The following is a 576,716-nucleotide window of genomic DNA, read 5'->3' on the forward strand; positions in this document are numbered from 1 at the left end:
TCTCGTTCCTCTGCCTTTTCTAAACCCAGCTTGAACATCTGGCAACTCTCGCTCCATGTATTGCTGGAGTCTTCCTTGCAGGATCTTGAGCATTACCTTGCTGGCATGAGAAATAAGGGCCACTGTACGGAAGTTGGAGCAGTCTTTCGCATTTCCCTTTTTTGGTATGGGGATGTAAGTTGATTTTTTCCAGTCTGATGGCCATTCTTGTGTTTTCCATATTTGCTGGCATATGGCATGCATCACCTTGACAGCATCATCTTTTAAGATTTTAAACAGTTCAGCTGGGATCCCGTCGTCTCCTGCTGCCTTGTTGTTAGCAATGCTTCTTAAGGCCCATTCAACCTCACTCCTCAGGATGTCTGGTTCTAATTCATTCACCACACCGTCAAAGCTATCCTCGATATTGTTATCCTTCCTATACAGATCTTCTGTATAATCTCGCCACCTTCTCTTGATCTCTTCAGCGTCTGTTAGGTCCCTGCCATCTTTGTTTCTTATCATACCAATTTTTGCCTGAAATTTACCTCCAATGTTTCTAATTTTCTGGAAGAGGTCTCTTGTCCTTCCTATTCTGTTGTCTTCTTCCACTTCCATGCATTGCTTGTTTAAAAATAGTTCCTTGTCTCTTCTGGCTAACCTCTGGAATTGCGCATTTAACTGGGCATATCTCCCCTTATCCCTGTTTCCTTTTGCTTTCCTCCTTTCTTGGGCTATTTCCAGTGTCTCAGCAGACAACCATTTTGCCTTCTTGGTTTTCTTTTTCTTTGGGACGTACTTTGTTGCCGCCTTCTGAACAATGTCGCGGACTTCTGTCCATAGTTCTTCTGGGACTCTGTTTACTAAATCTAGCCCTTCAAATCTGTTCTTCACTTCCACTGTATATTCGCTAGGAATGTTAGTGAGATCATATCTAACTGGTCTGTGTATTTTCCCTGATCTCTTTAGTTTTATTCTAAATTGAGCAATAAGAAGTTCGTGATCTGAGCTACAGTCAGCCCCAGGTCTTGTTTTCACCGACTGGATGGATGTCCGCCACCTTTGGCTGCAAAGGATGTAGTCAATCTGATTTCGGTGCTGACCATCTGGTGAAGTCCATGTATAAAGCCGTCTTTTAGGTTGTTGGAAGAGAGTGTTTGTTATACACAGCGAGTTTTCCTGGCAAAATTCTATCAGCCTGCGTCCCGCTTCATTTTGTTCTCCCAGACCATGCTTGCCTGTGATCCCAGTTGTCATTTGACTTCCCACCTTGGCATTCCAGTCTCCTGTAATGAAAATAATGTCTCTTTTTGGTGTATTATCCAGTAGGTCCTGCAGATCCTCATAGAACTGATCTACTTCTGCTTCTTCAGCAGCTGTGGTTGGGGCGTATATTTGGATCACTGTAATGTTGAAAGGCTTTCCTTGCACTCGAATTGAGATCATTCTGTCATTTTTTGGGTTGTATCCAAGCACTGCTTTAGCGAATTTCTTATTAATTATGAAGGCTACTCCATTTCTTCTATGTTCCTCTTGTCCGCAGTAGTAGATCTGGTGGTCATCTGATGTGAAGTGGCCCATTCCAGTCCATTTCAGTTCGCTGACCCCCAGAATGTCTATCTTTAGTCTTGACATCTCACCAATAACAACATCCAATTTGCCCTGGCTCATAGATCTTACATTCCAGGTTCCTATGGTGTGTTGATCTTTAGAGCATCGGATTCGTCGTTCACCTCCAGTACCGTCGGCCGCTAGCCTTCCTTTCGGCTTTGAGCTAGCTGCGTCATCACATCTGGGGCTAGTTGAACTTATCCTCTGCTCCTCCCCAGTAGCATTTTGGCCATCTTCCGACCTGGGAGTCCCATCTTCCAATGGCATACCGACATATCTCTGGTTGTACTGGTCCATTTAGTTTTCTTGGCAAGGATACTGGGGTGGTTTGCCGTTGCCTTCCCCAGGGATCACGCTTGGTCTGACCTCTCTGCCACAACCGTCCCGTCTTGGGTGGCCCTTCACGGTTTCGCTCATGACATCATTGAGGTGCTCAAGCTCCAGCGCCACATCAAGGCGGTGACCCTTTGCTGGAGTATATTGTTTGTATGTTGTGGCAATGAATTGTTGCCGGTGTGAGCCGCCCTGAGTTCCCCTTCAGGGGTTGAGAAGGATAGCGTAGAAATGCTGGAAATAATAATAAATAATAATAATGTATGGCCATGTTCTAGAAGCATTCTCTCCTGGCATTTCACCTGCATCTGTGGCAAGCATCCTCACAACCTCTGAGGATGCTTGCCACAGATGCAGGTGAAACATCAGGAGAGAATGCTTCTAAAACATGGTCATACTACCCAAAAAACCTACAACAACCCAGTGATTCCAGCCATGAAAACCTTCGACAATACAAAAATTAGAATTGTTTGTTAGAGAGTTCTGTAAGTGCTGTAGTTCATGAGAATGGATTTGAGCTCTCCACCAGAAAATTTAAAATACCTCAAAAACTACTAATCCCAGAATACTACAAGAAAGAGCCATGGCAATTATGGTCATCGAACTTATCTAGATGTGGCATATAAAAACACTGGTTTTTTTCAGACCTGTATATAACATGCAATTTGGCTCTAAGCAGAGGGTTTCAATACAACAGAAACTAGAAAGAAAATGTTTCCTCATTGTTGGAGTCTCTGTCCCCTAGAAATCAATCAATTGCTGCAAGTCAAACCAGTCTATGGTGGACTGTAACTCCCATCGATCATAAGCAGTGGCCATGCTGTGTTCCTGATATATAGTCAGAAAAATCTGGAAAGCATCATCTTCAGTTAGGGTGATATATGCTCAACCATGGGGAAATGAGCTCCTATTACAATTCTAAAATTATGGTTGTCTGTTTTTAAAAACTGTAATAAGAGGAAATAAACCCATTATAACATTGAACATTAAATTGGAAGCTACTTATTATGAATATATCCTTCATAATAAGGATATATTACAGGGTGGAAAGACATGAAAAATGAAAGGTTATTTTTTAAAGCAACAAACTTGAAGCAGGTGTGCAGAGTCACCAGAGAAAGATGGGAAAAGGATGAAAGATGTTAAGATGTGTAGTTTTCCTCAGCTGAATAATAGAAGACAGCACATCTTGTACTCAATGTTTCATTGATGAGGAAACATTACAAACAGTTGTTTGGATGGTCTGAAAACATGCAACAGACCCGTTCCCCATCTCCCCCTTAAACGTACTACTGGTATAATGGTGGTTGTGTCACAGATTTGGGGTTTATTAAAGAGAGAGAAAGAGGATGACAAGGGAGAGGACACATTGGGCAATATCCTATGGTGGAATTTCTTCTGGGGGAAGAATCCAGCAGAATAGGCTGGGTATCTCCTCTCCACTGCACACTTCCCATGTTCCTCCTCACCATCAGCTCTGAAGGCATGGGATATTCTCAAGGTTTAGTTTTCTCCAGAGCTGTTTTTCAGTCAGTGCAGGATGGATTGAGAGGGGGGAGGAATTATTTTGTGACCACCACACAGAAATGTAGACCATTCTGAGCATATAGCTGAGGATATTTTTTTTATTAAATTTCTTATTTTGTTCCAGTGCTTGTATGACTACTTTGAAATGACTACTTTGCAATTTCCCAATTTTCATTAGAAACTGAAATGAGTAAACTGAAGCTATCATGCTTTGGACATACCATGAGACAACATAACTAACTGGGAAAACCAATACCATAACATTGAGGTGTGAGCCGGTGTGGTGCAATGGTTTGAGTATTGGACTAGGACTCTGGGAGACAAGGGTTCAAATCCTTGCTCGGTTATGGAAACTCACTGAATGACTTTGAGTATGTCACACTTTTTCAGCCTCAGAGGAAGGTAATAGCAAACCTCCTCTGAACACATCTTGTCAAGAAACAAAGGTTCACATTTACCACCTTGGCTCCCATCTTGGGGGAAATGCAGGACATAAATTCAAGAACTCAAGAATAAAACAGGGTCATAATAAGTCAGAAAAAACTGAAAGCACATGGTAACAAATTTGAAGACAGTAGGGAAAGATGACCAAATCAAATAAACTACATCTTTGAGTTTGCAAGACAGTGGAAGGACAGTTAAAAACTGTCCGGGCATTGAATGTTTGCTGTATATATGCTGTGCTCTGCCCTGAGTCCCCTTCGGGTTGAGAAGGGTGGAATATAAATGTTTTAAATAAGTAATAAATAAAGAGACTATTTCATAAATAAATAAGTAATAAATAAAGAGACTATCCCATTGATAGGATTGTCATATACTGATGCTAATTATAACAACAAATGGCCATTTAACTGTTACTAATTTTTAAAAAATATTCTTAGTAATAAATATTGATAACCAAACAGTATTGAAATATTGTTTGGTTTGAGCGGCTCAGTCATATTAGTTCTCATTGTAATTTGTGATATTACAGTTGCATCTTATTCCATTATCAGGGATATTCCTTGGTAGCTTGAAGAAATCACAGATTAGTGGGGAAGGGTCACAGAAAATGCAGGAGATGTAGATCATTCACAAATCATTTGCTATTTTTCTACAAAGTCTTTAACATTATCAAAGCTTTTTCCTGATCTGTTCCCCTTAGGCCTCCAGGATTTCTATATGTGGACATCTAACTTTATCAAAAAAAGGAACCGTTAATATCCACTATGACAGTAACTTATATAACTGAATTAAATAACAGGGAAGCAAAGACTGCACAGTTATCTCATTATTAATGCTTCACCTGACTTACTTAAATGAATGACTAGCCCTGAACATCAACTGCATATTTCATGAGAAAAGTAGTCCTGGCGCCTTAATTGTTTAATACGATTTTACTGTGTCTGATGTTGCTTGAAAAAATTACCCAAAGTGATGAGAGGTACACACAAGCTGGCATAATGCTGCTAGGGAATAAGAAGCTCAAACACTTATGATTTGTGTTTTGGAAAGATAAATCACATTATCTATTTAGCATAGATAACACAGAGATCAGACATTGGGCGGTAATCCAGTGTCCATTGGGTCCAGATGGACAGAAATGCCTCCAGCTGTTCACACATCATATTGACTGGATTTTTCTTTCATTTCTGTTGCTCATTCTCCTTTGCTCATTATTTAAGAGTCAGGTATAAAGAAAGGATATGAGAATTGTTTGGAAATTTCCAAGAAGTATCTAAGAATGCCACCAAAAATAATGAATTTAGGATAGCGAACAAACAAATTGTACTTAGCAGATTCAACTGGATTTGGAGAAACACATACTTTTGAAACAATTTGGAAACCCAAAGAAGATTACAAAACATAAAATATTAATTCAGACTCAAACCATCAATTTAAACTACGTCATTACCAAGGTAAGAACAGCACTGAACACAACAGTTACACCTACAGGCTTATTGATAAAATTTATACTTTTGACTAAAGAAATGGAATGTATTCTCAAGTTTAGCCTGGTGATTTCCTCACAAACAGCTGGCTGATTCAGCCTTATTTGTCAGAAAACCTTTGTCTAGAAGGCCTCTAGGACAGTAGTTCTCAACCTGGGGTCCCCAGATGTTTTTCGCCTTCAACTCCCAGAAATCCTAACAGCTAGTAAACTGGCTAGGATTTCTGGGAGTTGTAGGCCAGAAACATCTGGGGACCCCAGGTTGAGAACCACTGCTCTAGGACATCACTATTAGATGTAGGATGAAATATTCTACTCTCTTCTGTCCATTTATGTTTCACCCATGAAGACTGACATAAGGTCTTAAATCCAATTGTAAAACCATCAAATCAATGGGAATTTGGCATGCCAATGCTTATGTAGTTTCCCACTGATTCAGTGGCAATACTGTAGTGGGAGGATGCCAACAAAATGTCTATAGCTATACAAATCCTACTACTGTGCATGAAAGTTGTACTGCCACCAGTGAATCTTTGATACTTTCACATTTGCTGTCAAGTATATCTTTTCTAAACTAAATTCAGTATCAGGGCGCTAACATATGAATGGGTTGGGTAGTTGCTTTATCATTCTCCCTCTCCCTGGTCAAGCTGTGGTTCCAATACTTAGCACTCTTGTTGAAGGTACATCTATACTGTAAAATTAATGCAGTTTGACATCACTTTAACAGCCATGGGTCAATGCTGTGGAATCATGGGAGTTGTAATTTGGTACGGTACCAGCACTCTTTGGCAGAGAAGGCTAAATACTTTGTAAAACTACAGTTCCCTCAACTGTACATGCACTCTGTGGGATTTGGGATGCTTTAGGGGCAAGAAATGCCAGAAAGGTTGAAAGATGTGTCCAAATGTTAGAATTCCGATACCAGCATCCATGATCTGCTGCTTTAGTGTGGTTTCTAGACCTCCTTTTGAAAAACAAAACAAACTCCTTGGTTATTAGAAGACTTCTGCAGCTGTAGAATGCATCTCACTTTGGTGTTGTCATCTTTCTGATGTGTTTACATTTCATTTTTCTTTGTGTGAGAGCAAGATAGATTGGCTGGTTGGAAATGCTTAACAGACCATGTTTGGGATGCTCAGGAGTAATATGTTACACATATCTGCACATATACACATTTTCTCGTTACAATACGTGAATGTTTGCTAATGATTACTATCTCAACCGAGTTGGAGTTTATCAAAATGTCAACATAAAGACTAAAGGGAGGACAAATTTTCTGCTGTGTGGCTAGACTAATGTTCCCATTCTGTCAAGGAAGACACTAGAGTGACTACTGCTGATGTAGCTTGAAGCATTATAAAATGAAAAGGAAGAACCTGTTTGTATTGGCTATGCAGGAAAATGCTTTTTCTTTAACCGCAACATGGCTGGAGGTGTTTAGGACCTTGCAAAAAAGCCTTCCACTGTTCATATGTAATTAGGCTGCAGGTAGAGGCCCATTTGGCTCTATTATGACCCTTCTGACCTAGCTTGTTTCAGTGCCGTTCTAATGGTCAAGGAAGCTTATTCAAAATAGCTATAGATTGTGCCATTGGAATGTGCCTGGTAAAAATGAACATGTATTGCTGAACCGTTTTGCTAATTTACTTATGTAGGTCCAATTGAAAATAAATACTAAAGAAACATACTTTGGCAATCAGTTTGTCCTCTATCTATTTTTGCAGTGTTGTGGTTGATGATGTCACAATAAATGCAGCTATCCCTTATATTCTTGAAATTGTAATTGTGTTTGATTTGGAGGGAGGTGAAGTGGGTGGGGACAGGATGTGAAACCTTTTGTATATTTAATACAAAAGCTCATGAATAGCTTTATGCAAATTGGAGCACTGAGAAAGAATCTAGAATACCAGTGAATGTGCCATTCACCATAGTATCAATGGAATGGCATAATTGTCCAAGCTCTAGCAGTAAATTACTTGGCTCTCCTGAAAATTATTCTGCAAACTCACAGCCTGATTGTGGAGCTCTGAACCACTGTAATAGCCCCATTAAACTTTAGTCAGCCTTGTGAATGAGTATCATTTACATTGTTTGAACTCTAATTACTATATAAGTCATTGATGTAAGTGCTTTCTAAACTAATATTGCTTTTCAAATCGACCCAACATCTTGACAGAAACACGTTCCTCCAGACTAGCTAAGATTTGTGTAAACAGTTTTCCTCTATAGGTCATTCTGTTTGAATAGCTAGGTAGGGGATTTATCTCAAAATGAGCTGACACAAGCAAGGGATGAGGTGGCAAACCTATAAGTGGATTATACTACTAATGACTGTAATGGGAAATCCTCATGTGATTGAATGCTCCTCCTTCATAGACACTTTGGATGGATTGGATATTCAAGCATTTCCCGATTCGGGTTAAAATTTGGCCTTCCCAACCACATGGAAAAACTGATGGGAAGTAAAGCATTTGGAAACTTCTCACAAAATAATAATACACATCAAATTGAGAACTGTTGTTGAAAACTACATTTTGAGAACTTTATCACAGCAGGGAAATACGTGATTAAATTATTCATTTCCCCCTACAAGAATGAAATTTATAAAGATTTACCTTCCTTGTCCAAAGATGGATTTATCATGTCATTAGTTGTTCATGAGAAACAGGAAAGAGACTGAGACATTTGTTGAAAAGAAAAAAGAGAAAAGAGCTTTCTCTCTCTCGCTTTTTAATCAATCGCAGCACATTTCAAGCTGAGTTCTTCCTTGAGGGTAATCTTGAATGACAAATGTCAACCTGGTATCAAACCGCTGTTATCAAACTTGTGGGAATGCAGTCTGGCTCCCAATTCAACCATATAGTACATTCCAAGAAAAACAGAAAGAAGGGCAGTTTTGATACAGATAGAAAGTCTTCCTGCTCTTTCGAGCAATTACTTACTAGTACTGTTTATGGACTTGAAGCATCTTTATGTCCCATCTTGGCATCTATGTGATACTGCAATACAGGCTTCATTTTGTGTGTATGTGCCTTCAAGTTGCCCATCAACTTATTGCTAACCCATAACCTTTACAGGGTTTTCTTAGACAATGAGTTGTTGTTGTTCATTCATTCAGTCATCTCCGACTCTTTGTGACCTCATGGACCAGTCCACACCAGAGCTCCCTGTCGGCCGTCACCACCCCCAGCTCCTTCAAGGTCAGTCCAGTCACTTCAAGGATGCCATCCATCCATCTTGCCCTTGGTCGGCCCCTCTTCCTTTTGCCTTCCACTTTCCCCAGCATAATTGTCTTCTCTAGGCTTTGCTGTCTCCTCATGATGTGGCCAAAGTACTTCAACTTTGTCTCTAGTATCCTTCCCTCCAGTGAGCAGCCGGGCTTTATTTCCTGGAGGATGGACTGGTTGGATCTTCTCGCAGTCCAAGGCACTCTCAGCACTTTCCTCCAACACCACAGCTCAAAAGCATCGATCTTTCTTCGCTCAGCCTTCCCTAAAGTCCAGCTCTCACATCCGTAGGTTACTACAGGGAATACCATGGCTTTGACTAGGCGGATCTTTGTTGCCAGTCTGATGTCTCTACTCTTTACTATTTTATCGAGACTGGACATTGCTCTCCTCCCGAGAAGTAAGCGTCTTCTGATTTCCTGGCCACAGTCTGCATCTGCAGTAATCTTTGCACCTAGAAATACAAAGTCTGTCACGGCCTCCACATTTTCTCCCTCTATTTCCCAGTTGTCAATCATTCTTGTTGCCATAATTTTGGTTTTTTTGATGTTTAGCTGCAACCCGGCTTTTGCGCTTTCTTCTTTCACCTTGATTAGAAGGCTCCTCAGCTCCTCCTCACTTTCAGCCATCAGAGTGGTGTCATCTGCATATCTGAGGTTGTTAATGTTTCTTCCAGCAATTTTCACCCCAGCTTTGCATTCATCAAGCCCCGCACATCGCATGATGTGTTCTGCATACAAGTTAAAAAGGTTGGGTGAGAGTATGCAGCCTTGCCGTACGCCTTTCCCAATCTTGAACCAGTCTGTTGTTCCGTGGTCAGTTCTTACTGTTGCTACTTGGTCCTTGTACAGATTCCTCAGGAGAGAGACAAGGTGGCTTGGGATGCCCATCCCACCAAGAACTTGCCACAATTTATTATGATCCACACAGTCAAAGGCTTTAGAATAGTCAATGAAGCAAAAATAGATGTTTTTCTGAAACTCCCTGCCTTTCTCCATTATCCAGCGGATATTGGCAATCTGGTCTCTCGTTCCTCTGCCTTTTCTAAACCCAGCTTGAACATCTGGCAATTCTCGAGTACTTGGAGTGATTTGCCATTACCTTTCTTTGAAATGTAGCCTATGCTAACTGAGTTTCCTGGTGACTCCCATTCAAGCACTAATCAGTGCTTGAATGGGAGCCTCCTAAGATGAGATGGCATCCAGTGTTTTCAGGCATTTTGGTCTAGGCTTGAATTTAGGATATCGTTTTCTGCTTGTTGGAATATGGAAAAAACTTGAAATCTCTATTTTACTGTGTTTCTGTAGACTAAAACTGTAATCCTCGTCTACCCATTATTTGTATAAGATGTGAGACTTTGTTTTATATTCATTTACTGATATTCATGCTCAAATTCTATATATTTTTTCCTAAAGTGAGCATTTATTTATGTAATCTATTCATTTCCTGCCATGGACTAAAGAGTGTTTGTGCATCCTCCCACCACCCATTGTACACATTTCGTAGCCATTCATACTTCAGAATGAACACATTGTTTTGCTCACACTCCATTTCTCTGAAATTACTCCCATGAGCCGTTCAGCTCGTAAGATTTCACTGTGAGGTGTGTCTCATCTAGCAGCAAGTCTCAAGGCAGTAGTTTAAAATGACTACTTTTCTTAAGACTGTTGAATCGAAGGAAATATTTCCCCATGCATTGTTAGGCAAAAGCCTAAAATGCAGTACTTCTACTGGCAACTGCATAGAAACATGACAAAACTTGTTGCCTTTCTTCTCCTTCTTTCAGCTTTCCATGATGACCCCAAAACCACTTTGGGGGAATTTCCCAAGGCTTCAGGGGTAAGGGGAATTAGTCCTCCTCAAGGCCCACTGATGGAAAAAGTTCGACACAATTGAAGAGAGATATTGACAAGCTGGAATGTGTCCAGAGGAAGGTGACTAAAATGATCAAGGGTCTGGAGAACAATCCCTATGAGGAACAGCTTAAAGAACTGGGTATGTTTAACCTGAAGAAGAGAAAACTGAAAGGAGACATGACAGCCATGTATAAATATGTGAGAGGAAGTCATAGGGAGGAGGGAGCAAGTTTGTTTTCTGCTGCCCTGGAGACTAGGAAGCAGAACAATGGCTTCAGAGAGTCGTTCAGCAGTGGAACTCTCTGCCTCGGACTGTGGTGGAGGCGCCTTCTTTGGAAGCTTTTAAACAGAGGCTGGATGGCCATCTGTCAGGGGTGCTTTGAATCCAATTTTCCTGCTTCTTGACAGGGGGTTGGATTGGATGGCCCATGAGGTCTCTTCCAACTCTATGATTTTATGATTCTATGATTCTACAACAGCCTATTTGGATTTTGGCTAAGCTTTTAAAGTCTCATGGTGTTGTGTCTCCTTCTGACAGGACAGTAAATACAAACAAGCCTCATGTATGAGTGCTTGGGAAATGGTTAGCACGGAAGCAAACAACTGCACCACAAACAAAGCAGCAACAAATGTTCCTGCCCTGTCATCAGCTGATTTATTCCTAGATGTCACTTGCGGAAGACCTCTTCCCCAGCTCTGATGTCTTGCTCTTAATTCTTATGATTTCTGCCTGATCTAACTATCCTTCTGCGGACATCCTTCCACTTGGGTTGTTTCACTTGGACGGAGCTTTTCAGCTTTTGAACTTCTGGATCTGCTTTGACTAACACTAGTTGCACTCCTCACTGAGTTATTCATGACATCTGGTTCTGTGGTATGTAAAGGAGCCTAACTATCTAGCCTTGTGGTCTTGAGGGACTCCTACTCAACCCATGGCCATTAAGTTGGAGTTGTAACACCTAAAAGAACAATCCTAAATAGTCTTTGTGAGGTTAGTGAAGAGGCAGACATTCTGTCCCTTCCAAAGCTGTGCTCACTCATGCCCAGACATCCTGGAATTATAAAATCATAGAATGATAAGAGTTGGAAGGGCAATCTAATGCTGTAGAGGAATATTCAGCTAAAGCATTAATAAAATGCTTGGCGCAGCTAGTTAGTAGCCAGCTGCATTAAATCACTGCTGACCAAGAGGTCATAAGTTCAAAGCCAGCCCGGGTCGGAGTAAGCTCCTGACCATTAATAGTCTAACTTGCTGTCAACCTATGCAGCACAAAAGACAGTTGCATCTGTCAAGTAGGAAATTTAGGTACTGCTTTATGCAGGGAGGCTAATTTAACTAATTTATGACACCATAAAACTTTCCAGCAGTGTGCAGAAGAATGAGTAAGTACTCCATCAAAGGACCCGGTGTCACAAGTGGACGGTGAAGCAGCAGATCCCCTGTGGCCAGAACCAAGCATACCCTCATGAAGCCAGAAAAGCTAGAATGTTAAATTGCCTCTATGTCTTTCTATATATATTGTATGTCTAAATGGCATTGAATGCTTGCCATCTATATGTGCATTGTAATCTACCCTGAGTCCCCTGCATGGTGAGAAGGGCAGAATATAAATACTGTAAATAAATAAATAAATAAAATGTGACCATCCAGCCTTTCTTTAAAGAACCTCAAATGAAAGAGAGTTCAAACATCCCTTAAGTGAGTCCATTTGCTGTCCAACTGCTGTTACTATTAAAGCATACTTCCTAATGTTTAAATGCAATTTCTTTCTTGCAATTCTGATTGTTTGGTTCATGTCCTAGTTTCTAGAGCTAGTTCCATCTCCTACATTAAGCTAGTTCCATCTCATACATGATAACCCTTCATATTGATAGATGGTCATCATGTCAACTCTTGGTCAATTTCCAGAAATCTTACCACCTTGGTCATCTTACACCTTTAGCCAGGGGTCCTCAAACTAAGGCCTGGAGGCTGGATACGGCCCTCCAAGGTCATTTACCCAGCCCTCATTCAGGGAACCTAAGTCCGAAACAACTTGAAAGCACACAACAACAACGACAATCCTATCTCATCAGCCAAAAGCAGGCCCACAAAATATAAGTTTATATTTGTTAAATTTGTTCTTCATTTTAATTATTGTATTGTTTTTAAGTGTTTTTTGCACTACAAATAAGATATGTTCAGTGTCCATAGCAATTTATTCATGCTTTTTTCAAATGATAATCCAGCCCTCCAACAGTTTGAGGGACTGTGACCTGGCCCTCTGTTTAAGAAGTTTGAGGACCCCTGCCTTAAGCCATCTCTGTTTAGAAGGGAGGTGGCATCATACAAGTTTTATTGAGAGACAGAGGTTGGCATTTTATTAGTGATTTATGAAAGCTTAAATCAGTCTTATGCTGATATATTTCTTTGGTAATTGTGGCACTACTCAAGCTCTTCACAATTTTGCTATAACATTCCCATGAATGGTTATCCCATGTTGATGGAAAGCCTAGGGGATCAGTAACAGAGTCATGACAGCATCTGCCAAGGCCACAGTGGACCTCAGTTGACATTACTATCAGTATATGTCTACCTACTGGCCACAACTAGATGCTCCTATGGTCTTTTTTCTCTCAACCAATCATGCAATGGCCACTCAGGGGAGCTGTCACAGCAAAATGGTGAGTTCTGGGGTGTGAGTGGGGAGTTATAGCTGATGCCTGCATCAGTAATCCCAAATGTTTCAGTTTCTCAGCTGCTTTTTGTTGCTTTATTACGGCTTTCTCATTTTTTAAAACTTTATTTTTTAACACTTCAATTGTATACAGATTTACTGAGACATATGTTCCACTGTGATCCATGGGATTTATTTTATGCATCCAAGTAAACATGGAGAGGATTATAGCCTAAATATATTTTGATGTTTCTTGATATGAGCCACATTGGAGTGCTTTGTCACATAAGGTGGGATATAAATATTTTAGTAAAATAAAATTTTAATAAGTGACAGATACACATTTCTTCCACATATCAGGTTTCATTTGCATCTATTGGTGTGTGTGTTTATAAAGGAGATCAAGCAAAAGAACAGAGAGGCAAAAATTACATCCTCTGACAGTGAATGAAGGTGGTGATTGCTGACTGAGTGAAACCAAAACAAATCCATGAGAAGTGAAAGGGAAATCCGTCTGCATGGGGAAACCCCAAGTTTTGCAAAAGTAAGAGAGGAGAAGTGCTTAAAAGAAAAACAAGGAGACAAAACAATAAGAAACTGACCATATGTATCTGTGCACAGTTACATGCCATTTTAGTATTCTTAGCTTCATTCCAAGTAATCTTGGAAGTTATAGTTTGTCGAAAATTGGGAAAGGCGTATGGCAGGGTTGTATAATCTCACTCAACCTATTCAACTTGTATGCAGAACACATCATGTGATTTGCGCGTCTTGACTAATCCAAGCTGGAGTTAAAATTGCTGGAATAAACATTAACAATCTTTGATATGCAGATGATACCACTTTGGTGGCCGAAAGCGAGGAGGAGCTGAGGAGCCTTCTAACCAAGGTGAAAGAAGAAAGTGAAAAAGCTGGGTTGCAGCTAAACATTAAAAAAAAAACCAAGATTATGGCAACAAGACTGATTGATAACTGGCAAATAGAGGGAGAAAAGTGGAGACAGTGACAGACTTTGTATTTCTAGGTGCAAAGATTCCTGCAGATGCAGACTGCAGCCAGGAAATCAGAAGACGTTTACTTCTTGGGAGGAGAGCAATGACCAATCTTGATAAAATCATGAAGAGTAGAGACATCACACTGGCAACGAAGATCTGCATAGTAAAAGCAATGGTATTCCCCGTAGTAACCTATGGATGTGAGAGCTGGACCATAAGGAAGGCTGGGCGAAGGAACTGTAGTGCTGGAAGAAAATTCTGAGAGTGCCTTGTACTGCGAGAAGATCCAACCAGTCCATACTTCAGGAAATAAAACCTGACTGCTCATTGGAGGGAAGGATATTAGAGGCAAATAAGAGGTACTTTGGCCACATAATGCGAAGACAGGAACACTTAGAGAAGACAATGATGCTGGGGAAAATGGAAGGAAAAAGAAATAGGGGCTGACCAAGGACAATATGGATGGATGGATGGTATCCTTGAAGTGACTGGCTTGACTCTGAAGGAGCTGGGGGTGGTGACGTCTGACAGGGAGATCTGGTGTGGGCTGGTCCATGAGGTCATGAAGAGTTGGAAGTGACTGAACGAATAAACAACAAAACAGTTTGTCAAAATATCTAGAAGGCAGTAAAATGTGTTGAAAAGAGGGATTGAGGGAAAACTCAATTTGATTATGCCATATAAACAGGTCTCAAGATACTTTGGGAACTGTAATTTGGGGAAGTAGATTAGTGCATGCTATCTGGTGGTGCAGTGGTTTAAACTGCTAAGCTGCTGAACCTGCTGACTGAAAAGTCAGTGGTTTGAATTCAGGGAGCAGGGTGAGCTCCTGCTATTAGCCCAGCTTCTGCCAACCTAGCAGTTCGAAAACATGCAAATGTGAGTAGATCAATACTTCAGCAGGAAAGTAATGGTGCTCCATGCAGTCGCTGGCCACATGGAGATGAGGATCACCTCACACAGTCAGACACAACTAGACATAATGTCAAGGGGAAAGCTTTACCTTTACTATCAGAGAATTCTAGGCATTTCACCAAATTACAAGTCTAGGGATACCTCAGGATGGCATCCTGGCAAAGCAGTATGACAGTGCAGACACAGCTTTAGTATTCATGATCACTGGAACTCTGAATGAGGTTAGGAGATGATGATGTACTGCAGCATTTTATTGCAGGTCCCACAGCTTTCTTCCTAATTCTCAGTGTAAGCCGGAATATATACTCACTAGAACTGCTTACGATCAATGTACATTGCTGCATGTGGTGAGACTTACAAGCGTGAATCTCACCTCTTAATGAGAATAATTATTGTCCAGGCACTATTTCTAGGATGTCTGTTTAGAGTAAATAAAGATTCTATATTGGTTTGAAAATCCTCCCGACCCACAGCCACCTAGAGCTTTATAAACATAAATTGAGGCACTTTCCCTCCTATCTCATTCCCTGCAGATTTTCACTATGCATAAAATTCCCCACTAATTGTTTTGCCTAGCTTGAAAACCATCTATAAAACTTTAAGTGTTCAATAAATATTTTTTTCCAGAACTGAAGAAGTTGTAAAGGGCATGAAAAATTAAAGTACCCTTTAGCTCTGTGTCTCTTAGCATCTCTAGTTTCAAAAAGATCTCAATTTTCTTGTCCTTTGGAAAGGTTTTGAGACATTACAAGCTCACCAAAGGTCCCTCCTGAATGATACTTCTAAAACACACATACACACACTTCCTTTTTTTAAAAAAAAGAGGGACTTTCCTTCCTTTTGGTTATGCAGATATTTTCGCCTTTGTTCACTTTCAGAAACTACTTTCCATTTTAGAACGAGAAAAGGGAGGACAGAGAAGCACTTGCCTGCTTAGTAATCATGCAAAAAAATCTACTATACCTCACAGGGAGGGTATAAACACAGAGAAAGAGACTATCTGCTTTTCTGCATTTTGCTGTCGCTATAATTGTTTTCCAGATGAAAGAAGAATACAGAAAAAAAATAAAGCACAGTAGAGTATTAAAGTTACTTATAGTTCACGATTCCATCTGTGTTGCCTCCAAAAAATCCTGCAAATCTCTTGGGAAGACAGACAAATGTCAGTGTGGTGGAAGAAGCAAAGACCACCAACACTGAAGTGATATTCCTATGTCATCAACTCCACTGGACTGGCCACGTTGTCCGAATGCCCAATCACTGTCTCTCAAAACAGTTACTATACTCGCAACTCAAGAATGGGAAACATAACATTGGTGGATAGGAAAGGAGATTTAAAGATGGGCTTAAAGCCAATATTTAAAACTGTGGTATAGATACAGAGAACTGGGAAGCCCTGGCCCTTGAGCACTCTAACTGGATGTTAGCTCTGACCAGCAGTGCTGCGGAAATCAAAGAGGCACGAATGGAGGGCAAAAGGGAGAAACGTGCCAAGAGGAAGGCACATCAAGCAAACCCTGACCGGGACCCCTTCTACCTGGAAACTGATGTTTTCACATCTCGTAACGACATTTTTTTGTAATATTGTCAAAAATGCACTTCAGCTTATCCTTTTTATCTGTTTTTCTAATTTGCTGATTGATAGCAGATATAGGAAGAGCTTGGAAAGGTTTCCCAGAACCTTACCTTCTAGCCAATCAGCATGGTCCAGACTTGCTGGCCAGTGGGTTTGTGGAGTTGTAGTCCTCAAAAGCAACTTTTCAAAACTCTGGATATCAGAGTACTACCTCATCAGATAAATTGTTATACAGCTCAGATTTTTCCTTAATGGTAATTACTAACTAAGGGATGGAACAGAGTACATTTTTTGACACACATCACCAAAACTGTATTTTGAGAATTATGTTTCCCATTCTGTACTATAAGGTGCAGACAAGGGTGACAGGATTATCCCAGCAGGTCAGTGCTCCTCTAAGATTACTGGCTACCACTTTTTCTCCTGTACTTTTGTGGTTACAATTTTCTTCAAGGAAATAGAAGGTTTTAGTCTTAAGTACTGCTACATTCTCCCTTTCTTGTCTAAAATTCTCATCTCCAACAGGGCTTCAAAGAAGGAAATTTGACATGTGGCAGCTACTTTCACATATCCACAGTTTGACACTTGACCTGTGTCTCCTATTTGGCACTGCATTATTTTTTCCCACCAAACTAATAGGAAATTCAAAATGCTAGTGCTATGAACTTGTACGTTCTGCTATTCCATATGCTCTCTTCTTGCAAAAGTTTATTTCCTGTAGACAGACAACAATATATACTTGTTGTCTGCAGCGTTATGTCAAGTCTATGTATGGATCCATTGTTCTTACAATGGGATTTAGACCAGCAGGCCTTGCAGGCCTTTTTCTCACAACAGCACAGCAGCAGTTGCAAGGGATAGTGGTGGTCTGCTTTCTTTCTGGCTACGTGGTTCTATGAGGAGGATGTGCATATATTGTATTGTATAATGTTATGTGTTGATATGGATTGTTGTGATGATGTTCATAATTTTGATTATTGTAATGATCCAATATTGTTGCTACTCCACAACAAAATTAATCCAGTGTTGCCCAGGATTATGATATGTGTTTGCTTATGACCTGAAGGAAGAAGAAATCTGACTGGTAGTACCCACAGTCTTTACAATTTGCTTCACACTAATTTCTATGCAAATATCTGTGGAACACTAGTTTTCCAAAACAGACTGAGATTTGCAGATCAGTCCTGACATTGCAAAAAAATATGTGAGATGTCACCTAAAGTCTAAATATTATCTGGTCAAAATTGGTCCATAAACATTCTTGCTACCCTCACACAAATAATCAGATAATCAGAAATCCTATGTTTGTGTTCAGGAGGCATCTATACTGGTGCATTTATAGTAGTGGCTACTCTAAAACCATGTGTTATGTTCCATTAGATAACACTTCAAATGTGAGAGAGTCTATGATCGAGCATGTGGATTTGTGTAGAGTAAAAGAGGAACAAATGGACTGACCAATATTGAAACTGTGGTACAGATTTGTTTTTTAAGTGTTTTTGAGCACTACTAAACAATATATACAAACTGTATATATTAATTTGGCCTTCATTGCTTATTGATTGAACATGACTAAAATGAGAGTCATTTACTGATAGCTTCTGTCCATGGCTGATAATGTCATTAATTAACATTATTAATGCACAATATCATTATTTGGTGGTTAGCTATAATCATTGTAGGAGTGCATTTCAGAATTGTGAAGTTATCTTCTAGTTCTTTCCTGTCCTGTAGACTTTGATACTATGAGTGCAAAAAGTAAACAGATATATTTGGACTTTGTTGCTTGTTGAGATTTTCCATGGCTAATATAAGTCATGAGGTGATAACTTCTGTTCTTGGCTAATGTAAAACTCATTAATGCACAATATCATTATTTGGTGGGTAGTGGATGAGTTGCTACGGTCATTGTAGGAGTGTCTTTCAGAGTTGCTAAGTTACCTTCTAGTTCTGTTTTGTGCTATAGACTTACGATATTGTGAATGCAAAAAATCACATTTATTTAATGTAGCACTGGTATAGTTGGCCAGCCAGAGAAGCAGGATTATTGGATTTCCTTGTCTATAGATATGATTTTAGTTACGGTGACATGATGAGTCCAGGGCACAGTCTCTTCATGGAAAGGCTGTCTATGGCGATATGTCTGTGATAGTAGAAAAATATATGAATAAAATTTATTTGTACTTCCTGCTGAACTTTTCTTAAATGTATTGGTACAAGAGTAACTGATACTAAACAAAGAGTAACACCTGAAAAAAAATTGAAAGGGTTTTTCATGTGTAAGGTTCACTATAGTGTAATAATATAACATCACATTCTCTTTCACTGTATAGATATGCATAGCACCTAAACTTATTTCATTGGTTAAAATATCATTTAACATAGCAATTGTATATGTATTTATTTAGAAAGAAACATTCATTAGAGAATTACTATAACTTTTTAATTGTCCAAAACATTGCAGATTGTTACAATGAAAGCCATTAAGGAGGAAACTAGAGTATTTTTAGGAAGCCAACAGATAAGCATAATGTTGCTCTCACTAAAGGGGTGCAGAAGAAGCAGGATAAGGTTGCATTTGGCACCCCTAAATTTCCCCCAGCAGGGAAATACAGCCATTGGCTATAAAAAGTTAAGCCTGATTGAGTAGAGCTCTAAGCATTTTCTCATATGGTCTTCTAGGAAGGATTTGGATGTGGCAGAAATTCAGATCCTTTCCTCCTGGCTCAGCTGGCCCTTTGTAAAGAGGGGTTGCACTCTTTGGGAGTTAGAGTTCTATGAGGGAAAATAAATAATCCTTCAGAATGGAAAAGCTTAATTACTGAATAACCTCATTTCAAGAAAGATTTATGTATTACATATTATTAGGAAATCTAGAACTAAATTATAAAAACAAAGCCTAATTATTGTATGTTAATTAGTCCTTGTGGAAGACTTTGCAGTCTGGTTACAGTCTGTATGTTTCCATCTTATTTCCTGCGTTGGTTGATGTTGTAGCAATTGATATTGTTGCCAAAGCATTTCCATCTGGAAGGCACCAGATTGCAGAAGGTTGGTATAGTGTTTTCTGAAGAATGGTCTGTTCTGAGGAATTGCCTACTGCTTCTGGTTCTGGCACAATATCTAGGGCTGTGTTGACTCCCCACTCCACTTCTGGAATTTTAACATCTGACAGAACAATCCTAACTAGACTTTATGGGTTGATGAAGAGGCAGATCTTCTGCCCCTTTCAAAGCTGTGACGACTCATACACAGAGATCCTAAAATTATAGAGCTGATAGAGTTGGAAGGGCAATCTAATGTCAGGAAGAAATACTAAACTAAAGCATTTGGGAAACGTGGCCATCCAAGCTTTCTTTAAATATTTCCAATGAAAGAGAATTTGCCCATCCTCCAAGGGAGTGCTTCCTAAAGTTTAAATGAACTATTTTTTTCTTCAAAGTTGGATCAATTGGTTCAAGGCCGAATCTTGGGAGCAGCAGAATGCAAGCTTGCTGCATCTTCCCTTTATATTTAAAAAAGGCCATCTTGTCACCTCTCAGTCCATTTCCCTAAATGTTACTATTTTGGTGTTCTTTTTTTGGACACATTCCAGCTTGTCAATATTCTTCTTGAACTGGTCACAGTACTCCTGGTGAGGTCTGACTACCCCAGAATGGGGTGCTACTCTTGCTTCCCTTGTTCTGAAGCCTAGATGCAGTGCTTCAAACTCTCCCCTTGATAAATAACAATGAGACATTGCAACTGGAACAACAGCATCAGTTCTCAGAAAGGACAAGGTTGCTCTTGGGTTCTTTTCTCCATGGAAGGGTTTTCTGTCAGCTCCCGAAGTAAGAAGAAATATGTGGTGGTGGTTGGCAATTCCTTGCTAAGAGAAACAAGGGCAATAGTGTGCAGGCCAGACATCATTTTTGGAAGAGCATTTTTAAAAAAACTCACCCAGAGCACTCAAATGCCAAACTATAAAATCCAGGATTTTATAGGATGGCACATTAGCAGTTAAAAGTGTAATAACAGCACTTTGTGTAGTTTGAATAGATCCCTGGGTCTTCAGGTATGGTCAAGAAAGAACCCTGTCTCAAATAGCTGAGAATACTTGACTAGGTAGATCAATGTTCCAGCCCAGGAAAAGCAGGTTCTTCTGTTCCCATTGAATCAATTACTGAATGGTAAGTAAATGCTTATGTAAATCCCATCCCCTCTTGAGAAGATTAAGCAAGGACATAATTGCCATGTTTAAATATTTGAAAAGATGTTATACTGAAGATGGAGCAGGCTTGTTGTTTGCTGTTCTGGAGATTAGAAGTGCATCCACACTGTAGAATTAATGCAGTTTGTCACCATTTTGCTCATCTGTCGAGAATGCTTTGTGTGTTCCTGCATGGCAGGGGGTTGGACTGGATGGCCCTTGTGATCTCCTCCAATTCTAAGATTCAATGATTCATTCCTAAATAATGGAGTGGCTAATTAATTGATTGATTGATTATCAAGCTTTAACATTTTTATGTTCCTCTTAGAACAAAATCAGCATGCATTTGTACAACTAGGCACTTGCTTCTTTGTAAATATGATGTAAGGCATTAATTGTAAGTGCTGTTCTACAGACATAAGTGCTTTGAAAAAAGCTTTGTTCCTTTTGTAGGCAAGAGTATGTGGATGCTTACAGTGGAAGCAAAGCCCTGGAGAGAAATAAAGCATCATGTTTATAAGGGCATCCTATTGATGAACTAATTGGAAGGATACTGATAAAAATTCTCAGTGGAAATAGTCCACAGTAGCATGACTTTCACAGTCAATACTCTTCTTAGCTCGTACAATGTTTCTTTTAATGGCATATAAATCCATTTAAATTGAAAATACCATCTGTCAAACTTCTTAATCTCACCAGAGGTTCAAAAATAATGACCAATAGTCATTGAGCATATGATAAAAATGGATGTCACCACCTCCCAACAAACTGTATTAAAGATAGATGAGGTTATGAGCCTCAAGCCTGTTTCTACTTAAATCAGCAGGAAGCTCCAATTAGAGAAGGGCGACAGCCTTTATTTTTATCTTGTGGTGAATGCTTAAAAACAAAACAAAACAAAACAACAACCCTCCACCTTTCTCCGCAATGAGCCTCCCTATCCCGGGAATATCTTTTCTGTCCTTTCCCCTGTGATGTTCTCAAAATGATGCTATTGTATCATATTTCACAGATAGAAAAAAAAGCTGGATTATAGAACTGCTGAAAGCATCAGATGGCTAGAAGAGGGTGATTATACAAGGAAGAGCTTCTGTTTTTATGGTAATCCTTGACACTAAGGAGCAAAGATAGCAAAAAGCAAGATTCCGCAATGTCTAGAAGCAAATAGGGCTTTAAAAAGTATGCATGTGTAGCAGGAAGGAGGCTGTTCTACATTTCCTTTGAAGCTATCAGCCTTTTGCATGAACCCACATACTATAATCCTCATTGTGCTGCTCATACCATATTTACTATGGTTGCTTGCCTACTAGGTTTTCTTAATAAAAGCCAGGGGTGTGAAATGCATTTTCATTGAGGGCCACATCAGCCTTATAGTTGCTTTCAAAGGGCCGTTGAATCTATGGATGAAGAATTTTTTAAAAATCAAGTATTTATACCCTGTCCTTCTCACCCCCAAAAGGGGGACTCAGGGTGGCTTACAATAGGCAGCCATCAGATGCTGGACACTGAATTAACAAACATAATTAAAACAACCATTAAAACAATTATAAACATTCAAAGATTTAAAATTCTTAAATATTGCCAGTTTAACATCGTGATCCAAGATCAGTCAATTGCCGGTTGCATCGGTCAATCACATTCAATCATTATATCTATTGCTCAAAGGCTTGACCCCAGAGCCAGGCATTGAGCTTTTTTTGGAATACCAGGAGGGAGGGGGCAGATCTGATATCATTTGGGAAGGAGTTCCACAGTTGAGGAGCGACCACTGAGAAGGCCCTGTCTCTCATCTCCGCCAGTTGTGCTTGTGAGGGTGGTGGGACCTAGAGCAGGGCCTCTCCCAATGATCTTAGAGTCCTTGAAGGTTTGTAGAGGGAGATACGTTCAGACAGGTAAACTGGGCTGGAACCATTTAGGGCTTTATAGGTTAGCATCAGTATTTTGAATTGTGCTTGGTAGTAGATTGGCAGACAGTGGAACTGTATCTCGCTCCGGTGAGCAATCTGGATGCTGTTCGTTGGACTAGTTGAAGCTTCCGAGCAGTCTTCAGAGGCTACCCCATGTAGAGTGCATTGCAGTAGTTTAAACAGGATGTAACAAGAGTGTGGACTATCATGGCCAAGTCAGACTTCCCAATGTACGGGCTTGGCTCCATGCATGCAGAGGGCCAATTATATATATATATATATATATATATATATATATATTTACATAGTGGTCAGTTCCCTTTAGGTTTTGCCCAGTTTGGATCCCCAGATACTACTTAATGACAACTTCCATCACCATTTATTATCTGCCATGTAAACTGAGGATGATGGGAACTGCAACATAACAATACTTACAGCTCTGAAGTTGGGGAAATGTTAAAGGGCACTTTAAAGTCATAGCATATCCACAAGCCTTGTATTTAAATTCAAATACCACTGTCTGGCTAAACAAAACAAATCATGTCATGAATGACTTTTCAATAACTTTAAAGCATAGGTTCTTTTTATTGCAATTTCCAGTGTGAGAGGATATATCAGATTACAGAAAAACATTTAGACATACAGACATACAGATTCTATGCAAACTGTATTGGATGTACAATTACATTGGTTAACAAGCAAACAAAGCGGAATTACATCTTCACTCAACATTCACACCACATGTACACGCATTCGTCCACATGCATCCAAAATATTACCATATCCTTTTCTCCCTCCTTGGAGTAGCACCTGTTAGGCCAGACCTTGTTTTCCTGCAGCCTGCCAAATGCATAGTTCCAAAACTTCCATAACACCATAACTTCAAAACGCCAAAATACACCCTTTTCCTAAGCACAAAGCCAAGGACCAGATCTCTGTTTTGCATACAGCAGAACCTGACTCCCTGGACAAAATCTAAGACTCCAAAAGTGCACCTCCTCTTCTTCCCTTGAGAAAGAAGACCAAAGTGACCAGACTGCTCCCTTGGAGATCTGGCACTATCCATAGGTACACTATCTCTCTCCTTCCCATGGAGCAGAGCATGGTGGATGAACAGCGTCTCTGTCTTCATAATCTGAGCATTATTAGACTGAGTCTTTTATAGGAATATTCTGCTGATGTAGTCCCAAAGTTGTAAATTAATGACAGACATCTTCCATCCTGGCTCCATCTCAGTTTCCTGGCCAGATGTTGATCTTCTTGATTGGTGTTGATCTTATGTTGACTTCCTTCTCAACATTGTAAACATTTCTGTTATCACTGTCCCTATTCTTATCAGAGTTTGGTTTTCAGCTTTTATTAGCAACTTTTAATTACAGACCAGCAAGCAGGTAGTTAGTCATTGCAGGTCTTAATATTATACTGGTGTTTCCAAAATTATTAACTGCATCCATACATCCTTCCATTCATTCCCACATATCATTATTAAATCCACATTTATCAAATCTGCAATGATATTTTCGTGACAATTACAACCTTCCAGATGTTATTGTATTACAACTCCCATCTCTAGTCATGATGTCTAATGATGGGGAATACAGGAATTGTAGTCCAGGATCTGGAGAGCTGAGCTACAATTGTGGGCTGGATGTGACCCATGGCTCTGGAGTTTGACACTTGTGATCTAAACTGTCCAGACATATAGTTTGGGCTGGGGGGTAGCTATAGAAGTAAGAATGAGAGCATTGCTCCCAATATGAATCTTGCCCTCCCAATGACATTTTCCTTCACTCCCTGAATTTCTAGAATTGCAGTAACTTAAAGCTTCAGTTATGCATTCAGAAGTACAGTTTAGGCATCCAGAAAAAGGAGGAAGGCAAAATTACCAAGGGAAATGCAGACACAGCAAATATGAGAGTTCAAAGCATGAGTGATTTTCAGTATTTTACTCTCAGCAATGCTAGGCGTATGGGGACTGAAGGAAATTTTCATTAGGTTTGTGTGTCAGAATTCGTACTAGGGAGGCAATGAACTCATTTACTTTGCCGCATAACTACAGTACATCGTTTATCTGGTGCTTTCTGCTCAGTGAGTTGGTCTTATGTGCCCATAGCTCTCATTTTCTTTGGCTTCCTAGGAAGTCAACATGTTTTATCTGGAGCCATTTCGACCACAAGTCAGTGACCTCAAAACACTTGGGGCATGATCCAGTAATAGTTAAGAACTTTTAAATCCTATGGCTTAACTGGAGAGATTTGAGATATGTGCTTAATTCTGACACTGGAAAGAATGTGAACTTAGATGTGCTTATCTTCAATTGCATTACGCCCCCAGTGACTGCATGGCGAAGTGATTGCAGATTTCTCAATCCTCCCCTTCATATGCACAACAGAGGATTTTTCTGTCATGAAGGCTAATGTAGCTGGAGTCAGTATTATCGGCAAGGTCAACTGTGATCAGGAGAAAAATTCCGCAGTTCAGTGAAAATTTCTTCTGGGTTTCATAACTTATTCCTCAAGCCATAAAAAGAGAGGCACTGACATATGCAGGCTGTCATTCCAAAGGGCATAATGGAAGCTCCAGGTGCAGATTGTTGTGGTTCTGTTGCTTTTTGGGTCAGTGCAAAAACTGAGTTAGACAAAAATATGTAACATGTGTGTATTTTTCACAGAATCGTAGTGTTGGAAGAGACCACAAGACCATCCAGTCCAACCCATCCTGACATGCAGGTACACACCAACCAAGCACTCCTGACAGATCGCCATTTAGACTCTGTTTAGAAACATCCAGAGAAAGAGAAATCAACAGACCTTGAGACAGCATATTCTAATGCTGAAAAGCTCATACTATTAGGATGTTCTTCCTAATGTTTAGGTGGAATCAATTTTTCTCAAATTTGAACCCATTACTCTGTGTACTAGTAGTCTTTAGGAAATTCACATTTCCAGTAGACCCTCATGCTTCTATAACTGGAGATTTTCTTTCTAATCTTAAAATGGGTTTCTTTTAAATTTTTTGCCTCCCCACTTTTGCACTTTGAAATCGGTCTGCAGCAATGGAATAGGCTTAGGAACTAAGGGGGGACATGAGAAGAGAAGAGAGTAAATGGGGCATAGAATGTCAGAGGACTAATTGGGACTAACATTTGGGAGAGTTGGAGGGAATGGTCTGTTTTTACACCCACCCCCTTCTCCGAAACAATTTTACTTCAAAAAGGTTGGGGTTTGAATTGCTGCTCCTAGAATACTCCAGCAGTGGCAAGTCATCTTTGAAGTAGTTTGCAGAAACCATTTCTCATCTCTCTCCAAATCAAATGGGGCTGCCTCTGTTTTGCTCATTTCTGGAGGTATTTGGAAGTCTATATGGTCCACAGAAGATCTCAGGGGCAGAAAATAGACTCACGAGCTCAAATACCTACCATAATCTAAGGCTATAGAACACACTTTCTCAGGGCATTGTTGACATTTCCCTATTGCTTGTCAGCAGCCATTCCAGACCCATAGGAATGTTTTCAGTTGTAATTTTTCTGCTCTGAATACTGACATACGTTTAAAGAGTTGATGTATTATTATGATCCCACCCTTCTTTGCAGGGAAGCTCTTGCTTATATTGGCCAAGAAAGGAATGCAATTGATGAATTCCATAAGATATGGGAATTGCTAGAAATCAAACAAGAAAAGATAGTCGAGTCTTTCAGTATATTTCATGTCATATACAAAAATGTATGCTCTCTCCAGGCAGAATAAATCTACTGTGAAAGATTCTACTGTGAAAGATTTGCATTGGTTTCACATAAATTGTTCTTTTTCTGGGATGACTGTATCTGAAAAGCCTGTACGTTGCTAATGTTAGCATGGTTTAGAAGTTCAGGCTAAAATACATTTTTGATATTTTTCTACTTACTATAAAAAGCACTGTACTAATACATCTCACATAGGTGGGAGCAGAATAAGAAGGCTTGCATAGGTTGAGACACACCTTTACTTAGTTTTTCTTAATGTTCGTATTTCTTTCTTCATAAACTAGTAAAAAGCCTATTGGTTTAGGAAGTGTGGGTGGGGAAATGAACACTCGGGAGAACAGAACAATAATTGCAGGTTGTAGCTCAGCTAGGATTGAATAATGTAAGAGGTGTGTGTAGTACATTTTCCTTCCTGGAAATTAATCTTGCCCCCTTTAGTACTAAAGGGGTCAATTTCTTCTTGGGGAAAATTACGATGAAGTTAAAGGGACAAAGCAAATAACTTTGTTGAGCTCAATATTGCAATTGAGCTTTTTAAATTATTTTTATATGGTTTTTATAATGTGTGCTAATGTTTTTAATTGTATTTTATGACTGTTGTGGCATCTAAGGCAAAACAAGTGCTCATGCAACGCACTCAAGATATCTATGCTCAATTGGACCTAGCAAGCATAGGCAGGTCTTCTGCCACAAGGTTTTTAGCTTCCCACAAAAGGAATAATTTAGAACACTGTCTGACTATTCCACTTCTGCTACCCATAAGAAGAATATATACTAGAGCTAGGTTTGAACAACTCGGTATTATGATGCAAACCAGGCATTACTGTAACATCCCAAGAAGTGAGAGATTCAGGGGAGAACAAACTGTGGAAGATATCAAACATTTCTTAAGTGACTGTCCAGCATATACTGAACTGTGATACAGATATTTACATCCAATATTATCCAACTGCAGGTCCCCCAACAGAAATGATCTTCTGACATTCCTCTTGCAAGGACAGGAAAGATCCACCATAATCAGAGTAAGCCTTTGTATTCTGAAAGCTATCAAGAAAAGAGCACATTTCCTGAAAGAGGAACCAGGAAAATAAGATTCTCACTGTAAATAGATGGTCAGCTGCTGTCCTCTCCTTTTTGCCTTGTCTTTTACTCGTGTTGCATTTTGAAATGGTCATATGACTGGCCAAATAAATAAATAATTATGACTGTTGTGACTGCCAATTTGTAAACCACCTTGAGACGCCTTCGAGCTGAGAAATGTGGCATAGAAATACCCTAAATAAATAATCAATTATCTTTCATTAATATGCCTAAAATATGAGCATAATGAGCTATGTGCTGGTCAACATAATGCAAACATTTTGATTTAATTATTTGTGCAGTTGGTAGACGGAGTTAGAAATCTCACAGATGCTACTGGATCACAGCTCCCACCACTAGTTTTGTTAGGAGCTAAACATCTCAAGAGCTGCATCCCTATGTTAGCATAGTTTGCTGTGGGTCTTCAGGTTAATTCTAATTTACAATGATGCTATCACAGGGTATTCTTGCAAGATATATTCAAAGGATGTTTGCCATTTCTTTCATATTAGGCTGAGAGTGTGTGACATGCCTAATTTCATCCAGTGGATCTCCATGTGTGAATGGGGATTCATATCTTGGACATGCAGAGTCCTAAGAATACATCTAAACTATAGAATTAGCACATCACTTTAACTGTCATGGTTCAACACCATAGAATACTGGTAGTTGTAGTTTGCCTCTTTGGCAGAGAAAGCTAAACACCTTGTAAAACTATACCACTGATTATTCCATAGCGTTGAACCATGGCAGTAAAGTGACGTCAAACTGTGTTTATTCTACAGTGTAGATATACCCCTAGTCTACCACTCAAACCACTGTACCACACTTCCTCTATGATAGCGTATAGTATTCAGTAACATTTCATTTTGCAAAACATTATAATATGACTGGGGAACCTTTGGGCCCTAAACTGGATGCTTTCTGTAGAGACTACCCATCTGGTCCACAAACTGCTGTTCCTTCTGTTGTCTCCAATACCTAATTGAATTAAAAAAGCAATTTAAAGTCCAGGGACCTGTTGCATTAATGTTTTTGAGTTTTTTAACTGTTGTGTCATATTTAATATGCTTTTTAGCCTATATAAATTATTCTGTTGTTTTGATGTGGAATGTTTAAAACCCTTTACATCCCCTTAATTGTGTGCTGCCCTGGAATCTCAACAGTACTGTGTAGGATACCAAATCCATAAATGTGAGATCTGCAGTGTATCTATAATGCACAATTATAGCAGTTAGATATCACTTTAACTGCCGTGAAGCCATCCTATAGAATGCTGGGATTTGTAGCCTCATGTGATAATTAGAATTAACTGCCAGAGCACTCCAGGGTGAAAGAATTTGAAACAGGAGTCCTTATACTTTTTAAACAGAGGGCCAGGTCACAGTCCCTCGAACTGTTGGAGGGCTGGATTATAATTTGAAAAAAGCATGAATTAATTCCTATGCACACTGCACATATCTTATTTGTAGTGCAAAAAGCCCCCCACTTAAAAACAATACAATAATTAAAATGAAGAACAAATTTAACAAATATAAACTTAACAAATTTCAGTGGGAAGTGTGAGCCTGCTTTTGATTGAAGAGATAAGATTGTTGTTGTTGTTGTTGTTGTTGTGTGCTTTCAAGTCGTTTCAGACTTAGGTTGACCCTGAGCGAGGGCCGGGTAAATGACCTTGGAGGGCTGTATCCGGCCCTCAGGCCTTAGTTTGAGGACCCCAGGTCTAGAGGAATCACAACTGAAGCTACAACTATCTTGCTCCCCTTGGTGTACCTGTGCTATATAAGTACAATACACAAGTACTTTTGCCCTGTAACACAGAGCCTTGCTACTAGCTAGAAATGAATGGAGACATTTGCCCAGGCTTTGAAACCATCTCACATACAAAAACCAAATGTCCTTCTCCAGTGCCACTCACCCCAAGATTTATGTCCTTGACTGGTGATCCAGAAATGCAATTCCCGGAAACTTCAGCTGGTGCTCTCAGCCTTGGCAGCCCGAGTTGCCTTACACTTTGGATCATGAATCTAAATCAGCCTTCCCCAATTGTGTGCTTTCAGCTGCATTGGATGAGAGTTCCCATTATCCTTCAGCCAGCATAGCTATGTTGGTTAGAAGATAACAAGAGCCCTCATTCAAAACATGCCCGACTGGAGATGGCTTGTCCATATTAATATCATACTCCGTTGTTTCTTGTCACACAGTAAAAGCAACAGACAAAAGAAGGAAAGACACAGTGGCATAGAATTCTGTTATTTAAAATCCCCAAATACATTAAGATTCAATTAAAGAAAGTTGAATATATTAAAAAGAACCAGGTGAGAGAATTCTGTAGTGATGACATAATGATTCAGGGCTCTCATGTTGTAAAATCTGTAATGATTCGAGAAAAAAAACAAAAACAACTTACCAAACACCCATGATTTATAGAAGGAACACATTAGATTAATTGAAAACAAATAGTGACATTGATAAACCAATTAAAGAACTGGTAAAAATTATTTTAAATGTCATATATAATCATATTATCTGTGCATTCGCACAGTTAAAACTCGTGCGCCAACTGCGACCGTACCTTGGGAAGTCTGACTTGGCCACGGTAGTCCACGCTCTGGTTACATCCCGTCTTGACTACTGCAACGCTCTCTACGTGGGGTTGCCTTTGAAGACGGCCCGGAAGCTCCAATTAGTCCAACGGGTGGCAGCCATGATACTAACAGGAGCGGAGCGCAGGGAGCATACAACTCCTCTGCTGCACCAACTCCACTGGCTGCCGATTTGCTACTGGGCTCAATTCAAAGTGCTGGCGTTGGCCTTTAAAGCCCTAAACGGTTCTGGCCCAACCTACCTATCCGAACGTATCTCGGCCTATCAGCCCACCAGGACCCTAAGATCTTCTGGGGAGGCCCTGCTCTCTATCCCGCCTGCTTCACAGGTGCGGCTGGCGGGGACGAGAGACAGGGCCTTTTCTGTGGTGGCCCCTCGGCTTTGGAACGCCCTTCCCATGGAGATAAGATCAGCCCCCTCGCTGATGGTGTTTCGAAAAAGATTGAAGACCTGGATGTTCGAACAGGCGTTCGGTTAATTCGGTACAATGAATTTGATGACTAAAGGATTGGTAATATGGACGATGAAATTGGATTGCGATTTTAGTTAAGAGATGCATTGGATTGCTATTGATGGGCCAATATTGTGTATAGTGTATGTTTTTTTATGGTTTTTAAACTGAATATTGTTGATTGTTGTATTTTGTTGTAAACCACGTTGAGTCGCCAATTTAGGCTGAGAAATAGCGGTATACAAGTACAGTAATAAATAAATAATAATAAATAAATAAAATATTCACGAATAGCTAGACAGTCATCTTCTGAAAGGAGAAATGATAGCCTGTAATAGTTGATTATCGTATTCAATTAATGTACTGTTCTTATGTTTTGCTCTTCTTTCAGGTAGTTTTCCCATACTGTTTTGTCTGAGAGGCCCCTTCCACACAGCTGAATAAAATCTGACATTTTCTGCTTTGAACTGTGATATATGGCAATGTTGACTCAGATAACCCAGTTGTGGGATTTTCTGCCTTGATATTTTGGGATAAAGGGCTGTATGGACCCTCACTCTAAGGCTGAGAGACTAAGGGCCTTTCCACACAGCCATATAACCCAGAATATAAAGGTAGAGAAGGAAATTTAGTATAATGCCAAGTTTTAGACTTTGTTTGTGGTTTTTCTATACATTATAACTGTATTCTCAATTTGCTTTAGACATGAAAAATAAAATAAAGCAACTTCATGGTTATTTTTTCCTGAAAAACAATAGCAAACACAGAAGAGAAATAAATAAAAAGACATCACAAATTCCACGGGAGGTATTGCATGATTCATTTCTCTCTTGGAATGGAACTGCTGCTATAGAAGGTTTAAACAAACAGTCTGTGGTTGTTCTAGTCTAGACAGGTTGCTGGTTGTAACCCTGTTACATTTCTTCTTAATTGTTATTAAGTTGATTATGATTTTTGCTGACCCTATGAATGACCCTATGAATGAGAACCACCAGGTCATATCATCCCAGCCCAGGTCTTATAAAGTTAAGGCCATGGCTCCCTTGATTGAGTCTACCCATCTGATATGCAATCTCCTTCTTTTCCTACTGCTTTCTACCTTTCCACGCATCATTATATTTCCTAGTGAATCATGTTTTCTCATAAGATCTCCAAAGCATAACAACTTTGATTTAGTTGGAAAGCTCTGACTTGTTTCTCTCTGGTACTTATTTGTCTATTTAGTAGACCATAGTAAGTGTCAAACTCTCTTCCAGCACCACATTTCAAATGCGTTGATTTTCTTCGTATAATTCTTCCTATTTTTTAAATCACAAAACGTTCCTGGTTGTTTTCATTTCACTGCTTCCCTTTTACTGTGCTATGCCATCCATTGGCTGTTGAAATAATTGCTCTGATCTTAAGATAGGATAGGATGCAAATGAATGGAGCAGAAAAGCTGAGATGGAGTGTGAAGCTATGTAAGTATATGGTTTGACAGGAGACGTAGCTTTAAAAAAATCAATCACATCTCTCATAACTCAAACTTCTAGTATAATGTTAATGTTCAGAGGGGAAATACATATGCTTAAAAGAATGGATTTATTTATGTAGAGCAAATATCTCCAAAGTGAGGCTACACTGCCATATAATCTAGTTCAAATCAGATAATCTGAATTCAAAAACTAGATTATATGGCAGTGTAGATGGGGCCTAAAATGCAGAAGACCCTCAGTTAATCTCAATTCAAGAAACTGAAACTCTCAAGTAACCAGCAAAAAGACAAAACAAAAAACCTGAAACAAATAAACACAAACTTAATGTAACACAGTTTATTGCATTATAAAAACAACTTTGTGAATGCATTATTTCTTTGAATTTTTATTTAATTTGCTTTTAATTACTGTATTTCAATGTTAATATCAAATCAATACAGTGTTTGTGGTATAGTATGGGGTATAGTATCATTTAGACCTATTTTTAATAATAAATAGCAATTAAGCACATTTATTCGGCATCTACCAATCCCTATGGGTGTTAGTTAACTGAGAGTCTACAGTAGTTCAAAGAGAAGATCCACTCATATAAGACTTCTATGATTCTATGATTCTGAGTCCAGTGTAGCTGTATCTGTCCCTGAACATGTGCTTCAACTTTGTAACATGCTGGATGAGGGTCAATAAAATGAGCTTGAATCCTATTAAGACAGAAGCCTTTAAAAGGAAGCAATTCCTTGATACGCTTGTTATCTGTCTTGGATGGGGTTAGGTTCCCCAAGAACGAGCAGGTAGTTGGGGAGGAATACTCCAAGATCCATCGTTGTTGCTGGAGATCTAATTGCTTCAGTAGTATATGGTGGCATTCTCCAGCTTCATCTGGGAAACTAGCTATTGCCAATCCTGGACAGACACAGTCTTGCCGCATCCCATATTTCACAGATAAAAACTGGGCTCCAGGACATTGGAGAACGAGAAACTGAAACATTTTAAAATTAACTGAAAAGTAGAATGACAAAGGATTGGAGCTGTCCTTGCCAAATCATCTTAGTTGGAAGGTATGGCATTAATAACCTCACGAATTAAGATTACTGAAATGTACTCTGTGTAGGATTTACTCTGAGCACATCTAGAAGATGATGTTCGTGCAGAATGCAGTAACACAAAATGAATTTGCTGTGGATTCTACTGATCACATCATTGCTGCTGGGCCTGATACAATCTTTTGAAACTAGTGCTAAACAATTTAAGACCAGGATACCTAAGCATATGCTTTCTCTGCTATCATCCTGCCAATTACTGAGGTTTTCTGCAGAAGTGCTTCTGATGGTTCCACACATTTAAGCTTTGCTTGGCACCCATAATTATTCTACAGGAATTGAATTGATAGATTAAAGACTATTCCTGTACAGCACTTTTCTAGGGACCTCATCACACTAGAGCATGGATCCACTTTAAATCCAGTTGCTGCCTCCTGCAGAATTCTGTGGTTTATAGTTGAGGAGCCTCAACCAGACACGACCTTGATGCCATTAAACTACAAACTCCAGAATTCTGCAGGAGGCAGCAATTAGATTTAAAGTGGATACATGCTGTAGTATGACACAGTTGAAAATATGCATGCATCTATACTTCTGTTTTGATGTCCATTGATCTTTGTTTCCAAGCAAGCATTTCTTAACTAAACACCTGTCACTGTGTTATTAATTGTATTTATTTTTATTGAAAAATGTCCCATTTGCTTGTCTCAACCCATTATAGATCTGAAATCTGCAGTGTGGAGTGATTTTACCTTCAAATGAATCTTTCTCTCCTAATTTATTTCCCTCCCTATCTATTCTAGCTATCCAATCTACTTATATGATCTAGCTTTGTTTGCATTCCTTCAAAGGTACAGCATTGTGGGTGTTACTTTTTTTTTTAGAGGTAATTGACAGTTGGTATGTTTGGGGACATTATTCTTCCTACATTTCCATGACATGCTAGGGAGGAAGAGAAAGAATGCCAAACATCTGACCAGTTCTAGCATTTATCTGTTTAAAACAAAAGTGATGCTTTCATGCTGGGCAACATGAATTGGTCAAATATTTTCCAAAGGTCCTGGATTTCTTAATGAAATAGTGCTGAAAAAGTTCACTTGTTGATTGCACTGGATCTTCAGCTTTACATCACAATTTAATAGAGTTCAGCAAACATATTGATCTGCAGGTTACACCTCAATGCAGGGAAAGTATCACTCTTCAAATTGGTTGCACTGCTGTAACGCTACACCATAGTAGAAGGGGAAAATATGTACATAAGAGCAGATCTTTGAGTTGATAGTACTCTGACAACACAAGAAAACAGACTTTAACCATGGGTTGTAGAAAAGTCTCTCTTCATCCAAGTTGCATTGTGTCGTAATGCTATAGGTAAAATATGTCTTGCAACTTTAAATGCCATATTAAATGCCACAGATTTGACATAGGAACTGAGTTGTCATTCCATGAGTAGGGGACTCATCTATTTATAGAAGAGATAAAGGCAAAAAATACATCTTTGGGAAATTACAAGGCTATATAAGGGATTTTCCTTGTGAATGTTCTTGTGACAATATTGCTTTTTTGGGGGACTAAGTACTGCTCTCAATTCCCAATGCTAATTCATCTTTCCTAGTAGCAACCCACCAGACTTTGGCTTTGTAGCGGTCCTGGGATGGCACTACATTTTCTGTTTTGTTTTCATTGTCTTTTCATATGGTAATATATATGTCAGGGTAAAGATAAAGGTTTCCCCTGACATTAAGTTTAGTCGTGTCCAACTCTGGGGGGTGGTGCTCATTTCCATTTCTAGGCCGAAGAGCCGGTGTTGTCCGTAGACACCTCCAATGATATGTGGCCAGCATGATTACATGGAGTGCTGTTACCTTCCCGCCGTTTGCATGTTTTCAAACTGCTAGGTTGGAAGAAGCTGGGCCCAACAGGGGGAGATCATTCCACTCCCCCTGATTTGAACCGCCAACCTTTCGGTCAGCAAGTTCAGCAGCTCAGTGGTTTAACATGCTGCACTACCAGGGGACCAATATGTATGCACTGGTGCATATTTTAAGTTATTACTCTTTTAAAAACAGCGATACAATACACCTCTTTATGCTAGGAAACATTGTGACAAGTTAGCTTGTGTGCCTCTGTCTGCTCTTTAAACACTATGGATAGGAAAGGTCAAGGCCTGTACTCTTCTTTCTTGTGATTCTATTAGGCTTCAGCTGAACAGCTCATTACAGGGCACCTTCAAAAAGAAGATAGTCCTCCCTCAAAGTTAAGCGCATTGCTAGTCTATAGATGAGTGAACAGGAGAGTATATGTGTACTTTATTGGATGACAGCATCACACTGTTTTGCTGTGGCTGTGTGCTGGTTGATGCCGTCTGTTCTGGCTTAATGTGTGGACATTATTGCCATGTGGTCTTATGATTAATTGGTGGTACCTTGGATGCCAGATGCTGTGGACATGTTACAACCTTATATTTGGTTTCTGTAGCTCTTGTGTTCTGCTGTTGACCGGGCATCAGATGATAACCAGACTTGTGACACTGGTGATGAGAGAAATTGAAGTGACATTTTGACTTGTCCTTTTCTTTCAAATGTCAAATTTTAGTTTTGTGGTGGGTATGAAATTCATTAATTACTAATATGCCTCAGTTAATGAAGCAGATGTGTTTCTGGGTATTACTTCTTTAATGGAGAATTTGGAAATAATAGGGCTAGGTTCCTACATGTTTTAATGGTTTTAATATATGTTTTATATTGTCATATTGATTGTTTTTAATTGCACTTTTATGTATGTCTGGCATCGAATTGTGCCAATCTGTAACCTTCCTTGAGTTGCCATATGGCTGAAAAAGGCGGGTTATAAATATTGCAAATAAATAAATAAACAGCACGAAGGGGAAGAGGAGTTGTTTTTCTTGTTCAACATGTTTCAAAACCAGCAATGCACACATGTGAAATGAAACAATAAGGTTAGATCAGCCCTGCACAAGAAAAGTAGAACATTTTGAAACTTAGAGACTGCTTTAAGGTTTTTTTTTTGATAATGCATCCAACAATGACTTTAGAGACTGCTTTAAGGTTTTTTATTATTATAATGCATCCATTAATGACCTTTTCTTTTTCCGGCCTCTACCTTTCTCATGATACCCATGTTTCTGGGTTGTTGTTTTTTTGTCATGACAGGAGCGACTTGAGAAACTGCAAGTCGCTTCTGGTGTGAGAGAATTGGCCATCTGCAAGGACGTTGCCCAGGGGATGCCCAGATTGATTTGATGTTTTTTATCATACTTGTGGGAGGCTTCTCTCATGTTCCCGTATGAGGAGCTGGAACTGATAGAGGGAGCTCATCCGCCTCTCCTTGGATTTGAACCTGCGACCTGTCGGTCTTCAGACCTGCTGGCACAGGGGTTTAACCCACTGTGCCACTGGTGGCTCCTGTTTCTGGTGAAACTTAAATATCTATGCTTTTAAAACTTGCTGGCTAGAGCTGGTCAGGCATGATTATCTAGTCTCTCGTTTTCTCTCTTGTTTTGCTCACATATTCTAGGATTCCTGCTTTTTCCCAGATCGTCTTTGTTTATTGTGTTATCTACTGTGGACATGGTGCTGAAACCTGACCAAAAAGTATGTATTTCTCCACACTTCGCGTCCCACCTCTCCCAATTATGCACAACCCCCCCCCATCCCCGGTTAGATAAGGGATACCCCACAATGTCCGATCCACAGTACCCCACCCTACTCTATAGTTAGCTATCCTACCCGTTCCCGCCCCATCCCCCCCCAGACCCATCCATTTTTTAATGTAAATCTAAGATGTCAATGATTAACACCCGATGGATGTATTGCCACTAAGAAACCTTAATAAAAACATTTTTTTAAAAAGTATGTGTTTCTCTAGTTCAGCTTCACCATTCTCAGCACAACTGATAAAAATAATTTGAAAAATACGCATAGATGGTACTATTATCCACTTAAACTACATAAAATTAATAATTGATTTTCCAAATTATGTTGGAGAAAGTGTGGAGAATAGGAGATTTAAGTCACGTGGGATGAATGTGTATCATGGATAAAACAAATAGTGGGGGAAACAGTGCTCTGTGAATGAATGGACTGCATGATAGAATTTAATTTACAATGTCTACAGCAAATTGTAGTATTTTTGTCACTGTGACTCTTTTCTAACATTAGGAAAACTTGCTGCAGTAATCTTCTCTGTTGTCAAAATACTTTTGCACTGCTTCTGCCATGATATTTTGCACCTTTTCCTTTAAGGGATATAAATCTATTGTAGCCCTCAAATAAGCATCTACTTTCTCTCTCAATTTACTATACTTTTGTATGTCTCCAAGGTATGTGGAGCTGCAATGTATTGGCACTATCCAATTATTTTACAAAAAGCCATCACAGAAATAATCTCCTTTCCAACCTCGGCATTGCCCCAAACAGATCAATACACTGTAAAGCAAGAAGGCATGAGTGCAATGGGAGTATGTTTGGTCACAGCAACACCAAACCTCCTTTTTCTGGTAAAGGTTGAGTGTCCTTATTTGAAATATTGGAGAACAGAGGTGTTTGGGATTTTGGAATTTGGGGATTTTGAAACATTTGCATACACATCATAAAGTATCTTGCAGATAGGACCAAGTTAAAAACAACATTCATTTATGTTTCAAATTCACTTTATGCACATAGTTTCAATGTATTATCAAAGGTTTTCATGGCCAGAATCACTGGGTTGTTGTAGGTTTTTTCAGGCTATATGGTCATGTTCTAGAGGCATTCTCTCCTGATGTTTCGCCTGCATCTATGGCAAGCACCCTCAGAGGTAGTGAGGTCTGTTGGAACTAGGAAAAGGGGTTTATCCCACCTTTGTCCCACCCTGGTCATTCCAGATATATAAACCCTTTTTCCTAGTTCCAACAGACCTCATTACCTCTGAGGATTCAACAACCAATATTAGGGCTGTTTGCCAGGTTATTCTGCCTTTTGAGATTGATTCATCTATCAACTAGCACAGCTACATGTTTGCCTCCAAATTAATGGAAGAGTCTGCAAATGACTTTTATGAAACTAAGGAGGAAAAGATATGACTCTGCTAAAATATAATAATTTTTATTTCATTTTATTTACATTTTGTCCTTCTCCCACTATGGGATCCAAAGTGGCTTACAATATAAGTTATAACAAAATACAGTTGAAGCAAGACATAATGCAAAGTTAAAGAACAATTAAATAGAAATATTGAAAATATTAATTTACAGTTTTAAAAAGGATCAAAACACAATAATGACAAAAATACAGCACACTTCCTAAAGATCCCAGTAAGCAATATCTGTTTTTCGACTTTCAAAAAATTCTGGTTACTTTGCTTGTCATTCTTGTATTTATGTTCTGGCATCTTCTTGACTTGTATGTTAACACATGTTATGAACCGGTCCGAATCCCTCTTTGAAGGTGAGAGGGTCGGTATATAAAACCTCGAAATAAATAAATAAATAAATAAATAAATAGACTCTAATTTTGTTAAGTCCAAGAATAATGTTTGGTGAACAGATGTGTTACATGCAACATGATGTGATCAAAGATCTTATTATAAAATATTATAAGACATCTGGTATTCAGGTTAACACTGTAAGGCTCTTCAATTTTTCTGGGGTTAGGGGTGAAAAACTTGAAATTAGGTGAATAGAACACACCACTATTTTCTTTACATGAGAGAATGCTTCTCTAAAAATCTCTAGGTCTTCCAGGGTGATTTAATTTTCACTGGAAAGTACCAAAATAGAACCACTTACCTTTTTTCTGAATATCTATAAATGGTCAAATTTATTTTTGAGCCACCATCTTTCAACTATTTTGTATGTTGACATGCCCCTCTGTATTACTGCTATAATGACAAGGCTCGACTATGGAGCACTTAAAAATACAAGGGTTTTGACTGAGCAAATATTGATCATTCTGCTAAAAAGATTACCAATAAAGAATGATGGTCTTTCAGTTGCCAAAATCACTATGAAACAGAATGCTAGGGAAGTAAATCATTCAGTGATTAAATGATGTCAATGCTCCTGTCTTGTAAATCATGACTTTGGAGGAAGATGTATTCATACAGATAGGGAACCAACATTGCGTAATGGTTGGAGTGTTGCACTAAGAAACTAGGAGACCGGAATCTGAATTCCTGCTTGGCCATGACCTTGGACAAGTTGCATTTTCTCAGCCTCAGAGGAGGGCCAGAGCACTTCCCCTCTGAACAAATCTTGTCAAGATTTGTGAAAGGGTCATCCTAGGATCACCATATGTCAGGAATGAGTTGAAGGCATACAAGAACAGCAATCCATATATAGATTGTCTAAACAGAGATTTCATTTAGCATGTGTGAAAATCTAAGCAAGATTTCTTCATCAGAGGTCTGCAGTCTAAAAAGATTGCTTTGAAAAGTTTAGCATCTTACAGTCTGATCATACCAATTAGCTAAAGTAGCATACCCTTGGATCTCTGCAAATAATTATTTATTCAGTTTTATACATACGGTATTATTTGCATGAAATCAGGCTTGTGGTTAGGTATTTGCAACTGCCATTCTGTTTATTTACAAGTAGTGACATTAAATCATTGTTTGTCCTTATATTCTAGTGTTTTTGTGTGCTATAGTTGTACTAATATTAGACACTGTCATGGTGGTGCTGCCAATCACTGATGTCACTAGACATTATGGAGCAAAACATCAGTGCCCAACATAGTTGCATACATCATATATACTAATGTATATGTTGGCCTCACATATAAATCGAGGGCAGGTTTGAAGGCCAAAATTATGGATTTTGATATGACCTGTAGATACATAGAGTCATCCCACAGAGGAATGCACCTCTCTCTGACTCAGAGGGCCAGCCACCCCTCGCTGCCACCACCATTTCCCCATCCAGACATTCAGAAAAACAAGAAGTGCCATGGAGGAGAGAACAGAGTTGGTTGGTGCTTTTTTTTTAGCTCTTGCCTTTGGACACTCAACTCATAGAAGGAAATAGCTCCTTTGTCTAAGAGTTAAGCTACAGTACTCACATTGAGTAGTGTACATCAAGTCAAAGTACTGGCGAGTGACATTTGTATGTCTGTTGAGAATTTGTGATAAGGAGGAATGTTCCATTCTGTTATATTTTCCATCACTATTCACTTTTTTTGGGTGGCAAACATTTTTCCAGAGGAGCTAGGATTAGTAAGTGATACTGCTGATCCTTTCCCCTCTTGCCTATTTCCTGAAGCTCAAACAAATATCTCCCTGTTGTCCATTAGTACTCTTGCCTAGCTTGGCACGAATTAAATCACCTTTACTTCTCTTTCACATGCAATAATGTGCTACCAAAATTATTTACTTACATGCAGTAGAGTCTCGCTTATCCAACATAAACAGGCTGGCAGAAAGTTGGATAAGTGAAAATGTTGGATAATAAGGAGGGATTAAGGAAAAGCCTATTAAACATCAAAATACATTATGTTTTTTACAAATTAAGGACCAAAACATTGTTTTACAACAAATTGACAGAAAAAAGCAGTTCAATACACAGTAACGTTATGTAGTAATGACTGTATTTACAAATTTAGCACCAAAACATCGCTATGTATTGATACAGCTATGGATCCAGGAGAGGGGCAGACTGCGTTGGATAATGCAGAACGTTGAATGAGCAAAGGTTGGATCAGTGAGACTCTACTGTAATGTATAACCTATGTCCACACAGCACTACGTTTTGGTTAGGGCGGCTTACAATTAAAAGAATACAGGCTATAGTATTCAAATGAAAAAAATAACAACATATATCTGAATGCAGCAGAAATAAATGACAGCAGTCGGGGTTGGAGGAGGCTGCAAATGTCATCTTTAGTTCTAAAGATGTTTTCAAATTCAGCATTACAAAAATCTGCAACTGTACAGTAACTAAAAGCTAAAATTACTCCAGAAAAATAATAAATTTAGATTTTGTGAAACCACAATTATAAAGCAATATAGACATCTTTCTTTTTGCTAAAAGAAATTAACTAGAATTAACTAGTTATCCCTTCACATGTAGGGGTTTGATTTTTGTGGATTATTCTGGATTATTCAGGAAGCCTTATCAGATATTAATCACAATTGGCTTATTACTTTTTAGTCATCATGACCAAAACTGAAGGAGTGTGGGGTTAGGATACTGGGTTTAGGTTAGGAAAAGTTGTGAACATTTGTATATCTATCCTAAAGATGGCATCTCATTCCAATGTAGACTTAGTTTTCATACTCTGAACAGCGAAGCAGAGCAGACATTACAGAAGGGACTGCAGTCCTAAACTTTCTTCTGATTTAGTATGCTAAGAATCAAGAGTTGATATCAGGGCTTATTTATTTATTTACAGCATTTATATTCTGCCCTTCCCGCCCCAAAGGGGACGCAGGGTGGATCACAGAACACACACATGGCAAACATTCAATGTTATTAAACAGCCGTCACAGACAGGACAGACAACAGAGGTATTATGTTGATGTTTTCCCAACTTCGGCATCCTGGTGGTTGTGCTTAATTCTGGCCAGGGGGGTGCTGGTGCTCCATGATGAAGAGACTTGACCACAAACTTTCTCCTTTCTTTGATCATTGGAATTTCCTGGTATTTCTTTTATGGTACTGTAAAATACCTCCCTGCTTAAATTGTACCTAATTTCTCTACTCACAGCTCACAGCTGTTTTTGAAATGATTAGATGGGTTGTAAGCTGGGCTGAAGGTTGGATGCTCACCCCGACCCAGGCTTCGAACTGCCAACCTTTCAATTGGTGATCTATTGCTGCTGGTGATTAACCAGCTGTATATTTTATATTTTATCAACATAAAAATACATACAATATCACTCATATCAAAACACACCATTATAATACAATTATAGTGGCAATAGAATGCAATCCAAAATTCATGATAATAATGATATTACCCACCACAGCACACCTGTTCCACTGAGGGAGATTTTATATATCTAAAGAATTGGGTGAGGGGAAAAATAAAACCCAGAGGTATGCATTGGAAGTCTTGAAAAAGTGAGTCTTGTGAAGGTCAGGACAGAGAACAAGCCATTTACTTCTTGTCGTTGCCCTTGCTCACAACTCACTTGCTCATGCTTGACATGCATACTCTCCAACACCTCACAAATGAGAAGTGTGGCAAAGTGACTTTAGAGTGTCAAGATGGTAAAAGCTTTTAATGAGGAAGAATAAACAAGTTGGGAGCCCTTTGCTTTTGTCTGAAGCTATTGGAAAGAGCAAGATTCTGCCCCTACCTCTCCTCTGCCATCTGTTGAGTTGAGAGCAAACTGAAGTATGCTGAGGACAAAGTGGGACAAAAACTGGGATTTTTTAAAGGAGCTGAAAACGTGGGAGACAAAGGATTATTCAGGAGTATCCCTGCTAAGCTGGGACAGCTGGAGTCTATATAACATCCATGGGCAGCTTCAAGCCACTAAAGCCTTTCATTTTGAGGCCCTGCCTTCCACTTTCATCTGCATCTGGGCTCTGGACCTTACCTTTTCATTTCCCACAGCACCACTAATTTAAATTGAATTCAAGAGACTGTGGGAAATGGTTAATTTCTCAACACTGTCCCTTCAACAACATCTGGAAGTGAGGTCTATCTCTCATCTAAAATCCCAACTTCCTTAATTTACAATGGATTCTGGGGTTCTGTGGGAATTTGCATGTAAAGGCTGGATGCAAAGGCCATCTGTCAGGGGTGCTTTTGTTTGTTCCAGCATGGCAGAAAAGGGTTGGGCTGGATGGCCCTTGTGGTCTCTTCTAACTCTATGATTCTATGCCTCCATTGCTTCCAGGTAAAACTATCAGAGCCAGAGAAAACAGGGTTTGAGGTTTAGTTTGAGGTTGTTGTGTAGTCTTGCATATTCTGATTATTACACGTTCACAAAATTCGTTCCTACCGTTTCTTACGTGTCTTCCATTTATTTGGGAGCACAAAACAGGAAGCCCCCTCCCCACATGAAAATCTGCTCAACACAGAAGCCTGCCTATAACCTGCTTTTGTGTGCATTCAAATTTGCCTCCTTGCTTCAGAAAGAGAGTGCATGTGTGATTGGGCATGCAGGCAGGCAGACCCGGAACTTGGTTTCTCTTCCTCCTTCTTGCTGTTGACCTCCCTGATGCTGCTCCCCTTCCAGGATACAGATGTGGGGATGGGCGACCTGGGAAGCAGGGCGAGCCCTCAATCAACTTGCCTCATTGCCTTGGAAAGAGAGTGCATATGTGGTGGGGCAGGCAGGCAGGCAGGCCCAGAACTTGGTTTCTTTTCTTCCTCCTTGTCTGCCTCTCTGATACTGCTTCCCTTCTGGGATCCAGATGTGGGAATGGGCAACTGGGCAATCTGGGAAGCAGGAGGGCAAGCCCTCAAGCAACTTGCCTCATTGCCTTGGAAAGAGAGTGCATGTGTGGTGCGGCATGCAGGCAGTCAGGCCCGGGGCTCGGCTGCAGGTGCACTCCGGGTCTGCCCCGCCACACACACTCTCAAGAGAGTGGTGGGGAATGCATGCTATAGTAAGAAGCACTTGGCTGCATGCCCTGCCACACACACACACTCGCTTTCCAAGGAGACTGTGTGTGTGGCAGGGCATGCAGGCAGGCCTGGAAAGCACACATGTCTGGAAGTACCTACAGCCAAGCACCTCTTACAGTAGAAACAGCAGTTGCCAGGTAAGAATGCATGCAGGGAAGGGGAGCCAGTGAGTAGGTTCCCCCCCCCCCCACTCCAATGGTGCAATATTCATGCCCTGCGAGGAAAGAACCAAAAACAACCCTTCCGATTTCAGGAGGTTTACAACAATGGATTAGGGTCCCCAATGAAAGCCGGGACAAGGTTTTCCCCAAATCACATTCTATCAGTTATATATACTGTATTTTCTGGCATACAAGGCAACTGGGGGTATAAAACGACCCCCCAACTTTTCAACAAAAAAATAGAGTTAGGGATATAATCGCTGTTTAAGACGACTCTGCATTCCATGGAGATGGGGGTGATGGCTTGCTGGGCTGTCCCTGCGGCCCCCGCCACTCTACCCACTCTACTTTCAAGGCCCTCCTCTGAAGGCCACTGGGCTCGCCTTAGACCACTCCGCTGCACTACAGTCTCCCTACCTGAGCTAGCAGGAGTGGTCTCGGACATGGCGTTGAGCTTCCAACGGCTCCTGGTCTTGGGAGATTTCAATGTCCATGCCGAGGCCCCTCTTTCTGGTGCGGCTCAGGACTTCATGGCCACCATGGCAACCATGGGCCGGTCCCAACTAATATCTGGTCCCACCCATAGTGCCGGGCACACTTTAGATTTGGTTTTTTTCCAGGGGTGGGATGAGGGTGACGGGATGGAGGAGCCGACCATCGCCCCATTGCCATGGACCGATCACCACCTGATCAGATTTAGACTAACTGGGCCTCCTAACCTCCGCAGGGGTGGTGGACCCATTAGAATGGTCCGCCCCAGGAGACTTATGGATCCAAATGGACTCCTGACGGCTCTTGGGGATCTTTCCACCTCCTTGGCTAGTGATACTGTCGATGCTCTGGTCTCTCGTTGGAATAATGAGTTGACCAGGGCAATTGACACTATCGCTCCGGAACGCCCCCTCTCGAGTAACCGAGTTAAACCAGCCTCTTGGTTCACCGAGGCGCTGGCAGCGATGAAGTGAAAGAAGAGGAGGTTAGAGTGCGTGTGGCGCCAGAATCCCACCAATCCAGCCCAAACACACCTGAATGCCTTTTTAAGGTCCTACGGTGTGGCAATAGCGGCAGCTCAGAAAACATTCATCACAGCCAATATTGCATCAGCGAAGAATCGTCCGGCAGAGCTTTTCTGAGTTGTCAGGGGCCTGTTAAATCCGCCAAAAAGCGAGGCCTCGGACAACTCGGTGGCTCGCTGTGAAGCATTTGCTCGATCCTTCGCGGATAAAATTGAGCGGATTCGGTCGGGTTTTGACGTCATGTTAACGGCAGTCTCTGGGGATGTAACGAGAGCATCTGCTTGTCCAGTTTTATTGGATTCTTTTCAATTGGTTCAGCTTGAGGATGTGGACAGGATCCTTGGAGAGGTGCGACCCACCACATGCATCATAGACCCCTGCCCATCCTGGCTGATCAAGGAAGCCAGAGGGGGTTTGGCGGAGTGGGTGAAGGTGATGGTTAATGCCTCCTTACAGGAAGGAAAATTTCCAGCGAGCTTAAAACAAGCTATTATAAAACCGCTGTTGAAGAAACCATCACTGGAACCCACTCAATTCGACAACTATCGGCCAGTTTCCAATCTTCCCTACTTGGGCAAAGTCATGGAACGTGTGGTGGCAACACAACTCCAGGGGTTTCTGGTAGACACTGATTATCTGGATCCGGCACAGTCTGGCTTTAGGCCGGGACATGGAACTGAGACAGCCTTGGTCGCCTTGGTAGATGATCTTCGCAGGGAACTAGACAGGGGGAGTGTGTCCCTGTTAGTTCTGCTGGACCTCTCAGCGGCTTTCGATACCGTCGATCACGGTATCCTTCTGGGTCGCCTCATGGACATGGGGCTCGGGGGCACTGCTTTGCAGTGGCTCCGATCCTTCCTTGAGGGACGGACCCAGAAGGTGTTACTGGGTGACACCTGTTCGACCCCACAACCGTTGTTGTGTGGAGTCCCACAGGGTTCAATTCTGTCCCCGATGTTATTCTACAAGAAGCCGTTGGGAGAGATCATTCGGAGTTTCGGAATGAGATGTTATCTCTACGAAGATGATGTCCAAATCTGTCACTCCTTTCCACCTGTCACCAAGGAGGCTGTCCAGACCTTGAACCGGTGTTTAGCTGCTGTATCAGACTGGATGAGAGCTAACAAATTGAAATTGAATCCAGACAAGACAGAGGTCCTACTGGTCAGTCGTAAGGCCGAACAGGGTATAGGGTTACAGCCTGTATTAGACGGGGTTACACTCCCCCTGAAGACGCAGGTTCGCAGCTTGGGAGTGATCCTGGACTCATCGCTGAGCCTGGAACCCCAGGTCTCAGCGGTGGCCGGGAGAGCTTTCGCACAATTAAAACTTGTGCGCCAGCTGCGCCCGTACCTTGGGAAGTCAGATCTGGCCACGGTGGTCCACGCTCGTCACATCCCGGTTGGATTACTGCAACGCACTCTACGTGGGGTTGCCTTTGAAGACTGCTCGGAAACTTCAACTAGTCCAGCGAGAAGCAGCCAGATTGCTCACCGGAGCGACGTACAGGGAGCACACCACCCCCGTTACATCAGCTCCACTGGCTGCCGATCCAATTCCGAGCACAATTCAAAGTGCTGGTTTTAACCTACAAAACCCTATACGGTTCCGGCCCAGTGTATTTGTCCGAACGGATCTCCCCCTACATCCCAAGTTTTTAACTTGTTAACTGTCTAAATTGTTGTAAGTATTGTTTGTTTATTGATTCAGGCATCGAATTGTGCCGTTGTTTGTAAGCCGCCCTGAGTCCCCCCTCGGGGGTGAGAAGGGCGGGGTATCAGTAATTGAAATAAATAAATAAATAAATAAATAAATAGGTCCAAGGAAACGTCTCTAGAAGACAACTCCCGGTAGCCTTGGGCGGCAGCGTGCCTGAGATGTGCTCCCAGAGGCATTCTGGGAGCAGTAGTCCCCTGACTCCCACTGCTCCCAGAATGCTTCTGGGAGTACATCCAAGGCATATCGCAGCCCAGCGCTGCTGGGAGCCATCCGGAGGTGCTTCCTTTGGCCTCTGGAAGACGACTACCAGCTGCCCTGGGCAGCGGCGTGCCTTGGGTGTGCTCCCAGAGGCATTCTGGGAGCAGTAGTTCCCTGCCTCCTACTGCTCCCAGAATGCCGCTGGGAGTACATCCAAGGCATGCCGCCGCCCAGGGCAGGTGGGAGTCGTCTTCCAGAGGCCCAAGGAAGGACCTCCAGATGACTCTCAGCAGCGCTAGGTGGTAGCGTGCCTTGGATATGTTCCCAGAGGCATTCTTAGAGCTGTGGGAGTCAGGGAACTACTGCTCCCAGAATGCCTCTGCGAGCACATCCAAGTCACGTTGCGACCCATTGCTGCTGGGAGTTGTCCAGAGGGCCGCAGGGAAAGCCCAGCAGGCCATCACCCCCAGCTGGTCTCTGTGGCAATGCGGCCTGCCACTCCTCCTCAGGCCACGCCACTAAGGGATTTTTTTTCTTTTACTTATTATTTTAATTTATACCTGGCAGACTAGACAACCTCCTACTTTTCATAAGATTTTCCAGGCTTAAAAAGTTGTCTAGTATGCCGAAAAATACAGTACGTATTGTAAGTTTGCTTGAGGTTGTTTTGTAATCTTGGTTTGTGTCATATTGTACTATTTATATGTTTTCTGGCTGATTTGTTTTACAACTGTATTATAGTTTTTTTGTGAGCCGTTAGTCCCCGTTCCTGGGTGTTGTGTATGTGTACATACTTCAGATTGTATATCTTTAGCAGGAGGCATTGTTTGGGCTTGTTTCACTGTACATTGATGGTATTGTGTGTATATTTCCTCTCCGAAATTCTATTCTAGTTATATATTTCACCTGGTCATGCTCAGCATTATTTTTTAAATTTTTAATTATTACATTTGGCCTAGCCATAGGTTTTTAAGCATTGTTGTGCTATTGTTAATGTTTACTGCTTGTTTTTTGTTTATGAGTTTCATTTTATTGTTTTGTATTGCTGTTGTTGTTGTTTTTGCTGATGTATTGTGGGCTCGGCCTCATGTAAGCCGCACCGAGTACCTTGGGGAGATGGTAGCAGGGTACAAATAAAGTTTTTTTATTATTATTGTATGTGTATGTATATAGCAGGCATGGGCAAACTTTGGTCCGCCAAGTGTTTTGGATTCCAACTCCCACAATTCCTAACAGCCTCAGGCCCATGCTTAAGTGCCCGAGGGGGCAAAGGAAAGGGCCTGAGGCTGTTAGAAATGGTGGGAGTTGGAGTCCAAAACACCTGGCGGACCAAAGTCTGCCCATGCCTGCTTTTTCACACAATAAAGACACTGTTCTACAAATTTTCAGTTTTTCTCAGTTGCGGAAATGAAATGTGCCGTTTCTTAATAAATTTAACATGCTGAATTCAAATATAATAATTAAATGTGTTAATTGGCTTTGGTTTTTATGCAACAGCTATTTCAATTTTCTCCACAATAGGTAATTCGTTAATATTATGATAATGCACCTAACCTTACTGCATGTGTATAAACCGTGAATATTTACTAAATTTTAGTCAAATTATATTGCCAATAGTTTATACATGAGAAATATTTATTTAATTAGTCTATTGTTTATGTTTGTGCAGCAAGAAACTATATTAGTAGGCCTAATGCAGTTGAAAAGTCTGAAAGTTTAAATGTCGCTTTAATCGTGACTTCAGTTTATATCCTGTTTGCTTCTCTTGACTTTTCTTTTGTATTCAAGGAAAGGATTGTCTCTTACAATGCTCCAGCAGTAGTCTGACAGCATTGACTGAGTCCATTTGCCTTGATATCTTTTTTCCATAGTGGCAACTTGTTGATGGAAATGCTCACCATGCTCGTCGCTCACTGCCCCACAATTTGATGGAAAGAAATCCAGATGCGGGTCAAGGAAATGAATTTTTAATGACATGTTACATCCAAGACGGTGGTAGGCTTGGAGTAGTTCTTCAACCACTTCCTTGTAGTTTGATGATTTGTTGTTTCCAAGAAACTTTGATGTTACTGACATGAATGATATCCACGCAGCCTTTTCTTTTCCTTTCAATAGAGAAAGAAACTCGTCGTCGCCTATAAGTTGACGGATCTGTGGGCCAACAAAAATTCCTTCATTTATTTTTGCAGCACTAATTGATGGAAATTTACCTTTCAGGTACATAAAAGCTGGTTTATTCTTATCCATTGCCTTGACAAAGTTTTTCATTAATCCCAGCTTTATGTGTAATGGAGGTAATATGATCATGTCGCTGTTTATAAGTGCCGGATGTTTTACATTTTTACTCCGCGGCTGCAATGTCTGTCTTAGCGGCCAGTCTCTTTTGATGTAATGCAATTCTCTGGCACGACTGTCCCAGTCACATAAAAAACAACAATACTTAGTATATCCACCCTGAAGACCAAGTAAGATAGCAACAACTTTTAGGTCACAACAGACTGACCATTGATGTTGACCGTAGTTGATGCATCTTAGAAGCTCTTTCAGGTTTTCATATGTTTCTTTCATTGCAACTGCATAAGCAACTGGAATAGATGGTAAATGATTCCCATTATGCAGTAATACAGCTTTAAGACTTGTTTTGGAAGCGTCAAAGACTAACCTCCACTCTTCGGGATTATAATTTATGTAGAGGGCCGACATTAAATCGCAGATATTCTTACAAACAGCAATATCACCTACCTGGTCAAAGAGTGGAAGAAGGTCTTTCTGATGGTCTCTCTGCCAAGAGATTCCATTGCTTCAGTCTTGAACCTAAAACCTCGGCCTTGTTCTTAGGAAGATCCAGATCTCTTATTAGGTCGTTGAGTTCCATCTGTGTTATGAGATGCGGTTCATTGGATGTGGATGGCAGAAAATTGGGGTCAAATAAGGCTATTGGATCATCACTACAAGCTTCGTCTGGTTCTTCCTCACTGGAGTCAATTACGAAAGATTCAGGTGCTTCTGGAATTGGTAGTCCTTCTCCATGAGGTACTGGACGCATTGCTGAAGGAATGTTTGGATACTGAATAAACGATTTCTTTCTCTTTGTAACACCTTTCTGAATTGGAGGCGCCATACAAAAGTAACAATTACTGACATGATCAGTTGGTTCTCGCCAAATCATTGGCACTGCGAAAGGCATGGAAGACTTTTTCCCCTTCAGCCACCGGACAAGTCTCGATCCACATGAATTACAGCAGATGTGGGGCGCCCAACTTTTGTCTTGGTCTCCTATTTCGCACTCAAAATACAACTTGTAGGCTTTCCTAATCACTGCTGTTATTCGTCTCTTTTGTGATCCAAAAGTAACTTCACCGCAAACATAGCAGAAATTATCTGCTTTATTTACACACGTGCGAGGCATAACTACAGTAAAAAGAACAATGTAAAACGATGTTTAACTATACTGTCTCAGTCTTCAACTGACTGACCCTCACCGTTCAAAAATCTAGCCTTATATAGGGCTTTTGCACACAGTACTAATACTGCGTCATCAAACTTTCTGGAATATTCTAGAATCTTCCATAGTGTAAGTCGCAACATGCATTTTTTCAACCATACGTGATCACGTGATTGCTTATATCAGGGGTCCACAAACTTTAAACAGAGGGCCAGGTCACAGTTCCTCAAACTGTTAGAGGGCCGGATTATAATTTGAAAAAAACATGAATGAATTCCTATACATACCACATATTTTATTTGTAGTGGAAAAATCACTTAAAAACAACACAATAATTAAAATGAAGAACAATTTAACAAATATAAACTTATTAGTATCTCAATGGGGAGTGTGGGCCTACTTTTGGCTCATGAGATAGGATTGTTGTCATTGTTGTTGTGTGCTTTCAAGTCGTTTCAGACTTAGGTTGACCCTGAGCGAGGGCTGGATAAATGACCTTGGAGGGCCGCATCCGGCCCCTGGGCCTTAGTTTGAGGACCCCTGGCTTATATCATAAAAACTAGAGCCAATATACATTTTTAAATGTCATTTTCGTTTCCAGCACCCCAAAATCATAAAAGAACAGCTATTTTCAGGCTGGCAACTTTTTCTCCGTTGAACAGTGAGATCAATAAACTTACTGGAGAGTCTTTTGGAAAAGCTCCCCCTTCTCTCCCTTCAGGGGACTCTTGCGTTGCTCTGAACACTTCGAAGGGAAGCGCTTTGCATAAGTTCCTCAAAAGCACTGATTTTGGGCACCGAGTGTTTGACCAACATCCGCAGAGATTTCTTGAAGCAGCCTAGGCTCCCAGGTGAACTAAGGACATGCGGGGGAGCTTGTGGCCCGGCTTCGAAGGCCCACTGATGTCACTCACCCGAAACTGCGGCGTCCCCAAGTCTCTCCAGAGCGCTTTACTTCCCCCCTCCCGTTTAAATCCCAGGAGTTGATGAGGCGGGGATTGGGAAGATGCGCCTCTCGCTCGCCTGCCTGCCTGCCTTTCCTCGGCTTCTCTCAAGGCGCGACGAGACGGTGCTTTGCTGTGTGTGTTTTGCGTGAGGCAACACCTAGGCCTCCCCAAATCCCTTTCAGAGAGAACGTTGGAGGGGAAGAAGGGGGGGATGAGGAGGGGGAAAAGAAACGGCCGAGCTCGCGCCTGGTCACGTGCGCAAAGATTCGAGGGGGAACCTCACGGCGTCGGCCCTAAAGAAGAGAGAAGCCACTGGTTTGTAAATAAAATAAAAAAGCCCCTTTCCACGCATGCGCAAACCGGGGCAAGGCTCCTCGCGAGCGAGCGAAGGAGGGAGGGAACGTGCGCGCGGGAGAGAGGGAGTGAAGGAAGGGAGTGCGCGTGCGCAGAGAGCCGGGCGAGAATGAGGGAGGGAAGCAAGAAAAGGAAGGAAGGAAGGCAAAGAAGGAAGGAAGGAAGGGAAAAGCTGCTGAGGTAAAGTTGCGTGGAGGAGGAGGTAGTGGTGGTGGGGGGCGGGGAACGGAGAAGCGACGACGGAGGCCTTGAGGGGAGGGAAAGGGAGGGAGGGAAGGGCGGCGCACAGAAGTGGATGAGGAGGGGGGAGGGGGGAGGGAGGAGAAGGGAGGGGGGAAGCCAGCGCGAGCGGCTCCCTCCACGAAGCGAGTGCCTCCGCCGCCGCTGCCGCCATTACTAGAGCTGAGAAACACCGGGGAAGGGAAAGAGAGGAGGAGGGAGGGGGGGAGGCGGGAGGGGAGGGAGGAAGGATGGGGCCTTGCCGGTAGAGCGAAGCCAGGCTGTCCCCCGGAATGCTGCTACTGCTCCTCCTTGTGCCGTGGAAGAGCCGGAGAGCGCGGTAGGCAAGCCACATCCACCGCCTCGCCTCTCAATCCCTCCCTCGGCCCCTTCTGGGCGGTCAGGGCGAGTGGCCTTTCTCTTCCCTTCCTTCCTTCCCCCCAAACCGCAGCGACACGGAGGGAGGCCTTCGTAGCCAGGAGGATGAGGCGTCTCTGGAACTGCTTCAGTGGGCGCTGCCTTCCAGACAGAACCTGAGGCAAGTGGAGGCCGCTTTGAAGGAGTGCGAGGCTGTGAGGGGACTGGGCAGCTCAGCATTGCTGCCTCTCTCCCTCCCCGGCCTTCCTTTCCTTCCTTTCCTCCCTTTACTCGCCTTGCTCCAAGCTAGCTTCATACCTCTACACTCCAGAAAGGAAAGGACAGGGCGGAGGGTATGGGACGCCTTGGTCCCAGGCAGGTGAGGAAGGCCTGGGCCCAAGGAAGCGCGGAGAGCCCCACTCTTTGCTTTCAGAGGAAACAGGACAAGGAGAGGGTTGAAGGCACGTTGCTTTCGGATTTCTCTCTCTGTGTATATGTGTGTGTGTGTATGGGGGGGGGGGGTTCACAGCAATCCACCTTCCTCATTCCTTTCACCGTCTCATTCCTCGTCTGCGCCTTCTCTCTTTCCTCTCCTCCCCACTTTTCCCTTTCTTTGCGAGATCCCAAGTCTTTTCATTCTTCTTTCCCACCCAGCCCCCCCCCCTTCCGCCCTGCCTCGCCCCACCCCCCTTTCCTGTTCTCTTTGGACGCCTCCCCAGTTCTCTCCGTAGCAAACTTTACTGTGTAAAAAAAGATGCGAGTGGCCTACTCCTCTCTCTCTCTCCCTCCCTTTAAGCTCTCCCCTCCCCCAAACTCTTAGTAGGATTTTGCAACACAAGGTTAGGCTGATGGCGTTGCTTATTACCATCCTTCATCTCTCTCTCTTCCTCCACCCCACCCCCTTGTCCCTGTGGCCCCTCTGTTGAATCTGTCAAGGAAAAAAGGAACCCGCAGTTTATGTGCCTCTCTTCTCCCCCCTCCCCACGGTCCCTGTAGCCCCTCTGTTGAATCTGTCAAGGAAAAAAGGATGCCAGGAAGGAACCCACAGTTTATCGTTGCGGGTGGGGGGGGGGGTGCGTATCACGATCCGGGAAGCATAGAAAGTTGATTGCTGATGGCTTAATTTGTATACATATGTAAAGAAAAGGGTGTGGGAACCATCTGATACGCCCTTCTTCTAGAAGTAAGGCAATTTAGCCGCCCCACTGATGGATTTGCTGGAAAACAGGGAAATATTTTTTGTCATGACCCACATAGACCAAAGGGTGGGTGTACACCAGGCATGGGCAGACTTCAGCCCTCTGGGTGTTTTGGACTTCAGCTCCTGCAATTCCTAACAGCCGGTGGAAGTTGAAATCCAAAACACACGGAGGGCTGAGTTTGCCTGTGCCTGTTAAGTCTTCCTAGATTGTTAGTGTATCTTCCCTCTAGTTTAGAACTCAGCAATTGGCACAGATTTCTAAAGTCTATAATAAGGCAGCACAGTCATCTACTCACGCGTCCATTTTTATCAACTTTTAAACAGTTTTGATTGGGAAGAATTGTGGCATTCATCTTCCCCGTTTAAAAATGGACAGACAGTCAAGTTGTATGTACATGTTAGGGGTTGAATTTTACAGACTTTATTGATAAAGTTAAGTATGGAAATCTTCAATATTTATATTCATGGACTCCTAACAGCTGGTAAACTGGCTGGGATTTCTGGGACGTCTAGGCCAAAACACCTGAGGACCTATAGGTTGAGAACCACTGGATTAAGGAAAATTTTAGCCTGACCATGATTGATTGGAAGTCCTTTTAAGATGAATGGATTTATCCCCATAATAAAAATGCCTAGAATTACAGCCACACAGTGTGATCCAACATAGGTTCACTCTTCACTTCTCTTGGTCTTCAATTTTTATAATAATAGTTAAATAAATGTGTTGGCAAATTCTAAAGTATATTGTTAATTCCAATTTTAATGTCCTAACATCTTAGCTGTTTGGCATGTAAATGAGCTAAATGAATATTTTAAGAGAAATAGCTACAAACCCATATGTTAAAAACATGCACTAGGATTTAATACCTAATCTGGATGATCGGGCCTGCACTTGTTGATTGGTTTACCTGTACTTCCTACAACTTCCAATACTTTATTTGTATTTCTCTTCTGTGAGTTTCAGAAGAATATTGCAATAATATAGCTGAAGTTCTTCATAACACATCTAATGAAATATGTTAAGATTTGATTTCATAGACATTTCAATTTTTCATATAAATCATAAAATTATTCTTACATACCTGGTAATAATGTGTTAATTGTGGGGTTTCTGCAGTTCATGGAATATTCGCATAAGCAAAGTTTATGGGGAACTAGTGAGGTATATCTTGGAAGTGCACTGTACTGGCTTCTAAAGTTAATGAAGTTTTGTGGGCAGTTATCCTATAGATGCTTGCTAAATGAGAACGTTAGTAAGATGCCTCAAATACTATCAAAGTTCTCCAAGTTTAAATAGAGAAAAGATTTCACTTGCCTTCTGTGTATATTTGGCAGTATATGTGTGACAGTAAACTGACTTATACTGAAGATTTTTTCAGGGAAATTTTATCTCATTGGAAGGTGTGACACTGCTACTTGAAAGAATAATATATATTTAAATATGCTGAAACTAAATTGGTGGTATGGATAGTCTTAAAAAAGAAGAAGGCACACTTTGAATTTTTTTTAATCAGACCAATTCATAATTAATTTTTTTTCATCTGATTCAATTTTGAAAATTGAAGCATTTAAAACCATAGTACAGCAATTAACAGTTTCACACTTAGGGAATAGTTTTCTGCAAAAACAGACTCCAACTACATTTTATAAATCCTTTTATAAAAAGTTTGTGAGTTAAATGATAAAAAATGTTTACATGACAAATCTAATTTTGAATGATACCTCAGTAGTTGCATTTCCTATATTAAAAGTTGAAACAGTGAATGGAAAAATAATAAATGTTTTCTGTTGCAAGTCAGTTCTAAAGGTATTATGAGCTATAGAATTTGAATAATCAAGGTTAGGATCTAGTGATAGACTTCCATGGGCAGAACAGTAGATTTCAGTGGAATCAAGAAGTGGGAGTCCTTTCTTCTCATAGCAGTCTCTCCCTTTCGAAAGCTGCTTTTGAAGCCTAGGATGTCCTTCAGAACTACCCTTTTGGTAGTTTCAAGGGCTGTGAGGGAAGGAAAGAAACTTTTGTCATGCTAATGTTTTAGCATCCCTACCATGTTGGATTTAGGCCTATACCTATAACCTGCTAAGGATTATGCAAGTCATGGTGCTGATCTTGGGTTTTGGCACTTGAATGATATAGTTTGTCTTCAAATGCATGAAAGGCAGTGTAAAGTGTTCCACTTTGTGCTGGGCTTTGGAAAAAGCCAAAAACACTGCAGGTTTCTCTTGCTTCCAACTTTCTTTGGTGCCTAGTTTGAAATAACACTAGACTTTTAATGGCAGCAAAAAGAATTCAGAGTTCATTTGACCTTCCTACGTTTTTGTTAGATGTATCACAGAATGTGGAGTAGGTCAAGCCAGTCTTTTTTATGCTCAGCTCAAAATCAGATCCATTTCCCCCCAGATTATATACAAAACAAGGAGAAAGAGGTTCATCTATTTTCTGTTGACCAGGATAGATTTTCATCATTACTAACCACCAGGATGGTGGTTAGTATGGGTAACTTGGCAAATACGGTTTATTATTAACCATAAAAGGGGTCCTTGGTATTCTCTGTGTTTGGTTTAAAGGCACTCCTTATGCTTAGGACAGAATGTACAATCAGCTCTCCTCATTTTTTGAAAATAGAAAAACAGCAAATAAAAAAGCTATAACTAAGGAATACAACTCTAGGAATTCCTAGGTCCTCCAGCCTAACTTATATGGTCAACCTCTGGCAGAAATTGACCATAGAATTGCACTAGAGGGCATAGAGATTCCTAAAAGGAACATTTTTATTAAGTTCATAAAGACTCGTGTATTCAGTCTAGAAATTTTAATCAAAACAACTCAAAAAGCCTGGGTCGACTTATCCATGGATCAGTGTGAATACTGTACCTTACCTCTGATCAAGAAAAGAACCATCCCCTTTTCTAAGTAACCTGGTTGCAAGAGAGAAACTTAGTCTGCCTTGGGAAAACCTAAAAGAAGCAGCAATCCCCTCTACTGTGTTCACTGTTGTGCTGCTTCTGGCCTTTTTGAATGCCTGTATGGGAAAATGGTGGTGGCATCCACTAGGGGTGACTGCCCTCTTGAGTCAGCAATAATGCTTTCCCCACTCCATGGAATAGCCTTCAATTTATTAATGAGTTATCAAAATCAATAATTTTACCCCAAACCTGCTCTTTAGTTATGAGCATATATGGCAATTAAAACCACAAACTTCAAACCTTGGATGAAAGACTAGATTTAGATGGAAACTGATGATTTGAATGCCGCCACATGTGTGTGAGACCTGTACCTTCTTGCTGATTGAGGAAGACTGGCTATTGGAAAGGGGAATGATGAATGTCTTGCAACAAAGCAGAATTGTACCCTGCCTAACAGTTTATTTATTTATTTGTCGTGTCAGGGCAGCCAGTCAATTATATTACATTTCTAACAGAACAAAGCAAACAAACAGACAAAATACAAAATTTGTGAGTTTGGTAGTTGATTAAATGTCCTTTGGCCACTTGGAGTGCTTCTGGTGTTGCTGCAAGAAGGTCCTCCATTGTGCATGTGGTAGGGCTCAGGTTGCATTGCAGCAGCTGGTCAGTGGTTTGCTCCTCTCCACACTCGCGTGTCGTGGATTCCACTTTGTGGCCCCATTTCCTAAGGTTGGCTCTGCATCTCGTAGTGCCAGAGCGCAATCTGTTCAGCGCCTTCCAAGTCACCCAGTCTTCTGGGGGGAGTCTCTCATCTGATATCAGCCATTGGTTGAGGTGCTGGGTTTGAGCCTGCCACTTTTGGACTCTCGCTTGCTGAGATGTTCCAGCGAGTGTCTCTGTAGATCTTAGAAAACTATTTCTAGATTTAAGTCGTTGACGTGCTGGCTGATACCCAAACGGGATGAGCTGGAGATGTCTGTGCCTTGGTCCTTGCACTATTGTCTGCTACTTCCTGGCGGATGTCAGGTGGTGCAATACCGGCTAAGCAGTGTAATTTCTCCAGTGGTGTAGGGCGCAGACACCCCGTGATAATGCAGCATGTCTCATTAAGAGCCACATCCACTGTTTTAGTGTGGTGAGATGTGTTCCACACTGGGCATGCATACCTAACAGTGACCAGAGGGAGGCCTTTACTAGAAAAAAAGTTTCCTGAATTCTATCACATTAGAAAATTACTGTCCAGTCTCCAGTATCCCTTTTGGGAAAGATTCTAGAGCATGGGACAGTCTTACAACTCCATTCTGGGTATGGAATAGTTGGAGCTTTGGTTGCCTTGATGGATGTCTATGCCAGTAGGCTGATGATGCTCAAGTCTATTTCTGCTTTCCATTTGGTTCCAAGGTTATTTCATTACTAAATCAGTAATGCTTTGGATTAGAGCGAACAAATTGAAACTTAATCTAGACATGATAGAGATGCTTCTAGTTGTCCAAAAGCAGGAGAGAGAATAGGAAATCAACCCATGCTTGATGAAATCTCAAGTTCGTAGCTTTGGTGTACTACTCTGAGCCTGGATGTGCAGTGTCTTAAGAGTGTATTTGCACAATTAAATGAGTGCCAGCTATGTACATTCCCATAAATGCCGCATTTAGTCATGGTAACATACATCCATTTGTTTTACTGTGATGTACTAATATGTATCTGCCTGGAAACTGTTCAGAAACTTCAGGTGGTTCAAATTTTTATGTCGAGATTGCTAATAGGTACTGGTTATAGGAATTACATATTTTGTTGAATCAGCTTTACTGGCTACTAGTGGCTATGGCTTACAAAACCATAGCTTGGGTTCAGACTATCTGAAATACTATATCTCCCTATATGAACCTTCCCAAGTCCTAAGAAAATCATGTGATTTTCTGTGATCATGTGATGAGGCCACCATAAATTGAAAATCAGTGTGAAGGGCACATGCATATGTAAGGCTTAATTTCTAGGTGGAAGTTTTTTTTTTAATTTCACAACCATCACAGGTACAAGTAGGGAGGACTGTCTTAGCAGCTTCTTCCATGATGAAATTTTTGATCTTTTTTGCTGACAGGCAAAGACCTTTTTTAAAAAAACAAAACAAAAACAAGCCTTTATTTTTTATTGGGTGTGGCAGAATGACCTTTTAATGGAGTGTATTATACTTTTTTCTTTTCTATTTTCAATATATATTAAACTATTTTAAATATTTTAATAACCTTGTTTCCTTTTAAACACACTTTTTTAAGCATGACCATTGGACTAGCACTCTGGAATCCAGGGTTCAGCCATGGAAACCCAAAGGGCACATCATACTCTCCCAGCTTTTGAGAAAGGCAAAAGCAATCCCTTCTGATCAACTCCTACCAAGAAAGCCTATGATACCCTCACTTAGAAGTCATCAAATGTGGGAAATGAGTTGAAGACATGCAGCAATAACATACATACATATATACAGAAATACTTTTATCTGTACTTTGTTCTAACTTGTACTGTAAGCCATCTTGTCTCACATATTAGAAAAATGGTGGGATGTTAGTTCCCCAGAGTCAGGTTGTGTTGCAAAGTGCAACCAAAACTAGAGCTGCAATGTAGGCAATACCACATGAAAAGTTAGAAAGGGAATGAAGAAGGACAAAATGCATGGGAATTATGGTTATGTATAATTGTTTTATAAGAATAATAAAAACATTAAAAAAACAAACACCCTAAAAAAAAGAGTTAGAAACAGTGTCCTAAAGGTATGGCCAGTTGTTAATACATGGTTAATTATTTAGACAAAAAAAAGCAGGGAGACAAGGAGAAATGGGGATGTTGGAATTCTCAGTGGGTTTAGGTCAGGATATTTTAAAATCTGCATTGAAATACTCTACCTTTTAGCTATGTTGTGGATATTGGAATTCTTATTACGGTCAACCAGTTGTGATTCTCAATGGGGTCGGAAAATATTCTGCAAGTCATTCAGTGCAAGTTTCTGATTTATATTAGTTAATCTGGATCAGACATTCATGTTTTCAGTATTTGATCAATCAGGTACCAATCAGCAAGAAAACAAAAACATAAAAATAATTATATATGCAAAATTCCTAGTATTGTTTTGGTGGTCATCGGAAATTTAAATGACATTTTTTTAACACCAGAATACTGTGATGAACTATGTTAGCATCTGAATATGCTGATTAGTATTGGTGGTCAACTCCAAGAAAGCCATAATCCCAGTGTTTCAGCATGTATATATTTTGGGTTAAGCAGGAAGGCAGAGTAGGTCACATTGGAGATATTGCTCCTTTTAAAAATTACCTGTGGTTGGCCCTGGCAAAAAAGAAAGGTACCCTAGAAGCATGGGATGAAGAGTAAAGCCTCATGCAGTAGCATGCTTGTTTTAGCCATTATTAAACATTTTATACCACAGCATTTGCATTAACTATATAATTCCTGTATTTAATTTCTAAGTTATACATAGAATTTATTTAATTGCACGGAATGTGAATTTTAAAAGCAGTATGGTCTAGCTCTTAATGACATTGTAACTAGATTTTTTTCTAGATAAGCAGTTGTGTGGGTTGGGGAGAATGATTGCCCACATCATTAAAGTCACACGGGCAATTTTATGTTATATCTTCTCTTCTTAATTTTGTCACCATAGGACCAATTATATATTATGTATAGGATTTTTATTTGCCATATAGTAGCTGGAATTCTGTTGGTTAGTTCTAACTAGAGTGGACTAATTTAATCAGATATTAAATGATGAACAAGTTGATTCAATGTAGCTACTCTAGTCAGGATTAACAATGGTATTTAGGCTAGGGTTGTTTATGTCTGACTTCATACTTAAATATTTGGACATTTGGAATTGCTTTGAGCTGTAACAGTGTTACATGTTCATACTATATGTCTTATTCTTGTGAAAATAATATTTCTCAACATTTAATTATATCCACAGTTCTTCATAATCAGTTTAAAATATAGATACCAGTTTGTTGATAAAATAATTGTATATTATATTCACAGGAATGAAACAACTCCCACCAGCATCCAGAATATCTCATGTAAGGGAGGGAGTTTGTAATTAGGGATTGAACTGTTGTATCTGCAATAGTTAATTTCATTAGACTGTATAAATCACCTCAAAAGGGGATTCAGTAATGTTCTCTCTTGATGGTTCAATCAATAATAGCTCATGAAGGAACTTGTCCTTGGAAGGCCTTTGTTTTGTGTCATGAGCACAGTGGATTCTGGTGTCTTGCTAAACAGTGGGCATGAGTGTATGCTCAGTGTGCAGTTTTTCGGACAGTCACCAACTATAACTTATTTTGATGAAAGGCTGAAGGAATTAAGTGTGTGGCTTTTACAGACACCTCTCTTAGTACAGGATGGAATGTGAGTTATATAGAACACGTCTGTTCTAATTTTTCACATAGTCCAGGTAAGATTGCTAAAGTTATGTTCCAATCCCTGGGGGCAGTAATGAACTGTTTGTGAGTAAATAAACTGAGACTCAATCCAGATAACATGGAAAGGGGGTGGGGGCAAACTCTGAGTCTACAGGTGAGGCTTGTCCAAGGTGGGAAGCAGTCAGTGTCTTGGTATCTTTCAGATTGTACTCTTAACAATGCTGTGTCAATGGAGCTGCATGTTTTTTTTTATTTATTTGGAGTGCTTCTACCCCGCCTTTCTCAACCCCCTGGGGGGGGGGGGGGGGGACTCAGGGCGGCTTACAAAAGGCACAATTCGATGCCCAACAGTTCACTTAATACAATATACAAAATACAATATAACGACAACAGTTATAACTAGTTAAAACAATCAAATTAATACAATAGCAGCAATAAAATCATCTTGTCTTTTATCCATCTGCCATCTTACCCAAAGGCCTGGTCCCATATCCAGGTTTTTAACTTCCTTCTGAAAGAGAGGAGGGATGTTGATGACTTAATATCCCCGGGGAGTGCATTCCACAGGCGAGGGGCCACCACCGAGAAGGCCCTGTCCCTCGTCCCATGTTCAGATGGAATCTCCTTTCTTGTAGTTTAAAGCTATTGTTCCATTGCGTCCTAGTCTCCAGGGAAGCAGAAAACAAGCTTGCTCCCTCCTCCCTGTGACTTCCTCTCACATATTTATACATGACTATCATATTTCCTCTCAGCCTTCTCTTCTTCAGGCTAAACATGCCCAGCTCCTTAAGCCACTCCTCATAGGGCTTGTTCTCCAGACCCTTGATCATTTTAGTCGCCCTCCTCTGGACACATTCCAGCTTGTTAATATCTCTCTTCAATTGTGGTGCCCAGAATTGGACACAATATTCCAGGTGTGGTCTAACCAAGGTGGTATAGAGAGGTAGCATTACTTCCCTAGATCTAGACATTATGCTCCTATTGATGTAGCCCAAAATCCCTATGGCTTTTTTTGCCGCCACATCACATTGTTGGCTCGTGTTTAACTTGTTGTCCACAAGGACTCCAAGATCTTTTTCACACATACTGCTCTCGAGCCAGGCGCCCCCCATTCTGTGTCTTTGCATTTTGTTTTTCCTGCCAAAGTGGAGTATCTTGCATTTGTCCCTGTTGAACTTCATTTTGTTAGTTTTGGCCCATCTCTCTAATCTGTCAAGATCGTTTTGAATCCTGCTCCTGTCCTCTGGAGTATTGGCTATCCCTCCCAATTTGATGTCGTCTGCAAACTTGCTGATCATGCCTTCTAACCCTTCATTTAAGCCATTAATAAAGATGTATAGGGGCAGTGTGGAAAGGGCCTTAGATACCTGACTAAGCATTTGAGAAAGAGCAGGAGACTTTTTAGCTCGCAGTTTTCCCTTGGATTTGATTTTTTTTTTTTTTGCAGTCTGATTTTGTGTCTTTGGTTTGTTTTTTAAAAAGCTGGCTTTTTAAAAAGTGGTTTCATTTTCTGAATGTTGATCTATGAGTTTTAGCTATTTAGGGTGTCACATGATGACAGGATGGGATGTGACTCTAATAAATAAAATATTCATGTCTGAGGTATGAAAATCATATTGGGGGTCAAAAGCATTATAAATGCAGATAAAAGTATTTTTACATTGGGCATCATTAATTTGTACCAGAGAAATACATTTTAGGTGAATTTCATGGATTTGAGCTGGGATGGATAACTTGTAACCAGGTTTCTGCTCCTGAAATTGTCAGGGGACTTCATGGACTCCCAATATTTCCAGAAAATTAACTCCACCCTTGAAATGGCAGACACTTCACTTCTGATTTTGAAACATGGGTATTTTTTGTTGTTGAACTATGCAGGACCTATTTAAAAGGTGAATTACAGCTCCTTGAGGTTGAACCTTTCTGACCTCTGCTGTATGTAAAATGTTCTGCCATTGTAAATTGCTCTGTTCTGATTTTTATGCATTCATGCTTTTAAAACTGGCTTATCTGGTTGACTTTCAGATCTCTCAGGGAGGAACATAATTTAAATGTGTAATGTTGCTGCTAAGAAGATTTTGTAAAGTTTAACAGACTCCTTACATCATTTTTTGTAAGGGTAAGTTGAAAATTTTCTGTAAGATGTGGTCCAGAACATCTGGAGAACACCATGTTTCTTACCCTTGGTCTAAGTTTGAAACAATTTCAAATCAGGTTAGATTTAAAAATCTGGCTTCCCCAAAATGTCATTATTTATATTAGTGCAGATACAATAACTGGTCATGGTTAGAAGGAATTCACAGAAGAGATGAGGATTCGTGGGAAGGAAGTGTTGCTGTTGTGTGCCTTCAGCTATCTTGTAATCATTTTTTTTGTTTGTATGTACTATCACAGCTTTCCTGACGTATGACAACACTGTCATGGAATCTTCTTCGCACAGTTTGCTCAGAGGGGATTGCCATTGCATACCACTGAGGCTGAGAGAGTGTGTCTTGCCCAAAGCTACTGAATGACTTTCAAGGGCGAAGCAGTGATTTTGAACCCTGGTCTCCCAGGGGCCTAGTCAAACACTCAAAGAATTGGGTTGTTGTAGGTTTTCTCCTGACGTTTTGTCTGCATCTATGGCAGGCATCATTAGAGGTTGTGACGTACTCACAACCTCTGATGATGCCTGCCATAGATTCAGACGAAACATCAAGAGAGAATGCTTTTAGAACATGGCCATACAGGCCGAAAAACCTACAACAACCCAGTGATTCCGGCCATGAAAGCCTTCGACAACTCAAAGAATCATACCATATTGGCTCTCTGTCCTTTTACTATAGCTTATAGACTGCATTACATTTCTTTGTCTTGTCAGCTCATTACTACCTTGCCTCAAGTAATATTCAGGGAGATGTATCGTCAGCAGACATATTACCAGATGGCAGTGAAACAGAGGAAGTGTGAAGTTCAGGTGGTTCAGGTCTTCAGAAATTTGAAGGAGAGACCAGATTGGTTTTGAATTAGGAGGTTTAAGGAGCAGGTTACACAAAATAAGGGATGGAGATAGGCTGGAGCCAGGAACGTGGGTTGTGTGACTTTGTAAATATTCTTGAATTGCAATTTTCAGTATTTCTCGCCATTGGTCTTGGTTGTTAGGTCTGGAGAGAGTCATACGAGTCTTACCTCTGCTTCAAATGAACAAAAAAAGCTTATATGTAGCCATAGAATGCCATCTACTTTCCCAGTAGCAAACCTCCTGCATTTTATTAAAAACTACCTTATAATTTCTTCCAACTTGCAAAAAGCAGTTTGTGGTATGAAATTTATTTATTTATTTATTTATTTATTTATCATATTTATATACCGCTTTTCTCAGCCCGAAGGCGATTCAAATCGGTTTACAATTAGCATAATTCAGTGCTCCCAACAACATAAAATATAATTAAAAACATTAACTTATAATATAAACCAGTGATTCCCAAAGTGGGCATTACCGCCCCCTGGTGGGTGCTGCAGCGATCCCGGGGGGGGGGGGGGCGTAATGACCAATGCATTTGGGGGCGCTGAAAGCATAAAAGAAAGAAGAGAAGACTTAGAAAAATTGATTTCCAGGGGTAGGCCAAATAAGTTTGGGAACCACTGATATAAACCATATAAAAACAATAGGAACAATAAGAACCATAAAACACAAGTCCTCAGCATCTCATTGCTAAGATCATTTTCCAGCCGCATCGTCCAATTGTTCTGTGGATCTAAATGAGCCTGTTACACTGCATTTGAAATTGAGGGAAATATCAAATTGGATTAGTCAGCAGTGCCCTTGTTGATGGTGGCAATGCAGAGTGTGAAAAAGAGCCAGTAAGGACTCTTGTAACATTAACTTGTAGTGGCATGGTCAGTGTGGAGTGCTGATAGAAGGCTCAGAAGTAGAACTGGAGCCAAACAATGAACAGCAACTCCTTCAGCCGTGTCCTCAAGGAACAACTAGAGAAGGAACAACTACTCAGCCGGTTGACTAAATGCAAGAGACTTCTGCTGAGTGGGCTGAGGAGGAATTAACTGTTCCTGTGTTTATAGAGTTAAGGAAAGAAAGGTCTCAGTTGTGAAGATCACTGAGGTTAGCTGAAAAGAGAGCCAGCAATAGGTAATACCTGTGAAAGTAGGATTTAAGAGGCTGGAGTTTGTTACCTGATTTTTGGCTGCAACGTCAGTGGTTGAGCCAAGATCCTGGACTCCTGATCTCTAGTGCTCCCTGGAGCCTACATCTGGATACCAGCTTTGGAACTCTGGACTCAATGTTGCATCTTGGATATTGTTGGTAATTGGTCCTTTATCCTGGAAGGACATTTGGATTTCCCTCTTGTGTATTCCTCTGTTTGATTTATTTGTGGACTATTCAGCTGGACCAGAGATTGTACATACTCTGCCTGTATCTAGGGATTGTGTCCTTGACATGTAGGATCATAGAAAAGGGCATGTTTAGAATCTTAAGGAGGAGGAAAGCATATATGCATGTTGCTAGTATTGAGAAGGTAAGGGTCAGGATGACCCTGGAAATCATTTGCTGTGTCTTATTCCCAATTCATCTTAAATTAAACATCCAGGAATAATGCAAATATGTTGTTCATACTGATTTGAGGGTATTGTAAGCATCATAATACAGGCAAATAAGAGCAAACAAAGAGATAAAATATTGAGAGTCAGGGATGAAAGCATGCCATTCTCCAGATATTGATACATTGTATATCCTGGAACGACTTTATTATTGGCTAAACTACCAGAACTGCTGGAACTTGTAGTCCTGTGACATCCGACAAGCCATATGATTCTTACCTAAACTAATCTCATAGCATTCCATGGTGTTTGTGTGAGGCTGTCTATGTATAATGTCAAAATATAATGTCAAAAGAGCATATAGTCTGCTATTTAACAAAATCCCGAGTATATAGCTCAATTCAGTGGCCCAAAACAAAATCAAAAGGAGCAGCCGCTCTCAAATGTAACAGTTCCAGGTCTAAACAAGGGTTCCACTGTATATAGGCTTCAGGGATACATACAATGAGATAAATCATACACAAAGTAAGCATAGAGTCATGAGGCTATATGTATACTGAAGTCAATAATGAAGATGGAGCAACACTCTCAGAAATCTTCATGGAATAAATCCAAATTAAGTCCAGTGAAAATGGAGCACTGCTTCTCAAAATAAGTCTCTGTAGGAAAAGTCCGAATGGCATTCAACAGGGGTGCCCGGGTATTTTTGTACCCTGTTTCGGGGAAAGCAGTCCCCTTCCTCAGGAGTTGATAAATTCAGCAACTCTAGACTCTTATCTATAATAAAACATAACATCACATAGAGTAACAAGTATTTTCCAGTACATGTTAGAAGGTACAAACAAAGTGGGCACCACGCTCAAACATTTTTCCAATTGTAACAGCAGTAATCTTATCTACCTTCTAACATGTGACTGTGGTTTGTGGTATATTGGAAAAACAACAAGACCTCTGAGAATTAGAATTTCTGAACATAAATCTAGAATAAAATGTTTATCTATGGAGTCCATCCTATATTCACACTTTACACAATACAAACATTCATCCAATTCCCTTAAATTTTGTGCTCTGGAATGCATCACACCAAAACCCCATATGGATTTGGAAAAACTACTATCCCAAAGGGAAATGTTCTGGATCTTTAAGTTGAAAACCCTTTCCCCTCAAGGACTTAACGAGTCACTTAATTTTAGCTGTTTCCTTTAAGTTTCTAACTACTCTTTATAAACCTGTGGATGACCCTTCAGAATTACTCGCAGTGTGAATTTACTTCTAGCAGAGTCACCTTTTGTATTAGCTACCTGGCATGATGTGAGTATATGTTATATGTTTGTTGTATCCATTATCTTTACTACTGTAATTGTGCTGGAAAATACTTGTTACTTTATGTGATGTTATGTTTTATTATAGATAAGAGTCTAGAGTTGCTGAATTTATCAACTCCTGAGGAAGGGGACTGATTTCCCCGAAACAGGGTACAAAAATACCCGGGCACCCCTGTTGAATGCCATTCGGACTTTTCCTACAGAGACTTATTTTGAGAAGCAGTGCTCCATTTTCACTGGACTTAATTTGGATTTATTCCATGAAGATTTCTGAGAGTGTTGCTCCATCTTCATTATTGACTTCAGTATACATATAGCCTCATGACTCTATGCTTACTTTGTGTATGATTTATCTCATTGTATGTATCCCTGAAGCCTATATACAGTGGAACCCTTGTTTAGACCTGGAACTGTTACATTTGAGAGCGGTTGCTCCTTTTGATTTTGTTTTGGGCCACTGAATTGAGCTATATACTCGGGATTTTGTTAAATAGCAGACTATATGCTCTTTTGACATTATATTCTGACATTATACATAGACTGTTTTGTGTTTGTGCTGATACCCTACAAGTACTCTGGGATATTGCATAGTTTGTGTGAGGCTGCCCTGAGTCCCCCTTTGGGGGGAGAAGGGCGGGGTAGAAATGCATGAAATAAATAAATAGCCCCTATAAAAAGGGAGGAAATTGCAGTTTCTACTGTAATAGCCTTCTGGATAGCCTACATGAGATATCGGTCAACTCAACTAGAATACCTTTCCCCACAGAATTCTTTCCTGTGAGAGATTTGGAGTAGTCCTTGAAACACTGACTCTTTCCTTTTTACTTTTGTTACACTAGCAGATGAATGTCTGAATGTGGACATGATTCCATAGTTATTTGAGTATAGAAACCTGTCTGATCTAGGAAATGCAACTTTCAAGAAATGTGTAGAGTTTAGGTAGCTGGGAACACCTCTTATTCCAGGCATCATTTTTTTCTTTGTTTCAATGAAGAAGTTGAGGAATGTAGGGGGCTATCACAAATCCTGCTTCTCAATGTTTTTAATAAGGAATTCTACTTTGGGAGTTTATGTCTGAACTTTTTTTAAAAGACTCACTTGATAGAGAAGAAAGCCAGGAAAAACTATATGGATTACCAGAAATGCTGGATACAGAATCTGAAGTGATCAGACACTTTCAATTAAACACTAGATACAGTGGTGTGGGTGAAGTGAAAAAATCAAAAGAAACAGATTGACTTCCTGTTTATTCCAGAACTTAAACTGCCAAATGCATATGATATAAAAGCAGTAATGGCAGCTTAGGCTTGGATTTTACCCACCTCTGACTTAGTATCAGGGTAGATTATGTATGATAATTCTTAACTGACATTGGCTCATACTATATTAGCAATTTTAGGATGCCCTATTTGTTTTTAGAAGCTACATCTGGGGCACTCTATAAGCTTCCATATAGGAGGCAAGAAGATAATTCAGTGTCATGTAAACATTGGGTCAAGGTAACAATGCTATCAGCATTCTGAGCAGATTCACCAGCATAATTCAAGTTGTGTGTCACACAGGAGAGCAGGAAAGAGCAAGTTATGCCTTTCTAAAGTCCTAGGAATATGTTTTAGTAAAAACACTTCATGCTATGTAGGAAGACAAACAACTCTCTACGGTCACTAAGCCATCTGTCATGCAGGAAACTACATCTGTCCTTCCTGGCTACAAATATGGCAATTAGTCTCTGAACCATGAAAACACTTCCCATGAACCAAGTTTTGCCAGGGACAAAAAACAGGTCTCACATGCAAATTCTAGCGAAGGAGTAGTTGGTATCCTATTGTTTCTTTCAGAAGAGAATACTAAACTAAAATTAACTGTAACATGTTAATATATTATCCAAGGTGATTTATAATATAAAGGACAGTGTTCACTGTTGACTGTTGGATAATAAATGCATGACTTCAGCAGCACTGAGAAACTACCTTTAATTTTACTAAAAAAAATCTAAGCTGCATGCAGCATGAACATATTCATACACAGCATAGCACTCAGATACTCTGTTTTTATCAGAAGCAGGGTAGTAGGGTGCACACCTTGTTTATAAGGCTTTTGACATTTAAATCTTCTTTATATTTCAGAATTGCGCAACACAGCATAAAAATAGGTATACTTTATAATAATAATAATAATACTTTAGCTATACCCCTGCCACCATCTTCCTGAAGGGACTCGGGGCGGCTAACATGAAGCCAAGCCCAAATAATTACAATAAAGCGAAGTAAAGTACATACAAAACAGATGATAACATCAAATAAAATAGTATTATAAAATTAGTAAAAAGGAAAGGTTATGTGCTTACTTTCTCCAAAGCTCTTTTCAGGTAGCCAGGGGTTCATGATTGGTTCTTCAGTTAATAATTTCAATAAACAGTGGGGAAATTACGTCTCAACAGTATCAGTAAGTAGTGGTGAGTGGGTCTCTTCTGTTATAGGTTCAGTATATGTTTTGCATGTATTTTATCTTACTCTGTAGGGATGACATGGGAAGGTGAATTCATCTTCCCTGAATAGTGTTGGCTGCTATTATTTGTAAAATAGGATTTTGGAAAATGGCATTCATAACCATTTGGAGACCATAACCTTTTGGAAAAGCATGACTTTCCAGAGGAGAGCCAAAAACCCGTTTGAGTAGACTCTTCTCAAGTGGTGTGCAACCAGATATAATATTCAAGGCAATTAACTTCAGTTGGTAGACTAAACCTATTGTCTCTGATCTGTTAGGAGAACAGAGAATATGCCAAGGCATAAAATAGCAGTGCTTCAGATGTGTTCTGCATACAAGTTAAAAAAGGTTGGGTGAGAGTATGCAGCCTTGCCGTACGCCTTTCCCAATCTTGAACCAGTCTGTTGTTCCGTGGTCAGTTCTTACTGTTGCTACTTGGTCCTTGTACAGATTCCTCAGGAGAGAGACAAGGTGGCTTGGTATGCCCATCCCACCAAGAACTTGCCACAATTTATTATGATCCACACAGTCAAAGGCTTTAGAGTAGTCAATGAAGCAGAAATAGATGTTTTTCTGAAACTCCCTGCCTTTCTCCATTATCCAGCGGATATTGGCAATCTGGTCTCTTGTTCCTCTGCCTTTTCTAAACCCAGCTTGAACATCTGGCAACTCTCGCTCCATGTATTGCTGGAGTCTTACTTGCAGGATCTTGAGCATTACCTTACTGGCATGAGAAATAAGGGCCACTGTACGGAAGTTTGAGCAGTCTTTCACATTTCCCTTTTTTGGTATGGGGATATAAGTTGATTTTTTCCAGTCTGATGGCCATTCTTGTGTTTTCCATATTTGCTGGCATATGGCATGCATCACCTTGACAGCATCATCTTTTAAGATTTTAAACAGTTCAGCTGGGATCCCATCATCTCCTGCTGCCTTGTTGTTAGCAATGCTTCTCAAGGCCCATTCAACCTCACTCCTCAGGATGTCTGGTTCTAATTCATTCACCACACCATCAAAACTATCCTCGATCTTCTGTATAGTCTCGCCACCTTCTCTTGATCTCTTCAGCTTCTGTTAGGTCCCTGCCATCTTTGTTTCTTATCATACCAATTTTTGCCTGAAATTTACCTCCAATGTTTCTAATTTTCTGGAAGAGGTCTCGTGTCCTTCCTATTCTGTTGTCTTCTTCCACTTCCATGCATTGCTTATTTAAAAATAGTTCCTTATCTCTTGTGGCTAACCTCTGGAATTGTCCATTTAACTGGGCATATCTCCCCTTATCACTGTTTCCTTTTGCTTTCCTCCTTTCTTGGGCTACTTCCAGTGTCTCAGCAGACAACCATTTTGCCTTCTTGGTTTTCTTTTTCTTTGGGACGTACTTTGTTGCCGCCTCCTGAACAATGTCGCGGACTTCTGTCCATAGTTCTTCTGGGACTCTGTTTACTAAATCTAGTCCTTCAAATCTGTTCTTCACTTCCAAAAATGAAGTAGACTTGGTAAAATAACGTATTTTGTTTACTCATAACTTTCGTGAGTCCAGCATAACACAGATACATAGCTTATCAGTCCAGTTTCAGATATGTTTGAAATAATCTCTTTGTGCAGATGGCACAGGACATCTTTCTTACAACAACAGTAGGCAGGGCCGGGGAGTTTAAAAGTTCAACCCTGCCCTGAAATGTGTCGGGTTAAAAAAGAAACATGGTTTACTCATAAATTGGTTAACCAGTAAAATTCATGAGTAAACCAGGTTTTTTTGGGGGGGGGGTTAGACCCCCCCCCCCCAGCTACAGTCCTGTAGACGTGTTTGCCTGAACAGTCCCAAAGTCTAAGAAGACTAACATGGAGTCTGAGGTCTGAGCAGTGTCAGATCAGATCATGTGGCCTGCAGCCCCTCCCACAACTTCTCAGGAAACATAGAGCAAGGGAAGCTGCATACTAGAACATACATACAATAAGTAAGCAACAAGATTTTATTTATTTATTTATTCACAATATTTCTATCCTTCCTTTCTCGAACCCGAAGGTGGCTCAAGGCCACTTACAACCAGCTTACAATATGCAAACAAATTACTAGGGAGGCTTGAAAAAGGTTGTAATAGCTCACATCCTATGTAATTTCCAACATAGGATGTGTTGCCAAAATCTAATTGTGTCTGCCCTATGGTTAGTCAGGTTTTGCTTATCTTTTCCCTATCATGCTTTGTGAGGTACAAATAAATATACTAGTAAAAAAGTAATTGTGTCTTTAGTGTGCTGTACAGCTTTATCAGAGTGCATGGAGAACTTTGGAAGCTTTCAGGTACTGCATTGACAGTAATATAATGTCTGTGGTTAATCAGTGAAAGAGGAAAAAGCTAGAACAGTTTTAAAGAATTGCTGCTGTATTCTGCATAATTGATACATTTTAGTAATTACTTTCAGTGATCTGACACAAATGATTAATTTCTAATTCGTATTATCATCTATACATTAACATTTGTCTTCTGCACGGAATATCAATTAACTGAAGCGAGACCTTGTTTATTTTTTTCTTTTAAATATTTGCAGTACAATAGAGGGAGTTAGGAAAAGTGCAAACCATTTATTTAGAGCCTGCATTTTATTGGAAATGTTTGGCAAATTTGAAAATAAATAAGAAACTTAACTGCTGAAGGAATTCCTTCTTAAACATTGTGGTTTACTGGTACAATTTTATTTGTCAATCTATTATTTCTTCTACTGTCTTCTCATGCCTAATAATATGACATTGTAACTATTTTACAAATAATTTGAAAAAAGTACAAGTAAAAAAAGAAAGATCTTTGTGCAGCTGACATTGGTTGTGAACTGGTTTGGTAATGGAGTTCATGAAGTTAATCCAAGATTTGATGAATTGATGAATTTTGGCTGCTATTTTTGAGTAGCAGAATCCTGTTTACTTAAAATCACAGACATACCTGTGATCCAGACATACTGGTAGTTGCTTGTTAGCTAACTGTGATTGTCACTGCTGGGTCAGAATGTTAATCAGAAACAAATTACACTGATATTCTGAATATTCTATGTGTTCATTAGCACCTTTAATGTACGCATGTTCTATCTTCTTCAAGATTTGAATTTGTTATTTTTTTCTAAAAAAGAAAGACTTCAGAAAGTTATGCATTACGAGGTCAATTTTCCTTTGCTCTCCAGATACCCTTAAGGTACCAGATCCTTTGTGATCCTGGAAGTGAAGGGGGATCAACTAGGGTTAGTACTTTGATGGGAGATCATCAGTGGATACTTGGTGCTGTAGGCCATATTTCAAGGAAGGAACTGGCAAAACCACCTTTGAGTCTATTTTGACTTAGAAAACCATATGTAATTCATCAAGTTACCACAACTTCACAGGGTAACTTGAAGGTGTGCGCGCACACACACACAATTTCTTTGGAATATAAAATTAAACTTTAGGTAATTGCCATTGATAAAGCATGTCTTTCTTCTTTTTCAGAAACATGGACAACCCAATATTGGACACCTAAGTTTATTACAAACATGATGATCCTTGAAGAACTAAAATCAATTTTGCAAGTTTGGAGATAAAATTTTAGTGTGTAGAAGCACTTTTAAGAATGAACACTACACCCAGTTGTGTTGGTACATACAGAAGGATGAGAAGAACACTATGATGGCAAAGAACAAAGAGCCTCGTCCCCCATCCTATGCTATTAGTGTGGTTGGACTTTCTGGAACTGAAAAAGACAAGGGGAACTGTGGAGTTGGGAAGTCGTGTTTGTGCAATAGGTTTGTGCGTTCAAAAGCAGATGAATATTACCCTGAACATACCTCTGTGCTTAGCACAATTGACTTTGGTGGACGAGTTGTTAATAATGATCACTTTTTGTACTGGGGTGACGTAATACAATGTGGAGAGGATGGAGTAGATTGCAAAATTCATGTTATTGAACAGACTGAGTTCATTGATGATCAGACTTTCCTGCCTCATCGGAGTACGAACTTACAACCTTACATAAAACGTGCAGCTGCAACCAAATTGCAGTCAGCAGAAAAACTTATGTATATTTGCACAGATCAGCTTGGGTTAGAGCAAGACTTTGAGCAAAAGCAAATGCCCGAAGGAAAGCTAAATATTGATGGATTCTTATTATGCATTGATGTAAGTCAAGGATGCAATAGGAAGTTTGATGACCAACTTAAATTTGTAAATAATCTCTATATTCAGCTATCAAAATCTAAAAAGCCTATAATAATAGCAGCAACTAAATGTGATGAATGTGTGGAACATTATTTACGAGAAGTTCAAGCATTTGCTTCAAATAAAAAGAACCTTCTGGTAGTTGAAACATCAGCAAGATTCAATGTCAATGTAGAAACATGTTTTACTGCACTGGTACAAATGATGGATAAAACCCGTGGTAAACCTAAAATAATTCCCTATCTGGATGCCTATAAAACACAGAGACAGCTTGTTGTGACTTCAACAGATAAATTTGAGAAACTTGTACAAACTGTGAGAGACTATCATGCCACTTGGAAAACAGTTAGCAACAAACTGAAAAATCATCCAGATTATGAAGAATACATTAATTTGGAGGGAACCAAAAAGGCCAAAAATACATTTTCAAAACACATAGAGCAACTTAAACAAGAACATATAAGAAAAAGAAGAGATGAATATATTAATACATTACCAAGAGCTTTTAACACACTTCTGTCAAACCTTGATGAGATTGAGCATTTGAGTTGGTCTGAAGCTTTGAAACTTATGGAGAAAAGGCAAGATTTTCAACTATGTTTTGTCGTGCTGGAAAAAACCCCATGGGATGAAACTGACCATATCGATAAAGTGAATGACAGAAGAATCCCATTTGACCTTTTGAACACAGTAGAAGCAGAAAAAGTGTATCAAAATCACGTACAGCATCTAATATCAGAAAAAAGGAGAGTTGAAATGAAGGAGAAGTTCAAAAAAACACTTGAAAAAATACAATTCATTTCTCCTGGTCAGCCATGGGAAGAAGTTATGTGTTTTGTAATGGAGGATGAAGCTTTTAAATATATTACAGAAGCAGATAGTAGAGAAGTCTATAGTAGGCATCAACGAGAAATAGTTGAAAAAGCCAAAGAGGAGTTTCAGGAAATGCTTTTTGAACATTCAGAACTGTTTTATGACCTGGATTTGAATGCAACACCAAGTACTGATAAAATGAGTGAAATTCATGCAGTTTTGAGTGAAGAGCCTAGATACAAAGCTTTACAGAAACTTGCACCTGATAGAGAGTCTCTTCTTCTTAAACACATTGGGTTTGTATATCATCCTACTAAAGAAACATGTCTCAGTGGCCAAAACTGTATGGACATTAAAGTAGAACAGTTACTTGCTGGCAGTCTTTTGCAATTGGACCATGGTCGTGTACATTTTTATCATGATAGTGCCAACATTGATAAAGTAAATATTTTCATTTTAGGTAAAGATGGACTTGCACAAGAGCTGGCAAATGAGATTCGGACACAATCCACAGATGATGAATATGCCTTAGATGGAAAAATATATGAACTTGATCTTAGACCGGTTGATGCAAAGTCACCTTATCTTTTAAGTCAGTTATGGGCTTCTGCCTTCAAACCACATGGGTGTTTCTGTGTGTTTAATTCAATTGAATCACTTAATTTTATTGGAGAATCAATTGGAAAAATCAGGGCTGAAGCATCTCAGATAAAAAGAGACAAGTATATGGCCAATCTTCCATTTACATTAATCCTGGCTAATCAGAGAGAAAGTGTTAGCAAGAATTTGCCAATCCTGAGACATCAAGGACAACAATTGGCAAATAAGTTGCAATGTCCTTTTATAGATGTCCCTGCTGGTACTTACCCACGTAAATTTAATGAGACTCAAGTAAAACAAGCTTTGCGGGGAGTTCTGGAAGCCGTTAAACATAACTTTGATGTTGTAAGTCCTGTTCCTACAATTAAAGACCTCTCAGAAGCTGATTTAAGGATTGTTATGTGTGGCATGTGTGGAGATCCCTTCAGTGTAGATCTTATTCTTTCACCCTTCCTTGATTCCCATTCTTGTAGTGCAGCCCAAGCTGGCCAGAATAATTCGCTAATGCTTGATAAAATTATAGGTGAGAAACGGAGACGAATTCAAATAACAATATTATCATATCATTCTTCAATTGGTGTAAGAAAGGATGAACTCGTTCATGGATACATATTAGTTTACTCTGCCAAAAGAAAAGCATCTATGGGAATGCTTCGAGCATTTCTGTCAGAAGTGCAAGATACAATTCCTGTGCAGTTGGTGGCTGTTACTGACAGTCAAGCAGACTTTTTTGAGAATGAAGCTATCAAGGAATTAATGACTGAAGGTGAACATATAGCAACAGAGATCACTGCTAAATTCACAGCCCTATATTCTTTATCTCAGTATCACCGCCAAACTGAGGTTTTTACATTGTTCTTCAGTGATGTTTTAGACAAGAAAAATATGATTGAAAATTCCTATATGTCTGATAACGCAAGAGAAGCAACACACACAAATGAAGATGTGTTTCTGCATTCCCCCAGAGGGAGCTCTCTTGCTTACAATTATTATCCAGATTCAGAAGATGATACAGAAGCCCCACCTCCTTACAGCCCAATTGGAGATGATGTACAGCTACTCCCGACACCCGATCGCTCAAAATACCGATTAGATTTGGAAGGTAATGAATATCCTACTCATAGTACACCTTTGAACTGTCATGATCATGAACGCAACCATAAAGTGCCTCCTCCCATAAAACCGAAGCCAATAGTGCCCAAGACAAATGTGAAAAAACTAGATCCAAACCTAGTAAAAACTATTGAGGCAGGCATTGGTAAAAACCCAAGGAAACAATCTAGAATGGCTTTGGCACCAACTGATGATCTTGATCCGTCTGATAATTATGCAGAACCAATAGACACTGTTTTTAAGCACAGAGGTCTTACTGATGATATCTACGTAATTCCAGATGATAGTCAGAATCGTGTGGTTAAAATTCGAAATTCATTTATTATAAGTAATGCCCAAGGAGATGAAGAAAATGGCTTTCCTGATAGAATGTCAAAGACCCAAGGTGAAAGACGACCTTCAAAATACAAATACAGATCTAAAACGCTATTCAGTAAAGCCAAATCGTATTATAGGAGAGCACATTCAGATGCAAGTGATGATGAAGCTTTTACTACATCTAAAACAAAAAGAAAAGGAAGACATCGTGGTAGCGAAGAAGATCCACTTCTCTCTCCTGCAGAAACATGGAAAGCTGGTATTGATAATCCTGCTATTACATCAGATCAAGAATTAGATGATAAAAAGACGAAGAAGAAGACCCAGAAGGTGAAAGAAGATAAAAAAGTAAGTTTAAAAAAATTAAGTTTTTACTTTCTAAGCCACAATGTCTTTATGTTGTATCAGAATGTTTTTATAGTAGTACCCCATTTTCCTTCTTATTAAAGCTGATGTATATATTTCTATCAGGGTATTTGGGATAGTAACATATTCGTAATTAGTAATGTATGATTACATTTTTCCTTCAGTCAGTAATTGTTACTGTTGGAGAGAATAATTTGAACTCCTTTGGTGTCACATCAAAAACTATAGTTTGGATCACTTTCTGTCTCTGGACTAAATCAAGAGAGGAACATCCATGTGTGAAACTAGTCTATTTGCTGTTTCAAGAGAACACTCTTTGTCTCTCTAGCAGTTCCATGTACATCCCAAAATTTGCTCAACTTTTGAGGACAACGGGGAGGCAAGAGAAGGGATGACGGTTCTGGCTAATACAACATTGGAATTAGGCATTTGGATTATAATGAATTCAGTGTAGCATTATGGTTATTGGTACAGTAAGTCCTCTATAGGCGTAGGACCCTCTGGGAAGGTGGAAAAACCGTGATTTTTTTTTAAAACCACTTTTTTTTCTGATAGAATACAGGCAGCCCCCAATTATGAGCAAGATAGGTTCTGTATGCTTGTTCTTAAATTGAATTTGTATGTAAGTCGGAACAGGTACATTTTAAAAGTGTAACTCCAGCCAAATACAAAAATTGGATAGCATAGAGAAGAGTTAACATCCCTGTGGTGTTTGTTTTGCGGTGTCCCTGTACAGAAGATTTCATCTTACTTTCTGTCCCTGTGATAATTGGATTTTGAAAAAAAATGGCTTGTGGAAACAAGAATTAGGGACAAAGCTTCAATGGATAAACATTTCCTTATGATAAACCCTTACAGAAGTAAATTTTCCTTCCTGGGCATAGATTTCTCTCACTTCTTGTTGTCTCATCATCATTTTTAACTATGAGTCATCTGTAAGTCGGATGTAACTCTGGGATTGCCTGTAATTCTCTAGATTCTTCTGAATGAATATATGATGACTGTCAAATCATTTGCAAGGTGAATGCCAAATCATGTGCTAAGATCTATAAATCTAGATGTTGTCCATAGTGTCATGCTGAAGGAATTAGATATTGCTGGAGAAAATATATTACAAATTCAAAAAAATGAAATCGGCAAAGGTTAAACCCTCAAAGGTGGAAGGGTGGCTACTGTATTCTTGGCCATCATGTAGAAGATAAACTTACATAATTTTCAAATGTCAGAGAAGTTACTAGGCCAGGATTTGAAGTGACACTTTTCTAAACTGAATATAACAACTGACGTTTTTACATTGTACTTAATGTGTTTTGTGTGTTATCAGTAGTGTTTGGAAATGCCTCAATAATTTTGATTTATGAATTAAGAGTCATTATTATTTTTCTAATAACACATTTTTATGTGCACTGCCTGGCCATATCATTTAACTCAGTATATATGTTAGGGGCAAGTCATGAAGCATGTTCAGGAATGCAGTGTTGATATATAAAATTTCCTGGTAGTCAGATAGTCCTGTTGGATATAGTATGATTAACTTGTAGCTTCCTATGTGACAAATGTTTTTTGGCTATATATTGTGCAGAGAAATGTATGAGGTTTGCTAAAGTGACAAATACCATTATTTAATTGGGATGCATCTACACTGAATTAATTCAATTTGATACCACTGTAACTGCCATAGCTCAATGCAGTGGAATCATGTGAGTTGTAATGTGGTGGACCAGTCCTCTTTGGCAGTGAAGGCTAAAGAACTTGTAAAAGCTACAATACTCATGATTCAGTAGAATTTAGCCATGACAGTTAAATTGGCATCAGATTGCATGAGTTCTATGGTGTAGATACAGTCCATGTCTATGATTATTTGACAAAAACAGATGTAGAATTTAGTTCACAAATACTTTAGTTCAGTAGCATTAGAAAGAGCTATGTTTGCTTACTGGTCCTTTTAATATGTTTAACAGATTCGATCTTCTGGTTGGTTTTGGAAAGGCAGTTGTCTTCAAGGAATGAAGAGAATTTACTTATTTATAACTTTTTATTTAGTTTGACAAAATGGCAAAGCAGTTACTTGATTGTCTATACGTATGTTTCCCATACATAGAGAAGAATCGTTTGGGATTTAAAAGTTATTTAAGACTTTATTTGCTTCTTCTTGGAGTTTTTTTCAATGTGCAAGAAGTTAGATATTCTGACCACATCTGACAGGGTAGAATGCGCTTGGGTTCTCATATACCTCCAGGTATTGGCCTGTAAACTTCCTCATCCTTGATTGTGCTGGCTGCTTCTTTTGAGAATTTAACACCTATTGCAGAAAAAATAGTTCCCCAGCTCTGGAGCAGATTATAGAATTTGATTAGCCTTAGCAGAGGTTGAAACTTTTCAGGCATGAGACGGTTTGAAGAAATTACCTATTAAGCCCAGAGAATAGCGTAAAGTGACAGATCTTGTTCATTGCCAGCAGAATATAAAGCTCTACAGTCCTTGTTTACTGGTCACCAGGCCTGTAGCCGGGGGGGGGGGGGGGGGGGGGTTGGAGTTCAGCCCCCCGCCCCCATTTTTCAGGTTAAAAAAAGACGTGGTTTACTCATGAATTTTAACTGGTTAACCAAATCCCCATGCTAAGTCTATGAGATGCAAAAATTAAGAGTCCCTCCAGAACTGCAAGCACTTTCTCAAGTAAATACTGACAATTTATTCACACTGTCATTACTTGCAGCAATAGCCGATGCAGTGAAGCAACCAAGTTGGGGGGGGGGGGTGTTGAATGCTCTCATTAAGGAGGCCAGACTTGGTGGAGGTGGTTGACATGGGCGGAGCTGCAGGCTATTGAAGGCTGCTCTGCCCCCTGCTGTGCTCTTTGCTTCAGCGTGAGCTAGGAGGCAGGTTTCAACCTCCCCCCCCCCCAAATTTTTCAACCCTCCCCGAAATTTTTTTCTGGCTACGGCCCTGCTGGTCACTACATGTAATCTCAGCTTGCGGCTCCAGGGTTCATTCCCATGACTAGTCAGTAACTGGAGGAGGAGAGTTCCACGCATCATCAGGCTGTAATTTCGGTATCACTTTCCTGGACTTCCATTAGGTTTATTCATGAAGGGTTAAGAGTCTGTATATGCCTTTAAATGTATGAGTGAATGAGTCTTTTGGAAAATGGCATTCATAACCTTTTGGAAAACACCATTTGGAGATTATAACTTTTTAGAAAACATGACCTTTCAGAGAAGAGCCAAAACCTTTTTAGAGTAGAATCTTCTCTTATGGGAGATATAAGAGATGGCCGAAAGCGAGGAGGAGCTGAGGAGCCTTCTAATCAAGGTGAAAGAAGAAAGCGCAAAAGCTGGGTTGCAGCTAAACATCAAAAAAACCAAGATTATGGCAACAAGAATGATTGACAACTGGAAAACAGAGGGAGAAAACGTGGAGGCCGTGACAGACTTTGTATTTCTAGGTGCAAAGATTACTGCAGATTCAGACTGTGGCCAGGAAATCAGAAGGCAATTACTTCTTGGGAGGAGAGCAATGTCCAGTCTCGATAAAATAGTAAAGAGTAGAGACATCAGACTGGCAACAAAAATCCGCCTAGTCAAAGCCATGGTATTCCCTGTAGTCACTTACGGATGTGAGAGCTGGACCTTAGGGAAGGCTGAGCGAAGGAAGATCGATGCTTTTGAGCTGTGGTGTTGGAGGAAAGTTCTGAGAGTGCCTTGGACTGCGAGAAGATCCAACCAGTCCATCCTCCAGGAAATAAAGCCTGACTGCTCACTGGAGGGAAAGATACTAGAGACAAAGTTGAAGTACTTTGGCCACATCATGAGGAGACAGGAAAGCCTAGAGAAGACAATTATGCTGGGGAAAGTGGAAGGCAAAAGGAAGAGGGGCCAACCAAGGGCAAGATGGATGGATGGCATCCTTGAAGTGACTGGACTGACCTTGAAGGAGCTGGGGGTGGTGACGGCCGACAGGGAGCTCTGGCGTGGGCTGGTCCATGAGGTCACGAAGAGTCGGAGACGACTGAACGAATGACCAACAACAAGAGAAAATATAATTATGCTAGGCAATGATTTTAACTGTTGGACTGTATAACCTGTTATCTTTGATCTGTTGGGAAAACAGAGAAAACAGCAGAGCTTTAGAAGTGTCTTTCAGTGCCCAAAAATTTAGAGGGGAGTCTCATTTATCCAACATAAACAGGCCAGCAGAACATTGGATAAGCAAAAATGTTGGATAATAAGGAGGAATTAAGGGAAAGACTATAAACGTCAAATGACGTTATGATTTTACAAATTAAGCACCAAAACATCATGTTTTACAACAAATTGACCAAAAAAGCAGTTCAACACATGGTAACATTATGTAGTAATTACTGTATTTACAAATTTAGCACCAAAACATCGCAATGTATCCAAACAGCTGTGGATCTGGGCGGAAGGTAGACTGTTGGATTATACAGAACGTTGGATGAGCTAAGGTTGGATAAACGTGACTCTACTGCAGGCATCCTCAAACTGCGGCCCTCCAGCTGTTTGGGCCTTCAACTCCCAGAATTCCTGACAATTGAACAAGCTCGTTAGGGCTTCTGGGAGTTGGAGGCCCAAACAGCTGGAGGATCATAGTTTGAGGATGTCTGCTCTACTGTATATAAACCAACTTGTTTTATATCATTCACTCAAAAGACAAAAATAAAATAGACTTGGATAAAAATAACATATCTGGTTTACTCACAATCTTCATGTATTCAGCATACACAGATACAAAACTTATTAGTCCAATTTCAGATGTATTTGAGATAATTTTTGTGCCATCCGGCCAGAGGCATCTTATAACAAAACAGCTACCAACAGGTCACATAGTCAGAAGGGGAGAGAGAGCATGGGGTCTGCAGTGAGATATGGCAGTGTCAAACTACATTCATTCAGCAGTGTAGATGCACCCTTAAAATCAAAGTCAGGGTCTTGTAATTTTAAATTCAAAGCTTTTAAGTATTTGAGAACCCACTGACGTTGGAGTTGCTTTATTAAAGTTTGCCAAAAATTTGTAGGTCCAAATCACACTGCTGTCCAGAAGAATGCAAGGCATCATTTCTCAGCCTTGAATTTGTGTACTGGTCTATCTGGGGTGAACAGAGCAGTTGATAAGTCATAAGTTTTTAAAATCCTAATTTATTGCCATTCTATTTACTTTTATTATTCACTAGCTTGGGGACCCGGCGTTGCCCGGGTTATTTGAGAAAGTGGGTAATGGCGGTTCTGTATTCCAAGTTTGGTCTTTATCAGCCATTGGATGAGGGTGTTAGTGGTTTCAGTAAGTGAGTGAAGGTAATGCAAGTCCCATCATCCAAAGTCCATCCTCCTTCAAACTGCAGAAGGATGTAGAGTGGGTCATGGGGGTTCTGTGTGTTAAGTTTGGTCTTGATCAGTCATTGGATTAGGGTCGCAGTGGTTTCAGTAAGTGAGTAAATGTACTGCAAGTCCCATCATCCATGGTCAACCCTCCTCCAAAACTGCAGCAGGATGTATTTATTATTATTTATTATTTCAAAGTTTTATATACCGAGCTTCTCACCTCATAAGAGGGACTCAGCCCGGTTTCCAACCATAAAAACACATACAATCGGTAAAATATCAAAATACACATTACAATAAAACATTAAAAAAGCACATATATTTAAAACTACAGTGGTCAGTTGTCATACTAAAATCGATATACCTTCTTCCATGTAGAGTGGGTCATGGGGGCTCTGTGTGCCAAGTTTGGTCTAGATTGGTCATTAGATGAGGGTTGCAGCAATCTTGGGAAGGGAGTGGAGGTACTTAAAGTCCCATCATCCTCCAAACTGCACCAAGATGTAGAGTGGGTCACTGGGGCTCTGTGTGCCAAGTTTGGTCTTGATTCATCATTGGCGAGAGTCTCAGAGGTCTCAGAAAGTGAGTGAAGTTACTGCAAGTCCCATCATCCATCTCCAAATTTTTCCAAATGACACCAGGATGTAAAGTGGGTCATGAGAGGTCTATGTGCCAAGTTTGGTCCTGATCAGTCATTGAATGAGGTTAACAGCAGTCTCAGAATGTGAGTGATGGTACTGCAAGTCCCATCATCCATGTTTCATCCTCCTCCAAACTGCAGTAGTATGTAGAATGGGTCATGGGGGCTCTGTGTGCCCAGTTTGGTCTGTATTGGTCATTTTCTGACCCAGCCCCTGGCCTTTTCCTTTCCTCTCTTTGTCATCTCGGAATCTTGGAATTGAGGCTGGGCAATCAGAGACCATATGCAAATTTCCTTCTGTCATGTCCCCGTTTCTGTCATGAACCCTTTCCTCCACCAGGGGCTCCTGTTGAAGCAGGCCAATCAGGGACCATATGCAAATAGCACCATATGCAAATAGCACCACAGCAGCAGCCAGTCAGAATCTTGGAACTTTCAGGCTGGCCAATCAGAAAGCCGGCACATACACCGCCACACATCCGCCGCATACAAACTTTGACTTTTATTATATACTAGCTTGGCGACCCGGCGCTGCCCGGGTTATTAGAGAAAGTGGTTAATGGTGGTTCTGTATGCCAAGTGTGGTCTTGATTGGTCATTAGAAGAGGGTTGTAGCAATCTTCGGAAGGGAGTGGAGGTACTTGAAGTCCCATCATCCATGGTCTGTCCTCCTCCAAACTGCACCAGGATGTAGAGTGGGTCATTGGAGCTCCATGTGCCAAGTTTAGTCTTGATTAGTCATTGGCGAGGGTCTCAGTGGTCTCAGGAAGTGAGCAAAAGTACTTCAAGTCCCATCATCCATCTCCAAATCTTTCCAAACAACACCAGGACGTAAAGTGGGTCATGAGATGTCTATGTGCCAAGTTTGGTCTTGATCCGTCATTGGATGAGGTTTGCAGAGGTCTCAGAATGTGAGTGAAGGTAGTGGAAGTTCCATCATCCATGGTCAACCCTCCTCCAAAACAGCACCAGGATGTAGAGTGGGTCATCGGGGCTCTGTGTGCCAAGTTTGGTCGTGATTGGTCATTAGATGAGGGTTGCAGCAGTCTTGGGAAGTGAGTGGAGGTACTTGAAGTCCCATCATCCATTGTCTGTTCTCCCCCAAACCTTACCAGAATATTGAGTTGGCCATGGGGGCTCTCTGTGCCAAGTTTGGTCTTCATCAATCATTGGATGAGGGTCTCAGTGGTTTCACTAAGTGAGTGATGGAACTGCAAGTCCCATTGTCCATGGTGCATCATCCTCCAAACCGCACCAGGATGTAGAGTGCATCATGGAGACCCGGTGTGCCAAGTTTGTTCCTTATCGGAAATTGGATGATGGTTGCAGTGGTCTCAAGAATTGAACGAAGGTACTGCAAGTCCCATAATCCATGCTCGATCCACAGTCAAACCACATCAGGGCGCAAAGTGGGTCATGAGAGGTCTATGTGCCAAGTTTTGTGTTGTTCAGTCATTGTTGAGGGTCGCAGCAGTCTCGGAAAGCGAGTAGGGGTACTTCAAGTCCCATCATCCATGGTATGCTCTACTCCAAACTGAAGTAGGATGTAGAGTGGGTCATGAGGGCTCTGTGTGCCAAGTTTGGTTTTGATTGGACATTAGATGAGGGTTGCAGCAGTCTTGGGAATGGAGTGGTGGTACTTGAAGTCCCATCATCTATAGTCTGTCCTCCTCGAAAGTGCACCAGGATGTAGAGTGGGTCATGGGGACTCTGTGCCAAGTTTGGTCTTGATCAGTCATTGGTGAGGATCTCAGTGGTCTCAGGAAGTGAGTGAAGTGATTCCAAGTCCCATCATCCATTGTCAAATTCTTCCAAATCGCACCAGGATGTAGAGTGGGTCATGTGGGTTTTCTGTGTAAATTGTGGTCCTGATCCATCATTGTTGGCAGTTATAATGGTCTTAGGAAGGGAGTGCAGGTATTGCAAGTCCCATCGTCCATGGTGCATCCTCCTCCAAACCGCACCAGGATGTACAGTGCGTCATGGAGACTCAGTGTGCCAAGTTTGGTCTTTATCGGTAATTGGATGAGTGGTCTCAAGAATTGAGCAAAGGTACTGCAAGTCCCATAATCCATGGTCCATCCCCAGCCAAACCACACCAGGACGTAAAGTGGGTCATGAGAGGTCTATGTGCCAAGTTTGGTCCTGATCAGTCATTGGATGAGGTTAACAGCGGTCTCAGAATGTGAGTGATGGTACTGCAGGTCCCATTATCCATGGTTCATCCTCCTCCAAACTGCAGTAGGATGTAGAGTGGGTCATGGGGGCTTTGTGTGCCAAGTCTGGTCTGTATTGGTAATTGTCTGACTCCGCCCCCCCCCCCCCCCCCCCGGCCTTTTCCTTTCCTCTCTTTGTCATCTCGGAATCTTGGAATTGAGGCTGGCCAATCAGAGACCATATGCAAATATCCTTCTCAGGTCCCCGTTTCTGTCATGAATTCTTTTCTCCACCAGAGGCTCCTATTGAAGCTGGCCAATCAGAGACCATATGCAAATAGCACCACAGCGGCATCCAATCAGAACGCTGGCACATACTCCTCCCGCCACACATCCGCCGCATACAAGTTTTGACTTTTATTATATGTACTAGCTTGGGGACCCGGCATTGCCCGGGTTATTAGAGAAAGTGGGTAATGGTGGTTCTGTATGCCAAGTTTGGTCTTTATTGGTCTTTGGATAACGGCTGCATTATTTTCAGGAAGTGAGTGAAGGTATTTGAAGTCCCATCATCCATGGCCCATCCTCCTACAAACAGCAGCAGGATATAGAGTGGGTCATAGGGGCTCTGTGTGCCAAGTTTGGTCTTTATCAGTCATTAGATGAGGGTGGCAGTGGTGTCAGTAAGTGAGTGAAGGTACTGCAAGTCCCATCATCCAAAGTCCATCCTCTTTCAAACAGCAGCAGAATGTAGAGTGGATCATGGGGGCTCTATGTGCCAAGTTTGGTCATCATTGGTCATTAGAAGAGGGTTGCAGCAATCTTTGGAAGGGAGTGGAGGTACTTGAAGTCCCATCATCCATGGTCTGTCCTCCTCCAAACTGCACCAGGATGTTGAGTGGGTCATTGAAGCTCCATGTGCCAAGTTTAGTCTTGATTAGTCATTGGCGAGGGTCTCAGTGGTCTCAGGTAGTGAGTGAAGTGACTTCAAGTCCCATCATCCATTGTCAAATTCTTCCAAACCGCACCAAGATGTAGAGTGGGTCATGCTGGGTCTCTGTGTAAATTGTGGTCCTGATCCATCATTGTTGGCAGTTGTAATGGTCTTAGGAAGGGAGTGCAGGTATTGCAAGTCCCATCGCCCATGGTGCATCCTCCTTCAAACTGCACCTGGATGTAGAGTTTGTCATGGAGACTCAGTGTGCCAACTTTGGTATTTATTGGTAATTGGATGAGGGTTGCAGTGGTCTGAGGAATTGAGCAATGGTACTGCAAGTCCCATAATCCACGGTCCATCCCCGGCCAAACCACACCAGGACGTAAAGTGGGTCATGAGAGGTCTATGTGCGAAGTTTGGTCCTGATCAGTCATTGGATAAGGTTAGCAGCAGTCTCAGAATGTGAGTGGTGGTACTGCAAGTCCCATCATCCATGGTTCATCCTCCTCCAAACTGCAGTAGGATGTAGAGTGGGTGATGGGGGCTCTGTGTACCTATTTCGGTCTGTATTGGGAGTGTTCTGACCCAGCCCCCTTTGGCCTTTCCTTTCTTTCTCATCTCGGAATCTTGCATTTGAGGCTGGCCAATCAGAGACCATATGCAAATTTCCTTCTGTCATGCCCCGTTTCTGCCATGAACCCTCTTCTCCACCAGGGGCGCCTATTGAAGCTGGCCAATCAGAGACCATATGCAAATAGCACCACAGCGGCAGCCAATCAGAACGCTGCCACATACTCCTCCCGCCGCACTTCCTCTGTCCGATACAAACAAACACTCTTCTTTATTATATACTAGCTTGGGGACCGGGCGTTGCCCGGGTTATTAGAGAAAGTGGGTAATGGCGGTTCTGTATTCCAAGTTTGGTCTTTATTGGTCTTTGGATAATGGCAGCATTATTTTCAGGAAGTGAGTGAAGGTACTTGAAGTCCCATCATCCATGGGCCATCCTCCTACAAACAGTAGCAGGATATAGAGTGGGTCATGGGGGCTCTGTGTGCCAAGTTTGGTCTTTATCAGTCATTAGATGAGGGTGGCAGTGGTGTCAGTAAGTGAGTGAAGGTACTGCAAGTCCCATCATCCAAAGTCCATCCCCTTTCAAACTGCAGCAGGATGTAGAGTGGGTTATTGGAGCTCCATGTGCCAATTTTAGTCTTGATTAGTCATTGGCGAGGGTCTCAGTGGTCTCAGGAAGTGAGCAAAGGTACTGCAAGTCCCATCATCCATCTCCAAAGTTTTCCAAACAACACCAGGACGTAAAGTGGGTCATGAGATGTCTATGTGCCAAGTTTGGTCTTGATCCGTCATTGGATGAGGTTTGCAGAGGTCTCAGAATGTGAGTGAAGGTATTGGAAGTTCCATCATCCATGGTCCACCCTTCTCCAAAACTGCAGCAGGATGTAGAGTGGGTCATGGGGGCTCTGTGTGCCAACGTTGGTCTTGATTGGTCATTAGATGAGTTTTGCAGCAGTCTTGGGTAGTGGAGGTACTTGAAGTCCCATCATCCATGGTCTGTCGTCCTCCAAACTTCTCCAGGATGTAGAGTGGGTCATTGAAGCTCCATGTGCCAAGTTTAGTCTTGATGAGTCATTGGCGAGGGTCTCAGTGGTCTCAGGAAGTGAGTGAAGTGACTGCAAGTCCCATCATCCATTGTCAAATTCTTCCAAACCGCACCAGGACGTAGAGTGAGTTATGCAGGCTCTCTGTGTAAATTGTGGTCCTGATCCATCATCGTTGGCAGTTTTAATGGTCTTAGGAAGGGAGTCCAGGTATTGAGGCTGGTCAATCAGAGACCATATGCAAATTTCCTTCTGTCATGCCCCATTTCTGCCATGAACCCTCTTCTCCACCAGGGGCTCCTATTGAAGCTGGCCAATCAGAGACCATATGCAAATAGCACCACAGCGGCAGCCAATCAGAAAGCTGCCACATAACCTTCCGCCCTCCGCACCTCTGTCCTTCCCATACAAACACTCTTCTTTATTATACAGTATATACAGATATAGATACAGACAGATAGATAGATAGATAGATAGATAGATAGATAGATATAGATTTTGCTGTAGTTTAGGACTTATGACAGGGTCAATGTAAATTGGCTAGGGACAAGTTTAATTTTTACCATTTTCTATTTTTTAAACTATTTTGCAACATAAATATACAACTCAGTGCTGAGCAAGAATAAGTCCAGGGCAATATATTTCTTGTTTGCAAAGCACTACTCATTTCTCAGCAGGGAGCTGAATATATTTAAACTCTTTTTCTTTTATTGGTAATTACAGAAACCCGTAGAAGAAACTTGGGAATTGGAGTGGATAAGTGTGCAGGTCACAGGTTCCCTGTTTCTGGTTTAGTATAAGTCATGATGTTGGGGGGGGGGGGGGGGGGGGGGGGGGTTGTAGTAGGAGAAGACAATTGCCAGGAATATTGGAGGAAAGTTCACCATACATGAATAAAAGTGCATTACATTATTGATATTTAACTCCTTTAACTTAAAATATTGGTGCTGCATGGGTGAGCTTCAGCGAGTCTATAAAAGAGGTTTTAAAATATATTTCCTCTATGTTGATTTGAAAATTAAAATTAAATTAAATAAATTAAAAGAATTAAAAGAAATCTAAAATTATGGTTTGAAAGAAATTTTTCAGACCAAATGAGTTTGGGATTGCAAATGAATCTATTGCTGATGGTTAGGTGAGACACATAATGTTAGAGGGAGAAGTTCTATGGCTTTGGTGAGGTTATTAGAGGTGTTATGATGTAGAAAAGTTAGGAACCACTGCCCTAAACCATGTTGTTGCCTAGTTATTTATAGGTATGTATCAATGCACAGATGACCAAAATACCAAATATCAATGACCAAATATCAATGCACAGGCACCAGATCCTGTCTTGATCTTGGAAGCTAAGTAGGGGCACTCTGGTTACTTATTTATTTATTTATTTGACTTGTATACTGCTACTCCCAATTTGGCTCGGAGCGGTTTACAGCAGTAGATTAAAACAATACAATTTACTTTAAAATACAATAAAACAAGAACAGGCATAGTCCCGAGTTATTCACCCATTGAAAGCTTAGTACTTTAATGGGAGACTAGTACTTTAATGGGAGACTAGCAGTGAAAACCAGGTACGGTAGGCATCATTTCAGACAAAACTACCTCTGAGTGTTCCTTGCCTAAAGATTTATAACAGTGGTTCTCAACCTGGGGTCCCCAGATGTTTTTGGCCTACAAATCCCAGAAATTCCAGCTACTTTACCAGCTGTTAGGATTTCTGGGAGTTGGAGGCCAAAAATATCTGGGGACCCCAGGTTGAGAACCACTGATTTATAAGATCAATAAGTTCAACAACATAAATAATGTGATTGTGTTTTTATTTGATCTGTTTTTTTAATGGATTCAAAACTAATGTTGCTGTTTGAAAAAGTGTCCTGGTGCATCTGCGTTATGTACATACTACAGTTTCAGTTACTGATGTTGGCTAACAATTATGTGCCTTTGTTGTAGCAAAAAAAGAAAACGAAGACATTCAATCCACCAACTCGTAGAAATTGGGATAGCAATTACTTTGGGATGCCCCTGCAGGATTTGGTTACACCCGAAAAGCCTATCCCATTCTTTGTTGAGAAGTGTGTGGACTTCATTGAAGACACAGGTAGGAAAAAATAGAATAGTTTTTACTCCACCCCCTGTCCCCAGAGTCTTGTATCTTATTGTTTATAGCTTTATATTATGTGTCAATGTAGAAATATGTTTACAAATTTCCTAAAAAAACTGTTGCATTTAAATAAAACATAATTGGGATTAAAAGATTATATTTGAACGGCAATTGATAAGCAGCCACTCACTGCATCAGATAGATTGGTTGGCTTTTGGGATTCAGTGCTGGTGAGAGAGAATGCCTTTTGCTACTGCATGTTGTTTGATGTCTCTGACATTTCTCTCTTCTCTTTTTTCGGTTCTCTGTTGCTATTCCTCTGACTTTCCCCATTCCGTATTCATCCCAGACCAGACATTCAATGTACAAATCATTTTTTATTATTAAAGTAAATTTATCTTTAAAATACACCAATCCACTGTTTGAACAGGATTGTCACAATCCATATTTAAAGTGGCAGCAGAATACACATAGACATGCTGATCACGCATGTCAATGCATTTTAAAAATTAAGGCACAGATATCTGCCATCCATTGGGATCCCAGCATGGAGCCTCCACAGATCGGCTGCCCACTATATGTAAAGATGTAAAAATTACTGTAAAATAACACTTGTTCAGTTGTAAGAATTGCATTAACCTATAACATGATCTCTTTGATTCTTTCCATAATGTGTTTGTAAATTGAAAAAAATATTTTATCGGAGTCATCTTTCAGAGTTTGAAAATCACATCTGGTTTCATTTTTAATTGCTTTAAAGATTAATTTTGCAGAAACAGTGATAGTGCATGCTTTCTTAGTGTGTGTCATAAGTCATCAGTGTAATATCTTTCACCCATTTTTCCATAACTTATGTGTTACACCTTAGAATTCAACTGAAATAAATTATCTACTTGATGCATACAGAATAGTTAACAGTCTGAAGTTGCAAATAGTAAACAGAAATGATCTGTCACATTTTGGTTGTATTAGTTAGCTTAATGGTACAACCAATTGTCTCCAGATATGACCTAAAATGTTGAATGGAGTTTATCTGTGTGCAGTTCTACTGTTAACATGATCTCAGAATAAATACACTTATTTCTAGAAGGTCCAGGAGTCCATATCTAAATAAACAGCATCAAGGAGCTATTGCATAGGCATAAGTCACCAATATGGACATTTCCTGGAGCAGCATTAAATCTGTTATTACAAAGTGGAAAGGTTATGGCTCAGTTTCAGCTCTGTCAGAGTTGCAGCTCTGCAGTTGTAGAGTAGCAACAGGCTGTCCTCCTAAATTCAGTGACCTGGTAAGGAGAGCATAGGTCAGAGAAGCCAGTAGCCCAATTATAACTCTGTAGGTGCTGAGGAGATCTGCAGCTGAAATGAGAGACATTCCCAGACCTTCTACCACACTGGATTTTGTGAAAAAGTGGCTAGAAGAAAGTCAGTGTTGAATTTAGACCCATTAAAGCTTGCTATGTCTCCCGTGTAACCTTTTGCAAATATTTGGACAAAGGGGTTCTCTGGCCTAATGAGGCTATTGAATTTTTCGACTGTACCACAGAACATGTGTGGAATGGCTCAGTTAGAGTTCAGGCCTCAATGTTATTGAAAATCTGGCATAAGAATTGAAAGTTGGGGTTCATCAAGTCCAACTTAACAGTGCTGGAGCAGTTTTTCCAAGAAGAGTAGGCAAAAAATGGGATCCATATGTGCAAAGCTGATAAAACTTTACCCAAGAATACTTACAGCTACAATTCTGTCAAACGCTAAATCTATGGGTGAGTGCTTATGCAGCCAAGAAATGCCAGTTTGTGTTTGTTTTCTTAATATTGGTTTTACAATAAAAATATTTAGCAACTCCATATCTTTAGTTATCTTTTGTGTATCAGGTACAGCTAGTACAACAAATTCTAGAGATGGTTTTCACATAATATTGGACAGTTTTAGGAACAAGAAAATAGCTGGTAATACAGTGCCTTGCAGAAGTATTCTGAGCTTCACAGAAATTTCCCACAATTTGTTGTATGTAGATTTAATTTATTTTAGCTGTAGAAATGTAGCTGTACCAGAGAACAACTAGTGCTTGTTCCTGTTACTATGATTCTATGCCTTCTTTGGAAGCTCCAGAATTACTGAATTATTTGTAGGTTAAAACTGCAAGTACTGCTTGTTCCCTAATTAAGAACTAGTGGGCTCTTTCCTTTACTAACCATGGCAGTAGCATAATCTGAACTTGTTTTGACTTTGTGGGGGCAAGTCCATTGAACTGAAAAGTAGTAAACAATGTCCTAGACCAGGCATCTTCAAACAGTGACCCTCCAGCTGTTTGGGTCTCCAACTCCCAGAATTCCTGACCATTGAACAAGCTGGTTAGGGCCTCTGGAAGTTGGCAGCCCAAACAACTGGAGAGCGATGGTTTGAGGATGACTGTCCTTAACTAACCTTGATGTTGTGTGATGTTATGGATTCAAATATGAAAACAGACCTAGTTATCCAGAGTGCTGATCTGCTACCATATTACAGCATTCTAACATCTGCCTTTATTTTCTTCTTTTATATTATTTCTTTACTGGCAATAATGAAACATCACCAAAGACTGATCCTATGACTCAAAGTATTATCTTAAATGCTAGTAAATGCATGGAGGCTGTTTAATGTATTTCTTTGATAGTTTTCAAATGTATTCCTAAACATGTTCCAATATTTATTGTTTAATCTTTCTAAATTAGTAATTTTTTATATTCCATGCAAGATTATTTTTTATACATTTCATGGTCACTCTACAACAATCCTGTGAGGTTTGCCTGAGGTCGTAGCCGACCCAATGTTATTAAATTTCATGGCCAAGTGGGATCTTTGATTCTGGACCTCAGAAATCCATACATCATTTCTTACTATTGGACCACACCAATTCTCCAATAAAGGTTTTCCTGTATTATATTTCCTTACATGAAAATGTAGTACAATGGTGTGAGATTCATTACAGGCCATCACAAAATATCGAGAGATTTTGTGCACCTTTCCAAAAACAACCAGTACTGAAGAGAAGATAAAAAATCACAACAGGGGAAGTGTACTACTATTGATATATGTTGGATAGATAGTTTTTGCTTTCCATATTTGGTAAAACTACAGGAACTTAAGTGTTTTTGCTGTATATTACAGATTTCATCTATAACACATACAACTTTTTGTAATCAAACATAACCATTCAATTGCTCATAAGAATTTCAATTGGCCTGACAGTATGAAGTAGAATTTTTAGGGTAATGAATATTACTGAGAGACAGGTGCCTGTAGCAAACTTTTGTTAAACTCAGTTTACTTTACTTTAACTGAGTCTATGGAAGATTATATTGCAAACTTCTTTCCCTTTGTTTCTGGTACTACAGTATCAGTACATAAAGATTTCTTTGTATGCTGATAACACATCTGTGTCTTTGAATAGCAGAAGCATCTTTAGAAGTTTTCAAAGCACTCCATATTCTCAGTAATCATTATGTTCTTGGAAATCCTAATAGCAGCCCTGTAAATTTGGTCAGTAGGATTATCCTGTTATAACATCCCTTCTACTGTGCATACCTGTAATCATGACTTGTGTATGGCCAGAGAAGTTAGTTTATTGGGTTGTTGTAGGTTTATCGGGCTATATGGCCATGTTCTAGGAGCATTCTCTCCTGACGTTTTCGGACATATAGCCCGAAAAAACCTACAAAAACCCACCAATTTCCCTAGTTTCCAATAGACCTCATAACCTCTGAAGATGCCTGCCATAGATGCAGGCATCTTCAGAGGTTATGAGGTCTATTGGAAACTAGGGAAATTGGTGGGTTGTTGTAGGTTTTTTCGGGCTATATGGCCATGTTCTAGAGGCATTTCTCCTAGGGAAATTGGGTTTATATATCTGGAATGTCCAGGATGGGAGGAAGAACTCTTGAAACATTCATGCCTGCATCTATGGCAAGCATCCCAGAGGTTGTGCGTTAGTTTATTGCTGAAGTAATATTTGAATTGAATATTTCCTGATTCACACCTAATGCAGATAATTGAATTATTTTCAAATACCTTAGTAGATATTCCATTTACTTCTCTTTAGGTAATATATAAGGTGCTGTTCAAGTAGCTATTCCTGGGAATATTGCACGTGGGAATTGTGTTGCTTTTTTAACCATTTCATTATTAAATGAAATATCAGGTATAAGCGTTAAAATATAAGTTTTTATTTCTGATAAATTTATCTGAAATGTAAATAATGAATACGGTAATTCTTCTCCCAGTTCCATTCTTTTCCTTCTTATGTTCATAATATAGCATAAAGGATGTGCCAAGGCTGCAGATTTTAAAAAATAACACAAAGTTGTGTTTTTTAAAATAAAAAGTGGTACACTAAGTAATCCACATCCAGTACAGTACCACATTGAATCAGAACCCTTTATAATACTTTCATAGATACATTTTTCAAGCAGTTGTGCTTTCTCAGAAGTTGCTTTAGATAGTCTTTACCCTAGCTTACCCTATCCTAACATTCTGCAAGAACAGCTATTACTTTCAAGCATCTTTTTGCTTACTTGTTACTATTCTCCCTGTATTTAATTCTCTCACTGTTACTGTACTTTGGTTTCCATTGCTTTTAGTCTATTTTGCCTTCCCTTTTCCTTTTCCTTTTTTTCCCATTCACTTCTCAGATATAATTGTATTACTAGTTCTTCTGCATATTTTCTTTCTTCTCCCCTCCTCTCTTTCCTTCCCTGTTCTTATGACCTAAATCCAATTGTTAGGCTTAATTGGAATAGGCTCATTGAACCAATTAGCCTTCATGAGTACATACCAAATTCTTACTGATACAGTGTGTTTACTATAGTTGGGGCAAACAGATTTAGACCAAACTCTCCCATTTGACCTCATGGGTAGGGAAATAAATTTGATTGTTGTATGACTGCATACATGGGTGACAAGGCAAATTTCACAATGTTCTGATCTGATGAAACACAGTTGGCATTTATTTCTGACATCCGAAAGTGTGTGAGTTCTTGGCTCTTCTTTCTGTTTCCTACCTCAGTACATTAGAGTTCATTGTTACATTCTTAAACTATGTGTGGAGTTTGAGATCTTTGTACAATTATGAATTTAGTGTATATCTCATTCTTTGAGTAGAAGTAAATAAATGTGAGAATATGAAGAGGAATTATGAGAATTGAAAGTACATAAGAGCTGGAGCTTTTTCATAATACAGTAGTTACTAAGGATATAAAAATACAATTAAAATACTGCTGGCCCTTTGTATCTCCTGGGGTTTAATTACAGAACACCTGATGAATTCTAAAATCCTTGGATGCTCAAGTCCCTTTATGCACAATGGCATGGCAAAATCAGGGCCGAGTTTTTGAATTTTTAAAGTTGTGTATGCTGGAATCCATGGATGCAGAAGGATCAACTGTATGCAATTTCTGAGGCAACAAGTAACTGATTATAGGGTTGCTGTAAGTTTTCTGGGCTGTATGGCCATGTTCCAGAAGCATTTTCTCCTGATGTTTCAACCACATCTATAGCAGGCACCCTCAGGGGTTGTGTGGTCTGTTGGAAACTGGGCAAGTGGGGCTTATATGTCTCTGGAATGTCCAGGATTGGGGGAAAGAACTCTTGTCAGCATGAGGCAAGTGTGAATGTTGCAATTGGCCACCTTGATTAGCATTGAATTGCCTTGCAGCTTCAAAGCCTGGCTGCTTCCTGCCAGAGGTAATTCTTTGTTGGGAAGTGTTAGCTGGCCCTGATTGTTTCCTGTCTGAAATTCTTCTGTTTTTTTAGTGTTTCTCTTTATTTACTGTCCTGATTTTAGAGTTTTTTCAATACTGGTAGCCAGATTCTGTTCATTTTCACGGTTTCCTCCCTGTTGAAATTATCCACGGCAATGAAAGCCTTTGACAACACATTAACTGCCTATATTTTATAAAAGTGAGTGTATTTCATCTAGCTATGAATTAGCTCCTTCTTTCTAATATTTACAACAAAGTAAGTTTGTGTCCATTGAAACTGAGACTGGTTTTCCTCTCGTGACCCCTGGTAGCACAGCGGGTTAAACCATTGATCTGCTGAACTTGCTGACCGAAACATTGGTGGTTCAAAAGAGCAGGGGGAGCTTCTGTGGGAAGGTAACGGTGCTCCATTAAGTCATGCTGGCCACGTGACCTAGAAGATGTCTACGGACAATGCCGGCTCTTCAGCTTAGAAATTGAGATGAGCACACCCCCCCCCCCCCCGAGACGGACACGGCTAGACTTCACTGCAAAGGGAAACCTTTACCTTTATGAATTAGCTCCTTCTTCTAAGCATTTTTAAATGGTAGCTTGCATATACAATACTAAAAATTCAGATCACAATAATTGTAGAAATTGACAGTTTTACACATTATTAATAAAACTGATTTTACTTGTGCTCTGCAATATGTCACCGTTGCTGCATTTTCAAACTACAGTCATGTGGCATTGTTATTCTTTTCCCTAAGGTCTTTGTACTGAAGGTCTCTATCGTGTAAGTGGGAATAAAACAGATCAGGACAACATTCAAAAGCAGTTTGATCAAGGTAATGTGGGACATGGTTAACATCAAAACATTTATAGTGTATCTGATGGACTACTATATTTTATGGATTATATAAAATGTGGATCCTTTTTATTATAAATAAAGAAACTGAGGAATATGTATTTATATCATCGCTGCATTAAATGCTAAGTATGATTTGGCAGTAGCTAGTATTGATGCTAATGTGTATAAGCCGCAGCCTTATGAAACCTGAAAGTTGGTATGGTAACTAAATGATGTTATTTTCCCTAATTGATGTGTGCTTTTCTAAGATGACCTTCTGGATTTATTACTGTAAAGCAAAGCAAATAATGCTTTGGGGAGAAAATTCAATTTGAAATTCACAAGTGTTAAAAAAAACACTTTTCCAAAAAAGAAAAGAAAAGAATATGCTCTTCCATTTCTAACCTCCTGCAACATGTAATATGAATTATTGAGTACTCTCCTTCAGTTGATAGCTATTTTAAGTGAGAAAAAAAGATAATGCTATCAGTTACTAATTCCTGCCCTTTCCCCAGCACTTGAGTTCTCTTGTGAATTTTTTCTCTTGTGAATTTTTTCCTATATAAAATTTTATTACAGATAACAGCCTGTACAATTCACTTATTTTTAAAAATGTATTTAAACATGCTTTAGGTGGCACCATTAAATATATTTAAAAAACTTAAAAGTATCAGTATAAGACAAGAACCCTCTCAAGGCAGGTTACAAAATACCAAAAATAAACAAGTAATGTGAAAATTACATTGAGCTTAATGACTAATTAAAACCAAATAATAAGATTAACTCTAAATAAAAATATTGAAACACTTTCTGTAAGAAGTCCAGTTAGAACAAAACACAGAAAATAAATTTGATTCGTGTTAAGTCATAAAGAAAATGCTTCCATAATAGTCTAGTAATATTTCAGGAATTTGCCTGAATATGTGTTTGCCTAAAATTTTTGATGGGGACATGGATATAAAAAAGTTCTGCCCTCAAAGGTCCACTATATTTAGAAGTAAGCTAGTCTTTGGCACAATAAGCACAAATGTTTAAGGAGGGCTCTCTAATTGTATTTAGCAAAAGTAAGTTATGAAATTCCCATGAGTGTGAATTATTATTCAAGTAGATGTTATTATAAAGCTCTGTACAGACTTTCATGCTTGGCATATAAGTGTATCTGGGGATCCTAAGATAAAGGGTATAGAAGTTAGAAAAAACTTGTCTCTGCCCCAAATTATGAGACTGAAAATAAATTAACCGTGGGATCAATTTGAGCAAATGTTTTTGTATCACTGGACAATCAAACAGTAAGTTAGAATATTTGAACATATGCTCAGTAGTATTATAAATTGATCAGTACTTAATATTAGACATCACAGCATATTAGCTCAACTATTTTAAATTTAAAATTAAAATATCATTTTGTGTTCATTTGGTATAGGATTTTGAGAAATGCAATATGTGTGCGTTTTCACGTTACTAATACATTTTTATTTTATATTATTTTACAGATCATAATATCAGTCTAGAATCAATGGATGTAACTGTAAATGCTGTGGCAGGGGCTCTGAAAGCTTTCTTTGCAGATCTACCAGATCCTTTAATTCCTTATTCCCTCCATCCAGAACTAGTTGAAGCATCAAGTAAGCAAATTAGTTTTGTTTTATGGAGCATTCATTGTGGATTGCCCATTGAAATAATAAAATGGTCCTAACACATTGGTTGAAAAGTTGTAAATAAAAATATATTGAAATAAAAGTTGAAATCAAGGGCGCTCTGCCTGACAATGGGGAAGACATTATTATTTGAACAAATTCCCTCTTCATGTTTGAAAAAATTGTTGTAGGACAGAAGACCTTAGTGATTAGATTCAGGGTCAATGCATAAAAAAGGGAAGGGATTGCTCTCTTTTTGTTTTAGCAAAAGGCTATTTGTGTTAATAGCTTACTGTACAAGTACCCATTTGTTTGTTTGTTTTTGTATTTTGTTTTTCTATCAGGAGCGACTTGAGAAACCGCAAGTCGCTTCTGGTGTGAGAGCAATGGCCATCTGCAAGGACATTACCCAGGGGACGCCCAGATGTTCTACCATCCTTGTTAGAGGCTTCTCTCATGTCCCCGCGTGGAGAGCTGAAACTGACAGAGAGAACTCAGCCATACTCTCCCCAGATTCGAACCTCTGACTTGTCGGTTTTCAGTTCAATTTGTTGACCAGTTAATTATTTACATGGACATTAGAAAAATCCTAATTGTCCTAAATCCAACATCATACTAGCAGCTGCGTGCTTACACTTTCTTACATTCCCTTCACACCACCTGAAACATTAGGACTGGGGGATTATCTCTAAAGCAAGTTTTTACAAGTTATCAAGCGCTGCAGAAGGAAAGATCCAATTTTTTTGGTCCTATTGGTGGAAATTGTTTTATCAGTGAAACATCTGCATTTTATCCTGACCATTGTCTTGGACAAATTAGATGTGGATGTGTTGGCTGAATTCAGCAGAAGTCTTCCTGTTTAAAGAAGTAACTGAAAAGTTCCTTGTCATTGAAAGTTTTATGTGAGATATTTATTCTCACCTTCCCTAAATATTCTACCGCACTTCCCATCCTGTTCAGAAGGTTCCTCCAGCCACCACAACACTTCATAGATTTTGGAGGATATTAGGTGCTGATAGATCTTCCTCTTTTTATCCACGAATGGAAGTGTTACCTTTGTGTAACTTTACTCCAGATTTCATCTACAAAATCTCCATGTTTGAATAATACTAGAAAAATCTACTTTGAGCAGTTTGGGAGTTACAATCTTTCTTTGGATTTGAATTGTAGAATTCTCTAGTGTTGCTTTTCTTACTCTTTTGGTTGTATAACCCTTTCTGCGGAAAAGCAAAGATAGGAGGCATTTTTTGAAACACATATATTTACCATTCTATAGCTAAATGCTTGGAGAATCCTTGTTGGGGGATTGTGGTATATAGGGATTCCACATCTATACTGCTAAGATTGAGGTCCCAGGGAGGTTATGGATGGACTGTAATTTCCGCAGGACCTAGTAGTGTCTTTTATATAACTAGGACTGTTGCTGGCATATGGTCTGATAATATTGTCTATATTTCCAGAGGAACTGATTGTGAGTTTCTGTTGCTTGAGATGATGGGCTGTCCAGCGTAGTCCCGTCTGCATATTATGAGTAATAGATAGAATGTTCCAGATCAATGTTCCTGAATGTGTGGCTGATCGCATTTGGTTCTGAACCTCCATGAAAAATTCCTGGAGTATAATTGCTTTTAATATTTGCCTGCGGTATCGTTAAATAGGTTCTAAAAATATCGTATTAGACAATTACCTCTCAGCCTCTTATAGTTTTTCAGACTTTTTTTGACTGAAAAAGCATCCCTCGGCTTATAATGGGGTCAAGGCCGGGTAGCAGAGCATGAAGGCCATTGCATGCAATATATGATATATTTCTCTCTCCTCTTATCTCCCTTAACAATTTGTTTTCTTTTCTAGTCAAAAGGGGGGAAAGTAGATATATTTCATGTCCTCCTTGTTTTTATTGCTCTCTTTCAAACCTACCCAATTTCCTGGCTTTTTGTGTATCTAAATGTAATAATTTTATAAGTGCATTTTTGTTCCCTTGGAAGTGTTCACTGGCCTTTGCAAGCCCTGTAGATAAATATCTTTCTATATATGCATGTCTCTCTTAAAGTTTTTGCAAATCATATATATCCATTAATCTTATAAAAGCATTTTCTCCTGAAATATTTGTTAATCTCTCCTACAGATGTATAGGCATTTCCCCCTGCAAGACTTTGCAATCCTTATGTACCTGTCTATATACATTTATTTTATATATGAATTTTCCCCTCTTATGTTTACAGGTCTTTGCAAATCCTATATACAAATAGATATCAGGAGATTTCCATGTACCTATATATCTATCCATATGTATACATTATTTTTATATATGAGTTTTCCCCTTACATATTTGCAAGTCTCTGCAAATCCTGTATAGATATAAATATTGATAAATATATAGAGGTATCTATATATCTATACATCTCTGTGTGTGTATGTATATGTGAGCGTATTTTCTGGTGTATAAGACTACTTTTTAACTCGGGGAAATCTTCTCAAAAGTCAGAGGTCATCTTATATGCCAGGTGTCATCTAATTGGGCGGGTGGTGAAACTTCCGAGCAGGACTGGAGAATCTGCGGTGTCTGCACATGGTGGTAGGAGCTCAAAAATGGCTGCGGCCACATCCCCGCCATATGTGGCAACTATATGAAAGCAGCAAGGGCGGCACTGCAGAAGTATGGTAGAAGAAAATCCACTCACCAGGATTCGTGGAAAGAAGTGACTTAACACAGTTCCAATACTGAGGTGATGGGGCGCCTCACCGGGAAGGACGCTTGGGTATGGAAAAAAGAGATGGAGTGGTGCTGTGCCCAGAAAAATATGCCTCTTTCACATTTCTGACCTACCATTGTATCCTTTTACCATACCTCCTTCTCTGCCTCTCAGATCTCGCTTCTGAGGACTGCAGTGAAGTGGTGCAGGCACGCATGTGTGAGATATCTATATATAGAAAGATGTCCAGATATATATATATATATATAAGTAGAGATTTATAGGGCTTGCAAATACTGCAGGGTAAATGCACATATATAGAGAGGATCTGCAAACGTTTCAGGGGAAAATGCATATGTGAAATTAGTATATATAATTATAGATCTATATCTTTGCACTGTTTATATAGGCATTTAATGTTTACCTGTTACTACTTTGGAAGCTGGCCTGAGTTCCAATGGGGAGGTAGGGTGGGATACAAATGAAATTTTATTGTTATTGTTATTATAAAGTTATTGTTGATACCATATTGTTATTGTTGACCCTACTTTTCCACTTACAGAGCTAGTTTACTGTTTGCCTTTGTAATAAGTAAATAATCAAGAACATTTAACCTACTGATGCCTCACTTAATGTAATTTTTTTGGTATCTATTTTTATTTTGAAATTTACCAGTAGCTGTTGCATTTCCCACCCTCAGCTTATACTCGAGTCAGTAAATTTTCCTGGGTTTTTGTGGTAAAATTAGGTGCCTTGGCTTATATTCGGGTTGGCTTAGATTTGAGTATATATGGTATGTCTCTCATTGATTATTTCTGTCTGGATGCGACAACGGAAACGATCTATCTAGAGATGGTTCTGTTCACTTGCTATCAAAAGGTCCATGTAGTTTTTTTTCTGTTCTTGTGTTGTGGAGATTGGGATTATCCTTGAGCATTGTTGTTTTGACTGATGTCACAGCTCTTGATGTAGCCCTCAGTGTGATGGAAGAGGGCCTTTAGATCACCACAGAATTTATTGTGTGTGGGTTTGAGGTGCAGAAGAATAAACCTCCTTTTTGACTTGAAGCATGGCTTGATACATTTACAATATTCTTGTCTTGGTTCACAGTAGTCCTGTTGTAGGTCATGGAGTCTTGCAGTAGTAAAGAAAAACCCGTTTTTTCCCATTTTTCATCACTGTGTTTCATAGGTAGTTTTCTTGTTCTTTGAGAAGTTATATCTATTGATGACTCAAGTAGAGAATTATTTATGCTTTTAGACTGGAGATTTCTCTTGATGTTTTCTTGTTCGCTGTACAGAAAGCTGATCAGATGTCATAGTAGCTTCCTAGAGCACTGTTTCTTGCCACTCAATCTGGCCAAATTTTGTGCTTTCCATGCTGGCAAAATTCAAAGACAGCTATAATAATTTCAACTAGTATGATTTTCCATTATGCTACCAAGTTTTTTCTTTAGCTATCCTGCTTCTTCTCCAGTAATGGGATTCAAAATGGCTTACAAACTGTTAAAACCATGACATTAAAAGCAAGAGGCCATTTAGAATTCATTAAAGAAATATTAAAAGTCAACAAAACAGCACACATTAAAAATCCCTTCATAGTCTATTTATAAGAGCCTGATGAAGTAGGACAGTCTCCACCTGCTAGCTCAAAGAGGGAACCAGCCTAGTCTGTCCAGCAAGGGAGTTTCAAAGTCTGAGAGCAGCCACTGAGAAGTTCCTTGTTCCCATGAAACAAGCTGGGGAGGTGGTTGAGCAAATAGTAGAAGCTTCGCTCAAAAATCTTAGAGCTTGAAAAAACTCATATGGGGATAAAATACCCTTTATTATTATGTTTATTTATACCTCGCTTTTTCTCTCCACAAGCTACTCATAAGCGGCTCTTGAGTAGCTTAGATTCAAGCTGCAATAGGGATAATAATCAACAGTTCAGATCGTGCTTGGAAATGGACCAGAAGCCAATGGCGTTGTTGGAACAAAGGAATTCTGTGCTTTTTGTAGCAGTCTGACTACAATTCTTTGGAACAACTGAAACTTTGAAAAAGTTTTCAAAGCCCAGCATAGAGCACGCTACAGAAATCCAAATGGGATATAACCAAGGCATGTGCTACTATGGCCAGTTGGAATATCTCTAGGATTGGGTGTAGTAGACATACCAGCTTTAGTTACATAAACCTGGATCTTCAGGGGAAGTGTAACCCTATTCAACACACTTCTGAATTTGCCATCTATAATTGTTCTCAAATTTCAATTATGAAACTAGGCTTTCTGATTACTATAATTCCTCACAAATTTGAAATAGAACACTAGCTCACCTGTTACGTTTCCCAACAATTAAGAGAAAATCTTTTGAATAAGTTGCTCCTCCCACTTGCTCCAATTGGCAGACATATGGTAACTCATTTTAATATTATTATTATTATTATTATTATCTTTATTTGTACCCCGCTAGCATCTCCCGAAGGACTCGATGCGGCTTACACAGGCCGAAGCCTCAAAACACAATACAATAGAGAACATAACACCACAATAGCAAAGCAAATCAAACAATAAGCAAAATAACAACAATGGCAGTACATCAAGACATTATTAAAAACTGGTTCGGCCGGCGCACTGGGGTACAAGGTTAAAAGTGCTCAAATGGCAGGAGGCACGTAGGATTAAAAGTGCGGTGTGCAGCGACGATTAGTTATGCTAAGGTGCTACTAGGACTTGGGATGGGGATTCCTAGTCTGAGAAAGCACAACGGAACAGCCAAGTTTTTAAATTCCTTCTGAAAACGGCTAATATGTCTGTCAATCTACAAGGAATTGTTGGCATTTCTGTTATTGCTACTTGTGCATCTGTAAAAGCTAACCACTGACTCTTGGGTAGAATAAATACTTGCTTCTGTTATGCTTGTTTCCCATCTTGGCAATTTCCAAGATTATCTAAATTCCCAAATATGAGGAATGGTACCTACAAGCTTGTATGTGTCTTTTCTAAAAGAAAAAGAGTTCTTAGACATCTAATTATGATGTTTACTGACTTAATTGTTACTACTTTATTTAAGAATTGGTGTGGGCAGAGGGTGTACAAGCCCAACCAAATGTTACTCAGCCCAACTCTCATTTTCTTTTTTTTCTGGCAAAGTAGGGTAAATTGGTTCTCTTGAAATCTCTGGGAGCAATCATTTCCCTTTTAAATTATTTACAAGGTCCCTATGCATACTTTAATATTTAAACCCCAAATTTTTCAAAATCAGAATTCCAGGTTTTGCTCCCCTCCATGTTTGTAAACTTTTTTCAGGCAGTGCCCCCCCCCCCCCCATCCCAGCTATAGGATAAATCTTTTGATGTACTACAGGTACCTACAGCTGTTTTAAGAGTGTAAGTAACACATGCAGTGTAGAGATGAGAGTTAGCATATTGTAATGATTTTTAGTGTTGGACTAGGACTCTAGGAGACCAGGGGTTTGAAAGACCACTCTGCCAGGGAAACCTACTGGGTGACTTTGGACAAGTCAGGCTCCTGCAGCCTCTGAACAAATATTACCAAGAAAACCTTGTGATTGGTTTACTTCATGTGTGTATGCCTTTAGGTAGCCTGTTGGCTTAGGTGACCCGTTAATTTCAAAGGGTTTTATTCAGCAAGGAATACTCAAAGTTGGTTTTGCTAGTTCCTTTCTCCAAAATAACCCTATGGCACCTGGCATTCCTTGGCAGTCTCACATCCAAGTACTAATCAGAGTTGATCCTGCTTAGCTTCCAAGATCAAATGGGGTCTGATGTATTTCACCTTAGGATCATCATAAGTGGTGACCCTAAGGTGACCCCAAATTGGAAGCATACCACAATGATAGAGATAGGTATCTGACTATCTGGATTTCCACTGAGATCAATCTTTTTTATGTTTTTCAAGATAATTTTCAAAGACCAGATTATTCCTTCCAATATTTTTGGTGTACCCAGTCTTCCTTGCTACTTAGTTTTTCTTCTTTTTTTTTATGAACTGAGAGTTGCAGTGAGAAACCATGGAATACAAGAAAACAGAAAGCTGTTGATTAACTTTTCTATTTCAATACTCTAATTAATTTAATTTTTTTTCTAAAAACTTACTTCTACAGAAATTCTTGATAAGACTGAGAGGCTGTACGAATTAAAAGAAATTGTGAAAAAATTCCATCCCGTGAACTATGAAGTCTTCAGATACATCATAACACATCTGAACAGGTACATCCTTTACCAAATAACAGTGCAAATGACTAAGAATGTACCATTAAGCTATATCTGACAAAGATGAATGAAAAATATTAAGGAAGAAAATACACAAACGACGTTCCAATGGTATATTAAGGGAAGAAAAAAAATCCATAGAATATTTGTATTAATTTAAAATTAAGACATTGAAATTGTTAACATATTTTGTATGCTTTAGTTTGGTTGTCAAACCAAAAGGAGACTAGTCAAGAAATCAGAAGGCTAAGATTTAACAAGGCAGCTATGAAGGAATAAATATCCTCAGATAAACATCAGTGAATATTGTATGAATAAAGAAAAAAATATTAAAGGGTATAAGTATACATTATAGAAGTTCTTCTTTGAAGGTGGTATGTAGAAGTAATATGTTTCTGGCTATTGCATACTTGGGTTTTACTCGCACCAATCTGCATTCTTGTTTATTGTTATCAGTTCTAATGTTATCCCAGCAGATGATAAATCTCTCTGACAGATAGTTGATTTGGGAGCTTGTGCTAAAGTTCTGTGATCTAGTATTGTTTCCTCAGGGAAAAGGATATGGGTGGAGACTAATCTAAAACTCATTCATTCTCATGTTGCTTTCAGAATGTAATGTTTAGCAGGATCCCTGATTAAACGGTGCTGCTGTTTAATATGTTGAATGCAGTTTGTGTAGTATATTTTCAAATATTATTCTTGTTACCTTCTTCAGTTTTACTTAAATCAATTCTGCAACATTTTTCTTTATATTATAGGGTTAGTCAGCAAAGCAGAACCAATTTTATGACTGCAGACAACTTGTCTATCTGTTTTTGGCCAACACTGATGAGACCTGATTTTGAAAACAGAGAGTTCTTATCAACCACCAAGATCCTTCAATCTGTAATAGAGACATTCATTCAACAGTGCCAGTTTTTCTTCTATGGTGGAGAAATTTTTGAACCCTTTGACAGTGTGGCACATCAACCTCCACCTCCCAACCCAGTTCAGATGGTGGATCAAATTTTACCACTACAGTTACCCCCACCTCTGCAACCTCAACTGATACAACCACAATTGCAAGCAGATCCTCTTGGCATTATTTAACTACAGCTTGATAGTAAAGAGGAGGTTGTCGGCAGCTTGGCATTGGATAGAAAAGAAAAACTTCACATGCATGTTCCAAGATACAAAGACAACTTTCATAGTTATGAAAGAATTTGGATCCAAACTCCGATGTTTTTGTTGTAGTCATACTTTACACCTTGTGCATAAACACTGCAGTTCAACATTGTGTGATTAGCATGACCAGAGAGGTTTAATTTTTTAAAACAGAAATAACTGAAGTGCAAAGCTGCTGTTGCATGAACATTTATTGCAGTCACTATCATTCCTGTGACAGGTTGTCACAATTTATTGTGAATAAAACTTTTCTATAGAAATGTAATGATTAAATAAATCATGTACGGAACATTCAAAGCTTACAGCCTGCTTTAGGGCTGTTTTTGTTATTTAATGCTCTTTATTTCCTGATAGTTTCATTCCCCTTGCTGAAAACAGCCAAAATACAGATGTACCATGTTTGTAAATTCTGAAGCAGTTATGCTACATTACAGTTTCTTATAACTGCACTGTTATAAATACTACACTTTCCATTTCTCCTAAAGAAACCTGTGGACATTTTTGTTTAAGGGGCTGGTAAAATTACTTTTCCTTACAGCACAATACCAAGGACATGCTTATTGTAAAAGTGAGTTTAACCATTGTGCAGAAATATTATTATTACCTATTTCCCCCTTATTTTGCATTAATGAATGAAATGTTTTGTAATACTGTTAATTCTGTAAACAGTTGCATGTTTGAAAGATCATTAATGATCTTGTAAACCCAATCTAATATATTTTAGATATTTTAATTTTTCCCACGGGAATTCATCTAGTATATAGAAAAAAAGTTTGACATTTTCATATAAGGGTATATAACTTTTCATACATAAATGAGAACTTTGTTGTAGTGTAAACTTGCTAAACCAAACAATCTAGGTCTTAAAAGTTAACATATACACTATATCTATTTTTCTGTAGCCCCTTTAAAAGTATATAAAAATCATTGCTAATATATAGCAATAAATACTTTGGGTACTGAAGCATCATGATGTGTACATAAAATTACATTTTTATTCATGTGGGTTCCCTGCCCCCTGGATACTCTATTGTACTAAACATTCAAAATCATTATGTTTGCACCATTTTTAAAACCCCTTGGTACATGTTTTGCTGTAAAAGAATGCTGCTTAAGTTTTAAACATTCTTGGTTAATCTTAATGTTTAGTAGCTGTGATAGCAAGCTAGGAATGATATGTTTTGGAATGAACCTAAGATACTGGGATTAGACTCGGAAGTTGCCATCTGTAACTGGAAGGGTTCCTTCCATTCATGGAAGGCTTTTGATCCAACAGAGGGTCTCACTGTCTTATTGAAGAAGGGAGAGCGAGATAGCTTTTCTCAATTTTCCTCTGCTGTCCTCAGAACCACCTCCACAATCTGTAGCAAAAGTTTAGAAGGACAGCAGGAAAAGATAAAAAATTGCAAAAATTGTCTCTCTCTCCCACAGTGAAAATGGTTTGGATCTAAGCATTTATGTTTCCTTGCTGTCCTTTTCCTTCATATTCAAAGTATGTTTTTTTAAGAACCTGATTTATTCCAATGCTGGAATTCCATGAGTGATGAAAAACTTTGCCACTGTAATCTTTCATAGTTTGCTAAGTATCATAGCTAGTAGAACAGTTTGAAATTCTACATTTCTTCTAAAAGTTTAACCCACGAAGATTTTTAAGAATTAAGGTTCTTTAAGAGCTTTGCTCCAATTCTCCAAAATAAAAATTGCCTTTTTAGTTGTTATGTCCTAGGTATTGTACTTCTACTTACGACCTGAACTATAATTATAGTTAAAATACCATAACCCAAGCTGCTGTTGAAGTATTTGTATATTATAAATTATCTTGGTATTTGTGTTATATTCTTTCAAGTAATTACCTTTTCTAAACCACAACTACTACAACAAAACCCCTCCATTCTGATTCAAAGCACACAGGATATAAATACAATAATAAAACATTGTCCTGTAAATGTAGTAGCATTAACTTGTTTTACATTACATCGGTTGTCTAAATAGCCTTTATTTATAATCATCAGTTTAACATAGGCATGCTAAAAGAAGAATTAAACTTCAACAAGTTTTATAAACTGTTTCTAGGTTGCTAAAGAATTTATTTTTCTACTATAGATGGTATAGACAAAAGCATCAAACTGTACAGAAAAAGCTTATTTCTATTGCAATTAGGCTTAACATTTTCAGTGTTATACATTTGAAGAATGTTGTCTAACATAATGCAAGTTGAGATTTGTTTTTCATTTAAAACCATATTTTCGTATGCTAGTGTAATTGAGTTATCTTGTCTTAATACACTATTTTGTTACCCATATAGACCAGTTTGCAGAACGTGTTTCCAAATCAGTGATTTGAAACTTATTCTGAAACTGCTTATTCTGTCATTTGTTTAAATGCTTTTTAGTTGGCCATCATGGTCCTCTTGGGCACTTTGATGGAGCAATGCATTAGTATGTCCTGTTGGCATATGCCATTACCAGACTACAACTTTAGCACCTCATGCTGCTACATAAATCCGAATCATCTCCATTGAAGACAAGCCTACATTAAGAAAATATTTGCACATGTCACCTACTTGTCATTCCCTCTGTAATTTTTACATTAAAATTAAAGTGCTATGGATGCTATCTAGGAGCCTCTTAGCAGCATATATTTTTGACTGTTGCTTTTTTTCAGCATTTTCTTATACATATATGTGTGTGTACAACACTCTTCACTTCTCTATTTACAAACAGGAGGGGCTGCTAGGAGGGTAACTGGATAAAGTGTTCGCAGGTTAAAGGCATTTCATAATCTCCGAGAGTCTTACACATATCATAGTGTTTAAAAAAAGACCTACGCTGAATTGCTTCATCAAGCAATTTTTCTTGTTCATTTTGTGTAATGGAGTATTCCCTTTTAGTATGTTTTTCTCCCCTGAAAACATCAAGAGTTGATATTGTGAATCCTGATAGTTTTACAGTTATGTGAACAGTGCTTAATATTTGTCATTTTGAATTCTGCATCCTTCATATGACCTTTGTTATATTTTATGTGGTCTAGATATGTACAGCTCTGGGCTGTAGTCCTGGCACAGTTGAACTTGCATAAATCCCATTGGGTTCAATGAGACAGATTGTAGCCACGATCTTGAGCTTAGTTTCTGGGGAGTTTTTCTAAGCAATTGCTTAGTAACAAATAACTGCTGTGTTTTCAATCCATGTTTGAACATTTTAAGAGAGTTTAGTTTCAGACATAACACATTAAGTGACATTTTATATGAAATGATGTTTTACAAATTATTTTTACATTACATTCAAACTTTAAGGGTTTTAACATAGTGTAAATAGGAATACAACTTTAATGAAGAACAATTTTTCACAGTGTATTTTTTCTGCATTACTTGAATACTGGTTCCTAGAAACTACCATTGATTTGTTTATTTTTGAGGTACTGGAGTTTAGTTTCTAATCTCTAAAACTGTAAAGAAACAAACTAATTGGCATTTTTAAAAAGCCTTAGTTTCCATTGTGATTTTGTTTTTTTATAGTAACTGTGATACTATATCAGCTGAATATATATATAATTTTAAAGTTCTTTATAATTCATGTAATCTTGTCACCACCTACAGAATGCTACAGTGAACTAAATATCAGTGAAGCTTATCTGTATGCAGAATGCAATGAATAAAACATTAAGATGCCTACTGTGTATAATGATTAGTTGCATATTCAACTTCTGAAGGGCAAATCTATATCCAAGTGAACACTGGTGAAATTTAAAATACTGCTCTTAGTTGAATAAAATTTGGGGTTTAATTTTAATAACAAATAGTGAATTGTTTCCAAAGTCTAACAGTTCAAGACTTTGTTTAAATATAATATGAACATCTTGGGAGAAGGGCACATGGGGTTTTAAAAATAATTGGGCAATGTTTATTCTTTTATATATACCTCTATAAGATTTATATCTGTATGTACTGTAATGAGGACCTGGCAGGCTTAATATATTTAGTTCTTTCTGTTATTATTTTCTGCCCAGAGAACTTGTTGAAGAATATATAAATACCTCAGCTATGTAAATCCTACTCATCCATTTGAGACTTACATGCTTGTAATAATTAGAATTGTTTTATGCTTTTTTGTTATCAAATTGGTGATAGTAGTTTTCTATATACAATGACTTGTAGAAGTATTCAGTCTACTTTGACTTTCCTCCATTTTGTTGTGTTACAACATAAAATTGAAATGGATTTATTAGGTATTGTTACTGCAGGATATTCAGTCCCATGAAAGTAAACAATTTTTTTATGGTACGAAAGAAATGGAAAATAGCTTGTGTTGATGGTGTAAATGTTCAATGCTATGCTGTGACATGCTTAAAAGATCTGAACAACTCAGTGCAAGACATCACATACATTAATAGTAGTCCAGTGGTGTCCATTTCCTTTTGAAAGCTCCAGAGAGTGGTTCTAAATGTCTAAAGAAGCATTAAATGCATTATTTCATAATGAAAAGAATTACTCAACTCTGCCTATAGTTTGGTTGAGCCAGAATCCACCTAAACTCCATGATCAGGTAAGGAAGGCCTTAATCAGAAACAACCAATAGGACAATGGTGATTATGAAGGAGCAGGAGAGAGCTACACCAAGATGGGAGCAACTGTCCATTGGAAAACTATCAGCCTAATTTGTAAATTGTGTTTTTAATGGAACAACAGCAAAAAGAAAATCATTGCTGAAAGTCGATTTGGTGTTTGCAGCAAAGAAGTATGCGGGAGACATCAAACATGAACAAAATTGCTCTGTTCTGATATAAACAAACTGAAAACTTGGCTTGCCACAAAATGTGTGGTGCAAAGTCAATAATTCCATTCCCCTGAGAATATCTTCATCAAGCATAGTGGAGATACCGTGCTTCTAGACAGGAACTGAAGAAATGACATGATTGAGAATGGGATGGGTAGAGTCAAATCCAGGGCAATTCTAGAAGAACTTGTTTCAGGCTGCAAGATATGTGAAGTTGGTTCATCTTCCAGGAATGTACAGTGATAAGGTCAAAGCCTAGACCTTCCAGATATACTGTATATGCTCACGTACATAAGTCTAGAAATTAAAGTAAAAAAACTAAATCCAAACCAGGTGGACTTATCCATAAGTCAGTGAGTATTGTACTGTAACTTATCAAAAAAGGAACCATTACATTATCTGAGTAGGGTAGTAAAGGGCAATAGTTTAGTCAATCCTAGAAGCACTAACCCCCTCAGCCATGGAGCCACTTCTGGCCTTTATGAATGCCTGGGTGCAAAACTATCAGCGATGGCAGCCAGGGTTGGTCAGCATTTGTGCTTTTTCCTCTTCTTTGAATGGCTCTGCTTATCCAGGGGTGATATAAAACTGATATTCCACTACAGTGTGTAGTCACATATGTGATTGACAACACCATCACAAGTGCTTCAACATTAGTACAACAGCCTCCTAGTTTCTGTGCTAAGACTTAAAAGTGAATATGAAACCTGACAAAACAAACAATTTGGCCAAAAGTAATGAGCAAAAACTGCAGGCTGGATAATGCAATTCTGATATCCAAGAAGGCTTGGAAGTATTTGCCAAGAAGAGCAAGCAAAAATCATAGCATCTGGTTAATGCAAAGCTGATACCCATGAAGAAGTTGCAATATCTGCCAATGCATCAAACAAGTATTGATTAGAGATGGGGGATATTGATGAAACCAGAAAGTGCCAACTTATTTTTGTTTAGTTTTATGCCTCAATAAAAAATATTTTGTACTTTTAGTGACGAGTGCCTTGTTTACACCAATGTATGCCATACCATGATGATTCATTTCCATTCCAGTTAAATAAAATACGGAAAAGACAAAAGGAGGGTAAATTCTTATACAAGAAATTGTAGAGGAATGTTGACAGAGAAGAGTTAATTCAGTACATTTAAATTATTCTGAAATATAAATTATATACAAAATGCAGCACAGCACAGTGATATTTTGGAATATCACTATGTGGGCATCTCGAAACCCACCATTTGGTTTTTGGCATTTTGTATCTTTATACACAAAATCTTATCACTACTTAAGATATGCAGAGTAGAAATGTTAGAACATTTTCTATGTTCATTAAGATCAGTTAAGCACACAGGCTTGCTTTATTTATTTTTATTTATTTATTTATTTATTTATTACATTTCTATCCTGCCCTTCTCCCCACAAGGGGATTCAGGGCGGCCTTACATAAGCATTTGAAGATGCTATCCATCTCTCTCTCTCTCTCTCTCTCTCTATATATATATCACAATTAAAGCTATAAAACCCATTTAAATACATACAAATCCCACAATTCATTAACAACAAGCTAACATACCAATACGCCAATGCCAAACCAGGAGAATCTAGTGTCGCAATGTCCAAAAAAGTTTCTCTTTCATATTGCCATTCACCTCTAGTTAAATGCCTGGTTTCAGAGCCAGGTCTTCAGTTGTCTTCTAAAGGATAGGAGGGAGGTGGCCAACCTGATGTCCTTAGGGAGGCAGTTCCACAGATGACTGCCAAAAAGGCCCTGTCTCTTGCCCCACCAATGGCGTTTGCAAAAGTGGTGGGATCGAGAGCAGGGCCTCTCCTGATGATCTTAAGCTTTGTGATGGTTCATAACAAGAGATATGTTTGGACAGATAATCTGGACCAGAACCATTAAGGGCTTTAAAGGTTAGTGGCTCTTGTATTTATTGCTCCAATATTCTCCTCTTGGTATTCTTGTGTTGATGTAAATAAAGCTCTTCCCCATGTAGATTTTTCAGGGTAGAGGAACTTTGGAGACTTCCTTACTTCTGGAATTTGGGGCAGGGGGCAGGCGGGGCGGGTGGTGAACTGGCTGAATTGGAGATACTGTCCATCAGCATTACACCATGGACGGTGATGGGAGGAGGTGATTTTCTTTTCTTTTTCTTTTTAAAAATCATATTGTGGTATTCCAAATAGTGTAAAGCTTCCTCCCAAGTTGTCTTAGTTTCTAAAGAAAATGATTATCTGACAAGGATTACTATTTTATTGTGCTTATTATGTCAACAAAATATTGGCAAATCAGTATAGGACCTCAATTTTCTCAGCAATCCATTCACTGACATCATATAAAGCTGTTTTTAGATACCCTTTTTGGTTTCAATGTTTAAAAAAGATGAAAATACATTGTTCCTGAAGTTCTGAAAGCTTATTATAGCACATCCTGAAGCAATCCACAGCTTGAATTTGATTTCAACAAAAGAATAGTAGATGTTTCTTCTATTTTTTAGTAGCAGAAGATGAAGGAAACAATTTCTAGTATTCTTGAGTGTGGTGGAATCTCCAGGAGACACGATGGCCACCTGTCGGGAGTGCTTTGATTGAATTTTGCTGCATGGCAGGGGGACTGGATGGCCCTTGTGGTCTCTTAAATTTTATATTTCTATTATTCTGTCCTGATGTTCTTTGTCTTGAAGACTGTGAAAACAGATGGTATCATTTCAGCCTACAACCCCCCTCTCACAGCAATGGGCTGAACTGCTATAATATGATGTAATTCTTAAACATTCTCATTTCTTAGGAAACCGTTTAGCCAAGGAAAGAGTGTCTGAGATTGTATCCTCACTGTACAAACCCCCACAGTTGTGTTTGCCATCTGTCAATGACTTGAAATCAGTGGGCCACATCAAAGTAAAGCATATAGGAAAATATAATTTCGTTCACAAACATTCAAGGGCAAGGCGGATGAGTAGAAAAGGTTGAGATTTGCCTTGCTCTGCACTATGCAGTTTTACAAATGCCCAGATAGAAGTCCCATGTAACTCTTTTAGGAGTGCTCCTTGAGAAGGAAGTTTTTTGTCCTTTTTTCCAGTTGCCTTTCGGCTTATAGCAACCCCATGAATTTCATATGATTTCCTTAGGCAAGGAATACTTGGATGTTCCTTCCTCTAAAATATATAGGATTACATTATTGATCTGGTTATTTTTTTACAAATTTAAACTCCTATTTATCCTGTCATTCTTAACCCTTACACTTTTTTTTCTAAGTGTTTCACTTGGATTAATTAGTATAGCACTATTTCACTTTGTAGCATTCTTCTAATATTCTTGATATCTCTTTTAGTTTCACAAACAGATGCTAATCCCACCTACCCCAAAAATCTAATGGAGAGCTCCGTATATTGTTGGTGTTCCTTTAAAATTCTAGTTCTGAGCTCTAAATCCTGCCACCTTGACCTCCAAATTATTCATGTTAATTTGTGTAAAATGAAAAATACAAATGCAAACAGGTTCTGCAACTAATGGTGGTTGTTATTAGATTGTTTTAAAATTTGATTGTAACAATCATAGCTGGAGAAAGAGCCATCGTAGTATAGTGGTTTAAGCATTGGGCTATGCTTTGGGGAACAGAGTCGAAATCCTGTTTGGACAAAGAAAACACACTGGGTGACTTTGGGCACAGTTTCAACCTCAGAGGCGAGCTTTGGCAAATCCTTTCTGAACAAATCTTGCCAAGAAATTCCAATAAATCGGACATTACCTGAAACAAATAACAACAAAACTTGGAGAACAGAGAAACAATGTTTTATTTCTGCTAAGGTGTTCATCTTTCTTTACACTACAGTGTAAGGAGAAACAATTTAGAATTTTCAAGCTTACAAGCATTCTTGTGTGGTGGAGGCTCCTTCTTTGGAAGCTTTTAAGCAGAGGCTGGATGGCCATCTGTCAGGGGTGATTTGAATGCAATATTCCTGCGTCTTGGCAGGGGGTTGGACTGGATGGCCCATGAGGTCTCTTCCAACTCTTTGATTCTATGATTCTATGATTCTATGATTCTATTGTGTGAATACTTCTGAAGGTATACTGGTCTAATGCAAATAAAGAGATTTTGTGTTTACTGTGCATTCATGGTTTTTGAAGTAGCTTGCTTACAACGCTTGCATCCAACTTGTATGAGCTTTTGGTCCTCCACATGTTTTGAACTATGTCTCCACTTGTCATGCTGTTATAGAAAAATTGACCCCCCCCCCTTCTCTAGTAATAATAACTATACATTTATGACCTACCTTTACATATCTCAGCTGGGCCTTAGCCCCAGCCCAACCCCAAACATTCTTGGGAGAATTAAATCTCCCAGACAATGATGATGATGATGATGATGATACTTTATTTATACTTCACTCCCTCTCCCCCAGAGGGACTCAGGGCGGCTTACATGAGGTCACGCCCATCGACACAATAGACACAGTATACACAAAATATAAAATGCAAAAACTAATATAAAAACAACACAACAATATAAAATCATCCAAGGAAGACAATGGCCCCACATCCCTTATAGAGGTTTACATTGACAAAATATTTTAGACTTCTCCTATGCCTTGATTCAGGTTTATGCTTTATTAATCAACAGAAAGGGGAGAAGACTCACATATATACAGAAAAACTGGGGTGCAGGCATAGATATATTCCTAGGCACCCAAAGAAACTTGATATAAAATGTGCTTGGGAAACTGTTGGGAAACCCTAATGCCTTAATCTAATTAACTCTTCTTTTGTGATTCTGAAGAAACCCCTGAAGCCAGATGTAGGCTGTGACTATTGACCTTTTTCCCACCTCCCGAGCCCCACCCTCTCAGCCTCAAGAGAAATAAAAACAGAAAGATAAAATTCCCTTAACCCTGTTGCCCCAAGAAATATCCCCCCTCCCACACACACAGACACAAAGTCAATAATACATTTCTTTAATTAACAAAACAGACTTGTTTCTTTTCCACCAGGTGTCTCTTTCCTTTTTTCCTAACTCATTCGCTGTTGCAAAACTTTGCATAATCAAACTGCCAGCTCCAATATGTTTCTACAACTGAGCCCCTACTGTACTGTGGACCAGCGACCCAAGGTTATCAAATATAATTAAAATTATATAGTGCGTATGTGACTTTGGACTATGTGGCTCTCCTGAGAAACTACACAGATTCTTGCAATGGGCTCCCTGTTGATAAATTGATTGCCAGCAACCCCCAAGACCCAGGACTCATCAAGGACTTTGTTTACCCACTTGGTTGACTTTATGATTTTCCAAGCCTTACTCTTTTTGTATACATTATTCCAGGCTTCCAAAGTCCATTAGTGCTAAATACCCATTCTTTCCTGTCTGGACAATGGGGCTCACACCCTCAGAGATAGGCACCACAAAAAAACTTTAATTGTAACACCTCCCCCCCCCCCCATCCCAGCTGTTCTCTCTTCCTCTCCGCCCCAGTCTGTGATGTCAGGAGGAAGTCTCCTTCAATGAGAAGGCAGAACCTGGAAAGTGCATCTCCAGATTAATCAGGGGAGGGAGAGGGTATTTGGAATGGCTGCCAAATGGGATAAAATGTTTTGCACTGTATTATTTATTATGTTAGTTCTTTTGGCGTTTGTGCTGTTCTGTCATCCATCTGGCCAGGTGAATAAACTTCTGTTATTGCCTTCAAACCCAGTCATGTTTTTCCTGGATTTCAAAGTAGCATGGTGTGCTAGGCAATGGACCTACACAGCCCCTTGGTGGCAGATGGCTGATTTTGGTAACAATGCTGTCTAGCTACAATTGCTGGGAGTTGGAATTCACACACTGATAGATGTTCTTAATTTGAAAAGTGTGTTAGTCTTGTGGGATGCAACTATTTTTGAGAGCAGGAAGTGCATACCATCAGCAAGGAATTCTGTAGTGGGTTTTGTTATTTTCTCTGTGGTTATTTAGTGGCCATTGCCTTTTCTAGCTATTTGTTCCTCCTTTCCAGTAAGGGGGTAACACAAAGAACAGAATATCCCATTTCTCCTGTTGCTGCCTCTGAGGTCAAATGAATCACACAATCACTCAGAGGCAATCTCCAAACTACCAGCCATGTGCCATGTAGTGCTGGAACAGTTCAAAGAATCCCTGTTCTCTGTGTCAATGCCCAGAAAATATGACACCCACTTTCAGAAACACAGTCTCTACCACCACCAATTTTGGGTCAGTTTTAGTTGAATAAAGAATGAAGTGTTTTAGCCACAACTCAACTTTATTAAGGATAGCACTACAATAAAACTGAAATGGCCATGTTCTAGAGGCATTTTCTCCTGATGTTTCGCCTGCATCTATGGCAAGCATCCTCAGAGGTTGTGAGGTCCAATATATTAAAACTGAAATGCTAAAAGGTTAGCAATGGGATCATAGTTGCCCAGCTCAATTGTGACTTCCTTGAATTTTCCTTGAAAATGAAGTCCCTTGGCTTTGCAATTTTGGCGAACTTGGGACAAAAAAGCTCAGATTTGGGAGGGGGAGCTAAGTGTAAAGGTTTGTACCCTGTCCTACACAGTTATTTAAAAAACAACAAATTTAATGCCGATAAAATAATATTTTTCAGTAGTGTGGGAAGGAAGTCCATCAAGCTGTGTCTGGTTCCTCCTTCACACTTCACAGTGTATCAATCAGTTCTAGGGGAAGGACCAGTCCTACCTTTTCAGTTTAATCCAATCTCAGTTTGATACAGGGCAGGGATTAGCACTCTGGCTCAACTGGGTGCTTTAGGGTCATTTTTGTGCTATTCTTTCTTTGAGCTTTGCCACTTCAAGGGGAAACATCGTTTTTAATATGGTGTCAAAGCTTGAATATCCTCCCCCCCTCCCTGCACACACACACACACACACACACAAAGGCTAAAAGGAAGTTTAGACATGTTTCTACTTCTATATTTGGTGTGAACATGGAATCTGTTTCCTCAACAACTTCTGATAGAGAGGACAGAATTATTCCCAGGTGAATTCTTTCCCTCAGCATACATCGCCTCAATTGTTTGATTCTGATCACTTTCCTGTTCTTTGTAAAGTGGAAAAGCCTCTGCAATTGTACTCTGGTAGTCAGATGCTTGGTGTTGCTATGGCAGAGATCTCAGATATCAGGTGTAAGGCTAAGCAAGAACATTTAGGGTTACTCTTCCCTGACATGTTTGCTACGGTTATGGAAGAGGAATGAGTTCATTCTGGGGCAGCATGGCCAGTTCCAGCTGTTGCTATTATAGATACATTGAAATTGTCACTTGTTGGTTTTCCTGTGACTGGATTGGTCTCAGTTTTTATTTCAAAGCAATGGAGAAAATAGTTTTAAGAATACTGAGGACGAATATTTCCTTCTTGAACACAATGTTCCAGGTGAAATGCAGACACAAACAATTATGTTACAGAAGTTGCTCTGATTATCAGGGATGAAGCCTGTGTTCAAGAAGGAAATTAGCAAACGAGCATGTCCAGAGAAGGGTGTTTGAAATGGGAACCAAGTCCTATGAGAAGTGGCTTGGGGAGCTGAGTATGTTTCATTTGGAGGAGAGAAGATTAAGAGACCATATTATGTTTAAATGTTTAAAAGGATGCCACATTGATGAGAGGGAAACTTGCTCTAGAGACTAGGGCACAGAGCAATGGATTCAAATGGTAGGAAATTGCCTTGGAGTGTTGTGGAGTCTTATTCTCTGCAGGTTTTCAAACATAGGGTGGATGGCAATCTGCGGGGAATGCTTTGATTGTATGTAGGTTGGATCAGATTGCCCTTATGGTTCAGTTCACTGGTTCATGGATTTGACCGCTCTGATACCAAAGGAGGAGACTAAGCATTGACAGGGGCTAGGTAAATTGCCTGTAACATCTGCTTTTATGGCCCTTATGACTGGTGATAATCTTGATTTGGTCCAATTTGCATTTATGTGCTACAGTGACTGATGTTGCTGCCAAGTGTCAGCTTCACCTAAAAAAAAACAAAAAAAACAGAACACAGATAAATAAGTCCCAAGCAAACCTAACTATCCATTTAAGATATTTAAATTATTCATGGAGACCTTGGATTAGTTCTTGGTTGAAACCAAGAATTGAAAGAAAGTGTTACTTTTCTTGATCAGGAAAGGGGAAAGGAAGCTCTTTAAGTCTGGAAGTAGTTCTTTCATGAGTAGAGGTCTCAGTTTCATCAGAGGGAGTTTTGACCCTTTAGACCAGGAGTTCTCAAACTTGTAAAGCCATAGTTCTCATGAAACTTTTGAAAACACATTGCATTTTTAAATTTGATAGATGGGCTGGGCCAGTGGCATATTGAGACTGTGTGAACTAATTGGGGAAAAAAGAACAAATTCCTATGCACACTGCACATATCTTGTTTGTAGTGCAAGGAAGAAAGAAAGAAAGAAAGAAAGAAAGAAAAAGAAAGAACACCAAAATATTTAAAATGAACAATTTTAACCAGCATAAATCGAACAGTATTTCAGTGGAAGACCCTAGGAGATATCCAGCCTTTGCAATAATAATAATAATAATAATAATAATAATAATAATAATAATAATGTCTGGATTATTGATGTCGCCATACCAGGTGACAGTTGCATTGAGTAGAAACAACAGGAAAAACTCAGCCGCTATCAAGACCTCAAAATCGAATTGCAAAGGCTCTGGCATAAACCAGTACAGGTGGTCCCAGTGGTCATTGGCGCACTGGGTGCCGTACCAAAAGATTTCAGCCGGCATTTGGAAACAATAAACATCACAATCTGTCAACTGCAAAAGGCCACCTTACTTGGATCTGCATGCATCATTCGAAAATACATCACACAGTCCTAGACGCTGGGGAAGTGTTCGACTTGTGATTTTGTGATACAAAATCCAGCATATAGATCTCATTTGCTGTGACATACTGTGCTTTTGTGTCAATAATAATAATAATAATAATAATAATAATAATAATAGGAGCAACTCAGGGGCCACCCAGTCCAACCTATTTCTGCCATGCAGTAAAAGCAGAAATCAAAGCACTCTCAACAGATAGCCATCCAGCCTTTGAAATTATTATTGTTGTTATTGTTATTGTAGGAGCAACCCAGGGGTCATCTAGTCCAATCCTCAGCCCTCCCACCCTACATCTTTTACCTTCAACCTGCGGCTGAGAGACATACCAAGGCTATTCTTTCCCTTTTCATCCTCTTCTCCTCTTTTCCCTCAGTTTCCCTCTCTTTCTTTCCTTCCTGACATGGATTTCTCCTGGAGGTTTATCCTTCTGTCCTGGTTTTAACTGGAAGCCTCAGGGGACTTTGATGGAAGGTGGCCCAGGCAAATTCCTAGGCCACACTAGCAGCAGGGCTCCACAGGCAATGTACTTCCTAGAAAGAGGGTGCAGGGGGGCACAGGGCCACCATGGAGCCTTGACTGTGCTTCGCAATGCCCTAAGGGCTCAGCGGGGCATAGTTTGAGAACCGCTGCTTTAGAGATTGGGATGCTCCAAAACAGCACTCCAGACACCTACATTTCTGTAGCCTTTGCTTACTTCTTTTTTTATCCTTTCATTCTGCAAGTACAAATGTACACTTTTCATTCTTGCTGTTCCTTTATATACAGACTTATTTTAATAAGTCTGCATTTGTCTCAGTTGTGGTTTTGCAGTAATCATTGTTAAAGTAATTTGATTTTATTAGACAATAGCATTTCCCTTATCCCCTTGATCCCCTTGATTTCCCTCTCTCCCAATTTTGGCTTGTGCGGTCTATAAAAGAGGAAAAAGAAATTAGGAGGAATAAGAAAAACAAGAACATTTAGGCACCAGTTTTAGTTTTGTAACATGATTAAGAGACGAATGGCTAGGAAGGAGAGTTTGACAAAATCAAAATGCCATACTAACTGTGTGGCAACTGAAATTTAAAGTGCACATCTGAGCTGATAAAGTAATAACAAACCTTTTACTAGTGCTCTGTGTTATTGCAGTCATTATCAAAAATATAAAGCATTGTTAGTCCTGATGAATAACTCCTTGTTTCCAGCCAGTGACTGTATATACAAATTGTTTCTTTTCATTCCAAACTTAATTAATTTGTGGTGATTAAGCTGGCTTTGTGAATAGAAAACCAAACACTAATGGCATACTGGTTACCAAAATATGCACATACCGAAAAATGGCTCCATGTAACAATTCTTTGGACCACATATTTTCCAGCAATGGAGAGGGAACCATTGCTAGAGTTTGGGATATACTCGCCGTATAAGACTACCTCTCTTCCAACGCACCCCAAATAAAAGTTTTAATAGAATCAGATTTGATTTCAATATGGTAATTACTATTACTGTACCTCCTTCTTTGCCTCTCAAGTCTCGCACATGCGCACATGCACCACTTCACTGCAGTCTTCCGGAGCGAGATCTAAGAGGCAGAGGAGGAGGTACAGTAATAGGATACAAAGGTAGACCAGACAGGTAAAAGAGGCATGTTTTTCTGGGCCCAGAGCCACTCTATCTCTTTTTTCCATACCCCGGGTGCCCCGGACACCTGCACTTTGCTCCGCGCTTCACTTACACCTTCCCGGTGAGGTGCCCCTTCACCTCACTATCGGGACCGCATTAAGTCCACGAATCCTGATGAATGGATTTTCTTCTACCGTACTTGTACAGCGTCACCCTTGGGAAGTGTCCATCATGTGATCCAATACAACAGCCAGCAGAGTGATTTTGTCTGCTGTGGACTCATCTTGTTGTGTTTCAAATAATAATAAAGCAGCAGATTGTCAGTCAAGAAGGCACAATCGAGTTCAAAGAAGAAAGGAGATTTCAAGCGTTTCTTTATTGCCAGATATGGCGACAGAGTTTGGAAAATTCTAGTTAAAGGATGAGGGGGTAACAGTGAAGTTACATTTAGGGTTCTATTGCTAGGTAGTTGTTTTGCTTTTACTTACCTATTTTAAGGCATTGGAAATGCAGACAGGCAGAAATCATAGATTGTCAAACTGACACAATTATTCAAATGAAGAGAGGTGGAATATTGACGGTGCTCATGCTAGTACATATCTGTTATTTATCATAACAATGAAATAGCAGCTCTGAGTGATAAAGTCCTAACAACAGTTTACCTAAAGCACAGTTACAGATAGGCCCTATTGGGGATCATTTGGCCATTACTGAATATGAAGCAGCTGTTAAGTTGCTCCAAACTGATCAGGCTCCAACTAGTCAATTGTATTATCTAGATGAATTTCTCTGATCTTTAGTTGCATTGGACATATTCCAATGCCTATACCATGAATGCTAAATGTAATACAGAAAATGGCTGATCACATTTCAGAAACATCAGGAATCAGCTTGTGCTGATGATTGGCCATCTTATTAGGGAATTGGCATGTTTCCATGGAGATAAATGAAATGGGAACTAGATGGCAGGAGACACAAGCAGTCTGTCCCAGGAATACGTTGTAGATTTGTGCTCATAGTTATATAAATATGATTTTTGCTAATCACTTTCATTGGCTGTCAAGTTCTCCTGTGTTTTTGCTCAAAATATTGCAAAATCATTGAAGTTTGTTTTTCATTGTTTTGTAAAATGTGATTTGCCTGATATACTCATGTTTAAATCTAGAATTTATAGTCAAAAAACCAACCCAAAAATCCTGGATTGATTTATTCATGGGTTAATGAGAGTATTGTACCTTAATTCTTAATGAAACAAGAGCCATCCCTTTCTCTGAGTAGAATGGCAAAATGCAAAAGCTTAGTCCATCTGCGGAGAATATAAAAAAAGCACCGATCCCCTCTACTCTCTGCTATGGCACTGCTTCTGACTTTCTTCAAAGCGTGGAAGCAGCAAACAGGGCCAGCTGGCCCCAATAGTCAGCATTGCTGCTTTTCACTCTCCATGGAATCACCCTCAATTTATGCATGAGTCACATCAAAATCCATAATCCCCCCCCCCCAAAAAAACCTGCCTTCAACCTATACATGAGATCAACTTATACATGGGTATATATGGAATATATTTATTGATCTTGGCCTTTCCTTGCCAACACTGTGAATAGGTATTGCTACAAAAAGCATTACTCTTTTGAGATGTGACTCTGCTGTATTTCAGTTGTCAATAATGGATTATCTATACCACAAATAAAAGACAATGAAATTCTTTGCTTGACTGGCAAACACTGTGAACTGTTTGGATTTAGTAGATCAATGTTTAAAAAGCTGTGCTAAATAACATTTGGTAGTATGAGTGGGCAATAAAGGGAATTCACTTTCCATGTACCATATTTTCTGGTGTATAAGATGACTGAGCGTATAAGATGACCCTCCCCCAACTTTTCCAGTTAAAATATAGGGGTAGTCTTATACTCACTGTGTAAGACTACCCCTCTTCCAATGCACACCAAATTAAAATAAAAAACCCCATCAGATTTGATTTCAATATGGTAATTTTCCTATTACCGTACCTCCTTCTCTGCCTCTCAGATCTCGCATATGCGTGCCTGTGCTGCTTCACTGCAGTCCTCAGGAGCGAGATTTGCGAGACAGAGAAGGAGGTACAATAATAGGATACAATAGTGGGCCAGACAAGAGAAAGAGATGTGTTTTTCTGGGCACAGCACTGCTCTATCTCTTTTTTCCATACCCCGGGTGTCTTGGACACCTGCAGCTTGCTCTGCCCTTCACTTACACCTTCCAGGTGAGGCGCCTCCTCACGTCATCATCAGGACCATGTTAAGTTACTTCTTTCCATGAAGACTGGTGAGTGGATTTTCTTCTACAGTACTTGTACAGTGCCGTCCTTGCTGCTTTCATACAGTAGCTGCATATGGCAGGGGTGCGGCCGTGGCCATTTTTGAGCTCCCCCCACCATATGCAGTAACCACAGATTCTCCAGTCTGGCTCGAAAGTTTCAGCACCTGCCCTATAAGATGACATCTGGTGTATAAGGTGACCCCTGACTTTTGAGAAGATTTTCCTGGGTTGAAAAGTAGTCTTATATGCCAGAAAATACAGTAATCCTGTGTGTGAGTGTGCTTTTATGTTGTCTGTTGACTTATGGTGACCCCATTGATTTTATAGGGTTTTATTTGGCAAGGAATACGCAGAGCTGGTTTTCAATACTGTTTGTAAGACTAATAACTACACCCCCCTTGCAGAACACACTGACGTTATCCCATGCTATTCCACGCCCACCCCCATTTTAAAGCAATTCTGATCAATTGAAGGTATGATTTATGATGGAGCTCTTCTCATGACACAGAAGAACTTCCTGTCAGTGCCATCAGTTAAATGTCAGAAACAGTCATAAAAAGGCAAGGGGAATATGGTCTGAGATCATCTTCTAGACTCAGGAACTAGGATATTCCATTTCAAAACATGTGGGATAAGAGCTGGCAGAATTGCTCACATTGAATCGAACCTATGACGCGAGCAATTGGGCTGTCCTGTGGGTAGTTGCCTAACCAAAAGTGAGTCCCCAGTACTCTGCCATAATGCAGCTGCTCAATCCTTTCTGGTATTTTTTTAATGATAAAACTAAAAATATTGTACATTTGTTTGGTTGCTATTTTTCTTTGCCTTTAATAATACAAATCTCAATACCGAGAGAGTTCGATCCCTCGCCATGTCGAAGCAAGATTAATTTTTTTTTTTAAAAAAAGGAAGAGGATGAAAAATCAATTCTCTTGTGGGATATGGATGAAAATGGTTAGTAATGGAGAAACCAGCAAATTCAGATGACACGTGCTAAGTAATGAATAACGGAACATAGTGATTTGCAATGCTACAAGAGTAAACGTCATGATTACATGACATTACACCACATATGTGTGTATGTTTGTGTGTGTTTGAAGGGAGCTTGTCTACAGGGAAAGTGTGGAAGTGATTTATTATGCAAACAAGAACTCACACAGAGTTGAAGCCACGAAAGAGTGAAGTATTGAGAAAATCACTCAAATCTTGTTTTTTCCTAAATCTTCCATAAAATGGGGGCATTGAAAATTAAGAGCAATGTAGTGGTTGGGAGGAGTTAAGATCTAGCTGAAAGCACAATCTGATTTTTGAAATTGCTCTCAGCAGGATTGTACAATGTAAACAGTAGCTATCCTGGCATGTTTTGGCTCTCTATAAGGATGGGTTTACAATGCCAGAACATTATTTTAGGACCTTGTGTGGCAAAGTCTATAGCCTTTGGTATTGGTTGTATCACATTGAAATATTAACCAGAGCTGACCCTGCTTGAGTTTCTAAGATCAGATGGGATCTGGTTTAGGCCTTGGTCTTAATTACACTCAGAAGTGGAGCAAGTGCTCACAATTAGAGACAGCCTACGTTTGATGTTAGCTTTAGAGGCTGAAATAAAACATTGTGTGAGAAGAAGTCTCACAATTAGAGTATTTATTTATTTATTTATTTCAAACATTTGTATCCTGTCCTTCTCAACCCCTAAGGGGGGACTCAGGGCGGATTACATCCGGCAGCAATTCGATACCAATACATATAACAAAACAATATAACACAAATTGACATTAATTAAACCAATAATTTATAAAATATCCAATTAAAAACATTTCTAACATCCAAGTCCAGTTCAACCTCCGGAGTTTGAGACCAAAGCATGTCCCTTATCAGTTCTCATAAATCATTGCAATTACTCGTTAAGCCTACCACCCAAATGCCTGGTCCCAGAACCATGATTTGAGTTTCTTCCCAAAGGAAAGGATAGATGGAGCCAATCTAATTTCGCTGGGGATTGTGTTCCACAGATTGGGGGAGGGGCACCACCGAGAAGGCTCTGTCTCTTGTCCCCTCCACAGAGCTAGCATGGTGAAGATGGGCCTACACTCCCCAAGACACCAGATTCTGCCTGATCTTAGATACTAAGCAGGCCAGCCCTGATTAATACTTGAATGGGGATCTGCCAATAATACCAGGTGCTGAAATTCATGAGGTCACCAAAGATTAACAGGTGACCTAAAGACATACACACATGCACAACAAGGTGAACTTGCTTGAAAACTAAACAAGATAGTCGAATGGTAAAATCTATTATAGACGGCAAAAATGCCGAGTGTTGTGAGCCAATCAGCAGAGGCTTGGAAGGTAAAGCATCACATAATAAATACTGTTTTGCAAACAGTGACAGCTGGTGGTATAGTGGCAATGTCAATGAGCTGTGAGTACCTAGTTAAAATCATACTTCAAATCTTAATAGCTTTAAGCAAACTTCAAGTTAATCCAAGGCAGCTATAAGTAAACCTTTGTCTTTCCAAGCTCTCCACACATATGCAACAAAGGAGTAATCCTGTTACCATGATAGCTCAAGGATTACTATGTTTTGCTATTTTTAACTAGAACTTGATTAGTTTAACAAGTTGATGTCTTGTGTATATCAACCTAAGGCATTATCAGCATTATGCCAATCCCTTATGATTTGTTGCTCATGGATGAATGTTTAGCTTTATATAGTAGGTACATTGTTTATTCTAATGTGAACAGAGTTTGAAACCAACTTGGGACATGAGCCAGCATGTTTGATATGTTCTCTCTAAACTAAGCCAGGTCTGTCTCAAATCAGTCCAGTATGTCTATTCACTTTACTTGGAAATCTAAAACTTGGAGACTTTTCTGTTTCTGGGTGAAACTGGATTAAGCATAGTAAGTCTTGAAAAGAGTTGCCAAATTACATGCTGTTAGCTCCTGGAGTTTTCAAATTTGGCAGCTTCAAATCACATCTTTAACCTGTTGTTTTGAAAAGTACAAAGTACAGAGAACATCATGTGTGCTAGAACTGTTCCTAAAAGAAAGTTTGAAGTACACAGTAACAGCCGTTACACCATTTCAACTGCCATGTCTCTAATTTATAGTTCCTGAGATTTATATTTGATGAGGTACTTAAAATTATGTTAGAGAGTTGTAATCTACCCTCCTGAACTACAGTTCTTAAAGCTCCCTGAGTATCTTGCCCTGTAGTTGTGTACTTTCAGGTTGCTTTGAACTTATGGTGACTCTAAGGTGGCTCTATCACAGGTTTTCTAGGCCAAATCTGTTCAATGGTGTTTACCTTTAACTTATCTGAGGTTGAAAGATTGTGACTTGCCAAAAATCACCCAGTGGACTTTCATTGGCTAGGCTGAGATTAGAATGCTGGTCTCCAGTCATGGTCTAATGCTCAAACTATTACATTGCAAAATCAAATTGATTTTATCCTGAATAGTTTGCTTTGTTATCTTTTAAATACCTCCTCAAACTACAAGTTCCAGGGTTCTGTAGACTGAAGCTATCACCATGATGAGCAAATCAGACTACATACAGGAGATAATGGAAAATTAAATCCTGAGAGGAACTGGGATTTAATAGCCCAGTGCCTCCTTGGATTTAGTTATGTCTGGAAGCACCCTAAGAGACAACCATCCACCACATTTCAGAGAATCCTCTCTAAAGATCCACTGATGAATATACAAATGCCTAAAATACTAACAGACAAAGCAACACGAACAAGCAGTACTGAAAGACAAACCAAACCAAATATTTGCTTATTCCTTAAAGCTTCAACAAGTAGTGATTAGTGATACCTGAAAAACTAGAGTGCAGAGGACAACCTGGCTCCTGTAGCATACCATAACTGAACGAATCTGCCAAACGTGCCATATTATTCCAAGACAGAATTGGTACTGGAAAAAAAAAACCTTCTGCAACAACTAAGAAATATGCAAAATATCCTAATGTTACTCTTTATCGAGAGTAGTAATTTAGTTGAACTTATTTTCCTTCAAAGCACAATGGAGAAGCAGAACCAGAAGACTGTCGAACATAAAAAAAAAAAAAAAGACAGAGTGGAAGACAAGATGATATTTACCCCAAAGCAAAGAGCTTTATTACCCTTCCAAGTGGGACTTTTAAATCTAAAGAACCATCAAGTTACCTCTTAGGATTTGTGAATATGCATATGCTGATGTTAGTATTTAAAACGAATGAGGAATATACTTTTTTCATCATTTGGGGCTAAAAGATATTATTTTGGTGCTGCTTAAAAACTCTATGTAATTTATTCAAGATACTGTGACAAGAATATAAACATCCCATTAAAGTTTGTGGAAATTTAACGCATCATATCTTGAGGATTTGCTCTTTAGCTTTTAGATTGAAGGTGTAACTTGTTTAGTCTGTCAGAACAATTTTATCCAACAGGGAATATACTAGTTCTTATATTACCCAGTTCAAGAATTTAAAAAATGCATCAGTTCTGCTTTCCTCTCACTGTTTTAACAACATGAGAATGGAAAATGTTTTAACAAGTCCCGCCCAAGCCTAAAAATGTCACATGGGGATTCTCGTACTATGATTTCTTCTTTCTAGACACTTTTAAATCTCTGGCAGTCTGACACAGCTAATGGTATTTTAAGAATTTTGGAGTCAGAGAAGATTACAAAATCTACAGGTTTTTTCCAAGTGTGCAGATGTGATGTTTATGCCATTTGATGCCCATCTGCTGAAATAAATACTTTTGTTTCAAAAAAAGCAGAGAAATTATAGATGACAGATTCTCAGTCCATTATATGACAAATTCATGTACAATTGGCCCTCTGTATCCACAGATCCAACCATCTATGCCAGGGGTCCTCAATCTAAGGCCCGGGGGCTGGATGCGACCCTCCAAGGTAATTTACCCGGCCCTCGTTCAGGGTCAACCTAAGTCTGAAACAACTTGAAAGCATACAGCAACAACAATCCTATCTCATCACCCAAAAATAGTCCCACACTTCCCATTGAAATACTAATAATTTTATATTTGTTAAAATTGTTCTTCATTTTAATTATTGTATTGTTTTTAAGTGGATTTTGCACTACAAATAGGATATGTGCAATGTGCATAGAAATTCATGTTTTCCCCCCAAATTCTTCCCTCCAACAGTTTGAGGGACTGTAACTTGGCCCTCTGTTTAAAAAGTCTGAAGACCCCTAGAATCATAGAATCATAGAATCAAAGAGTTGGAAGAGACCTCATGGGCCATCCAGTCCAACCCCCTGCCAAGAAGCAGGAATATTGCATTCAAATCACCCCTGACAAATGGCCATCCAGCCTCTGCTTAAAAGCTTCCAAAGAAGGAGCCTCCACCACACTCCGGGGCAGAGAGTTCCACTGCTGAACGGCTCTCACAGTCAGGAAGTTCTTCCTAATGTTCAGATGGAATCTCCTCTCTTGTAGTTTGAAGCCATTGTTCCGCGTCCTAGTCTCCAAGGAAGCAGAAAACAAGCTTGCTCCCTCCTCCCTGTGGCTTCCTCTCACATATTTATACATGGCTATCATATCTCCTCTCAGCCTTCTCTTCTTCAGGCTAAACATGCCCAGTTCCCTAAGCCGCTCCTCATAGGGCTTGTTCTCCAGACCCTTGATCATTTTAGTCGCCCTCCTCTGGACACATTCCAGCTTGTCAATATCTCTCTTGAATTGTGGTGCCCAGAATTGGACACAATATTCCAGATGTGGTCTAACCAAAGCAGAATAGAGGGGTAGCATTACTACCTTAGATCTAGACACTATGCTCCTATTGATGCAGGCCAAAATCCCATTGGCTTTTTTTGCCGCCACATCACATTGTTGGCTCATGTTTAACTTGTTGTCCACGAGGACTCCAAGATCTTTTTCACACGTACTGCTCTCGAGCCAGGCGTCCCCCATTCTGTATCTTTGCATTTCATTTTTTCTGCCAAAGTGGAGTATCTTGCATTTGTCACTGTTGAACTTCATTTTGTTAGTTTTGGCCCATCTCTCTAATCTGTCAAGATCGTTTTGAATTCTGCTCCTGTCCTCTGGACTATTGGCTATCCCTCCCAATTTGGTGTCGTCTGCAAACTTGATGATCATGCCTTCTAGCCCTTCATCTAAGTCATTAATAAAGATGTTGAACAGGAATCTATCTATGATCTATGCCTTCAAAGTATTTGTTGTGGTATTAGTATTAGTATTTATATCTTACTTTTTTCTCTCCCAAAGGAGACTCAAAGTGGCTTCTACTTAAAATCATACAATATCTTTACGAATCCAAAAACTAAACCTTGATTTTGCTATTTTCCTATGTCATTGTGTATAATGCACAGATCTAGCATTTCATGGGAGGTCCTGGAACCAAATTCCAGCAAATACCCAGGATCCACTGCATTTCGAACTTGCTGTTATTGCATTCATCTTCAGTCTTTCCATATAGATCCAAAGAGGCCCATGTTGCCATTTCACAATAAAGAGCATCTATCTTTTTCTGCCCCTTGCTTCAATATATTCCTTTTGCATAACAAGAAGATATGCTGCTGCTTCCTCAAGTCTCTCATCCCACAGTTGTGCCTCCACCAAGTGCTATAAAGACAGCCACATGGCTAGGTTATCATGCACGGAATTTGGAAGGGTAAGGTGAGGCCTTGACAGTTGAGTGAAGGCATTTTCTCTACTTTTATAGCAGGTTTCTCTGTTTGATTTTAAAGAACTCCCCCACTACTCCTTCCTCAGCTCATGCACCATTGGAGCTACTGGAAGGACCACCAGGTTGAAGAGGGAATTGGAGCTCTGTTTCCTTCAGCCCTGTTGCCTGTGCCTGATTTTTCATCCAAATCAATTTATTTCTCCTTTATGGTCTTAGTAATATTATTTGTGTTTCAAGAAATGTAAAGAACCAGTTCTATGCTCCTCCACTGTAAACAGTGGTGGTGTTACAGTCATCTAGCTTCTCTAAGCCAGTATGTGAATCATAATGGAAGCCACCTTGCTTCACACATTAGAATGTAGATTATGTCCTCATCATGATTTTTCTAGCACCGACAGATGGCGAGTAACTGAGTCTAATGAGGAGATAAGTTGGATCACCGTAGCAGTGTCAAAGGGGATATTACTGGACGTCTGCTTCACGGAGGCTGAGTGTGAAATAAACACACATTATAGCAGAAACATATTGTTCCATTTTTCAGTATTTCTTATTGCCTATCCACCCATGTTTTTACAGCTGTCCAGGGCAATAAAAGTCTGCCTCTTACATTCATATTTATCATAATCAACCTCCCTCACTCCTGCCATCCCCATCCTCTTGACTAGGTTTAACTGTTTCATTGGTAAATGTGAAAACAGTAGAATGCAAACATGTATGATGATGATGTTGGAAGGAATTAGTTTCTAGTTTTTTTTGTAGATTTTTTGTTTTAAGCCCCCCCCCCCCCATACCCAATCTATGAATTGAATTAAGTTTCTCAGCCAGTAAACTAAATAATTGTTACACTGATTAATCACCAAAGAATGTTTACATTACACACACACACACACACACACACAAGATCTAAAATTCATCCAGACATAATTGCGTCAACCCAAAAAGATCTAAATTCCATCCAGTCATAATTGGGTCAACCCAAAAACATAAAAGACCTCACATGCTTTCAAAGGATCAGAGACACCTTCAATAAGGAAAGTAACTGATAGTGTTGTGATCCTGGCAATGTCTGTATTCTGGTTTGGATGTTATAGGAAGTGTGAGAGACAAGTGCCTGATTTGTTTTCTTTGTTCCTTCCAAGCTTAAAATCATAGATATTGTGCAGGTTTTAAATTGTATTGTTTTGAAAGTTATGAGCTGTTTTGCATCTCAGTCGAGAGAAAAGTGGGGTACAAATAAATATAATAATAATAACAATAACAGTGCCTCACTTTTCATCTCCATGCATTTCCTAAAACATCCAAAGCATAATGTAGATGCCACCAGTTTCACACAATAATTTTTCATGTATGTGCCTGATGAAGAAGACTTTCGAAAGCTAGTCCGATATATTTTATCCCTTTTGACTGATCCAATAAAGGGTGTTTAGGATATTTTTTGGGTTACATTTTATGTCCTCAAACAACTGTCCATTATTTGAATCATAATAAAAAAAAATATTAAAAGTGATTTTGTGCAAACCTGGTGTCCTTCTACACATGCATTAAAACCCAAGAGGAAGTGAATCAAAAGGAGGGTGGGGGTAGCTAAATGATGTTTAACCAAAGTGTGGGAGGAATTAGGAGTAATCGGGTTAAAGGCTGTTTAAAGGGTGCCCTTTAAACCCGATTCTTCCTGACAGGCCCATAGCCTGGATTTTGTTTCGGGGGGAGCTGAGTTTGATTCGGAGGGGGGGGGGGGGCTGAGTCTGAGTGAAAGAGGGTTTAGCCTGGCAAACCTTTTGTATTGTTACCCCAATACCCCCATGCATATGGGATATATTGAGCATGGTGATCAGATCATGATATGAATAAACATAACAGTTTAAATAATGTACCAGTAAGGCCTTCTCACCGACCACCATGAGAATTTTTTTGGGGGGGGGGCTGAAGCCCCCCAAGCCCCCCCCCCCCCGGCTACATGCCTGCTTCCCGAGAAACACTCACCTTTCCATGCCTGTGTATCCCAGCAGGCATGGAAAACATGTTCTTTCCTTTCCTCCACTCTGTGTGTACTCCTCACTAGGAGGTGGCTATGGACAACATGCTTTTCTGAAAAGCCCAAAACAGCTGTAAACGGCGTCAAACAGCTGTAAACGGCGCTGCATGCACGAGGTGGCTAGGGACAACACAGTCTCTTTGGTTTAGAAATGGAGATCAGCACCACCCCTAGAGCCGGAGATGAGCATCACCCCCCAGAGCCAGAAAGGGAAGCCTTTACCTTTTTCTGTGTATCTGTGTTTCATTGTTTCTAGGCATTGAATTTTTTTTTAAAAAAGTGCTCTGTTATGCACTGGACCTCATATGCACATATGTGCATCTCTGAAGTGAATAAAAAAAAAACTTCCACCAGATGTCCTCTGTTTGCCCTCCATCTTAACCCACTTCAAAAGCCAGCTGTGAGTACTGTGGGGGACTATGCTATGGGACTGATAGGTCTCTGCTTTGAGGTCCCACATTGCAAAAACCCACTTCTTTGACCAATGTTTTGGAGCTGTCTGGAAGTGCCCTGTATCCAATATTTTTGAATTTTTCTTTTTTTGATCTTGTATAAATGGCTATCTTATTAAAAAGTTGAAGAAAGAACCAGAAAATTGTCAAATTCTGTTCTACACTAGAATTTACTCTGATTTGGCACCTGGAGCGCAATCAAGTCTTATCAAGTCTTGTTGTTTTGTTTGGTATTGTGTTATGGCCTAAGGGCTAATCAATAAAATTACTACTGCTGCTACTCTGATTTGGAGGTCCCATATGAGAATAAATAAAGGCTTACTGAAATTTGCTAGCATTGTTCTACTCCATTTGATTCAGATATTTTTGCTATAATAATATCCCATCATGCACTGTAAGAACCTTCTTAGCAAAACACATTGTCATATGTTTTCATAGATCTAGTGTTGTAGCTGTGTGCTTTCCTCTATAAATGAAATACAACAATGAAAAGTTTTAAGGGACAGAAGCAAGTGACCCTTGCAGAAGCATTTCACTCAAGTTCAGTCTCATTCTGGCAAAGTACTTTATAAATCTGGGTAGCTGATGAAAGTTTCCATGAGCAGAGAACAGTACATTCCTTACTATCTCTCATTCTTTCATTTTAACATGTGTTGAATTGTTTTTTAAAAATTAAGCTGGAATGGATGTTTTCTTAATACAAATCAAAGCTTGGAAAACTTTTTGGAACTGCCTTACCAAAATCTTCAAGTCACCATAGCCAACGGAAGCATTAGTCCCAAACATTAATTATTATAGTCAGATAGGCTTTGTTCAGAAGGGGTTTGTCGTTGTCTTTACCTGAGAATGAGAGTGTGTGGCCAAAATCAAGACTTTCATCACCTTTTGTTTTGGCTACCTATGAATTATAAATAATTCTCAGAAAGTCTTCCAGCTACAGACAGCCTTCTGTATCCACAACTTCTGTATTTATGGATTCAACCAACAATGGCTTGAAATTGTCTCCTTGTGGAGATAAAAAGTGGGGTAAAAATAAACAAAATAATAACAATAATAATTTTCAAGAAAAAAATCCAAAAAACAAATCTTGGTTCCCCCCCCCCCCCCCACCCTGTGGTCTTCTTATGCTGATGCATAGGAATACTCCTCTATAGTATCCTGTGATCTCATAGATCCGTGACTCACTCTGGCACTCGTTTGCCATTTTATCTAAGGGGCACCATTTTAGTACACCACTGTAATTATGGGAATTGATTACTGTAAAGTCTCACTTATCCAACCTTTGCTCATCCAACATTCTGTATTATCCAATGCAGTCTGCCTCCCACCCAGATCCACAGCTGTTTCAATACATTGTGATGTTTTGGTGCTACATAACTTTATTGTGTATTGAACTGCTTTACTGTTGATTTGTTGTAAAACATGATGTTTTGTTGCTTAATTTGTAAAATCATAATGTAATTTGATGTTTAATAGTATTTTCCTTAATCCCTCCTTATTATCCAACATTTTTGCTTATTCAACGTTCTGCTGGCCTGTTTATGTCAGATAAGTGAGACTCTACTGTACTTATGATTGGATATTCTTGGGGAATTCTGGAACCAAACCTCAAAGGGCCACTGTACTTACAATTCCCACAGAAGAGGTGAATGTAACCTGTAGGATTCCAGGTTGAGAGGGTGGAAAATTGGAAGGTGTAACCCTCTATGCTGGTCTACTTTTGTGATAGAATATCTCCCCAGTGAAACCTGACATACTTCTACCAACACTTCAGATTATCAAGCCTCTGTGAAATTAAAACATGCACTGTCTGCTTTATTAACAGCTTAGTAGTATTTTTTTTCCTGTAGTGTTCTGTTTTTTGAAAAATGTTTGTCGCTTTAACAGTTGCTGAAAACAAGTCTGCCTGTTTAGAAATAACATATGAAGAGTCGCAACATAGGGAGGGTGATGCAAATGGGATTCACTTTAACATACCTTATGTTTTGAAAAATATACAGCAATGGGGAAATCTTACTACATTGCCTTTGTAAAGTTGAAAGCAGCTTTTGATCCAGTTAAGAGAGAATTGTTGCAGGCCAAACAATTTAATCTTTGTACTGTATGTCATCTTCATGCTCAGTGTTTGTGTGGCTTTCTTTCTGTTTTCAAGCAGTAGGCAGATATTTGTGTGGGTGTGTTTTCTTTGGAAATCGTACTGCTTAGCATGTGCCAATGGTTTTTCTTTTCATGTTGTTTTTGTTTTACAGATGTCACTATCAAAGAGTTCCTCTGCTAATTCTCCCACCCAAACCATGACTGGGTAGCTGTTTCAAACACGGAATTGCTGTTAGCTTAATCCTTCCACTGTTAAAGCTTCTCTCTTTTTGCCTTTCATTTTTAAAAAGACCTTGAAAGCGATGAAAGCTTTAATTTGTTTTGAAATAGACAGGGCTGTTTCTCAGTCTTGCCAGCTACAAACCAAATGGCAAACAGAGAATATGCAACAGTTTCCCCTTTCAGTCAGCCTGGGAAAGAAAATCACAATTTCTTTTATGGGAGACCAGACACTCATTGTTTCCCAAATGGAGCTGAAGATCTGCATAAGAACTTGGACTTCATCCACTTTTGTGTTTGTTTCAACTGCAGTGTGCAAGAAATGCTCATGATGAGGAAATAATAACACTGCATCCGAGTATTGACATTTGGCAAGTATTTTTGGCATGATCACATCACATTCTTGTGACACTGCTGTTGCGGCACAAAATAGATTATGCTATTGTGGAGTTTATTTATTTGATGAGCAACCCACCTTTTTCCTGAAATTGGACCCAGAGCAGAAAACAAAATTGCTAAATCAATATGTGACATAAAAGTTAAAAGACTCTTGAACAATTGATCTAATTAAAACATTACTTTAAGACATTATTTTAAAACAATTCAAATTGCCTGAATAATAGTAACTCAAGACGGATCACAGTACACATGTGTGGCAAACATTCAATGCCGTTTGGACAGACATAACAGACAGAAAGGAGGTATGTTGTGTCAACATCTAACTTTTTGGCGCCTTTGGAGTTTGTGTTCAAATCCAGCCACAGGGAGGTGCTGCCAATCCATCCTCTATGACGCAGAACCATCTGGAGTCATAGAGAATGCCATTTGGTTGCTGGCATTTTCTGGTCTTTTTCTTTTATTGTGTCGTAAAATACTTCCGCCGCCTAATTTCTCTACTTACAGCTCTAAGCTGTTTTCAAACTGCATAGGTAAACAGTGAGCTGGACTGACAGTCGGGTGCTCACTCCAACCCAGGCTTCAAACTGACAACCTTTCTGTTGGTAGCTCTTATTGCTGCTAGTGCTGATTTACCTATTTAAAACAACACATATATAGCACACCTTTCTATCCCCAATCAGATAAAAGTGGAAGACCTGCTCAAATGGGTAGGTCTTTGCTAAATGGCAAAAAGAAAGCAGAGAGGAGCCAGCTGAGTTTCCTTGGGGAGGGGGGAGTTTCTATAGTCTAGGAGCAGCTACTGAGAAGGCTCTCTCCTATGCCCTCATCCAGATGAGACTGGGAAGGGAGTGGGTAAGATAGAAGATCTTTACACTTCAAAACAATTTCCCTCCTTTATTATTTATTTATTTATTTATTTCTTGCATTTGTTGACCGCCATTCTCAGCCCTTAGGGCGACTCACGGCGGTGTACAACATATATAAAAGACAGTTTACAATAAAGCACATCGAAAAAACAACATCTCACTAATACACACTACTATAATTACACTAAAAATGATCCGCTCCGTCTTATCGTAGAATCATAACCAAACTCGTAATCCATATTCCGTTCCAGTTGTCCTTTCTTCCTAATCAAACGGTTGTATTTGTTGATGTCAGCAAAATGAGTTATCAAGCTGTCTGCTGATGTGATGACCACAGTAAAGTGACAGTTCTACTGAGCCTAATGGGTTTCAGACTGGGTGCACTGTGGAGACACCACTGTGGGCTGGGAACTGAGCACATGAACATCTCCATGGCCTCAGTATAATTGGCCAGCTTAGATGAACTCTGAATGTGATTGACATACTGGTGACACTAAACCCCAAATATTCCCCATTGGTTTCTTGTATGGTCTTGAGAAGCATGGGGACAAAATGTAAGATGGAGAGACCCTACAAGCCAATGATCAGTGTTCAAACAGGAATCTCCAGGCATCACCTTCTGCAGGTGCTTCCAAGTACAGAAGACATGGTAAAACACTACTTCTAAGTCCTATCCCATCTCCAGAGAGCAGTTCCCTGCAAACATACTTTTATGTTTTAGATCTGGAAACTCAATTCTCTGTATCCTAGTATCTTACTTGAAAGGGGCAATTCCCTTAGCAGAAATGCAAATGGACATTTAAACATTATCAGGGGAGAGGAGATAGTTGGGAAAGAAATGTCCTTTTTTGTTTCCTTCGTTGTCTCCTGGGTTATTTATTCAGCCTCCTTTAGGGCCGTGTCACCATTTCCAGAAGTGAGAACCATACAGATCTTAACTGAATCTTGGTTTGGAGAAATCATCAGAGACGCAACTAGGCATACTGCCAATTTCCTCCCCAAATCACAAAATGCAAGATTTTACGATGTACTTTCCAATGTATGGTAGGCCTTCAGATCGAATACCTGGTTTGCCTAGAACATTGTAAGAAGTAGCATAGCTAGATTTTATAATTTATTTATTTATTCATTCATTTACTATATTTATATACCGCCCCTCTCAGATAACTCGGAGCTCCTGTATCTTCAACAATTGTGTAGAGAAGTAAATGTCAGTTGATACTGCTTATTGTTATAAATTACACCAGCTCAATTCTCTTCTATTCAGTTTTGAAAAGAAATGAGTCCTGTTCTCTTTATCATTTGACCTTAGTAAGGACAAATTGATAATTTCTGCCCCGCCCTTCTCTGCTGCTAAGGAAAGTACGGGGTGTTCTTTCTAGTTCTGTGCTTCATGGGTGTATCATAGTTAGATAAAACTAATACGTCATCTATTTAGTATGTATCTGTTAATTAGGTTTTCGTGTAGGTCTCTTTTTTGGCCAAGGAGTCAAAATCATACTTCATTTGAATTGATTTGGAATGCTAAAACTGTTGGTCACACTGTTTCATAATGCTTGGGTTGTATTTTTAGAAGCATTTGAATGTGTTGCCTTCGCTTACTAACCAGATCAGGATTGTATCTCATTAACAGATGACTAAAGTTCAAGGTATTAGTGGATTTTAGGGATGCTTCATGGTAGGATGTTAACCAAGCTTCTTTGCTATGATATAATTAGCTATCTCACCTTGTAATGAGGTCCTCAAATGTATAATGTCCTGTAAGGTCAGCCAATTAGGAGTTCCAATGTATACATTATTTTGAAATGTTAGCCTGCTTGGTTGGTACCAGAATTTATACATTGAATTTCATACCTTAATATGTTTCACTTGCTTCCACCTCTACCATGCTAGTGAAACTTCAGATAAGTATAATTAAAGGCCCCCTGAACTGGAGCCTTATTCTACAGGTGATAAAATCAAAATCAAATTATAATTCTTTTCCAGTGTAATTTTTCAGAATGATGTTTTGTCATTGTTTTCCAGAATACAAGTACTTTTTATTTAATGTAGTATTTAGGAGGCATGTAATGAAACAAGGCAGGCACTACATGATTAATAGATTTCCAATTTTACAGAATACTTCAAAAACTTAGTGTGTTATGAATATATTCCACTCCAATGTAAATGTGTATGTATGTGTGTGTGTGTGTGTGAATATATATATATATATTTGAAAGTCTGAAAGTTTGCTATTTCTTCAACCATGTTCACAATCTCCACTTTTATTTTGCAATTGTATAGTATCTTAAATTGTTGGTGTTCCTTCCTCCATTTATCATGTCTCTTTTCTCCAAGTCCAATCCTGCTTTAGATATGTTCACTGTGCAATCTAAACAGATAGGGTAATAAAATGAAGACTTGTCTGACCTTCTTGGTAATTGGAAACCATTCCATTTCTCTGTATTCTGCCCTGAAAATAGCATCTTTTCTTGAGTACACATCAGGACAATCAAATGTTGTGGCACACTCATTTCTTTAAGAATGATCCATAGCTTTTCATGACCTACACAATTAAAGGCCTTGCTATAATATGTAAAGCACAGGTTTATTTTCTTCTGAAATTCTTTGGTGCATTCAATTATCCAGCATATGCTTCTAATATGATCCCTAGTGCCTCTTTTTCTCTTAAACCCTGTTTGAATATTTGGTATTTCTCTCTCCATATATACTAAAAGTATGGTAAAAATCTTCCTTGTAGATTTTTGAGCATCACTTTGCTTACGTGGCAGCTACTACATGTGAAACAGTCTCTGTATTATTTGGGTTTATGAGATACTAACAAAGCAATCCCAAGGAAGGATGGGGAAGTGAAAATTTTCCAAAATCCTTTCCAACCACTAAGCAATGACCAAGAAGATTCTCTCTCACATCCTCATTAGACAAAACTGTGAGGTAGTGGGATTGAACAGAGCCCTTCCTCAAGGTTTATAAAACCAGCACAGTTCACATTGGGAGGTATGAACTTTCAGATAGGCTGATCTGAACCATATAGGGCTTTATATATCATTACATGTATTTTGAAACACACCTGAAGACAGACTAATATCCAATGAAGTTGTTTCAATTGGAAAGTTATGTGTTCTCTATAACTATGTTGTTGAGGGATGACACTCATCACACAGGTAAATTTACCCATCGTATGGCACTTTCACCATAGTTGAAGGACGGAGCCCACCAGATCCCATCAAATGATGTAACTCTACTTCCGGCAGGGATCTGACCCTCAACTGTGGTGAAATTGTTATAAGAGGCAACCACAAGAACATGGAAGGCTTCCCATGTTCTCATTGAGAAGAATGGGGTGAGTGTAGAGGGAAGCTGGGTGGCTACACTCCCCTCCCCTCGTGGGATAGGTAAGGGGTGATGCGGGGCATGTGGTGATGGGTTCCTTATACTGCCTGCTGGGTTCGCCATGCTGCATGGCAAATTCCCCCACTATCACCTGCCATGTGGACCTCAATGTGATGAGGTCCATAGTCTATCAAGATTTTTATATCTTTCCCCAAATCATAAGATCTCAGGGTTATATACAATTAAAGAGTGTATTAGATCATTTAAGAAATTTAGGCAAGTTAAAACTGTTTGATAGTCACGTTACAGGTGTGAGTTCACTTAGTTAAATTCCACAGACTTTAATAAAAAGCTACATTTTGTTGCCGGAATATGTCATTATCATGGGGAAACATTTTCAATGCTTTACAATGAAATGAGTTGGGTCCACTTGGCTGTGGCACTTACTCAAGTTGTATATCACCTTTTGAACTGTTCAAGCATTTGGTAGACGCATTATATTTCTCTGGTATGTTCCATTGTCCTTCCCGTTTCAGTCCCTCGAGGGTCTCTGTATACCAGAAAGCCTGCTTAACGGGTGAGAGAGGATGTTTGGGAGTGATCATGTCAAATCTAACAGCTCTTATTCTGCAGTGTAGATACAGAGTGTCTTTAGGGAAAGTGTTGGCACAGGTGAGTTCTGAACCTGGGACAGCCGGGTTTTGAGTCTCAGTCAGTGGACCCTCTTCAAATGTCTTAATATATATAGAAATCTGTAATTTGAAAGAAACAGGGGTGGGAAAGCTTTGTCAAAGGCAAGAATGGAGAACTTGTTACTTTCAAGATGATGCTTGACTACAACTCCCATCAATCCTCACTATTGGCTGAATTAGCTGACACTAACAGGAATTGCAGCTCAACTGTACCTGGAGTCAGATGCTTCCCACTCCCAGCTTGAATGGAAAGTCTCATTGGATTTATTTGACAGTAAATGTAAAGATTTTATAGTCTCTTTTAAAAAAAACAACAGACGTGCAACAGGAGTTTTAAGCCCATGCTGTACTGTAGAGGCATGCTACTGTGAAATGCCAATTTGAAAGCTTTTAATGCTGGAAGACAAAGGGGTTCCTTAGCTAAAAATAACCACCTTGTTCCCGCTTCTCCTAATCTTTTCCCTCCCTGCAGATTCATTATGTGGCACATGTGCATTCAGCACCCTGTAGGATTTACTGAGGTTTAATGGCATCACAGATCATAGACCTTCCTCTGTCCCAAATATTCCTGTGGGCTTAGCTGTTGGGCCTCTGTTTGTTTCGATCAAATGTGACTAAATAAGGCAACAATATGCATTACACATGTGAACAGTGTGCCAGCATCTCACCCTGAATCAGAAATGGTGATTCAAACAGAAGCAGTACATAACTATATCTAAAAACACATGCAACCACACAAAGTGTAGCCTTGTCAGGAGATTATGACGTTGGAGATGGCCTAGAAATTATTTCCAGTGTGGGTCAGAAGACACAAGAGCAAAGGCTGCCAGAGGACCCATTCCACCCAGGACAGTCCTTTGTTTTGAGAAGTGAATACAATGGATCTATACTGAAGGCCTGCACAGTCATTCCTCCATCATTCTAATTTTGACTTTTGTGGATTTGATTATTCACAGATTTAATTAACAATGTGCTTGGGGGGGGGGGGATCTCTAGTCATCTAGTTTGACACCATAGTCAACTTCTTCCAGTCATGCTAGATGACCTAGAGAGAGCGCCTTTATATATGTAAATATACAAAAATAGTGCAGAAATGAAGCAAAGTTATTGCTTTTGATGTTTGTAGCTTGAATAAATAAGCTCCTAAAGAGAAAAAGTATACTATATCTCAGTGTTAACTTGGAAAGAGCACCATTTTTTCTTACAAAAGAGGAATGCATAGGAAAGCTTTCCTAAGAAAATGTTCAAAACATAAATCTTCTTTTTACACAACCAGATAAAATGAATAAGAAACTTGAGAACTTGACAGTCAAAGCACAATAGCAAGGACATTCTATGTTTATCCCACAAAGCTTTTGCCAAGCATTCTGAAAAAAAAATTACAGTTATTTTGTAAAACCCTAATATTCCTAAAGAGGTTTTCTTAATGGCAGCAAGGCCATTAAATGCCAATCAAGGTGTCCAATTGCAACATTCACACTGGCCTCAAGCAGACAAGAGTTTTTTCTCCCACCCTGGACATTCCACAGATATAAACCTCACTTACCTAGTTTTCCAACAGACCCCTCAACCTCGGAGGATGCCTGCCATAGATGTGGGCGAAATGTCAGGAGAGAATGCTTCTGGAACATGGTCACACAGCCTGGAAAACTCACAGCAACCCAGTGATTCCAGCCATGAAAGTCTTGAAAGACAAGACAAGGTTCTCTTAGATTAAAAATTAAAATAAAAACAGAGTTAGAGATAACAACAATTTTTATAAGGACAACTTACATGTACTCTATCATTCTGCACACAAAGCCAAAACTCTATGCAAACTGGCTTTTTAAAACTCCTCATGTGCATATTTTCCAGTCAGTGGTGTTATTATTGTCCAACAATGCTTCAAATCCAGTGTTTTTGTCTGCATGTACTATAAGCATCCACTATTGTTTTTGATTCTGTTGGTTTTTTATAGTCACTGATTTTGTCAAATATCCTGGTATTTTAGCTACAAGATTGTGGTATGGTCGGGTATGGGAGAAGAGTCATGAGGTTGACACCAAGAGTTAAGACACTGGGAGGTGGTAACGCTTGTGATGGCACTGATTTTCTCAAAAGGATTTGGGCTTCTCTGAGGCTGGTATCCTTTAAAACAACTCAATCTGCAAACATTGGGAGCTTGGAGGTTTTAAGGAAAACTAGAGTTCAGGGATTTAGAGCAGTATAAGCAACATGCCTGCAAAATTCAATACATTTCTCTCTAAATAAGCAAAATTGTGGGTGGGTGGGTGGGTGGGAGGGAGGGAGGGGAGAGATGCCACAGATTTCTAACTGACAGTTCCAGCTGCGAATCAGGTAATGACTTTACCAGGACTCCCTTCCTTAAAATAAACACATTCCAGTGGCAAGAAAGAAAATAATTGATCCGAAAATGTATTTCACAGCATTTTGTGACTCTGTTCCTGGGAAGGCAGCAGGATATATTTTAGAGCTACTGCTGAGTAAGTGGCACTCACCCGTACTCACCTTCCTTTTCGGGAAAACAACTGACCATGCTCAAAGGGAGATTCTGGACATCATACATTTATAAAAACAGCATTTCAAGCTCTGTGAAGTAGATTATGCATTGTCCATAAAACAGCAGGGAGCAGGGGTTCTGCTTTTAAAAGACTTCAGATTATCCAAGTTTCGTTTAGACATTAAAATGTGCAGAAATACATATTAAGATATACAGGGTATTTCAAAATGATGGACTCAATTTCAAAACAATTTCATGATTGCAAGATGTTACACACAAAGTTGCACATGGTTTAATGAGTTATCAAGTTATCATGTATTATGCAGTTTCAAAACGTTTCTCAATACAGATCTCCATCTATCATGGATAAAACATTTCTACTGCAATTCTGTGGTCCTTAGGAGAGCATCTTAGGAGCCATTGTTGTTTATTCATTCAGTTGCTTCAGATTCTTCTTGACCTCATGGACCAGCCCACGCCAGAGCTCCCTGTTGGCCGTGGCCAGCCCCAGCTCCTTCAAGGTCAAGCCAGTCATTTCAAGGATACCATCCATTCATCTTGCCCTTGGTTGACCCCTCTTCCTTTTTCCTTCCATTTTACTCAACATCATTATATTCTCCAAGCTTTTCTGTCTTCTCATTATGTGGTCAATGTACTTCATCTTTGCCCCTAATACCTCCCCCCCCCCCCCCCAGTGAACAGTCAGGCATTATTTCCTGGAGTATTGTTAGGGATTCATCATCTTCAGAAGAGGAAGGGGAGCAGGAAAGTGTTCAGGAATTAGAGGGGGAATTGGAATCAGAGGATGAGGTCTTGCACATGCCCACATTTCTGGAAAGGTGAAAGGAAACAGAGCACAGACAGCGTTCAGCTAGAATAGCTGCTAGAAACACCAAGGTAATTGGGAGCCACCCTAGCACCTCCTGCTTGGGGAATTCAGGGCTATAAATCAGAAGCAGGAGCAGTTAGCTTTCACTGGTAACAAATGACTCTGATGTTTATGCCTTCGCTCCAGTTGTACCTGCTTCGAGTTTGCTTCCAAGGATTTAGTGATCATTGCCTGTTGTCTGATGTAAGACTGCTGCTTATTTTGGACTTTATCAGAGACTTGAGTATTGTGTCTGCATTAAGATTTCCTTGCTTTCTTTTGCATTTTCAAGTGTGTGTGCTGTTCTCTTGTGTTTGCTGAAGTAAAGCATTTTTCATTTACTTTCAACGTGGTATTAAGGCTGTTCTTGAAGGGCAAATCAGGACAAGTATGGACTGGTTTGATCTTATTGCAGTCTATAATAATATAGTAACTTAATTTTTATACCCTGCACCATCTTCCCGAAGGGACTTGAGGAGGCTTACAAAGGGACATGTCCAACAAAACAGGTTAAAATAAGCATCGAAAAACAAGCAATATCAAACATCAATAGACATAAAATCAGACAAAATTATAAAAACAATTAAAAGCAATATCATGGCTGAGCAAATAAAGTGCTGGGTTCGGTTTATAATTACTAAGTGCAATGAACCCTAAGTAGAGCCAGGGAAAGTGCGACAATTGGAAGGCCGGGCTAGGAAGCAAATGTCCTTAGGCTATTAAAGCGTTAGAAGTCTAAGGCACTCTCAGAATTTTCTTCCAATACCACAGTTCAAAAGCGTCTATTGTCCTTCGCTCAGCCTTCCATATGGTCCAGCTCTTGCATGCATAGGTTGCTATGGGGAATACCATTACTTCAACTATGCGGACCTTTGTTGCCAGTGTGATGTCTCTACTCTTCGCTATTTTATTGAGGTTGGTCATTGCTCTCCTCCCAAGAAGGATTACTATCTCCAAGCAGTTGGGAGAAAATGGATGAATTTCAGACTGAAGAGAAAAATCCATCTCTTGCCTGTTTATCAGAAGAACATGTTTTTTTCTGGAGTTTTAAAAAAGCACAGCAACTTTCTGTGGATTGCTGGGGAAATATCATTGTGAGACTTGGACCTGCAGTATTTAGGGCTTCTCTATTCCCTTGAAACACTGCCAGGACTGAGAGGAAAATAGGCAAGCTTTGAAACTGGCATACCTAATTTCCCTCCCATTGGAATTAGAAGAAAGGAAGTGAATACTAAAAAGGATGAAGAGAAAAATGCCATCCTTTCCTTATTGTCACTCTGCTGGCACTAGTTGAATCCTCCATATTTGGATCCTGCTCATTAATCACATCTGTTTCTGCAATTGTTAAGTGAGTAGTAAGATAATTTTTAAAACCCATCATTTAAAATCCATGACACTTCCATAATGTTTGTAAAAAAGCTTGTTCTCTAGGTTTGCAGTTTACTTGCCTGGGGTAAGTGTGAGTAAAAAAAACAAAACCAAAGAAACAGAGTGGAGAAGGTTTTAAACATTTTTGTGTGCATTAATGTACACTCCTATGAACTAATATATCTAGAATTTTACAAGGTACTTTTTGGATGGGGTATTTTAATGAAGCATGCCATATATATATATATATATATATATATATATATATATGGAAACATGGGTGTATACGTTACTTCTTTTATGAATCCTCCCTCCACAACTAAATGCTGCCAACTCACTGCATCTATCTATATGAAAGCTGGCAGGTTTCATCCCCTGAAAAGGCACAATTACACCTGAAGTCTTTACTTGGTTATGTAAAAAAGGAAGGCAAATGTGTGTTGACTTTGCCATCTGATTATGCAATGAAATAAAAAAAAATCAACTGATTTTTTTTTAAAGAAAAACATAATTTTTAATGCCACTTATACAAAATCTGTTATACTTATGCCATGGGGACCTTGTTCTCTTAGATGAGGTTCTTTTACCTGTAACATTCACCAAATTCAAACAACCAAATCAACCCGATTTCATTAAAATAGGCATAAAGATCTGTTTCACATCTGAGTTTAAAAACCTGGTCTCAGTATCGGTTTATATTGAATCAGCCCATATTGAATCAGTCCCCTTTTCAAAATGCTGGTGTAATATCCAAAGTGACCTATGTTCAGTATACATTCTCAACAGTATACAACTTTATTAGTTTGCCATTTATTTCTATAGCAAAGCAAAAAGTGTGAAGGCTCATATGAAATCTTTAGATTCTGTCTACAGAATTTATTTAAAGTATTTATATTCCTAACGGGACTCAGAGCAGATCACAGAACACATATACGGAAAACATTCCATGCCATTTTACACTGACAAGACAGGTTACTGTACAAAGATAGAGGTATAGAAAAGCTTTTCCATCTTCAGCATCTTGGAGGTTGTGCTCAGTGCCAGCCACCGGGGGGGGGGGGGGGATGCTGTCACTCCATCTTCCCTGTCCAGAACTGTAGTCCAAACCTAACCCTCTATAACTAAGGTTAAAAACAAAAACATTAATAGCACCTGGCTAATCATGTCTAAAAATATTAGAGATAATATTTATGGCAGGATCCCCCCCCCCCCCAAACATGATGGTTAAAGATTTTTGGAAAATGATGTGCATGACCTTTTGGAAAATGCCTTTTAGAGAAGAGCCAAAAATGCTTTAGAGTACAATCTTCTCTTGTGGTATACAACCAGATATAATTATGCAAGGCAATTGTTTCAGTTGTTAGACTGAACAACCTGTTATCTCTGATCTGTTAGGAAAATAGAGATTTTGCCAGTGTATAAAAACAGCAGCGCTTTAGAAGTGTTTTCAGTATGCAAAAATATATACTCTCCTGTCAGGATCCAGTTTCCAGGGCCTTGGTTTTGGCGCCGGGAACTAGGTTCCTGACCTAGGACATTGATAAGACACTTTTAGCTGATGACACTGAAAGAAAACGGGTAGTGGTTTGGGGGGACTATTGTGCTTGGTGGGAAATACATTTTCAAGTAAGAGGGAGTGTATATAAGGAGTGACCAACTGGCGCCGAGCAATCTCGGCTTTTTGTATGTCTATGTTTCCAGCAGTAAAGTTTCTATTTGACACCAGAGCGTGCTCCTGTGTTTTCATTGAGAGCAACCGACACTCTCCCATAAAACAACTTGTTTTATAGCATGCATGCAAGTGACAAAAATGAAGTAAACTTGGATAAAAATAACTCACAGCCTTAATGTGTTCAGCACACACAGGTACAAAACATATCAGTCCAGTTTCAGATATGTTTGAGATCAGTATCTGTGTCATCCAGCAAAAGGAACCATAGAGTAAAGTAAGTTACTGCTTTTCTCTGGAAGTACTGCTGTGGGACCTCACATACCGTCAAAGCATCATAGTTGTAAGCATCACTTGCCAGTAAGCTGTTGCCATCCCAGAACATACAGATGACACAGGATAGTGACTTCAGCTGGAATACTATGTCCAGTTCTGGGTGCCACAATTCAAGAAGGATATTGATAAACTGGAATGTGTCCAGAGAAGGGTGACTAAAATGGTCAAAGGTCTGGAAACCAAGCCCTATGAGAAATGGCTGAGGGAGTGGGGTGTCTTTAGCACGGAGAAAAGAAAGATGAGAAGGAACATAATAGCCATGTTTCATAGTTGAATGGATGTCACATTGAGGAGAGGGCAAGTTTGTTCTTTGCTGCTCTGGAGGTTAGGACATAGAGCAATAGATTCAAACTACAAGAAAAAAGATTCCCCCTAAACATTGGGAAGAATTTCCTCATGGTAAGAGCTATTTGACAGTGGAATATACTGCCTTGGAGGGTGGTGAATCTCTTTTTCTGTTTTTTTTTAAACCAGAGACTGGATGGCTATCTGTCGAGGGTGCTTTAATTCTATGTTTCTGCATGACAGAATGGGGTTGGACTGGATGACCTTGGTGGTGTCTTCCAACTCTAGATTTCTATGAGTCTGTAACCATGAGATACAAGTCCTAAATCACTGGGTGCTTATACACTGTAGAATTAATGGTGCTTGACTCCATCAAATGACTTCCACAGCAGTTAATGTGGTCCAAACTGCATTAATTCTGCAGTGTAGATATACCCTCAGTGACTGGGGAAATTATTACAAGAAGAACATGGATCTTCAAGAAAGCTGCAGGTTAAGGGCAACTTTTTGTATTAGATTGATGCACTAAGAGTAAAAAAGGAACCAGTTCAAACCAATTGTCAATAACAATTGTGTCTGGATTGCAGTGTGTCTGGATTGCAGTGGCTATGAGGTGAGTATGATCCCCTCCCCCCATATAGAAAAGTTCTGAGTCTCTGTTTCAAGAAAAATGTCCAGGCCTTCTGAAAGAAAAAAAAACCACTAACAACTGTGTATTGATTGCAGAGATCTGTGGATGTGTGTGAATATTTTTCCACAAAATACTGGAGAGCTTGACATACTTTTCAATATTTTCATATTATGGGTTTTGACCTTAGTAAGAGCATCCTTGCAAAAGATCTCAGTATCATGCCTTACAAGAGCTTAATGTATTTCATCTTTATCAGCTGGAGCACAGAAGGATAATGCTGTTTTTTCAAGGATTTCCCTCTAGTTATTTAGAGACCTCCCCCTCTCTTTCTCTCCTTCCCAAGTGTTAAGAAGCTGTTCCATTGCCTAAGTAGACAATAGATGTATCTGAAAGTGATTGAGAGAGAGAACTCGTAGCTTCTTTCCTCTTGCTGAGTGCCAGGTGGTATGCAGTGAAAAGGTTACCTTGGGACACAGTCTTGATGATCAAACAGCTCAGGAAGATCAAGTAATGTGCCAGGGCGCAAGCTGTCTAGGTATAGTTGCAAATGACAGTTTACTTGGCATAAAAGGGAGGAGCAGTAGCAAAAACCGCTAGTTTCTTTTGTTGAGAGTGGATGAATTATTTAAGCTAACACTGATAGGGGAGATGGCTAAGCAATCCCTGGGGGTATTTTGCACCACGACAATGCTGAATGCATTTGTATTCTAGCTAGAGTTATTACTCTTGATGCATGTGTGCCAATTAGCTATAATATCCATCTAGAATATTGCCTATTATAATTTTAAAATAGATTTGATTAATGATAATGTGCTCACTCTGACACAACCATGGGTTATAAAGTTGTTTTTTTAAAGACTTGAAGTAAAAGTCTACTCTGTGTATATGGTGCTGGGTTCATTCCTTCGATTTTCCAGTCAGATTTATTTATCTTATCAGAAGCGAACCGAGGGTACAGTTGTAATGTATTTAAAAAACACAAAGTTTAAAAAACTTGGCATTATATTAAATGTCCTTGACCAGTAGCTGGAGTGCCTCTGGTGTTGCTAAATGAAGGTCCTCCTCTGTGCATGTGGCAGGGCTCAGACTGCATTGTAGTAGGTGGTCTGTAGTTTGCTCTTCTCCACACTCGCATGGCATGAACTCCACTTTGTGGCCCCATTTCTTAAGGTTGGTTCTGCATCTTGTGGTGCCAGAGTGGAGTCTGTTCAGCGCCTTCCAAGTCTCCCAGTCTTCTGTGTGGCCAGAGGGGAGTCTCTCATTTAGTATCAGCCATAGGTTGCGGTTCCAGATTTTAGCCTGCCACTTTTGGACTTTCGCTTGCTGAGATGTTCCTTTGAGTATCTCTGAAGATGTTAGAAAATGATTTCTTGATTTAAGGCATTGGCGTGCTGGTTGATATCTGAACAGGTGATGGGCCGGAGATCTCACTGCCTTGGTCCTTTCATTATTGGCTACTACTTCCCGGCAGATGTCAGGTGGTGCAATACCGGCTAGACAGTATATGAAAATTATATATTGGGGACTGGACAGTACACTGCTTGAAATTTTGAAGTTGCTAGTGCCAGCTGACCAGAACAGAAAAGAACGGAAAAATAAGCTGCTAGTCAGATAACATCTCATATGAGGAATGCTGAATTTCACATAATCATTTGGAATCACCAGAGTGTTAATATAGCATACTATTTACATTGTAGCATTTAGAGAAATGTTGATTATTCTCTGGTCCTTAACTTCTCCAAGGTGAAGGAAGAACTGTCCCCAAACCATTTTTTTCCTGACCACAGAAAATTATTTCTTCTAGAGACAACATATCTGACCAACGTTTAAGTACTGTATATACTCAAGTATACGACAACCTCGTGTATAAGTCGAGGTTTGGGGCCAAAATTTTGATATGATCCATAGATAAATGGAGGGTCATTCTGGGAGAGGGGAAAGTGTCATGCCAACTCTGTCTGCCACCAACACCATTTTCTTGCCCAAGTAATCAAAATACCACTCTATTTAGAGAAGAGTTGGGATAAAATAAATCAAGAAATAGTTTTCTAAGATCTACAGAGATACTCACAGGAACACCTCAGCAAGCAAGAGTCCAAAAGTAGCAGGCCAAAAACCAGGAACCTCAAGCCATGGCTGATACCAAATGAGACACCCTACTGGACACACAGAAGACAGGGCAACTTGGAAGGCGCTGAACAGACTGTGCTCTGGCACCACGAGATGCAGAGCCAACCTTAAGAAATGGGGCCAAAAAGTGGAGTCCACGACATGCAAGTGTGGAGAAGAGCAAACCACAGACCACATATTATAATGCAGTCTGAGCCTTGCCACATGCACAACGGAGGACCTTCTTATAGCAACACGAGAGGCACTTCAAGTGGCCAGCTACTAGTCAAAGGACATTTAATATAATGCCAAGTTTTTAAACTTTGTGTACTTTTTTAAATGCATTGCAACTGTACCATTGGTTTGCTCCTGATACGATAAATAAATAAGTTAGCCCCCCTGCTGCCCAACCACACTCTTGGCAGCTTCCACATTTGGGATCTTTTACTGCATTTCAGCAGGGGGTGCGTATTTACACTGCTCTTTGCATTCTGTGGAGCCAATTTTGCCCTGGATTTGGGATAAACAGGTCTACTGCAGCTAAATTTCTGACAGAACTCAGACTTTCCTTTAAAGCACTGTATTGGTCTTTATCTATGCTGTAGTGTGTGTGTGTGTGTGTGTGTAGGGGGGGGGGGGGCTCATTGGCTTATAAATTAAAACTAATAAACATAGTTATAAGAAGTCAATATCTTAATTGATTTAAAACATTAACATCCTTAAATGCAATTTCAAGCATTTAATTAATATTGAAAGGTTAAAATAGAAAACAATATAACACCGTCTTAAAAACGCTTCCTTTAAAATCTTTCCATTTCTAAAAGCCTGTCATTATAATAACAATAATAAAGTCTTTGCCTGATGATGGAAGAAAGTACGCAGCCTTCCACTCTAGATGCATTAGGAAGGGAGCTCCAGAGTCGAGAGGCAGCCACTGAAAAAGCCCTATTAAGCATCCTTACTAATTATGTCTGCAAATGTGTTGGCATTGAAAAAAAAAGGCCTCTCCTCATGATCTATAATAGCACACATCATTTGCTGACTGCAAGGTCTTTCTGCCACCTTGTGGAGAAACATCATGTAACGCCTAAAACTAACATGAAAAGCAAACAATGCTGAATTTTGATCTCCCTGGATTGCAGCCAGTCCAATGTGATGTACTTCATAGCAGATATATTTGATAATTTGATTTTCTTGCAGACTTCTAGATACAGACCTAGAAAATTCTGCCTGAAATTTGAAAATGCTATAAATTTTTATCAAAAGTTATGAAATGCAATTTTCACCTATTTCAAGTCACTTCAGGTGTGAGAGAATCAGCCACCTACAAAGACGTTGCCCAGGGGATGCTGAGTATGTATGTCCAGTGTGGAACACATATCACCATGCTAAAACAGTGGATGTGGCTCTTAATGAGACATGCCACATTATCACAGGATATCTATGCCCTACGGCACTGGAGAAATTATACTGTTTCGCCGATATTGCACCACCTGACATCCACCGGGAAGTAGCAGCCAATAATGAAAGAACCCAGGTAGTGACATCTCTGGCCCATCCCCTGTTCAGATATCAGCCAGCATGCCAACACCTTAAATCAAGGAATAGTTTTCTAATATCTACAGAGGCATTCGCAGTAACACCTCAGCAAGCAAGAGCCAAAAAGTGGCAGATTAAAACTCAGAACCTCAAGCCATGGCTGATACCAAATGAGAGACTCCCCCTGGGCACACAGAAGACTGGGCGATTTGGAAGATGCTGAACAGACTGCGCTCTGGTACCACGAGATGCAGAGCCAACCAGAAGAAATGGGGCCATAAGGTGGAGTCTACAACATGTGAGTGTGGAGAAGAGTAAACCACAGACCACCTATTACAATGCAATCTGAGCCCTGCCACATGCAGAGTGGAAGACCTTATTTTGGCAACATCAGAGGCGCTCCAAGTGGCTAGCTACTGGTCAAAGGACATTTAATATAATGTCAAGTTGTTTTAACTTAGTTGTTGCAGGTTTTTTGGGCTATATGGTCATGTTCTAGAGGCATTCTCTCCTGACGTTTCACCTGCATCTATGGTAAGCATCCTCAGAGGTAGTGAGGTCTGTTGGAACTAAGAAAGTGGGTTTATATATCTGTGGAATGACCAGGGAGGGACAAAGAATTCTTGTCTGTTGGAGCTAGGTGTGAATGTTTCAACTGACCACCTTGATTAGCATTTGATGGCTTGGCAGTACCTGGGCAATCTTTTGTTGAGAGGTGATTAGATGTCCTTGTTTGTTTCCTCTCTGTTGTTTTGCTGTTGTAATTTTAGAGTTTTTTAAAAATACTGGTAGCCAAATTTTGTTCATTTTCATGGTTTCCTCCTAAGTTAAAACAATTTCTGTTGAAATTGTTTTAACTTAGCATTTTTAAAATACAACTGTATCCCCAGTTCACTTATGATACAATAAATAAAAATACCTCTCTCAAATTCTATATCTACATTAGCATTATCTCAAGGTTTGATCAACAGAAAAAGAACTCTTTCAGATATATAGCTTTCCCCACTTTTTGATGGAATCAACAAGGTTTTGTCGGGGTCAGATCTATCTCGTTCAGTGTTCTGATCAGTTTTCCCATTAGTTGCCTTTGAATTTATGCACCACAAGTAAAATTCTTTAAGGACATACTGAATGAGATCCCATGATGCACCAAGATAAACCTATCACAGGATTTTCCTGGCAAAATTATATTCAGAAGGAAATTGCCATTGCTTTCCTTTGCGGCTGGGAGTGTGAACTGTCCAAGGTCACACAATGGGTTTCTGAAGCTGAGTAGGGATTCCTGGTCCAACATTAAAACAACTGCACAGCGCTGGCTCTCATTAAATATAAGATACTGAAGCCACAATCACAAATGATTCCTATCAGAAAGGAATTATTGACCGGGGGGGGGGGGGGGGCAGCTAAAGATATTGAGGAGGCCATAACAGATGCTTTTTGGTGAATTGAGTTTTAAAAGGCCCATGTATAAGAAACACAAAGTTGGGGCAATCATTGAAGAAATGTACAGATTAATATTTGTGGTGAAGTATGTGGACGGGTGTAGTTACATGCTTCATATTCACAACCAGTATTTAGTCATGCTTTTTGACACTATTGTCACCATCATAACTCATAGAGTTGGAAGAGACCTTGTGGGCCATTCAGTCCAACCCCTTGACAATGATATCGAGCAAGAATTTAGGGGTCTTTGCCAGGAGGCAGAGACCGGCCAGACCCATCAAAGAGAGTCCCATCAGCCCTGGTGAGAAAGGAAGCACCCAATAGAGTTTTCCCTGATTTTCCAATAAAAGTCTCACCAAGTTGAAGAAAATGCCACCGAGTTGCCTTTATTTTGTTCCAGCTGGTACAGATGTCAAGCTGCAATCCCTTGCCAAAAACTGACATGCTTGGTAGGGCAGAACAGTACATTTTTATAGAGATACAGAGTTGTCAAATTCAAATTTCCTGCCCCCTCAACCGGCTTCACACTGGTTGTAGTCATCAGCTGGAGGAGAGCCGTGGCTTGCCTAGGCACGCCTCAGCCAATGGGAAAGCCAGTGCCGCTTTGGCTTCTCAGGCAATGTCCTTTGCTGAACGTAGCCATACATCAAGGGAACTACTGACCGCATAGGGAAGCTGATGAGGAAATACCACATACAAACGATCTACAGACCCACCAAGAAAATCCAACAAATGCTACATTCAGCAAAGGACAAGAGGGATCCTCTCACTTCTGCAGGAGTCTACCGTATATCATGCAGCTGTGGACAAGTATAAATAGGGACCACCAAACAAACAAGGACATCTAATCACCTCTCAACAAAAGTTTGCTCTAGGCAATGTCAGGCCATTATATGCTAATCAAGGTGGTCAGTTGAAACATTCACACCTAGCTCCAGCAGACAAGAGTCCTTTGTCTCACCCTGGTCATTCCACAGATATATAAACCCTTTTTCCTAGTTCCAACAGATCTCACTACCTCTGAGGATGCTTGCCATAGATGCAGGTGAAATGTCAGGAGAGAATGCCTCTAGACCATGGCCATAAGGTAGGTAGTCCCCTGACATTAAGTCCAGTCATGTCTGACTCTGGGGTGTGGTGCTCATCTCCATTTCTAAGCCGAAGAGCCAGCGTTGTCCGTAGACATCTCCAAGGTCATGTGGCCGGCATGACTGCATGGAGCGCCCTTACCTTCCCGCCGGAGTGGTACCTATTGATCTACTCACATTTGCATGTTTTCGAACTGCTAGGTTGGCAGAAGCTAGGGCTGACAGCGGAAGCTCACGCCGCTCCCCGGAATCGAACCTGTGACCTTTCGATCAACAAGCTCAGCAACTCAGTGCTTTAACCCACTGCGCCACCGGGGGCTCCAGACCATGGCCATATAACCTGAAAAAACCTACAACAACCCAGTGATTCCAGCCATGAAAGCCTTCGACAATACAAGAGGGAAGCATTCAGTTGAAAGGCAGACCAGAGAATAAAGATACGGTTACATTCCTCCTGAACATGCAGGTCCACAGCTTGGGTATACTTCTGGATTTGACTCTGAGTGTCAGGCCTGTAGCCAGGATTTTGTTTCGGGGGGAGGGGGGGCTGAGTTTGGTTCGGCGGGGGGGGGGCTGAGTCTGAGTGAAAGAGGGTCTACCCTAGCAAACATTTTGTATCGTACCCCAATACCCCCATGCATATGGGATATATTGAGTATAGTGATCAGATCATGACATGAATAAACATAGCAGTTTAAATAATACACCAGTAAGGCCTTCTTGCGGACCACCATCAGAATTTCGGGGGGGGGGGGGGCTGAAGCCCCCAAGCCCCACCTCTGGCTACATGCCTGCTGAGTGTGGAAGCTCTCACCACTTCCATTTACACTAGTTCTTGAAGTACTTTTAAAATTAAAAAAGAAAATTATGAATTGTGACTATTTGCAGATGATTTGGTGATTACATTAGAAAACCCGAGCCCCTGGTGGCACAGTGGGTTAAAGAGCTGAGCTGCTGAGCTTGTTGACCAAAAGGTCACAAGTTCGAATCCAGGGAGCGGCGTGAGCTTCCGCTGTCAGCTCCAGCTTCTGCCAACCTAGCAGTTCAAAAACATGCAAATGTGAGTAGATCAATAGGTACCTCTCTGGCAGGAAGGTAACAGCACTCCATGCCGTCATGCCAGTGATCCACATGATCTTGGAGGTGTCAATGGACAATGCTGGCTCTTCGGCTTAGAAATGGAAATGAGCATCACACCGCAGAGTTGGACATGACTGGACTTCATGTCAGGGGAAAATCTTTACCTTTACCTACCTTAGAAAACCCACTGAATGGAATAGAATTCTTGATGAGAAAGTTTAAAGATTTTGGAACTTTAGCAGAATTTAAAATAAATAACCAGAAAAAAAGGTTTTAACTAAATTTAAGGTGTTTTAGGATGCAAAAGAATGTGACGGACTAGGTGTACCTGATCTGAAACTTTACTTTGCCGTTTGCTGTTTAGTTTGGATAACAGCCTGGGTTTTGGTGAGTAATACCAGAATGTTGGCACTGGAGGGATATGATCTGAGATGTGGTTGGCATGATTGCATGTGGTATGACAAAGTGAAAGTGAATGTGGATTTTAAAAATTATTATGTTAGACATGTTCTATTATGAATATTGGAGAGATGTAGATTAACCCTATGTCTATAGATGCCAGTGTGAGTATCTGCGCAAAAAGTATTTTGTAAAAAAGAGAACACAAGAAAAGAAGAATCAAGATCTCCTAGAAAAGATACAAGGAGAATATAGAATTAAAATAAGGGAACAGATGATTACAGAGGGTTTTGGTTTCTTATTTGCTGTTAATGGGGAAATTTTAGCAATGCAAACAATTAGTAGGTTTTGAACTGAGTAAATCGGAATTTGATTTGCAATTATGTGCTAATGATGAACATTGAATTGCTAAAATGTATAAGATGTTATTGAAATGAGAAATGTGAGACAAGCAAATTAAAGAACAATTAAAGAAGTACAATTAAAGCCCTGGCAGACCGTGCAAAAAGAATCTGCGAACCCCACCTCCTCCAAGACAAACTGAACCATCTAAACTGGGCTTTACAAGCCAATGGATACTTCACCTCAGACATCAGAAGAGCTGCAAGACCGAGAGCAAGCCACAGGAGTAAAGACAAATATCCACCCAGACGAAAAATGTTCTTGCCATACATCAAGGGAACCACATAGGGAAGTTGATGAGGGAACACAACCTACAAACTATCTACAGACCTGCTAAGAAAATCCAACAAATGCTACGTTCAGCAAAGGACAACAGGGTTCCTCTCACCTCTGCAGGAGTCTACCGTATATCATGCAGCTGTGGACAAGTATAAATAGGGACCACCAAAAGCAGCATCCAAACATGAATCAAGGAACATGAGAGGCACTGCAGACTATTTCAACTAGAGAAGTCAGCCATAGTACAGCATCTGATGAACCAACCTGGACATAGCATATTATTTGAGAACACAGAAATGCTGGGTCACTCCAACAGCTACCATGTTAGGCTACATAGAGAAGCCATTGAAATCCACAGACATGTGGACAATTTTAACAGAAAGGAAGAATCAATGAAAATGAACAAAATCTGGCTACCAGTGTGCAGAAGTCATTGATACTATGTATGTGTTTAACTGTCAGAGTATATATTTGTGTTTGTAACAGTAGCTAAAACTAGAGTTCTCTGGTTTGAATCCACAGTGAGCGTTGCCAAGGAGACCAGGCAGGCTAGCTCAGGAGAGTGAGAAGTGGGCGGAGCCAAGCAGGAAAAGTTATAGGCGTCTTTGGAAAAGGGCCGGAGAGTGTGAGTGTGTGTGTGAGAGAGTGGAGGCTTGAAAAGCCTGGGAGAGAGGTGTGTGTGAGCAGCTGGAGGTTTTTCGGTCTATAAGGGCTGAAGAGAGAAACCTGGCCAGTTTCTTTAGTCAAGGAAGACTAAAGAAAGCCTGATAGGATCCCTAGTCAAAGAAGGACTAGAGATCAGAGATTTGATCAAGGAAAGATCAAATTGGAAGGCTAGTTATAGTGGGAAACATTCTTCACTAAAGAACTTCACCTCAGTAAAAGTTGGCCACGAGCTGTGTTATTTGAAAGAGTGGACTATATTAAAACCAAGTGACATTCAAAGTTCTATAAGTTATTTAACAGCCTGCAACCATACACTTTGTACACAATAAACTTGTTATCTTTTGTTAAAAATCGTCTCATCTCATCTAACCTGCATCTGTAGAGCCAGATCTCATCGGTGATACCTCAAATACCTCACGTTGGTGGCAGTTACCTTAATTTACAACTAATAATTGGCCTCCTCTATAATATATTCTTATACACAATTGAGGCCTGAGATTAATTCCCTCCATAATCATCCACATCTGCACTATTGGTTTGCACATCTTCTCAATTGGTGGCAGCGGTGGGATTGAAGGGTGCCTGAGGTAAAATACCTCCATTGTTAGGCCCTACCGTTGCCAACCTCAGCAACACAAACGTGCATCTTCTCACCAGTATTAAAAAAACCTCTAAAATTATAAGAGTAAATAAAAAACCAACACTCAAACACAGGGGAACTCCAGATAAGAAACAATCAGGGACAGCTAATCATCCCTCAACAAAGGATTTCCCCAGGCAGTAACAAGCTACACCTAAAAACTGTCAGGCCATCAAATACTAATCAAGGTGACCAATTGAAACATTCACATTTAGCTCCAACAGACAAGAGTTATTTCTCCCACCCTGGACTTTTCACAGATATATAAACTCAATTTTCCTAGTTTCCAACAGACCTCACAATCTCTGAGGATGCCTGCCATAGATGTAGGTGAAACGTCAGGAGAAAATACTTCTAGAACATGGCCAAACAGCCTGAAAAACCTTCAACAACTCAAAGAATGCATTAAAAAGTGGACACAAAATGTTGGGCATATTATAATGTTGGATCTGCTGGAGAAAATGTGGAACAAGGGGTTAAAATTTACGTGATGTTATAATAATTTGAAATAGATTTTTTAATAAAATGATGTACTGATAATATATGACTTCTGAAAAGCTTTCTAAGATTATAGAATTAAAGAGTTGGAAGAGGCCACATGAATGAAGTCCAACCCCCTGCCATGCAGGAAAGCACTATTAAAGTATCCCTGACAGATGGCCATTCAGCCTCTGTTTAAAAGCTTCCAAGGAAGGAGTGTCCACCACTCTCTGAGGCAGAGAGTTCAATTGTTGAACAGCTCTTACCATCAGGAAGTTCTTCCTAATGTTCAGGTAGAATCTCCTTTGAACCCATTGCTCAGAGTCCTGGTTTCAAAGGAAGCAGAAAACCAACTTACTCCCTCTTCCTTATGACATCCTATCACATATTTATACATGGCTAGCATGTCTCCTCTCAACTCTCTCTTCTGCAGGCTAAACATACCCAGTTCTTTAAGAAACTCCTAACAGGACATGGTCTCCAGATCTTTGATCATTTCTGTCACCCCCTCTGTACATCATCTAGCTTGTCAATATCTCTTTTGAACAGTGGATGTAGCTCTTAATGAGACATGCCACATTATCATGGGGTGTCTGCGTCCTACACCACTGGAGAAATTACACTGCTTAGCCGGTATTGCACCACCTGACATCCACTGGGAAGTAGCAGCCAATAGTGAAAGGACCAAGGCAGAGACATCTCCAGCTCATCCCCTGTTTGGATATCAGCCAGCACGTCAACGACTTAAATCCAGACATAGTTTTCTAAGATTTACAGAGACATTCGCTGGAACACCTCAGCAAGCGAGAGTCCAAAAGTGGCAGGCTCAAACCCAGAACCTCAACCAATGGCTGATACCAAATGAAAGACTCTCCCTGGGCACACAGAGGACTGGGCAACTTGGAAGGCACTGAACAGACTGCGCTCTGGCACCACAAGATACAGAGCCAACCTTCAGAAATGGGGCTACAAAGTGGAATCCTCAACATGCAAGTGTTGAGAAGAGCAAACCACTGACCACCTGCCGCAATGCAACCTGAGCCCTGCCACATGCACAATGGAGGACCTTCTTGCAGCAACACCAGAAGCACTCCAAGTGGCCAGATACTGGTCAAAGGACATTTAATCAACCACCAAACTCATAAATTTTGTATTTTGTCTGTTTGCTTTGTTCTGTTAGAAATGTAATATAATTGACTGGTTGCCCTGACACGACAAATATAAATTACATTTGTCCTTAGGCAGAATAATGAAATGTGTCATGCAATCCCTGGGCCCAATCCATACAGCTCAGTTTTTTGGGCTCCATGAGCCCGGAAAACTGGGTGGACAACCACCCCTCCCCCAAAACTCTCAAAACAAGCCTGAAAACTTACAAAACCTTATCAGGTCACCATTCATTTCTATGCACTGGGAGGATGGAAGGACCACCAGATCTCAAATACAATTTATATGGTGAGGTCTGACAAGAGATAACCATTAGATGACCACCTGAAAATCAGTGTGGATCAGGAAGCAACACAATTTGGTCTCTTTCATTTAGCTACACTGTCAGGTGGTAGGTCTACAGCAGATTATAAAAACAGTTCTCCTGTGACAAACTGGGCATATAGCATACTTCAACTATCCAAAAGTAACTGTCTGCCAGAGTTAAGATTACTGGGACTAATTTAATAAGTCGCCAAATCTGCTTCAAGTGGTTGATGATATCTGTGGCATGCCTGCCTTGTAAAGGTTGCCAGAACTATTTTGGAGAATGATAGCAAGAGCCTGAAAACAATGCTAGATCAAAATAAATCCAATTTTCTGTTTGCACTGTTGTCAGTCATTTGCCTATCAGAAGCCTGTCAGAGGATCATCAAAGAGACTATACTTATTGCATGTTTTGGAGTGTCAGAAGCAAGGAAAAGCTGGTTGAGACATAAAGACTTATCAACTCCTGTACAAGGCTTTGGCTGAGGAAAACTTTGGTTTACAAACTTTATCATGAATCTGCTGAATGTAGAAATGAAAGTCTGCTTTTGAAGGTGAAATAAAGGACATAAGACTGGAAGACATCCATGAAAATGCTGATACTCTGCAGATGGATTAACGAAGGACATCTGAAGATAAAAACAATATCTGCACTGGAAAGTTTCCTCTAATTAAAAATATCTTCAGAGAGCTTCACTCTTATGCCTCTGACTATGAAATAATGCAGAACAAACTAAGCAGCCAATAAATAATTTCAAAACTATTTTGCATTAAATAAATTGATATTTTATTGATTTTTTATGCTACAATACTATGACTTTACTATAGAATAAAATATGTTTATGTTAAATTAATTTTATTTTTTAATGTTTACATCAATGTATCATTGAATGTTTACATCAGTTTGATTCAATTATGTGTATTCAATTATATTGTGATTGGAAACCGGTCTGAGTCCCTCAAGAGAGGTGAAAAGGTCGGTATACAAAACCTTTAAATAAATAAATAAATAAATAAATAAATAAATATCTTTGATAAGTTGATTGCATTTTGTTTCACATTACAATAAGATTCCCATATCCACAAAGGATACAGTTCTGGCTGAACTGAGCTTACCTGAAACCATGCATACAAGTGAACACCATAAAATCAACCATAATTTCTGGTCCCAGTAAATCATTGTAACTCTATGATTCCTCATTTTTTCTTTGTCCTCCAAGGCTGAGAGAGTGTTTGATTTGCCTAGGATTCCATAGCATTAATCATACATTGTAGTTGTAGATGCACTCTTAGAGCCCATCTACACAGCACCTAAAATGGGATTTGCTGAGTTAAAATGGGGGGGGGGAGGGGTGACTAAAAACATGGGGTAAAAAGGTCTCCTTTTATCCTGATTCTGACTGGAAAATACACATATTCGCATCACTGTTTATCCCTACACTTGTCAAAAAAAACCCCAACAACATGTGATTTCCTTCCCTCTCCACTGTGGAGACTGCTCCAGCATGTCTGCTTTTAAAAAGCCCTGATCAGCTGATTGGGCTGTGAGACTGACACACAGCTGATTTAAAGGAGTCATGAATAGAGAGCAATACAACTTTCTGAAATTCTTCATCATAAACTTTATAATTTTTAACAAAGGTTGAATTAACAATTGGGGGAAAAGTGAGATCTGACAGAAGTTTTTTTTTAATCCTCCTGTTATGTGCTGGACCTCATATGTGCACATGCGAATCTGCTTGTTGTTCATTCGTTCAGTCGTCTCCGACTCTTCGTGACCTCATGGACCAGCCCACGCCAGAGCTCCCTGTCGGCCGTCACCACCCCCAGCTCCTTCAAGGTCAGTCCAGTCACTTCAAGGATGCCATCCATCCATCTTGCTCTTGCTCGGCCCCTCTTCCTTTTGCCTTCCACTTTCCCCAGCATGATTGTCTTCTCCAGGCTTTCCTGTCTCCTCATGATGTGGCCAAAGTACTTTAACTTTGTCTCTAGTATCCTTCCCTCCAATGAGCAGTCGGGCTTTATTTCCTGGAGGATGGACTGATTGGATCTTCTCGCAGTCCAAGGCACTCTCAGAACTTTCCTCCAACACCACAGTTCAAAAGCATCGATCTTCCTTTGCTCAGCCTTCCCTAAGGTCCAGCTCTCACATCCGTAGGTTACTACAGGGAATACCATGGCTTTGACTAGGCGGATCTTTGTTGCCAGTCTGATGTCTCTACTCTTTACTATTTTATCGAGACTGGACATTGCTCTCCTCCCAAGAAGTAAGCGTCTTCTGATTTCCTGGCCACAGTGTGCATCTGCAGTAATCTTTGCACCTAGAAATACAAAGTCTGTCACAGCCTCCACATTTTCTCCCTCTATTTTCCAGTTGTCAGTCATTCTTGTTGCCATAATCTTGGTTTTTTTGATGTTTAGCTGCAACCCGGCTTTTGCGCTTTCTTCTTTCACCTTGATTAGAAGGCTCCTCAGCTCCTCCTCACTTTCGGCCATCAGAGTGGTGTCATCTGCATATCTGAGGTTGTTAATGTTTCTTCCAGCAATTTCACCCCAGCTTTGCATTCATCCAGCCCCGCACATCGCATGATGTGTTCTGCATACAAGTTAAAAAGGTTGGGTGAGAGTATGCAGCCTTGCCGTACGCCTTTCCCAATCTTGAACCAGTCTGTTGTTCCACGAATCTGCTTACATTTATATTAACATGCTTATATTCGGTCCAGCACATAATGGAGTGTTTTTTTTTTATATAAAAAAAACAACTTTTGGATGTCCCATGTTCACCCTCCATTTGTACCAATACAGAGGAAGCCTGTGAGGATGGCGGGGGAAGAAATCCCTGCTTTCAGGTCTCAATTTTTTTTGGTCTTCTATTAAAAACCCACCTATTTCTGCTGTCTGGAAGCACCTAACACTCAAACTGCTACCACAATAGAGATTATTTTAAAGGAAAAAACAAAGAACCATATTTTGTGCTTCTCTTGTCTGACCATAATCTATTTCTTACTTATTGTAAGTGCAACACTCATGGTGAAACATATAAGGCAAAAATCTCAAAGTTTATCAAAAGGTTCCCAAAGTTGGGTTACACTAAGTAGATGCAAAAGTCTGAGGTAAATGCCAGCAAGTCCAAATGCCAGGTTTTATGAAGCCATTCATTCATTCATAGTGCAGAAGAAATGAGTTGTTTGGAAGTGATTAACATTTTTTCAGTAGTTAAATTCTATACTAATTCAAAGTTCTCAGTATAAGCTATGATCTTTAAATATTCCAATAGCACATGAAGTGGATTTAATTGAAAGTGATATTCAGCCACATGGCTCATGAAAACTACAGTGTCCTCCAAAAGGGACTTATGTTCTTGCACGTCTGCTACATGTGGATAAAATCAACATATCCAACATATCCAACATATCCATTCTGACTTTTGAGTCAGAATATATTCAGGCCAATTGCTGTAGTGTTTTGTGGACCAACAAGTCAAGGGTTGTGGTGTTCTTGTGGATGCTGGATTTTTAATTACAGGAAACAAATTTAAAGGCTAACACATTCCCCTTCTACACTGCCATATAATCCAGATTATCGAAACAGATAATCCATACTATCTGATTTGAACAGGATTACATGAGTCTACACTGTCATATAATCCAGTTCAAAGCAGATAATCTGGATTTTATATGGCAGTGTAAAAGGGATCCTGTTTCCAGTATTGTGGGTCTAATGATATAGCTGTACTATAGAATTAATGCAGTTTGATAACACTTTAACTGCAATTGTTCAATGCCGTTAGATGCAAACTATGGGAGGTGTAGTTTTCCAAGGTCTTTAATCTTCCTGGACCAAGAGTGCCTCACCAAACTACAAATCCCATGATTCTATAACATTCTGTCATGGCAGTTAAAATGGTGTCAAACTGCATTAATTGTGTAATTACACCTTAGTTTCACTGTGGAACCATGAAACGACACATTTCATTGATATAATCTCTCTCAAGTATGTAATGTAGGGTTATGAAGCCTCTAATTCTCTTGAGTTTGCAGAAGATCTATAGGCAATAAAACAGACCGAAAAATTGAATTTTTGTCTTGTGAAAATATAATTTTCTATTATGCAGCAATGAGGTTGATTAAAAACTCTCCTTTTGAGCTTATACTTTTTTCTTCTTTGACAGGCTGTCCAGTAAAGTTATAAAGAGTAATGAGGAATAAATTAAGATCAGAGAGGACAAAAGTAGAGCCCTCAGTTATTTGCCATGATAATGTTCCTAGGCATTTTAAGAATATTAACCTTGTATTTCTTGTAGAAACAGGAATATTGTTTAGTGTGCTATCTGATCAAGTTTCTTGGGATCTGTTTGAGTTGTTGCAATGTAACGACATTACAAAGCTGCTTGAATCAGTTCATTCCACAGCATGAAGCCTGGGAGCACTCTTCAATCCATCTCCTATACCAGGGGTCCTCAAACTATGGCCCAGGGGCCAGATACGGCCCTCCAAGGTCATTTACCTGGCCCTCGCTCAGGGTCTACCTAAGTCTGAAATGACTTGAAAGCACAGAACAACAACAACCACCCTATCTCATCAGCCAAAAGCAGGCCCACATTTCCCATTGAAATTTATTTTTGTAAAAATTGTACTTCATTTTAATTATTGTATTGTTTTTATGTGGTTTTTTTGCACTACAAATAAGATATGTGCAGTGTGCATAGGAATTCATTCATGTATTTTTCAAATTATAATCTGGCCCTCCAACAGTTTGAGGGACTGCGACCTGGCCCTCTGTTTAAAAAGTTTGTGGATCCCTGTCCTATACTATAGAAGCCCAAATGATCTCTATAGCTTGGGTTGCTTGGGACTTGCTTCAGTTGTTCTGCCAGGCAAAACCTTTTCTGCACAGGGATAACATAGCTAAGTAGTTTATGTACTAATGACCTCCCAATTAGGCAACTGTTGTGCTCTCTAAGTGGTGCTATCATTTAATATTACTTGGATACATCAGATAGTGCAAAACATAGTAGCTAGCTAGATCACCATCTGAAACATCTTTCAGAAACTGTATAACACCAATTTTAAAGGAATTGCAGTGGCTGCCAATACATTTCTGGACTGAATTCAAAGTTGTGCTGATGGTATTGAAAGGCTAAATGAGTAAGGCACTTGCATTTTGTTGTTTATTTGTTCAGTTGCTTCCAACTCTTCGTGACTTCATGACCAGCCCACATCGGCCGTCGCCACTCCCAGCTTCTTCATGGTCAAGCCAGTCACTTTAAGGATAACACCCATCCATCTTGCCTTTGGTCGGCCCCTCTTCCCTTTTCCTTCAATTTTCCCCAACATCATTATCTTCTCCAAACTTTTCTGTGTTCTCATTATGTGGCTAAAGTACTTCATCTTTGCCTCTAATATCCTTCCCTCCAGTGAGTAGTCGGGCATTATTTCCTGGAGTATGGATTGGTTTGATCTTCTTGTAATCCAAGACACCCTTGGAATTTTCCTCCAACACCACAGTTCAAAAGCATCTATCTTCCTTCTCTCAGCCTTCCTTCTCACAGCCTAACATTGCTTTAACTGTGTGGATCTTCGTTGACAGTGTGATGTCTCTACTTTTCACTATTTTATTATGATTGGTTATTGCTCTCCTCCCAAAAAGTAAAAATCTTTGGATTTCCTGGCTGCAGTCTGCATCTGCAGTAATCTTTGTGCCTAGAAATACAAAGTCTGTCACTGCCTTCATGTTTTCTCTCTCTATTTACCATTTATCAATCAGTTTGGTTGCCATAATCTTTTTTTTTAAATAACTGCAACCCAGCTTTTGCACTTTCTTCTTTCACCTTGGTATAAGGCTCCTCAAGGCACTTGCTACTTAAAGTATATATCCCTACCTGAAGATTGAGGACTGTTGGAAGAGACTTTCTCTGTGCCTACTACTCCTTCATGCTTAATAATTCAACCACATTTATAAACTTGGTTTTCAATTGTTATAACTTATTAAAATACTATATCATTTTACATGTTTTTAGAAAATTGAAATATTTTCAATGTTTTAAATATTAAATGTTAAAACTTATTTTATTAGAAGTTACCTAGAGATCCGATAATTTGGAAAAATGTTTTGATGGGATTGGTAGTGATGTTGCTTTTATTTTTAATTTAAAACTATCACAGGACTCTAAATTTCATCTGAGCATCAACTCTGGTGAATAGTGTGTTTAATCTCACCCACCACGTTTCCATTTTTCAAATCTTCCCACTCTGTTAGCTGTTATTAGGTTCTCTGAGGAACCACCCCTAGAAGGATATGACTCTGATGGTTTCGCCTGTAGCAGGCATGTAGCCGGGGGGGGGGGGGGGGGGGGGCTTGAGGGGCTTCAGCCCCCCCCCCCCAAATTCTCATGGTGGTCCGCGAGAAAGCCTTACTGGTACATTATTTCAACTGTTATGTTTATTCATATCATGATCTGATCACCATGCTCAATATATCCCATATGCATGGGGGTATTGGGGTAATGATACAAAAGGTTTGCTAGGGTAGACCCTCTTTCACTCAGACTCAGCCCCCCCCCCCCCCCAAAAAAAAAATCAAACTCAGCCCCTCCCTGAATCAAAATCCTGGCTACGGGCCTGGCCTGTAGGTTCATTGGAACATGCATGCGCCCTCACCACAACAAGGCAACAATCCATCGATTTTGTGTCTTTTTCCTCACTAGTAAATTTTGCCTTCTTGTTGCCTGGTGGAGGAAAAAGAAGCAAATTGGTTTTTGAGTTGATTTACCTGTACTCTCTCTGACTTAATTCCTATTGTTCATCTTGCCTAAAGAAGATGAATTGAATCAATAGGATGTGTGTACCTATGTATCAACTCACAATTCAACAATTGATTCAATAGATCTAATCCACAGTAGTAGAACCCTGTAGATGCTTTCTTCCATTTCCCTCACTTGCAGCTTCTATCTTATCTTATGTCCATCCTTGTCACTATCATCTGCCCTCTTTTTATTACCATTGCTCATCTCCCCGCAGGTAGTACAGCTATATTGAATCAGGAGAATTTATGTAAGTGTCGAATTACCCTTGAGCAATTGATTCAGCAAACCTCCGCTAAATTGGTGTTAACTCTTGGCTTTAGGCTAATTCGAAGGAGCATTCTGGAAAATTGGTGTTACATGAATAGATTCTCAGAGAATGATATTACTTCATCTGCAAATTATTTGACCATGAAATAGCATCCATGTGTCAAAACCATTCCTGCTAACCATTTAAAAACTTTGTCATTTTTGTATGTATGTATGTATGTATGTATGTATGACTTTAATTTGGATCTCTCAGGTCCCAGGTCAACACTATATAACTCTTGTTAAATGTATCCCAAATGAAACATCAATTTGCTCTCAAAACTGTGCCTTAAGTAATAGCTATGGCTTTCATTACTGGTAGGAAATTCAAGTTAATTCCCCAAGTTCATGGTCCAAACCTTAGCCCTCATGTGCAAAGCAAGGAGGGCAGGGGCTAGGTTTAGTATGCAAGAATACAACTTTTTGTGGCCTCCAGACATTGGCACATGAACCCTTGTGGCACCCTAAAGACCTAGAAGCATTGTGGTCCTTTTGTTTTCTCTTGGGCACAAGCTTATAAAGCCTACAAAATTCAGAGCTCGTCCGTCGTGTTGAAAGGGTATTTTCGTAAAAACCAAAAAATGCCTGGGAAAAGCAGTGTTGGCAAAACCTCTCTCTAATCTAAGTACTGCTGGCCAAAGGCCAAAAATGTGTCATTTGTGCTTAAGTGTGAATTGTCACACTGCTCTATTCTAATCTTGCACCACGGCTGCTTGAATAAGTTGCATTTCTTTTTGGCTTAGGGAAAATGACAAAGATAAATTCCAGGTGGTGATGCTGGCAATCTCTCCCAAGGCCCATCCTGAACCAGGAGAGGATCTGTTTGCTGTACTGCTGCTTGCCCTGTGGCTCAGAAGGCAACCAGAGTGAGCTCAGCTGCTCCTGAATCTCCATTTGTGTGTCTGTCTGATAGACAGATGAAAGGCAGACTGCTCAGCATTCAGACTATATTGCAGGTTAGTTTACAGCTGAGAAATGATGGGGCATTTTTTCCCCATTTGGCTGCCTAGAAAGTTCTTTTCATGCCAATAATAAAAAAGGCTGCTTTAAAAAGATGTTTTGAAACAGTGACACCAAATTACTGGCAGATGGATAATGGTAGTTTTCATGCATACACTACACACAGAAATAAAATTTCTAAGAATTTCTAGATCCACGAACTAATATGGGTGGGGCAGGTTTTAGAAAGAAGACTTTAGCCCATGTTTTAGTATTTATTTACTTTATTTATATACCGCTTTTCTCAGCCCTCAGGCAACTCAAAGCGGTTAACAACAGCAAAATTCAACGCAAAACATCATAAAACGATTATGGGACAGTTAAAACAATAGCACCATCAACAATTAAACATCAATATAATAATCATTAGCATCAATATAACAATCATTAGTAGACTTGATGCTGGAGATGGTGCCACACAAACAAGCCGAGGTGACTTATGCTCAGTATGAGCATATTCCTGCCTTGGTTAGACCACACCAGGAATATTGTGCCCAATTCTGGACATCACAATTTAAGAGAGATATTGACAACCTGGAATGTGTCCAGAGGAGGGTGACTAAACGATCAAGGGTCTGGAAAACAAGCCCTATGAGGAGCAACTTAAAGAGTTGGTCATGTTTAGCCTGAGGAAGAGAAGGCTGAGAGGACACATAATAGCCAAGTATAAATATGTGAAAGGAAGTCATAGGGAGAAGGGAGCAAGCTTGTTTTCTGCTGCTCTGGAGACTAAGATGCAGAACAATGGCTTCACGCTACAAGAAAGGAGATTCCATCTGAACATTAGGGAGAACTTCCTGACTGTGAGAGCTATTCAGCAGTGGAACTCTCTGCCCTGGTGTGTGGTGGAAGCTCCTTCTTTGGAAGTGTTTAAACAGAGTCTGGATGACCATCTGTCGGGGGTGCTTTGAATGCAATTTTCCTGCTTCTTGGCAAGGCGTTGGACTGGATGGCCCATGTGGTCTCTTCTAACTCAATAATTCTTTGAGATATAAAAGACACCTTTCCTTAGCCAGGGCAAATTAACATGCCAGTGTCTTTGTATTTTGATGCACAGGCATCATTTCTGAACCTGACTATATGTAGACCAGTTGACCAGTAGCACAGGAATAATATTCTCAGGCCATAAAGAGAAAACTAAATAAATTGGCTGCAACGCTTAACATGTTTTTTTTGTTCAAATACAGTGACACTGCACTTTCCCATCCCTTCTTGCATTTTGGGTCTGTCTCTTTAAAAGGCTTCTGTATTGTCTCGGGCTCCCCTGGAAATGCAGTAAGGATTCCTATCACATCTCAGTTGCCATGGCAACAGCAGCCTTTCCCATAATGAGCTGCATCATCTGAACTGATGTCACAGCATCATGCAGCAGGTCAAACAAGGCACCTCCTAGTTTTGCATCCTCCGGATTGTGCTGTAAACATCAAAAGAGGATGGTGTGAGCAGGAGATGGTGAGTGTTAAGCCTATTCATATTTGTGTGTGTGATTTGCCTGATCCGTATGAATCTTCTCCTATTATTAAAGTGTCTGTGTTTTGCCTCTTGAGGATTGGTTTGGTGGAGAGATGCTGCATGCCCAAATATATGTATTTTTTCCCAGCAGAGAGGCTTAGACAAAGGCCTACAAGCGCCAAACAGAGCCAAAAAAATTGGTACCCAGACTTTTTGGAAGAAGTCCTTAAGATGTATGCGTTCCACACCTTAGTCTTTCATGTACCTTGATCATATGTTTCTCATTCTTGATATCTTGGAAGCAAGAACGTTGATTTTACAAATCCATATGCACCTATCTTTTTTGTTTTTATTTAAAAGCATACCGTATTCTTAACCTTTAAATCTCTTTGGTGGTGTATATCATTATTCACCTCTGGTAGGGTTTGATGGCAAGACAGCAGAATTCTTAAAAATGTCAACCCATCCTGAAAAAGCAGTTGATGCTGCATTGACTTTAAATGGAATGCTATGCTTTTTTAACAGCTTCAAAAAGACATGCAGACTTCCCTTCCCAAAAATATTGTCTCAAAAAAGGGGGGATGTTTCTTTTATCTAAGAATGTTGTTATTCAACTTCTAAAAGCAATATTTAGTGGCTCTTGGGTATGTCTTTAGCAGGAAATCAAATGAGCTTTCTACTGCAATTGCAGTAAAGGTGAGGCCAACAAAACCAGGTTGGTAGCTGCAATTGCTGATCTTACATAAATACAGAAAGAATATCAGAGGTTGGGTAAACTTCATCTTAACCATGCATTTATACAGTTAGAGCTTCACCTATGTGTTTAATATCAGGATGGTTTCAGTGGATCTTCATGGTTTCTTAGTGATTTTGCTTTGTAATCATAATGTATCATTGTATCTGGGTGTCAACATGGACTTCAGTGTACCCTTGATGGGTGGGATGTAGCCGTTCATTGTCTCTGAATGATTAGATGAGTCATTGTTTCAGCTATTGCTGGGAAAAGGAAGAGAAATAGCAGACACGTGTCGATTTCACTGACCAATATGTCCATTAGAAACTAGGGAGTGGCCTTTATTTCTGCTTTGCTTATCACCATCATCATTTTTTTTAAATGGAGTTTAAATAAAATAGTAAAAAAATAGATAGTTTGCACAGTGTTGTCATTTGAGAAGCAAAAGATGAAAAAGGAAAAGCTCAAAATGTAAAAAATGTGCAAGAAAAGAAGAAGCCAATGCTGTAAAGAGCTAGTTGTTTTTCAAAGCCATATTAAGCACAAAGGCCTCATCTGGCATGATCTGTAATGGATCTTTTTGATCTTAATTAGACAGCCTGCACTGTAACGTATGTGCATAATCCTGCCTGGTCCAAGGGTACATCTGCTCTTTTAAACCAGGGGAAAGACATTAGCGAGTGTTTTATTTACTGTGATGGTTTAAAAGGAGGGACAGTGTGCTGTCCTATGGGAAGAAGTCTCCAGAGGGCTACAAGATGTTCACCATCTAGGCCAAAAGGATGAGTTCGCAAGACAGATGATGTCTGACTACAGCCTGGATTATATGAAGCAAAGGCAAATAAGTTACTATTTGGGAGTTAACGTCAGAAAAACAGCATGATCTTACATAATAGCATGAACATACAGACACATCAAATAATTTACTAGTAATAGAAAAGGTAAAAGAACAAAAATATTGTGTGTAAAGGAAACAGGAATCAGTTGTATTAATCATACAGAAAAACACAAACACTTATTATCTGTATGCATTAAGTTTCACAATGAATAACTAAAACTTGTATTTGATTTAGATTTTTAAAAGACCAAGAATACAGATTCAAACATTCTATGAACTGGGATGCTCCAGTTTATTTTAAAAAAGGTTTCCAGTATAGCTTGAACAACTGATATGTGTCAAAAAATGGAGAATTCACTTGTGATGTATTTTCCTCAGCTGTCAGAGTTTGATCCATGTTAGTGAAAGGGAGGAAGGACAGACACAGTGACTGGGGAGATGGGTAAACAAACTGGGGGGAGAGTACACAGCTCAATGCTGGAGCATATGCCTGGCATGCAGAATATTCCAGGTGCCATTCTTGGCATCTCCAAGCATGCTTGAAAAATCTGCCTGAAACCCTGGAGACCTACTACCAAACAGTGCCAAAATATTGGACCAGATGGGACTCATCAGTTGTTTGATTTGATATTAGGAACTCCCCATGTTTTTAGTCAGAGAGGCCAGAAACACATTTGGGTAATATGTCTAATGTCATAGGTATTTGCAACTAGTCAACTGATTTCAGGCAACTAACCAGAAACTTTAAAGGTTAAAATAAAATCACCAGTTTACTAAAACATTCACTCGCACGCTGCCATAATATCTCTGTCATTGTATTTCTGCGAATTTACATTTATTTTCAAATTGTTGCTCTCTTAGGAATCATTTTTTTCTAAAACATGTATTAATCATAAATATCTTCTATGATGAAAGGAACACTTTAGGTATTATACAGGGTTAGTCAAAATGCATAGGCCAATAAGCCATTCAATTCTTATTGGCCTATGCATTTTGACTAACCCTGTACTTAGTAGTGATGTGAAAATCAGATACTGTATACATCCACACAGCCACATTCTAATAAGAATCATAGAATCATTGAGTTGGAAGAGATCTTGTGAGCCATCCAGTCCAACCTGCTGCCAGGAAGCAGGAAAATCACATTCAAAGCACCCCAAGCAGATGGCCATCTAGCCTCTGTTTAAAAGCCTCCAAAGAAGGAGCCTCCACCACACTCCGGGGCAAAGAGTTCCTCTGTTGAACAGTTCTCACAGTTAGGAAGTTCTTCCTAAGGTTCAGGTGGAATCTCCTTTCCTGTAATTTGAAGCCATTGTTCCATGTCCTAGTCTTCAGGGCAGCAGAAAACAAGATTGCTCCTTCCTCCCTATGACTTCCTCTGACATACATGGCCATCATGTCTCTGCCTTTTTTTTCTCTTCAGGCTAAACATGCTCAGCTCTTTAAGTTGCTCCTCATAGGCCTTGTTCTTCAGATCTTTGATCATTTTAGTCACCCTCTTCTGGACATATTTGAGCTGGTCAACATCTCCTTTCAATTGCGGTGCCCAGAATAGGACACAGTGTTCCAGGTGTGATTTGACTAAGGCAAAATAGAGGGGTAGCTGTATTATTCAAAAGATTATAATAATACAGTAGAAAGTGCCAATATGTCTGCCGTAGAAATTTTCTAAAAATAACTGTTGCTGCTAGGATACAGCACAATGACAAGATCACAAGAAGAACTAATTCTTATTTGAAACAATTAGATTATTATTTATGGAAACACTGCTATGTAAGCATCTAAAGTAGCCTCCCCAAATCTGGGACCATTCAGAGAATTTGGACTTCAGCTCCCATGATTCCTATCACTGGCAGTCAAAAATGTCTGGAGGTTACCAGCTTGAGGAAAGCTCATTTAAAATTTGACTTGCTCTCTTTCCCAGTCCTTTACTGATGGCCTGTGTAGAAGCCCTCTATATTGCCTGTGATTTGTGTTGTTTGATTTTTCACCATTACCTTCACATATAGAAAACACCAGTTATAAACTTCAGTTATACATATAGAAATCTTCAGGCTGAAGTTTCATGCAGAGGCTGCAGTTAGGACAACACAAAATATTATTGAGGTGCAACTGTAGTTATTAAATCTTAGATTTCACTTAAAATATAGTATATGGGCCCAGAGGCCAAATAAAAAGAAACCAGATGCACTGAACACTAAGATCTGCTAACTTCAGAGGAAAAAAAAATGAAGGCTGTTTTAGGAGATGTTTAGTTAACATATGCTGGCAGCTGAAAGCAGTAATCAGTGCAATTAGTGGATTAGTGGAATTAGTCACAAGCTAAGAGTGTGGATTTTTAATTGGAGTTTCCTCTGAGCCAGGAAGAGTTATTCCATTGTAATGGAGGCATATAATATATATCTGCTGATCCTAATGATTTTCCAAATTATGTTCTTCCACCTTATACCACCCCATCAAAACCATTGCATCATATGTATTAAAATATGGCAATCAATTTTTACCAATCACTCAAAATAAGGTAGAGATTTGGCTACATAATTTAATCTAGTGTTCTAGTAATTGACAATATGAAAACATAATATTGATGCTTTATATTATTTATATGATCTTACTTAGTGAGATCCTGCAAAACATGAGAATCACCAGGCCAAACACAATCCACTGGTCAGAGATTGTGCCCCACTTGCCACTTGACTATTTTGCCAATTGTTGCAATATCAGTCTGTCATACATAAAATGATCGGTCATACATAAAATCATAGAACAGTAGAGATAGAAGAGACTACAATGAACATGCAGTCCAACCCCTGCCATTCAGGAAGACACAACTAGAGCACATACCTACATACATAGGGTTGTCAGGTTAGCAGAGGCATGGGCAAACTTCAGCCCTCCAGATATTTTGGACTTCAACTTCCACAATTCCTAACAATTCCCACAGAATTGTGGTAGTTGAAGTCCAAAACACTGGAAGGCCAGTTTGCTTATGCCTGAGTTAGTGCCATGCAAGGTCTTGACTTGCAGGTCCAAAATCTGAGATCTACAGATGGCCCCTGATGATGTCACAGGACATGAATCCTGGTTTCATCATTAAAAATGATAGATCAAACATCAAATAGAATTGCTCAAAGAATACTTTTCAAATTGAAATAAATAAATAAGTGTAAGAAAAGAAGAGCACAGAGATATACAAATCAAGAGCTAGAGAACAGTATTCTGGAGCTCACGGCCATAATTGGAGATCTGGGAACACTAAAGTGAACAGAGAATGATATTGGAATCTACAGCAAAGCTTGAATTTTTTCTAGTTTTCACATATTCTTGCAATGTTGTATTTTAAACAAGGGTGCTAATAACCTTGAATAAAATAGATATAATATTTGGTTTGCAATTTAAAAATGTATTCCAAACTGTCATTCTCCATATTTTTGATCAATCTTTCCCATCAACATTTACCATGAACATTTATTAGGAATAATAAAAGTATATCTGGAGGGCATTGGGCTGGAAAGATATTGGTAAATATGAAAGCATAAATTGATACAACATATTCTGTTCAAACTACAGCCAGTGTGGTGTAGTGGTTTGCGCACTGGACTATGACTGTGGAGACCAGGGTTCAATTCCCTGCTTGGCCATAGAAACCTTGGATGACTCACACACCCTCAGTGCCAGACCTCCCCACTCCTCAAATGATATGGTTATCATAAATTGGAAACTGACAGCATGCAACAATAACAAAATATTTCTACCTTTATACCTAGATTGATACTATAAGGTAGGGGTAGGCAATATATGTCCCATGGCTAACATGAACTATCTGAATCATTTTTGTGGTCTTGCCTGCCAGTGCTGCATTTCAGGTCTGTAGTGCTTAAGTATAAAACCATTTTTCTATACAACATGGTATCATGGGGACATGCACTTTGTTGTAGAGAAAAATCATATTCTTGGAAACTGCTGGGAAATTCAGTTATCCTCTAAACCAAGTGTATGCACTCAGCTTATCTTTTAAAATGACACTGAAGTTTTTGTCAAATGGTTACGTGGGGAAAAAAATCTTTAGGTTCCTGCTCTGTTGCTGATGGTGCATTTCTTTGAATTTTGGATGACAACTCCATACAAGTATAGAAATCCCCCGGCTGAAATTGAATAAATTTCCATCTATCAGGTTCAGTAGAAGGCAATGACAAATCTAATGGTATGACCGCAAGTGGCCAGTGTGGTCCGGTGGCTCAAGTGTTGAACTATGACTCTAGCTAAAATTGAGCCATGACAGTTAAAGTGGTGTCAAAATACATTCATGCTACACTATAGATGTATCCTAAGGCTGAGTCTGTTTGGTGTGAGTCAAATAAAGATCACAATATAGACAGATATGTAGGTCAGTATTCAAATTGTACAGAGATTTTTCATGCTACAATCAAGGCAACTATAAATAGTACATACAAAAAAACAAACAAAAACAATTTGAGGCATGGTTGTTTGGATTGCAGTGCTTTTAGTATTCTTCCAGTAGAATCCTATTCTTTAAGTCCCATTGCATTCAATCAGGCAAAAACTGTAACAGGAAATGTGTATAGGATAGCTGCCTAATTCATTGTAGCTATAGCTGAAACTTTGATCAGTTAATCAGATATTGGAAAATAAGCCTGGAGCACTTAATTGTTTGTTCCTCTTTCACATAATGATGAAACACATTTATTTCCTGAACTGCTGGACTCCTAGCTTGGCTGACTCAGCACTTCATCATTCCAAGGTTAAAAAGAGAGCGCTCCAAGTTCAAGCAAGCTATGCAGTAGACTATGTCTATATCTTGCCTTGTCTGAGGAGCTGAGACATTACAGACAATGGCACTATCTGTTAAACCTTTCAGAGTTAGTTTTACACATAAATTCTCAATAAAATACCTTTTTTAGACAGAATTTACTCTTCTGTTTTGCAATACATTATCAGGGAGGAAAGAGAGAGATAATAATCTTACTTAATTACTTACTTAGGCGATCCCTCGTAGTCCAAGGATGATGGTCGTCCAAGGTTGGTGTTCTGGTGGTGGGTCCGTAGGTGATTGTGGAGCCCTATTCTTGATCTGCATCTTCTCCCACAGTGAGGGCATTGGTTTCCAGGTGGAAGGTGGTCCCAGTTGGGGTTGACTTGTTGCGCCTTCCTCTTGGCACATTTCTCTCTTTTGCCCTCCATTCATGCCTCTTCAAATTCTACAGCATTGCTGGTCACAGCTGACCTCCAACTGGAGTGCTCAAGGGCCAGGGCTTCCCAGTTCTCAGTGTCTATGCCAGAGTTTTTAAGGTTGGCTTTGAGCCCATTTTTAAATCTCTTTTCCTGTCCACCAACATTCCAATTTTCCTTCTTGAGTTCAGAATAGAGCAACTGCTTTGGGAGACGGTGGTTGGGCATCCGGACAACATGGCCGGTCCAGCGGAATTGATGGTGGAGGACCATCGTTTCAATGCTGGTGGTCTTTGCTTCTTCCAGCACACTGACATTTGTCTGCTTGTCTTCCCAAGAGATTTGCTGTATTTTTTTGGAGGCAATGCTGATGGAATCGTTCCTGGAGTTGCATGTGACGTATGTAGGCTGTCCACATCTCACAGGCATATAGCAGAGTAGGGAGGACAATAGCTTTATAAACAAGCACCTTGGTGTCCCTATGGATGTCCCGATCCTCAAACACTCCCTGCTTCATTCGGAAAAATGCTGCACTCGCAGAGCTCAGGCGGTGTTGAATTTCAGTGTCAATGTTGACTTTGGTGGAGAGGTGGCTGCCAAGGTAGTGGAAATGGTCAACATTTTCTAATGTTACACCATTAAGCTGTATTTCTGGCATTGGAGAGGGATTGGCTGGTGACTGCCGGAAGAGCACTTTGGTTTTCTCGATGTTTAATGACAGGCTGAGCTTCTCATAGAATCATTCTCGTATGCTTCTGTGAAGGTGTTTAGCGTGGCTTATAGCTCTTCTTCTGAATGCACACAGATGATAATAATCATGCTGAATATGATCAATGCTGAGTAAAATACACACACCCAAGGCTTGTTAATTCTAATATATGTTTCAGCTTTATTGGTTTTCATATTCAAACTTTATCAATTCTTTGCTCTTAAAATCATCTGCAAATTGCAGGAATCCTGTTGATACTACCTAATGGAAAACAGGCAGCTTGAAAAATCTATATTTAAAGAAAGTTTCCTTAGCATTCAAATATTTTTCTTCTAAGCATATTCATTAGGTGCTTCAATCATGACTGAAGGAGTATTATTAAATGTCTGCTGTGGGCAGCTTTATGCATTAACTTTGGCTTCCATGGGGACAACTCTCCCACTGTGAAACTTTCCTCCAGAAGAGACTCAGGTTAAGTTATCTTTTGGATGAAATTATATAACTTTTTGAATGATATGATAACTTTATCTGATGCAGTTTTTTTATCCTCCAGGGGTTTTTTTTGTTGAGAAAATTAAATGTATTACTAGACCAACTGGCTGATTGCTTGTTTCTGCATTTGCTTACTATGGCCAGAATCCTTTATCACAATCTATATCATGCAATTTTACATATACATATACAGTTGGGATTGTTATCCCGTGTTTCATCTACTTGTATTCATCAAAATATGTCAGTTAGGATTTTTTTAGGTCATTCAGGCAATTATATGGTATGCGTAGTCATGCTGTGAGCCGCCCGAGTCCCTTCCAGCATAAGTCATTCCTTTCAATAGGGTTTACTATATCCATGGTTTCTGTTTGCACTGTGAGTTCAGGAACATGTCCCCTGTGGATGTGGGGATCATAGTTTATTTAGTAACATAGTAGAGGCACTAAGAACCTTGTTAGTGAATTGCGAAGATGTGCCTCAGTACTCCATTGCAGTAGCCCTGGAAAAAATTGCCAAAAATAATCAAGTGCTCATATTTTTGCAGTCTGAACAAATAAGGCTAGTGCCACACCTCCTTTTGCTAGATCTGAGCTACAACTATGATTATTGGATTATACAAATCAGCAAGTAATGTATGTACCTCCAAGATGCCCTCTGTCTCCTACAATTCATAGAGTCATCAAGTTGGGAGAGACCACAAGGGCCATCCTTTTCAATCCACTTCCATGCAGGGATACACACTCAGAACTCTCCCAACAGCATCTAGTCTCTGTTTAAAACCTTCAAAGAAGGAGACCCCACTACATTCTGATTGTCAAGCAGTCCTTGTCATCAGGAAATTCAAATGTTTAGATGAAATCTATTTTCCTGTAGTTAGAATTCATTGCACTGTGTCTTAATCTCTGGAGCAGCAGAAGACAAGCTTGCTTCCTCGTCAGTATGACATCCTTTCAAATATTTAAACATGGCTATCATGTCACCTCTCAGCCTTCTCCTAAGCTGCTGCTCATAGCACATGGTTTCTATATTTAGTGTTTTCCTGGGAGAGGAAAAATGACAACCTGTGTATCAAGATCCTTCAGCTTCCTACTGAGAGTCTTGTAATCCCGTGTGATGTTCTGAAGGCTATGCCTTACAGTGCCATTGGTTCTACATAGACCAAAAGGAAGGGGGAATGGTCAGTGGGTTTCATGAGTCTTATCATCCTTTCATTAACATCACAGATTTTTGTTCCAGACAGACAGCACACCTCTTGAGACCTCCTGTCAGGCCTACAAGACACTGTTCCCCTCAGTAGGGAGTCCCCTACCACCATTATACATCTCCTCTGGGATTTGGCAGGGGCCACTCCATGTGCTAAACCTTTCAAGGGCAGCTGGACATTCTCTGAGAACTAACACTCTTGTTCATTGTCATCACTGATAAGGGAGATGATTGTCTTAACCATACTCCCTTTGATAATCACAAAAGCTTGGCTGTGAGGAACGCAACGTAGCCAGTACAGCAACATTAAAGTAGTGGCTATAGAAGCTATTCTTTGAACTGCAGTATTTTTCCTTTCTTTTTTTCTTTTGGGCAGTCTAAATTTACTATGGCTGCATTTCAAAGATTGCTTCACTAGACCTCTATCCAGTCTATTTGGCCTCTTTTCAAAACAACTAAGAGTTATATATTTTACTTGGAGAATACCATAATTCTTAACTCATGGAACACTCGTGCTTCTTTTATCAAGATTCACCAAGTAGATGTCTCACATTTCATGATATAAAGCCTATTGTGAGTTGACATGCTTTTAAGAAGAAAGCTCCTGTAGTGTTCAGTTTCAGCCAGTAAAATGTTAGTAATCCATTGAAAGAGCCTACAGTCAAAGCTTTTAATTGATTTTAACATTTTATCAGAGCTTGGAAATGTTCTTTTTTGGACCACAACTCCTGGAATTTCCCAGTCATTGGGAGATTGAACTTGCACCAGGTTGAGTAGCCAGCAGATGAAAGAGGAAAAAGACCATGGACAAAACAACCACAAAGGAAGTAAGATTATGATATTCCATTATCCAGTAACGATGAAGATGCATCCAGTTAACCAAGCGTTAATTTAATTACTTGGAGAACAGAGTTATGTAAGGTGAGAGGAAATACCCTTTATGAGTCAAGCTATGTGGGAATTAGAAAGATGTCAAAACATATGTATCCTTTTGGTGAGAGGAGGTGAAGGTATTTTTCAAAGACAGCATTGCCTTAATTCTCTCTCATTCTTTCATTCCTGTTCTGATTTGTGTCACTGGCATAAATCTGAGGAAGAATTGGCAGAGGCTAGAACACTGAAGGGCCAGATTCCTGGCTTCTCTGACCATGGAAAATCTGATAATGTACATCTACTTCTGTGTAAGCAGAATTGTGACACAGAAGAGAGCCTTTTTGGTGGCCACGCCTATGTTCTGGGTCACCCTCCTAGGAGGGATAGTGTGGTAGGTGAAGACATTTTTGTTTCAGCAGACCTTTGGAAACTGTCTGCTCAATGGCAATGGGTCTTGAATAATGTGCTGTGTTGTCTATTTGATTTCATTTTAATGACTATATCTTATTTTGGATTAATTTTATTGAAACGTTAATTACACTTTTAGATGTTGTTTTAGATGTTGAGTCCCATATGGGAGAAAGATGAGATAAAAATAAATGAGTAATTTTATTGTATTCCTTAACTGGTTGTCAGTTCCAAAGATATAACCTTTTAAAAATCTCTTCTAACTATCCAGAGGAACATTCCAACCTGTATGATGCCTTAATATCCTAATTTTACCATTGCTATCTAGAATAAAGATTTTCTTTCTATATCTCTCTGTTATACTTTATGGATGCTATGGTTACTTGAGCACACATGGTGCAGTTTTCTACAGGAGGAGAGGACGAAAAAGCCAATTTGATTCAGTTTACTTATCACTTCATCTCCCACAGGGAAAAAAGGTGAAGAGGTAGTAAAGTGTGGGAATATTTGATGTCTATATTAAGCGTAGCCAGTGCAACATGATCATGTGATAGTAAACAGGAGAGAAATACTCAGGGTGCTCTTGTAAGGTTAAAAAGGTAAATCTTATACTTATTGTTTCAGGAAATCCAACTGAGATTGAAAAGGAGATAGACAAAAGAAGATTACTTGAATTTCAGTAGAAGAGCCCTGAAATGTGTGGGTGTAAGCCATTCTGAAGCAGAAAGTGATGGATGCTCTGTCTCCAAACAAACAGCCATAAAATACTACCTATTGGGGGAAAGGGAAAAGTGATATCTGCAGGCAGGAAGCAAAAAGGCTTGAATGTATAAAGTAAAGAAAGAAACCTAGGATGCATCTACACTGTCTAATTTGACATCATTCTAACTTCCATGGCTCAATGCTATAGAAGCACGGGGGTTGTAGTTTGACGGAGAAGACTACAAGTTCCATAATTCCATAGCATTGACTCAAGGCACTTACAGTCATATCAAACAGCATTAATTCTACAGTGTAGCTTCACTCAAAGAAATAAAACAAAAGGCCTCATTCTAGGGACCTTATCACACACATCTCAAAAATGCATTTGTAAGAAGGCAATTAGTTTAAGAATGCTAGATGAGGACTGGATACCTACTCACTCCATTTCATATGCTTGTTTCTCTTCCATATGTAATAAAATGTGCATCAGACTTGTCACACAGTAGAGAGATGACTCCTAGCAATCCATGTCATATTCCCCAAGGTCACTATCTTCCTCCTCCTTCTTTTGGCAGATCTTGCACGACCACACAAGTTTTTAACCTCTGCCCCAAAGGAGAAACTTAAAATATGTTGTTCCTACAGAGCTACACAGTTTTATAATAATAACGGTAAAGCAGAAAACATTTATTGCTTTATTCAGTGTCTTTCTCTGACAAAGTGCCAGCTGTTTTGGCAAAGGAGAATCAAACAAGATGAAAACATTGCGTGCAAAACAAACCCCTAAAGACACGTTATTGTTAGAGAGGATGAGCTGCAGACAGGTCTACCCATCACACACAAAAAACCTCCACTTTTGACATACATAATGAAATTTAAAACAAGTGAGGTCATTTCCCTCCCCCAAAAGTACTTGCTGCAGTTTCTTTGCCTACATGTGCTTGAGTGACCAATGAAATGGACCTTGCATCATGTAATAGGACCTGTAGGCACCAGTAAGCAAAGAGTATCAGCAGCAACATATAAGTATATGTCTTAGAGCTCCCTCTGTCACTAACAGTATTGATGTCTCTTCACTGTCAACACAAGGACTGTATTTCGAAAAGAATTAAGCACTGTTAGATTTGCACCAAATTCCATTCCTTAGTATTGAAATAGGCAGGAGATAGATTTGGGATCTACTACTAGAGCTCAAGTTCTAGACTGAAAGGATTTCTGATCCTGAATTGTCTAACAATAGAGATAGCAATAACTAAACAGCTTCTTCTCCCCAGCCAAATTAGGTTGCTGATCCACAATCTGGGAGATGATGGTAAGAACCAGGAAGAAATGTTTGAAACAAGAAGAGCTCTGATACTGATGACAAATTCCTGGTCTGTGTATGTGAATTGTATATTGGAAGTAAAACTGGTGATAGCTGAATAGAGATATATTCACTATCATCAAAGTTATAAATCAAGATAACAGTGTCTTAGCAGGGTACATTTATTAATTGTATGGTTTCAGCATAGCCAAATGTGAACTCACCTTTAAAAAGGTGTAAGGGTCCTTCCACATAGTCATATAACCCAGGGCCCTTCCAGACAGTGCCCTTATCCCAGAAGCTTCTGCAGCAAACAGGAGGGTGGCCAGCCGCTGTTCCCTCAAAACACAGGAGGAAGCACTACAAATGGCAGCTTATATAACCCAGGAATTGAACTTGTACAATGATTCGCATCTTTGCATGTTTGCATCTTAAGTTTTTTTTTAAAACCCCACTGAAATTTCTGGTGAAGTCCCGTGGAAGCCATCTTGGAAGCTTCTAAATCTCGCAATGAAGCAGCAAGTCTGGACGACGGAGGCAGACATTCTGGGTCTGTATATTCTGAAGTCCTGGGATTTTTTGCCCTTGATCAAAACCCATGATTTGCTGCTGTCTGGAAGCGCCCCCAAAATATCAAGGCAGAAAATTCCACAATATCTGCTTTACACTGGATTATCAGAGTCCACACTGCTATATATTCCAGTTCAAAGCAGATAATGTGGGGTTTTATTCAGCTAAAACTCACCTTTGAAAAATGCACTTGGACACTGACTTTTGCAGAACAGAGCAGAAGTGACATAATTTTTCAGTGTTTTAGTACTTTAGACATAATAAGGTGCTGATCAGACAGCTCATACTTCTCATGCATTAAATCTTACTTGTTGTCTGAACATTTATGTTTTTGTTTGTTACAAAAAAACACATTATATTGGAAACACTGCTTGCAAAAGATGTGCATTTTTAAATTTTATATACAAATAACAACTGAAAACTATACATCTATAATATATGAACTATACAAAGGTCATGTGAACCTTTTAAAAAAGAGACAAAGTACACGATGAACTGAAGATTACAAAAATAAGAAACGGAGAAAAGCCAAAATTGTCAGTGTTGTCCAGACCTCTTTTGCTAGTACAAAGTGGAACTGTTGCATAGGCTTTGTCTTTAACAAAAGTACTTGTGGTGTATTATATAATATCATTTTTTTAAAAAAAAAATCAGATATCGGTCACTGACATATGTAATTGAATTGAATATAATCAAGAGTAAACACAAGATAATCTTTCAATTACAACACACCATTGTCCCATTCACATATTGAAGAGTAAAGAACTTGTCTTGTGAATTCTCTTCCTCACCACTAGGACTCTTTTGTAGTTACATTTGCCACCAGTGAAAGATAATGGAATTACAGTAAAATAGATCCTTCTCCACGCAAGCCATTTGTTCATGGGTTTAGTGCTTTAAAAAATCATCCTCACTGTAATCATCACTCCATCAATGGCGTTTGCCAAACAGTGTCCATACAGATAGCACTGGAGTGAATGACCATGATAAAACAGCTATAGTTGGGACATAATGCCAATGTTTCTACCTGCTTATGATATTGAAATATCAGTGTAAAAAAGGGAACACAATGAATGGTACCATATTCCCTTACTGTTGGGCAATATTTTCTTATATTCTGTGGACATACGGTAATGGATCTGGTATACAATACAGTTTGTTGGTCTCATTCAGCTGCTGTTTCCTCTTTAGTTAATGAATTTCCCACCTAATTACTTTGGGATAACCTACAGAATGTGGTTTCCCAAACAGACATAAAATAATTTAGTATTTAACCCACCAATAGCTTTATGTAAACATGATATTACTTAGTATTTCAGGTCATATGTCTAGATTCTATAGCTCAGCTAGGATAAAAATAAGGTTGGCTCTCTGGATGTTGTTGGAATGTAATTCCTAGCATTCTGCACCATTACCTATGCTAGCGAGAACTGCTTGTGCTAGAGCTCCACATGATTTCAACCCTTCACTAAAACATTTTGGGAGTGATGGAGGTTGGTTCATGATTCTCAGGTCTAATGAAACTCTACAGAAATGGTTTGCTCATTACTATCCTGTGAACCCTTTGATTACTCACTATAAACCAAATTAACTTTTTCCTTGAATTAAAAATGTTGGAATACATTTCTATTCAACAGTGGTATGTAAGTATGAACACAGTATTGCTTTATCTTTTTTTAAAGGATGAAAATAAAAAAAAATCTAATAAGTCTTAAAGATTTTAAAAGAATTTGGAAAATGGTTGGCATTATGTGGTCTGTGAAAAAAGAAATTTTATACATGAAAATTCACTGGAACTTCCATGTGAATAAACATTCACAGAGTTGTAGAGAAATGAAATATTACATGGGATTATTTTGTAAATATTTCATACTGCTTTCTGAATATTCTGCAAGAATCAAATTAGATTATTTGAATTACCTCGATAGGAAATGCAACTACTTCTGTCTTCAGAATCTTATTGGTGATTTTAAAAAGACCCTGCAATTAGACAAGTCAGTGGCAGATGGGTCAGAAGCAGGAAAATCTCATGTACCATATGTTCAGTCTAACAGAAAACAGTCAAAAGGCAAAAGGCCTGCTTAATCCTTGTTACAAACAATTACAGTGAGGCTGTATGCCAGGGATTCCCCTAATCCCAGAGCGCTCTGCTCACACAAAGCAACAGCAGCCACAGGATCTTTTGACTTTTTTTTTTAATACTGTCATTTAAGTGTCCTGCAAAGTGAAAGATGGAAAAAACATACCATATTTGCATCCAAGCATAACTTCTTAAGTTGATCTAGAGAGAGCATCAGTGGATGAAAATAAAAAGAGATTGAAACAATTTTAGATTCAAAACTATTCAGGCATTCTAGTAAATTCTGAATCTATTGAAAGATTGAATTTGCATCCTGACTTTCCCCCAAAATGGATATCAAGTTACCTACAATATATATTTTTAAAGTCAGCTTAAACAAGTAAAATGTTTAAATCATAGTTGTAATAATACATTTAAATACACAGCACACTAATTTGCACACATACTACTGTTATATAATTAAAATGTAAAGGCCTGGCTTGCTTGAATAAAAGCATCTTCATCTGCAGGTGGAAAGAGAGCAGAAAGGGGGTCCAGTGGATCACCTGCAGAAGGGAGTTCTGTGGCCGAGGAGCAGGCACAGAAAGGTTTCTCCTGAGCCTTTACCAACACATCTGTGAAGGTGATAGGAGTGAGATAAGACCCCCTCCTGCAGATATTAATGCTTGCCCTATCTAAGGAAATATACTTCTTCAAATAGTCTAGACACAAGCCATGTAGAACTTCAAAGATCAAAACCAGCACCTTGAAATGGAGTGATAGCCAGTAGAATGGTTACAAGCCATTTTTGGCAGTTTCCAAAGACAGTCTTCTGGCCTTGGCTTTCATTATCACTTATGGACAATTTGTGTCAGTCGAGAGTGTGCAAATCCTAATCCAGGAAGAGTGTGAAGAACTGTCTTCCATTAGTAGACAGAATGAAAGATGTGGGAAGTGCAAAGCACAGTGACTAAGGACAAATGTCATTCTGCCTAATTTTGCTAATTTCCTAGTTACCATACAAAGCACAGCTCAATTCCAACAAACTTTACTTAGAAGCAATTCCCAATGCTACAGCATTTATGCCTCCAAAGCACAGCTCAGTTCTATACAGGCTATTTGAAGTTTTAATATCCTCTTATCTCTAATCAGTGGTCAAAAATAGCAACATAAGAGGCTTTAGAGCCACAAAGGAAACCCTAGTGGGCTATATTTGGTTTCCAGTCTTTGACCTTTGCATGGAGAATTTTTCCTTTTTACCTTTGAATGACCACCATTTTCCTCTAATCACAAATCACCTCCCTGATATTTCTACTAGGAAATTTCTACCATCATTTTAAGCTCGTTGGACTAGACCCATACATATACCCAGTGGAGCTCTGGCTTTTGAGAAATGTTTGATGCAGCAATTTGCCCTGATTCCTTCTGGACTACTGTTTGTAGTTCTACTGCACACCTCATTTCCTCCTACTGCTTCTGCAACCCCTTATCTATTACTTTCATCTTTCTTGGTTCCTATTGGCACAAACACCATTCAAACTATTTTTTTTTATTTGCAGGACAGCTATGAATATGCTGACAATGGCACATGAAAACCCATAACATCTTGTGCTATCATGGTTTATTATAGTTTGCCACCATTAGGGCAACTTACTTAGCTGTAAGGTTCCTCTTTTGGAATTTAACACTTGTTGCATTCAACACAGCGGCAATCTTTGGTCTGAGTGGGGAGTGGGCCCCACTCAGACCATCCTTCCTCTACTTTAACCACAGGCCATGAGTATTCAAGAACAGTAAGAAGCTGTACTACCCTTTTCATTTTTAAAAACTTGGAAAAGCAAGGTTAGCTTCATTTCATGTATCTACATATGTGTGTGTGCGTGCGCGTGTGTGTGTGTGTGCATGCCTTAATGTTTAGTTCCATTGCAGCCAGTTTTCACAACAGTTAAGTAATAAGAACTCTCTTTCTTCCTTTGCTCTTTCTCTTCAAAAACATTTTTGGGTATTGTTATGTAATATACTCTGAAGAGTATTCTTTATGATGGTGTTATGAAATGAAAAATGTCAGTTGGCATCCTCCTTTGCCGTTAGAGATTTATATCCTAGAATTACAGAACCGCAACTGTTCCATATCCACTAATATTTCATATTTGTTATAGTGGCACATTTGCCACAATCCATAATTTATGTGGAACAGCCATCAGGAGTACCAAGCATTGGAGGTCTCTTTTGTTGTCAATCAAGCAGGCAGGCTTAGAATGGCCCTACCATGTATCCCAGACAACTGTCCAACTAACATTGCTTGTTGCAATGAATGAATGAGGCCATAGTTGGATAGAATTATCTTTGCCACACAGCTAGAACAGGACCTGCTTTCAACCCACTTAAATGCTATTGTAGTCCCAGAAACTGCTCCATGAACAGAACAGTGCACAAGGGTGTTACATCTGGTGGTATGTGTGTCATACAAGTTGCTTGCCCCTGCTTTCTTCATCCATCAAGGGTTTAACCCTGGAATCTGGAAAAGTTACTCTTTGGCTCTATATTTTCCCAAATACCTAAGCCACCATTACAAACTCTACCCAATTGTTCTATATGTGTTTTGCAGAATGGAAGGATTCTGGATAGTTGGAAAGATGAAGGGAGAATGGCTGTTGAAATTGATGGGCTTGGCTCAGATGAATAAATAAACTTGTTTGATTGGGGAGAAAACAATTGTTTATTTTAAAAAAAGATTTGGGGACTTTTTTATATAAAAGAGAATGAGTTGATAATAAGAGGTCTTAAATTTCAGAAATGTAAGAAGCAGAGGTATCAAGGGAGAGGTCAAATGAAATAAATGAACATGTAGCTGCTGAGAAAAAATGTTGAAAGTCATATTTTAGGGTGTTTGTGTTGTTTGTAGGTGTGTTTTTAAATGTATTTCCTTTGTATGTAGTATGCTTTTTATTCAGTTTAGTACAATCTTTAATATAATTAAAACTGACCAGTTCTTTATATTTATTTTTTTATCGAGTTTGAAGACTCACCACTGCAAGTTAAGTATAATGCCTTTTCTAAACTGAAATAGTTCATCTTTTTTATCGTGTCTTCTTTTCCAGTCATAAGCATTGCCATTTCATAATTGTACGCACCTCGCTTGCTGAGGTGTTCCAGTGAGTGTCTCTGTAGATCTTAGAAAACTATGTCTAGATTTAAGTCGTTGGCGTGCTGGCTGATACCCAAACAAGGGATGAGCTGGAGATGTCTCTGCCTTGGCCCTTTCACTATTGGCTGCTACTTCCCGGCGGATGTCAGGTGGTGCAATACCGGCTAAGCAGTGTAATTTCTCCAGTGGTGTAGGGCGCAGACACCCCGTGATAATGCGGCATGTCTCATTAAGAGCCACATCCACTGTTTTAGTGTGGTGAGATGTGTTCCACACTGGGCATGCATACTCAGCAGCAGAGTAGCACAGAGTGTCTAGATCAAGGGAAGTTGTGGTGCCTTTCTATTCTGCTTTGGTCAGGTCTCATCTGGAATACTGTGTCCAATTCTGGTCACCACAGTTCAAAATAGATATTGACAAGCTGGAATGTGTCCCAAGGAGGTCAAATAAAACGATAAAAGCTTTGGAGACCAGAAAAGGGGGAGAATCTTGAAGAACTGGATATATTTGGCCTGCAAAAGAGAAGGTTGAGAGGAGGCATGATAGCCATTATAAATATTGAAAGGGTGTCATAAGGAAGAGAGAGCAGGTTTCTTTTCTGCTGCCCTTGAAACTAGGACTTGGATCAATGGGTTCAAATTACAGGAAAGGAGACTCCACCTGAACATTAGAAAGAAATTCCTAATGGTAAGAGCTGTTCAGCAAGGGAACTCTCTACCTTGGAATGTGGTGGAAGCTCCTTCCTTAGAAGCTTTTAAACAGGCTGGATGTCCATCTGTCAGGGATACTTTGATTGTGCTTTCCTGCATGGCAGAGGGTTGGACTAGGTGACCCCTGTGGCCTCTTCAAACTCTATGATTCTATGATTCTATGGTAATGTATACCAAGTAGAGCATGAATAAAGCCAACCCATAAGTGTCATTATGAAACAGAGTCATTTGATACCATGCAGCTTAGCTCCTGGTCAGCAGATCCAGTTGAATGAGAAGGTTGCATTGGAAAAGCTAGAAAATTAGGGAAGTGTTCATACTACACAATTATAGGTGTATAATTCTACTGTAACAGCCATGAAGCATTTATAGTATTTCCAGCTAGAGCGCTTAAGTGCCCCACTGAACTACGAACCTCAGAATTCCATAAGATCTTCATCTATTTTTTATCTACTCACATGAAAGAGAAGATCAATAGGGCATGTTTGATAATTGAATACTCCCATAAAACTGCTCTTGTCTTTCTCTTGTCAATAAGAAGTCCTGTTTGTTTGTTTGTTTTATTCTATTTAATTTAGGCAAGAACAAATGTGTCAATTTCAGCTTCTCTAGCTGTTCCTTATTTCTGTATGCTTACATTCCTTTTCTTTTGTTTTGTTCTGATCAGTCCACAATTTTTTTTTTGGTCAATACAAAATCCATATGTGTCTTCAAGTGCATAAGGAGAATGCAATGAGAATAAGAAAGAAAAAGAAAGAGAAAAATAAAACAATTAGTGCCTTTTTGACATCTCTGCAATTCAAACACTTTTTTGCACTCAAAAAACTCTACATTATTTCAGGTTACAATTTTGAACAGGAATATAGAAGATGACAGTTCAAAGAGGATCTCTAAAACATTTTCATGGCTTGGTGATCACTTTTTTTTTTAAAAAAAAGTGACATGTGTGATGAAGGGGGAAAGCAGATCATGTTATTTATCGTGGTGTTACTCTCACATGTTTCCAGCATTTCTGGTTTTCTTCACAACTGTGACCGAAAGGGGAGAGGGGACATGGGAAAACAATAGAGGGAAAGGAGTGCCAACAGAGCAAGAACTGCAACTACTGCAACGATCACCCACATTTTTGATATTGTATGAAATCAATACAGCAGGACAAAGATCACCGGACCTAAAAGCCCTACAGTCCAGAGAACTGTTTCAGTTTGTGGTAGGAGAGGAAAGATGACATTGCCCTGACTCCTTATCCCATCATGACCATCCAGAAGTTAACTTTAATACTGCATTGTTGGGCAGATGTAGTGCTATTCTGTATTTGCCATATGGAAATGTCTCCATTTCAATATCTGATTCAGGATTTTCAAACCCATTTTTTCTGCTTTCCATTGTATTCATGGCTTTTTGAGTCTGTAGTGGTAAGGACTGTAGATGCAGTGAGTTGTCAATCACATGGCAATCACCAAGCTGACATGTCATCACTACACCAGAACAAATCAGATTAGACTGTTTCTGTTTGCCTGCTAGAAATCACAATGCTGAGGGGGGAAAGGAAGGAAAAGCAGCTAAAAGGAGGAGGTATTCACAGGGATAAAGCATAACATTTAACATATGATAATAAGCACACATACCCCATGTCACCACATGCGATGTCAGACACACAAATAGTTCTACTTTGTGGTTTAAGAAAAGACACTAATAAATGACACCACAGCAGCCCAGTTTCTTTCAATTTGTTGTGTTTATTGGACCATGAAAAATGCACAGTTGCATTTGGGAAATGAAGGAGAACAAATCAGAAGAGTGCTTTGTTTGAATTGCCAGAAAGAAAGCACAATGTTCCATGCACAACCAACCCTCAAGTATGACCCTGTCTGATTCCCTACAAAGTAAATACTGAGTGTCCTCATACTTCTGATTTCTATGTATGGTTGCAAAAGCTAGACATTTAAGAGAAGAGAATAAACTCATTTGAAATGAGGTGCTGATACCATGGACCAGCAAAAAGACAAATAGATGGGTAAATCAAACTTGAACTTTCCTTGGGAACCAAAATGACTAAATTCAGACTTTTGTGCTTTGGACACATCATGGGAAGACATGCAGTAGGAAAAGAAGAAAGCCACATTAAAAGTGGATAAAACGAATCAAGGAAGCAATGGTCTTTAGTTTGCAAGACCTCAGAGCAGTCTGTTGACAGCAGGGTCACCTGGTGGTTTCTCATTCACAGGATCACCATAAAGTCGGTGCAACCACAAAAACTGAATGGATCCTAGCTGCCTCATTTACTACAATGATGTCTGCTGATCAGCCAGTATAAGCAAAATAAAGATGATGATAATAATAATAATAATAATAATAATAATAATATTTATTTATACCCCACCACCATCTCCCCGAAGGGGACTCGGGGCAGCTAACATGAGGCCAAGCCTGAAATATACAGTGCAGCAAAATAAAATTCAAAACAACAGAAAAGTTACATCTCAACAAAATACATAAAATAACAAAATAAAATAAACAGTGCAAAATAACATAATGAAAGTCAAACACAAAGGGTGGGCCGAATGCACAAGATAAAATGATAAAACCCTGGATGAGATAGAAATAGAAAGAGTGTATTTGTAAGGGAGGAGCCAAGAAGGAGGAACAGTGGGGTTAGGCCTTCATTAAGAACAGGGGAAAATGCATCATGAGGACAACTGTAGATAGAAACACACAAAAATAAGTTAAAGGGTCACTCTCCAAAGGCACATAGGAAGAGGCAAGTTTTTAGATCATTCTTAAAGGCTGCTAGGGTGGGGCTTGCCTAATCTCACCAGGTAGCGAGTTCCAAAGCTGGGGGGCCCCAGCGGAGAAGGCTCTCTCCCTCGTTCCCACAAGTTGTGCGTGTGATAGAGGAAGGGGCGAAGGAGGTCCTCTCCAGAAGATTGAAGAGATCGTGCAGGTTTGTGATAGGAGATGCGGTCACAAAGGTAGGCAGGTCCCAAACCATTCAAGGCTTTATAGATGATAATCTGCATCTTGAATTGGGACCAGAAAATGAATGGCAGCCAATCGAGCTCCTTGAAAGCTATCACAAGTCAATGCTTTCAATTACAACATGTTTGAGAAGAGCATTTAGGCTGGGAGACCACTCGCAGAATTGCACTCATTCACCTTGTCATTGCTTCTGTCATGACTTCAGTGTTTGCTTTATTCCAACTTTAATGCAGGGAGATGATTGCACATGTGATAGTACCAAATTTGTAGCCATGTGGTTGAATCGTAACTGAAACCCTGCAGAGCCTCTTTAAGTCCCTGTCAACAGTATAGCTGTGGGTACCAAAATCCCATTCTGTATAAGGCAAGTTACAGTGTGTGTGTGTGTGTGTGTCTGTCTGTCCGGGGGGGGGGGGGGGGGGGGAGGGCACTTGGAGGGAGGTTGTTCTATTCGCTCTATTTTGACTATTTTTTAAATAAGTGGAAAAGGTGGCTTTCATTTAGTAAATCTTGAATTCTGAAAGAGAAGGAATTACGCATAGCATTAAGTCTTTCCATTTATCCTGTGGCATTTTATTACAGGAATAAAAATGTAATGGGCAGGCACTCCAAGAGACATGGCAGGCCAAGCAAAGTTATAGAATACAAATACTCTCTCTATAGATAACTGTAACCACTTTATCGATTTAGATTTTGCTGTTTAGAATGCATGCTTCCTTATTACAGTCCTTTTTGTTATTTCAGGCTATGCTAAATGTTACTTTTCTGAGTAAGACTAGCAGGCTTCAGATATTTATTTGAAGCACAATGAAAGGCATATTCCATCTACTGTTTGTGGTTAATAAGGTAACATGATCCTCTGGTTTTAATCTGCATTTCAGAAATGTTTCTTGGGAGACATGAATGTAAATATACATTTCAGAAATGACTCCTGGAGGAAAGTAAATTACTTTACTTGTCAGGGAAGTTTAACTGGAAACTTTTTATAATGAGCTGAGACACATTTTACTTGATTATGAATCTGTATTGGAAGGATACTGACATTCTTGGTTTGGTTTTGACATTTATTGATTTGTATTTGGGGCCTAGAATTTCTTGGTCTCATGGAGTTGTTGCTAAGTGCCTGGTATTGTTTAAACAGTGAGCAATACTACTTAAGCACCTGCAGACTTAACTTGGCCTGCCTTTGGGCTGATGGGACTTCCAAGTCTCTTTCCAGAAGGAATTGCAAGATGAAAGAGATAGGGATTTTCAGTTCTGCATTTGTCATCCTCTTTTGGACCTTCTGTTTTATCCTCATCTTAAATGTAGTTTTAATTGTATTTTAATATTGTTATGCTCCGCGACACAAACAATTTAATTGGTTTTAGTGTTAATATTTTAATACATTTTCTATGTTTTAATGATATTGTGTCATGTTTGCTGTTAGCCGCCTTGAGTTGCCATATCAGGAAAAAGGTGCGATAAAAACAGAGCAAAGGAATAATAAAATCTTCCAAGAATTATTTATTTATTTATGTATTTAGAACTTTTATATACCGGTCTTCTCGACCTCTGCAGAGGGACTCAGTCCGATTCACAACAAAAGATTCATAAACAATAGTTTAAAACATCACATCTCATAATACACTAACACATTAAAATACAATCATATAATTACATAAGGCCAAGTCATCAGAATGAAGTCACAATTCATCGCCATCCATCCGTGTGGTCAGGAGTTATTGACTCACTCATCAAATGCTAAATTCCAGAGCCAAGTTTTCACCAGTTTTCTAAAAGTCAGGAGAGAAGGGGCAGTTCTAATCTCCAGTGGGAGAGAGTTCCAGAGCCAAAGGGCCACCACCGAGAAGGCCCTGTCCCTCATCCCCACCAGACGTGATTGCGAGGGTGGTGGGACCGAGCGCAGGGCCCCTCCAGAAGATCTTAACAACCTTGATGGTTCATAGGGGAGAATCCGTTCAGACAGGTAAACTTATCTAGGATTGCTTTCCCATACCCATGTACCAGAAACATACATCTGAGTTGCAGTTTAAGGTAAGAACTATACCAGGCCATGAGATTTCAGGAGATGAAAACTTAGACACAACCTCTTGTGAAATGGACCCTAATGCTATTACAAGGATGTTTTTTTTATTAGGGGCAGCTCTCGATAATATTATTGTGGTAGATTAAGCATCAGCCACAGTTATACATAGTATGATATTAAATTTGTTGAAAATTCTGACCAATAAAGAAGGAACACACACACACACACACTTTCAAGGCAACACTATTGCCCTGAGATTACTTCATTTTTCCCTGATAACTGGAGAAGAAAGGCAAGTCCTTAAAATATGACAACTCCAGGTTGAACAAAAATGTTAAAGATTGTACTATGTTTTGGACATCCCAGTCTTTTTCTGCTTGCCTGTTGCCTTGGTCCCCTTGGGCATGATCTTCTCCTGACTTTGCTTAGTGACCTAATTCACTCAGGTGACTCCTTATTCAGCTTTATTGTAATGCAGACCTTGTCATTTCCCATACTTTCACAATCCCCCTTCCCACTCAATGATTTTTTCCCACAGGGCATTCACACATCTAAAATGCCAGCTGTTAGTAGCAGATTTCCATCATATCTTTATGATACTTGCTGCAGAATTGCTTTTTGCATTCTAATGCTTCTCAGCCTTTCCTACTCCACTGCTAGCAAAAACAAAATGTTGCTGGCCTCTTGAGCTGTCTGGGTTTTCAGAAATGATTGCTAGAACCCCATTTATAACTGTTTTTTTCTGTAGATATTGAGTGCATTAGATTTGACAACTCAGTATTGCAACACTTGTGGATTGAAGTGTTGAAATGAAAATTGACCACAGCATTTGAAAGCTATTTTCAGGGTTTTTTCTATGACAGGAGTGACTTGAGAAACTGCAAATCGCTTCCGGTGTGAAAGAACTGGCCGTCTGCAAGGATGTTGCCCAGGGGACACACAGATGTTTTGATGTTTTACCATCCTTATGGTAGGCTTTTCTCATGTCCCTGCATGGGGAGCTGGAGCTGACAGAGAGAGCTCATTCACGCTCTCCCTATTTTCAGTGCCATCATATATATATGATGTGTGTATATGTTTATACACACACACACACATATACATACATACCCACCTTTTGGTTCCCAGTTTCATTCAATGTAGTAAAAGCTAGGATAATAATATCTGCCTTAATATTAACACACCAGTACTTAAAACAACAGTTTTTTTATTTTAAAAATTGTAGTCAATTCACTATGATACCCTTTTTTAAAAAAGGTGGATATCTGTTAATTGGATGTGAAGCAGGGCACAATGAGACACACGGCAGCTGATTTATATGCAGAAATACACAACTAAAGAATTCCTGAAATATTTCCATCCAACTTCATCCACAGACCTGATATTGTGTCCACCTTCCTTTGAGACAAAATTCTGGCTTTCTGGTGCTGACATAGTGATTCAAACATTTCCTCAAGAACATTCCAGTTAAACTGATTAGGAAGTGTCTTTAAAAAAGGAATGCAAACTAGCATTCCATTTTTACTATTTCTTCTCTTATCTGTTCAATAGCATCCGCACTACAGAACACATTGACTATCCAAATACTGTATAGCATTTTAACTCTTATTTCACACTGTGGAATTCTGGAATTTGTGGTTTGGTGCTTAGAAGTCATTCTTAATAATAAACAAGTAAAGTTATCTAGCAGAGAATGACAAATCCTAAGATTTCATAAAAGGCAGTAAAAGTGATGTGAATTTCATAACTCTGTAATGTAAAGAGTAACTATAGCGTGTACACTACAAAGTTGTAGAGGCATTGCTTTGAAAGCAAAATGATGCAAAAAATAATTCATATGAAAGTTGGCATTTTCAGTAGATCAAATAACTCTTTGACAAGCCAATATTCACAATCCATGCATTTCTTTTGGCCTGAGGCGGAATTATAGAATTTCAACATTGAGGCCCACAGTGTGCTGTTCTTGTATTGGGATGCTTAATGAAATGAATCTATAAAATATGAAACCAATGGATATAATTTGTGCTTCAAGAAAAAGGATTCCTTGTTACTTGTGACATATGCCAGCCCTTGTTTGTCAGCAGTCACATAAAAAGATGGCGATAGCTTTTTGGCCGGGCAACCTTGCAAGCTCCCAAACATAACCAAAAGGAGACTTTCTGCTGCATAAAGCAGGATATGAGGAAAATCTTGGTGAATATGCTATGTATTCTAGGTCAAATTGAAAACTTCTTGGGGCAAAATTAAATGTGATGGAAGTATATGTTATGTTGTATCGTCTGGTATGTATTGTCTAGATTATTGTATCTTGTCCTCTATGTTATTGTTCACCGCCCCGAGTCGCCTTCGGGCTGAGAGGGGCGGTCAATAAGTGCAAAAAATAAATAAATAAATAAATAAATAAAGTCCCGGATTGAAATGCCCACTGATCTAACTACACAATATGTTAAAAAACAGTGTGCTTTGTGCAATTGATACAGCTGATTCTCTTTGAGAGATAGGTTTATCAGTATGTGGCAGAATATTTTCTGCCCTCTATCTCCAAACAACACAATTCCCGAACTCTTCAGTTGTTGAAAAATTACATAAAGGCACCTTATTGATGTTCTAGAATATTTTCTATCCTGACTTCCCTTCCCTTCACTGGTCATATTTATATTCTGTAGCCTACATATTTTCTACGATGTTCGTTCTCTGTCAGATTGCATTGATCTACAAAGTTTGCACCTTCAGGACAAAGCCATTCTTGCCAGTCTGAATTTACATTTTGCATGCTGGATCTATTTTTGCTCACTTGCTATGGGGACTTCCTTTAGAAACAATAATTCACTGTGGCAGGCACCTTGTACCCCATACAGTGGCATTTTGTCAACTTGAAACAGAGGCTCCTATGTACAAGAAAGTATGCACAATTGGCTAACTCTGTATTACTATACAACCGAAGGCTTAAGCAAGGCAAATAGTGAAATTGGGCAACAATGATGTAGCTCCCTACCATTTTTGTGGACTCTGGAGTCTCTAGACACTTTATGTGTGGAAATCTGGATCATGGTGGAGAATTTCACAATCATCTTTTTAAAAAAGCACGGAGTCTTTCTTTACCAAATTCATGGATTGTATGTGTATGTGTGTTAATAGGAAGTGAATGTCTGCTTACTTTCAGTCAAACATAAAAATACATTTTGCGTGACATTTCGGAAGGTATGGAGGCTGTTAAAATGAGTCTCAGGACCTGTGGGCTTTCCAGTTCGGGTGTAGAAGTTACTTCACTCAGCTGAATTTGAATTTTATGAGCACCATATATAAAAATGGCAATTGAATACTAGAAGTAGGCTAAAGTCATCATTTTAACAAATCTAGGTCAAATTGCCTATTTAGTCTTGGTATAATCCTGAATAAACTCTCTGGTGGTTTGGGACATTTATCATAATTATGTCCAGGCAACATATATTTTTTGAAGAAAATTCGAGATGTTATTTTTGCCCATGGAGCAATAATACTGGTTCCCCATATAAAAATTTATGAGACGGCATAATATAAAATGGCTATGGAAATCCATCTACAATCCTGATAATAAGTGCTGAGCATGGTCATATTTACTTTGATCTTCAAAGTGATGGCAGATCATTCCTCCCAAGAATCCATATACATCCAAGAGAGACAACACTGAAGGATCCTGGGGCCAGTTTTCATCCCCAGAACCCTCCACAGAAGGATGGGGAAGGATTTAGAAATCAGCAATCTGGAACTGACCAGAAACCAATCTCTGAATTTATTTTTTGGAGATGTTGTGGGTGAGCTTTTTTTTAAGGAATCTGCTACCTCTCGAAGTTTCCAGACAGTATTTTTGATAGAAACATTTGTCTTGCCTGGAGATACTGGGTGGAATGAGGTTGTCACACAGAGTTTAGGAGCTGCAAAATTGGCCATGGAGACAACCTAGAGCCCACCCGTACTTTGTTATACTTCTTTTATCACACATTTTTAAAATCAACCTCAAGCATTACCATCATCACCACTGTAAAACACTATTTTGGGAAGGTAATAGGTGTATATACAGTTTCCCAAAGATCATCCCAGAAGTATGTTTGTGATCCATCTTGAATCCCATGCTGGGAGAGAGGTGGGATATATAAATAATATAAAGCAAATATTTTTGTATTGAAAAGGCTTTAGGTAGATACCAGATTTTTCCAATATTCACTGAGCAAAGGTCATCTTAGAATGTTCTTAGGAATGGAAATGTGGAGAGATGATATCCATCAATTCATTTCCTGCTGTCTAAAGCAGACTGGGGGAAACAATAATACTTAGCATTTGTGCTAGGGTGCAGTAACTGATTACTTTACTGTGATTTTGGCAAGCTGAAGTTTCCTACAGAACTTCTCAGTCACAATGCAGATAATTGTGCCGGATGTAAGCCGCCCTGAGTCCCCCCTAGGGGGTGAGAAGGGCGGGGTAGAAATGACCGAAATAATAAATAATATAGGTACTAATGTGATCATGACAACTTCTGTTGTACGAGAGTATAAATATACATCCCTGGCAGTAACTCATAATGGGATTTGTTCCCTATCAATTGGGAGGGACAGCCAATACCCCAGAAAACAGAAGTAGAATTCAAAACTATCTTAACAGATTAGAGAAATGGGCCAAAACTAACAAACTGAAGTTCAAAAGGGACAAATACAAGACACTCCACTTAGGCAGAAAAAATAAAATGCAAATATACAGAATGGCAGACGCATGGCTCAAGAGCAGTACATGTGAAAAAGATCTTGGAGTCCTCGTGGACAACAAGTTAAACATGAACCAACAATGCCATGTGGTGGTAAAAAAAAGCCAATGGGATTTTGCCTTGCATCAATAGGAGTCTAGTGTTTAGATCCAGGAAAGTCATGCTACCCCTCTATTCTGCCTTGGTCAGACCACACCTGGAATATTGTGTTCAATTCTGGGCACTGCAATTGAAGGGAGATGTTGACAAGCTGGAATGTGTCTAGAGGAGGGTGACTAAAATGATCAAGGGTCTGGAGAACAAGTCTTATGAGGAGTGGCTTAAATTGCTGGGCATGTTTAGCCTGAAGAAGAGAAGGCTGAGAGAAGACATGATAGCCAGCCATGCATAAATATGTGAGGGAAAGTCATAGCGAGGTGGGAACAAGCTTGTTTTCTGCTGCCTTTGAGACTAGGACACATAACAATGGCTTCAAACTACAGGAAAGGAGATGTCACCTGAACATTAGGAAGAACTTTGTAACTGTGAGAGCTGTTCAGCAGTGGAACTCTCTGCCTTGGCATGTGGTGGAGGCTTCTTTTATGGAGGCTTTTAAACAAAGGCTGGATGGCCATCAGTTGGGGGTGCTTTGACTGCAATTTTCCTGCTTCTTGGCAGGGGGTTGGACTGGCTGGCCCACGAGGTCTCTTGAACTCTATGATTCAACTGAATTTGGGATTAGAAACATGTTCAGCTGGTCTTCCACATTTGCAGATTTAAATTTCGTGAATTAGACTAAAACTGTTCTCTCTGGGAATCTCTAGATCCACCAATTTGACTCTATAGTCAACCTCCATCAGAAGTTTACCATAGAGTTATGCTGAAGGATATAGACATTTCTAGAGAGATGTTCTCTCAAGCGATTTTAAATAATAATAATAATAATAATAATAATAATAATAATAATAATAATTGTGGCTTTTCCAGTTTTGTTGCAGTTCTGCATTCCTAAGCCATCTGTACTATAATTCTCTGACATTTTTAGAAGAAGTATCACTGACCACAGTGGGGCTTAATGTAAACTAAAAGTGCATCCAATTCTTTTCTTAGATGCTGTCACCCAATTGAATTCTTTGTAATGTGTCACAACTGTTAATATCTTGTCACATAAATAGGTTTCCTGTCATATTTGTAGCCATGAAGATATATGATGCCTTTATGGAACTGTCTGATTTTATATATGTCAAACTTGAAGCACATGTTTTCTTTCCACCATCAGCTTCATCTCGGTAATCCGTGCATGAATGTAGCATTATAACAGTACATTTCTCTTTGATTTGTTCACCATCTAATCACAAGTATAACTTTAGCTTTATTCTACTTTGGACAGTACAGCAAATTTAAGAGTGGGATGAAAAGAAAGAACAAGATATTAGTTTTCTTTTAGAGTAATTAAAATAATAATAGTAAAAACAGCACAAGTTTTGTTACATTTCTATTTTGTACCGATTTGGTTGAGAGATACTGATGGAGCCAAGGTGGACTGGAGACTTGGACCCAGTTCTCCTGACTCCCAACCTAGCATTTCAACCACTGCTCAATTTATGCTTGGCAACACATTCCAGTACTTTTCTCTGGCTTATACGAGTGTCTTTCTGTTTCATGATTGTCCAATGCCAAGCATTTGTGTTAGTGTGTAGTAAATGTGATGTTAAAGCAATGCCACTACAAGACCAGGATTATGTGATAACTATACATGATATGTGACCATGAGGTCAGGAAGAGTTGGAAGCGACTGAATGAATAAACAACAAACATACATTATAAATATACATATGATATCTGTGATCAGGGTTACACATACTGAATTGTAAACCACAATATTGCTCTCCTGAACCACGACTTGCCTTTTCTATGGGCACATCCCCGTGCATTAAAAATGTGTACATGAAATATGTAAGAGCTTCTCACATGTGTTTGAAGAATATCTACTTTTCTAAAGGAACCACAGTGATATGATCATGGCAATGTTGGGTGGTAATTGCTCAAACAGTCCTGTTGCACATTTAGTGCAAGGAGGAGTGAGCCATTTAGCATTGGTTGAGGTGCCAAGATGACTCAAAATGTTGAGGAACTTCTACGGCCCCTTCTGAACTGTCATATAATCTAATTTATCAAAGCAAATAATCCTCATTAACTGCTTTGAACTGGATTATATGAATCTACACTGCCATATAATCCAGTTCAAAGCAGAGAATTTGGATTTTCAGGAGCCCCTGGTGGCGCAGTGGGTTCAGCCCTTGTGCCAGCAGGACTGCTGGCCCGAAGGTTGGGTTGCTGACTTGAAGGTTGCCAGTTCGAATTTGGGGAGAGTATGGCTGAGCTCCTGTCTGTCAGCTCCAGCTCCCCATGTGGGGACATGAGAGAAGCCTCACACAAGGATGATAAAACATCAAAACATCCGGGCATCCCCTGGGCAACGTCCTTGCAGACGGCCAATTCTCTCACACCAGAAGTGACTTGCAGCTTCTCAAGTTGCTCCTGACATGAAAAAAAATCTGGATTTTATATGACAGTGTAGAAGGGGTCTTGATGTATGCTAACCAGAGATCAGGAATGATGACTGATCCAAATCATTAGGAAGGGATCTGTTCAGGAAATGCTGCCTTAGATTTTCCTAGTATGAAGAGGAGAGAGGAGCAACGCAATCTGAATTTTGCAGTACAGTTTTCCATATAGCCACCCAAAGTTGAGTCTCATTGAGCTCTGTGTGGTTTACTTTCAGTAAACAATATACAATTATAGTCTAAATCAACAGATTCTTGAACTAGCTAATCCTTGGAAGCCAACTATACTAATTGCACATCGTGTCTGTCTAAAGTCTTGAAATGTTAAATTTAGAAGACTTGTACATTAAGCAATTATGCTCCTGTGGCAGATGTACAGCAGAGCATAGATATTATCTGATCAGAATTATGCAAGACAGTCTATAGAAGAGGGATGGTTAACCGAAGTTTTTGTGATATTCTCTCTCTCTCTCTCTCAATCTTGCTCTATCTCTCTTTGACAGTTTTCTATCAGTGATGCCCATAATTGTGGTTTATAACAGAAACATTCAAGAGATTATTATCAATTCACAAAAACTTAATTTTTAAAAAAATATAAAGCAGTCTCACCAATGTGGTGTACAAATATCAGAACAGATTTGGGAAAAAACCAGAAAACTGGTAGAAATGAGGATGGGGACATGCACAATGGAAAAGTCAACATCCAGTAACCATGATGACAGAAATAGCAAATTAAGTACAACTTTCTGGTTTTTTAAAATTAATTTTATTTCTGATGGTGGTGACTTTGCTCCTTCAATATGGTCACACCTAGGTAAAGATATAGGTTTTCCCCTGACATTAAGTCCAGTCATGTCTGATTCTGGGGGGTGGTGCTCATCTCAATTTCTAAGCCGAAGAGCTGGCATTGTCCATTGACACCTCCAAGGTCATGTGGCCGGCATGACCACATGGAGTACCGTTACCTTCCTGTCGGAGCGGTACCTATTGATCTACTCACATTTGCATGTTTTCGAACTGCTAGGTTGGCAGAAGCTAGGGCTGACAGCGGAAGCTCACGCTGCTCCCCGGAATTGAACCTGCAGCCTTTTGGTCAACAAGCTCAGCAGCTGCACCACCAGGAGGCCCCAGGTCACACCTAGATCTATGGAAATATGTTTTAACTGAATGTTTTTTTCCTCCACACTTTTCTGAACAAATGAGTAAAATCCTCCATACTTTTGTGAACAATGAGAAGTGTTGTGCATTGCTTTGTAATGTAGATGAATACACTATTGTAATACTTTTTAGCTGTCAATAAAAAGGGTGGGTAATAATAATAATAATAATAATAATAATAATAATAATAATACTTTATTTGTATACCGCTCTATCTCCCTGGGTGACTCAGGGCAGTTTCCAGCATGGTAATATGCCATGGCGAACAATTTTATGAAAATGCATGAAGGGATTCACAATGTCATGGCCAGTGACAAATCTTTTGTGGTGGAAATTACACTCACAATTGTAAACAAAATGGGGAAAACATTGTGAACACATTGTGAGGGAGATGTACATTAAAAATGTAAAAATGAAACATTAGAAATATGTCTGTTCCCTCAATTATTTTTTTATTATGATGTTTTTGATATTGCGTAGAAATCAGGGAAATACAAATTGAAATAGATGCAACTCACAGATGTTATAATATCTGATGCTAATCAAAGGGGAAAGCCCCCAGAACTATAACCAGTTCCTGTGGCTGATTATAATATCATTTAGTGTCCTACGGCGAATGCAGTTTGACTCAAGCCACCCACTGTTTTCTTGTTTAAATAACTCAAATTATGTAAAAGACAAGGAAAATTAACTAGCCCTGATTACATTTAATGCTTTGTATCATTACAACCATATGGCTCTGTTCCAAGCATTATTTAAAAAGTTTTAGTTTCATGCAGTACTGTGAAAAGAGCTGTATCTTTTAGGCCTGGGTAACAACGGAAAAATTTGTTTCTAAAATCAATTCATTTTGGGGGGTTTTTGCGTTTCGTTATTTAAAATAATTACAAAAAGTTCGATATTTACGAAATTTCGTAAATGTGAAAAAGTTACAAAACATTAATGAATCGATTTCCAAAACAATAACAAATTGATTCGTTAATGGCGGACGCGACCGCGAAATACGCTAAAAAACCTCCAAAAACTTCTGAAGCTTCCCTCTCCCTCTGTTGTTGACTGTTGGTGTGATATTATAATTTTTTTTCACTAATTAAACAAAAAACAACCATAAAACTTGCCCCAGACATGCGGAAATAATAACGAAACGACCTCAAAACAATAAAGAAACGAATACAATAACGAAATACGAAGCATTTACAAAACTATTTAAAAATTCGTTTTGTTTAAAGTTGCTCCAGAATGGTTCGTTATCGTTTTGTAATTGAAAAAATTAACGAATTATTAACGAATTACGAATTAACGAAACGAAACCGCCCAGCCCTAGTATCTTTCTGTACTGATATATTATATGCTTCAGGAAAAAAGGTTTTACTTAAAATATTGATTCATTTTTATCCCAGCTTTCCATGAAAACACTGTTATTATTATTAAAACACTGTTTAAGGTACTGTACTGTACTCTTGCAGAATCCAACCTGAAGGTAGGTCGGGTCTGTGAGAAACTGTTGCAAGAAATTCCATCACCATTGAAGCAATTAGTGATGTATTTAACAACTGCTGACCCAGTTCCTCTTTAGGCTGATGTTTAGTACCACATCTGTGATACATCAGCTCTGATTTTGCTACCCCCCCCTACTTTCAGGTTGACTTTTGTTGCTGATATTGTTTATCATATTCTACCCACTCATTATATGGTGTATAGCAATTTCAACAAACAGTTATTTCCTGTAAGGTTTGCACCTCTCACAGTCATACTCGCATTATATAACAATTCTCAGTTGCATTTTCTGAATATTCTATGGCTGTGTGAGTGACCATTGTAAGTTTTCTGCTTCATGACAAGATTGTTCTTTTAAAAAAAATAGAAGCGAACTTCTTCTTTGATTGTTGTGCTTTCAAGTAATTTCTAAGTTATGGCTATTTTAGTTAGGAGAATAAAGGGAATTTATTCATTCGGGATAACAGCAATTTGGCAACAAAGAGAAATTCCACTACATACAGGCCATACATTCCTCTCCAGCATTCTTCCACTTGTTTCTATGTTTTCACATTTTGCCCAGAAAAACTACATTAGATTGTCATAGTGAGGGTAATGAGGTTGAGGTGGAGTTTAAAGAAGAAAAACACATAAAACATTAGAAGCCACCTTAAAAAATGAGGAGGAGAATACAGGGGTGGATTTTATAAAAATCTGCTGTGGTTACTTACAGCAAAAGCTGATTGGTGTCTTGGGAACAGGAGCTCAAGATTGACAAACCAAAAACAGTCAGGCTGGATACCAGACTTCAAGCAGAACAGACCAGGTGGCCTCCGCAAGGACCAGTTGTCCAAATAAGGAAAGTTAGCAGATGTTTGCGATTGCTTGTATTCCTAGAAGTTGAGAACCAGAGTGGTATGTCTGAATTACTAGACTTTCTTAATCAGCACGTAATGGGCTATTGGTTTGAATTTTTGTAAGGAATGGCTTGCTTCCAATCATAGACGCCAGAAGCCTAATAACCCTTGCTCGTAGCTAACCAAGGAGCCCCCAATGGCGCAATGAGTTAAACCCTTGTTCCTGTAGAACTGAAGACTGACAGGTCACAGGTCTAAATCCGGATAGACTGCGGATGAGATCCCTCTGTCAGCTTCGGCTCCCCATATGGGGATATGAGAGAAGCATCCCACAAGGATGGTAAAACATCCCCTGGGCAATGTCCTTGCAGATGGCCAATTCTCTCACACCAGAAGCGACTTGCAGCTTCTCAAGTGACTCTTGACGCACACACACACATACACAAATAGGAAAGGAAGAATGTCATGTAGGAGGGATCAAGTGGGTCAGAACAAAAATCGCTTTATCTGGTATCAGCTGTTTCATAATTTGAAATCAGAAGGACAGTGTGGCTACTGAAATATTCTTTTAAACTTTGTTTTTAAAAATGCAGTAAAAAAAAACAAATTGATTTTATGCTCGACAGATGGCTGCATAGTGCTTAAGGGTGATGTTAACAATTTGTGACAATTAGGCACTAAAATTAAGAACTGATTAGCATTCTCACTGTTTAGTGGATACAACACCGATCGATATTTGTTCTGCCTCCCTCTGTACCTTCACATGGTTAATGAATTTTTCTTTGGCATGAACCAATTACTGTGAGTGGAGAATAAATGAATGCATTGCTGAGTCAGCACAGAGTTCCAGAAAGCTTGTCAATTTATACACAGGGTGACACATAGAAAGTCATTTCTAGTGGAGTCCCTCAGATCATGATAGGTTACTGTGGCAAAGAGAATAAAGAGACCTGTGGCATGTCAAAAACAAAACAAAATTTATTTTTGCACAGGCATTTATGGACCACATGCCAGTTAATATGCATACACAAAAAGGTTATGCCCAACAAACATTAGACTGCTTGTTGGTTTTGATGATAAAGATCCTGTCATCTACATGGACTTATTGGCATCTAGCTGAGCAGAAAATCAGGAGAAAGAGGCATAGATGTAGCAGTTATTATCAATAGTGCATTTCTGAATGAAGTGTGTGTGTGTGTGTGTGTGTAAGTGAGCATGTAGCACAACATGAAAAGTTCTATGAAAAGGCAACTTGTCCAGTCATATCTAAGGACATCATCACACAAGGTCTGGGCTCCATCCTAGGACCCCTAGAAGCCCGCAGGAGCCTATCACATGACTATGTTATGCTGTGGTGGTTTATATTGTTCTATGATATTGTTTTATGAATTTTAGTGTGTTATATTTTAACTATGTTGAACGAGCATGTCTCCATGTAAGCCACCCCAAGTGTCTCTCTGGGGAGATGGAGGCGGGATATCAAAATAAAATTATTATTATTATTATTATTATTATTATTATTATTATTACACCTGCATGGTATCAACAGGTTAAAGGTTCTAAGCTCAAAAAATTGGTCCCTGCATCCCACACATTTGCTCATCTCCACTCTAGTACTTAGTGTTACTTTCTATGTTGAAACTCTTAGAGAAAGATGTTGGAGAATGTGCATAGTAGCAACATAAATAAGTATTGGAGGCCCCATCACTCTGAACCTTTATGTCAGCACTATCAATTTATATATTTACCCCTGCTTTTTCCATATTTTTGACTTGCACTCTTTTCACTGTGATGTTACTGGCATCTACCATGTTAGCTGGATGGTGAATTCACTATGAGTATTAAGGGTCTATCCAAGGTGCTGAATCCATTTATTCACTAGGGATTGGCACTTTGGATAACTTGTTTTAACTTTGGTAAAGCCTGGGACTGTTTCTTCGTCTGATTAACATGGAAACCACTAGCCCCTGTAGGTGCCAAGGGATGTTTTAATGTTGCTTTCACTATTTAATTTGCATGTGTTAATGTGGATAATTTTATCTATGATATTTTTGGCATTGTTGTAAGTGGTTTTAGTTTATCTTTGTAAGTCACTGCAAATGGGATAATTGCATCCCACCTAAAAGGTGAGGTACACATAAGATCAAATGCCCTCTGTTCAATTGCTGTGCAGCCCAAATAGAGTACATAGACCAATTGAGCCATCTCATTTACATAAGTGTTGATGAACCATTCAGAAATGAACCATTCAGTAAATCTATTATCTGAACAATCTACTGTAGCAATTAGATTTGTGCCATTGATATATAAAACAACTAAATAATACAGAGTTGCTGTTTACTGTCAGACAAATGGTGAGTGAGTCAACAGAGGTCTGATTTAAGAGAGGAAGCCTTTCAGCAGAGCAATATGGATACTTAAATCCATTTAACTGCAAGAGATAATAGTGCATTAGGAGGATGCCAGAAATGACTGAATTATCCTGTTGAGTGGTTGCTTAGTCTATTAGGCTGTACAGCAGCTGGAACTGCTGTCGCCTTTGCCAAACCTTTACTGCCTACCTCAGTTTCAGGATCTAGTAACTTGCTTTGCAAGACCCTTTCATACTCTTGTTTGAAAACCTTTGGTTGTGTTTTCTCTGACTCCATCAGAGAAATGCTTTCAGTGACAAATTGGCAAAGAAGTGCTCATAAATCGAGCTCGTATTTACACCATCTTGCCAGCGAGGTTTTTTAAATAGGCTGGTGCTGAGATGACATGACAGTCGGTTTGTTCTGCCAAGTAGAACGCCAGTGGATGGAACGAAGGACGAGGTGGAGCCTGCCTTCCCGAGATTAGTATGAAGAATGACAACAGGGGGAGGACGTTGCCTGCTGATGCCAGTTCTCTCGGGAATGTGTGTGAGAGATCTTCATTTTCCTTTTGTAACTAGGTAGCTGGATTATGGCAGCTTTCCATTCTGCTAGGCAACCGCATAGTGAATTAGATGTAATTATTCAGTAAATGCCTAAGCAAAGCAGTTTCTTCTTTCAGGAAAATTTTGGATTTAAGGGGAATTCTAAAAAGCTTTGGCCCCAGTAGTATGCATTGACATGTTTTGATTTGGAAAATCAAAATAGAAAATAGATTTATCATTATTGATTGGGGTGGTGATACTTAACAGTGATTTACTGTGACTGTGAAATAATTTGTCTTAATTTTAATATCTACCACTGTGACTGAAGTTGTGTTTAATATTAGTGATGAAGAAATACTGTGCAGACTCAAGAGTGCAATAAATAAAAGCAGGTCAGTAATTACTAAAGCTAATAAGATTCAGAGGAATCCCCACCTGCTTTGTAATTAAATCTGTAATATTCTACTCTGAACCTACGTTAGGTTATTTTTAGTTGTTTATGTAAAATCATGCTTTAAACATGTGCACTAGTGTTTTGTGCTACTTTTCATGTTGAAATGCACTGAGAGGGTGTATTGAAAACTACACAAAGGGTCAGTTTAAAGTAGAACAGCCACTGAGTAAGATCTGTGTCCCTGGATTTTTGCTAAATATTGATCACTCAGGAGAGGTAATTAGTTTGTCTGTGAGCCATGTTCATATTGAGCATAGTGCACTATATTTTATACTAATGAAAAAATCGAATGATAAAGAGCACCCACAAGTGAAATGTGTCAAGGACTGGAACATAGTTATTTTGACCTGAAACATGCTTTCTTTTCCCGAATATGGTTTTCTTTGCTGCACCATATATCAAAATCTATTATAAATGTTTCTTAGGTTCAATAGGGAACACAATCATTTACAAGTTTTTATCAAAGCTATGAAGAATGCAGATTTCTAAATAATGATAACTGAAGATCCATTCAGAAGTATTATTTGTGGAATAAGTGCCCCACAGGCTAACCTGTGAGGTCTTTCTTCCACAAACAGAGAGGTACCTTGCATCTGAGCTCCTCTCCCTGCCCCATGCATGGGCTGTGCCTTCAGTCTTCCCATATTGAGAGAGTCTGAAAGGAGATTCTGATTATATCTACATGAACCAGCATTTGAAAGTGAATTGTAAAGACGTCTGTATTCTGATGCAGAGTGAGCTCTTCTGACGTTCATCTGGCATGTGATGTAATTTGGCCATTTCTGGTATACACTGGACAATTCTGAGGCACACTGGCAATTCCTGTTATATTCCAACATTTTCTAGCTGGATGTCCATCAGGAGTGCTCCAATGTGTACTGGTGCCCATTGTGCACTTGTAATCTCTTCATATGTGCCTCCAGAATCGTAGAGTATCACTGTGAATCAAGGTGATCTCGGTGGCACCCACCCAGGGGACTGTCACCCCACACCACCCAGGCTTCCCCTTCAACTCTCTCATCACAAGGAGGGATGCCTAAGCCTCAGTATGCCGACTGGGTTCAGGCTTTAAAAAGGGAGATCCAGCTATTTCTCCCTTCACTTACACTTCTTTCCTAAGCTGCTTCAAGCCACAAGCTGGCTGGGTTCAGGTTTTAAGGGTGACCTTGCTATTTCTTCCCCTACTCTCCCTTTTTCCATTGCCAGAGGCCACTTGCACCATCCCAGCTTCCCCCCATATCACATGGGTGGAAGACTCTTTAATCTGGCTCCTGCTGTGCACCGCTGGCAATTTTAATGGTGGCTGCAACAGGATTTTTGCACATTTGCCATGGAGCAACCCCCGAAGTACTCTTACTGTGAGTTCTGGGAGCCGGTGGGCTCCATGATGAAAATGCAAAAAACCACTGCCACCACTGAATTTCAGCCCATGTGAAGAGGTCCTAAGACTGTGGTGCATAGTCATTCCACTGGCTATGACTTCTCAACATATAGCTGTGCACTGGAATATTGCAAAACTACTCAGTTCGGTTTCTGCATATGTAACTCCATTTAGGAAGATATTCATTCATGCTGAATTCCGTGGCTTGAGAGATTGGTGAACTAAAAGTAAAAAAAAGTACATTTCCCGTTTCCCCCCTCTTAATACTTCTAGAATCTGAGTTGTGATCAAGAGCATAGTGTCTGTGTACAACTGACCTCAGTTTCTGCAACCCCAACCTCTCTGCATTTGTCAAAATGTTCTGAAGGGAAATTTCAAACATACTTTGCTCTTGTAAAATTTAGTTTTTGGATGACAGTCCTCAGAATCCTGCAGAATAACCCACAATAGTAACTTTTGCAACCTCCTACCACCTCATCAAACTAGAATGTCTATCCACTTTAAATCCTGGGATTGTCTCCTTCAGAATCATAGGATTTGTAGTTTAGGAAAGGGCCTTTAAACTGCTCAGCCAGAGAGTTCCCAGTCCTCATGAAACTACAAAACCCAGAATTCTGCAAGAGACAACAACAGGATTTAAAGTGAATAGACACTCTTCAGTTTGAAACTGGTTCAGGAATGGGGTGTCCACAAAATGCACACCCACAATGTGTGCTGCAGCACACTTCAAGTCAGAAATAGCACTTTTAAAAAACAAAAATTTGGAACAAGCCAGATAACGTGTTGCAGAGCTGATTTAATTCTGATTCACATTTAGTGGATATTGTGGTTACCCTCCCAGTCTCAAACCAGTTCTGGGGAAATGTGTGGCCACTGGATAGCTAAACCAATTTGTTTTAATCCACTTGATTATAGAGTCTGTGTAGAACCGCACTGAGTCGGGGGACATCGAGAGCAGAACTTCATTCACAGGAAACAATACCTGAATAAGTTGACAAATTGGTTATAGTCTGGTCACAGTTGTCCTGGTCCTCTAGTTCTCCTACCTTTATAATCTATATGCAATTTATATAAAAAAATGTGTTTTCTGATAGATTTTTTGTATGTATACTGTTTTCTTGCATTAGAAATCGAGGTACACTCCCTCTGATATTTCTTTTTTTAAAAAAATGCATAAAGCATTACAACTGGGTTATTTACTTTCCCTATAAAGTCTAATTCTCTGGTAATGCAAATTATTAACTCAGAAAGCATGCAAAGTGAATGTAGTGAGGCTTTTGTCAATGTTGAGACAGAACTACAGTTTGTGTTTTGTTTATATACTACTTTTTCCCTGCATAGGAGCCAAGGTGGCTTTCAAAAAAGATTAAAGCATGGATATTCCCACTAGCTAAGTAGTAGGATAAAAGGGCTTAATAAATGAACCAACATTGTATGTTTAACATAAATGGTAATGACATCTGAGAGTAACTTACAAAGTAAGCCCAAACTGTATAACACACTGTTTTGATGGCTATGGAAGTTGTAATTCTCTGTTGTGCTCCACACAAGGAAAAAACTCCCTTTGTCACCTCAGTGCCAAACTTTTAAGTTGTTGCAGTTCCACCTAACATGGCCAATCATTGGCTTGTAGACAGTGGAGATGGAAAGAGCACCAGTATGCTATTCCATAGCTGGAGAAACAGCAATGACTCATTCCTCTGGGACTACTAGCTGATCCCTGAGATGTTCCAGTGGCTAGCTGACATCCTTGCTCTCCATAAGCCAATAAATGGCTCTTATGGTTGGAATTGTAGCCACTTACAAGGTGGGGTTTTTGGGGTGTGGGTCTAGAGGGAGGCCTTCCATATTTCTATCTCTGCAGAACTTTACAATACATTTTTCAGTTCAATATTTACATAATAATATGAAGTTTTCACTGTTGTGGGAGACTCTTGAAACATTGGAAGTTACTTTATACCATGTCATGCCATTTGAATTGTAAGACCAATATTGTCTGCTATGATTAGCAATTACTTTCCAGGAACTTTGCAAAAGAGGTGTTGTTAATTGTTTACAATTAGAGCTTTTAAACTAGGGTGCAGAAAACAGAATGACGATTTTCTGCCTGTGAAATATATTCATCTGGTTGGCAATTGTGTGAAGCAAAATAAAAGTCTAGATGTGATTTGAATCTGATTTAGCATAGCTATTTTGTTCTGTACCACTAAGCAATGGCATTATGTCTTGGATCAGATAGGGCTGGCCCTACCATTCAACAGAAAGCAGTGGTTGCCTCACATCATGTAATACGAGTGGCAAGGAGCTATTGGAAGTCAGAGCTGTAGGTTTTCCATGCCCACCCTGTGGCCCTTAAGATAGGTTGCTTTTCTTAGGAACAGTAGAGAATGTTGTTTCCTTTCAGTGTGGAAGAAAATTGATAAAATCCAATTGCCTTCTGCAGGTGGAAAGGAAAGGCCATCATATCCACTACTTCAAGCAGCAGGATGCAATAGTCTCGTGTCCTGGAATCAGAACACTTTCCAAATATCCCCAAAGACTGAATTCCTTGGCTGTTATTTTTCTGAGCCACCCTTCACTTTTTTTAGTATTTAAACTATGATTAAATATTTACTTTTCCTAACTATCTCTTGAGCATGTTACTCCTGTGACTAGGAAGATGTCCCAGAAAAAAAAAAGAAAGACAATATATCAGAGTGAAGGCAGGTATAATTTCAAAAGCTAGAGTCTGTGACAATAATGAGATTTTTAAGAGGATATCTGAGGCATGGTTTTATTACCTCCTAGTTCATTACCTCTCATCACAACCAGCAGAAGTAAATTATGCAAGTCTTCTCAATTTGTAACTTTCAAATAGATTGCAACTACTCTTTGAGTTGCATTTGGATTCAGTTTTCAAAGATTTTAAATCGTTATTTGCACAGAGCCTGTTTTTCCATGGGATGCTTTACATGCATGTAAAGCAGCTAATGCAGTGGTATACATTATGAATCAGTTCAGCATATACCACAATTGTGGTTGGGTGGGTTAGGGCCTTTTTAATTCAAGTTCTTACTTTTAACACAACGGTCTTTCTCTTCTTTTATATGTGCAGCAGATTTGGAAAGAATTATGGACTAGACTTCTCAATGTTAGCCATGGAAGTAGCACTTTCTCCCATCATGCCTCTGGAAGTGGATTCTGTAGCTGCTGATGCATCCCCCATGGTCATCAACATGACCCCCACCACGGAGCAAGAAGGTGGAGAAGATGCCATGAAAGACCTTGATTCTGGACAGCAATATGACAAGCCTCCCCCTCTCCATACTGGAGCTGACTGGAAGATCGTTCTCCACTTGCCTGAGATTGAGACCTGGCTCCGGCTGACATCAGAAAGGGTCAGGGACCTGACTTACTCGGTCCAGCAAGATTCAGACAGCAAGCATGTGGACGTTCATTTGGTGCAGCTGAAAGTAAGCTTAATCTACCCAGTCTATCTCAGTAATTTCAACTGTAGATATCTTGCAAACAGTTTGTTTGTAATAATAATACTAATACTATTAATAACAACAACAACAATAGGATGAATATCATATAATGCCCATTTATCATAATATATACCGAATAAATTGTTGTAATTGAAACATCTTCCTAGGAATAAAAATGAACATGATATCTAATTTATGTAATGATAATTGGAAGTCTGCTGTGTGTCTGGACTCACCACAGCAAACCAGTAACTCACAGGTGAATACAAGAATTTCCTATTAGTATTTTCTAGAAATAGTAGAATTCTTTGCAACTTATGAAGGGACAGCAAAGAAAATTAACTCTCTATGTGATCTAATGGTTATGCATGCAGATGTGACATCAAGTTGCCTGTCAGCTTAAAATGACTTCATGAATTTCATATAGTTTCTTAGACAAAGAATACTCAGGAGCAGTTTTCCCAGTCCCTTCATCTAAAATAGAGCCTACAGCACTAGGTATTCAATGGTGAGCCCCTATCCAAGTACTAACCTGGACTGATCTTGCTTAGCTTCCAGGATCACCTTTAGGGCATTCAGACCCATATGGCTATCATTATAGGTTGCAAAGGCAAAACTGGAGGGCAACAAGCAAAAAAGGGCATTGCCTGGAGAACAAATACATCGTTTTTGCTTTCTTATACATTGTGAATGTTGGTAAATTTTGATAAAGAAATTATTTTGGAAAGATGTTGCATTTCCCTATTCTAATTGCACAGTAAAAGGCTTTTCTAGAATCACTCTATGTAAATCTAGTATCAGAGAAAAATAAAATTTAAAAAACTTCTAGGCATTACTTGACTTGAATGTAGCCTGCTGAAACTAATATTGAGTGACCCAAAGCCCATGCGTAGTATCACCAAATTTATTAATTTGCTGATTTGTTCTAGAACCATATAAACAATTTTAAATTAGCTTGCCTGGACAAATTAATAAAAAAGCCTGGTATATGTGTAGACTGCAGCTGTTTGCACTGCCATAAATGAGCCTATTGATTTTACTTCATCTAATTGTTTGAAACTAGGCATGGGAAGAATATTTGCTGTTTTCCAGCTGGAAAACAGAATGTCTGACATTTAGAAAATTAAGTTAGGAAGAATAGCACATAGGTGGGATTTTTTTTGCAGTTTTCTCTAGTAGCCTCATATCTCAATGTGTTTCAAAAATTGTTCTGCAAAGAAATACATAGATTTTTAGAAAGTGAACATTATGGAAAGTTTATGTAAAAAGTATATTTCATAATATACAAAAACATACATTTTCCAGAAAAACATAAGTATTTCTTTCTTCTTTTTTTTTGCAATAATGTTGGCTTTTTGTTTGAAATAGAAAGAAAATCACACAGAACCTGCCTACCATGTTTTGAATGTGGAGTTTGTACAAGTTCTGTGTGCAAATGCAACATTTTGTATCCAAACCCCCACTTGGCTTTCTGGAAAAGAATGAAAAATGAATATTATGTTTTTATATGAAGAGATCATTTTTCATACAAGAAACCACTACTCCCAGATAAAGTTTTATCTTCTTTTTTGTTTTGTTTTTAAAAAATACAACAAAAAGAGAAGAATAGGGGAAACTGGAAAGAGAAAAATCTTCAAGCCCAAATTCTGCATATATATCTGTCAGAAGGATTTCTAATAATTTTTCAGGATGTGCAAGCACTCAGTGAAAACAATGGAGAAATGAACACAGCCATACAGCCCACAAACCACAAAATACCTCTGTGGAGAACTGTTCACTTTTTTCCTGCAGAGAAAAAACTGGAAATTAGGTGTCCTCACAGTTAAAAGGGCAGAATACTCCCATCCCCACCCACCAGCAGCTCCATCATCATGGTCTGTTATATTCTGTATCTTACTATTCTGTTACATTATACCTTACTATTCTGTTGGTCAAACTGTAGGTGTTACTTGAGATCAGAGGCGGCCCTAGGTAATTTTCAACGGTAAGCAAACAGTATTTTGGCACCAACCCCCCTCCCCCAACCAATCACTGATATATATTTTCTGTTCGTCGTGGGAGTTCTGTGTGCCATATTTGGTTCATTTCCATCATTGGGGGAGTTCAGAAAGCTCTTTGATTGTAGGTGAACTATACATCCCAGTAACCACAACTCGCATATGTCAAGGTCTATTTTCCCCCAAGAGCGCCTCAAGAGCACCCCTGGGCAAAATCAACTATACTGCAAATGCTTACTTTGCGTAATGGGTTGAGCTGCCCCTGTTTGAGATGTACACAGAATTCTCTCTCTTGGATTCTCCATGGTTACTTACTGATATCATAGAACGTTTGCAAAGTAGAAAAAGTAACAATTTTCTACATTTTAATGGACAGAATAGAATAATATAATCATAGACCTGGAAGAGACCCCAAGGACCATCCAGTCCAATCTCATGCCATTCAGAGATACACAATCAAACCACTCTTGACAAAAACATTGAAGGAAGAGACCCCGCCACGCTCCAGGGCAGCGTATTCAAGTTTCGAACAGCTCTGACTATCATGAAGTTGTTCCTAATGTTTAAATGGAATCTCTTTTTCTGCAGTTTGAATCAATTGCTACCTGTCCTAGTCTCCAGAGAAGCAGGAAACAAGCTTACTCCCTCCTCAATATGACATCCTTTCAAATATTTAAAAATGGTTAACATGTCCTCTCTTAACCTTCTCTTCTCCAGGCTAAGCATACCCAGCTCCCCAAGCAGCTCCATAAAAAGTACTATCCATCCTGTCCACTGGTTGTTTTTTGTATGAAATATTAATTCTCTGAGCAGAGCTTGTGCTGATGCCAGGAAGCCATTTCTATAGCTATTATCCATTCCTGCATCCATTATCTATTCCTGTAACACAGTGCTAGTTTGGCATGTCATATTTCTCTGTTTCTTTATGGCTGTGCTGATATCTGTGGTGCCATGCTAAGGTTCATTTTTAAATGACCAAATATTGACTACGGTAATAAGAGACTATGGAGGCCTTGATAAAATAAAATCTATGTTTGTATGTGATGAGCCATTTGTTATTTTTTTCATAAAAATTCTTCATTTAGGCTTTTAAAAAGGCTCATTGCTTTTATGTTCCTTTCAGTTGAGAAAAATCTCTCAACGAAGGCCTAGATATCTACCAAAACAACAGCCCTACCAGAATTAGAACTGAGGATTGGTGGAGCCTTTAGTGGGCTGATGAGTCCCTAGGCAGCTGAGGGATTGCCTCAGACAGATCTGGGTGTTATCAAATACAGTGAAGTATTATTTGTCTTATTGTTATTTTATTTATTTATTTATTTATTTATTTATTTATTTATTTATTTACAGTATATTCCGCCCTTCTCACCCCGCAGGGGACACAGGGTGAATTACAATGTACATATACATGGCAAACATTCAATGCCATAGACACACAACATATATAGACAGACACTCAGAGGCCACCAGGGGAGCTGTTGCTTCCTCATTCTTTGCATATTTCCTGGAGATTTTTGTGGCCTCGAAATCAGTTAAATTAGCCTCCCCACAAAGTGGTACTTAATTTTCCTACTTGACAGATGCAACTGTCTTTCGGGCTGCAAAGGTTGACAACAAGCTACACAATTTTGGTCACTCCAACCCAGACTGACTTCGAACTCATGACCTTTTGGTCAGTAGTGATCTTAATCTTAATGCAGCTGACTCCCAGCCAGCTGTGCCACAATCCCGGTGCTTATTTTATTTTTAATACCCAGGGAAAGGCATTTATGCAATGTTGTTCCTCATGGACAAAAATAAAAGAAATAAAACTGAGTGCCTTGGATAGTGCACTTTTTGAACTAGATTGACAAAGCATAGAATTACGTATTGGGCTGCACCTGAGAAATTTGAACAGATATCCATCAGGCTGGAATCAGTTGCCAGCTAGGTTTGGCACATACCTAGTTATCAAACTATATATTAAGTGGGATGGATATTCCATGTATCTAACCATCAGAAACACATGCCTTAGTAATCTGTCTTGCAAATCTGCACTGAGTCCATAGCAGAAAGGATCTGGATCGGCATCAGAGTGTATTAACCCTTCCCTAATCTGCAGTATACACATATGAATATTTGCATGGAGTTACACTTAAAAATGTACCAGTCCTGACTTGCAAACAAATTCAGCTTAAGAACAAATTTACAGAACCTATCTTGTTCGTAACTTGAGAACTGCCTGTATATCCACTCTTGTTTGCAGACTGATCTTTAAAGTCTATCCCAAGTGCTGATAGCGCTGTCTTTAAAAAAACAAAAAACACAGAGCAGATTTATTGCCTTTCCTGACATGAAAACCACCATCTGGTACTGCTTAAAATTGCCTGCAAATCCCCCCATTTATAAAGGATCTTTCACGAAACAGTTGTTTTAGCTCAGAGAGAAAAAAACTAGTCCTATTCCTTTCTTGTAGCACTATTTTATATTTGCAGGTTGTTGTTGTTTTAAAGGAACAGTATTATTAAAATGTGATTAAGGGGTGGGGAATTTTTGTCTATTGAGTCCATGAAGTATGCTTTGTATGTTCTCACTTATGTAGCTGAGGCTAAGAAGGAAGGGGCGTGAAACTGAAGTCATTGTAGCTGGACAAAAGTAGGATGTGCCTTCAGCAAAGGCTTTCAGAACAAATCTGAAACTCACCAATTCCTAAAGAATATGAAGAGTAAATGTTTCTATTGCTTTTAACTCATTAATGTCTTTGTTTTGATCAGTGAAGATTACTAGCTATTTAAACTCATATGCCCTTTCCCATTGTGTGTACATATTAAACTTTTTGCAATTAGAGCTGCTGCCAGACTATTAATTGGGTCTGGCCACAGGGAATATACATCTCCCTTGTTGCAACAGTTCTGCTGTCTCCTGGCCTGTTTCCAGGATGAGTTGTGTGCTGACTGTGACCTATAAAGCCTAATACAGCTTGGGTCCCAGATATCTGAAGAGCCATATGTCCCTATATTAGCTAAGGTATTATTTTAAGATGTTTCTCTCAGTTCTACCTGAGATGGTTTCCTTAGGATACTTCCACACAGGACTTAAATGCATGCTGAAACGGGCTTTAAAACCTACTTTGTTGCGGGTTTAAATCTACCACTCCCAAAACTGGGCTTTCCTGGGGGGAGGCTGTGACTTTTGCTATGCCATAGCAGCTGTTGTAATTCAGTTTGATGATGCTCCTCTGCCATGAGTGGGCCAGACCCCATTACTTCTGCAAAATGATTGTTCCTGGTGGATTGCTGACTTAATTTTGGACCCTCTGTGCAGGTATTGCTGTAGGGACTATCATGACATTGCACCATTAATTCTTGGGTTGGGCATCTTACAACTGCAACTCACCCTGAATATTTTCAGCTAGTTATTAATAGAATAAAACTGTTCCTGTTCTTGAGAAAATCCCAGAAATGCACAGGTCATCAGGCAATCTTACATTGGAACGCAGAAACATAAACTAGGAAATACATAGTCCCTAGTTTATATGATACAAATAACAACAACAACAACACTTTATTTATATTCCACCCTTCTCACCCCGAAGGGGACTTAGGGCGGATCACAGTACACACACACGACAAACATTCAGTGCCACTTTGTATAGACAGTACAAAAGACAGACAGAACAGAAAGGAGGTGTGTTGTTTCGATGCCATGGAAGGTTGGGCTCGAGTTCAGCCACAGGGGGTGCTGTTGCTCCATCCTCTATGATGAAGAGCTGTCAAGATTTCCTCCTTCCTTTTGGCCACTCAGCATTTTCTGATCTTTCTTTATGGTGTTGTAAAACACCTCCCCAGCCTTTTTAGAGGTATCTAATTTCTCTAATTACAGCTAAAGCTGTTTTCGAACTGCTTAGATAAACAGTGAGCAGCGCTAACACTCGGCCACTCATGTTGACCTGGGGCTTCAAACTTGCAACCTTTTGGTTGGTAGATCTTATCATTGTTGGTGATTTACTAGCTGTGCTAAACCTCTGGCCCAAATGGACTGATAAGGTCTCCTAATCCCCAATTACTGCCCAGTGCAATCAACTGGGTCTGTTTCAATGTCATTCAGGAAACATCTGGTTAATGGTCTTGCCCCACCTGCCTTGCACAAGCTGGATTCTAAAACAGAGCCTTAATGGGCATCTGTGTGTTTCACTATAAACCATATTGCACAGCAAAAGTGATTTTGTAAAGTGTGAAGTCATTGTCAAGCTACTGATACTGCAGATTCTGGAACCAGTTCAAGGCCAATTAGTGTGGTGGGTGCAATCGCCATCTGCATCCTAAGCTGCTGCAAGGACTTGCAATGTAATCATCCACACAGTGAAACCACTTCCTTTTATGCCAGTTATACTCTGGATTTAGTGGTCAGTATAGATGTGTCCTTAAACGGCTATGGCTGCCCCTATCTAATTCTGAGATTTGCATTTTAGGGAGTGGAATTTAGACTTAGTCAGAGAGCCCTTAGCCCTCACTAAACGAAAAAGTGCAGGATTCCCCAGGAAGCAGCTGCAGCAGTTAAAGTGGGATAATAGTGCTATTGGTGAAGTGGATTGACTCCGTAACTAAAATTATGATGCAAGTTGGTATTCCAACACCAGCATCTAGTATGGCCATCATACTGTTTTATAACGGAGATATGTACTTTTTTGTCTGTGACAATCCCGAATTGCTTTTACAAGTGCAAGAGGTTTGGGGTGTTTTCTCAAGTTATATTTACTGAGATAATGAACTGTGGTCAATGCAAGGTCAATAGGAACACTTAATCTATTCCATGAACTTCAAATGTATTGAATGCTACTGCACAATTAAAATCTGTACTTTAGATAGAGACAAAGGACCACAAACATGCACATATTATTTCTACAAGCATCTGAACAGTTTTATATACCTTCTGTGGGCTTTAGAAAAATAAATAAGCATCCTGATGGGAGGCTTCATGATAATTTGGCCTATTATAGGTATGTTTTCTAAAGAGTGAAATAATGAATTTAATTTTAAACCCTTTTTTGAGAGCTCTCTTGTGTACCATGTTACATTTTAATAAATCTGCTGCATGTTAATTGTGATGCATTATCATCATCTAGAAAAGGAAGAATTGCTTCTGGCATGGTTTCATGTAGAGAGTTTGGATCAGGCAAAGCAGTAGAGAAATCCTGGAAATATGAAAATCTCCACTTATCATTGATGTTCATCAGAAAGTCTCTTGATATCCTTTATCCAGCAAGTTTTGACTGGATTTGTGTGGATCCCCACAGATGAGGATCATACTGCTCTCTTTTTCAGCATTTTTCAGATCCATTTACTACAATCTTATTCAAATTTAAACTCAATGATATACTGTTGATGAGCTTTAATTGAAAATATGCTGGTGCTAATTGTCATATGCCAGCAGATTCTGACAAAGTACAAGGAGCTCTTATTACAGTATTGCAAACAACCATTAGCAGCTCATAATAAAAGGAGTTAATTAACTTTCATGAGGTTTTAACTCAGTAGCAATTTTTCCATCATTTATTTTGCAAATAAAAAAGGTTTCCAGATTGCAGTTTGCAGCAATGTGGTCCCATCAAATTTTGCATGGGTGGATTCATTCTCATGCTAGGGAATTACACTCCCTCTTCTACTCACCCCAAACTATCTCCTTAACAAATCACTGTCAAAAGCAGATTGGAAAGGCTTGGGAAAATGAGGATGAAATCCATGCTATCAGCAGTGACTATTCTGTTGGGTTCATTCATACTGGCAAATTATGCCGGTTTGTCCCACCCCATTTCATGAACCATTTTCCAAAACATCTTGGCATGTTCTATTGATGACAAAACATATAGAGTGAGTTTACACTGGCCACTAAATCCAGGGCTAGATGCACCCAGATGAATTGACTGCAGTGCTACATTGGTGCCCAATCAACCCAGTTGGGCTACAGTCTCATCAGCTCCATTGGATTGTTACATCACCCTTCATGTCACCAATGCTACCACAGCTGGTCGTTGAGGTCTGTTTGAGCTACTGGCTGTTGTGGTTGCATCTGCTGCTGATAGAATTGGGCACCCATGTGACCAGCAAGAAGGACTGGTCATTTGGTGGCAATAATGAAACTCTGTGGATTGGCTAGCTAGAAATGGAGGTAGGAACATAGGATGAGCCATCTCCTTCCCTTGTGTTGGACAGGAGATCAAACCAAATTAGACCAGATCCCGCTGTCAAGACTGCCACATAGTTTGGCTCCTCTGGAGGTTCTGGTAAGTTCCAGAAGACCCCTAATTTGCCAAAAGTGGGGCAAAGTCAGAGTAAACCAAGAAAACCTATGAAACACACTAGAAATCAGCAATCTTTGTCAGAACAAGCAGTAGTGGATTTTGTGAGAGTCCACTTTTTCTTACACGTGTAGATTTGCTATAGGACACTGGAAAAGATATGTGTGAGGACATAGTTTGAAAACAATGTTTGCTCCTTATTGATCAGTTTGCGCCAGCCCAACCTCTGTTTGGATATCAGTTAGTAAGCCAATGCCTTAAATCAAGAAATAGCTTTCTAAGATCTACAGAGATACTCACAGGAACACTTCAACGAGAGTCCAAAAGTGGCAGGTTAAAATCTGGAACTTCAATCAGTGGCTGATACCAGATGAGAAACTCCCTCCTGGGCACACAGAAGACTGGGTGACTTGAAAGGCGCTGAACAGGCTGCGCTCTGGCACCATGAGATGCAGAGCTAATCTTAAGAAATGGGGCTACCAAGTGGAGCCCACAACATGCAAGTGCAGAGAAGAGCAAACCACAGACCACTTAGTACAATGCAGTCTGAGCCTTATCACATGCACAAAGGAGGACCTCTCACAGCAACACAAGAGGCACTCGAAGTGGCCAGCTTCTGGTCAAAGGACATTTAGTATAATGCCAAGTTTAACTTTGTTTGTGTTTTTAAATACATTATAACTGTACCTTCAATTTGCTTCTGACAAATAAATAAATAGTTTTCATGTACACTGTTGCCATTACATGATTTTGTAGAAATTCAGTATAAAGCTGGTTTAACTGCATATTCTCTCTGGAATGCTGGGCGACCACATTTGAGTCCACTTGGCATGGTTTCATTAACTAAACTGCTGAGTTTAAGCTCAGATTCCATTCAGATAAATTCAAAGGATTTTTAAAAATATCTTCCCTTCAGGCACCATCAGCCCCAGCTGAAATTGAATAATTGTGTGTGTGCAAGTGTGCATTAGAAGGGGTGCTGCCAATCTTTCCCTGTATAGCAATTGCATTATTGCAATCTAACACCTTTGACACTAAGCCTATAGAGCAAGTTTTAAAATGAAAAGCAATATGGGGAGGGGTGAAGAAAGGGAATAAGCACAGAGTAGAAATTTCCTAAAATAGACCGTATTTTCCAGCATATAAGATGACTGGGCGTATAAGATGACCCCCAACTTTTCCAGTTAAAATATAGAGTTTGGGATACACTCGCCATATAAGACTACCCTTCTTCCAACGCACACCAAATAAAAATTTAAAAAACATCTGATTTGATTTCAATATGGTAATTTTCCTATTACTGTACCTCCTTCTCTGCCTCTCAGATCTTGCACATGCGCACCTGCACCGCTTCACTGCAGTCTTCAGGAGTGAGATCTGAGAGGCAGAGGAGGAGGTACGGTAATAGGATACAAGGGCGGGCCAGACAGGTAAAAGAGTTGTGTTTTCTGGGCCCAGAGCCACCCTCCTTTCCATACCCCAGATGCCCCGGATGCCTGCAGCTTGCTCCGCCCTTCACTTACACCTTCCCGGTGAGGCTCACCTTCACCTCACCATCGGGACAGCATTAAGTCCACAAATCCTGATGAATGGATTTTCTTCTACCATACTTGTACAGCATCACCCTTAATGCTTTCATACAGTCACTGCATATGGCAGTGATGCGACCACTGCCATTTTTGAGCTCCCCTCACCATATGCAGCAATCACAGATTCTCCAATCCGGATTGGAAGTTTCAGAACCTGCTCTATTAGACGACTCCCATGTATAAGACAACCCCCACGTATAAGGCTACTCCCGTGTATAAGGCTACTCCATGTATAAGATGACCCCTGACTTTTGAGAAGATTTTCTTAGGTTAAAAAGTAGTCTTATATGCCAGAAAATATGGTATATCAGTTGAAAAAAGGAATGGGCAACTTTCAGAAGGTACAATGCTCCGTAAGCCACTCAGGAGAAATTGAAAGGCTATCCGTATCACGACCTCTGAAAAAAAACCCCCACCATTTTGTCCTCTGAAGCTACATGTGGTACATAGACCACACACTGCCTGTCAAAAAATGTTTGTTAGGTTCAAAAGAATTGTGAGGAAAAAGAAAGAAAATGTTAAAGCAAAACATCTGGAATATTATACATAAAAAATCAGCGGAAAGAAGAGCAATGAACACTGCTGTCTCCCAACATAATAGCCCCAGATTCAAACCCAGCATTTAGTACATCGTTTTTTAAAAATCTGTGTTAGTGCACTATTCTTCAACTTTGAAAGAATTACTAATAGTGTATGTTACTGAACTCTTAGATGCCAGGGCCAGTGCCAGATACAGCAGACAAAAGCCCGAGGTGATTGCAACTTACTGCTTGAATATATTTATTAGTGTTCTTTTATTTAAAAAACCAGACTGGATCAAACATCACACTGACTCAGCCACATGGTGATATTGACATCACTGTAATGCTGAAGGTTTACATTAAAATTTCCATCTAATCAAAGATGTTTTCTTCTACAAATGGCTCATCGTTCATGCTGAAGGAAAATGCAGTTAAATGTTGTATTGCATGAGAAACAGAATATTTTCTACAGTGCTAAGCAAGTAGCATATGTTATGTACATAGCTGAGAGATCAAGCCTGCAATACCATACTCACATATGCAGGATTAATTTCAATTTAACTTAGTGGGTCTTACTTCTGAGGAAGTATGTATAGAGTTGCACTTTTAAGTTTGTAACTTGATAGAACTACTCTTTACATTATAGTATCCAACATCCTATAAGCAACAGGGCCACCACTGTTCAAAAGTTTTTTTTAAAAAAAGGCCTTTTCCAAGCTCTGTTCAGATACACATGGTTTAAATAACAGAAGAGAGAAAAGTATATGTATTCTTCCAGTCTTTATCATTTATTAAGTAGACAGTGGTTCTTAACCTATGAGTCCCCAGATGTTTTGACCTTCAATTCCCAGATATCCTAACAGCTGGTAAACTGGCTGGGATTTCTGGGAGTTGCAGACCAAAACACCTGGGGATCCACAGGTTAAGAATCACTGGGGTAGGGGTTAAAGAGGATCTGTACTAAGTTCCAGTTTTTTCTTTTTTTACCCTTTCTGACTAATAGAGTCTATCTATCTATCTATCTATCTATCTATCTATCTATCTATCTATCTTTATTTATTTATTTCATATATTTATATCTCACCCTTCTCCCCACAAGGGGGACTCACAAGGGGACTTAATGAAGTTTGGCATCACTTTAACTGCCCGGAAGTTGTATTTTGGTGATGTCCAAGAACTCTTTGGCAAAGAAAGCTAAAGATCTTGTAAAACTACAATTCAGTCAGTCCTCCACATTTTCTAGTGTTAGGGATGTAGGACTCCTGCGAAAGTGGGAAAAAATGTGAATAGAAATGCTATATTTTCATGAGTTAACACCTCTCTAGTGTGACTGGAGGACCCAGATATTCCTAGAGAGAATATTTTACTCAAATCCACAGACAAAGAAATCTGCAAAAGTTAAGCCTGCAAATGTGGAGTGTTGAGTTCTAGATATGAATGATGTCCAGTGTGTCATGCTCAATGTATGTCATTTAGGCACTGAAGGAATATTTCATGGAAGGGGGTAGAATTATTTTATGGAAGAGCAATGCCATTACTTTTATCCTGTTGTAATTATACTCCTGGCAAACCTCAGCCTGCAGTAGCAGTAACCTCTTGTGTCTATTATGCAAAAAATAAAAATAAAAATGCAATGCTTTATTCAGTCGCAAAAAAGAAAAAGAAAAAAAAAAGAAAATGTGATGCAGAATACAATTTCCAGTATTTGAAGCATTTACTACACTAAAAAAAGGCCTCATCGCAATTTCTGTAAAATAAGGCTAATGTTGGATCTACTTCCCTGACAAATCCGATGTCGATAGCCAAATAGTCTGAGTCACCAACTATCAAATGAGCAAAGTGAAACTGAGCACTGCCAAGTAAGGATGACATTGAACCTTTAGATTTCATAAGATAGCCAAATACATAGAAGGCTGCTCTGGGATGTGGGACAAGTAGTAAGCTCTAGTTCAGGCATTTTCCAATTCTTGGTCATTGTGTAGAAATCCATAATTTTCAACCTCATCAGACGAAGGGATTTTTCCACCTTGTCTTGGGGGAAGGAACCCCACAGCGGACATCACATGACGTAGTGCAACTTCTGGTGGAGGCTCCCCCCCCCCCCCCCAAACTGAGGAGGAAGCATCATTGGACGCTTCCTCCACAACACAGGAGGGCGACACTTCCCTATGTGATGGGGAAATTATCGCCAAGATGGAGCTGGGTGCAGGACAATGGATTCACCCCGCTGCCCCTCTCTTATCTCATTTCTGATGAGGTCCTTTATAGTGTAAATATAATATACATATAAGTGTGAACTCTGAGCTAGAACTTTATGATCTGAATCTTAGCCATGGAATCATTCCCTAGCCGTTCAAATTTACCTTTAATTGGAATGGACAATGGGAAGGAATGTGTGTCAGACAAATTCTTGCCAAGCTCAGAAGTATTTTGATAGCCAATTGAAGGTTCCCATGAATAATTTGAAATAGTTTGGTTAAAGCAATGTTACGTGTAAAGTCCAGTAAGTAAATTACTTGTAAAGTGAAGCAGCAAGCAAATTTTGCATCCTCTAACAGTCCTGATTTGGTAGGAATAATCCCAACTAATATTTTGTCATCTTGTTTTATCAGCAGATTTTAAAATGTCCTGGTTTGTCTCTAGTCCTTCCACTTCCCACCTTCTCAGCTTATTTCTATTGCTGCAAACTGAGTTAAAAGTGCAACAGTAGTTTGTACAGAGGGAAAGGAAAGGAAGGGACAGAAATTTGCCCTTCCCTGTGGGCTCAAGCAAAACTAACTACTGCCGTCTCTCCAAGTTTGTCTGTTATTCTCATTATTAATGTTTATTCTTTTTACCACACTTCATTGCTGCTTGGCTTCATGTGTTCTTTATTCACCAGTACAATGGCGCCCCCAGTTGCTCAATGGGTTAAACCCTTGTGCCGGCAGGACTACTGACCAAAAGGTTGGTGGTTCGAATCTATGGAGAGGGGTGAGCTCCCGTCTGTCAGCTCCAGCTTCTCATGCAGGGTCATGAGAAAAGCCTCCCATAGAATGATAAAACATCCAGCGTCCCCTGAGCAGATGGCCAATGCTCTCACACCAGAAGCAGCTTGCAGTTTCTCAAGCCAATGTATTCTCAAAGGCTTTCATTTCCGGAATCACTGGGTTGTTGTGAGTTTTCTCGGCTGTATGGCCATGTTCCAGAAGCATTATTTCCTGGCAGGCATCCTCAAAGGTTGTGAGGTCTTTTGGATACAAGGAAAATGGGGTGGATGTCCAAGTGGGAGAAAGAACTCTTGTCTGTTTGAGGTAGGCATGAATTGCAATTGGCCACCTTGATTTGTATTTAATGGCCTAGCAGTTTCAAGGTCTGCCTTCTTACTGTCTGGGGGAATCCTTTGTTGGGAGGTATTTACCTGGCCCTGATTCTCAAGTCACTCCTCTCTCTCTCACACACACACAACCTTGTTCAATGTTGGAGGATATGAATTTTTGCTAGAAACCTACAGCTAGCAAAAAAGTACATAAATGTATGGATGCTGTTAGGTGAAGTTGGATGTCTGCAAATATATGAAAGGGCTTTCCCGTGAACAACATGATATCAGACTGCTTTTTTGAGAAACCAGGTTGCAAGCTGTATGACAAAGCAAAGGCAGTGCTGGGAAAGAAATATCCCCATTGCATCAGACTGACTCACTGTTTTATATTTGGTATTAATGCTCAAACAATGAGTGGTGTGCCTGATGTTATGAAAAATGCATCATCTAAAATATTTATGTTTTCCACCCACCCAGACACATATTTTGTGACTGATTCAGTACCAACATTCCCAATGAACGTATGTCAGGATTTGACCATCTAGAGATGATTTATATGATTTGCTGAATCATGTAAATTAATGCAGTAGAACAAAACCAGTATTTGTCAAAATTACTTTCATAATATGAAACCAAAATATTGAGGCTCTCCCTACAAAAGGCAGTACTTGGAACTGGTAGAAAAAAATATTAATGGATGTTTCTGATTTCCCGTGATGAAATGATTACCTGGGCATACATTTACAAAGAGTATTGTCAAAGGTTTTCATGGCCGGAATCACTGGGTTGTTGTAGGTTTTTTCGGGCTATATGGCCATGGTCTAGAGGCATTCTCTCCTGACGTTTTGCCTGCATCTATGGCAAGCATCCTCAGAGGTAGTGACCTCCTGATGTTTCGCCTGCATCTATGGTAAGCATCCTCAGAGGTAGACTACCTCTGAGGATGCTTGCCATAGATGCAGGCGAAACGTCAGGAGAGAATGCCTCTAGACCATGGCCATATAGCCCGAAAAAACCTACAACAAGCCATTTACAAAGAGAGTTAGAACTGGTTTGAGTATTGGACAGAAAGTCTAAGAGACTAGAGAAATGCAATTGCAAATCTTTTCTGAACAAATCTTGCCAAGATAACCCTGTGATATGGTCGCCTCACGGTAAATCAAAATGACGCAAAACAAACAACCCTGTAACTGAGTGTGGTTGTGGTAGGGTGCAAAAATGGGAGTATTGCACTTCCAATAAGGATCCTGTCCCCACATTTTCCTTTACTCCCCAACTATCCAGGATTACAGAAACTCAAAACTTCTGTTTAGAAATAAAATTTAGGCATACAAAGAAAAGGGAGGCTGAGCGAAGGAAGATAGACGCTTTTGAACTGCGGTGCAGCTCTATAGTCGGCTTTTACAGGAGTCCTATGCACCTAGCTCCCAATAAAGTGGAGGGCTGATTGTAGTGTAGATTCCTTCTGGTCTGGCATTCAGGTTTAGACTGCAAGATAGTGTAGATGTATTTCCTTCACCACACCATCAACTGATTCAGTTCTCAACTTTCTAATGAAAAATCTATGATAGTAAATGTGCAAGAATGCTGAACTCCAGTATATTCATTCATGCTAGCTTTGGTTAAGACTAATTTTTGACCAAGATGGTCTGCTGAACAAAATCATAATCTCTTCTTATGCCTATTTCTTGAAGGAGATTGACATTATTTATTTTTGTCTAAATAGCATCTGAAAGTCGGGGAGAAGTAGCCATGTTAGTTTTTAGTACAGCATTTTAAAGATTACCTATGTTTATTTTTAAGAAGCAATTTATGTAGTCAATTTTCTGGCCATTCACTTTTACATCTTGAAGTCATTGAACTTGGGAACTTTGGAAGTTAACTTTTCTAAAAAAAACCCCAAACAAACAAAAAGAAAATAGCACATGTCTCCACTAGATTAAGAATAATAACAACAAAGAGGATTATGATTGTCTGTTTATTGTTAAATTGCCCATTAGTATTTAAAATTCAACAACAGTGAGATGTTACGTGTGTGTGAATCTGCAGGTGATAACTTACAGGACCTTATACTATAATATACTATAATAAAATGTTAATTATTTGCTGTTTTCTGAGTTACTGAAAGATACCACCCAACTAAGTCAAAACAGTCATTTTAGAATTCACTTAAATATTTATTTATACTTAATATTATGGAGACTTGACGATAATCTAATTTTCTTTGTAGCTTTCCATTCTATTGGATACACGTGTATTTCAACATTTCACAGATGAAAATGGGGATGAATGTGGACAGGCAACATCAGAGTATGGTGAAATTGGCAAATATAATTAACAATGATGAACAGACAAGCAACAGAAATTTGTTTGCCAGTCTACTGGGAAGGGTAAACCTCCCTCCTGATGAGTTAATTGAGTGCAAAGTACTTCTACACTTTAAACACATTTTGTACTAAATGAAGTAAGCCACAGTGAACAAGAAAAGTGGGAACCCTTTAAGGCAAAGTAAGCCAGCACAATTAAGCAAACACTGACAAACATGAATAAGCTACCTTTCCCCTATCCTGAAAGCAGTACTGGTTGAGTATCCCTTATTCAAAATGCTTGGGACCAAAAGTGCTTTGGATTTTGGATTTTTTCAGATTTTGGGATATCTTTATTTGCATATGTGTACATAATAACAAATCTTGAGGAAGGGACTCAAGTCAAAACACAAAATTTATTTATATGTCATATACACTTATTGCACATAGCTAAATGAAATTTCATTTTTGGAGTATTTAGGACAAGGAATACTCAGCCTATAGTGTGGCACAACAAGTATGGGCCCATACTATACTACAATTACTATTGCAATTCAGTTATTAGGTGAGCTTGTCAATATGTATGGCACTGGGGAATGTGGGGCAGGACTGAGATCTTCCCCTAGGACAGTGGTTCCCAACCTTTGGGCTTCCAGGTGTTTTGAACTTCACTCCCATCATTCATAAAAGCTGGTAAGATAGCTGGGATTTCTGGGAGTTGAAGTCCAAAACACCTGGAGGTCCAAAGTTTGGGGACTACTGCCTTAGGAGAATCTGCAACTGGGAAATATATCCTTTGCTGTTTCCCTTGAAATTTACTGCTTACCTGTCCAAACGTATAGTCCTCTATGAACCATCTCGGGGGCTAAGATCGTCTAGGGAGGCCTCCTTTGCAGACGCGACTGGTGGAGATGGAAGACAGGACCTTCTCAGTGGTGGCCCCACTTTTATGGAACTCCTTCCCCAATGAAATTAGATCAGTGCCCTCCCTTCTGACCTTCAGAAGAAAAAACATGATTCTAGAACCAAGCATTTGGGCATTAAGATGGGCAAGAAACAAACACGGATTATGTCTAATTGTTATTTGATTTAATGTTTAAATGTAGTTATGTTTATGAATTAATTGATAGTTTTATGCTACTGTTGTTTCATGTTAGTTTTTCATGTTTTGTAAGGCATTGAATTTTGCTGTGAATATGCTGGAAACTGTTTTGAGTCCCCCCAGGAGTGAGAAAAGTGGTATATAAATGAATTAAGTGAATGAATAAGCAAATGACTTCAGTGATAAGGTTAAAAAAATTAACGTATCAATTATTCTCCTCCACATAAGTAGTATTAGTCCACCTATTCAGGAGGTATGACTACAGACTTCATTGTGACCCCATCTTCAAGATTAGCATATTGTTTTATATTTAAATTAATACATGTTTCATTTGGAATTATATTTTAAGGGGTTAGTGAAGCCATGCAAATGAAAGAGGTACTTGCCTCTTGCTGCTTACATGACTAATTGTTATTTTTGGCAACTTTCTCCAGTCTTCCCACACAGTTTAGCATTTGTAACTACAATTTTTCTCACCCTTCTTTAATTAAGGACTTACTATTTCCCTTCATACTGGTAAATGATGCCCCAGTTAATGTGTGTGGGTGTATAAAGTCACAGTGTGCTCATACATATCCAAATAGGCATTGTATAATTTTCCCCCACGCAAGCTACTCTAGACTCCTGGATTTGCAAATCTTTCCTGGCAGCGGAGATTTGGAGATTAAGGCAGGGACAAATAAGGAAAGGATTCAAGAGAAGATAATCCTTTTTGAGGGTGCAAGCACTTGTGGCGAAGAGATTACAAACATTATATGGATGTTTCTGCATAGGAAACAAACTCTTTCATGTCATTCTTATTGGGTTTCTTTTTCTTCCATCTTCCTTCTGTATTATATGGAGAAATATATGACTTCATTGAGCCACTTATACCCTATTCTTAAGAAATTCCAGAATTGATCTTAATAAAAGGCAATCCTTTGAATTTACACTTTCTATATTTTCTTCAGTAGTTGTAAGATTGTAAACTGGATTTACAATTACAGAATTACATTATATGTATGTGTGTATGTATGTGTATACATAATTTCACATGCATACACATACATTTGAAAACATGGCAAATGCAAAAATTAAAAACAAATAAAAACAATTAATGGGGAGGGACTTCCAAAGTCTGGCAGCAGCAACCGAAAAGGTCCTCTCCATACATTGTTACATCATTCAATTTTGTATTGCTCAAAACATCCCTTAACAGTTTACAATACTTTTCAGGAAATCTGAGCTGATTTATTCTTTAAAACCCACATTAGCAATTTGAGCTAAATCAGCAACCTGACCAATCCATTCTTCTGTTGTCAGTGATTCATTTTCCAGGTTTCAGCAAACAAATGTCCTTGCTGAATACCAATATATTACCAATATATTAAGAAGGAATTCATATTTACTAACCAGTTCTTTATCCACAATGTTCTAGTTTGGATCAATTTTAAAGATCTTTTCCATTGTCTCAGGAGAATGCTTAGTTCTGTGCAAAATTATGATTTCAGTGATGACAATGACAAGAGCAACAACAACTATGTATCCTACTGTGATTTCTTTAGAAGCAAGTGGTCTTTAGTTGATTCACCATAGTTCTTAAGGTTTTTCATCAATCTTTACTTTTATTTCCGAAAACAGCTGTAACATTTTAACCACAGCCAATGATATGATTAGAGTAGCCAGACATTTAGAGGCCAGACATTTAGAAAATAGATGTTCCCTCCTCCAAAACAAATAAGTAATTATGAATTATGATATTTTACTGATTGTATGTTTTTATGGTTGTAAACCGGGCTGAGTCCCTCAAAGAGGTGAGAAGCTTGGTATAAAAAACTTTGAAATAAATAAATAAATAAATAAATAAGTGTTCGATTTCCAAAATTCAACACTGGCCGGATCTACACTGTCATATAATCCAGTTTCAGAATGCAGATTAACTGCATTGAACTGGATTATATGAGTCTAACCAGGTATGGTCAAACCCAGGCCTGGGGGCCAATTGCAGCTCCTTGGACTCTTTTCTCATGCATTCCTCTCTCACACCATCCTATCCTTTCTTCCTTCTCCATTTCCTTCCCTCCCTTCCCTCCCTCTTTCTCCCTCTCTCTTTCCTTCCCTCTCTCCCTCTTTCCCCTTCCTTCCTTCCTTCCTGATCTTTATCTTTCTTCCTTCCCTCTTTCCTCCCTGACCTCCATCTTTCTCCCTCTCTCCATTCCCATCCATCCTTCCCTTCACCCTTTTTGTCTTTCCCTCCATCCCTCCCGTTTGTCTTTCATTCCTTCTCTCTTTCCTTCCTACTTACCTCTCTCCCCTCTCTCTTTCTCCTTCCATCTTTCCATCCCAATCTTTTGTCCTCCCTTCCTTTCCACTTTCTCCCCCTCATGCCCTCTTTCTCCTTCCTTCCATCCCTGTTGTCTTTCCTTCTTTCTCCCTTTCCTTTATCATTCCCTTCCTTCCATCATCCTTCCCTTCCTTCCATTCATCCTTCTCTTCCTCCCTCCCTCCCTCCCTCCCTTCCTTCTTTTTCCTTCCTCCTTTCCTTCCCCCTCCCTCCCTCCCTCCTTCCCTTCCCTCCCTCCTTTCCTTCCTTCCCTCTTTCTTCTCTCCTTCTCCCCTCTCTCTTTCTCCTTCCATCCTTCTCTTACTTCCTTTCATCCTTCCTTCCTCCCTTCCTTCTCTCATTCCTTCCTCCTTTCCTTCCTTCCTTCCATAACTGGGCAGCGAGTCCTCCTAGCAGGGAGTGTTACCATGTGGCCCCCAAGTTAGAAAGTTTGCCCATGCCTGGTCTAAACTGTCATATAATCCAGTTCAATGCAGTTAATCTGCATTCTGAAACTGGATATGGCAATGTGTAGCCAGATACATAAAGCTCTTGTCTCCAGCTTTGAAGTCTAATGCCTAAAAGTGTATTGACAGGCGAAGCTATCCACTTCTGTCCGTAGTCATTTTGTTAATGCTGTGGGTGACAATATCATGTAATGTATCGATTGATGTCTATCACAAGGATTTTAGCTACTTGGATGTGAATTATTTTAACCCGATTCTAGCACCTTTCCTTTATTCATCACTTCCTTGATTCATTTCTTAATGCTTGAAATGATATGACTTTCTTTAACAGCATGCACCTACTTTTCTTCCCATTTCCCCCTCTCCTCCTCATGTCATCCTTCAGGGCTGTGTCCTACATAGCATACGTTACATCTGTTTTGTGATGGCATGGAGAAAATGCCCTGTCTGAAGAAGCTGCCCACACAGACCCATACACACAGTGCTAGTCATGTGGAAATAGCCAATATACGGAGCTATTTTAAGCATGCCTTTCCTATGCACAGGACTTAATTCTTGATACTTCCTCCTGTCAGTTCTCACCTGCCCACTCTTCTCATTCATCTTTGACCTTGGCTAATATATATTACCCTTGATAGCAATGACTTTCCTTCGCTGCTGACTGAGCCACTTCATAAAGCAAATTCTCCCCTTCTTCTGTTGGGCCAGAGCCACATATCGAGAAGAGAGGGAGGGCAGGAGTATGCAGAATAAATCTGCTGCAGTGGAAGTAGGGAAATAGCCAAGGACAACAGAACAGGAAGAGGTATCGAGTTATACCTCTTTTTTTTGTACACTCCAAAAGCATTTGCCAGAATGCACCAAAATAATGCTGTTTTTGTCCAAAAGGCAAAATAACTTGGAAGTTTCCCTCTTGTTATTTCAAAATGAACGTGGGCTCTTAATTCAATTAATGTTGCAAATATGTATTGGCATTATTTGAAAACTGAGAAGAGCTTGGAATTAACATATTACATGAAACAGAACTATTATGTGACATTTACTGAGAAAATACATATAGTAACAAATAAACCGAAATCCTATAATTAGTCCCAACTATAGTAAACTCATTGAAGCAATTTCTCAGAATACGTAAAAAGGAATGCTTGTCATATATTACCCTTCCCATTCTTTAACATCTGGATGCTCTTAAGGATGCTTTCTAATTATGTGACAACTAGGGACTAATACAGCACATCTCTTACGTCTCCCCATTTGTGAAACTTTGGTCTTTACTGGACATCTTAAGATAGCCAGTTTATCTCACATTTATATATATATTACTGTAGTTTCATCATAGCATTTTATTGTTTTGATTACCATTTTTCTTGCACTTCAGTTCATTATTCCAAAGGACACTTATGAATATCTGCATAAACAGATAATCATAAAAGTATTGCTGGGTTATCTATAAACAACCACAACCTGTGAAATTGTTTTGTTATTTCTAATCAAATAATTGCCTCCAAATTCTTATAATAACTTTACTTTGTCATAGATGAGTGCTAACAAGCTGAAGCTAAATCCTGACAAGGTCCTCCAGGTCAGTTGTGTGACTGATCAGGTTATAGGATGGCAACCTGTGCTCGATGGAGTTACACTCCCCCTGAAGACACAGGTCCAGAGTTTGGGGGTCTTCCCAGATTCAGCCCTGACACTTGGTGTTCAAGTGTCAACAGTGGCTGGGAGGGCATTCGCACAGTTAAAACTCATGCGCCAGCTGCGTCCATACCTTGAGAAGTCTGACTTGACCATGGTGGTCCTTGCCTTAGTTACCTCAAGGTTGGATTACTGTAATGCACTCTATGTGGGGCCGCCCTTGAAGATAGCCCAAAAACTGCAGCTGGTGCTAATGTCTGCAGCCAGATTGTTAACTGTCAACTCCCCTGTTTAAACAGCTCCACTGGCTGCCAATAAGTTTCTGGTCCCAATTCAAGGTGCAGGTCATCACCTATAAAACTCTAAACGGTTTGGGATCTGCCTATCTTTGTGACTGCATCTTCCCCTACAAAACCGCATGATTCTTAAGATCTTCTGGGGAGGCTCTACTCTAGCTTCCACCATCTCAGGCACAGTTGATGGTGATGAGAGAAAGAGCCTTCTCAGTCATGGCCCCATGGCTCTGGAATTCCTTCCCCAGGGCGATCTGGCTAGCATCCTCCCTGTCCACTTTCTGCTGTGCCTTTGACTAGGCAATTATTTGGATAGCTGGTCCCAATTAGGGGACACACACACACACACACACACACACAAATCTGTCCTCAAGCACTTTACTACTGTTATATTCCAACCTTTACTGATAAATTTTCTTATACTTAATGCTGCTATATGCTACATGCACATTACTCACTAGCTCTATCCTCTATTGTTGTGGCGCCAGTCCACCCACCCATGATGAGACACTGAATTTTACTATTGGTTGTTGGCACTGACGTTTTGTTTTATATATTGTTTAATGTTGTTTTTTTATTCTGCTATATTGCTTCTGTTATTATTTTCTTGATGTGATTTTAATGTGCTATGTTTAATTGTACTATTGGGTCTGGCCCCATGTAAGCCTCCTCGAGTCCCTTCGGGGAGATGGAGGTTGGATATAATAATAATAATAATAATAATAATAATAATAATAATAATTTGAAATAAAGTTGCAAAAATTGGTTGAATAGTTCTTCAGAGATTTCAGTCCAAGCTACTATTGATCCTGAGAAAGTTATTTAAATATTGGAGTACTAATTCCACTCCTACTTGACTTTTGAGTAAAATCTAATGCCCCTCCAGTCCTACTTGATTTGCGAGTAAAATAATGCAGAATGAACTGCATTATATGGTCACTGTAGACTCATATAATTCAATGCAAAGAAAACAGTATTATATGAGCCTACACTGACCATATAATACATTTCAAACTGCATTATAATGGCAGTGTAGAGGGAGGCGGCCTAACACCCTTTTTTCTGTCTGACATCCAAAGAATTGAGCTTGTCTTACTGGAAACAGGAGAATCAGTTATCTATCTGGAGCTGTGTTTAAAACTAAGATTTCCATTGCAACTGTATCATAGCACCATCTAGTGTTTCTAGAAGAGTATGAAGGGGTTTCTGAGAGCTTTCCCCCTTAACCAATGTATTGCTTAACTTGTACCTTTAATATCTCAGCTAGGGTAATGCTTATTACAGTTAGCTCTCCATATCTGTGGGTTTATTTTTGTGTGGATTTGATCATGTGTGGATTTGATTATATTCCTGCAGGAATCTTTAGGTTCTCCAGTGCAATTCCTGAAAGACCCGAGTCTAATGGGGTTCTGGGTCTGTGGGGACTCACCTTTGGGATGCCCTGGGGGTTGAGTCTCCATAGCCAACTTCCTTCTTTGGGCTTTGAAAAGGCTGGAGGAATGAGATGAAGCCCACCCCTTCCCCAAGCTCCAAATTTATTCCTGAAAACTTATTCACAATGCCACCATGACGGTTTCCTTGCATCCAAGGGTTTGGGGACTGGAACTCACACCAAAGCTGGTTCTTTAAACCCACTTTGGCAAAGGTTTTGGAACTCTTTGGAAGCACCCCCCAAGGATAAAAGTGTGTTTTACATTTCCCATTTTTGAATGAATCCTGCGCCCTGCTGTGTAACAAACTAGTGAGTGGATGATGCCATTAACTGTAGCTGTCATTTGGTTCTATCAATAATTCCATTCGCCACTCCATTCCTATCATATCTGTGCAGTGTTTTTGTTTATGTAGTACACTAAAATTCATCAACTTTTAAAGGTACAAGTACAAAAAAGAAGAGGGAAGACTAAAAAAAGGAAAAAGGGAAATACATAACATATACATTATTTTCAATGGGATGAATGACAAAGGTGCCAAGAACAGAGTGTACATTGTACAGGAGGCTGTAAGTTAATATATGAAATCAGTTCCACAGATAGGAGGGTCTTATTGTATAGCTAAAGCAGTAAGATCTTTAGACCACTGAATGATAGATAGTGAATATTTCCAACTTTGGAAAGTAAGTTTTATGCAACTGTAAAAGCACCCCACTTCCAGGTCCCTGGCCTCTGCTTAAGTGGATCAAATTCTCCTCTCCTCCTGTCGTCACCTCACCTCGTTCCTCACTCTGGCCTGCGTGTGCATTGGGCAAAGAGACACAGCAGTGCAGCACTCAGAGACCTGCCTGTTGCCTGCCTAACCTCTTTCCTTCTCCAGGTTAAAACTATTATATTTATTATATTTATTATTATTATTATTATTATTATTATTATTATTATTAAGAATGGATGGCCATCTTTCAGTAGTGCTTTGACTGTGCCTTACATGCAGGAAGGCAGAAAGTGGTTTGTTATAATAATAATAATAATAATAATAATAATAATAATTATTATTATTATTATTGGGAAGCATTGTCAAACCAGAATAGAGATCTCACCCCTCCTCTCTTTCTCCCCTCTTTCCTTCTCCAGGTTAAAACTATTATATTTATTATAATTATTATTATTATTATTAAGAATGGATGGCCATCTTTCAGTAGTGCTTTGACTGTGCCTTACATGCAGGAAGGCAGAAAGTGGTTTGTTATAATTATAATTATAATAATAATAATTATTATTATTATTGGGAAGCTTGTCAAACCAGAATAGAGATCTCACCCCTCCTCTCTTTCCCCCCTCTTTCCTTCTCCAGGTTAAAACTATTATATTTATTATATTTATTATTATTATTATTATTATTATTAAGAATGGATGGCCATCTTTCAGTAGTGCTTTGACTGTGCCTTACATGCAGGAAGGCAGAAAGTGGTTTGTTATTATTATTATTATTATTATTATTATTGGGAAGCGTTGTCAAACCAGAATAGAGATCTCACCCCTATTATTTTCAGTTGCGCAACCGCGTCCGCCATTTTAACGAATTGATTCGTTAATATTAACGAAATTTCGTAAATATCAAACTTTTTAAAAGGAAAATTTCGGAATTCTTTTAAATATCGAAACGCAAAAACCCCCAAAAAACGAATCGATTTTAGAAACAAATTTTTCCGTTGTTACCCAGGCCTGTTAGCTGCCCTTCTCAATTTGATGTCATCTGCAAACTTGATGATCATGCATTCTAACCCTTCACCTAAGTCATTAATAAAGATGTTGTAGAGAACCCGGCCCAGGATGGAACCCTGCGGCACTCCACTTGTCACTTATTTCCAGGATGAAGAGGAAGCATGTGATAAGAGGTGTGGCATCTGCTGCTGATATGAATCTCCCTTTTTCATTCCTGCCTTCTCAGCATTTTTGCTAATGTTTCTCACAGGACGGAGCATTGCCCTGCCTCTGTCATTGACTGCTGACAATGAGAGGTAATGGTGGTGAAACATTATCTCCTGTGTCATACAGGTTCCTTTCAGGAAAAGGGATGGGGGGGGGGGGGGGGAAGTGCAGACAAGCAGAGTTTTTGAATCTCTTGTTAACAACTTATAACTTATAACAATCTATCAGTACAACCACACATTTCTACCAGTATAACCACACAGTATTTCCTGATTATAAAACTCACTGGACAGTCTCTCAACCACAATCTCTCAACCCAACCTATCACACATAGATGTTAAACATAACAGAGGTAGAGAGGGGATTATGAATGCCTTGGTCAATTTAATTGTAACAAAAATTAAGCACCCATCAAAATCAGTCGCTTTAAAAATGTACAATGTGATTATTGCTAATGATTCTCTATGTTTTTCTTGTATTTTAGACTAGCTGAAAAGTACTCTACACAAACACATTCAACTATATTGTACACAAATGCAAACAATTCTTTCATAGCAACCTACACAGTTGGAAAAGGATAGTTGAATTTGATTGCGAATGCTGAAAGTTCATGAATAAGGGATGTAACAGCTGTATACATATAAGACCCTGCAATGTGAGTGTTATTTTAAAATGAATTGGAGGAAGGGAGGCCAATGTCTGATCTCCATCTTTTTTTTCTTTTTCTTTTGGGAATAGTCTCCATTCTTTAAAGCATTACTTGATTAAATCCTTACGGGTAGAAGCTAAACTGTCATCTTTCTGACTGTTTAATCTCTTTAGAAATGTTAGAAATGGAACTTCAAAATGAAATTTCATTGCAGCAGGCTCACTGAGTATACTTTGTGCTTTGTCAAAAAGAACGATGAAAATGGGCATAGCTTAGGAATCTGGCTCTACTTAATCAATTATAATATACACGTGAAATGTCAACTCAGATCTTACAGCGATAACAGAACTGAAGAGCTCAACATGCATAATTCTGGACTTCAAAGTCACGGATGAAATCTGCTCATGATCTGTTTCTCATGCATCTCCTTTTTCTAAAAAAAGAGCATAACTGCAAAAACAAAAACAAAAAACAAATGAAACCTTTCATACTTAGTTGCTCCCTATCCTCAGGTTTCAAGATGAGGACAGGTGAAAATGTTATATACTGTATATATCTGTACTTGTGTTTAAATCAAAGGCAGTTTTGGGGCCAAAAATATGGATTTAGCTTTGACCCAGGGATATGTAGAGGGTAAAATTTGTGGGCATGTGACAAAGAAATCTAATCCTATCCTTTTTAAAAACATAGAAGGAACATTCTTAGGAAGAGCTAAAGAGAAGGTGAGGATGTTTATCTGAGAAACAGAAAGGGAAATAGAAGAGCAAGGAAAGAAACTTGCCTCTAAGCAACCCAGTGCAAAGGTAGTGACAAGAGGCATTCGTGAGAAGCTTATACTCTATTTCCTCTACTTTACTATAAGATCCATTAAAAATGGTCACTGCAGTCTCTCTGCAGAGAAGCTTATGCAGGAAGTCCTTATTAAAAATAGCTCCTGCTACTCCGCTCCACTTCAAGTGCCCAAAATGACAGGCAAGCCATATTATTCATGTTCTCTCTATGTTCCTGATGAATTATGGATGACGAATTGGATCACGATTCTAGTTACGAGACGTTAATGTATTGTTATTGATGTGTCATTACTTTGTATACTATGCTGTTAATGGTTTTTAAATTGTATGTTGTTATGCTTGACTTTTTGCTCTTGTTGTGAACCGCGTTGAGTCGCCTATGGGCTGAGAAACTGCGGTATACAAGCAAAGTAAATAAATAAATAAATAAATGCCACAAATGCCACTCAGACTGAAAAAGAAGGTAACGGAGGACTGCCTGTCTTTTTCTGGTTTGGGCAAGGGAGAGATAATGTGGTGGGAGTGCTTTCAACCTCTGCCTCTCATCACTGCCGTTGTGCCTGGATATCTATTCTAGCACTGACCAAGTTGACCCAGGTTTGTTTTGTTTTGTTTTTTAAAACCTTATACACAAGTACATATGGTATATAGGAGGGAAGAGAATTGCTTTAGACTCAGGGTTCTCAGTCTTTTTCAGATGTGGAGCCCTTTTTGAAGTAAATGTTTCTCATGGAGCCCCCCAAAAAGTTTTCTATTATATTATATATAATGCATATATAACAGGCACAGACAAACGTTTTGACGCATTGTGTTTTAAAATTTGACAGAGCAGCCAGGCCAGTGGCAGATGGATGGAGAGTGTTTGTGTGAACTAATTGAAAAAAAAGGAACAAACTCCTATGCACACTGCACATTTCTCGTTAGTAGTGCACAAAAAAGAAAGAACAAAATGATATTTAAAATGAAGAACAATTTTAACCAACATAATTTATTTCAGTGGAAGACCATCCAGTCCAACCTCCTTCTGCTGTGCAAGAAAAGCACAATCAAACCACCCCCAACAAATAGCCAGCCAGTCTTTGTAATAATAATAAAAATAATAACAACAACAATAATAATCCCAGGGCTATCCAATCCAATCCCCTTCTGCCATGAAGGAAAAGTACAATCAAAGCACCCCCTGAGTGCCGGGAGAGAAATAGGGTTCAGGAAGCAAGGAAGGTGAAGGGAAAAAGATAGGGGGGGGGGGAGGAAGGCAAGGAAAGAAACACTTTTGGCAGCAAGGGAGATGGGAGAAAGACTTTTGGCACCAGGAAAGAGGAGGAAAAGCTTGGAGGGGGAGGGAGGAGGAAGAGGAGGGAGCCTTAGAGTCCCTCAGCATGCTCTGCAGAGCACACTTTGCGAACCGCTGCTTTAGACAAATGCATTGTTTGGATTCAAATTACAGTAAAAACATGTCAAAAGTAATATTATTTGCATTTTGTTTGCCCTGAAATGTTTCTTGATGCTCACTGGGTTGTCACTCCCAGAAGTTACTTTCTACAGTTTCTACTACAACAGGGTAGTCAAAGTGTGGCTGTTTCCATGCCTGTGCAGCAATAACAAATAAGAATGAAACGTCTGATGGAAACTTGGGAATTATTTATTTTTTCAGTAGAAGAATTGCACAAACCAAATATAACACACACAAAAACCAAGTTGATGCAAAATGTGTATGATGAACCATTAGTTCTAATGTGATCTGCAGTGATAGGAGATCTCACAAAGTAGCAGGAAAACATATAACCTTCTTGAAGAGTATAAGAAAATGAGAAAGGCAGTGCTAACCAAAGACTTATCTAGTGTAGCATGTTTCTCATAGTAGCCACCAGATGTCCTGGAAGGCCCACAAGCAGATTATGAAGGCATTTCTTCCCCTTATTTCTATTTTTTATCAGTGTTATTCAGAGGCATGTTGGTTCTGCCTTCCAGAAGTCACTGGAGATACTCTTTGATATGAATTTCCAAACTTTCTTTATAAACACACATATCTAGTATGGCCTCATTGAGGTCCAAAAAGCAGGTAGTAGCAGGTGGATTTGCCAGGCAGTGTGGCAAATACGGCGGGCAATAGGGGAAACCCTCACCCCACATCCTGCATTTCCTTTATTGTCCTCTTATACATCCCATGGGGGGAAGAATCACCGCCTGGCTTCTCCCCACTCTTGCTCCATTCTTGTCTATGAGAACATGAGGAGCCTTCCGTGTTCTCTGGGCAGCTTCTTATGATGGAAGTATGGAGCCCCGCTGGAAGCAGCCCTACATTTGATGGGCTATGGCAGGCTCTATTCTCCCAGCAACCTGGAAACATCCTAAGATGCTGAAATTTGCTAATGTTATGTAGTCCATGGTTAATTTTTTTTCATATTTCAGCCAGAATTCTATTGGGGTCTTGTGTCTTTTTAATTGACCTTGATTGTGGATAACGTGATTTTATAGCTGTAAGTAGTATTTTTAATATTTTAATTGCTTTTAGCCTCATCTAGCTTTTTAACTGAATGTTTATTTAATTGTTGAATTGTTTAAGGCATTGAATTTTGCCTCTGTTATAAGCCGCCTTGAGTCCCCTTCGAGGTTGAGAAAGGTGGGATATAAATATAGCAAATAAATAAATAAATAAATAAATAAACCTGTATTGTCTTTACATCTAGAATTATGCTGGGGAGGGAGGGGGGAATCTGAGATCCAATGCATTTAAAAAAGAAATTGTTACTGGCTTTCCTTTTTTTCTTTCAAATGGTTCAAGAGTGGATTTTTTTCCTGTGACACAGTTCTGAGGCAAAATGATTTTAAAACACACACAGAAAGTGGAATGGTTCAAATAGATTTATGCAAATTATGCCCTAGCATTAGTTAGTGTAGGGTCCAATCTGAATTGTATGTGTCTATTCTCTTCGCTGGGTGCCAATTTGGACACATGGTTCCTTAAAATACTGGTATGTCTTGAGTGTGGCAGTGAATGTACAGTGTCTTGTCCCAGGCTGTATCTGCCCTCCTGACTCAAAGGGTAAACATCAGTACAGTCCTTCACTCAATCATGGTTTCCTACATCTTATCTACTATAAACTACAGGTCAAATTAAAAGATGGTGTCCACAAGAGGATGCAATCTTACTGCCAAGTTCTTTCAATCCACACTGTCTGATGAAAGAAGCTCTGTTCGTATCAGCTGGGATAATCACCGAGGGCCTAAAGTTTGCACAGTTAGAGTATTGTGAGAAAGGAGTGTTGTAATTGCACAAATAATTGCCAGGGCAGTGTCAACAGCCTGGCAATTATTTGGACAGCTGTTGGAGTCTCAGTGTCCCAACAGTGTTCACCATTGGTGCTGGCTCTAGCTCACCTCACACCTCACGGCTGTGTCTTCAAGTCACCTTCCACATTAATTAACTGCAACACCACTGACATATTGCCACTCCGGGGCATTTGTGAGAAATTAAAATGACATCTGATCTGCCATTTTAATTTCCTGAAATACCCTGCAGTAATATTATGTTGGCAGTATTACAGATAAATAAATGCTGGGTCGCCCACAGCTGTCTGCTGTGATCACACTTGCTGCTACCCTGTGCTGAATCTGCAGCCAGTGTATAAGTTGGCTAGAGATGAACATTAATGTAGGAGACAGTCTATCAATGGTCGCTTTGTTGAAGTTGCCTTCAAAGCTGAACTATGGAGGGCTGAATGAATACGCAACACAGAATATGTGGAGGACACTTCTAAGGACCTCTTCACACAGGGCTTTTTTTGCCCCATTCTTCTGTTTGTTGACAGGGCCTGCTGAGTGTCATCAGATGACACTGGCTTGGCCCCACCCACATTCCTCCTGAAGTGGAGGGGAAGTGTTGCAAGATGCTTCCTCCTCCACGGCGGAGAGGAAAGTATTTTTTTGGGTAGCTTTACTTCTGTTTTATTTACTTCTGGCATTGAATGTTTGCCTTTATTATGTTGGAAGCCACCCTGCGTCCCCTCTGGGAGATAGGGCAAGCTACAAATAAAGTATTATTATTAGCTCCGATGGAACTACCTGTACTTTCTTCCCCCTTTCTCCATATGATCATTGCTGTCTTTCTGCCTTGTCCCATTCCCACCATATAATAAGGGAAGGAAGGCAGGTGTGTGGGGTGCAACGAGGTGCCCCGTGCACCTTCCCTTTTGCTGGTGACTGTCACAGGGGCCGTGTGAAGAGGTCCTAAATAAACATTGTGCTTGGCAGACTTTTCAAATTGAAGTATTTTTCAGTGATAATGAATAAGAAAAGTAAGTTGTCTTGCCCTTGCAAGTTGGCAAATCAATAGCAACTTGTTTGCAGTGTGTTCTCCTTCCATCTCAAAAACAGAATAAACTGTTTACCCTGTGCTAAGGACAGTAAGTCCCTGGACATTGTCTGGATATTGAGGTTGGATTTCTGGTCTACTTTGGAGTAAAGGGTTGGTGTAAAAAAAGCCCTCAGTTTGAATCTGTCACCACATACAAGTAACACTTTTGTGCTGATGTATGTATTCTTGGATCTCAAATTATACCCTGATCATTTGTTTAGTACCATCCCCCCCCCCCCCCCCAATTTGTTATTTTGACATCGGTGGATTCGGTCATTTGCGGATTTGCCATTGCCCTGCCTTGGCTGTTTTCATCCTGCTTTGCAGAACAGATGTGGCACTTGGCTTACTAATTTAGCCCATAGATATAGTAATATGGACAGAGTTAATGCCCTCTAAACATTGGCTTGGTCTGATTCCTAATTTTATGGGTTAAGGAGCAGGAGGAATGTGTGTTGGGCACCACATTCCCTCTGAGGCTTGAATGAAGCACCCCATTCTGTATTTTCACCTTGGCAGGGAAGCCCGTAGACAGCTGAGGAAGACAGAGAAGGGTGGGTGCTGCTTCTTTCAGATTCCTCCAACACGGACTAAGCTAGGATCAACCACAAGGCACTATGGTGTTTCTCCTGTGAAAAAAACTGTAAAAAGTTTCTGAACTGGAGATTTATATAACAGCAAAGAATTCCCACTCCTAAGTTATGTTTACAATTCAGTATTATCTATTACTAAAAAAAAACCCCCACTCATCATTTAATATTTGTCTGCTGTTCTGTGATTCATTCCACTAAGGAAGTCAAGTTTGCTGCTAATATTGTTCCAGTCATATGATCTTGGAAAACATTCTAAACTAAATGTGCAAAACTTCCTCCACATCACTAAAATTTTAAAAGGATCCATAGCCAAGTTTTATGTAGGGTTCCTTTATCATAGATCCCAAGGATTTTTGTAGGAACTTACTCCAGGATTAGGTCAAAGGATAGAAAAGCTATTTGACTGGACTTCAGCTCCCAGAGTCCCCCATTCTACCTGTAGTCCAATAAAGTAATTTTTGCAAGCTCTTGGGATCTGTTAGAATAGCAACTTAATTGCACAATCCTGTCAGTAATGTAACTTCTGCCGGATTCATTTGGGTATATTTCCAACTCACTGTGCCTATTGCTACAGTTTTTGTCAGAAATTGGGAATAAATAAGAAATGTGGTGTCTATATGCCTATAAATATAGCCAAAGTTTGAAACTTTATTACCAACTTCAAACTGTAACCAAGTGACCAATTTATATCAGATCCCCTCTTGCCATCTTGTTGCACAGCTAACATTCTACTGGAACGTATGTCAGTGACTAAAATAACCCGACGAATTTCAAGCGGCAAGTGTCTAGTGAGTTACAGTCAGAGAGCATGGATGACTGAGAAAATATTACAGTTACAGTCTTCAGGAAAAGGGAAAAGGCCTACATTTAATCTGTGGGCTAACTTCGTGCCGATGCAGTTTCTTTCCTCCCCAAAATGAATTGATCTGTTTTGAATTTGTTCCTTGCAAAGCAAAAGCAGTTGCCTGACAACTGAAAATGGATCTGACTGTGACTTGTCTGGATTTTTTATTGGCATGTTTCCTGGATTGCTAACTCAAAGTAACTGCTTTGGACAAGAAGAAGGAAAAAATAGGGGGTTTGTTAATTTTCTGCTAAATGGATGAATGAACATTCTACTTTCAAAACAATTAAGGTAGGACATGGTATAGTGGGAAATAATGAACAAAACATGGCTTTGGAGACAGATCTGAGAATGTCAGATTTCAAAGCCTTGCAAATGCATTATCGTACTGTGTCTTTTGAAAGGGGGTCATATTTCATGTCTGTGAACATTTTCTTAGATTTGAAGAATTTGATTCATTCCTTTGCATGTCAGGAGAGACTAGATTTCTGTCAGGATAGACTAGATATGAAATTGCTGTATGTTTAGTTTAGCTTTTATAAGACAAGTTTCCCCCCTTTATTCTTTCTTTCTGATTTAATAACCAATCTGTCAAGCTCCTGTGATAAATTTCCACATGATCTCTGATTGTTTGTGTAATTATGTCTATGTGAATAAATATCAAAATCCTACATTTTACTTTGTAGTAGTTCTTAAAGTGTGACTGTCACTGTTATTGAGATGGATGCAATAGCTGTTGTTACTTTCCCCCCCTTCTCACATGGGTTGAAAATAGCCCTGCTATTTATAGCTGATTAAAATACATGTTATTGTACAGTATATACTATAGCATTGTTCTGGCTGCAGTGCTTAGCCTGTACTGTGTTGCTTTTGTTATATTTCAACAAATGCAGTCAAAATCTAAACTGTCGAACATATTGCCTCATTAAAGTGGCCGCGGTGATGCAGCGAGTTAAACTGCTAAACTGCAGAAATTGTTGACTGGAAGAGTTGTTTGAATCTGTGAGACAGGGTAGGCTCCTGTTGTTAGCCCCAGCTTCTGCCAACCTAGCAGTTCAAAAACAAGTGAATGTGAGTAGATCAACAGGCACCTCTTCAGTGGGAAGATAACGGTGCTCCATGCAGTCATGACCTAGGAGGCATCTATGGACATTGCTGGTTCTTCAGCTTAGTAATGGAGATGAGCCATTGAGTTAGAAAATGATTTTTTTAAAAGAATAAGGTAACCGTAAAAGACATGCTCCATCAGCCTCTACTTTGTTTTATTTTAGTGTTCAATGATATAAAATAGTCTTCTAGCATCCTTGAGTCTTGCATCCAATTATTCATTGTAAGCCTTATTGTGGATTGACAGATTGCATAGCTACTGATCAACCAAGATAAAGGAATAACTTTGCTAGGTGTCCTTCATGAATTTCCCTTGAATGAATGAACACAACCAAGGCTGCATCAGATGCTCACTTTGGGCCAACCTGACATGACATTTATTTGGTTGCTGTGAGTTTTCTGGGCTGTATGGCCATGTTCCAGAAGCATTCTCTTCTGACGTTTCACCCACATCAATGGAAGGCATTCTCAGGGCTTGAGGGCTCTGTTGGAAACTAGGAAAGTGGGGTTTATGTATCTGTAGAATATCCAGAGTAGGAGAAAGAACTCTTGTCTGCTTGAAGCAAGTGTGAATGTTGAAATCGGCCACCTTGATTAGCATTTAATGTTCTTGCAGCTTCAAAGCTGGATGATTGCTGCTTGGAGGTGATAGCTGGCCCTGATTGTTTCCTGTCTGGAATTCTTATGGTTTTTTTTTTAGTGTTTCCCTTCATTTACTATCCTGATTTTAGAGTTTTTTAAATACTGGTAGCCAGCTTTTGTTCATTTTCATGGTTTCCTCCGTTCTGTTGAAATTGTCCACATGCTTGTAGATTTCAGTGGCTTCTCTGTGTAGTCTGACATTCATTGTTTTAATAGTATGGATATTTTAATGAATGCAATTAATGTGCATGATTTTGGCACCCAATGGGAAGTCTGAGAAACATCAGGATGATACAGGGTGAGGAGAAGAAAGCTTAACATTTTCCGTCCCTTTTGATATCTGTCCAAACTTCCTTTCTCCATCCTTCCAGTCTAACTTCTGGGCTTCCTAATTTTGACTCAGCCACTACTTGTATAACAAAAGTATTTTAATTTTATGCACACAAATAATATCACATCCAAATTTGCCTTACCAAAAAACAGTTTCTACCAAGCATACTTGAAGTTCTAAGTAAGCATGGATATAATCCGGTTACACACCACTAGATGTGTCTGTGTATTCATGCATTTTCTGCAGTGTACCAGCAGAGTTTAATATATCTGGACAGTTTTGAAATAGAGGGGATAAATAGGTATGGAAAATGACCTCAGATTTAGGGGGATAAAAGGGGAAGAGTAGGAGAGAGATGTCCTCTTCTGACTCAGATGACTTTCAGATGATTTCCAAAATAAAACCTATTACATCTTCAGCAGTGGAAAGTTCATTAGTCAAATTTGGTTGTCCCCAATTCATATTTTTGACTTAATGTGGATGAGATGATTTTAACTTGTGAAGGCAAGATTGCTTATAGTAGTCTTTCCGTATATAATAGTTGTCAAGTGAACTGTCAATAAATGTGATATGATGGTGCCTTTCTGGAATGTTTATTATCTTGGCCAATGGAGAAAGGGTAACATTGATTATTCTTATATAGACTAATGGCCAAGAGGTATTGTAAACTGATAGCAAGCAAAGCAAAGCAAAGTTTATTGAATAGTCTATTGACCGCATCAACATTAAAAACAAAAACAGACATGTAAACTGATAGTAGACTGCATCTCAGATTTTAAAGTGCAATAGTTATGGAATCTGATGCACCCCAGAGGACAAACTATCATGTACTGTATAATTTAGTGGGCTAAAAAAAATGCTCACTTCCAATCAGAGTAAATGCATACTAATTTGAAAGCTGTTGATTATAGTTTCTCATATGGACATGTGTGAGATATGATTACTCTATGCTGTGCTATTTTGTTATGTTCAATGGCATAAAATAGCATTTTATTTTTTGTTTGTTACTTGAAACCTTATTATTTCAGTGGCCATAGTTGCCTCACCCGGAAATATCTTTCATACCACCAACTTGGCATGTTTCCTCAAGGGGCAGCTGACATCCAGAGGAATTCCTGTCTAGATCTATTGAATTTAGGAGTAAAGGGAGTCTCACAAGAAGTCCCAAAGTGAATGATTGCTGAAAGCAACAGTTACAGACCAAATATAACTTAAAATTTATCCTCACTGTTCATTCTTTTCTCTTCCACCTGTCTTATGATGGTGCCTGAACATAAATACTATGTGCAATATCCTAAAGTAATGATGAAAATAGAAAGGGTTTAGTACATGGTCGTTTCAAAATATAAATGGATAAAGAATTATAAAACCATAGAGTTGGAAGAGACCTTGTGGGCCATCCAGTCCAATCCCCTGCCAAGAAGCAGGATATAACAATCTTGGGTATGCCTTCAAGTTGCCTGTAGACTTGTGGTAACCCCATTAATTGCACTGGATTATCCTAGGCAAAAAACATGGCGTTTGAGTAGGGAAAAGGTTGGGATAGTGGTAACAATCAATATTATAAAAGTTAAATTGTCACACTTCAGAAGCTTACATGGAGTAAGAAAAATCAGATTGGTTATTTATAATTATACACCTTTTCCTTGCATGCTTCAAGCATATTTCTTGACCAATACATGCCACCTTTCTGAAGTTTTTAGAAGTTTGTTTCTAAAAGCAAGGGATTTTCCTTTATGAGTTCATCACTGTTTTTATTATAAAGTGTTCATAGAATGACTCATTCACATATGGCAAACTTGTCATCACAGGTTTTGAGATCTATTGGCTGACCACTGCAATTTTTTATGGAAAAAAAGGAGAAACATATGTGTAATGTAACTTAAGGCCCTTCCACACAGCAATTTATCCCAGAATATCAAGGCAGGAAATCCCACAATATCTGCTTTGAGCTGTGTTATCTAAGGCTGGATCCAGACAAGCCCTTGTCCCAGAAGCCACGTTAAAAAAATGGATGTTTCTGGGGGCCTGTCCATACCCACTCCAGAAAGCACACATTTTCTGGAGTGGGTTGTCCACATGTTCTCTCGAGAATAGCCTGAGAGAACATGTGGAGGCCCTACCTCCCTCCTCCCAAGCCCCAGATCCTTTTGAAAAGTAAAAAAAACTTACCAGAGCAGCTCTCCTGGCACGTACAAATGATGTGGCAGGAGAATGGGGGGGGGGGAGGGGGGGCTGTTACCCAGACACCTAGTGGATTTATCCCATGCTTTCCAAGAAAGCATAGAATAAATCCACTATCAAATTAATTTGCTACAAACCAGTGGGTTTTCCTGGTTTGTAGTGAATTAATGGGGGACTGTCCAGAACATTTCTGGAAGGGCCATAAGTCCACACTAAGATAATGTGGGATTTTCTGCCTTGATATTTAGGGATAGAGGGTTGTGTGGAAGGGCTCTAAGAGACTCAACTAGGGAAGTCCCCCTACTGATTTTTGCTTTTATCATATTTTCAATAAGTGCCCCTTCCTTTTCATACAAGAAGCAATGTAATATAGTACAAATGTAGGATACCAAATTAAGGAAGGCTGAATGAATTTATATGGAAGCAGACAAAGTTGAATTAACCCTGTACATTCAGGTCTGACTTCACAACCTGTATACAAAGCTTACACATATGCAAACTGAATGGGTGTGTGTGCTTTAGCAAAATTTGCTACAAACTATACAGACTTTGGGATAGCAACAGCTTGTTTGTTAGAGCAGTGCTTTTCAAATTATATAATGTTGTAGAGCAGATATTTTTGTTCCTCAGTGCACCAAGCACTGCTGCCATATTATTGTGTTTGCAATTTCCTTGAACTTGCCCTGGACTAACAACAAATGGCTCACGGATCAACAGTGGCCTGTAACAATATGTTAGGCTGTACTACTTTTAGCTGAACACATAGAGAGAGATGGGAATGTTCCTGAATTTGCACTAGTGTCTTCATGTGTCCATTCATTCTGCATTGGGGTCTGGAAAGGGCTTACCGTATTTATTCAAGTCTAATGCACCATCAAATCTAATGCGTACCTTGTTTTCCATAACCTGAAACCAAAGAAAAAAGTTTTTGCTGGCCAGTGTAATGTGCAGTGGCAAAAAGTGCAAAACCAGTGGATTGAGATAAATGATTTTAATGTTTATGTATGTATATAATCTATTTATGTCCTGGCATTGAATGTTTGCCATTTGTATGTTGTGCTCCGTCCTGAGTCCCCCTCAGAGTGAGAAGGGCAGAATATAAATGTTTTAAATAAAATAAAATAAATAATTTTCATTTCGCCAAAACGGTGAACATTGTAGTTGCTGCCTGATAAGGATTCCTTCTTTAAAAACAAAATGTTAGGACACCAAATTTTCCAGCAATGGAAAGGAAACATTGGAATGCATCTGTGCTGTTGAATGAATGGATTTTTACTGCCTTGGTTTCATGCTATGAAATCATGAGAACAGTAGTTTGACAAGTCTTGAGCCTTCTCTGCCAAAGAGTAGAATTTATTCACCAAACTACAAATCCTAGAATTGCACAACATTGAGCCATGGCCATTAAATGAAAGATGTTGTCCCTCAAATCAGAGCTCCAGGTGCAGCTCCTGAAGCAGCTTCCCCTTTGGCTTTGGCTCAGCACTAAGATTACAGTATGAATCTAATGTACACCCTAAGTTTGGAGAGGTCATTTAGCAAAAAAATGGTGAGCAAATACAGTATCTTTCAGCTTTAACCTTTTGTCTGCAATCTAGAGATTGGGGTATAGTAAATTTTCAAATGACACCTTGCTAGTATTTGGATAGGAGGTTACAAATGATTATCAGGTGTTGTAGGCTATATTTTAGAGTAAGGGATTGGCAGATTGCCTCTGAATATTCCTTCACTAAGAAAATCCTTTGAAATCCTTGGGTGACCATAAGTTTTTAGATGTTTTAAAGGTATATGCACAAATAGTGCCAAATGAGAGAACAGTGCATGCTTGGCAAAGTCTGTATTTTTAATGGTTTCAACGCTAAACAACTAGAGTTTACAGTGGAAATCTTCTTCTTCTCCTTCTTCTCATTGCCCTTACTCTTTCTGAAGAAGTTAACTAATGAAGCAGATGAAAAGTTTATTTACATTTTATAAGATTATTTATAATGGACATGTATATGTTTTTACAGTTTTATAATATTGTGTTTTCTGTTATTGTTATTGTCTGAATCTGGCATTGAATTATTGCCATAGTTTGTAAGCCACCCTGAGTCCCCCTTTAGGGGTGAGAAGGGTGGGGTATAAGTACATAAATAAGTAAATAAATAAGTAAATAAAGTATATAAATAAGTATATATTTATATAAGTATATAGGTATAAGTAAATAAAGAAAGAAATTTAATTGCCCTGGGTAGTTCCAAAACACAGATTCCAGAAAGAACAGGCAATTGAAAGGATAAAATGAAGACAAGTGAGGACATGATGAATCCACTCAGGGTTCAACCCCGCTGAATTCAAGAGTCGTGACTTTCCAGATATTACTTTGATATGTGTATGTGCCTTTGATTCACCTGTCAACATATGGCAATCCATGAATGTCATGGGGGTTTCTTAGGCAAATAATTCTCAGAGGTAATTTGCCATTGCCTCTATTGAAAATATACCCTACAGCATCTTATATTCCTTCGTGGTCCTGCAGTCAAGTACTAATCAGCTCTGACCTGCATAACTTCAAAGGTTAGACAGGATCTGGTGCTTTTAGGGAATTCAGGCTCTAGTATTACTATACTTATCCCCTTATTTTGTTAGTCCTTGTGGCATATTAATCACAAGTAGCTTTATTTACAGTGATGTGTTAATAACTTTTGTATTTTCTTTGAATACGTAAAGCATCTACTTTTCAGGATTCTAATGGCATCTCAAGGATGTGGGAGGGAAACATATTTTCCTTATTTTTTTTAAAGCAACTATACTGTGATGTTTCCAACTTTAGCTTGGAATTCTTTCCCTGCAGGAATTTATAATATTATTAAAATACAGTTCAAGGAGGCAGGCTTTTAAACCATGAATTTGTTGTGCGTGTAAGCTTGTCATACGCAATGAGCAAGAGCTTATTTCTGGCAGGGGGTTTACCCCAAGATCAAAGGACATAAACCAAAGTACATTTGCTCCTGTCACTGTTGTTAACTGTGAAGGCCTGGAACCTTTAATCTTTCACTAAATTTCACATCTGTCTTGGTAGTATTGTATCTGTCTCTGGGAGAAACTCTACCAGCATTTCAGTCAAAACTTGTTAGACCTCGCCCCAAGAAACTGGAGTGTGAAGAGTAAATCCCATGGCATTCAGTGAGACTTACTTCTGAGTAAGCATGCTTAAGGTTGGGTTGTCTGTGTGTGTGAGCGCTTGTTTGCAGTAATGTTTATCCTGTTGTGGCTTTTTTTCATATTAACATGGAGAGCTCTGACTTTATGTGACAGATAGTAACAGCTGTAAATGGCTGGGTCAGCTGTCTGCTAGACTGAGCTAAGAGGACAGTTGGTGTTGTGATAGATTCAGCCTCTATACTCTGAGAAATTCCATGGTCAAAGATGCTTCTGTACAGCCTATCAGCTCAACATGAAAACAGGGGTTTATAAACATGTGCCTGACATGCTTTAGATTAGAACAACTGCATGCATACGTCTGTGATATGCACCATAAAACTGAACATGAACTCTGTTAACACAGCAGTCCTTATTGCACAGCAGTCATTCCAACATAAGCAATGCATGTGCTGTTATTTTCAGTTCTCATGTAGAATGTCTTGCTGTCATCTCCAAAAAAGCAAGTATTTTAACAGATGAACTTTTTTGTATGATAAAAGAGAGTAAATGGTGGTAGAATAGGCACATTACAATAGAATTTAAATGTGTGTGGTTGTATGACAGTTACACCTGTTTGCATTGAGAGCAGTTAAATAAACCAAGAATCTTTGGTCAATAATTTACTGTACAATGGGCATTTGGTTTGGTTCCAGTTTGGTCCCGAGATAACAAACTCTGAGGTTCTTAATTTCCATTCTATAAAATGGCAAAGGATGAAATCACATTATCATAATAGAATTGAGACTTTTGTTTCCCAATAGCCCAGTTTGCTCCTGCAGAATTCTGGGAAATGTAGTTCAGGGCAGAGCATGTGGAGTTCTCAGCCAAAGAGCTCCTCGGCTTCTCTAACTGCATTTCCCAGAATTCTGTAGGAGCAACTTGGGTGATGGGAAACAAAAGCCTCCTTTCTATCACACTAGTGTGATCTTGTCAATAGTAAAAGGGTGTCCCTTATATAAAACGACAAAATCAAGAATTGTTTTAGGCAATTTTAAAAGAAACATTTTCAGGCCATGGATAGTTGAATCCATGGATACAGAATCCAATGATATGAATGGCCAACACTAGAGTTTAAAGAATCGGCAAAGAGTGTGCATCCCATATGAAATCCTGTGGCGGCTTCTTGTGGAATGGTAGTTTAGGGGACGAGCTTGGATAGAGAGCTCCTGGGCCTCACTAAGCTACAAGGAAGTCTACGTATTTGTTAAAGTACTGTGTCTTATTTCTTTTTTTCTTTTTTTTCTTTCCTTCTTCTCTTTTCCTCTTCTCTCTCTTTCTTTATTATTACTCTTTATATTATGAGCTTTTTCAATCCGAAGATTCTCACACTTTCTATGTAAAATAATGGGGAAAAATGAAAAAAAAAATGAAGATGGGTATTAAAAAAGATAATCTGAGAAGGGAGAAAAATGGGAGAATCGAAGATACACGAAGGAAAGTACTTAGTCAACTACTGCAATGTGATTTATGTCCTATTTGTATGTGTCGTTAAATGTTGTTTGTATACGTTGTTAAATGTTGTTTTATAGTGAAAATCAATAAAACTCTATTTTTAAAAAGGTTACAAGGCCTAGAATTCTGCAGGAGGCGGCCACAGGATTTCAGATGGGATGCATATTCTTTGCCTACTCTTTAAGCTCTAGTGCAGGGGTCCTCAAACTTTTTAAACCGGGGGCCAGTTCACTGTCCCTCAGACCATTGGAGGGCCGGACTATAGTTTTTTTATTTTAAAAAATCAATAAAATATTCCTATGCACATGGCACATATCTTATTTTGCTGTGTGGAAAGGCCCTAAGAGGGGGTTCTTTCTAGCCCTCTTTAGGCAATAATTCCAGGAGCAGAGAATGGGAAATCGTCCTATTTCTAGTCTGAACAAAATCTGGCTACCAGTATTAAAAAAAACTCTAAAATTATAACTGTAAATAAAGAACAACACTCAAACACAGGGGAACTCCAGACAAGAAACAATCAGGGCCAGCTAATCACCTCTCAACAAAGGATTCTCCCTAAAAACTGTCAGGCTATGAAATGGTAATCAAGGTGGCCAATTGAAACATTCATACCTACCTCCAACAGACAAGAGTTTTTTCTCCCACCCCAGATCTTCCACAATTTTCCTAGTTAAAGGTTTTCCTCTGACATGAAGTCCAATCGTGTCCAACTCTGGGGGGTGGTGCTCATCTTCATTTCTAAGTTGAAGAGCCGGCATTGTCCGTAGACACCTCCAAGGTCATGTGGCCAGCATGGAGCACCGTTACCTTCCCGCCGCAGCGGTACCTATTGATCTACTCACATTTGCATGTTTTTGAACTGCTAGGTTGGCAGAAGCTGGGGCTGACATCGGAATCTTATGCTGCTCCCCAGATTCGAACCTGAAACCTTTTGGTCAACAAGTTTAGTAGCTCAGTGGTTTAACCCACTGTGCCACCGGGTGCTCCAATACATGTTAGCAGTCTTCAAAAAGTTCAGCTTTTTGCAACTCAGAGCCCCTCCACGCAACTGAATAAAATCCCACATAAAATCTGCTTTGAACTGGGTTATCTGAATCCACACTGCCATATATCCCAGTTCAAAGCAGATATTGTGGGGTTTTCTTCCTTGATATTCTGGGGACCCTTCCACACAGCCCTCTATCCCAGAATATCAAGGCAAAAAAAAAACCCCACAATATCTGCTTTGAACTGGAATATATGGCAGTGTGGATTCAGATAACCCAGTTCAAAGCAGATATTGTGGGGTTTTCTTCCTTGATATTCTGGGGACCCTTCCAAACAGCCCTCTATCCCAGAATATCAAGGCAAAAAAAAAACCCACAATATCTGCTTTGAACTGGAATATATGGCAGTGTGGATTCAGATAACCCAGTTCAAAGCAGATATTGTGGGGTTTTCTTCCTTGATATTCTGGGGACCCTTCCAAACAGCCCTCTATCCCAGAATATCAAGGCAAAAAAAAAACCCCACAATATCTGCTTTGAACTGGAATATATGGCAGTGTGGATTCAGATAACCCAGTTCAAAGCAGATATTGTGGGGTTTTCTTCCTTGATATTCTGGGGACCCTTCCAAACAGCCCTCTATCCCAGAATATCAAGGCAAAAAAAAACCCCACAATATCTGCTTTGAACTGGAATATATGGCAGTGTGGATTCAGATAACCCAGTTCAAAGCAGATATTGTGGGGTTTTCTTCCTTGATATTCTGGGGACCCTTCCAAACAGCCCTCTATCCCAGAATATCAAGGCAAAAAAAAAACCCACAATATCTGCTTTGAACTGGAATATATGGCAATGTGGATTCAGATAACCCAGTTCAAAGCAGATATTGTGGGGTTTTCTTCCTTGATATTCTGGGGACCCTTCCAAACAGCCCTCTATCCCAGAATATCAAGGCAAAAAAAAAACCCACAATATCTGCTTTGAACTGGAATATATGGCAATGTGGATTCAGATAACCCAGTTCAAAGCAGATATTGTGGGGTTTTCTTCCTTGATATTCTGGGGACCCTTCCAAACAGCCCTCTATCCCAGAATATCAAGGCAAAAAAAAAAAAAAAACCCCACAATATCTGCTTTGAACTGGAATATATGGCAGTGTGGATAACCCAGTTCAAAGCAGATACTGTGGCCGGCATGGCTGCATGGAGCAGCACCGCGCGCTCACACGTAAAGCATCTCGCGAGCTGCTTTACACACGAGTAGACCCCGCGGAGCAGCCTCCCTTGGCTGGCTCACACTGCGCATTGGCCCTGATGGGCAGCCTGAGCCTGCCAAGGGAGGAGCAGCACCGCACCGCGTACTCGCGCGTAAACACCTCGCGAGGTGCTTTACACGCGAGTAGACCCCCGCGGAGCAGCCTCCCTTGGCTGGCTCTGCTCTGCGGGGTCTACTCGTGCGTAAAGCACCTGGCGAGGTGTTTACGCGCGAGTAGACCCCGCGGAGCAGCTTCCCTTGGCTGGCTCACGCTGCGCATCGCCCCCGATGGGCAACGTGAGCCTGCCAAGGGAGGGGGGCTGTGTGGGGGGGGGGCGCTCCTCCCCCGCGGGCCGGATAGGTGCCCTTGGCGGGCCGGAAGTGGCCCGCGGGCCGTAGTTTGGGGACCCCTGCTCTAGTGTAATAAAGCACACAAGGCTTTAAGGAGCCATTTTTCTAGCTCAGTGTTTCTCAAACTATGCTCCCCCAGATGTTTTTGACTTCAGCTCCCAGAAAAACCAGCCAGTTTACCAGTTGTTCCAAATTGTGGGAGCTGAAGTCCAAAACATCTGGTGGAGGAGCCCAGTTTGAGAAACTCTGCTGTAGATTGTCTCTCACCTGACAATCCAAAGAACCAACTAGTTTTGAAGTTTGTAATATTAGATTGTTGCCATTGTTTCCTAATTCAGGAATCATTGATAGGGATCTGTTTTTTTTTAAGTTATGATATTTCTTAAGTAAAACACTGGTTATCTTTTTAAAACTCTCAGAAGAAAATGGCATATTATCCAACTGTTAACACCACTGCCCCTTAGTGGCACAGCGTGTTATTTTCTCTTTTAAATTGGCTCTTCTCATATTCTATTACACAGCTTGGCAGTTTCTAATAGCCTTTCCAACCTTACAATTCAATTGCTGGACAGGAATGATGATATTTGTAATCTAACATACCTAAATAATGCCGGATTGTCAGCAATGGTATCTAATTACCGGTCTAATTACAGTCTATCACAAATCTGCATCGCTTTTTTCTGCCCATACTCACTACCTTTGGCAAAAAGCATCTCCTCCTCAAACATTGTAAACTGTTTAGATTACAGAAGGTTAATAAGAATTAAAGTCTAATCCAATTACAATTCCAGTGGAACTCATCTATAGAATCATGCAGGAAGACTATAAATGCCTTGAGAGAACATAGTAATCATTTTTTAAAAAGAAATCCATGAATATTTAACTTGCAAAAATTGAAGTGTGACCCTATTGTCTCCTTAGCATCCTTTAACTAGGGCCTCAGTTTACTAGAATTAGTCGGCTTTCAGGCCTTGATCAGTTGTTTGTTTTGCAGTTGCAGAATGCATCTTCACTGAGCAGAAACCGTGATGCTGATCTAGAGTGGGGTATTCCAGATCAGCATTTCTGGAAGCTACACTTTGCACCCTGAACTATTCCAGTGGCTGGATAGTGACTGAACAGTTGAGAGGTGCCGGAACTAGTTCAGCACTGTCCAGCTCTGGCCCTTTGATGTGTGATTTGCTGAGCCCACCAGGCATGATAATGGCACTGGACACTGCTCAGAAATTAGAGTGAATAATCACCTCCTCACTTCCCTCCAGTGGATTCTGTGCTCTGAATATCTTAATTTCAAGCATTGAGTGGGGTCCAGCATCATTTTTGTGCCAGATGGCACAAATGTGAGATTGAGGCAGGCAAGGAAGATGCCATCTCCTGTTCTTGACTTGCCTGAGCCCAGGGGAATCAGGTTGGCATGTAACTATGACTGCTTCCCAAATAGGATGCGGTATAGTTAATTGAACATACCCAAAGTTGCTGGTTATTTTGTAAAAGCTCTAAAATATCTAATGTTTACGCAGTTCAAAGCTGCATTAAGTTGCATCAGTTCGGTGTCTCATACAGCCACTATAGAGATGATTTGACCCCCGCTTCAGATTAAAGTGCTAGTGAAGATGACCATGTACTCTTTTCAGCTTCGTGCTCATTGGATAAACAAAATCTTGAACCAAATAGGGCTTTAGGATGATTCAGTAAAGTTCTTTGTATGTTCTAATCTTTTAATAAAATTAGTCTCAATTGTTCTTGGGATGCGGGAGGCCCACTCATGCTCACTTCAGTAAATATATAATTATTGCAACAATTGCAAATGTTAGTTAATTCTTTAATTTGGAGAGTTTGGGATTCATTATATCATATGCTAAATGTCTAGAATTCATAATTGACTAGACATTCCTCTGATAACTTGGCCCAAACTATGACCAAGTTCTTTGTATGTTCTAAAAGAGTAGAACATACAAAGAACTTTACTGAACCGCTTTATTATTGTTCTGTACTCAAAGTTATAGTGCTGTATCTCACATTGCCCTCTATCCTTGCGGTTGCCAATTGACTTACTCACTTTATCCATCAGCCCGTCCTTACAATTGATTTGCACCAGTTCGCCCACCCATTTCCAGAAACTGATTATTATTGCAGGTTCATTGGTTATTGATTGATGCTTGTTTTTATATTTTGTTATAATGTTGGTTTTATTCTGTTTTATGCTGTTGTTTATGTATTTTAATGTGTTATATTTTAACTATGTTGATCGGGCTAATCCCCATGTAAGCCGCCCTGAGTCCCTTTGGGGAGATGGTGCCAGGGTACAAAAATAAAGTTATTATAATACAAGATCCTTGTATCAATATTCCAACAGAAAGTAGGAATCAATAGCAGTGTTGCCTCAACAGTTTAGGAAACCCTTTTGTTTCCTTTGCAATCAAATAGTCTGCCCTTTTGAACCTAAATGCTCTGCCACAGAAAACATCACACAAGTTTCAACTCCCTCTTCCATCTTTTCATTCTTGAATATGCACACTTGGTTGCACGTCATACTTTAGATATTTGGCATACCTTCAAATCAGGCACTGAATGAGATACCGAGAGGAGGCAGGCCAACAATTGTTTTGTTAATATGACACCTAAAATGTTTTTTTAACACTATTGTCACCTACAGATGTGTATAGCATGCCAAAAAGAAATCCAGATAGCAATCAAACAACCGTTCACTATATGAGAATATTGTTTTGTTGTCTATGGAGGCTTTGGTCATTTATTCTTAACTAGCTGTCCCCTGCCACACATTGCTGTGGCCCAGTCTCGTGATCTGGAAAATAAAGTAATTTCTTTCTGCTTGTGGGTAAACAGTATTTCTTTTTGTTTCTTTGTGTTTATGTGAAGATTGTCATCTTTGCCTACTCTGGAACATGCAACATAAAATTGTCCTTTATGGGTCCCTTTCAAATCTACGATGCTATATATTTCTCTGTGTGTGTATCATATATATCTATATCTATGGCTGGATGGCTCTTTGTCAAGAGGGCTTTGATTATGTTTTCTTGCCCTGGTGAAGAGAGTTGGAATGGATGGCCTTAAGTATTTTCTGATGGTCATGGGGGTTCTGTGTGGGAAGTTTGCCCCAATTCTGTCGTTGGTGGGGTTCAGAATGCTCTTTGATTGTAGGTGAACTATAAATCCCAGTAACTACAACTCCCAAATGTCAAGGTCTATTTCCCCCAAACTCCACCTGTGTTCATATTTGGGCATATGGAATATCCCTGCCAAGTTTGGTCCAGATCCATCATTGTTTGAGTCCACAGTGCTCTCTGGATGGAGGTGAACTACAACTTATTTTGCAGAAATTTGTCATGTGGCTGTTTTGCACAGAAAATAATTTTTTTGTGCAGAAATATGCATTCCTGTGCAGAAAAGACTGTAATTGACCCAAGAGGATAAAGGTGGGATATAAATAAAGATAATGATGACGATGATGACAGCAATTTCCATTAAAAGCAGTATTTTCTGCACATGAATTATTTTTTTCTGTTTTAAAATACTGTTTTCCACAGAAAATGCTTTTGGTGCCACAGGAAATGGTGTTTTCTGTGAAAAACACAATGTGCAATATTTGTGCAGAATAAGCCCCCAAATTGTAAAGAGTCTGAAAAAAATGTCTGATTTTCTAAAACTTTTTCGGAGTTTGAAGAAAATTGCTGAAATTACTAATTGAAGATTATTTTTTTTTATTTGGATTAAGAAAGAGATGGTTTAGGAATCTAATATGGAAACAGAATAATTAAAGGTAAACAGATACACTGTTTTCTTGACAAATGCAAAGTCAACTTTTTAAAATGGGGGATATATTTATATAAATTTATTTATTTATTTATATATATATATGTGTCAAAACCATTGCATATATAAGCATAAAACTGATAAAAATAGAAGAAGCACAAACGGCTAAATAATTTTGACCAAAACCAGGCAACAGCGACTGCATTGTCTGTAGCTTTAAACAATTCTTTCTCTGTACATGAGGTAGGGCGTTGTGCACAAGCATACAGGTGCAGAGGTGTTTGTTCTGCTCCATAGTCACACAAGCTGGATGATTCTTTCACGTAGTTCCATTCGACTTTTGATCTGCCCACTCCATTTCTGAGTCTGTTCAGGGATTTCCAAGTTGCCCATTCTTGCTTTGTCCCTGGAGGCAGACCCTTGTGGGGGACCATCCAATTGGGATTTCCTGGTTTAGTTGCCCAGAGGGATGCTCTTGCTGTTGCTGGGGGAACATTAAGAGGGGTACATATAAATAAATGTAGATAATTTTTTTTTCCATATAAAGACTTTGCTGAAATTCAGTCTTTAATCTCTTGTGGAGGCAATGTGGTCTAAGCTGATATGCTTAAGAGCTTCTGCTGTGGCACATTTGTGTGTATGTGCACACTTATTCATAAGTGTACACATACACACACTTATGAATAAGTGCGCATATTCATAAGTGTGCACACATTGCTGATTAGTATTATATTGCAAGGCTCTATTAAAATTGGCAGTATGACAATAAAATCACATTACATGTGATTTGAATCAATAATTGAAGCCATAACTTTGAGTTTGCAAGATATGAGTAGGATGGTGGATGAATTCTGGGGCTCATGGAGATCTCTCATTCATAGGGGTTGTCAAATGTTGAAGTCAATTTGAAAGAAATAAGAATAATCTACTATTATGAATTGGCAATTGATTGATTAATTTGGTATAATACTGAGTTTCTTGGTATAAGTTGTTTAATTTATCGTCAAAAATGTTGAGATTAATATACATTGATAGTTGTTGTTGTTGTTCATTCGTTCAGTCGTTTCCAACTCTTCGTGACCTCATGGACCAGTCCACACCAGAGTTCCCTGTCGGCCGTAATCACCCCCAGCTCCTTCACGGTCATTCCAGTCACTTCAAGGATGCCATCCATCAATCTTGCCCTTGGTCAGCCCCTCTTCGGCCCCTAATATATCATTGTAATTGATATATTACAATGAATTCTTTAGAAATCTCACTGATATATTACAGGCTGTGTTATCATCTTGCTTGTAGTTATTTTATTCAGATTTACCATGAGCTGCTTGGGGCATTGTTTACTTGGAAGAAGGAGCAGAGAAAGAAACTGATGACAGTTGGTTTAATCCATCATAGTCACCATTAAGCACAGGATGAGTGTAAAGAGAGTAGTGTTAGTGAGTGTAAAGAGAGCAGAATAAAGTTGACCCTCCATATCAATGGATTTTGCATCTGCAGATTCAACAATCCACAGCTTGATGATATTTTTTAAAAGCCACAAACCCAACCTTGATTTTGCTATTTTATATAAAGAGCATAATTCTAGTACACCATTGTATATAATGGGACCTGAGCTTCCATGGATTTTGGTATCCATAGGATGTCCTGCAACAAACGCCAGTCGATACCTGCCAGCATTCACTAGCTTGTTACAGCTGATATGCTGCTGCTGAGAATCGTAATTCATCACATCTGGAGTGTATAAGAATGGGAAAGACTGCTAGAAATCAAACGACACAATTCAAATCATAGTATGCTAGATAGTTCAAGTAATAATCAGAGGTTATCTGGAGGGCAAATATCTGTAGATTACTCAAGTGAGTGAATTAGATTGTATGCAAAGGGAAGGGATGCCCTTTTTCACAAAAAACAGTACTTAGTTACCACCTCTTCATAGAGAAATTGAATCACAAAATTAATAGTGTTGGATCAATATAATTGTACAACTGTGTGGATAATATTCTCTTTCCTCTCTTATTCAAAGGATATATGTGAAGATATCTCTGATCACGTTGAACAAATCCATGCTCTCCTGGAGACTGAATTTTCCTTGAAGCTCCTATCTTACTCTGTCAATGTGATTGTTGACATCCATACAGTACAGCTTCTTTGGCATCAACTTCGAGTTTCTGTCTTGGTTCTGAGAGAGAGAATTCTACAGGGACTGCAGGATGCCAATGGGAATTACACCAGGCAGACTGATATTCTACAAGCCTTTTCAGAGGAAACAAAGGAGGTATGGGAAATAAATGTAAATGTACTTTCTGGACTCTAATTCATATTACGTTTTTACATTCAGCTCCTTTTTGAAGGAATTTTTGGTAAGACTAGGCATTTGAGGTGGCCTCTTGCCTAATCTTTTTGGTCATTTTTAGGGCAAAGAAGTTAATCTTAAATTGGTATTACAGTCATCCAACTCAGAATGACTGAACTAGCTTAAATAAAGCATGAGTTTGTCACGTTTGCTTCAAAACTTCCATACCAGAGATAAAGTTAACTGACTTTACAGCTACAGGGAAAGGCATTAGTGGGACACATTGACCATAGCAATATATGTTGAAGGAATAAACAATCTGTGATTAAAGTAGAGAGCTGAATGCATCAATCATAACATTTTCTTCAATGGAAAATTACAGGTTCACGTTAACAATGCTAAAATAAATCAGTTACTCCTTTCAACACAATTACACAAATGTGTGCAAATCTTTGTCAAATAGGCTCTCTTGAATGCATCTTAAATGTCACTTCAAGAATGACATTCTACTCTGAATCAAATATGCTGTACACTAGGGTTTTGAATTTAAATCCTACAGATGGACTACATGTATGGATTTTTCAGCACTCACAGACCATGTTCTGTGAGTGCTGAAATGAAACCTCACCCTGGAGTATTCCCTAAGAAACGTACTCAGGACCATGGGTTGCCCAAAATAGGCCCTGATATATCACAACCAAATTTTGAAAGAATTGCCCCCTGTAATTTCATAGTGGCACTTTAACCAAAGAAATTTTTCTGAGCAATGCTTTGAACAGAATTTGTCAAAGGAGCTGGAGCAATCAAGTCCCACCCTGTATCTGTGAATCCTCCTTACCCTAAGCACCAGAGGTTTCAAGCCACACCCCAAAACCTAATCCCAAATTGCAATATTTTAGGTGATTAAATAAACAAAATGTTAAAATGCATGCATAATACAATCTAAAAGCAATATATTGTGATTTAAAATACTTCAAAATAAAGTATTCCAACAATCAGTACAAAAAGCTTAGGACTCATTGCTGTAGAGACCCAAAATCAAAAGCAATTTGGAAATACCCTGTAGAATTTGTAATTACATGACCTGTTAAAACATGACGATTGTTTCGTGATGATCAATATAAAGCTCACAGCTGCACAAGGACTCTGCACACGTGGCCCTATATTTAAAAGACTGTTGCCTCATCAAGCAGCCCATGAACCTTAAGTACCTCCAGCCAATGTGATATTTTCTTGCAGTACAGATAATGGTCACTTCTATTCCGATTCTAACATCAAGACTTGTATACAAGTTTCTGAATGCTAAGATCTCTTTGCTCCTGTTTATATTTGCTCTTTCAAAGGTTAGCTTGTCTTATATTGAAAGCAGAAAGGGCTATTCCAAAAGTACCAAAACAGCTTTTAAATTAAGAATTCACTGTGTATCATTGTAATGCTTTTTGAAGTCTTAATCATGGAATTAAAATTTCTGCTACTGAGAGATATACCTCCCTCGCCTGATCCCAATTCAGTTGCATGCAGGTAGGGGTTAACTGATATTACCCAAGTTTGCATTTTATCTAGCATGCAGAAAAACCAGAAGAATGTTGTGGTTTGACAGGATCAAGTCCTTGGACAAGATCAAAGATATACCTTGTTCGGAATCCTTAATTTGAATTTTAAAATCCAGTCTCCAGGCAAAACTGAGCAGGCTGACTCATCTTTAGATCTTTTACTTTAAACTCACAGCAATCAGGAGTCCAGTGCTACAAAGTTGGACAAAGAATATCTGCACCAATTTAAAGTTCAGCAATCCAAAGTGCATATCTATATCTCAAGCAAAATTGCTCATAATATACTTAAAGAGTAGGTGGCTTTGAAACTGAGATCAAGAAATCATGTACTCATTCATTTCCTTTCCCTCCTCCGTTTCCTTTCAACACCCACTTTTCACCTGCTATTGCTACAGATCTAGTTTTGGATGGTATGCCACTTTCATAATATAAATGCCCATGTTCTTAAGAAATATTTTTCTGGGCAGTAACTCTAGACTCGTGTGGTCATACATGAATAAAAGTTGGCCTTCCCTGCCAACAAAGTTTGTCACATGTAAACAAAGTTTGTCAGTCATAAATATTCATTGTATCTATTGTTAGTCTTTTGTAAAGACTGTGAGCCTATGATCACAACCAAAAAGCTCTGGACATATGTTCAATCTGGGACAGTCTGCTCCATTCTGTCAAAGAAAATCTCATGTTCACTGCTATGCATAGGCCTCAGGTACATGCATAGGCCTCAGGTTTCTGAACCTTCTTTTCCAACAGGACCACCCAGTTGTGCTTATTGCAGGTATAACTACTCACATCTTCTGACAAGATCACAAACACATGACTGCAGTAGCTCCCTCATGATTCATGTTCAAAAGTCTTAACTACACAGCGAAACAAAACTCTGCATCTCCTCACCCAAACTCCCCTGCTAAACTTCCCTGTTGACTTCATTTTTAGCCAGCCTGTATGCCAAGGTCCATGGACTAAGACTGTGACAATATAGAGAGCTAGTGGCTGTTAGCACTTCCCCCAACCATGACTCGTTTCCTTTCAGCAGATGACCCCCCCCCCCCATGACCATGTGTTCATGCAAAGGACCTGGGGCTACAAACAATGGAACACCAACAAGCCTCCTCCCAACTCACGAACACCCAACAAACTGTCCAAATCACTTTCAGAGTCTAGGGATGTTTAACCTAATGGATATAAGCTCATCTTGAGTCTTCTGTCGCGCTCATGCAAAGCAATCCACATGGCCTTCTCTGTTAGTCAAGCTCTTGTCTGCCAAGTTTAAGAGACTGATTCTGGGATTTGATTCTAGAGTATTTAATTATAATGCATCAATTTTCACCGGAATGTGTAAAATAATATGGAAGTCTTATTCTCTCAATTTAAAAAAATCACAGAGAAAAGTTCTCCCTGGTTGTGCATTCATCACATTTAATATGATGAGTGCAAAATTAATCTTAATCTCCTAGAAATTGTACATTTCCTTGAATTGATAACCATTTCTTTTTTATTTCTTTGTTCCAGGATCGTCTTGACTCTTTAACAGAAGTGGATGATTCAGGACAGCTAACCATCAAATGCTCTCAAAATTACTTGTCCCTGGATTGTGGAATTACTGCATTTGAACTATCAGACTACAGCCCTAGTGAAGACTTGCTTGGTGCTCTTGGTGACATGACCTCCAGTCAAGCAAAAGTGAAACCATTTGAGTCTTGGAGCTGCAGTGAAATGGAAAAAGACCTTCCAGAGCTTATCAGAAGTGTGGGGTTATTGGCAGTAGCAACAGATTCAATTGCTTCCAAATGTAATGAAAGCATTAATGGGAAAGAAATCCATTTGCCCCTGGCAACAGACCATCAGGAAGAACAGTGTTGCAGAGCATCATCAGATATAGCATCCACTGAACTTTCAGTCTCTCTTATTTCTGGGAACTTGCCTCTTTGTAAAACCTCTTGTGTGGAAGGATCTGTTGGATCAACTGATGGCAATGCTATCTTTGAATTAGTGAAAGAGGAGCTCAGTCCATTAGCCTCCAATGGAGGAAGAGACAAACAGCATTTTCACAGTGAAAACTCAACTCCCAAGAGATCTATAAGAGACTGCTTTGATTACAATGAAGATTCTCCTACACAACCTACCCTGCCCAAGCGAGGTTTGTTTCTCAAAGAAGATATATTTAAAACAGATATGATGGTCAATGATATAAAAAATCAGATTGCACTGATGTTTAAGACAGACCTAAGTAGGAGCACACCCTCACTGTTAGATCCTCCAGACAGATCAAAGCTTTGCCTGGCTTTACAAACAGCCTACAACAACTGTCCCTCTGCCATTAGTCAGTCATGTGATTGTTTACACAACATAAGTGACCAGAATCTCAAGTACACAATTCAGAATCACTTGAAGGAAAATTCCATGGGCCTAGCTAAGTCTAGCGACAGCTTGAGGAGGGAAAAACTGAGGAGCAAGAAGTCACACGACATTCCTGAGGAAGTGGCATCATGTAGGATATCTGGAATTGTGTCAGATACTACTTCAGCAAAGCAGGTGAATAAAAGAGGACTTGCTGCTTTGCGGAAAGGAATTCCTTTTGGTAGCTTGCAATCCATAGAAGGAACGGAAAGTGACTCCACCTCCACATCTTCCGATCTTTGCAAACAGCAGGGACTGAATGGTCAGTGTTACATTGAGAGAGATTCTGCTTCACCTGCTCATAGCCAAGTAAGTGGTTCTTCAGCTGCCTCAGAGTCTGCAGTGTCTTCATCCCCGGTTCTCCCAAGAAATGAGAGTGAAAAGACCCATTCATCTTCACCAGATTCTGGCAATACAGATGGGAAAGCTGCTGAGATATGGTATGGTTCCGATGAATATTTAGCACTTCCGACACACCTCAAACAGACTGAAGTATTAGCTTTAAAATTAGAAAATCTGACAAAATTGCTTCCTCAGAAACCTCAAGGAGAAACCATCCAAAACATTGATGACTGGGAACTTTCAGAAATGAATTCAGATTCTGAACTTTACCCAACGTATCAGATAAAAAAGAAGCACAAGCGATTAGGTAGAGTTTCACCAAGCTCTTCAAGTGACATAATATCCTCAGTTGGAGACAGCATTGAATCTGGACCTCTTAGTGACATTCTTTCAGATGAAGAGCTTTGCACATCCTCATCTAGCATTAAAAAGTACTTAGAAGACAGGCCAGGAAAACGACCAGTAATTCACTCCACTGATAAAAATGAAATATGTCCTCCAAATAAATCAGCTTTAATTCAGCAGCTGCTTCAAGATATACAGCACCAGGATAATTATGAAGTTATATGGGAAAAAATGGAGGTAAGGACAAAAAACCTGATAATATATGTGCATCTCTGTCAATGTATTTCTATTGTGTTTTCAGCAGGAGATCAAATCTGGTGGCAGGTAGGGATGTTTTCTGTCTGTGGCTGTTCAGTCACATTTCTGAATTAATGCATGGGGTATGTGGCAAAATTAGCATGACATTACATATATATTTTTTATGAAATGTGTGCTTTTATGTACCTTTTTGATGGGATATGCATCTATCTATCCACCCATCCCAGGGCATTTTGTAAACACAGAATCATTTCAATGTGAAAAGATGCTATACACAGGAAGCTGTCGTAATCCATGTCAGGCCATTGGTCAGTCTATCCCAGTTGTCATGACTGATCGGTTAGCGCTCTCTGAAGTTCTAAGTAGAGATTTTTCTAGTCCCCCTGCTCTGCAGATTCCATGGATAGGATCTGGGACTTTCTACTTTTAAATCATGTGCTCTGACACTGAGTTATAGCTTGTCTTTGGGTACTTAGGCTCTCCTTGACTAACAGTGTAGAAATGCTGCTATTCTACCAGGCAAAAGTGAAGTGATAAATTCACTTCTGGCTCACTGAAGGGGATTCCCAGGAGCAGAGGCACTGTAGCCTAAAGGTGAGTCACTCGTTGTGGGGAAAACATTAAATTTAACATAAGCCTACCACATAGCTGGTGTCATAACAGGCAGACAGCCATTCAAAATTTCACCCCCACCCAGCTGACAACAAATATATAGCAAATGAATGTTCATGCCCAAAATACACAACATTGGCTGGTGGGAGGGAAGAAGGGAGATGGCAAGATGTGTGCTTGCCCTAATTTGGCCCGTGGCTATTAGGCATGTCTGATCCATGGTTCTAAATGGTTCTAAAATACTTACAAAACTAGGGGGCGCTGGTTCTTTGTTTCTAAAGTGCTTCTAAAGTTTTGGTGGTGAAAATTCCAGAATTCTAACAAAACTTTCAAAATTTCACCATTGTTAGCTCACCAAATTTCAGAACATTTGACTTATCCACTGATTTTTGGTGAATTTTCAAAGTTTTTATAAAAGATTTTTTTAATAATAAAGAAAAGCTGTTCCTGGTTTGAAAGTGTTATTTCTTGTTTCATTGTGTGGTTTTTACTCCAGAAACTTTATTTTTGAGGCAGAAACTTGGTTAAATTGGTGGAGACTCAACAAACCAAAATGTGCTATAGGGTGATGCCCCTTGCACAAAGTTTTGGCAGTGTAATAAACTTTTGCCATGTTTTTAGGAACTTCCAATTATAATGAAATTTTGAAAGTTTTGTTAGCGTTTTGAAATTTTCACCACCAAAACTTTAGAAACACTTTAGAAAAAAGCACCAATGCCCCCTAATTTTGTAAGTACTTTAGAACCATTTAGAACCATGGATCGCACATGCCTATGGTTATGTGTCAAGAGTAGAAATTATAAAGTTCTCCACCCTTTCCCATTCATATACCAAACAGTGGCATATTAATTAAAGGAGAGTGGTCAAAATGCTGTTTCTGAGCAGGAAAACATGATTTCATGTCCCTTAATGCCTTTTGACTCCCTTGATTGTCCTTTCCTTGGCCAAAAAATAGTGTGCGTGTGTATCATTCCTGGAATATCACTTAACATTTTACATAGGTTAGAGCAGAGTTTCTCAAATTCTGCTTCTCCTGATGTTTTGGATTTCTGCTCCCACAATTCTGAACAGCTGGTAAACTGGCTGGGATTTCTGGGAACTGAAGTCCAAAATACCTGGAGGAGCACAGCTTGAGAAACATTGGGTTAGGGGTCTGCCCTCCCTGTCTTTCTTCCTTTCTTTCTTGAATGGAATTCAAAGCAACTATTTAACATATTTTTAAAATCAGTTTTTCAAAACTTTAAGTAGACTTCTGTTAGTTTTGAATTTTTAAAGAATCCATGTAGCCCCAAAGACATCTACGAGTGGAAGATCGACCTTCAGACCTATAACAATTGCCCATCCTTGGATCCCTTCATGCTTCAGCTGGTCTAGGCATGAAACTGTGATCCTCCCTTTCTTTCACTACCCTCAAATACCATACACTATAGGTAGCATGGTAGGAATCTGAAGAATTTGTTTTGCTTATACATGAAAAACATAGCTTGAATTCTTTATGTTGCAGGAGGTATTCTGCCACAATATAGTGCTCATAAATGGTGCAATTTTATTGTCAATCATTTGCGAAAACTGTAGGACTTATCCACAACTGCATTTCATACAGGTTCCAACTTGTATGGGGTTTTTTAAGCTTACAGAATTTACAAGGGAGAAAAGGAAATGTCACTGGTTCAAATCCAATGCTCAGGTTTGTCTCTTGAAAAGTTGGTAGTTTGCTTTGGTTCTGCTTTCCATCTGCTCTGCTGCAGTATTTTTAGTGTCCCCAGACATGGTGATCTGGCACCCCCTTGAGGCTTACTGGTGCTAGTGCACCTCCTTTAGAAATTCAGTTTCTAAAAATTGGCCAGAAGTACACATAGCTCAGAAAATGCAATCTATTGCTGTAGTGAAAAATATCAGCTCAGTATAGCAATAATTTCAGTCCTGATGGAAGAATGCCAGTTAAAGTAATAGAATACCTCTTTGTATTAGAGAAACATGTGCCCAATACACCATTAAGATTTTACATTAAAGGTGTAATCTAGAAACTCAGGCTAGATTTAAGGTGCCATATAATGCAGTTTGAGCCGCATTATATGGCAATGTAGATTCAGCCACAGATAGATTTATAATTTTAGTTTTAACTCCCTTATTTCTTTAATTCTGAGTCATACTGCTCAAATGGTAGTTATACCATGTTCAAGGAATTAATCCATCACTTTGTTCATCTCTCAAGTTTCCTCAAGACTGGGACTCTATTTAGCCATTAGCTAACAAGATTTAAAAACAACTAAAACCACATGTGATTTAAAAAAGAAGTAACATCACAGATGAGAGATATCATGGTACCCAATGGTTTGAGTGTTGGGTTAGAACTCTGGTACACTGGGTTTCAAATCCCCACCTCAGCCATGGAAATCCACTGTCTGACATCAGGCAAATCACACACTCTCCAATTAAATTCAAGGTGCTAGCTTTTCAAGGTGCTGGCTTTAGCCTATAAAGTCCAAAACCGTTTGGGCCCAGCCTACTTGAGGGACTGCATCTCCTCTTAACAGCCCATATGAGTCCTGAGATCATCGGGAGAGGCCCTTGTTTCGGTCCCACCACCGTTACAAGTATGGCTGATGGGAATGAGAGAGAGAGGGCCTTTTCGGTGTGGCCCCATGGCTTTGGAGCTCATTCCCCAAAGAGATGCATTTGGCCACCTCGTTATTGGCCTTTCACTCCCAGGTGAAAACATTTTTATGGAAGCAGGACTTCCCTGACAATACACAATGGCTGCTTATCTCGGTCAGACAAGGCTCACATGGCCAAAGCCTTGGAGCTCCGAGAAGTTTAATTTAATGTTTTAAAGTTTTAGGACAATCTCAGTGGCCTGAGGCACAGGGATTTTAATTTAAGGTTAATAATAATGATATATGTGGTTATTTTTATGCTTGTTAATATTTATGTAATTTGTGTTTTATGCAATGGGTTGATTTATTGTTTTATATGTCGGGTTGGGGGGATGGTGGTTATCTGTATTATGCAGTTTTATTTTTTCTATTTTGTTCACCACTGTGAGTCCCATCTGTGTAAGAAAAGCAGGATAAAGGTAAATAATAATAATAATAATAATAATAATAATAATAATTCAAAGGGAAGCAATGGAAAGGTTCTTTAGACTAAATCTTGCCAAGAAAATTCTACTATACCATCACCATAAATTGCAAATTTTACACATAACAATTGCAAAAATCATATTTAACTAAAACATACAATGAAATAAGATTAAAATTGGATTAATCTGCCTATAGATCCATTTACAATAATAGTTTTAAAACATAAAGAACAGTAAATAAAAGGTATTTAACTTGGATTTTTGTAAAATGTATTTGTCAAAGAGTCAGTTTCCAAAAGATCTTTTTCACCTGCCAGTGAAAGGATCACAAAGAAGAGAAGAGTTTAATCTCACCAGACATGAAGTTCCAGAGCTAAGAGCAGCCATGTCTTTTCAATATTCTAATTCTACTGATGCCTACTTAGGTTGCATCTATACTATTAAATTAATGCAATTTGAAACCACTTTAGCAGCTATGACTGAATGCCACAGAATCATAAGAATTGTAGTTTTATAATGTCTTTACCGTTCTCTGCCAAAGAGTGTTGGTGCCTCACAAAACTACAGATCCCAGGATTTTCTTGTATCGACAGTTTAAATGGTGTCAAATTGCATTAATATTTCAGTGCAGACGCAGCCTTATTCTCAGTTCTCTCATATACATGTAATATTCTTCGTGTCACAAACTCACCAGCCAGCAGAGTTCCTGAGGTATCGATGTTTATTCGAGGCAAGAGTAGGGATAAGAACAACCTTTACTACAGAGAGAGAGCTTTTATCACCCATCCAGTAGTAGAATACATTTCAGGTGTGGCCACCAAAGGCTGTCTTAAAGGCACACTATACTACAATACATGCTAAATTTGATAAATTCCCATCCATATTTATCCATCACAACAGTCTAATGCTCTTACAATTGTACCATACTGGCTCTCTTTATCTGCTTTTATTTTCTGTCTTGTGTTTCCATTTCTTACGCTCACCTTTCTTTCCTCCCCTTCTCATTCTGCATCCATTTCTTTCCACCATTTTATCTGAGCACATCCAGAATCCTGATTTTGCTACGAGACCTTATCTTTGTTATTATATTATATGACTGGTGGCATAATTAGACTCTCCTTGGGAGATGTTCACCTGAGTCCTGAATTAGACTTCCTTCTTTAAAGGCTACTACAACTATCTGGTACAGAAATATTGAGGGAAAGTGTTACCAAGTGCTAAGGAGCACCACCCAAGACATCCCCTTAAACCACTGGTTCTCAGTGTTATCTACATGGTAAGATAAATAATTGAAGTAGTTTCAAAAGTCAGGTATTTTATTTTGTCTAAAAAGTTTCTGCACTAATTCAAAGTATCTTCAAAGCTCTAGTCTTATACTATTTGGGTTCCACCCTTCTCCTTTCAGGCTCATTCACAATTAGCTTTGTTTGCCCCAGTGACATTTTCATATGGGAAATCCAATTTAACTGTTCCTAGTGAGCATTCAGACCGCAGTGGTGCAGCAGGTTAAACTGCTAAGCTGCAGAACTTGCTGACCAGAAGGTTGGCAGTTTGAATCCAGGGGATGGGGTGAGCTCCTTTTGTCAGCCCCAGCTTCTGCCAATCTAGCTGAAAACATGCAAATGGGAGTAGATCAATAGGTAATGCTTCAGCAGGAAGGTTACGACACTCCATACAGTCATGCAGGCCACATGATTTAGGAGGTGTCTGCGGACAACGCTGGCTCTTCAGCTTAGAAATGGAGATGAGCACCACCTCCCAGAGTCAGACTCAACTAGACTTAATAGTAAGGTAGTGTAAATTAAGTTTAGTTATTTCCCTCCTAAAAGTAGAAATACTGTGGCTAAATCCAAGCCAATTCAAATTGATTTGTTGCTCATTACAGCATCAATAAGCAACACAGTCAGGCCTGCAACTTCCCTCCTATCGACCCTATGAATAATTTTCGATATCCGCCCCCCCCCCCTTTCTTATCTGTATAACTTCTTACTTTGAGAAGTGGAGGATTGGAAATTACGGTCTCTTTTCACTACACAGTTATTATACTATTACTCGTCATAATCTGGTACAATTCTGGGATTTGTAGTTTGTTGAGGGCACTATTTAATTATTTCTTGAAATGTGTATAATCTGTCCTCTATCTGGAGATCAACAGTACTTGAAGACACACAACAAGAACAATCTAAAGATCCCAGCGTAGCACACAATTATAATTTAAAGGATCTAAATATCATATCTGGTCAACATAAATTGAATTGACTTGATTTCAGCTAGCAACAATGACATGTTTGTATTGATATAATGGATTTTTGTAGTAATATTAATAATAGTAGTTATTATTATTATTATTATTATTATTTCTTACCTGCCTTTCCCCACAGCTCAAGGCAGGTCACAGCACAGTTCAAAACATACAGATATTATAAAATTTTGCAAACACATTAAAATTCAGTTCCATAAAAGATACAAATGAAAGCATTTCTGTAATATAGACATTAATCACTCAGGACTGAGACCTGTATCAGTTGTAATGTCCAAAGTAGTAATCAGTATACACAATATCTGAGTAACCTTCAACCACTGAAATATGATATGAAAATTATTGTGGCCAAGTCATATGTATTGCCAATACAGATGAAATCTGGCCACAAACTCTAGATCCTAGATTAAGAGCCCCTTGTATAGGGTTTACTGAAATTATATTGGTATAAGTAGTTGACCAGAGGTAAATATGGTTTGTTTGTATGAATGTAGCGAAGTGTGGTAGCAACTACCCTGGCTGAAAAGAAACTACAAATAGGAGTGAAATCATAACATCTTACTCAAAGAATGTATTTCAAGCTTTCTTTATTTGTAGCTATACTATGATTAAGCCTCCAGATGGTGCTGTTTGCTTAGACAATGGGATTTAAGGGCTGGACAAAGTTATCTCTAGTATCCTAATAATTTTCAGTGTCAGGCTTTTAGGATTCTAAATAATTTTCAATTTCTACAGTTGTTTTCTTTTGAACAGTCTCCATAACATTTTATAGACATCATCTGAAAAATAGTGGGATCATAGTGCTGTTTGCTTTCTGCTAGAAAATGGATTCCCCCCCTCTTGTCTCAGAGGATAACCATTGTAATATTTTCCCGCTTTTATTCTACTTTCCTAGAATTTCTTTTACTCTTCAATGACCTTGACCAAAACCACCTCCTCATGATGATGACATTACAGCTGCTCCTGCTAATGCAAGGGAATTTAACAAATATCAATCATATTTTGTCATATTGGTGTTGTATACATTTCTGCATCACAATCACAATTTAAATATGATTTAGGCTTGGAGGTTAATCTATTTCTTTATTTGTTGTAATACACAGGAGAAGGAAATTTAAATGCTGGTTTTGTAAATAAGGTCATGTGGACATGACATTTATAGAATGAGAACCAGTCCCAAATCATTACTTCAGATTTAATTATAGATTAGATTGCACACAACTCCAGATAGCACTTCCGATGATGATGATGACGACAACGATTACAACAATGATCTGTTTTAGGGGATATTTGTGCATTCAACATGTTTTTCTTTTCTCTGTTATGAATGGCACCTTCTCCTCATTACATGCAGATCCTTTTTCCTGTCTCTCTAGAGACCATGTGCACTGAGACACAGGTTTTGTCTTGTCCCTTATACACAGCCATACACAGGAACAATTGCTGCACCCGATGTGATTTCTGGAGCTACATGTTCTTAGAACCATGTTGTTAGGGCCAAACTGTAGTTGCAGTCGCCATTTATTTTAGTGCAGCTCATGTGCCTCGTGAAACTGGTTTTATAGACCTTACAGAATTCCCTGATACTTTCATATCCAAAAAAATTAAGTCATTTTTTCCTTACAGGAATAGTGTTTTTTTGTTTTGTTTTCATACAACAGGCTGCAAGGCCTTCAGACCACCCATTCCTAAAGCATCAAAAATCAAAATTCATTTTGAAATTGCTAGTTGGTGTCCAGGGCACCCAGCCCACCAAAATTGATTATTATTATTATACTTGGAAGAGCAAGAAAGGGACTGAATTTTACTTCCTCACTTAACCCCCCCCCCCCAAAAAAAACCCAAGAGAGTTAGTAGATAAAAAATGTGGCTGTGAATTAATGATAGAATAATGATTTCAATGTGGAAGACCCATGTCTAGACCATGGCACTTTCAGGTAAATCTGAGGAGGTTACCTGACTCAGACGTCAAGTCCTAACCTGGCTTAATAGTCTGCATTTACCCTTCAGTTGTTCCTGGCTGACCCAATAGCATTCTGGAACTTCTGGTCCCCATCACAGGGAAAGCCAAAATAACCCAATTTAGGCCTACATCGAGAGAAGCTGGGGGTGCTCCAGAGTTTCAGCCAGTCCAAAACTCTGGAGTATCCCATGTTTTCAGCACAGCGTGAACAGTAGAAACGGGTCTGATGTGGAACAATTCACTGTTCACATGGGCCACCTGTGCTCATCAGAGAAAAGGGAAAGGATCAGGCCCGTATTGCCACTGCTAGGCGTCTGCAGAGCTCCATGATTACTTCTGGCCATTTCGGGTGCTCCATGCTTGACATTAGCAGAGGGAGAAGGAGGGAAGAAGTGTGCTTCTCCTGATTCTCCTGGAACTTGTGACCTGTAGAAGTGTCAAAAGTTTTTGTTTTCTGCCACAAATATTTTCAAACAAGCCAGAAGTAAATCTGTCTACTAGATTATAGCTTTACTAACAGCTATGCCTTGTTCTTTTTCTTTTTTTCTCATGGTGAAAGGGATTTGTGAGCAAGTTGGATGAATTCATTCACTGGTTAAATGAGGCTATGGAAACCACTGAGAACTGGACACCTCCTAAGCCAGAAACAGACAGCCTTAAACTCTACTTGGAAACACACTTGGTAAGAGAAAATTATTGTCTTTTAATGAAAAGAGCCTTCCTGGCTTCCTGTGTTTTTAAATTAATTTCCAATGTAGATCATTTTAAGGAAAGGAATAATATAGTTTTGCCAGTGATAGCAATGTAATTATGTTTTTAAAAGAAATCAGATTCCTTATTTGATATCTTAAGCAAATACTCTGAAAGAAACAGTACCCATGAGTTTAGGAATCTGTTGTTGTTGTTGTTGTTGTTGTTGTTATTATTATTATTCCCAGAATTCTCAAAGTCTTGGAACCAATTGCTATTATTCCCAAAAAAAAATCAGATGTCACCACATGTAGAAAACAAGGAACTGAAGAAAAAACATTTTCTTCCTATAATTGGTGAAATATAAACACGGACTCTGATATTAATTATTACTTTTCTGATAATATTGATGATATGCTTATTACCAAAAAAATGTTACATTGCTTACATTTTAAAACTTAACAATTGGGGAAAATAATAAAATATTTGACAGAGGAACAACTGAGTTCACAAACTCCATTGCCAGAGGTCAGGACAGAAGCAATGTTACACATTACAATTTTCGTTGTCATCACATCTACTAACTAGGATTTTCATGCATGCTTTCATGCTTGACTGATCTTGTAAACATACAAATGCACTACACCAAGCATTTACTCCAGTATTCTATGTGTATTTTCTTATCCTGGCTTGTATGCAAACCCTGTCTCACATTTTCATGCTTTTAATTACTCTTTAAGACAAGGGAGTCTGTGAGGCTCCAGTAGCCATCCAGGAAACCTTGGAGGACTACATCCCCATCTCTCTCACACACACGCACACACACATACAAAATATTGTTAAAAATATATGTGTTGGAATATTTGGAGGCACTTTCATCATGATTTAGGTTTTCATAGGCAATTTTATGTCCTAAAAAGACCTTTCTTAACTACAGGACGTATCCTGCCTCTTGTAGGGCATTGGGTTTGCAAAACAGCATTAAAAATATTTCAGACATCTGGAATAAGGGGCGGTCAGATGCACAAAAATTGTCCTTGCGAAATGTATGTGGCCCATGGGCCCCACTTTGCCCACTCCTGTTTTTTGACCATCGTTGAGATTGAAATTGTCACCTTCTCACCATACCCATTTCTATTGCGTGTGCAAGTGCAATACACCTCCCACAGGCAACCCAAGAAGTACGCTCACACATGCTGTTGGGATGAACAATGGCCACAACTCATTTATTGATAACAGGAACAGGGGTTGGCGACCAAGCATGGGTCTTGGATCACGATTGGGCAGCCCAATACTGCCCGATCCCGCACACGCCAGGGGGCCGCTGGCACAATACAGGGCAAATGCAACTCGGCACCCCTGGGACCACCAGGTATTCCCCCTTTCTGCTAGGGGGGATACCAAACCAGATCCAGGGCCCATGCCCCACGCCAACAAGGAGTTGTGACAAGAAGCATGAAACAAACAAGTAACTGTTAACAGGTCACCAGGACAAGGTAAACAACACAAAAGTTAACTGCCGATGAAAACATAAACCGCATGCAGGGTGGGTGGGATGGATCAGCTGTTGCAGGCCCAGTGCCTGCTGGGGAGCCTGGGGCAGCCATATAAAGGCTGCCAACAAAGAGGGAGAGGTCAGCTCAGGCCTCTCGTGCAGCAAGGCGTGGTCAGTTGGCCATTGGCCAATTGACCTGTCGGCGGGAAACCTTCCAGCCATCCGAGGGGGCTTCTGGGAGGAAGGAGCCCCCCGAGGCAAGAATGGCGGTGGGGGATGCCCTGCACCGCAACTTCTTTGGCCTGGTAAGTCGGGCCATGCCTTTTACAATTCACATTCCTGTCTTCCCACCACCTGTGTGCGTTTGTCCACAGATGCCTCTGCGCCTGCATCTGATCCAGTTTTATGTATTTTTAATATTGAAACAAACAAATGTGGTAATTCCTTTGTACCTGGTCAGTTCATATATACAGTACATGTGCAGTACAATGCTGCTAAATTGGGATAGCATATAGATTAAAACTTAAAATCAAGGCTTGGTCACTTGTTAAAATATCCAATTGTGGAATAGTTCTCTAAATAAAAGTAAAGAAAACAAAGAAAACCATTCTTTTCAAAGCTGAAATAAAAACCCAGATCCAGTTGTGGCAATTGTTGTGTTTGACATGGACCACAATGACTGACACAGAAATGAGGGACATGCAAGCCTCCAGATGTTATTGGTCTGCAACTCCTCTAAGTCCTTGCCAGAAAATTCAGTGCTGAGTAGATGAAGGGAAGGGAATTGCACTGGGCTAACTCTCCCCATCACTGCACTACAATTAATAGAGTATGAAGGCTTACTTATGCACACAGGATGTTTCTGAAAACATACTAGGTTATTGGGTCCTTGAAACTGTAACCTGCTACAAAATGGGATGAAATGCTGTCTTATATTTTCTAGTCAAAGCCAAAATATTGGTATGTGATATGGTGCTCCTTTTACGCACATTTACTTTATTGAGTCTTGTTTTGAACCTTGTTAAGAGAATAAAGTGGGATATAAATAATAACAACACTAACAATAGTAATAGTTTCATGTTGGAAAGACCCATAATTATTTCCTATCTGATTTTAGAGGCTAAGCAGAGTCAGTCCTCATTACTACTTAGATGGGAAACTGCCAGTGATTACCAGGTCCTGTAGGCTGTATCCCAAAGGAAGGAACTGGGAAAACCACTTCTTACTATTTCTTGGATAAGAAAACATTATCAAATTAATGAGGCCACTATAAGTTGATAAGCAACTTGAATGCATATGCTACCTACTTCTTATGCACCCTTGCATGCCCACACAGAGGCTTTTACTGTTTTCTTGTCAAGCCTTAGTTTTCCTTGTCATTAGAATGGGTTCAGTTCCCTTTTGCATAGTTTTCTGTGGGAGGGAACCTTAATTAGACCCTTTACCTTTAAGACCCTCCCCCCCCCCCAGAGGTGGAGATTGCAGCTGTCCTCAGCAACTCCTTTGCAGCCAGTTAGTTAGTCTAAAGGTGCCCGAGAGCTTAGAGGCTGCAATATCTTTCATGTCTAAGGTTGAGGAGACTCAGTTTAAGAAATCTAAGGTTTAGGAAACTAAGTCAAAATTTAAGAAGTCAAAGATTGAAAAAATAAGTTCAAGACTCATGGAAACAAGTTTCAAGTATCAAGGAACCAAGTCTGCAGTTTAAGGAAGAAAAAGAGACTTAACAGGAGGTGTTAATGGAAGAAAATGTCAGAAAAGGACACAGAAAAGAAGTTAGAAAGAAGATCTCTTCAGAAGTAGTCAAGAGAAACCAGTTAATTCTGAGTTTTCATCTGTTCTTTCAAGCAATTGTGTTTTAGTCAGACCCTGGGAAGAGTTAGGGTATTGATTTTCAATATAATTAAATTACTTTTTGTTTCCTGTTAAACCTTTTGTTGTGAATTTCCAACTCTGTTCTTCCTGAGAATAAAGCACCTGAGAGTTAGCTCTGGGGACAGAACACATACAAACATTCTGTTTTGACATAAAAATTTTGCCATCTACTTTCACAACACAGATGATTTATGCTGCAATCCTATATGCACCTATTGTCAAGTTAATCCCATTAAACTCATTAAAGTTTACTTCTGAGTAGACATGGACATTTCAAAATGCAGAGGATCATATGAAATTGGAAGATATAGTCATTCCATTGTGATCTATAGAGTTTTTAATTGGAATGTCAACTTTTCATTTGGTTTTGCTCCGGCAGAAATTCTAATCTGTGTTTAAACAGAAGTCTATGAAATTAAGTTCCTATTAAGTGCAGTGTCAAAATTATCTTGATATAGTATTTACATTTGGTACTAACCAAGTAGAGAAAAGAACATGTGCTTCTGCAGTCACCTCCTCTGTGAGATACTTCCCACGGCGTCACACATTGAGTTCGGTAACACGTCCCCACATGTAGCTGTTTCTGAATTCTTCCTGGTGTGGAAAAAGTTTGTTTGCAATTCACAGTAGGATTTTATTCTTTGAGCAAAAGGAAGGGATGTGTGTTTTTCCCTTCACTCACTTTATTTACATTGCAAGAGGTGAGATTGATCTTGCACAATAAAGTCTGCAGTTGTGTTAATGTACTTTATGCTGAAATATTGTATGATAAATGTACATTGAATAATAATAGACTGAGAATAATAATGGGTTGTGTTCAATAGTAACTTTGCCTAAGTGGCCACTGGTTCCATTTTTACCTGCAAGGACAGAGTTTGGAAAGGTTGCTTTCAACCTCAGGCCCCTTCTACACTGCCATATAATCCAGATTATCAAATCAGATAATCCACATTATATATTTTGAATTTGATTATACACTGTCACACTGTTCACAGGCATGGGTCAAACCAACTATGGCGTCTGTCTGGACTGCCCCCTAGGAAGTTCTGGGACTTCCAAGGGGGCTTTCCACACAGTCCTCTCATGTTTTCTGGGCTGAATAAGGCTGGAAAACTCAGAGGGCTCACACACCCCTCCCCAAACCCCCTTAAAAACAGGAAAAAAGTAAAATAACCTACCCAGCCGCTATGAAACTACTGCTGGCGCTCTCCTGTCATGTATGACTGATGCACAGGGAGAATGGAGGGCCAGGAGTGATTTTCCTCCTGCACTCCCTTCTCCTGTGTATCATTCATATATGATAAGAGAGCTCCAGCAGCAGGAGAGCCGCCCCGACAAGGTGGTCTTGGCATGGAGGTTGAAGTCCCCCAGCCATTGAGACTCCAATGCCAGGACGGAGACCACCCTTGCTAGCTCAGGTAGGGAGACTGTTGTTCAGTGGGTTTGGCAATGCACAAGCAGAATCCCTAGTCTGTCCTAGTTACCCACTCTGAGATAGACAGTTTCAAACATAGATGACTGCGGGATGGCGCATGTGATCAGGGAGATAGAATCCTGATAGACCACCATGACTCTGCCTCCCCTTCCCCCCAAGCCTAGCCTGCTGGTGCACCCCAAAACCTGGTAAACAAAGCTGGGTGAGATTCCCCCCCCCACCCCCATTCATCCAATCAAGTCTTGGCAATCCAGGTCAGGTCCACATGCTCATTCAGGATCAAGTCCTGGATGGCTGCTCTCTTCCCATTTACAGACCTGGCATTTAACAGCAGGGCATTTAGCCAGGGGGGCTGCCATTTTGCCTATCCAGCCTATTTATTATAGGGGGAAGGCATTCTAGAGGCACAAGGACTCTATCACGCCTTCCCCTATGTTGGTATCTATGGCTGCATCTCCCCCTCCCTGAAGGACTTCGATTGGGGCACCTCAATTCTAGAAATCCCCTCCCCCACACAGCCCATTGTCTAAAGGAGAGTTGGCCATTAGTCACTATAGATTAGGTACATTGATTGATGAAATAATACTTCATGTTATCATAACCAGCATTACTATAGATAGTAATAATAAATTCCTAATTACACCCCTGCCACTAAGGCACCCTCTCACTGAGCTTAAAGTATTTTCTATAGAGTGATATAATAGCTGCAAGCTTCCCCACCCTTCCTAGCAAGTCTCCCAAACACCCTCCCCTCCCAGATCAATGTAGACATCATAATCTTATACGTTGTTACCATGTGGAAATGTAAAATTAAAATGCTATTGTAGGAGGCTATAGAAGTTTGGGTCACTAAGGCACCTTCTCGCCGAGCGTAAGAACGATGTAATAGCTAATTGGTTTAGTTTATCCACCACCAATGTGATTTTCCTTTTTTCCTACTGAATTCCACTTTGGCAAGCATTATCATTTTTTCTAATGAATTGTGTATTTTCGTGATATGGCCAAAGAATGATAGCCTTTTATTTTAGCACCTAAATAGAGTTCAGATTTGATTTGCTTCAGGAATATTCTAATTATCTTTTTGGCATTCCATGGCATCTATAGGGCTTTCCATAACTCTGCCAAGCTTAACTACAGCTTTCTGACACACTAGCTTTCAACTTCTGTCAGACACTGGGCCCTTCCAGAAAGGCTGTATATCTTAGAATCTGATCCCAGGTTTATTCCAGATTATCTGGCAGTGGGAACTCATATAATCCACTTTAATGCAGAAAACCTGGGATCAGATCCTGGGATATAGGACTTGTCTAGAAGGGCCCACTAATTCCCCCTGTTCTCTCCTTTTTGTACTCAGAGTCTTGTCTGAAACAGTTGAAAGATTACTTCCTGAGATAGAGAAATGCCATCATGTTTGTGTGTAGAGAAGAAGTCCAGACTGAACTGAAAATATGGGCGGGTTAGGGTAACTCTATGCATCAAAACATCTGCAACACAAAGTGACGTGTCTAAAGAAGTATGACATGCAAATTGGGGAAAAAATGTTACTACAATATCTCTTTCTTTGTGAACCGAGTAAACATCAGGAACAGAGAGACAAAGGAGACCTTCTAGTTCAGAAGTAGCAGATACAGATGGGTTCAAATTCCTAACAAAATAGGACAGTGTTTGGGGGAAAGGCATCAGATAAATAACCATCATATAAGGTTGTGACAGATAACAGGCAAATTTTGACACATAGCAGAAGACATCTAAGCTGAATAACAGAGACATTGGGTGATCCCATGAACTTGTATAGGAGACAAGAAAAGAATGTAGAAGGAACAAACTAGAATCATAGAATCATAGAATTGCCAAAATAGAAGTGACCTCCAAGCCTGCCTTTGTTATGTACACATAAGGGAATAACTTGATGGAAATGAATGCTTAAGAACAGTCTGCATAAATGATCTATCCTGAGACTAGAATGTAGCAGGAAAAAATGTGCCTGAAGGTTGTCATCACTGAACTAGACACATTTGAAATTTGACAGTGATTGGAAAACCGTCATATCTGAAAAACTATGAACAAGTTTCATGAAGCAACAAGTCAAGAACTCAGGATTCATTTGTACTTTCAGGAGAAAAAGCTAAATAGATCATGGGACTTTGGTCCATAGCTTGTTTATCATATCAACTGCCAAAACCCAAAGGGAAATTGATTTTTTAAGTCTTGTTTTGCTGGAAAAGAACAAATCAGAGAAAGGTAACTGGCCAATGCTGAATGAGACATTTAACTAAGAGATTTAAGATGTTCCATAGTGTATTTACTCCAGCAAAGGATCGCCGCCTTGTCGGGGCGCTGGAGCTTGAGCACCTCAATGATGTCATGAGCGAAACTGTGAAGGGCCACCCAAGACGGGACGGTTGTGGCAGAGAGGTCAGACCAAGCGTGATCCCTGGGGAAGGCAATGGCAAACCACTCCAGTATCCTTGCCAAGAAAACTAAATGGACCAGTACAACCAGAGATATGTCGGTATGCCATTGGAAGATGGGACTCCCAGGTCGGAAGATGGCCAAAATGCTACTGGGGAGGAGCAGAGGATAAGTTCAACTAGCCCCAGATGTGATGACGCAGCTAGCTCAAAGCCGAAAGGAAGGCTAGCGGCCGACGGTACTGGAGGTGAACGACGAATCCGATGCTCTAAAGATCAACACACCATAGGAACCTGGAATGTAAGATCTATGAGCCAGGGCAAATTGGAGGTTGTTATTGGTGAGATGTCAAGACTAAAGATAGACATTCTGGGGGTCAGCGAACTGAAATGGACTGGAATGGGCCACTTCACATCAGATGACCACCAGATCTACTACTGCGGACAAGAGGAACATCGAAGAAATGGAGTAGCCTTCATAATTAATAAGAAATTCGCTAAAGCGGTGCTTGGATACAACCCAAAAAATGACAGAATGATCTCAATTCGAGTGCAAGGAAAGCCTTTCAACATCACAGTGATCCAAATATACGCCCCAACCACAGCTGCTGAAGAAGCAGAAGTAGATCAGTTCTTTGAGGATCTGCAGGACCTACTGGATAATACACCAAAAAGAGACATTATTTTCATTACAGGAGACTGGAATGCCAAGGTGGGAAGTCAAATGACAACTGGGATCACAGGCAAGCATGGTCTGGGAGAACAAAATGAAGCGGGACGCAGGCTGATAGAATTCTGCCAGGAAAACTCGCTGTGTATAACGAATACTCTCTTCCAACAACCTAAAAGACGGCTTTATACATGGACCTCACCAGATGGTCAACACCGAAATCAGATTGACTACATCCTTTGCAGCCAAAGGTGGCGGACATCCATCCAGTCGGTGAAAACAAGACCTGGGGCTGACTGTAGCTCAGATCACGAACTTCTTATTGCCCAATTTAGAATAAAACTAAAGAGATCAGGGAAAATACACAGACCAGTTAGATATGATCTCACTAACATTCCTAGCGAATATACAGTGGAAGTGAAGAACAGATTTGAAGGACTAGATTTAGTAAACAGAGTCCCAGAAGAACTATGGACAGAAGTCCGCGACATTGTTCAGGAGGCGGCAACAAAGTACGTTCCAAAGAAAAAGAAAACCAAGAAGGCAAAATGGTTGTCTGCTGAGACACTGGAAGTAGCCCAAGAAAGGAGGAAAGCAAAAGGAAACAGTGATAAGGGGAGATATGCCCAGTTAAATGCGCAATTCCAGAGGTTAGCCAGGAGAGATAAGGAACTATTTTTAAATAAGCAATGCATGGAAGTGGAAGAAGACAACAGAATAGGAAGGACAAGAGACCTCTTCCAGAAAATTAGAAACATTGGAGGTAAATTTCAGGCAAAAATTGGTATGATAAGAAACAAAGATGGCAGGGACCTAACAGAAGCTGAAGAGATCAAGAGAAGGTGGCGAGACTATACAGAAGATCTGTATAGGAAGAATAACAATATCGAGGATAGCTTTGACGGTGTGGTGAATGAATTAGAACCAGACATCCTGAGGAGTGAGGTTGAATGGGCCTTAAGAAGCATTGCTAACAACAAGGCAGCAGGAGACGACGGGATCCCAGCTGAACTGTTTAAAATCTTAAAAGATGATGCTGTCAAGGTGATGCATGCCATTTGCCAGCAAATATGGAAAACACAAGAATGGCCATCAGACTGGAAAAAATCAACTTATATCCCCATACCAAAAAAGGGAAATGCGAAAGACTGCTCCAACTTCCGTACAATGGCCCTTATTTCTCATGCCAGTAAGGTAATGCTCAAGATCCTGCAAGGAAGACTCCAGCAATACATGGAGTGAGAGTTGCCAGATGTTCAAGCTGGGTTTAGAAAAGGCAGAGGAACGAGAGACCAGATTGCCAATATCCGCTGGATAATGGAGAAAGGCAGGGAGTTTCAGAAAAACATCTACTTCTGCTTCATTGACTATTCTAAAGCCTTTGACTGTGTGGATCATAATAAATTGTGGCAAGTTCTTGGTGGGATGGGCATCCCAAGCCACCTTGTCTCTCTCCTGAGGAATCTGTACAAGGACCAAGTAGCAACAGTCAGAACTGACCACGGAACAACAGACTGGTTCAAGATTGGGAAAGGCGTACGGCAAGGCTGCATCCTCTCACCCAACCTATTTAACTTGTATGCAGAACACATCATGCGATGTGCGGGGCTGGATGAATGCAAAGCTGGGGTGAAAATTGCTGGAAGAAACATTAACAACCTCAGATATGCAGATGACACCACTCTGATGGCCGAAAGCGAGGAAGAGCTGAGGAGCCTTCTAATCAAGGTGAAAGAGGAAAGCACAAAAGCCGGGTTGCAGCTAAACGTCAAAAAAACCAAGATTATGGCAACAAGAATGATTGACAACTGGAAAATAGAGGGAGAAACCGTGGAGGCCGTGACAGACTTTGTATTTCTAGGTACAAAGATTACTGCAGATGCAGACTGTAGCCAGGAAATCAGAAGACGCTTCCTTCTTGGGAGGAGAGCAATGTCCAGTCTCGATAAAATAGTGAAGAGTAGAGACATCAGACTGGCAACAAAGATCCGCCTAGTCAAAGCCATGGTATTCCCTGTAGTCACCTACGGATGTGAGAGCTGGACCTTAGGGAAGGCTGAGCGAAGGAAGATCGATGCTTTTGAGCTGTGGTGTTGGAGGAAAGTGCTGAGAGTGCCTTGGACTGCGAGAAGATCCAACCAGTCCATCCTCCAGGAAATAAAGCCCGACTGCTCACTGGAGGGAAAGATACTAGAGACAAAGTTGAAGTACTTTGGCCACATCATGAGGAGACAGCAAAGCCTAGAGAAGACAATTATGCTGGGGAAAGTGGAAGGCAAAAGGAAGAGGGGCCGACCAAGGGCAAGATGGATGGATGGCATCCTTGAAGTGACTGGACTGACCTTGAGGGAGCTGGGGGTGGTAACGGCCGACAGGGAGCTCTGGCGTAGGCTGGTCCATGAGGTCGCGAAGAGTCGGAGATGACTGAACGAATGAACAACATAGTGTATTTAACCATTCCCACTGCAAGTAGGAGTGATCAGACTATGTGCATGAGCATACTTTTCAAACAAGCAAGGAAAAGTTTTTGGCTTATAATATCACATGGACATTCCATATGTGTAATCATCCAGTTGAAGTTTCTTCCTCTTTCTAAAACCGTAGTGCCTATAATCGACTCTTTCATTTCCCGTGTATGCACCCACATGTTCATATTGGCAAGGGAGCAGGAAACAGTTTTATTGAACCCTGAGGAATACAGATGAGCACTGTACCTGCATTCCACTAAACCGAACTCTTTAAACTTCTCAATCTTTTTGTATTCTTTTCTCATTTGTTTTATACTAAGCAAATTATAATATTGAGTTCAAATGTAGACAATAGTTAGAAGTATCAATCTCTTTACTGTCCCATTTGTAAAACTGTCTTCTTGACACTAAACATATTCAGTTAGTTGACGTCAGATTATTTTCTCTGGGAAGTAACAAGCTCAACTTTGATGACTGAGGAAGAAAAAGACACACACCTAAGTGGGAATAATGGAACAAGAAACTGACTACCATCTATTTTCCTCTTGTTTGCTTTGATGCTTACAGTTTGTGAAAAAGAGTTTTCCCCATAAGACCAATGTGTCACTGCTTAATCTGTTGCTGGATTTTGCTATTTGTGCTTCTGCAGCAAATTATACGCCAAGTCTGAATTTTGTGCAACTGTAAAATTGCAAATCAAGCCCCAGAGTTTTGGTCTATCTTTATTCATCATATTTTACTTCTTCAGTCAACATTATTACTGGTTAATAGGTGCACCTGTAAATCAAGCTGCATTGTATACTTGATATGTTATGTTAAATGAATCTTTTCTAGGACAGCAAGTCTATTTTTTTCTAATGAAGAAGAATACCTCATCTTTTCCAATTTTCCTATCAAACACATCCACATCATCTTGAGGCAGCATCACATCCAGCTGCATCTATGCTCTGCTTCAATTACATGAAATTACCCAACCTACTCTTGGGTCCTTTAGGTTTTCTTTTGCTACATGAGGCACCCGCATGGCACATCTCTTGTGAAGTGCATGATTATAAACTATTCAACACAAGCCTGTTTTAAGTAAACAGTAAATTAAATGTTGCCATGGCTCGTTCAGGCTTGCTTGGATGAAAAGAACGCCTAGAAAGGGTTCCATGAAAAATGAAGCTTTAAGAAAAATAGCGTCACACAAAGAGTAATGGCATTCCCTTTCTTTTGAGTCCTTGACCCAGTTTATATATTGGGCTTTATTTCATTTTCATCTGTTTAGGGCACTAAATGACATTTTAAAGAAGTTACCCGGGGAGGTGGGGGTGGGGAGAGAATTACCTCAGATATAAAAGTAAATAGTTATAGTAAATTAAAAATGCTTAAACTAGGTACCAAAATACAAAAGGAGCAGTTTTTAAAAGTTCTAAATGACAAATTGAATGTCATGCTGAACAAAAATAGCATCACGTGATATTTTTCTTCTTCTTTTGATAATTGACATGTTTGAGAGTTGTAAGGAGAATTGCTTTATATTGTGAACTCCGTATTAATGGAACCTGGAAGGTACTTTTGTGAGGCTGCCCTGAGTCCTCCTTCAGGGAGAGTAGGGCGTGGTAGAAATGCATGAAATAAATAAATAAATACTTTTGGTCTCCAAAATTCATCTGCTAGTCAAAACTGCAGTAGGTTTGTGAAATGCATATAATAATTATTGACTTATCCATTTTCGATTAATTAAATCTCTAGGTGAATCAATGGTCTATGTGGAATGAACAATTAAATTTATTTATTGTGTCAGAAGCCAGTTGAGGGTACAGTTAAAATACCTCTGGTGTTGCTGTGAGAAGGTCCGCCATTGTGCATGTGGCAGGGCTCAGGTTACATTGTAGTAGGTGGTCTGTGGTTTGCTCTTCTCCACACTCGCATGTTGTGGACTCCACTTTGTAACCTAATTTCTTAAGGTTAGCTCTGCATCTCGTGGTGCCAGAGCACAGCCTGTTCATCACCTTACAGGTTGCCCAATCAATTAAATATCGTCCTTAAATATAACAATTAAATATAGTCCTATATAAATATAGACATATATAGACCTATAGACCTATAGCAATTAGGGCTGTCCAACCACGGAAAAAATTGTTTCTAAACTCGATTCGTTTTTAGGCGATTTTTGCGTTTCGTTATTTAAAAGAATTCCAATTTTTTTCTTTAAAAAAGTTCGATATTTACGAAATTTCGGAAATTACGAAACAATTTCGAAACAATAACGAATTGATTCGTTAATGGCGGACGCGATTGCGCAATACGCTAAAAAAACCTCCAAATGGGACAGGGGCAACTTCTGAAGCTTCCCTCTCCCTCTGTTGTTGACTGTTGGTGTGATAATTTATTTTTTATCACTGATAAAACAAACAACAACCATAAAACTTGCACCAGACATATGGAAATAATAACGAAATAATAATAACGAAACAATTTCGAAACAATTACGAAAAAATTACGAAATAAATTTTAAAAATTCGTTTCAATTTTTAGTTGCTCCTGAATGGTTCAATATCACTTCGTTATCAAAAAAAATAACGAATTAATAACGAATTACGAAATTAACGAACGAAACCGCCCAGCCCTAATAGCAATTCAAGATAGACATTAAATATAGCAATTAAATATAAATCTATGATTACATCTCTTAGAATCCTCAGCCCTCATGGTGAAGTTTGGGTCAAAAAACAATTTCCCCAAGATATATAAATATAGTAAATAGCAACTTCTTACCTAAAACAGGAAAGTATATTTAAATAGATTTTATTTTTGAGCAATATGTAGTTTTTAAAAGTATAAAAATATAAAATCATTGCATTTTAAACTGCTTTGAGTCCTCCTAGGGGTGAGAAAAGTGGTATATAAATACTGTAAATAATAATAATAATAACAATAATACTTTCTTTGCATTTAATCAGTGTAGTCCTTATTGACATATCTGCAGACAAGATTATGAAACAGCATATTCCCAAAGATACTCCACCATATTTCATACACAGGATAGGAACATCTGTCAGACCCATTCACAGAATTTGTGAGTTTCACTGTTTCCTATTAATTCCAGAGCCATTGAGAGAACTGTTGATGCCAAAACCATATACTGCATGTGGTAAGATGACCTAAAGCAGTCTAACCTTTCATATGAAGCATTTACTTCATTTAAGGAGATGTTCACTTCCATCTTTTTCTCTACATGATTTTCTAAAGAGACACAGAAAGATTCACTTGTGCATTTCTCCAAAGGGCAGAGCCAATGAGTGAAAATTGCAGGGAAATTTATATGACCTACAAAAAATTAGAAACTTCTTCACAGTGAGAACCTCTTGACATAGGAATATACTGTTTCAGGAGATGATGGGTTCTTCTTTGTTAGAGATACTTGAGCAAAGATTGCTGTAGTTACCTCTCGCATTGCAAATCTCACCACCAAACAAGGCCTTGAATTCAGTAAAAAAATCTTGGACTCATATAACTACAGTTCTGCGGGAATCAATATTGCACTTGTGAGGAAACTGCCAAAAATACTGTATATAGATAACAATTTGAGGGCTGCTTTAATCTCTCATTATGAAATTTGATTTTAATAATGCTTTGTTTACTTTCCCATACTATTTTTAAATAGAAAACTTTTTAATAGATGTTCATAGATCAACTAAGTTTTCAGAATGGAAAGCTAAGATAATAATGAAATTGATACATGGATGTTATCACCTAAGTTCCAATTTCATTTGCATGGAGTAGGAATTGTCGTATTTAATACATTCTGCCAACTGCCAGGGATAGTCCCCCCTTCTCTCAAATCACTATTTTGATTATTCACTAATTAAGTCATATAAAATGCCACGCAATCCAGGAAACCTGGAGCCAGCTGCTTACCAACCGTTATGGAAGTCGATCACTTTACGTATGGTTTAATTTATGTACCATCATGATATTAATCAAAGACAAGGAATTTATTGCTAATATTTGCAAGTCAAACCTGCCTGACAGCATTTTCTCATTTTCCATTTCCATATTTCTAGTTCGAGTTTTATCTTCTCTAGAATCCATCAAATTTGTACACAGACATCACAGGTTTTTGCCTTCTTAATGGTTTGCCAGTTACTGACTGATATGGTAATCAGCTAAAGTGCTTACTTTAAGTGAACACAATTGATTCAAGGATTGAAAAAAAGGTCATTCCCTGGAATTTTGCTGAAAAGTAGCTTTGGGAGTACGAAATGTCCGTTCATTGAAAAATATCCATAAATGCTTGATTTGCCAGCACTATGACATCAACATTTGGCTTTCTCAAACAGTAATAGAAGAATGAAGCCAATAAGACAGCTAATTCTGCTCGCTGTAGAATCAGAAAACACGATGGAAAAGGCGAACTAAAGTCACAGCTAGGATTATACATTGCTGAAAGGCTCTGACTTGAAGTCCTTTTCTTACATTCAGAGTTGCCAGCTTAAATACAGAACAGGGCTGCTGTTGTCTTAATATTTAACTGATTCTTCAACAGGAAACTATGGTCTCTCTCCTTCCCAGCCCTCTCCCCAAAACGTAGCTTTTAGCTGATGCAGCTTCAGCAACACAGTGGAAAGCTGATAGGGTTAATCAGAACCTTGAAAATTACTAGTTAAATAAGTCACTTACTGTTATTGTTTTGCAATATTTTTCTAGTGATTCAGTTTAGTCGTTAATTTATCCAATTAATGTTTGAGTTTAAAATATGATATAATGAACTGTTTCATTTTACAACATTAAGATTTTATTAGGGCAAGTACCACTCCTGTCAGATCTTGGAGTCCTTGGGGACAGCAAGTTAAACATGAGCCAACAATGTGATGCAGCAGCTAAAAAAGCCAGTGGGGTTTTGGCCAGCATAAATAGGAGTCTAGTGCCTAGATCCAGGGAAGTCATGCTCCCCTCTATTCTGCCTTGGTGAGACCACAACTGGAATACTGTGTCCAATTCTGGTCACCGCAGTTTACGGGAGATGTTGATAAACTGACATGTGTCCAGAAGAGGACGACCAAAATGTTCAAGGGTCTTGAGAACAAGCCCTATGAGAAGTTGCTTAAGGAGCTGGGAATTTTAGCCTGCAAAAGAGACGGCTGAGAGGAGACATGATGGCCATGTATAAATATGTGTGGAAGCCATAGGGAGAAGGGAGCAAACTAGTTTTCTGCTTCCCTAGAGTCTAGGATGTGGAGCAATGGCTTCAAACTACCGAGAGAGAGAGAGAGAGAGAGAGAGAGAGAGAGAGAAGAGATGCCACCTGAATATTAGGAAGAATTTTTAAATGTGAGAGCTGTTCAGCGGTGGAACTCTCTGCCCTGGAGTGTGGTGGAGGCTCCTTCTTTAGAGGCTTTTAAACAGAGGCTGGATGGCCATCTGTCAGGGGTGCTTTCAGAGGTGGCCCTAGGTAATTTTCAACGGTAAGCAAACAGTATTTTAGCACCACCACCCCCCAACCAATCACTGATATATATATTCTGTTCGTCATGGGAGTTCTGTGTGCCATATTTGGTTCAATTCCATCATTGGTGGAGTTCAGAATGGTCTTTGATTGTAGGTGAACTATACATCCCAGTAACTACAACTCGCATATGTCAAGGTCTATTTTCCCCCAAGAGCGCCTCAAGAGCGCCCCTGGGCAAAATCAACTATATTGCAAATGCTTACTTTGCATAATGGGTTGAGCCGCCCCTGGGTGCTTTGAATATTATTTTCCTGCTTCTTGGCAGGAGGTTGGACTGGATGCCCTATGAGGTCTATTCCAACTCTATGATTCTATGATTGTATGATTCAGGCCCCATCTACACTAGCATACAATGCAGTTTGAGACTGCATATAATGCAGTTTCAAACTGCATTATATGGTGTGTGTAGACTTATATAATGCTGTTCAAAGCATTATATGACACTGTAGATGGAGCCCCATTAAAGCAAGAATGCCTGCTACTGTAGGAGAAGAAATGATAATATGCATCAAGTAACTCCTCTATTAGGCCTGCTAATCTGATTGCATTTTTTTGGGGAAGGCAGAAAGGAGGTTTATGAATCTGCTTTCATTCTAAAGCAAAATTATCTATCTATTCCTTTTTTCTCCTCATACTTGATACCTCTCAAACAATGTGTTTTTCCCTTGAGGGTCACAATGATCTTTGAATATTTCAAAGCTTCTGCAACAGTTTCTGCATGCTCATGCTGTTATGCATATCCATTTCAATGAATGATCCATCAATGCATTACATGTGCCTTGTTTTCTGGTCTTTCATCTATAAGCTCCTATTTTCTAACTATACATCTATAAGATCATCAGCAGAATTTTCCAATGACACATTTTGTATCCAGTGAATCAATACTTACCTAGACCAGGATGAACAGTCGTGAATATTGTAGCAGCAGTATGCACTGTTTCATTCAATAAATGACAAATCTACAATTTCAGTATCCCAATCTTCTTCTAGCCAGAACTGCTCTTATTTGCTTTAACAGGAGAGAGACAGTGCCCCAAACTTTGCAGTGATGGCAATGGGAGGGATGTTGGGTAATACTTCCAGTGCCCTTGGAAGAAAAGAAAGCAAGAAGGAGCAACAGAAGGTTGCATTAATCTTTAAAAAAGTACTTTCAGTCATTATGAATGAGTAGGATACATTCTCTGTGTGCAAAAACAACGAGTCTTCCAATTAGATTGTGCAGGTCCTCCTTGTAAAGAGTATGGTAATTTGCGACCTATCTTATCAAATAATCAAGGATGAATAATTTTTCAAAGGGTTCTTGTAGTTTCTTTGTTTTGTTTCCAATGTATAATTGTCAACATGAATGCAATTAGAACCAAAACAAACATAGATAGTTATTGTGTAGGTGTAGGCAATTGCAAAGCAGCAATATTTGTTATACCCATGAAAGCAAACAAGATCAAAGGCAGCTTGAAAAATTCTGGAATGACACAGAGAGAAGACCATGACTGATTAACAAAATTAGTTTGTTGCAACATTTTGTGTTAATAGATACCAATCTGTGTTGCATATATTTATTTCTGGATAGTTTAATCACTAATATTTGGAATCAATCTGAAATAGAGAAACCATCTGTGATGGTTTCCTTACTGATGCTGTTATTCCAGATACAGTGTAAGAGCTTTCCATAAAACCTAACGAAATTTTACATTTGTCAACTGTTTCAACATAGATGCACTTTGCTAATCTCACAGAAACATTCTGAGCTCAATTTCAAATATCAATAGCTTTTAGTATTGCAAATGAATGTGGCTGTTGGGTAAATGGTGCTGTGGTCCTTGATAAAAGTAGGAAGTAATTTTGAACATGTGTCTTATGTTAAATACCTCTCCATCATTTGATACTTATATAAATATATAGGTAATATTTTTTCTTACAGAGTTTTAAGCTGAATGTAGATAGCCACTGTGCTTTGAAGGAAGCTGTTGTAGAAGAAGGACGCCAACTTCTTGATCTTATAGTATCTCACAAATCAGGTAAATCCTTCTGAAATATTGCAAGTCTTTATGTCTCCAGACTATTAAAGAATAAAGAAGCATTGCTGTAAATTACTGCATATATTCACGTCCTTATGTATTATTAATATTTACATTATCAGTTTGACCTTCAAGATTTATAAATGTTTCATATACTGCATACAATGCTGTGATACTTATAAAATGAAATACTGCCAGCAAATAGTCTGTTCATTTTATTTTGGTCTCGCTGCTCAGCTGAGTTTCAATTGAAATTACATCACTGAAAACTTCATGCTGACATGTTCTTTGATGTAGGTGCTATGGAAATAACATTAAGATGATAAATTAGGATTTCATATCTGTACACATATATATTTTTACATAGCGAGCATGAGTAATTGCACTGGTTAAAGGCTCTTTTGCCATTTAAGCTAATTCTTACTGCAATTTAAAGTATTTATTAGGAAAGATTTTAAAATTAGGAATAGTTATTTCCTTTAGTTATGCTTGTCCTTTTCAGTATAAGCTTTAAGTCAGGATGAATAATAACTTTTGTCATATTGTTGGAACGTGGCGTGACTAGTTTAATAATATGGTTTTAATCAGAACGTTCCCTATTCCTAGAAATTGCTGGCATTATTTTGGCTTGCTTGGAAAGCTTTTTTTTCTTTTCAAAAATCTGGGTTGCATTTTGAGTCGTTATCTTCTAGGTTTTCATGTGATTATTATTCAGCTCCTTGCATCTGTTACTTCTGTACCTGCACATCTTCTCTTGAACCTAAACCAGATACATGCACCCTACAAACATTGATGCTATAGTAAATCATATGGCTAATTTGCATAATGCCCTAGAGGTTGTGGAATGGTAGCAAGCTCTCAAGAACTGATGAGTAATATGTCATTGCATATTTATATAAAAGGGTTTTTTTTTTAAGGAAAATGACTTCAACAATGAAAATATGTCCTGAACAATAGACTAAAGCCTTAATTTTTGTCCTGGTGCTTCTATAGAGTGACAGATTATGTATTCCTTTTTTTTTCTCTTTGCTGTCTGCATGGTTTGATCCTGTCCATCTTTTTACAATATCACTCTCTTGGAATTCTTGATTAGCTCCGTAAAGTGTGCAAAATAATTAGAAAGGGATTTCCATTGTTTTTGTAGTGCTAACAGAGGTTGTCCCTCCCTCCTGCTTGAATTCCTTGCTGCCCTTTGTATAAATAATGTCATTGAAAGATGAAATCGAATGTATGACAATTTGTTTCTCTCATTTCGGAAAAGGACTGAAGGACATGTTGCAGATGATTGCAAGTCAATGGAAAGAACTACAGAGGCAAATCAAACGACAACACAGCTGGATTCTTAGGGCTCTGGGTATCATCAAAGCTGAGATACTGGCTACTGATGTGTCTGCGGAGCATGAGGAAGGGACTGAGAGCCCCAAGGTAAGTGGCTTGAAGTTTCTCTTATTTCCTCTTATTTCCTCCTCCTTTTGAACTCGGCACCACTGAAGTTTTGTTTCCACCCTAAGGCTTTTCATTTCTACAGGGTAAATTTTTCTATAAACCAAATAAAATGTCATCCTCTGAAACAATACCAAAACAACTGTCCTGAAACTTTTTAAATTTTCCAAAAGAATTGTTTGGCTCTGAACCCAAATCTTCATGGAGACCAAAAAAAGGATGGAAAATATTTAGTAAACAAAACATAAAGAATCTTTAACATGAATAATCAGAATGGTTTTAAATTGTTTTGTTGCAACTATAAATCACTATAATCAGTGCAATCACTCAGCTCTGACATCCATTAGCCGCTTGGTTACAGCAAATTAACAAAGAAGAGAGAAAGTGATTCATTATCTCATTCCTGTTAATGACTATCAGATGCATTGCCTAATTAGGGGATGGCCATTGCGGTGCGGAGAAGGTCATATGCTTTGCCACAAATCTTTTTTGTTGGGAGTTTTAAGCTTTCCATATAGTGCTGCATGTGTGGAATACATCAAGACTTTACAAATAAAGTATTGATATCCATATCTATTTGGTAGAGACTTTTTCACAGCTCTGAAAGCAGATTCCCCCTTACTTATGGGGGTGGGGGGAGGCCAGACTGCAGGGTTAGCCTTGCTGTGGAAAGAAAACCCATTGCTTCCTTGGAGAAAGAAAGAAAGAAAGAAAGAAAGAAAGAAAGAAAGAAAGAAAGAATTGTGCACTCCAAGGGAAGCACACATACTTCAAAGTAAAACAGGAGGGGATTATTGGTAGCCAAATTAGTTCTTTATTATTTATCAGCTAGAATCCTGTTGGCTTATTATAACTAGAATAGACTAATTCAATTTGTTGATGAAAACCCAACTGCTACACTAGCTCTACTATAGTTAGGACTCTGCAAATAAGATTTAGGCAATCATGTGCTAAAATGTAATTTGAAAAATCAAATTTTGTGGGTCAATGAAAGAGGAAATATGTCATTCATCACTAGTGACATCAGACCATGTATATGTGTGCCTTCAAATCACCTGCTGACATATGGCAACCTCATTAATTTTATGGGGTTTTCTTTGGTAAGGAATACTCAGAGGTTTTGCCAGATCTTCCTCTGAAATATAGTTATGACACCTGTTATTTGTTGGCTGTCTCCCATCCAGATACTAGTCCTTTCTTGGCAGTATTAATAGGGAGAAGTGTTTGCCTTTTCAGGTTACAGCCTGAGACACTACTAACTTCAACACCAACAATTGGAAGCAAGATTTATACCAAAGCGTAATTGGGGGATGTGGGTCTGCCTTTCCATTGTTTCCAATAATACGCCATTCTAGCTACTGTTCTTGTCCAACTGATTGTTCATTATTGCAGAGTAAATCCCATTTTCCTATTTTTAATTTAATTTAAGAGAGGTAAAATTATAAAGCAGAAGTCCTGTATATATTCAGTGACACCTAAAGGAGAAATGTTTACACAGGTCAGTATCTTCCAGTGTTGATGGCTTCATGTCACTGAACTCCAATGCTGGCTATGGATAAATGAAAGAGAAGGTGACCAGGGGCTCATCTACACTGACCATATAATGCAGTTTGAAGCTTGCTTCAAACCACAGCAGTGAGGTGATACATGTTGCTAAAGTGACTGCAGTGCTGGTTAAGGGGAAAAAAGCACATCAAGCAAAGTCAGGGGGAAGTCCAAGATAAACCCCTTAATGCACATAGTATTCAGGGTTTGTTTGTTTTGGGGTTTTTTTAATCAAAAGAGAACTCTGCCAGTACTCACTTTTTCTCTTAACACTGAAGAAAGGGGGTCCAGACCTCAAGACAGGCCTGCCTTACTATCCAAAAATAAAAGACCGACTACTAAGGAGAGCGTCCTATGCTTGATAGTAACACAGTTATCTTCCTGAGTAGCTCAGCAGGCACAATCTATACTATATGGTATTTTTAGAGCCAGATGATTTTTAATCCCTTAACTTTTTGTAGCAACAAACAGTTTAAATAAAGATAAACTGGTGACACGCTATGTAAACTGTGTTTTACTTTTCAATGACTACAAAGTTTGAAGAAAAGTGAAGGCAGTGAATTTAATTGTTTGACTAAGGATTCATCTGGGCTGCAGTCCAGCTTTTAGTAGCACATAGGGGACTACAGGTAGACCTGGAATTTGACTGCATAAAGCAGCTATCCCATAGCAATAGAACAGTCACTGATAGCTGCAACAAACAAGCATGAGCACCCTGGCTATCCCATGTCTATTCACATCTATTTGCAACTGTGCCAGTTCCCCTATCTACGGTCCTACTTTCACATAGCCTTCTAACTCTGTCCTCCCACATTTCTGCGGTTCTGTAATTTAAAAAAAATATTTTTAAAAGCAATTTCATAATTTCAGACATGTTTAATAAAAATGAAAATTAAATTATAACCCTAAACATTACAGCCCCAGGAATAGTGAGGGGAATGAGAGAGAAGAGATTCTCAACCATTGATGTTGCCTCATTACTTACACGCCAACACAGAAGCAGAACAGCCCCATCATACCAGATAAATGACAGGAATGTGGCATGATCTGTGGCTGCTGATGACTTTCACTGTCAATAGTAACGATGGGTTTATCATAGGGATGAGAAAGACCAGTAAAAGGATGAACATGGCATTGAGTGATGATGGGTACTGTTAAAAATAATAATCATCTTTATTTGTACCCTGCCACCATCTCCCCAAAGGGCTTGGGCAGCTCACAGAAGCACTCCAAGTGCCACATGCAGACAACAATACATAAGTATAAATACAACTATGTAAGTATAATTAACAGCGCATAAAAATCTCATTAATAAAATTATAAAAATGTGAAAGTTATAAAATTCCTAAAACACAGTGGAACCTGTTGGCTGGCTATCTGCTGTAACAATCAATAAAGTGTGGGCCAGTACTATCAATGATTCATCACATTGACCATGGATTAGCCAGGATCAAAGGCCTGTCTGAAGAGCCATGTTTTTAGATTCACCCGGAAGGTCTGAAGAGAGGGGGCTAAAACTACTTTCCTCAGGGAGGGTATTCCAGAACTGGGGATCCACCACCAAGACGGCCTTCTCTCTCATCCCCACCAGCCATTCTTGAGACGATGATGGGACTGAAAGAAGGCCCTCCCCAGCAGATCTTAATGCCCGCACTGGTTCATAGAAGGACATGTGGTCTCAAAGATAAGTTGGACCCAAAGCATATAGGGCTTTATAGGTCATCACCTGCACTTTAAATTGAGCCCGGAAACTTATTGGGAGCCAGTGGAGCTGCTTTAAAAGGAGGGTGGTATGCTCCCTAAAGCTCACCCCAGATAATCTGGCTGCTGCTCTTCACACTAGCTACAGTTTCCGAGTTGTCTTCAAAGGCAGCTCCATGTAAAATGCATTACAATAGTCCATTCTGGATGTAACTAAGGCATGGACCACTGTGGCCAAGTCAGATTTCTCAAGGTACTGTCACAGTAGGCGTACAAGTTTTAACTGTGTAAGGGCCTTCCTAAGCCTCTTACCAAAGGCTATGGTCCTGCTTCAATGCCAGCGTTCCTTCTTCCTGCAATAAGGTGCCTAGATTAAACAAAGATAACCTCTCCTCCTATTCCACTTCAGTGCCTCAAAATTCTCCGTTCATGGAAGAAAACCTGTCATTTGTAGGAGACTATTACTGGATTCTATCATTTTTTTCCCTTTTATTAACCAGTCTTTCCCCTCTTTTCCTTCCTTTCCCTTTTTCACAAGATTCTAATCCACAGTTTTCTGAGAAAGTGAGGTAATTAGACAAATTGATTTCCATAGGTAATTTTTCTCTATTTTAATGGGTATGAATTTCCCCTCATTTTATAATTATTGTGTGAAAGCTGCAATTTTTAAATTGATAACATTTCCAATGGGTTCCAAAAGCATGAGTCCTCCAATCCTCAGAAGGTTGAGAAAACAATCAGAACTGAAAAGAGAGACAATAAGAAAAATAACTCATACGCTTACTTCAGAAACCTTTAAAAAGCTATGAAGTATAACAGAAAATCTAAGGAAACTATCTAGGGGGTATTTTTCTTTCTTTTCTTTGCTTTACTTTGAGACAGCAGAAGAGAGCTGATTTTACAAACCTCCAAAGAAGACAGAAATAGTAAGAATTTCAGTCTCTGGGAAACTTTTCCCTTAGGATATTTTAAAAGTGTTTTCCACACGACCATGGGGGCTTTTTATAAGCACACAAGGCGGACAGAAACTGCTATTTTAGAAATATATTGGAAGCATTCACATTCAAGAACTCAGACTTTGCATATACAATTATGCCTTTTATTAGGTGACAGGTGTTTTGCTTTTTCATAACTAGAAATAGGGTTGGGACATATTCAGTATGGAAAACAGCCCCCCCCCCCCCACACACACACACTATAGTTAAGCCCTTCATTTGTAACGCATCCTGTCCTTGACCTTTAAACACGAAAAAAATAAAAAAGGGCAGGAAGGAATCTTTAAAGTTCACCTGGAAAGGTGTTGTAAATTCCAGATATAATTGATATAAACATTTAAAAACTAAAACTACTTACAGGTTTTTTTTTGTTACAAAGATCCATTTAGATTCAAGAAATTCGGTTAGCAATTCTGTACCTATATATCTGAAAGTAAGTGCAATTCAACGTAATGGAATTTACAACTGAGAAGATATGTATAGGATTGAACACATAATAAATCAAGGGATAAATAACATTTATAATCTTGGTGTTATTCTTTCAGAAAAGACTGTCCTACTTTTTTTACTGGTGAGCTACATCCATTCCATTCTTTTGTTTTGATGACCAACCAGACACAGAATGTTGAGTTAAATAAGAGCCTCTTTATTTGCCCTATTTGTTATTTAAGTTGATTAAGACTCAGATGTGCTATTTGATTTGGGTTTAGCTGAATCCAGGTGTCTGTCCTAGGCTACCTCCTTAGTCTTCTCTTGGGTGAAATACCAAGAGAAGGCTGAGAGCAACTCAGAGGTTGCTTTTCTTTTGGGCTGCAGTCCAGCTTTTGGTAGCATATAGGGGCTGGCCACTTACTGGAAGGTATTGCTGCCCAGGTGTTGGGCCTTATAAGTGAGAACAAGGTCTCCCCAGGTCGGCCTCAAGACAGACACCCCCCACACCCCAAATCCCAGGTTTGTTGGAGGCCATCCCAGAGCCTTACCCTTCACCAAGGTCCTATGGGATACACCGAACCCTTAATCCCCCCCCCCCAAATTGCTTATTTACAGACACCACCTGGAGCTAATTGTCAAAGTCCCCTAGATATAGTATGGGGTAGGCAAAAAGTTTAAGGTAAAGGGGAGATAATTTCTACCCCACCCTGAAGTGCACAGTAAACTCACACTGGGTAGGAGAGTATACAAGATTGTGATGGCCCAAAGAGGGGGGAAATAGCTCCAGACTCTGCCTCCTTGTGTACTGACTTCTGGCACCCTGTGTATCTGAACATGGAGACCATCAAATAGATTACCTACACCCCCCCCCCGCCCACAGCATTTCTTGCTGCACTGTACATATATCTTCTGTACTGTTCCTTATCAACTTACTTATCTGAAACAGAAAATTGGGTTTCAGTCCTTCTCAAAAGGCTTAAGACTATGAGAAAGAGCTATAGCTAGGGTGCATCTACACTGTAGAATTAATGAAGTTTAACTACTATGATTCAATGCTATGGAATCATGGGAATTGTGGTATCACAATGTCCTTAGTCATCTCTGCCAAGAGTGCTGTTGCCTCACTTACCTACAAATCCCAGAATCCCATAGCATGGAAGGTAATGTGCTTGTCAAACTACATTAATTCTACAATGTAGCTGTAGCCTCAGTAGCAAATTGCAATGATGATGCAAATATTTTGTTTGCAGAAAGGACCAAACTAGATTCTTGTGATCACATGGAAGGAATAGTCCACAGTCCCAAATATCTGCTGGCAATTTATGATGGTACTACTGAGTAGTGTCACCAGGTTTTCAAAATGGCAATAAAAAACAGACGAAATTTATGATAAGCAGGATGACAGTGAGGAAACAGCTAATAGCAAGTTCATGTTCTACTGAAAGAACAAATGAAAGTGTTATTTTAGTAAACACAGACATATATAACATATTGTGCACATTCATAATTCCATAATGCACACATTCTTCATAACATTCCAAAATACAAGATTTAAAAAATCTATTTACTCAGTTTATGTTAAAAGAAAAAAACAGTGTGGTATTATGGTCTGAGTGATTGATTGCAACTTTGGAGACTATGGTTTGAATCCCTGCTTGACCATGGAAACCCACTGGATGACACAGGGAAAGCCACACATGCCCCCAGAGGAAGGGAAAGAAAACCATCTCTGAACAAATATTGCCAAGAAAACCCCGTGATAGGTTTGTCTTAGGCTTCCCATAAGTTGGAAGTGACGTGAAGGCATACAACAACAATAAAAGGCATCTGGAAACCCTAATACTGTGCTAGTTGCATTAGAACTTTGTCATGTTATAAAACTGATTTCTACATTTATCAGAAATGCCACAGGCATTTTTGTTCAGGCCTAGCTCTCTTTTTCAACTTGTATTGAAAATTGTGAAAATTTGATGTGCATTTTTGAGGCACATATTTTGAATGAATACGTTTTGCTATATCTTTTTCTCACTGTCTCATGTGTCATTTTTTAAAAGGCTTTAGGCATATGGTTTCTTGCATCCCACCCTCCAGGCCCAAGGCATGAATTTCAAACTTAAGATGTGCTTTGTTCCATTGCCAGTACTGGAAGATGCCTTAGTAGAGAAATGCAAGCCATCAATCCTTAGTAACACCAGGGACATGATGTAATTATCTGAAACCTATGTCTTCCCAATAGTTTTATGCTTCCTACTTGTTTCTCAACATTTTTGTTCTATCTTTAGTTATAACCCATTGCCTTCATTTCCAGTATAAATTATTTTCTTATTATAGAAATTGGAGTAGGGGACTACTGAGGGGAATCCTTGCAGAAAAATCAATTTAATGCATTCATGCAAAGCAGGGGATGATCTCATACAGAATGGTAAACCATAATTCAGAAGACACAGCAAACATGGTTCATCAGAAAACTGTGGTGGAGAGAAAATGAGGATTGTCAAGTCCAGGGCAAAGATGGGTTCATTTTCATAATACCAAACCATGGTTTTGTCAAAAGATGGGCATCCTTCAACTTTCCAGATGTTTTGATCATCATATCCCAACCAGCAAGGTGAATGATACAAGTTTATGGAAATTGGGTTGTTGTAGGCTTTTCGGGTTATATGGCCATGTTCTAGAAGCATTTTCTCCTGACATTTCGCTTACATCTGTGCCAAGCATCCTCAGAGGTTGTGAGGATGCTTGCCATAGATGCAGGTGAAACATCAGGAGGGAATGCTTCTAGAGCATGGCCATATAACCCGAAAAGCCTACAACAACCCAATTTCCATAAACTTGTATCATTCACCCTGCTGGTTGGGATAACCCAGTGATTCTGGCCATGAAAGCCTTCGACAATACATTGAACATCTTTATGGGAACTGTTGTCCAAACTTCTGTAATGAAGAAAGTTCTCCACTTCTTTAGGATCACATTTGAGCAGCTGCAACATGCCATCAAAATTATCCCTTTATGAACATGGAATGGAAGAAATTTATATATGCACCAGAACCTATAGTTAAAGAGGGAGCATCAAAGTGTGTAGGCAAGTGCCAACTACTCAGAGTATTAAATATCAATAGGAGTATACTGCGACCTCTTAGGAATAACTAACATAATTTAAAATTAGGTGAAATAGACTCAATGAAGAGTGTAAAAATAATTTGAAAATACTATGGAGCCAAAAGCTATTTAGAATGCTTTCATATTAATAGCTAAACATAATTTATCTTAGGAAAAAAATGGAAAAAAACTCTTCTTGTTGTTGTTGTTTATACCCCACTTTATCTCCCCACTTTATCTCCCACTTTATCTCCTCAAAAAGGACTGAAAGCAGCTTGACATAAAGCATTAGTATACAGTGGGTTGTTGTACATTACAATACATTAGTATACAATTTAAAACATACTAATATGCAACCATTAAAACAGAATTAAACACAAATAGCACTAAAAAAAGTATAGTTAAAATCCATCAAAACACATTCAAAGTTAAAAACTATAGCACCCACTGACTAGATCTTAAACACCTCTATCTTTAAAAGCCTGTCTGAATGTAAAGGTTTTAGCGTGCCACTGGAAGGATAGCAGGGAGGAGGGCATTCTGGCTTCCCTGGGCAGGGAATACCACGTGAAGGATATAATGCAGGAGGTGTCCCCTGCAAAAGGACTGGTGGGACTGAAAAAGCTTTCTCCTTTTCCCTTGACTAACAAAACATCTGTTTAGGAGGACATGTCTTATCTGCTCTTTGCTGGTCCCTCAATTCACTCACTCTGTTACCCTTTATTCAGCTCAATACGGGCAGTTCAGTTGCTTTATTTACAACACATTACACAGTGTACTTACAGCAAGGGTCAGTAATCACAAAAAGGGAAAGTCAAACACCACCTTTTGGGTACAGCTCTCCAGGAAGGACTGGAGCCACTGTAAGACACTGTTTCCAAGTCCCATCCCAGAAAGACGACCCAGAAGCATACCTAGGTCAAGATAAGAAAAATGAAGGCATTGAGCCTAAGATTCAATTAATAAACTGTAGATCTCCCATTCACTCACTAAATTTCATGATGGGTTCAATGTCCATGATCAGAAACCCATGTGAATTTGTCTCCAAGCTAGGTAAAATAGAAGTAGTTGCCACAAGAAGTCAAATTTCTACCATCCAAAGAGATATAGTCTCTTAAAATGCTTACTTATTCTAACTGCTAATCCTGACATGGGAAAGCTAAAATTGACATCTAAGTCCAGTGAGCATTTGTTTCCTACTTGTTCTTCTATATTGCTCAGAAAGCTGAAAGCAAAGAAAATAGAATTGTAGCTACAATTTGCCTGTCTGTGACTAGAGACTCCAGTGCAACTAGATGGTTCAAGTTGCATTGTTGGTTTAAGATGCTCTTTCTGTGATGTTTAAGATGAGTATTGTGATACTAAAAAAGTATGAGTGAATTGATTTGGGTCTTCTGATCAATACAGAGAAATGTCATATACGTGAGTAGATACATTATTTTGCCTTACTTCATTTAAAGGGTTTTTCAGCTTCAGATATCTAATCTCCAAAGGTTCATATTACAAAGCATCTTCTATTGAAAATATATTATTGTAGCAATGACTTCTTAAAGCAGAAGAGAAATACTATAGCTACATAGCTGGGAGTGACTCCTATTGAGCTAATAAGGCTACCTTTTGAGATAGGAATAGCATTGCACACCAAGTCTCAGAAGCCAGAAAGAGGCATCTTCTTTATGATAATATTTTTCATCATACAGAAAAAAATGTGTGGTTTATACAGGTGTCAAGAATAAAAAAGGCCCTTCCTTTCATTATCAACTAGTTTAATTGCATGGGAATTTCTCTCTGTGTGTGTGTGTGATCATATTTTTAAAACTTTTTTTCTCATCTTCTATAACATGATGACAGTTCAGAAAACCAAAGCACATAATCTAGAAATAAAGTAGATTTGCCTAATTTTCTGGAAACCAATTAAATCCAGATATTTCCAAACACAAGGCAGATAGATTTACAGTGGGCTCTTAGAACCTGATGGTTCTAAGCTTTGGTTCCAGGACTTTCCCTGGATGCTCAAGTTCTGTTACATAAAATAGCACAATAAAATGGTTTCCCTTATTCAAAATGGCAAAATCAAGGTTTGCCTTTAGGATGTTCTGCTTAACAAGCTATAGATGGTTGAATCCGTGGAAACAGAATCGGCAGATTTGGATGGCCAAATTGGGGTGTTAAACCTACTAAAAAACTCGAGTATAAGCTGACTTGAAAATAAGCCAAGGCACCTAATTTTGCCACAAAAAACTGGGAAAACTTATTAACTGGAGTATAAGCCAAGAGTGGGAAATGCAGCAGCTACTGCTAAATTTCAAAATAAAAATAAATACCAATAAAAATACATCAATTGAAGCATCAGTAAATTAAATGTTTTTGAATATTTACATAAAAGTGTAATTTAAGATAAGACTATCCAACTCCAATTATTCTAACCTTTCAATGTAAATGTGCTAACATATCCTTCCAATAATCACTATAGTTTGTTTTAACTACATTTTGGGGAAAATGCTGTGTGTATATGATTAAGGAAATGTGGGAAAGACTGGCGTGGGAAGGGGGTGCGAAAGAAGGACTGGAAACATGAAAAGGTTGGAATGGGAAAGGTTGGAAAAAAGTGGGGAAATGAGGTGGAAAAGGGGTAACTGGAAAGGTAGGACAGATTGGGGTGGAAAGGGGCAAGTGGGGAAGAGGGAATGATTGAGGACACTGGGAAAGGTTGAGATGGAAGGGGGGGTGGGTGGAAAAATGGGAAAGACTCCAGTTTAGAGTGTGAAGGGGAGATTGGGAAAAGCTGGGGAAACTGGGGTGGGAAAGCAAGGCATCTGGAAAAGATTGGTATGGGCAAAATGAGCAAGACTGGGGTGCAAAGGGAGGGGCTGAAAAGGTGAAAAAATTGGAGTGGGAAGGTTGCAAGTGACAAAGTGGGAAAGTGAGGTGGGAAAGGGGGCTGGAAAAGTGGGAAAGACTGGGGTGTGAAAGAGGGGCTGGAAAAGTGGGAAACTGCGGTAGGAAAAGGGGCAGGTCTGAAATGGGAAAGACAGGCTGGAACCTGGTAAAGACTGGGATGGAAAGGGAGCTGGAAAAGTCGAGAGAGGGGCTGAGGATAGTAAAGAGAGGGGTAGGAAGGGGGAAACTAGAAAAGGAAGACTGAGTTGGGAAAGGGAGGCTGGAAAAGTGGGAAAAACTGAGGTGGGAAGGGAGGAAGTGGGAAGAACTGAAGAGAGGAAGGTGGCGGCATATCCTCCCCTCTCGTTCAGCTGGGTTGCTGTGTGAAGATGTGAGGGTCATGTCAGGAAGGCATGGGGCTTCCCCACACCTTCCCACCAGGACCCTCACTCAAATATAAACGGAGGGGGGCTTTTTCAGCCTTAAAAAAGGCTGGAAAACTAGGCTTATACTTGAGTATATATTGTATGTTAGGATGAAATCCTATGAATACCTCTTGCTGTATTATTTCAAGGTGTGGAATACATCTCTCCATGTTAAAACAGTGGATGTGGCTCTTAACAAGACATGCCGCATTATCACAGGATCCTACATCCTACAGTGCTGGAGAAATTATACTGTTTAGCTGGTATTTGCACCACCTGATATCCATGGGGAAGTATCAACCAGCAATGAAAGGAACAAGGCATTGACATCTACAGCCCATCTTCTGTTCGGATATCAGCCAGCATGCCAACGTCTTAAATCAAGAAATAGCTTTTTAAGATCTACAGAGATATTCTCAGGAACACCTCAACAAGCGAAAGTCCAAAAGTGACAGGTTAAAACCCAGAACCTCAATCAGTTGCTGATACCAGATGAGGAACTGTCTCCTGGTCACACAGACTTCAATGCAGTTTCAGTCCTGCCACATGCACAATGGAAAACCTTCTTACAGTGACACCAGAGGCACTCAAAGTGGCCAGCTTCTGGTCAAAGGAAATTTATCATAATGCCAAGTGTTTAACTTTGTGGTGTTTTCTACATTATAACTGTTTTCTCAATTCACTTCTGACACAATAAATAAATTTCAAGCTAGTGGTGAGAGTTTGCATAATTCAATATTTTTTGTAGACAATCCTCCCCATGACTTCTTTAATAAAGTAGTCATACCACTTTAACTGCCATGACTCAATGCTATGGAATTCTGAGACTTGTAGTTTTATAAAGTCTTTGGACTTCTCTGTAAAAGACTGATGGTTCCTCACCAAACTACAATTTCACTGCGGAGGAGCATTCATCAGCAATTTGAAATGGTTCAACCTTGATAGCATATTATTATATCAATATGAAGAGACCATTGTTAAAGGTTATTTTCAACACTAAAAGGTCAAGTAGAGCTGATAAGGATGCCTGGACATTACAGATGTCTCCAGAATTTCTGAGACTCAGTTGATCTACACTGTAGAATTAATGTATTTTGGTAAGGCACCAACAATGTTTGGCAGAGATGGCTAAAGACTTCAGTAATTCCATAGCATGAGATCAAACTGCATTAATTCTACAGTGTAGGTGTACCCTCATTTTTCATCAGCATAGACAAGCATCTTAGATTTATGGGACAAGTAGAAAAATCTTTGAAATTCCGTGTGCTATCTAACCTATCTAACCTATCATTAACATAGTTTCTCTTTTGCTTTTACTTCTTTTATTATTTTGAATTACCAAATAATAATAATACACTTTATTTATATTCCATTCTCTCTCCCCAAAGGGACTCAGGGTGGATTTCAGAACACATATATGGCAAACATTCAATGCCATTATACAATTAACAAGGACAAGCAATACATAAACAGAGGTAAAGACTCCCCATCTTTTCAATTTCCAGCATCTGGACGCTGTGCTCAAATCCGACCATGGGGGAGGGGTTTCACTCCATCTTCCATGCCGAGGAGTTATGTCATCCTTAGAAGCCTCCCAATCAAATCACCGTCATGTCCTTATGGACACCTTTCATTACCTCCCCACTTAAAGTGGTACCTATTTATCTACTCACATTTCAATTTTCGATCTGCTAGGTGGGCAGGGAGCTGGGTCTGATGGCAGGTGCTCACCCCAACTTGGACTTGAACTGCCAATCTTTCAATCAGCAGGATTTTCTGCAGTTTAGAGGTTTAACCCACTGTGCTAAGCCCGGCTCATTATCAGGTGTCATTTTCATCTATTTATATTTTTGGTGATTGTCATGCTAGCTGATTACAGGAAAGTTTGGGAGAAGTTTTAGCACAGAGAGAGTTTCTACAGTAGTTCAGTGTAAGGACTTTTAAATATGTTCAGATCTACATCAGCTGTTCTGCTATATATCTTAATTTTTTAAAAAGAAGAAATGCATTGAAAACATGAGATTTAAAATTATTTACATGCACGTTATTAAAGGCTGTCATAATTTTTATTAAAGAAGTTTTCCTTTCACTTGCAAGAACACAGCCGCTGTCGTATTATTAAAATAATATTGCACTGCTGAAGAAGCAAAGCATTTCTTCAGTCTTTGGCAAATGATTTTTTCAAAAGCATTTTACACTTTTATTGTATTTGTGTGTTAAATTAAGTGCTCACATCCACAGAATAGACCAACACCTTATAAATATTACTGTGTTTAATTAGCAGTTCAGTATTTGAATTTTTGCTGTTACGGTTGATGTTGAAGAATGATTATCTATGTAATACAGACAAAAGAAACATTGATGTGAACAAAGATTCTGTGAGATAAAAGCACATTTTAGGTTCTGCATCTTGGCATTCTTTTAAAACTATTTTAATTACTTTCGTACTTTGCCTCGTTGAGTAGCATATTTCCTTTTTCTCTTCACTTTTCCTCCAGTGCGAGCCTCTTTTAGTCTTGCAGCACAACATCTTATAGCAACCTTTTTATCTCTAGAATCTTTTAGTTCTACTCCCAGCAGAATACATAAAACACAAACTATTCTCCACCAGGATGGGCACAAAGGGAAAAACAGGTGAAACAATGTTTGAAGACAAAGTCTATTTGGATATTTTTATATCTGGCAAACTTTGCAAAGTTTCATGTTATTGTAAAAATGACAAGTTGGGAGATTTTTTAGTTCTGTTAATGGTTGGAAATGTACACCCCATCCCCCATAAAGACAGCCTTTTTCAGGGATGGGTGCTAATCTACACTGTAGAATTAATGCAGTTTGATTCCATTTTAAGGGCCATGGCTGAATGCTAAGGAATACTGTGAGTTGTAGTTATATAAAATGTTAGCATTCTTTCTCAGAGAGTGTTGCTCCCTCATCAAACTACAAATTCCAGGATTCCAGAGCACTGAGCCATAGCAATTAAAGCCTCAATGTGATGGTCTCTGCCTGTCTCTGTCTGGACTGGCCATGTGCCTCTTCCTTGTCCAGCCAGCCAGCCAGGTATCCTTCCCTCTTGCCCCAGGTCCTCCTCACCAGCCCCTTTGGAAGAGCAAGGCTTTCCCCTCAACTTCAAGCCATGGCATCCTATTCGGGACCCTTTGGGGGAATCAAACCCAGCTTTTTAGAGGGGAGAAGCAGCACCCATGAAGAAGACCTGGAGTCAGTTATGAGACTTACATAACTCTTCCAAAAAGTCATAAATCAGTGTTTTGAATCTTAAGCTTTTTGCATGGGCACCACCCACATTTCTTAATATTTTGTTGTATGTACGAATCTTATGAAATAGATTTGACATACAAGATACAAATGACTTTTTTTGCACAGTCCTAGTACTACCCATTTATTATTTTCCAGAATGTGATTTTTTAATATTATATAATGTATAATATGTATAAATATGTATAAATATGTGAGAGGAAGTCACCAGGAGGAGGGGGCTAACTTGTTTTCTGCTTCCCTGGAGACTAGGACAGGGAACAATGGCTTCAAACTACAAGAAAGGAGATTCCATCTGAACATGAGGAAGAACTTCCTGACTGTGAGAGTCGTTCAGCAGTGGAACTCTCTGCCCCGGAGTGTGGGGAAGGGTCTTTCTTTGGATGCTTTTAAACAGAGGCTGGATGGCCATCTGTCAGGGGTGCTTTGAATGCAATATTCCTGCTTCTAGACAGGGGGTTGGACTGGATGGCCCATGAGGTCTCTTCCAACTCTATGATTCTATGATTCTATAATTCCCCAAATCCCTGGGCAACATGATCTAGAAAGTCTTTCCAGGAAGGATAGTCATTCTTGGTCCATTGTGGTCTGCTCATTAACCTAACCAGCCATCCATTTATTCTTCTTCTCTCCATTACAATTAAGTCTTCAGACCACATTTCCTTTTATCTGTTGTTATCTAGTAGTGTGTTTATATCCACCTGAGAGAAGACAGCCCGCAACTGTAGGTGTTACAGAACACTGCTTTTTTTTTAAAACCAAAACAGAACTACATTGTCAAAATTTTACATATCCTTCTCTCATATACATAACAACTTTTGTTGTTTCCATATTATCCAGTTCTTTGTGTAGAATATAATGTAATACATTAACATTTTAAACATGAAATCCCCATGTTGGAAATTTCTTTTCTTCCAGGAATTTTTTTGAAGGGTTCCAGTCTTTCTTTAATTTTGAAGAGTCTTTTTTTCTCAAGATATTTTGTCAAAATATTCTTTTCTGCTATTTCAGCTATTTTTACTATCCATTCTTCCATTTTTGGTATTACTTCTAGTTTCCATGTCTGCACAGACACAATTCTTGCTGCAGTTGTCATCAGAATAAAAAATCTGTAATATGTCTTCAAATGTAATCTATCTGTTATGCCCAGTAAGAATTTTATGGATCTCTAATATTTTTGCCTTCATGCAGGACCACCACATATGAAAAAATGATTCTGTTGCTTGTTTACATTTCCAACAGGTATTTTTCAATTGTGGCTGCATTTTGGCTATTTTTACAGGTGTCATTTAATATTGATGGAACATTTTGTAAGAGTTTTCCAACAGTGAGCAATTTTTGAATATTTTTATTTTTACTTTCCAGAGGCATTCCCTCTCATCTAGGCTAATTGCATGGCCAATATTTTTGGCCTATTTTAGTATACATTCTTTGATATATTCATCTTCCATGTGTAGTTTTAGCAGCACAGCATAGATTTTAGATAGTTGTTTATTTCTTACTTGTAATGTTTTGTCAAAATTAGTCTTTTCTTCCCTCACATTCTATTTGTACGTCCTTTTGATATTGATGGTGTATTTGTGTAAATTCAAAGCATGTCGGGTTGTAGCTTTGTTGGTTTATTTACAAGTACATCTTGGTTTTAGTTGGAGACTGCCTTGTGTCTTCTTGAGTAAACCAGCATAGATTAACCTTCTTCTATTATCCTTCGGATTTGTGTGCACACAAGGATGATTCATTTCATGTATTTAAACACTGGTATAAGATTGTATGGGAAGGGAGCTTGCACAGGCTGGATCTACACTTCCCTATATCCCAGGATTTGAGTCCAGATTATCTGTTTATTCTAGTTTATCTGGCAGTGTGGACACATATAATCTAGTTCAAAGCAGATAATCTGGGATGAGATCCTGGGATATAGTGCACTGTAGCTCCAGCTGCAGTTCTCCCATCCAACAAGAAAATAAGACACTGGGTTTAGTTCTCCTAGGTCGCAAAGTACATATTTAAGAGGGATAACCACACAATCATCTCCATAAAATGACCTTGTAGTACAATAGCCATGTTGACAGGGAGGACTTGGGTGGAGGATGTGAGTCTTTAAACCAGTACTTTTCAGAATATCTGATGTGGGGGATTAGATTTTTTTCCCAATATGTCAGAGACTGGCACTATATTTGTGCCTATCAACTATAATTGTCCATCTGTCCGTCCTACCCCCCCCCCCCAATTTCCTGGAAACATATGTGGAATTGGCAGCCAATGGCTAAGGGATGGGCAGGGATATGGGATGCACCACCTTACATAATGCTGCAATTATATTGCATTTACAATGTAAATGCAGCATTACATGGCAAAGCCTGAAGCCAACAAAATAAGCAAGAGATAGCATTATATGTTTTGTCTTTAAATAAGGCCTATGTATGGTAGCAATTACTAATTACAAATGGACAGATACTTACAACAGAAGTATTCATAATATTTTATTCATGAATGGGTTTTTGTACTTATGATATTCTTGTTGCAAAATTAACCTTAAGCATGACTGACACATTTTAAAAATTAAAATACGAACATTTTTAAAATGAGACACTGCCCTCTTTTAGTCTAGGATTTTTTAAAAATTAAATGGATGCTGTTTTAATGCCCTAGATTTAGGGCTGTAATAGATCCTAGTTTTGACCTCGCTACAAGGATTTCAGAATAGTATACCTGCAATGTATTCAGTGGATTTTTTTTCTTGATTTACTTTGGCATAAGTACCTGGGAATACAAAACAATCCTTAATTAAAATAAATCTAAATCACGGAAGGAAAATGTTGATTTTTGTTTTTTGCATGCCGTGAGTGCTGTTGCTGTAGAGAGTTTGTTTTTAATTCTTGAAAAGCATATTAAAATTAACTTTTCCCCATTTGCCTAATGTGTATATAACTAAACTTCCTTCCTACTGTGAGACAGTTTCATTTATTGCTATTTGCAAACAGCTTAAAAAAGATGCATAGTGGATTGGACTAGAAACTCCTTGAACAGTTTCTTTTGAAATAACACTACATACGTTAGGCTCAATTACACATCCAAACAGCCACAGCACACTTTTGGTAATTTATTCATTGATTTAACATAGTACCCAGAAGAGTCATGCCTGCTGTCAATTTTGTAATATATTATGTTTTAAATATACTCATGCTCAGCCATGCACACCATTAAGGTGTGCATAAACCTGTGTTTTTCTCTCTTGACAGCTATAAATGTTTGTTATTATTACACAAAACATATGTTCATGTTGTTTTTGTCTAAATTATTCTATCTGGGGCTATAAAGTTTTAATGTTATTAGTTGCCCTTAGAATTTTAATGTTTCACTGCTGTAACCTTCTTAGGGTTTCACTGCAATTAAATAGAAACCATTTCAGTACAGCCTGAAAGAATAATATATACTTTATACAAATAATTTTTAAAATCTTGTTTTACTTTGTGTGTGTGTATGTAGGACAGTGTTTACTCAATGACAGTTTACATCAAGGCACCTTTCAGATACTATTTTCCAATGGGCCTTGTGTAACTTTTGTAATTCTTTCCCCAATTTTCCCATTTATTCCGAGGTTGGGTGGGGGGGGGGGGATGCTGCCAGTTTGAACAGTTTGTTCTGAAGGGTGAAGAACACATTTTTATTTTAATTTTGGGTAAGAAGCAGACATGTCCTCCAATTGTCCTGATTTGATAGGGACAATACTTTATTGCTGCCCCCCTTTTCCCCAACTGCTTTTAAAACATCCCTATTTTTCTTTCCTTTCCACACAATTTTGGTTTACTCTCCATTTATTTCAATGCATGCAAAGTGAGTTCAAAGTGCAATAGTAAACAGTGAGAAGAGAGGAGAGTTTGTTATTGTTTATTCATTCAGTCACTTCTGACTCTTGGTGACCTCATGGACTAGCACACACAAGAGCTTCCTGTCAGCTGACACCATCCCCAGCTCCTTCAAGGTCAAGCCAGTCACTTCAAAGATAACTTCCATCTATCTTGCCCTTGTTTGGCCCCTCTTCCTTTTTCTTTCAATTTTCCCCAGCATTATTATGTTCTCCAAGCTTTCTTGTCTTCTCATTATGTGGCCAAAGTACTTCATCTTTGCCTCTAATATCCTTCCCTTCAGTGAGCAGTTGGGCTTTACTTCCTGGAGTATGGACTGGTTTGATCTTCTTGCGGCCCAAAGCACTCTCAGAATTTTCCTTCAACACCACAGTTCAAAAGCATTTATCTTCCTTTGCTCAGTCTTCCTTATGGTTCAGCTCTCGCATACATAGGTTACTACAGGACCATTGCTTTAACTATGTGGACCTTCATTGCCAGTGTGATGTCTCTACTCTTCACTGTTTTATTGTGATTGCTCATTGCTCTCCTCCCAAGAAGTAAACTTCTTCTGATTTTCTGACTGCAATCTGCATTTTCAGTAATCTTTGTGCCTAGAAATACAGAGAAGAGAGGGAACAACAACAACACCGTCAGGCAAAAGCAAAGCACTGCAGCCTTCCCTAGCTTGGGTTTTTAAAAATAACTTTTATCATCTTAGCCACACACTAACATTGCTTGATGACAGATTTTCATATGTGAGCATGAATATATTAGGCTGTGCCCTCCTACATCATATTGCTTAATCCAATAGGGGCTACTGTGAATTGAAAAGGAAAGAGAAATATTCTGTGTCCCCCCCCCCTTCCCTCTGAAGACCACTATCTGCTACTTCTTCTACTTGTGAGATGAAGAGTACAGTCCTGGGGGACTTTTTGTAATAGTACAAGACATAGCAATTGGGAGCAAAGAAGAAATTGTAACATAGAATCATTAAGATGAAAGGGACTGCAAGGGCCATGCAGGAATGAAAGCATCTCTGAAAATCTGCCAAACAACCTCGGTTAAAAAGAACCCCCAAAGGAGAGTCCATCATCCTCCAAGGAAGACTACTCCATTTATGAAAATCACCATCACCAATGATATATGTCTGGGAACAGGACAGCATTGGAGACAGTAACTCAATACAAGGAAAATTACTAAGTGATTAGGTACAATGTTTCTCTACCACACAAATATTAATTCAAAATTTTCTAGTAATGACTGGTGGCTACCATTTCACATAAGTGGAGGATCTGCTCCACAGTTTAGTCTGAACCTTTTAAAAGAGCTATCCAAGGTGCTATTTTGATTTCACCTCAGTGACAGTCAAGAAAAACTCACTGTAGGATTCTGAATTGCAACACTAGAGGTCTCAACCAGAGTATTCCACATGCCTCACTTAACTCTAAAACTCCACGATGGAGTCATGGTAACAAAACTGTTGTTAGTGGTTCCAAAAATTTGGTCTTCCAGCTGTCTTCAAATCCCAGAAGCCCAACAAGTCTGGCTAACAGTCAGGAATTCTGGGTGCTGAAGTCCAAAGCACCTGAAAGAGCAGAGTTTGGGAAACACTGCTCTAGATAGTTGTTTCAGGACAAGAAATGTGACCACCTACAAGATCTAAATCAAAGAAGTGGACAAACATCTCATTCCAACATGAGACAGTATATGATGCTACTCTGAAGTCAGCTACAATTTATTGACACTATCAGCTCTCAATAATTTGACAGCATATAACACAAGCAGTTGCAACAGAATACAAGGTAGTTAACCACTCCAGGAGAGAGATTATTCTGGACCTTTGTTTATTTGAGGGCTTTAAAAACTTTTTCTAGTTGTGAACCATTTTTTTTTGCCTGACCTCAGATACATAGGTATATAAAAGAGGCATAAAATCAAACATTAATGATGAGAAATCAGCTTTTGCAAGGCTGTTTTTTTATGGAGTACAGCTGAAGCAATTTCTGCAGAGTCCCCTGTAAACACTGTACATTGTTACTAGTAGCTTTGTGTAAATGTTTACGTGGCATTCATAAATCTTTTGCTGTTGCCAAACTTTTCATGACCCCAGCATTGAGCTAAGGGATCCCATTTGAGGTTGGGATCCATAATTTAAGAAGCAGTGGTCTATTCCATCTTTCCATCATCCTGTTTCATTCTTAGAATAATTTCAGGCATCTTCTCCACACACACGTCAGGCATCACGGGAATCATTATGCATGGACTATCTGTGATTTAAATATTCATGCATTTAATATTTGTACTAACAATACCGTGAATCTAAGGAATGGGGGGAGGGGAAGGAAATCATTTTAAATGCTCCTTAGCAACTGATGTGACTATCACATATACATCACATCTACTGTTAGAAAATAAAGAAGCCAAGCAAAAGCACTGTGCCCAAGTACTTGAGAAAAACAGTTTTCTCTTATGGACTTGCTAAATAATTTCATACTGCCTATACTTGAAAGGAAAGTTTCCATGTGAAGAAAGGTGCAGGAAGGTCAATTATCTCATGGTAATGACCATGGCGGTCATTAGTGCTATTGGGGACACAACTTTAACTTTTTATTGGACTTTTTATTAAAATTATATTAGCTTTGATTGAACTTCAAATTGCAGTGCAACCATCCAAGTTCATGAGTAAGAAACCAAGAAGCAATGAACATAAAATTACATGTTCTTCTGAAAAGCTGATGGGGCTTTAATATATTGTAATCTTAAGCATATCCTTAGAGCTGTTATTAGTACATATTAGAGGCTAAGTAGCTATTCAGCAACTTTTCTATTAAAAATTGGGTTCGGTGGTTGATTCAATGAATACATCCTAGCTGAAAAGCAGAGTGCATATTTTCAAAGCCAGAAAGGAGCCTTTTAAGGTATATGTTTCTTTAAAAAATAAAATAAAAATATTGCCCCAGATTCCATGGCAGTCAGGATGGATGGCATGTGCGATATTCCACTTCTTATATAGAGACACTGTTGTTACATTACTATCACCATGCTTGTTTTGAAATATTTTACTTTATTGTGCCTTAGAACAATTTGAAACAAGAGAAGAGATTTCCAAAGACATTGTGGCAAAAACCACCTGTGAGATATATATATATATATATATATATATATATATATATTTAAAAATTAATTAATTTGTTATAGTATTATAGCGTTCTTGTATTATTATACCATGGAGTACAGCCCATTTCATCAGATTCCCTGCAGAAATTTGTAACAAAAGAGATGATTTCATTTTTTACATTGTCCATTAACAAAAATGTCAATGATGATATAAATATCCTGATACTAGGGAAGCCAAATAACACTGATGTTTTGCACATTTAGGTATACACAACACAAGTACATATACAGCTTTTATTTATTTATTTACAGTATTTCTATTCTGCCCTTCTCACTCAGAAGGGGATTCAGGATGGATCACTATGCACACATACATTCAAAGCCATTTGTAGACATACAAGACAGACAGATAGAGGTATTTTGGCATTTTCCAACTTTGGTGTCTGGAGGTTATGCTTGATGCTGGTTGTTGCTTCATCCACTATGACACCAAGCCCTTTTGATCATAGTATTTCCTCCTTGTTCTTTGATTGCCGGCATGTTTATGTTGTCATAAAATACCTAGCCGCTTTAAGTTGTGCCTAATTTCTCTACTGACAGCTCAGCTGTTTTCGAACTGCTTAGGTGGACTGTAAGCTAGGCTTAACAGTTGAGTGCTCAATCCAACTTGGGCTTTAAACTTATTCATATTCTTTTTTTTCCGAATTATAATCCGGCCCTCCAACAGTTTGAGGTACTGTGACCTGGCCCTCTGTTTAAAAAGTTTGACGACCCTTGCTCCAAGAGCTCCAATATTGTGCTTCCACTCCTGACCTATTTTAGCAACTTTGGAGTTTTCTCTGATGGTTTTATTTACCCCCCAAAAGTTAGAACTCTGACCATAGAAGTGGCAGAAATGTTGAGCTCCTAAATGGGGGAAGGAAAAAATTTGGATCTCAGTTTTGAACCATGACCCCAGAATGAAGAGAAATACACCTGTGTCTCAGAGATTATCTGATTTATTTCCCCTTTTCACATAGGGTAAAACTAACCACATAATTAGCTTTAGAACTACTCATTCCTTGCTGGCAAGAGCATGGAAGACTTCTAAATGAAACACAGCCTATAATTTTGGATTTCTCCATCTTTCATGCCTCTCATGCCTAAGTTTGCTTCCTTAATTCCGCTCATTATGAACTGGGTAGTAAAGACATAAAATATAGAAAAATCGTGCATTTCTAACAAATGTTCCCGCTGCTTTTCTTTCAGAATGCACATAGTTTCACAGAAATCTTCTTTCCTCCTTCCAAACCTTATGAGACTTCTTTGATTATTGTGCCAATCCAAAATATCTGTGCATATGTTGTGTCTGCCCCTATTTTTTTAGGAAGGACATTTGGTGTATGAACTGATAATGGTTCTTTTCCTAGACAAGAAAAATAGGGAAAAGATACAAACACTCTGTTTTTTGGGAGAGAGCCAGGTTTTTGCCATTTACACATGCCACATTATTATAAAAACATCATGCATCATAACACAACATAACAATGTGATTTTCTGAGATGCCGGCATTCTTAGGGGGAAAATGTAGAAGCAAATGCTTATTTTTCAAAAAACTACTGTGTGGGTTGCTGAAGCAATTATGTGAATTTAGTCTTTTGATTCCTAAAAGACAGACTCATTTGCGAGTATGTAGCCAATCTGGTCTTTAACTAGACCTGGAATAGCCTAAGGCTAAAGTCTTATATGCTTACCTTAGAGCAAGTCCCTTTAAACTCAGTAGGATTTATATCTGAGTAATTTGTCAGACTTCACTGTTGGTTCATGTTGGTTATGTTACAAAAACAGAGCTTTTAAAATCAAAACACTAGAGCTTTTTAAAAAATATCAATTTTGAGAGGCTATTAAGAATTAGTTGTTAGGCATCCCTAATTAATAACATTTATTAGCTATGCTTCCATCTGTCCAGAGCACTTCATAAACAATGCATGAAGCAACAAATTGTTCTACCAACTACACCATTCAGAGGGTTTCTTCTAAAAGCCCTGTATCAATTTTTTAAAACAATTCATCACTTGAAGCACCCCCTCATCCTTCACTGTTGTCGCTTACACTTAAGCCTGGTGGAAATGACAATCCTGCAACATCTGGAGGGCGACATGTTCCCCAGTCCGCCACTAAATGAGTTGTGAAGGCAATCAATGGTTAGGTGGAGTTGATATTGTTTGTGAGCTTCCAGATGATGTAATTTTGAGTCAAAGTCTTCTCCTGCTTAGTAATGCAGTTGCAGAGATATAAGATGCCAGTGAACAGAATGTTTGTCAGATTTGCCTATGAACTGGTATTGTGAAAGGAGGACATCATAATTCATAAGAAAAAGGCTGACTTTTAGTATTGCTTTTGAGAGCAAGGCTTATGTACAGTGCCTTATCTATTGGCAGAAGGCTGGGGGATGCACTTGTTAAGCCCAGTACAGAGTACAGAGAAATGTCAAAGATATCCAATTCCTGTCCTAAGCTATTTCATGTCAGCAAGTGACTTAAAGATTACTCTTGGATCAGTTGTATTGGATTCTCCTTTCTGATATTCATGGAAAGAGCTCCTAAATTACTTCCAGGATAGGAAACAAGAATAGGAGGCAGCCCTGTAGCTCACTCCAAACTTGCAAAATATGTATTTTTCAAACCAAAAGCAAAACACATAGAATCATATCTTTAAAAAACACAACACGAGATGGCTTACCTAAAGGTGCTGAACAACCATGATTATAATTAAAATGTCTTGACACCTTCTGCATGTGGAAAATTCTGAAGACTACAGAAAGTTCTGGTCCCAAAAAAACCCCAATATTGTTTGCTGGCAATGATATCATGAACTGATATTAATATTCTGTAAACCAGAAATTTGCTCACACTTTTAATTAAGGACCTCATCACATTGACGAAGTCCTGTGGAGCAATTTGCCAGCCTCTGTGGCGAATTGGCGGGGCAGCAGGGCAATCCCGGTGCCCTGCACTCTGCCTTGCCTGCAGCTATGCTTCCCCATAACACATGGGGAAGCATCACCGTACAACTTCCCCCCATGCTAGAACCATTGTTCCTTATGGACAGTGTCATAGGATGCTTGCACAACAGTTGTTGTATGGAGTCCCACCAGAAGTGACCGTGAATTGTGTGATGGGCAGTGAGGGGCTCCATACAATAGCTGTGCTGCAATCATCCTATGATGTTTGCAGCCCACCGTGTGATGAATTCATCTATCTCTGAAAACGTTCTTGAAGTAGAAATGCACTAGGATCCTAATCTATCAACTATAATTCTTCTATATCTTCAAACATGCCTAATTTTTCATGTATTTTTGGATGTATTTGTGGCCACGTTGACTAGTGTATACTAGGCTTAAGTATTAAAAAAATACAATGTGCAACTGGTTGGAAAAGTCCCACACAACTGGGACTCTTCTGCACTTCTCACCTACAGTGCTGTGATTCCACTTTTGACTGTCACAGTTCCATCCTATATAATCCTGGAATTTGCATTGGGTATTTAGAATTCTCAGTTAGGCTGGATCTACACTACCCTATAATACAGTTTCAGAATGTGGAATAATTGCATTGATCTGGATTATAGGGCAGTGTAGATCCAGCCTTAGAGACTAGAACTCTAATGTCTTACCAAATTGCAAACTCCAAAATTTCATAGCATACCTTCCAAGGCCCCATCTGTACTGATCATTTTAATGCAGTTTCAAAATGGTATTGAAGAAAGTGGTTTCATTGTGCAGATGACTATATAGGAAGACCTGGAATTGGTTTGAGGCTCAGATGATGATTACACAAACCACAGATTACTGATGTGCATTAAGGGCTTTCTTTTGATGCTTTTGTTTGTTTTCTGGCCCCATGAGAGGTCTGCTTTAGGGCCGCCATGAGTCAGAAGGGACTTAAAGGAACACAACAACAATAAACCTCAAAATGACCTTTAATATCTTGATAGATTTTCTCTTTTGCTATGCTTTTTTCAGCCTCACATTTTAAAAAATTAAACAAGTGGAAATAAGATTTCTATCACCCAGCTTGTTTATCCTAATCAGGATTAGCTTTATCCTAATCAACAATCTTAGATTCACTTTTAATGATATTTCATTAGCTTCTCAGAACTACCTTTCCTGTCTAGATCTAATTATATCTAATGGAATGTATCTCAACTCAATATATTAAATCATGTTAAAGAACATTTAAAAATATTACAAGGCTGGAGTTTAGGAATGTTCTTTTCCCCCTCAAGGACCAAAGGACTAAATAGATGTAACTACATCGGGACATTAGAAATTGTGACATATTCATTTCTCCCTCTGCCACATGTAATTTAGCCTAAGGAACACTCACTCTATATTTCTTTCAAGTTAGAACTGAAATTATTATTGACCCAAAAGGGTGCAGGAAATGCTCCTGACCTTTAAAGTAATGTATGCTTATCCAAGTTGACTGTAGAAAAATTTTCTAAAGGAAGAGTGTGTTTCCAAATGCTAAACTATTCACTCATTGGCCTCCGTCCAAACTGTCCTTACTATAGTGTAAATGGTGGCACTTGCAGACATGCTACATGAGTGCTGTGTTGCTCCTGGGCAAAACAACAACATTTGCAACACATTTCAATGACCAGGTGTCATCACGCAATTCACAACTGCAATGCACAACCACAACCTGTAATATGCCTTCAGCAAGTCTCAGCCCCAAAGAAGGCAAGGGCAACACACCTCTGAGCAAATTTGGCTGAGAAAACCCTCTTTGTGTTGGCATAATTCAGAAAGGACTTGGTGCCATTACAACAACACTGAGAACATGACAGTATATGGATGCATGGGTGGGTGGGTAACAATGTCAATGACAAGAGCTTCTCTAGGAACAGCATCTGAATATTTTAGGTGTTTTAAAAATGCAAACAAGTGGGTTTCTTTTAGAAGGGAAAGGGGAGAGTCCTGGGGAATAAGCTATAATAGAGAGCATGTGGCCCACAGACCAGACTTTTCTCTATCCTTGTCATAAACTATAGAACAATGGCAACTTCTCTATTGTGGTCTACATACTATAACTGTACACCTACATAGCAGAAGCTCTAAAGGACCTTGTTAGTGAATCATAAAGATGTATAACAGGACATTTGCAAGATTGTCCCCATATAAATCAGGCATTTCCTGGCTGATATCCCAGTATCTCATTATTGATTGACACCCTTCTCTGCTTGTACATTGGTCTAGTAGGGCATTAGTTAGTGCCAATACTCATCAGTCCCAATGTAGAAAAGTCACTTTTCTGGCTCCCATATATAGTAATATAACAGCAGCACTTTACTGAAAATAGACAGTGTGAAAATGTTTTACTTTATTTCTGATAGAAACAAGTCCATTTAAGAAGGCATAGGTTACCTAATGAATTCCTGATACTCCGGGGCATTCCCAACTTTGTATAATGTGGGATAAAACCAAGTTAGACCATATTACCCAATGTAACCAGAAGTTCCTGGGTGCAGTCTAGATGTAGTAGGGTTAGTGTGGACAATCTCCCTGTTCCACTTTCGACCCTGTTCTAGTTGTTTCTCTAACTCTCCAGAGCACAGATGGCAAGGAATAAAATGGAAGAAGCTGAAAAAGATAGTATCCTTCCTTATTCTCTTTTGAATTGAATGTCCAAATCTTCCTCTTGTAGATAACGAAATCCCAAGCCAACACAATGCCGGAGTGTAGTTTAAATGATCATGATATCTATGAGAATCCAGATATTGATGCAAAAGTGGGAGGGAGGTATATTTTCTAGACTTTGTCTTACATCCACACATTTTCTGACACAGAATAAACAGGATTTTGAAATTACAGATGAATAAACTGGAAGGCTCCCTTAAATCTTTGCAGCAGATGAGCCCTATTAGGTAGAAATGAGCTTCATAACTTGTTTGTGTGAACATAGGGAATGATATTGGGTACTTAAACAAGGAAATATGTTCTGACACATTGAACAAGTCAAATCTGATAACAGATGAAGATACCTGAAAGAGAATGGAAAAGCATCAGCCACAGTTTTCCAGATAGAGAATATAATTTTCCAGGAAGAGGTGTGATTAATATAGTCATTGTACTCAAGAAAGCTATTTCACAAGATAAAATGCTAGTAACCTAATTACTACCATATCTATATTATTTCGCTTTGTTTATTTCCGTTTTGCAAAAGAACTTCAGTGCTATCTTGTTCTTTTTGTTATGTAGCCAGTTATACATCTATGGTAAGAATGCATAATTAATGTGAAAAATTATACTGAAACTGCTACTGGTTTTTTTTTTTAGCATTACCTTTTTTGGGGTCTTTGTGTGTTTCCACTAATACTCAGTCTTAGGGCATGTGGCCAGTGGGACTGTATCTGTTTAGAGTTGGATGGGGTTGCTTTTTCAAAGCAATTTTATCCATGATAGATTTTTATCTACGCTAGCCAAAAAGTTTTGTTTCTGTTTAAACCTTTAATGTAATTTCTACTAGCTCTATTTCAGCCAAGAGCAAAGCTTGTACTGACATTCTTTGTCATATGTCTGTTTCTCTTTTTTTTCTTTTTTGCAATATTGATTAAATTTAAGAATAATGCAGGGGCATGCAATGAGCTACAGTTTATTGGGTATAGTGGATGGCAATAAACTGAAAAAAGCCTATTAATGAAACATGGAAATTACTGCCAAAATATTACTGTAATACTTACAAATATTACAATATTTAGAAATGAATTCACTAACGCTTTATAATAGGTCAACTGAACAATAAAGATGTGCAGTCTTATCCTGGTTTAGCCAAAATTACTTTGATTTCCTGGAGGAAATTGCCTGGCAAAGTTATTTAAAAGCAAGACTAGTGTTGGCTAGTGTTGGCTCCCCATATCAACATAGAACTTGATATGGGGAGCATATCACTGTTGGTTCTCTTGACCTCTCAGCGGCCTTTGACACACTAGACTACGGTATCCTTCTGGGATGCCTCACAGGAATGGAACTTGGGGGCACTGTTTTACAGTGTCTCCGGCCCTTCTTGGAGGGTCGCTCTCAAAAGGTGTGGCTGGGGGACACCTGCTTGGCCCTACAGCCTTTGTCCTGTGCAGTTCTGCAGGGGTCAGTATTGTCCCCCATTTTCATTAACATCTACATGAAACCACTGGGAGAGATCATTCAGAGTTTTGGAGTTTGATGCCATCTGTATGCAGATGACATTTAACTCTTATCACTTCTTTCCACCTGCTGCTAAGGAGACTGTTCAGGTCTTGAACCGGTGCCTGGCAGTTGTGACAATCTGGATGAGGGTGAACAAATTGAAATTGAATTCAGGCCAGACAGAGGTACTCCTGGTCAGTCGGAAGGCCAAACAGGGTACACTCTCTCTGAATACACAGGTTCACAGCTTGGGAATTCTCCTGGACTCATCTCTGAGCCTGGAACCATAGGTTTTGGTGGTGGCCAGGGGAACCACCACCACAATTAAAACTTGTGCACCAGTTGCGTTTGTACCTTGGGAAGCCAGACTTGTCTATGCTCTTATTACATCTTGAATAGATTAATGCAATGTGCTCTACGTGGGGTTGCCTTTGAAGGCTGTCCGGAAGCTCTAAGTGGGACAATGAGCAGTATCCAGATTTCTCACTGGAGCAGTGTACAACCACCCCCCCCCCCTTTATATCTACTCCACTGGCTGTCAGTCTGCTACTGAGCAGAATTCAAAATGCTGGCTTTAGCCTATAAACATATAGGTTGAGGACAGTGGTTCTCAACCTATATGTCCCCAGATGTTTTGGCCTTCAACTCCCAGAAATACTAACAGCTGGTAATGTGGCTGGGATTTCTGGGAGCTCCAGACCAAAACACCTGGGAACACACAGGTTGAGAACCACTGTCCTAAACAGTTTTGGTCTGGCTTAGCTATCTGAACATATCTCCTTCAATGAACAATCAAGGAGATTAAGATCTTCTGGGGAGGCCCTGCTCTCGGCCTCACTTCCATTGCAGGTGCGGCCGGTGGAGATGAGAGACAGGGCCTTCTCAGTGGTGGGCTTGGTTGTGGAATTCCCTCCCTAGCAAAATTAGATCAGTGCCCTCCATCCTGACCTTCAGGAAAAAACTGAAAAAGTGGATGCGGGATCAAGCTTTTGGATAACCTCCTAGTTCAATAAGTGAAAATGTGAAATAGTGCAATGATAACAGGAACGGCCTTGGATTTGGATATTGGATTATGTGATTTTAATATTTTAAATGTTGAATTGTTTTAGTGGTTATTTTTAATGCAGATGTATATGTTTTATTTGCTAAATATGTATTGTATTGTAGGGCATCGAATTGTGCCTTTATGTGCACCGCTCTGTGTCCCCTTCAGGGTGAGATGGGCGGGATATAAATATGATAAATAAATAAAATTACATATTACCAATACGGTCTTACACCAGTGGTGTAGTCATACTGAAAATTCAGTAGATGAGCAATTTGCATTAAATATTATTATATGGCATATTATATTATAATATATCTGAAAAACCAAAAAGCCCATGTATGTAAAGCATAGAATAGTGACAATCATTGCCTTGAAATTAGAATGTAGTTTGGAAAGAATGAGAGATAAAAGACCTTTACATTGTAAGGTCTTCACTCATGTTTCCATTATACATACAATGTGAGACCTAAGTAAAACTTGTATTAAATTATCAAATTACATTTTTTCTTGATTTAAAAAATTATGGGCTTTCCCCCATTTAAAAAATACTATTCCAAACAGAAAGGAAACCACTGGTGGAATGATACCATTGGAAGAAGAAGCTTCCACATTTTTTCCAAGTCAGGACATAGGATAGAAAAATAAATTCAACATGCCTTGACCTGTGACAAAAAACAGCATTTACTATGCTTTTGAAAACCTTTCTAAAACATTGGTGATAAAGGTGGTATCACCTGTCTCCCCTTGGAAAGCAATTGCCTGACATGTAGCCATTTATTTTCATCAGTTGCAACTAACATCATGAGGCACTAGTACTCTTTGGCAGATAAAACTAAAGCCCTTGTAAAACTACAGCTCCTGTTATTTCACAGCATTGAACCCATGCCAGTTAAAGTGGTATCAAACTCCAATAATTCTGCAGTGTAGATGCAACATTAGTGACCTTATAGATATTCTCCAACCTTTCACAGGTGAAAACTGAAACACGTGCATCCAAGCATCATCAGCATGTGGTCAAGATGGCAAAAGTTATTAATAAAGAAGAACACACAAACTAGGAGGGGCTGCAGCAGATTGCTTTTGCCTTGGCCTACTGGGAAGGACATGATCCACAACCCTCTGTTCTCTTCCTACTTCTGAATTAATTGAGTAAAAATTACTGTTGTACTTTGAACTCATTTTGCAGCAATGAACTAAGAACTGCATCAGATGGGCAAAATTGCCCATCCTAGGATGCTTGGATTTAAGTTGAGGCACAGAGCCCGCCACTTCCCATCATGTGATATAGATCAATTTCCTGCATTCCTCAACTGAAGTCCAAGCATTGCAGGAAGCAGCAGTAGCAACATGGGAGACTTCCCGTGTTGCATAAAAAACAATGGGGAGAAGCTGGGCGGTGACACTCCCCCCTGTGAGATGGAGAGAGTGGCAAGATGGGCGTGTGGGGCATTGGGCAATGGATTTTCCACCCATGGTGGAAATAATCCATGGTGAATCAGGGGGTGAATGTGATGAGGTCACAAATCAAGGACAAAGGGAGAAAGTTGTAGGGGCATAGCAGAGAGAAACCGGAACATTTTAAAAGCAACTGTGAAGGTGGAACGCCAAGGGATTAATTGGGACTATATCTCATAAGTTAGTTGTAGAATATGCTTATATAAATCTCATACAACCCCTTCCCTTAAGTATAGGCATTGCTACTAGTGTATGAATGTCCTTGATGCTTCTTCTGCTCTGACTTTGCTTTCTGAATTGCTCTCTAAATCTCACAGGGCCTGGTCAATAGGTAAAGGGGAACAATATTTCTGTGGATATCTTCAAGCATGATCTATAATTTAGCCTCGGGTGGTTTTTTCCTTCCTGACAGGAGGAAAAATGGTAACACATACCCTTTCCCCCCTAGCCCCATCCCATGCTTGTGCCTTGCTTATGGAGCGGTGAACAGAAATCCTTAATTTTACAAATGTTTCTTGTCTCTATCAAAATATAAATTCTATCGTGAAAAGACACCTACGGGCTGCATAACCAGAACCTTTAAATTAGGCTTCTAGGTAGTAATAAAGCACCATTTAGTTGCAAACCAATATACTTTCATTGTTATTGCAACCAATTAGTATACTATACACACCTTTTTGGGAAATAAACTTTCATCACTCAAAAAGCCTTAATATGAGCACTTTTTGGGTGTTCGGGTTCTGTGATGAATAAACACATCGGGGGAAGAATGTGCTAGTCTCCCCCTCCATCTTAAGGAGCATCTATACTGTAGAATTAATGCAGTTTGACTATAATGGTGCTTATGATTATTATTTATTTATACCTAAATTTTCCTCTCCACAAGAAGACTCAAAGTGACATTGTTTTAACTATTTTGACTTAATATTATGAACGTCTTTAGCCTTCTCTGCAAAAGCATGCTACTGCATCACTAAACAACAAATCCAAAGATTCCGTAGCATTGAACTATGGCTGTTAAATTGGTGTCAAAAAGCATTAATTCTACAGTGTAGATGCACCCATAGTTGCCATTATACCATTCCTACACAGGATGTCAATCTAGAGAGCCTCATCTATCTGTGATGATATTCCATATATTTTGAAACCACATGCATGTCCTTATCATTTACCAATTCAGGAATCCAGAATACACAAAGAATCTGCATGGACAGTGTAGGTTCTTTTCTTTAGAAAGTCAGCCCCATATACACACATGTATGAGAACACAGAAATGGTGGCCGGAGGGTAATGAAGCTACATGCTCCACAAGGTACTATGCACTCATTCTGAGTACACAAAGAGACCTATGAATTCTTGGAAACCTCAGTTTATCATTGCTCTCTTTTATTGCTACCTTACGCCCATCTTCAAACCTTGCCTGGGGTTGTGGGGGTGGAAAAGCAGAGGGAAAGACAGCTCTTTATGTTGATGGCAACTTCAATCATTTTCTAGCATCTCAGCAAAGAAAGGCATTTCTGACTTGGAAAATCGACCTGACACAGTAGGGCAAGGAATCATCAAATAAACCATTTTCAATTCACACTGAATTTTTGCAGAGCTGATGTAGGTTTTTCAAGACATCGAGTGGAAAACGCAAAAATCCTAATTCGTTTTTGGGGAGGAGAAGTGAGACTGAGTCCCTTTGGGGAGATAGGGTGGGATATAAGCCGTTGGGTGATATCATCTAGAGTTTTGGAGTCCGATGCCATCTGTACGCAGATGATGTCCAACTATATCACTCATTTCCACAAAATGCTAAGGAGGCTGTTGAAGTTCTGAACCGGTGCCTGGCTGCTGTGATGATCTGGATGAGGGCTAGCAAATTGAAGTTGAATCCAGACAAGACAGAGGTCCTCCCGGTCAGTCGGAAGGCCGAATAGGGTATAGGGTTACAACCTGTGCTGAATGGGGTTACACTCCCCTTGAAGGCACAGGTTCGCAGCTTGGGAGTCCTCCTGGACTCATCGCTGAGCCTGGAATCTCAGGTTGCAACGGTGGCTAGGGGGGCTTTTGCACAATTAAAACTTGTGCACCAGTTGCGCCCGTACCTTGGGCAGTCAGACTTGGCCACGGTGGTCCATGCTCTCGTCACATCAAGGTTAGATTACTGCAATGCCCTCTACTTGGGATTGCCTTTGAAGACTGCTTGGAAGCTTCAAATAGTCCAGTGAGAGGCAGTCAGGTTAATAACTGGAGCAGCGTACAGGGAGCACACAACTCCTATGTTATGCCCGCTCCACTGGCTCCCAGTTTGCTACGAGCACAATTCACAGTGCCGACTTTGGCCTATAAAGCCCTAAATGATCCTGGCCCAATTTACCTGTCCGAACGCATCTCCCCCATGAACCACTGTGGAAATTAAGATCTTCTGGGGAGGCCCTGCTCTCGGTCCCACCACCATCACAGGCATGTTTGGCGGGGACAAGAGACAGGGCCTTCTCAGTGATTGCCCCTCAGCTATGGAACTCCCTGCCTAATGGGATCAAGTCAGCTCCCTCCCTCTTGTCATTTAGAAGGATTATAAAAATGTGGCTGTCAGACCGAGCCTTTGGGATTGTGCAAAGAGGCAATTATAGGAACTCTTAATATGCCTACCAAATTCGATATGGTTGTTGAGACAATTTTAACTAGAGGATTTTAATGTATTTGTATGTGTATGGTCCAGCATGTTTTGGCATTGAATGTTTGCCATTTATATGTTGTGCTCCACCCTGAGTCCCCTTCGGGGTGAGAAGGGTGGAATATAAATGCTTTAAATAAAATAAATAATAATAATAATAATAATAATAATAATAATAATAATTACTACTACTACTATGACTACATTGTTAGTATGAATCATAAGTATAGTCCCATCAGAAATTGGGGTGATGTGTAGTAATTTCCAAGTAGAAATACAGAACGCTTGTGTACTCTCTGTCCCCAGTACAATCCTTTCTCAATTCTTCCTTTCCTTTAGTAAAACCCAGTGATAGTCACTACCATTGTACAAACTTAACCTAGATACAGACCCACAAGCTTGGCATGTAATATTTGCTGTAATGCTTTGTTTACTCAAGTAAAGGAGTTACAGACTAAGTTAAAAAGATTTGTTTTCTCAGCTGAGAGTGGAACCTATATCTTTGGTATTATTATCTTTGCTATAAAATGTTTGTTGGCATATTTGCACAGTGCTCCTGTAAAAGAGAAATGTTTCCTTTAACTAGAAGACCTTTTCTGTTAAAAGGTCAGGCGGAGTCAATACCATCATGCCTCGATGTGCCTACGGAAAATAATTAGATCATAAAAAGCTGTTAATAATTTTTAGACATAAAAGCTGAGCACATTATTGAAACATACCAACTGGAGGAGATTTTAAAGCAATGGCAACATCTGGCACGCTGCACAGAAATGCCGTACTTTATTTAGAGCCTGCTCAATGATTGTGGGTATTGTATGTATCTATACACACACACACATACTGCATCCACTTCCAAGCCCAAATTACACAGAAGCCTTAAGCCCCGGGAAGAAATCTTCCTCATTTTTTTAAAGCAACTTAAACCCAATTGCTTCTTATATAATTCTTTGGCTGCTTTCACCAGAAGTACTCGAGAATCTTGGTTTCAGTTTGCTTGCTCCATCTTTATGCACAAGGACATCATACACATTAGTTTGGGAGAAATTATACTCATATGAAGAGGTTGTATTTTTCTATGGCAAAGGAACTCATGTGCCTTTGATACAATTTCACAGGAGAAATGACAACACCTATTATATATGCTGCAATAGATATCTTATAAACCCAAATAGTTCTTTTTAAATTGACAAGAAAAATTCCTGTGCAGCTGGGAAGAGGTTCTGAGTCCAAGGTACCGCCACTTTCCAAGTCAATAGGGTGGTGGATTCTCTCAAAGCCTTCTTCCATTGACATCAGTAGGAGAGGGAAAATATTATACCAGACTAGAGTTGGTATCTAAAGCTTCTCTGTCCTTTTATATGAGGATGAATAATTTCCACAGTTTCTGCTGCAGGAGAAAACAAAGATTTCTGTTTTTGTTTTGTATTCACACATCCTCAAGTGTTTGGGGAAATTCTTCTGTGTAGAAATACAAGTGGCTCCCCCTTTCTCTGAAAACACTTTTGTGCTAACAAAAATGCATGGGGTTTTAGTGCTAAATAGATATGGTTTAGGGAAAAGGGTTTTCTTTTTGGTCCTTTCTCTCTTCCTTCATTTTTCCCTCCCTCCATCCCATTCTGGGTGCCATATATCATGTTTGCGCTATTTACAGCTGACATATACCACGGAGCAAAAAGCTGGGAAGAGGCATAGGGGGAAAAATGCTATTCCTCTTCCTCAAGTTCACAGAAAAATCCCAATAAATCCATAAATGACAGTGAGGAAAAGCTACTTTGTATTTTGGTTTTTAATGTTTCTTTTTTTTAAAAAAATGCAGTCAACATAATTAAAGTAAAGGCATGATCTCTGTTCAGATCTCTGAGCCAGACTCAAGTCTGACACATTTTCCAGTAGGGGATGATGTGTCAGGTAAAGGAGAACAATTACAATCCGGAAGATCTTCAGGATCATCAAGATCTTCATCTGCCCTTGACATGCCAATTAAAATAGTATTTTAATACTATCCTTAATTAAATTTGTACGGTAGCATGTATAATTCATTGTGTTTTTATTGCAACTTTAAAAATATGTTGGAAGCAGGGTATCCCAGCCCTGGGAGGAAGATGGAATATAAATCAATCAAATAAATAAATGATGCTCCCAGAGCACCTCATGTCAGCCTCACCACTAGAACGCCACCTGCTTAACATTGACACATGCAGACCTTGATGCAGACATACTGGGGAGGCTTCCAGTTGTGTCATCTTGCTAGCACTCTTTACTTTCCACCAACACACTGGCACTTAAACTACTGGCTGTCAGAATGTAGCGTAAGATGGTTTTGCAGTATCCCCCATGAAGACGTTCTTAGAAGTTTATGTTGTTTCACATCACCGCTCTCTTATGTATTACATAGCTGAATAGAGATTCTGATTAGGAATATGCTTTCCCATACTGTGGAGCTAATATTTCATTAGGGTATTTGCTCAATTGGTTTTTAATCATAGCCTGCTTTTTTGGAAAGCCCATGGAGCTAGAGAAAATTCTGGTCTTGGATGAAGTTTTGAGCCATAAGAACTTTCGGAGACATTAACATTATGAAGTGCAAAATGTTTTTAGAAGGCCATAATATATGTTTCTATGGAACAGATGGTTAAATTAAGTTTGTCACGAATGTGCATATAATAATAATAATAATAATAATAATAATAATACTTTCATTTTATTGTCAAAGGTTTTCATGGCTGGAATCACTAGGTTCCTGTAAGATTTCCAGCCTATATGGCCATGCTTCAGAAGCATCCTTTCCTGACGTTTCACCCAGGGCCATAGCCAGAAAAAAAATTCGGGGAGGGTTGAAAATTTCCGGGGGGGGGGGGGAGGGTTGAAAACTGCCTCCTAGCTCATGCTGAAGCAAAGAGCATAGCAGGGGGCACAGCAGCCTTCAATAGCCTGCAGCTCTGCCCCTGTCAACCACCTCCACCAAGTCTGGCCTCCTTAATGAAAGCATTCAACACCCCCCCCCCCCAACTTGGTTGCTTCACTACATCGGTTATTGCGGCAAGTAATGACAGTGTGAATAAATTGTCAATATTTGCCTGAGATAGTGCTTGCAGTTCTGGAGGGACTCTTATTTTTTTGCGTCTCATAGACTTAGCATGGGGATTTGGTTAACCAGTTAAAATTCATGAGTAAACCAGGTTTTTTTTTTAACCTGAAAAATTTCAGGGGGGGGGGTGAACCCCTAACCCCCCCCCCCCCCGGCTACAGGCCTGGTTCCACCTGCATCTATGGCAGGCATCCTCAGAGGTTGCGACCTCACAACCTCTGAGGATGCCTGCCATTAATGCAGGCAAAACGTCAAGAGAGAATGCTTCTGGGACATAGCCATACAGCCAAAAAAGGTACTAACCTAATACTTTTATTTCTTATTCACCTCTCCTCATGGCTTGAGGCGAGTTACACCACAGCTAAAAACACAAAATCATTATATGAAAATGACATATTAAAACATATCTCTACAAAAGGCATATATTAAAAAACACAGAACAATTATTAAATATAGTGGACATAGGACATGAATTTAAAATCCATGATTGAAACTAGCTGGATAGACCTGCTGGAAGAGATGGGTCTTCACTTGTGTTTAAAATTCTAATAGCTCATTTAGCTGTCAGATTTCTTCCGGCAGGTTGTTCCATGTTTCTGTTTTTTATTCCCAGAAAATATATATGCTGTGCATTAATGCTTCAAAAATTGTAGGTTGTTTGTCTAGATTGAAAAAGTGAATAAGGACTTGTGTGTTCATTCTAGATTAAAGGAAACTGATCTGCCACAATACTGAAGTGTAGCTGTAAGTGGCCTAAAATATCATTTGCTGTGTCAAGAGTGAAGAAATCTTAATTAGAAATATTTTGGTGCCTCTGAGCATATGTTTAAGGATTACATTATCTACATCTTCACTTAGAATTTATAAGTATAATCTGCAATGATCAATATGTTTGAACATGTTTTGCATACAAATTTAACTAACCACAAGTTTGGTCACTACTATCTTCAGTTCCTAACTGGAGCCCCCGGTGGCGCAGTGGGTTAAACCCCTGTGCCAGCAGGACTGAAGACCGACAGGTCGCAGGTTCGAATCCGGGGAGAGGCAGATGAGCTCCCTCTATCAGCTCCAGCTCCTCATGCAAGGACATAAGAGAAGCCTCCCACAAGGATGATAAAACATCAAATCATCTGGGTGTCCCCTGTGCAATGTTCTTGCAGACGGCCAATTCTCTCACACCAGAAGCGACTTGCAGTTTCTCAGGTTGCTCCTGACACGACAAAAAAAAAAGTCCCTAACTATCTTAAAGCACTCCAGCCGTTTTTTGAGGCCACCTCCAATGAGTACAGGAATAAAACCTGTAATTCATTGCACTACATGAATAGTGAGCAGTTTTAACTATTATGTCTACTTTTAAAACCTTGTTGAGGAAAGTGGCGAATTAGTTAAAAAAATAATTAAATTCAACTTCCCAATATCTAAAGGAGGGTGCCTGTTAACGAATAAATTACTTTGTTAAGAATCATTGCGGGAATTAATCTGCTAAATCTGCACATACATTATTTCCAATGTGTTCAATTAAGTTATAACTGTGTGCATTCTTCAATGGAAATCTGCTATGGTTGCTCTCTTTGAATATTGCCCTTGTGAAAGCATAATATGTGGTGAATTTTTGAAACCAACTTGCAGAATACTCAGTGGTGTGTTTACATTCAGGGAAGGCCTTTTGATTCAGTGGAGGCATCCATGAATGGAAGAGAGATAGCAACTTTTTCTACTGACTGCCTCCTCACTTTTTGACTTATCTGCCAAAATACTGTGGAAGGCAGCAGAAACCAAAGAATGCATGACAAAGATGCTGCGGGGAGAGCACTTATTTGATGACCTCCAAAGTCAGAGACCTGGAGGCTCCAGAACATGGCATGTGATGGAATTGGTATTATGGGCTATTTAGGGCAACGATGCCTCCGCACATACCTCTTTCATTCTTCTAACAAGAACAGCTTTGTTGATAGTTGCTCTGGATCGCGACCACATTCACCTCTGTCTCTGAATATTTTTGCCAGTTTTTCCTGTGTTGGGCTTGTTATTTGAGTATTGTCGGAGGTGGCCCTCCTAGAATCATAGAGTTTGAAGAGAACTTGTGGGCCATCCAGTCCAACCCCTGCTAAGAAGCAGGGAAGTCCATTCAAAGCACCCCTGGCAGATGGCCATCCAGCTTCTGTTTAAAAGCCTCCAAAGAAGGAGCCTCCACTACACTCTGGGGCAGAGAGTTCCACTGCTGAACAGCTCTAACAGTCAGGAAGTTCTTCCTAATGTTCAGGTGGAATCTCCTTTCCTGTAGTTTGAAGTCATTGTTTTGCGTCCTAGTCTCCAAGGCAGCAGAAAACAAGCTTTCTCTTTCCTCCCTATGACTTCCCCTCACATATTTATAAATGGCCATCATGTCTCCTCTCAGACTTCTCTTCTTCAAGCTAAATATGCCCAACTCTTTAAGCCACTCCTCATAGGGCTTGTTCTACACACTTGATTATTTTAGTCACCCTCCTCTGGACACATTCCAGCTTGTCAACACCTCCTTTCAATAGTGGTGTCCAGAATTGGACACAGTATTCCAGGTGTGCTCTGACCAAGGCAGAATAGAAGGGTAGCATAACTTTCCTGGATCTAGACACTATACTGTTTATGCAGATCAAAATTCAATTGGCCTTTTTTTTTGGCTGCCGCATGACATTGTTGGCTCATATTTAACTTGTTATCCACGAGGACTCCAATATCTTTTTCACACATACTGCTGTCGAACCAGGCATTCTGTATCTTTGCATTTCATTTTTTTTCTGCCTAAGTGGGGTATCTTGCATTTGTCCCTGTTGAACTTCATTTTGTTAGTTTTAGCCCATCTCTCTAATCTGTTAAGATTGTTTTGAATTCTGCTCCTGTCTTCTGGAGTATTGTGTATTCCTCCCAATTGGGTGCCGTCTGCAAACTTGATGATCATGCCTTCGAACCCTTCATCTAAGTCATTTATAAAGATGTTGAACAGGACCGGGCCCAGGACGGTTCTGAAACTATCCATCCTGTTTTAGTTAACTATTTAACACTGTGAACTTCAATGTTCAGTTATTCATTTAAAGTATACATATAGTTTTCTCTTAAAATATTTGACATTTTAAAAATAACGTATCCAATCTAAAATAATTGTAAATCTCAAGAAAATCATTTTGAAAACCACTGTAACAAAGTGCAGTATCAAATCTTATGAAAGCAGAGTGCATAAACTACCTATTAAACACTTTGGAGAAGAAAAAGATTCTAATCTGTTACCAAAATAATAAAATATTCCATGTGGGCCCAACTCTCCTGGGCATCATAGTTGGGATTCCACTGCTGAAAAAGCTTCTTCTCTGTTCATCACTCTGATTAATCTTGAAGGAGGGCCTTCTAAATGAATCTACAGTCCATAGATACATTGTTAAGCCCCAATTATTTAGCATATTCCTGAATAGTATGTTAACCTACAGTGAAGGAACCAACCCCTTTTTAGAAGAAGTGGATTTTTTCTGTAATTATGCTGAACTAAGCAGCATCATAATGTGAGTCATTTTTAAATGCTCCCAACATACTTAATTACTTTTGGAACACCCTGTAACTTTCCAGGGTCATTATGAAGTAAATATCACACATTTCAGTTTTTGTCATGAGATAGCTGGATAACTGTTTGCAATGTTATACAGTTCTTTCAGTTCGCCTGTGCCTTGTGATTTCCCTAAAGATTGCAAAATATAAAATTCTAAATTCATTCTGTGAAGAAAAACAATATGGCCTATCAATTCCTTGATTAAAATAAACAGTGAAGCTGTTAATTCTATGAAATGCTAAGGAAAATGCTTAAAGTGACTTGATTTTATAATTGTCTCCTGGATACTGAGTGTAACCCAATTCCATCCATCCCACAAATTCCACATGAGACAGTGGGCCATAGCCCACATGCTGGTGGTTTTTGTGTGTGTGTTTTTGTGTGTATGTCAAGAGTGACTTGAGAAACTGCAAGTCGCTTGTGTTGTGAGAGAATTGGCTGCCTGCAGGGACATCGCCCAGGGGACGCACTGATGTTTTTTGATGTTTTAACCTCCTTGTGGGAGGCTTCTCTCATGTCCCTGCTTGGAGAGCTGGAGCTGACAGAGGGAGCTCATTTGCTTTCTCCCCGGATTCGAACCTATGACCTGTTAGTCTTCAGCCCTGCCAGCACAAGAGTTTAATCCATTGTGCCACCGGAGGCACCTATGCTTGTGATAGTTGGACTACTGAGTCCTCTGTGTATTCACATGCATAAACATTATGACAAACACACACCCCACACACATCTTCCTCCACTCAGTCATCTACCATCAAAGGAACTACGAGACAGTGTCAGTGTGCTGGTGAGCAAGGAGACGCGTCATGGAATTGATGAGAACTTTGATTATGTCCCATGTTGTCCAACTGATTGCAGCTGAGAGTTTCTTGCTCCAGTCTTATGACCAGGAGTACAGAAATGGCACCAATAGAACTACTAAGATTCCCTCTTGTGCACCTTAATAGCAATAGACCCAATTTTAACCAGCAGCCCATTCTTTTCCCATCACCACTCATATGGACAGCAGAAAGAGTATACCACATGGAGATTGGCTAAGAGACACAGATTACTGTTTGAACATGGACTTGAGTCGACCTAAGTGAAGCAACATACTGGTTTTAAAAAGTAGAAATGTCTGTTTCAGGGTGCTATCAGGCAACCGCAAATTCACTTGATGGCAATGTGCCTGACTTTGTTGTGGTTGCATAGATATGGACGCGTTGCATAGAGACTAGGATGTGGAGCAATGGCTTCAAACTACAGGAAAGGAGATTCCACCTGAACATTAGGAAGAACTTTCTGACTGTGAGAGCTGTTCAGCAGTGGAACTCTCTACCCCAAAGTGTGGTGGAGGCTCCTTTTAAACAGAGGCGGATGGCCATCTGTCGGGGGTGCTTTGAACACAATTTTCCTGCTTCTTAGCAGGGGGTTGGACTGGATGGCCCACAAGTTCTCTTCCAACTCTATGATTATATTATTCTATGTACATCTCTAACATTGGGATTTTGTTGGTTTCTTGCATTTGCGCACCCTGGTCTTACCACAGAAAAACATTATGCCACCAGTATTCTAGTGGTTGCAATCCAAAAAGAGGGGGAAACTTTTACAAACTATTTGGTATAAATTCAAGGCAGATACCCTAAAATGAGGAAGTGAATTGAAGATCAGAGCCCTGTGCCAGAGAAACATTTCCTAAGAGATAAATTTCAACACATATAAGCATAACAAATAATATTGGTATTAGTGCCTTGTACTGCGAGAGTGCCTTGGACCACAAAAAGATCCAACCAGTCCATACTTCAGGAAATAAAGCCCAACTGCTCACCAGAGGGAAGGATACTAGAGGCAAAGATGAAGTACATTGGCCACATCATGGGAAGACAGGAAAGCTTAGAGAAGACAATGATGCTTGGGAAAAATAGAAGGAAAAAGAAAGAGGGGCTGACCAAGGGCAAGATGGATGGATGGTATCCTTGAAGTGACTGGCTTGACTGTGAAGGAGCTGGGGGTGGTGACGGCCAACAGGAAGCTTTGGTGTGGGTTGGTCCATGAGGTCACGAAGAGTCGGAAGCGACTGAACGAATAAACAAGAACCAGTATCCTGCGTGTGATAAGGCTGATTTTAAGTAATTCAATAATACACAGCACTACTGAAGCACTAGTATAACAATTAAGGTGAGTTTGGTTATGTTGGCTGAAGAATTCTGGTGGCTGCAAACCAAAAAGAGGGGAAAAAACTTTTACAAACTATTGGTATAAATTCAAAGCAGATACCCTAAAGTGAGGAAGTGAATTGAAGGTCAGAGTCCTGTGCCAGAGATAAATTTCAACACATATAAACATAACAAGTAATATTGGTATCAGTGCCTTGTAGTGTGAGATATGGTAACAAATAGCATCAGCATGACAAGCATCATGTTGAAATGGATATATATTTCAAAATTTGACTAATTCTAAGTGCTTTCAGAATGTATTTTTGTAGGAGCTGTAGAAAAAGATACATAGCAATCATTACCTGAGAAAAACCCCGAAGTATTTTAATATTGTTTTAACTCCAGCATCCATTATTTCCCCACATGTAATAGCTGAACTAGCAACAATAAAGATGTCCAGGTTTCAATGAAATATATTTCATAAATTAGCTTATCATTGCACTGATTTAGCATGCCTAGCAGGTGAAAGACAAAAACATGTGTTATCTTCCCTAGGGAGCCTTCAATGAATGTCATTCCAGCTTCATATGTCTTTCTTCTTTCCCCTTCTTGAACTGATATAAAATTCTAATGTGTGCCCTCTGGTTCCATCTTCATTGAAATCTAGCAAAACCGCTGAAGGTAAGATAGTGGCAATGGTGCATGCAAAAAGGAAAAAGGAATACAGTGATTCATAGCATACTTGAAGAAAGTTGCCATTGTTAACAGCTCTACTTTTGTATGTAGACAGGTTAAAATATGTCACATCAGTGTTAAAAAATAAAGTTATTCATCTTGGTTAGTTTCTCAAAGTTCAGAGACTTGGCAATAAAAACTCCAAAATGTATACACTTATAAATTATTTGACGTCTCTCTACAAAACCAAATATGTGCAATTTCACATTTAGAAATTTTTTTTAGAGAAGACAGATTGTAATGTCTCACTATTAAAAAGACAACTAGAGCTATTATTTATTTAACATTTATTAATACCAGCAGCTTGTTGGGTGCCAAATTCTCCCACGTACTTTCATTACTTCTCTGCCCTCTGGTTTTCTGCATTTACATTATAGGGGGCTCACCATATGCTTAACTGTTAAGCCAAAGGAAGTAGGAGAAGAGAGCTGCCATTAATTTATTTACTGAAGAAGGCTGGACACCAAACAGTTACATCCATTTTTCTTCCCCTATCTTTTTCTCCTTCACCTAGGAGAGGACCAACTATTCAGATCCAAGGCCCTTGCATACCTATTAAACTTTTCTATACCAGAATTTTCTTGCAGTGGGTTGTTGTGTGTTTCTCAGATTGTATGGCCATGTTCCAGAAGCATTCTCTCCTGACATTTTGAATACATCTATGGCAGGCATCCTCAGAGGTTGCGAGGTTTGTTGGAAACTTGGAAAATTGGGGTTTATATATATGTGGAATGTCCAGGGTGGTAGAAAGTACTCTTGTCTGTTTGAGGTAGGTGTGAATGTAGCAATTGGCCATCTTGATTAGCATTTAATGGCCTAGCAGTTTTCAAGATCTGGCTTCTGCCTAGGGGAATCCTTTGTTGGAAGGAGATTAGTTGGCCCTGATTATTTCTTGTCTGGAATTCCTCTGTTTTTGAGTGTTGCTCTTCATTTATTATTATGATTTTAGAGTTTTTTTAATACTGGTAGCCAGATTTTGTTTATTTTCATGGTTTCTTCCTTTCTGTTGAAATTGTTCACATGCTTGTGTATTTCAATGGCTTCTCTGTGTAGTCTGACATGATAGTTATTAGAGTGGTCCTGCATATCTGTGTTCTCAAATAATATGCTGTTTTATCTGTGCTCCCTGCTAAATCTCTCTCCTAAATTGTTCAAAACCAAATGCCAGAAGAGAGGGTTATCTTTTGAATCCTATTTCCAAAGAGTTAGTTGCGTCAAATTAATGCACTAAAAGTGACATTCATGTCTCACTCTGTGGGTGATTCTGAGTCAGGCACAAACTCAAATTTTTTAGCACCAGGCAAGAGGAGACCGTGAATTCCAACATAGAGATGGGGATTCTACCTCTCAGCTTGATGAGAAAAACACTGAGACTGTGGTACCTACCTTTGGGGAGCAATGGAAAATCAGAGAGAGTGTGTGTAGGTCTCAAGAACTTTTCAATAAGACACACAAATCAATCAAGTGCCAGTTGTGTGAAGGCAGCCACCTATAAATATCCCAGGGACTCCCTGGCAGATTGTTGGTCACAACTGACTTATCTGGCCATTTAGCAACCCTTTTGACTTTCTATTTACTTTGTGGCCTTGGACATTGCTTCACAGGTAGAAATCTTATGTAATAAGATTTTGGTGAGACACCCTTCATTTTGATGAGATGCCTATAACCGAGTGGGACACAGCCTAGCAGCTCCTGCTCTTCACTCCCAACCTATGGTTTGCAAGAATGAAAATATGGTGTGCGATCTCACCATGACTACACTGTTGCCTCAAAATCACACAGCAACGGAAGTGACTGGTCTCGTGAAACCCTCTTATAGTGCCGAGACAACAGAGATGCCAGGAGGGCAGAGGCTGACTGACTACCTATGAAAGATTACTACTGTCACATCAGAAATATGGTTTTCTGTGGGTGAGCAGATGGCGACTGGATGGCATTTGTTCTGTATCAGAAACTAGAGCTGATGTGGTCTATCCAATGCAGCTTTCTGAATCAGCACCCCAAATAACCAAAGTAAATCTAAAGTAGACCAAAAATTAATTCTTAACCCTTTTGGTACTAATGTTGGAGAGTGATCCCTGGTCAAAGTTGTCCCTGTTCAAGTGGTCCCTGATTTTAAAAAATGGTAGGGAACCACTGATATAGGGTATAGTAAGAGTTTGATATTTTGACATTTCCTTAATATAACATTTAGAACAATTTTATATACTATTAAGGATTTTGCACTGCCAAAGCAGCAAAATGATTTTGGTAAGGAAATAAGTATTGCTTAGCTTTCATTTCCTCCTCAAAATTTCAATTTCAAAACCCTACTCAAATATAGGGTTTTTTTTTTTAAAAAAAGTCCCATTTTATCCCAGTCTATTTCAAAATTTCCAGAAATTCCACTTCTAAATATGAACATGCATGTTAACACTTGATGTTTGGATAGTGCCATTAGGTCCTGTAGTCATTTTGCCAGATTGGATGTGGGAACAGAAAAGCATTTGGATCTCTACAGGGTCTGGTTTCTGTGCCAGTAATCTCTGTTATAAGTCCTGTTGTTGCCCATAGTTACTATTTTTATATGCCAATTATTTCATTATATGCATAGATAGTAAACTTATATAATAAATGATCTAGATTCAGATTGATAATGGGATTGATGCTACTGAAGCCATTGAAGCAGAAAAGCAGGAAATTCTGGAGCTCTATCTGGACTGGGGTGTTGTGTGGTTTCTGGGTTGTATGGATGTGTTTTAGCAGCATTTTCTCCTGAAGTTTTGCCTGCATCTCTGGCTGGTATCTTCAGAGGGTCTATCAGGACTACTTGTTTATTAGTCCATCTAAATAATATATAATGAGTTGGACAGAAACAGAAAAAAAAACTTTTGGAGGTGACCTGATAAAGCATTGATGGTGTGAGCAATGCATACTTTAAAGTATCATTGATCATGATAAATATCCTCTCATTAGAGGTAAAGCATAAAGGACTTGGGGCTGGGATATGACAATAATGGTGGTGATGTTCTAGGTGGTTTATAGTCCATCTTTGAGTGGAATCTTGGTGTAAAGGGTCTCAAAATTTATGTAGCTAAAGGTGGTCTTTATTGAAGGATTGATAGAGAACACAGCCAATGTTCTCTGTTTTCTGTATTTTGGGTATAACATAGAAGGTGCCTGGACAGTGCTCCTAAATTATCTAAGGTAACAATCCACCTTATCACATTGAGACATTTCCCAGTTATAGGACACTTCAGCCTCTTTTCAAGCATGGAGAGGCACTGAGCTAAACTACTTCCAGCTGTCAGGCATATCCCTCCATGGTTGAAAAGAGGGAGAAGTGTCCTGAAAGGAGGGAACTCCCACAATCTGACCTCATCACATTGAGAAATTTTCCCCTCATAGGATACTCCAGCCTCTTTTCAAGCATGGAGAGGCATGAAGCTCATCACATGTTCCAGGATTGAAAAGAGGCAGAAATGTCTTGAAAGGAGGGAACTCCAAATGCAGGCTAGCAATCCTGTTCAGAACTCCTACCTCTTATCACACTTTAGTTCCATGTTTACAACTGAAAAACAGGTGGGATGGGAACCATCAAAAGTTTCCCGTCCTGTTTCTATGCTCAGCCATCAGCAGTCTCTTGTATCCTTTGGGTTTTGGTGAAGAACAATAGGATCCCATGGAAAGCAATGGTTTTAACCCGCAGCACTGTCTCTTGTATCCTATGAGGTTTGGTGCAGAACAATAGGACCTCATGGAAAGCCATGTTTTTAACCTGGAGCACTTTCTCTTGTATCCAATGGGGTTTGAGGCAGAACAATAAGGACCAATGGAAAGAAGTGGTTTTAAACTGGTGTCAGTCTCCTTTAATGTAAGGGGCTTTGGGCAGGCAAGGGATTTTTCCATTTTTGGATACTGTTGTTTCTCCTGATTTAAAAAAAAGTAATACTGGCCTTGGGATGAATGTAAAAGATGAATATATTGCCAGCTCTTAAGTTTTCACATGTGAGTTTTCATATGGGAGGCATAACTCAAAAGGGGAACTCTCTGCCCCGGAGTGTGGTGGGGGCTACTTTTTTGGAGGTTTTTAAACCGAGGCTGGATGGCCATCTGTTGGGGGTGCTTTGAATGAGATTTTCCTGCTTTTTGGCAGGAACTTGGACTGGATGGCCCATGAGGTCTCTTTCAACTCTATGATTCTGTGATTCTATGATTCTATGATAATGTAAGAGGGGCGATTCTCTACTCTTAAAGATCTGGTCCCCTCTCAATGTGATGAGGTGGTTAGTTATGTATATCTGGCAGGAATTCCTTCCTTGTTTGCATTGTTATCAAAGAAAAAGCGCTCGTAAGATAAGATAAGAGATAATTAACATGTAATTATTTACATGTTATTGCAATTGATGTGATACAATTACAGATATTACAAAGTTGAAGGAGGGATCCAAAATACAGTACTTCTGGTCCTAAGCATTTTGGATTAAGGATATCTAATATGTAATTGTTTCCACATTATTACAAGGGAGACAATATAGCTAGTTGTAATAGTGCTATAGGACAAAAACAGGAGCCCCCAGTGATGCAATGGGTTAAACCCTTGGCACGACTGCTGACTGAAAGCTCAGTAGTTTGAATCTGGAGAGTGGTGTGAGCTCCCATCTGTCAGCTCCAGCTTCTCATGCAGGGATATGAAAGAAGCCTCCCACAGGATGGTAAAACATTTGGGAGTACCCTGGGCAACGTCCTTTCAGAGGGCCAATTCTCTCACACCAGAAGTGACTTGCAGTTTCTCAGGTTGCTCCTGACACGAAAAAAAAGTACAACCATGCTAACGTTCTAGTAGTAGATGTATGACAAAGTAAAATATGCTAGTTATAGTGTGCTTGATCCATCTCAGCAAAAATTAAAATAAAATAAAACCAAAGTGTTCCAGTTGGGGGCAAATGATTAGAGGAAACCATCAAATCCAAGATGTGACCAATAACTTGTTTAGGCTTAAATACAGTGTTGTGTTAATACCTAACCATTAGCACAATGGGATTTTCTCACTCTTCCCTTCCTTTTAAAGCCCTCTTTGTTGTTCATATTCTTTAAAGGTTTTTCTAGAAAATGGCCAATTCCCTTGTCTCACCTTCTGTACAATGACATTGTCTACACAGGAAATCAAGAAATTGTTGGGCATTGACTTCCAACAAATATCAGGATCATTGACATCTCCCATCATTACTGCATTTCTTCTTTCTGAATATGTCATCATCTATTCCAGGAAAGCATCACTAATATCCTCAGTTCGGTTTGGGGGTGGGAGGCATGGAAGAAGGTCAGCAGTGTGGGGAGCAACTGATCCCCTTCTGGTTCAAAAGGCAGGAAAATTCCATCAGTAGAATGATCCTATTGAATTCCAGCCAGAGATATGACTATTTGCCTATTGTGAGAACATCAAAAAAGCCCTGATCTTTGACCTCATTGCACAGAGAAGGAGTGATGTTTAAATACATGGGCAAAGTATTCTTGTCAGCGCAATCAATATGTAATTTTCTTATTTTCGTCTTTTAAACGTTTTATTGGGCCTTTTTAGCCTTAAATTCATGAATGCAGTACAAATGACAAACTAAAAAATAAGTAATTTTCTTTTATGCAAATGAAGTGAAACAAATCACACATTTAAAGAGGAATGCATGCTTAAATTTGTTCACTTTGAGTAACCAGTATCCTTTTTTTCTATTTTCATAGCTGGTGTTTTGAAGAATTGCAGAGATTAGAATATGTTATTTCGTGAAGATTTTTGTTCCAATTTATATTAATAAACTTTAGTTCAGTATGAGAAATTTGTTCATGGCATGCAGGGATAATTCTTTAACTAGTTAATAAAATAGGTTTATAAATAATCAGTGACAACTCCACGTATTACCTTTACATTTCTTTGTGCGTCCTCAGTAATGTGTATGCTGGGATGAGGGATAAAATATGTTGGCTGCCTTTTCTCCTAGTTCATCGTAACATCCCATTTAACATCATCTGCTGTGATGCCTGTTGAGATTCTAAAACAGTTTTTTAAGACAAACTGGATCAACAATGACAATAATATAAGTTGCATATTGGATCTGTAATGTGAAATGTGCATTGCTCAAGTAAAAGTATATTTGGGCATGCCAAAGTCAGTGATATGCGTGTTATTAATTTATACAGCATATTTGGAAAAGCTTACTCCGTGTTTGTTAGGTTAATGTTTCTGAAAGCATATGTGATGAATTCCAAATGTACAGCCAAATAAACCTGCATTAGTCATAAGCATATGTATTCGCATATTCAAATGTACAAAATCCAATTAAGCAGCAGCTCTTCGTACTTCCTCATTCATGAGGCGACATCTTTACGACAAAAGCAAATAAGTAAAAAGTTTCTTTTACCCCAAATATAAAAAAATAAAATATAAGTTCGAAGTTAGTCTTCCACAGATAGCCAATTTAATTATGCTAAAAATGACATTTTTAATTAAACACCAAGGTAAGCATAAATGGATTTCAAAATAATTAATCAAACATCAAAAAATTGAAACCTTTTTCTGCTTGAGCAGCAGAAATGAAAGAACCAGTCTTCGGGTCTCATAGAGATTCAATCTAATTTAATTCTCTGTCTTCTCTAAATAAACATTCCTAAAACCTTTTTTTCATCTGGGGGAATAAGGATGAGAGGGGTAATCAATATTTCTAGCATTTTAATTAAAACCGTTAGTGGAATAAATCCATTTAATTATCAGTTAATGAAATACAAGGTCATTTACCTGACAGGAACTTTGAAGGTGGATTACTAGCTGGAATGAAGTAGACGCACCCAATGTCACAGCCATTTAGCTTCTGTCAAATTTAAGGTTAAAATCCTTTTAGACTGTTTAACCTATTCTCTACCATTTTTCTATTATGTATGCAAATTGAGAAGAGGAAATACATGATCAAAACTTATCTTACATTTAATTTGTCTCCAAAGTTTCTATAAAGTTTCTACAATTTTATTGCTGTCTTTCAAATGGAAGCATGCTGTTGCCAATGAAGCAGAGGCCAAATATAGAAAATACATTTTTAAAAAAGATCTGGAATCAAAAATTATATCATGCTTACATTCCCTTAGAAAAGTTATAATCCTTATATTGTGTGAGAGAGATGGAGGGGAAGGGGACAGTGCCACACCTCAGTGGTCTGAAGTCTACTTTGGCCTAAAATATAAGTATTGATTTACCAGGGAAGGGCCTTGCGTACACCTTATTCATAACACCAGAACTTCATGTAACTTTACTGAATTTTAGCGTAAAGTGAAGAGGAGGAAGTCAACTTGAACAATACAGTAGCAAGCAAGTTCTGATGGGCAGGGAGGAGTTGCAATGCTTTAGCTTGAATCTATTCTGTTATTGAATTATCCTGTCCAACAATCTTCAAGGTTTGGGTGTATGCAGACAAAGTAGGGATCCTGTTAGTGTACCATCTATCCCACTGTCCAGCCGTCTCCCGAAGCTCCTGGAAATGATCTTCAAAGTGATGCTAAACTCTCAGAACTGGCAACATTCCTATGGTGCCATCTTCAACAGATCCAGTGGCATCACTAGGAGTGTATGGGTGAGATCTACAGTTTGACATAAGCATAATCCGATCCCCTAACACCCCATCTTCCCTTGAGAGAGACAGATCCAGGGAGCATGAGTTCACTGTCTCTCCCCTCTCCTCCATCTGATTCCTTTGCACCTCCTACTCCAGTAAAAGATTCATGCAAGAAAATGTAATCAAATAATAATATTGGGAAAAATGTAAAACACATTTATTGATGTATTTACTATATTTATACCCCGTCCTTCTCACCCCAAAGGGGACTCAGAGTGGCTTACAAGTATGCAATAATTAAATGCCACAAACAGACATACAAATAAAAACGTATAATTTAAAACCAAAAAATTAAGAAACATCAAAACACTAAAAACAATAATTAAAACCACACAATCCAAAATCATAGTCCAGGAGCCATTCCAGTCACAATTGCACTTATTCCATATCAACTTAGTGCACGAAATTATTGGTCCCACTTGGTCCCACAGCCACATTTTTAATTTCTTTCTAAAGGTCAGGAGGGAGGGAGGTGATCTGATTTCACTGGGGAGGGAGTTCCACAGCTGTGGGGCCACACCACTGAGAAGGCCCTGTCTCTCGTCCCCACCAACTGCACGTGAAAAGGAAGTGGGACTGAGAGCACAGCCTACCCAGACAATCTTAACCTATGAGGTGGTTCATTGTGGGAAATACGTTCTGACAGGTAAACTGGGCTGGAACCATTTAGCGCTTTATAGGCTAAAGCCAGCACTTTAAATTGTGCTCAGTAGCAGACTGGCACCCAGTGGAGCTGCCAGTCTGCTTCCAATGAGCACAGGGTGCCACACTTTTGAAAATGAATGCAAAAAAAGACATGGTGAGGTCATGCTTTTTCCATCTAGGTAACCACCCACCAAACTGTCCCACCCTCCAATCATCTCATCCCACTCTCATTCCACACCAAAACAGATCCAGTACACAGGGCACACATGCAAAAATAATCCAGATTTTTGAAGCAAATGCAGAGTAAAAAGGATTTTTTAAAGTAAAAATATCATGTTAAAGCCCCCAGGTACTAAAAGAAGCACTTTCACTTTGAAAAGAGGGGAATATTGTGTGTTTCAACAGCAGTAAAATCAAGGTAAGGAAAAAATGTTTCGCTGGTGTGTATCCAGCCAAAGGTATACAAACACAACAAATATACTGGATGCAAATGATATTCAGTGTCTCGCTCTTTGCAGTACTAGAAATTTGGGGACTGAAGCAACGTTTTGTTGGGGACAGAATTTTTATCTGGGAGTAATGCACTCATTATACATTTTCCCTGTAGTGCTGCATACATTCTCCCAGCTTTTTCTGAAGCTCCTGTTCTGTCCCAGAACACAGGGAAAATAGGCAAAACCCAAAAATTGTCACTCTTTAAAGCTTCTAGGAATTGCAATTTTTCTCTATAGTGAGATGCACAGTGAAAAACAACAAAGTTATTAAAGCAACAACACTAAGAATCAACTTTTGCACACATTTGGTCTTCATAAAATATGTGAAAGCCAACCTCTGAGGATGCTTGCCATAGATACAGGCGAAACATCAGGAGAGAATGCTTCTAGAAAATGGCCAAAAAACTTACAGCAACCCGGAGCACATAATATCGATGGTCCAGTTCGACCAATTCACTCCTTTTCTGCCTTTTCCAAAAGGAGCCATTCGGATCATTTACTATGTTATACTTCAAAAGATGTCACAATACTCAACCCATCAGTAATCTGTGATGTATATTGATAGTCTATGGTGCTAATCTATGATGTGGCACACATGTTTGGATAATTAAGCATTGAAATAATTAAGGTGAGGAGGCATTGGCTTTGTTAACTGACCCCATTTGTAGCAGTTCATATTGTACTTTCCATCTATTGGTCTGGTTTATTCATGTGTTTTATGACTGTATTAATTTTATGTTTTAATGGTATTTGTTTCACTTAAACAGAGCAGTATCCAGTCCCATGTTTAGATAAAACTGGGATTCCAAAAAATTGAAAACATTAGAGCATACATGTGTGCATGTTTAATGGTGTATGCTGTTATTTGGTTTTCCTTTTGTTATTTTGTCTCTAATAATTTGCATTTTCTGAATTTTAGCTATGTCTTTTTAATTTGTTGTAAGCCTCTTTAAATGCAAAACAGGAGAAATGTAAAATAGAAATAAATATCATCATCAGAAAGAGAGGTGTATACAGAAGCCTAAGAAGTAAAGGCTAGAAAATTGCATTTTCTTGAGAATGAAGATTAAGGTTTTAAATACAGAAATTGTGCAACAGTTTCATAGCCATACAGTTTATTTATTTATTTATTTAAGACATTTATATCCTGTCCTTCTCACTCGGGGGGGGGGGGGGGGACTCAGGGAGGCTCACAACCAGCAACTATTACATGCCAAACAAACAACAATAGTAGTAAAGTCACAATTAAAACATTAGTTAAAAACATAAAAATATAAACATCCATTTTAAATTTGAACAAATCCATATCCAGAGTCATAATTCAAGGTCTGTCCATAGTCAGTCACATAAATAATTTACATTATTATCACTGTGTTTGCTGCTTGAATGCTTGGTCCAACAAGTTTTAAGTTTTTTTCCTAAAGGAGAGGAAAGAGGGGGCTGACCTGATTTCATTAGGGAGTGAGTTCCCACAGACAGGGGGCTGCCACCGAGAAGGCCCTCTCTCTTGTCCCTGCCAATTGCACTTGAGATTCATCATGTATATATAAGCCCCGTTTTTACCAATGTACTGCACATTTAAAGTTTTGTGTTTAATTTAGGACACCATCTAACTGCTGACTACTAACCCTAGATCTACTGTTTGCTTATTTTTCTCATTCAGCAAAATATATGTAGTTATGGCACAGAGGGAGTCTTGCTGTCAGATACATTATTCTCTTCCCATTGAAGAAAGGAAAAAGGTGTTTGATTCCAGTAAATAATGGAATACTTAGAGAAGTTTCTGCTGGGACTCAAATATGTATGTCTTATTTCCTTTTGAGAATTTACTTTAGCGATCATTTCTTGAACATATTTTCAGTGCTTTGAGCTGTGTAGGGCTCACAATATTTCACAAAATAGCCCATCACACACAAAATGTCAGTGAAATGCACAGAGGGACTGATTAAAAACCTTTATGGAAAAAGCTGACAATTTTGTAGATTTAGATTTTACATTTGTGTTTGTACATGCATGTGTGCACACTGTAAATATGAAACATAGCATTAAGATTAACCCTCCAAAAACATAGAACTTAGCCCTACATACTAATTTCACTATGTGCATTGAAGACTTTTTGCCCTGAAGACAATCGTTTTGTTAGTAAATCAGGCCTTTCTTCTTTCCTTCTCTTCTGTGGGCCTTTTCTTCTGAAATGTGTGTTTCAGGGGAAAAATTGACTTGGTACCTCTGGAGACTTCAATCAAAGACTAGTTCTTCTCTCAGTATATGCATATATTGTTGTCTAGAGCTCTAGCAGGTGCAGTTCCTTCAATTCCTCTATGAAATCTAGCCTCCAACATTAAACTTCACCGGGAATACTGAACAGAGGTGAATCTAGGGTCTTTTTCGATGGACTGACTTCCATGCAGTGCTTTCTTACGCACTTTGCTGTTAAGCCTAAATGCAATTGGCATTATGATTAATAATACATTAAATGGCTCAATGCATATGTGGATTAATGAAATGTTATGACTGCAAAGCTACTAAATGTATTGTTCAAAACTTTAACGGACCAATGCCATCCTTTAAAAACAACCTAAAACAGTATTTGGAGTTCACAACTGCAATTTTGTTGAAAGTTTCAGGGTCTGTGTTTACATGGAGAAGTGTTTATCTATTTGAATAACTGTAGTTATTTATTTATTTATTTATTTATTTATTTACCATACACACACACACACACACATACCCTGCCTTTCTCAACCCTTTAAGGGACTCAAGGTGGCTTATATATATAGGCGGCAATTAAAACAGTTTGCAAAATGTTTCATAATTCCACAGTACTTTAGGGTAAGCTTTTAGTCATTGAGTGGTCAATAACAAATCCAGCTCTACATAAAATAGCACACCAACAGACATAGATACATATGGAAAGGGTAGACCACAGTTTTTCTTGGTCTCAGCTGCTGTTTGGATTGAGGCATAGACCAACCCATCTGTTGATAGATGAGCCCAATCAGCTGGCCTGATGACAGCACTATTGAGATGATATGAAAGCATCCACAAGGGCAGATGCCCCAGTGTAGCCACTGTCACCAGGAGGTATGGAGAAGTCATCCTCCATCCCCCACCAACATGGTAAGACTGCTTCTTCCCCACACACTTTGAGTTTCTTACAGGCACCCCATACCTTATCAATGCTATAAGATTCTGGAATTAGATATCCAAGATCCATGACAACCACCCCAATAGTTATGACAAAATGACAATAAAAAGAAACATAGATGGAAACTGACACATATGCTACATATATTACAAATAAGAAACCTGCACTATAGAGGATGAGTAGGATAATATTTAGAAAGCAATTATTGAGCATGCTTGGGGGGAGGGGGCAAGTAAATAAATACATACACTTACTCCCAACCAGAGTGACAGTGTACATCTGGGTCATTCCAGCCAGATGCACTAGCTGGTAGTTCCCACTTCCACTCAGGACTATGTCAAGTCAATTCTCACTCCCACCCCAACCAGCAAACACAATTGTCAATATGGTTGTTTGTTGTTGGTAGAATCAATAGTTGGCATATTGGTGTGCCAGATAAGAAACAAGGAAAATGTTGAGAAAGTATGCATTCTTTTTAATTACACAGGACTTTCCACATAGAAATTGAGATGTGATTTTTTTTTATCTAGTTCAAAACATGGAACATACTTAAAAAGCTTCTCTTGCAAAAAAAATGTATCTGGGCACTTGGAACATTTTTATTGTTATTGCTATTGTTTAAACCATTTTAAACTTAAATAATCTATTTAAAAATAACCTTTTAAAAATCTGAGTTATACATATCTGCACTATCATTTAACAGTATTTAAAATATTTACATTTAATAGGTTTCAAGTAACTTATGTATTGAATAAAATATTACTTTAAACTGTCAATGTGCTCTGTGATTTACAGCCCTGGGAAAAAAAAATAACATAGAAGTCATAACTTTGCGGGTTTTGTGATGCATGAAGATCAGATTTTTTAATGTTGGTTAATGCTTTACTAATTAAAGTGTGCATGTTAATTAAAGCAGAGGCTAATGTTAATTACCTATATTAATGGAATCTCATGTAGCACCTGCCTGAAGCAATGGGTTCAATTTTCAAAATATCTCAATTAAGGCTGAAACTTTTGATTTGCATCTAGTAGGGTTTCAATTAACTCCATTGCAAACTTAAATAACACACTTAAAGGCATAATATCACAAATCACATGCAGCACTGCAAAATCGGTCGGTTCAATTAGTGAGCAGGGCTGTGAAAGCTTTCACAGTCAGTAGGTGAAGGCCATAATGCTGGCATGTGAATATAATCTAGGTCCATAGCCATCTCAATGACTGTTTCAAGAGGGATGTTAAATATTTCATTGGCGTTGATGGTGATGAGAGCTCCATCACACAGATAGCAATGTGAAGAATTTAATGGGGAGGAATAAAATCAATGGACCTTGCTTGCACATAAAAATATATAGGATTGGGGTACAAAGTCATTCATCAATTCGGAAAACTGATCTTCTGACAAAGAGTTCTGAGTCCCAGCTTTCCTCTTAGTGAAGCTGAAGCAGTGATTATATTCTAGATCAGCTCTTTACAAGATTTCAGCCTATTGTCTGATCATTTGTGGCCTTTTCACACCATTTTTTGAAAATGACTGATGAAAGAGGATAGTGGAGACAGAAACATAACTGCATATTTGCTTTGCGTTGCTCTCTTCTCCTTGGATTCAGACCAGAGCTGTGATACCATGTTTCTTTTCTTTTTTTTATAACTCTAGCTATAATTGCACGTGGTTTTGTTGCCTATGGAGTTCGTGAAAAGTAAGCTTTCCATAGACACACATAGATTATTTTTGAGAACTGTTTATATGTGTGTGTGTGTACACACACCAGTATTTATTATGTTATCATGTATTTATTATGTTATCTCATCAGCTCTTATGCTTCTCTCAATAGAGTTTGGTCACAGCTGTGGCAAAGAACAAGACATGTGATGGTCCACAATAGAAAAGAGGAAGGAAAGAATAGAAAGAGGAAAGCCACAGCATACTACTCCCATGGAGTAGAACTATGTGAGTAAAAGGAAGGTAGGCAGACCATGAGCATGGGGAGAGCAAAGGGATAAGACAAAGAAAAGAGGGAGTGGAAGAAGAGAAGCATGCAGAGAAAGAGCAGAAGAAATAACACAAGACTAGAAAAAAATGGAAGAGCAGAAAAGGCATACAGAAAAGGGGGAAAGACAAATCCGACAGACAGACATGTGGAGGGGAAAGTCTAAGGTCCCTTCTACACAGGCCCTAAAACCTATAAGAAAGTGGGATTGGTGGTAGTGATGTGTGTGTGTGTGTGTGGGGGGGGGGGGGGGGGTTGACAGTAAAAAAATGTAGACCAAAAATGTGCACTTGATCACAGGGCTGCATGAAAAACATGATTAAAAGGGTCTTAAAAATCCCATATCAGCCAAAAACTGTGCTGCTATGGAGCACTGTATATCCAAGCAGTCCCAAAACTTCCTTGTGGTATGCTGGTGTAGATTCCTCCAATGCTTATCCTCATTTTAAAATCCGGAAACAGCTGATGAGGGATGTAAACAAATGGATCCATGGACACATGGTGGCTAAATGGAAGCATGAGAGGCGGGCAATTCTCATGAGAACTCTCTCCAATCATTATCATATGTTCTCATATTTCTGAAAGATATTGAGCTTGAAACACCCATGGTTACTAGCATGGCAGGCAAGTGACCCCAAAGGGAAATGGGGTTCAAGAGGGCAAATCTAAAGGCACCAGGAAATCTACTTGTGAGCACTTTGTTATATCCACATCCGAGCATTAGCATTCATAAGCATTGGCAAAATGCTCATGAGGTGCAGCTCATCTCAGTCATTGAGAAAAAAATTAAGGAATACTTCTGGAGAATTGCCTGTACATTTTGCGGTTTCCTACAATCCACATTAATTAAACTTTTCTGGACACCATGAGGTCATTTCCCAGGACTAATGGCTCTGTGTGAGGACACTCCGTAAAGCACCAGGATTTTTAATCACACTTCCTTACTGCAGATTAAGCAGCTATCTGGAAGGGCCCCAAGAAACAAATAAGAAGGAAGAGCAGTGAGAGACAAGCAAGAGCACTTAGAATACGAGCTAAAACAGTGGCAAGGGGACACATGGACAAAACCAAAATCAATGAAGAAGGAATTTACATCCTTTGTCGGCCTGACTCTAATTGTTTAACAGATTTCTGATATTTGTTCTTATGGAGTATCCCTGATTGAGTAGTCTGTTATTATTAATGGGTATAAGAGATGGAATGGAATGCATCTGGCTTATAGTTTATGTATTTATAGTGGTTCAGAAAGAGGAGAGAGAGGACACTGTATTCGTTGTATGGCTGGATAGTTTAGTTATCTGTGAAAAAGAGAAAATGGATATAAAAATAGAAGTATGTTTTTTTTTAAATCTCAATAAAAATACATCGGAATAGAACAGTGGTTCCCAACCTGTGATCCGTGGACCACCAGTGGTCCACAAGAATGAAAATATGGTCTGCGGCTTCACCAGTACTACACCGTTGCCTCAAAACCACACAGTAACATCAGCGACTGGTCTCACAAAACCCTCTTATAGTGCTGAGGCAACTAAGATGTCAGGAGGGGAGAGGCTGACTAACCACAAAATATTACTACTACCACATCAGCTCTAGATTGTTAAATATGGTTTTCTGTGAGTGAGTGGATGGCAACTACTAGATGGCATATGTCCTGTATCAGAAACTAAAGCTGATGTGGTCTATTTGATGTGATTTTCTGAGTCAACACCCCAAATAACCAAACCAAATATAAAGTTCACCAAAAGCTGATTCATAACCCTTTTGGTACTAATGTTGGAGAGTGGTCCCTGGTCAAAGTGGTCTCTGGTAAAAAAAAAAAAAGAATATGAACACTACATGATAAAATTCTGGGAGTTATAGTTTATAAGATCTTTATCTTGCTCTGCCAGAGAGGGCTGGCAACTTACCATACGACAAATCCCAAGTTTTCATAGCCACGGCAATTAAGATGTTGTCAAACTGCTTTCAATCTACAATGTAGATGCTCCTTAAAACACACAATACAAAAAAGTGTGCATCAAAACTAGCTTAAAGTGGAAAGAGAAAGCTTTTCAATTAGAATTGGTATATCTTGATAAGGCAATAAAAGTGACTATCACTACATTACTATCACTGCCAGACTGAAGTGACTAGTCTATGTGAACAGGGTTTTAATTTGTCAGGGAGTATTAGAGAGCACTTCCCCCACCCCCAATTTCTTACATGTTTTAATTGGGTTGTGGTTTTAAACACCTGCCTTATACTGCCTTTTCCTGTTGTGGTGGATCACTTCTTGATACAATATGTAGACATAAAGATGGGATTTAACAATACATTTATATTCTCATCTTTTATTTTACTGCATGTTACAGCCTGTCTCTAGAGGCATAAAGCATTTTTATTTTCAAGTAAATTTATATTAGCTACAGTCTCCAGCTGTTTTAGATATAGCATCATTTCCTGTTGGTACTGTTTCCAGGATCATTCTCCCCCCTGCCGCCTCTTTTTCTCCCTATCCTGTCACCCGCCCCACAAAATGAAAAAGAAAAATGTAATTTAACAAAGGCATTCTATAAGTGCCTTTGTATTCAGCAATCTAAATATTTTATTTTATTTAAAACATCTGCTTGCATAATATCGCATAACTGTACAAGCAGATATCACTCTTCTGTAAGTCATCTGCTGCCACTTTCATTTAATTTATAAGAAGAAACCAACAAAATTGCTCTTTAATTTAAGGTCTTTCTACCGAGCCAGTATAAAATTATTTTTGCAAGGCCAAAATTGCTACCATTTGCAGACCTTTATGAACCAATCCAGGTTTTTTTGGTCAAATATGGTGAAGCTTTTAAAAATTACAGTGGAAACACCGGCTTTGGGTAGACTTTATTTTATATATATACTAGCTTGGGAACTCGGCAGTGCCCAGGTAATATATAACCCTATTTATTAGAAAAAAGTCAGTCTTTCCTTTTGTTTTTATGAATCCTTCCATTAGAAAATGTATAAGATGTGAGTGAACTACAATTCCCAGAATCATGGGTCAATCCTTCCCAAAGCCTGCTATTATTCAAAGTTGGCCATGTTGGGTTTGTGTGCCAAGTTTGGTCCAAATCCAGTATCAGATGGGTTCAGTGCTCTTTGGATAGGGGTGAACTACAACTCCCAGATTCCCAGGGCAATCACCCACAAACCTAGCCAGTATTCACAGTTGGCCATGTTGGTTCTGTGTGCCAAGTTTGATCCAGATCCGTTGTTGGCTAGATTCAGTGTTATCTGGATAATAATAATAATAATAAAACTTTAGTTATATACTGCCCTATCTCCCCTAGGGGACTCAGAGCAGTATCCACATATGCAAAATAATAGAAAAACGTACAATATAAAGCATAGGCATAAACTGTTAACACAACATATACATTAAAATCAATTTAAAACCAGTTCTGCTCTCTTCTTCATGCAAGGTAAGCTGCCAGGGTGAACTACAATTCCCAAATTCCCAGGGCAGTCACCCACAAACCCAGCCACAGTTGGCCATGTTGGTTCTGTGTGCCAAGTTTGGTCCAGATCTGTCGTTGGTGGGTTCACAGTGCTCTCTGGATGTAGATGAACTATAACTCCTATAAATCAAGGTCAATTTCCCCAAACCTGGTCATCGGGAATGTGGTCCAGGTCCATTATCAAAGGGAGTCACAGTGCACTGCTTTGATGCAGGGTGAACTACAACTTCCATCAGTTCCATAAACCCCTCCAGCGTGTTCAGTTGCTGATCAATTCCTCTCTGTTTGATGTGTACCATAGGAGAGCGTAGTAAAGGGTAAAGGAAGAGGAGTCATACAAATTACACACAAGGAACCCTGAATTGCCTATCTGTGGTGGAGGAAACACATCAAATCTAGGATGAAATTCTCCCCGAATGAAAGCATTCCTTGGGTGGTGGGCCGTAGTGTTTGGGGACGACATTGGCAGCGTTTGGGCTATATGTTCATGGTGCTTGCTGTAACCTGCAATGTCAGTTGAGAGAGTGCCTTTGGAGGCTTCTCAGCACTTGTAACTATAGCCTGTTTGTGGAGGCGGAAGGCTGTCTGTATAAGTGGACACCTCCACCACATACGCACATACATACATTTTCACTTTTATTATGTGTGTGTGTGTGTGTTCCCTTATATTACAAATGAGTATATATTTCTTATAAAAACAGCAACCCAATGAAGCTTAATTGCTCAGCTCTCTTGGAGCAACTTATCTCTTGATACTCCATTCTTGTTTATTTATGAATGTGTTTGGCATTGAATGTTTGCCGGTTTTTGTTGGGATCTGCCCTGAGTCCCCTTGGGGAGAGAGGGGGGGGGATATAAATAAAGTTTTACTGTTGTTGTTGTTGTAGCCATCAGCTAAAATTTGACTTCATTTCTGAGAAACATCAATGGAGGAAATGGATTTTTAAAGCTCTATGCTTCCTAAGGGTTCCCAGGATTTCCCTGATTTCAAACCCAACAATAAATTGTGTTTCTTGGGAGAGCCCCAAAAATAAAACAAACGTTTGGCTTTTAATTGATAATATCGGCTGAGGCACGATAGAAGTGGTAGGACTGGCAGCTCTTCCGAAAAGAATAAACACCCAGGCAGTCTATAGGATGTCTAAATAAGACAAGTTTACTTTTTCTGGGGAAGTAAATCAAACGATTCCCTTTCTTGAGCGGTAACAGTATGAAAGGGAAATGATTATGGCTCCCTGCTGGCGCCCTGTTATGACTGACAGGAAAAACCAACAAGTATGCCATTTGGGATGTCTTGTTCAGGAACTTTCTGGAGGGTAGTAAATTGGTGTTGGCACAAACACAGAAAAATAAAACGACTTGATTCAGCAGTTTTCATTTTGAAATCCCCGAGCGCTAAAGAAAGAAGTAAATATTCATCAAATGATCAAAATATATATTGATTTTTATTCTGCATTAGCAGCTCAAAGTCAAGATTCTTGACAGGGTGGATGTCGGCTTGAATGATTCTCTTTGAAATAAGGATATCGGCACCAGACTGAGTCTTACCATGGATTCCAGAACCAGAGGAAAAAGACTATTAAGACCACAGCAGGCTAATTTTTTTTAAAAGAACTCTATAAAGTCATGCTTGTTCATTACTGTTTTGATAACTAAATAGTAATTCTTCCTATGTAAAATAATTCTTGTTGTTCCAGATTTGTTCCTTCCTTTCTGACACTATCTAAGGATGAATGTTTCACTGAATTTTTAAGTGTTTTTGATCATTTGTATAATATTTCAAGGACATTATTTGGTCTTAATCTTTCAATGAACCTATCGAATTCACAGCTTATTTCAGATGAATATACAAATCAGAACACAGTAATCTTTTGGATTCTACACTTGCCAAATTTTGAGGATGCTGTTCTTATCCTTAAAATGCTTACACTTGGAAATTTTGCATATAAAAGACTCATTTTGAAAATAATAAATGCATTTATTAGGGAGAAAATCTGCAAAATAAATGTTCATGCTTTTAAAGATGGTACAGAAATTAGACTTGTGTGGCTAGTAACTAAATATTGATAAATCTGGTGCAAAGTGATTTATATATCTCTAGTAATACAGTTTCATGTGGTTGGTTTTAATTGTTTTTTTATTGTGAAGACTTTTAACCCACTATCTCTAAGAATTGCCTTGAGTCCCACTCTAAGAAAAAGGCAGCAAATAAATGGAATGAATTACTTTTGTAAAGAGCAAGCACATTACAGTAGTTTGGGTGTTTGACTGGGATTTTAGGAGACCAAGGTTCAAATCTGTGGAAGCTGTTAGGGCAGGCATGGGCAAATTTCAGCCCTCAGGGTGTTTTGGACATCAATTCCTACAATTCTTAACAGTTGCTAGACTATTAGGAATTGTGGGAGTTGAAGTCCAAAGCACCTGGAGGGCTGAAGTTCGCCCATGCCTGCCATAGGGTGACCTTAGGCAACTAATACTCTCTCAGTCTTAGAGAAAGATGATAGTAAACCCGAACAATCCTTGCCAAGAAAATACCTGGATATGGTCACCTCATAGTTGCTGTAAGGAGAAATAATTGGAAGACACCCAATAATAGTATCATTCGAACACTAACATTTAGGAAATACTTTGCGAACACCAAGCACAAAGTATATTCATGCAGTAATTTTCACAGTCTGTTTCCATTCTTCATACCTAATAGCACATGGGATGCTAACCCAAAATGAATAAGAACATCAGCTCTGGCCTTATCTTACTCAACTTCTGAGTATTCCTGCCTCATCTGGCATAAATCTGCCCATGCGAAGCAGGTGAATATAGCACTGAATGAGACATGTAGAATACACAGGATGTCTTAAACCTACACCTAGCTGACATCTCCCCGCCCCCAAATGTGCGATGGGAAGTTGTTGCCAATTGCAATAGAAATAAGGTTGAACACCGTGAAAGCCACCCACTGTATGGCTATCAGCCTCCTCCCAGTAGACTTAAATCAAGGAAAAGTTTAATGAGAACCATCACTTCTCTAAATGTTCCTCCAGCAACAGCAAGACTATCCCTGTGGGCAGAAAGATCAGGCAGTTCCTCGATGGGCAAACCAACAATGGACAACTTGGAAGTCCCTGAACAGACTTAAAAGTGGAGTGGGCAGGTCAAAAGACAACCTGACAAAATGGCACTACCTAGAAGAATCCTCCACCTTGTACAATTGTGGAGCAGAACAAACAACTCAGCATCTGCATGCTTGCCCACAATGCAGAGAGGAAGAACTGTTTAAAGCTACAGACAATGCAGTTGCTGTTGCCCAGTTTTGGTCTAAAACTATTTAGCCACTTGTGCTCCTTATATTTTAAATTTATTTATTTATGCAATGCTTTTGACACAAAATAAATAAATAAATAAATAATATTTTTCAGTATTATGATTGTATCATTGTAGTCAGCTGTCCTTGAAGAGAAGCCACCTTTCTTCTTATTATAGTTTTTGTTTATTTTAGATGCTTATTTTTAACCCTACTATATACTAAAGTATTAGAATATGTAAAAAAAAAAAGGAGATTAGGTATGGATTTTTAGGCCCAAGAAAAGCCATTTAAAAAGCAAACTTTTTTTATAAGGCTCTCTTATCTCATGTACTAACACATAAAAATGTACTTGGGGCTAAAATATAACTAAATATTTTATTGAATTCATTGTTATATTTTATTGATTTCAAAATATTGAAAATAAAAACACATGCAGCCTTTATTACTACATCTCTGTGATAAAAATTGTTTTTAAAAACACCTCGTCTTGCATTAAATTCTCATTCATGCGGTAAAATAGTAAGGAGTTTTGTTTACTACCTTCCGTACCCAGGCACAAATAGTGTTACTATCAGAGTGTTAACAAATTTCCCAGCTGTCAAAGATGCTTACCATTCAGCAAACATCTTTAACAGCACAGCTTTAAAATTAAATTTTCTAAACATTATAGCTAATGCTTTAATGGTATGCAAATTGCCAGGAAATTCAGCAGCAGCAGAAGGGAGGCTGACCTCATAACATTACAAATAGTTTCCACACAGAACCTTGAGGTTTTCAAATGTGGCTCTGGACATCACAAGGGACTCTGACCGTTGGATGTGTGACTGACATATCTTAGTAACAATCAAAGAAAAAAGTGGTGTGGGAAGATGCACAAGCATCAAGTGTGGAAACGATTTGCACATAGCCTTTGGAAAGGGTTAGCTGTATGAGTTGCCAGTTGGATGCATATATTCAATTGGATGCCTTCTACCACTCCTAATCACTTGCTGTGACTAATGGGTGTTGCTGACCAACAGATTTGGAGAACGTGATAGATATTCTTTCTGGGAAGTTCTACTGTTGACTAGTTCTTAAGGAAGATGCCTAGTTAATTAGCTGTGGTCCTATTGAATCGCAATATAGGGTGTATAATATGCAGCTGCTGTATTGTACAAGTAGATTGTGCCATGTACAAGGAGCTTAACAAAACTGCAACTCTCTAATTAATTTCAGTGCTGGGGAATGTTTGTATATACTGGAGAATATTTTGAACAATAGCTTCCATGATTTATTGATATTTTGCTACACTGGCTTGTGAAATGAAATTCAAAAATATCTGAGGGCAATGTGTACCTATTCTTACTTTAAAATAGGCTTTAAATCCTAATTTCTATTCCAGTCTTTGGATGGCACTCATGGAATTGCCATTTGCATCTCTGCAAGTATTGTCTTATTACCCACAACTTTTAAGTATAACCACCTCTGTCTCCTGAAATCGACCTCTGAGAGCTAGAGGACTTTCTTAAACATTCTTGTTGTATGGCAGAACTGGATGTAGTTCCAGTTCTCCCAAAGAGTTTGCTATAAAACACCAAGGCACTGCTATTATAAAATGCTTTTTAATGGGAGCTGATGGCATACAGCAAAGGAGCACCACTGATAGGCTCTAGCATTCTCTCACAGTAGAATTGAATTCTACTAGGCTAGGAATCCAATTCTCCAAAGCTATGGGGAACTTGTGAGGTAGACTGTGCACATAGAAACACCCTGATGAGATTCAAGGAAAATGAATTCCTATGAAATGTATAGTACAAAAGCAAACAAAGAAAAACAAAACGTATGAGACCAACCTTCCCTACTTATAGCAAAGAGAAAGTTAATTCTCACAGTCTATTTCCATTCTTCATACCTTTTCCCATTCTTCATACATTTTTCTGTGGATGTGGCTCTTAATGAGACATGCTACATTATCATAGAATGTCTCCATCCTACACCACTAGAGAAATTATACATCCATTGGGAAGTAGCAGCCTGTAATAGCCCATTCTCTGTTCGGACATCAGTTAGCAAGCCAATGCCTTAAATCAAGAAATAGCTTTCTAAGATCTACAGAGATACTCTCAGGAACACCTCAACAAGCGAGAGTCCAAAAGTGGCAGGTTAAAACCCAGACCCTCAATCAGTGGCTAATACCAAAGGAGAAACTACTTCTTGGGCACACAGAAACTGGTGACTTGGAAGGCACTGAACAGACTGTGCTCTGGTACCATAAGATGCAGAGCCAATCTTAAGAAATGGGGCTACAAAGTGGAGTCCATGACATGCAGGTGTGGAGAAGAGCAAGCCACAGACCACCTATTACAATGCAGCCTGAGCCCTGCCACATGCACAATGGAGGACCTTCTTACAGCAACACTGGAGGCACTCCAAGTGGCCAGCTTCTGGTCAAAGGAAATTTAGTATAATGCTAATATTTTAATTTTGTTTGTGGCTTTTAAAATGAATTATAATTGTATTCTGAATTCTCTTCCAACATGATAAATAAATACCTTTTTCTAGATAAGTAACTGCCAAGCTAAGCAAAAATGTATCATTTAAAAAAAATCCGTAAATACAATTTCAATTTTTATATGCCACTGGACAGCTGTTAATATTTCACAGTGACTCTGAAATCCACCCATTCAGCAGCAGTGGTCTGACTCATTATAATTTTTTATTAATTATTTGAATAGGCAAATGTTCAGAAAGTCACACTTTTAGAGAAGGGTAGGGAAAGGGAGATGAGGAAAAAAAATCAGTTGCTCTGGTTTTGTGAGTAATTCTAGCCTATAATGAAGAGCCAAATGTACACTATCTGCTCAAGAAAAGTAACTATGTTGGCAAATAAACTCTGCAGCCAGTATATTGATATGGTCTAGTTTTGGGGTTTTTTTACACAAGCAAAAGATGGCACTTGAATTTTGAGCACTTTCTTAAGGATGACACCTGGGTCTAGGACCATAGATACCTTTATGCTCACTTTTCCCAGTTGGGTCATATCTCGTCTCAAATTCTTTCAGTTCTTAGCAGAAGGAAGGCTAGAGCAAATAACCCTTCCGTTGCTCTGTTTTGGTGCATTTATACTTTTATTTTATTTTTTACTTAACCTCCTTTATTCCTATTGAAAATCAAATAAGTTTTTCTTTTCAAAAGTATGCCCACATTAGGTTTCATAAGTTTAAAATTAGCCCTTTACTTTTTAGAAGGCAACACATCAGAGTTACTCATTGTTGAAGGATGTTGCCACATTATTAGTAGTGCATTACTTTTCTCATGCTTTTTATTGATCTCTCATGAAAGAAAATATACTTTAAAATCCTCCAGAAATAAAGCAATATTTTAATGGTGATATTTCCTCTTACATTACTGATCATTATTTGTAATGAGTAGCTTCCAAACTCTGGTACAAATTAAGATAACTCTGCTATTGTTTCAATAGTAGGTTTTCCTAGTGTACAGGTGTTTTGTAATTCATGTCTCATCCCTCCTTGCAACAAATCTTTGGGAGACAGTGAATTTGACCACAGACACCTGGTGAACTTCAGAGCAGAGCTAGGGATTTGAACTCTCTTGTCTTGAATATTCTATTTATAGAAAGGTGGAAAAGAAAAGTTGAAAATGAATAAATATTAAATAATAAATTTGGTTTCCAAAGTTCAGGCCTAAAGCTATACTGCTCTGGCTACAAGTCATGCCCAAAGGCTACTGTCCAAGGAGAGTATGCACACAGAACTTGTTTTTTAGGATCTGGAGTGTGACATCTGAATATCGTTATCATCAGTGAGATGAAATACAACTTATGCTTACAGAGTGATGTGAGACTGTGTTAGTGAATTGCAAAACTACACAACTGAATTTGCAAACAAATGTGAAAAGCTTCAATGCACTTCTTCATGTGTAACGGCACCGCATATATAAATGCACCACATACACAATTTTGATTCTGCAGCCTTCAGCTGAAAAGGAAAGTCTGCATCAGACAAAAACATCCAACAGAATAATAATGGAAATAAAGGGCTAGCATCCTGTTAGTGACTGCACTAATGGGATGCTGGCCCTCTATTGTAGGTAAAATATATAAATGTTGTTGTTCAAATGTAATTAATATACTTCTGTAATGGAAATCCATATCAAACATAACATATAAAACAAAAACAAAGTGAATACAATAAATAAAAATGTGGTTGATATACCTTGAAAATTTAAGTAATGGGGCTCTGGATCAGTTTCGATTTAATTTAGCCATGTTCATCTCTGGGAGCAAATTGAACAAAGAATCTTTAAAGGCATGTAAAAAAACAGCACAGGCAGTGCAGACTAATTCAACCAGAGAAGTCAGTCATAGCAGAGCACCTGATGAACCAACCTGGACACAGTATATTGTTTGAGAACACAGAAATGCTGGACCACTCTAACAACCACCATATCTGACTACATAGAGAATCCATTGAAATCCACAAGCATGTGGACAATTTCCACAGAAAGGAGGAAACCATGAAAATAAAATCTGGCTACCAGTATTTAAAAAGTCAGGATTGTAAATAAAGAACAACACTAAAAAACAGGGGAATTCGAAACAGAAAACAATCAGGGTCAGCTAACATTTCCCAACAAAGGATTCCCCCAGGCAGGAAGCAGCCAGGCTTTGAGGCTGCAAGGCTATTCAGTGTTAATCAAGATGGCAAATTGAAACATTCACACTTGCCTCTAGCAGACAAGAGTTCTTTCTCCCTCTCTGGACATTGCACAGATATATAAACCCCACTTGCCTAGTTTCCAACATACTTCACAACCTCTGAGGATGTCTGCCATAGATGCAGGCGAAACCTCAGGAGAGAATGCTTCTAGAACATGGCCATGCAATCTGGAGAACTCACAGCAACCCAGTGTTTTCGGCCATGAAAACTTTGACAACACATTGAACACTTATTTTATTCCCACATAAAATAATTTCAGTTAGTTTCTTCTCAAAGAATACAATGATTTTTCTATAATTTAAAACAATTTATACTTTGGAGCTTAGTTCAGGAAAATTCAATGTGCAACAAAAGAAATAGTTTTTCTGCACAGTAAATATGTTTATATGTGAAGCAGAAAATAAGTTTTTGCATAGAAGCAGGTGAAAATCTTTTAGTAATATGTGCATACTTAAGTTGCATATGGTTCATATCCTGCTGACCAAGAGGAAGAGGAATTACTCATATAGTAACAGCATGTGCATGGTGCATTGCAGTTTCAAATTGTTATTGTATATGCATTAGTATTGGATGTTACATTTCACACTTTGCTTTGTGCCATGCAATGCAATGGCAGCCATCATTGACACTACATTGTGCAATGTTGTGCTGTTTTGTATGGTGGCTACATGATGCTAGTATAACTTATCTCTGCATGGGAATATGTATGATATGCTGTAGGGATGTTGGATTGTAGTCAGTGGATGGCATCCTGTCAGTAGCCTTCACAAGTGCAAGGCTTTTTTAGATTGAGGAAGTAGACTTTTTTCTCTCAAAGGTGCCCCAGGACCCCTTTGCATACTGATATTCCAGAGTAGCAGGGCTGTGTCTTTATGTATATATTTCATCTTGATAACTAACAAAATGTATTGATATGTAATGAAAACCCAAGAACTTGTCTAAATGCTAAATTCACCTAGATTTTTGCAGTATACTATGTCCCAACATCAGAGGTTTTTCATTCAAAATACTAAATATCATCCACTTACCTACCTTCTGGAACTGTGAAACTATTCATTTTCAAAACAGTTGTCCATATCATCAGGTTGTCATCTAAGTAATTATTAAGTGTTCCCACATAGTTCTTCAAGAGCATGATCGTCCAAGCTGAAAAGATTGGTTTGTAGTTCATCAAGGCAAAATGTGTAGTAGATATTTCTTATCTCATTGTACCATGCCAAAACCCATTTTCCTGGAAATTTAATCTTTCCCACATTCTTGCTATTGCTAGGGGGGCTTGTATCATGAGAGGTTGACACCATCAAAAAAAAAATATCAGCAGTTCTTGACTCTGGCTGGATATTGAGATATGACGTTCCTTTTCACAGTGAAGAATAGCAGCAGACAAAATTCTACTATTCTGATTTTTATAAGCCAATAAAGATATAAAACTCATAAGTGACCTACAACATATTTACTGTTAATGTGCTTACCAGTAACTAGCCAAAATGTTAATAATCTACAGTAGATTTACTCATTTCTGTCCCTCTCGCCGTCGGTTTAGTTGCAGCACAAATTTCCTTGACTTCTGAGAGTTACACCAGCCTCTGAAGAATATAGGATTTTTCTTTTTAAAAAATTACAGTAATCAATACCTACTTGAGGTTTTCAAAGCCTCTCTGGAATTGCAATGATATCAGGAGAACATGAGAGAGTGGAAGTGGGGCAAGGGGAGCCTACAAGTACAGAAGCAGTGTGATAATATTACTTCATAGAGAAATCAGAAAGATCTGTTTGAAACCCACTACTGCTCAGATTTGAGCATGCTGAAAGTGTTTGCACTACCTGAAGAAAGCAAATTACACATATAGTTGGTTGATGTAGAGGTGGTGGGACACCTGATTGTCAAATGATAAAATGGGCTATGCTTTCTGAAGACGGTTGAAAACTCTGTCTATTTTTTAAGGCTCTTGGAGATGGGAAAAAGGAGCTGCTCATCTTCTGTAGGCGAAATAAGGAAGTAATGAGATCAGGAGCCTTTATAAAGAATTATATTCAGACAGTTGTAGATTTCTCATCTTTTGGATGCAATGAAGATACATTCTAAAATAATCTCAATTTAATAAATTGTGGATTACTTTTTATGATGCTTATGGAAGTTTAGATCTCTAGATCTCTGCACCTATTGTCCAGAGTGTATATTAGTGTCTGGTGCTAATCAAAAGCCATTTTTAAAAAATCAGCAACTTGCTTTTGCCTAAGTCTACTGGGAAAGGCAGACTCCATTTCTCCCTATTCTTTTGCTGGTTGAATTGATTACTTTTGCTCTCTGAACTCAAGTTTGCAGAAGTTGAAATAAGCTGTGGACAAATGAAAGGAGCAAAGACAAATTGGAACAGCTAAAAAGTGAGATGACAGACGGACTGTCTCTGCTAAATCAGCCCAGTTGAAACATGTATGCAAGTGCCTTCCATTTGACGTATGGCAACCCCATAAATTTGTTAGGATGTCTTAAGTAGGGAATATTTAGTTTGTTCCTCTGCAGTTGGAAGGTGCAAGAAATTAATTTGATTTGCATTCCAGTGTAAAATTAATTTTTCAATTTTCAAATCAATATTTGAATTTAAATTCAGTTGTCTTTTGGAATGCACAGTTCACCAGATTTTACAATAGACGTATTTTCTCAGATGAATATAAAACAACACATATTAGTGGAAAGTTCATACAAAAATGTCTTATGTTCAAAAAGCTCTATTTAAGTAAATTAAATGTATAGATCATACTGCATATGTTATTAGAAATATTTATAAAAATGAATATCAATTTTCCTATTGAAATTCAAGAGAAATCACATTTAAGGTTGGAAAAATTATAAATTAGGAGAGAAAATGACAAATAGGTTTATCTATAATTAGTACCACCATAACAAGAAAGTTTACCAAAAAAGAATGCTTCACTGACTTATTGCCAATGGGTTTTTTTGTTGTTGTTGTTGGTTGCCTTCAAGTCATTTCCATTGTATGGCTACTCTAAGATCACAGGAATTTCTAGGGCTGAGAATATGTTATTCCCCCAAGATTATCCAGTAGGTTTTCATGGCAGAGCTGGAAATCAGAGTTGTAATCCAGTGGCCAGTCCACCACACTGGGTTCATTGCTAATAATTCAAGATTTAACAGTGAAAAAATAGAAAAATAAATGTTTAATGAGAATTGGTCCATTTATAATATGTTTATAGCTGCTGTGGTCCATAAGAATGAAAGAAGGAAAATTTAGCCATGGATAGGGCAATGACTTTATTAAGTCCAACAAAGAAGTTACATTGTTGCAAGATTTGTTGCACAATTTTCAATCTGAGGTTACAATAAATAAAAATAGCAAAACGATAGGAGCACAGTGGAAAGGTTTGGGTGGGCCATGGTATAATATCATAAGCACATGATATTTAACTGCACAATTAAAACAAAGTATTATTTCATGTCTCATGAGCCTGAAGGTATGGTAGGGAATCGTGGCATGTGTTTAGGAATAGGGAGCTGAGGTACAAATTTTTATGGAGTCTGGAAAAATTATGCTTGACCTTGCCAGTGCCTATAATTTTCTAAAAGAATACCAATAAAATGTGAATAATTATAAAAACAATCAATAAATGCATAGGCAAAGAAGCACTATAAAAATACACAAACAGGTTAAAATACCTCCAATTAGCTGAGAATTTATTTGAAAAACACAAAACAGGATTATAGCTGTCATAGAAAACATTGGCTTTTTCTGTGCCAGGAAAGTCAACAAGGGAAGCTGTTCTAAAGCAAACACTAGTACAGAGAAAGCCCCGAAAGCCTGACTCTGATCCCTCATAGTGTGACCTCTAAGAAATAGTGAACACAAAGCAGAGCATACCTATGAATTTATTATGCAGGCTTCAGAGTGTTAGGGGTTTAAAAATTCAGCTTGGGGACTTTGAATTATGTCCAGAAGTAACCAGCCAATCACTGGATATAAACTAGAATGTAAAAATTCTAAAATATTAAACATTCTGCATTTCCTTTGTCAGGGTCAGGCAATGTGACACATAATACATGACATTTTGTCCACCAAAGTCTAGGGTACTACTTGAACTTGGTTTGGGTGAATAAACTGATATAGCTGATGTATATTTTTCTTGGTGAATGAATGGTAGCTTTGCCTTGCATTTTCTGATGCTGTTCCTGTTCATGGACAAGAATGAGATGTCTAAGAGCCCATAATTTGTTTGCTTCCCTTTTCAAAACAGGAAATGAGAATGTTCTTCTGCACCATCAAGAAACATGCAATTTGAAATATATGTAGCCTAAGAAACTTTAAATGTTTGTGGGAATATTGGAGAAACTGGATTTTATTTATTTTATTTATTTATTCTCGAAATGTGAAGCATGGGTGTACTGTATGATAGTTCAGAGTTTTGTATTTTGTGATTCAAACAAACAGTTGAACATTCATGTAGAGCTTTGTGACTGGCTGGGAGCTGCAGTGGTGGTGACACAGACACAATCCATCTCCTTTTCTCTATACTGATGGACAGCAAATCAGACCCAGTACATTTGTACAGGCAGCCCCACAGCTGTAGAATACCTCAGAGTTTCTAGAAAACTGGAACATCCCCCATCTTTGCCTGAAGTGGGGCAAAGCCAGTTTTAAACCAGGAAAACCCTCAAAACTCACCAGGAGTACTTGAATGTTGTGAGGCAAGCCAAGAGTCAATTCGGGATGAATCCAGATTTTCTGGCCTGTGTAGATTCACTCCTTGTTTAATATCCTTAAGACTATGTATGAAAAAGAATGGTGTCAAATTCCTTAGGTATTTGGCAGTGTATTTTCATATGGCATGTTTTCATAAGGCATGACATTTTTAAATTGCTACAATATCTGAAAAAAATGTGGTAGGGAATTTAATTTGAAAAGATACTGTAATTTTTGAAAGTTTATAGTTACTGATAACATGTTTCTATGAATGACAATTATCAATATAAAAATAGTGTTTACTTCCTGAGAAGCATAATTCAAAAACTACAAAGACTGCTATGAATAATGCCAGCTACCCAAAGCTATCAAACTACATCACTCTGGAGATTTGTGAGATGGCTCTTTGAAAAATAAATTTAATTTGGATTCTACAAAGAAAAAAATTGTACCGCTTTTTTTTTTGTCACCGTTTGTAGATACACATAATACACATAATTAGGTTCAACAATTGTACTATTCCTTGATGAAAATGCAACAGTATTATAATAATGTAGAAGTATGCAGAAAGTGTATTTTGATTATTTCTGTAGTGATTTTCTTAAAAATCAGTATCGTGTTTTCTAGCTATAATTATTACCCTGATGTGTTTTACAAGAGAGACAACTATTGTTTTGTGTTCTTGATTTGTATTCCCCATATCTTTCTTGTGTTCATTCATTTGTTAAAATATTTCTGTCCTGCTCTTTGGCTACAAAACAGAATCCCAGGGTAGCTAACAAGATCAACTAAAAACCAAACAAATAATCATAAACAGCAAGACTAAGAAAAAACAGTGGGTAATTCCAATAACAAATAATTTAAAACATCAAGCAGCCATCAAACGATTTGTTAGCTACATTTTTCGAAGCATACTGTTCTCCAGTCTTGAATACCAAGAAGACTCTGACCTCTGTGTCTTCCAACCACGCTATACATAAGCAGGAGACACTGTATACCCTCTTGGAACACAAATGGGAGTAAACAAGTTCAAATAGACAGATGTACTCTTTGAGGTATCTATGTTCCACACCAAGCATGTCTTAAAAGACTAACATCAGTAGTTTGAATTGGGCCCAGAAACAAAATTGAGAACCAATGCTTAGGACTGCAGTCTTCTAACAAAGCATGGATTTCATTCCAAACTGCTATCTCTTCATACTAAAATGAATGCTTTATGCACACTATGAATAAATAACACAGCCCAACAAAAAAAAAACTTGGTATCTTGGTTTTTATATCTGTTCCTGGGGTTATTTGGGGTGCTGATTCAGAAAATTGCATTGGACAAACCATATGAGCTCTAGTCTCTTGGATATGGTTATCATGCTTTTCTGTAAGTGAGCAGATGAAGACTGCATGGCATTATGTTCTGTATATCCAAAACTAGAACTGATGGGGCGGGGGGGGGGGGGAGCTGGTGCCATCTTTGGAATCAGCGGATCAAATATACTCAAAACAAGCCTAGCATTTGAGGCACCAAAATCAATGTTGGCTAGTGTAATCATAATTAGATCTTGAACATAGGCAAAGGTTCCAGTCCTAACATTGTTAACAGAATAGTAGAGCCCCTGTGGTACAATGGGTCAAATCCTTGTGCCGGCAAGACTGCAAACCGAAAGGTTGGTGGTTTGAATCTGGGGAGTGGTGTGAGCTCTCGTCTGTCAGCTCCAGCCTTTCATGTAGGGACATGAGAGAAACCTTCCAGAAGGATGGTAAAACATCTGGGCGTCCCCTGGGCAACATCCTTGCAGACAGTCAATTCTGTCACACCAGAAGTGACTTGCAGTTTCTCAAGTCATTCCTGAGACAAAAACAAAAACAAAAAACAAAACAATCAATGTCTTTCTCCACCAAAGCCTCCCCATAGAAAAAAAAACAACTCTAAAGGGTTTCTCAGTTCAGGATATTTTCAACAAAGATGAGGGCAAATACATCATCAACTCCTAGCTCACCTAGAGCTGAGAAACTTATGCCTGAAAGTCTGGAGAGCTTTTTCAATCAGTGTAGGTAATACTGAGCTAGGTAGGTAGAATAGTCGTTAGGGGGGAGAAGGTAAAAAGTATTACAGAACAGTGTCAAATACTTGTGTGCTGTGCACCCTGCAGCTGGTGGCATATGTCACGGCCATACGAACAAAGGAAACTTATACTGATTCAGAATATTATACTAGCTCAATATTATATTGATCAGCAGAACCAATTTCAGGCACCGGTCTTTGTCAGCTCTAACCAAAGATGCCAGGGATTGAATTTAGGACCTTCTGCATGCAAAATAGGTGGTCTAACCACTCCACTATCACTCCACTGTGACTGTTTGTCGCATTCTCAAGATGTTTACAGATTCTTTGCTCTATAGCTATCCTATTATCTGCTTCCCCTGATATGGTATAGGGCAGGGAAATTCATAAAAAATATTTCATATTTCAAAGAGAAGAATAATGTCTGTATCTGATATCAAGCATTACTGTACATAGTTTATTGTGTAGTTTTACTTTTATGTGTTTTTAATGCTTTTAAGTTTAATTGTATGAGCAAGGCTGGGACAAGGAGCTGAATCCTGTTTTTGATTGCCGTAGCCTCACTCAATGGTGGGAGAAACATACTCCTCCGTTGTTGTTGTTGTTATTAGCTGGGATTTCTGGAAGTTGTAGGTCAAAACATCTGGGGACACACAGGTTGAGAACCACTGGTTTATGATCAGATTGAATCCTTTCTTGAGGGCTGTACTCAGAAGGTGGAACTGGGGGACTCCTGTTTGAACCCCTGGCTGTTGACCTGTGGGGTTTCTCAAGGTTCCATTTTGACCCCCGTGCTGTTTAACATATACATGAAACTGCTCAGAGATGTCATCTGGCGTTTTGAAGTACAGTGCCACCTATACAACCTGAAAGGACGTTATTCATCCAATCCAGGTGGGCTGGGGTGGTATTTACATAGCTAACAGTAAGAATACGTAGTCTTACGGAATACAAATCAGTTCGTAGAAATATTACAACTATGAATCAATAAGCCCAATACTGAATGCCAATGCCAGTTGATATAAGTCCCAGTTTTGGGGGAAAGTCACGTACAAATGAACATCATCATCATCATCAGACTTAATCATATACTTAGTATGAACTTAAATAGTGCTCCACCTAGCCGTTAAAGATATCTTTTTGTTCTAGCATGAGATTTTCTCTTCCCATATACCTTGCAAGTGCACCTGCTTTTTTAAATTGGTCATTCCCAGGTAAACAAAATCTTAATTTATGAATTTAATTGCAGAGGCAAGAGCCTTCTGGGAAAACCCATTGTTGGAATGAAAATGTACCAACCAGAGACTATATGTATACTTCAGTGTGTAATTTGACCCACAGATAGCAGCTCTTATGCTGCTTCCTTTCCACCTGCATCTAGAATCTTTCCTTTTTACAGTAATAGACTACTATGAGTGGGGAAGGCAGATTAAGTTGCAAAGTGTTTCCACTTTTTGAGGTTCATTCTAGTTTTGATTAGTGTGTTCATATTTTTATGGAGCATGATGTAAGGAAAGAATAGTATATTGACTCCCAAGTGCTCTTGAACTCGGCTTGGCCTCTGTGGTCATCCTAGCTACCCAGGGGCAAATAGGGCAAAGAGCCAAACCCATCCCTTTGTCATCTGGTGCTCTGAGCTCTAGAATCCAGCTCATCAACACAGCTGCAAGACATAAGTATCCATTCAATGGGTTCTGAAGCCAAATATTATTCAACATTCTTTTGACCAGGAAACAGTTTAAAAGAAAAACATCAGGACTAATGCACTTCAGGTTGCTTAGAGCTGAGGCTGCTGAATAATCTTTGGAAACTTGTTTGGAGAAATGAGACAGCTCTCTGTGCCATTGTTTTTATTGACATGGTTAGTAAAACAAACACTTGAGCAGGAAGAATGGCAATTGCTGAGTGAAACGTACTCCCAAGTGGGGGATGAATATATTTTAGGGAACCAAGCTCACTTAATCCTCATATCCATATGCTTGCATGTTAATTACTAACCGTCACTATAACTATATGAATATCATACATTTCATTTAGTACCCTTGAAATGAATATAAATATTTCTAGCATCCCTCCTGCTTCCAACAAGCTATTGGGATGTGGCATCTAGACTTGAACCCTACTATTCTCAATATTATTCCCCTTTTTTGAATCTTTGGTACATGGAACTCTAGCTGAGTATAATGTAACCATCCACTTTGGCCATTTAGAATTGTTGGATGTTTGCACAAATGGAAATATGGTTACCACTAAAGATTATGTCTTCCCGTCTAAATCCTATGTGCATTCTGGATAAATACATTGGACCTTTTTCCTGTCATTATTTATATAAATTGAAAGAATGATTTCACTCCCACATCCCTTGTAAGCGCTGAAGTGGAAAACTACTTTGAATAATTAATACTAACTCTAAACCCAAACTCCTGCGGTACTATACATTTACTAGCTGTCCCCTGCCACACGTTGCTGTGGCCTAGTCTGGTGATCTGGAAAATAATGAGGAGAGTGTTGATTTCTAATATATGTAATTTCTTCATGCTTGTGGGTAAACAGTATTTCTTGCTGTTTCTTTGTCAGTGTTGATATTGAGATTGTCTGGTTTGCCTACTCTGGAACATGCAACATATAATTGTCTTTAGGGGTCCCTTTCAAATCTATACTATATCTGTCATATACATATATGTGTGTGTGTAAATCATATATGTCTATAACTATGGCTGGATGGCTGTTTGTAAGGAGGGTTTTGATTATGTTTTCTTGACCTGGTGAAGGACTGGATGGCCTTAAGGCAGCATTTGTCAAGCTGGGGGTCAGGACCCCTGGGGGGGTGGGGGTTGCAAGGGGTGTCAGAAGGGTCACCAAAGACCACCAGAAAACACAGTCTTTTCCGTTGGTTATGGGGGTTCTGTTTGGGAAGTTTGGCCCAATTCTATCATTGGTGGGGTTCAGAATGCTCTTTGATTGTAGGTGAACTATAAATCCCAGTAACACAACTCCCAAATGTCAAGGTCTATTTGCTCCAAACTCCATCTGTGTTCATATTTGAGCATATGGAGTATTCGTGCCAAATTTGGTCCACATCTATCATTGTTTGAGTCTACAGTGCTCTCTGGATGTAGGTGAACTACAACTCCCAAACTCAAGGTCAACGCCCACCAAACCCTTCTAGTGTTTTCTGATGGTCATGGGAATCCTGTGTGCCAAGACTGGTTCAATTCCATTGTTGGTGGAATTCAGAATGCTCTTTGGTTCTAGGTTAACTATAAATCTCAGCAACTACAACTCCCAAATGATAAAATCAACCTTTTTGAGTGATGGTCACTCCTTGGGTTAGTAGGTGTCTTGTGGCCAAATTTGGCGGCAAGTAGTCCAGCAGATTTTGAGTTATAATGTCACTCAAAACGAACAGAGCATTTATATATATAGATAGATATATTCAGGCAAATTAATCTGAATCAACTACAGGGCCGATATAAATACAATCTGGATGAAAGGGGGAAAGTGAGTGCGAGCAACTGGATTCAATATACAGAGACCTGAACATTTGGGCATATGTGTAAAATATATATGGTCATATATACTAAGCTGAGTTCAAATCGAGGCTGCTCTTCAAATTGAGCCCTTCTTCAAAGGTTGTTCCACTTTTCATCAATCCAGCAGGAAAAATGAAAAGCAATGGCAACACAAATAGGAAATTATCCTCTCATTCATTTCTACATAGACATCATTGACATCTGGTGACCTCCATGCCAGCAGGGCAATAAATCCAATCCAGCTTTTAGTCTGGACTTCAAAGGCAGTATCCAAGGTGTTGAGCCCCATATACACAATACATCTGCTTTGTTTGATGGTGGGGGGCAGATCCAAGAGTCACCAGTTTGTAACTAATTGGGGAAGGTGGCATGATGAATGTTTATAAGCACCCCTTCAAAGCATAAACAACCATTGGCTAAAACCTAACCATCACCCCCAAATTGTACTCTGGGGTCACAGATGGAAACTTTATATCCATCCAATGTTATTAAAAACCAACTCAATAAGATTATGATAGTAAATTATATTATTGTGAATGATAACATTTGGTTGAGTTGTTCACTGAGTCTGAAAGCAGCAACTTTATAAATGCATTCCTTGTGAATTAAAGCAAAGACTTTGTTTCTTTTTTATTTATTTTTCTAGGCTGACGTTCAGCTATGCTATCTGGAAGCACAAAGAGATGCTGTTGAACAGATGTCCTTAAAGCTGTACAGCGAACAGTACAACAGCAGTAGCAAGCGAAAGGAAGAATTTGCGGATATGTCAAAAGTTCACACAGTGGGAAGTAATGGGTAGGGAACTATTCTTTTTGTTGTTTTATTCTCAGTGATCTGTATCTTCTCCGTCTTTTTTAACATGATCTTCCCCTTCTCCCTTCTATGTTAGTTGGAAGGATTTTTCTTACTAAACCAAAAAAGACAAGGAAACAACCTCTCTCTGTGTCCCTCTTTGTCTGCCTGTCTCTCTGAGTATGTATATGTGCGTGTATGTGTTTTTTAACATAAAGATCTATTTTGTGACTCATTGCCCTACATCGGTTGATCACTGTAAGGGCAATCTAAGCACAGCTGTTCTTTAGTTCAAGTACAATGTATAGAATATCCTCAGACTTATAATGCATGCTACCTATTAAAGATTTGTTCTTTATTTGTTTCAATCCCCTAACATTTTCTAACAGGTCTTCATCAAAGACAAGCAGGGGGTGGGGGAGAGACAGAGATGGCGTACTTCATTTTCTCCAGAGATGGCCAAATTCATGCCCCCGAAAAACTGATGATCAAAACATATTGAAGCTAGCCTAATATTCACTGGAAATTAATCAGTAACACCATTTCACCTAATGATAGTGTAGGGAACCATGTGCTAATTACCCCGGCAGAAAAATGAGGGCACCCCACTTCCAAAGCAAACATATAGGTGGTGGCAAACTCATGAAGCTCCAAAGAAGGGAAATCTCACCACTATCACACCATACAAAGTCAAAAGAGATAACTTTAAAAGATGAATGGGAGCAATGCAGATAAGATGTGTACATGTTTTTAATATATTAATGCACTTGGTGAATCTTTACATGAGATGGAGCCAAGCACTGTCCTTCTGATATTGGACCAGCCCATGTCAGTAGAAACAGGAATGGGCAAATCCTTCTCCCCTGGAGCCGCATGCACTCCATCAAAACCAACACTGGAAGGCTGAGATGCCCTAGATCAAACTTTCAGGTCTGGAGAACTCTTGGAGGGGAGGAGAAAGTCCTGGCCAGCTAATGTGTTGCTGGATTTAACCCATAGATTATTCGCAAATAGCTTGGAAAAACCTTGTTGTAATTTTATTATGTAATCTTACTGTGCCACAAATAAATGTGTGGTCATTAAAGGGGCCACATAACTTTTTACTGTTTTATATAAAGGTTTGTGTGATGTATAAAACCACAACTAGTTACGATTGTGACACTATTGCTTTAGTTATTTTGCTGGGCATCAATAGCATGAGAAGGCCCAATATGCTGCCAATCAGAGCATAGACAGATGATATTTCTGCAGATTTGGGAGAGTCTGGCCAGAAGGATAGTTGAACAGTAGGCTTGTGCATTTCAGCTAAACCTTTATCCATTTCTGCTGGCCAGATACAGACAGACCCCAGTATTCATTTTTGTGCGCTTCCCGAAAATGGGCAGGTAGCCAGATAGCCATTTTCGTACTGCAGTCAGAAAATACAGCTAGATCCAGCCCATTGGTGGCAATGGAGGAGCTCCGTGGGCTCCCGTTCCCATCACTGTGGAAATGGTATTGTTTGTCCTTATATCCTTCATTAAGACCTGGGTTAAAAAGGTCTTAAGATACCACACTTTCTGTGATCCTTTCTCCTTCAGTCTGTAGAGGACATCTTAAAGATGTTTCTACTCTAAAGGAGACAGGCGCTACAGGCGCTGCAGTCACTCTCTCCCTGCACACAGCTTTCCAAGGCATTTTAAGGCGGTTTCCCACTTTCCGATGAAGGAAGATCAATGAACTGGAACTAGCCAACACTGGGTTTCCTTTAAAAGGTCCTCTCTTTTCTCTTGATTGGTACTGCAGGCCCTTCCTGGAGTGATGTCTCTCCCCCCCCCCCCCCATGCCTTTCTGCTTCAGGTTTAATGCTTCCTTACACACACATAATGAACAAAAGTAATGATTTTAATTGCTTTTGAGAAATGGGAATGTGAAGAATTACGTTAACTGTAATGAAAATATAACCAGTTGAGAGTCTTTGAACTTTAACTGCTACTAGTTGTTTTTCACTTTCCCATTGTCTGCTGGTTTTGATGAATTGGTAAGTTGACACATAATGCTTTTAAACTATGCGATTTAAAAATAATATTCTTGTTCCCACCAATCATAATCATTATAACAGTGAAACCTGCATAGCAATACCAGAAAATATTCAAAATTTTAAGCCTGAACAATTACTGAACGAAAATTATGAATAGTACTCACAAGTTGATTTTCTCTCAAGAAAAATTCTCATGCATTTTCATTTTATATGATGAATTAATGTCCACATCTTAAGAAATATATTTGCATTCAGAGAATTAGGTGTACAGCACTGCATTTGTGATTACCTGTCCACCAGGTTAAAATAGATTTGTTACAACTTATTCATCCAGTGGGAATACATTTGTATTCACATTCTTTAGCTTAACACATTGCCTGTGGTGTTTCGGTTATTATTTTAGAATAATAGAAAGTGAACTCGTACTATGTCTGACCATTGTTCCATCTAGCCCAGTTCTGTCCACAGTGACTGACAATGGATTACCAAGACTTTTTTCCAAAAGCAAGAAAGTGAATATTGCACCAAGCAACAACCCTTCTAATTTTAATAATTTTACAATAAACGTTTATTTAATACATATTTTTGTCACCTGTCTTGACATGCATTTTTATCAGATTTATCTACAATAGATTATTCACTAAGTACAATGCAACTACTGGATATTCTAAAGGAGCACAACCATAGTAATATATTTGCATTGAATGCCCTTTATGAAATGAGCACCACTAAGAAAATCCTATGAAATCTATGGGGTCATCCTATATAGATAGGCAACTTGAGGGCACACACACACACACACACACACACACACACAAATATTCTAGTTGATGATGGTCGTACTAAGTCAAATTCTTCCATCAGCAAAAGCCAAATGTACATTTTCAGAAACTGTAATAATAGGTACACATTTTATCAATACTTTTAAGGTTGATTCTTTACTTCCTCATCAGTCTGTTTTGCTCAGCTCATCAACATTTTAAGGATACTTTTAGACAGGTCTAAAAAGTGTGAGTTCTGGTTTTGTCAGTTTTTTGCAAGTTGTTTCCAACCTCACTTATTCCATTTCTTTGGGGGCTTAATGTGTAATTTTTTGGAGGGGGAGGACACCCAATTCCTGAAACAGGGTTTGGAGTATCCCCTGAATTAGGAGCTCTACAAATACCTGGGTTTGTTCCTAAGTAGAATCAGCCACAGCTGTCTTGACAGCCATCCCACGGTCCCCTTCTGCCCCTTCCCTTGGTGTCATGGCTAGAGACAGATGTGACATAACTACTTAGCTTACAGCCAGCAGTCTGGCAACCTGCTACCAGACCTTGGGGCCCCACTAAGGAAGCTGGGAGGATAAAATGCGGGTGTCCCATAGGACCCCTGCACAGCGGTGCCAAATTGTGTTGAAGGCAACTGGGTAGTAGGAATTTCCTGTTGTCACCAAGGCAACTCGGGGACTACATGTTAGAAGAGGTCTCACTTATCTGAATATCATATTGAGCCCACTTCATCTGTCACTGTAGAAGCATCCAGAAATCATGAGAGACAACCATCCAATGGGAATGACCAAATTTCCAAGACATTTCCAAGTTGGAGATTATGAATAAGCTTCAGGGTGCCATGCAGAGAGAGACCCCCCCCCCCCAAAAAAAAAAAAGGAGACAAAGGGTTTAAATGCTCTGTTGTACCTAGGGAGGCTGGGCAAAAAATGCAGACTCCCCAGCTTCCCTATAAATATTCAAGCTCAGAAATCTATCCGCTTTCTGAGTAGAATAGCAAATATTTAGCTAGATGCATTAGGGTTTATGTTGCTTTCTAATCTCAGCTGAGTAACCTAGGCTGTTTTGTAACTTTATAAATACTTTTTAAGCCACACCTGAAGGAAGGTGCCTTCATATAAAAAGATACTCTTTTTGCTAACATAGAATTTTTCTTTGGTATAAATGTTTTCATTAAGATCTCTTCATTCTCACATCCCTTCTTGTTGTGTGTACACAAATGTACATGAGATTCTCATTTACCAAGTGATAGGGAAGGAAAGTCTGTTTGGAATCAGAGGTGGAGAAAGTGTAAGCCAGAGCCCTCAGTAACTTCCCGCAGAAACATAAGGAGTTAAAATAAGTACATGGTAGCAGTTGATAATCTTAAGGTGTCCCATTTCCTACTCCAGAACAGGACCATGAACTGATAACAAGCTGTGTCTTCCCGTTATTTTCCACTCTGTGTGCCTATGTGCCTTTAAGTCACTTATCAGTTTGTGTCAAGCTTATGAATAGAGTTTTCTTAGGCAAGGAATACTCAAGGAATATATATGACCTATAACCCTTGTATTTGTTGTGGGTCTCCTATATAAGGCCTGCTTGGTTTCCAAGATCAGATAGGATCTGGTAACTTTAGGGTATTAATCTTGCTCTATTTTCTACTAGACTATAATAATGGAAGTATTTTAAATACAGCTGTTCCTGGCTTGCACTTCTGGCCAATACTGCAAACCATACATTCTCTCTGTGGTAGCATCAGTAGAGTCATATGACTCAATAAAGGAAACTGCAGTCCTGGGATTCCAATATCTGAGCAGAGGTGTCAGTGAGGGGATCTCTTAGAGATCTCTTATTCATAGAGTTGCCATAAGTCAAAGAACATAACAAAAAGATTTAAGACAACAAGAGAAAAATGGAAACTTATGGAACACTGCTCTCTCTATCATCACCTTCATCCTTGTACATACTCTATTTCCCTAGTAAATCAGCCTGGGGACTTCCTGTCAAAATGGCTTTGCTCCATCACATGACCAGAACAATGGTTACAAAATCTGCAGAAGGCTCTTGCACTCTACTTCTCATATGTTTATTTCATGTGCGGATATGATAAACCATGCAAGTGACTCTGCTGATGCAATTGATTATGACAGTTTATTACACGTGTGAAAGGCAGTTTAATAAATGTATAAAACAATTTACAAGGAAGAGATGTGTGGCAGGAGTTGGTGACTCCATAATAAGAGGGATTAAAGCTATGTTGTGTTAAACATGACATCTTAGTGCAGAAGCTGTGTTTCTTCCTGATGTAATACAGATTACATGGGACCAAATGATTGATCCAGGTAGAGCTTTGAATGTATTATATGAGGAACTGGATAGGAAGGGGAAGGAGTGGAGGCACAGGGTATTCTCATTCCAATTTAGGAAGACAGAATTTTTGAAGTGACTGTCTGGCTACAAATGGTGTAAGTGGTATTTTGGTTTTTAATGAAGCATTTCCATGTTTCCATGATGAGGGATTTTTGCAAAATATTGGATTTGTTTCACATAGCTTGAGAAGAATATGTTTAGTCGAGGTGTCACAAGCATGACCAGGAAGACTTTAAACTGAATTTTGCAATGATAGGCTATGAAATATTAAAGACAAACTGGTACCCAATACAAGAGGCAGGCAAATAAATGAAACCATACAAATGTAACTTCAAGCCACACTACATCACCTTGTAGTGACATTCCAAGTGGTATTCCTGAGATCTGAAAAACAATCCACAGCCATAGCTAAGTGAAGGAGGTTGCATTCCTGTAATATTAAGAAAGAAAAAGATGGGGAATCTTTCCAGTTACCTCATAATATTTTAAACATTTCTTACACATAAAGTTTGCCCTTCCACAAATGAATACCTCCTCTCTTTGCTGATCACCAGGTTCCTGATTCACACTCATGACAAACCACCAAAATATTTGAAATATTGACACATATATAATGTGTTTTGAACCTTAAACAAGAGTTTGAAATGACAACAAGGGAGATCCCAGTGGAATTCTCGAAAGAACCTCACAGTCCTACAACCTGCTCAAAATAGAACATATTCTTTGGATTGTGTTTGAATTCTCCATCTGATTATTTTAAACAGAAACTGTATATTTACCTATCAGTAGAGAAAATTGTAGTAGAGGATTTCATGTACTGGTGGGAATTAGACTAGATTATATTTGGAAGATCATCTAGTTCTGTGATTTTTGAATGTATTTATTTATTTTATTAACTTTATTTCTATTCTGCCTTTCTCCCCGTGGGGATTCAAGGTGGTTAACAACCATAAAATCTAATCACAGTTTAAAACATAGCAAATACAAAAAACCTATAATTAAATAATACTGTGTGGATAAAAGTTAAAATATAATTAATATGTCATAAATACAATTAACAGGAGTCCCCAGTGGTGCAGTGGGTTAAACCCTTGTGCCGGAAAGACTGATGCCTGATAGGTTAGAGGTTCAAATCCGGGGAGAGCAGAGATGAGCTCCCTCTGTCAGCTCCAGCTCCACATGCAGGGACATGAGAGGAGCTTTCCACAAGGATGGTAAAATATCTAGGCGTTCCAACTGCCTGCTGGCAAAGAAAGGTCTTGCTGAAGGCAAGAAGGGATAGGACCATTCTGGTCTCTCTGGGAAGGATGTTCCAAAGTCTGGGACCAGCCACTGAAAAGGCCCTCTGCCGTGTTCACACCAAATACATTTGAGCAGTTGGTGGGTCAGAGAGAGGTTCCTCCCCAGTTGGCTGTAGATATCTAACAGGTTCGTAAAGAGATATATGGTCCTTCAAATAACCTGGACCTAAGCCGTGAATAAGCCTATTCTTCAAGGAAATGAAATAGTTTAGATTCCTTTTCTCAGCCAATCCCTTTCCATAGCAATGATAATGGTGATTAATTGGATGTGTTATCTTGTCAGAAACTTTTTAATATACTTTTTAATTACTGCTGCACCTGCTTAGGTAGCAATTCATTTGCAATTTCCCATGGAGTGCACAAATATGAGGCAGCAAATAAGCAAATGGTAGCCATCGCAGAATTGCATGGCTAGTTGCTACCACTTGTTAACTGTTACTCTCATAATTAATTGTCAAAATCATGTTAATGACATATATATGTATAACTCTGATGGCACATCCCTATATCTCCTTTTGAATATGATGTAAGTGGCCATTTGCTAATTCTTTGCTCCCCATTCAAAGTCCCCCAGCATTTCCCATTTGGCTCCTATTTACAAGTGAGGGATGGGACTCCAAGAATGAAGATGTGGTGAGTCTTGGTGCAAGAGGCAAGGGTGCTCCCTTAGCAAGCAAGCCAGGCATTTCTTCCTCTCAGTTGTATTCATTCCTGACCAGGCCATGGAACAGCCATAGCAACACAAACACACACAGCTTGACAACTGCTGGGGAAGAGAGAGATCACAGAACTGTGTAGGTGGCTAGTTTCATTCTGCCTATTTGATCCAGGACCTCAGCCAAAATTGATTTCAAAATGACAAAATAGTGATAGATCATAATTAACATTAGTTATAAATTTCAGTGGTGGTATATTAAGTACTTTGAAAAGTTGCATTGGTCCAAAATATAAAATCTGCCTTCTCTTCAGACAATTATAGAAAGCAAGGGAGAACTATATGACTGGGGCTTAGCTCTTTGAGGTTTTCTACTTCTGACAAAGATAAAGTATTTGTTGGAATACAATTAGCAATTTTTTACTTATACAGTACTAATTTGTTTCCAGAAATGCACTGTTCTCTGCCTAAGAAGGAGCAGTTAGCTTTGCACTGGATAGGGACAACTGGATCTCAAGGAAAGTATCTTTTTTGTTGGTAATGGAATTTAAATTTTAATACCTGTTTTTTACTGTCCTTTGTTCCCAATCCTCACATGGTGCCTGTGTGCCTTGGAATCTCTCAGTACCATCTTGTAGTCTTAGGTTATTTATTTATTTATTTATTTATTTCCTGCATTTGGTGCTATCACAGCCATAAAAACATCAATCAAATTCATTAAAAACAAGACATTAAATAAACAGTTGTTAAAAACAAGCCAATTAAAATCCAAGTCCAGGTCAAATCATTATATTCTAGAACAGGGGTCCTCAAACTAAGGCCCAAGGGCTGAATACAGCCCTCCAAGGCAATTTACCCGGCCCTTGCTCAGGGTCAACCTAAGTCTGAAATGACTTGAAAGCACACAACAACAGCAACAACAATCCTATCTCATCAGCCAAAAACAGGCCCACACTTCCCATTGCAATACTAATAAGTTTATATTTCCTAAAATTGTTCTTTATTTTAATTATTATATTGTTTTTAAGTGTTTTTTGCACTACACATATGTGCAGTGTGTATAGGAATTCATTCATGTTTTTTGAAGTTATAATCTGGCCCTCCAACAGTTTGAGGGATTCTAACCTGGCCCTCTGTTTAAAAAGTTTGATGACCCCTGTTCTAGAAGGTACCATTTCATCAATGCAGATGAGTGAAAATGGTATTGTGGAATGAGCTATCCTATGACCTGAATATAGCAAGAGCCTCATGTATAGAGTCGCCATTAAATTTTCTTTGTCGTGTCAGGGCAACCAGTCAATTGTATTACATATCTATCAGAACAAAACAAACAGACAAAATACAAAATTTGTGAGTTTGGTAGTTGATTAAATGTCCTTTGACCAGTAGCTGGCCACTTGGAGTGCTTCTGGTGTTGCTGCAAGAAGGCCCTCCATTGTGCATGTAGCAGGGCTCAGGGTGCATTGCAGCAGGTGGTCAGTGGTTTGCTCTTGCAGTATGCAACCATTAAATTAATTGTCTAGAATTGTCACGTCTATGCACTCTTGGGTGGGGGACAAGAGAAATCCTAAGCCATTCAAATATTGTCATAGAAAACCCTACAAATATTATTTCAGAAATAAGTGTAACCACATAGAAGTATTACATGAGTGCTGATTTTGTTTTTAATGTAGTTCAGTATCAGTAGATTCACACCAAATATTGATGTTCAGGGTACTAATATTGCACCTCTTGTGGGTTGCACTTATTCCCTTGTGATCCACAAGCAACTTAGCGGATATCACTGATTTTGATTACAATACAAAGTGATAATTAGTTCTGGTAAGTAGTAGTACAATATAGATGACATGCCCTGTGTGCTTCTTGGTGAAGGATAAGATTTGGAGAGTTACAGGTTACTTACTCTGAATGATTCTTTTTAAAGTTATCCTTCAGAGAATTTTGCAGTTTTTCCATGAGCACCCTCTTTTCCTTTCTTGTATCACAGTATTTTACTTATTCACTAGGCTTTCAATAGAGAATAACATTAATCCTTTTAAGCTCCTTATTCTAATGATTTATTTTGTTGGAAAGCGTTGTGATCCTTCTTTGAATTTTAATGATTGCTGGCTATTCAAGGATTCATTGTTTTGACTTCCTGTCCTTACCTTTGTTTCTAACATGTCTGTAGGGAACACCTGTCTAATACTGTATCTGGCCTTGGTTCTCACTGGCTTACCGTATTCACTCAAGCCTATCTTAAAGTGTTATGTTGAAATGCTAGCTACTCATGCATGAAAATAAACGTAGGATATATATTTGCAGAGATAGGCAGATAGACAGCAGAAGGATGGCTAAATGGATTGAGTCATTTTTTCGTCGAAAGTAGTGTTTTTGGTGCAAATAACAGCACATAATGTTCATTGTGGAGAAGTTTGCTAAATATGTTAGCACTTTAAAAGCCATTAAGCAGTTTCCTATGTAATCCCCATTTCCTAAGTTTTTGAAGCAAGTGAAATATGTCTGCTGTTGTTGACAGAACCAAGCATAATTTGCTGAGATATAGGTAGTGGCTTATATGAGAGCTGAATTTCCGCCTATCCTCTTGAAATAAAGAGTCTCTTCCACAATAGAGCTAGGAATATCATACGATTTCCAGAATATCTTATTTTAATAGACAGCTTTAACGGCTATACTCTATTATGCATAATACATTTTGTTCCTTATCTGCAGCCTTTTGGACTATGATTCAGAATACCAGGAGCTCTGGGATTGGCTGATTGACATGGAATCCATAGTGATAGACAGCCATGACCTGATGATGTCAGAGGAGCAGCAGCTTCATCTTTACAAGGTTAGAGCTTCCCTTACTGCCTTTACCTAGCTAGAGGAGATCTGATTAGTTTGACAAGTCTTTCTCTCACAGGATGGCCCTGCGTTCATTGTATATATCATGGTGTCTATTAGAATTCCCTTCCCTGTCCCCAACCTCATTTCCATCCTCTCTGGGCTGACAGCCTGCACCAACATCATAATTGTGAGCAAGTTCTCTTTATCACATTCTATGTGCTGGAATTCTATAGCAGGACAAAGAATTGCCTTTGGAGTGAATAGAAACAGATGAAGCTGCATTCATAGACTGAAACAAAGTGAAGGGGGGGGGGACGATACGAGCATTTAGAAAATGTGTTGTGATTGGAGATTTCTTATAGATGCTATCACATGTCTTTACTATAGGAAATAACATTAGGTGATTTCTTTTGACGTATAACATTTTTCCAGTGTAATTTATTGGAATAATAATAATAATAATAATAATAATAATAATATAAACTGAGAATCTCTTATCCAAAATTCTTAAGACTAGATTTTTTTTAAAAAATCAGATTTTGGAAAATCAGTATTTATATATGAATACATAATGAGATCTTTTAGAGACAGGTCGCAAGTCTAAATTCATTAATGTTTCATATAAATCTTATACACATACCCTGAAGCTAATTTTATACACAATGTTTTTAATATTTTTTCTGCATTAAACAGTTTGTGTACACTAAACCAAAGGTGACACTATTTCAGCCATTCATGTGGACAATTACGGATTTTGGAATATTTCTTATTTTGGAATTCTGAATAAGGAATGCTCAACCTGTAATAATAGTAGATAGCAAATATTGTTTTATTATACAATCTTTACTTATAGCACATAGTAATTATAAATTTGTGCATTGGTTGAATATCTTTTGTCTACAGAAACTGTCTTTTTCTTGCTGTTGTCACTAGACAGGAGGCCTGATTACTTCTGCTTAACAAAGCATTATGCTAACTTTTTCAGAAGCTGTAATTTCACCTTTAACTTCAATTCTAGACTTTTGTATGTGATGTAGAAATCAGGGGGAGAGGGAATGGGGGTGTGGAGGAGGGGCTTTCTACAGAAATGTCAAGATGTAGTAAATCTTCCTCATTTAGGCCATTTTTATTGGACTAATTCTGACAGTTGTCATCCTTGAATTGCTTTGAGCATATGGCATATCTCAAAGAGCAGATTGTGAATCATAAAAAATAAAATTAATAACTAACCACAGAATCAGAAACACTATAATGACAAGAAACAAGTACCCTCTAGCTTTTCAAAAATTTCTTATCAAAGAAATGAGACACTCAAGGTCAAATAGAAGTTGATTTCTTTCTGCTTTGTTTGTATTTTTGATCATTTACTCAGATATGTACTTTTAAGAAAAGTGCATTTGTTACTCTGTAGTTTATGTGAAAAATGTAATCACAAAATATTTGAACAGCAAAAATACTTGTCACAGCTCAGTGGTATAACACCTGTTTTTCATGCAGAGATCACAATACCTAGGCTCCATCCTTGGCATCTATAAACTGAGCTGGAAAAAAAAAACTTGCTCCAAACCTAGAAAATATCAGGCAGGAAGTGTCAATACAGTTGAACAGCATCAACCAATGTTCTGACTGACTAAAAGGCAGCATTCCATAAACCGTGTGTATGTTGTTATAAGATATTAACTTTATCTGTTTCTCCGAGGACTAATAATATCACAAAACCCATATGCCATGCACAAGTGTTTTATCCTTTCAAAAGCATTGCACAAAATAATTTATCTAAAACTGATAAAATAGTTTATCTAAAATTGATAAAATAAAGGGATCACAAGCTGCTAGATAGTTTTAGAACAAAAACGGGCAACAGCGACTGCATTGTCTGTAACTTTAAACAATTCTTTCTCTGGGCATGAGGCAGGGCACTGTGGGTAAGCATACAGATGCTGAGTTGTTTGTTCTACTCCACAATTGCATAAGGTGGAAGATTCTTCTAGGTAGTTCCATTTTGCCAGGTTGTCTTTTGATCTGCCAACTCCACTTCTGGGTCTGTTCAGGGACTTCCAAGTTGTACATACTTGATTTGCCCCTCGAGGAAGACCCTCGTCGGGGCCTACCCAGTTGGAATCACCTGATTTTGATGCCCACAGTGATATTCTTGATGTTTCTGGAAGAACATTCAGAGGAGTGGTGATTCTCACGAAACTTTTCCTTGATTTAGGTTTACTGGGAGGAGGCAGTTAGCCATTCAGTGGGTGGCTTTCACAGTGTTCAATCTTTTTTCTCTAGCATTTGCTAGCAACTTCTCATCACACAACTGGGGGGGGGGGGGGTGCCAGCTAGTTTATAAAGTCTATCAATAGGTGTAGGTTCAAGACATCCTATGATTATTCCATGTGTCTCATTTAGTTCTATATTCACCAGCTTTGTGTGGGCAGATTTATGCCAGACAGAGCAGGCATGCTCAGCAGTTGAATAAGACAAGGCACAACTGAATCTTGTGAAAACCTTAAACGATTTTAAAGTCTTATTTGACCTGAGTGTTCATGGATGTCAACCTACTCCATTGGACATGCCTGACAGAGATGAAAACTCAAATTATGTCCATCTTTACCTCTCTCTTCTCTCCCCTCCAGGTTCACTGTCTCCTCTCTGGTCTCTTCTCTTTCCTATTTCATATATCGTAATAAATTATTTCTCCCAATTTCAGGTCTTTTGACTTAATCACCAACCCTTCCCCCCAAAAAGCATGATATAATTATTATTAATGCATGGATTCCAATGTCTAAAAGATACATCTGAAAACTAGACTAAATATTAAATCAAATAAACATGTTAGCCTTTAAGCTGTTGTTACTATTACTTTAGCTTTACTAGGAACTTGAGGGCACATGCAGATACAACAGTGCCATTTAGGTAGCAAATAAGTAAATGTAATAGGATTACCCTATTCTTACCCCCTCCCCCAATCCTTCAAAGAGATACACACCAAGATTAAGACAGGCAAAAGGCTGATGTGGTTGTCTTTTTAAAGGATGGGTTGGATCCTAAACTCCTTTTTATACTCTTGCTATCTGTTTATCCTCTCTTCTCCAAATGTTTCCTCTTTTCCAGAGCTAAAGATACTGTGTGCATCTTTCCTCTCCTCCAAAATACCTGAATGTTTATCTCTTCCTGCTTTTCTAACTTCCAAGACAATAATAATAATAATAATAATAATAATAATAATAATAATAACTTTATTCTTATATCCCACCATCATCTCCCCGAAGGGACTTGGGGTGGCTTACAGACTGCACAAAATACCTAAAAACAAACATAAAAGTGAATACAATATTAAATACAATACAATGAAAAACATGCACATTTAAAAACATCAATTCAGACTCAATCAAGATGCTCAGTCTTTTGTCCCTTTTGCCATCCATTGTTCTTCTTTCTGGTCCCCTTGACAGTTTTTCTGGTCCAAACATATTTCATAAGGTTGTTGTGGCAACCTACCATACTGGAGCAGTGGATGAAGAGGTACAAAGGTTTGGCCTATAATTCTAGCATTTGATGGGATATTGTAGAAGTGAAAAGATTAATTGTTGGCATAATTCAATATAATTAAATCATCTATTTTAATGGTTGTTATTTAAATGCAATAAAGGTTAGGAATATTTCTAGCAGCAATTATCACAGTTTATTTCGTAGGGGTAGCAATATTGGGAGCGATAATGCATAAATATTGAGAGTTTTCTAAGACCAGCCTCAAAAGGGTTTTGTTATGGCCCCTTCTACAGTGCCCTATGTCCCAGGATCTGATCACAGATCGTCTGCTTTAGACTGGGTAATATGAATCTCCATTGCCAGGTAGTCTGGGATAAGCAGATAATCTGGGATCAGATCTTGGGATGTAGGGCAGTGTGGAAAGGGCCTAAGACACATTTATTAATAACTGTTCCCATATTAATTTTGATGTGGCAAGTTTTCTAAAGATTATTTTACTATGTCAATATCTCAAGGTGAATATGTCTTGTGGAAACATCCTCATGTGGTGCCTGTTGGCACTTGTCACAATTGGAAGAGGATTCATTCTGAAGGCTATTTGGTGATGTGGTAGATACTGGTTGCTACCACACGAGGGCTCATTTGAGTGCAGAATTTAAGTTTTACTGTTTCAATTGTGTATCAAACTTTTCATTATATTTTCCAAACCCTCACAGATTTCCGTTGTAGTCACTATAGGACAAAATTTAAGCTATTAAATTAGTCATCTTGATGCAGAAATGCAGGATAGGTAACTTTTGAAATGATAGACCTACTCCTTTTAATTTGTAACATGGTGCTACAACAATCAGACTATAGTGTGTTCTCTTTTCTTGCAGTAGTTTTCTTAAATCTACAGAAACTTCTTCCCAGTTATTGAACTGATATGTAATTGCACCTCTGAGCCAACTCAGCAAACCTTCTCTGCTAGGTTACCTGCTGTGTTACCACTATTTCTAGCAGTAATCTTTGCCCCTAAGGAGTCTATAAATGGGGAAGATCTATAATAAAGCAAGTACACTGTAAAGCAAGAGCATACATTAAAACATAATAACAGTATAGACATACCAGAACTAGATATGAAAAAAGCTATCTGTATGGTCACAGTTCAGTGTAAATTCTCAGTGATCTCTTTCTCCAAATCCACACCGATTAAAGCCAGTCTTTCTGGTTCAAATATTATACTGACAGCTGATGACAGCTTGCCTTTTTGATACTGACATACGGCTCAGTTGTAGTTTCTCTTCTCTGTTGGTTCCGTGTTTCATTTTATCTTGGATCCACAAAGAATTAATCTTCTTCTGTCTCCAGAGGACATTAGAATACAATTTTATTTAAACAAACAACCTGTCATTATTATTTTTGAAACCTTGATTTATACTACATCAGGTTGAAGTGTGACGTATCTCACAGGGTTGTCATTATACTCTCTGCTATCTTGTGGTATTCATTTTCCTCTCTAACATACTAACAAAGTCCAACACATAATTTTGAACCTCCCTTCTTGCTGTGCTACTTGGTCCTTACCATTATCATTTCCTCTATCTCAAACTAGGAAGCAAACTCCATTAAACTGAGACAACTTCCCAGTCCAATGCAGAAGAAACCAAAATTTCAAAATACATGCAGAATTGTTTAAATAAAATAGCTATGTTACAATTTTGTTTTCCAGATAGAGGAGTATCTGCATTTGTAGCAGCTGGGCAATTGAGATGATGGAGAGAGCAAGAATAATATCAATGCAGCACATAGTATTATAAGACTAATAAGACAAAACAGGGCTATGAGCTTAATGTTTCATGTCCCCGTTCAGCCTTAAGCTATAGATGGAAACAATATTCAAAAATATTTTAAATGGTAGAAAATGTCATTTCTAGAGTGTCAGTTACCCATGATGGGGAGACTCCTGCACAGACAAGGATCTTCACAGTTCAAGATCCATGGGTTCTCCTCCATAGATATAGTACAATTTTCTGCACAGAAACACCACATCCAATTTTAGTGCAGAAGAAATCACCAAGTATGACATTTTCTGTCCCCAAAAGCATCTTTTTTTCCAGTGGAAAATAATCCTTCTATGCAAAAGTAGTATATTCTTCTGTTCCTTGGACAGAATATCCCAGCAATTTCTTGCATAAAAATATGTGTGACTTCTGCACAGATTAAGTCTTAAACTGCAAATATCTTTGAAATATTTTCAATTTTTATACACTGTGCTAAACTGGAAGAAAATTGCTGAAATTACACTTTTCTTCCTTTGAGAAAAAAAATAGTGAAAAATTACATCCTTTCCTCACATTCATATCCTGTTCCCTTTTGTCTTCATTATATATTTTGAGAAGAGTATGTCTGCTTCAATGTAATGCAATGTATAACTAAAGTGAAATCTTACATTCTAATATCTGGTCCTGAACCCTCAACCATTTTGTTAAGATCCAGTTAAGATCCAGTGATAAATAGCCTACACAGGATTTATAGGATATGGCCGAAGTGTCTAAACTCCTCTCATTAATCCTTTAATAGAAACCTCTGTATTGATGCAAGATTTCTGCCTGGAGTGTTCAAAAATTAAGCAAATCAGGGTTTATTGGAGCTGTGGAGATTAGAAATGAATGTACTACATAGAGAAAATTAATGATAATTCTTTACATTTCCCCCAGAAGATTAATTGTGTGCTAGATTAAAACCCCATTAAATTGAGTAAGATATGATTGTTAAAATTGTTAGCGGGTGGCGGGGGGGGGGTGTAAAATTAACCAAACATTTCTTTCCAAATATAAAAATGCTGGCATCTCTTTTGATATTTGGAAGGTTGATTATAAAAGCATTCAAGGTGCTTGAAATACATACTGCATAAAATGTGTCCTGATTAAATCTTCAAGAAGGATGTGTGCCATGGTGGGTACAAGAAATGCCAGTACTATCATAATGATTTATAAGAGAACATGTTGATTTAGCAACAGGAAAACTGTCTAATAAAAGATGAGATGTTCACTTGACTAAATTGCATTAAAATATTTATCAAATCTGTGAATACTTCCTAAGGAAAGTTGGATAAAAAATATACAAGAACATAAAATACCTGCTAGATCAGATCCTTTTAGTGCACTAGCCAACCATGAATCTAACACTTCCTTCCCCAGCAACTGGAATACAGAGACATACTGTAAACAATATTTATGATATATAGTCATCATATGAAGTATCTGGGGTTCGAATCTGGGGAGAGGCGGATGAGCTCCCTCTATCAGCTCCAGCTCCTCATGTGGGGACATGAGAGAAGCCTCCCACAAGGATGATAAAACATCAAATCGTCCGGGCGTCCCCTGGGCAACGTCCTTGCAGTCTGCCAATTCTCTCACACCAGAAGTGACTTGCAGTTTCTCAGGTCGCTCCTGACTTGACAAACAAACAAACATGTGAAGTAACCATTGTTGCTTCTATAAACTGGTGGCTATGATTCAATATTGGCTGGTGGCTCCTCGGTCAGTAGTTAGGCTTTATTTAAGAGTTGTCCAGAGTGACAGTTCAGCATTCAGGACATGTCCTATAAAGCATGTATTAAAATGTAGGGTGGGTTAACTGCTTCATGAGTGACCAGCCATCAGTGCCATGGCCACATCGTCTGGAAGGACATTTCATGGTCCAACTATAGACTGAGGGGAAAAACTTTTCATATGTCCTGGAGCTGCTGTTTTCTTTGCAACTGGGGACTTAATATTCAGAAAACAGACTTTTAATAACTTTGTATATAGTTAGAAATCACAAACAAGAAAAATAACCTTTCTATGTGATCCTGCCCATTCTTTATATTTATTACAACCACCTTGAGACTCCTTTGTAGAGAGAAAAAGCCGAGTATAAATAAACATGATGGTGATGATGATGGTGGTGATGATGACAGGATGTTCAACAATAGTCTCAATGTATCACAAAACATGCAGGTAGCTACCTGGAAAAAAACCTTCTTTGTCATTACATTCAAATGACAGAAAGTTTGTCTTAGGACTGTTTGCTTAGAACTTTTACAACCACTGATTTTGAATTTTAAATTATTTGATATTGATTCTTGTTTCATGGTGGTTTTATTTCAGTGCTATTGTGCTTAATATGTTCGAATAATTATTTGCGGGCTTCTTTGTTTTGCTTTTCTAATCTATAGTATCTCACAATTGGATTTTTTTTTTTAAAAAAAAAAGATTGGATGCAAATCTTTCAGAGTTTAATTCAAGATCACTGGAGAATTGCTGGAGAATCACAGCTCTGTTGTTATTTTTCTCCAGTGTGTGTCACTTTTCACGTTTCTAATTTCCTTCACTATTTTGTGCTCCATGTATCCACTCAAGACAGGTCTTGGAGCTTGTCTAAATTTTCATTAACAATGCTAGCTAATTTGATGGCACCTACATTTTGTCTATCTCAGTTTATTCCTCACTTTTGCTTCTTTTTATGAGTGTGAAATAGAATCATTCTCAATAAATTTCCACCATATAATTCCCTCTGTTGGGTAAAATGAACATGTGTTTCCTCTTGCTGTGATAAACTACTCTTTAACTCTGTACCTTTTCCTTTGACTGTTACATTTTGTGAGTACATTTTAGTGAAAACGCTCATAAAATACTTTGGAAGCCACAATTATATAATGCTCATCCACAATGTACAAACAGCTGAGTTTCACCTTGAATTTTTGATTTCATTATTGGATGCCTATGTTCTTCCATCTTTAAACCTTTATAGTCTTTAAAGTAGAATCACAGTTATAGCATGATGATTTTACTTTAACTATCATGGTTGCCTCCCCTTGGAATCTTGGAATTTATAGTTTAAGGGCTTAAGAGCTCTCTGATCGAGATCTTCTAGTATCTAAACAGCAAATCCCACCACACCATAAGATGTTACCATGGCAGTTCAAGTACAGCCATAACATTATAATTGTTAAAATGAAAAGGTGTCTAGCTGAATAGTTTATGAATTTATTTATTTGTCGTGCCAGGGCAACCAGTCAATTATATTACATTTCTAACAGAACAAAGCAAACAAACAGACAAAATACAAAATTTGTGAGTTTGGTAGTTGATTAAATGTCCTTTGACCAGTATCTAGCCACTTGGAGTGCTTCTGGTGTTGCTGCAAGAAGGTCCTCCATTGTGCATGTGGCAGGGCTCAGGTTGCATTGCAGCAGGTGGTCAGTGGTTTGCTCCTCTCCACACTCGCATGTTGAGGATTCCACTTTGTAGCCCCATTTCTGAAGGTTGGCTCTGCATCTTGTGGTGCCAGAGCACAGTCTGTTTATGAAGTTTATGAAGAGCTGTCTGTTTTCCATTTATTTTATATTTTACTTTATTTTATATTATTTACTGAATGTATAACCTGCCCTTCTCACTCCGAAGGAGACTCAGAGTGGCCTTAAAAAAAGGCAACAATTTGATGCCATAACAAACAAATGCAAGTCAACATATACATTAAAAACAAAACTTAAAGATCATATAAACATAAAAATGCATTATTAATACCACACAATCCAGAATCATAGTCAAAATCCATTTATTTATTTAATTTATTTATTTAGAGCATTTGTATCCCATCCTTCTTAACCCCAGAAGGGGGACTCAGGACTCAGCTTACAACTGGCAGTTGTTAGATGCCAAGAAAGAAACGGTTAGAGCACAACAATTAACACAAATAGGTCAACAACAATAAAAATACATTAAAAAGCAATAAAAATACACTTAAAAACAACAAAAATACATTTAAAATATTAGCCCTCAAAATATTAACACAACCAAGTCTGAGTCCGAAATCCAAATCGTAGTCCAGAGTTCCAGTCCAAGGTCTCTTAATTGACAATTCTCACAAGTCATTACAGTTGTTGCTCAGCCAGCTGCCTGAATGCTAGGTCTCAAAGCCAAGGCTTGAGTTTCTTTCTGAACAAGAGGAGAGAAGGAGAGTCACCCTGATTTCACTAGAGAGTGCATTCCAGTCATTATTGCGCAATTATTTTTGCTCCCTCCCCAAACTGGAATTACAAAAATCTAACATAAAATAAAATAAAAGGGACAGTAGTAATCTGGGAAGACAGGGTTTCAAGGGTATTCAGAAGTACAATCTTAGGACCACAAATTGGCAAATTGGTGCAAACGCACAACCAAAGTACTGTGATATTGAAAGTCTCAACATTCAGTATCTGCTATCAATGATAGTGTGACTATAGTTTATTTATTTGCTTTATTTCTATACCGCATTTTTCAGCCCAGTCAGGCGACTCAATGCGGTTTGAGTAGTTGAGTAGCAGATTCGTGCAATAAAGTCCTTTTTGTTTTGTTAACTGTCATAAGGACAAATATTGCATTATACAGCTTTCAAGAAGGACATATAGAAATTTATCAGAAAAGTAAGTGGTATTCTCCATGGCTTGACTCACTTGAGCCATCACAATTCCATCTTAAAATGTTACCTGTCTCCTTATTGAGCTTATGGCTGCTGTTTCCTGACAGCTGTAATCTGTAAAGTAACTTTTTGAGCTCTGCTATGTCCAATATACATTTGACAAAAGGAACCAACACCCGTTCACTAATCAATGCAGTGATATTGTAGAGTTAAATTGCTGGAGAAATGTTGGCAGCTCTGTTCTTAGCATTACATCGAAGCATGCAATTCCTTTTCCCCTCTGGGTGTGCTGCTGCTCCATGTGCTTTTCCTCCCCAGTTCTATGCAGTGCTGTGGCCTGGAGTGGATCAAACAAACCATGGTGAAAGTTTCCCTCATTTGCATCACTTCTAGACAGCCCTGTCGTACTCTTTGCTGACAGGAAATCACTGTCTTTGTCACCTTTCTTCAGTGATCTCCTTTTGGCAGGGATGGTCCATGTGACCAGGATTAAGCACAACAACAATCCTGGCTCCGGATTCACTGGCATCTTTTACTCCGGACTCCAATAACAGAGTCAGTAGGAAACAACTGGAGTCAGTAGGAAACAACTACATTAATTTCAGAGTGAAAAGATAATTAATGCTTAAAGACTAATGTTATAAGCTATGAAGCTATAATTCAAATTAATGAAAATATGCATGTGGAGGGAATAGTTATCTTCTTTTCTGCTACTTACTTTATTTAAAAGGACCTCAAAAGAGCAGGAGAGAAAGCAAAATATATTTAAAGGGAAAAGCAAATGTAAGCTATAATACTTCAGTGTTGGAAACTGCAGACTGAAGTGTGTGTAAAGTGCTTACTTAGATGATATGAATAGGATACTGGCAAACAAAAGCAGCAGTGTGCTCCTAGAATGCTGTGCTTAAAGGAGTTTCCTTGGCAACAGAAATGCAGTTCCAAAAGTAGACAGAACTTTCCTCAGAAAACATGCTATTAATAACAACCTTCCGGAACAACCTGGAACAATTTGACTACTTGGCAGTGATAATGCCAAGTGTTCTGCAAATTAATGTAACACAACAGTGATATGTTTCTCTTGCCCATAATTCTTCTGAACTTGAAGTCTGGGTTCTGTTCTGTTTGTGGATATGAATGCAAAAAAAAAAAAAAAAACTACTCCAAATGTTGGCAAAGTAAAAGAAAACCAAAATACGAGGGCTTGGCTAATGTCATCTCTGTATCGTTTGATCTGCATTTAGATTATTCTGTTGTCATTGAGAGGAAAGGGTCAAAATACATCTATTGTTTCCATATGCACATGTAGTTTAAATTCTAACACTTTGTGGCTGGATAAGACATGCAGAACCAATGAAGACTTGAGAATCCAGTGTGTGCTCCAAATATTCTGCTCCTAAATTTCATTCTGCTTTATTTCTTTATTTATGTAACCCTGCATGCATGTGCACACAGGTGTGTATGTGTGATGGCACGCTGGGGTAAAAGGAAAACTATATGTCTGGTTATTCCCAGTGGCTATCAGTATACCCTCTGATGTACTTCAGTTCTTTAAAATAAAGACTCTTGAGACAGGATTAAAGTTAACCAAATAGGTTTACTGGAAACAAAAAGGGCAAAGTTAACTTCAGTCAGGGTTCTTGAAAGGTGAATCAAAATAAAATATTACAAAGATGAAGTTTGTTGAATGAACTTAGTTACACTGATAATGAACACTTGACTATATTTGTAAAATATGATGTAAAATACTTGACTATAATTGTGGTAAGTCACTTGGTAAGTACTTGGCTATTAAAGGTAAAATACTAGACTAAATTATTGGTAAATACTTGGCTATATTGGCTACAGTAAGGTACTTGGCTAGTGATATAATACAGAACTAAAATAGTAAAGTACAGAACTATAATAACTATATGGTAAAGGTACAAGCTATATTGGTAAAGTACTCTGGGTTATAGTGGTAAGTACTAAGTTATGATGGTCAGCACTAGCTATGTTGATGGTATAGTACAAGCTATGATGATGGTTTGTACAAGCTCTAGTAACTATGTGGTATATATGTGCTATAGAATGCCTGTTTGGATTGCCAGGACAAGGAGCCCAGACAATTTCTGGCCTTCCCCTCTAAAACTCTGGCACAGAATAGAAAGGAGGGGAAAGCCTTTTAGCCTTTTAGACAAGTTCTGAGGCAAAAGGGCTAAACCAACTGAGCCAGGCCTCTGGGAGGTGGGGGGGGGGGGTTAAGTTCCACCCCTAAAACTAAGCACAAATGGAAAAGTCCACCCCAAAGGGAGAACAAAAAAGGAAATGAAACAGAGGAGGGGAAAAAGGACATCACAGTATGCATGGGAAATAGCAGAGTAAACCCAATTGTCAGTCCCATTGGGGAAAAGGTGGGATACAAGGAAATACAATCATGATAATGACAATGATAATAGAGTAAACTCACTGAATCAACAGAAACTTAGTAAAGCCACATTTACATAAATCTCAATAGATCTGCTTTCATTGGGATTGATGACTGAATTTTGTTCAGTATTATTATGTGCAACAAATATTATAAACATTTAGACATACTCTTGCTATAATATTTCCCTTTGTTACTGGTCTAATTTGTTGAAAGCAACAACTGAATTGAGCTCAACATATGTGTAGCAGATACTAGATACATTCAGACATACTCTTGCTACTGTAATTCTACTAGATACTGGTAAGTTTTCAGGCAAAGTGCTGGTTATGAACTCTGGCAGAGTTTCATAAAAGCATAGCATTGGAAGAGAACTCGTGGGCCATCCAGTCTAACCCCCTGCCAAGAAGTAGGAAAATCACATTCAAAATCACATTCAAAGCACCCCCAACAGATGGCCATCCGGCCTCTGTTTAAAAGCCTCCAAAGAAAGAGCCTTCACCACACTTCAGGTCAGAGAGTTTCACAGCCGAACAGCTCTCACAGTTAGGAAGTTCTTCCTAATATTCAAGCTGAATCTCCTTTCCTGTAGTTTGAAGCCACTGTTCTGTATCCAAGTCTCCAGGGCATTGTTCTGCATCCTAATCTCACTCGCATATTTATACATGGCTATCAGCCTTCTCTTCTGCAGGCTAAACATGCCCGTATTTCCCTATATTCGCATGTCCAAGTCCCAAAGCCCTCAGGAGAGCCTGTTCTTTCATTTCCAGTACTTTCATGAACTTTCATGAACACACCGGTAGAAACATGAGGTCTTTTGTTGTTTGCTCTTAGGCTCCAGAATTCCCTTCCTGTGTGTGTGTGTGTGGGGGGGGGGGGGGGTATTCTCACCTCAAACCCTTCAAAACTTTGGAGTATCTATGGATTTTGTGTCCATCTGGGCAACTGAATTACAGCTATTTTGATCTTATCCATTGTCTACATGCACACTTCTACCATCTACCATCAATGTTCTCCTGTGCTGATCAGCACAATGAAGGGTATGGGTTGTCTACATGTCATTGCCACTGCTCCTCATCAGCCATGGAGCTCCTTGTAAGTGCCTAGCCATAGACTGTCACATCTGCTGAGGTCATAATATGGTACCTGTATGATTAAGAAGGAAGGGGAAATAGTACTCTAGCATTTCTTGCAATCTGACACATGTCCCTGGATTCAAGGGCAGCTCCAGATCATAAATGCCCCAGATTAACCTGCCCCACATAGATTTACCCCTAGTTAGGCTAGAATTGACACTCCCAGCTGTCCTTCCACAGGCAGGCAAAAGGGGTTGGCTTTTTTGTTTCTTGTTTCAACAGGCATTTGTTTATTTATTAATTATTTATTTTGTATATTTGTACCCCATCCTTCTCACTCCCCTGGGGTGGGGGGGACTCAGGGCGGCTTCACACAATCCACAATAATAAAAAAAACATTTTAAAACAATTCATTAAAATACATTACATTAAGAAACTTTTGATTAAAATCACGTCAGTTGAAAATAAGTGTCTGGGACAGCCCATTGTCATATATATCACACTGAGTTTTATTCCCGATTGCTGCTGCTACTGTTGAAATGCTTGGTCCATAACCAGGTTTAGAGTTTCTTTCTAAAGGACAGGAGGGAGGTAGCCAATCTGATGTCACTGGGGAGAGAGTTCCACAGATGTGGAGCCACCACTGAGAAGGCCCTGTTTCTTGTCCCCACCATTATCTTGGCCCTATTTTTTTCAGGGAAAAATCTCAGGGTGAGAGTGTTGCCTTGAAAAAAAATCAATTCTCAATAGCTCCCTATCCTGATCCACGTCCATTTTGTTAACAAAAAGTTTGTTTAAGATATTTTTAAATAGAATGCTGTTTCTTTTATGCGCCTTCACATTGTTTCTGATATATGCCAATACTAAAATGAGCTTCTTCATGGGGTTTGCTTAACAAGATTTATTGGGGGAGGGGTTGCCATTGCTTTCCTCTAAGGCTGAGAGACTGTGACTTGCTTAAAGATGCCTAGCACCTTTCCATGGATGAGTGGGGATTCAAATCCTGATCTCTCAGAGTCCTAGTCCAGCACTCAAACCACTGCACAGCACTAATTCTTGATAGGGTGCTGTACTAATTTAAACTGTTTTTGTTATGCTAATAGTAAATTTAAATTGTTTTTAAGTGCAAAGGAATCTTGTGGCACCTTAGAGACTAACTGAGAGAACAAAGTTGGCAGCATATACTACTATATGTCTCTATGTTGCTACAAGACCCCTTTGTATACTGATATTCCAAACTCACAGAGCTATTTCTTTAAATTGGTTTTAGGTTATTGATGGTTTAATTCTATTCCAAAGCTGGCTGTGTGTTTTAACAATATTGTTTTTGTTTAATTGTAAGGCACCTTGAATTCCAATGTTGAGGGGAAGGTGGTATATAAATAGAGTCAATAATAATCATACCAAAAAAGCACCAACTATTTTACTTCAGAGAATGTGGCAACATTTGTCTTATTACTGATATTTGCATTAAGGTTTTTTCTGTCTCTCTCTCTATTAGCAAACTGTGTTAACATGAACAAAACTGAAGCAATCAGATGGCCTCTGTGTGCTCTCAGCAACTCCGAGAAACCTATTTGCAGCAGAAAGTACAAAAATGCTATCCATGCAGACTTTCCAAAATATGTCATAATTTCTGTCTGCCAAGAGGATAAACTAATTTCAGATTTGCTTTGCCAACCAGAATCATTAGAATTCTGTTAAAGGCCATAAGTTTACTAGACAGGAAAGGTAGACTTCTCTACTGCCTTGACCTTTTTTGGATCCTTAGATCTAAAGGTTAAAAGTAATCAATATCTCATTGTGCATCCTGGTAATAAGTAATAACCATCATGTTAAAATCTAAATGATTGCAGATCACACTTAAGCATGTTGACCCATTTGAGAACCTTTTTAATTGCAATCAGGATAGTCATTACGGTTTGCTAATAAACTTTTAGCCTAAATGGCAAAAATTGCAGCCTTCAGCTTTTTATAAAATATGACTTCAGTCTCTAATGCTGATTGAAAGGGGTGCGTTGCAAGCTAAAAAGCATATGTCTCTGATACAGACTTAGATATTCTTCATGTCTCTTTTCAGAAAGGATACAAAATATTTAAGCTAGTCTAATGAAGCTAAGCTTAAAGGTGTTTTTTATGGCCACATGGGACACTTCACATTCCCAACATGTATTATAGAAAAGCATTGCATACCCAATAATCCCTGGCAATGGTTTCTCAAAGAGTGGTGTCTGGAGATAGGTGCATAGGAGATGTAAACCAGTTTAAATATGATATTAAAAAAAAAAACAAAACAGATACAAATCTTCAAAACAAACAAGCTGTCAGGATGCTGAACCATACAGGTTATATCTATATTTTGAAGCAGAAGTAATGATTCTTAGGAAGGACATAGTCCTCAGCCATTCCTTATGTGGCCTGAGAAACTGGGAACCCCTTAGCTACTTTTCCCTGTGGCCCAATTGAATATCTAGTAGGTGAAGTAAAATGCACTGTTGTTAGCACCTCCAGATCAGTTAGCACATCCACACCAGTAACATTATTAGAATATGAGGGAAGTGAATACTTTGTCAAGTCTCCAGTGATACCACTGCTGAGACTGCTATTTCATTATTGCAAATAGGGGTACAAAAAAGTCTCGGTGGGGATTTTTGGAATTACCCAATTAAAATTTAAAGCATACTCATGTTTGCACATGAGAGGGAAAATATTTTTATTCCACTTCTTTGTAAATTAAGATAGCTAGCAATGAAGAAACAGGGTTAACTGCTATCAGCATTTCTTGCTGAAAATCTCCAAAATACCTTCTTGAGTCATGAATTAGTTTGATCCTCACTGCAATGTGTCATTTTTGGCTAAGAGATTCCTAGTTTTACCCTTGTAAAATAAGTAATTACATCTGTTTTCAAAGATATTTCATTTTTACTCAGAAACAGACTAGAAATTGTGATGACTTCCATGGAACCAGACTATTTTGGTCAAAGTGAAGACCTCATGGAGATGCCCCCTAACTCATTGTCTGGAAAACGGTGTCATCTTTGTCTCTATACATGTATTAAGCACCTGTTGATACCTAATACAGGAAAGAGCTCGTAGCTCTGCCTTCTAAATATTGAACCATGCACTAGTGGTATCAACTTGCTGACCAATATGTGATGAGCATATGATGAGGAAAAAACATGCAAACATAAGCATGAATACAAATGTAATTGTCATCCCCTAAAAATCCAGCACAATTTCCATCATACTGTGCCTTTTAAAATTTAGATTCCATTGAATGAAATGCTACATATAATATTTTTTGCACAGGCTTACATCAGAATTCATAGATATGTACTAAAGTTAATAAACTAAAGAAATCAAAGGTATGCGAAAATTCTAAAATGACTACAACTCTACAAATATTGATTTAAATATCCATCTACAACTCATTATCTTAATATAGGGCAATGAAAACAACCAGATTCAAATTTAAGGGCCTCTTCACATGGCCATTTCAGGCCATACCATTGTACCAGTGAAAGGAAAGGCATGTGAAGCAGCTCATGGTGGACCATGCACCCTCCCTGTTCCCATCATCTCATGGAGGGGGGTGGGAAAAGGAGCTTTGGCAAGCTTTTCCTCCTCTCATCAGATGGCAGAAAGGGCAGCATTGTGCATTGTCCTGCCACCCTTTCTGCCATCACATGGCAAAAAGGTGAGGAAAGTGCAAGTAGCTCCATCGGAGCTACCCAAACTACCCTTTCCACCCCATAGTGGAGGAGAAAGTGCCTTTTGGCACTTCTCCTCCTCATTGGGAGGAATGTAGGTGGGGCCTGCTATGCATTGTGCGATGGTATATGGTAGGCCCTGTCCTTGCCGTGATTAAAAGGAGCAAAAATGCCCAGTGTAAAGAGGTTCTAAAAATAATACATAAAAGAAGAAAAGAAAGATTTAAATGATAGCAGAAGCTTTGCAAGCATTGTTTGAGATTGTTTATTTGTTTGTTTTACGTTCTGTCTTTCTCCAGGTATGGGAGTTAAAGTTGTTTCACAAGTATTTCATCTAACAATCATTGATGCATGTTCTATTCTAATTAAAGTGGTACCTGATATCAAAAATTCAGCCATGAAAACATGCTAATCATCATATTAGGATAATAAGGGCTGTGATCTTTTCAAGAATATATCCCATCCTGCTGTCATCCATATCAATAAGCATTCAAAATGTGGAAACGAGACAAGGAGTTTCACAGTGGGAAAATCAGTGGTCTGATCTAGTTGTACATTAGTCCAATCCCAGAGAAGATGTGCTTCTCAATTAGCATGAACAGGTACTTCTCAACCAAATCTTCGATTAAACCCTAGAGGACATCACAATTAAGATATAGATTTATAAGTAAATGCACATCAGTTGTGCAAGCAACACCCTACATCTTTATGTTAGATAATTTTCACTGATTTGGGTTGATTGAATACAATGAGTGGTGATGGTGTGCCTCCAAATTGTTTCTGATTTATGATTACTCAAGCCAACATGAACCCGATGAACAGCCAGATGCGAGCACCTGTTTGCTCAAGGCAGCCTTCACTGTAACTATCTCCGTGCACTTGTCCATTGGAGACTGCATTGATCATTAGGAATGCAACTGTCGCTATAATTCCACATGCATGGTATGAATGGTTGAATTGCTTCGAATCTGGATATTTAACAGCTGCATCTATGATGATCCACCAACCTGTAAAAAACAGGACCCCAGCGGCAATAGATGCGATTGTGTTTCGTTTTTCTCCCCAGTCAACACATTCTGAGCATCTCATGTTCTCAAGGAACCCAGACATGTTTATGTGCTTTGGAAAATCCCCTTTTGACGTTTCCTTTTTGGGAACGAAAAGCCCGGAACGAAAAGCGCCTTCCGCTCACTCTGCCCTCGCCCCCTAAATAAACAAAAGGAGATGTCGCCCGAAGGACCCGTATGTTGAAGAGCATGATGACTCAAAAGCAGGCATGTCCAAAGTCCAGCCCGGGGGCCAATTGCTGACCCTGTTCAAATTTCCAATGGCCCTTTCTCCAGGCTTCCCTCCCTCCTTCCCTCCCTTCTTGGGAATCAGGGCCATGAAAAATGTAGGTTCCTCGAGAGGAAAGAGAGAGATGGCAGCCTCTTGAGTCCCTTTGCCCCAATTGTGCATAACCTTCTTTTTGGGAGGCTCCCATCCCAATAGCCCCTTGTCTCTGTCTCTCTCTTCCCCCACAATTTGATAAAATTATTTGCAAAAAGAAGGCTCCCCAATTGACCTGCTTGCCCCAGGCACTCACTGCAGCTACTGCTGCAGTCATTGCTGCTGCATGTATGGGAAGGGCGGGCCCTGATGCCCAAGTGCCTGCCTGCCTTTGCTTCCTCCCTTCCTTCTCCAGCGCACAGTTGTCCCATTCCACCGCCCAATGTTTTCCCAAAAAGGCTACCCTTTGCTGTGACTCCTCCCTTTGGGAAGAAAAGGGGAAAGCCAGGTGACAAATATAACTCCCCTGCCACAATCAAAATCCTCCTGACAGATGCATGTTGCCTCTGCTGAAAAACCTCCAGAGAAGGAGACTCCACCAGACTCTGAGGCAAGATATGCCACTGCCTGAAATGACTTGAAGGCACACAACAACAACAATCCTAATTAACTTGACTCTCTCATCAGCCAAAAGCAGGCCCACACTTCCCTTGAAAGACTAGTATGTTTACATTAGTTAAAATTGTTCTTTGTTTTATATATTGTATTCTTTCATGGGGTTTTTTTGCACAAAAAAAGACAGATGCAGTGTGCATAGCAATGCATTCATGTTTGTTTTCAAACTATAGTCTGGTCCCCCAACAGGCTGAGGGACTGTGAACTGGTCCTTGGCTTAAAAATGTTTGGACACCCCTGCCCTAAGGCAAACCTACCATCATTCTTTCTTGCCAAAATTTGTTCAGAGAGGGTATACCATTGTCTTCCTCTTAAGCTGAGAGAGTGTGACTTGCTCAAGGTCATCCATTGTCTTTCCTTAGTCAAGTATGGACTTAGACCCTTATCTCCAGAGTGCTAGTCCGATATTCAAAGCACTATGAGACATGATTCTCAATTAAAACCAGAAAGAGGAAAACAATAAAAATAGTTAAAAATTAGTAGCTAGAAGTCACTTAGGTGAGCAACTGTCAAGGCAGTAGTCCACCTTGTATTTAAAACATGTCAGAGGAGGGAATTTTTCAGGGACACTTTGTAAGGCAAGAGTAAGAAAAGCTGTGTGCACTGACATTGCCCGTTTTTCCAAATGCTGTTTAAGAAAACTTTAGATCTTACTAATTCCTTGGTCATAGCATTTTCTTGTGTTTTCTGACCTTTGGAAAGCTTTTCCAGATCTATACAATTCTGGGATATCTCCAGCGACCTTCAGTGTCATCTGTAATGTCATTGCACAACCCAAGTAAATGCAATATTTAGAGAATGTTGACTGTATCCTTCATAAACCTCATCAGATTTCTTGGTTTATTCATGTAACAGCATATGTTGCCTTACAGAAACTTTATGTGCATGTCCATATTTGAGTCTACATGTATAATTTGTTTCTACATTCTTTATACAGTCCAATTGTTACATTCTTGCATGTGTATACTTGAATTCATGGCTACTGAGCAATATTTTCTTGTCGCTTTCAAGTTTAATTGATTCATTTGACCACCAGGTGGCCTCCAACACTGCAATGTGCATTGTACTTCTTCCCAAGTCCTAAAAGTTTCAGAATACAACAATATTTATTAAAGTGACTGTTGCCTGCTGGAATTTCTTCCTGAGTGTGATAAAATGGAATTTGCACACACCATTCAGGATCTATGGTCCTTTTCTGAACTTGTTCTACTAATGGAAATTATCTGTCTGTTGAATTAAGAGCTGCAAAACTGCAAACTGCAGAACAATATCCTTGAAGATTATTGCATAGTTTAAATATTCTAGCTTTTTTCTTAAGTGCTTAATTGCTTTACCAAATGACAGCAAACGTCTGCCGGTGTCACTTTGTCCAGCCGATTATTTAAAATGCAAAGAACAAAATCAATATAATGGCAATTCTTCAAATGTCAGTATCTAATGCCAATCACCATTGGCCTGAAAAATTACATTTAATAGGGTCAGTGTATTACCAGTGTGGCCTATTAATGTACAAAGTACTCTCAATTCTCCTGAAATATTTATATCTTGCTCTCATTTTTAAATGTATGCCATATTAATACTTTATACTATAACCCTTACTGAAAATCTGACAGTGCAATCCTATATATCTCTTCTCAGGCCAAGTACTATTGAGCTTAGTGGAACTTGCTCCCATTGTGTAGGACTACAGTCTAACAATGCAGCCCTAATAATTTGACTAAAAGCAAGACCCTTTGAAACCAGCGGGAGTTATTTCTAAGTAGACATGTAGGATTACACCATGTAATACTTTAATTTTTAGAATCCACACTTCAGCACACTTACTGAAGAATAAGATTTGCCATCCTATTGTTGCTTGGAATAAAAAAAATTAAGTTCAGACAAGTTCAGACTTAAGAGAATATAATGAATAGGAATGCTTTTTTTATTTTTACACAATTACTGAAAGAAATCAATACAGGCAAAGGTGGAGTCAACACTCCATTCATTTATTTCACAAATGTCATCCCTTGTGATATTTTTGAAATTGGGGGTATGATCCACTTAAAACTGAACACTTTGAAGGCTCATTGATTTCATTTAGAATGTTAATTGTACTCTTGAATTTCTGTTGTTTCTAATTAATGGAACTTCCAAAGTGCTTAATTTTGATTGGATAGTGTGATATGTTTTGTTTGTAAAATGTTGCATCAGTAACAGGATGTATTTTCCTCCTGTTGTATCTTGGAACTTTCTGAAACATGTATGCAAAGGGTGGAACCAAGATGGTTCATTACATATGGGGCTGCAAGTATATTTTCCAGTACTTTACTTCTAAATAACCCACAGAAAGGGTAGATAGGAACTTACTTCCTAAAACTATGTCTGTTTGCCAAACAACACATTCTCAATCTTAGTGACTATTGACATAAGATAAATTGGGGGGGGGGGGGGGGTGTGATTTGAACCAAACATATGTCAGATGCTTAAAGCAAATGAACAGGTGTGACTCCACTGGACTGTTATTCAAATTCAAATCACTTTGCTATATAACTGAGATCAAGTCCTGAATCCCACTTTTGTGCCTCTTGAAGTTTCCATCCCCTATCACACAATATCTCAGCCTCCCAACCCCAAATAAATTTGCACCTGAAACACATTCAGAAAACTCAACATTCATAGAATCATAGAATCATAGAGTTGGAAGAGACCTCAGGGGCTATCCAATCCAATCGCCTGCCAAGAAGCAGGAGAATTGCATTCAAAGCACCCCCGACAGAGGGCAATCCAGGGCAGAGAGTTCCACTGCTGAACATATAAAGTCCTTCACAACCCTTCACCACCCAAAACACTTCTATTTTCATTGGACCTCTTGCCTGATATTGCTTTCAGTATCATTTCCAGTTGTATTTTTTGAAAGAAATCCAATAAAGATTTGGGACCCTGACAGTAATATGACCCATGGTGGCACTGGAGGCATAGTTGGAGAAAAGAAATAGACCCAAGCCCTTGTACAGTGGCTCATTCAGGTTTTGAATAAATGCAAACATCATACTGATATCTGCTCAGTTTGTTTAATCAAAAGGTATTGACATAGTGAATCCACCTCTTTCAACATTATTTTTATTTTTCTGTCTCATTGTTTCCTGCTTGGAATTGTTTGTGATGCTGCTATTCTTAACCTGTTGTATCCCAGGCACACTGAACTTAAGTCCAGCACCAGCAGTTCTCCTATTCAACTTTCAGAAGCTGCAGGAGGATCAACAATATAATTCAGAGTAAACTTGCTGCTGCTGCAGCTGCAGATCCATGAACTGCCTCTGCTCTGCCTTGAATCTCTCCTCCTGATCTGTCCCCCCTTTGTCTTAATCAAGCAGGTGCCACTGCTCATGTCAGAATGGGGTTCCCACAATAACTAGAATTTCTGCAGATAGTTGGGATCAGTGACAGTGGCAAGATGGGGGTAATCCATCCCTTTGGCTTTGTACTGATCATTTGTGGACCATGGACTGTTCAAAATCAAAGCTAATCCAGCTGTCCACACTTCCCCAAAACTATGGGATAGTTCTGTATTTCCAGAAAGCTCCAGAGCACCCCTCAACTTTTTTCTGAAGTGAGGCAAAACTGGATTAGCCTGGTATAATGTCTTAAAGACATCCAGAAGCCAACTCAGAATGAGCCCATGTAGACAAGCCTCAAGACAGGGACTGATCAACTTCAAAGGAAGTCATCTAAACTTGGGGTAGAAAAAACGAACTGCTTTGAAACATAATTTATTTAAAAAATAAATACTTGAAAGAAACTTCTCATTATATTAGAAAGTCTGAAGATTTCTGGGCAGGCTTTTTCTTTCAGGTTAGGTTCTGGCTTTTATACAATTAAGGAATGAAGTTTATTTGTTATTTGTATAGTTTTCCTTCACTAGTGATTCGCTGATGCCACATTTACATTCATTTTAGCACCATGTCAAAACTCTTCTGCTTTTCCAGTCATGTTAAACTAGCCAGCCTGTTTTATTTTTTTTTAATCTCACTTCTTTTTTCTTATTATATTTTATTGGTATTGCTACATATTGTTCACCTTCTTGTGATGGTCAGTATCTTTCTTCCTATATATCTACCACCTGTCTTATCTGTGTTTTCATTAAACCCAAAGCAGAGAACAAAAATAGTGTGTCTTTGTGTATATTGAGAGGGGAAGGGAGGGAAGGAGGCAGGAAAGAAAAAGAGAGAGGCAGAAATTAAAATACATTCGATACAAGTACTCAAAAGAAGAAACAGGAGATGAAAAATGAGAAAGATGTAACCATAAGAAAAGCAGTAAAATTCTGCCACCAAAGGTTCTCTAAAATCATCAAGGAACATAGATGTAAAAAGGAAGGGCTTCACACTTTTGGTAGAAAACCATTGGAAATAGATGGAAAATTGGAAAAGGGGTATTTGAATTTAAATACAATCACTGAAAAGGCCCCTTTTCTGGTTCCACTAAGTTGAGATTTTGGCAAAAAAAAGTTCTTTGTTGATATTCCATCATAGATAGATGTGAAAATATTTTGTTCTGCTGCAATTATAGTGTAGCAGATTGTATCACCTGGGTATGTCATGAGTGGTTGAACAGTCTGCTATAGCATAAATATTTGAGTAATAACGTGTTGTGTCCACATTTGGCCTGTGGTTTGCCCCATAAATTGAACGCCAACGTAAGAGGATACATTTCCTAGCTGTGCCAGGACATTCTGGTACCATGCCTTGATGCAAAAAATCTTGGGATGTGAGGCAGTGAGAAAACCAGGTATCTGATGCTAAATGCTCTGATCACTTCTAAATGTTAAGATGTGTATCATATCATATCCCACTTGAGTCTAAATCATTTTCTACTTTGGAAGAACAGATATTGACATTTTTAATTTAGTGGTAAAAAGCCACTAATGCAATGCATATGGATCCATTTCACTTCTCATAGGTTTCATGTTTCTGCAAATGTGAATGCAGCTGAAAGCCAAACATCTGGATTATGTTTGAAAGTCTTATTCAAGGGATTCTATTTGTTTGGACACTTTGAGCTTCAATACTTACAACAAACTGTTAAATGTAAGAAAAATTCAGTTTGTTATAATTCTGGTATCTTAAACAAGAACAAGTGCACAATCCATAATTTACTCCATAGCATTGAATTCAAATATGCTATTTGGCCATGGTGCTACAAATGATTCAGGTAAACTGTCAATAAAGTGATTTACATGGTCACTATTCCTGAGCAGTCATCCAGTTGACATAATAGTGTTTGACAAAGGAGTAGAGTTCACTGCTCAGAATTGTGGTTCGGGTTGCACATATTATTGATTTTTCAATGAAAAATATTCTTTTTTTCTTTGTGCATCAACTATGTTAAGAAATACATAAATTTGCATAACCCATGCAAATGTATGCAGGCAATTTGAATAAGGTATAGGGGATTTTTTTGTATGTGCTTGAAACATGCAAAATCAGCCTATGTAATGGGTGAAAAACAGAAGTAATATTGTTTGGTAGTAATATTTCCAGTAAATTAATACAAAATGCAAAGATTTGTGAAATCTTAACCGTTTGATCTTCTGAGAAAATTTTCATATGTGAAGCTTAAATTGCCTTTCCCACGCTTTCTGCTCCTCCTGTCCAACTTAAGTGAAAGTGTGATCGTCAGTAATGCAGAGAAGAAAACAGAAGACAGATTTGTCTGTGAATAAGCAATTCACCCAGTGTGAGTTTTACCTTCCCACTGCAAAGCAATATAAATAAATAAGGACAGCCTTCAAACCTTATGTGAACTTCTCTGACATCTTTTGCTAGCTGCAGTGGCACAATCTGTGGTTTGTATCATTGTAACTAAAGCATGACAGTGTCTCTGACATGCATCTCTACTGATAAACCTATAGTTACATTGACTTTATGATAGTTATTGTAACGGGCCAACGCAGCTACTGTCGTAAGTCTCTGGGCTTGTCTGCTTCAAATTACTCCCACAGTATGACTGTGGGGGTAACTGCACAGAGGAAATAACCTTTGATCCACTATATCCATGGTTACAGGTACTGCTTCCTGGCAGCAATTCACATGGAGCATGGAGGCACATTCATTCAGCCACCAAACTTGCATATGTCAATGCCAAGTAGCCGTGCTTGTACACAATGGGTAAGCCATTACTTCCTCCACAGCGGCACATCCACAGCCTCGTTCAGTATTTCAGTTTTCCAAGAGTCTTATCATAAACTAAGAAACAAACCATGGTATTTTGGCTTTATCTTCCTATAAATATTTCTTTTGGCACAGACGTCAATTTGTTACAACCAAATCCTGAAGCTAATAGCACAGTTAATTATAATTTCCATCTCTCTAATGAATTAGTCAATTGTTGTCTTTTTACCTAGGATAGATTTGTTCCTACCTTATTGAACAAAGAGAACAACGCAGGCTAGAAATATATCTAAACTAGATCAAGATAATACATCTTGATACAGATTGAAGTTGTCTTATTTGCTTTAACTATACAGCCTCCAGAATAAATCAAGAGTGAAAAAAAGAGATTTCATTAAAATCTGTATTTCTAGTAATATGACTGGTTGAAAACATTTTGGAGAGCGTGTTGCTGAATAACCAACATTAGCCAGTAGATCCATGAGGCTTGTTTCAGCTAAAAGCCACAACAGACTTTGTAATGCAATGATGTAATCTTGGCTTTGTGTCATTTATATGCAACCTAAAAAAACCCACAATTTTCCTGAATAGACAGGCTGACAACAATATTGTTCAGCGTTGGTTTTTATCTGGAGCGCTTCCAAATTGCTCACATGCCTTCACTGTACACATCATGCCTGCTTAAGTTTTTGCTCTGAATTCCTTGCCTCATTTTTTATTTTGCTTTTTAACGTCTCAGTTATGTTTGCGAAACTAACCAGTCTGGTCACAAAATTAGGATGTATCTTGCAGAGTGCATTCATTTTACTTTTTGCATATTTTTCCTGAGGTCATGTCAAGGTTAGCTTGAATTCCATCCTACATTAAGACTTCTTTCACAGCTATTTAGCTCTGCAGCCTACTCCCCGCTGGGGTCTGCCCCTTGGGCACGTCAAAGCTTCAGACCTGACAAATCACACACAGATGAAGCTGTACAGTTTTTTAAACAGTTTCATCAGTAACATTTTCCTATACAATATATTTTTTCATATTGAAGAGTATATTCTCTTGATTGCAGTATTGTGAAAATTGATTTCTGTATATGAAGCACATACAGACATCACTGAAACTAAGGCACTAAGAAGGACAGGTGGAATTGAATTGCATTTACTCAGAGCAAGTGCCATTGAAACAAATAGACTTACCTGTGAGTAAATACGTAGATCATACTCGTGCTGTTGTATGCTACCCAGATCCTAAAAAATGAAAGACTGTGTGTTTAGATGTCATTAGTTCAAGTCTCAACAAAGAAACACTGGCTAACTATCTTTGACAAGATATTATCTCACAGTTTTAGCTGAATTAACTCTCTCTCCAATGTGAAGGAAATTACACAGGGCTGTTCTGCAGGGTTGTTGTAAGAGTGGCTGAGACAGCAATCACAATAAAATTGCTTAATGTTAAAAGTTATGCTCATGATTTTTAGTGGCATGTTATAACTAAGAACTTTGTTAAAGAGATATAAATGTTTAAACTAAAATAGATTAATAAATAAACAAATAACCCTTGTTATTATTTTAAAAAACTTTAAGTTCAAAAGAATAGAATTTACCAACAACAGGTAAATGTGTAGTCTTTTAGAGGCAATTTCTGTTGCCTTATTTGAACTTCTTTCATGAGTAATGAATTACATGTGTTAAGAAATTCTGTTCAGTATTTGCTTTGTGCTTGTGTGTTTTCTTAAGTCACATTATCCAACATCTGAAATGAATAGAAAATCAGCTTGAAATTTTTGAAGATATTGTGTAAATTAAATGCAACTATCTGAGGGTTATGTTGAAGGCGAGGGGGGGGGGGGGCTTGAAAATAGATTGACAGCGCATTGTATTACATACATTTGAAAATTGCTGTATGAACCTTTTTGATGATTGTATATTTGATAGCATTTCCTATTTGAATAGGTGAAGTTTGAATTTCTGGCTTCTAATGAGTATATTAGCGAACAGCAATATACCCGTAACAGGCTTAAGCTGTTAAGGATTTTTTAAAAGCAGCTTACTGTCTTTCTCGTTTTTATAGGACCAAATGTACTGCTTTCTACAAATTACTTGATTGACTGATGAAGTGCCATAATTATTGCTGAGCTGCCATTTTGACAAAGCCACAATAACAGATTGTAGTTTAGTTCCCACTCCAGGCATGCCAGCCCTTGCATAACAAAACCCAGTTTTACTGGTCTAATTCTTATTCAGAACAAAAGACACCTGGAGTTGTTAACTGTATACTAACAAGGAAACTTAGAACCTAGGGAAAAATAATAACATTGGAGTACAACTGGGGTGGGAGGAGGTGGAGGCTGTACAGTGATTTCAGAAGGAATGGTTTCTAATGAAGAGTTGTCTAAGGGGCTGCTTGTTTGGAACTAATTAAAGACAGATCTACTAAATAGCAAAAGGTTCATGGGAATTACATGAGGTGTCTGGAGACTTGTTATTCTTTTGGCACTCCGAGAGGATTGTTGAAGTTGTTAGTCTGGAAATAAAAGCATCCAAATAACAACTCCTGCTCCAAACCCACCCTCACCCCCTCGCTCCTGCTTTTGGGCTTAAACCCATTACATTTACATTGCTGCTGGTGTGGCAATAAGATTCATAACAGTGGTCCGGAGTTCTGCTTGAAGAAAACATTTTTTGCATGAGCACATTATATGGTGAGAAGAGTCCTGCGCTTTCAGTCTGTGCATTTTCAGCCTTCAATTAACGTGAAAGCAGTACAATGCCTATGCAACTTCTCTTGCCTAGTGGTGCACCATTTATCATTGCAGTTTTACATTGACCTTGACACCCACTTCATTAGAATAAAGATTGTCTACCATTTAGGTTACATTGTTCCTCTGCACAGAGACCCCATGCAAATTTCTGTTCAGATAGAAGAGCTGTGAGCCTGTCAGAGGTCATCTGCATTAAATGATTGCAGCTATTTTCCAACTGCTTCTTTTCATTCTACTCAATTCAGGCTAGGAGGATCAATCAAGCCTTCTGCCTGAAACAGTGGGACTGCTGGGAATATAACTGTTTTTGGTGGTACTGGATATGCCCTAAACAGTATTAAATATTTAATATAAACTCATTAAAGGGCACAAAGATATTACAGTTACAGTAAAAAAATTAAATAGTTTAGATCACCTTCCTTCACAAAAGCAGAGCAATTGGTATAAACACTCTATTTTATTATGGACACAAATGAGTCCACAAAGTTATTAAAGCATGTCTTCCATAAAACTGTATCAGTGACAGAAAGCGGGGGGGGGGGGGGGGGGGGAGAGAGACACACAAGGAATGAGTAATTTATATATATTATGTTCTATCTGGAATTCTTGAAACAAAATCAATTTTTGTTTTACAGTTGTGGACCAACAGAGTTTTAGTTTTATTATGTTAATAAAATTGTGAGTTATTATTATTATTATTATTGTTGTTGTTATTTGTTCACAAGAAAGACCTAGCAGGAATAAGTTACTGGTCTTCTCCTTGAGTTTTCAGAATGATATAATTGGAATTAAATTATTAATGAGAGATACTTTTAAAAAGATTGTTTTATGATCCTCTGTTAGGGGATTTGCAATTCATTTTAATATTGGTAGTTTGATTTATATTAAAAATAATGCAATCTATGTCCAATTAACAATACATGGACAAAGTAATGTGATTTCTAGATCATGTGAATGGAATAAGCTAGAAGAAGAAAACGAATTCTTAGCCTCAGATGTAATTTGCTGTGTGAGTTCCGGCAATTTTAAATGACATTGCACTTTTTAATTTTTTTCCAAGGCTCAGCAGCAAATTTATCCCAATCAAGAAAACTTATTATTAATTTACAAGGACAACTGTAGGAGTTTTTATAATTTTCCTGTGCAATTATTTGCCATAAGTTGATAGTAAGAGAATGTAGGAAGTTTGCAAGAATTAATGGCTGCTATTTGTCTAGACAAAACACTAATCTGAGGACCTGAACGCTGCCCAGGCGTTCTGGTTGTTTCGACTGTGTATGAAATATAACCAAGCCTCTGAATTGTTTGTAAAATGTCTCACTTTAGTATAAGGGAAAAGGTGGATGTCTAAGAGCCGTTGTGAAGGGTAGTCTGGCAGATTCCTTCACTCTGCATGTATACAGCTGAGCTTTGGACCCTGGACTTTGGAATAAAAAGAGGCTTTGTTCACCAATGAATGGCATTAGGCATGGGCTTCCTAAGGGGCCACCATGAAGCCTAGGCATGAAGAGCACAAACACTAGCCAGAAAACACGGCTTGAGTATCTACATAGATGGCTGATAGACAAAATACCGAAATAAGCATATGTGGGTGTGCTTTTCTTGCAATGAACACATGTGAGTATAATTGCAGAGTATTATATCCACAGAGCCATAGGCTTTTTGCTCTGGATAGAGAGGAATCCTTTGCAAATGAACTGTGCGTATGCATATTTATCTAGAATATATTTATATTTACAAGCAACCATTATTTTCCTAAAGGAGAGTGCCCTGTTTTTTTGGTTTTTTTTCCAGTGCTGATTTAGGTGAGTCACAAGCATATTTCTTACTTCCTAAAATTAATAGATTAATACGATCATTATAAAACACATTGGGTGAACATGTCAAAAAAAGAGGAAGAACTCTCCAAATAACATGACTCGTTTCCAGCCGCAGAGAAATGTCCATTGGTTTAATTCTCCTCTCCTTTTACAGCCATAGCTCTGCTGTGCGTTCAGTATGTCTGGTCTCTTTTCACTATAACCAACAGAAGCACCATACAAAAGTCTTACAATGGATGTCTTAATCTCTCTGTGTGCTTTTCGAGCATTATTTTGAATTCCATCATGCAGCCTCCGCCACCCCTCCCTTTCCTCTTCTGAAGTTTTATTACAACAACAGAATTCCCAGGGAGCTTTAGGAGCAAGGGCCGCATAATATTGCCCTAACGTTTCGCTCCAGGGAGGGAATATGTATCTTGGCCCTCATCTTCTTTCTTTCTTTCTCTCTCTCCCTCTCTCCTTTTCTCTCTTCCTTTCTTTTGGATGATGTTTCTCTTTCCAAAAGCATATGCAATCAAGTCTCACTACATTATTAAACAAGTACTGATGTTTTGTTCCAGCTATTGTCGTGGCACTTATTGTCATTGCTGTTATTGTTGTTGTTTACCACGCATTGGACATCTACGGATCTTTAATGATGATTTCTTTCTTTGACCTCTCAGTGACTAGGCATCTTGTTCCTTAACACTGAAGGAAGGGCGGAGGGATGTTTTAGTTGCTCAATGAGGGCCTTCTAGGCCAGTTTCAAAATGGCTTATTCTTCTGGTTTCCATGGTGACAATTAATGCTGTTTCAAGGCATTGTCCCAGGATCTATTTGGACAGAAATTTGGAGTGTGATTTTTCACACACACACACACACACACACTTTGAAAGAAAAGTAGAAAACTTCAGGAAACATGCAGCAGAAGTTTCTCTGGATAATCTTTTCTAAATGCCTTAGTTATGTTCCCACAAACTAGGGAAAACAACATTTAAAAATAATCACAGCCAATATGAATAAGTGACACATCTTTAAACGACATTGTTTTCAAAACGAGGAAGGGAATACATGGAAGGAGGGAAAGGGGATGGGGAGGGGTTAAAATTCCTCAGCTTCAATAGCATTTCTTGCTCTTTCTCAAGTAAATTAAAAAAAATGAAAGCACTCCCCGTTTGTTCATATAGATACACACAGCCGTATATTTCTTAATTCCTGAAAGTAGTGGCTAATATGGTGTCACATTATGTGTGTTTTATATATGTGTATGTGTGTGTGTTTCTTTTTCTCCCAGGCAAGTGCAATAGAACATGAAATATTAATCATTTTATTTATTGCAGCTATTGTTGAATGGAGGGAAAGAGGAGAAAGGAAGGGAAAATCTTGAGACTTTTAGAATTTCTTAATCTCATTTTTGGTGATTGAATAGTAATCTATATCATAACATTCGCAGCCTGCCACAATGGAGCAGCCTTTGCTCACTTAATGCTGAGGGTAGAATGAATATGAAGATTAAATTATCTTCTCACCCCAGGATAAAGGAGTCCTACTAGACTGGGGTTGTGCGTTACTGATAGAGCTGGGTAGCTAATTTTGTCTGAAAGTGTAGCTGTTTGATGGGTAAAGTGGGGGGAAAGCATTAGCAATACCATGCAGAACTCTAGCTCTGCAGTGCAGTAGGTAATGTTTCTCATATTCAAATAACTTAACTTTAATTCCTATACCTTGAAACAATACTGACTGTTCTTTTAATGACCAGTACCTAGTGCAATTAAATGTATTTTGGCAGCTTTCCCTGTCACTGTATAATGCATTTTAAATCAATCAGAATCTTTCATCGTGCTGTTTATACAGCAGGTTATGTAGTGAGCGACAGAGACAGACAGCATATAGGAAGCAGAACATATTGTTTTTTATCTTTAAAAAATATAATAATCTGTGACTGGGCCTCTGTACTAAAAGCCTACCAAAAACCAGTTTGCTTGCCACAAAAAATAAATGACAAGCATTAAGTATTTATGATAACTAGAGTGTTATGACTAGGGAGCACATTACCTCTTTTGGATAGTTCTTCCCCAAATCAAGAGTGTCGACTCAATCTTTTGCAGCCAGAAGAGGTTGAATCCAGTCTATCAATGGTGAAAAATATTCACTAGCCAAACCCACAACAGTTTCAGACAGCTAGAGGACTCCCTTAGTCTATTAATCCACTCGGTCGGAGAAAGAAAGGGGAAAAAACCCTAAAAGACATAAAACCAACTGGATTTCAGTGCCTAGCTGAAATAGACTCGGATTTCTCTTGATATTATGCATACTTATGGAAATAAATATGTAAATCCTTTTCAGCTATATCATCTTTAAATAGAAATCAGATTACATAAAGCAGATTGTAATCTCTCCTAGTCAACCTTTCCAGCTGAAAAGGCAATCATATAGAGCCAACAAGCATACTTGTTGGCAATTTTAGCCAAGGAAAATGGTTATCTGCTGTGTGATCCAGTCCCATAATTCCAAACTTGATTGCCTCTTGTTAATGCAAATTTTTAGAAACTACAGCTTCTTGTTCCTTTTCACATATCAAAAAGACAAGTTTCAGTTATAAATCCAGACAATCCCTGGCTTGCCTGTTATGCATATTCATGCTTGTTTTGGATACACCAACACCTGATCACTGTTCATTAATAATGAGAAATGCTTTAAATCACCTCATTTAAAACATTTTGCTCTGTGATCCACAAATGACTAATATTTGAAGTTGGCAAAATATAAATGATGTTCATGTGCAGTGCAAATGAAAGATTAAAATATGAAACTAACAATATGCAAACATATTCATGCAAATTCCGAGGATCTATTAGCTGAAACAGTGATTTCACACCTTTCCTGTTTTCTGTTAAGTACTCTTCAATTGTATTTTTGTTTTGTTTTGTCAGTGTACATGTTCATGGATCTGGCAAGAGCACCCATGTTTTAAACATTCTTTAGTCTACTTTGACTTTGTTATACTTGCCCTAATTTTAATTTTTTTTCCTCCTCCCTTGCAACAGGAACATGAGAGTAGCTTTCTTCTCTGAGTTTGAAGGAAAGAAACCATAATGTTTAGCATGCAATTTACTAATAGCTTCACTTGATTTATGTAAGCCTTTTAAATGCTTTTTGGATAATTATGCTTCATAGTAGTACCCAAATAAAAAGTACATGTTGGCACAGTTTCTCCAGCCTTTTTAAAACTACTGGAAGAATAAAGGGATGTATGGTAGAAAGAGAAAAACATAGATAGAGACACTGAGGGCACATCCAGACAGCGCCTAAGATGAGTGAGCACCTGCGTTTTCACCTGGAGGGTCCAAATGATGCCTCAGGAAAAAACATATTCCTTCTGGACAAAGCAGAAAAACTCAGCTTTGTCCTAAAGTAATCTGACGGCTGGAAAGACCCAGGGATCGTGGTGTGCGACTTCAGTCCCAATCCACACAGCTGTCTCGTGATTTTTGGGCTCCTGGAGCCTAGAAACCCCAAGACAGCCCCCCAAACCCCCAGAAAAGCATTTTAAAAAGAGAATAACTTACCTAGCTGACATTTCCGTGCTGCAGGAGCTCCCCTGGTGCATAGAAATGATACACCAGGAGAAGAGGGGGAGGAAAATCACTCCTGCCCCCCCTTTCATCTGGTACATTATTTCTACATGCCAGGAGAGCTCTGGCATCATGCTAATGGCAGACGGGTATGTTATTTCCTTTTTAAAATAATTTTCTGGGGGGGGGGGGGGTTCTGTGCGGGTGCCCTGCCAGACTTTCTGGACAGCCCCCCCAGGAAGCACAGATGTTGGGGTGTGGACTTCAATGCAGGCCCAATTGGGTTTAAGAAACCCGATTGGGCATAGATTAAAGCCCTGTGTGGAACCACCCTGAACTTGTCAGACTTTCTCAGATGTTATGCAAAGAAGTATCCAATACCTTCTCACATCATGTTTTTCCCCTTGCTCTGTAAAGACAGTTGCATGGTACTTAGGTGCAATTTCAAAATAAACAACTGAGAGATGAAAGGGAGGGATCACCATCTCGGAGATCTAGCATATGTACAGTGATGGAGTTTCAAACATCAAAAGGACCATATAGATTCTCATCCAAAGTAGGTTGGCTCTGATTAACAGCACTAGTTTTGGCAATAAAGAAAACCACGTTTACACACAATAGGATGTCCATTTTGAATTTGGGGCCCTCCAGCTGTATAAACTATAACTTCCATCATTCCATCCAGGCCAATTGCAAGTCAACACATCGGGAGGGCACTACTTTGGATAAGGAGAATAGAGAATCATGTCGCCTCAACTCTAATAATACTCCTGAATGTGTACATATACTTTATTCCATTAAAGAAATTATTTCCATTCTATTTTCTGAAAAAGAATAGCATTTTTAATTGCAGTAGGAATAAACTCTGCATTCATGAATATCCAGTCCTTCCCATGGGCAGTGAGTATACCCAGAATTGGTGCAAAGCAACTATAACTCGAGATGTTCCCACAGGGCCCCAGCACTACACAATCCTCTTTTGTAACCATATGTATGGTAAAGTGTGTGTGTGAGAGAGAGAGAGAGAGGGGGGGAGGGAGAGGGAGAGGGAGAGGGAGAGAGAGAGGGAGAGGGAGAGGGAGAGGGAGAGGGAGAGGGAGAGGGAGAGGGAGAGGGAGAGGGAGAGGGAGAGGGAGAGGGAGAGGGAGAGGGAGAGGGAGAGAGAAAACACTCACAACATAAAAATGGCCCTTCCCACTTACTGTGGATGGAAGGGATATCCATAAATCTTTAAAAAAATTAAAGCATGCTTTTGCAAATGTCAAAAAATCATGACAGGAATCCTTGCAGTTCAGCACTTCTTTGCACAAAATTCATACAAGCTTAATTTGTGCAGAAAACAGCAAATCCTGCACAGAAAATATATTAATTTTGGACCCAAAAAAAAAGTTGTAATTGTAGATTTGTTCTGCAAAACAAAAATTGCATGTGGTAGATTTGCAGAGAAAACAGCAGGCATTAGTATTTCTGCATTGAAATATTATTATCCATGCAGAAAATGCTGGTTTCCATACAAAACAAACATGGGTGAATTTTCCACAGAAAAAGAATCAAATTGCAAATAGCCTTTGAAAACTGTGAGGTTTTTGAAGACTTTCTCACAGCAGGAAGAAGATTGCTGAAATTACCCATGCTACCTTTAAGAGAGATAATGAAGAGAGCATTGACTGTCTTGTTTATTTCATCTCATCTGTCCATTTATCTGGTGCAATGGGTTAAACTTTTGTGCCAGCAGGACTGAAGACTGACAGGTTGGAGGTTCGAATCCAAGGAGATCATGGATGAGCTCCCTCTGTCAGCTCCAGCTCCCCATGCAGGAACATGAGAGAAGCCTCTCACAAGGATGGCAAAACATCAAAACATCTGGGAGGTCCCCTGAGCAACATCCTTGCAGATGGTTAATTCTCTGAAACCTGAAGTGACTTGCAGTTTCTCAAGCCACTACTGACACATACACACAAAAATCTGGAACCTTAAGATTGTCTTTCTGGATAGTTATATTCCAGTTGTGCAGCATCCCCTTCTTCTGGTGGCTGCTCACTGTAGGGAGACTTTCCCTTTCCAGCAGAACTTGTTGACTCTTGGTTACCTGTTTATTTGTATTGTGAAGTGGTGGCTGTTAGTGTATTCTTTTATTCTTGTAAATGGTTTCAATTCCTTGATTTTGACATGTTTATATTTTTGCCTGATTTAAAATCTGTTGCTTTTGTGATACTCTCTATATTTTATTTTAAATGCTTCCTTTTATTGTTAGCCTCCTTGGACAGTTAGGAAGGGAGGAATAAAATGTAAATAAACAAATGACAACAATTGGATCTTACCTTTTCTTTGAGGGGTATTTACGCTATAGAATAAATGCAGTTTCATACTACTTTAGCTGTCCTGGTTCAATGCTATGTGTGCTGTTGCACGCTGCGCCTGTGCATAAAACTGTAGACAGGACATAAATTCTGTGTGCCCAACGGGATGCCGGGGATGCCTCAGATTAAAGGCCTTTGTATTTCCTTAAAACAGAGTCTTTAGATTGCTTAAAGGTTCAACAAATTTCTTTATTATTGAAAACAAACAGGTACTTTAAGGCTTTCTTAACAGTCTATTGGCTCTCTCTCAATCTTGTCCACAGGGAACAGGCACTATCTTCATAACTGTAACTAAAGGGGAAATCCTTAACTTCTAATCTGGGCAGTCTGTCTTTGCCTCTGTTGGTGTGCAGCCCCTGCACCCGGTACCAACTGCTTCTGGCTTCCGCAAGTGACCCTTACCAAGCAGAGCTTTGTAGACTTCCAGGGGAAAAGGAGTTCAGGTTTCGGTGATGGCTGGCTGAAGTCCCTCAGCAAAGAAGCTGTAGGGCTGTATAACCCCGGCCAAGCTATAAGGCTGTATATCTCCCCGGCCAAGCTGTAGAGCCTTTTCTCCCCGGCCAAGCTGTAGAAGCTGAAGCTTTCTACAGGAGCTCTTAGTTTTATGTCCTGCATGAAAGGCTTCTCTGTGTGGACTAACCCAAAATGGCTCCTATTACCTCCAAAACCCAAAAAAAGGGGTGGAACCAGGGAACCTAACGATAATTGACAGGTGGCTTGCCAAAAAACATCAATTCTACAGTGTAGATGCACCCTTAGAGTGTGATCAAAAATACAAAGGCCACGTTCTGCAGATTAAATGCCTGGTCTACTCTAAAAGGCCCACCTTTGGTTTTTCATTTGATCCAATTACATCCAGGTAACAAAGAACTTCACAACTAGTTTTGTCTATACAAAGGTTTGAGTTGGGTTTGAGTTTTTCAAGCAGCATGCCCTTCTCTCTCATGCAACATGGTCAGCTACTTCTGAAGCTGATGTACTTTCAGAGATAGATCTGGTGATCAAAGTATTTTTTATAAATAGCTCCTAGGCATAAAAAAAAAGACTAGGGTCTTTTTTGTATGTAAAATTTCTCTTTGGATCCAAAGAGATAAATTGAGGTTGGAAAGTACTGGAATAACAATATCAGCTTTCTCCAAGAAATTTGGATCACAAGGTAACATTAGATTCTACTCCTAAAGAACCTTTCCATTGAATTCTCCCTAGTGTAAATTGAATGATCACCATTCTCTCTCCAGAGTCACTCAAATGTCAAACAATTAAATAATTGATTTTTAAAAAAATATATTTATTTGTCTTATTGCTAATTTGTTTGTTTTTTTATTTTAGAGGTACAGTGTAGAGATGTCAATCAGACACCCCAAAAAGATGGAACTTCTGGGTAAAGTTGAAGCTTTCAAGAGAAGTGGTGTGTCACTACCCAACGATCTCCTTGAAAAAGTGGATTCAATTAATGAAAAATGGGAGCTGCTTGGGGTATTTGCATTTTTATTACTGTTTGTGAGTTGTGTGTACTTTTTGTGTCTTGAAGTATGCTGTCTGTCTGATTTCTAATTTGAAGCACAAATATCTCTTTCATTCAATTCACTTACATACATTTCAAACAAGCTACTTATACTATTATGCGGGGGCATAGTATTTTCCATGTCTGTTGATTTTTTTATTCCTTGCTTGCCTCTTGTCTTTTAATAATTTTAGTTCTTTAATACAAAAAAAATTGTAAGTAAAATATGCCATGTATTATGGGTTTGCACCAAGTCAACTATAATGCAGTATATCTGATATACACTGACTGTCATGCTTGAGTGAATGTTAATAGAATTTATTCTGAAGGTACATGTTAGAGACATCTACTCTTTAACTATTTACTATACCCTTAAGATGAAAAGTGGGGATGTCACTACATATTTCAGGTCACACTGATGGCTCAAAAAACAAATATGCAAATTTTATATAAATCTAAAGTCTTGAGTCTGAGGATGCAGTCAGGAGATGTTTCATGCTGCAATATTCCGCACATATTTGACAAAAGCAGAAAAAAGAAAAGAAAAGGTTGCATATAATTCATTTCATGCTATAATGGTTCAGTCTCAGCCAAACATGAGATATAAGAACCTGGTAGAAAATGCAATATAGTTATTCTTTTACCCAAACACCAAAAATGTATGATGCAAGAAGCATGGTTGTTGACTGCTGTAAGACACATGAGACGAGAGGAGCACTTTTATTATTTATACTTTTGCATAATTGTTTCTGGTCACAATCACAAGCTAGCATGTGTTCACAAGCTGTTTAAAAGATAATTTAGGAATAAAGAGGGTTTTCTAAAAATAACAGAATCTATATATTTGAACACCATAAACACGATCTTTTAAAACCATGTTTGCCTTACCATTTCACTATCTTAAATGGAAAACTTTAGTTAGTTTAGTAATGCTTAAGATAATAATGGAAATTTTAAAATCTCTATAGATTCCTTAAAATAGCAAAGAAAAGGTTAATTTTAAAAAAAATATGGTGTGCAGCAACTTATCTTTTCAGCTTATATTTTCTATAATTTTAATAGATTTGCAAATTAAAAAGGGCAGAAATTCTTTTTCTGCAACACATAGGGTCCTAGAACACAGTCTATACCAAAATACTGGAGGAATTTAAATAGAAGGACTGTTAAAGCATTGCTTTAATATTTTTCATTTCTCCTCTCCTAGATTATAAATTAAAATTGATATGGAATAAAAAATACTGTAAATGTATTATATGTTAATATAAATTTACATTACATTTGATTTTAAAAGGCACACAAGGTAGCATACAAAAAAGCAATATAATATAATACTAAAAAAAATAACAAACAAAAGTACATTAGTGATACTCAAAAAAAAAAAAAAAGGCCAGGACATCAGAACAAAGAGAAATAAAAACAGAATCAGAAGCCAACAAGCTCAACAAAATTAGGAGAGAGACAGCCAAATAATATCTGGCAACATTTATTTATTTATTTTACTGTCAAAATCCAGAGCGAGTGTAGAGTATTCATAGTTGATGTATACAGTATGTGACAAACATATGAAAATCTAAACTTACATTTATTTATTTATTATTTATTTACGGCGCTTATATGCCGCCCTTCTCACCCCGAAGGGGACTCAGAGCGGCTTACAATATATATTTTCATACAATATATTATATTATTAGCAAAGTACAATATCAGTATACATTCCAAGGCCAGTATGCAAAATCACTGCTGCTACATGCTTGCTTGGTATTAGACCACATCCAAGAGGACATTGGAGCTGTGGGGCTGATCCTTCAAGAGCAACAGAATTCAGTGCCAGCTTAGTGGCTCCAATCTCAATATTATGGTAAATTTGCAGTTAGTTTTATAAGTTATCCAAGATTTGCAGGAGCCCTAGAGGAGCTCTCCAAGGTCTTTCTTTTCCGTGTCAGAAGCGACTTGAGAAACGACAAGTCGCTTCTGGTGTGAGAGAATTGGCCATCTGCAAGGACATTGCCCCGTGGGTGCCTGGATGTTTTGATGTTTTACCATCCTTGTGGGAGGCTTTTTCATGTCCCCACATGGGAGCTGAAGCTGACAGAGGGAGCTCATCCACACTCTTCCCAGATTTGAACCTGCTGGAACAAGGGTTTATCAAAGGTCTGATATTTCAGGACAGTGGTTGGGTTAGCACTTTGAATAACTTCTTTTACAGTCAGATTAAAATGAAAAGTTTCAAAACCCCATTGAGATGGATTCCACTAGCCATTACTTATGGAATTCAACTAAAAATAGGCTATGCCTGGTCAGCCTCCCCAATGACCAAAAAAAAAAAAAAGTAGGCACGGTTGGTAGCCTAGTTTCCTAGATGACACCATTCTAGCCTCCACTAGATCACCAGGGAGTATTGCTTCAGTAAGCATTTTGTCAACAAGATCACATCACTCCCACTTACCCTGGAGGCCTTTTAGAGCAGAGGCCATGGTGTTTTCAAGCGGATAGGATACCTGAAACTATTCCAAATACTTTTTACCCTGGAAAACATGTGTGTGTTTTTTCAACAAAACAAAGTGCTTAAGAGATGTTGATGATTTTAGGTGCAGTTAGGAGAGAAATCTCAAGGCCTCCCAAAGCTTTGCATTCATCTCATAGGCTGCACAACTTCCACACCTGATCTAGAACAAACAATATCATACAAGGTAGTGGGGAAAAGAGCATATTGTAGAGTTAATGGTCCTTTGTTACACAAAAAAATGTTTTCACAGTTAGTGCCCAAACAATCTGTTGGATTTTGAAAAAAATTGTGAAAGACACCATTTTGGATTATTGGTAATACAACTATAGTAGATACATTAAATACTAGAATTTTCATTCACTCTTCAAGAATTGATTGAGTAGCTCTAAACTAGATGATGATTTCAATAGGATACAGATCTTATTACTTACTTACTACATTAATGTGATATGCAAACATAGAGCCACTCATCAGATCATTAGATTTACTTCATTTTGATATGTAACTTTCTCCTAAGCATGGGCCCCTAAGCATGTGACATGAGAAGGGGAAGAGTTTCTCCTAAAATAACCCCTGATGGCGCAATGGGTTAAACCCTTGTGCTGGCAGGACAGAAGACTGACAGGTCGGAGGTTCAAATCTGGGGAGAGAATGGATGAGCTCCCTCTATTAGCTCCAGCTCCCCAAGCCTCCCACAAGGATGGTAAAACATCAAAAACATCCGGGCATCCCCTGGGCAATGTCCTTGCAGACGGCCAATTATCTCACACCAGAAGCAACTTACAGTTTCTCAAGGTACTCCTGACACACACACAAAAATCTCCTAGAATACCCTAGACTGCAAAGCCATTGGGGGTTTGGAGGTTGAATTCCAAAATAAATATTTTTTGCAAACTTTAGGAAAGTTACTTCATGAGAAACCCAAACTGAAATGCTACTTGAGCATATAGAATTAACTGTGCATATTTCAGCCGTGTCTGCCTAAGAGTTTCATCAACTTAACTTAAGTGCAGGCTTAACTATTGGTTGCCCTTGGTAGCTTATATGATCAATTAATCAACATTTTTATTACATTAATCAGAATTTAAATATAAACAAAACACTACACAGCCATTTAAAATGGATTTGAAAGACTGTTTCTTTCTTGCATGCTAAGATCAAGATAAGTTTTATATCACTTTTTTCAAATTAATTTCTGCATTTACAGAAAAGTTGCTTTTTCCTCTTAAATGAAATTTCATGTATAATAAGCAGTTTTTGATTGAGTTTTCTTTAATTTAATAAGAAAAACACTGTGGAAACTCACAACACTAGGCATACTGTTTTAATTGGCATGATTACATTTTAATTGGCATGAAAAAAATTAAAGACAAGGATTTTAACTTCTAACAATGGTAAAATAGAGAGATATGGTTTTTAATATTACTTTCATCTAAGGTGAACAGTGTGGAATGGAAATACATTAGAATGAAATGTCAGTGGTGCGTACAGTTTAATCTGTGAAATTTTGTCCCCTGTGCTGAATATTACTCAGTCTCAATTGCATATTAAACAACCCTATCAAGGCAGGCATTGGCATCTGCTGTGCTGACACAAATTGTGAATTAAATGAAATTGATGTCCTCTGTCGTATATTTATGAAGGCGGACCATTCTCTGAAGTATTCTGTTTATGAAGAATTTATGATTGCAAACTGTTCCAGAACAAAAAAGTGGCAATAAATTCTTTTTTGTGACCCTACCCTCCAAGGGCATTGATTTCACCTCCTGCTGCTACTTTTGTTACAGCATAAAAACAATAGCTAAAGCTGAATTCCACTGAGAGCCTTCAAATTATCAATATTTGAGCCATCAAAATAGAAGGGTGTTGCCAAGAATATGTGTTGTTTTTTCCGTAATGATCTCCCAAAACACATTATTTGCACAGTGCTTTAGAACAGATGAGTATCTGTTGATTTAATTCATCGTGTGTTTCAAAGCTTACCCTTCTACTGTAAATTCTCAAGATACTTCATCCATAGTCATCCCACTGACTTTAACAAGGCTAATTCAAACCCTGCCCTTTTTCAAAGATTAATTTATTAGTACTACCTATAAAGGACCAGCTTCTGGAACTTAGCTTTCTTCACCCTGAATTGGTCCAGTTCCCAAGTACTTGCTCACACAGTCCTGATCATATCCTTATTTTCCCTAGGGAAAAATAAAAGCAAAGCCAAACAGAATGTTTAACAGGTTTCTGTGAGTTTTCCAGGCTCTAAGGCCATGTTCCAGAAGCATTTTCTCCTGATGTTTCACCCACATCTATGGCAGGCATTCTCAAAAGTTATGAGGTCTGTTGGAAACTAGGCAAGTGAGGTTTATATATCTGTGGAATGTCCAGGGTGGGAGAAAGACCTCTTGCCTGCTTGAGGCAAGTGTGAATGCAATTAGTTACTTTGATTAGCATTTAATTACCTTGTAGCTTAAAGCCTGACTGATTGCTGCCTGGGAGCATCCTTTGTTGGGAGGCATTAGCTGGCCCTGATTGATTCTTGTCTGGATTTTCCTGTATTTTTGAGTGTTGTTCTTTATTTACTGTCCTGATTTTACAGTTTTTTAATAGTAACCAGATTATGTTCATTTTCATGGTTCCCTCTTTTCTGTTGAAATTGTCCACATGCTTGTGGATTGCAATGGCTTCTCTGTGCAGTCTGAGATTGGCACTCCACAGATGTATAAACCTCACTTGACAAGTTTCCAACAGACCTCACAACCTCTGAGGATGCTTACCGTAGATGTGGGTGAAACATCAGGAGAGAATTCTTTTGGAACATGGCCATACAGTCCGGAAAACTCACAGCAATCCAGTGATTCTGGCCATAAAAGCCTTTGACAACATATAGAGTCTTAAATTGTCTTTTTGCTCTTATCTAAATTTGTTTCAAGTCAAGTTGCTTGCAAATTCACAGAACCAAAAGTTGCTTTTGTGGACTGCAGCTCTCAGAATCCTCCAGCCAATATAGCCAGTGAACATGCTGACTGGGGCGGGTCTGGAAACTATAATCGAAAAAGGTGACTTTTTGAAGCACTGTGTAATCATCAGGATAAGCAGGATATAATCAAATGAATGCACACAACTAGATAACAACAAATAGAATTTTTTTTTGCAGCTACCGTAACAATGAAAGAATCCTCTGTGACTTCTCTACCATGGCATAATAATTACATTTCAGATACAAACATTTTAAAACAACTATTGGTTACTTCTGACGTACGATGCACTCTGATGGGCTTCAGTAACACTTTCCCAGTTTCTGTATTAAATCAAAAGAAGAATGTGGTTGAAAATTATCACAATAAATTGAGAATTTAACCTTGATTTTCAGTTGGCATTGTTAGAATTTATCCTAAAGGAACGGATGTCTCAATATGTAGCTTAATGACTAAACAACATATTACACAATTCTTATATGATACCCAATGGTATCTCCATTTTTGGCAAATGCCTTGAAGGTGGAAGAGGTACTTTCCCTGAAACTCGGTGCCCAACCCCAAATGATGTTCCAGCTTGGTGTTTACTTCTAAAATAAAAACAGATGGAAAAGTAAACTTTTAGAGTGAAAGAAACTGAGTGAGGCATGGTTAAGCACTTCATCATCCTTTCCCTTCTCTACTGAAAGACCATTTTTTCCCAAGGATACTTCTCAATGGAGAAGTGTTGGCTAACATTGGATAAGGGCTTGCAGTCTAATCTGTCACTTGGTGTTTGGTTTGTTTGGCATTCATTCTTTACCACAGGTAGCAAAATCCAGTGAATCAGTAGAATGTACATTACGTGTACACTGATTTAATGCAAATGCTATATTTTACACTTATAAGGACTGGAACCCATCACAGTAACACCTGGGTCATACAATCAGCATGTGTTTTTAAAGAGGGTACTAGCAAGGCCAGCTAGTTCCATGTGTTGGGTTAGCGTATCTCAGGCCCTGGTCCATTTTCTCCAGTCTTCAAGGTGAGAGGGGAGAATGCCAGGGTGGCAGCAATGGCCTGAAAGATGTGCATGTATCTTTTCTTAATTTCTTGGGTAATTGAGTGGTTGCTACTTTATGTATGTATGTATGTATGTATGTATGTATGTATGTATGTACCACATTTGTACCCCACCCTTCTCAACCCCAAGAACACCCCCACATATGTATCCCACCTAATGAGCATCACCATTGCCACACCATCATTGTAACATCTTCATGGCTTGCTTCTTGTGATTTCAAAATAAATCATCTCTTAAAATGGGTGTTGTCTTTAAAATCTCACCCCCATTGAACTCAGTAAGGTTTCTAGAGACATATGTAGCACTGCACTGTGAATCATAGAGTTGGAAGAGACTTCACGGGCCATCCAGTCCAACCCCCTGCCAAAAAGCAAGAAAATCACATTCAAATGACGTCAATAACACATAAAAATGACTAATATTGGTATTATCTAGCTAAATATACTGCTGGTCAGCTATCAGATGCACATCCTTTCAAACATAAGATTAATCTGTGATTTCTTTCTCTTTTCCATTAGAAAACCCTAGGAGAGAAGATCCAAGACACAATGGTAGGACACAGTGGGTTAGGTCCACGTGACCTGCTTTCACCTGAAAGCGGCAGCCTGGTAAGGCAGCTGGAGATCAGGATCAAAGAGCTGAAAGGGTGGCTGAGAGATACTGAGCTTTTTATCTTCAATTCCTGTCTGAGGCAAGAAAGTGAAGGAACAATGAATGCTGAGAAACAACTCCAATACTTTAAGGTAATAAAAAAGCATCACACACATACACACACTGCACTGATACAAATTGAGTTGCTTTCTGGAATAAAATAAACTATGAAGAGCATAATTGTGTTACTTCCGTGTACTTGCATATTCAATCATACACACTTAATTTCTTCCACATTTTGTATGGAGGAGATTGATTTTTCAATAGTAGAACTTAATGTTATAAATCTTTATGTGTATAAGCATTTACAAGGATCAAATAATTCAGCCTCGCATCCTGACTCCTTATAACTATTTTCTTGTATTCCATATTTAATTCTGTATATTTTGCATTCAATTTAACAAAGACTTATTGCATAGTTTCAGCACATAAAGCCATAAATTCCTTTTGTACAAGTTTAGCGTAAATAAAAGGAAAGGGAAAATGCTTATAATCTTTGAATTACAGCAACATCTCCACTCTTGAAGTGTAACCTAGTTCTCTCCTCTTATTGAATAGGGATGAAATTATATGGTTGAAGGCCTTCATGGCCAGAATCACTGGCCATGAAACCACACAACCTCTGAGGGTGCTTGCCACAGATGCAGGCGAAACGGCAAGAGAGAATGTTTCTAGAACATGGCCATTTAACCCAAAAAACCTACAACAACCCAAGGAGGAAATTCTTCATTAATTTCATTTTGAAGGGAGGATCAAGTGAATTTTCTTTCTACTGTGAGAAAATCTTAAAAACATCAGAGTTTTATAATACTATTTGCAGTTCACATTTGCATTTTTCTACAGAAAGTAGAGTTTTCTATGCAAAAAAATAATTTATCTGCAAAAATATTATTTTCTGTTCAGAAAATGCTATAATCAGGAGTTTGTATAAAAATTGTTGAGAAAACCATTTGTATATTTTGTGGAGAATAATTCCTGAACTGTGAAGATTCTAGTCAATTGAGTTTGTGTAATGGCTGAGTGGGAAAACATCACTGTCTGTCTCAAGATTTTGAATGTTTTACTTTTTGGAGAACTCCCAGAAATCCCCGACTCAGAAATCACTATTATACTAGGACAAAATGTTCAGAAAAGTTTTTTTTCAAGCTTTGAGGCCCATTCAGACTCTACAATTATAGGTGCTACATTCCACTTTAACTGCAATCATAACATCCTATGGAATACCGCTAATCTCACAGTTGCTTGGGATGTTCCTATAGCAGTTAAAGTTGAATATAGTGCTATAATTATATGGTGTGAATGGGCTCTTGGTCTAGCTTTGCTATATCTACATGAACCATACTGATCATATCCCTGTCCCATTTGGCTTGCGGTTAGAAAGTGGGATCCATCGCTTGCTCTCCTATTTGGGTCCAGTCTAGGGTCTTCCTGGTGTTTTTCCTGCCTGCCCTTCTATCTTCCCTTCTTAACTGTTGTTTCATATACCCCTTGATATGGTCTAAGTGTCCATTGCCAGTGGGAAGGTTCTTAAGTTCTATTTTGTTTTGTTTGCTTCCCCACAGCAAACTATATTTTATTTCCTTTTGGTGGTTCTTGTCTGTTGTTATTAAGTTGGCTTTCAATTCATGTTTGGCACTTCGTAATTTTGGCTGAAACTCCTAAAGTAAAATGAAAGGAAAGCAATGGGAGAGCAGAAAGGAAAAGAAATAAAGGGCTGAATCAATTTAAGGAGGAGGAAAAGAAAAGGGCTTATAGTTCTGACATTATGGGGGGTTCTTATCCTTTCTCTCTCTGCCTTTGCCATTTTCTATAAACATATTTTCCCTCTTCTTTTACTTTTTAAAGCTGTCGACTTTGCCAGTGGCTTTGGCAGGCGGTCCTACAGCGTTAGAGCTTCAGTCTTCCATCAGTGGGCTGTTGTGCTGCCCACCGATGGACTTAAAATGTTCTCTAAGAAAAATAAGGACAAAATGTAAATACAGATACTGTATTAGATGCATTAAGCCACTGATGCTCTGCTTACAATGTGACACTTCTTCCCTATACATTAGCCATTTTGTGAGTATTTTGTACCTGAGGGCATTCCCTAAAGATATATGATACACTCACTTTCATCTTGTTGTATAATTTCCTGCATCGGCAAGGGAGATATTCTATGAAACTGATGCTGCAATGGGGATACCCATTAGTTTTAGATTTATTTGTATATTCATTTAAACAAGGATTTCAAAATCCAACTTGAATCTTCAGCTCCATATATTCGGCTGCTGTTCAAAACAAGCAGACTGTTTGTCTGATAAGAGAAGGTCATTCTTACGTCCTTTAATATCCTGTGCTAAACAAATTTATACAATATGTGAAAGAGGGTGGTTTTTCCCCCAAAGCTGTGGCTTGCAATCCTGCAACCATAGTAAAAATGAATTAGTTCAATAGGAGAACACATGTTTGCAATGCAGAAGGATCATAGTTTAAATTCTGGCACCTCCAGCTCAGACAGGATAAAATGCCTAGAAGCTTGGAAAGATGCTGCCACTTAGAATACCCAATGTGGGTAGACTGCTGAAACTTTGTTCAACATTTGCAGTGTGTGACATTGCATTGGCAGCATAGGTTGGAGACACAAGGACATCTAGATCGCTGTCCTTCAACAGAGAGAAAGTTCAGAGGGTTCTCCCTGAGCACTTGCTATCTCAGATAACAATACACTCTGCTTAATGGTAAAGCCAGCCCTATTGCTAGTGGGATTACTGATCCAGGAGGGTTTATTTCTTTCCTGTTTTTCCTTTTCCCGTTTGTTAATAAATAGATTTGCTAATGGCCACACTTCATAATTGTTGCACTCCCCAAGACCGGTGCACAGCTGACTATTTATAGCTTGGCTGTGGGCTATTGAAAAGACACGGTTTTTATCCACCACCTCCTTCAATTTCCTTCCCAAAGACACAAAACAAATGGATGACCAATGTCCTCATCCATTTGCTCTGTTATACAGCTGCCCGATAATTGCATCACACTTCAGATATTATTTATTTTTAAAATCAGAGCTATCTGAATATAGAAAACTATTACAGTGTAGTTTTGCAGAGGTTTAGCAAACAAAGGCACACTATCTTCATCTCATTAAGTTTAAAATCCACAGGAAGTACATTTTCAAATCTCCACTTGCCTCTTGGGAAAATGTACATAATAGTCTGATGTGTATAATATATGTATTTCAGAGAATGTGTTTAAAACAATTTCAAGAACTCCATCAGATAAGCCTGCTGTGGTTTCATTCAACCCATTTTACTTAGCTAAAAATACAACATAATTAGTGTCTATTATTTTATGCAAATTATGGTTTCATAATAAACCCTTTAGTACATTCCTATAGAGGGCATACATATAATAGTTAGACCAAGACTAACTTTTATTTCAGCAAACAAAGTGGCTGTTTAATTTTTTTCTTTTATATGGTAGTGTAACATTTTAAATTATCTTGATTTTGTAGTAAGAATAATACAGAATTTTGTTTAGGGTTTTTTCTCTACATGAAAACTTGCCCTAAATTTAGACTTTTAGGACAAACAGAAGTAGCACAAGCCTACAAAAATTTGTATGTTAAAACTTAAGAGATAGAGGATGTCTGATGGGTCAATTCTTAATAAAGTATAATAGAAAAAATGCACAATTTCAATGATATAGAAATTATGGAAACACACACACATATATGTATGTATATATATATATGCAGGTGTTTACTATTTATTTATTTATTTATTTATTTAAAATATTTATATTCTGCTCTTCTCACCCCAAAGGGGACCCAGGGTGGAACACAACATATATACGGTAAACATTCAATGCCAGAACATAAAATAAACTATAAATATACATAAACACTAAAATTAATTATCTCCACTTTAAAAACAATTGTTTAACAATTGATATGTATGCATATAGAGAGAAAGAGTTCATGAGAGAGAGACAGATTGATATAAAAGAAGGCTAGATGATGGACCAAGCTAACAAGTATTTATACAGGCATTATCATCAAATACATTGTCTCTAAGAACTATAAATGAAATGCTATTATTAAAAGTAAGCAAAAATAGAAAATGTATAAGTATAGTGACAAAATAACTAGAAGAAATACTAATGATATAGGCCTAGAGAAGAAGAGAAGAAAAAGATGGGACAATATAAGAAGAAAGAAGATCAATGAGCAAGACAAATGGAATAAAAAAAACAACCTAATTCATTTTGTTTTTCCTAAGCAAAAGACAATGTGAATTGTACTGCTTTAAAACAAAATAGAATATGTATAATAATACCTTCCTCTTCCTCATTCTTGGATGTACATTTGACTTGTGGATAGATCTAACTTGCTAACAAAACTCCATAATATACTTATCACAATTTCCTTGGCCTCCCCACTCCCTTATTGTATAAAAATGTAGAAATGAAAAACATTTTTGATTTTAAAAAAAACAAAACAAAAAAGTAGCACAAGCCTTATTCTGCTTCTCTGCTTAGGTTCCCCCTCCCCCCAAAAATGATTCAAGTACCTAACTAGCTCTAACTAATACAGTCTGCCTTTCAGATACATGACTTCTGCATCCACATGTTCAACCAACCATGGCTCAAAAATATTTGAATATATATATATATATATTAAAAACAAACCTTGATTATGCCATACACTGAGCACTACACTGATGTGTAAGCATACTCACTGGAGTCTCCTGCAATTTCACAGGTCCTTGGGTTCTCTCTCTGAAGACCTCATCCCACAAAGTGGGGGGGGGGGGGGCAGGAGGAATTGTCTACCTTGTGTGGTGTTATTGAGAAACGATTGAGTCCTATTGGCAACCCTCAGACCAAGTTGTGCAACATTTCAATGTGTAGAAATGGAGGACATCTGATGTGATCCTGTGTTGCTGCCATTTTATATAAGGGGCACTTAGATAATGGAACTTGAACATCCATGGATTTGGTATCCGGGGGAGGGGGGTGGTCTTGTAATATACCCCAGCAGACACAAAGAGCCTACTGTAATGAGATCCATGTAATTATGCACTCAAAAATAGTACTGTGCACATGATTTTTCAGTATTTATTATTTCTTTAAAATATTTCATTTATTTGCCAATTACTTGATTTTGCCTGGTAGAGATATCTGAAGAAAGGCCACCAATGCAAAATGCTTAGACTTACAGTAGATTCATATAGGCAATTGCAGTTCTTCCATTTCCTTGATTCTATCATCTGAATATTAAAGCTAGTCCTTTGGCCTCATCATGGATGATTCTAGGGGTGTTTTTTTTTCAATATCAGTATTATATGGTCAGAATAGTGGCCCTATCAGAAGCCCAGCTGCTATGTTCTGAAAAAAGTGACACTATTAAATGCTCTTCGACTGTAGCCCCATATATCAGTCATTTTGATAACCAAAATAAGTTATTGGGGAAATGTGGGTAAATATATCAAGGTGGCGTCTTTCTATAAGAAACCAGAACTAGTATTCTAGAACAGATTATTAAAAGGTGTGTTTTGAGGGCGGGGGGAAGCATCGTGAACATCCAAACTAAGGTTTGGGTTGAGGAAAATTTCAGCAGACTCCCAAATATCAAATATCCTCAAAAGCGGAATTCAGTTTAATTCAGAAGTAGAAAAATCATCAAAAGCAAAGGAAGGGGGTAATGGGCTCCCCAGTTCCATTTCTATGACAATTGCCGGTGAAACAGAAGGCACATGTGGCATCCCACACACTATCCCTCCCTCCCCCATCACGTATGGACAAGGTGCTCTAGGACCCTGTTCCTGCCCCCATCAGACAGGGGAAAGGGTGGCAACACATGTTGCTATATTGCCCTTTCCCCCATCAGACGGGGAAAAGGTCTGAAAAATGCAGAAAGTTCCATCTGTAAGATGATGGCTTACCATGATGCTGAAGAAGCAGAATTCAACACTTCCTCATGACTTCACCCACAGATGGGGCAGGTCCTTGGCCTGCATCATCTGTTGGGGTCCATCATGAACTGTCACAAAGAGCAACCCCAGCATGGTAAGTGGCTAAAAAAACAGTATGATAAGGTCCGTGGAGCAGGGATGAATATCTGCCATTATCTCTGCTTGCCTTTCTGTCACATACCTCTTTTTAAACATTTACTGGCAGAATGCTATTTTGTGAGATGGTAATCTGAATTTATCGTTGCTTTCTTCCCTCTCTCAAGTTAGTGGAAGAAGCTGTAGGGAGAAGGAATCAGCCTAGCTGGTCTTGTTTTGGTATTGTATCTTATGCACTTCTTCCCAGATATACATATGTTGGGTTACCAGCACGTGTCACCTGATAGGGCCATGTATGATTGGCATAAGAAGTCCCACACTTTTTCTTACACTGAAATGGATCACTTTCTGTGGCTGCAACTACTTTCAATGAGACCCTATTCACTAAATACTTAATTTGGGAAACATCACAGCAGGTTCAGTTTTGAAGACTAATTGTCCATATAGTCAAACAATATAAATGAATCAAGAGTAAGCAACAAGCTTATAAAGCAGGCTGCAACAACAATAAACTATAAGCTATAAAAATTTTAAAAGAGGAGGACCCACAGGTTGAGAACCACTGGTGTAGAAGATATTCAAATACCCATTTTATCCTCAATGTTACCCCTGTTCAGGTTTTACCCCCCCCCCCCCCCAAAGCCATAGGAGGTAGTTATGGAATATGACTGTATTTCCATTGCACCTGTTTTGTATTCATTTCTCTGTGTGTTATTATTAGTTTTATTACATATATTATATATACAGGCCTTTAATATTATTACCTGCCCTGAAATTGTAATGAGGATATAAATAGAACTGATTTTTTTTTGGTTGTGTCAGGAGCGACTTGAAAAACTGCAAGTCGCTTCTGGTGTGAGAGAATTGGCCGTCTGCAAGGACGTTGCCCAAGGGATGCCCAGATTATTTGATGTTTTTATCATCCTTTGTGGGAGGCTTCTCTCATGTCCCCGCATGAGGAGCTGGAGCTGATAGAGGGAGCTCATCTGCCTCTCCCCGGATTTGAACCTGCGACCTGTCGATCTTCAGTCCTGCTGGCACAGGGCTTTAACCCACTGCGCCACCGGGGGCTCCATAATGTTGTTGTTGTTCATTCGTTCAGTCGTCTCCGACTCTTCGTGACCTCATGGACCAGCCCACGCCAGAGCTCCCTGTCGGCCGTCACCACCCCCAGCTCCCTCAAGGTCAGTCCAGTCACTTCAAGGATGCCATCCATCCATCTTGCCCTTGGTCGGCCCCTCTTCCTTTTGCCTTCCACTTTCCCCAGCATAATTGTCTTCTCTAGGCTTTCCTGTCTCCTCATGATGTGACCAAAGTACTTCAACTTTGTCTCTAGTATCTTTCCCTCCAGTGAGCAGTCGGGCTTTATTTCCTGGAGGATGGACTGGTTGGATCTTCTCGCAGTCCAAGGCACTCTCAGAACTTTCCTCCAGCACCACAGTTCAAAAGCATCTATCTTCCTTCGCTCAGCCTTCCCTAAGGTCCAGCTCTCACATCCGTAGGTTACTACAGGGAATACCATGGCTTTGACTAGGCGGATCTTTGTTGCCAGTCTGATGTCTCTACTCTTTACTATTTTATCGAGATTGGACATTGCTCTCCTCCCAAGAAGTAAGCGTCTTCTGATTTCCTGGCCACAGTCTGCATCTGCAGTAATCTTTGCACCTAGAAATACAAAGTCTGTCACGGCCTCCACGGTTTCTCCCTCTATTTTCCAGTTGTCAATCATTCTTGTTGCCATAATCTTGGTTTTTTTGACGTTTAGCTGCAACCCGGCTTTTGCGCTTTCTTCTTTCACCTTGATTAGAAGGCTCCTCAGCTCCTCCTCGCTTTCGGCCATCAGAGTGGTGTCATCTGCATATCTGAGGTTGTTAATGTTTCTTCCAGCAATTTTCACCCCAGCTTTGCATTCATCCAGCCCCGCACATCGCATGATGTGTTCTGCATACAAGTTAAAAAGATTGGGTGAGAGGATGCAGCCTTGCCGTACGCCTTTCCCAATCTTGAACCAGTCTGTTGTTCCGTGGTCAGTTCTTACTGTTGCTACTTGGTCCTTGTACAGATTCCTCAGGAGAGAGACAAGGTGGCTTGGGATGCCCATCCCACTAAGAACTTGCCACAATTTATTATGATCCACACAGTCAAAGGCTTTAGAATAGTCAATGAAGCAGAAGTAGATGTTTTTCTGAAACTCCCTGCCTTTCTCCATTATCCAGCGGATATTGGCAATTTGGTCTCTCGTTCCTCTGCCTTTTCTAAACCCAGCTTGAACATCTGGCAACTCTCGCTCCATGTATTGCTGGAGTCTTCCTTGCAGGATCTTGAGCATTACCTTGCTGGCATGAGAAATAATAGAACTGATTAAATAAAATGAATTGGATGTTACTGTCCTTGGCACTCACTCTCTCTTTAAAAACAAACTAGTAAGTGATCTGTCATCCTTTTAGATTCATCTTATTCCCTGAATAAGGTGAACCTAATAATATATTTGACAAGTTAGCTTTTCCAGAGTTGCTTCAAAAGCAAGCAAACATTGAATGTAATGCTATGCTTTCTCTTATTGTTAGATGCAACCAAAATTACAGGGGACTACTTTGCAAGTGGCAAGTTAACCATGATTTAAAAGGAATCATTCACTATGGCATTTCTATTCTGTCAAGTGTTGAAAAAAAATGTATCAGAAATCCTGAAAACAGGCGAATGGCAATATGCTCCTCAGTATTTGATATTTATCAAGTGATTATAATGGAGCCCCTGGTGGTGCAGTGGATTAAACTGCTGAACTGCTGAACTTGCTGACCAAAATGTCAATGGTTTGAATCTGGGGAGCAGGGAGAGCTCCCGCTGTTAGCCCCAGCTTCTGCCAATCTAGAAGTTTGAAAACATGCACATGTGAGTAGATCAATAGGTAGTGCTCTGGCGAAAAGGTAACAGCACTCCATGCAGTCATGCCAGCCACATGACCTTGGAGTCGCTGGCTCTTTGGTTTAGAAATGGAGATGAGCACATCCTCCCCTCCCGAGTCAGACATAACTAGACGTAATGTCAAGGGGAAACCTTTACCTATAATCAAAAAGTATAATTTCCTGGTAATTCACAATAGTAAATGAATGTCTATGCTATTCATACACATACAATTATAAGGAAGACCAAATTCAGGGGCGAATGATTTCTGTGGTTGGGTTGGGAACAGATTGGCCTCTTCTTGGAACTTGAGGACTGGATCCTATCTGCTGTGCCTCTGAATTTAAAAACAATGAAAATGTGTTGTCACCAGGCAAATATGTTCATGGATTTTCCTGGGTTGTTTCAGACCTAGAGAGACCTCTTTTTCAACCAAGAAGGGACGGGGGGGGGGGGGGGGGCTTCCTGGAGTCAGTGGGTCAAGTTTTCCCAACTTCAGGCTGAAGTCATTTTCTTGCTTGTAATAATAATAATAATAATAATAATAATAATAATAATAATAATTTCACACAGTCCTAAATGCTTGGGAAGTGTTCAACTTGTGATTTTGTCATATGAAATCCAGCACATATATCTCATTAGCTGTGTCATACTGTGTTTTTATGCCAATAATAATAATAATAAGAAGAAGAATAGTATTTCTTATCTGGCTTGCCTAGTAGCTCAAGGTGGGTTACAATATTGCTAAAAACACATAATAATTATAAACATTACATAAAAACATTATCTCCAGCCAGAGTGGCTCAAGCCTCTAAATGTTTTTTGCTCTTAACCATTTAGGAGCTTTTAAATTCCCAGCCAGAATATTTTCCCCATTTTTCAAAGATGTCTGTTTCCCTAAATGCGCACTAGTTTTGTTTTCAGATAGCAGAACCTTTAAAACAATGGATATGTTCTAACAGATTATTGACAAAACTGCATTTTTATTCCAGGGAGATACTGCAATAGATGCCAACATTTCTGTAATGATATAAGCAATCTGTAACCTATTATAATTTCCTTTCAGAATAACTTGATTTTAAATATTGTTTTGTATGACTAGAATTTTAACCACATATTTAATTTAGAAAGAGAAATTATTCTGCATTACTAATTACAAAGGAACATGGACTAAATAGCAGCATGCCAAAATATATGTTTTAAATATAAAAGATTTAAAAAAGTACTTAACCCAACCTAAGAAGCAGCATCAAGAAATTTAAAATGCCATTCTTAGATAATCATAGCTTTTGTGTATAAAAACCTTTTTTTTACAAGCATACGTTTGAGACTTATTATCAGTCTCTGTCCATAGATTGTGTTTTTGGACTCAAGCTGAGATAAATCCAGGTGATATTTATTGGCTAGCAGTGCAAGACATTTAACTTTTTTTGAAATCATTTAAAGACAATATATTTGTATATCTATTTGAAAGCTCATTATTTGACAGTGGTAGTTATGCCTAAATTACTCAAATTTCACGGCAATGATTCAAGCAGAATTCCTAAACAATCAAAGCTACTTAAAATAAATGTGTATTAAAAACAGTTTGATAGCACTTGCATTTTCCCCATGTAAGTAGAGAGAAAAGGAAAATAAGTTCTTTATTAGAGACCTGGATATTTTTAATAATAAATGTCACATGCCATTTCCAAAGTTGATGATGAGACGACCCACTCTTAGAAGAGAACCTTGGCAAGGGAAGGCTCTTTACTGCAATTTAGTGGATAATGGTAGAAAAGATATGTTTTTTAAATGAAGAAACCAGTTCTCTGTTGTGAAAGAACTCATAATCTATTTGAAAGTGCCATTCCATATTTGACTTGCAATTAGATAGTATTTCCAAAATGTCAGTCTGAAATTCTTCTTCAACTGACATCCTAATAAAATCTGACGGCAAGGATATTATAGCAACCCCCCCCCCCCGTCCCTATAATTAGCATCTAGGACCTCAAACGGGTTAATCAGGAAAGTTGTACAAAGGATTTCCAATGAATGGCCATGAAAGCAGCACTATGGCTTTAAAAACCTCGCACTATGGGCAAGATGGATGGCAATCAAGAGACAAATGTAAGAGCAAAGCTGTTTGGAGAGAATAGTTTGTAGTGTATGATGTATGTTACGCAAATGAGCTTATTAGGACTCTCATTTATTTTATTATTGGCGCCCAATTTAATAGCGGCATTTAAAAAACAATATTTCTGCCTGACTCCTCAGGAAGAAGAAGAAGATACATTGATATAATTGAAGGCAAATGATCACATGTTGTGCCATTTAATCATGCCATTTTTCAGTGGCTGTTTCTTGTACCTCATTGCATGCATATAGAATATTTAGCTTCAGTTCAGATTAGCTCCCGCCACTGGCAACTAGGTGAAGTCCTAATTTTGGTTGACATTTTCCTTTAACTTTGAAATTACTTGAAGAACCTAGTGTTTTCCTTAGAGAGTGACACATCATTATTTATGTCCAGTGTGTAGCATCTGGTAGTAGACATTTCAGCAATGATAATAATGATGATTTTGAGAAATAACTTACAACTGGTTAGCCTTTTCACCTTGTTTTTTTATCATTAAGCACATATGACTAGTTTCTAAAATATAGGATTTAGTACAGCAAGAATTGTAAATATAACTAGAATTTCACATAAAACTTTAAATCTTCTATATATTTTGATTATAAATTATCAAGAGGCATTGTGATCACAACTCAAAATTGACTGGGACCAATGTGGAGACTATACACCATGCAGTCATCTAATACTGTTCAACTTCCTCCAGGCTTCTAACAAAAGTAGTATACTATAATACAGGAAACAAAGTAGTAATTGACTGTGAACAAACTTTATGTGTGTTTACCTGGGAGTGAATCCAGTTTAATTTAATGTGACTTACTGATAGCACATTAGTGGCAGACACATGGATTGGTTTCTTGTACACCCACATGTGTCTGTTTTTGGATGCTATGTGGGTACATATTCTGTTCCTGGATTTACTATACAGCTTCTTAATTTCTCCCCTCAGTTTTTTGTTCTTTTTAGTGTCAGGAGTGACTTGAGAAACTGCAAGTCGCTTCTGGTGTGAGAGAATTGTCCATTTGCAAGGGCATTGCCCAGGAGATAAGATTTGTGTTATGTGTTTTGTGAATTTTGGTTGGCCAACAAATATATCCCTCTTTTGTGGATTCTGGATTTTGTTTTATTTGGCTAATGTCGTGTTAGATTTGCTGGCATGCAAATTTGTTATGTAAATTGCAACACTGGCACTCTTTGTGTGAAAAGCAACAAGCCTGAACCTCTTTTTTAATATTGCATCTATGATCCCACAGAAATCTAAGGGTGCATCCAGACAGCCCCTTAAAACCAGGAGAATCTAAATGACACTCCATGTAGAAGCAAATTCATTTGGCACAAAGAAGAAAAACCATGCTTTGTGCTGAATTAATTTGTCAGCTGGAAAGACCTGGGTCTTTCCAGCTGCAGGCACTGTGTAGTTGGCGACCAAGCATTGTGTTATGCAGCTTCTGGTGCCCATCTACACAACTGTCTTGGGTTTCTTCAGTTCCTGGAGCCCAGGGAGCCCTAGATAGCCCCCCCCCCAAAGTGTTTAAAAAGAAAATAACTTACCCAGCTGGCATTAACCTGTTGCCAGACCTCTCCTGGTGCATAGAAATGACACACCAGGAGAATGGGGAGGGGGAGGAAAATTGCTTGGAGCTCCACTTCTCCTGGTGCATCATTTCTATACACCAGGAGAGCTCCGGCAGCAGGAAATGCCATTCAGGTATTTTCTTTTTAAAATATGTTTTGGGGGAGGGGGGGTGTCCCAGGTTGAAGGGCTGTGTGGAATCGCCCAAAGTGATAGTAATGAACCCCAGAAAAGTAAATAGGAACATGTGGAAATGCTGCAGTACTATGAACTGAATAGTTATGGTCATGGCTATTTATGCCTATTTAGTCATAAATAGTGACTTTTGAAATCAGTCATTCCACTTATTTAAAAATCAGAAATATAAAACAGAGAGAGTCTCCTCGTTTCACAAATAATGTGATTCTGATTCTACCAGAATGAGATTATGAAAATAGTCAGAGAATGCATTTGTTAATAAGTATAATATCTGTATGAACTGTCCACCTGCTGATAAACTGCAGAGTTTTACTTTGCAATGAAATTTACTGAATTGTTTTTAAACATCTTGCAATGAAGCATTATTGGGATTACTATTTGGAGCACAAATATTTTTAAGCATTAAAACACCCATTCTAAATGAGTTTGCATTGTCTTGTTTACCCTTGTTCATTAATAAGCAACTTGTTACTGTTAGAAAAGTCCACGTATACTGGAGGAACCTGTTTAGTAGGTAATTTAGATATATTATGGATCTAATTATATTTTTGTTGAAGAGTTTCAATTAAGACTTACTCGTTATCCAGTGGCATAAAAAGAATGTTCACATACATATACTATGCATTTACACCACTCAAGTTGGTTGAGGAATGTGCTTGTTTTTCATTATGTTAAGGAGGGAACAATACCTGTTCTATCTCCTAAGAGTATATATTAACCAGTCGTGATATTTAGTTTTCCCTCTTGGAAATAGTGTCAATTAGAATAATACAATAATTGATGGTTTTTAGGCACCAGCATCTATAAGCAGTTCTGATATTTCACAAGAAAACAACTCTTTTCATTGTGAACTTTAATTCCCTATCTGCATCCTGTGCCACCACATTCTCCCTAAAAGAAAACCAAAAAGCTGATATTTTTCTCAAGGGATTTTGTACTTTCATCTCTAGCATCCTGCAGAGAGAAACATATGCTGTCATGTTACACATTTATATGTGTCAGCTTAGGAACGAGAAGAAATCTTCCATGTTATGATATGAGAGAAAAATATTGGCTTCACCACAATTGAGAGAATGAAATATGAACATAGGAGAAGAGAGGGATGAAAGATTCACCTGTGGCATTTTTTTCTTTCATTTTTTTTGGAATGTGCTTAATATAGCAATGTTTACTGTGTATCTATGCAAGAAGATAAAAGAAAACTATATTGACAAGCACAACCTGGTTTCAATTCTGCAAGTGCCAGTAGCAAGGTTAAGCATTCCAAAAATCCACATTAGCAAAGTCGCATACAGTCAGAGTGGAGACTCTAAAGTCAGACTTTAGGAAACAGAACCACAGTCACAACAAACAAATTCCTATTGGAGAAAGAGAAGTTAAAATGGAGGACTCAGAACCAAATCTAACAAGCAACCCGTCAGGGCCATCTTAGGCATTTTAGGCAGAGTACATATGATGTTAAAGCCTTCAAAAACAGGATTAACAAAAATATTTACAAGAATTAGGAAGAAAGCAAAACATTCAAAATAAAGACAAATTTGACTTCTGATTTTTAACATTTATGCATGTTTTGAGGTGCTCAATGGGACAGTTTTTGGAATGATGTTTATACGAGGCTCTAAATGAACCATTTCTCTCAGGGCCAATCCGGAATGGCAAATGCAGGATCAGCCTTGGGATGGTTTTGACTGGCAGCTGCTGGGGAGGTGGGAGGGAATCTGAATTGTCCAGCAGGAGGGAGATGGTAAAAGTGACCTGGGTTTGGTGCCACCACACAACTATCTTTACCACCTCCTTCCTGTTCTTATTGTTACTATGGTCACAGGGCATGATATAACTAGTGCAAGTTGCTGATTGCCTGGAGTGATGTCAACCAGAGTGCCAGAACAATGCAGGAGAAAGGAGAGAAGGATCACCTGCTCCCTTCTCCCTCCTTTCTTCCATTGCCTTCTTGCTTTGGCTATCGTTACATTGCCTAGAATCAGGTCAAGTGACCTAACTCTAGGTGATGAGCAGGCCCATGTCAAGCCTGCTGGCTGCTGTGACAGTAAAACTGGGAAGGGGCAGTGAGTGCTATGTCTCCAGGCTATTTGGGCTCGGGGAATATGGGTGGCTATGTAAACAGTTGCTACTGGTTCCATCTCAGAACTGGCCCAATAGCTTATGTGCACCCAAAGGCACAGATTGTTCTGGATTCTCTGGTAAAATTTGGAGCAACCCACAACTTTTGTTAATGTGGTTTAAAGCTGTGTTAAGCAGACTTGGCCCTCATTAACCTGAATCAGCTCCATGCACCATTAAGCCACTATGGAGCTGATTCACACACACACCCGCTTGCACACCACCACTTTTTGGGATATGTTCTGACCTAGTGATATGTCAGGACAAGACATTAAGTTGAATATTGAATGCAAGAATGCCTAGGGTCTGTGAAAATCTTAATGTATCTCAGCATTTCAGATCAAGCACCAATGAAATAATGTTTATGTCAGTGTCAAATGCTAACAGCCAAGTCCACATGGTTATAGTAGCTTCTGCAGTCCCAAATATTGTGTGGGCAACCACATCCCCATGCAAGCCCAATTTCCAGTAGAGTCTTCCTCATGAGATGTCCTTTTCCTGTCAAGAAGCTCTTTGCTGTAGCCCAATACTTCTTAGCATTGCAATTTTTCTTTGTCTCTACTGCTAAGTTGCCCCTTCTTGGGCCCTTAGCCATTCCTCCTCAGAACATTAGCGGCTCCTAGATATCTGGCTCTGCTAACTAATGCAGGGCTGTGAGCTATGGAACTTTGGGGTTCAATCTAAAAAAGACTTCTCTAGTGGGAAGTTCCATTAGTTTGTGATACCAGAAGCAACCTCGGCATCTTATGCATCTAATGAAATAGATTGCAGTTTATCAGTTCCACACATTTTATTCCTGTTGTAGCTAAATTTGAATCATAAAACCACCTCATTTGGTCACAATAAAACTACTTTTCACTTTGTTATTCACCCAAAGACCATGGTACTCTGCACATGTCTATATAATTTTTTAAAAAAATCTTAATAAAATTTCATGCATTGCTGACCCATTTTCTGTCCACAGTCGCTGTGCTGCGAAATTAAGCAGAGGCGCCGAGGGGTGGGCTCAATCCTGCGCTTGTGCCAGCACCTCCTTGACAATCAAGATACCTGCAATCTGAATGCAGATCATCAGTCGATGCAGCTGATCATTGTAAATCTTGAAAGGAGATGGGAAGCCATCGTCATGCAAGCTGTCCAGTGGCAAACTAGACTGCAGAAGAAGTTAGCAAAACATTCAGTAAGTAACATCTGTTGATGTTCATCTGTATAGAGCATACGGTTTTCCCATTTGTTTTGAGTTAATTTTGATATCTTTACCAAGTTTATCAAATAATTAAGCTTCTGTATCCTTCTCCCAAAACCTGTCAGAGGATTTGCCTCAATAAGGACTATGCACAAAGGACACCGACTCTTGATGTACATATTTTTAACCAAATACAGTAGATTATGAACTGTTTAAGACACTATGTGTGCTTTGTAAAATTAATGTTGGTGGCAGATAAGAGTAATTGACTCCCTGGTGTCAGCAAATATTTCCTATACACCATAACATACTATAAAGTTCCTTTCTAGAGTACAATGTTTTCATTATGAACATTCTGTTCCATTGCAGATATAGATCAGAGCTTAGAACATTTACTTTTTTGACTAAGTGCTTGTCTACACCAACCCTATAACTTGAAGTAAATCTGAAGTCAAATCTGGATGTCCTGATGATATCCAGGGACTTCTGGTCTTTAATAGAGGAGAAATCAAGCTAAGCGGATTAAGACATTATAGGACTAATTATTGTCCAGAAACAGATGGGTGACTAATTTGTGTATACACTCCACTATGGAAGCAGTTAGAATTTTTTTTGATCTATTTAAAAAAATCTGCAATACAGAAGAAGAATTGTGTGTGTTGCTATTGTGGTTTTAGATGTGAATGTGCATTCACACGTGTAGTTGTTTGCACGTGCAGGAATACATTGTGCAACATCATTATTCAGCACAAGGATTACATAGCACTACCATGGCAGAACTTTGTATGAGGAGATTTAGACTACAATACCTCAGTTTAAGATCTCAGGCATGAGGTCAGATTTGGAATAATAAAGGTAGAATTATTGTACATTTAATCCAGTTCCATCTCTCCTGAAACAAGCTATCCCATTTTGAAAATCATCATAGATGCGTGCTAAACCTTTCCTTGCAAATCTGCTATGGTAAATGACTAATGGGTGATGTGGTTTGATCTGTATCCTGATTGTTGACTAGAGCAACTTATAGCATACATAAGGTGCAATAACAAGAATAGGCGTGTAGTGATGTCAACTTTTCTCGCCTCCATCCTGTATACAGCAGCTGGCCTTACATGACACTGGTGAAGGAGGGGGAAAAAGACAGCAGACAACTGAAGATGGAGCTTCTATATTGTTTTACTTGTCAACAGCTGCATTTGGGATGCACTTTTTTTGTTTTGTTTTGTTGTAGTCCTGCTTCAATTTAATCTTCTAGAATTTATTGCTCTCTTTTGCTCAAAGCAGAGAAAAGAGACAACCCTACAGGCTGCTGAACACACAGGTGTAAGCTGCCACTATGGCCAGAGCTGTTCTCTGCTTTTCCAGGTGCATGGTAGCCACAATTCCTCTAAATAAGCTGCTATGTGTTAATTAAAGGCTTGTGTTGCTTTTGCAGCAGGAGAGATGCAGTTTTGTGGCTCTATTTGGACAGAAATCGATTGAGAGGTGAGGTGGGGGAGTATACAGGCACTGTGTGTTTTCTTGATGTCAAGATGCCAGGGAACTTCACAAGCGCCACATCGCTTTGTTCCCACTTTGCCTGGGGTAACCAAGACTTGTTATTAGATTGAATTACCTTTTACCTGGTAGGAAATACAACTTCGTTTCTGCCAAGAAATGACAGCCTTTAAGAATTCTCAATATGTTATTAATTGTAGATTTTCTCTTTCTTTTGAAGAGAACCTCTCACTCCCAAAATACGCATAATATGAAAATGTGGATATTTGTATCTGTGGGTATCTCAGGTGATAAAAAGAGTTTTTAGGATCTGAATGCTGTATTTGCAGCTGAATTTAGTCTCTGTTGCATATTCTCCCTCTTTCCCTCTCTTTCCTATGATTCCAAGCTGGCATGCTACCACATCTCCTTTCATTCAGTTCCTGTGTAGTCATTTCTTGGGCTGATCCCAAGATTGCTTTTTCTGCTTTGCCTATCTGTCTGCACTTGATGATGTGCCAGTCTTGGCAGATGAATGGTATCCCTGGGAAACAAGCTTTTTTTGTTATTATCTGAGGTTGCCCACAGTATACTGTAATATATGAAAACAAATGAGATGTGTTTACATCTCCAATGGCATCTGATCCAGTATTGGCAAGAATAATTGACAATGAAAATACTGGCCTGGATGATTAGATCATGTGTTATGGAAGTTCAGGAGCTAGTTCTATCTTCTGTCCTTTAATATATCATATTATCTACAAACATTTTTCTTTGTATGAACCCCAGTGGCATCCTGTTATGATTTATCCAGAGCTTGGAGAGTTTGTGTGTGTATATATGTCTCTCTGTGTTTTAGCTTTTAAAACAATGTTTTCTAGATGGTTTACTGTTTATTATCTCAGTGCAATCCTTTACCTGTGTCCACAGGCATAAGTATTTATAGGCCTGTAGCCTTAACTGTTTACTATTTGTATCAAATAATAGTTCCATAATTTAAAATATGAACATCTTTTTCAGAAGTTTTGGAGTTCTTTTTTTCTTTTTCAGGCAGTCAAAGTCAACTGTTAGTCTAATGTAAGAATTCTCTAAACTAGATAAGTGTATTTGAACAAGAGAAGTTCCTGGTAGATTGTTTCTCCTATAGTCAAACTGTATCTAATGGCAGTTGGCATGCAATTGCCAGCTGGAACAACCCCAAACGTTCTTTCACCATTCAATGATTTGTTGCCTAAAGTCTATTTCTAGAAAGTCTAAATTCATTCATTTAATTTAGGTGGCGAGAATCTGTGCATTACTCTGACTGACAATTTGCAAAATTTATTTCAATCAAAAACAATAATAATGAAGCTCAGTACTGTGGTCTTCTTTGGTTATTTCCAAATGCTGAGTTCAAGGACACCTAAAAGTGAAAGGTAACACAACACACAAAAGCTAAGAGAATTTAATGTTTTGGTCAGTGCTGTGTATGTTTAGCTAATGAATCTAAAGCAAATCTCCTCTGCTGCACCTCCATATCAACATCAGACAAGGAACTGCTGCACCTCCATATCAACATCAGCCAGAAGATGAATTCCCAGGACTGGGACAAAATAGACAACCTCACTTATAGGAAAATGGAGAAAAACATGGCTGTCTACACCAACAGACAAAACAAAAATTCCACAAACGCCAAAAGCAACAGCCGAAACCAGAACTGGATATACCACGGACCATCATCAACCTGACAGACAGACAACTCTCTGAAGAACCAAGAATCCATACTAGCAAAAGGAGGAAATTTTGCTGTAACTGCCACCAGGATCCCAGTAAAAAACATCATTGCCAATGTCGAATCAGCAATTTATCGCCTCCCCGAGGAAGAAGTAAGAGGGGAAACAGCAAGGATCCTGAAAAAGGCAAAACTTCCCTCCAGTAACATAACAAGGAAGGAAAGACAAGCCATCAGAGACCTCAACTCAGATCCTGATTTTATCATTCTCCCAGCAGACAAGGGGAATGCCACAGTAATCATGGATACAGAACAATACAAGGAGAAGATCAGAAAACTCCTGGATCCTACTATATACAGAAAACTTGAACATGACCCAACTTCCAAAATAACCAGGAAAACCAACACTCTGATTAAGAACTCCTCAATAAACTTCGACATACGACAACAGCTATGTAAACCCGAAGTCCTTCCAACTAGGCTTAATGGACTTCCAAAAATCCATAAGAACTCCACCCCACTCAGACCCATTGTGAGTGCCATTGGATCCCCCATGTACGACTTAGCAAAATTTCTTGCTGCACTGTTACAAAGCCATATTGGGCTCACTACACACTACATCAAGGACTCAGCCCACTTCATTGAAAAAATCAGCAATCTCAAGCTAAATACCAACGACAAACTAATCAGCTTTGATGTGGTGTCTCTATTTACCATGGTCCTGGTAGCAGACACCATTGCACTAATCAACCAGAAGTTCCCAGAAGACATCACAGCTCTGTTTCACCATTGCCACACCACCAGCTACTTTCAGTGGGACAATGAATTCTACGAACAGAAAGATGGAGTAGTTATGGGGAGCCCTCTCAGCCCAGTCATAGCTAATTTCTACATGGAACACTTTGAAAAACAGGCCCTGGAAACAGCAACAAAAAAGCCCTCTATATGGTTCAGATATGTGGATGACACTTTCACCATTTGGAGAAGAAGAACTCATCAGGTTCCTGGACCATATTAACAGCATCCACCCAAACATCCAATTCACCATGGAAAACGAAAATGAAGGAAGACTGCTTTTTCTAGATGTCCTAGTCATCTGTAAACCAGATTAACAATTGGGTCACACCATTTACAGAAAACCCACACACAGAAATAGATGTCTACATAAAAACTCCAACCATCACCCAAGTCAAAAAAGAAGCACCATTAAAGCCTTGGCAGTCTGTGCAAAAAGAATCTGCGAACCCCACCTCCACCAAGATGAACTGAACCACCTAAACTGGGCTCTACAGGCCAATTGATACTCCACCTCCGACATCAGAAGAGCTGCAAGACCAAGAACAAGACACGAGAGTAAAGACAAAGATCCACTCAGAAGAAAAGTGTTCTTGCCATATATCAAGGGAACCACTGGCCGCATATGAAAGCTGATGAGGAAACACGACATACAAACTATCTGCAGACCCACCAAGAAAATACAACAAATGCTACGTTCAGCAAAGGACAAGAGGGATCCTCTCACTTCTGCAGGAGTCTACCGTATACCATGCAGCTGTGGACAAATCTACATAGGGACCAACAAACGCAGCATTGCCCAAACACGAATCAAGGAACATGAAAGGCACTGCAGACTACTTCAACCAGAGAAGTCAGCCATAGCAGAGCACCTGATGAACCAACCTGGACACAGCATATTATTTGAGAACATAGAAATGCTGGACCACTCTAACAAACACCATGTCAGACTACATAGAGAAGCCATTGAAATCCACAAGCATGTGGACAATTTCAACAGAAATGAGGAAACCATGAAAATGAACAAAATCTGGCTACCAGTATTAAAAAATTCTAAAATTACAATAGCAAAACAACAGAAGGGAAACAATCAGGCACATCTAATCACCTCTCACAAAAGATTGCCCTAGGCACCGTCAGGCCATCAAATGCTAATCAAGGTGGTCAGTTGAAACATTCACACCTAGCTCCAACAGACAAGAGTTCTTTGCCCCACCCTGGTCATTCCACAGATATATAAACCCACTTTCCTAGTTCCAATAGACCTCACTACCTCTGAGGATGCTTGCCATAGATGCAGGCGAAATGTCAGGAGAAAATGCCTCTAGAACATGGCCATATAGCCCGAAAAAACCTACAACAACCCAGTGATTCTGGCCACAAAAGCCTTTTACAATACAATCTCCTCTGCATCCACTCTGTATATTTCACTATACGTTTTTTTCTTATTGACATCTATATCACATCAGTTTTCCAATTAACTCAAGGCAAGCTATATCACTCTCTTTGTCCTCAGATGAATCTTCACAAACTTGCGAGATAGTCCTAGACCAATATGACTGGCTCAAGGTCACTGAGTGAATTCAGTGTGTCAGTAGGAAGTGGAACCCTACATCTCTCATATCCCAGTCCAATACTATCTATACAACACACTGTATCTCTGTGACTTGGATGAATGTTTCAACCAGAGGGCTTTGTCAAAGTGCTGGTAGACAGTGAATGGAGTGGGAAGTTGTAGCCTATTTTCTGTATGTCTAACCCTTGCTCCGTCTGCTGGTTATATTTAACTTTAGGAAATTGACTGGTTGACAAGAATGTTTCAAGGGTCACCTTGAAAAAGACCTTTCCTGGAAAATCTCACCTTGGAATTATAGCCTGAATCCAATAGTTGTTTCCTTTTGTAATATACTGATTTAATTAAAGAAACTTACATAAATATTGACTTACCAAGTACTCAGTGATTCATTAGATCTACTCTACACTTACCCAATTAACCTTGAGTAAACTGTTCTGGAGTTGCCCTGATGCAGCCTGGGAGCACGCCTGGAGCCCTTTTCGCATCCGGACATCCAGCTGGGATAAAGGTACATTGAGGCAGCTACCACCACTGCCATGTCACTGGCCACAAGCAGCTCCCTCACAGTGGCCTGGGTGACCTATTGGGACATCACCAAAAGCAGCATCTCCAGCAAGCTTATGGGGAGAATGTGGCTTGTGGCTGGTGACAGTGGGTGTGTTGAACATGTTGATCCAGCCTGATCCACACCAAAACACCAGAAAGCTTTGAAGTAAATACTGTTTCCTATTGCACTGGATTAATGTTTGAATACGGCACCTTTGATGAGAATCATGGGTTATACTGTGTGTAGACTTCCCTCAGTAATTGAAAGGCGAGTCCACATTATTTGGATTTTGTAGACAGCTTGAGATGGGATATTGCACAAGTTTCCATGTAGGTAATGAAGCCTTCCAACAAAGAATGGAAAACGACCCCACCTGACTTGTAACAACTACAATGCCAAATCCAAGTGACTTTGTTTTCACACTACCCCACCAAGCTGTCATATAAGCTTTCCATTGTTTCAAGGCTCTCCATTAACACAAGGATGTGATCTCTCTCTCTCCTCACTATCACCCCCATTTTACTATTACTATTAATATGCTTTTATTACTGTTTTGACAAATCATTTCATACTCTCTTATGGACAGAACTACAAAACTCACAGTACATCATTTGAAGACCGTATAAAACAGTGAAAACTCAGATTGAAAATTTCCTGGCTGTCATTTCTGGATGTTTTAAAGAAATGCTTGCTTTATACTAAAAACACAAAAATGGAAATTGTAACGAATGACAAAAATCTCTATAGATGGGTGGCTTTCTCTTTCTACATTCCTCATTATCGAGATAAATTTAATCACTCTGTTCTGAATACTTCCTATATCCTAGTGTTTTCCTTTAGGTAAGTATAAACTTTGAGGACATGACAAAGACTCAGCTTCTATGCTTCATTTGTTTTTTGGACAATGAAACAATATAGATGTAAGACCATTTTTGTTTTAATCCAAGCTATGAATCCAACAATCAGGTGTAGTTTAATACATATGTACCTCCAACATCATTGCCACTATATACAGGAGCAATTTGTTGTTTATTCGTTCAGTCACTTCCGACTCTTCATGACCTCATGGACCAGTCCCCGCCAGAGCTCCTTGTTGGCCGTCACCACCCCCAGTTCTTTCAGAGTCAAGCCAGTCACTTCAAGGATACCATCCATCCATCTTGCCCTTGGCCGGCCCCTCTTTCTTTTTCCTTCCATTTTCCCCAGTATCATTGTCTTCTCTAAGCTTTCCAGGAGCAATAGTTTCACCTTTTAGAAAATTTCTAGAAATTATTATTTTTATTATTTTATTTCTTATCCGCCTCTCCTCATGGCTCGAGGCAAATTACAGAATAATTAAAAGAACATAAAAATGCCACAAATGCACATATTAAAATGTAATTCTATAAAATATACAAGTACATATTAAAACATATTTCTATAAAATATGTATTAAAATACACAAGCAGAGATTAAATGAAGGACACACTTTTAAAATTCATGTTGAAAAACTGTCTGGGTAGGCCTGCTGTCTTAAATTCCAAAAGCTAATTTAGCCATTGGAGCACTTTTGGCAGGTCATCCCACATTCTTGGTGCAGGCAATGAAAAGACCCTCTAGATGATGGTCACCAGTTGGGTTCTGGCTGGTTGGAGTAACCACCCCCCTCAGGATCTCAGTGTGGGGTAGATAATATTGGAGAAGACAATATTATTTATTTATTTATTTGCTTTATTTCTATACCGCGTTTCTCAACCTAATTAGACGACTCAATGCGGTTTACACAATGTAAATTAACACAACAATAACAATTAAAACACATCATACACAGTAGCAAATACACAACAATCATACATAATGCCTCGATCACAAACAAGATCCAGTCTCATAATCCTTGTGCCATTCCTATGTTCAGTTTACCGTCATCCTATGTTCAATTGCGCTGATTAGCCAAACGCTTGCTCAAAGAGCCAGGTTTTAAGCTTCTTCCAAAACGCCAACAGCGAAGGGGCCTGTCTGATGTCAATGGGTAGGGCATTCCATAGCCGAGGGGCCACCACCGAGAAGGCCCTGTCTCTCGTTCCCGCCAACCGTGCCTGTGACGCAGGCGGAACCGAGAGCAGGGCCTCCCCGGATGATCTTAATGTCCGCGTCGGTTCCTAGGTGGAGATGCGTTTGGAGAGGTAAGTGGGGCCGGAACCGTTTAGGGCTTTGTAGGCTAGCGCCAGCACCTTGAATTGTGCCCGGTAGCAGATTGGCAGCCAGTGGAGCTGGCTCAACAGAGGAGTGGTATGCTCCCTGAGTGCCGCTCCTGTTAGCAACCTGGCTGCCGAGCGCTGGACCATCTGAAGCTTCCGGGCAGTCTTCAAGGGCAGCCCCACGTAAAGCGCGTTGCAGTAATCTATACGGGATGTGACCAGAGCGTGGATTACCGTGGCCAAGTCAGACTTCCCAAGGTACGGGCGCAGCTGGCGCATGAGCCGGAGCTGTGCAAATGCTCCCCTGGCCACCGCCGAGACCTGAGGCTCCAGGCTCAGCGATGAATCCAGGATCACACCCTACTTTAGGTAACCTGGACCCAAACTATGTAGGGCTTTAAAGGTCAAAACCAACACCTTGTACTTTGCCTGGAAACTAATTAATAGCCAGTGAAGTGACTTTAGGATATGTGTAATACGCTCCCCCCATTCCTTGCCATTGCATCTACCTAGGCTGACATTTGGAGATATGGATCCAGGAGTACTCCCAAACTGTGAACACAGTCTTTCAGGTGTGTGTGTGTGTGGTGGTGGTGGTGGGGGGGGGGGGTGTAACCCTATCTAGAACTGGTTGACACACCTCCATCTCTAGGTTAAGACCTTTGATGGCAAGCACCTCTGTTTTTTCTGGATTCAGTTTCAATTTGTTTTTCCTCATCCAGCCTATTACTTCCTCAAGGCATTCATTCAGAGGATACATGCTATCTTTAGTTGAAGCTGTTCTTGAAGGCATGGAGAAATATATTTGGGTGTCATCAGTATACTGATAACACCCTGCCCCATGCCTATGGTTGATCTCTCCTAGCAGCTTCATGTCAATATTAAAGAGGATTGGGGATAGAATGGCACCTTGTGGGATATGACATAACAGCTTATTTTTTAAGGAGCAGCTATTGCCAAGCACCACCATCAGGAACCTGCCTGAGATATACAACCAGAACCACTGCAGTACAGTGCCTCTGATTCCCAGCTCCTTCAGGCATTCCAGAAAGATACCATGGTTGATGGTATGGAAAGCTGCTGGAAGGTCTAGAAACACCAACAGGGACACACTCCCACTTTCGATATTGAGATGGAGGTCATCCACTAAGGTGACCAAAGCAGTCTCAACTCCATGTCCTTCTCTGAAGCTGGTTTGAAATGTGTCAGGGAAGTGTATGACATCCAAGACTGCCTGGAGTTGGAGCATAACTGCCTCCTCAATCACCTTGCCCAAAAAAGGAAGTTTAGACACTGATCAGTAATTATTAAGGTCCAGGGGATCCAGGGAGGGCTTTTTCAGTAGCAGTCTAACGATTGCTTCTTTTAAACAGGATGGAAAGTTTAGCTTCTTAAGAGATGCATTAATAGTTTGTTGTATTTGAGATCCAATTGCATATCCTCCCTGAATGACCAAGATGGACAGGGATGAAGAAAGCAGGTTGTCTTCCTTACTTGCCCAGTAGCTTGTCCATATCAACAGTACTCGCCAATTGAAACTGATCCAGTCTAATCCCACTTACAGAGTTGCTGGACACCTCATTGTTAGCCTCTGCTGCAATGACATTATATAAGTTAGCTCTTATGTGAAAGGTTTTATCTGTAAAATGGTTATTAAAAACATCGCAGTGAGCTACTGAAAGTTCCAGGAATAAGTTTGGAGGGGAGGGCATCTGGCTTAAGCTTCTCACCACTCTGAACAGCTCAGCTGGATGTGAATTCGTAGGCACAATGTGTGCAGAGAAAAAATATGTCCTAATGAAGAAAGCGAGAGTCAGGTTGTGTCCAAGCCTATATGATTAATCTTGGGTAAACCACTCCAGAGCTGCCCCAAAGCAGCCCAGGAACATTCCACAATCCTTTGGCTGTTCAGACAGTCAGCCTGGCCTGAGGATTCATTGGGGCCACTGTCATTGTGTGACCAGTCACAAGCAGCTCTTTTCCAGAGGCCTGCTGGCAACAACACATTTCCTGTATACATGCCTGGGCTTCCTGGTGTGACCTCACCAGAAGTGACATCATTCTGGCAGGAATCTGCTTGTGGCCAGCAATGGAGCAGTGGGTCAATTGGACATGTGAACAGTGAATCGAGTTGAAACCGGTCCAATCCAGCTGCCCACACCTACAAAACTCCAGGGTCATTCCAGAAACTCCAGTGTAAATCAATTTGTCCTTGAGCCACATTAATGAATGGATGCAGTACTTTGCGAATCCAGCTGTGCATTGTCTGAAGTTTGTTTTATTTGGGCCATGTCAACATGGCCTTACATTCATTCTACAATGAACAGGAGTGTTCTGGAAATAGATTTTGTCACCCAAATTGTTGTCACCCAGATAGTTGTAGAGCATCTATATGGAGCAAGGCGTATCTGTCACTCTCTTTATCAAGATGCCTCAATCTTTTTTTGCCTTACTACAGTTTGGGGAAGCTGCTCATATAAGCAGATTTGCCAGTGCTACAGGTTCTCAGGCAAAACAGCTCTTCCAAAAGAGAGAATAATTTGGTATTCCCTATTCATTATTTGTGATTTCACTGTCCTAGCTTTGAAATCTGTCATGTGTAAAAAGCTAGTATTATCCCCCCACTTCCTGCACAACAGAAGCTGTTAATTCCCACAAGAAGAGGGATCGAAATTTTGAGCCAGTATCATTTGGCTTTCAGATGCCCTGATTGGAATGTGTTACTAGTGCTCTGCAATATTCCTGACTCATATTATTCATGTGGTTTTGTAAAGTGCTTCTTTTCCATCATGCAAATTTTCCTCTGCTGCCGAATGCTTCTGTAAGTACACTGTACTATGTGTCCAGCACAATTCCCATGTGCATTGGCTTTGAAAGTATGCTGTACATCCAGCCACATAATTGAAAATAATAAGGCCACAATAAATGGGATGGCCTTAGGGTATAACACCCGAGGGATTCAATTGGTGTCGCTCTGCATCAATGTCCATGCATCATGGTAATTGAGGTAACATAACCAATTACCACATTTTAATTAGAGTTGTAAGAACTTAGAAAAAAATCAGCAATGGTGAGACAGCTTACTTTTAAAAAAGTGTTCTCTTTCCAGAAGCTTTTTTCTTGGATGCTTATTCTTAGGAGTCAAAGAAACTGCTGAAAGTACCATTTGAGAGGAGGTTGGGAAAAATCCCAGATTCTTTATAATGAATGAAAAGCAATTCTGGAAAACAAAATGTGTTAAAATGCTGCATTGCTGCAAAGCTGATATCCTCATCTACTTCTCATTTTGTGCTTCTCTGACATTTTAGGGAAAAGAAAAAGTCCTTCATAAAGTTGGACCTAAATTAAGGGTCCTCATTCTTGCCTTGTTGGCATGCTGCTTTTGGGATGGAAATCATCAATGGAATGACGCTCATTACACGCATTTTGAAAAATCACCTATTTGAAGAGACTAATGCACTAAGTTATCACTTTGCCATTTGGGTACTTGTCACCACTCCATACTAACGGTGCTTGGCATCTAAAATGGCCTAATTGCATGCTAAATAATGATTTTGAACAGTAAGAAATAATGGGCAAAAGAAGTAGCATAAGAACTCGCCATATAAAGACCTCTTTCTCTAACGTGGTGTGAAAATCGGGAAAGAAAGACTGTTTATGTCATACACAAATTATTCCTCCACCTGTGTTCCAAGATTGCCAGAGGTTTTATGAAACTATTCCATGAGTTCCTTTGTTTACAGCAAGGTAGTTCTGATCATTGTTGTAAAAAAAATTACCCCTCAGTTTCTGCTTATAGTTATAGCTATGGATAAGCATCCATACAGAGGGGTCTTCAGCCTTTGAACATTTTCTTCTTTTTTCACAGTGAAATTCATCCCCAAATAGAAACTCTGTACTATTTACTGATCTTGCTGCTCGAATCAAGATGTTTTTATCTGAAATGTCTGACTCCATTTCATGTTCTTGTAAATGCAAGTTCAGAGCCATGTACAATTAGTTCTAGTTCCCCTGCTTTTTTTGTTGTTGTTGCTGCTCATTTTGTCTTTTTGACTCTATGAACCTGGTTGCATTGCAGCATTCAAATGCACAAGATGACAAATGCTCACACAAATTGTAGAGTTACCAATGGCTGTTAATCCCTAGTTTGATTAATGATGCTAAATTGCTCTATGAAGACACTATGGGCCTCATCAGACAAGGCAATTTTAGCATCCTAAGATGCTTCCACCCTGTATTGGAGACAGAACCCCATGCTGGTCATCACATGATGTTCTGTGACTTCCAGCAGAGCCCCCGCCCCCGAGCAAGGTGGAAGCGGCCTTGAACGCTTCTCTCCCAACACAGGAGCCTGCCCGTGATGTTCTGGCCCCAACGTCCTCACTGGGAAGGTGATGCTTTCCACATGTGCGACAGATTCACCCCACTGCCCCCTCTGTCCAGCTGCAAAATGGGACACTTTGCTGGCTTTGTGATGCCTGATCTATTGAGCAAAAACAGAATAGGATGTAATTCTATACAGGAAAGCCACATTAAGTGAAAATATCTTGAGAAAAAAAGATAAATAAACGATGTAATGTTGAATGCTATCAGTATTCTATAAATGAACTTTTCATGTTCTGACTCAGTAATGTTTAGTGTTTTATAGTGTTTTCTTTGCCAACAATCTTTTTTAGTTTAATAGCACCCTCATATGCATGCCTACTCAGAAAAATACTATTGAGCTCAATGGAATTTACTTCCAAATAAATACGTATATGGAGATTTCAGTCTCATTTACTGATCACAGAAGCAGAAAGTGATATTGTAAATGAACAAGTGGGTCATAGTTTCATCTCCTGTAAAAACAAGAAATCCACAGAAAAAGCCATTTTAAAATCTCAACTAAAGGAGGCTGAAGACTTAATGAGATTTCAACCCTGCATAAAATCTGTAGACTAAAAAGGCTTACCCATTTGTTGCCACTCCACCTGAATGCATGATGTTCTTGATTATTTGCTTGGAATGCTATTCTTTGGGCTTTAAAACAGTTTTAAATTTTCCTTTTATCTCAGTTTTCCAGAAAAATTAGATTTGTTGGCCTGTACAAAAATGCACCCCCACCCCACCCCCACCCCTCCGGTGGAATTTGGAGGAGTGGTGAATGGAACTGGTTGGTGGGAGGTGACCTGGGCCTCTTGTGGTTTTTTAGGAGAGATGGAAAAAAGAATAGTTGGAAAAGGGTTTAAAATTTGACAGCAGAAGTAAGGGAAGGAATAGATCATTGAAAAAGGAGGTGTGAAGGTAGTCAATCAAAAGAGCACATTTGGCAGGGCATGGAATGACAGGCAGAAGGACAGCTGAACAAATGGGATGAGAAGATCAAGGTAGTTAGAAACAGCTAAAAACTTGCAAATCAGAGCACTTGCCATTTAACAAAAATACATGTATTTGCATATATTGCTAGTGTGAAGTGGAGTAGCCATGACTATGTGGCTAAAAATAATGTGACACATTGGAGATTGTTGACTGTTCCCTTACTCTGAGATGAGTTTGTGGGGTGAAATTGTGGCAGATCTTACCATGATGCTTGTGGTATTATTGGGATCATTACAAGGTGAATATGGATGGCAGAAATGTAGTGTAATTTTTTCATCTATATAGACAAGACCTGAGTTTTTTGATTTTGAATTTCTCCAGGAAGACTCCCTCTGAATTATGCAAGGAATACTTCCCACACAACCATTTTGGACTTTATTTCTATTGATCTCCATGAGATAACTTCAGGCCAATGTTTTGATTATTTTTTATCCAAAAGGTATACTCACAGAATCACAAAATGAAATAAAACAGGAGGATTGAGGGTGCTTTGATATGAGGATCCTGTTAATGACAGCAGTTATGAATAGGCAAAAGGACACATATGTAGTTACTTGTGATCTTTGATGCCTAGAAGAATAGATGATCCATGGTAGCATCAAGTTAACTTTCCATCAGACACATTATCTGTCAGTTTTTACAATGTATTGTAATGTAATATAGCTGAGTCATGCACTGCTAATGGGCTTCTATTGGAAATGCTGAGTCATGCATTAACTGTATATAGAACTTCATTTGGGGAATGTGTTCTGGCCTAGTCCAGGTGATTGTGAATGATGTAATCCTGGGTCTGAGTTAAGTTAATGAGTTGGGAACCAATCAAAGATTGCTATGTGTAATTGTATAGATTTGTATATAAGGAAGTCATGTACAGTGTATATTTCTCCTTGTGCTGTGATGTTGTTCGTCGAAGGCTATATGTAATTAAAAGAACCTGTCTGCTAAGACAAGATATAACTGTGTGCTGTGGTAAGTCTGTAATATCATCTAGACTGGGGGAAAGACAATGGTAAAACTGACAATGCCCAAACATACAACCATACTTTATTTATTTATTTATTTATTTCTAACCCGCTTTTCTTCCACATCGGGGCTCAAATCAGTGAACAACATATAAATAGCAAAGACATCATATACAAGGACAATAAACAAGCCCATCATAAACACATTTCCATCTAATAACACTGTAAAATCCACATTAATTAATAATAATAAAAATCTAAACAAAAAGCACAATTAAACACGATTAAAACCTTCTTTCTTTACATTTTAGCACAATAAAAATTGCCAAAGAAGCGGGGGAATCACAGGAATTACAGTAATTTATATTTCTGTATTGACAGAGAAATAAGCAGTCAGGAAGGTAGACAGGCACACACAGTCATATATATTTGCAATGCATCTTTTTTCTCATGTATTTCTAAATGCACATATGTATTTCTATATATATTTCATAGTGAAATGTCACTCATGAGAAAAATAAATTGATGGGTAGGTAGGATTTTCATTTTTTTTTTATCTGTAGAGCATTTGTGTCATCACAGGAGCTCTAATCCATATTCAGGTCTCCATGTTTGGTGTGCAGTAATATGTAAATTACCTAGCCAGCTGCATTAAGCAGTGTTTGTTTATTCTATTTCTTTTGGCACCACATGCACCTGAATCTCTGCCAAAAGAGGGGGGGGGGGGGAAGAAATTTGTGGCTGCTTCAGGGAACACTGTTCTGGAGAAGGAAGCTTTGAAAGGAAATGTTCATCATCAATGATACGATGCTGTGTGAAAACAACACAATCAAACCCAACATCCTCTTGCTTGGAAATATTAGCATTTACAATATAAAGATGATGTGTTTGTTATACTATAACGAGGACCCTGCATCTCTTTAAAAGGCTCTGTTTGCACTGACTGGGTAAACATTGAGACTTCCCTGAAAGGCTGCTGCATTTGGCAGTGGGCTGTTTACTAGCTACAGCAACCAAAAGAACGAACATTGAAAATTTAAGGGAAATAATTTTGACACAGCATATTCATTTCTTTTTAATGTGTGGGATTTGAACGCATTTTGGATTTGGATAGCTGTGGTGTGTTTAAAAAAATAGCATTAATGATGCTTCAAGGTATCTGCTTATGCTGGCAGTCCTCCTTTCAGTCTTCCAGTCTGACACTTCCTCTTTTATGCAGCCAGCTAATTTCCCTTCTTTTGTGAGGAGTAACTGTTTTCACACTAGTGCTTACCCAGCAAGCCTTCTCATTGTTTCATGCTTAATTATCTTCTTGAGCTTCACCTTCTCAAGTGAAGAGAAAAAGACTTGGGCCTCCCCACAGCTCTAATGAAAGCTCAGTTTTATAGATGCACTATGTGAATAAATGCAGTGTCTGATCTACTAACATAATAAATGAGTTCCTGAAGTTTATGGAGTCATCGCTTATGTGGTTGGTTCATTCATCAGTGTAGAAATACTCTGTATTTTTATATTTCTAATGATGAAGAAGAAACTGTTGTTGTTGTTGTTGTTGTTATTTGAAAAAGAGGAACAAATCATAATCATAATCATAATCTTTATTTATACCCTGCCACCATCTCTCCAAAGGGGAGTCAGGGCGGCTTACATGAGGCCAAGCCCAGTAGTGCATTACAACAGAATAAAAGCAAAAACACAGAATAAACATCACAATAAAATAAATAAAACATAAGAATACAATAAAACAGTGCAAAAAATACAGTGAGAGATCATTCACAATCACCATAAGCTGGCCACATGTACAAGATAAAATGATAAAAACTCAGAATGAGAGAGAAATGGAATAGGAATATTTGTGAGGGAGAAGCTTGTAGGAAACAGAGTAATGGAGACAGGCCTTCAAACAGGCAGGGGGGAGTGCAGTATGAGGACAAAACATTTTGGAGGAGCGAACAAAAGGAGATGTAAGGTCACTCTCCAAAGGTGCAACTGAAAAGCCAGGTTTTGAGATCCTTGAAGGTTGCTAGAGTGGGGGCTTGCCTAATCTCACTGGGCAAAAATTCCAGAGTTGGGGGGCCACAGTGGAGAAGGCTCTCTCCCTCCTTCCCACAAATCGGGCCTGTGATAAAGGAAGGGGCAAAAGGAGAGATTGGGCAGGATTGTGGAAGGAGAGTATTAGTTCCTTTCGAAATTGAAATCTAAATTTAATCCAAATTAGATTAAATCCACTGAAATTAATGTGACTTGTTAGTCACTGCTGATGTTAAGTCTCACTTATATTAATTTGTCTACATCAGTTGAAACTAAAATTGGGGGGCTCTTCCACACAGCCTTATATCCCAAAATATCAAGGCAATAAACCCTACATTATCTTTGTGTGGACTCAAATAAACCAGTTCAAAACAGATATTGTGGGATTTTCTGCCTTGATATTCTGGGATACAGGGCTGTGTGGAAGGGCCCTGGATTGAGTATCATGAGATTACCATAAGCTGGAAATAACTTCAAGACAAACAACAAAAACATTTAGTCCATTTTTATCCAGATAGACAATAGAAAATGATATTAATGCTTAAGTATCAGTATTTGTCTCCCAGTTATTAACACAGTTGTCCTTCCACATTTGTGAATTTGATTCTTCATGGATTTGATTTAAAATGTTGTCTCTTGGAATATCTTGGTCCTCCTCTACATCTCTGTGGTCAACTTCCTCTAGTCAACCTGGATAATCGAGAGGTTTCCAGAGAGAAAACCCCCTAGGAATCCCTATGTTCTCCAGTGCGGAAATTGACTACAGAATTATGCTGGCTCCATTCTAAGCAATGAGAACACGGGAAGCGTCCCGTGTTCACTGGGCTCCATCCTAGGATGCTTCCAGGACAGAGCCCCATGAGAAGTACCCCTGCATCATGTGATAGGCTCCAGCGGTCTCTGTCCTGGAAGCGTCCTAAGAAAGAGCAAGAAGGTAATATGATGAGGACCTTTTGCTTGCAATGCTCATTGGTTTTCTTCCATTAGTAGTATTGGCTCCTAACCATAATTTTGGCAACTCCATATTTAAAGACAAACCTAATGTCCACCTCCAAGAGCTACCTTACAAATCCAAAGTCTTGCAAATCTAAAGTGTCTACTTACTTGCTTCCTTTTAGCCTTCATATATGTGTTTAATTCCTGTGGATTTTATACTGTTTTGGGTATGTTGGAAGCCGCTTTGGGTCCCCCCTTTTTTTTTTGGAAGGAAAGCAAGATATAAATAAAGATTGAATTTATTATCATACCAAGGGAGGAAAAGCATTAATTTAGTGAACCTATTCTGGAAGATTGGAGGAGAAATAAAGTTGGGGGGAAAGGAGAAATAGGATTTTTTTAGCAGAGGGATTCCCATGAGTCAGGAAGGCAATACGATGCTGAACATAAAATGCATATATGTTCCAAAATCCCCACTCCTGATGTGAACAATGACACATATTTTCATTTTGATTATTTTAAAAACTTGTTTGCATATGCCACACTTTTTAGATTTCTTCCATCTTGGTGTTCTTGAAGGTCTGGCCTTGGATTCATTAAAATTCCAGCCATGCTACTGAAGAAACTGTAAGCCAGAATGGTGACTATAAAGACTATTAAACATATCTCTATTTGGTTCTCTACTTGTTTTCATTCTGTGAAAGCTCTCCCTCCCTTTTACACAAAAATAGAGAAACAACAGTCCACATACACAAACACATACAGTAAATATATACGTTGTAGGGAAAGTTGCCTTGTTTCATTTTGTTTCCGTGAATAGCCTTTGTTGTATTTCTTCTGAAGGATAAAAAATGCATATATTGTACTTGAAGCAATGTTGAGAACAAAATGACATTCAAGTCTGTACACATGCACACACACACATACCTGTCATGTAACCCCTTGACAGATAAAAAGCAAACTACAGAGCAGCAAAAGCAACTTCCAATAAAATGTGCTGTGTTGCCAGATGTTATCAGCACAAATAAATCCCCTCTACCTATACAATTTGACATGTAAGCCAGTGATTGTCACTTAAATTGGTTTAAAATGTAATAGAACAAAAAGTAACCACTGTATTCTGTTATATTCTTTTTTGGAATCAGGATTTTAACAGGAATTGAGTAGTTGTACTGTCTTAACCAGATACGCACAACCTAATTTGTAGATATTGTAGCAATTTCTTTTGTAAGTGAGTGATAATTTAAACAATACCACTCAGGTTTTCTTTTGGAGATTTTGATGATTTTTTTTCTGTCCTCTTTGCTGCAAGGTGCTTATTAAGTTGGTAAAGTGACTCTTAGCACGACCTATGATCCCAACTGGATGGATGGATGGATGGATGGATAGATTGCATTCACCCTGCTGCAGAATTCCAGTGGTGGATGACCACAAACATATACTCACGGAAAATATGTGGGGAAGTTCAAGAACTCATCTTCTTTCAGGATTACAATAGACTGCTCCTGCCAGTTTGCTCTCCTAATTCCAATTTTGGGGCACTCAAGTTGTGCCTTCAAGGATGGTCACTTTTGTTTTAAATAGCTCGCCTCCCAACTTATAACATACCAGACAAAGGGTGTGCAACATCTATTTTAGGTTTAAAAACCCTGTGTGTGGTCATCATCATCATGATGACCAGGTTTAAAAACCCTGTGTGTGGTCATCACATTGTGGCCGAGTTTTATTGTCTTCCAGAGGTAGATTCTTGGCAGTGGATCCATAAATGACTATGAAGACCTACAACATCATCAGACCATGGCTTTAAATCAGGCAGCCCTGCATTTCTGCTGCCTGTGGAATTCTAGGAAATATACTTTAGGGCTGTGCCTTTTGAATTCTCAACTACAGAGGTCCTCATCTTCCCAAACTACATTTCCCAGAATTCTTCCGGCAGAAGAAATGTGGGGCTGCCCACTTTAATGCCCTGGTGTGATAACATGGCTAGTCTGGATCCACATGATCTTTCACGTTGAGGACATAGATTTCCAGATGGAGGATGGTCACAACAAGGGTTTGCTTGATACACCTTCCTCTCAGCATATTTCTCCTTTTCTCCCTGTATTTGTGCCTCCTCAATATCCATATTACTGTTGGTAACAGTTGACCTCCAGATGCAATGCTTGTGTGCCAGGGTTGGTGTTTATAGCACATTTTAAGGTTAGCTTTAAGTCCATCTTTAAATCTGCTTTGTTTGTCCTCTGACATTCCATTTTCCATTCTTAAATTGGGAATAAAGTAACTGCTTTGAGAGACAGTGATTGGACATTTGGACAACGTGGCCAGTCCAGCAAAGCTGATGGCAGAGAATCATCACTTCAATACTGGTGGTCTTTGCTTCTTCCAGAATTGTAACGTTTATCTGCCTGTCTTCTCAAGACATGTGTAGGATTTTTCAAAGACAACCTGAATGTGGTATAGGGCAACTGTCGGAGGATCAGAACACTACAAGTTGTGGTTGGGACTCTGAAGAGATTGCATGTGGTTTGCTGGCCCACTTTACTCACCTGTGCTGTCGATCCTTCTAAGCTGGATGCAATCTGACTTAATGTAAGGTCAATTGTGACAGATCAATTTTCTGGTCTATTCCTTCAATTCCAACCCTTCACTTCTTATTATTCACATTATCCCTAACACAATTTTTGGACAGAAACCTCAGGGTCTAGGATTATCTTGAACAATTTTATTTTTTTCATGCTACTCAGCTGTAGCCAGACAGCATGCAGGCTGTTGGCCACTATTTGGAAGGGAGCCAGTCATAAGAAAACCCAGGAAAGTTATATTGATTTTGATACCCAAAATACAAAGACTTAAAGTAAGATATACATCATAGTTCTGTTTGATATTGACAGACATATTCTCTATGTACAAATCCCACAAAATACAATCATAAAATAAAAATGCTACATCTGAGATATAAGTAATGTACATGTGACTTTTTAAAAGTAACATGGGCCTTGGGTTAGCTTTTGCTTTCCTTTAATTACAGTAAGGATATGATGAAATATTCTTCTCTCAAGAGAACCAAGGAAAAGCATAGCATTTATACATTGCTGTAGATGCAAAAACGTTGCCACATGAATGTCCTTTTGCAGTTACTGATTAATAATGAGAAGTAGGTGTTGCACAAAGGAGACAGTTCTCTGTATGGTTGTAAAACAAGGAACCTCATTTAGAACATAAACACGAGGGAGGAGAGGTGAAACGGGCATTGCAAACATGACCACTTCCTTCAGAAGTAGTAGCTGGCATGCTGGCATTTTTCAGAAGACAAAATCATTTTTGTTCTTCATGGTGGCAAAGGCATTCTTGGAGGTGGGGAAGGCTTTCTTTCTCTTGTATGTTTTTGTTTGTTTGCTTCCGGAACATTTTGGCCAGTTATGCAGGATGATTGACAGTGGTTCTGAGGGAAATTAAAATATTGTTCTTACAATTGTTTAAATTCCTCATTGGCTTTGTTACTTGCTTTCAATGTATAGGGCAATGATGGGCAATCTTTTGAGCTTGGTGTGTCAATACTTGCCAAAAAAACCAAGCATAACTCAGGTGGGGTGTCACTTTGAGAAAAAAACCATAATTTCATGATATTTATAGTTTAATAACAAAAATATATTATTGTAATATATAACTATGTTTAATAAACCAAAAACTAATTATTTAACTTACCTGCTTTTTCTATAATGCCATATATCTCAGGATTATAGAAAAATGCTGGTGTAGGAGCAGAGGATGAAATGTCCTTCTTGGGATGCAACCCCAACTTCTCTGTATGCGGCCGCATGCGACCGTGTGTCATCGAAAATGGCTACGCATGTCAGTGCTGACACACATGTCATAGGTTCGCCATCATGGGTATAGGGCATAAAATGACAGGATTCAGGTGTGTAGATATGGATGTGGGGCAAAATGAGGAAATTTTCCCCAAGATAAGAAATGGGTAGAGAATGTTACCAAGAAAATGCAAGCAGAACATATATAACAATCCCAGGTGTGAAGCATTTTTAATGTCTGACTCTCTGTGCTGCCACTAAGTTTGGGATGGAAGGGAAACTTTATTTTCAGAGGGCATAATTCATGTGCAGGAAGGATAGTGCTCTCATTTCTTGCCCAGATGCTATAGGACTGTCCATGAAGTATCTATATTGGAATGTTATATGTAAATGAAAAGGACATTAAAATGATAATTGTTTGACTTTAGTAATAATTTCTTGCAGGAAAAAGGACATTTCTGTATTCTTTTGAAATATTGAGCTATTGCGTTTGTAGCTCAACCTTTTTATTGTGAAACTGAAAGGAATCATAGAACTGGAGGAAACCACAAGGGCAATCCAGTCCATTTCTACTATGCAGGAAAAGCACAAAGCGCTCCTGACAAATAGTCATCCAGCCTCTGCTCAAAAGCATCCATAGGCGACTGTACAACACTCCCAGGCAACATTTTCTACTATTGAACAGAAATAAGGAGTATTTCAGATCTTTAGCATAAAAAGTAGGACAAGGGATAAGATAAGAGAGGAAGGAATGTAGCAGCAGCTTTTATTTTAGCATGAACTTTCGTGGATGTAAACCCACTTCTTCAGATGCAGTGGATAGCGAGAAAGTGAGTTTATATCCACAAAAGCTCATGCTAAAATAAAAATCAGTTAAAATTGGATTTGGATTCTATCTTATACTTCCTGTCCCCAGAAATCTCTGAAGCCCTTGGTTTTTCAGCCTTGAAGTTCTAACACTGGTAGAAACAAAATAATAATAATAATAATAATAATAATAATAATAATAATAATAATAAATAAGGCAGTGTGTTGCGGATGGATTAGTATTCATTTGTTATGATACAGTTCTAATGCGAGAGAGATACTCAAAGAAATGAAATCTGAAATGGGGACCAAAACATGATTTAGATGTGTTTTAAGGATTTTTAACTGGTTTTGATCATGTTTTTAACTTATAGAAAATAATATTTTAGCTGGATCTTTTAAAAGTAATTGCAAGACATCTTGAATCTTGTTTTGGGAGAAAGGCAGGATACAAATTCAATATCAAATAAATAAAACCATTGCTCCCACCTGGCAGAATTTTTAATATTTACTTTACAGCATAAGCTTTCAAGATGGTTTAACAAATATAACAGAATAAATAAAATGCAGCATTTGATGTTAATGCTAAACTGAAAGTATATCAAAAATCACAGGTGACAAAATTAACGATAATAAGAACAACAAAAGCAGCAATAAAAACAGAAGAACAGACGGAATAAAAGAAATAATTAAGAACTTCAACTGATGCTGAAAATCTGGAAAAGCACTGTGGAGAAATGCTGCCTTGATTTACCCCTGAAAGCAGCAGCTCTCTTTTGTGGGTCTTAAATAGGCTCAAAGAGCAACAAGGGATCTTTCAGAAATATGCATTGCAGGCAATCTGGCTACAAATAGTTCATTTTGCCACTTGTTATTTCTATGTGCTTGGATAGGAACAAATTCTGCAGTTTAGCCCAACATTTGCCCTTTATTTAAAGCAGGGCAGGCTGAAATAGTACCATCCTTGCATTCTCTACTCTATTTTTGTAAAACACATGGATTGGATCTGAGGCACTGGGGTCAGGAATAAATATCAAACATGCAGGTTTTAATGTCTTCCTTTCCAATGCCAGTTCAGTATGGTGAAGGTCCATTCCAGAGTGGCATTCCTGTCCTGGGCATTCAACATCTTTATCAATTACTTGGATGTTGGAATAGAAGGCATGTTTATCGGATTTGCAGATGACACCAAATAAGGAGGGACAGCTAATACCCCAAGGGTATTAGAATCCAATTCAGAATCCAAAATGACCATAACAGATTAGACAGCTGGACCAAAACTAACAAAATTAATGTAAGAGGGAGAAATGTATGATACGACATTTTGGCAATAAAAATGAAATGCATAAATATAGGATGGGTGACGCCTGGCTTGAAAACAGTACATATGAAAGGGATCTAGGAGTCTTAGTAGACCACAAGCTGAGCATGGGTCAACAGTGTGATGCAGCAGCTGAAAGGTGCCAGGTGATTCTAGACTACATCAATAGGGGTATAGTGTTGAGATCAAGCGAAATCATGTTTGTTTGTTCAGTCGTTTACGACTCTTCGTGACCTCATGGACTAGCCCACACCAGAGCGCCCTGTTGGCCATCACCACCCCCAGCTCCTTCAAGGTCAATCCAGTCACTTCAAGGATGCCATCCATCCATCTTGCCCTGGGTTGGCCCCTCTTCATTTTTCCCCAACATAATTGTCTTCTCTAAGCTTTCCTTTCTTCTCATCATGTGGCCAAAGTACTTCATCTTTGCCTCTACTATCCTTTCCTCCAATGAGCAGTTGGGCTTTATTTCCTGAAGTATGGACTGGTTGGATCTTCTGGCGTCCAAGGCACTCTCAGAACTTTCCTCCAACACCACAGTTCAAAAGCATCTATCTTCCTTCACTCAGCCTTCCCTAAGGTCCAGCTCTCACATCCGTAGGTGACACCATTGCTTTAACTATGCGGATCTTCGTTGCCAGTGTGGTCTCTACTCTTCACTATTTTATCGAGATTGGTCATTGCTCTCCTCCCAAGAAGTAAGTGTCTCCTGATTTCCTGGTTGCAGTCTGCATCTGCAGTAATCTTTGCACCTAGAAATACAAAGTCTGTGACTGCCTTCATGTTTTCTCCATCTATTTCCCAGTTGTCAATTACTCTTGTTGCCATAATCTTGGGGTTTTTTTTATGTTTAGCTGCAGCCCAGCTTTGGCACTTTCTTCTTTTACCTTGATCAGAAGGCTCCTCGGCTCCTCCTCGCTTTCAGCCATCAAAGTGGTATCATCTTCATATCTAAGGTTGTTAATGTTTCCTCCAGCAATTTTTACCCCAGCCTTGCATTCATCAAGCCCCGAAAATCACATGATGTGTTCTGCATACAAGTTGAATAGGTTGGGTGAGAGTATACAAACCTGCCGTACGCCTTTCCCAATCTTGAACCAGTCTGTTGTTCCATGGTCAGTTCTTACTGTTGCTATTTGGTCCTGATACAGATTCCTCAGGAGAAAGTTGTAGTCCCACTCTATTCAGCTTTAGTTAGACCTCACCTGGAGTACTGTGTCCAGTTCTGGGCACCACAATTCAAGAAGGATATTGACAAGCTGAAACACGTCTAGAAGAGGGTGAGTGAAATGATCAAAGGTTTGGAAACCAAGCTCTAAAAAAAGCTGAGAGGAGACATGAGAGCCATGCTTAAATATTTGAAAGGATGTCACATTGAGGAGGGGATAAGCTTGTTTTCTGCTGCTAGGATATGAAGCAATGGATTCAAATTGCAGGAAAAGAGATTCCACCCATGCATTTAGTAAGAACTTCCTGATGGTAAGAGCTGTTCAGCACTGGAAAATTCTGCCTTGAAATGAGATGGTGTCTCCTTCTCTGGAGGTTTTTAAATAGAGGCTGGATGGTTACCTGTCAGGGGCATTTTGTTTGTGTGCTTCTGCATAACAGAATAGGGTTGGCCCTTGTGGTATCTTCCAACTCTATGATTCTGTGATTCTAATATTTCATTGGAAGCAGCCTTAAAAAGGTGGCATCCAACTATTGTGACCCTACGAATATTGTTGGACTGCAACTCCCTTTGTTCCTTGGCTTGTGCTGATAGTAGTGACAATCCAACAATATCTGAAGGATCATGTGCTGACCTTAAGATGTTATTTGCTGGTGTATCAAGTGTTATTTCACAGGGAGATTCATATTTTGCACTAGATGCAAATATGTATGGGGGTTTTTTTCAATTCAGTATTTGTATTAATCAGTCCAGGCCACAAGCATCTTGTCTTTGCCCATTTACAATATGTTCCATGGAGACACTTAGTTGGCATGACATGAAAAAACCAAGTTGCCTGCCAATCCTGCCTTGTCCCTTGTGGTCAGCATGAGAGAGCAAACCTCCTGTATAGTACTGTCGGCTCTCTGCAGCAATTCTGCCTATCAGCCATACCTGCAGCAAACTGAGTTGCTTGCTTGATTTTAGAAAAGCAAAAGAACCCACCTTGGCTAGTCATTAAAAAAAAAGCAGCCATTCAAAGCATGGATATTTTTCTTTTAGACAACAGTCTGTGCAAAACCATATGCAGTTAAATATAAGTAAGCTTTGAAATAAGTGAACCCACAATTAAGATAAATGAGCTGGGGTTACATCATTGTGTGAGTTTTACTGTTGAATCGGCATGATGTGCAGAGTAAATGAAGCAGGCAAAGACTGATTTACGGTGGCAATGTTATCTTTCCAACCAGATATTTTATATTTTAGAAACTGAACTTGATCCTGCTGGTTTACAAAACCTACATGGAACCTGCAGCTGATTTTCTTGCCCCACGGTTTTTAAACTAATTAAGACTTGCTCCTAATATGCAATTTGGAAAATAAAGGATGCTTCCAAATATCATTTTTAAACAAAATATGGCATACTTTCCAACTGTCCTGATTTGGCAGGGACAGTCTCAAGTTATACTCTGCTAACCTCCTTTTAAAGCTACTTTTAAAATGTCATTTTTTATTTAGAATACTTGTATCCCACCTTTCTCAACCCCAAAGGGGACTCAAGGCGGCTTTACAAAGGCAACAGTTCAATGCAGCATGCATACATACATCAATGGATAAACAAAAGATTAAAACATTTTTGCTCTCCTCCTTGTTCCTTCCGGCTTTCTCCTCAGCTTGTTTCAAGTGCTGCAAACTGAGTTTAAAGGGTAAAACTACTCAATTAACTCAGCAGAAAGAGAAAAGAAGAATCTTGCCCTTTCTCATAGTCTACAGCTTGTGTGCTCTTCCTCATTAATAACTTTTGTCATTTCGCCCACACTCTGATACTGCTTAACCAAAAGTGTCTCTGCTTTCACTTGTGAAATGTTAAAAGGAATAATATGATACTTTTGTGTACTTACCTAGAAAGTTTAAGTTTTACAGGCTTCCATATATAGGCATGGACAAGCTTCGGCCCTCCACATGTTTTGGACTTCAACTCCCACAATTCCTAACAGCCAGTAAACTGGCTTGGATTTCAGGGAGTTGAAGTCCAAAACACCTGGAGGGCTGAATTTTGCCCATGCATGATATAGAATAAGAACTATTCTTCTCTAAGCAAGATAATGCTAGAACTTGTAAAAACAGAAACAACTATATTCAAATTTCAGGGAAAGAGATTCCAGGATGGAAGAATGGGATTGAACTGGATGGACCTTGTGGTCTTTTTCTGCTGTATGATTCTATGGCTCTATAATTATAATCTTTTGTGCCACATAGTCCAACCTCCTGCAAAGTGTCTACTTAAACAATCAAATGAGGAAAGTGGATACCATAGGAATCATTGCAATTTATGTTGTTCCATTGCAACTCCAACCTTTGAAATGACTTCCATGAAAATGAATACCTCTTCCTTCCTTCCACCACTTTATACACTTGTAAGAGAAATAAATTCAAATATTGTGACACTAGGTTTTTTTAAAAAGTATTAAAAGTAGCTAGAAGTATTGTATACATGCCACAAGCAATCTTAAGAAAACAAGTTTTTTTTCTTTTTAAAAATCCTGTTTTATTATTCAACAGTTTTATACAGCAGTGTCAGCATAGGCAATATATGAAATTAATGTAGTATTTGATTAGACTGATGGATTGTTTTCACAGCTAAAGTCTTTCACATTCATTAGTCATGCTAACCAGTCATTAATACCGCCTTTATCAGCAAGCAAACAAATGGAAATTCAAATAAAAATTCACCACACTTGAGAGTACCAAATAGAAAGGAAATATTACAAGAGCATTCATACTAGATAAATATTAACTCACAGGTTGGTTGTACTGGAGAACTTCATTTGTGCTAAGGCCAGTTGCTGGAAATACCACATGCGGATTTGGCAGCTATGGATCTGCCTGAGCACAGAAACCTGGTTCTCAACACACAGCAATCTGCTTTCTTTTGGGAACTGGCTTTATGCAGCTTTAGACCATGGCAGACTGGGACCAAGGTTTGCATTTGTATGAGAGGGGTGGTCAACCATGAACTTACAAAATCAAATGCTACATAAGGTTGATTATCTTTATTGCAGAAAATTGGTTGGATGATTTTCAGAAGCCTTTATTAATATAAATATTGGGTGGGGGGTTGGGGGAGGGGTTGCATCAATACAGAACTAGAAGCTTGAGTTGAAAAGTTGCAAATTGTTTATAAAGACAACATTTCCCTTACACAGGCAAACTGAAAGTCATCTACTTGTGCTGGATAAACCGGGGCATACCAAGGATTGTAGTGACGTATGCCCTGGCTGATCAAGTCAGATCTGAAATTTCAGTCTCTCTGACTCTGGTGATGCTCGGAACATCATGGCTAAGAACTATGCCACTATGTTGTTTAATTACAAACTTCCACAGTGTCGTAGATCATGCACTGGATTTCCTGCTGTGTAATAGCTTGTTATAAGTATAGAAGGGATTGCATTTTGTTTGGAATCATGGTCAAATTGTAACAAGGTTATAGATAGGATAGAAATTCCTACCTGCTTCTAACTAAATGTTATGTAAAACAGATTGCTTGGACTCACATTAGTGATTTTTAAAAGAAATTATTACCAGCCAGCAGGAGAATAGGAGAAGGGAATTCAGAACATTGCATGCAGTCAGAAATAAAGCTCCCATAGCACCTACTCCATCTAGAATCAATAGCAGTGCAAAGAGGGTTTTTTTGTTGGAAAGGATTATTAATTTACTAATTTATTTATGAGTCACTCTATATCTTTAAAGCTCTTAGAATTATGAGCAACAGATAAGAAATATAACATAAAAGAGTATATAATCACATTAAACATTAGGATCAACAAGGAAAAAGGAGAATAAATAGGTTGGCTCATATCATTTGGAACAACACAACAAACAAAAGTGATCATATCAGGGCTAAAAAATAAACAATACAGGACCTCATCACATTGAAGTTGGGATTCTCCATAGATTGTGGAGAATCCGGTGGGGCCTAGCGGGAGGCATGGAGAATCCATCATCCCACCTTGCCCCTCACCCCATCCCATGGGGGGAAGTGTCACCACCCAGCTTCCCCCCGTTTTTTCCTATCCAACACGGGAAGCTTCCCATGTTGCCAAAGTGGCCTCTTACCATACTAGGACTTTGGTTGAGAAACGAAGCCCCGTCAGAAATAGATCAACATTGTATGATGAGAGCTGATAGGCTCCATACCTCAACTGAAATCCAAGTGATGTAGGATGGGCAATTTTGCTTGTCTGATGAATTCATTAATCTAACAATTCAATAATGTCACCTTCTTTTTCTGTGAATGGGGATCCTCATGAAAATTGGTGTGTCCTTATGCATGTTACTCATTTTAAATAACCTGATTTGTTTCTGTTGATAGTTCTGTTGCCAACCTTTGGATTGAAAGAAATAGTTATAGCTAATAGCCAGAAATATAAACCCAGTCCCTAGCACACTCACAAAAAATAAGTCCTGGGCCCCCTCACATTAGGTCGTCTAAGAAGCACTGTGGTAGGGGAAGGCTTGCAAAGATAGCCAGTTTGGAAACTCCTGAAATATACCAGTAGTTTTAAAACTGAGTCTAAGCTACAGCTGATTCGATGACAATAAGCAGGCTAAGGCCAGTCTGTGCAAAATGAACTTGCAGGTATATGTACTCACTTTGTAGCAGCCTTGGTCCTGACACACAACGTATGAACAATGTTTCTCTGAACAAGGTGCCCAGTGTCAGTTGTGCGCCATCCTCACCATTGTTTGCATGCCTGAGTATCTCCTTCTAATGTCCAAGCAAGCCACTTCCCCATAGCACTCTGCTGGAAGGTGTTTGGCCAAGACATCAGTAGCAGGCAAATCACTTTGGAAGAGAAGGAAAAATAGAAATGGTGCTCTTTCAGATTTGGGGTGTAGACAGCAATACAATTTCAGTGTAGTATATTACAAGTAGCTGTGGGGTGAATCCAAGGCATCTTCAGGACCGAATAATCTGAATCATAGATTGTTTGTTTTGGTGCTGTAGACAAGCCTGTGTTTGGGAGAAGAAATAATTGGCTACCTTTGATCAGTTTTATTTGTTTAAGTATATGTGCAATTTAGGATTTCTGTTGATTATGCCTGTTACTGGGTTCCTTGATTAGCAGTCCAAGCCCAACTAAAATGAACTTTATAACTGAACAAGGATTTTAACCCATATCCAGGCAAGAACTATATCCCAGCAGCTTTCCACAAGCATCATCCCACCTTCGTGTTGTTTGTTTTTTTCTTTATCTCTTGGCTTTTTTACAACTAGTCTCTCTCTTCATAACAGTGATTGCTAAGCAATTGATTTTATTTATTTATAGCAAGGAATAAGGAATTTTATATTGCCTTTCAATTACAGGTAAAATATAATTAAAACTTTGCTTGTGAAAGACTGATTGTTCTGTTCTCTCTCTCTCTCTCTCTTTTAATAAAACAGGAATCCCTGAATGTTATTGATCCTGGCTTAATGGAACTAAGTGGCACAAGTGAAGATGCTCTAGAATGGGATGAAATGGATATAAGTAATAAGCTAATTAGCATTAATGAGGAATTCAATGAATTTGATCAAGAACCAAAGCAAGATGACACAAAGCTGAACCCACCATTTGAAGCATGTGCTATTAACACCAGTCCAAAGCAAGAGGAAAACTCTAGTATCCATGGAAATAGTATAAACAGTGCAAGTGTTACAGCTACACCTGGCCCTCAAGTCTACCAAGTGTACAGCCTTCACAATGTAGAGTTAACAGGACAAAACCATAAGCCCTTCATGGCAAAAGGATCAAATCCACCCATTCTTAGACACCCAGATGTTTTAAATAAACACACCAATAAGGACTTTTCATTGTCACCCACCAAACATTTACCAGATCTAACAGGTAGCACCATTCTGACAACACCACAACATTATATGTATCACAGTGGAAGTGTAAGCAGGCACTCTGAGAGTCAGAATAAAATAGGCAATGAAAGTGAAGCAGAAGCTACTAAAAGTTCTCAAATCCATTTGACAGGTGACACTGAAGGGAAGCAGGAGAATTCTGCAAGTAGCATTTCACATTCCCAATTAGGGAATCCTGTTGATGCGATAAAGGAAGACTTTAAGCAGAAGGATGATGAGAACCATCTTAACGTCTTAACTACTTCTCAGTCAAACTGCTGCGACAAAGCAAAAAATGTGGACAATATTATTGAAAATAGTGCTCAGAATTCAGAAGAAGAGTTACAACAAGGAAAACACAACGTATTTACATTTTATGATTATTCATATCTTCAGGGTTCAAAGCTCAAGCTGCCAATGATAATGAAGCATTCGCATTCAGAAAAAGTGCTCAAGCAAGGTAGTTTGCTTCATGGGTTTTATTTTGATAAAGTCCCCTTAAAATCTGACCATCATCCAAAAGGATGTGCCCCTATGGATGAGCTTGCTTTATCAACAGAATTAGATGATACAGAGCCCAAGTGCTGTGAATTTGTGGAGAATTTAAAGAAATTAAATGACACAGCAAATCCAAAACAGCTTTCAACTTTATCTCATAGCTCTTCTCTGGACTCCCTTCCTGTGACAAATGATTTATTTGGCTCAACTGTTTTTAGAAGTGGAGAGGGTCTTCATCGGAGCACTTCCTTGGAGAGTTGCTTAACACCCTACAAAAGCAACGAAGATCTTTTTAGCTGCAATGGCTCTGGAGACTTAAGTGGAAGTAGTGATTCTGTAGGGGAACTTAGCAAAAGGACGTTGGACCTTTTGAATCGTTTAGAAAATATCCAGAGCCCTTTAGATCAGAAAATAAAGCGCAGCATCTCTGACATCACTCTCCAAAGCACTTCTCAAAGAATGTCCTTGACTGGTCAGTTATCATTAGATATTGCATCTTCTATCAATGAAGATTCACCTGCCTCTCTGACTGAGTTAAGCAGCAGTGACGATTTGTCTTTGTGCTCTGAAGATATTGTATTGCACAGAAATAAAGTACCAGATTCAAATGCATCATTCAGAAAACACCTCAATCGGTCTGTAGCTGATGAGAGTGATGTCAACGTTAGCATGATTGTTAATGTTTCCTGTACCTCCGCTTGCACTGATGATGAAGATGACAGTGATTTGCTATCAAGTTCTACCCTCACCTTGACTGAGGAAGAGCTGGGCATTAAAGCTGAAGATGATGACTCCAGTATTGCAACTGATGAGGATATTTATGAAGACTGCAATTTAATTTCAGGACTTGACTACATAAAGAATGAACTCCACACTTGGATCAGACCCAAATTTCATCTGACAAAGGACAAGAGAAGGAGCATCTTGGATGATGAAATCCAAGGCTGTAAGGATTTACAGAGTGATGAGACTCTGAAAGCAAAAGATTCACTCAGCATTGAAAATTTTTTGAATGATTCAATACGTAAGCTCTCAGAAAATAATGGCAACAGTAAGATTGCATCTGATAATCATGAACCAGAGACAAAAAGGCAAACTAAAAATCATGTTTTTCAAGTTTCCAAAGATCATTTAGTGGATGATATGGAAAATGGAAATGTTGCAATTACTCACGAAAGCCCCAAAGAAGAACTTACTCAGATATCACCTGTTGCCATGAATGTTGGTACACAAAATAGTAAAGGAAGTGAAAATGACAGTCATATCTGTGAAGCATTTACTGATAGTTCGGATGATTCACACATGGATGGTAAGGAGTCTGTTCAAGTGTCAGAAATATCAAATTCTCAAAAAGCATATAAAAAACATTTTCCATTGGACAAGTCTTCTCTTAAAAAATCTTTCACAGAATTTGATTCAGATATCAAAGACACAGATACAGCAACACCTGATACAGCATTACCGGAATCAATGCCAAATGGCCAAAAAACCAGAACAGAATTTATTGAATATGGTAGCGATTGCTGTGCATCTTTTAAATCCAATGAAGCAGGAAAAAATACATCAGTGGGCAGTAGTGATTCATGCTGTAACTGTGAATCGTCTGCCTTTGATAAAAGAAATGGAGAAGATTGCTCAGTGCATAACTTTGTCATGGAGATAATTGACATGGCCTCAACAGCATTGAAGAACAAGTCACAGCCTGAAAGCGAATTGGCTGCTCCACATTCATTGGCCCAGATCAGAGAAAAAGTTTTAGAGCATTCTCACAGGCCAATCCAACTTAGAAAGGGAGATTTTTATTCTTATCTCTCACTCTCTTCTCATGATAGTGACTGTGGGGAAGTAACTAAATATGTTGAAGAAAAGAGCAGCACACCAGTACCACTGGATTTTGCAGAAAATATTGAATGCTTTTTTGAAGCCTGCCCTGAAGAAGAGAGAGTAGAACAGCAAGAATATGTAGCTAATGAAGAAGCTGGAGCAACTTTGGCAAAATATGAAGCTCTGGATTTAACAGATGGACCTGAAACATCTGGTGATTGTAGTGGCTTTTTCTTAGGGGAGGAGACAGATATAGGTTTGCCAACTTGTCTTAGTCAGAGGGTTTCAGATAATTTAGAAAATTCTGATAGTGAATGTTTGAATCTGGACTTTTCTAGTGAATGTGCAGCCTTGAATTCCCTTGCAATTAACTCTGAAGAAATTGATCCAGGAAAGTCACTTGGGGTTGAAAAATCAGAAGATCTTGACTCTTCTCTAAAGGCCTCAACTCAAGCCATTCAGTTAAAGCCTGACAACTTGAAGGACGTTTTGCACCAGGACACTAAAACTCTTACATGTGAAGAAAACCTCCTGCATCTTCACAAGGAAAGGCACATAAACACACAGAGATAGAATGTAACCCAGTCTGAACACACACACATGTTATCTCATAAACAGGTAGGTATTGGACCCTATGAGAAAAGAACCTGGTTTACTAATAGAATTATTGTTCAGTGAAGCAAAATGCGGGGTTGCCTTTCTGAGTTTTGGAGTGGCTTATCATACTGGGTCTACTGAATTTTATCACAAAATAACATTTTGGGATCACTTTTCTGTATATTTTAGATTCAGGCATAAGTATAAAATGTTAGCTTTTTGCATCAGCTGAGATTGGCTGCTAAATCACTGCTTTTCTTTTCTCAAGATTCATTAAAGCAGGTAACCGCCCCTTCTCTGTGAGGCGCAGCTCGTTAAATATTGGGCTAAATCCAATTGCTTGTCTCAACTAAAGTAGATTAATTAAATATATGGACATCACATAAGTGTGATTTCATATTTGGTAGTTCATTCAATGGATCTACTACAACTGGAAGTAGCAACTGGATTTAATCCAAGATTTTTAGTTGATGTATATTTTGTGCATTTGGATATACAAGAACAATGAAAAGTAGGAACTAACTCTTATATGTAACTCCAGCTTCTGGTTGATCTTTTCCCAGACATCTGTACAATGCAAAAGTTAACAACACCTGCAGCTATAGCAGGGATGAGATGAGATGAGGCAAGGCAAGGCAGGTGAGATGGGGCATGACGAAACATGACTGAAGTGGACTTTTTCTTAAATTCCCCTGTAATTCATACCCAAAGTTATGCTTCCTTGACTGATAACACCACAGGCTATCCCTCACCACTTCTGTGAACTGCTAAAATTAGCAGAGCCAGTTGGTAGGGAAAGAGAGTAAAGAACGGAAGTTCTCCACTCACCATTTGAGTTCTGGATTTCGTAGCTATTTAAATGAAGTCGAAAATCTATCCCAAGGCCCAATCTGCTCCTTTCCAGTGATGGCAACATGAGATTAGTTGCTCAGTGGAGGGAATCATTCTGTACATTCATACTTTTTTACAAATGAAACTGCCCCTCCAAATTTACCTAATTTTGGATAGTCTAATATGCTGCAATACACATCCGTTACTGCATTGCTATAGGTTCCTGGGTAAAGGTACTACTTATATCAAGACAGTCAGGGGAGAAAACAACATACTTCCAGCAACAGGACCCGTATTTTCACCAGTTCTAGGCATTCCTTCCCCCACTGTAAGAGCTTAGTTGATACTTTAACTTCATCTTTCATGCTATGGGAAATGAATTAGAGGCAATCTATCCTAATTTGTTAACTTATTCAAATAACAGTTATTATACTTAACTATGCTAAAGATTATCTTTTTGGTGGCAGATTGTTTATTTTTTTTGATGAGCCTAATTACTGATTTTCCAAAGGTAATTTACATTTATTACTAATACATCTCTTAAAATGTGACAGATAAATGTTGTTCCCATAAGTGTATTATGAAAAAAGTTACTATTTAAAAACACATTATTTAATTTGAAAGATAAATGGCAAACACCGTTTTTTCCCTTCAGCACCTGTGCTCTAAGCTCATTAAAATGTGTGATTTTATGTAGAGCTGTGATACTTAAGAGAAAAATTATCTGTGGTATATGTGTACCCTAAAAATAAACTCAGCTTGCAAAGGTGACAGTATGCATATTTACCAAGGCAGCTCAACTAATTTCATATGATTTCTGCTCCAGCTGCAAGCCAGAAGAAAGCTGTTCTGAGCAAGTATACTTTGCTGCTGGGTGTATCTAAGTTGTAATCTCATTCTTTTACCAGTGTGCAATAAAATTGACCATTAAGAGAAAGTAAGAGCAATGCTTTAAACAGCTTCAAAAAGTTCTATATCCAGAGTGATATTTCCTTCCTCTCAATCCAGAGTGCTCTTTGTTGCCAGAGATACAGTTTGTTTCTCCATGGAGGTGAGAGTTTTACAAGAATAAACACAAAGCAGAGGTGATTTGTTTTGTTGGTTCATTATTCTTTTTCCTTATCACTATAACCCTTGACCTTCCCCCACTAGAAGATTTTTCTTTAAAGCACCAGCCTATTTGTTCATCTAGCCCAGTGTGGCCTCCAGAGTGTCTGGCTTCCACCAAATCCTTCTCAGTGGAGATGACAGAGGAAAGACCTTGTACCTCCTTTCAAGCAAACCATGGTCCCTACCACTGAATTATGCATTCTCCTCAGAGTCCCTTCCTTTAACAGAACTAGAACCATATGTCTCCCAAGATAGAATTGATCCACATACCGAAATCTGCCCACTCTCTGTTTATCTTCCTGGCCAATGTTGGTTTTTATTATATCAGCTCAGATAGCAGTAAATTGTTCCAGAATGCCTTGGTTTAACAGAATAAAATAGTAATTTTATAGCCCTGTACATTTCATCCCTAGACGTTTATGTGTCCAGAACATCTACAGTCCAAGAGCAAGCCTCTTGTTAAAGTAAAAGCCTATTCTAAAGTTTAAAGAACAGATATGCTTCAAACTTATTATTTATTTATTTATTTATTTATTTATTCTGCCTCAATCTCCCCGAAGGGGTTCAGGGCGGCTTACATAGTTAAATTCATAAAACAACATCATAAAAATATAAAGCAAAACTCTGGGAATACTTACACTGTACAATAGGGTACAAAACCCTGACCTCCTGGGATAAATGTCAAATTCTACCAATCCATAATGTTTCCTCGAATCCTACTAAAAACTGCAATGTCTAGTGTGAAGAGTTAATTATTTGAATGCAGGTACTTTCATTTACTGCCCTCCTGTGATTGGGAAGTTGGAAACTCCATACTTTAAGTGATGTTTACAATACCATGTGAGGGTCTTGTTCAAACCACAGGCCTATGCTTTTTACATATATTTCTTTTGGCAAAGATGATTTTCTTTAAAAATAGAGAGGTCAGTTCCAGCAAATAAGATCAAAGGAGAAGGTAACTGGATAGATCCAGCTATTTCCATTTAATTTGGATGGCATATAATGCAAGCCTGGAGTGCCTCCTAGGAAATACTTGAGAGAGGTACTTTGTACTAATCTCTTAGCTGTATTCTGACAGTTATTTTTTCATAATCCTTATCATAAGCTCTGTTGCATAGGTTAACCCTAAACTCCAGGCCTGAAAAATTAAACATTGTGAACACTTTCCAAGCAGTCATTAATATAGCATTAAACACTATTCAATGTGTTCATGAGTTGTTTGAATAACTCCATTCACCTACTTTTTGGTTGTTTGTTGTACTTGAAACTATAAATATTTCATAAATAGGTTATGATTCAGTTTATGTAACCTATGTAACCTACTTACACCCCAAGCCTAAATAGATTACTTGGAAGTAAGTACTCCTGATTTTAATGGGTCTTACTTCCATGTAATGGGTTTAGGATTGAAGATTATATAGGCTGGTTGGCCTTTATTGAGTCTTGCATTCCTATTGATTGGTATACTTTCAAAAAAAAGTAAAGAAGGTAAGTTCACAGGCACCTGAAAGGATGGGATTGAGAGAAAAGGTCAGACTTGATTATTTCCCCTGTGCCTTTTGAAACTAAATCTTGTTTTATAAAAATCAATGAGGTTTCTACATCAATAAAAAGATATCTCTGTGATAGTGACTTAGGCTATGAAAAATTGTTGCTCATCTATCGTTATTTTTGCATATAAAGACATCGGTATGAGATCATAAAAGAGCTTTTTTTGTTACTCTGGAAAAGCCTGTGTTTTTGAAATGAAAATATACTTTATGTAACATGCTATTACTTTTTTTCCCTTCCTTTTAGAAACTTGGCTGCATTTCAGGTGCAGACTTATCCTCTAAACCCTGGGAAGACCTCTAATTCCATTGTATCACTGCCTTTTGTTACACTTGATTCCCAAGATGAATTTTCTTTCCAAATGTGATTTGTCCATGTTGGCTTTTGTGACCAGGATGCATATGCTGGTCGTATTTCAACTATCATTTTGCTTTGTGGCAAACCATTTGCTTCCATTTGGATTTCTCTCCTAAGCTACCTCTTAACAGTCTACCCCTCCAAATCTGTATGCTTCTTACGACTTCTCACCCAGTATTTTTTTAAATGATGTTGCAGTTCCACCAAGTATCCGGTTCACTAGCTCAAAACTGTAAATGTCATTAATTCTCCTATTTTATGTATCAAATTTGGTATTTTCTGTGTATAATGCATAATTGTTTCTTGAAAATATTTTATGTTCAGAATGAAAGCTTTCTTTGATTGTTGCAGAAGAAAAAGATCCTCATTCAATTCTAAAGTTCCATAAAATAAATACCAATTTATCCTTTTGGGTTTTTTAAAAAGTATCTATGCAACACTTCAAGACACCGCTACACAGTGTTGTATATTAAGAACTGTTAAAATTCTAGTGAATTAAGTACAACATTTTAGTTTTCTACTATGCTTCTTGAGGTGGTAATCAGAAAAAAAATCCCACATTTTTAAAAATGGTGCCTTGCTGTATTTCTTATACCATTTATTAAAAATCTGCTTTCACAGTAAAATTATGTTGGTTTGAAGAAAGAAAATAGCAAGGTGTGAATAATTTCTGTATATATGTATAACCAAGTGCAAATATTGATGTATAATGACAGTATAAACCGCTTTAATGTTTGTGATGCCCAGTGGTGTGGAAAACATAAGCCTTAAAAACCACTAGATTGCATGATAATTAGAGCTGGCATAATAAACATAGTTTACTGGGGAAAATTCAGAATTGGCTCTCATTTACCTGCATCTTATCTAAAAATCGATAGTGCATGCATCTACCAGAAGCTATCCACACATTCACAAAAACCCACTAGGTTCTGTATAGGTTTGTACAGATGTGAATGAATAACTGTGCCTATTTCCATTGAAGATTTGTCGAACAAGCCTGGTTTTAAATTTCAAAAACTACATCATATTATCACAATTTTCTCTCCATGGACAAAGCAATCTGAAAGGATGCAGTTCTTCCAATGAAGGTGGGTAACTGTGGTTCTACAAATAGTTCTAACCTATAGCTCCCATCTGATCTAGTCAACATAACTGATGATAAGGCAATATGGGAGCAGCAGCTCATAAACATCTGAAGGGCTGCAATTGCCTACTTCAGGATAAAAGAGACTATAGTACAGATCCTAAGAGGAGGAGATGGGGAAGAAACATGCTTGCGGGAGCTAAGTCTATTCTCTTTGGTGATCAGACTTGCAAAATTGAAATTGGGAGGCCTGCCCCAGTCCCTTCAATCACTTCCACAGGCACAATAATTTTATATCAGAGAGTTTGCGCTCTCAACTGCAAGTTGCAACTCAATAAGCAAAATGGTTTCTTATTTTCCCAGTTACACACCACCAAAGGAGGACAATTCAAAACCAAAAAGTCTTCATAAAGATATACATAGTCATTATGTATAAAAATGTAATAGTTTAATTTTCATTATAGTGAGAAAGACCATGACCAGGAAATCCACATATGTGTTCCAATTATTAATTTTTTAAAAAATATTATGGATAGCTTTATAGCATCATGCTTTAAAAAAACTGCTCAATAACCACAGTTCTTTGAATAGTGTACAAATTAAAAACATAAAATACAAAGTAGCAACACAATAACACTAAAACTAATCAGATTAAAACAGGGAAAACCAGCAGAGGCACATAATAAACATAGAAATAGGAATTAAATAGTGCAAAGATCTAAAAGCACTAAAACTGTTTCTAAAATGTCTAAAAAGAATGGTCTTCACCCAATATTGAAAATAAGCATTATGTAGAGACTAGAGTTGTGCAATTCTGATAAACTGTGATCCATTTTGGTGTCCAAGATTTCAATGGGAGCCCCAATCCATTTTTCGTAAGGATAGAAATCTGTTTTCAATCCGGGAAAGTGTAATATTTGTTTTCAATCTGGCCTATTGGTGTCAACTGGGGGGGGGGGGACTTCCCAGGCTCCCATTCCCATCATTTTAGGCATGGTTTACCCTTATATCCTTCATTAAGAACAGAATTAAAAGCACCAGAGTTAAGATACTATTCTTTCTGGGATCCTTTCCCTTCTGCCTTTAGAGGAGACCTGGGTTTAAGGTGAGGGCTTAAGAAACTCTGCTTCCTGCAATCGTTTCCCTTCTGTCTTTAGAGGAGACCTGGTTTCCTGCTTCCTGCAATCCTTTCCCTTCTGTTTTTAGAGACCTGGGTTTAAGGCAAGGGGTTAAGAAACCCTGCTTCTTGTGATCCTTTCCCTTCTGTCTTTCGAGGAGACCCGAGTTTAAGGTGAGGGCTTAAAAAACCCCGCCTCCTACAATCCTTTCCCTTCTAGTGGCTGCCTCCTTCCCCGCACTCCATGTGTAACCAAAAGAAACTGAAAGCAGCCAGTTTTTCGACAGCCAATGTTCTCTTGCTGCTGAGAAAAACAATGTTGGCAGAGCCCATGTCATTATGGGCATCAAAAACCATCCAAACTAGCTGAAAAGCATTTTTGAAAATGGATCTGTGCACAAGCCTAGTACAGACTAGATAAAAACACCATGGAAAGGCTACTGCCAGTGTTACTTTCAAGGTTCTAACTCTTCTTTCTGTTTTTTCACTCCATAAACAAAACTTAGGTAGTCCTTCTAACACAGGATACCTTCAAATAGAGAAATGACCCTCAGCAACCCTTCTTACGTTCTCTCTCTTCCAGGAGCTGCATTCCTGTTAGAGAAATATATTCTGTTGCTAATATCAGAAATTTCATCATGTTCTGGCAGAAATGAATAATGCTGCCTTGGGTACAGACTAGAAATTTTGACTGTCAAAATCAGCATCCATAATAGTTAACATGGTAACATAGCTACAACAGCAAGTTCTGATGCTATCTGCTTTGCACTTCTAAGGAAAGTTTCAAAGGTTATGAATTTCTTACATGGCAGTGCTTTCATGAAGAAAACTGTATGCAAACCATTGATCAAATGTCTTGGTCAAAGCTGTGATGTCTGCACAAGCATGCAGTGAAATAGTTTCACTTAAGATTACTCCTCATATATGATGCTCTTTAGGTGGTCAATGCTTCTTGTTATTCTCTAAGAAAGAACTGAGCAAGAGATGCAGAAAGTAGAAACATTATTTTAAAATGTAACATTAAGCAAACTGATGTCAGTACGCAGATGTTGTACATCGGTGGAGATTACGAACCTCTTCACATGAGGCAAAATAACCCTGTTTGCCACTTTTAGCCAGGGCTTGGACAAGGCCTGCCAAGCGCCATTGCACTACATTTCTCGCGAAGTGAAGGGAAAGTGTCAAAATGGGGAAAAGGGTGGTGAGGCAATGTTTGTTGCCATGTGTTTCCCCATTTGCTGGAGGCAGGGACAGGGTAACGCAACCTGTCCCATCCCCACCATTTGATGGGGGAAGGAGGGAAGGTGCATGGGGTGCCATGCAACTGCACGGCGCCCATGGGCTATGTGAAGAGGTTAGGGTTAGGGTGAACTCTAAAGTCTGAGTTTGATATTAATATAACATTATTCTGGTATTACAGTTTATTATTTATTTATTTGGGGTTCTTTTACCCCGCCCTTCTCACCCCGAAGGGGACTCAGGGCGGCTTACAGAAGGAAAGGCACAATTTGATGCCTGCATCATAAAAACAATCATACACAAAATTACATCAATTCACAGTTGACAACAATTCATACATTATAACAATAAAATCAATAAAATCAATAAAACCAATACAAATCCAGTTTCTCCTCTTACATGGGCAGCGTTCGCTAACTCATAGATCTAATTTAGCGTTCCACTTCATCAATCCTGTTGATCTTACTCGCCTGATTGTCTGATTTAATGGCCAGAGTGCCCAAGGACCTGGTCCCATAACCACGTCTTCACCCTTCTCCTGAAGACGAGGAGGGATGATGATGCCCTGATTTCCCCCGGGAGTGAGTTCCACAGGTGAGGGGCCACCACTGAGAAGGCCCTGCTCCTCGTCCCCGCCAGCCTCACTTGAGACAATGGCGGAGTCGAGAGCAGGGCCTCCCCAGATGATCTCAAGCTCCGGGGTGGGACGTAGAGGGAGATACGTTCGGACAGATACACTAGACACCGTACAGGATTTTATAGGTCAAAACCAGCACCTTGAATTGTGCTCGGAAGTGAATCGGCAGCCAGTGGAGCTGGCACAACAGGGGGGTGGTATGCTCCCTGTATGTCGCTCCAGTGAGCAGTCTGGCTGCTGCTCGCTGGACTAGTTGAAGTTTCCGAACAGTCTTCAAGGGCAACCCCACGTAGAGAGCGTTGCAGTAGTCTATTCGGGATGTAACAAGAGCGTGGACCACCGTGGCCAGATCAGACTTCCCAAGATACGGGCGCAACTGGTGCACAAGTTTTAATTGCGCAAAAGCTCTCCCGGCCACCGCTGAGACCTGGGGTTCCAGGCTCAGCGATGAGTCCAGGATCACTCCCAAGCTGCGAACCTGCGTCTTCAGGGGGAGTGTAACCCCATCCAGCACAGGCTGTAACCCTATACCCTGTTCGGCCTTACGACTGACCAGTAGGACCTCTGTCTTGTCTGGATTCAATTTCAATTTGTTAGCTCTCATCCAGTCCGACACAGCAGCTAGACACCGATTCAAGGTCTGGACAGCCTCCTTGGTGACAGGTGAGAAGGAGTGACAGATCTGGACATCATCTGCGTAGAGATAACATCTCAGTCTGAAACTCCGAATGATCTCCCCCAGCGGCTTCATGTAGATGTTAAATAACATTGGGGACAGAATCGAACCCTGTGGGACTCCACACAACAACGGTTGTGGGGCCAAACAGGTGTCACCCAGTAACACCTTCTGGGACTGTCCCTCAAGAAATGACTGGAGCCACTGCAAAGTAGTACCCCCAAGACCCATGTCTACGAGGCATCCCAGAAGGATACCGTGATCGACGGTATCGAAGGCCGCTGAGAGGTCCAGCAGAACTAACAGGGACACACTCCCCCTGTCCAGTTCCCTGCGAAGATCATCTACCAAGGCAACCAAGGCTGTTTCCGTTCCATGTCCCGGTCTAAAGCCAGACTGTGCCGGATCAAGATAATCAGTGTCTACCAGAAATCCCTGGAGTTGTGCTGCCACCACACGTTCCAGGACTTTGCCCAAATAGGGGAGATTGGAAACTGGCCGATAGTTGTCTAATTGAGTGGGGTCCAGTGATGGTTTTTTCAACAGCGGTTTGATAATAGCTTGTTTTAAGCTCGCTGGAATCTTGCCCTCCTGTAAGGAGGCATTAACCACCACCTTCACCCACTCTGCCAAACCCCCTCTGGCTTCCTTTATCAGCCAGGATGGGCAGGGGTCTAGGATGCATGTGGTGGGTCGCACCTCTCCAAGGATCCTGTCCACATCCTCAAGCTGAACCAATTGAAATGAATCCAATAAGACCTGACAAGCAGATGCTCTCGTTACATTCTCAGAGACTGCAGGTAAGGTGGTGTCAAAAACCGACCGAATCCGCCCAATTTTATCTGCAAAGAATCGAGCAAACGCTTCACAGCGAGCTCCAGAGCTGTCAGGGATCTCGCTTTTCAGCGGGTTTAACAGACCCCTGACAACTCGGAAGAGCTCAGCTGGACGATTCTTCGCAGATGCAATATTGGCAGCAAAAGCTGTTTTTTGTGCTGCCGCTATTGCCACATCGTAGGACCTTAGAAAGGCATTCAGATGTGTTTGGGCTGATTTAGTCGGATTCCTGCGCCACACGCGCTCTAGCCACCTTTTCTTTCGCTTCATTGCTGCCAGCTCCTCAGTAAACCAAGAGGCCGGGTTAGCTCGGTTACTCGAAAGGGGGCGTTCTGGAGTGATTGTGTCGATTGCCCTAGTCATCTCGGTGTTCCAGTGAGAGACCAAGGCATCGACAGGGTCGCCAGTCAAGGAGGTGGGAAATTCCCCAAGAGCCGTCAGGAAACCATTTGGATCCATAAGCCTCCTGGGGCAGACCATTCTAATGGGTCCACCACCCCTGCGGAGGTTGGGAGGTACAGTAAGTCTAAACTTAATCAGGTAGTGATCGGTCCATGACAATGGAGCGATGGTCAGCTCCTCCACCCCGACACTATCACCCCATCCCTGAGAGAAGTTGAGGGGAGGACGAGGACAGGGGACTACCATGCCATGTCACTGGGTTGTCTGATCCCAAGGAATATTGGATGGCAGTGAGGATGGTTGGAGCTGGTTCTGGTTAGGAACTGGCCCACCTGTCTTCAATGTCTCTAAGTCAGGGAACAATGCAAATCCTGGACCAGGATTCAGGCTTTTCCTGACTTAGCTTAACTGATCACTTAGGTTAGTGCATAACTGGATCAAAATGGGTAGATGAGCCCTGGCACTACTGCTTCTTTAGCAGCGACAGCATGGTAAGGAAGCAAGATTTCCATCTGATTCATGGCTGAGACAATTGATTAAATGGGACAGTACTAACTGGGATCTCAACAAAATGATTCCAGCCGTTGTTTGACGTTTGCATGTCTACATCTAAGGTGCACTTTGTATGCCAAGCCCCAAAGTAAATCCATACACATAACATGGAGAAAAAAGACCACAACTTTATTTTGATTGCAGTTATAGTCAAGGTTTGGCCCACATATGGATCCAGGCAACAGCTAACCCACCTATTGATCTATGTGCCCAGAGATCCAGACTGGTGCTTGAAATGCACTAGTTGTGCCAAACCCAGCCCTGGACTCTCAGCCACCAGGAAGTATGTTATATGTCTGCCCATCACTGGGACAGACCCAATGATGGGAGCCTAATGTGAACCAATGCCTGGAGTACACTGGTTGCCCAATCCTGGACCCAAGACCCATGCCAACCACTCTACAAAGTTGTGATGAACAGAATGGTGAACAACAAAGGATGATGGGATTGGAGCTCTGAATAAGTTGCCAGCAGCTGACTGTTTGGAAATAAATATCCAGTCCCCCAACCAGTCTGTGAACCCCCATCCAGTTCACCCCAACTGGGTGGTGTGGACCTGCTAGCCATTGAGTAAACAGCATATTGTCGATGGTCTGCTCGACCCACAGGAGATGCTCCACCTCCATACCTCATGCCTGCCTTGGCATGCAGCCTTGGCTGTGAGGATAAATCAGGCATCAGCTTTTAATTCATATTCAGATGTTATTCAATCACAAGCAACCCATAGCACAGCATAGCAATACTCTCAGTGTTCTTTTCAATTGTCTTTATTTTAAAAGTTCTAAAAGTTACATTAACAGTCAAAAAAGTGAATAAAAAGAATTATAGAGTAGAAACAAAATTCCATGAAAACAGAAAGAAAGAAGAAAAGAAAACGAAAAGGTAGAACGTTCAATTTATCCTCACTCGGCAAAAAGGAAAGCTTCACCCTCCAGGTCTCCCAGTGTTGACACCTTTCTCAAACACACACCCCCTCCCCAAATTATTCTTCAGAACTCAAAATTGGCAAGTCCTTCTCTTCCATATGCAAAAAGTGAACAAAAGGTTTCCAGTCTTTCAAAAAAAATTCTAATGTCTCTTCTTTTAGTAAATAAGTTAATTTGTCTATCTCGGCCAAGTCCATCATTTTTATCTGTTGTTGGTGCTACTGAGTTTTTCCATTTCTGTGTGTAGAGCAATCTGGCTGCTGTGCTCATATACAGGTAGTCCCTGAGTTATGAACATCTGACTTACAAACAACTCATAATTACAAACTGGCTTCTCCTGTCCCTCCCTGCCATGAAATCTTTCTATTTTTCTTCCTATCCATATTTCTCAAAACCCCATCTCCCTATTCTGCTATCAATCTCTCCACTCTCTTTTTCTTTCTAACAGTAATGTGCATTTTTTAGTCAAATTATACAGAGTGTACTTTTTGTTGGACCTGTTCTGACTTACTAACAAATTCAACTTAAGAACGAACCTAGAAAACCTATCTTGTTTGTAACTTGGGAACTGCCTGTATAGTGTTTTGAAGAGCTGTAGACAAGGTCAATGAAATTATTTGTGCAGCCCACCAAGAGCCCAGGCCTGTCCTATCACCAGCAGCCTGATGCAATGCCAGAGATTGATCCCCTAGTACTTTCTGCAATTAAAGCAACTGGTGAAGGATTAACCAAACAATTTGACTGAATCACAATATTTAGTAAAATTGATTAAAGATGGATCAAAAATATGAGGGGGAAGGAACTCTGTGTTGTCAAGAGGTGTAGTTTTCAACCCATTTCACAAACTTTCAAGGATTTATTACTGAATACTGAATTTATGTGGAAGCAAGATGTAGAGTTTTTTTTTCGTGTCAGGAGCGACTTGAGAAACTGCAAGTTGCTTCTGGTGTGAGAGAATTGGCCGTCTGCAAGGACATTGCCCAGGGGACACCTGGATGTTTGTAGAATAAGAAATGTATAATATACATGCTCAAATCCAGGCAACAGCTAACCCATGATTTGAATGCAATATTCCTGCTTCTTGGCAGGGGGTTGGACTGGATGGCCCATGAGGTCTCTTCCAACTCTTTGATTCTTTGATTCTATGATTCTAAATCATTCTCTGCTTCTTCTTCTTTTCTTTCTTTCTTTCTTTCTTTCTTTTTTTTTTTTTTTGGATTCTGACTTTTGCAATAAATAGGCTTTAGGCTTGAGAACTACAACTCATGAAGCCCTGTGTCATCTTTAAATCCAAGTACAAAAAGAAGTTATCTAGATTTGAAAATGTTTGGGACAAATGGAACTTTAGGCTACAAAATCCCAATATATGACTGGGTTGAAAAACACATGTCAGGTCTATCTTCACTTTAAGTATGATAAATAATTGGCACCATCTGATACTATTAATAAAAATGTTTTTAACTCCTAATTGTGCAACCCAGTGCGTTCTAAGCATTGTATCATGGTGAAATTATCACATTAATCCAAAATGAATTCCTTTTAACAAGTTTGACGAGGCACAAGAGATTTTGTTTCTGCTGCTGACATTGTAGCAAGAATCAAATATTGCTTCTCAGTCCCTGTAGGTTGTTACATTCATACCGGTCCCAATTGATTAGTGCTGCTTTTGGCAATGTCTCTCTAGGAGAAAGCTTTTTAGAAGTATTTTCCTTTCATACACAAGGAATGTTTTCATGTGCTAATCTGATTACAAAAGTTTTTTTCTCTGTGCTCTGTGCCATGTGATCTACTCTGATTTTCCTTTTAATTTTTTAAAATGAATTTTGGAACCATTTAACTATGGTTCATTTTCATCTAAAAGTATTATCTCATTGGTGTGCATCTCTGTATATAGCACAAGAATCAATTATTTACTATGTAGGGGGAATGGGTTGTGGTAAAATGGGAAAGTCCATATTAGACTTAGCTTTGTTTCTTCTGTTGCATAAAACAGTCCTTGAGTTTCCAGATATCTTTGATGTTTAGTAGGTAAGGTGTAGCACAAGGTCTACAAATACCATTTCACAAAGGCACAGTTGAGAATGGAGCAAAGTGCCACCGCAAAAAGAAAAAGCTAGATGAAAGATATGGGAATGAATGGAGATTACAGGTAAATTTGTGGTACACTCTTCCAGAATGATTTGCGGTATGTTTTGTTTTGTTTTCAAATAACTACAGAGAAGTAGTTGAACAGGGATGGGGAGATGTTGTAAAATGGAGAGAAGTCGTTGAATTGAGATGGGGAGGTCTCTCTTTCCCATCCACTCCCAGCATTTCCCCATTTAGATCACTCACCATGCACTGAAGATCATATTACAACTCAGCAGGTGGAAAGATAAATACACCACAGGCTTTATTCATTCCATGAACATTTACAACTCCTTTAATCACAAGCCACAAAATAATTAAGAATGGAACAAAATAGTCTTAACCACTTTGTCATTCCCAAAGATTTATTTATTTACTGCATTTATATCCCGACCTCACCCCAAAGGGGACTCAGGGCAGCTCACAAAAAAGGCACAATTCTATTCCATATATATGTGCATAGGATAAAAGAAGCATAAATATTAAAACCAAATAATTAAAACATATCAATCTTAAGGCAATTTAAACCATGCAATCCAAAGACATATTCAAGGAGCCATTCCAGTGATCAATTGCATTATTCCATAGTCACTTATTGCACTGAGAATCATTTTCCAAAGGCTTGGTCTCACATCCATGTCTTCACTGTCTTTTCTAGAGGTCAAGAGGGAGGGAGTCGATCTAATTTCATTGGGGAGGAAGTTCAATAGCTGAGGGGCCACCACTGAGAAGGCCCTGTCTCTCATCCCCACCAGTCATTCCTGTGAAGGGGGTGGGATTGGGAGCAGAGTCTCCCCAGATGATCTTAACCTCTGAGGTGGTTCATAGAGGGAGATATGTTCGGGGCCAAAACCATTTAGAGCGTTTTAGGCTAAAGCCTGCACTTTGAATTGTGCTTGGTATCAGACTGGCAGCCGGTGAAGCTGGTGCATCAGGGGGGTTGTGTGCTCCCTTTATTCTGCTCCAGTAAGGAACATGGTTGCCGCCCACTGGGCTACTTGAAGATTCTGAACAGTCTTCAAAGACAACCCCATGTAGAGCATGTTGCAGTAATCTATTTGGGATGTAACAAGTGTGTGGACCAAATCTGACTCCCCAAAGATCAGATTGATATAAATGTTTGGGGGGGGGGGGGGGGTTGTGAAATTTTAAGAAGTGACTGAAAAATGATAATGGTGATGATATTTATTCCCTGGTTTTTCTCAGAATTGAGATCCAATGCTGCTTACACTTAAAAATAAATACAAGAGATATTCTTTCCTCTTAAAGCCTGTCCAAATGGGCAGCCATATTATGCTTCATGGAAATCCTTGGAAATAAGATCACATAATGTCATAAATGCTTTCCAAATGAAAATTCTTATATCCATGTTCAAAGTGTTTGGCAGCCAGGTAGAGTATAACCAAACTATTATTTGGCAAAGCTAAGGAGCATTGCTTTTTTGAGCACAAGTCCCAGAACCTCCTAGCTGGAAAAAAGATAATGTTCCCAAGTTCTGGTGATTGAAGTAATGCCTTAGCTTGATTTAAAGGATTGGGGAATTGACCCTCAGCACCTCATAAAAACTGGAAAAGCCTCAATGTCCTCAAACATCTACCCCACAAAAATTCTCAGTATTCATCTCTGTTTGCAATGGGCAAAAGGGTGTTTCTGAGATAAATACCACTCTCATTAAAAAAAAGACTATATGAAAGAACCATATTTACCCAAAACCAATCACTACTTTAAAAAAACCTTAATAATAAATAATAATACACTTTATTTATATCCCACAACCATCTCCCCAAAGGGACTCAGGGAAACTTACAAAGGCACTCCAGGGTGCATATATAACATACAACAGGTAAAAATGGTACATAAGTATAAATCAAGTCACATAAATTTGTAACAACCCCTGTTGACACAAATAACATAAAATCTAAATAATACAATTTTAAAAACAACCATAGATAAAACTAGCTGCCATCAATTCACAAAGTGCCAAGTGTCAACTCCACATGGGCCCATTCAGCCTACTCGAGGTCAAAAGTCGGTTTGAACACCAATGTTTTCAGGTTGGAATGGAATGATTGAAGGATGAGGACTAATCTAATCTCTTTTGGGAGGGTATTCCCGAGTCAGGGGGTCACCACTGAGAACGCCCTCTCATCCCCCACCAAAAGCACTTGGTGGGTGCTCTCATCCCCACCAACCAAGAGAAGGACTTCCTCTATCAATCTCAGAGCCTGCACAAATTTGTAGAAAGAGATGGGGTCACAAAGATAGGTTGGACCCAAGGTGAATAGGTGCTTTATAGGTAATAACCTGCACCTTGAATTGAGTCCAGAAACTTGTCGGAAGCCAGTGGAGCTGCTCCAACAGGAACATGTTATGTACCCTGTAGCTAGCTCCAGTTAATAATCTGGCAGCCAACCTTTGCACTAGCTGCAATTTCCGAACCATCTTCAAAGGCAATCCCACCTAAAATGAATTACAATGGTCCATTCTGAATTTAACTACAGCGTGGGCCACCATGGCCAAGTCAGGCTTTTTAAGGTACAGTTTCAGCTGGCACACAAGTTTTAACTGTGTGGAGACCCTCTCTGCCACTGCCGACATCTGAGCCTCAAGCATCAATGATGAGTCCAGAAAGATGCCCAAACTGCGGACCTATGTCCTCAAGGGGAGCGTAATCCCGTCTACCACAGGTTGCCACCCTATACAGAAATGTTGTTGTTGTTGCTGTTTCTTCGTTCAGTCACTTCCGACTCTTCGTGACCTCATGGACCAGCCCACGCCAGAGCTCCCTGTTGGCTGTCATCACCCCCAGCTCCTTCAGAGTCAAGCCAGTCACTTCAGGGATACCATCCATCCATCTTGCCCTTGGTCAGCTCCTCTTCCTTTTTCCTTTTATTTTCTCAAGCATCATTGTCTTCTCTAAGCTTTCCTGTCTTCTCATGATGTGGCCAAAGTACTTCATCTTTCCCTGTAATATCCTTCCCTCCAGTGAGCAGTCAGGCTTTATTTCCTGAATTATGGTCTGGTTGGATCTTCTTGCGATCCAAGGCACTCTCAGAATTTTCCTCCAACACCACAGTTCAGATGCATCTATCTTCCTTCGCTCAGTCTACCTTATGGTCCAGCTCTCACATCTGTAGGTTACTACGGGGAATACCATTGCTTTAACTATGCGAATACAGAAATACTCTCTTCATTACCGTACTTCAATATGAAATATAATGTTCACAACTGCTTGCCAGTGTTGGCTATCAAGAAGAAGCTCTTTTCAAAAGATGGCAGTTATTTGAGGAAACAGTAAGATAGAACACATAAGACCAATTCTTCATGAGGCCCAATTACATATACAGATCAATTCTTCATAAAACCCATCTCAATATATTTATCTTAGTTCTGTGATATTAATTTTAACAGTATATCTGAATTATCACAGCACTATTATTACAGTACAGGATATTGTATTACAGTAAACTTGAAGTTAATAGGATGTTTGACTAGGCTCTGGACCAGTTTCTCACAGAATGTGATCCATTTAGAGTACTATTTAGAGATGGGATGGAATGGGGAATCCTCCAAAGAGACACTTATATGAAATAAGATGCTGCAGAAGAGAAGCGCTTACACTCACAGCATGAACCTATTTGCTATCATAATATGACAGACATGGAATAGTATTCAAATTAATGAATGGGTACTTAAGACTGATATGTCATTCACCTTTTTTCCCCCAACCCCTCAGCACCAGAAGTCACTCACTGAAATTGACTAGTTGTGAATTTAAAAGTGATAAAAGAAGATACTGCCGTCCTTTCCATGACATATAATTAATCTGTGGATTTTCATTGCTACAAGAATTACAGACTCCAAAAGCTTAACAGGATTGTAGAGGTGTCTCCTAAATATAGCATAAGCAGCTGAACTCAGAAAGCTACCAAAAATTTGATAAGGGAAAACCAACTATCCTCTTCAATGATGGTTACTTTCAGGAACTAAATTATTAGGAAGCTGTCTTATTCTGGATCAAACTATTTATCCATCTAGCCCAGCATGGTATCGTCTGATGGGCAGAGTGTGTTCAGGGTATCCAGCAAATGCCTTTCCCATCATCTGCTGCTTGATGAAATGCCAAGAACTGATCACGAATTTTCCAAAGTAAAGCATATATTTGGCGACTTAGCTGTTAGCCCTTCCATGTTATTATGCTTTAATATTGCTTATACAGGAAGTATGGTATAGATTATGTTTCAAGAAGTTAGTCAAAAGTAGGAAAGTCCTATTCTAAAATCTGAAAAGGGCCATCAATCATTCTAAAGGGAGGGTGTACCAATAGATTTTGGCTTCCTATTTATTTAATTATTTATCGTATCAGAAGCAAGCTGGTGGCACAGTTAAAATACATTTAAAAACACAACGTTTCAAAAAGAATTTGGCGTTATGTTAAATGTCCTTTGACCAGAAACTGGCCACTTGGAATGCCTCTGGTGTCACTTTGAGAAGGTCCTCCATTGTGCATGTGGCAGGGCTCAGGTTGCATGGTGGTAGGACTCCTATAGAAACTGTTCTATCAAAAATTTGTTTCAAAGATCATCCTAAGTGAGAAGAAAGTATTTTGACAGGGAAAATCTGCTGAATACAACTTAACCATGAACGGGGAAACTATGGGAAGAGGAGGAGTGAAAAGAATTTAAATCACATCTGAGGATATATGCAATGAAGCAACTAATCATGAAAGACAAGGGACTTTATCACATGAACCTGCTATCCCACTACTGTTTGGCCATCATTGATAGAAAATACATAGTGGGTTGAGCATCTTCAGTGTTGCATCTTTCTTCAATCATGCAATTGTGCCAAATCATGGTCCCATAATTACATTACCACATACGCTTGTAAGCCTGCTTTTCAGTACTACCACTGTTCGGTTATTTTTATTTTAGAGCATTTTCACAATGCTAGCTTTGAAAAGCATATATATATATATATGTGTGTATATATATAAATATATAAATGGAAAATGGACAGCTTTGGAATAGTGAAGGGGGGAGGAGAGAGGAAGAGAATCCCATCTCCTGTTATCACATGCAAGTACAGAAGCAGAAGGGGACCCATTACACCAAGGTAACTGATGAAACATTATGAGATTGGGAATTACTGATGAATTTTACCTGTCAATAGCTAGGGACAGGATAATCACAGGGAGGAAAAAGATCATCAGTGGAATGCACATTAGTGCACTGTGATCGAGACTGGCAGCTGCAATGATAGTTTGACTACCTCTTGTGATAAAGTTCAAAGATTGATATTTAACTACTAAGCTCTCCATCCTCCAATACCTCTAGAGGAAAATCACAGCTTGTGCAATTATAGTTGTATTTCATAGAATCATAGAATCATAGAATTGAAAGAGACCTCATGGGCCATCCAGTCCAACCCCCTGCCAAGAAGCAGGAAAATTGCATTTAAAGCACCCCCAACAGATGGCCATCTTCCCCTGCGTAGAATGGGAGAAAAGAACAGGACACATTACAAACATAGAAATCTTTGCTATAAAAATAAATAATAAAGGAGGGAAACCAAAAGCAATACAGAAAAGACAATTTTAACAGGGGATAAAAGAAAGAAAAATGCAATTACCCTGACCCAAATCTCCTCCTCGTCCCATCATCTTCTCCAAATAGCTGTTCAGTTTGGGGGGGGGGGGGGAAATGTATCACTCTCTGCTACTACAAAAAAACTCTTCTTGCATTTTTGTGTATATATTTAAAAGTTAAGTCTTTTTTTTTTGAAGGAAGAAAACAGAATCCTACTGGGTACTGATCTGTGCTGCAAATAGAAATAGTGAGGCTACAGGCCCTGCCCTTATTAAAATAATCAAAACAGTTAATAGTTAAGCCATTAAAATGAAGCCATGGTTGATGATGATGAAAATAATAATAATAATAATTATTATTATTATTATTATTATTATTATTATTATTATGTATTTCGTTACCATCTTCCCAAAGGAACTCAGGGCAGCTTACATGGGAACAAGCCTGATCAACATAGTTTAAAATATAATACAGTAAAATTCATGAAACAACATAATAAAACAGTATAAAACAGCCAATTATCAAACAACAAATCTCCTGACATAGTAAACAATTACTGAGCTCGGGCGGGCTGGTAGGCTGGTTCAAATCTGATGCAAGGACAGAGCTGATGGATAAAGGGCAGAAGCCAGATGACAAATTATGAGTAGAAGGGCAATATGAACTATAACATTATATTTATGAGCAAGGGACAGTTGTAAAGTACAAGGGCTAGATCTTGGATTATAGCTGGGGAGGGGGGATTGTCTGGGGAACTGTTTAATCAAAAGCAAAGTGGAACATCCACATTTTTAGGTCTTTAAGAAAAGTGGATAGGGCGGGTGCCTGTCTACTCTCCCTGGAGAGAGAATTCCAGAGCCAGGGGGCCACCACTGAGAAGGCCCTCTCTCTCATCCCCACCAACCATGCTTGTGACAGGGGTGGTAGTGAGAGGAGATTCTCCCCAGAAGATCTTAGAGATGGCACATGTTCATAGGGGAATATGCGGTTGTGAAGATAGGCAGGTCCTGGACTGTTTAGGGCTTCATAAGTGATAACCTACACCTTGAATTGAGACTGGAAACATATTGGCAGCCAATGGAACTATTTAAATAGAGGGGTTGACCACTCCTTGTTATCCGCTCCAGTTAACAACCTGGCCTCTGACCGTTGCACTAAGTGTAATTTCTAGGCTGTCTTTAAAGGCAGCCCCACTTAGAGTGCATTACAGTAGTCTAAGTAGTAATACAAAAGAGATAAAGCAGGAAACTAGGTCCCTTAAAGCTCTAATATATAACTTTGAACAAGAAGTAGCATTGCGTAGCGGTTTGAGCATTGCATTATGATTCTGGAGACCAAGGTTCAAATGCCTTCTCAGCTCTGAAGCTTACTAGGTAACCTTGGACAAGTCATAATCTGTCAGCTTCATTGAAGGCAATAGCAATCTTCTTCTGAACAAATTGTGCCAAGAAAACTCTATGATAGGTTCATCTTAGAGTTGGCATGGGTTGGAGATGATTTGAAGGCAATCATCATCAACAACAACTTACAACTCTGAAAAGTTCAGATGCACAAAAATCACATCTGGTAGATAATGCTCCCAGAAAATTTCCCAGGGTTCATATTCTGACCTATATAACATTACAAAGGACAGTGTCTTTATTGGTTATCCAGTCCATCAAGTGATGTTTTTCAAATGCGGGTCAGAAAATGTAAATTGAAATGAGTTCAGTTGAAATCAATGGAGCACATTTCAAGTAAGCATTTTTGGTTTAAATATAAAGGAACTACCTAGGTGCGACTAAATATTAAATTTTTGGGTGCATTTATATGCTATCAGAAGTGCTGCTATGTTCTGTTAGAAATAAATGATTCCAATTACCTAGTATGCTACTGGGGAACAACATTAAAATTATCTTCACCATGACTCTTTTGCTTTCTGAATTAGGAGTCCCATAGGAGATGAGTAACATATTCAGTTGCTACTGATGCTGCTGTGATAAATTCCATTTCAATAAAGTAAAACACTCATATTTGGGGCAAGTTGGAAATGACTGTTTCTAAAGAATAATCCTTCCTTAATCATATATTTTGATAGGGAAATATTCACATGTGAATCAGCACTGCTCATTTTCTTCCAGAAGGACTGACATCTTAAACTGCACCAGACGATGAATCACCTTGTCAAATAAAGCACAAAATGGAAAACCTGTTACCAAACTCATCTGATATAATGACATTTACAACAACATGTTTGAGGTGATAAACCGACAATAATAATTATATTTCCCTGAGACATTCATTGTATGCTGAATGCTTTATGCAATCATATACTTTTTCTTCATAGAAGTGTGAACTGCCTGGCATGTTAATTTCTGGGATTTAAACCTCCCTATAAGCATGTACTCTGTACTTAAAATTAAGCTAAGGAGCCCAAGATCGTACCATCCTCACCTCTCCTTTTAAAGCGTTTACCATAGATAAAACTCCTGACTGTATTCCCTATAAAAGTAACCATTGTTGTTATGTGCCTTCAAGGCAGCTCTGATCCGACAGTAAGGTTTTCTTGGCCAGATTTGGCCATTGCCTTCCTTTAAGGCCAGAGTTGCCAATTCAGGGTTGTCCAAGGCCCTGCACTTTCCTGATATCAAAAGATGGCCCTTGGTAATATCATTCATGGTTATGGATTAAGAGAAGCACAATTTCTCACAGCTTGTCATTCAAAAACAGAGAGAGGGAGAGGGAGGGAGGTTTCTGGACTGAAAAACAAAAGAGAATGTTCCTAGATACAAGTGAAGTGAGGGAATTACTTCTCCTCAATTTTGGGCACCTGCACCCAATCCAGCCCCCCATATATTTTATATGGCCCTCCAGATATTGGACTACAACTCCTGTATTCGATGTCATTAGACCTGATGGAAGTTGTGATACAGTGACATCTGGAAGGCTGCAGTTCGTTCTGTTTAATCAGGAAAGTGTGGTTGGAACTTAGATACAAGGGTTTGTGGATATCTGACTTTAAAATTTCCATTAACCTTTCTCCAACCTCTGGGCCACAGGTGCTATCTCCAGTCCGCATAGCAGATATAACTTAATTTTTTATACCCCGCCTCCATCTCTCCAAAGGGACTCAGGGCAGCTTACATGGGGCCAGGGCCAACAATACAGGTAAACATAGCACACTAAAATGTAAAACAACAATATAAAACAAAACAAAATAAGAACAAGAGCATTATAACAAAATATAAAACAGTGATCAAACCAACAACCAATAGCAAGATTAAATGTGATGGGAGATGTCATTCAATAACATCTGAGAACCCAAATTTGGAAAAAACGAAAGAGTACTGACCACTATGTAAAAAAAATGATAGTTGACCCTTTATATCCACTGATTCTTCATCCATGGATTCAACAGGCCTTTGAAGGCAACAATAAGGCTGATGTGGCCCTCAACGAAAATGAGTTTGACACCCCTGACTGAGGGAGACAAGTTAAGGAACATTTAATATAGCCTTCTTGTTTATAGTCAGCAGGTTGATGCAGTGCCGAGTGGAGGGTAAGGCCGGGCTCCACAGTAACCAATATCTAAGTAAATACATAGATCCCCTGGAGAGTCTTTGCACATTGTAGCAACAAATCCCATCAGATGGAAGAAAGTGTGACCATGAGCAGGCCCGTAGCCAGGATTTCGTTTCGGGGGGGGGGGGGGGCTAAAAATTTTTTTGGGGGGGCTGAGTTTCGGGGGGGCTGAGTCTGAGTGAAAGAGAGTCTACCCTAGCAAACCTTTTGTATTATTACCCCAATACCCCCATGCATATGGGATATATTGAGTATGGTGATCAGATCATGATATGAATAAACATAACAGTTTAAATAATGCACCAGTAAGGCCTTTTCGCGAACCACCATGAGAATTTCGGGGGGGGGGGGGCTGAAGCCCCTCAAGCCCCCCCCCCCCGGCTACATGCCTGACCATGAGCATTGCCCTGCCGCTCTTTCCCCCCATTATACAGGGGAAAGGGGAGGAAAGTGCAGGTAGCTCCATCAGAGCAACCCGAAACACACTTTCCTCCCTGTGATGGTGGAAAGAATGTGGGCAGGGTCTGCTGAGCGTCGTCTGATGATGCTTGGCAGTCCCCGCCAAAAGCGGCGAAATTGGAGTTTTACTTATTTATTTATTTATTTATTTCCAACATTTCTACCCCGTCCTTCTTCAACCTTGAAGAGGGGGGGGGGGGCTCAGGGCGGCATACAATGGCAGCAATTCAAGGCCGACAACTTACAATCACAATTACAACAGCATTATACAAGAGAAAAAGCATTACATTGAAATACATTAAAATACATTGGATTAAAATATATTAAAATGTTATTATTAGTCATATAGCCAAGTCTAAATCTGATTTAGCCCGTGTGAAGAGGTCCTGAGTAAAGGACCTCTTCACATCCAATGAGCATAATCCAGAAATTCTATGACTTAGTGCATGGTACAGGCAGTCCCCAAGTTACAAACATCCAACTTACATATGACTTATAGTTAGGAATGAGGGTGACACAACAGAATGTGGGAGAAATCTACCACTCGGAAGGGAAATTCTTTCCTGAAAGTTATCATGGGGAAAAGGTGTCTCAACTACAGTTTTATCACCAATCCTTGTTTCCACAACAAGCCAAAAATTTCAAAATCCAATTATCATAGGGACAAAAAGTGAGGTGAAACCTTCTGAACAGGGGCACAGACAGCAAAACAAACACACAGGGATGTTAACCCTTCCCTATGCGATCCAAAGCTTAGGTAGGTAGGTAGGTAGGTAGACTGGAATTACACTTTAAAATGTACCTGTTCCAATTTACAAACAAATTCAACTTAAAAACAAACCTACAGAACCTATCTTCTTTAGACTATGTTTCCTGAGTAGGGCATCCTTGGGGCCAAAATATTTTGAAAGACACTGTGACCAAAGAGAGAGGTGACAATTTAGAAAAGGAGCTCTGGGTTTGTAAGCCTCTTTTATGAAGCTGTGAAGACAGCAATAATTTGGACTGAGGTAGTGAACAACAGATTAAAATACAGTAATAAATACATACAGTTAACAACATTTAAACAGAAGCACCAATAAAAAAAATGCATATCTAGTCAGGAGTTCATAACATCAGTTTGTTAAATATATCATACATATTAAAACTAATTCACAAGGTAATACAAACAGGCAAGCTCACCATTTATACAACTCACAGGGAAGAAACAGTGTTTTCACTATCCTTGCAAACTCTTATAGAACATATAAAAGTGATATCTAAGGTTTACCCAAATCTGAGGTGGACTTTGAGGAAAAGGTACAGAGGATACAATGTGCAAAAAGTGAAGCCGAATATTTCCCACTTACTTACATAATGTGAAAGCCCCAGGTCATCTGAGTATTCCTATAGTGTTTATTCACACAGTACATAGTGCATAATTTAAAATTCTGGAATTTGCTACCACAAAATGTACCTGGACATGTTTAAAAGTGGACTAGACACATTTATAGAGGATTGGAAAGTGACTTATCATGGTGGATATATACCTTTCTAGAACCAAAAGTAATGCACCTCTGTACTCACTTTCTGGGGAGCGTAAGGTACATTTATATTTTAAGGGTTACAGCAGGGAAATGACTGACTGTGGTGTGAGCAGAATATAGGCTTTTGTTTTGATTTCATTGTGGTATGATGGGAAGTTGGCACTCAGTGTGAATGGCAGAAAGAAGATTAGTTGGGGTAGGAGGAGAGACAGAAAGATCCAAGGAAAGAGAATGTGGAAAAGAGGACAAAAAAAAATTAGGAATATTACCAAAAATGTGCATGCATAAGAACACACACACAAACACAGAGTGAACAGCTGGCAGAAATTAAGAGCCACTTTTCCCACCCATTGGTACTTTTTCAGTTATGTTTTATATAGTAGACCAGGGGTCCCCAAACTTTTTAAACAGGGGGCCAGGTCACAGTATTTCAAACTGTTGGAGGGCCGGATTATAATTTGAAAAAAAAACCCCCATGAATTCCTATGCACACTGCACATATCTTATCTGTAGTGTAAAAAACACTTTAAAACAATACAATAATTAAAATGAGGAACAATATTAACAAATATAAACTTAGTATTTCAATGGGAAATGTGGGCCTGCTTTTGGCTGATGAGATAGGACTGTTGTTGTTGTTATGTAATTTTAAGTTGTTTCAGATTTAGGTTGACCCTGAGCGAGGGCCGGGTAAATGACCTTGGAGAGCCGCATCTGGCCCCCGGGCCTTAGTTTGAGGACCCCTGTAGTAGACAGTGATTTAGACATATCTGCAGAAATTATTTAGGTATAAATCCTCTGTTTCTATACACAAAACAAATAGTGTGCACGAGTAGACAACTTCTTGGGCTATACATCTGCCTATTGACAGAAATTACTCTAAATTGAGGTCTAATTTAAACTATGATCTGAATAAATCGAAAGGAACAATATGGAGGAAATAGATGGCAAACAAAAGAGAAACAGGCCAGAAGTACTGTGGTACTAAAAATTCAGAAGCATACTAGCACCTAAACAACCTAAATCAACATATATTCATAAAAGTCAAACACTAATGAACCTGTGTGTGAAGAGAATGAGACTGAAAATGGCAATGCACAGACCTTAAGATTATGATTTTCTTGGAATAAATCATTACATCTGCACTACAAATGTGAAACTGCAAGTTGAGAAATTGATGGAAAAGGCGCTGTTTTAAATTTTTATCTAGTCATCATAGTTATCTCCTATTAGCATGTCATCTCAGTCCAAACATTATGATATGTACTGTACCTTACAAGGTGAGTAGAGATCGTTTTGTTACTTTAGCAGCACAATTAGTGATATAGTTCATCATCTGTCAACATTCCTTGATTAGTTAATATCTATGCAGCATTTTGAGTAAAGGTCTGTTCAAGTACTGAATATTTTATATATTTGTTCTCTTCCAAACCTTTTTACACTTCAGCTTTGATGTGAAATGAAATATACAACAGAACCAAAGAGTGTGCATGCTAATATAATTATTACCAGATTTGTACTTACTAAAACAAGGTAATTTTTTTTGAAAGGAATGTACTGAAATGCAACGATCTACTACAAATTTAATATGGAGAAGCAAAGATCCAAAAAGTTAGGTTTTCAACTGCAACTTATGGATTCTCACAGCCAGCATGAGAACCAGTGACCATGTTGGTTGGGGATTCTGGGAGCTGTTGTTGTTGAATATTTATAGACCACTTGCATCTGGAGATATCAAAGTATTGTGCAGTAATTAGACTTGAGCAAAAACAACAAATACAAAACATAATATTTACAGTATTCATGAAAATAGATATGTTAGATTACACAGAAGAAACTTTAAAAAGAACATATAGAGTTGGTCCTCCATATCCACAGATTTTGTATCCACAGATTCAACAATCCACAGTTTTAAAATATCCCCCCCCCCCCCAAATCTAAATCAAACCTTGATTTTTCTATTTTATATAAGGCACTATTTTACTACACATTTTATAAAACAGAACTTGAGCATTCACAGACGTTGTTACCTATGTGGGTTCTAGAACCAAACCCCAGAAGATACCAAGGGTCCACTACATTTTCTACATGTGTCAATACTACAAATTATTACAACATGTTAAATTTCTAAGGGAAGGGCTTTCCTTTCTAAATAGTGTGTGCCATAAAGAACTTGTTCCAAACAACTTCAGAGATGATTTTGTGTCATTAGTAAGAGTGCCTTTCCAGGTGACTTTAAAAACGGAAGCGGTAGAACTGGTGGTCTCTTGGGTAACCAGATTCCAACTCAGCTAAGTCTAATTAAACCTGTCCCAATAGCAAATAGGCAGCCAGTGAAATTCATAACACAGAGGCGTTATGTGATGCTGGTAGTCTGCTTCCTTCAGGAACTTAGGGCGCTTCCACACAGCCCTATATCTCAGAATATCAAGGCAGAAAATCCCATATCATCTGCTTTGAACTGGAATATATGGCAGTGTGGACTCAAATAACTCAGCACAAATAGAAGCACAAATAGAAAGCAATTACCAGTACGACGAGAACTCTCTGCAACCATTCATTTGTTCTGATCTTTATGAAATTAAACAGAGCTTGAATTTACAGTAGGGTGAGGAGAGATAAGAAGAAATCTGCTTGTGTGCACATTTAGATCTCCACATTAGAGCATATAAGGTCCAGCGCACATCAGAGAGTCAATTGTTTACAAAAGTAAACTTTTGCTGGATGTCCCCAATCAATCTTGCAGATTTCTAAAATCCGCTACAAACAAGCTTGTCGGGACAGTGGGGGACCATTTACCATGGCTGACAGGTCTGTGTTTGGGCTTGCTCTCAGGTCCCATGATTTTCTGCCCCATTTATGTGTCCTGCATTTTTGTCAGAAATATGAAAAATTAACTAGGTATTTTTAATTACAAAAATCTGAGTCAAGCAGTGAAAGAGTTAATAGGTCGAATCCTGTTATAGTCAGTGGGCAAAGCTAGTGTCGTCCTGAGGAGTGTGAGATAAACCTCAGGATGAGAGAAGCCTCGTGTGAGAAAGCTCCAAAGTGAAAGGCTGCTGTGTGTAAAGTTACTGTGTATTTGTTATTTGTGTTATGGAAACCTTGTTGTAAATAGTGCAACCATATTATTTTACAACAAAGAAAAGCCTCCTATAGAAGAGATAACATTGATCTGTGTATTTTGTTCTTTTCCTCACTTTTGGCTACTGATGCTGATGCTGGTTCACACTGCTGCAGATAAGTCACTCTGCTGTACATTTATGGAGAGAGTCTTTGTCAATAAGCCCACTTGCCCAACAATTTTGATGCTGTTTAGAAGCACCTTCACCGGCACATTCAGGGTCGGTTTGCATTTTGGGGTTCATGTAGACAAGCCCTATGTCTAATAAGCAAGGAATATTTGGTAGTGTTCCATTATCTTGGAAACATGTAAAGGATCGATTTCTTTAAAAATGTCATGACAAATTTGCCCACACATATCTTCTCTGTGAGTAGAACCTGTGAGATATTGGAACCTCCTGGTAATGCATTTTTGCCATTGTGAGAAAAAAAAAAAAACATTCTTTTCTTGCAGGCATCTGACTTGCTGTGCTGTTAATTTTAATCTCCTTGATTTGTTAATTGAAGTGCTTTATCTGATGTGGCTTCTCTGTTCTATTGTTGTTTATTTTGTATTTTGTTGATATGAGTAACTTGATTACGCTCTGATTAATAAAATCAGTTTATGATCTGCCCTCTGCACTTCTGGTTAATGAAAAGGCAGGTAAGACCTATTTAGCTATAAAAAGAAGAATTCTAAATGTTGGTATGCCATTTAATGATACTGTGATATTTGCGGATTTTATTTAATTATGCTCAGTCAGTGCAATCATAGAGTCAGTGGAAGGGCAATACACTGAGTAATGCATGTTATAGACCAGAGCTTTCCAGATATTTCATGCTGGTGACACTTTTTTAAAAGATATGCATAATTTTGTGAAACAGTAATTCAGTTTTGCTAGCAAACCAAAGGTTAAACCAACCCCTTATAAGAAATATAGACATATACATAAAATGTAAGAATGAAATGTATGGGGATACAACATATGTCCAAAAAAAGAGCCTTCATTATATATTTAAAATATATCATTTGGGTTGCTGTGAGTTTTCCAAGCTGTATGGCCCTGTTCCAGAAGCATTCTCTCCAGATGTTTCACTTACATCTATAGCAGGCATCCTCAGAGGTTGTGAAGTCTGTTGGGAAGTAGAAAAGTGTGGTTTATATATCTATAGAATGTCCAGAGTGGGAGAAAGAACTCTTGTTTGTTGGAGGCAAGTGTGAATGTTTCAATTGGCCAGCTTGATTAGCACTAAATAGCCTTGCAGCTTCAAAGCCTGGCTGCTTCTTGCTTAGCGGAATCCTTTGTTGAGAGGTGTTAGCTGCTCCTGATTGTTTTCTGTCTGTAATCCACCTGTTTTCTGGGTGTTGTTCTTTATTTACTGTCCTGATTTTAGAGTTTTTAAATACTGGTAGCCAGATTTTGTTCATATCCATGGTTTCCTCCTTTCTGTTGAAATTGTCCTCATGCTTGTGGAATTCAGTGGCTTCTCTGTAGTCTGACATGGTGTTTGTTAGAGTGGTCCAGCATTTCTGTGTTCTCAAATAATATGCTGTGCCAAGGTTGGTTCATCAGGTGCTCTGCTATGGCTGATCTCTCTAGCAGAGTTAGTCTACAGTGCCTTTCATGTTCTTTGATTCATGTTTGGGTGTTAATTGTAATGATTGTTTTATCTATGTTAATGTTTTTAATGTTTAAACTATTTTTGTACTGTTGTGGGCATCGAATTGTGCCGTTTTGTAAACCGCCATAAGTCGCCCTCAGGCTGAGAATGGAGGTATAGAAGCATAGTAAATAAATAAATAAATAGATAGATAGATAGATAGATAGATAGATAGATAAATGGGTGCTGCGTTTGGTAGTCCCTATGTAGACTTTCCACAGCTGCATGGTATATGGTAGATTCCTGCAGAAATGAGAGGATTTCTCTTGTCCTTTTGGTGAATATAGCATTTGTTAAATGTTCTTAGTGGGTCTGTAGATAGTTTGTAAGTTGTGTTTCTTCATTGGCTTCCCTATGCAGTTGGCGGTTCCCTTGATGTATGGTAATGTGGTTCAGCCTGCATTTGTTCCATTGCCTGATGTTTCAGTATCTAATGACCAAGATCCTGCAAACTGACAGGGGCCTGGAAATGGGGATTTTGAACAAGAGAGTGTTGTTGGCCATGATGAAGCTGAGGATTCTGGGATGGTCAAGCCTGCATTAGATGTGTCACTACAGACAGAGAAAGAGGCTGACAGTCTTGTGTTAGGTTTCCCAAGGGAGTCAAGGTCAGAATGTGAAAATAATGTTTTAATTGGGGATCCAGGGGAGGATACCTCTTTAGATAGAAGGAGTCACATTTGTCAACAAAAACAACAGGCCAGGGAGAGGTGCCTCTCTCAAAGATTAATTGACAAGAGGATTCCTCCTGAGTCTTCTCAAAGGAAAAGGCATGGAGTTTTGACTATATATGAGGGCAACTGAAATTGTGTCTTCAGAGGAACCAATGTTTGGTTTAAACAGCAATTCCTGTCTCATGTTCAAGTTTCTTGTGCCTTAGATTTACAGTCATGTTTCTGTAACTTTTCTTACCCTGGATTTAATGCTCAAGCTTTGTTCCTGTATTTTCATGTGTCTTTGTCCTGAATTATTTTGGAATCACAGACTCTTGTTACACCTTTGGATCTTGTCATGGTTTAGACATTCCTGTTTCCTGAACTTGTTGTTTGGAGTCTCGTTTTCCATGTTTAAGTGACTATACTACTTTTGATCATTTTTAATCCTTTTGCTGAAGCTATTTTCATTCTTCAGTAAACTGCTTTGGTTATACAGAACTCTGGTGTGTGACATTGGTTCAGAGGTGTTTTCCCAGCCTTGGTGTGTGACAGGTAAGAACACTTTTCCTGATGAAGAAACACAGTCTACAAACTATCTATTAACTATCCACAGCAAGTATCCCCTTGAAATTTGGTGGAAACCACCATGACTGTGGCTACCCTGTTGGCAATCTTCTGTAGGAAAAGGGGGAACATTTCATCTCCTGAACAGGATAAGCCAAGATTCAAACTCACTCAGATATAATTTTGGAATGTGAAGGGGGCAGGGCTATACCAGTCCTACTTATGCTGAACTTATTTTTCCTCTCACTGTAACCACTTTGAATGAAAGATAAAATGCAGCCTAGCAAAAGGTTATATAATTCAATGGATTCTTGGATGGGTACATGTTTCCCCAATTCATTTCAAATAAGCCAAGGAACTAAATTATCTTGTTTCCTCTCAATATGCATTCAATTTGTATAATATCAGAATGTTCCAGTGACATATTAGTTAGAACTGCATGTGTTCAACTACACTAACCTTAAAAACACAGACTATCTAAAATTTAAATAGAAATAGTTCAATATGCCATGTGTGTGTGTGTGTGTGTGCACGCGTCTGTGTGTGTGTGTGTTAGTAAGAGCTTTTGATCTCTACCTGCAGCTTCCAGGCACAACCTATTCCAGAATCATTCTAGTAAAACAAATTGGTCTATTCCAGCATCAGCCGGAACTACATGTATATTATGTCACCCATCTTAAAATAGAACCAAATGTATTATCCCAATTGCAATTACGTCAGTAAAATAATAAATCTGCCAAGGTGAGTAATAAAAGAACACTTCTTTCTGACATTTTTTTCAGAGCAAAGCCCAGCACAAGTTGATTCCAATGTGAATGTTGAAAGAGGTTTCAATTTTATATATAACATACACCTTGCAAACAACAGTGGTCTATACAATAACACTGCATTTGGACTCCATGTGCCAGTGACCATATTGAAAGAATGAGATGATGTTGGTATTAAGTACTATCATCATTAGATATTGGCCTTTTAAAGAAATTACAAAACTATAAATGAGTCTATGGTTAAATGTATTTTAAAAGGCCAGCTTACAGCATCGCATCACACCCTTACATAGTCAAAAATGCAATATGGGATTAAACAACAGGAACTAAGCTGAAACCAAAATGATTTTATTGATCAGCCAATTGGCCATATCAAAATACACAATATAAACACAACAAACATTTAGTCTGATAAAAAATATACATATACATATATACAGAAGGAAAAAATGGAGGAGGCCAACTGGTAGCCAAATATACAAGGAGCATTCATTAAAGATTTCCGCAGACCCACTTCTATTTATCGCAGAATGCTGAAACTGCACATATGTAATGATGTAAGTCTCTATGGGTTACAGCCAATTTAGAACTCAGAACTGATAATGGTCTTGATTTTACAGGTGCTGAAGTGGTGTGAGGTTTGATAATGGACCCAGTGGAATACAGATCAGTCATCAAGTTCCTTTACTTGAAAGGCCACGCACCAAAGGAGACATTTAATGAGGTGAAAGACATTTATGGTGATGATTCTTTATCATATGATGTAGTCGAAAACTGGCATCATCAGTTCAAATGTGGTTGGACTTAGGTGCAAACAGTTCCCATTCGAGGGCAACCCCACTCTGCTATTGATGAACATACCATACAGCAAGCGGAGATTGCCATTTTGGAAAACTGCTGCATAATCATTCGCCAGCTAGCCCAAAATGTCAAGATTAGTGTGGGGTCCATGGAAAAAAATAATCTAAGACTATTTTCACACGCATAAGGTAGCCACTTGCTGTGTCCCCAGCTGCTCACACCTTCCAAAAGCAGGAAGTAATTGAATGCTCTCGGGCTCTATTGACAATGTGCTATGGGAACCAGAAGGACTTTTTTCACTGATCACACAGAATGAAAGCTGGGTCCATCACTATGATCCTGAGACCAAAGTCCAGTCAATGCAATGGAAGCATCATGACTCACCACCTTCAAAGAAGGCACGTGCCAAACTCTCAGCAGGCAAGGTCATGCTTGCAGTATTTTGGGACCATCATGGAGTAGTACTGAGGGATTTCTTAGCAAAGGGCATCATGATCACTGAGGCATACTATGCTTCACTGCTGCGGAAATTGCAGGAGGCCATCAAAACCAAGAGATGTGGCATGCTCACCAAAGGTGTCTGCCTTCTGCAAGACAATGCGCCAGTTCACAATTCACATGTTGCCCAAATGGAAGCATGCTCCTGTGGCTTTGAAATTCTACCGCATCTCCCTTATTCACCTGACCTTGAACCATCAGACTTCCACCTCATTTCAACAATGAAGTTATTTTTGAAGGGTAAGCATTTTTTAGATGATGAGGCTCTGATTTCTGAAGTCACAACATGGCTTTTGGAGCAACCTGTCAATATCCACAAGTGAGGTGCTTACAGTTGCTTAAAAAGATGGGAGAAGTGTCTCATTCTAGGTGGCTCCTATGTAGAGAAGGACTAATAACTGTGCCAAGTTTAATTGCTCTCAGTCCACAGGAAATGGGCCTGGGGAAATCTTTAATGATCACCCCTCGTACCTTAATCTGAAGTATGAACATCAGGTGTCCTCCTCCCCAACAGGAACTAAGCAATCTTTCACAGGACAAACATCTAGAGCACACACACCCCATACATGCACATAGACACATAAGCCTGAAGTTATTAATTATTATGTATGAAGTGTATTTTAATGTATTTTATATTGATGACCTATAATGTTTTTCTTATTGTATTGAATTTTATGTTGTTAGTCGGCCTGAGTCCCTCCCCGGAGGTGAGAAAACCGGGGTGTAAAAACTCTAAATAAATAAATAAATATGTAAAATGTAAAATTTCCCACTTCCACCACAACTTGCAGGTGGTGTATCACAATGAAAGGTTTCTGGAATCTTCTTAAGGCAGCTCTAAAATTTTAAGAGAAGAAGAAATATGTCCCAATTCCTTTCTGCAGATAAAAATCAAAGAGCCAGGTTCTATAGTGGGAGCGGTTTTGATAGAAGCATAAATTATGCATTTTGATGCTTAGTGTGGAATGGTGCTAATTTTCTGAAGGGAAGAGTTGTGTACATCATGTAGCTGATTCTGAACCCTCAATCTAACCAACTGCTCTTGTGGGCAGTGAAAAATGCGAACTTGTTGCCACAGTTGAAATAACCGCCGAGTATCATCTGTTTCATTTCTGTCTACAACTAAAATAATATGCCACTTGATAGGGTCAGCCTTGTATCCTATAAAGTGACGTATTATTTTAGTAGTAGACTTTTGAAATTCTTCTATATTTATTTATTTGCTTTTTCTACCAACTGTCAACCAATTCCAGGGTCGTTAACTTCCTATATTGTCTCTCCCATTATACTGTCCCTCCTTTATGAAAATACATGAGTATTTGAATCCATGACCTCCATTGAATTGAATGGAGAAATCCTTGAAGCAGCACTTTCCTAGCTGTAAGAAATTGCTATATCACAGTATGCCTGTGTACCATAAGCCTTTGATATCCACTGGGGCTTGATTTCAGGACTGTGTATGGATACCAACATCTTAGTTTTGTGGTTTTTTTGGATGAGCTGCAGTGGTGCAATGGGTTAAACTCTTGTGCTGGCTGAACCGTCAACCTGAAAGTCAGCAGTTCAAATCAGTGAGACGGAGTGAGCACCCGTCTGTCGGCCCCAGCTTCCCATGTGAGGACGTAAGAGAAGCCTCCCACAAGGATGGTAACACATCTGGGTGTCCCCTGGGCAACATCTCTGCAGATGGCCAATTCTCTCACAACAGAAGTGACTTGCAGTTTCTCAAGGCGCTTCTGACATGATAAAAAAAATCTGGAGATGATCAAGTCCATATTACACAATGGCATATCAAAATGGTACCTCTTATACAAAATGGCAAAATCAGGGTTTGGTTTTGGAATTAAAAAATATTTTCAAACCATGGATCATTGAATTCGTGGATACAGAATCCACGGTTACGGAAGATTGGCTGTACTTATTTTCAAACAGATTCAACAGTTTTGTGTATTACAGATAAGAGCAAGTGCTTAGAGAACACAAAAAATTAATATCTATATCACCACCACCACTGGTGCCATGAGAATGGATGCAACATATAAGAATACATTTTGAAGAAGTAGAATCCGCCAGGCTTCAATATTATGTCTCTGCTCTCAATAGTGGTACCTTGAATTAATAGGTAAAAATCAATTCCTACGTGACGAACCTGCAAGTTTGGGGGCTGGCCAAAGCAGAAGGTTATGTCAGTCTCTTGTCTTTGTGGAAAAGTTGTTCCTTGACCTTTTTTCCATCACTGTAACTCTACTGCACCACCGGGAGGTCAAAAGTGCACTTGTTGTTAGCACCAAAGATTAAGCTTAACCAGATTCCAAGACCAATGATTGTCAAAGGGCTCCATTTGCAAGACAAGTGTGTCCTTTGCAGAGCAAGACACATGAAAGAGATTATTTCCAAGGGTCACATTTGTTCTTCTTCTCTGACCTCTCTCAAGATTTGCAAGAAAAGCAGCAAGAGTCTTCTCTAACAAAGAGGGCCTAAGAGAAAGAAATTCAGCTTCCTCTTCTTTCTACTGTCAGACTTTTAGTCAGCCTCTGTCTTCTAACCCCCTTCTTTTTTCCATAAATATAAGCATGTCCCTTCTTTTCTTCTGAGCAGACGGCGGAATTTAAATGCCAGTGTGGATTATTCATAGTTTCACATTTTAGGACCTTCAAATATCTATAATTAATGTATTTTTGCTATAGTTTTTTTTAAAGAATAGATGTCAGGATTTGGACATGTCACCAATCCTATATATATCCTGCTATCTAATAATAAACCTGCTATCTAAGGATAGGACTGGGCTGTGGTGCAGCTAGTTAGTAGCCAGCTGCATTAAATCACTACTGACCAAGAGGTCATGAGTTCAAAGCCAGCCCAGGTCAGAGTGAGCTCCTGACCATTAATAGTCTACTTTGCTGTTGACCTATGCAGCCCGAAAGACAGTTGCATCTGTCAAGTAGGAAATTTAGCTAATTTACGACACCATAAAACCTTCCAGCAGTGTGCATAAGAATGGGAAACTATTCCATCAAGGACTCGGTGTTACAAATGGATGGTGAAGCGGCAGCTCTCCTGTGGCCGGAATTGAGCATATCCTTATGAATCTGGAAAGCTGGAATGTTAAATTGCCTCTTTGTCTGTCTATATATGTTATATGTCTAATGGCATTGAATATCTGCCATGTATATGTGCATTGTAATCCGCCTTGAGTCCCCTGCAGGGTGAGAAGGGCAGAATATAAATACTATAAATAAATAAATAAATAAATACATAAATACGCACTTATATTCTGCATATAATCAAATACTTTAGCTCTGATGTTGTAATAGGCATACTTCGCATATGACTTGTAGACATCTGTACATTTATTATCAGTGAATGTACAAACCAATTGCAGTGGAGGTCTGCATGTAAAGGCACATTCCCCTCTCAGTGAACATTTACATCAGCTTCACACGTACCGCCTTCATCATGGTGTATAAAAATAACCTATCATGTCTGGTGAGAATGCAGGAAACAGCATTGTAGAAATAATGCATATTGGTACCACTTTAACTGCTATGGCTCAATGCTATGAAATTCTGTAGCTTAGTAAAACACCAGCACTTTTTGGCTGAGAAGGCTAAATACCTTGTAAAACTACAACTCATAGCATTGAGAAGGAGCCTCTGGTGGCACAATGTGTTAATCTCGTGCCAGCAGGACTTCTCTCACAACAGAAGTGACTTGCAGTTTCTGAAGTCACTCCTGACATGAAAAAAAAAAGCATTGAGACATGGCAATTAATGTGCCATCAAAATGCATATATTCTAGATGCACCACAGGCTCTAGAGCTCTCTTTCTAGGACACTTCCAGAAAAAATGAAAGTACTGGTTTTGAATGGAGGACAAAAAAGGTCTGGGATCTGAGAACACACCAACACACAAACCTGTGGGTCCTGGGATTCATTCCTTCGCTATCCTCACATGCTTTCTCTGTATTGGAACAAGATGGAGGGCGAACGGGGGAATCCAGAAGAAGGGATTTTAAAAAACCCAAAAATAACACTCCGTTATGTGCTGGACCATATATGCGCACATGTGAATATTTTAATATAAATACATACAGATTCCCATGTGTGCATATGAGGTTCAGCACATAACAGAGTGTTTTTTCAGTTGGATTTCTTTATTTCCCCAATTGTTTATTCAAGCTCTCTTTAATATTATAAAGTTTAAAATAAATTATTTATTATTAGTTATTTACTTAGGGCTTTTATATCCCATCCTTTCTCAACCTCCGCAGAGGGACTCAGGACGGCTAACAAAGTGGCACCCCATGGCGCCCACATTAAAACATAAATATACAATTAACAGCAATGTAATAATAACAGTATAAAACAGTTGTTGTTGTTGTTCATTCGTTCAGTCGTCTCCGACTCTTCGTGACCTCATGGACCAGCCCACGCCAGAGCTCCCTGTCGGCCGTTACCATCCCCCAGCTCCCTCAAGGTCAGTCCAGTCACTTCAAGGATGCCATCCATCCATCTTGCCCTTGGTCGGCCCCTCTTCCTTTTGCCTTCCACTTTCCCCAGCATAATTGTCTTCTCTAGGCTTTCCTGTCTCCTCATGATGTGACCAAAGTACTTCAACTTTGTCTCTAGTATCTTTCCCTCCAGTGAGCAGTCGGGCTTTATTTCCTGGAGGATGGACTGGTTGGATCTTCTCGCAGTCCAAGGCACTCTCAGAACTTTCCTCCAACACCACAGCTCAAAAGCATCGATCTTCCTTCGCTCAGCCTTCCCTAAGGTCCAGCTCTCACATCCGTAGGTTACTACAGGGAATACCATGGCTTTGACTAGGCGGATCTTTGTTGCCAGTCTGATGTCTCTACTCTTTACTATTTTATCGAGATTGGACATTGCTCTCCTCCCAAGAAGTAAGTAAAACAGTATAAACAGTAAATATTCAAAAACATTTAACCTATGTAATGTAATTTTATTGGCATCCATTTTCATTTTGAAATTTACCAGTAGCTGCTGCACACTCGACTTATACTCGAGTCAATATGTTTTCCCAGTTGTTTTTTTGTGGTAAAATTAGGTGTCTCAGCTTACATTTGAGTTGGCTTATACTCGAGTATATAAGGTAATTTCTTCATAACAATTGTATAACGCAGTTATTATTTAAGAGAAATATAACAAATTGGAATGAAGTTACATTGTTAAAAGCAATGGTTCCTATTTACTTTTAAGAGTTATTTTTAAAAATAAATTTAAGGACTTTTAAAGGGATTTTAAGAATAATTTTCATAGGATTTTTCAAATTATATACTATTATTACTAATCCATTTTTAAAGTAAACAAAAATAAAAGAAATTTTAAGAGTTATAACATGAATAGTACAATTACACAAATAAATACATTCTAAATAGTGCAACAAGTCAGAGCAACAGAATAAGTTTCAAATGCTACAATGAACAGCAAGAACAAAATTACATTCAGACTTCAGTTACCAGTGAACAAATGACCATATTATGATTAGTGCTAGGCCACTGATCTGAACACTGAAGTAGTAATGAAATAAATATTATTTCTTAAAACAGATGTGGAAATCCACATCTGGTGACCTTCAATTCCCATGATTCACATCCAACATGGCCAATGGCAAGGATCAGAGTAAGTTCAAAGGTCCTCATCCTTGTTTTAATATAACCATTGGATTGAAAATCAGAACTCTAAATGGTGAATGAAACTCTGTCCCACTTTTTCCATGTAAGGCCATAGTGTAAAGCACTGTTTGACAGTTACTGGACTTAGAAGCACAGAATATATTTTTCCTCTATTGTCTAATGTTGTTCTATGCTCCAAGTCATTTTTGACTCATGGCAACCCAAATCTACCACACAGTTTTCTTGGTAAGATTTGCTCAGTGAGAGTTTCCACTTTGAGTTCTCTGAGGCTAAGAGAATCTAATTTAGTTGTGTTGAGTCCCCTTTGGGGGAGATAAAGTGGGACATAATAATAATAATAATAATAATAATAATAATAATAATAATAATAACAATAACAACAACAACAACAACTTGCCATCCCCTGCCCCGCGTTGCTGTGACCCAGTCTGGTGATCTGGAAAATAAAGTAATGAGAAAGTGTTGCTTTCTAATCTATGTAATTTCTTTATGGTTGTGGGTAAACAATATTTCTTGATGTTTCTTTGTCAGTGTTGATGTAGAGATTGTCTGGTTTACCTACTCTGGAAAATGCAACATATAATTGTCCTTCTGTAGGGGTTCCTTTCCAATCTATGATACTATATCTGTCATATGTATGTATGTGTGAATCATATATATCTATCTATATCTATGGCTGGATGGCTCTTTGTCAAGAGAGCTTTGATTATGTTTTCTTGCCCTGTCAAGGTCTATTTTCCCCAAGCTCCATCTGTGTTCATATTTAGGCATATGGAGTATTCATGTCAAGTTTGGTCCAGATTCATCATTGTTTGAGTCCACAGTGCTCTCTGAATGTAGGTGAACTACAACTCCCAAACTCAAGGTCAATGCCCACCAAACCCTTCTAGGTGTTTTCTGTTGGTCATGGGAGTCCTGTATGCCAAGTTTGATTCTATTCCATCATTGGTGGATTTCAGAATGCTCTTTGATTGTAGATGAACTATAAATCCCAGCAACTACAACTCCCAAATGACAAAAATCAATTTTTGAGTGATGGTAGAGAGATAGATAGATAGATAGATAGATAGATAGATAGATAGACTGTCAGACAGAAACAACAGCAATAACAACAACTTTCTCTAGGTCACCCAATGTGTTTCCAAAGCTAAGTAGAGGCCAGGGCTCGAATCTCTACTTAGCATTGGAAAGTCCGAGCCCAATAGTCAAACCACTACACCATCCTGTCTTTATCTATATCTGTGTTCAACCTATATATAAAAAAACTGTATCTGACAACAAAGAAGTCAACAAAAAGCCAACATGAGAAAGGTGAGTCTTTTGACCACAGCATATGACATTATTTAAGCTCAACTCAGTTTCAAGAAAATCCTCATAATTGCAATGATTTGGAAAATAGTTCTGTGGTTATTTTAGTTATGACCTTAATTTATGTTGTACTTGTGGCTGTAACTGTTTGTATAATATGTGGAGCATTTCTGTTTAAACATTCCCTCAAGCTAGGTGGTCAGTCTCTCCATCCATTGGGTGCCTCAGAGGATAAATTATTGGAATCTAAGCAGATTAATACCTCATGCTTATTCCCACAGCTAATATAAAATTTTGCAGCTGGAATAAGAGTTTTATTCCAAAACTCTTAAGTGAGATGAAAAATGCTGGAAGCACTAGAAATTAAATAGGTTCAGGTGACCTTCTAACTGAAAATGTAATTTAAACTGATGTTCTCAAACCATGTGCAAGTTGGGTGGGACATTCATCTAGGCTTGTGGGTAAAGTCTACCCAAGGTTTCAGCCATGTTATTTATGTCTCTGACAGTATTTTTGAGAGCAGATTTCATACATACAGAGTTAATCAATATGGAAATGCCCGACAACTCTCATGCTGAATTCTTCACAAAGATGTTCAGCCATGACTACTGGTTCTTTTGGTTCACAAACCTCTTACTCACTATGAGGTGAATGAGATCTGAATATGAAAAAAAAAACCTAGCAAAATGTTTGAGGAGGAAATAGCTTGGAGGAGCAAAGGCCCTCAGCTTTAATGAAGAACGTATTTAGGATATTGATGGATAAATGGGCAAATGTGTAAGTGGGCAGGAATACTAAAACAGAACAACAGACTGGAAAACAAACCTGCATTATACTAAGAAAAATGTAGTGAAATGCTTAGGATGAGAGCTCCATTCATACCTTCCTTAGTATTGTTAGAACCTGTTGGGAAGCCTATTAAAATATTATGACTGGAAGGTGAGAAATTCACAATGATTACTTTAATGAAGGCTAACCAAGCTGTAGCTATACTGGAAACTAGAACTGCATGATACTGCACAGAATGAATGTATGGTGCAGCTGATGGTGAGATGGAGACCAGAACCTGACACATGAATAAGTCCAGAGAAGGGATACTTAGGGATTAGTGGAGAAGGAATCTGTTCAGAAAAACTCAAGTTTGTTGATGAAACATTTTATGGGTTTTGCAACCTAAGTTCAGACAAACTCCTGCAAGATTACAATCTTTCCCTTTCCTTTTTCTCTCCTTCCTCTCTCCAAACATCCTGGGAACCACAGTTTGCTTAGCTCTGACTTCTGTAGTCTCCCAGGAATCCACACCCTGCCTTCTCTGGTCAGTTTCAGCTGTACAGGATGTGATCAAGTTTCTGAAGCCTCACAGCTCTCACTCAAACTGCAAGCATATTAGTTCTTTTCTTTCAGAATGATGTTTGGTTAGTGGATTTCACAGCACTTATTTGATGCTGTGGCCTCTATGCCTGGTATGTCTGTTGCATAAGTAAGCAAACTAATTCCTTATTTTACAGTTATGTTGATTTCCAAACATTGATTATTGGTGTCAGGTTTTACAATGTATTGTAATATAATAAACTGAGTCATGCACTGCTAATAGGCTTCTATTGGGAATGCTGAGTCATACAATGATTGTATATGGGGAATCATTTGGGGAATGTGTTCTGGCCTACTCCAGGTGATTGTGAATGATGCAATCCTTGGTTTGGGTTGGGTCAATTAGTTGGTAACCAATCAGAGAGTGCTATGTGTAAATGAATTGTATATAAGGAAACCATGTACAGTGTATTTTTCTCCTTGTGTCATGATGTTGTTTGTCAAAGGCTATATGTAATTAAAGAACCTGTCTACTAGGACAAGATATGGCTGCGTGCTGTGGTGAGTCTGTAATGTCATCTAGACTGGGGGAAAGACAATGGCAAAACTGACAATGGCCGGGCATGTGCTCAAGTGTTTGTAAAAGGTTCCAGCGTGGCTGCAGGCTGTGGGAGCAGTTGACTGAAAAGAACTGTGCAGGAAGAAGCTACTGGAAAGCTCTGAAGTTGTGCAACTGATCTGCTGCTGAACTGTGAAGTTAATCTCAACAATTGGATATCTTTCTGATGCATCTATGTTCAATAGCCATCACCCATGAAGCTCTACAAAATGTGAGTTATTGGGTCAAGTCTACTAAGATGCCCTAATACCAAGATTTAAATATTCCTTACATATTTGGATCCCAGAAAATGTACAATTTCATATGTATGACATATCCATATCCTCTAGCGGGGGGGGGGGGGTGTCCTCTCATATTTTAAGCTTCTGGAGCCCAAAAAACTAATATGGCTGTGTGGATTGGGCCTGAGGATTGCGTGATGCAGTCCATGGGCCCAAGCCACACACTGCCCACACCTGGTAAGACCCAGATCTTACCTTTAGATCAGGATCTTACCAGGTGTTTAATTAATTTGGAACAAAGCAGGGGGGTGAGGGGAGTCTGACACCCGTTTACCTTTAAGACAATCCCATGGGGAGGGGAGCATCAACATTAACATTAATTTGGTTCTACCGGAGGCGTTGTTTGGATGCCTCTGGTAAAACCACAACAGATCCCACATTATGGCGTCTGTCAGGATGTGCCCTTAAACTGTCCAACTCACAGTTTTGCTATTCTTCTGGATATAGCCCTGAACCAGGATGCCCAGATTTCAGCAATGACCAAGAATATTGTGCCACCTGTGTTTTCCTCGCAATCCTATATATGTACTTTCAGTCTATTTTTTTTCATACTTAACCTTATGATTTTGATTATTCCAGCTCAACTTTCTTAAGCCAGTTAGACTAATTGCCAGTCCTGAAGGGTTTTTCACACAGGAGGGTTAAAGGCCTACGTGCTTAAATTACATAGTTGCATTATTGCACCATATTAGTTTATTTACAACCTGCCTTTCCCCAAAACTGGGACTTGATATGTTAATACAAAACTTATGTTGGTCTCAATAAACATTTCTCCAAGAAAAGCCATTTCTCTCTTTTTTTTCTTGGCAACATTAATTATATAATTAGTGGAAGAGTGGTTCAAAGGCATTGATGCTGAAAAGATGACAATACTCTCCTCCCAGTTAGGCACCAAACCAGCTTCATTGTAGGAACTGTATCCTTCAGATCTCATAAACCAACTGCAGGGGACACACTTACTTTGTTTGGCTGCAGCTCCCAGAATTCCACAGTCAGCATGGCCATAATTATGTTTATTCTGGGATTCTGGAAGCTTTACTTGATACACATAGCCTGGTGGTAATTTTGTTCACAATTGTTTTAATAATTTTGTGCAAGAACCAAAGCATAGGTACATTGAGCCCTCAAAAAGCAAAGGTGTAATTATCTCAGCTATTCATGTTGACAATGTCAGAATTTGAAGCCATTTGGATTTTGGATTATCAGATAAGGATGTTCAACCTGTACTTGTGTCCTCATACATCAGTGGCAGTGCCATGTGTCAGACTAGAACATTCATTGACATTTTCAACCTCTTCACACAGGCTATCAGAATCACCACGCACCATGGCAAATCCAGCAACTGCCGTCGGGGTGTGTGGGGAACCTGTCACCCCATGCCCTGCATCGTTCTGCTTAGTTTTAAGTTGATCCCCTGGGAGGGGGGAGAGAGTGGCTTTCCCCCATTCCTTCTAGTGCAACACAGCAAGCCTCCCATGTTGCAGCCACAGCAGTCTACACTGGTTCTGCACTGCTTGATCCATGAAGCCCTGCCAGAAGTTACTTTTTGTCGTGAGATGGGAGCCAGTGGGCTCCATGGGTCAACTAGGGCTGAACCAGTGTATGCCGCTGAAGTAAGCCCTGTCTGATGAGGTCATATGTCACTGCCAGCAAACTACCACTGACCATTTGCTTGCTGTGTTTAGTGGGTCAATCTCAACACCTCTTTGCTGCTTAGAGAAGTCTGCAGACAATTGTGTTCAGAACAAATAACCAATTAGCATATTAAATGGTTGTAGGATGACAGTAAATTTCTCAGTAGGTGATTGCACTACTGGGGTTGTCATGCATAACCAGTCAGCAATACAGCGAGACATATGGCTAATGTAATTCCCACATATTGCTTTTTCCCAAGGGGTGAACTCAACACCTCCAGAAACAACACAAATTATTTATCTAAACTCTGCTTACACGAAATTCAAGCCTACAAAAAGAACAACTCAGGCCTGTTCCTTTAAAGCAAACAATTAAAGGTATGTTGTCATGCAGACTCGAGAACAAACATAACTATAGTTAAGTTGAAGTAAAATTTTACTACATTATATTTTATTATACTAATGAAACTATACTACCGTACTTTGTCTGGTTAAGAAACCTGTTTCTTGCATGGAACACCAGTACTTTTATCATCTGTGCCATACCAACTCTTACTTGGCTGCTGGTCATTCTTTTCCCCCACATTTATGTAGTTACAGTTCTTCAAACTGTCTTCCTCACCATTACCAGACACAGGAGTTTTCCCTTTTTTCTTACAGTTGCCATATTCTGATCCCTCAGATTCATGTGGTTATATATGTGTACATGTGAACCATGTGATAGGCATGAAGAGGTTAACAGTTATGGGGTCACATGTATAAACACATACCAATGTCCTACTCGGAAGCATTCCCTACTTTATAGATGGAACAAAACATTAATACAAGGAGAAATAAATAGCAACTGAATATATTTTGTGCATCCTCAAAAACATTTTTCTTTATCACATTTCAAATGCCTTTTCTTATATTTTTGCTGTGCCTTTAATAGCTGGAGGAGATGTGGCTCTTCATGGGGTTTCACTTCACTGGAAAATGGGCATTTTTTTCAAAGATTCTGTTTGAAATAACACAGTCACATTTGCAAACTTTACAAAAGATTTTTGGCAAAATAAGAGTTGCAAGCATCCATTTCTGAATAAAGAGAGTTGTCAGAGCCCCACATCGCAGGCATTGAATGCTCTCATATCTTTGGAACAGTAAATCAATTTAAGAGAATAAAAAACTTAAGTATTGAGCTTTTATCTCCAAAATAGCTTCAGTGCCTTGGATAGTCCCTGGAACGGATTCATTGCTCCAGTGACATGGGAACCATGCAGTCACTACATAACATGTCCAAGGCAAAAACCATGTAAGCAAGTGAATGATGGTAATGCTACGAGAATTCATTTCAGATCTAGAAACTTGCTGCATGGCCAGTGAACATAAGCTGTCCAAACAAGTAAACAATGGTCAGAACAGTTGCACACATTAATTTAAAAATGGGCAAGTTTTCAGATCCAGTGAGCTGTAATCAGAGTTTGCAAGCAGATCTACCAAAAAGAATTGCAAAAACATTTTAAATAAATGAAATAAAACACACTAACATCTACAAATACTTCATGATTTTCTTTACCATAGTGAAATGCTTCAAAAGTAATGTTTTAATTACATTAATTATCTAATGCTTTTTTATATAAAAAAGTTTGTTTTAAGTACTTTGTATTAAATTACAAACCACTTTTGGTCCAATTTTGGGAGAAAAACAGGATATAAATTAAATATCTAAATAAATAAATAAAATGACCATTACGTATATAATCTAAATTACATTACTGGACCTATTCTCACCTTCATGCCCATGTCTATGTCATATGCAAAATGGGAACAGTCCTATTGGGGTTTTTTTTCCTGTAAGCAAAGCCTGTATTTTAAACAACTATAGGTTATAAATATAATAACATCCAAGGAACAAATAGTGAACCCTAAAATCCCACCCATCCCCAATGCCTTCCTTAGTGTCTCCCTGCTTTCCTTTTTGAATTTTACACTGTGTGTGTGTTAATTTCTATTTATTGTAGACCACTTTGGAATCTTATTGCCTGAGCAAAAAAGATGGCATAGAAATATTTTCAATAAAAATACATTACAACATTGGCATAATAAGCATGCTTTGTCCTAATGAAAGACAGAGATATAATCCTTGTATATACTGTACACTGGATTTAATTCTAATGGGGTTATTACAGAAATCTAGCTTCAGAAAATTTTCCTTTGAGAATATCTACACTACATAATTATATTGGTTTCATGCCAGTTTAATTTTTATGACTCTATCTTGTGGAATTTTTGGGTCTCTGGTTTGATGAAGCACTTACAATTTTCTGCTAGAGATCTCTAGTGCCCTAGTTCAACAGAGTCCAGCCAAAAATTCTAAATCCCTCACCATACTACAAATTCCAGGATTCCACAACACAGAACTATGACAGCTAAAATGGAATCAAAGTGTTATAATTGTGCAGTGAACATATATCCAATGACACAATGGAACAGCATTAGCGACTCAACATATGGATTTTTGACAGCTTCCCATATAAAAACTCTTGAAAGAAAACTTGATCATGAAGATATTTTGTGAGATGAATTGAGAAACAGATGATGAACAACAACAAAAAATGTATGCATCTAGAGGGAAGCTCCATTCCAAGGGTAAAGAGGTAGATTGATGAGGTATTTCATTTATCACCTCTGATATAAAGAAGAAAATGTGTTCCTCCAAGAGAAGCCAATTGCAATATTTAGGAGAAGGTAATTAATTTTCAGAACCTAGTTCTATCTGAGCGGTTCTTCCCTTTTACCTTTTTTAAAATCTGCTTTCAGTCAGACCACAATTTATATTTATTGAAGTATGAAGAAATTATATTCCCATTAAAAGTAATTTATAAATCAGTTGTATAATTTGTATAATTTTGTGAATATGTCTAGGTGCTTGGCAGGGAGTTCTTGTTTTGGAGATGAACAATGCCTGGCTTCAAATGACTATTTTCACTATATGATATCATCATCATCATCCCCCCATGTTTTCCAAAAACTGGAATTTAATTCAACTTAGGTATTCTAGCATAAATACTATTAAAACTGTTTTAAAAGAGCCAAGTAAAAGCATTCAGAAAGCAATTGTTAAAATGCCAGGAAACTACCTATAGAATTAAAAGCATACAGGTAAACGATAAAAACCTCTGAAACAACACCAAAATAAAAAGCCCTTGTGGCCAATTTCTAGAAGCATCTTGGAATGGAAAAAAAAATCTACTTGTTAATGAAAGGATAATGAGAAGACCTTCTCAGAGAGGGAGTGTTAAAAAACTTCCAAATTTTTCACCAGATGCAATTGTGAAGTAGTGGAACTAAGTTATGGGCTTCTGCCAAACAAAGATCTTGAAAAATGTAGTCAGCTTATATGATTTTTCAGATCCCAAGATGTATATAGCTTTATAGGTCATAACCAGAAGCCATTGTGCTGTTCTAACAAGTGAATGTTGTGGTCCATTCCCAGTTAATAATTCGGCTGCAGCTCTTTGAACCAACGGATGTTTTTGACCACTTTTCAAAAGCAACTCTGCAGATAACTATATTACAGTAATCCAAGCATGAAGCGACTAACTAAGGCATGTACCCAGGGGCGGCTCAACCCATTACACAAAGTAAGCATTTGCAGTATAGTTGATTTTGCACAGGGGCGCTCTTGGGGGAAAATAAACCTTGACATATGCGAGTTGTAGTTACTGGGATGTATAGTTCACCTACAATCAAAGAGTATTCTGAACTCCACCAATGATGGCATCACTGAAACCTGGTGGGATGACTCCTATCGCTGGAATGTAAACATCGAGGGCTATAACCTCTTTCACAGAAACCGAACAAAGGGGAGAGGAGGCGGAGTAGCCTTATATGTCAAAAACTCTTATGCTGCAGAAGAAATGCATGACAGCAATCCGGGAAACTTGCTTGAAAGCATCTGGATAAGAATCAAGGGAACTGGGACTTAAAAAGATCTTGTTGTAGGAGTCTACTACAGACCTCCAAGCCAGGAGGAAGAACTTGATGAAGTCTTCTGCCAACAGTTGACCAAACAGGCACAGAGAAGAGATGTAGTAGTCATGGGCGATTTCAACTATCCCGATATTTGCTGGAAAACAAACTCGGCCAAAAGTACAAAGTCCAACAAATTCCTCGCTTGCCTTGCAGGCAATTTCATGGTCCAGAAGGTAGAAGAGGCAACAAGGGGATTGGCTACTCTTGATCTCATCCTAACAAATGTGGAGGACCTGATCGATGTGGTTGAAGTAGTAGGATCCTTAGGGGCAAGTGACCATGTGCTCCTGCAATTTGAGGTACAAAGAAAGGCCGAAACGAAGACAAGTCAAACCCGCATTTTGGACTTTAGGAGAGCTGATTTCCAAAAAATGAAGGAAACACTGAGCAGCATTCCGTGGACACAGATACTAAAAGACAAGGGAGTTACGGATGGATGGGAGTTTCTCAAGAGTGAAATACTCAAGGCGCAGTTGCAAACCGTGCCAACAAAAAGAAAAAATAGGAAAAGTGCAAAGAAGCCAGAATGGATGTCCAAAGAACTTCTAACTGTGCTGAGACACAAAAGAGACATGCACAAGAACTGGAAAAAGGGAGAAATCACCAAAGAAGAATTCAAAAAAATAGCCAACAGCTGTAGGGAAAAGGTCCGCAAGGCTAAAGCACAAAACGAGCTCAGGCTTGCCAGGGACATTAAAAACAATAAAAAGGGATTCTTTTCTTATGTCAGTAGAAAAAGGAAAAACAAGGAGGCGATAGGGCCTCTTCGAGGAGAAGATGGGGCAATGCTGACAGGGGATAGGGAAAAGGCAGAACTACTAAATACCTTCTTTGCCTCGGTCTTCTCACAAAAAGAAAGTCATCTTCAACCTCAGCAAGATGGAGTGGATGAGGGATTTGAGGACATCCAACTCCAAATTGGGAAACAAGTCGTACAGGAATACCTGGCCGCTCTAAATGAGTTCAAGTCCCCAGGGCCAGATCAACTACACCCAAGAGTATTGAAGGAACTAGCAGAAGTCATTTCGGAACCATTGGCAACCATCTTTGAGAATTCTTGGAGAACAGGAGAAGTTCCAGCAGATTGGAGGAGGGCCAATGTGGTCCCAATCTTCAAGAAGGGGAAAAAGGATGACCCAAACAACTACCGTCCAGTCAGCTTCACGTCAATACCAGGCAAGATTCTGGAAAAGATTGTTAAGGAAGTGGTCTGCAAACACTTAGAAACAAATGCGGTCATTGCTAATAGTCAACATGGATTTATCAAAAACAAGTCATGCCAGACTAATCTGATCTCTTTTTTCGATAGAGTTACAAGCTGGGTAGATGCGGGAAATGCCGTGGATGTAGCGTACCTGGATTTCAGTAAGGCCTTCGACAAGGTCCCCCATGACCTTCTGGCAAGGAAACTAGTCCAATGTGGGCTAGGCAAAACTACGGTGAGTTGGATCTGTAATTGGTTAAATGGACGAACCCAGAGGGTGCTCACCAATGCTTCCTCTTCATCCTGGAAAGAAGTGACGAGCGGAGTGCCGCAGGGTTCCGTCCTGGGCCCGGTCCTGTTCAACATCTTTATTAATGACTTAGATGAAGGGCTAGAAGGCATGATCATCAAGTTTGCAGACGACACCAAATTGGGAGGGATAGCCAATACTCCAGAGGACAGGAGCAGGATTCAAAACGATCTTGACAGATTAGAGAGATGGGCCAAAACTAACAAAATGAAGTTCAACAGTGACAAATGCAAGATACTCCACTTTGGCAGGAAAAACAAAATGCAAAGATACAGAATGGGGGATGCCTGGCTCGAGAGCAGTACGTGTGAAAAAGATCTTGGAGTCCTCGTGGACAACAAGTTAAACATGAGCCAACAATGTGATGTGGCGGCAAAAAAAGCCAATGGGATTTTGGCCTGCATCAATAGGAGCAGAGTGTCTAGATCTAGGGAAGTAATGCTACCCCTCTATTCTGTTTTGGTTAGACCACATCTGGAATATTGTGTCCAGTTCTGGGCACCACAATTCAAGAGAGATATTGACAAGCTGGAATGTGTCCAGAGGAGAGAGACTAAAATGATAAAAGGTCTGGAGAACAAGCCCTATGAGGAGCGGCTTAAGGAGCTGGGCATGTTTAGCCTGAAGAAGAGAAGGCTGAGAGGGGATATGATAGCCATGTATAAATATGTGAGAGGAAGCCACAGGGAGGAGGGAGCAAGCTTGTTTTCTGCTTCCCTGGAGACTAGGACGCGGAACAATGGCTTCAAACTACAAGAGAGGAGATTCCATCTGAACATGAGGAAGAACTTCCTGACTGTGAGAGCCGTTTAGCAGTGGAACTCTCTGCCCCGGAGTGTGGTGGAGGCTCCTTCTTTGGAAGCTTTTAAACAGAGGCTGGATGGCCATCTGTCAGGGGTGATTTGAATGCAATATTCCTGCTTCTTGGCAAGGAGTTGGACTGGATGGCCCATGAGGTCTCTTCCAACTCTTTGATTCTATGATTCTATGATGGAATTGGACCAAATATGGCACACACAACTCCCATGACGAACAGAAAATATATATCAGTGATTGGTTGGGGGGGGGGGGGGCAAAATACTGTTTGCTTACTGTTGAAAATTACCTAGGGCCACCTCTGCATGTACCATACCATGCCCAAATTACACATTTATGGTAACTAGTACACTAGTTTTAACTGTGCCAAATGAACTCATGAATTTTGCAGAAATCTAAACATCTAGACCCAGGATCGAATCCAGAAGAACATATATCTGGAAGTGGAAAATGACTCCATCCAACACAGGCTGAAGCTTATATCTTGATGTACCCTTGACTTACAAGGAACACCTGTAACTTGTCTAGATTAAGCTACATCTTCTTTCCTCATCCATCACAATACTGATGACAGAAACTTGCTTATAAAGGAAACAATTTCTTTGGAGTTAGTGACACAGTTGGGTGTCATCAGCTTACTAGTGACACATAACTTCAAAACACCAGGCAATCTTACCCAGTGATTTTGTGTATATGTAAAATATCATGGTGGACAAGAAAGAATCACGTGGGACTCCAGGAGTGAAAGGTCAAGAAATCAAGGAGGAATCTCTAACACCACTGCTCTGGCCATATCTCCATTCCAGAGATTAACCATGGCTTTTAGAGAGTTACTTGTAAGACAGAACCCCCTCCCCCCCAAAAACCCCCAACTATGATGAAACTATACATGTTCACCAGCCTACTGACATGAGTTATCTCAATCAGTTCCCCATCCCTGCAGAGGCACTGATTCTAAACAACTATAAATCCCATCAGGCTATGATCTCTCTATGACAGAACTATAGACACCCACATAGTCATCATTTAATCTAGAACAGAAAACAAGGTCCAAAGTGTGCTCAGCCCCATGAGGAAAGCCAGGTAACACTTGGCCAAATGCATGGTTGTCAGGGTAGACAGAAATTATTTATTTATTTATTTATTTATTTATTTCTATCCCACTTTTCTCCCGAAATGTGACTCAAAGCGGAAAACAAGATGCAGAAAAAAATTATATTACCATAAAAATAAACATAAAAACAAACCACAATGTATCTAATGAAATTTTTTAAAAAATAAAAGAAACTCCGATATGCATAATAAATAGACTATTAAACACAATTTAAACATTCAATAGATTAAAAGACCATCTAACTTCCATTCCTTTAAGCTGTAGTCAAATACAAATTGCCAGGGGTCCACTAATTTGCAGATTGCACACATGAAGCTGATGTTTAAAAAATACTACTCTTCTCCTTCAGGGAAGGCCTGCTTTCATAGGACTTGGTTCCTAAATGAAAGCAAGGAGGGACCCAATCCAACCTCTTAGGGAAGGGAGTTCCAGAGTGGCAGGGCAATCACTGAAAAGGCCCTCTCTCTTGTTCCTACCAATCGCACTTGAGACAATGGCGGGACTGAGAAAAGGACCTCTCTTGGGGACCTCAGAGCTCTTGTGGGTTCATAGGAGGAAATGTGGTCTGCTAAGCAAGCTGGGCCCAAACCATTTAGGGCTTTATAGGCAAAAGCCAGAACCTTGAATTGCACTCAGGAACAAACTGGTAGCCAGTGCCGTTGTTTTAATGGGGGGTGGTGTGTTCCCTGTACCCAGCTCCTGTAAGCAATCTGGTAGCTGATCTTTGGACCAGTTGAAGTCTCTGAATGCTCTTCTGGGGCAGCCCCACATAGAGAATGTTACAGTAGTCTAATCTGGATGTGACTAAGGCGTGTTTTACCATGATCAGATCAGGCTTTTCAAAGTATGCGCATAGCTAGAGCTCAGGCTTTAACTGTGCAAAGGCCCTCCCAGCCACTACGAACACCTGGGCCTCCAGGGTCGAAGCTGACTCCAGGAGAACCCCTAAGCTGCGGACCTGTGACTTTAGGGTGAGTATGACCCTGTCCAGCACAGTCCTATACCCTGAACAGCCCTACAACTGAACAGAAGTGCCTCTGTTTTGTCAGAATTCAATTTCAATTTGTTCCTCCTCATCCAGACCATCACAGCTCCAGACACCAGTTCAGGGTCAGGACGGCTTCCTTGACATTTGGTGGAAAAGAATAGTAGAGTTGGGTGTCATCTGCGTACAGATAGCACCAAACTCCAAAACTCCTGGTGATCTCTTCCAGTGGTTTCATGTAGATGTTAAATAACATGAGGGACAATACGGAACCCCATGGGACCCCACAGAACAAAGGCCATGGGGTCAAGCAGGAGCCCCCCAGTACCCTTCTTCTGGACCCAACCGTCCAGGAAGGACTGGAGCCACTGCAACACAGTTCCTCCTAGTCCCATTCCTGCAAGGCATTCCAGGAGGATATCATGGTTGATGGTATTGAAAGTCACTGAGAGTTCCAAGAGAGCCAGTAGGGACAAACTCCCCCTATCCAGCTCTCGGCGTAGATCATCTATTATTTATTTATTTATTTGCTTTATTTCTATACCGCATTTTTCAGCCTAATTAGGTGACTCAATGCGGTTTACACAATGCAGGTTATCACAACAATATCCTAAGCGATTAAAACACAACATATACAGCAGACAAAATCAAACAATCATTATCATATCATAACGCCTCAATAACAAATCAGAATCCGTTCTCATAATCCTTGTACCATTTCCTATGTTCAATTTTACCGTCTTCCTGTGTTCAGTTGCACTGTTTAGCCAAACGCTTGTACGTAGAGCCAGGTCTTAACCTTCCTCCGGAACGCCAGCAGCGAAGGGGCCTGTCTGATGTCTACAGGTAAGGCATTCCATAGCCAAGGGGCCACCACCGAGAAGGCCCTGTCCCTCGTCCCCGCCAACCGCGCCTGTGATGCAGGCGGGACCGAGAGCAGGGCCTCCCCGGATGATCTTAATGTCCTAGTCGGTTCATAGGTGGATCTACCAAGACAACTAATGCCATCCCAGTCCCATAACCAGGCCTGAAAGTTTTGAACCACACCTAGTTACAGGTACATCTAAGAGTGAGCATATTACACATAAAGTCACTGCACTGGTTGCCAATTAGTTTACGAGTAAAGTATAAAGTGTTGGTTTTGACCTTTAAACCCAACATACTTTAGTTCTAGGTTACCTACAAGATCACCTTCTCCTGTACAATCCATTCTGGACACTTAGGTCCTCTGAGAACATCCACTCCTACCAGCCAGAATCTGACTGGCAGCTGTCACCCAGAGGACTATTTCATTAACTTTCCAAGACTGTGGAATGACCTGCCAGAAGAGAATTGGTAGCTAAATCAGCTATCAGAATTTAAGAGACAACTGTTTTATTTCTCTGTTTCAACCATGTTGTGCCCTGCTTCAAGCCATAAGTAGAGGTGGGTAATATATTATTACTACTACTACTGCTACTACTACTACAGTTTATTTATTATTTATTTACTTACTTATATACCCCGCTCTTCTCACCCCGAAGGAGACTGAGAGCGGCTTACAGATTTTGGCAAAATTCAGTGCCTCATTATACATACAAATAATAAACATAACATATAAAATTATAAAACAGTTAAAACATAAATGCAATAAAACAGATTAAAACATAGTTTCCCAATCACTCCCCCCCCCCTCCCCACAGGGCAAACAAAAGCCTGCTAGTAAAAGTGGTCTTATGCATTATTACAATGGGATAAGGAGATATAAGGTGCTAGTCTAGAAGGCTAAAGGATTAGGGTACAGGTGCCACAGTTTACAGATGTTCAAGAATGCCACAGGCTGACACTAGACATGCAGCTGATATCACCACAGGAATAAACTACTAATAACCAAGATTCAGCACTGGAATTGCGTAGTATAATTTACAGACAGAAAATATTATATCAAAAGTGGGATTAGATTCAGAGGAAAGGGGCAAAAAACGCTCAGGAAACAACATTAACAATTTAAGATATGCTGATGACATCATAATGCTAGCAGAAAATGGTGAAGACTTGGAATAACTACTAATAGAATATGTTATGTCATGCTCTGGGCTTGAAACGAATTGCTTTTAAAACAGGACGTGCAAACTTTAGCCCAGCGGGAAGCCAGGGGGCCCGAAGAGAAATTCATTAGGATTTTCACCATAAACAGTCTCTAGAGGGCTTGTAAAATATAACAAAGTCTTTTATTGGTGAACAATCAACAGAAACTTCTTTTGTCTTCAAAAGGTTAAATAAATGCTTCCAGGCTTTGTGCAACTGGTGGCTTCTAACTGTTACTTTACTCTAAAGGAAAATCCCTTTCCAAACTTCTCCCAGGCTAACTGTGAACCTAAACCTAACTGATGTGGATCCACTACCGGGCTGAACTGTGTCTCAAAACCGAGTGAACCTACCAGTAGGCCTGTAGTCACTTAGCTGGAGTTCTTGATGTTCAAAGCTGTTATTCCCTCTGAAATTCCTCAGGGCTGTAATGCTGTTTCCCTGGGAACCTTTGGGAATCTTTAGATGCTCTTAAGACTGTTCTCCCCCGGGAAGTCTTAAGGGTTGAAGCCTTTATACAGGAGAAAGTCTGTACACGTCTTGTACATTGACTTTTCTTGCTGAGACTAACTGAAAATGGCTCCCTTCCCTTCTCAATTGTCCTGAACAGGGGGCGGAACCAAACTTGACGATGATGGACAGGGGGCCTGCCCTATAACTGCAAACTTTAACAGGAAGCCACCCTTCTGCAGAATCCGAAGCCTTGGGCTGCAAACAAACACTTAATACAAGGCAAATAAAGTGGGAGCTTCTGGTACAGCTGTACCAGCACAGAATATATGGAAGAAAGTGCAAAAGCAAGGCTAAAGTTGATTATTAAGAAAACAAAACTAATGGCGAGAAGTGATTTACACAATTTAAAAGTGAACGATGAAGAAAGTGAAATTAAGGTTTCCAAAACCATGGTTCAATTCATCAATATGAATACCTTGAGCAAGGAATCAGAAGAAAGCTAGAACTTGGAATGATAACTATGAAGAAATTCACGATACTCAAAGTGAAGTTATATCATTAGATACAGCTCACATGCATCCATACCACAGATTTCCAATTTCTATATATGGTTATGAGCATGAAACAGTAAGAAGATCAATTAATCTGAAATGTAATGTAATAAGCAAATTTCATATATCATTTCCCCCACCTCATGCCTCTAAAGCTGATCAAGAAGCATAGTGGGTTGCAAAGTACAGTAGCTTCTTCCGCATTTGACCTGACACCCTATTGCCAACCAATAAGCAGAGAGGAAGTAATTTAGCTGAGTATGAAACTCTGATAAATCAATTCTCCAAGACCTCCAAAATTTTTAGTTTCATACATCTATATGATGGATATACTTTTTGTGCTCAAAATTAGAATATTATGTCCTTTTCCTATGGCTTCTGTAGAATTGCAATGAGTCATAAGTACCCTGGAATAGCTACATGAATAGAAACTGATGTTATCAGGTAAAGTTCAGAACTATCTCATCTGCCATATTTTATGTAGCTCAATGTATGGCCAACTCTGGCTGCCTGCCTCATAAAACAAAGAGAGCAAACTAAAGTGGATGAAGGTTACCACACTCCTGGGACTAAACAACAGAAGGATAATTCTACAGGATAAAGTGGTTGTACATTGTACATCAGCTGTATAACTGCCCTAGAGAAGCAACATGGAAATGCAACATGGGAAGCAAGTAATCAACAACTAGTTTCATTATTGCATAGCTGCCAAATGCAAGGAAAAAAGGCTTTAATCCAATTATTAGTCTTAGCTGAAGTAGACTCATTGAACCAATGGAAATATGGTTGATCAACATTTATCCATTCTTTTGATTTAGTGAGCCAACTCAAGAATGGTAATTGGATTTAGGCCAAAATAACATTTGTTAAAATAACACTGACCTAAAATAATGTTTCGTGAAATAAAATATGCATTATAAGAATTTTTTTTCTTAAGTTACACAAGTATTAGCACATTTATTTTTGAGTGTACCACTATTTGTACACTCATTTGCACAACTGTAAACTGTACTGAATCCCTTCTTGTCTATATGGAGGATTTCCTCTCTTATATTGACTGGAATTCTTTTGTTTAATCACAATTAGACTCATTAAAAATTGCTGAATGGTCAGTCAACATGTAGGAAAATCCAGTTGATTCAATGGTCCTATTTTAGGTGAGACTCAGGGCACTTCTACACTGTACTAAAACCTGCGATAGGTCACGAATTTACCTGAGGCATCCAAACAATGTCTCAGGTAAACTCGGATTAATCTGGAGAAAACTTGGATATCCGCAGTCCTGGGGGTCAATACACAGATATCCCAGTTATTTGGGTTCCTTGAGCCTGAAGGAGTGGGGTGGCACCCCTACCCCCAGCCCCCCTCCATTTTTCCCTCAAAAACTTTATTCAAGGAGTCCCCTTCCCCCCACCTCCTGCTGTGTCATTTTTCACAAGTCAGGAGAACTCTCCAGAGGGGCTGAGCTGCCAGCAGGCCTCTCGGGTAAGTTTTTCAGGGGAAAATGGAGGCTGGAAGGTGGTTGGATGCCCTCCTTTGGTTGACCCAGGGCAGCATATAGTCACAGCCCAAGGGAAAACCTGGTTTGGGTTGGAAGTGGGGACAAAATCCCAGGAGGAACTGGATTAAAATAACCCAGCTCCTCCCAGGTTTTAGCACAGTGTAGAAGGACCCTCACAGAATTTAGGGTGATACCACAGCTGTTGCAGGGTTGGTGGCATAGACTTGATTCATGCTACATTGTTCCTTTGGAGATAAGTACCAACCATTGAAACCTCTTCATTTGTTTGGAAACACAAACATGTTTTGATATAAGTGCTATTAGACAATATGGATATGAACTATATGAAAAATAGAATCTTGCTTTCCTGCTCTACCAAAGTCTTAAAATTACAAGTGCTGTAGCGCCACACTTTCTATCTAGAATAGGTCACTGTGGTTACTTTATTTCTATAAAAATGTGTTGTGGCTTATTGGGTTGATTTGGTTAATCAGTCCACGAGCCACTTATGTAAATTCTACTTTCCAGATGAATAATTCTTCTAAGAATCTGTCTTCCCAAAGTGGTCCAAAGTGTCCTATAGCTGAGTGGAGCAGATGGGGAGTATAAAGAAATGCAGGAGGAAGCAGCGAAAATTGCCTTCTGCTCCTTTATAGGAGAGGAAGCTGCCTATGAGTAGAATCCAACTTATGACTGTAGATTCAGCTCAAAGTAATTTAAAAGAATACACAGTTATGGTGTAACACTGAAGTGTATATAAATGGTTTTGAGGAATATTTTTATGGAATCACAGCATGAGAAGAATGGTGCCCATAAGGGTATCCTTTTCTTCCCAGTGTTTTGTCTTATGCCATTAGATGTACAAATGCTTGAGCTTCTCTTGCAATGAAAAGAAGTGTTAAGGGCTGTTGTTCTCTGACAAGTGCAGTGAATCATATTCACCCTGAGTTAATACTGAGAGCTCAAAAATGTATTGTCTGTTTAAGTAATGTGAAGGCAGTCTAGCCTACAGGCTAAAAGACTGTGGAGTCTATCCCCTTACCTGAGCTTAGCCGATTTCCACTGTCTTTATACTTCAGCCTAGGGGTAAATATGTTTTCAGAGATACTATCCTTTGGAAAGGACATTAAACTGAGATCCATTCAGCTAGTCTTTGATGGCTATCTAGGTAGAAGCTAGGACTACAGGCACTTTTCAAAGAGTGTATGGGAAAATGATATCTTAGCCAGCATTATCTTTCTCTACCTTACACTGAAATTAATAATATGGCTGTGGAAAATGTTTCAAACAAAACATTTTATGTGGCCTTTCATGGTGCCTGTGCAGCCTTGTAACCCCTTTCTTTTGAGCACCTTATTTGCAATTTGTTAACTGCTGATTTCCAGCTCTTTTTGCCCAGCCTCCTGTTTTGCTTCCCTCATCTGCTGCCTAGTACTTAAAAATAAATGTTGAGCCATATGGTAATGCCATCCCAAGGCACTATCACTCTACACTGTTATAGTGCTATCATTCCACTTTAACTGACATGGCAACATTCTGTGGAATTCTAGAGTTTGTGGTTTAATGAGCTCTCCGGCTGAGAATTCTAAGAACTTCTCCCTAAACTGGAAATCCCAGCATTCCATACGATGTTGCCACTGCAGTTAAAGTAGAATAATAGCGCCATAACAGTGTCAAAATTCAATTTGTTTCATAAAGATCAAGTAGACAGAACATATTGTAAAGTTCTGTATATAGAACTTTCCCGAATCCTATATACAGCCTGTTGATGAACAAACAAATCTAACAGCCACTGGAATATACTAGACTTGACAAACTGGCCAGTCAAGGGGAATATTTGTAGAGATAATGATGAATAGCGCACTGCAAGCAGCCCTGGCACTGGGAGCTTCCACAATACCTTGATGACCTTTCTTGTGCCAGAACAGATAAGTGGGATCCCAGGATCAGCCTCAGTTTTTACCTTTAGTTGCCCAATTGCTGTGTCATCAAGTAATAGTTTAACCATTGAGACAGCACAATGTGATGTTCTTTCAGAACATTTCCCCTTAGTTCTTCCACAGGTATCATTATACATATTTTCAATGTCACCAGTGAAACCATTTTCCCCAAGCATTTCTCTTTAAACTTCTGTTTGTCTTGGGTTTTAAAAACATCTGTGGACACTTCCTTCAGTCCCACCATAGCTATGCCAGCGTAGAAGATAAGTGACTTCCAAAGCCTGATACTCTTCCAAGAACATAATCAAGGATTTACAAGGACAAGACATTTTAGGTCTTCCTCGCAGTTACTTTTCAATGTTTCCTTCCAGATATTTAATATTAAAGGATAGACATGGTGAGTGAAAAACAGCCATTCCTTCCAATTTAATATAAACTTGAAAAATGAACTCATCAGCTTTGCAAAGATCTGAAAGTAAAGTGCCGGACATATTAGAGCTGGGAACTTGTGCTATTTTTCATAGCTGTGAAGTATATATTTATATATAAGTTTCAATGAATGCTCCCTTCCATTTCGGCAACTAATAATCAGTCAGAAAAAAGCATTCCCATAATTGCATAATTAACCTTCACTAGGAGTGTGTATGTTTATATTTATGACACATGTAAGAAAAAATGGGGATACATTCAACAACATCATATGAGATATATCAAGGGTCATATGCCATTCAGAATGAAAATATCCCTCTCTGTATGTTAAAAAAGCTTTTGAAGTTCTGCTGGCAATGAAAGTGTACACCAGTTTGTGATTCCACCCTTCTAAGTGTTTCCTCTTTGGTTATGTCCACCTCCTATCATCCACTTGCATCCACTGTAAAGATGATGAATTTCCTGTGTCATGTATCAGAAAAGTGGGTGGTGTGCATGTCAACACACATTTGAAAACACAGCGCTTTGTGAAATTATGGTTGGAGGAAGGGAAATATTTAAGAGCTACACGGACTATTTGGACTGAGGGGGGAGATGATTATATTCATAGCCATGTTATTGGAATGATGAGGTCACCGCTATAAATACAACCTCCTGTGAAGTCATATTCCGTTTATATGAAATTAGTCCAATTATCTTAGTAGCAGAGAACCAGTATGAGCGTTCTTAAAAAACCTCCATACTTTTGTCCTAAAATAATTCATTAAACATCCTTCTTCCATTGTATTTATTTCTGTTCTATTTTGTTCTTTCTTAACCTGTTCTATGAATACTGTTTTACTTTCTACCTAAATGATATCTGACTAAATTAGAGCAAAAAATAGATGATACAGTGAAGGTTTGTTGCATTCTCTCTCGTACCTGTCATAGGCTTCTTCCAACAGCAGATAATGAAAATTCAAAGTCAAACCATTTAACTTTAAGTAAATGGAAATGGATTTCTACAGAAGAGATTTCCTTTCACTTGTAAGAGAAAGGAATCGCAGAGCAGTGACAGTTAATATAAAGATATAACATATAATTGTGATAATATAAGGTTTAAATAGTAAGTGTTATTACATTACAAATCTCTGTATGTGCACACATGCTTTTGCATATGCATGTATGTGTTATTAATATATAATTTGCACGATGGGTGTTTTGCCCCTTGGATACATAGTTCATTGTAAGAAAAAGGACAACAATATTAAGAATGCTTTGAACTGAAATGAAAAAAACCCCTGCAAAATAACTTATCATCGTATACCACAGTCATGTACAAATAAACTAACCCCAAAGCTTAAATGTAATGTCTACATTCTGATCCTCGCGTTTTCTAATGGCACAATACACACAGAGGAGACATGGATAATTTCTCATTTGTTTTTATGGAAGCACCACTGAAGTCATACCAAGGGTGAATTTATCCCTTTTTTGCTTCACTGAAATTCTACTGAAAAGAAATTCCCAGATATTTTCAGAGCCTCTATGTGCCTAACTTTTTTTATGTCAGGAGTGACTTGAGAAACTGCAGGTCTCTTCTGGTGTAAGAGAATTGGCCATATGCAAAGACACCCAGGGGACGCCCGGCGGATGTTGTGATGTTTACCATCCTTGTGGGAGGCTTCTGTCATGTTCCCACATGGGAAGCTGGAGCTGACAGAGGGAGCTCATCTGCACTCTCTCCAGATTTGAACCTGCGACCTGTCATCTTCAGTCCTGCCGGCACAAGGTTCCTTGCCTAATGAATGACCTGAGAGAGATGTTAGTGTTTTTTATCTTAATCTTTCATACCATGTTAGGAATAAATGTTGATATCTGCCTCTACAGCATTTCATGGCTGTTAATTTAAAATCCAAAGATGGGCATTCTTGAGGGTTATGAACACTACATATTACCCTTTACAACACATGCAATAAAAAGTAAATTGTAGGATCTATTTTGTCTATAACTAGAAATCAGATATTCACCAATTGGAACCAAATACAGATTATTGATGTTGATGAAGAACATAGTAACAGTTAGGAATAGACCCAGGAATGCGCAATCAGTACCAGAGTGAAACCCTGTAGTCCTTTCATACCACTCCAGGTGCTCTTTTTCAGAAATGTAATTTGAGGCAGGATAGCATTTTAATTATTGCTATCATTATCTCCATCAGTGGTGAATATTTGGGTTCTTCTTCAGGTTGTTGACATTTACATCAATTCAGTTTCACTTAGAAGAATGCGAATTGCCTGCTTCTTGGCAGGGGGTTGGACTGAATAGCCAACAAGGTCTCTTCCAATTCTATTATTCTAGGATTCTAAGAACAGTATACTGCTCCTTGTTTCAAATTCTCATTGGCTGAAATTCTGAATGGCACGGCATAGTATAACAATTCTGCATGCAGAACTACACTATTATTTATTATTTATTTATTTATTATTTATTTATTTACTTTGCTTATATACCGCTGTATCTCAAGCCCGAAGGCGACTCACGGCAGTTCACAAACAGTAAAAACAGTAGAAACAGCAGTGGTTCCATACAACATATAACAATTGACTTAACACATTATCCATAAATTACCAATAAGCAATTACAATGCACAATTATTACAAAAAACAACCGTACCCAATCTTCTCATCATCCAAGCGTAGTCCAGGTTCGTCGTCCATTGTTCCATTCCTATGTTCCATTACCAGATTGCACTAAATTACTCAAACGCCTGCACAAACATCCAGGTCTTCACCTTTTTGCAGAATACCATTAGAGATGGTGCTAGTCTAATGTCCGTAGGAAGGGCGTTCCACAGCCGAGGAGCCACCACCGAGAAGGCCCTATCTCTCGTCCACGCCAGCCGAGCTTGAGAAGCAGGCGGGATCGAGAGCAGGGTCTCCCCGGAAGATCTCAAACTCCTGGTGGGTTCATAGGCAGAGATGCGGTAAGATAGGTAGCTTGGGCCGGAACCGTTTAGGGCTTTAAAGGCCAACGCCAGCACTTTGAATTCAGCCCGGTAGCAGATCGGTAGCCAGTGGAGTTGGCGCAACAGGGGGGTTGTATGCTCCCTGCGCTCCGCTCCTGTTAAAATCATGGCTGCCGAGCGTTGGACTAGTTGGAGCTTCCGAGCTGTCTTCAAAGGCAACCCCACGTAGAGAGCGTTGCAGTAGTCTAAACGGGATGTAAACAGAGCGTGGACTACCGTGGCCAAGTCAGACTTCCCAAGGTATGGGCGCAGCTGGCGCACAAGCTTTAGCTGTGCAAATGCTCCCCTGGTCACCGCCGAAACCTGGGGTTCCAGGCTCAGCGATGAGTCCAGGGTCACACCCAAGCTGCGAACCTGCATCTTCAGGGGGAGTGCGGCCCCATCCAACACAGGCTGTAACCCTATGCCCTGTTCGGCCTTGCGACTGACCAGGAGTACCTCTGTCTTGTCTGGATGCAATTTCAATTTGTTCGCCCTCATCCAGACCGTCACAGCGGCCAGGCACCGGTTCAGGACCTGGACAGCCTCCTTAGTAGCAGGTGGAAAGGAGTGACAGAGTTGGACATCATCCGCGTACAGATGACACCGTACCCCGAAACTCCGGATGATCTCCCCCAGCGGCTTCATGTAGATGTTAAACAACATGGGAGACAATATTGAGCCCTGAGGAACCCCACAAGACAATGGTTGTGGGATTGAACAGGTGTCCCCCAACAACACCTTCTGAGATCGACCCTCCAGGAATCACCGGAGCCACTGCAAAACAGTACCTCCAAGACCCATCCCTGCGAGGCGTCCCAGAAGGATACCGTGGTCGACGGTATCGAAGGCCGCTGAGAGGTCAAGCAGCACCAACAGGGACACACTCCCCCTATGACTGACCATTTAGTACCCCTCGGATTTACCATTGAGCTGCTGCAATAGCCACATTGCCATTCCATGGCTGGTGGACAGCAAAGTTCAGAGAAGTGTCTGGCTATGTTCCCTTAGTCAGATGGCAAAATTATTACATCATCCTTTGAGGTCTCAATAACTGCCTTGTGTTTGCTCTATCTATTAAAACGCCCAACCATTAAAAGCAGCCCTTGGACAATTCCCTGAATCAGAAGTGTCTGGTGGTACCACGAATAACTTGTAGCCATGGTGTACAAGATTATCCCCCATTCTTCTTCCATTTCCTATCCTTACATTAAATCTATTGGGATTACCTTGAGTGTTGGACAGTGGAGCCCAAGGAGTTTGCTACTCCAGGGTTAGCTCTCACAGCCCCTGAATATTGGGAAATTGGGCTGAAGGGAAAAGGACAAATAAAGAATTAACAGTTGAATTGATGGTTTAGCTTAAGTCGTGTGTTGGAAGTTTGAAGTTGCTGGAAGAAAGAAGGAAGGGGAGGATTCAGATTCAGGTAGAGCATGAAATCAATACATGAATGTCTACACTTAAGATGCATAAAAACCAAAATGGAATGCAAAGGGCTAAAAAGAGAATAACCCCTCTTATTGATTTGAGTAATCGCCCACTCTCAATTACAAATCTGGTGACAAATATGTATATTTGCATCTGTCTTGATTATTCATGTTGGTAGTGCACCTCTGAAACTAAATGGACAGAAAGATTAATACCATATTTCACCAAATCTAAGGCGTATCCAACAAATGATCTTACATTTAGCTGTAGTCTTGTTCCTCATGGGTAATTTCAACCCAACCAACTGCTAGCCATGCCAAATCCAAAATATTTTACCCAAGAAAATAGGGTCCTTGATAGACAAAGGCTGTCATCTGATGTTGTGATACATTTTATTACAACATCAGGTAATGGCAAGATATCCTTTGAATATATCATGAGATGTGGTGTGGTTTCTGGGCTGTATGGCCATGTTCAGAGCCTCTAGAGATATCCCAGAATCACACAACAACCCAGTGATTTTGGCCATGAAAGCCTTTGACAATGCATATCATAAGATGTTGTAAAATACTGGGAAAAAAATAATGCTGGGGGAAATTGAAAAAAAATAGAAAAAGAGACAGATGGATTCGTTGGATTCATTCAAAGAATCATATATTTGTGATATGAATAGAATATAAAGAACATATTACATGGATTCTCATCTACTTAAGATCGGTTTCCAGTTTCCTTTCAGCCATAGTCCAGAAATCCTGCTGCAACCTGTAATGTCAAAGTGGCCAAGGTGCTTGAAAAGATGCTCTTTTCTCTGCATTTGAATGCCTCTCCTGTGGGCCTTGTTTTGTTTTATGTGGCTGCTGGAATTCAAAAGGAGCCATTTTAATTATGGTTTTAGTTACCATCCGTAGCTTCAATTACTAGGCTTTACCTGTGACCCACTTAAAAATAATCTCAAATTCAGGTTTGTTTAAATAAATAAATAAAAAGTAGTACCATGAGAATAATACCACAATACCATACATATTTAATTCCAGCATGGGTCCCTATATTCATCTCTATATTCATGCCAATCTTGTACTGTACTGAGGGAAAGGCCGAACACTGTTAAGAAGTCTTTAATTATTCCTCCAGCCATTTATTGACTTGCTCTCTAAAGGCCATACATATATTTCTTGAGCTGCATGTAAGATTTCTGTTGATATCTTTAGGGGGGAACCTATGGCCAAGCAGAAAATAGAATAGGAAACTTACCACTTAAAATATGTCAATTACAAAGAAAATAAGCTTGCTTAAACTATCTGTGAATGTCTTTGCCTAATGTTATTCATTACACATGGAATCTAAGTAATATTTTGGTTAGAGAAGACTCAACTAACTATTCCATATTTTCTTCTGCAAAGACTTTACATTTAACACTCAAACAATTGATGTCCCTGTGGTATAAACAGGATAGATAATGAATATAAGTGGGATAGAAAATTAATCCTACTTGTGAGGAAAGAGACAGTCATAATTCACTTAGGCTTCTCAGCTCTTACGTTATGAGGTCTTCAGTTAACTCATGGGATCCATTCCACATCCCACAGATGCTCATTATGAATTCTTTTTATGTGCAACATGTTGGGACTAACTAGTTTCATATCTCTTGGTATTCGCTGCAGTCTAAAGTATTTTGTATTAAAGGAGAATGCAAACACAGATGCTATTTAATACAAAGGGTCTGAATGCAGACTTCGTTTTAACGTTGAATTATGTATCTTCATTTGGTTGAGAACAAAAATGCTAAAGTTAAAATAAAAGGGAAAGATAATATTGATTCTTTGTTACACAGCCACATGAGAAAGAATGTGTGCTGCAGAGTAGCCTATGGCAGTCATAAACACAATGCCTTTTAGTGTGTTACAATGGGGTAAAAGCTATTTACCCGGTAGAAATCCCTGCCTAGCCCCTTGGAGATCTTTCAGAATGCTACTTTTACAAAGACAGTGTTTTATGGTAAGAATGAGCCCTATTCTAAGAAAAATGATGTTCTTATCAGATTTATCAGACTGAGCTAGGGTTCTCAAAAGCAAACATCCAAGTCTTTAAAGTTTTAAGAGGATAAAACTCATTGCTTGAGGGAAGCACCAGTTTCCATATTCCTCTCCAGCTGCAGGAGACTGCTTAGATTTGGGTTAAATGGGGCAAATTCAACATGCTCTGTGAACTCCTGGCTTTTCTGTGTTCAAAGGCCCCATCTTGGCTGCCATATAATGCAGTTTCAAATATGTAATCAGTGTAGACTCTTATAATGCAGTTTACCTGCACTGAACTGTATTACATGAGTACACACTAATCATATAATGTAGTTTCAACTGCATTATATGGTACTGTAGATGGGACCAAAAGAGGGATAACTTTTTCCCCATATTTACATAGAAGCCTCTCCACAAATGTCAACATCGACACTGAAATACAACACCACATGGGCTCTGCGAGTGCAGCATTTTCCCGAATGAAGCAGAGAGTCAGTTCTTGTGGGTTTTTTCGGGCTATATGGCCATGTTCTAGAGGCATTTCTCCTGACGTTTCACCTGCATCTATGGCAAGCATCCTCAGAGGTGAGGTCTGCTGGAGCTGGGGAAAAAGGGGTTTATATATCTGTGGAATGACCAGGGTGAGACAAAGAGTGAAGCAGAGAGTGTTTGAGGATTGGGGCATCCATAGGGATACCAAGATGCTTGCTTATAAAGCTATTGTCCCCCCAACCCTGCTACACGCCTGCAAAATGTGGACTGTCTACAGATTCCTGGAACAACCCCATCAACATTGCCTCCAAAAAATCCTGCAAATTTCTTGGGAAGACAGTGGACAAATGTCAGTGTGCTGGAAGAAGCAAAGACCACTAGTATTGACACGATGCTCCTACGCTATCAACTCCACTAGACTGGCCACCATGTCCGAATGCCTGATCACTGTCTCCCAAAGCAGTTACTATATTCCCAATTCAAGAATGAAAAACGGAATGTTGGTGGACAGGAAAAGAGATTTAAAGATAGATTTAAAGCCAACCTTAAAAACTCTGGCATAGACACCGAGAACTGGGAAGCCCTGGCCCTTGAGCGCTCTAACTGGAGGTCAACTGTGACCAGCAGTGCTGCAGAATTCAAAGAGGCACGAATGAAGGACAAAGGGGGGAAATGTACCAAGAGAAAGGCATGTCAATCCAACCCTAACTGGGACCACCTTCCACCTGGAAACCCCCCCCCCCCCCCCCCCCGCGGCTACATGCCTGCTAACGCAGTCTGCCTCCCACCCAGATTCACAGCTGTTTCTATATTGTGATGTTTTGGTACTACATTCATAAATAAGGCAATTACTACATAACATTACTGTGTATTGAACTGCTTTTCCTGTCAATTTGTTGTAAAACATGTTGTTTTGCTTAATTTGTAAAATCATAAGGTAATTTGATATTCAATAGGCTTTTCCTTAATCCCTCCTTATTATCCAACATTTTCACTTATCCAACATTCTGCTGGCCTGTTTATGTTGGATAAGCGAAACACTACGTCAGTCTAACAGCTGAGAAACCTAATTGCCTTGCATGAATACTAGTGGATATTTACCACTGAGGAGAAGGTTAACTCAAGCAGGTTTTTAAAACTTCTTGGGAAGATCATACCTTACAAAAGGTTATGATCTCTAACAAGGTTATACTTTTCCAAAACATATGATTATTCCAAATAGTGTGAATGCCAATTCATCTCCAAAAGGGTTATGCTTCCAAAAGCCTGCAGAGATTCCTGGTTTTCCCAAAAGATAATGAATGCCACTTCCCAAAATATCTGGAAATGCTCCAAAACATGAATCCCTTCACATTTAGAATCGCACCGCATAAGTAAAATCCATTGTAATTATTATTGTGGGAGGCGGGAAGATGGTCCAGTGGGGTCCTGTGCTCAATAACAACAACAACAACAACAACAACAACAACAATTTGTTTATATCCCACCCTATCTTCCTACGGGACCCTGGGTGGATCACAGTACACATACATGATAAATATTCAATGCTATTTTTGGATAGACAGGACAAAGATAGACAGAACAGAAAGGAGGTTTATAGGTTGGCTTTAGCCAGCAGAGTCGATGGCTATTGGTTGCCCCTCGGCTATGGAACTCATTCCCTATAGATATTAGATTGGTTCCCTCCCCTTTAACATTCTGGAAAAAAGTCATGACATGGCTTTTTGAGCAAGCATTTGCAAATGCAGAGTAATTGACATAGGACAACGGAACGACTAGACAATGAGACCGTACAACGTTTTTAACAAGGAGAAGCGGGATTTATATTTTATTGATTCTATTGATTTTATTGATTATTATATGTAATGTTTTAATTGTATTTATGATATTGTATGCATTGAATTTTACCCTGTAAACCGCCTTGAATTGCCTGCGGGCTAAGAATGGCAGTATACAAAATAAATAAATAAATAAATACAAAGCTCTAAACGGTCCCGGCCTAGCTTACTTGTCCAAACGTATCTCCCTCTATGAACCATCTAAGAGTTTAAGATCATCTGGGGAGGCCCTGCTCTCGGTCCTGCCTTCTTCGTAGGCGCGACTGGTGCAGACAAGAGACAGGACCTTCTCAGTGGTGGCCCCTCAGTTGTGGGATACCCTCCCCAGGGATATTAGATCACTCTCTCCCTCTTGACCTTCCAGAAAAAAAAGTGAAAACGTGGCTATTTGAACAAGCCTTTGGAATCTAATGCAACATGTATTAGACTAAAGTGAACACTGGAACGGCTCAGATGACAATTTATGGACAATGAAACTAACAATGAAGGCGTTGGTTTTATATGTTTTTAAAGGTTTTATTGAATGTATTTTTAATTCTGTTAATTGATGGGTATTGAATTGCTGCCTGGTTGTAAGCCGCCTTGAGTGGGTTCGAGAAAGGCAGGATAGAGATATTGTAAATAAAGAAATAAACAATTGTGTCAACATCTAGCTTTTTTGGCGCCATGGAGGTTGTGCTCAAAATCCAGCCTTAAGCACACCTAAGCACAATGGCAAGTCTGGAACATTCCCATGAGTGAGAACCCCTTCTGTTTGCCAGAACATATCCTGAGCACCACAGGGCTTTGTCCCACTAAACAAGATGTAGGGTACATCTGCACCATAGAATTAATGGAGTTTTGACAGCACTTTAACTCCTATGGCTCAATGCCATGGAATAGAAGTTGTAGTTTTTACAAGAGCTTTAGCCTTGTCTGTCAAAAAATTCTGGTGCCTCACCAAACTACAAATCCCATGATTCCATAACAAGGAGCCAGAGCAATTAAAGTGGTGTCAAGCTGCATGAATTCTTCAGTGTCGGTGCACCCATCTTCTCCCAAGCAAGAGCGGTTGGAAGGGGAGAAAACAATTAAGAGCTGGGGTTGCAGTACCTCCAGTCCCCGCGAGGGGCGCCTGTCTCCCCGCAGCTTCGGCTGAAGCTTCTCCCGGCCGTGAAGAGGCGCGCGAGGGAAAGGCACGCGGCGTGGGGCTGCTGCTGCTGCTGCCGCGGCACATTCCGACGCGCCCGGGCAAAAGCGTGTCGCGCGACAAACTTGGGTGGGTTCTCCCCGCACCAGCCTTTCGCCCTTGCGATTTGGCTTAGTCAGAAAAAGAGACACAGAGTGTGCGTCGCTCCCAATTGGCATCCCCCCCCCCCCGGTGTTGTTGCCACAGAGGCCAAGGGGAAAGTGGCAGCGATCTGATCAGAAGTCAGCGCTTAGAAAAGCTGCCCAGTGAGCCGGCGAAGTCCAGAGCAGAGACCCACCCGGACAGACTACACGCGCACGTTAGCGGAGTGCACCCACGCCGGCGAATCAGGGCCATTTCACACCACTTTCATTGCCGTGGACCAATGCTATGGATTCCTAGGAGTTGTAGATGGGCAGACACTGTCAGAAAAAGCTAAAGACACTTCTACAATTTCTATGCTTTCCATAGCACGGAAGCTTGGCAGGTAAAGTGGGGCCAGGCTGCATTGATCCTACAGTGTAGATCTGGCATGGGCAAACTTGGGCCCTCCAGGTGAGGTGTGTTGGACTTCAACTCCCACCATTCCTGGTCTCAGCCCCCTTCCTTTTTCTCCTCAGCCGCTTAAGGGAAAGGGCCTGAGGCTAGGAATGGTGGGAGTTGAAGTCCAACACAACTGGAGGGCCCAAGTTTGCCCATGCTTAGGTATAGATGCACCCATACACTCCCTAACTTCTGCGGAGGGGGAGAGAACACCCAAGGCTCCCGTCGCACAAAAGTGGCTCCTTTTCCAAGGGGTCCACAGCAGCTAAGAAGGAAGGAAGGAAGGAAGGAAGGAAGGAAGGAAGGAAGGAAGGAAGGAAAGGAGGAGAGACAAAGAGAATAAATAAGAGGGGAGGAGAGAAAGCAAGAAAGTTGTGAAGGCTAGTTCCCAACAACTTGGGCTGCTACGACCCCCCCCCCCTCCTTTTCCTTTCTTCCTCTTTCTTTTGGAGCCAGCATCTTCCCCTCTGCCTCTCGCTCCCCCTTGAAAGAAAGGAAGGAAGGAAGGAAGGAAGGAAGGAAGAGGGAAGCAAGGAAGGAAGATGTGAAGGCTAGTTCCCAACAATTTGGGCAACCACGAGCCTCCCCCTCCTTTTCCTTTCTTTCCTTCCTCTTTCTTTTGGAGCCAGCATCTTCCCCTCTGCCTCTCGCTCTCTCCAGAAAGAAAGAAAGGGGGGGGGGAGGGAGAAAGGAAGCAAGATATGAAGGCTAGTTCTCAACAACTTGGGCTGCCACGAACCACCTCCTCCTCTCTTTCTTTCCTTCCTTCCTCTCTTTTGCAGCCAACATCTTCCTCTCTATCTCTCTCTCTGCCCTGAAAGGAAAGAAAAAGAGGGGAAGGTTAGTTCCCAACAACTTGGGCAGTCACCAGCCTCCTCTTTTCCTTCCTTCCTTCCTTCCTTCCTTCCTTCCTTCCTTCCTTCCTTCCTTCCTTCTTTCCCTCCCTCCCTCCCTCCCTCCCTCCCTCCTTCCTTCCTTCCTTCCTTCCTCCCTTCCTTCCTTCCTTCCTTCCTTCCTCTCTTTTGCAGCCAGCATCTTCCTCTCTACCTCTCGCTCTGCCCTGAAAGGAAAGAAGAAGAAAGAAGGGAAGGCTAGTTCCCAACAACTTGGACTGTCACGAGCCTCCTCCTCCTCTTCTTCCTTCCTTCCTTCCTTCCTTCCTTCCTTCCTTCCTTCCTTCCTCTCTTTTGCAGCCAGCGTCTTCCCCTCTACTTCTCTCTCTGCCCTGAAAAGAAAGAAAAAGAAAGAAGGGAAGGCTAGTTCGCAACAACTTGGGCAGCCACAAGCCGCCTCCTCTTCTCCGTCCTTCCTTCCTTCCTTCCTTCCTTCCTTCCTTCCTTCCTTCCTTCCTTCCTTCGGCAACCAACACCTCCCTCTTTACCTCTCTCTCTCTGCCTTGAAAGAAAGAAAAAGAAAGAAGCCTAGTTCCCAACAACTTGGGCTGCCCCGCGCCTCCTCCCCCTCTTTCTTCCTCCCTCCCTCCTTTCCTCTTGGTGACAGGACTTTCCCTCTCCTGCCCCGTTTAGCCTTCACCCACCAAGCTGTGGGCAGCCCCCGTCCCTTTCCCTCCCTCCCTCTTTCTCCCCACGAAAGTGAGAAATCCTCCAAGGCTGGGCGTCTTTGGGGGCGGAGTAGGAGGAGAGAGAGCGAGGGAAGGAAGAGAGGAAGGAAGGGGGAGAGAGCGCGAAGGCAACATTTGCTGCCCATCATTCCCACCGCCGCGCGAAAGTAGCGGCGCCCCCTTTTCCCCGCTCAGAGAGAAAGAGAGAGAGAGGGAGAGACAGAGAGAGGTTCCCCATCTCTTCTCTCCCGCGTGCTTGTTTCCCTTCCCAGTGAGTCCCCTTCTTCTTCTTCCCCAAACCCCCGGCACGTCGCGTGTTGGCAAACCGGGGCTCGGTCTGCCCTCCCAAGCGCCCCCTCCCTCCTCCCTGCCTCCTTCCTTCCTTCCCCCCTCCCGCACCCGGCCTGAGATCAAAGCGCCGCCGTGCCTCCCTCCCAGTGGCCGCCGCTCACTAATGGGATTGCAGCGCGCTCGGCTCTTCTGCTGCTGCAGCCGCCGCCGCCGGAGGAGGGAGAGCGAGGAGCCCGCGACGCCGCGCCGCCTCTTCGCCCGCACTGCTCCTCGCCTCCGCCGCCGCCGGGTCCCGCTCCTCTCCTCCTCCTCCTCCTCCTGCTGCTGCTGCTCCTGCCGCCTCTGCTGTTGCTTCTTCTGCCGCTGAGCCGCGGGGATGATCCGGATCTTCCCGGATTTCAGCGTGCAGGTGACTGCTGCGGCGGCGGCGGGGGGCGGCGGAGGGGCAGCCGGCGGAGTGCCGTCCGGGCCCGGGCTGGGAAGAACTGCCGCCGCCAACGGGAACCCGCCCAACGTCCAGGGCATCACTTCCTACCAACAACGGTGAGTTTACACGCGAGGAGAAAAGGGGTGTGAGTGCGCGCGTGTGGGCAAGACCATCACTTGAATGCTCTACACTCATATCTTTTTTTTAACCAACTTCCCTCTTTGGGCAATGCAAACAACTCAATCAAAAGGATTTTAAAAAAAATTGGTATAGAGAAAACTAGGAATAGAAAGGGTCCCGGCTTGGATGGAATTTGGACAGCAAGGCTCGCAAAGGAGGAAAGTTTGGCTGGAGGGACCCTGCCAAATAGTGTAGTCTGAACTGCATGGTATGTTCAGTGTAGATCCAAGTCATGCACTTTGAACTGTGTTATGTGGTCAGAGGCGACTCATATAATGCACTTTGGACGGTATTATATGGTCAGAGCAGAGCCATATAATGCAGTTTGAATGTGGTCAGAGTAGACCCATATAGTTCACTTTGAACTGTATGATATGGTCAGAGTAGAGCCATATAATGCACTTATAACTGTATTATATGACAGAGTAGAGCGATATAATGCAGTTTGGACTGTATTATATAGTCAGAGTAGACCCCATATAATCCATTTCAGTATGGTCAGAGTAGACCCATGTAATGCAGTTTCAGTATGGTAGTGCAGACCCATATCATGCAGTTTGAATATGGTGAGAGTAGACCCATGGAATGCACTTTAAACTGAGCTATCTAGTCAGTATAGACTCATATAATGCAGTTTCAGTATGGTAGTGCATAGTGCAGATCCATATCATGCATTTTGAACTGTATTATATGGTCAGAGAGTAGAGCCATAAAAACAGTTTCAGTATGGCAGTGCAGACCCATATAATGCAGTTTGAATATGGTCAAAGTAGACTTATATAGTTCACTTTGAACTGTATTATACGGTCAGTATAGAGCCATATATAATGCACTTTGAACTGTATTATATAGTCAGAGTAGAGCCATTTAATGCAGTTTGAATATGGCCAGAGTAGACCCATGTAATGCACTTTGGACTGTATTACATGGTCAGTTTAGACCCATATAATGCAGCTTCATTATAGTAGTGCAGACTCATATAATGCAGTTTGAATATACTCAGAGTAGACCCATGTAATGCACTTTGAACTGCATTATATGGTCAGTGTATACCCATATAATGCACTTTGGACTGTATTATATGGTCAGAGTAGACCCATAAAATGCAGTTTCAGTAGGGTAGTGCAGACCCATATAATGCAGTTTGAATATAGTCAGAGGAGACCCATGTAATGCACTTTGAACCGTATTATATGGTCAGTGTATACCCATACAATGCACTTTGGACTCTATTATATGGTCAGAGTAGACCCATAAAATGCATTTTCAGTAGGGTAGTGCAGACCCATAACATGCAGTTTGAATATGGCCAGAGTTGACCCATACAATGCACTTTGAACCGTATTATATGGTCAGTGTAGAGCCATATAATGCAGTTTCAGGATGGTAGTGCAGAGACCCATATGATGTAGGAGGGTAGTGCAGAGACCCATATTCCGCAGATTCCCGCGGAACGCGACTCTTTCCTTCGCTGCAAAGTTTGGGATCCCGTTGCCTTCCGAAGTAGGGATTCCTCCACGTCAAAGCAAACCTGGAAGCCCAGAAGAAGTGGGGTTGCTCCCTCCGCGGGGATGGATCCTGCGCCTCTCCCCCCCCCCCCTTGGCGTCTCACCCCGGGCAGCTCGCCCCAATTTCGTGACCCCAGGGCGAGGCTGTCACCTGTTACCAGGGGGAAATCGAGCAGGAAATCCTCCGCGGGCTCAGCACTGAGCGGCATTCATCTCCCAGGCATTCTCATGCAAATTCCCCCAGCTTCCCAGACAGCTCCTTTAGGAAGGCAACCTCACCAAGTTGGATTAGGCAATAAGTCATCGCGGAGTTGAAAGACCTTCCTCTCACCTTTTCTGCCCCAGCTACTAATTCATGGACAGGTGTTGGCGCTGGCACCATCTGTAATGCCATTCTTTTCCCCAGAGTAAAAACAACAACAACAACAGGAAAGCTTTTCTTTGTGGTTTCAAAATCAGAGGAAGAGGTAAAGAACAAAAGTAGGCGGCTGTTCTAAACTCTCCACTCTGCAAGGTTTAATTCTCACTCCTTCCAACTAGCCTGACTTGCATTAACACATTAAATACTATCTTGGAGGAGGAAAATATGAAAGAGAGCGCAAAGACCATCGACAAAACAGTCCTTGAAACTTCACATTACAAACTCCATTGGTTTGGCCCTGATTGCTTTTCCCTACTTTGTGCCTCAGGTTTAATTCAGGTACAAGTTTTGAGAAATCTTGGGCTTTGGACTAAACTTTGGTAATTGTGTTTTAACAGTTTTGCCTCCTCAATGGGGGTTAGATGCTGAGATGTCTTGCATCATCTCCAAAGATTTTCCAGCCCTCACGCAAACAGAGTGTTTGCAATTCAGGATCAGGTCATTTGTCTTCATGCCAACAGGAATCCTTTCAATAAAATAGGTGAATATAAGGGATATAGGGATAGGGAAAAAACTTTGCAGTGCTTCCCTTTCTAGGTATCCAGATCCCTTTTCCCTCACCCACAGAGGTCTATAAATGCAAGGGGAATTAATGTTTCCTTTCACTAGGAAAGTACAGGGTAGGAACCCATAGAGTTTTGCTTATAGTGGGAGAAGTGAAGGATCAGAATTAGCAGGTTGGCTTTAACAGAAGTGGAGCAGAATATAAATACTGTAAATAAATAAACAAACCTGTCTTTTGTAAACATATACTAGGGAAAAAGAATGTCTGACTCACCTGCTCAGTCCTTATACTTAAATCCCATTTGATATTACACATTGCTGTGAGTTTTCTAAGCTGTATGTCCATGTTCCAGAAGCATTCTCTCCTGATGTTTCACCCACATCTATGGCAGGCATCCATAGAGGTTGTGAGGTTTGTTGGAAACTAAGCAAGTTATCTGTGGAAGGTCCAGGGTGGGAGAAAGAACTCTTGTCTGTTGGAGGCAAGTGTGAATGTTTCAATTCATCACCTTGATTAGCATTGAAAAGCCTTGCAGCTTTAAAGCCTGGTTGATTCCTGCCTGGGGAATCCTTTGTTGGGAGGTGTTAGCTGGCCATAGATGTGGGCCAAAAGTCAGGAGAAAATGCTTCTGTAACATGGCCATACAGCCTGGAAAACTCACAGCAATCCAGTAATTCCCCTTCGACAAAACAAAAAGAATGGTTCTTATTTGGAAATGATCAATATATTGGAAATTTAGCATGTCAACACTATCCTGTGTAAATAAGGCTACACATAACTTCCATGTAAGTACAGGGAAGACTGGATATCTACACACCTGCTTAGATTTATTTATTTACCATATTTATATACCGCCCCTCTCAGCCCTAAGGTGACTCCAGGAGGTTAGTAGTTCCTTACAATGAATGCCTTTGACCCCAATTTGGTGCGCCTTTCCAGTGTTGTCAATAGACTAAAAACCTTCAGCCCATGATATTGCTGGTCGTTGACCAAAATATATATGCAATATATAACATAAGTCAAGTGATGTTCATCTTCTTAACTCTTCCTTGTGATTTTCTTCAAATATTTTAAAGTGAGTCAAGTGGGGGAATGACTCTGACTTCCATGCTCACAGATGACACTTGTTAAAATCATAATAGTGGCAACACTAAAAAACAGGAGAATTCCAGACAAGAAACAATCAGGGCCAGCTAATCACCTCCCAACAAAGGAGTCCCCCCAGGCAGTAAGAAACCAGACCTTGAAACTGCTAAGGCATCAAATGCTAATCAAGGTGCTCAATTGAAACATTCACACTTGCCTCAGACAAGAGTTCTTTTTCCCACCCTGGACTTTACACAGATATATAAACTCAATTTTCCTAGTTTTCAACAGACCCCACAACCTCTGAGAATGCCTGCCATAGATGCAGGTGAAAAGTCAGGAGAGAATGCTTCTGGAACCTGGCCAGACAGCCCGGAAATCTCACAACAACCCAGTGATTCCGGTCATGAAAGCCTTCGACAATACCTGTTAAAGTTATTATTTTGAGTCGTGTGAAGAAGGAGTATAGGGTGCTATTGTGGAAACCCGCACTAAACTAACCCTTTTGTGTATTCAGTGATCATGAGTCTGTCCCTTTTCAAGCGGTGGCTGTCACTCCTTGCGAGTGTGTTTCCTTCCCTCTGCCGATTGTGAATGCTGCCATGCAAAGGAGCGGCTCTTTAAATCAGAATTGAACCAGAAAGCGATGGAGAGAGAGGGAGACACAAGAGGCTGCTCCTCTGCTCCTCTGCTCGGGCTGCCAGCTCCTCGGGTCGCCCTTTTCTGCTCCTCGGAGACCCAGGGACTCGAGACAGGTCAAACTCCCAGCTTTTGGGGGTCACTGAGAGCGCCCTCCAGCCAAACTTTCTGGCACTTTGCAAAACTTTTTTTAAAATGCGAGTTATTTGCACACCATCGCCCGCGTGGAGTTGTTGCCTTCCCTGGGAAGTTTCTCAAACTCCTTCTTGGGCGTCTTTCCCTTTTGGAGAGACAGGATGGATCTACACTGGGAAATAATGCAGTTTGAACTGTGTCGTATAGTCAGTGTCGACCCATATGGTGCTATTCAAATTGCATGACATACACTGACCCGGTTCAAATTGCATGACATACACCCACGGTTCAAACTACATCAGGTTGTTGTGAGTTTTCCGGGCTGTATGGCCATGTTCCAGAAGCATTCTCTCCTGACGTTTCACCTGCATCTATTGCAGGCATCCTCAGAACTTGTGAGGTCTGATGGAAACTAGGAAAATTGGGTTTATATATCTGTGGAATGTCCAGGGTGGGAGAAAGAACTCTTGTCTGTTGGAGCTAGGTGGGAATGTTTCAATTGGCCACCTAGCATAGAATGGCCTTGCAGCTTCAAAGACTGGCCTCTTTCTACCTGGGGAATCCTTTGTTAGGAGGTGTTAGCTGGCCTTACTTGCCTAGTTTCCAACAGACCTCACAACCTCTGAGGATGCTTGCCATAAATGCAGGCGAAACGTCAGGAGAGAATGCTTCTGCAACGTGGCCGGACAGCCCGGAAAACTCATAACAACCCAGTGATTCCGGCCATGAAAGCCTTCGACAATACATCAAACTGCATTCTTTGGCAGTGTAGATCCAGCCGCAGATTCCAAGGCGCTTGTTCTCCGGCAGGGAGTTAATAATAATAATAGGCAAAGTTGAACCTAAGTCTAAATCACAGAACAGGTCTAACGTGAATATGGTGGTCTTGAAAAATTAAAACGACCTCCTATGTTGGTAAAGGGACTCCTCTTCTTCCCACCCGGAGTTCATACATGTCTTAATTGATGTACAAAGGGGCACGGCACCTTTGACCAACCAGAGGGCGCGGGGCGCTTCTGCCAGGAGAAATACGGTAGCCGTGCGCCTGCCTTTGGCCCCTCTTTCCCTGCGCCGTCCCTCGCCCACTCGGTACTATACGGTAGTTGGACGGAGGACAAGAGCCAGACGCATGTGCAGCCCGGGCAGGGTGTGTGTGTGAGTCTCTCTCTCTGTGTCAGTGTCCTTCCCTCCGGCTTCCCCACGCGGGGCACCGGTTGTGTACACAAAGGCGCGCATGGAGGGAGAGGAGGCACCGCATACTCACGCACACATATGTATGCAAATATACCAGGCTTGGACAAACTTGGGTTTTCCAGATGTTTTGGACACCAACTCCCACAATTCCTTAACAGCCTCAAGTCCCTTTCTTACTTATATTCACCATAATGAAGAGTTATATTTAATCTGAGTGTGTGTATTTCAGGGCCCTTCCACACAGCTGAGTAAAATCCTACATTTTCTGATTTGAAGTGGGATATATGGCAGTGTGGGCTCAGATAAGCCAGTTCAAAGCACATATTGTGAGATTTTCTGCCTTGATATTCTGGGATATAGGGCTGTATGGGACCTCACTGTGTGGCTGAGAGAGTACGGGCCTTCCATACAGCCCTATATCCCAGGATATCAAGGCAGAAAATCCCACAATTTCTGCTTTGAACTGGGCTATCTAAGTCCACACTGACTTATATTCCAGTTCAAAGTAGATAATGTGGGATTTTATTCAGCTGTGTGGAAGGGGACTGAGGCTGCTTAACTTCTGTGCCTTTCAGGGGGTTAGACTATGAGCCTGAGCAAGCAGGACCTGGCAACTCCTCTCAAATACTAGAAAATGGCTTAAGCGGCTGAGAGGGGAAAAGGAAAGGGCCTGAGGCTGTTAGGAATGGTGGGAGTTGAAGTCCAAAACACCTGGAGGGCCCAAGTTTACCCAGGCCCGGTATATACACATGGCGGGCAATTCAGTCCTCCAAAACAGGCATGATTTTCCTTACACGTGTGATGTGTTATGCCGTGAAGACATCATAATGGCTTGCCAGGGTGGGCTTCTTGCTTGCTCAGACACATCCCCACTGACCCTTTTAGCACAGTTTCACACCATTCTGGAAGAAAGTGGTTTCATGGGACATCTTGGAACCAGGATGATGATGGCACAAAGCAATGAGGCACACTCAAGGGTTTGCTTTGGGTGAAGGGTGAGGATGAGGACACAAAACACTGAGGCACATGGTGCAGGATGATGATGAGGGCACAAAACACTGAGGCACATTCAAGGGGTTTGCTTTGGATGAAGGATTAGGATGATGATGGTACTAAACACTGAAGGTACACTCATTGGGTGAAGGATGGGCGGCACCAAGGCACACTGAGGCACATTCAAGGGTTTTGCTTTGGGTAAAGGATGAGGATGATGATGATGGCACTAAACTGAGGAACACTCAAGAGTTTGCTGGGTTGTTGTAGATTTTTGGGGGCTATATGGCCTGTTCTAGAGGCATTCTCTCCTGACATTTCGCCTCACAACCTCCGAGGATGCTTGTCATAGATGCAGGCGAAACGTCAGGAGAGAATGCCTCCAGAACATGGCCATATAGCCTGAAAAAACCTACAACTCAGTGATTCCAGCCAAGGATTTACTTTGGGTGAAGGGTGAGGATGATGATGAGGGCACAAGACACTGAGGCACATTAAGGGGTTTGTTTTGGCTGGCTGTGGTTGAATCTGTATTTCGAGGGTCAGTGTAGATGGGGGTCCTTCTCTGGCTGGTGTTGAGAGAGAGAGGGAAAGGGAAGTCTGCGAAGCTGCAACTGAGTGGCGTTGTTGCGCCGGCAGTGCGAGCGGCGGCAGGGGCTCCCTCTCCGCCTCGTCCCTCGCGCGCCCCAGCGAGTCGAGAGCCGAGAACGCGGCAACGGCGGCGGCAGCAGCGGCGAAAATGCCCAGGAAGGTTCCTCCGCCTTGGCCGGAGAGCTTGGGCTTCCCGTCCGGCCTGATGGGGGCTGGTCTCGGCGCCGCAGCTTGAGCGCCCTCTCGCCCGGGGCTCTGCTCTTGGGCCACCTGCCCGGCCATGCCGAGCTCCGGCCATGCTCCGCGCTTGCTTTGCAAACGTTCGGTATGCCTCGGGAGGCTGCAGCAAGGGAGCCCGAGCTGCTCTCTCCTCTCTCCGCTTGGGCTGCCTCTCCTTCTTCCGCGGCGGCTCCCTCGCCACCAGCAACAGCAGCAGCAGCAACAGCAGCAGCAGCAGCAGCTTTGAAAGAGCCAGAGCAGCAACCTGCGCCAAGGAAGGAGCGGGAGAGCCCGCAATGCCTTGGCCTCCGTCCTCCTTTCCCCCCCACCGCCTGCCGCCTCGCTTGAAGCAGGGCCGCTAGACACAACACCGCCACGCAGGAGGGGGAAAAGTAAAGGAGAGAGAGAGAGGAGAGGGGAGAGAGAGAGAGAGGGAGAGAGAGAGAAAAGCCCAGGAAGATGGCGCCCACCAAGCCAAGCTTCCAGCAGGATCCTTCCAGGCGAGAACGGTAACACTTTCTCTTTCGCGGCGGAAGGAAAGAAGGAAGGAAGGCAGGAGGAGCGGGACGCCGCCGCCGGAGTGGGCGCTCGGGGTCTTTGGTGGTTTGGCTTTAGTGCCGAGAAAAGGGGAGAGAGAGAGGGGGAAGGAGGGAGGGGAGAAAGCAGGCGAAAACGAGGGCTCCGGCTGTCCCCGCCGCCTCGAGAGGCTTCTCCGGAAAGAGCCGAAGCTGGCCAAGTGGGTGCCGCGGGTGGGAGGGTGTCTGCCTGCCTGCCTGCCTGGGCAGGAGCAGCTTCGCTCCCACCCGCGGCACCCACTTGCCCAGCTTAACAGCAACAGCAGCAGCAACAGCAGCACCTCCCCACGTTACGGGCAGAAAGGGGCGGGAGAAAGCGGTGGAATGAGGCGGAATTCCCGCGAGGCAACTTTTCGGCTCCACCAAACACGGAGGGGGAGGGTCGTGGGCTTTGTCGGCGTGGGAAGCGAGCCCGGGACCGGGTTGTGCGTGTCTTTGCGTGTGTTGGTCGGCCAGGAGCCGTTCTCCAGGCCTCGTGGAATGGCCGGCTTGGGTTGGTGCAACTAGGCCAAAAAACTCCCGAGGAGGGACTTGTGGGGGGAGAGAGGGTCCTTCGTTCTCGTCAAGTTCGGTTCTGCTTCCCCTTCCTCTGCTTCCCGCCTCTTTTGGGCTCGGAGGTCTGAGCTTGGAGACGACTTCCAAGCAAGGGGCGGTTCTGAAAAGTTATTTATTGCCCTCAGCAGAGAGATGCTGCCGGGAGATGAAGAGGCAGCGGGAGTCTGGGCTGGCATTTGGTCCTCAACTCTCTCCCGCCATGCCTACTTTTACTTTCTTTCCCAGACTCTGAAGCAAGCCTCTCGCTGAAGTAAGGGACACTTGTGGAAGGGTCACTGGAAATAGACAGGGAGCAAAGGAAGGACAGGGACTGGGCTGTGACAAGTAGCCTCAGAAAAATCAGCTGCAGCCTTTCTGCTGGAGATGTTACTTTGAATGTTACACACAAGCTGAAGTCCTTCACCTGTGGGTCTTGCTCTGAGGGCCCTTCCATACACTGCCATATATCCCAGAATATCAAAGCAGAAAATCCCACGGTATCTGCTTTGAACTGGGTTATCTTAGGCCCCTTCCACACAGCTGAATAAAATCCCACATTTCCTGCTTTGAACCGGAATATATGGCTGTGTGGACTCAGATAACCCTGGGCTCTTCCACACATCTCTTTATCCCAGAATATCAAGGCAGAAAACCCCACAATATCTGCTTTGAGTTATCTGTGGGCCCTTCCACACAGCCCTATATCCCAGAATATCAAGGCAGAAAATCCCACAACATCTGCTTTGAACTGGGTTATCTTAGGCCCCTTCCACACAGCTGAATAAAACCCCACATTTCCTGCTTTCAACTGGAATATATGGCAGTGTGGACTCAGATAACTCAGGGCCCTTCTACAGCCCTATATCCCAGAATATCAAGGTAGAAAATCCCACAACATCTGCTTTGAATTAGGTTATCTGAGTCCATACTCAGATAATGTGGGATTTTCTGTCTTGATATTCTAGGATATAGGGCTGTGTGGAAGGACCCTTAGTTCAAAGCAGATATTGTGGGATTTTCTGCTTTGATAGTCTGGGTTAAATGGTTGTGTGGAAGGGCCCTGAGTCCACACTGCCATATATCCCAGTTCAAAGGAGAAATGTGGGATTTTATTTAGCTGTGTGGAAGGGGCCTGAGAAAGCTACTTTCTGGTTCATTAAACACCAGTCTTCCTAGAAAGGGAGTTTGTTTCAAATTCTGAGACAGAGTAAGTCCTGCAGAAAAAGCAGGAAGGCAGAGTAGAGTAAGCAAACATTTCAAGAAGGAAGGCATAAAGAATTGGGAATGGCAGGAGAAGCTTTTATTAGGAATTGGTGGCACCCATCCTTACAAGGACAGGCAGCTCCTACAATCTCTCCTATAAGCAACACATATTGCAACGTTTAAAAGTTCACCCCATTTGTTTCCAAAGGACCACTTCAATGCCATCTGAACATCATAGGCCTAAGATTAAGAGTACAAGACCCTTTTACTTTTGCTAGTCCAGCCAGCTCTGCTGAGTGGCTTAGAGGTGCATCCCAGCTATGATATTATATGACGTGATACGAAAACTATTTTCTCAGCAGCTTCTCAATACTGTCCATATAATGCGATTCCCTATGCTGCATGCCAATTTCTTGGAGTAATGTGAATAACTCCAGTTGTTACTTTATGCTGGTGATAATGAAACATTTTGTTTTTAAATAGATTTTAGCCAGGATATCAAAGAAAAGAATAATAGAAACCTGTTGTGAACAAATAGCTATCCAGGGTGTAATCTGTGTATCAGATGAAATGAAAAGTTTGGTTTTGAGTTGATTTTCTAAAGAGGTTTAAATCCAGATAATTTGCTTTTGTTTGTGCTGTACTTTGTGTTTTGTTTATATGGGAAAGTCTTGCATTTTACACCACTAGCTGCATTTTGATGTGTTACTGGTGGAAATACATAATATTGATGTGATTTCAGGAAGCATAGGTTTAACATTCCTTTACTTCTCATTTAGCTATGAACATTCAGTGTTTTCCCTCTAGTGATTGTAAAAAACCTTATTAGAAAAATACCATGTTTTCAGCAGCATCCCGCTTTCCTGCACATTTAGGGTGGTGGAAAGCAATACATAAATAGCAGTATGTGTTCCTTTCCCCAGCTGAACCAGAGAGTTCTTTTTTCTTCTTTATGAGCCTGGTACTATATTGGTAATAAGTGTATTTACTGGGACAGCTTCAGTAATCTCTCTAGCAGAGGCATATTTGTGTGCCATTTTTGGAATTTTTCTGAGATAGGAATCTGGAAGATAGAATTAATTTCTAGGGGAAACTTCATAGCTGTGCATGAGTGCTTTCTTTATCACCTGTCTCCATTTGGCATTCGAAGAAGGTAAATCAAAGTATGCGATTTGTTATTCTGCTCCACTTGAGAGCTGTACTAAATAACACTTGGTCTGAAATTCTGATTGAAGTTGTAGGAGGATATACTGTATTTAATTTAATGCCCTTTAATAGCATATTCTTGTTCAGCTCTGATGCTGTCATCTTAAAGGTTGGATCAGAGTAATTTTATCCTGTAGGGAGTGGAATGAGTAATAATTTTGGAGAGGGGAAAAGAAGCCTAAATTCATGAAACACCAATAACCAAAGCTTGGCCTAGTGTCCAGCTAAATGATTGTTTTATGCCCTGCAGCTAAGCCTGTTGCTACTGTGTGTGAAACTCCAACCATTTTATGATTAAATGGCACATGAAATGTTTTGTGGGAGCTCAGTTTAAGACATATCATGTCAGATTATTTTTTCTTAACACAAATGCCTAGAAGAATGGAATTGTGATTAAATATGTGATTCATTTTTTCACCCTTAACACAGTTCATACTTAAGTCTTTAACACAGCAGCTCAAGTTCACTTTCATGGTTTCTATTTATTTATTTCTTGTTAAATATTAGAATTATTGTATACAATGCTAAATGGATTGTGTGGAGTTCTACTGAATGTAGCAAGACTTACATCTGAGCAAATGTGCGGAGGTTGGATTGTGCATACCTCCAAAATAAGTAGGACTGCTTGCACAAGTGCTACTAAAACTTCATTTCAGTACTTACTCTGAAAATGCCATAGAAATGAATAGGACATTAGTAAGCATGGCTGCTACACATTAACAATTAAGACATTGTGTAAAAATCATATGTAAAACCATCATAAATATCAATGTAGCGAGTGTGCTAGAGATTTTCATTTATTTTCTAACTTTAGTTTATAGATAATTATTCAAAAAGAGTTTACTGGAGTTCAACTTGGTGCATTTTTGTTGACAATGTTACAAGGTAGCAAGTTCTTAAAATTGTCTCTGTTTTGTCATTGCTTCCAAGGAAATAAAGGATGTAATTCTGTATATCCTTTAACCAGGAGTAAGTATGTACAGAGTTTTGAGCAGACATGCAGAGGATTTAACTTTAAATTAGATCAAGCCTAATGCTGTGATATGCCAGAGTTATTCATAATTCACAACCCTGTGTTACTGTTGTGAAGTGTAAAAAAGGTGCCTTCATTTTTTTATGTATTTCTTCCTACAGTATATGCTTAAACACAGCAGTGATAAATGATGATATGCATTGTCTAACACTTGCTTTTATATAAATAGCTCCAGAAGATTGCTTAAATGATAATCGAAAATATGAAATAGGGTGGCCTTCATATCACAAGGCCAAGGGTCTACAAATGGAAAAACTGAAATAATGAAATATTTCCAAGGCAACAGACTGTCAACAAGAACAGTAATGCATGGGCATATCATAGAGGTACCAGCGAGGATATTAGATCTTATAGCTCTAGACCTAGGAGTTATAACGACCTTTATTAAATAGAGCCTTCCACATTACCACAATATTTCAGATTCTAGATTTATGGATTAGTATAGTTGTTGTTTACATTTTGAAAAATTCTCTTTCTGTATTATTCATACTGATTGGAACCATACATTATGTCATGTTTCTATGAGGGCATTGATCAATTTACAGTAAGCATTTTAAACAGCTAATGAGTTTGTATATTTTTAAAAAATGTCTGTTCCTTTCCACAGCCCAAGGTACTGTAACATAAAATTGCAGCTACGTAGTATGTCTTGGCTAAAGCAATGAAAAACAAGTGTCTGGATTTAATCTGGGTTGCCACAATAATTCTAGTAGTTAACAGCTATTCCCATGAGCAAGTTGCTTTCCAGATCTCACACTAGCAGTATTGAAAGGTATTTTTGTGTCAAATAGTAACAAAGTTGATATATTTCTTATATGCATTTTCTTCTAAGGATACTCTAGTCTTGTGTTTACTCTTCAGAAATCTGTTGTTTTGCCTTGCTTCTAAATTATAAAGCTGAGTCATTTTAGGCCCCTTCCACAGAGCTGAATAAAAACCCCCATTTTGAACTAGAATATATGACAGTGTGGACTCACATAACTCAGTTCAAAGCAGATATTGTGGTATTTCTGCCTTTATGTTCTGGGTTATAGGGCTGTGCAGAAGGGCTCCTAGATGTAACCATTATTAGAACATAATTTTTCAAGCAAATTACCACAACCTGAGTGCAATATATTATCAGTGTCTTGCCAGAAAAATATAAGGGGTAGTTGCAGAGCCTATGCCATACATAATTATAAAACTTACATATTGAGTCAGGGAAAGTTATGCTGAAATATTAGGATTATTCTGGAATTTTATGTAGAGATTTGACAATGTTGTATTTTTGCTTTGACAGAGCTTAGTATTTATGGCCTTTTTTAAAGTAGAAATTTCACAGGATACAATATTATTTTATGCATATTACTTACTATTTTGGTTACCTTTTATCAGGTACTGGTTTAGGAATTTAGGAATTGCTGAGTTTTTTGATGAAAGTTATTTTGTTTTATTTTTTGAGGTGTCTTAGCAATAACATTTGTTCCAAGCATTGTCTTGATTCCAATTTTTTTGAAAATGATAAAATATGTGAAGTTTTATAAGGATCACAAAAGATTTTGAAGTTTATGGTACTGCTTACCTTCTCATACTCCATTTCAAAGCAAGTGTATCTGCAAGTAAATGCCATCAAATTGCTAAGACCTCATTGGTACAGTTAATTCACGCAAGTGTACTAAGATTTAGAATAATAGTTTTTAATTTAAAAGAAAACTCACATTTTAGCATATGACTGTACATCACATTTATTTAAGCATTGCTAAAAGACAAACAATTACTTTATAGATGCAAAGAAGGAAATATATTTAAATTGAACTATTTGTAAATACTTCAGCCTATTTTCTTTAGGAGATTTTTGTAATCCTGTTTGTTTTTCTCTAAATTTCTCCCAAGTTAGAATAAAGTGTTTGCAGTATTGTTGTCTATGGAAATTGATACATTATTTGTGCAATTTTATTTTCATCTGCAGGAAGGTTACATAGTAAGGATGTTATAGTTGCTCCTGTATCAGATGTGACTATAGCATTGTTTTGTGGCTAGCTGGATCGGTAATTTCACCATACACAAAGTGCCTGTAAAATGAATAGATCTCCAGTGTCCTTTATTTTAACAGGACTTCGAGTGCAAGTATTCATTAATAATTTATTATATGCTTGTGTATTACTCTGAATGATATTACACTGAAAGATGCACTATACTGGGAATAGTATCATTTTTAAGTTTGAAAAATTCATATCTTTATACTGGGAATATAAACACAAGTTATGATTTTTCTAAAGAAATAATAGAATTCATTGTACACATTAAAAAAGAAGAAACTGCTTCCCATATACTAACATTAAATTTTATAAGCTCTTGCCTCTTTCTTTTTGCACACGGCCGACTTCAAACCTTTTTTTTGTTGTTGCCACGATCTATATGTTTGCATTCTTGTACTAAGAGAACTTTGGAAACATTTTATACTCGTCATATATTTAAAGATGTTTAGACAGATATAATTCTGCTATGTAAGGGTATTCACATTTATCAGAGTTTTGCAGGAAACCAAACTTCTATGATACTGAATGAATGACAGTATAGAATGAAACTTCTATTTCATTTAATTGAACAGATGATCAGAGATGCCCACAGTGCTTTCAGAGCTAAATCAAGGCTTCTGATTTTTCTTTTGTACAGAAATGATAGGGTCATTTACATAGTGGGAACTTCAAAATGATTTAAGTATATTGATCATTCAGTTGCCACCAATCAGTGGAAGTTTTGTGTGCATTATGAATTCTATGTAGTGGGAAAAAAGGATCGTGCCATGACATCTTGTCACAAGTGATGACCTGAAAGCAAAATTGGGGAAGAGGTGATAATTATCTTTGAGCTCTTCTTCTTGTTTTTGTCTCTGTTCAGCTTCATAGTGTGTTCTCAGCTAGCTACGTAATTTCCTTTCAGTTTGCCCCTTGATGACTGCATTTAGGAATACTTGTAAAGCATAGGTTAGTGATTTGAGAATTGTGTTTCAACCTTGGACTTGTATGCTTCCCTTTTCCATCTTCTCCAATACAGCTTCAAGGAGAAGAGCGTAAATGTTATAGTCTGATTTGATTGCTTATTACACTGAAGCTGCAGCTACTTGTTAGTGTTTGGGACAAGGGTGAGCAGCTGTGGGGAGGGTCCAAGGACCATCTTCCTCCTCCTGGGACACTCTGAGGAGCTTGTTAGTGTTTGGGGCAAGGGTGAGCAGCTGCGGAGGGTCCAAGGACCATCTTTCTCCTCCTGGGACACTCTGGAGGACCCAAATGCCAAAATACAAAAACAAAAATAATCTGGACGTGGTAAAATATTGCTTGAAAACTAATATTTTTAAAGAAGATTTTAAAAGCAATTGTAGTGATCCTGGAAGCATTCAGGAGAGGTAGCCCATCTTTTTGCAGTTTTTTTTGGGGGGGGGGGAGGGGTGAGAGGGACAGATAAAGAGTGGTCCAGGGAGTCTTGAGAAGTCAAATATTTTTGAAAACCACTTGCCACTTCAAGGTTGCATTTTGCCTACCAATTTAGGGAGAGGAGCCAGGGTTGTAAACTGGTTTAAAGTTGGGTAGTTTTGTTATTTAGCACTAACTTCATTATTTCAGGTTTAGGCATGATGAGTTATTATGATTAGTAGATCTGTTACTATTACTGTGGTTGCATTTGTGGGTAGATGAATGAGCATCGCAAAAGCCCAGAAGCAGAAGCATGTAATGTTAAACCACAGTTTTGTATTGTGGGCAGAGCAGACCATTTATCCCTAGACACGTATTTATTCATGCCTCACACATAATATTCTTGGAAATCTGGGGATTTTTAAACACTTACTGTACAATAAGTCATGTCCTCATGTACATGAAATTGATTTCTTTGAACAAGAGAAAGAGTTTTGAAATAGTTAACATACATAGAGGATCATGGTTCTAGTAAAAAAATGAGGCCCCTTCCACACAGCTGAATAAAATCTTTGAAGTGGAATATATGGCAGTGTGGGCTCAGATAACCCAGTTCAAAGCAGATATTGTGGGATTTTCTGCCTTGATATTCTGGGTTATAGAGTTGTGTGGAAGGGCCCTGAGAAAGGATCATGGTACTTTTTCCATTGTAAACTTAAGAGGTGTGTGTCTGTGATGATGATGATGATTATTATTATTTCTTACCTGCTTCTCCTTGTGACTCAAGATGAGTTACAACATAATGAAAATACATAAACATTGTAAAAAATCTGTAAATGTACATATTTCTATAAAACATACACATTAAAATGTATTTCTATAAAATACATATTAAAATACGCAGAACAGAGATTAAACACAAGACACAGGTTTAAAATTCATACTTAAAACTTACTGGGTAGGCTTGCCAGAAGAGATATGTCTTTAGATGGTTTTAAAATTTTGACAGCTGATCTAGCTGTTGGAGCTCTTCCGCAGGTCGTTCCAAAGTCTCTACCCACAGATCCTTCTGCAAATTTAATATTATTTGATGATGATGGTGATGATGACAAAGAAAATTAGGAAAGGCCACTAGAATAGTATTCAAAACAACAGGTATTTTGAGATGCTTGATCAAACTGAAAGGCAGCTTTGTATAGGAAGTGTGGTACGTCTTGGTATTGCTAACTTACTTTTGAAGACACAGGGGAAGGGAGTATTAATTGGGGACAATCAGCAATGGACACAGGGTGAGGTCCAGACAGTGCACCAGCTCCTGCTGTTTTCTCTTTTACCCCTATTCTCCCTTCACAGGAAGCTCTTTGACCTTAGCCCATCTAGCTTTAATTAGAAGTCCCAGTAATATGCTGTTTTAGCCTGATGAGATGAGAGTAGCTAGAGAGACTCCCTATGCATAGTTCCATGTTCAGAAACGGTATCATTACAGTCTTCCATTACACTTTGTTACTGATCTGAAAGTGGCCATTCCTGAACCAAAGAACTTCAGTGAGAGGCTCCACTGTGGTTTGTGGAATTACGACTTAACAACTTCTGGTAGTTTGAATTGAAATACTGGATTTGTATTCAAGTTCAGGTGTTTGCTGATGGAGCAGAGATTTCAGTTATCTTGTCAGTTGTCTGAATGATATCTGAATATATTTGTGTATATTTAGACTTCAATATAATTGGTACATGTTGCAATTTTTTTGGTAATTTTTAGCTATATTTTTCTTTATACATTCATAATATACTAGTTACCAGAAGATAATATTTCATGAATCTTTGCAAGTGCAAGTTTCCAGCTAATCAATGGAAACATAATAAAGACTGTAAAAAATCCCCAACTTTTTTTTTTGCTTTTGAAATTATTACAGAGACTCTCAGAACAGGGTTCCTCATTCCTGTTGTACAAAAACAGGAAATTGAATGAAATTAGTGTATTTTGGGAAAACTGAATGATGTTTTGCACCTAGCAGTGGCCCAAAAAAATGTCGTAAGAAGTCTCATGGACTCTTAGTTGAAGGAATTCCATGTTATGTGAATTTACTAATTTCATCCTGGATCAACTATTGCCTATTCCATGTTATGTGAATTTACTAATTGCATCCTGGATCAACTATTGCCTATACCATTACTTAAGTATTTTCATATCCCTAGTCAGCCATGGAAATCCCTTGGGCAAGTCATACTTTTTCAGTCTCGGAGGAAACCACTGAATAAATCTTGTCAAGGAAAACCAGTGATACTATTGCCAGAAGTAGACATTGACTTGAAGGCACATTAAGAACGTTTACAAATTATGAATGTTTACAAATTATGAGTTCATGTGTTGTAGTCTTATAATCCTCTGCTCATGTGCAACAGGAAGTTAATGCTTAGAGAGGTCATTAGTTTCAGCAATATGTTTACTCAGAAGAAAGTTTATAGAGCAGGAAAGTGGACACGCAAATATATTGAGCCTCTGCTTTCTTTTTATCATTTAGTATTTTGTCTGAGTTAAAAAACCAATAACAAAAACCCCCAAGATTTGTGTTGACACCAAAAATATACCAGGTCTAAACATGCCTATCCTATGTTGATTGTGTCAATTCCCTCCAGGACTTGGTTTGGTCAGAGGTCAAAGCCAAGTAGAAATGATTTTCAAGCACGAGTCTGTCATCCTTTAACAATGCTTTCAGTGGGCTCAGTTGAATTCTAGCTAAATTCCTGTCAGTTTTTGCTCCAGAAGCATTTTTTGTTTGTTTAGCAAAGGACTTTGCTGTGTGCTTCCTTTTGACCAAGTTTAAGATAATGACTGGGAGACATCATACTGATCTTTGCCTTAGTAAGAAATTGCCTCTTTATATTTACCTTTCCCCAAGTCTGAGTGATGAAATGGAGCTAGTTAGATGTGCAAAATCCCAAATAGATAGTTCTTTTGTATAGGAACCTACTTGTACAAAAATAGCCGATCTGTTATTAGAAGCTGTGGAAAATAATAAAAGACTCTTCTGCAACCGTGGCATTGCTTTTACTATATAGTCCTTTGGGGTTCTTTCATGTTATATCAGGGTTAAAAACAACAATATATACATTTTTCAGTTTTGTTTTTACTATTGTAATTGTAGGGGTTCAGGTTAATATTTTGGAACTCTGAATTCTGTTTTCGTTTCAGTAAGAGTTGGTACATTGGCGTCAATGGGGGAACTTGTGGGGGTCATCTTTCCATCATTTTTATGGCTCTCAGGATGAAACTTGCCACACTTGTAGGACACATTCATGTTTGCAAGCCTGCCAAGTTTCAAATCATTTTGCTAATCTGCTGATTTTTCGTATTTTAAAAACGTTTTTACCAATAACATGTATTCCTTGTAATTTCTCCACAGTGACAGAATAGGGGTAGAGCATAATCCCTGCCAAGTTTCAGATAGATCCACCCATCCACTGATTTTTAGGAATAATTTCCAATTTAAGCACTTTGGGCAAGTCACACACTCTCAGCCTGAGAGGCTTGAATTTTTCCCCTAGCTATCAGGGTGAAACTTGCTACACTTGTAGGCCACATTTTTGCATAATTTGCACTCATTTAAAAAATCATTTTACCATTTTTTAAAAAGCCCACAAGAGGGGTTACTTGGAGTTGTAGTCCAAACCAGTGTGCACCACAAGAGGGGAGAATGGACAGAACCAGGCTTTTGATTGTCTGAGAAACATGATGCAGCAAGTGTGGTTATGCTCGCCCGCCACTCAGCCTCATCACCCTTACCACTGATAGATTGCTGCTTGTGCTTGCAAAACAAACAAATGGTCAGAATACTATTGTGAAAAATAAGTTAGAATCAACAAATCATTCATAATATTTTAGCCAAAACATTAGGTGGTAGTTTCATTTTTAATTCTGAGAAGGCTCTAAAAGGATCCTTCCTGGTCCATTTCCAGTGCCTCAGCTGCTGGATCTCCGAAATTATCTGAAATCCAAATCAACCAACGGAATATTACACACCCCTAATTTTAAATGAAATTGTTTACAAGGTGAATATAGTGTTCTTTATCATAAAATAAATATAGATTGATATTGATAAAAGGCTAAATTAAACATCAATTTTGGGAAGTCCTGACTATTAACAATAGTTGACTGATTATACAGGTGTGGTCAAAGTATGTGTTTCTGTTAACATGAATTACAATGTAATCATGTCCTATGTCAGTGGACTGGATAATCTGCTTTAATATGAACTTTAAAGGAGTTGTCCAAGGTACTGACTGCTATTCCCAATGCTAGATTAAAATCCAGAGTGGGTTCACATTCCCAGTCACATCTCCACAAAATGCCACTGTTTAGGTTCTTCCATGGAGATGTGATTTTCAGTGGAACTCTTTTTTTTTTGGAGGCTTTTAAGCAGAGGCTGGATAACCATCTATCAGGGGTGCTTTGAACATGGTTTTCCCACTTCTTGAAAGGGGGTTGGACTGGATGGCCCACGAGGTCTCTTCCAACTTTATAATTCTATGATTACCTTTCCAGACTATTATTTTGATGAAATTCTACTTCCCTGATTCAAAATGCTTGAGACCAGATTTTGTAATACCTGTATTTGAATATATATATATATATATATATATATATATATATATATATACACACACACACACACACACACATACACACACACACACACACACAAATACATTTAGATATATATTGGAGATAGAGCACAAGTCTAAGTGCAAAAATCATTTATGTTATATGCACTTTATCATATAATGTGGAGTTAATGTGATGCAATATGTTTAACATGTACAATCAAACCATCAGAAAACGAATGTGTCATTATCTCAGCTACTCATGTGGACAGTTTTGGATTTTGAAGTATTTTGGATCTCAGATTTCTGGATAAGGGATGCTCAATCTATATTATAAAGAGTGGGCACAGGAAACCATTCTGCAAACCATTTTGAAATGTTATTGCCACAAATGTGTGAGAACGATCTCAACAGCATTTAGCAAAAGGACCAGTGCTAAGTGTATGGCCTCATATGCAAAGTGTAAATGTAAAATAACCTCACATTTTATATAATTTGCTGTTGAAGTCCATACCTTCTACAGAAGCTTTGAATTTTTTGCAACCCAGAGAGGTTTAGGCTGAGGTCCTATTTCAGCCTAGAATTGGCCATATTACATTGACCAACTAACAAGTGATAAGTTTCTTTCTCATTTGCATCTCATCTGATACATTACCTACATGAATTATGCCTACAAAATAATAATAATAAGCAGCAGTCTCAGAACAAGAAAGAACCAGTCTATTGAAGGTTCTTCTTAATTCATAGAATTGTGGTTTTTATAGAATTTTATTTTGGTATAAATTCAGATGGATAGAGTTTTTGTAGCTCAAATAGCTGGCAATGGTTAATATGATTTAGAGAACAAACAATGTAGCATTGACATTGTGCTCTATATAAACTAAAGGTTTTTGTTGCTTCATTTCCCACCCTGGCTTATTCATGCCTCTTGAGCTTTTGAATCTTTCTTGGATTAAAGTTCACTTTACTTATGCACTAGCTTAAATGATATAGTTTGTTGTAGAATTACGCTTTTCAGATTGCATGCCATTTGGGCATAACTGTATAATTTGCTAAGTTTTGGAATAAAAGTCTTCTTTCCACAAGTAAAGAATAGACTTGCAGTATTATAGAGAAATACAAAATACCCAACCACTTGTAGGTAATAGTCTTTATAGGTCAAGGTGGAGGTCAGTAGAAAAGGCCGAATGACTGAATCTTTACAATGTTGGCTGTGGGATAAAAAAAGACTTTCACAGAGTGTGTTGTTTATCCCTTAACCTTCATAATAGCACACAGTGGCTGATCCTATTTGTGAAAGGTGTCACTGGATACAGATTCGCTGTTATGCTTCAATTCTCTGGTTCACACAGAAATCCAGAAAACCTTAATGAATTACTTCTTTGTAGGAAATACAGATTATTGGAAACCTGTAAAAATGGCTCATGCCTCATTTTTCATTCACCATCTTCAGTATTTTATAAAGCATACATTTTTGGAATGAAGATAGATTATTCTTTTTTTTCCCGCCTCTGCATTTTAGTTGCAAAAATGAACAATTGTATTGAGATGCTATGATTTGAAGATTAAAAGACCGTTAGAAGTCTTAATTAACAGGATGTTAACTTTAATCTTAAAATTTCCTGTGGTATGGTTAGTACTTTGGAGAAACATTTTTGGTCTGTCGAAGTGATATACGCACTGAAGATAATCTAATTTGTATTGGCATTTTAAAATTAAAAAGAATTAAATTGATAGGCAAATACATGCCATCTCAAGTTAGAATAACACAGTTAAAATAAAAAAAAGAATAGATATCTTGTTTTAGCATAGTGGTTTATTCTTTTATAGATAATTACTTGCATATATGCTTTTCCCATGTTAAAATTGATTCCTATAACCCAGAGCTTCATGAGAATTCAGGTGTACATGTGTGTAATGGCCTTCCCATTTACTGTCATTAATATCCTAAATGGGTTTTTTTTTTGCAATTTCAAACAAAAATGGTACTCTAAGCCTCCACTTCTGGGACAATAATCTGTGTTGGGTTTTGCCTCTGAGGACAGACAAAAGACTATTGTGTGTGTGTGTGTTGGGGGGGGGGGGGGCAATTGACCTTCCTATCACATTGAATCATTTGAGTACTTGCCCGAGGAAGCAGTGGATGTAAAGCAGACTTCTTGCTAACCAGAACTGCAACAATCATGGTATTGTTGCAAGATCCATTCCATCCCGTTGAAGTGAGAATCAGATAAAATGTTTTTAAACTTTGAAAAAACATGGTACCTTACAATAATAATACTCATTCCCCTCTGTACTGTACTTTCCTCCTGTGGGCATGATCCAGCAGAACTTTGAAGGGTGTACCTCTTTCGCCCTTGCATTTCCTTGTTTTTGTGAAATTCATCACTATTTGGTAAGGCCAGTGATAGTCACTTCCACCAGGAGCCCCTGATGGCACAGTGGGTTAAACCCTTGTGCTGCCAGGACTGAAGACTGACAGGTCGGTGCTTCAAATTGAGGAAGGACATGAATAAGCTCCTTCTGTCAGCTCCAGCTCCCCATGTAGGGACATGAGAGAAGCCTCCCACAAGGATGGTAAAACATCAAAACATCTGGGCGTCCCCTGGGCAACGTCCTTGCGGACAGCCAATTCTCTCACACCAGAAGCGACTTGCAGTTTCTCAAGTTGCTCCTGACACATAAAAAAAGTCAGTTCCACCTAAAGGCCAAAATTCAGCAAATAACTTCATTGTGTGGAAGTTTGGTGATTTCAGTGAATTTATGTTCCTTAATAAATAGTTTGAGGTGGTGACTAGTATATCATGGCCTGTATCAAGTTAGGTCAGTGTACTAGTTTAAATGCTAGCAGCAGCTCTTCTTCATCCACAAAAGTGTGATCTGGCTCACAACTGATCCAGTTGTGATTTTTATTCTGCTAGCATTAATTAGTTTTAGACCTTAGGATCCAGGTGGTCATGGCCTCCATTGAATCCTATTTGTGAATTTATAGTATGAGAAAACTGGAAGTTTGGTATGTTTATTTTCAAATAAAATTATAGTGAAGACTGATATTGTGTCCTGTTACCTCCAATATTTCTTGACTCTCCGTTTTAGCCAGTGGTAGTCATGATCAGAGAGAGTAAACCAAATGCTGCCACAATGCCATTGGGAAGACATGTTTCCATCCTGTACTACTTGCAGGCCACTTTGAACATACCTGACTGAAAGATTTCTGTGTTTTTGGTGGGTTTTTTTGTATTTATAACTGGCCATGTTGGCCGCAACCCAATTACTAGTCCCAAAAAGAGTAGACCCACTGAATCAGTGGGGACTTGAAGCAAGGCTCATCTGGAATTTAGAAACAATTGGCCATCTGTTGGGGGTGCTTTGAATGCGATATTCCTGCTTCTTGGCAGCGGGTTGGACTGGATGGCCCACAAGGCCTCTTCCAACTCTATGATTCTAATAACAGGGCTGTGTGAATTGCTTGGTGGCTCAGAATCCATAATGATAAACTATATTTACCTTTTAATGAAAACCAAATGTTTATGTAGATTGTTTACACCACAGTGCCTCTCATTGGATGCACATCAAAATGTCTGGCTCAGTTAGTGATGTGTAAGTTGCACCATTGTAATTCTGGACTGCAATTAATGTGTTTACAAGTATAGCTCAATTCTGTGATAACAGTTCTCTGCAGTCTAACTTCCATTTCCATCAAGGAAAATGGTCACTTCACAAGAGCATTAATTCAGCTAATGATTCCTGACCAATAGTGTTTGTCAAAAGAGAATAGTTAAAACTCATTTTTAACAAATAAGATGCTAACTTGACTTTTGTGATTAATACGAATGTTATAGTTTTACATCCTAGCAACTTTCCCCACATTTGTTTTATGTCAGTGCTAAATTGTGTTGCTGTTAGTTTCTTGTTGTGTTTAGGTAAGAAAAAAGGAAAGAAAACCTAAATATTCCTTTTTATTATTTACTGTCAAGACTGCAAACTTCTTGATACTAGTTATGGGAGAAACTTACAATGTATTGTGTAAAATACAGTTAAATACACAGATAGAGGACACTTCCCCTTGTGTTGATTTAAGTATATATTTATGTGTACTAGCATTCATAGAATTCAGCGTACTTCCACATAAACATGCATAGTTTTGGGATATTTAAATACATGCAGGTGTTTTATTGGAGGGGAGGGTTGGCAGATATTGTTGAGGAAAAGTAGGCTCATCATTTTTTTGCAGGTTTTTATTGTTCTGTGTAAATGTAATTTGTTAATCCTGTGAAATTTGTCATAGATAAATTTGCTTGGATTATCTTGTCACTACCGTATCTGCATTCTTTTGTTCATTGCTTATTCATAATTTAACAGTCTGGCAGTGAGCCTTTTTGGGATGCTCACAAAAGATATATGACCTCTACCAGCTGCTACTCTAACCTGCAGAATGCACAGCAAGACATTAGAAATGTGAGGATTCCTCTACTGATTAAAGTGCTCTTCATTTTAAACAGTCTGTTCATAAGAATCTCAGGAATTTCTGTGAATAGTTCTTTCCTTCTGTCTTTGTTTCTTTCTCTTTCTTTCTTTCCTGCACAATTAGTTTTAACTTCATCCTAAAGTGAGTGAAAGAGAGCCTATAATTTTCATCTTACGTATGTTGGTTGCTTGGTTTTTTTTAGACAGGAATTACAAAAATGAAAATTAGTGAAGTATAATTGCTTGTAAATTGAAACATGAACAAATCCCCTCTGTTATCATTGTAAGTCTACATTTTCATACAAAGACGTCCTTTGACATCTAATGTTATTGTATGCTGGTTCTGCAAAAAAAGCTTCCTGATTCAACTCTGCTATCAGCCAGGCACTTCCATTTTGTACTGTGTGAATATAGTGTAATGAAGACATAAAATAATACTTAAGGTGTATTACTACTTTAGATTTTAATTATTCTCTTGATTTAGTTGAGCATTTAAGAAAATCTCATATTTAACTCCACCTTCCTATCCACCTCCTGCCTACTGCACTTTATCAGTACATCAGTTTGTGAGTAATGGCTTGTTCATGCCCCTCTCCTTTGGACTTACTTATCATCAATGCAACTCATTACTTTCATTCACCTCCAGCACTTTTTGTTTGTTTGCTTGATTCAGGCCAGCATTGAGAATTGTACAATACTGCTCTTGCTTCATTTACATTAATCCTTTAAAAGAAAGTGCTCAGTGTATTCTCTTACAAATTTACTGTACTTTCATTTTTTTTAGGAGTAACATTTCTAAAGTGTTATTTCTGAACATCTTTTTAGAAAAATACAGTGCACCTATCCTAGATGCACTTGTATGTGGAAAACAGTTTAGTGTTGAAGTGTATGTTGCTGTTCAGTTCACACAGTACAAGCCTAACCATATTTACTCAGAAATAAGTTACGTTGAATCCATTGGTGTTTACCTCAGAGTAATTGTGTTTACAGTGGCAGCCGTTGGAAATGGTCTTATCAGATCAGAGACTTTATCTGTCTTTAACCCCATATTATCTACTGAGTTCGGAATAATGTGAGGTCTTTCATACAGATTGCTAACCGGAGCTCCGTACAGGGAATGGACAACTCCCATATTGTGGCAGCTTTGCTGTCTGCTAGTCTGCTTCTGGACTAGATACAAAGTGCTAGTCATTACCTGTAAAGCCCTAAATGGTTCGTGTACAAGCTACTTGAAGAACTGCATCTTCTCTTTTATTTATTTATTTATTTATTTATTTCCCACATTTGTATCCTCCTATTCTCACCCAAAGAGACTCAGGCCGACCTCACAACAAGCAGCAATTTGATGCCAGCAACATGCAATTCCAAAAATAACTTTGGTAGTTAATTCAAACATCAATGATTAAAACATCAATTAAAATCACGTGCGTTCAATCATATTCCAAGGTCTGTCCATTGTTATAACCCTACTTGGACACTGCGATCAGCAGAGGAGGCCCTACTCTCGGTCCCAACCCTGTCCCAAGTACAGCTGGTGGAGACGAGAGAGAGGGCCATCTCTGCGTTTGCTCCCTCATCTCTGGAATGTCCTTCCAAAAGAGATTAAAATGGCCCCTTCCCTCCTCTTCTTCTAAAAACAATAAAAAAACAGACCTGTGCACTTTAGCATACGGAGAGGAGGAATAGGGAATGACAGCAAGTTAATTAGACTAACTCAATTGGATATCATCATTGTACTCTGGCCTTGGCAGGTTGGCTATTGGATATTATGCAATTATAGCTAACTTGAATTTTAAGTTTTTTAGTGAACCTTCAGGAGTGTGGTAAATTGAGGCTCATGTTTTTATGGTCAGAAATAATTTGATGTTTTTAAAAGTTAGATATAATTTTATAGTGTAATTGGTTTTGTAATTTTTAGGTTCTATTTAATAATTGGTTGTTTGATGTTGCTTTACTTTGGGATCGGGTGGGTTGTTAATGTATTCTTGTTTGCACTTGCAGTTTTTCAAGTTGCTCCTGACATGAAAAAAACTCTCAAATGCCTTCATGAAAGAGTAGAAATTTGGAGGCAGTAATAGTGGAATAATCTACACTGTACTTTGGTTTCCCATTGATCTGGTGGATTAGAAGTATGAAGTGCTATTGTATTTTTTATCTATGGACTAGAATTAATGATCCTGATCTGAAGAAAGTTAGTTGAGCTGAAGTCACATTGATTCTGATTGGACTGAAGTGTAATTTAATTTTCTCTGGATTTGCGACCATACATTTTGGTTAATACATGATGCTGGAATAAATGATTAAAGTAACTTTTGCATAAGTTAAATGCTTGCACATTTTTCTGATAGTGATTCATCCTCATGTTGCTTCTTAGGTGGTAGACTTGGATTGCAAAAGTATAGTAATGATTAATAATTGCAACACAATGCTTTGATGAGATATGAATTTATTACTTGCAAATCAGAAAAAAATCTATCTTTTAGTTTTATATCTGATAATGGCATTTTTTAAAGAAGGCTGTCAAAAAGATTTTTTGGAAACCTTGTTTTAGTATCAAATAGTCTAGTGCTCTTTTTAATAATTACTTTCATCTCATTGTAGCAATGTGTTTGAAGGCACAGGTCAATAAGGATGATCGCATTCAGAATTTCCTGATCTGTGTAGTGGAACAAATTGAAAGCAAAGCCTGTATCAATCACCATGAAGGGAGGGTTAATTGTTAGTGCTTCTCAAGCCTCTGGACAGATAAACCAGTAATGAAATACTTATTGTTCTGATATGAGGTTGCTAAAGGATGAAACAATTGGGGACAAGATAACAAAAATGTGGTGCATATATATGTGTGTGTGAAGCTGAAGTGAGAAAATGTATAGGCATAGTAGGAACTCTTCTGAAA

At 39.3% G+C, this 576,716-nt stretch overlaps 3 protein-coding genes and 1 long non-coding RNA gene across 23 annotated transcripts in view; 3 read left to right on the plus strand and 1 right to left on the minus strand.

Moving 5' to 3' along the window:
• Window positions 1-48,722: 48,722 nt before the first annotated feature.
• LOC137095827 (uncharacterized) lies at window positions 48,723-51,492 on the minus strand. Its single transcript, XR_010908989.1, has 2 exons — window positions 49,514-51,492; window positions 48,723-48,922 (listed from the first exon to the last, which is right to left on the minus strand). It is a non-coding gene; the product is annotated as an uncharacterized lncRNA (long non-coding RNA).
• Window positions 51,493-51,567: 75 nt separating this feature from the next.
• Window positions 51,568-109,100, plus strand: ARHGAP5 (Rho GTPase activating protein 5). Its single transcript, XM_060759487.2, is given in 9 exon segments — window positions 51,568-51,697; window positions 72,452-76,051; window positions 76,053-76,187; window positions 76,190-76,348; window positions 89,005-89,152; window positions 95,643-95,720; window positions 97,216-97,347; window positions 104,157-104,262; window positions 105,024-109,100. Coding segments are annotated over 8 exon segments (4,515 nt in total). The 5' UTR covers window positions 51,568-51,697; window positions 72,452-72,625; the 3' UTR covers window positions 105,355-109,100.
• A 59,249-nt stretch (window positions 109,101-168,349) lies between these two features.
• AKAP6 (A-kinase anchoring protein 6) lies at window positions 168,350-482,452 on the plus strand. Of its 7 annotated transcripts, XM_067462875.1 has the most exons (15): window positions 168,350-168,509; window positions 193,302-193,425; window positions 211,059-211,413; window positions 261,105-261,356; window positions 264,437-266,248; window positions 274,746-274,868; window positions 292,646-292,742; window positions 294,004-294,167; window positions 373,712-373,860; window positions 383,668-383,788; window positions 420,795-420,941; window positions 428,026-428,250; window positions 444,079-444,294; window positions 474,403-477,786; window positions 481,504-482,452. In XM_067462875.1, the coding sequence occupies exons 3-14, from the start codon at window positions 211,090-211,092 to the stop codon at window positions 477,739-477,741; spliced, it is 6,969 nt and encodes a 2,322-aa protein (XP_067318976.1). In that variant the 5' UTR covers window positions 168,350-168,509; window positions 193,302-193,425; window positions 211,059-211,089; the 3' UTR covers window positions 477,742-477,786; window positions 481,504-482,452. The 7 variants fall into 7 exon arrangements, with proteins under 7 accessions (XP_067318976.1, XP_067318974.1, XP_067318975.1 ...); XM_067462873.1 differs by lacking the exon at window positions 193,302-193,425 and having other exon boundaries at window positions 211,056-211,413; XM_067462874.1 differs by lacking the exon at window positions 193,302-193,425.
• Window positions 482,453-548,678: 66,226 nt separating this feature from the next.
• The window catches only part of NPAS3 (neuronal PAS domain protein 3), an 803,343-nt gene continuing 775,305 nt past the window's right edge, over window positions 548,679-576,716 (plus strand). For 4 of the 14 annotated variants that reach the window (XM_060759371.2, XM_060759379.2, XM_060759387.2 and 1 more), the window contains exon 1: window positions 548,680-549,453. In XM_060759371.2, the coding sequence (XP_060615354.2) occupies window positions 549,287-549,453 (167 nt within the window). In that variant the 5' untranslated portion in view covers window positions 548,680-549,286. Of the gene's footprint in view, window positions 549,454-556,655; window positions 557,318-576,716 lie in introns of those variants that run through there. The other 10 variants (XM_060759432.2, XM_060759418.2, XM_060759441.2 and 7 more) reach the window with 7 other exon arrangements.

The sequence above is a fragment of the Anolis sagrei genome, chromosome 1 (assembly GCF_037176765.1).
Source record: "Anolis sagrei isolate rAnoSag1 chromosome 1, rAnoSag1.mat, whole genome shotgun sequence".
Taxonomy (NCBI): domain Eukaryota; kingdom Metazoa; phylum Chordata; class Lepidosauria; order Squamata; family Dactyloidae; genus Anolis; species Anolis sagrei.

What these genes read in the sequence shown, in the direction of transcription:
- AKAP6 (XM_060759473.2), top strand. Translation starts at nt 206,077, where the DNA reads ATGACAACAGGGGGAGGACGTTGCCTGCTGATGCCAGTTCTCTCGGGA. An exon ending in CACACAGTGGGAAGTAATGG is followed by an intron (nt 373,861 to 383,667) that starts GTAGGGAACTAT and finishes CCTTATCTGCAG; the next exon opens with CCTTTTGGACTATGATTCAG. An exon ending in AAAAATGGGAGCTGCTTGGG is followed by an intron (nt 420,942 to 428,025) that starts GTATTTGCATTT and finishes CTTTTCCATTAG; the next exon opens with AAAACCCTAGGAGAGAAGAT.